Source organism: Cupressus sempervirens, chromosome 9, assembly GCF_028749045.1.
Source record: "Cupressus sempervirens isolate cs-2001-9-10 chromosome 9, ASM2874904v1, whole genome shotgun sequence".
Classification (NCBI taxonomy): domain Eukaryota; kingdom Viridiplantae; phylum Streptophyta; class Pinopsida; order Cupressales; family Cupressaceae; genus Cupressus; species Cupressus sempervirens.
The window spans coordinates 39,156,769-39,717,952 of NC_143126.1; the positions used below are offsets into that span (position 1 = coordinate 39,156,769).

Here is a 561,184-nt window from a genome sequence, read left to right on the forward strand (position 1 = left end):
ACCTAACAATCCTTATTTCTCCTAATAGGACAGATCATTAGAAGTGATGAATTGTAATCTTTAACAGGATAACTTTATACTATAGTAATAAATCTTGTGGGTATCATCCCCTCCTTAGTTTTACTTTCTATTTGTAAGGTTTCTGGGTTACCAATATTGTGTTAAATGTTATGAATGTATTAATGTTTTAAGTCTTTCATGCATGCAATTAGATCAGATTATATGGTGAATGTTTAATTGGTGAATTAAAGTATAAGTTTTATTGGTTCTTGATTCACCCCCCCCCACTCTCACTCACCTAGTCTATACTACATTTTCAACACCAACATGCTTTCAAATAGCATTTGAGTTAGTGTTGATTTATCAATATCATTGTTTCCACCTTTAGATAGAAGTGTAGTTAGAGATTTCATCTTGCCCATTACTTGCTTTGAAACTAAGTGGTTTCTTTCATGAAAGTTAAGAGGAAAGAGTATGGGTAATACCCCTTTTAGAATATTTTAACTTCTTTCTTACCTTGAGGGTATCCAAGGAATAGTGAGAAGGGGGAGCCTTCCCTTTAAGGTAGGAGAGATTCTATCTCGTACATTGTGGTTGTTCATCCTATTTTGTGATTTGATTTTCTCAAAACTATCAGTTACAAAGTATCCACCCAATAGTTTTTGGTGAGTGTGATAAGGACATGACCTCAATTAGAAGCCTCTTGCTTTTATTTGAAGTTATATGTCATTTTTGTAATATGCTTTTGGACAATACCAGTTTATGACATTGACAAGCTTTGAGCATGTATATTCATGGAGAAAGAAGGCAAAATGTTCATCAAAGTCTGCTAGATCACTCTAGGCTCAACAATTTCATTTTGATTTACTCACTAAGATCTCTTCTCTTTTCCTAACTACAATCTATGTTGGCATTATGATACATTTTTGTCATTAGTTACAACACTTATTGGATTCTGAATGCTTACCGAGCTCACACCGGAAACCAAGCTTTACCTAGTTCTCAGTGTTTATCGAGTAATCAAGGTGAACAAAGAAGTCAGTGTTTACCGAGTAATCAAGGTGAACAAAGAATTCAGTGTTTACCGAGTAATCAAGGTGAACAAAGAAGTCAGTTTTTACCGAGTGATCAAGATGAACAAAGCAATCAGTGTTTACCGAGTGTTCAAGATAAAGAAAGGAATCAGTTTTGACCGAGTAAATATGTACTAAGATGTAACCGAGAACTTCATGATAACCGAGCTCCTGAGGTTATCAAGGAAATTAATTTTTACCGAGCTCAGACGGATATCAAGGAAACTAACTATCACCGAGTCACAAGGTTCTATCAAGTATTTCCTTTGATCACCGAGCAACAGTTCAGATAGAAGTATTCACCGAGTAACATCTCTTCTACCGAGTCTCCAGTGGTTACCGAGTTTAGAACTATTCGAAGTGTTTATTATGAACCGTGCCTTCACTTCTACCGAGTGCATGACGATGCCCAGTAACGCAGTGGATGCCGAGTATCAGAAGGACACCGAGTCAGTTCAGTGAACTCGAGTTTTTACCTTGGGCCGACTTTGTATAGAGATTTGCACTTGTTGTTTTAGCCGACCTTGCATGTATTATTTATATGGATAGTATATATATGCAATGTATTGTATCATTCAAAAAAAATAGTTATGGCAATGGTAATGAGTGGAAATGTGAAAGTGTGAATGTGTGAAAGTGCGAAAGAAATACATGCGTGCGAAAGTATGTGGGCTAAATTGTGAAGATATTCAGCAGGTCTAGTTTTGAAGTAGAAAAGTTTTATCTATCACATCAAGGTGAATCAGAGCATAGCGGATCTTATCAGCAATCAGTTGTAATCAGATCCACTGTTTCATTCTAACAGGTGAATCAGTTTTTGCAAATCCTTTAACAAGGTAGACTTAACAGTCTTTTGTAAATCTCCTAATAGAGTGCATACTTTATTGTATGTTTGGAAATCCTCTAACAAGGTGGATCTAGCGATCCTTTGTGCTCCTAACAGGGCAGATCACCAGAAGTGGTCATTGTAAGCCTTAACCGGCCAACTTCATACTGCAGTAACGAAGCTTGTGGGTTTCATCCCCACCCCAGTTTTACTTTCTATTTGGAAGGTTTTTGGGTCACCAAATCTGTGTGTTCAAGTGTTGCAAATGATTTTGTTTCATGCTTACAATAGGTTACTTGGATGAATGATGAATATATCAGTATACAGTTTTATTGTTTAAAATTTTAGAAGTTACTGATTCACCCCTCCCCTCTCAGTAACTTGTCATATCTTGAATATTTCCAACAATTGGTATCAGAGCTATAAGGTTCTCAGATAAAAGCTTCACAGCTTGAGCAAAGATCAAGGACAATGGAGATATTCAAACTTGACAAAACTATTGAGAATGAAAAGCTAGATCTGAAAATGGCCATGGATCAACTCAATGAAGCAAAAGAGCATCTTTTACAATCCTTGAAAAGAAGAAAAGAACTTGCAAAGAAAATGAATGACCATCAGTATGTTGAAGAAAAGATTGAAGATCTCTCACCATCAAATAGTTCAGATGAAGCTGACAAAGCAATCAAAGAACTCTTAGAAAAGAATGGATCTCTGCAGGAAGAAGTAAGAAAGCTCAAAAGGGAACAAGGAATCCAGTCCATCAGGCTATGTGAAATCTTGGAGCAAAGGAACAAGGCAGCTGAAGACTTAGAGGTAAGGAATAATCAATCCTCTCAGCTTGAAAATCTTGTAACTCAGTTATCTAATGCAAATGAAGAAATTATGAATCTAAGATCTGAGAATGAGATTTTGAGAAATGACTTAATTACTGAAAGAAAAATCAATGCAAGCTTACAAAGTGATCTAATCTCTGAAAAACAAGTCAATGAGAGAATGGTAAAATCTCAAAAAGACATGGATCAATTGAATCTGCAAAATGAAGAAAACTTTCATAAACAAAATGGTAAAGCAGGCCTTGGATACAAGGAAGAAGGTGAATCCTCCAAACAAGGTACTCAAAAGAATCAAAAACCTACTCTCAGCCACTGTGGTAAGTTAGGTCATACATCTAACAGATGTTGGAGCAATGGAAAAGGCAAATTTAATGGAAAATGCTACAATTGCAATCAGCATGGACACAAAGCCAATGAATGCAAAAGGAAACCGAAATTTGAAGGTAAATGTCACAAATGCCAAAAGCAAGGTCATAAGGCATCACAATGCAAATTCAAATCTTTTAATCCAGCTGAAAAACTTGTCAAAGCAATATTTGGTTGGGACTACAACACTTGGTGCAGATGTCATTATTGTGGAGAATATGGTCATACTGGCATAAACTGTGCAAGGCATCACCTAAGAAAAAGGGATACCACTGTAAGATGTTATACATGTACAGAACTTGGTCATATATCTAAAAATTGCATGAACATAAAGAAAGTCGAGGATGAGAAGAAAATCAAAGTAGACAATATTCAGAAACAAATGAAGCAGCAATGGATTCCAAAGTCTACCGAGCCAGATAATTCAAGTAATGGAATGATCACTCAAGAGGTGAGTGACTCTCCCATTTCCAATTAAGACTCATCAGGATAAGACCAGGACTATATCCACAAGCAATATCCTAAGCAGTCCTAGAATGAAAATATGATCAAATCAGTATTTCAGATACATCAGGATCATGGTCGGTACATGACCTTACCGAGCTCAGTCGGGTGCAATAAGGCTTCTTTCACCAAGTTGCACTTACCGAGCATGGTTGGTTCTTCTCTTACCGAGTTAAGGGCGGATTAACCTATTTTCTTTTGGTCACCGAGTTGCAAAATTTAAGCCGAGCTAGTGGATGACAGCCTGTCAATCGCAGCTACCTCCGTGCTGAACATTAATGATGAATTTTTCATTAAAAGGGCAAATATCAACCTCATTTTTTCACCGCGAATTCGAGATTTAAAAAAGAGGGCTTTCAAGCGAATTCAAGTGAGTTGAAGAAATTTTCCAGCGAAGTATTCTTATGAAATCTTCTTACTCACCAAGCAGCAATGGCTTCCGCAAGCACCAGCAGCAGCAAGGCGAAGAAAGGATCCGAAATGCTTGTGAAGGGAACGGAATGGAAGGCACCGACATTCAAGCTTGTTCCTGCCATCGCTGAATCACTCGACCCGCATGGAGCTCAATCACAAATTCCTCCAAAGGTACTTCTAATCAATGATATTCGTACTCATTTCAAGTGTACTATGCAAGAAATAGGGACACTAGATATGGATAGCACCCTAGCCGAGTTATGCATGGATGGAACCCTAAAACCTGAGTTCAAACATTTGGAAACCAAAGGCTTAACCCATATCCCGCATCTACCAAGAAGTTTCCAAGTGAAATGGGTGACGTATATCTTGAGCCGAGTACATAATGGTCAGTTGTGGTTGGAACAACCAGTTTTGATAACCAAGAAGATGATTCAAAAAATCACGAGTCTCCCAATGCTCAGCAAAGCCAAAACCACCAAAACCCTAGGACGGGATGAGTTATAGAAGAAAACCCAAGCCGAATGGGATGGCAGAGGTTTAAAACTCAACAATGTTTCAGATATAGAACTGAAATTTGGTATTTATGTTATTGCATACAAACTGTATAGTTCCAGCAGGCTGAATAGTGTACCTTGCGAGGCTGTAGATTTGGCATATAAAATTGTAAAGAAAAATATGGAGTTTGACCTAGCGGATGTATTATTAAAACAATTCAATAAAAACATGGAAAGCATAAGGACTGCAAAGACAAACCCTTGTAAATTTGGTTCTTTGCTAGTTTGTTTATTCTTCTATGTACAGAAATTCTTTCCATCCAAAGGTACAGTTGTATGGAGGAAAGATACTCCAATTTTGTATCAAATAAATGAATTCATAGTAGATATGGGTATGAATTTTGACAAAGTAATGGACAATTATTTTGAAGATTTCAAGGAAAGGATGAACAACATATTCAGAATACCTCCAAAACTTGTTGAAGAGTATAAGGATGATATCTGTTTCATGGTTGACTGTGACAAGGTATACATACAGGCAGTTAGACCCCGAGTTGCATGGGTGAAACCTCTTCCATATGAGGTAAATATTGATGAAACCAGGGATATCATTGAAGCACTGGTAAATGAGCCAGTAGACCCAAGGCAACAAATTTTTGGTACTTATGATGAAGCAAAGGCCAGAATTGAACTAGAAATCAAAATTCCACAGGCCATCAGCAAAGGTAAAAGGAAAATGGCCAAACTAAAAACTGAAATGAGTTCTCTTATGGTCACCAAGGGAAAAGGTGAAGATAAAGAAAGTGAAGAAGAAAAAGAAGGAGAAAAAGAATCAGAAAAAGAGCAACCGACAAAGAAGAAAGGCAAGGTAATCATTACCAAGCCCAAGAAGCAGCCTACTGCAGTATTCACTCGAAGAACGAGAAAAGGTATTCAGGAACCTGTATTGGTCAAACCTGCACCTACATTCGAGCAAAGGCTCAAAACATTGGAAGAAGGAGCTGGCATTGCAAATTTCAAGGCATTGAGATTTGAGACAAGGACTGATGCAGAGAAAATGCAAATTGAGGAACTGGTACTTAACAAAATGGGAAAATGGAAATACTCCCCGGACCAGATTGCTCCTCATATCTCTAAAGAACTACTGGAGAGAGAGTACAGCCAAGATGGGAGTTAGCCACCAAAACGGTAAAAGATATATATGAGCAATCCCTGAAGAATCTTCGGCCTAGTCTCACTGGAGCAGAGGTAAAATTTGAATTGAAAACCTATGAAGGTAAAACGATGATCAGATTCCACACTTGTTTAGTTTTGATCAAAGATATAGAGCATGTTATAAATGATGCTACAAACATGTGGAAAAACATCTATCATCTACATAAGCCCAGTGTAGACCCAGTAGAAATAAAGGATGATGACAACAGCAGTAGCAGTGATGAATCAGATAGCACTCCATCCATCACAGTTACACCAGGAGAGTTGCATGCAATGATGGAAGAAAAGGAGGAAGAAGACAAAGAGGAAGAAGCTGAAGAGGAAGATAAGGAGGATGATACGGTAAAAATTGCAGCAGCAGTTATTGCATCCCTTCCTCACTCCCCAGATAAACCTATGACATCATCAAGGTTGGAGTCAGCTTCAGCAGGTTCATCTACACCAATTTTACCATCCACACCTACCATATCTCAGCTCTAGGTATCATCAGTGGAAGTGACTACCACTTCATCTACCGAGCTGCATCCCTCTTCGTCTACCGAGCTGCACCCTTTTTCATCTACCGAGTTAGCCTCCTCGACTCCATCATCATCAGTTGGCATTGCTGTAAGTTCTCAAATTTTGACAACTCAAATTTGTTCTACAATTTTGTTGCCATCTACTTCAGGCACAATAAGCTCAGATACTATATTGCCGAGTGTATCACCATTTTTGGCCAGCACTCAAATTTTTGACCCTGTACATACTTCTATTGGCACTCAAACCTCAAACATCCCAGTTTTTACTGCTAGTCCTTCTATCTCTACTGTTGTGTCTATTCCAAAGGTCAAACCAGTCATCCCAGAAGTCAAACAAAAGCAATCATTAAGACTTATGATCACTGGAAAGGAAATTCCTGAAGATATTGACTTGGACACAGAGATAGTAATTCCAAAGATTGACTTTGATAATGCTACCATTGAAGAAATGAGGTATGCTAGTCAACTTATTGAGAAAAAGGATACTCAGATGCAATTAAGATCAGAAAGGGATAAGGAATATAGGATAATTGAGGAAGCCCAGAACATAATTACTGAGGCTATAGGTGTTGATGCTGATACTTCTCAACACATTTTGATTCAACTAGAAGAGGCAGTTAATAAATTCAATGAAGATGCCTCCGGACAAGAAAAGTTAATTGAGCGTGCAGAAAAGAAATTTGATAATAAGGTATTAGGGCACATTGCCCAGAACATTGCAATAAATCAGGTTGCATTAACCTCAGTTTTGGCAGATATGGAAAATTCTTTTAATAATGTAACATCTCTTTTTGCTAAACTTTGTGATGTTACCGAATACACTAAAGGAATAAGAGAAAAACTAAATAAAATTGATGAAGATCTGAAGGTAAGCACACAGAACTTGAAGCTTGACCCCAGTTCAAGCTCATCTCATCACCTCAGAATCAAATTTTTGTCAGAGAAGCAGGCAGAGCTGTTGAGGGAAGAGGCAAGGATCCGATCTACATTGATAGATATCCAAAACATGATCCTTCCCATCATGGATTCAATGCAGAAGCATATTGCACATTCAAAGACATTAATCCATGATAATAACTTCTCCATTGCAGATCATGTGATTGAACTTTCGGCTGAAATTCAAATAGCTCTTTCTACCTGCAAAATTTTGCAAGAGAATTGGGATAAGACTCTCCAGCTTATTCTCCAGGTACATTCAGAGTTCATCTCTCATTTTGGTATTTCCATATAAGTATATATATTCTTTATTCTTTGGCATTATTGTCAAAAAGGGGGAGATTATTGTTGGATATGTATACTATGGGTGAATAAGTGTTTTCAAAAAAAAATTTACAAAGGAAGAGATATACAACTCATGTAAATAATGTATGTACATTCTATGGGGGAGTTGTATATAACGAAGCGATGTATATTCAGAATCAGTCATCAGCATGTCAGATAAATTTTGTCTCATAAGTGTTTGTGTCACTAATGCCAAAGGGGGAGATTGTTGGCATTATGATACATTTTTGTCATTAGTTACAACACTTATTGGATTCTGAATGCTTACCGAGCTCACACCGAAAACCAAGCTTTACCTAGTTCTCAGTGTTTACCGAGTAATCAAGGTGAAAAAAGAAGTCAGTGTTTACCGAGTAATCAAGGTGAACAAAGAAGTCAGTGTTTACCGAGTAATCAAGGTGAACAAAGAAGTCAGTGTTTATCGAGTGATCAAGATGAACAAAGCAATCAGTGTTTACCGAGTGTTCAAGATAAAGAAAGGAATCAGTTTTGACCGAGTAAAGATGTACTAAGATGTAACCGAGAACTTCATGATAACCGAGCTCCTGAGGTTATCAAGGAAATTAATTTTTACCGAGCTCAGACGGATATCAAGGAAACTAACTATCACCGAGTCACAAGGTTCTATCAAGTATTTCCTTTGATCACCGAGCAACAGTTCAGATAGAAGTATTCATCGAGTGACATCTCTTCTACCAAGTCTCCAGTGGTTACCGAGTTCAGAACTATTCGAAGTGTTTAGTATGAACCGTGCCTTCACTTCTACCGAGTGCATGACGATGCCGAGTAACGCAGTGGACGTCGAGTATCAGAAGGACACCGAGTCAGTTCAGTGAACCCGAGTTTTTACCTTGGGCTGACTTTGTATAGAGATTTGCACTTGTTGTTTTAGCCGACCTTGCATGTATTGTTTAGCCGACCTTGCATGTATTATTTATATGGATAGTATATATATGCAATGTATTGTATCATTAAAAAAAAATAGTTATGGAAATGGTAATGAGTGGAAATGTGAAAGTGTGACTGTGTGAAAGTGCGAAAGAAATACATGCGTGCGAAGGTATGTGGGCTGAATTGTGAAGATATTCAGCAGGTCTAGTTTTGAAGCAGAAAAGTTTTATCTATCACATCAAGGTGAATCAGAGCATAGCGGATCTTATCAACAATCAGTTGTAATCAGATCCACTGTTTCATTCTAACAGGTGAATCAGTTTTTGCAAATCCTTTAACAAGGTAGACTTAACAGTCTTTTGTAAATCTCCTAACAGAGTGCATACTTTATTGTATGTTTGGAAATCCTCTAAAAAGGTGGATCTAGCGATCCTTTGTGCTCCTAACAGGGCAGATCACCAGAAGTGGTCATTGTAAGCCTTAATCGGCCAACTTCATACTGCAGTAACGAAGCTTGTGGGTTTCATCCCCACCCTAGTTTTACTTTCTATTTGGAAGGTTTCTGGGTCACCAAATCTGTGTGTTCAAGTGTTGCAAATGATTTTGTTTCATGCTTACAATAGGTTACTTGGATGAATGATGAATATATCAGTATACAGTTTTATTGTTTAAAATTTTAGAAGTTACTGATTCACCCCTCCCCTCTCAGTAACTTGTCATATCTTGAATATTTCCAACAAATCTACCCACCTTTCAAAAAGAAGACTATTATACCCAATGAAGATTCATGGTTTTTCCTAAAACCCCTTGTTCCTACTACACAATCAATTCCTACTATTCATACCATCCATACCCATATTATTAATACTTATTTGGCTATCGATCCATGGGAAGAAAAATTTGGTCCATTGAATCTTGTAGCACCATTGCATGCATTACCCTAAGGTACCTATAAGAATTTTCCCAAACTCTAAGGGGATGGAAAATAACACCTAGATGAACATATTAAGGATTTCTATATTGTTGTGGGAGTTTTTGGTGTGGAACATGAAGACATATTTGTAAGGCTCATTAAAGAGACCCTATAAGGTATAATAGTTAATTGATTATATAATTTGGAATCCAATTCCATCACAGATTTGGCCTCTTTGTAAAACAAGTTCCTTGTTAGATTCAAGCCTACACAATATGAGTATTATCTCCTAGCACAACTCACACAGATAAAGAAGGAGAAAAATGATGGAATGCAAGATTTTATTGCAAAATTGAATAATTTGGCCAACCAAATTCCCACTGCTTCTCAACCTACTACTACAAATTTGGAATGTTTCAACTTCTAGAAGTTTCTTGTTGAGAAGGGCTTCTCCTACAATTTTGGCTCTTGCACAAACTCGAGCAATAGAGATTGAAGAGGATATGATACTTGTTGGAAAAATCTATAAGGATTCTAACCAATTCAATAACAATCCTATTTGAAATCTTCTTCATCATAAGCAGGAAAATGAACTTCTTGCTCTAAAAAAGAAAATATTTCAAGGGTCATTTTCTATTCCATACATGGATATACCCAAGTGTCCATGTCATAATACTATAAATAACTATGTAGCTAAGAATTAGAACAAGCTTCCTTCTCCTTTAGAGAAGTTTGCACTTGAAGCACCACCAAATAACTTAGCCTTTAGTTACTATGGAGTTGATCCTACTGGTGATAATCAATAAGAATATCCTTCCAAGGATATTACTACTCAATATCATGAAGATCATCAAGAACTTGGTGACTCTACCATTGGGTATGTCTAATATAATAATGAGGATCACTAGATTGATTCTTCACAAGTGTACACATTCATGACGCATTTGCAAACCAAGTTGGCTTAACAACTAGAAGAGGTTGAAAAGAAGTTGGACACTCCTCAAATGCCTCTTACTATTGCAAAGAGGTAAATAGGTCTGCCAAGTTTCCCTTAAGATCTAGCTAAAAACCAAGTAAGTGATGATCTTCCTACTCCATCTAGTAATTCAAAGCAAAGTATGCCTAATGCTAATAATAAATCTCAGGCTAAAAGTTTTAAATCTTCTTTAGAAAATTATTTTCAAGATTTTGATATATTAGATCATGCTAAGAAGATAAAAATCCTAATGCCCGAGGTAGAATACTTACAAGAATATCTAGAATAGCTAGATAGGCTCACCAAATTTGTTAAGAAATCTTAGCCTAATCAACCTCATTTGACTACCACTGAATCTAAAAGCATGTCCAACAACCTAGTTACTATCCCATCCTCTGTTCCAAGAAAGACTGAACCTTTCTACATTTCCCTACTAATAATAGTTTCAAGCTAAGAAATTGCATCATAGATTCTAGTGCTTTGACAATGTTATGCCAACTAAGGTTGCAGATGATTTAGGGTTAACCTTTACCAAGTCCTTTGGCAATTTCTATTCCATGGAGAATAAGCAAGTACCCTTGAAATGACAAATCAAAGATGCTTAGTTTTCCTTTACATCCTTCCTAGACTAAAAAATAAAGATGGTCATCTTAGTTGTAGATGTACCTTCTTATGACATGTTACTTAATCATAATTTTTTTTTAAATATAGGTGAACTCAATATGGACATGACTAAAGCCAAAATACCTATTAAAGGTGTTATGCAAAAGTTGCACCTTGAGAGAGAAACAAAGTATGTGGTGGTCAAATGTAACGATCCACATGCTCAGATTCTTTTTGAATTAGTTTGAATGGGTAATTATTACCTACATGCTAAAGAAGTATCAAAATTTTTAAAGGATTGGACATGCTATATGAAAGTTTCTCATTTCTTTTAGACACTAAAAGATTCACTGACGCTATTGAATACCTAGAAGAAGTTATTCCAAATTAATTGTTAGTCACGGTTGAAGTAAAAATTGTTCCTAAAGATGATCCTATGGATCTTCTTAAAGAAGAAGAAAATATTTTTGAAGGAGATTCTATTGAATCCCTTGAAGGGTAGATTATTCTCATGGACTATGAGGGAAGCAAGAGTAGTTCTAATGATGTTTGGATTATGGAGTTCGATGGAAGTTGTGCTTCTATGGGATCTAAAGTAGGAGTTCTGTTGATCTCACCAGAAGGAGAATTTTTCCCTTATTCTTACAAGTTACAATTCCTAATACAAATAACACGTCTGAATAGGAAGCCTTGATATTAGGTTTGAATATGGCATAGATCAAAGGAATCCAAAATCTACATGTCAAAGTAGATGTTGAATTAGTAGTGTGTCAAGTCAAAGGTCAATATCAAGCTAGAAATGATCGGCTTAGACATTACCATGATTTATTCTGAGATTTCATCAAAATGTTTGATGCTTTCAATATCTCAACAATTCTTTAAAAGCTTAACAATAGGGTTGGTTCACTTTCTTTTTCAACTACTCTGCTCATTCCTCACTATTGAGCAATTGTTTTGCACAATACTAATGATAGAAATTCTCACAAATCTCTCTCTTGAAAAGCTTATCAATGACCAAAATCCATGGTTCTAGGTGGCTATTTTTCAACCTGTTGGGTAGATCAATCAAAGATAGATGTGAATTTTCACAAGGAGGCTTTTGTTGGTATCTACCAATTTTGTACAACTTGTTGAAACATAGCCACAAAAATTATATATTTTCAATTTTCTATTTTATGATGAATGAAATTTCTTATTTATGAAATTATATGAATTCCTATTTTAACAACATATTAAAGCAAATAACAAAGATAGAGTGATGATAGATTTAAGAAAATTATTGAAGGGGAAATTTCTAACACACATAAGACAAAGCAACAACACAACTGTGAATTAAATTATCAAAAGTACCTACTAGAAAAATAATGAAATTAGGAGAGACACTTCCTCAACTCCACTAATGCAATCGTCAATGGAAACTTTGATGAAAAATGAAAGATATTTCACAATTTGTTAAATCATGTAGCCACGAAAAGTGCATGCACATGAGATAAAATATTATCTAAGAACAATAGTAATCCTTTCTCCAGTTCATCACAACAATGGAGTTTGTTAAAATAAGGAAAATGCCATAATTAAAAGAATGCACAATTATCACAACACAATAAAACCATTAGCTCCATTATTATTTATGAACATAATTTTTTTTTTTTTAAAGCACAATCTAGCAAGATTTACTACACTCAAAATGAGAGCACCAATATCATTTATTATTGCATCAAAATATTGGTCTAGAGTACATATTACATTCATGTATTTATACTAAACCCCCTCCTTATTTTGTGTTATAAGTAAGAGCTCTTCTAATGCAAACTTATGCTGAAAATCTAATAAAATAAAGCTAATTATATACAAAGTGACCCTCTAAATGGTACTACTTAGGTCTACACCCTTGTTTATATCAATTAATGGGTGTATGAGCCTTTACATGACTTAAAAAATAAAATAATAAGAAAATAAGAAGAAAGAAGACATGAGATGATCTAGGAGTCACTGAAACTTCTAAAAATGCAAGCTCGGCCTTCTCTAGGTGTTTTTAGGAATTGTACTATCATCAAAATGTGTTTTTTCAATGCATGGAATGCTTAAAAATATCAACTGATAGTTAACTATCAGTAGACTATTTTATCTTCAAAATTGTAGTGCACCTCTTGATTTGTTACACCTTCTGAAAAGTGTACCTTTGGAAAAATGCACCTCTAGGTGACAGGACCAAAATTGACATAATTTTTTCTAAGTCCAAAATATTCCAAAGTGAGAATTTTTCAAACTCCACAATTTTCAGATTCCATCTTTTGGGTCTTGATGACCTTCTACCAAAATGATGTGTGGATGTCCCCCTTTGAACCTTTGGATGAAGGAGGTGATTTCTTGAGGATCTAACAAGTCTAGATCTTCATACTTTTTCCTTACTTCCTTGTGAAAATCATGAAGTGTGACTTCTTGAGCATTCATTGGAACTTGAGAGTCATGGGGTTGAGTATGATCTTAGTTGTTGTGGAAGATGAGGAAGCCATGGTAATCTGTGGGACCTCAAGGGCCTCTAGATGTTTTAGATATGTACACCTATGCACCTTTAGAGGCAATTCCTTCATGAAATTTTCAAATTGTGCACCTATGCACCTTAAGGGAAGTGCACAAGGTGCTTAATTCACCCAAAAATAAAAGTTCTCAATAAATGGTTTTTGGGTTTTGATCAAATGGGGCCTTAGAAAACTTGTGTTTAATTATGTATAATATTTCTAATGATTTAGGCCCTTTTGTGCACCTATGCACTTTTCTCACTTGCACACCTTGCACTCTTTGGGACTTTGGGCATCTCCAAGACTTTAGAATTGTGCACTTGAGCACTTGTGCACCTTTAGAGATAATTCCTTCACCAAGTCTTCAAATTGCACACATGCCCACCTTTAGGGAAGTGCACAAGGTACTCATTTCTCCCAAAAATAAAAGTTCCTAGTTTTGAAAATGGTTTCTTAATTTTTTCAGACGGGATCTGAGAGCACTCTTTTGTACTTATTCCTAATTTTTTTGATGATTTATGCTCTCTTTATAGTCCAAAATTATCATGGAATTGAACTCCTTATGCTTCTTCTATCTGAAATCCCATGGTGTATGAGTTGAATATGCACATGCAATACCATAGTAATTTTTTGTGCTACAAATGATGATGATGCCATGATGACCTACACAAAGGTTAAACATTAGTATACTAGTGCTAGGGGTTAAAAACGATGCTAACTGGCTAGATTCTTGAACCTAAACTACAAAATTCTCACTCCTTGAGGCACTTTGGAAGATACCCTATTCTGAGGAACAAGTTGCTCTGAGCCAAAAAAAAGGGGGGCACCATTTCTAAAGTTTAAAATGGGGAGTGTGTTGTGGAACTACAACACTCACCAAGATTTTGAAGATGACATATATGAGCTATAGTTGGTTTATTGACCAAGTATCCTAGATAATTATGGATATGTACTTTAAAAGAGGTGAAAATCCTCCCAATAATGTTATTTCTAATAAAGATCCTAACACTGGTCAAGAGGTTATTCAATTGAAAGGAAACAAGATCCCCAAGGATCTAATCTCTTTAGGAAAATTGTTTGACAAACATGATAGGTATGTCAAAGAACAACAAAAGACAAGGACAAGTTCCTCAAGACAATATGAGAAATACAACACTAGAACTAAAAATGATCCAAAGCTGGTTAATATTGTTAATTGGTGTACATACAAAGAAAAAGAAAAGTTCATCACTTTTCTTCATGAATACAAGGATGTTTTGGCTTTCTCTTATGAAGATCTGAAGTCTTCTCATCCTAAGGATGTCCATCATGATATTCCTCTTAAGTTTGGCACATTTCCTTTCTGCTAGAAGTAGAGACAATACAATGCTAAGATTTCAGGTAACATCCTATCCAAAATTCATAAGATGTTGGATGCAAATATTATCTTTCCTATTCATAATTCATCATGGGTAGCTAACATATTTCCTATCAAAAATAAGAATGGGGAAATCCACATATGTGTGGATTCTCATAATCTCAATCAATTATCTCTCAAAGATAATTATCCACTATTGGTCAGGGACCAAGTGTTACAAGTTGTTACTAGTTTGGAGATTTTATCTATTCTAGATGGTTTCTCAGGATAAAATCAAATTGAATTTTGTGAGGATGATTGGTATAAGATGATATTTACTACCCCATTGGGAACATTTACACATCGGCGAACACCTTTTGGTCTCATCAACATTAAGGAAACTTCTCAACAAGCAATGTGCCTTTCTTTTAATGGTCTCATCAATGAAAGCATCATTGTGTACTTGGATGATTTGTATGTTTTCTCCAAAGCACATGAAGATCATTTCTTCCATCTCTGACAAGTCTTCGAATGATGCACAAACTATGGCATATAGCTGAATATTGAGAAATAATTTTTTGGTCTAATGGAAGGCAAGTTGTTGGGACACATTGTGCCCAAATAAAGTATTAAAATTGATGCAGAGAGGGTGCAAGAAATTTGAAGTTTATCATTACCACCAAACAAAACAATAGTTCATTCTTTCTTCAAAAATGTGAATTTATTGAGAAGGTTTGTACCAGAATTTTCTTCAAAGACTTGTCACATTGTTGATATGATGAAAGGGAAGGATGCTTTCAACTTGAATCATGAAGGGAGGAAAGCATTCACAAAAATCAAGGATGCAATAGCACATGCACCCATGCTAGTATGTCATGATTACACAAAAATATTTTTTATGTATAGTTATACAAAATACTTTATTTGCTATCCTAATGCAAAAAAAATATGAAATCATTGAATCACCTATTTCATTCATGAGTTTTTCTCTAAAGGCTCATGAGTTGAAATACAGTTAGATGGAGTAGCATGCTTATTCTATTGTCAAAGCAATGAATAATTCCATATTCTACATACTAAACTCCCATATCATAGCCTAGTTCTCGATACTACTATCGAGACCATCTTGACACAATAAGAGTTTGGTATAAAAAGAGGAAACCAGATTGCTAAGATTCAGGAATATGATATGGATATATTACCAACCAAGCTAGTTCATGAAAAAGGACATGGTTAACTTATGTCTAAAATTAACTTTTACAAGTTGAAGATAACAATTTGTCTTCTTTTCCTATTATTTTGTTTGTCAGCACTAGGTATGTTTGGTACTTTGATTTGGCATATTATCTAAGTTATGGAGAATGGCCCTCATATTTCACATATAAATAACATAGGACTCTTAAGTTGAAAGCTTCTAGTTTCATCTTATGGGAGAATGGTCTCTACAAGAGGGAAATTGATGGAAATTTTCTTCAATGTGTGAACAAGGGACAACAAGTATGGATTTTGGATCCTTTTCATAATCAACCTTATGATAGACATTTCTTAGCACTTGTCATTGCACATAAAGTTTTGAGAGCACAATACTATTGGCCTACACTTTTACAAGATGCATATTAGTGGATAAGAAAATGAAAATTGTGTCAACAATTCATAGGTAAACAAAAGCTTGTTGTTTTTCCATTGAAGTCAGTGGTGATTGAAGAACCTTTTCAACAATGGAGAATCAATTTTAGTGGTACTATTAATCCACCCTCAAGAAGGTTCATACTCATATCCTAGTAACCATGGACTACTTTACCAAGTAGGTAGAAACAATTCTTGTGAATGGCTTGACATCATAAATTATTTGTGATTTCTTGAAATAGAACAACATTTTATGTTTTGGTGTTCCAAATAAAGTTGTTGTGGATAATGTAGCTGCTCTCTTTTCGAAGAAAGTGAATAAGTTTTTTTTCAATAATGGGATAACCCTAGCTCATGCATCAAATTATTTCCCACAAGGTAATGGTCAAGCATAATAAAGAAACAAGATTAAAGTGACTATCATAAGGAAGCTAATTGAATCAAATCAAAGAACCTAGCACAAGGCATTGTTTGATTCTTTGTGGGCTGGCAAAATTATTCTAAAGTGAGAAATTGGAATGTCACCTTTGTAGTTGCTATATGGGATCAATGTTGAAATTCCAATAACTTTAGGGCTTCCAACTCTTAAGTTAATACAAGCCATAAAAGATGAAATTTTTTCAGAGACTCTAGATAAGAGAATTATGTTTTTCCAACAATTGGAGGAGCAAGAAAAGAGGTGGTTGATAAACTTGTTGGTCACTAGCAACAAGTCAAAAATTATTTTGATAAGAAGGCCAATTATAAATAATTTAAAATTGGTGACCTTGTCCTGATCTAGGATAAAATGAGAGAATCAAAAGGAATTCATAGAAATTTGATTTTCTTTGGTGAGGACCTTTCACAAATTACCAGATTACAGGCGAGAATTGTTTCTGGCTGGCATATTGTGATACCAATGCCACTTTCTTACAATGGATAACATCTAATATATTACTTCCATTGATTATCATATAAGTACCCCTTGTACATAGTTATATTCAAAGCCTCTAAGAGAGTGCACTTTTGCATTCTATCTCATGCAAATAAATCTTGAGACCACAATTTTTCTTCCAAGATCAAAAGCGCCCATGATCATGCAAAAAAAGGGCACATTTTTGTGAGAATACCTATATTTATTCATCCCAAGCCATAAAATTTATCTAGATAGGGGATTTTTTTAGTTTTCATACATGTTCTTTCTTTTTGCATCCATGCTTTTGCATTTTTTTGTAAAAAATGAATCATTTCCTTGTATTGAGCAAGCATGTTTTGAGAAATAATGCCCATTAAATTTCATTTCCACCTCAAATGATTTGATTTCAAGGGCATGTTTTTTAGTTTAGATGTGTATACAACCAAATAAAGGCACATTTTTTCCCTCTCCTTGCTAAAATATTTCATGTTTTTGACTTGCGAGATCACGTTTTTATCCAAAAATGTCCCAAATACATGAGATTTGCAAAACTGTTTTGTGCATTTGAGGCTTGAAGAATACGCTTTTGGCATCCCTATCCAAAAATGCCTCATCTATTTCTCATTTGAATCCATTATTTGCAAATTTTGAAAAGGTGAAGAAGTTGTTTGAAGATTCAAATTTGGATGAGAAACATTCTTTCAGACCTATTGATGAACCTCTAAAAGCCCATTATTTTGAGAACCTTTTATCTTGTTTTTAAACAATTATCTTATAGAAACATTTTATGACTCTATGGTTTAAGAAAAAAGAACTTATGTTTTTATGAATATATTATCTATATGTTAAGACATGAAGATTGATGTATAGATAGTTTAGATATGTTGTGTTTGCTTGAATCTATGGACTTCTATGGTTTAGTGAAGGAATATTACATGTTGATAAATGTGTCCTCATCCATGCTATGTTTGGGTAGATTCCTTCCTGTAGCCATAGGATTAGCAAAGAGTGATAGTTTGAACATTATACCTTTTCTAACATTAATGATGAAATGAATATATATGTATGTGAAATTTGTTGCGTTCAATGTTTTGTAGGTACTTGCAACGTATATTTAAAGTCAGCATTTTAACGCTAAGTCAAAGTCGACCAGATTGATGAATCATTGCAACAAGAAGATTATTGTGTAATTTCTATTATAGCAGTGCACAAATATAGCTTCCTCAAGTTGCTATATTCTTGGAGGAGTTAAATTGCAGTTAATGATATTTCTATTATAAACTTTATGATCTATAATTAATCCTCATTGATGGAGTGATCATAAAAGTAGGAAGTTATTATATATTTCCTTTAAATAATGCTCATTGTAGCTTTGAAAGAATTTTTTGATGGGAGGAAGATAGAATAGATTGTTTGTTCATATTAGCAGTGTGTAATCTTGTTTTTAATCAGATGTAACCCCTTAATATAAATGAATAGGATACAAAGTTCAAGTTTCCATCTTCTATCTTGATCATCTTTTCTTTTCTCTCATCTAAGGGGGCCCACTTGGTGAGTGAACTACTTTGTTAGAGCATATTTTATTTCCTTGTTTGTTTCTTTGTAAAGTAGAATTATGTTGTTCCTATAGCCATTGACAACAAAATCATTGAACTATTCCTACAACATAGGTGCATAGATAGATTTACTATTTGCAACAGTACTCTAAACTTTAAGAAAAGATGTTTTAGTTCCTATCTTAGTTTCCTTCAACATTCCTTTTATGTTTTAGTTCTAATGACTTAAAGAGGAATTAGAGAATATACTTTGCAGTCACCCTCTCAAGATTACACTCCTAGGCTAACAAAATAAAATGAAGTCGGTGTGTTATTCCTAAGAAAATGTGTGATTCTATCTTATCATGGAGTCAATATGAAAGGATGTCCAATCCTTTGTTATTGAGGTAATTAGTTGGATGACCATTTTTTGTGCCATTGTCAATGAAGGTGCCAATCTAATTCAACCCTAAAGTCATTATGTTAGTTTAGATTTTGCATTATTTTGCATGCATACAAGAAGAGACCCTTTTGTGAGATTTCTTCCTTGTAATATTCAAGAAGAAATTTTTAATCTTGAACTTGAAGAACCTCACAGTGAAAATGAAGAAGAACCTTTTGGAAATCCATTCATTGCTACTCAAGAATGAATACCCTCATCCTCTGATGAATCCTTGCATTTAAATGATCTCTTTGCTAAACCTGAATACCAAGATAATCCTTTTTCCCTTGTCATCTATCAAGCACCACTTCTAGTACCCCCTCCAGGAATGGCTCAACCTCAGCCTCAACTAATATTTCCTTTTCCTATCCCTCCTCAGCAAGGTACCAAAATTTGAAGAACATACCTATTGTTTCACTTCCCAAATGTTATGGCTTGATCACTGAAGACCCTGAAAATTCTCTCTTTGAATCTGACCTAGTATGTAGAAGTTATGACTATACAACTGATGCCCACAAATTGAAGTTCCTTCTACCCTCAAAGAAGCTTCTCTAAGATGGTTCATGGGGTTAGGTGTTAATGTTATAGTAGATTGGCCTACAATGATAAATTTGTTTCTCACAAAGTATAAGGAATACTGCAGGGGTCAAGACTTAAAAGGGGATGACATTTTCAAAATTTCCCAAAAGGATGATGAAACCTTGGAAGATTATGTTTCCTAGTTCATGTTCAACCTGCATCGTAATACACATCATCAATCAAATGAGGAATCAAAGAAACATCTTTTTTTGAGAGGTGTAAATGATGGAAGCATTGAAGCTCTAAACCTTACGGCAGGAGGGGATATCACTCAAAAGACTTGAACTAATATACAAAGTCTATGCCTAAATTATTCCAGAACTACTGTGAAGAAAGGTAGGGGACTTAGAGATACACCACATAATTCCAATGGTAGTTCAAAAGTATACAAGATGGAATTATCTAATTTGCTATCAAATTTCAAGTAAGGCATCATTAATGATGTAACCACTCAGCTAAACACCATGCAAGCTAGAAGAAAGAAAGATGAAGTTGATGCCATGTTGACTGAATACTATCCACATTGTAGAGAGAAGAAAAAACATTGTAGATGTAAGTCTATTGCAAGTGTGGAGACACAACCAATGCCAACTGAGTTCAAATCCAATGATGAAAATGGAGAAGTAATTTATGTCACTCAAAGAAGGCCATGAGCTCAAAGACAAGGTATGCCACAAGATCCTCTTCAAAGTTATAATAATAATCAATGGAAAAAATTTCAAAATACTAGTTTTAGGGGAGATCATAGTTGGAAACAACCTCAGCAAGGTTTGCAAAAACCTCAACAGGGTTGAAAACAACTTCAACAAGATTGGCAACAACCTTAGTAGGGTTGGAAATAACCTCAGTAGAGTTGGCAGCAACCTCAATAGGTTGGAATATCTAATCTAGTTAGCAAACACTATTTCCACCACCTCAGTAGCAAGCTCTAATGCCTCCTCCTATAGCCACTAATACACCTTCCAAGTAGACCCAACTACTAGTTCAACCTAATCCTAATCTAAACAATACTAAATAGTAGGCTCAACAATAAAGCTATGCCATCTCATTGAATGATATTCACTTAAGGTCAGGCACCACTCTTCCTGCACCCCAAAAGTTAAAGATCCTCTAACTAAGCATTCAGATGAGTCAAATCAAAAGACCTCTCCTATAGCCAAAGAATCTCCATTTCCCCATAGGTTGATAGAATAAAGCCAGCCAGCAGAGACCCATGCAGTCATTGATTTTCTTAATTAGTTCAAGCAGATGACAGCAAAAATACCATTGATGGATGCTATTAAGGAAGTCCCTAACTGTATTAAAGCTATTAAGGAAGCATGTATTAAGCAGCTAGGAAGGAAGAAGAAATATCCAAAAACCATTCATGTCCTAGGACAGTTGTCTGACTTAATGTTGGATAAATTAACTATGCCTAAATACTCTAACCTTGGGAGTCTTATAGTTATAAACATTATTCATGGAGGTCCAAGTTTGAAATGCTTTGGTTGACCTAGGAGCATCTATTAATTTCATGACAAAGGAGGTATTGTCTTAATTTCATATCATTGCCCTCAAAGAGATACCCACCATACTTTAACTTGATGATAGCTCTACCATTAAACCAAATTGGATGATAGAAGATGTTGTAGTCACCTTAAATTCCTAGGAGTATCTCGATGATTTTGTTTTTCTCTCCCCAAAGGATAATATGGGGGGATGTCCTTTAATTTTAGGAAGACCATGGTTGGCCATTACAGATGCCTATATAGCTTGCCAATCTGGGAAGATGACAATATCCAATTATATTCATACCAAGAAGTTGACTTTATACTCCCCTTTCTCAACCATTATTACTAGATGACCAAGTAATCTAGCCAAATTTGGGTGATGATGATCTAGAAATCAATTCCATCCATCAGTTGATGATGATAGGTAGAGAATCATTTATAGTTTCTTGAGAAGAAGATGAAATAATTTCATGCATTATTCTAAATGAATATGAAATAGAATCTCCAATGTGTCCTCAAGCTGAATGTATCTTAGAAACCATTTTACCATCCTTGAATTCACCACATCATTTAGTAGCTTCACAATTTCTCCATTCATTATTACCTCATGAGATGGATTCTCCTCCTATTGCCCAATTATTCATGGAAAATAAGGTTATTAAGATGGAAATTAGTTCAGGAAAAGAACTGAATGTAAATAATGCCTTATCACCCTCTCAACAGAAAGCTATGTTGCAATTACTGCAGAAGAGTCAAAGCACATTTGCTTTGGATTACATGGACATGAAAGGATTGGAGCCAATGCTTTGCACTCACAAGATTTATGTCATCCCTAACTTCCAACCTATTTGACAACCTCAGAGGAGAGTTAACTCTATCTTAAAAGATATAATTAATAATGAGTTGCAAGAACTATTAAGTGTTGGTTTTATATACCCTATCTCTAATAGCCAATGGGTCTCACTGTAATGACCCCATTTTGGGGTTCCATTGTTTATGTGTGACTTTTCCCTTTATTTGTCTTCCTTTTTTCCATATTTTTCTTGATTTCTTATTCCATTTCACTGATTGTATCCTTTGTAATGATTCTTAGGGAGTATTGGGGTTTGTTACATGGGAACATCCTCCCAAGAGGAATTCAATTTCGTGTCTACAGTATTATTAAAAGAATCTCCTATTCTCTATCTACTGCCTTTATTCCTTCACACCTTTTCATATTTACTTTTAAAATAGCTACTTTCCTAGTTGAGTGTCTGGGCTCAATTGTTTGTAGTGTTCCCTCTTCCTTGGATGTTGTAATATTACAAATTAGATACCAATTGCTACTCTCTTCCTCTATCATCGGTATGATAGTCTACGTCTTACCCTTCTCCAACGATGGTAAAGTTTGGGTTTCATATTTATCTATCCACGTATTGGTTCCATTAGAGTATTATTTGACTACATTCAGTGGCTCACACACAATATTTTGGATGATCAATGTTGATGCAGATAGAAATCCATAGACCGCTCATTCCTTTTTCCCATATTCATTTCTCCAGTCTTTTGCATCTAGTCCATGCTGATTGTAATGTTTCCTCCAATCATTTGTTTCTAGTAGATAGTTTATTGCTTTCACCACTAAGTGATTAAGTCTTCTTTTAATTTTTTAGATCGATTATTAAATCTTTTTCTAATTCTTGGACAAAGCATATGAACCTCATCAAATATCTTATGGTATGGATGGGTTGTAACAGACACATCCTTAATAACACCATTTCATAGTTATTTGTTTATTTTAAATATTTTAATGTTATCTTATTATTTATCAAATATTACATTGTTAGTATTATTAATAATAACAATTTATTTGATACTAAATTATATTATGATTTTATATCAATCATCCTACATTTTTTTATTGTTATACAAAACATGTAATCGTCAATAATTTGTATTATACATTTTTAATTCTCTTCCTTATTATATCTATGTATCAATTATTTTATAATTTATTATTTTTTGTAATATATTATATTATTATATTAATAATATATTCATTATTTATATAATTATATAATTTACATTTTGCTACTACATTAATTGATATAATATTATATCAATTTGATATCTTGTTGATAATATTAATATATAAAATATTTATTTTTTATTATTATTTAATATTAGTATTTATAATATTATATAATCATTTATTTATATTAAATTTAATATTTATATTAATATACAAAATATAAATTATTTATTTATAATAATAACACAAAATATTTATATTATAATATATATTAATTTAATAATATATCAACTATATTATTAGATTATAATACTTTATTAATATAGTACGTTGCTATATTATATTGATTATTATTATTATAACACGATATGATATTATTATATTATTAGAATGTAATATTAGTTTATATAAAACATTTATTTATTATTTAAATTATATACTAATATGGGGACATCACACTCACCCCTTGTTATAGTACCCAAAAAGGGAGGAAAATGATGAGTTTGTGTAGATTATAGGGAGCTTAATTCAGACACCAAGAAGGACCATTTTCCATTATCATTTATAGTCCAAGTCCTTGACAACCTAGCTAGGAAAAAGTATTTTTCTTTTTTGGATGGTTTTAGTGGTTACAATCAGATTCAAATAGCCCAGGAGATCAAGAAAAATTAACTTATACCTACCCGTGGGGAACGTTTGCCTACTCAATCTTTCCTTTTGGCTTATATAATGCCCCAACCACATTTCAATGATCTATCATCAGTATCTTGTTAGATATTTCTGTTGACTATATGGAGATCTATATGGATGATTTTACTATTTATGGTGCTACTTTTGAAGAAGCAAAAGAAAATTTAGAAATGGTACTCAAAAGATGTTAGGACTATAACCTTTCCCTTAATAGTGAGAAATGTTTTATGATGATGGAGGAAGGGGTAGTGCTAGGCCATTTCATTTCATCTAAGGGCATGTAAGTAGATCCAACAAAGATTGAAGTCATCAGTACCTTGCCTATGCTAGAGAAGCAAGAGGATGTATGCAATTTTCTGGTACATGATAGATATTATAGAAGATTTATTAAAAACTTTAGTCGACTTGCAACACCTCTCTACAACCTGTTCAAAAAGGATTCTAAATTTGCCTAGGAATCTAATTGTGCAACATCCTTCTTGTAGCTTAAGGGAGTTCTTACCACAGTGCCTATTTTGAGAGGACCCAATTAGGATCTACATTTTCACATTCATATGGATGCCTCAGACTATGCTATTGGTGTTGTGCTAGGACAAAAAGTAGACTCCATCGAACATGTCATTTATTTCATTAGTAAGAATTTGCAAGGTGCAAAATTTAATTACACAGTCACTGGAAAGGAATTACTTGCAATCATCTATACCCTCAATAAGTTCAGGCACTGCATTAATGGATATGAAATATTTGTTCACACTGACCATTCTACTATAAAATATTTGGTGAACAAACCTACAATTTTAAGAAGATTGGCTCACTACTTATTACTCATGCAAGAATTGACATCACCTAGTTGATAAACCTGGTAAGGCCAATGTGGTAGTTGACTTTTTCTCTTGGTTACATGTCCCTAATGATCCTCTAGCCATTGATGACAGTTTTCTAGATGAGCACCTTTTTTTTTGTGTGCACAAAACCCATGGTATGCAGATATTGCTAACTACCTCACCATAGGTAAAATGCCAGTTCGCTTCTCTGCCCAAGAAAGAAAGTTACAAGCAGGGAAGAGCTTTAATTATTTATGGATTGTTGGATTTATGTTCTATACTGGACCTAATCAAGTCATGCATAGGTGTTTAAGAGAGGATGAAACATATGATGTCTTGAAGCCATGTCATGATGAGCCCTATGGAGGTCACTTTGCAGCCAAAAGAACAACCTTCAAAATCTTGACAATTGGGTATTATTGGCCAAGATTGCACAAGGATGTAGCTAGATATATGAAGAAATGTGATAAATGTCAATGAATGGGAAGACCCACTAAATCAGATAAGATTCCCCTACAACCTTAAGTAGTTGGCGCACCCTTCAACAAATGGAGGATTAACTTTGTAGGACCCATTGAACCTACCTCATAAGGAAAATCCTACATTTTGGTGTGCACTCACTACATAACCAAATGGATAGAGGCTAAACTCATGAAACACCCAAGGGATATCAATGAGGCAAAGTTTTTGTATGAATCCATCTTTACATAGTTTGTTGTTCCTAGGCAATTCACATCTGATCAGGGAACTCATTATACATCAAATTTGATAACTGCTCTTATGAAGGAGTATACTATTAGGCATGGTAAATCATCACCTTATCATCCTCAGGCTAATGGTCAAGTAGAATTTACTAATAGGGAGATTGGATCCATTCTCACCAAGACTATAGCACTCCATAGGATGGATTGGGTCATATGCCTCCTTAAAGCTCTCTGGGCTTATAGAATCACCTAAAAGTCCACTACTAGTTTTACTCCATTTGAGCTTGTTTATGGTAAGTCAGCAGTAATGCCTATAGAATTTGAATATAAAAAATTGAGGACTACCTTGGAGCTCAGGATAGAATTCACTATTTCCCAATAGGACCAGATCTTGAGTTCAAATGGTCTTTGATGAATGAAAGAAATTCACATTGAACAATACTGAGTTCATTTAACACTAGAGAAAATAGTGGCATGATAGGTTTATCAAACAAAAAATATTTAATGTAGAAGATTGGCCACTCCTTTATGACTCAAAGTACTAGTATAACCCAATGAAGTTCCAAACATGTTGGTTAGGACCATATGAGATTGTTGTCATATTTCCAAACAGTGCATTTCAGTTATCTACCATTGATCATGTTTGCTTCAAACTGCTTGTCAATGGGCATTGTCTCAAGATTTACAATAAACTAGTTAGCCATGAAGAGTTCCTACAACAATTCTAGCACAATGAGGATATTTTCATTCCTATAGCCAAAGAGTCTAGGTATCCTAACCTGACTCTTAATACTTCATGACTCTATTCAAGGCAATCATAATAAACATTTTCTTTTTTAAAGTATTTTCTTCACATCCATTCCATTTCACCTTCTCTCTCTTCCATCTTACCATTCCATCTCATCACTCTGTCAATTCTAACGATCTTTTCCAAAACATCTTTCCTGCAATAGTTGTCAGGTACCTCTACATAACTTTGCATGCATGTTATTTTATTTTATTCATGCTTTGTTAGAATTTAATATTTTTTATAATTATTCACTCTTGCATATCTTGGCCTAGTGGGACCCATGCCTTTATTTAGTTGGGGGGGGGGGGGGGGGGTGGTGTGGGATGGGTGGGGGACTATTAAATGTTTTCTTTCAAATCAATTTCAAATCGCATGTAACTTCAAAAGTTCATTGAGATGACTGGAAATAACTGCATACTTAATGCCACATGTTGGTGACTTGTCCTTCTGCGATTGTGTCATTATGAAATTAAGGACATTTATAGTAGTTACTTAACTTTTAATGATGATTTGCAATGTGTTTAGGTGACGAACCTATACATGAGTGGAAATTATGAAATGTGATGCAAGAAGGATATTATGAGATATTGTGCATTAAACTCTTCAAGTACACATCATTTTTTTGAAATAACCAGGTCCAATGTTGTAATATTGTAAATTTTGATTCACCAAGCTCTGAAACATCATCATTTTTTCATAATTCACCTAGAATTAACCATGGGTTGAGGTTTATAGAGGAATGAGCTCATTAAACATCAAGTTCTTTTGGGTGATGTAGTCAAATGTGAAATGTTTAGAAGAAGGGGATGATTGGGTTATTGCCTTAGTTTAAAAGTATTTGATGAAGAGGTTGCTCTTCAATTCATGAGCACCTTAACGGATGGCATTGTAGTAGTTAAAGGTCTAAGAATTGAGTTCTCAGAGGAGGTGGTAGCTAAGGTCACCAAGTTGCCCCAGGAAGGCAAAAATTGGGAGCAAGGGTTTGACCTAAAGACAACTAGGGCACAATTTAGTAAACACTAGGACCATCCACTAGACATTGATAAGAAATAAGGTACTTCTACATTATCCTTGCTAATGGAGTTTATTCAACCAGTTGTGTTTATCATCTAGTACTTTACATGTGAGGAACATTACACATACCTACATGTCCTACATTTCAAAATGTTGACTCACCTACGGCATGATTACAAATAGGTAAACCTTCAAATTTTCCTATTTAACATTGTTAAGAAGTAAGCTTCTCTAATGCAATCAGGAAAATATCAGTCAATTACTCACCATTGCTTGGTAAAATTAATATAGAAAGGGAATTAAATAAGCAAGAAATTGGGTCATGGGAGGAGTTCTTGTAATTAAAAGAGGTAGAGCCTAAGTTGGTTGGCCCTAGAGGCTAAGGTGTTGGAGAAAGGGAAAGAACACCCATTGGTTTCTATAAAGTTGTTACCATAGTTGAAATTGTTCCTAAAGCCTCTTCCTCTAGTCTTAGACCAACTAAGAAGAGAATTTACAAAGCTAAACCCTCCATTGTTAATAAAAATAGAAACAAAAATGTAGAAGTTTGATGCAGGCAACAGGACGAATAACTAGGGCCAAAGGCTCACCCAGTTATCCAAACCACCCTGCAAGCGTTAACTCAATAGAAGCAAACACAAGTGGAGAATGAACACTTAGGGTTTGGATAACTAGCTATAGTGACTCGGCACCAACTATAGAATGAAAAAAAAATGATCAGGATAACAAGGCAACCCAGGATGCTCCTGCATCAAAGTTGCTAGTGCTTCTAAGGCCCCATCATCTGCTAAGAAAAGGTCTCCCACTGAGAAAGATAAATTTTAAACTTTGGAACCTAAAGTAGAAGTGTTAGAACAACAACTAGATGAGGAGAGTAAACTTAATGAACCCCTACACTCTCAAGAGTAGGAAAATCTAGAAAAACCTCTTGAAGTGCTTATGATGGAAATATCTGTAAGCAAGAGAAAATGAAAGAATCCTCCATGCTTTTCAACACCACCCACGAGGTGAAGTGCAAGACTCTCTGACCATAGTTACCCCTAATTTTTTTGAATATGAAAAGGAGTCCTCTCCAGGAAAAAAATTGCAAAAAACTCAAGCCAATGAAAATGAGAGCAAAACTTAGAATCTACAACCGAAAGCTAATTGTAGTGTTGATTATGTACTTATCAATAGTGATAAGGAGTTCAGTGAGTGTAAAATATTTAAGGAGTTTTGAAGAAAACCCTGATATGTAAGATATTAGTGAAAATTTTGTAGAACTCCCTTCAGAGAATTATCTAGAATTTAGACTTGAAATTATTGAGGAAGTACTAGGAAAATTGGATCAAGAAGGGTTAGACACATTAGCTGCAAGAGCATGGAGACAATAGTTTTCATAAGAAAAGGAGAGTGCTCCACATCATAGTGTATTAACAAAACTCCCCATTTGGCACCTGAATGAATAGACCTTTTTAATCACAAGTCATTGCCACCACCCAATCTATCTTCAACTTTTTCTATAGGAATTGATTTGTTTCAACAACTATTATGGGAGAGAGATCAATAGAAATTGGAGAAAGAAAAATTAAAACATGTTATTAATGAGCAAAGTTACCAATTGAAACAAAGTTTAGATCAGAATGAAGTCCTCAAGAGAAGAATTGAGTAGATCACAAGGTTGATTCCTGAGTTAATGGAATGTAGGTCACCATTACCAGTATATGCTTAATTTCTTAAAGAACAATTTGAAAATTATAAATTGACTGGAATTATAGAAGGTCTCAATCCCTCTATCTTTATCCCACATGAGTTTTATGATGCATTTCAATCTATTCTCATAACTTTAAAAATTTTACTATGTGAGTTGTATCTTCATAACCTGGTTGTGCCTAATGACACTGAATGGAACCTGGTCCTGTATGTAGGGGATGTGTAGTTAAGAGTAGTAATGTCATGGATCCATAATGAAATAAGAAAAGAACATCAAGAAACACCCTACAGGGAGAATGAAATGACATCACCCTTGTTCATGAGACTGGAAGTTCAACATTCTAGATGAACATATCTAGATTGGATTTCTATTTTGGGCAATCCTATGGGATTTGGTAATGTGAATATAGTTAGAGAACAGGCCTTTACAGACTAGGAACAACACTTATCTTAGAATTTTGAGAGAACAATTTTGCCTCAAGATAGTGATGAGTTAGAATGCCACATGATCTAAAAATAAGAGAACCCCACTCTTCACAAAATTTGACTCTTGCTACAATTAGGATTCCTTGGTATATTAACTTGGGGAGAAATTAGTGCAAACATTGGTTACCATTAAGGTATTAGCCCCCAGTTCTCCTACAACCACTACTAGTAGCGAATGATAATGCAGAAGATCATGACATGACTGCTGAAGTTTGACGATGGAAGACATTCAAGACAAATTATGGCTACTTCAATTATGTAAAGAATGAGCCAGGTGAAAGAACACCTAGTGACCCGAGAGTGAGGGCCTCGATCAAGAACTTCATGATTGTTGGAAACCATCAATAGATTAGTTAGGGGGAATGATGAGCCTCTAAAAGACCATTTTTTGAGAACCTTTTATCTTATTTTTAGACAATTATCTTGCAAAAACATTTTATGACTCTATGGTTTAAGCAAAAGAACTTATGTTTTTTATGAATATATTATCTATATGTTAAGACATGAATGTTGAAGTGTAGATAGTTCAAATATGTTGTGTTTTCTTGAATATATGGACTTCTATGGTTTAATGAAGGAATATTACATGTTGATAAATATTTCCTCATCCATGCTATGTTTGGGTAGATTCCTTCCTGTAGCCATATGATTTGCAAAGAGTGATGATTTGAACATTATACCTTTTCTAACATTGATGATGAAATGAATATATATGTATGTGGAAGTTGTGTTCAATATTTGGTAGGTACTTGCCATGCATATTTAAAGTTAGCATTTCAACGCTAAGTCAAAGGTGACTAGATTGATGAATGACCTCAACAAGTAGATTATTGTGTGATTTTTGTTATGTCAACACATGAATATAGGTTCCTAAAGCTGCTATATTCTTGGAGGAGTTAAATCTTGGTTAGTGATATTTTTGTTATAAAATTTATGATCTATAATTGATCCTCGTTGATGGAGTGATCATAGAAGTAGGAAGTTGTTGTAGCTTTCCTTTAAATAATGCCCGATGTAGCTTTGAAAGAAGTTTTTGTCGGGAGGAAGATAGAATATATTGTTTGTTCATATCAACAGTGCATAATCTTATTTTTAATCAAATGTAATCCCTTACTATGAATGAATAGAATACAAAGTTCAAGTTTCCATCTTCTATCTTGATCATCTTTTATGTTCGCTCATCTAAGGGGGGCCACTTGGTAAGTGAACTCCTTTGTTAGAATAGATTTTATTTCCTTGCTTGTTTCTTTGCAAAGTAGACTTTTGTTGTTCCTACAACCATTGATAATAGAATCATTGAACTATTCCTACAGCATAGGTGCATAGATAGATTTATTGTTTGCAATAGTACTATAAGCTTTAATACAAGATATTGTTTTAGTTCCTACCTTAGTTTCCTTCAACATTCCTTTTATATTTTAGTTCTAATGACTTAAAGAGGAATTAGAACATATACTTTGCAGTCACCATCTCAAATTTATGCTACTAGATTGACAAAATAAAATAAAGTTAGTGTGTTATTCTTAGGAAAACATGTGATTTTGTCTAATCATGGAGTCAATATGAAAGGATTTCCAATCCTTTTTTATTGAGGTATTTAGTTGACTAGTTACCTGTTAATCTTCCACATTTGTCTCTTTGATCACTAAGTAAGTTGAAGTTTTCCATCCTTTGTTATTTCATATTTTGGTTCGTCCTTGTACATTTATCTAAAGATATGTCATGTATTTTTCAAATCTTCTTTAAATAAGATGAAATTTTTCATTTTCAAGTGCTTGGAATTTTCCCAAATTCCAATTTCAAATTTGCATAGGAAAGAAACTTGGTATTTGTCACATTTGAGTAAAACCAAAGTTATGTTTTTGTTTTTTGTTTTCTTGTTGTTTTGTTTTCATTTTTTGAAAAAGCTAAGGATCTTTCCCAATAATCTAAGAGCATTCTTCATTGTTCTATTTCCCTCCTTCTCATGCAAGTGCATTGCACCATTTCAGCTTCCACCAACATGTGTCAAAGAACATTGCATCTAGATTCCAATATATGGAAATACATACATTCACATTTACATGAAATCTCATTCTCCATCTACATTACATGTAACTTCCTTCATACCCACTTATATGTAGCCTCATTCTCTAAACCTAATTACATGTTTACATCAAGTCACGATTACATGTAAGTCACTTTACATGTAATTGCATCTAGAGAATCTAACTGTGCTAGAAGGTCACTCTTTATATACCAAAGTCATCATTTGCACATTTCTTCATTTATCTATCCTACATCCTTGAAGCATTCACGTAAAGCTCATTCTTACCTACATGCATTCCATCTTCCTAAGTCCCATTTTCGCCCACTGCATATATCTCATTCAAGTCATTGCATAAGATGCGTGAGTATTTAATCAACACTTTGAACATACTGATCTTTAGAGATCCATCTTTGCCAAATATCTTCATGGAGTTCATATCTTTTGATGATGTATTCACCCTTTGGAATTTTCATGTTGCAACACGAGACATGCCTGCGTTTATAAAGCCCAAAGGAAAAATGAACTACCAATACAACAAGGAGCTAGATCATGCAACTACATCTCATGTTTCATCTCCTTTGAATCAAGTTTCCAACAGATATATTGGAAATGTTGACATGATTGATTTCTTACAAAGGGTTGAAACTCCTTCAAACAAAGAGATGAGACACATCAAGAGAAGTAAAATCTATTTGGTGTCTGTTGTGGTTTGACAATGCATGCCCCATTTCTTCTAGAAATGGAGATCCCCTAGTATAATTTTTTGTTTTCCAAACCCCTATTCCCTGGTCTTGGTCCTTTTTTAGGGTTCTACCTAGTGTATAAGTCTATTCTAGCCCTCTATTTGAAAAACCCATTTACCAAAAATTGGAGTTTTAAGGTGAAAAAAAAAGAATTTTGTATGTAAAAGGGTGCACTTAGTGCACCTAGCGCACCCTTCAAGGTGCACTAGTGCACTAAGTCCACTACTACAGAGCACTTCCCTTTAGAAGGATGTACCTATACACATGTGTAGGTATGCACCCCCAAAGGGTGCGCTCCATCCCAGGCCTATTAAAGCTCGAGATCCCCCTCCTTCCCATTCACTTTCTCCTCCTACACTCTGACAAGCACATCTTCACATCTTGTGAGGTACTCAAATATTCAATAACCTACACACATAAACTCAAAACACTAAGTTAGAAGTGTGCACCTTGCACATCTATCCAAGGTGCACAAGGTGTGCACCTTTTCTCACAAAAAAAACTTAATAAAACTTTTAAAAACAAAGCATTCACCTTAGTAAAAGGTTCACATGTGCATACCTATCCAAGGTGCACACATGCACACCTTTCAAAGGTAAGCTCTCCTTTTTGAAAAAAGGGTGCGCACACAGTGCCCCCCACAAGGTGTGCTATGTGCACACCCTTTTTCTCAACACTTGCCTTAATTTTTGCATTGCAAGGGTGTGTATGTAGAGCACCCTAGAAGGTACACTATGTGCACACCCTTAGTTTTGAAGGTTTTCCAAAGGGGAAAGGCACACCTAGCGCACCCTTGAGGTGTTCAAGGTGTGCCAAATTTTGTCTATCAGAGTGTAAAATAGGGTTTTTACTAGTTTTGTGATAGTTTTTCATTCTAGATTTGTTTTTATTGTAACTAGGGTTTGTTTATAATTTTTTTTTAAACTTTCTAGATTAATTGATTCCTATTTTGGGAAGATAAAATAGCTTTCTCCTCATCCTCCCTCACTACGAAAATGGCTCCAAAATTGGTGGTCTTCAAATTTCAAGGTGTTCCATCGAAATCATGCTTCCAAAATGCACATTCAAAGATTTGTGACACTTAGTTAGGCTATATTTACTAGAATGATTCTTGATCCAAACCAAATGAGAGGCCCCCAATGTTGTCTGCACTTATAAGCTTAGGGTTAGTAAATGTAGTTTCACACCTAGTTTCAATACAATCTTCGAAGTTGGTTATGACATTGGCAAGGAATTATGTTTCAGAGGAAAGAGTGGTGAAAAGCATAACAAGGGAGATCATCTTAGATCTAAGACCCAAGAACATCAAGAAATTTTTCCACCATCCAAGGGTAGATCAGTATATAAGACTGGCATACCATCAAGCAAAAAGGTGTATAGAGATCATGAACAAGAAGCCACAGACATGATTCAATCTTCATTTCTCATTGATAGAACACCTTTGGGAAGAAAATATGGGAAAGTAGATATGAAAAGAGGTTATATGATGGATGATATTGGACATTCCATAGTGCTCCTGAGAAGAATCATGGAATTACCAATAGTGGGACAATTAAACAACTAGATGGTACACTTCATTGAAACCATTAGAATGACAAAGATGCCAATTGACTGGGCCATAATTCTCAGTAAGAATTTAGATGAACAACTAGTGGCAATCAAAAATGACCTAAGGTTCTATATGACATCTTATTTGGTGTATTTATTAGCAACAAGAACTACAGATTACCTAGGGTTGTTTAAAAGGGGCAACTTGCAAGATGTTGATGCATGGTCTTATGTTGTATACCCCTAATTGGTGAAGAAGAAACTCTTTGATCACAATAAGGAATATAGAATAGTCAATGATGCCTTCATTTTTTCAATCATCCAGTTCATTGAGGGAGATGTTGGAAATCTGATTGAAAAGATCATTGTTGAAAGATCAAGGAGGGAGATTGTTGCAAAGAAGGAACTTGGTTGATAAAGAATGTTTTCAATCATTGTTTTGTCATTGATGTCAAACCTACTATTTGTAGGAATGAAAATTGCTTATAAGATCCAATATCACTTAGTTGATTGATGAAGAGGATTTAATCAACAAGATGTAATAAAAGCACCTAAAGGAAAGGTTGAGTTATGATATTGTAATGAAGTGCAAGGATCAACTAAGACAATGCTTAAATGGTGTATTAATAACATACTCAAAGATACAGAGGTTGGCTACACTTAGAAACACTAGAAGTGTAAGTTGGAAAAAGGTTGATTGCAAAGCTTAAACTAAGTTCATTAGTGGGTGTCGAGTAAGCTAGTTCAAGCTGAGAAAATTCTCAGTTGGAGCCAAGCAAAAAGAAAATCTAGTGTGTGCTGAGTGAACTTTAGGTGCCAAGTCAAGTTCAAGTGCTGAGAAAAGTAACAGGTGTCGAGCATCATAAAATCTTAGTAAGTGTCGAGTAAACTTCAAGTGTCCAGCATCAGTAAAACACAGTTGATGTCGAGTAACACAATATGTGTCAAGCACTAGTATTTCAATAGTGTCGAGCTACTGAATTATTGGAAATGTCAAAGATTCACCAAATCTGAGCTAACAGAGTTGTTACCTTGAATTTTGTGAATTAGTTGGAGGATAAGGATGATGAGTTGGTGGCACAGAATTCTATGTAAACCATTTTTGAGAGAATTCAAGAGGATTCTTCAAGATGTTTCTAGAAGAAAATATGGATTAGATTCAATGAATCCTACCTAATCCATTCGAGCCAAAATTAAAGAATGGAAGAATTGAGCGGGAAAAGAAATTCTAGACTTTTGTTTAAGGAGTCATAGACCAAGAAGCAAGAGCTACTGGAGTGCCAAATTGTGAAGTGGTTGAAGGGTATCAAGGAAAAGACATCTAGGAGAAGGAAGAACAGAGCACAGATACTCTACTTTGATAAATGGTCAGAAATAGATGATTGCACTGGTACATTGAGCATGAAGACTCAAGGAGACAAAGCTTGAAAGGAGGGAAAGTTGTTAGAATGACAGAGACTGAAAGCCAGGCAATGTGAAGAGCTGAAGAGTGATCTAAAATCTGAAAGTAAGGTTGTATGTTGCAATCAGGTCAAAACCCCTTAGTGTTACTCTCTAGCAATTGTATCAGTTAGGGTAAAGGAAAATCATATGGGCTTAGATTGGTTTAATAGTCATTTGTAAATCTTTTAACAAGGTGGCATTCCAAGTGAATGTTCTAAAGTCCTCTTACCAGGCCCACTTCTAAAAGGGTGGATAAATCCTTTAACCAGGTCACATTTAACAGTGTGTTGTAAGCCTTTAACAGGGTAGGCCTTTCACAGGGCATCACTTCAAAAGAGTGAAAATTGAGTAGCATGTTACTGGTGGTTTTTCCCAAATTGGGTTTCCACATAAATCATTGTGTTATGTGTTGATTCTTTATGTGTTATGCTTGCATGTTGATTTACGATAACTTGTTGATTAGGAAAGTTAAAGCTTGGATGAATGAATGGTTGAATGTGCTCACTACACTTAGTAAAAAGTTTGAATTGGACATATGGACATTGAGTAGCTGGTTCACCCTCCCTCTCAATTATTCTAAAGCATTTCTAATATGAGACTATGCAAAAAGGATGTCAAAATAGGTAGCAGCAAAGATTACAAAAATAGGCACCTACTGCATCCAATTCAAGGCATTCACTTACTTAAGGGTAGTGGGTACAACTGTAAATCTCCCAAGGTGTGCATGTGATAGACTTATTTTTCTAGAGATTGAATGACAACTCTCATCTACATATGACGGATTAAGGAAGCAACTTAAGAAGACTTGGGTATGGCCCATCACTATAGGTCCATTTGGTGTCAAGCAGAAGTAGGATATCATGACTTTTGAGTCAGAATGGGATTAGGATCCCTTGGAGGATTATAAATCCCCTCGTGCATGTTTTAATAACATTGGTAGAGTTCAGTACTTGGCAAGAAAATGGTTCAAACATAAAGATATCATAGAGGATCATTGGATAAATGTAGTAGACGAGTACAAGATCTGGATAAGGGATTATTGTAGGATGACTCTTTATTTGGAAAGCAATGCTTTGAAAATGAAGGTCCAATTAAAGATTGTGTAGCAAGACACTAAATAGGTCTTAGATCCCTTATATAACAAAGATAAGATATATAATCAGCCTATCATGAGTGCAGAGATTGATAGAGAAGAAAATGCAAATTTCAATCATAGGGCGAGGCATATCATCTAGTTAACCAAGGAATGGATTAAGAGACCATTCAAGTTGGATCTAATTCCACAAATAGTAGTTTTCCAAGCTACAACCTACCCAATGAAAGGTAGAGGAGTGAAAGTGACAGTGCCAACATTCACAGCCCAGTCTCCAATAAGGCTAGAAATGGTGCATCAACTTGATAGAGAAGTTGGATACTTTAGGGCACAAAAGGATAATAATAAAAGGGAAAAAAGAGCTTCCTCTCAACAAGCCGAGCCTAAAGAGGAGGAAACTCAAGCACCTGAGAACCGAGGGGTAGAAAATTTAGAATTCATTCACACTCAGGATAATTCACTGGTGCCACCTCCAAAACAAGGGCGAGAAGATAAAGAAAAAGCACATGAAGTGTCTCCACCTACCTAAGAGGAAGAAGCCTCTCTGTCAGCTCCCAAGAAGAAAAAGATGAAAACTCTAGTTAAAAGGATAAGGAGACAAAAGGTGATAAGAAAGGTTATTCATTTTCTATCAGTCCTAGAATTTATTCCAAAAGAAGAAGAACATGATGATAAAAAAGAAGAGGATAACCTTCCCTTGAGTCAAAAGAATCACCATGCTAGGGCTACTGAGGTAGAATAGAAAAGGAGCTCCACTATAATGTCACCATCCATTCCTACACATCCTATTCAGGTTATAACTTCGAATGATGAGTTACAATAGTGGATTGATGAGCAAGAGGACCAAGGGGTTGATGTCTTTAATATGTCAGATTTTGACTTCATGCTTGTAGGCACTAAAATGGTAGTTGATCAAATAAGGGATACACCAACAAATCAACCTCCACAAGAGGATTGGATTCAATTTCCTCCTTAGCCACAGGGACCTTTAATTGCTCCACCATTACCAAGTCAAGATTTATCTTACTTGGATAAAGGTTTAGTTACTCCTCTCCCTCTAGATAATAAAGAACAAGTACAAGCTGAATAGAAAGAAGAGCCACAAAAAAGACCCACTAATGAAGTATCAGAGGAGGGGAAAATAGATGAGGAACATCAACAAACTTTTCAAGATACAGAGGTAAGGAATGTGGACTCAACAAACATAGAGATGCTTGATGTAGATCTCTTACAAAAGGAGAAGACTCCAGAGAGAAGCAATAAAGGAAAGGGCCTAGCGATACAAGCCCCCTCTTCATCTAAGAATATGTCTCTGATGGAAGATACTAAAATATGGTTGAGAAAAGAGGTGATGGTTGGGCATAAAAGGAAATTTTTTTGCACTGAGGAAGAGGGAATGAGAGAATTAATTAAAGCCCTCGAGAAACCTGAGCCACCTTCAAGTGATGCACGAACATTGGCCTTCATTATGAGCAACCAAAATCAAAACTTGTTCACCCATGTTGCTATCCTCCTCAACATCCAGCTATTGAGGAGTTAACCCCAAAAGATTATCAAATTTAAAATATCTTTCTTGGAAAACCCACTATGCATACTACCAAATTAATGGTGACTATGGGAATCAAAGAAGTGTTTAAGCACTTAGAAAAGGATGAATCTGAAGTGTTAAAGCTCCAAAAGCATAATGAACTCCTAAGAGGTTATTTGCACAAAGTAGTTGGTTCGTTGGATCCTGAAAATCTTGAGGAGACTTTACGTACGACACTCGATAAGAGGGATAAGGAGAATGTACAATCAGATTCATTTTTAAAGGCTTTTCAGGAATGGCAGAAAAGTTTTGAAGAAAAAGGTGTACAAATCATACAATGAATTCTTAAACTACTACACCATACGCAAAATAATACAAATAAGCTAGTTTCCATATTGGACCAGGATTTTGGGTTTATTGATGAGATACATACTTGGGATAAAGACCTGCAAGTGTTACAATCAATAAAGGGTCAGAGGTATCAGATGTTGATGGATGTATATATAGTGGATGATTTAGATAAGATAGATGATTGGATTGAGAAGATTGTGGATAGTAATAAAGTAATGGAAACATTACATGCAGATATTCATAATCTTAAGGATCAAGCCCAAGAGCAAATTTTGGAAGCAGAGAGACATTACAGTGATGCTTTCCTTGACATTTTTGAAGATGATTCAAGGGATAGACTCATGACTGTGCAAGTAGTTGTTCAAATTTTTTGGAAAACTTCTAAAGAAGCTTCTAATGATGAGGATATTAGACAAGCATTTAAGACTGAAGAGGCATTGCTAGAATTGGATGTGAAATTGGGAGATTTTGCAGAGACTTGCATAGAGGTGGGAAACTATTGAAAAAAGGTAAAGGATAAATATGATGCTTTAGATTTTCTAGATGCAACCCAAGTGATGGATATCATAGAGAAATTTAAGAGCAAATACCCAGACATAGCTCTGGTATGAAGGGGAACAAAACCCAGAAGCTATAATTTTAGTTTTGACACTTGGGAAAATTTTGCATTTTTTGAACCTTGTCTTCTAAGGTGCACGTATCCCAAGGTTTGCAAGGTGTGCTTGTCCAAAGGTGCACCAAAATTTTGTAAAGCATTTAGAGGTGTGGCAATAGTTAACTACTAGTTCCAAATTTAGAGCTTTCCATGCATCAAAAATACATTCTGATGGCAGTTTAACTCCTACAAACATCCAAAGAAGGTTGAGTTTCTATTTTTCGCATCTCCAAAGGCTCCTTCATCATCCAATGGCTTTCTTCTTCTTATTTTCTCATTCTTTCTTTATTTTAAGACATTTAAAGGCTTATGCACCCATTAGTTGATATAAAAAAGGGAGGAGTCATACTTAGCACTAGTTGGAGAGTTAGTTTATACATAAATAGATTTGTTTTATTAGTTTAGAAGCTTATATTTGCATGAAGAGATCTCCCACTCTCAACACAAGTTGAGGAGGATATTTCTATAAATTGAGGAATTAAATATGTATTATAGGTCATTATCTTGATGCAATAATATATGTCATTAGTGTTCTCATTCAGAGTGTAGTTATTCTTGCCTGATGGAGCCAATAGTTATGTTGTGTTATTTTGATTGATCAATCTCTTAATTATGGTGTTTTCCATGTGTTTATGAATTCTACTAATGTACTTAGTTGGAGAAGAGATCACCCTATTATTCCTGCATAGCTTTTTCTCTCATAAGAGCGCACTTTCCATGGCCTTGCAATCTAATGAAAAGTAAAACATCTTATGACTACTAAAGTCCCATTGATGATTGCATCAATGGAATTAAGGAAGTGTTGCTCCTATTTTCATTGGTTACCCACTGATCTTTTCAAAGGCTTAACTCATAGACGTGTTGTTTTCATGGCTTATGTCATTAGGGATTTACTTTTCAAGTCATTTTCTTAAACTTCTTGTTACCCTATCTTCATTATTTGCTTTTACAAAAACTTGTTTAATTTAGGGATTCACATAGTTGCATAGTTAAAACTACATTCATTATAAACAAAAAAATACAAAAATATATTTCTTTTTTGTGTGGTTATTCTTTTGAGATAGCAAGTAGATTCAACATCTTATCTGAAATTGGTCAGAACCAACAAAGGCCTCCTTATGAATACTCGCATTTATCTTCTACTACGTGGATTCTAGTAGGTCACAAGATTACCTAGAACCTTGGATTTGATTCTAGATTAACTTTTCAAGAGAGGAGTTTGAAAGGTTTCCCACCATTAAGCATCGTGCAAAATGACAGCTCAATAGTGTCTACTTTCCTTGTGGCTGCCATAGAACTAGAATATGTCTTAATTTGTGCTCAACATTTTAGTCCTATATCCAAAACAATCAAGGATATAGATGGTAGTGTAATCATCAACTTGGATCTATAAGTTATTGAACGGATCTTTTGAGTTCTGTAGATTGCAAAGTGTGTAGATTTGTCAAAAAAAAAACATCTTTGGAGTTATTGAATGAAAATAAATCATATTACCAAACATACATGAATGCATATTGGTTGGACATTAGAAGAAATAACTTTACAAGATGGCCCAAAAAAAATCACAGATCTACTTTCAAGCTAGAATGTAAAGATTTTATTACTCTCCTTAGTAGGGTATATTGCAAGCATGAATACTGATGATATTCCTATGGGGGAGTATTGTAAATATGTTACTATGATGATATATTACATTCATGACTAATTTTTTTATTGATGTCAAAATAGTAGTTTTTTGTGGCATCTGACAGAAGAACAACAGAAAGATATTCAAGTTGCAAGGCAAAAGATTAATGCTATCGCTAAGTGTAATGTGTTCTTAATGTGGTCCTATAATAATTAATTGAGAAGGTCTAGCAGCCGACTCAAGGAATTTTTTTATGGACTCAATATAAAGGAAGGACATTTTCCTTTATCAAGTATGACATGAATTGTAAGCAGAGAGAGAATTGAATGTGAAGTTGAGTAGAGTAGTGTGGAAGTGATGGAAACTTCATTTTTGAGGTTTTGTTGGTCGGTTGATAGAAAAAAGGAAAGAAGAACATAACAAGTAAATTACATGATTGAGTAGTGAGCTCTTCTTATATTTGACATTGCATGTTTGGGAAGTGGGCTCATCTTGCATACACTGTACTACAACTCCTAACAGGTTTGAAATATCCTAACAGGGATTCAAAGTCTCCTAATAGGGACTCTATGTACTAAATGTTGTAATAGACTCCTAACAGGGTCCATCCTCTAGCAAGGAATATTTATATTAGTACATCATCTTATGGCCATCATTCCCATTGAGGTTTTCCCTCTGACTAAGAGTTTACCAAGTTAACATATCTGGTGTAATTGTCTATGTGCATCTTATTATGGTTATTGTTTAATTTGGTTGAATGGTTAAGTTTGTTTAAAGAAGATAAATGTTTTAATTCTCAAATAACTGATTCACCCCCCTCCATCCCCCTTTCAATTATCTTGGTGGACTATTATTTCTTACATAGTATGTGGTCTCAAAGAGTCTAGCAAATTTTAACCATGGATGTACAAGTTCATGTTTCAAATTTTTGATAATAATGAACCCATATTCTAGGGAGAGCTTATTTGTACAACACAATGTGTGTAGTAGCTCAATGTGGGGACATCAATGCTATTATTCATGAATTCATACCTAGTTTACATTTTTGCATCTATGAGATCTTTCTCGGGAATTTCAACTAAAGGAGATCAACTTCAAGTTCCAATTTAGAGCTATTACAATCAAATCACATTAGGACAAAAAAAGTATCACTATAGGAGAGTCTAGGATGTATTTTAAAGAAAGTTTAGTTGTCAATTTGATAAATAGATGGTAATCAAGAGATTATTAGATGAAGCTTGTGTTAGAGTGAATCAATATGGTTTCATCCTTTTGAGATTTCCAACTTTCAGTTATTTGAGAGTTGGTTATTTCAAAGGAGAACCCTATACCTTGCCAAGATATGCTATTGATAAGATCATTTTGAGGGAGTTATTTATACAGCTTATGGAGGAGAAGACATATCAGAATACTCAACACATGCTAGGATTCAATATCAATAAAACCAAGCCCTTGGTAATTGGTCAGTGTATGATAAAATTTTAATTTACAAGGTGAAAAATATGGAGGCATAAACTTTAGCTTATCACATTGAAGAATTTTAAAGCTAGTATGATTTAATTATCGACTGGTGCATTCAAAGATAGAGAGAGCACTCACTCATGTTCATCATATAGAGGACATATGGATTGACTAATGTTCCAAGCTAGATATCTTGAAGATAGATTACTACAAGCTCACATTGTAATAGATAATTAATCTTAACATGATTAAAATCCCCCAGAATTCTTAGGTTAAAGATGATGACAACATTCTTGATCCAAAATATCATCGATATGGTTTTGACAAGCAGTATCATCTTTCCATATAATGGTAGTAGAAAGAAAGTACTAATATCTTTGATAGATTCCAATCTATCTTAGTAAACACTAATAAGTGGCTCAAAATCAATCACCTTAGAAGAGTATTTCCTCAAATTGGGGCAGTTTGTGATAATTTTGGACTAGTTCGAAAGATAACTCGAGTAGAGATTTCAAGAAAAGATTGTGCTTCTTCCTCAATTTCTTACTAAATCTCTCAAGTTCAAGCTTAAAGTAGAGAAGGGATCAAAATTTGTTCAAGAATATTCTCAAATGCCTATGCAGGCTCAAGAATTTGAGGAGGAATCTGAAGAAGAGTTTGATGAGAAAGATGAAGAGGAAGAAGGAGAGATTATAATCATTTCTCCTCCAAAACCAAAAAACACTTAAGGTCCACCCATTCAAGAAACATCTTTTTTGGATGATATAGACAGTGATGTGGATTCATTCTCCATAATTATTACATCTACCATCCTCACTTTAGAGGTGAGCATGTCGGCATTCAACATCTCTTCTGCGACCCCTCCTATTCTCATAGTTGAGCAATATCAAAATTTGGGAAATGTGTATGAGGATTTTCCAACTCTCACGTAAGGTCAAGTTTCCCAACTTGATATTTCAATGGCTAGTTTTGATTTATTCATGAAAAAATCTTCTTAATGGGCACCCATGAATTCACTTATGCAAATTGAAGCATGCATGCTCACAACAAAAATACAATTAGGATCAATGTATTTAGTGTCCATTGTCTTTGTTTTTATAGATAAAATCACTATGAAAAGAAGAAAGGTTGTTGTTGTTATAGGAGTAGACTAAATAGATTATTCTATAGGAAATAACATGGTTAAAGATGCTGCAGGAACAAACAAGGATGAAAGAACACTTCAAAATTGTGCAATAGGAAGACATAACAAAGAGGATGCTATAGGAAGTGTAGAAACTATGAAGGAAGTTGATGTCATGTTCTAAGTGTGTTTTCAATTTTGATGTTTGTAATAAAGTCCTCTAATGTGGTATCATAAATAGAATAGTGATCATATAAGCTCTCTAATTATAGCCACTTTGGACAAAATTAATTTCATTTTAGGTTGAGTTAGTTTTCTTTAAGTGTGTGTGTATGTTTGAAATAATTAAGCCAACTAAGTAATCAATGGCTAAGTAATCAGTTGCAGATTTTGTTAATAACAAATAATGTCGTTACTAGGGTTGGTTTGTGATTGTGTTCTAAAACCATGCATGCAAAAAGGTGGTGTAGATCCGAACATAGATTTACATTTCATGGTAGTTAGTTTGTATTTGGTTTGATATAAATTTTTACATTCAAGGGTGATCAAGTTGTCTATGTATTTCAATTTCAATTTAGAAGAATCTAATTGGTTTAAGTCTGTGTAAGAGAGTCAATGTTGCTATAGGAAGTCAAATGGGTTCTTGTTGCATTTTTTAACATTATCTAGTATTAAGATAGATGTCAATCTGAGCTGAGTAGAACTATCAATCCTAAAGGTGCATGAACCCCTCGATGCAGACTTAGTTGAGTGATTTATTTCCTCTAAGTTTTCCAAGGTGGAGCTCTGCATCATTTTTGGTATCACTGTGAGAGTCTTTAGATTGTGTGAACTTAAATGTTGTATATACCTAATCAAGAGTCCTCAGTAGGGTCAAGCAAGATGGTGACCAATGTAGAACTAGCTAAAAAGGTTGAGGAGCAAGAAGAGCTCTATCAGAAAGAGAATAGAGAAGTGAAGGAGATATTAGTATAATTAGAAAATAAGTTGGAACACATGAAAATGTGGTTGAGAAGAAAGAAATGAAAAAAGAAGAAGAGGAAGAAGAAGTCCTGGATGATGACGATGATGAGGCATCTAAAACTGAGAAGCCATTAATTAAAGCTTTGAAGGATTTGGGAGGAAAATCCATTGAGTTATCTATATTTGTAGGAAAGATGGATACTAAAGTAGTTTTGGAATGGATTGAAGCTTTAGAGAATTACTTTGAATGTGAGAATATTTTAGAATCATAGCAAGTCAATTTGGTTAAGTCTAGGATGAAGGGAGCATCCCTTACATGGTGGAATTTTCTACAAGAAAGAGTAAAGGAAGAGAAGAAGAAAATTTGTTCATGGAAGAAGATGGTTCTTATGGTGAAAGAGACTTATCTCCCTGAAGATTATGAAGTACAGTTACACCAGAAGAGGTAGAATCTCAAGAAAAGAGATATGGATATTTGCACTTACATACAGGAATTCCAAAAAATGAGTCTAAGATCAAGATTGGAAAAACCTAAGAGTGTCAAGGTAGCAAGATACCTAAATAGTTTGAGAATTAACATACAAGAGGACTTGCAGTTGTTGAGTCCCAACACAGTAGCTAAGTATTACCAACTAGCTTTAAAAGTTGAGGAGAAGATTAAGAGAAGACAAAATAATAGTAATAAAAGTAGAGGAAGACATTCATTTAGAGGAAGAGGCACTTTTAGAGGAAGACGCCCAAATTTTCAGCCACAAACTAAGACACATAATGAAATGACCAAGTTTGATAATTTCAGAGGAAGTTTCAAAGGTAAAATACCAAATTTCAGAGGAGGATAACTAGGAAGAATGAATGGAGCAATAAGATGTTATAATTGTAACCAAGAAGGTTACGTGGCACACAAATGTCTAGCAAAAATAACCTCTAGTACTCATTGAGAAAGGAGAATAGACCTTGCACAAGAAGTTGATCCACAAAATGATTTAGACACTTATGGTGATCCAGAGAGAGGAGAAGCCCCTACGATGAGAAGAACACTTTTGAAGATGCCTATAAAATCAAAACCACCACAGAGGAAATCTATTTTTAGAACTACTTGTAAGTCTAGAGGATAAATTTGTAAGGTATTGGTAGATTTTGGTTACACAGAAAATTTGGTAGCCCTTGAAATGGTGGAGAAGTTAAAATCACCAAGAACACCTCATCTGTATCATTACAAGGTGTCTTGGTTGAATAAAGGACAAAAAACTATAGTGGAAGGACAAGCTTGGGTTGAATTTTAGATTGGAGCATACAAAGATAGGTTGTTGTTTGACATTGTTAATATGGATACATGTCACTTACTTTTTGACAAGCCATGGAAATATGATCTTAAGGCACAACATGATGGAGTAAAGAACACATAGACCATTACAAAGAATGGAAAGGTGATTGAACGAATACCTGTAACTAAACCAAGCCAAGAAGAAATAAAAGCTAAAGAAGCTAAGATCATGGCAAAGGATAAGAAAGAATTCCTAAAGGAAATTAAAGGGAATAAGTATCCACATTTTGAATTGATTCTCATACTCAAAGATAAATTATAGGAGGATGCTGAAAATCAAATTGAGGAAGAAAAATCAGAAATGGAAAATTCAAACTTGAACGTGGAAGTAGTAGAAAAGAAGACACAAAAGATAGTGGAAGAAGTTCAACCAATTATAGACAAGTATAATGAAATCATAGCTGGTGGAATTCTAAGAAGTCTATCACCTATGCAAGAAATTAGTCACTGCATTGATCTCATACCAGGTTCAATGTTACCCAACAAGGTTGCATACAAGCTAACCCCACAACAAAATGAAGAAATGACAAGGCAAATTGAAGAATGACTTGAAGTTAGTTTAATTGGAAATAGTCTAAGTCCATGTGCAGTACCTATAGTCCTAGCACCTAAGAAAGTAGGAACATGGAGGCTTTGTGCAAATTCAAGAGCACTAAACAAAATCACCATAAGGTACAAATTTCCAATACTTAGGATGGAATATTTACTTGATTGTTTGGGTAAAGCAAGATACTTTTCAAAAACTAATTTAAAAAGTGGATACCATCAAATAAGAATTAGGCCAGGAGATGAATGGAAAACAACATTTAAAAAAAATGAAGTATCATACAAGTGGAAGGTAATGCCATTTGGATTGTCTAATGTGCCTAGTACATTTATGAGACTCATGAATGAAGTTCTCAAAGATTTTGTAGGAAATTTTGTGATAGTATATTTAGATGATATTTTAGTTTTCGGCAATACAAAGGAGGAGTATTTGAATCATCTAGACTTGGTTGTAAGGCAACTACAAGAAGAAAAGTTGATGATTAATGTGGAGAAATTCAGTTTCATGCAAGAAGAACTGACATACCTTAGATTTTTAATCTCAAAAGGAACACTCAATATGGATCAAGATAAGGTAAGTGCAATTATTTCTTTGCCAATTCCTAAGACTATTGTAGTAGTTAGAAGTTTTCATGGTTTAGCCACCTTCTACATAAAGTTTATGAGGAATTTCAGCTTGATTTGTGTACCAATTCTTTTTTTATGGTCGGTAATAGTTTTTATTTTATTAAATTGACATTTTTACATAATTGACATTTTTACATAATCACAACTAAGCTCTTAAAGATTTGTCTTTCCTTCACATACACATACTCCATCACAACAAACCTCCTATCTAAGCTTTCTAAAGCTTTACATCTTTCCCCCTAAATCCTTACTTTAAATACATTTTTATCACATTCAACTTTTCTTTACATAGAAGGAAAACAAGAAAACAAAGAAACAAATAGACAATCTGCCACCTGTCCTTATATTATTTCCCCTTTTCTTCCACCTACAAATTTCACATATGGCCTTTACAACCATGAGACTTCTCTTCATTTAATTGACTTTTTGCTTCTTCTACCTGAAAAGAAGAAGAAAAAACACAAAACAAAACAAAACAAAACAAATAGCCAAAAAATGTCTCCATATTGATTATTGTGTTGAGTTGCAGTAGATATTGTTCATCACTTTCTCTTAATCAAATTCCCTATCAAAATTTTCATGATTTTGAAGCCAAAATTTGAACCTGTCAAAATTCACCTCCTTTTACTGTCCTCTTCACTCCTCTACCCTTATAGGAAATTTTACCTACACCACTCTCCCACACTTCTTCGCTACCTTGGATGGGCAATAAAGAAGCAAAAAACCTTCCTTGCCTTATTTTCAATAAAATTTCAAATTTCTACCATAGTTTAGCCCAAGCTACTTTAATCTTGGCTTTATAAACATCTTTGTCCACCCTTGTTGGCCACCAAAGAAACTTGACCCTTCTAAGTTTTCCATCATCCTCTATGTTCTCATAACATTTTCTATAATCAAACCCTTTTCCTAGTTGTGCCCACTCTAATAGGGAATCAATTCCCACAATTAAGTCTACCAAAAATAGACTCTTCATAACCCATTGGACCTCTTCCATAGAACATGTTATCTCCAACCCCATTTGTGCACCAATTCTAAATATTATAAAAGGAGGACAAAAATGTAAATTTTTTTGGACATAAGAAGCTAGTGAAGACTTTGAACTTCTTAAGAAGAAAGTAGCTCAACAACCAATCCCCACATTTCACGGTTTTAGTAAAGTCTTTCAAATAGAATGTGATGCAAGCAACATAGCAATAGGAGGGGTACTTAGTCAAGAGGGTAGACCTATAACCTTCCTTAGTGAGAAACCCAATGAAGCTAAATAGAAATATTCTTTCTATGATTTGGAAATGTATGCCCTTGTCCAATCACTTAAGAAATGGAGACACTATTTGTTGCCAAAAGAACTCCTCGTATACACAAATTACCACACCCTTAGTTTTATAAGTATTCAAGAGGAAACTATATCATAGACATATGAAATGGGTGGAGACATTACAAGCTTTTACTTTTTCTATAAAGCATAAATAGGGAGTTACAAATAAAGTTGTCGGAGCTTTAAAAGAGCTTTAACTACATCACAAATTCAGTTGGAAATTGTAGGAGTTTCAGATTTAAAAGATAGATGTTGATTTCAAAGAGATTTATCAAGCATGTACTAATCTGGATGAACAATCATGAGTATGCAGATTTTCTAATTTAAGAAGGGTTACTATTCAAAGGAGGATAACTTTGTATACCAAAATGCTCAGTGAGAGATAACATCATACAAGAGAAACATAGTGGAGTATTATCCGATCACTTTGGACTAGATAAGACCTTAGAGCTAGTTTGTAGACATTAATTTTAGCCAAAATTATAGAATAATGTGAGAAAATTTGTGGAAGAATGCACTATTTGTCAGAAAAGAAAAGGAAAAAGTAGTAATGCTAGATTATATCAACCCCTACCCATTCCTTCAAGACCATGGGAAAGTATCGATATGGATTTTTTTATGGATTACCAAAAACTCAAAAGGGGTATGATAGTGTTTTTGTTGTTGTAGATAAATATAGTAGAATGACACATTTCCTACCATGCAAATCTACTAATGATGCTTCATACATAGCAGATCTCTTCCTCAAAGGGATAAATTGAATTCATGGATTACCATTGAATATTGTATCAGATAGAGATGGCATATTTTTAGGTCATTTTTGGAGGACCATTTGGAAGAAACTTGGCACAAACTTATTTTTCTCATCTGCATATCATCCACAAACCAATAGCCAAATGAAATTTGTCAATAGATCTTTGGGAAACTTGTTATGATACCTTACAAAACAATATGGAGAAAATGGGATTCTATACTTGTTCAAGCTGAATTCTCGTACAATGGCACAATGAATGGAAGTACAAGAAAAGAGTTTCTTGAGCTTAGAGAACTTTTCCAAACACTTTTCCTAGTAGTTCACATGGTAAAGAATTTGCTAAATCTATTAAGGAGGTCCAAGATCAAGTCAAGTTGCAGCTACAGAATTCAAATCAGAAATAGAAAGAATTTGCTAATAAGAAAAGAAGAGAAGTACATTTCAATGTTGGTGATTTGGTGTGGGTATATTTGAAGAAAGAAATGTTATCTCAAATCAAGCATACTAAATTATTACCTAAGAAGGTTGGTCCTTTTCAAATCTTAGCAAAGTATGGACACAATGCATACAAGATTCAGTTACCTCTAGAAATTGGCATCTCATCCATATTTAATGTTTGTGATCTCACACCATATAAAGGTTCAAAAACATAACTAGCACACAAAGATTCAGTAACAACAGGTTTGCATCCAATACCCAAACCAACACCACCTCAACTAGAGAAAATACTAGATTAAAAAAATAAAGAAAACTCGAAGGAGACAATACGCTTAGAGAAAATACTAGATTAAAAAAATTAAGAAGACTCGAAGGAGACAATACGCTTAGTTATTAATCAAAAGGAAGAACGGACCTTCAACAGAAGCTATTTGGATGGATGAGAAATAAATCAACAAGCATGGTTCATCACTAAAACACCTCATCTCAAGTGGACTTAAGATTTATTCCAGAGGAGAGTATGTTGCAGGAGCAGACCAAATCGATTATACTACAGGAACTAACATGGTTAAAGATGCTATAGTAACAAACAAGGATGAAACAATGCTTTTGAATTGTGTGATAGGGAGACATAACAAAGAGGATGCTACAAGAATTGTAGAAACTCTAAAGGAAGTTGATCTCATGTTTTAAGTGTGTTTCAAATTTTGATGTTCGTAATAAAGTCCTATGATGTGGTGGCATAAATGGAATAGTGATTCTATAAGCTCTCCAATTATAGCCACTTAGGACAACATTAATTTCATTTTAGGTGGACTCAATTTTCTTTAAGTGTGTTTTTGTGTGTTTCAAAGAATTAAGCCAACTAAGTAATCGATGGCTACAGGAAACATCAAATAGCTAGAAACATCAGTGGAAAATTTTGATGCCTGATTGATCCTTCATGATTTGAAAACTTTTTTTTGTTTTTTTAAATGTTTCATCTTCCCAATCAAAGAGATGGGAAAGTATTGAAAAAGGTGGATTATGTAATTGAATGAGGATTGAGTACAATAGGAAGAATAGAAAGATTTTTTTGAGTATTTCTGATTTTGTGGATCTTCAATTGTAATGTGAGTTTTTTTTTTCCTTACTTCCTTTCTAAAATTGAAACACTAAAAGCCTAAAATTATGTCAAGGGTCTAGTTGTAGAATAACGAACTATTCAATTAGGTTGAATCAAAAGTAAGTTGTCTATTTGAAATTGTTGTAGGAAACTCCATTTTTTTGAATTTGTGAATGTAAGTACCTATTATTTTGAGGGTTACAGCTATAGATGGGATTCTTTTAGACTCGCTACAATCTATTTTCTAGGGTCAGAGTGAGTTGTGTATAATATGTTTTTGTTTTCCTTTATTTTTATTGTTTCATTTAGTTATGTTTGTATTTGCATGGAAGACAACCTATGAATATGGTGAATATCTTCATGTATTCACCGACATATTGAAATCACATAACTAATATGTGATGATGGTAAAGGTTAGTTTAAATAATGAAGTTGAAGATTTTGTTAATAATAGAGAATGTCATGATCGATGGTCAGTCTGTGATTGTGTTCTAAAATCGTGCATGCAGAAAGGTGGTGCAAATCTGAACATAGATTAATGTTGCTTGGTAGTTAATTTGTATTTGTCTTGATATTCAATTTTACATTTGAAGGTGATCAAGTTGTCTATGTGTTCCAATTTCAATTCAAAAGAATATCATCAATTTAATTTAAGTCTATGTAAGAGAGTCAATGTTGCTACAGGAAGTTGAATGGATTCTTGTCACATTAGAATCAAGATAGATGTCAATCTGAGCTAAGTAGAACTATCAATCTTGAAGATGCATGAACCCCTTGATGCAGACTTACTTGAGTGATTTATTTCCTCCTAGGCTTTCCAAGGTGAGGCTTTGCATTAGCCGTACCTCCATATAGTCTTCTTATCAATAAAAATAAGTGTAAATCTTTATAAGGACAAAGATTGTTTCAAGGACTATGGTAGATTCTAAAAAGACTAAGCATGTTGAGATTGTTGAACCTTTGGTAGATAAATTAGCAGAAGAACCTAACTGTTCAAATTACAAGTTCAGTAAAATTTAACTCAGAAAATAACCACGACGGAGTTTTTTACAAGATTCTCAAGATGCACTTGCCAATGTGTCAAAAATTAACCATGAGTTGTGGGAGAAAACGAATCAAATTAAGCAAGAAGTTACTTGTCTCAATGAGGTCATTCACCAACAGTCTTCACAACATATAGGTACCTCAACTCAGCAAATACTTTGTTTGGAGAGGTTGCCTCTGAAGGAATTCGAGCTATCAAGGATGTTGTGAAAGTTCTTGAATAGTTTTGAGGCTTTGAAGAGATGTTACATGATCTAATTTTTTCTTTGAACCAAGAAGATGATAAATTGATAGAAATCCTAAGTAATTGGAATCAAATGGATAATGTTGATTTAGATGGTTTGATCATATGTGAAGTTCTTCCATCTTTATAAATGTTCTACAGATGTTAGGGACTCATGGGTCACAAAGAAGAAATAGCGAGAAAACTTCTGATAAAGTTGTAGGTAGCCTTAAAATACTGTCAATCAATTGAAATAGTCTAAATCATGTGTAATTTGGAGCAAATGGGATGTAATGTCCTTACAAAACATGGGAACCTAGATTGGATAGGAGGAGATGACTTTAGAGTATATAGTCAAAGTAAATGTTGATCCTAATTCTGACGAATTTGGATTGCACACAATGAACAAGTTTGCTACATACAAATCAGATGCAAAACACTTATGAGATTCTCTTTCACTAAATTATAAGGTTGTAAAACTAGTATATGTAGATATAGTTAGAATTGAGTCCATATCAAAGACAATGGAAATATTAGATCTTCCTATAGTAAGTGATTGCATCGCCAAGTACAAGCCCCTTCAAAATAATCCCTAGGATTATTTTAACTTTCTTTGGTCTTCTTCTTTCTTTAGTTTTCATGTTTGTACATTAGAGATAGTGAATTGCATGAAATTATGTAATTATATCTATTTCAATTTCATATCCTTATGGCATGTAATCAAATAATTTTTCTCACCTGGTTAGACTGGGTCAAAGTTGGTTGAGTTGCTCCCACTTTTTCCTCCACTTTTCTCTCAACTCATTTGCCTATATAAAGGAATGTCCTCTCATTGTAAAAATCATATTTATTTTTATGCAAGAAATCTCAAAAGAAATTGTACAAACATAACTTTCATTATGTAGTATAATTTTAGATGAAAAGTGAATACAAAGAAATAATTGGAGCTGAAATTCAGTTGAGTGCAAGTGTGATTAGTGAAATTAGAAGCTTTGACTATAATTTGTGTTTGTCTTCTTTCATTCATGCTATTATTATTTTATCTAAATAATTGAGCATAAAAGATTTAGGAAATAGTTAGATTCGAAGCTTTGACTGGAAATGAGTGTGGTAAAATATAGACTAGAAGCTTTGACTATAGCTTATATTACTTTCTTAATTCATAAAAAAATTTAGAACTCATTACTTCTAGACATCTTTGAGCCCCAATAGTAAATATTAGATTAAAACCAGACTTAGAGCCAAACCAGTACACTTTCAACTAGCCATTGAGTTAGTGTTGGTTTATCAGTATCACTATTTCCAACTTTAGATAGAAGTGTAGTTAGAGATTTCATCTTGCCCATTACTCGCTCTGAAACTAAGTGGTTTCTTTCCTAAAAGTTAAGAGAAAATTATATTGGTAATACCCCTTTTATAATCTCTTAACTTCTTGCTTACCTTGAGTTGATCTCAAGAACAATGAGAAGGGGAAGCCTTCTCTTTAAGGTAGGAGAGACTTTGTCTCATACGTTGTGACTGGTCATCTTGTTTTGTGACCAGATTTTCACAAAATTGTCTATTGAAAAATATCCACCCAACCCATTAAATGATAAAAAATTCAAAACCATGTGCAATTTGACTTTAAAATTTTGAGTATACTATAAATAATCACAAGGATTTCATCTTGCAACTAAGACTAAAAGTCCAAATAGCATATAAAAAACACAATAAAAAGATGCAATCAAGACTTTTTGATCCTTGGTCTAAGAGGTTGAAAAGTGATAGACTCAAAATGTATTTGCATACCTTAAAACCACATAATAAACAAAAAAATATTGACCCATAAAAGAACAAGGGAATAAAATGAACATGAAACTCCCAATCATCATAAAATGAATTCAAGGAAAAATAATGAACACAAATGTATGAAAAAGATTACATCTTAAGAGAAAAAAAATATCATCAAAGGAAAAACCCTAAATCAAAATGCAAAAAATTCAATTTGTCTAGGTTTTGGTTTGATCGTAATAGATTATCAAAACTTTCTCAACATCTTTAGATGGTAATGAGAACAAAAAATTATTTAAACAAAAAAATAAAATGTATTTAAATAGATAGATGGAGGTGTATATCATGACTTAGGACCAAGCTAAAAATGTAGATTGGGATTAAATTAGGCTGCAATGGGTTCTAAGGAGTTGCACAACAAGTTATAAGAGAACTAATCATGCTTTATTAGTTCCTAGTTGTTAGAGATTTTATCATTCATTGAAAGATGATAAAGAAGGGAGGCTACCTTGGTGTGCTATTGAATGGATTCATGTAAGACATTTTATAGTGTTGGATGTATCACCTATAGATCATTAGTGTCAATGGAATACGATGATTAAGAAAAGCACTCAACAAAAACAATAAGGTTAACACCTCTGAATGGACAAAAGGAAACTAAATGAAACATAATGCAAACCATATTATCAACATTCCAAGCCTTATTTGATGAATAGATGCATCTAAGATGATGATATGTGTGCTCAACTTTGCTTCAAGCTTCAAGTGTTTAGATTGTGGTCAAATATCGAGGTGAGTGAAGGGTTGAACAATGGAAGCATGGATGGATTTTGTCATTATAATGGTATTTTGGTAGTTTGTGTGCTCTCAAAATAGCATTATAAGTTTGCATATGAAGGTGGATGGATTATGAAATGGGAAGGGTCCAATTTATAGGCAAAGGGGTAGTGAGATGGATAGCCAAGATGCAAGGATGGAGGAAGGATGAGGGAGGGCAATGATGCAAGGAAAGGGGAGCACATGGATTGTACTTCTTCACATCCATAGCCTTGTGAAAAGTGTCAAAAGGGGATTGGATGTGAGAGGATGGTCAAATTGGGTGGTCAAGGAGAGTTATGAGAGATAAAGAGTGTGGAGAGGGATATAAGAGGCTTTAAATGCTTTACAAGAGCATTTAATGCCTTTGGATAGGAGTGTAAGAGGGATGGGATGAGAATCTAACTTGTTTTGGCTTGGGAATTCTAAAGCCTTGCTTAAAGTTGTGCACATGCTTAGGGAAAGGATTATGCTTAGCTTAGGAGGGGATCACAATGCAAGTGGTATGTTAGAGGGATGCAAGTGAGCTAGCATTAATGAGGTAGGTCATTTAGTTGGCTAAGAGAGGTTAGCATGGGTGAATGGGTTGGGCTTAGCTAATGATAAGGGTTTAGAAATAGTTAGAGGTTGAGGATTGATTTATTAAATGATTTATTTAATAAAAAGGGATTGCGAAATTAAATTAAATAGGCATATTACAATTGTTTAATTTAATAAGAGAGTAGGGATTAATTGATAATTAGACTTTTAATTTATCATTTCATTTTATCAATTGGACTATAATTAATTAAATGAATTAATTTACTAGGAGATGATAATTAATTAAATAAATATTAAATACTTAATCAATAAATATTCTAGAAGATGCCAATAGTGGCATGTTGTGATGGTTAAGTTGTTGAGTTGTTATCTTGGCCATCAAGGTTCAAATCTCACAGGGATGAGGTCCCCCATTTGTGGCCTCACTGGTTCATAGCTCCAGGTTAAAGCGTTTACCCCTTTAAATATATATATATTCTAGAAGATGACTAAATAAGATTGTGTTAATGATGTAATTAGATTTAGGTGTCTCTATTTTGCCCCTCTTTGACATAGTGTTGAGACAACATTATTTCAAAGAACTTTGAATGTAAATGACATGAAGAAGATGTTAAAATAGTAAGGTTGCCCCAGTCTTGAGAAGAAAGAGGAGAGACTAAACTGTGTGATGACTCCTTAAGAAGGCGATAGGGAGAGAAGATGAGGCTCAACAACTTTTTTTAAATGTAGAACAAGTTGGGGGAACAAGAAGACACTAATAGGCTAACCAAAGGTTAAAATTATGATTAAAATGCAAAAATAACAAGGCCAAGGTGAAAGGGGGTCACTGAGGAGGAGGAGAGGGAAAGGGGACACCACACGAGGCCTATAAGAGGTGTTAGGAGGACCAGGAAGGATTAACTGCTCTCATATTATTACCGAGATGTTGCAATTTTTAAGTTCTAGGTAAGAGGACGTGATGGTTGCACAAGAACAGCCAAAGCATCAAGTGGACAAGGTATGGTGCATGCTAGCATGATAGACACTAGACCAATTAGTAGACTTGAAACTTGGTTGGTGTGATTTTTAATTTTTTCTTTATAGAGGATCAAACATGTTTGAGTAAGCTTTCACAGAAAAGCAAACTTGATATGTGATTTTCATGGGATACAGTATATTCAGGTAGGAAAATGATCTTGGTGGTGGCAAAGTAGTCCACTGGGTAAGGGTGGTCAAGGTAGTGGAGTCAACATGAGAACATGTGGGTGGGTTGACAGGTGGGGCAAAAGGGTTAGACATGTTCCTGTTATGGTCTACAGTTGTAGGAACATCATGTTAGGAATGGTTTGCAAGAATACAGTCTCACTTGTGAGAATGCATAAAATTTGATAAAGGGTAGCTAAGTGGGCAAGGGGATGTTGGTAAATGGAAAAAGGGGTTATGTGGATATGGAATTGACATGGGTATTTTTGGTTGTGGATGTAGTGGTCACAAGAGGTTTTGGTGTCATGGGAGTTGCACATTACAGTACTACGGGTAGGAGAGCAGTTTGGTTCAGTGGAGTGGGTGAGGATTGATGCATTAGGGCTTGGATACTCAACAAAACTACCACACATAGGGACCTACCTAGTAATAGTCACAACATTGTGCAAGTGATGTTATAGCGATACAACGATGTTCCATCTTCCAATAGGGAAGATGACAATGGCATTGGAGGATGTTTACATGATATTTTGGTTATCAATGTGGGGCACACCTATGATGGTAGTGAGAGGAATGTTGAGAGAGAGAATAGTAAGGAGATTGGTAGGGCACAGAGTCAGTTCAAGATCTAAAAGGGGCAATTTGCATTGGAAGAGCATTTGGATTGGGTGACATCGGATAGGTAGATTTATTTTTATGTCTATGGATTAGTATTGAGGTATATTGCAAGAGACATAGGCGAGACAAGCGTGGCACTAGTCTTTATCCCTACAATCATCCAAATTATGGATGAGGGTCTACTAGCAGCATGGGGGTCACTAATGTTGGTCAATTTATATAAGGACTTGCATCAAGTCTTTTACCAAGGTGTAGGGCACCACTAGGGCAGGAGTGTGGCTTTTTTACCCTACTTCAAGTTTGGGCATGGGAGCACATTGCAGTGTTTCGACTAGTTGTGGATGAGATGGGTAGGTAGATAAGCTTGTAGTATATAGTTGGGCAGATCCTGTGACTTATCATCATACAGAGGATGTGGACTATTGGAGGGTAGAAATGGATGAGATTGATATAGTGATATTGAGACCATACATGGGTCTCAGGCCATGGTCGGAAGAGGCAGAGCAGATGAGGTATATCATCTCATCATGCTTTATTTTTGGGAGATGGGACTATATTGCTAAGTAATATAGATATGACAATGTGTTGTAATAGTTTGGATAGCCTCAAGATATGTCAGGGGAGCCACTCGGTACTATTGGGTGCTATGTGAGTCTGTCACACTATTCAAACTAGCACTACATCAAGAGGGACTTTTCCAGGCTTGGTAGGATTATCACTAGTGGATCAGGATTGGTTTGGTGGGCTAATAGATGTAGTTTTGACCCAAGGCTATAGAAATTGGTTTTAGAGATTATGACCAATAAGTTGATCATAGGTGACACAAGCTACAGTGGTGGTAGGGGAGATAGCTCAAGAAATAAGGAGAGGGAGATATGATGAGAGGGGTTTAAGATAGTGGATAGAGGCAATAGTGCAGGTGGAGGCACCATAGTGGAGGAGATGAAGGGAGGGACGGAAGGAGGAGAGGCCATAGTTGCAAGAGAAGGAGAGAGGAGAGAGAGCATAGGTGCTAGCTGGGGGAGGAGGGACAGGTGGAACTTCATCATCAAGGGGAGGGGATGATGAGTTGGTAGTGAGGTATACCTCCTTGCAACAAGTACACAATGCAATGAGCCAACCATTGCGAGACACCCAACAAGAGAGGGATGAAAATGGGAGGAGAGAGATCAATTGTAGAGGGAGTGGGACTAAACATAGGGATAGTTGGACTAGCTACAAATAGAGTTTGATGGGTTATGCATGGAGGGTTAATGACAAACGAGGAGGTTGGAGGCTTTGGAGGGGTGAGGGAGAGATGACAGGAGAGGGTGGATGGGTGGCAAGTCAAGAGGGATGGTTTGTTGGTAGATGTAGCCACTCTTAGGGCTTAGATAGTGGCAAGAGGGGGATGGATGAGTTGAGATGGTTGAGGCTAGGGATGGAGGATTTGTGAGAGAGGGTTTGTTTTATAAGGGGAGGTACCATGTAGTCATGCCAGAATATTAGATAGAGCATTATGAGAATCTGACATGATCCAGGACAACCGACACACATACATGGATGCACGCTGGTGGGGAGAGTGGGTGGAGTATAGGGGAATCACAAAGGACTAGGAGGAGCCATAAATGATGGTAAAGCCAGAGGTGGGAGAGAGAGAGAGGGTAGGGAGGAGACATGAGGGGGAGAGCTTAGGGATTAGAGGAGGAGGCCAGATAGGGATGAGGCCACCCCAAGTGCTAGGGATAGCACAGAGGCCAAAGGATGATCCACATGTGTCACATGGAGAGGATCAAATGGAGAAGGGTACATATGAGAAGTTATATGCTACATTGTGAGATATTCCATATGTATTTGTACTTTGTACTATTCTTGGATGTAGCCATAGACCCAAGTGTATGTATATGGATGGATGTACTATATGGACATTGACTGGATGTTGGATGGACATTTTAATATTCTTTCAGGGTTGGGCGATGTATTCTTTGATTTATTGCAGGATATGAGATATATGATGAACATTGTTTGGGGTGGGAGATAAGTGTTGTAAGTATTGTGCCCTTGTGATTTTATTTAATGAGATACATATGATATACTTATGATGTGTACTAATGTGTGTGATGTGGGATGTGATGTTTTATATATGCTTTGCATGATATGTAGCATGGTACTAATATGTGGGTGTAGGACGAATTCAGAGTGTATCGGTGTATTATTCAGGATGCAAGTGTTATGTGTGATGGTTATATGTATATGGATGTGATGATTTTGGTTTTGGTTTAACAATGTATGCATTTATGAGATATAACAATTGATGATGATATGAAAAATGTAATCATAAAATAAACATGTATGTGAAATGAAAATGATAATTGAAATTGACCTAAGAAGGTAAATGAAATCTAAATGATAACTGAATGAACTTAAGAAGATTACAAAAAGGCACATGGCAACTAAACAAACCTAAGAAGATAAATGAAAAATGCAAATGATAACTAAAATTTACCTTAAGAAGATAATGAAAATGCAAATGATAACTAAGATGAACCTAAGAAGACAATGAAAATGAATTTAAAGTGCAATGATAATGAAGTGAGAATGGTAAGGAAATAGATTTGGGATTAATGGGGATGGATAGGATGGGCATGTAGCATATCATTGATCGACCATAACCTCTCGTGGTGGGGAGGAAAATCATTTGCACAACTTTTAACACAATTTTCTTAAGGTACCAAGGGGTTTTTTAAGTGAGCATATAGGGTAGGGAAGGGGAGTTGACATTTGAAACTGAACCCTTGTGGTGGGGTGGAATGGGGGAATGAAACAAGAACTTTAGATTTTTCAGGGATAGGATCTGTAGGATTGGTAGGATGGAGTCGATAGGTCTGATGTGTAAGATAAGATAGGATCTATATAATTAGTAGGATTGATTTGGTAAGATAAGATGAGATAAAATAAAGGCAAAGGGGGGGGATGGAATTTTTCTTGAAGCTTAAGTGTGGGGTGTTTCATAGAGAAGTATTGCCATGTAGTTTTGAGTACTTAGTTTGATATAGGAATACTGGGGACATGCTAGGCTTACCTAGATCATTAAGGCCTTTTTGCCACTATTACATAGGACTGACTCAAAACAAACATGCAAGGATTAAACCAGTACCACGCTTGAATCCTAGAGATATCATAGTGGAAATGACACTAGGGAATCCACATGCAAATGATATTTCCCAAGTGCACCATGTGATCACAAGTGATCATATGTTTAGAACATACAAGGGTCATATCTGACTGAACCACAAGCAAAAAGAAAAAAGAAAAAAAAAAAGACAAAAAGACCTAATCAAGACCTTGCTACTCAAATTGACCCATTCACAATGTGTGATGATATAGAAGATTGTGGCTAATTTGAGGAAAGAACACCCAAATTGCTTGGAAAATATACTCTGAAGAACCAAATGGGAAATCCCAAAAAATAAAAAATAAAATCAAAAGAAAGAGTAAATCCATAAAAAAATAAAAAGTAACCTTTTACCAAAGGGATCGATAGGACTGGATACTAATAGACCAAGATCAGACATGAGGAAGGATACATCCTACAAGGACCTATTAGTAGTATCTAGAACTACGACGAGCCTGAAAAACATAAACTTTTTAGGATAACTCTTTGATGACAAGGAAACTTGTTGGAGGTTCTAAAAAGGACCTTTTTAATAGAACCGTAGGTTGTGACTAGACACAAACTGACTTGAAAGAGAAACTAGGATATGTACAAGGGGGCTAAGTGAAGGATGGGCAAGAGAGGATTTACAACTGATTGATCAAGGTATGTACAAGGATCACTATACAATAGTTTAGTGTGATAGGATATTTAGCATGATAGGTTGGTGGTATTATTTTCAATAGAAAAAACTTAGGATGAGGAGATAGTGGAAGAAGATATAGTAAATTTTGACTATAATACAAGGGAGTGGTATGATACATATAAATGATACAGGGATATGATACATGGATAGAATACCTAGATATGATACAAGAGAGAATGATACCAATTTTTTTAGGAAACAAGGATATAATACAAGGGATTTATTACCATGGGAGATGGTGATGGTATAATATAGGGCACTGACTTAGATTTCCAAGCTCAGGCTCAGGAATTGGGATAGTAAGTATGTGTGTGTTTGTCACTTGATGCTAGAACACCATGGGAACATGGGGTAATGGACAAGGGAATGTGAGGGGGGTGGGAGGGATCAGTGTTGATAGATAATAGGAAGGCCAACTACACATGGAACATATTTCTAGGTTTTCACCAAGGTACCTATTGAAGGCGCATGAATTGCCAAGTTTTTACCATTGGATGCTTATTTTTCTTTACTATTGTCTTTTTTTTTTTTTTTTGGTCTTTTTTAAGGATTAGAAAGATACATTAAGGGGCTCAGGCATAAACTTCTTGAGGTGAATGATTTCAATGGGATAATTCAAAGTTTCACCTTCTAGTGTTGATAGTTGATATGCTCCTGAGCAAAAAGTTGTTGTGACAACATATGGGCCAAGCCATGTGGGCTCAAACTTGCCCTTCTTTCCACGATCTTCTTGGAATTTCATGTTTTCTTTGAGGACCATGTCACCTACTTGAAATTATTGTGGGTGAACATTTTTGTTAAAGTTACACTTGAGTCAATTTTGATAAATTGTGAGGTGGTTATAGGCTTGTTTTCTTCTTTTATCTAGTAGATGTAGTTGTGTGAGTCTAGCGACTCTATAGTCCTCTTCTAATATTTTTCCTCATAAAGATATGCACAAGGATGGGAGTTCAACCTAAATAGGTAAGATTTTTTTGGCACCATAGACCAAGGCGTATGGAGTTGTGCATGTGGATGTATAGAATGAGGTGCGGTATTGATTTGGAGATGTCAATCACGACCAAAGTCATTGACAACTTTCTTGAGGATTCTGAGTAGGGTTTTGTTAGTTACCTTAGCCTAACCATTACCTTGTGAAAAATATTGGCTAGAGAAATGGTGATGAATGTGAATGGAGGTGCATAACTCTTCCATATTGAAGTTTTCAAAGTTACCTTTGTGGTCTGTGAAATAGGTAGTAGGGATATTGAAGCGACATATAATATGAAAGTAGATGAATTTAGATACTTGAACTCTTGTGGTAGTGACAAGTGGAACTTCCTCAATCCACTTGGTGAAATAGTCTATAGTAGTGATGATCCATTTGTGGCCTTCTAAAGATAGGGGTGCAATAACACCAATAAGGTCAAATCCCCAGCATGCAAATGACCATGGTGGTGCGATAGGTTGGAGATCTTGAGCTGAAGCTCATATTAAATTTGCATGATGCTAACAAGGTAGACACCTTTTGAAAAATTCACATGCATCATGTTCAATAGTAGGCCAATAGTAATCTACTCTGAATATTTGCCTAGCTAGGACTATACCACTTGTGTGAGCACCACAAAGTCCATGATGTACCTCTTTTAATGTCATTACACCTCATTTTGGTTTAAACACCTAGAGAGAGTATCATGATAGCCTTAACAATATAAGGTATTAGCCACAATAGTGCAGTGGGATTCTCTACGAATAAGGTTTTGGTGTTGGGTTTGTGTGAGGTGAGGGGTATGATACAATTTTTTAGATAAGCATGACTTTTGTTGTACCGTGGGAATTGGGGACCAACCAAGATGCATACTCATGTTGATTCATCATTCTCGTATGTGCGCTTGTGTAGTTGCTCGACTAAGAACTCATATTTTGTAACTTTTGAGGAATTTCCAAGAGCAAACTAATAGTAGCCATTGCATTTACAACCTTGTTTTGCAACATTGGTACCTGTGTTAATTGGATATGGGTGAAATGTTGTTTTAATTTATCAACAATTTCTTTGTAAGGTTGTAGCTTGTCATCCTTTCTTTGGTATTCATCAAGCACCTATTTGATAATTAGTTGTGAGTTTTGTTAGAAGTGTGCCTAATTTGGTTAGAGTAGTTGTTATGTACAGTATTCATGGGTCTCCTAACAACTAGTGGACCTAAGATAGGTGGATTGGCCAAGTATTGCTTGATCTTCTTGAAGTTGTACTAACATATAGGATCCCATATGAAATTATGATCTTTCTTCAGAAAATGTGTAAATGGCTAGTATTTATTTGCTAGTTGTGAGATGAACCTTCTTACTAATTGCAACTTTCCCTAGAGAGTACAAAGTTGTCACAATGTCTTGGGAGGAGGCATGTCCATAATGGCTTTGACCTTTTGGAGGTCGATCTCAATTCCACATTATGACACAATAAATCTAAGGATCTTGCCAAATGTAACACCAAAAATGCATTTCTTGGTGTTAAGCATGAGGTGGTACTTTGCTAACAAATCAAACACTTCTTCAAGGTGAGGCAGGTGATCCATGCCATTAATATATTTAACCAAGATGTCATCTACATAATTTTTGGGGTCTTATGGATGAGGTCATGGAATATGATTGTCATAGCTTGTTGATAGGTTGCACCTATGTTCTTTAACCCAAAAGACATCATGTTGTAGCAAAAGGTTCCCCAAGGGGTGGTGAATGGTGTTTTATGTTGATCCTCTTCTACTATATGTATTTGATTATATTTAGAAAATTCATCCATAAGGGATAATAGTTTGTGGCCAATTGTGAGATCCACAATCATGTCAATATTTGGCAAAGGGAAGCTATCTTTGGGACAAGCCTTGTTGAGGTCCATAAAATTTGTGCAGATTTGGATATTGCTAGAGGGTTTGGTGATGGGTACCATGTTGGAGATCCAATCTAAATAATCAATTGGATGGATGATCTTTTCTTCTAGCATATTTTCTAATTCCTCTTTAACTAATAGAGTGACCTTGGGATGCATTTTTAGAGTTTCTATTTGGATAGTTTGACCGTTGGATTGACTACCAAGTGGTGTACCACTAATTTAGGATCTAGTCCTGGCATGTCCTAGTAAGACCATGTGATCAACCAATATTTTCTCAGAGTACCTCAATAAGAAGTTTTTCTTTATCTGATGGTAAGGATGCTATAATGTATGTAATCATGGGTGTCTCTTTCAGACTGATGTTGACTGGTCTACTATCCTTAGTTAGGATTGATGATATTGCAGGCCTGTGATCTTGTGGGGGAAGGATGAAATCCCCATCTTCAGGTGCCTTGAAGAATTTTCCACCATCAAATACGTCCTTTATTTTTATCTTATTTTTTGAATGATTTGATGGTGCTCCAAAAGAGTTTTCACCAAGGGATACCTTTATTTTTCTTTTTCGCTTTTTGATTTTCTTTATTTGTATCATTTTTGAAACTAGAGATCTCATCCTCCCCAAAGTAGCCCTTTCGGTCCAATTTGTAGACATAAACAAATGGTGGCAGTGACATTTTGTGTGGTATTTTGGCTTTGATGAATTTGAGGAGTGCATGCTCCATAGAAATCTTGTCAACATGGATTACACTTGGTTGGGCCCAATCAATGAGTTTAGGATGAGTGAGGGGAAGGTTAGTGAGGTTGATAGATAGTTCATAGAGCACGAAGGCTCCTAAGATGATTTTGTCAAGGAAAATATCATCATAGCATTTCTTTTCAACTTCTTTAGAGATGTCTTTGACTTCTACAAGGTCGTGTTGGATGTCTAAGAAGGCATGATCATTCTTAGTTGTGCCCCCCATTGAAGGGAGTCCACAACCTAGACCTTTCTTATTCTCCTCTTTGTATTCTTCTACTAGTTGTTGTATGTCTGACTTTTCATGTCCAAGGCCACCTCCTTGATAATCCCATTGTCCAGTAACAAGTCGGTGTGAGTGCAGATATTTCTGTTTGAAGTAATCATGGAGTTGTTTACCTTTTGATGGTACATCTTTGTAAAACCATGTATTGATGTCAAGGGTCATTTATTTTCCATTGAGGATCTTGTTGGCAAAAAATTTGGTGGCCTTGAGTTGTTTGAGTTGAGGAGTTGTATCTTTCTTTGGCCCTTGATAGATTGGGTGCCCCCTGAGTATGTGGGTTAAGAGGTAAAGCACCAACAACAAAGCCATCTGAGAGATTGTATTCACCACAACCTTGGTACTTGATCTTAAAAATAGAGAGTGTGGAGGCTAAGATGGTGTTATAATCATGGCAAGTACTTGAAGAACTAGCGATAGTGGTGCTCACCTCAATTCTAGGGCAATGTTTATCATAGGATGCTTCTACCACATTTCAATATGCAAAGGATTTTGGATTAGTGTGTATGGTTATCTTAGTGCTATGATGCAAAAATTTGATGCACTAATCATAAGTAGATGGAATGACCTTCATAGCATGAACCCATGGTTGACCAAGGAGAATATTAAAGGATAGGTTAAGATAAACTATTTCTTGAGTAGTGGGCCCAACTCTGGTACGTAACAAAATGGTTCCTTCAATGTTGTGCTCCAAGTTGTCATAGGATTTGATGGTGATGAATTCATTTATGATGCCTGCCTTAGTGTACCCTACTTGTTTGATGAACTTCAATGTACATAGGTTTAAGGTTGATCCATTATCTATCATTACCCTCTTGACAATGAAGTTAGAAACCATGATAGATATGTGGAGTGGAAGAATATGATCTAGTTCAACAATTAGGATATGAGAGGTTTTGAAGGATAATGCACATGAGGTGGAGAGATGGCCTACCAAAATTTGAAATGATGTAGCATTGATATCAATAGGAATGTAATATTCATGAAGTGCACTATCAAATATTTCTTTATAAAGTGGACTAGTGCCTAGGAGATTTTGGGTAGAGATTTGGGCTAGCATATTCCCAAGGTGTTCTAGAATATTTACTGTGGTTAACACGGGGTAGGTGCAAATGGCCCTGCGATATTGAGTTAGGTTCTTTGTATAGTGACTGCACATTGATTATCAAAGTCTTTGATATTGATTACATTAATATAAGCTTCCACCTGGGAGATTTAGCCAATCAAGCTACCGTAGTCTAAGCATGTGGAAGTGTAATTTTGTGATCCACCATTTTTATCACCCTACTTGATTTGGGTATTTTTTATTTCGTTGGTGTTGTTGGCATCATTATTTTGTATAGGTGCTTTGTCTGTATTATTATTGTCATGTGGTCAGAATGCATTCTAATAGATCAATAGTCCTACATTGGGGGAGGCTTGTGCTCCTACTATGATCTCTTTTTGGTCAATGAGATCTTTAACATAGTCCTTGAGTTGCATGCATATGAGGGTGGGGTGTTCTTTGACATAATGAAATTTGCAAAACTCATTTTCTCTATACCATGTTGCCTTAGGTTGACTTTGATCTAGTGGTTGTGTTTCTAGATGGTGGATAATATTATCTTTAGCCATTTTTTCAAAAATAACATGTAACGCCTCGCCAGGGAACCCAAAAAGAAATTAACCCAAAGTTTCACTAAGTTTGTCAAACTTTTTTTTTTGAAAGATAATAACTTAACAACAACATATATAATATAGCAGAAGAAATAATCACATACATAAACACAATCCATAAAACATATTACATCTCTTCATGGTTGCATGATGTTGAATCACATTTAAGTTTAATTAATACTAAATCCAATATATAACAAATCCACATCAAAGAATAATCACAAGTACAATTCCAATTAAATAATATACAATTACATAAGATTTGACTTGGCATAACCCTAATGCATAATCATCCATTGTACAAGTCACAGGGTATGAAAAGCTCAAAGAATATACATCATAAATAAACACATCATCTCATAAGATCTCTAACAATCAAGTACAATACAACAGAATAATACTATCCAACATAAATACAAGATAAAAAAGAAAGGATCAATTGCATAGGTACATTTTAACAATGACATCTAATAGATGGATGTCAAAGGTATAAGTAAAAAGCACTACCACCTAACCTTGTGGAACCTAAATAGCCCACTCCCACCATGCTAAGGAGATAGTCTCAAGTCCCATATAGATATCAATCCATAACTCATAACCAACATCTAGGTCAAGGAAATCTTGATACCAATCTATCTCAAAAGGTACTAAGACACAAGTAAACATCTAATCCCAGTGGCAACAAAGACACGTAGGAAATCTACTATGTAAGTGGGAAAGTGTCATCACATGAGCCAACTCTAAGGTTACCCTAGTAGCCTCTCTAGATTCTGGACCCCTAATGTCTCTATGCAATACTAGTATCCTTTTATATAGACAAGGCATACTAACAAACCAAGGTTGTAACCAAGAATCCTCTCTACTCCCATCCTAACTTGTACTACCACTTGAGGCATGGGTGAGGAAAAACACGAACTCTTATTAGTTCATTTTAAACCCATTTAAATAAAATGTTATCACTTAGTAAAACAACTTAAAATGGGTTACCCATGCATCCACTTAAGACTCTAACCTCCATTGCAAGCCACTTCACAACATACACACAAATTACCTACCCTAGGCTCATAAAAGTACAACTCATAAAATCACAATTCTCACCATAGTCCTTTACAAGCAACTAGAAAGCACCTATAGAGAAAACATAGTATTCACCTTAGTCCTTAACAAGGATCTGGAAAGCACCTAAAGACTATTGTGGTTCCACAACACACACCCCATTCCCTACTTGGAATGGGGACCCCCTACTTTTTCGGGCCTTGATCTAAAGAAATGTTACAGGGTTGAAAATTAGAAAAGACAAAAATTGTAAAATTATAAAAGACCAAAAAATATAAAATATATTAAAAAATTTAAAAATATACACTATAAAATATTAAAAAATTTAAAATATATATAATATAAAAAATTTAATTAAATAAAAAATTTAAAAATATTTAATATTTAATATTTAAAAAAATTAAAATTTTAAATTTTTTAAAAATAAAATAAAATAAAAAGATGCATTTTTTATCTTCCGTCATCAATCAATTAAACATGAAATTAAATGTTTTCTTTTGTGTTAATTTTTTATCTTTTGAGCTAATAAACATTTCTTTTCTTATGACGTGCAGTGATTAAATGGCATCCACATCAGTAAAGAAAATGGCACCCAAGCCTGTTGTATTCAAGTTTCAAGGTGTACCATCAAAATTGAGGTTCAATGATGATCATGCAAAAATCAGAGATACCAACTTGGGACACACAGATTTGGGGGGATTCCTCATAATCTGCAACAAACCCATGAAAAGATTTGCACTCGTATCCTCATTGATTCATTTTGGGTTGGTGAGCGTAGCTTTGCATCCCATATCAGTGTAATCAAGGGAATTGATTATGACACTGGCACAACACTTTGTCCCTGAGGAGAGAGTGGTTAAGAACATGATAGGAGAAGTGGTCCATGACCTCCAAGTTGATAACATTGAAAGGGTCTTCCATCTCCAAAGGGCAGACCAATTCATCAGACTCTCTTATGAAGCACCGGAGAGATGGTATAGAGAGCACCAGAAAGAGGCAGATGGAGATCTTGAAGGGATATTTAGCTAAAGTAGTTGGTCCTCTAGATCCTAAGCACCTCGAGGAGCCTTTGAATACTATACTCAAAGAAGGGGGGAGTGTATAGTTAGACCCATTTCTAAAAGCCTATCAACAGTGGTAGGAAAGTTTTGAGGAGAAAGGTATTTTGATTATCATGGGAAATTTGAAGTTACTGCATGCTACATAGGAGAACATGAATAAGATCATAACGAATTTGAAGCAAGACTTCAGTATTATGGATGAAGTAAGGGCCTGGAGTAAGGAGTTATAAACTCTACAAGCCATAAAGGGGCAAAGATATCAGATTTTGATTGATGTACAAGAGAAGAGTTAGGTATGATTGATGATTCGATAGAGAAAATGGAGGATAGCAATAAAGTAATGGAAACATTACATGGGGAGATTCATCGGCTCAAGGACCAAGCCCAAGAGTGAATTTTGGAAGTAGAGAAACACTATAGGGATGCATGCTTGGATATTTTTGAAGATGAGGAACTAGAAAAGTTGTTTCTTGTAGAGACAATGGTAGAGAATTTTAGGAAGATTTTTGTGGAAGTTTCTGATGATGAGGATATCTGACAAACCTTCAGAACTAAAGAAGCTTTATTAGAATTGGACACCAAACTCAAGGATTTTGCTCACACCCAAATTAAGGTAGACAATTACAGATAAAAAGTCAAGGAAAAATATGAGGCTTTGGATTTACCAAATATGGCTAAAATTACTAAGATTATAGAGAAATTCAAGGGCAAACATCCAAACATAGCTTTGGGATGAAGAAGAACAAAACCTAGATGCCAGAATTTTAGTTTTGACACTTAGTAAAATTTTGAGATTTTGGACCATTTTGAGGTGTGCAGGTCCATAGCTATGTAGTTTTGCAGGTATGCAGGTCTACAGCTCCACAGGTGTGCATTTTCGAAAAAGTTCTGCCAATAGTTAACTGTTAGTTCCAAAAATAGAGTTTTCCATGCATCGAGAATGCATTCTAATGACAGTTTAACTCCTACAAACGCCTTGTGAAGGATCAACTTCTATTTTTGGCACTTCTAGACACTTCCACTTTGACTCAGAGCTTTCTCATTCTTTCTTCTCTCATAATTTCTTTGTTTTTGAAGAATAAAGGCTCATGCATCCAATTAATGAATATAAAATGGATGGAGTCCTACTAAAGCACCAGTTAGGTAGTTAGTTTGTATATAATTAGTTTGCTTTATTATTTAAAAAGCATTTTATTGTGTGAAGATATATCTCACTCTCAACACAAATTGAGGAGACGATTTCTTATAAATACCCCATTGTAATATGTAATCAAGGCCATCGTTATTTTGCAATAAAATTATGTTTTTGGTGCTCACATTTGGACTGTAGTAATTCTTGCCTAGATGTGTCATATTTTTGTGAATTTTTTTCATGGAATTGTGATTGAGCCAAAGGTTTATTACTTTTTTTCTAGTTGTGCAACCTTTTAGTTCTGGTTTTTGCTACGGTATTAATGAATTTTGCTGACATAACTAGCTTGACAAGAAATCATCGAATTGTGCTTGCATAACTCTCTGTCTCACATAAGCGCACTTTCTGTGCCCTTGTGATTTGATAAAGAGTGAAATATCCTACGATCATTAAGTTTCTCACTAATGATTGCATCAGTGAAATTGAGGAAGCACTGCTCCTACTTTTATTGGTTACTTAACGATCTCTTCAAAAGCGTAACTCGCAAACATGTTGTTTTCTGCAGCTTATGTCCATTAGAATTTCAATTTCACATTATTTGCTTTGAATTTCATGTTATTTGCTTTAAAGTTCTTGTTATTTGCTTTATTAACCCCCTTCTTAGAGTAAGATTTCATATTAGTTACATGGTTAGATTACATTCATAAAACACATAAAAATACAAAAACATAGTTATTTTTTAGTGTTATTTTTAAAACAGTGTGCAGATTCTTCATCTTATTCGAAATCAAAATGAACCAGCAAAGACCTCCTCATGAACATTCATATTTAACTTCAACTGAGTGGATTCTAGTAGGTTGCAAGATGGCCCAAAACCTTGGAGGTGATTTACAAAATTAGCTTTTCAAGAGAGGAGTTCGTAAGAATTCCTACCGTTTAGCATCGTGTAAAAGGACAGCTCAACAGAAGTGATGCTAGAAGGATGGAATCACTTTTGATTCTCAGAAAAGGAAGGAAAATTTGTCAAAGTTTAGAAATTTTGCACTTTTTGCAAAAATCTGCGCTTCACACAAGTTCAAATTTTTTTTGAGTTTTTAGAAATTCAAGTGCGTAGCTCTGTAGGTACATAGATCCACAGCTACGCAAGCTTGCAGACATAAAACTCTATGGTGCACAAAATTTAGTGAGGTGAGAAAGTGTACTTCTACAGAGGTGTGCTTTTTCTAGAATTGATTCAAACTGGAGGGCTCTGATCTAGAATCCCCATTTCAGTGAGCATTGAGGTCTTTGCCAAGTGCACACGAGTTCCTTGAGCTTACCCACTTTTGCAAACCATGCAATGACAAGGGAATACCCAAAATTCAACCACTTTCATTCAAACTTCCATCATCTTCTTGAACTCCACCTCCACTCCAACTGCCTGGTGGACTACCACATATTCCAATAGCTACTCCTCAACAACCATTGTTAGGTTCATTGAACCCCCCCATGGCCTTTTTCACAAATGTTGTAGACTCACCAAAAAACTTGAGGGGTGCACTCCATGACATCCCCAAGAATCCTAAGAAGTTTTGCCCAAGATTCATCTATGGTGAGACACGAACTATCGAAGATCATGTCAAGGTATTCAAATAAATTTGCAACTACCAGTAAGTTGCTAATGAGGATGTGGTTCTTCATTTATTCCCCTACACTTTGGGGGAAATTTCCTTTAATTGGTACATTAATTTTCCACCTGGATGTATTGGAGACTTGAATACTTTTGAGAAATTGTTCCTAGAACAATTCAAAACATTCATCAACCTAGTTGTGATACATCAATGATTCATATCAATCAAAAGGGACCTAGCTGAGACAATTTCACACTTCAACCATTGCTTCTTTATGGCATATTGCAAGCTAGAGGCACCATACACTATACCAGTTGAAGCTGCTATTCAAATTTATCTAAATGCTATGGGCCATCTTACTGCCATCTTTCTAAGAAGACTCCCTGCAGTGAATATCAACACTTTGGATAAAGTCTTTGAAGAGGCAATTACCTTCACTAAGCAAACTAATCCTAATGGATGAGGATTAATGCTTCCAACTCCAACTATCACAATGATGTCAACATACCCCGTCAAAGTACCCATGATGCCTAGTCAGTTCATACCTATGAATCCAATTCCATTACAATAGGCACCCACTCCGCAAAATCCTACTCTAACATATCCAAGGTTTGAACCTCTAAAAGCTACCTTCTTTGAGCAAAAGGCAGCAACACTCGCTAAAGTAGATAATGGTTTTGTTTTTGAATTTGGTCAGATGAAAAAGACTATGTCCCAAATGAACAACGAATTGACTCATCTAAGGTTATCACAAGGACAAAACAACAACTTCCAAAGGAACAATGTTGGTCCCTACAATAAAAATTATGGCCAGAATTATAATAGGAACTTCAGTGGAAACAACAACAATAATGTAGGAAACAACAATGGGGGGAACAACTTCAATCCTTCTAATTGTAATAGTGGCTTCCAAAGATAGAACTGATAGTGGAACACTCGACCGAATAATGGAAGTATTCCTGTCGACAACAACAACAACAATGTTCAATATGCAGATGTTAATTAGTATGATGATAGTCAAAACCCACCCAACAATGATGGTTCGTACTATAATGGGAATCAAGAGATCAATGAAACTTCACAAGCGACTGACAATGCTCCTCCTGTACAATTTAATGCTATGCTACTAGAATCCTATGATTTTACATAGGATGTATAGGTAGATCAACCCACTAATGAAGAGTTCTCTTTTCCATTCAGTCAAGAAGCTGACCTTCAGGATGATGAGGTGTTTTCTTTTTGCAATGACAATCAAAATACATATAATCTAAGAAGTAGAAAGGAACCTTTGACAGATGGAATTCCTCCAACTTTACAACCAACTCCTCCCGATCCAAGAGCGAGTAACAATCTGACACCAATTAGGCCACCATATGGAGGAAAACAAAATCAAAACCCAATGAATGTGCCAACAATATTGAAAAATATTGCTTGGTCTATTGAAAAGTATAGTGTCATTGAAGACTTGAAATGAACCAAAGCAATTATGTCCATGTTTGACATCATGCAAAATTGTCCACAATAGTGAGAAGCATTCATGAAGACTCTATATCATATGAAGGTACCCCACAATACAAATATTATCCCTCAAAAGACAATATCTCAACAACTCAATGCTATGGAAGTGATGCCTACTATGTTTAAAGACAAGGTTGAAGTACCCCCATTTTTGCTCAGCATCAAGATATATTGAAAGAATCTCCACAATTGCTTGATTGATTTGGGAGCCTCGTGTAATGTCATCCCACTATCAATAGCACAAAGGTTAGGGGTAAGTCCTCAACCATCCAATCGGATAGTGATATAGTTGGAAAAAATAGAGGTGAAAGTCATCGGTATATTGAAAGATGTTTGAATACAGTTGATAGTCGATCCCCAGATTCAAGATGTTATTGATATACATGTGGTTGACATTCCAGAGATTTATAGGTTGCTCCTGAGTAGAGAATGGATAAAATGCCTAAGAGGGTGGTTTTCTACGGATTTCACTCATTTATGGTTACCATGGAAAGGATTGAACAATCAAATCAAGATATACACAGAACCCAAATTGAAAATGATGGTCACAGAATACAATGCTTTGAATGAGGTGGCATTCCTCCAATTATATTTGGGCTCATACAAAGTGATGGCATTTGATACAATCTTTTCCAAAACCTCAAGCAACCAAGATAAAGAACTCAAGATATCAATCCCAAAGGATGAGATCGTAACACAATTCATAGATAGCATGGTGACTAATTTGCAATGCTTGGGAGAAGAATTCAATCCTATTATCTTACTCCTCCCAGGATTTTGTCAATTACACAAAGTTAGCCACTTCGAATGTGAATGTTCATCATGCCAAGAAGCAGTTGCAAAGGTGTTAACACATATGATGCAAGGCAAGGATAATCAAATTTTGGGAAAGAGACTCGTGGTAGATCAAAGTCCTATAAACTCAATTGAGTCAGCAGAGAAGATTGAAGAAGAAATTGAAGATCTAAATTTATCATGTAGTGATACCTCTTCATATGGTAGAGGTTTGTCTTCTCCTATCCCAAGAATGATCAAGATTTAGAGAAGAAGATGGTACGTGAAAGGCCAAGGGTGGACTTCATTCGTCATTCATCCTTAACCCAAAATAGGTTAAATTAAAGAGTTGATAGAGGAAATTCAAGAAAAACAAGGAAAACATACATTTCCTGTATCAATTTGTTACAATGGAGAATCATCAAGTCCACCTCGCAAGAAGTTGAAATGGGTTCTCAAGAAACAATCTTTTAACTCTCAGGTGAAAGAAAAGTTAAGAATGAACAAACACAAGGTTAGAAAGCCCAAGGAAGATCCAATTTGGACACTTTTCTTCGACGGTTCCAGATGTAAATTAGGGGCTAGTGCAGGTATTGAATTAGTTAATCCAAAAGGTAAGTCCTTTTATGCAACATATCGATTACAATTCAGATGTACTAACAATGTTGCAAAATACGAAGTGTTAATCTGAGGACTTCTCTTTGCACTTGAGAAAGGAGTCACAGCTCTCATAATTGAAGGAGATTCTCACTTAGTTATTCAGAAAGTAAAATCATTGTACTCTTGCAATGAAAAAAGGTTACTTTCTTACAAGAAAAGAGTATGAGATTTACTAGATGATTTTAAAGCTCTAAACATAAGGCCCATTCCAAGGAGGAAGAACATGGTGGAAAATGCTTTTATTGTTTCAAAAAGTGCATTACAACCTATCGAAAGAACAAAGTTGAAAAGATTTTTAGTAGAATTAGTTGCTACCCCATCTATCCCAGACAATATTATGAACTTTCAAGTCTTTTAGGATGATCAACACATACTTGAATTTATCATGTGCAATGGTGACCTTAAAGGGCAAGAAATTGATGACACTCCAGATGACAAGCCTAAGGATGATGAACTTGAAGATGAAAATGGGATCCTGAATTTAAAGACTAACACTATTCCCAAGGGAATGGTTGAGTTAGAATGCATTTTTGATCGTGATGAATCAACACTTAATAAAAGAATGATCCAAGAAAAAGAGATTGAGGAGTGTGATGTATACAACTTAGGAACTGAAGAAGATCTAAGAATGGTTTGGATAGGGAAAGCATGCAATGCACAAGAAAGGGAAGAAATGCTCAAGTTGCTTACTAAGTATAAAGATGTTATCACTTGGAGCTATGAAGAATTAAAGACATATGACCCTGAGATTATAAGCCATGACATCCCATTGAAACTAGATGCCAAACCTTTTTGGCAAAGACAAAGGCCTGTTAATCCTATCATCAAACCACTAATAATGAAAGAAGTTAAGAAGTTACTGGATGCTAAGATCATATTTCCCATTCACCATTCTACATGGGTTGCTAATTTGGTTCCCGTGCAGAAGAAGACTGGAGAGATTCATCTTTGTGTTAATTTTCGTAATTTGAACCTGGCATCTCAAAAGGATAATTATCCTCTACCCTCACTTGATGAGGTTCTATAAATTGTAAATGATTCAAAAATGATGTCTTTCTTAGATGGATATTCAGGATATAATCAAATGATGGTTGATGAAGGAGATCGACTAAAGATAGCTTTCACAACTAAATGGGAAACTTTTGCCTACAGGAGAATGCTTTTCCGATTGATTAACGTAGGGGCTACATTTCAGTGACCCATGGATGAAGCTTTTAAAGGGTTGGTAAATAAGTGTATAGTCATCTACATGGATGATTTGACCATCTTTTCAAAATATCGAAGCACTCATATTGCTGATTTAAGATAGATATTCAATAGATGTCATAGGTACAACATATCCCTCAATCCCAGGAAATGTTTGTTTGGGGTTACTAAAGGAAAGCTCTTGGATCATATCATTTCTGAAGGTAGGATCTCTATCAATCCTAATAGAATTGAAGCTATTCTAAAGTTGTCACCTCCCCATAGCCGAAAAGAACTCAAGTCTTTCTTCAAAAAGATAAATTTTGTGCAAATATTCATAAGCGGATTTGCAAAAATAGTTTGTCCCCTTAATGATTTACTCAAAAAGGGGCTAAGATGGACTAGGTTCTAGAGATTAAGAAATCATTCAGAGATATTAAAGTGGTCATTTCTATGGCTCCAGTTTTAGTAAGTCATGATTATGAGTTACCCTTTAATATATATTCCTTTTCTTTAGAACACTCTTGTGTTGGGATCCTAACAAAGAAAAAGGAAAAGAAAGATGAAAGACCAATCACTTTTATGAGTTTCCCTCTGAAGAATTTTGAATTGAATTATTCAAACCTTGATAAATAATCCTTTGCGTTAATCAAGGCTATGAAGAAGTTCAGTCATTACATACTAAGAAATAAGGTGTATGCAATTGTACCTGATCCAGTAATAAAGACGTTTTTGACGCAGAATGAACTCGATGAGAGGAGAGGTACATGGATGGCCATACTTCAAGAATTTGATCTCAAAATTCAACCTATGAGATTAGTAAGAGGTCAAGGGTTGTCAAGAATGATAGCTAATAACTAGGACAGAAATGAAAAGGAGTTCAAGTTTGACAGTGAAAGAAATGAGGATGATCAAAATAAAATGATTGTATCTCAAGTTGATATTGGTCAAGGTGTGGTGATAGATGTTTGGTATCAAGACATTGTTTATTATCTTCTACAGGACCAATGTCCCAGTTAGATGAATAGTTCACAGCATAGGGCACTCAAAACAAAGTGTGAATCCTACATGTTATGTGACAACAAGCTGTACAAGAGAAATTATGAAGGCATCTATCTAAAGTTTTTAGGTTGTGAGGAAACAAAGGAAGTCGTAGAACATCTTCATGACAAGTATGGTACAAGACATGGTTCAGCAGAAGCAACGGCTCACATGATTTTAAGATTGGGTTATTTTTGGCCCTCGATATTCAAAGACACTTTCAAGCATGTGCATTCTTGCAATATCTATCAAACCAGTGCCAATAGAGAGAGGCACCAGCAATGCCACTACAATCAGTGTACAAGGTACACCCCTTCGCAAAATGGGCACTAGATTTTATTGGTCCAGTCAATCCACCATCATCAACTAGACATGCATTTATTCTCATAGCTACAGATTATTGTACATGATGGACGGAAGCAAAAATATTCAAAAATTGCACTGCTATGGTGGTAATAGACTTTTTGGAAGAACACATTGTTACCAGATTTGAAATACCTTTCACCCTTGTATGCGATAATGGGTTTGGCTTCACATCCACTTTCTTGACCCAATGGACATTTGAAAATCACATGATTATCTAGTTCTCTTCAAAATACTACCCACAAGGAAATGGGGTAGCAAAATCTACAAACAAGAACTTGATCATAGTAATAAGATGATTGTTCAAAGAGAACCCTACAGATTGGCATACACAACTCAAATATGCCTTATGGACAGATCGAGTAAGAGTCAAAAAATCTTTGGCAACTTCTCCATACTTGCTCATTTATGGGCAAGAGCCAATATTTCTACTCAACCTCAAAATTCTTGTTTTGAAGTTCATGAGTGGATATGTTGAAGATGCTGACAAAGTACAAATTAGATTGATGAATCTTTTAGAAATGGACAGCTGCATTGGAGCACATGGCTAAACGTCAAGTTAATGTGAAGAGATGGTTTGACAAGAGGGCTACAATAAAATCATTAAGGATTTCTGACCTTGTTCTACTTTGGGATAAGGTGAAAGAAAAGTTGGGCAGCCATACCAAGTTTCAACACTTGTGGACGGATCCTTATTAGATTGCAAAAATCGTCAGAGAAAATACTTTTAGGCTCAGTTCCTTACAAGGGGAATTTCTTCCCTTGCCTGTAAATGGGCAATTTATGAAGCATTATTTTGAAGCCTAAAAGAAATTAAAAAATTAGTTAGATTTTATTTCTGCATTTAGCTTAGATTTTTATTTCTGCAAGTGTGTTTATTTTTTTCAAGTGTGTTTTGCTTTCATGTTATGCATTTGCTTTCAGTCATGTGTTACTTTTCAAACTTGTGTCAGTCATATGAGGTAAGGTGTACTTGAGATTTTATCTTGAGATATTTCATTAACCACTCTTTGGTTCTGATTTTAAGAAGAGGTATTTCTTTGTCAAAATAATTGGACAACTAGGTGTTTTATACCAACTAAACAATGGATGCTACCTGCAAAAATAGGGAGACTTTTAGTCCTAAGTTCAGGGTTCTAAACCAACGAGCTCTCAACACTTTTCAAACTTAAGAATTGATCATCTTAGGTGTTGTTGAATTAAGTTCAAAGGAAGCAAGGGATGATTCAAACTCCAATTGGTTCAAATAGGAGGGGTCTTCTCGAAGGATTGCTAAGATCATTGTTTGGTGTGAGAGTTTCTAAAAGTTCTAAAAGAGGAATGCAAGGGATGTTCACAAAAGATTAAATCCAAGAAACAAAAGCAATGTCTTGGTTACACAATCTAAGCATAGTCAGGATACAAAAAATATTTAAAAATAAAATAAAAGGACAATGTTAAGATTGAAGGATTCTAAAAGATTTGACATGGCAAAGGATATGTTTTCAAAATAAAGTATCTTGTATCCCGAACATTGCTTCATCAAAGAGCAACATTGTGAGCTACATGGAAAATTTATTCAAAATTTTCCAAAAAGCGTAAAAGAAAGTGACATCCTACTAAGAGCCCTCGAACTGATTCTCTCATCTAGTCAAGCAATGATCAATAAACAACCTTCATGAAGATTCTAAATAAATGGGTCAGGAGGAGTGGAAGATTGGTTATGTGTTGTCAGAAAACTTTGATAGACTACATCCTGAGATGTCAAAGGGAATGAACACATCACACCGAACTTGAAGGTTTTGAATTCTAGAATTTTGATTACAAAGTCATCCAAGATATGTTCAAAGTGTTCAAAGTTACATTGGTGTTGGACACACGTTAAAAGAGTGTTTGCTGATGAAGAAATGCCTTCGTCATTTCTTCCTTTTTTCGAGGCCATTTTTTGTGGTTCCATAACACACATCCTATTCCCTACTCGGAATGGGGACCCCCTACTTTTTTCGAGCCCTTGAACTCACAATTCAGGATCTAAAAAAATGTTACAAGATCGAAAATCAGAAAAGACTAAAAAATTGTAAAAATTTATAAAAGACCAAAAAATATAAAATAAAATAAAAATAAAAATATATATAATGTAAAATACAAAATATATATATATATATAATATTAAATATTAAAAAATTAAAAAATATTTAAAATTTAAAATTTAAAAATATAAAATAAAATAAAATAAAAAGACGCATTTTTAATCTTCCATCATCAATCGATTAAACATGAATTAAATGTTTTCTTTTGCATTAATTTTTATCTTTAGAGCTAATAAACATTTCTTTTCTTATGGTGTGCAGTGATTAAATGGCATCCACATCCGAAGAGAAAATGGCACCCAAGGCCGTTGTATTCAAGTTTTAAGACATACCATCAAATTTGAGGTTCCATGATGACAATGCAGAAATTAGAGCTACCAACTTGGGACACAAATATTTGGGAAAATTCCTTAGAATCTGCAACAAACCCATGAAAAGATCTACACTTGTATCCTCATTGATTCGTTTGGGGTTGGTGAGTGTAGCTTTGCATCCTGTATCATTGCAATCAATGAAATTGATTATGACACTCACACAACACTTTATCCTTGAGGAGAGAGTGGTTAAGAGCGTGACAGGAGAAGTGTTCCTTGACCTTCAACCCGATAACATTGAAAGGGTCTTCCATCTCCAAAGGGTAGACCAATTCATCAAACTCTCTTATGAAGTAGTAGAGAGATGGTATAGAGAGCACCAAAAAGAGGTAGATGGAGTTCTTGAAGGGATATTTAACCGAAGTAGTTGGTCCTCTGGATCCTGAGTGCCTCGTGTAGACTTTGAATACTATACTCAGAGAAGGGGGGAGTGTATAGTTAGACCCATTTTTGAAAGCCTGTCAACAATGGTAGGAAAGTTTTGAGGAGAAAGGTATTTTGATTATCATGGGAAATTTGAAGTTATTGCATGCTACGCAGGAGAACATGAATAAAATTGTAGCGATTTTGAAGTAGGACTTCAGTATTATGGATGAAGTAAGGACCTGGAGTAAGGACTTACAAACTCTGCAAGCCATAAAGGGGCAAAGGTACCAGATTTTGATTGATGTATATATAGGAGAACAATTAGATATGATTGATGATTAGATAAAGAAAATAGAGGATAGCAATAAAGTAATGGAAACATTACATGAGGAGATTCATCAGCTCAAGGACCAAGCCCGAGAGCAAATTTTGGAAGCAGATAAACACTATAGCGATGCATGCTTGAATATTTTTGAAGATGAGGAACGAGAAAAGTTGTTGCCTATAGAGACAGTGGTCGAGAATTTTAGGAAGATTTTTGTAGAAGTTGCTAATGATAAGGATATTCGACAAGACTTCAGAATTGAAGAAGCTTTATTAGAATTGGATACCAAACTCAAGGATTTTGCTAACACCCAAATTGAGGTAGATAATTACAGACAAAAGGTCAAGTAAAAATATGAGGCTTTAGATTGATCGAATGTGGCTAAAATTACTAAGATTATAGAGAAATTCAAGGGCAAACATCTAAACATAGCTTTGGGATGAAGAAGAACAAAACCCAGATGCTAGAATTTCAGTTTTAACACTTAGTAAAATTTTGAGATTTTGGACCATTTTGAGGTGCACAGGTCTGTAGGTATGCAGATCCACAGCTTCATAGGTGTGCATTTTCATAAAAATTTCATCGACAATTAACCGTCAGTTCCAAAAATAGAGCTTTCCATGCATCGAGAATGCATTCTAACGACAGTCTAACTCCTACAAACACCTTGTGAAGGATTAGCTTCTATTTTTGGTACTTCTAGACACTTCCACTTTGACTCAGAGCTTTCTCATTCTTTCTTCTCTCATATATTCTTTGTTTTTGACGTGTAAAGGCTCATGCATCCAATTAATGAATATAAAATGGATGAAGTCCTACTAAAGCACCAGTTAGGTAGTTTGTTTGTTTTATTGTTTAAAAAGCATTTTATTGCATGAAGATATCTCTCACTCTCAACACAAGTTGAGGAGTCAATTTCTTATAACTACCCCATTGTAATATGTAATCAAGGATGACATTATTTTGCAATAAAATTATGCTTTTGGTGCTCGCATTTGGAGTGTAGTAATTTTTGCCTAGATGTGTCATATTTTTGTGAAATTTTTTTCATGGAATTGTGATTGAGCCAAAGGTTTAGTGCTTTGTTTCTAGTTGTGCGATCTTTTAGTTATGTTGTTTTCTATGGTATTAAAAAATTTTGTTAATGTAACTAGCTTGCGAAGAAATTATCAAATTGTGCCTGCATAACTCTTTGTCTTGCATGAGCACACTTTCTATGGCCTTGCAATTTGATGAAGAGTGAAATATCCTACAATCATTAAAGTTTCTTACCTATAATTGCATCAGTGGAATTGAGGAAGCACTGGTCCTACTTTCATCGGTTACCTACCAATCTCTTCAAAAACTTAACTCATAGACGTGTTGTTTTCTATAGCTTATGTCTGTTAGGATTTCAATTTCATGTTATTTGCTTTGAATTTCATGTTATTTACTTTAAAGTTCTTGTTATTTGCTTTATTAACCCCCTTGTTAGAATATGATTTCATACTAGCTGCACGATTAGATTGCATTCATAAAAAACATAAAAATACAAAAACATAATTCTTTTTTAGTGTTATTTTTGAAACAATGTGCAGATTCTTCATCTTATCAAAAATCAAAATGAACTAGCAAAGGCCTCCTCATGAACATTCATATTTATCTTCAACTAAGCAGATTCTAGTAGGTCACAAGATTTCCCGGAACCTTGGAGTTGATTCACAAAATCATCTTTTCAAGAGAGGAGTTCACAAGAATTCATATCATTTAGCATCATGTAAAATGATAGGTCAACAAAGACCAATCTCAATATCACCTTAGTCCCATACAAGCAACTAGAAAGCACCAAAAGATAAAACACAATAATCACCTCAGTCCTACACAAACAATTGGATACCATCAAAAGATAACTGATCAAAGACTCAAAGGATACATTAGAAAAGTCACACCATCCACCTTAGTTCTACAAAATAAACTGGAAAGCACCACAACCATGTGAACAAACGCATCATAGAAAATACATGAAACATCACCATAGTCGGGTATAAAAGATCATATACATAACATCGTCATAGAACAAAACTCCCCAAGCCTCTAGTAAAACATCTTGTTTGGTCAACATATTAAGTCAAACCCAAACCCAACATTAGTAAACCACACATCACATAAAATACAAAATAGTGTAACTTTCATAACTCATTAGGTTTTGAAAACACAAAATTTTAGGATTAACCTTTGGAAGAAATAACAATTACATGCAAATATAAACAATACCAAAAAATAGTGGATCGCATAAAAGAGAATACAAGACACCAAGATTTAACGTGGTTCACCCAATCCTTGGGCTACATCCACCAACAAGTCCAATATTATTATTATCTAGTGATTACAATCCACAATCCCTTATAGCTCAATACTGCCACAAGAAGGTACAATATCACCATTACATTATAAAATCCCTAACCCTAAGCCTTTTTATACAAGTTTTTTTTTCGTCGCTTACAAAATTAGGGCTAGAATAAGTCATCCAATAGGAAAAATAGTAGTTCACACCTTTTACAATATAGAGGCATTTTTGACTTCGGGGTGCTGCACTCAAAAACTCCTCTGGCAGCATTTTCCCTCAACCCCACCCTGTACTACGATAAGGAGCACTCCTAGGGTGCTACCCTAGGATCCTATAGTGGTGTTGCCCCTTGACCCCATCTTGAGGGCACTACCCCCAAACCCCCACAGAAATAATATGGGGAGAAAACCACACAAAATAAACCTTTGAGTCTGATTAGGCTCCACATCACAACAATCTCCCACTTGGAGACTGATCAGACTCCACAGCAATAACCTCCCAGTTGGAGACTGATCTTAGCACTACTAAACCTGTAGCTCTCTTTAGAAATATCAAACCATCTTGGACTTTAATGTTCTTTTATTATGTTTAGTCAAGAAGACCAACCAAACCTGAAAAAGAATTCAACTTCTCCCTCGTCACTACCTTTCTAAACATATCCACTGGATTTTCATCTATATGTATCTTGTCTAGCTTTAACTGTTCATCATCCAAAACTGACCGAATGAAATGGTATCACAACTGAATGTGTTTTGTCTTTGAATGCAGAGTTGAATTCTTTGTAAGATGAATAGGACTCTGACTCTTTATAAATAAATAATTATCCTTCTGAGGGTGTCTCAATTCTTCCAAGAAGAACTAAAGCCATATCATCTCCTTGGCTACCTCTGTAGAAGAAACATACTCTACCTCTATAGTGGATAAAGCATTAACCTTATGTACTCAAGAAACCTAGCTCACTGCTTCCCCACCAATAGTAAATATATAACTTGTAGTACTCTACATGGTATCAATATCCCTTGCCAAATCTGAGTCAACATAGCCCTGTAAATTAGTAGTAGAGCCCCCAAAGTGTAAACACTTACTAGATGTTCCTCTCAGATATCTAAGAATACATTTATTGCATTCTAATGCTTAATTCCTAGATGACTCATATACCTGCTAACAACTCCCACTGCATGTGCAATTTCTAGCCTAGTACATACCATAGCATACATCAAGCTTCCTACAGCTAAAGCATAAGGTACCTTAGACATCTTATCCTCCTCTTCTTGTGTCTTAGGACACATCTCCTTAGTCAACTTCAAATGACCAAGTAAAGGTGTGCTCATAACTTTAACATTCTCCATAGAGAAACATTGCAACACCTTCACAATATAATTAGCCTGAGATAATGTCAATTTCATGTTCTTCCTATCTCTACAAATCTTTATACCAATGATTTGTTTTTCTGCCCCCAAATCTTCCATAGCAAATGCATGTGCCAACTAGCATTTCAGCCCCTTAATGTGATCCATGTTAGACCCACTTACAAGCATATCATCAACATATAACTATTAAATAATATAGCTATTATCATCCAACCTCTTAAAATAAACACAATGATTTGAATGACACCTACTATATCCATGCTCATGCATAAAACTGTCAAATTTTAGATACCATTGCCGAGGAGCTTGCTTCAAGCCATATAAACTTTTCTTCAATTTGTACACTAAGTTCTCCTTACCTTGGACCTCAAATCCCTGTGGCCGAGCCATTTATATTTCTTCATCCAAATCATCATGAAGGAAGTTTGTTTTAACATCAAGTTGTTTCAAATACAAATCTTCAGTAGCCATAATACTTAAAACAGTGTGAACAAAAGTCATCTTAACAATAGGTGAGAATATCTCATCAAAATCAATGCCTTTTTTCTATGCAAATCCTTTTACCACTAACCTAGATTTAAATTTTTTCTTACCTCCATCATCTTCATTCAACCTATAAACTCACTTATTCTGTAAAGCCCTTTTACCTGCAAGCAACTTGCATAAATTTCATATCTTATTTTTCAGCAAAGAGTCCATTTCTTCTTTTATTGTAGACTCCCACTGAATCTTTGTATCCACCTACATAGCTTCATCATAACATTTAGGTTCACTAGCATTAGTAAGTAAAATAGAAGACAAGGAAGGAGAAAATATTTCTAGAGGTTTACTTAGCCTTGTTGATCATCTAACATTCACTAGGGTGTATGGTATTTGTTGTTGTGGTTGTTGTAGATCATGAGAAATTGTTGGAAAATTAGCTTTTGGAGTATCATCCAACACTACATGATTATCATCTTTCTTCACATGTTGTTGCAACAGATCTTTGTACAACACTTTCTCATTGAATATGATATCCTTGCTTCTTACAATTTTATGATTTTTAAAATCTCAAAACTTATAAACAAATTTGTTAATGCCATATCCAAAAAATATACATTTATTTGACTTAGCTTCCAGCTTGGTTCTATTTTCAAAATCTATATGAGCAAATGCTTCACAACCGAAAGTTTTGCAAAAAGAATAACTCACCTTCTTACTGGTCCATGCTTCCTCTAGAATACCACAACCCAAAGGAGTAGAGGGACCTATATTAATCAAATATGCAACGATATTAACAACCTCCACCCACATGTTTAAGGGCAACCCTGCATGCAACCTCATGCTTCTTGCACACTCCATTATAGTCATGTTCATGCATTCAGCCATTCCATTTTCCTATGGAGTCCTTGGAATAGTTTTTTGTCTACAAATACCATTAGTAGAGCAATAATCTTCAAATTCATGACTGCAATACTCACCACCATTATTAGATCTGAGATATTTTAATTTCTTTCCAATCTCATTTTCAACCAAGCATTTCCATTTCTTAGAAGTTTGAAATACATCAGATTTCTATCTAAGAAAATAAACCCATACTTTTCTAGTTGCATCTTTAATAAATGTAAAATAATAATGAGAGCCACCAAAGGAAGATACTTGAGCTGGTACCCATACATCTATATGCACAAGCTCTAATTTCTCACTTTTATTTTCCTTCCCAACCTTCACAAAGCTCACTCTCTTTTATTTTTTATACACACAACTTTCACAAAAATCCATATTAACACATTTTAGACCTGGTAAAACTTTATTTAAATGAATTACTTTCATACCTTTCTCACTCATGTGCCCAAGTTTGTTGTGCCACAACGTTGTACTAGAAATGATTTTACCAAGGAATGATACAATAGTTTTTGGAAGTAAGAGGTAAAATAAAATAAACTAGACTTAGGGTTGTTGCGAATAGACTTGCTAACAACCTTTCAAAAAATGACGATAAGACTCTCTGATAATAAATAGGATAAGTGAACAAACAATCTTTCGAAGGACAAAACAACTTCAAAAGAGACAAGAAAATGATCTCTTTAGCAAAAGGATTTTGATAGAACCAAATGTGAAAATGTGTAAGTTTTGGCAAAAAAAAATCATGAGATCGTTTCACAAATAAATCAGTTCAATCACACTTTATCCCTATGGTCAATTTGGTTTCAATGTGTTACTCATTAGGCCTGTCGGAAGAAGCCCATCTTGAGGTTTTTTTGATCTAGTGCAATATTTCCATCTAATCAAAGAGGTAAGTCAATACAAGAGTCAATCGACAAACTTACACATCAATGATCCTTCAAGGTATGGCAAATAGAAGCACCCCTTCTATAGGGGCAATGACTCTTGGGGATGAAATTCAAGTAGCCTAATGCTTCTAACAAGGAAAATACATATGTTAGGTAACTTCAGAGAAGCCTTACATTCTCTTGCATCATGAATAACACACCAAGGATAAAAGAGTAGCCACTAATTGGTTCATAATAAGATCCATGGAGTCAAGTCAAATGGTTGTAATGCACGTGATTCACTTAAGAATCTATTCTGACCATGTTGAAATCATGGGAAAGTTTTCCCACCTTAAGCTACTATAAAAAATGCATCGCCTAAACTTTTCTAGATGGAGGAAAAAGATTACATTTATTCTCATTTATATACTGGTTGGAGGGGTTTACTAGTTTGAGATTCTATCTAAGGGGGAGAGGCTTCACAAAGGATGATGAACTCCCTGGAAGCACTCCTAGGTTGTTGTGAATGATCTTGCTAACAACTTTTGGTACATGTGTTGCATAATTTTAAGGGTTTCTACTTTGTAAAAAATGAAAAATAGTTTTAAGGCACACAAAACACTTGGTTCATTCCAACTTTGAGGTTTTTAGGTTTTCTATCCATGACTTGAAGACATGTCGTGATTAGAATGAAATGTTCATTCCAATTTGACATTGATGGTCAACAAAATAAATGGAGTCAAAAAAGTAAATCTTGTGTAAAGGCTTCTGAAAAGAGATGGAAATAAGAGCGTTTTATCCATAAAGCATTTTCATGAACTATTTTTAAGCCCAAGATTTGAAGTGTGTTACTTTTCAATGTTCATTAATTTTTTAGGCACTCAAGATTGTGCGTAAATGTTTTATGCCCAAATTGAAGTGTGATTCATAACATTGATTCTCTTGGTCCTTGACATTCAAGATTGTATTTGTCACTTAATCATTCATTCCATTGAAAGTGTGTTTGTTTGATTTCCTTTAAAGCATTCAAGATTGGATTTCATCAAGTTTTTAAGCCCAAATTGAAATATGTGAGTTTTAGACCTATGGTTAAGCATACAAGTTAATTCCAAAGCAAAATGTAATTTTTAATGAGAACCTACAAGCAACAATTAGCAAAATAACAACATCCTAAGCTCATTCAACTGCGAGAATTCTCACAAAACAAATTAGTTAAAATCACAATGAACCGACCAAAATCAATAGGTGATCTTGTAATGCGAGAATGTGGTCAAACTTGTAGGAATGTGGTAAGAAAAATTGGTGAACCAATTAGAGAAAACTATAAAATTGCAGGCTATGAACAAAAACTTCACAAAGTGATCTCGTGAAGAGGCGATTTCGCAAGAAGGAGGATCGTTCCCGCTGATGTTTTTACTCATGGGTTTTGAGGGGAGAAATTTGTAATGCATCTTCCTACAGGGGGTTTTCACAAAATGATCCCATATGCATACACACAAACCCATGATGACATACAAGTGTTCCCACTAATGTAAAAATGAAGGAGGGAATATGGAAATGAAAATAGGAAACAAAACAAATGACATAAGGGTGTGTGTTTCAACGTTATTCTTGTAGTCATGGGTTCACAGTCTCACCAACAAAAGCTATCAATCTCGAGGTCGCAGGATCACGAGAAAAAAACATATTTTTGCATTCTGCTGTGTAAAAATTGTCTAGATGGTTGGAAGCGCATCAGATTTATTGTTACCCTTGGCCTGTAAACAAAATAAAATAGAACCTAAAACAAAAAAAAAGTAGCACAGAATGATAGGTTTTTGGATTAGTTAAAGCAAGTATAAAAGATTAAAAATGAACCATATGCAGGGTCCCACCAGGTGTGCCAAAATGTATCACCTATAAATTGTTAGTGTCAATAGAATATGATGATTAAGCAAAACACTCAATAAAAACAATAAGGTTAACTTCTATGAATAGACAAAAGAGAATACAAGTTGTATATGTATATGCGAAAACCTAACCTTTCAAGAGCACGTGTAAACAAGAAAACATTAGTAGCATATGCATTCAAGATACAAATAAGATTGAAAAACTACTAATTCTACTTGAGTTTAAAAAATCTATGCAACCAACATATTAGAGTCCTCACACAACCTCAAAGCATCTCAACAAGGGTACCCATAAGAGGCCTTGTTGGTGTGCTTAAGTGTGAGGGATGTAGATGTAATCTCCCAAACACAACTATTGAATCCCTTGATGATGAAATGCAATATGAAATGAATCTATACTAAGAATGTGTGTGAAATACCATCAAGCAATGGCTATGAGTAAACCACCCTCAAAAGATTACATGGATATGGAGGTGAATGGAATGCAATGAAGAAAGAAATATACAATATCATACTACCATGAAACTAATGCAAAATCTAGAAATGTAAGTAATGCAAACAACTACAAAAGGTTAGTTCTAGGCATAAAATCTCTAAAATGCTCTAGAACTATACTAGCATGATAACAATGCATATGGAGGAGATGGAGAAATGTTTGAGATAAGGGCCCTATTTATAGGTTTGAGGGAGGCCTTGGGGAGGTGGCATCTATGTGGCATCCACATAGGTGCCACAAGGGAGACACATGGGCTAAAGGACAAGGCATGCAAAATTCAGACATAGCCTTTATGGTTGAGAGGCTCGAGGTGTGCTCACACATGTGTGAGCAACCTTGGGGGAAGGTGTGGGGGAACAAAGGTGTAAGAGGTGTAAATGAAGTGGAAGCTTTATCGGATCACGAGCTTCTCACACATGTGTGAGCAAATACTTAGGAGCTAAAAGGTGATTAGAAAGGTGTTTAGGATAATAAAGTGGGATTAAGTAGTGAATAGGCTTAAAAGGATGAGAGTGATGGGTATAGACTAGGTTTTAGGATGGGATTAGGATTAAATTAAATAAGATTTAACTTAATCATAGTATTAAATAATTTAATAAAATGGAGGGAATTAAATAAATTAGAATTTATTTAAAATGGGATTTATGGAGTACTGTGTATTAAATAAATTTAATACATTAGAGAGATGCATTTAAATTAAATTTAAATACATTAGAAAAATGAACTTTTTTAATCAAATGAATTTAATTAAATAAGTAGAAGAATATGACAAAATATAATTAATTAATTAATAATTAACTATAATGTCAAAGGAAATATTAAATAAATTAATATGGTATTTGGGACAATTTTAAGTGTCTACATTTTACCCCTCTTTGATGTGATGTCGAAACAACATTATATCAAAGAAAAGAAAATATAGGTTGCCCCAAAGAGGATAGGAGTCCTAAGAGCTGTGTCGAAGTGATGACAAGGGAGGAGGGTGCCCCTCTCGAAAATAATGCAAAAAAAAAAAGTTGGGCAATTTTTAGAAAAAGGTCTTTAGAAGAAAAGAAATAGTAGGAAAAAGGCATAGATGAAAATTTTGCATGAGTTGGGGATAAACAGGGGTTAACATGCCCAAGGAAAGGGTATGGACTCGGAAAGGGACCTTGGAGAGCCTATACAAGTCTCAAAAGGGGTCAAGGAAAAGTCATTAGCACACCTCAAGAGCAGAGAACCAAAGCAAAAGATGGATTTGATCAATAGATTATGGCTTGGAGAGCACGTCTAGGAGCACTAGAGGTCAGCCGAGATGGGCTCACCAGTGAGTCGACTATTCCACCTTGTCAAAAAGTTTATTATGCACTTAAATTTAGAATTTATTATGCATTAAATAAGGAAAAATTGGGGTCAGGGCAAAGACGATAGTTCTGTGCTCTGCCATCTGCGCAGACGACAAACTAGGGCTTAGGGCTCTGCAAAGATGACAGGTTTCATCCTGTCATCTATGCAGACTCTGAAGGGGGAAAAGGGGGGTTAGAGATGGGGTCAAATATGAACTCTAGGTCGTCATCTCCACAAATGATAGTTTAGTAGGTGCCAATAGGAAAACTAGTGTCTGTGCCACTGTGGGACAGCATCTCTGCAATTTGTCATCTTTGTTGATCCATGTTTGCATGGATTGGCATCTGCACTAATTCACATCTCCATGAATTGGTGTCTTTGCTAATTTGGATGAAATGGCAGAGTCAGGTGACTAAGATGACCAGGGGGGAACAAAGTAGGATGCCAGCACAAGAGCAGGAGATAGAGGATATACTAACCATTACATATCTATGTTGTAGATGGAGATGGTGACATTTCGATCATGGGAGCACTATCCAATGACCATGATGCTAAGGGATACATTGAGAGATGAAAATTACTTTGCTCAATGTGTGGCAGATTTTACGACTACTAATCTGTACGAGGTACCTAGAGTATGTTCTAGAGGGTGCTAATCCTTATTTATGAGAGTCCTTCGGGTGCCAACAATAGAGGCTACCCATACAAAGATCATGGCTGACATGGAGAGAGGCATTGGAGTAGAGATTGCCACAACTTTCCCTTTACCTTGCCTCATGCATATGGAGGATGGTACCGGACCATGTTGGGTATGGGTTCTCAATTGGGTGGACATGAGTGTTGAGCACTCTACCACATGATGATGGCATGGTCTTCTATTAGGGTCAGATCATCTTGGCCGAGTTGTACCATGACTTACATATGTGCACCTACAGGACACAATAATCTATAGGTCTAGGGTTGACATTACTGATGGTGCAGTCATGGGAGCACATAGATGTGACATGCCCCATCACCAGATGAGAGACCCAATAGCCTAGCGAGCCATATGCATGTCAATACAAGCTGCCTATCTAGTACACTTGCACCGAGTTAGTCAAATTTTGGAGGAGATGCCTAGATGAGATTATCATGTTCGATTAGACTCCATATTATGGCGTCGAGCGGTGGGGGAGTATTTTACAAGCAGAGGTAGAGGATGACAGTGAGGATCAGTTGTACCTCTGATACACACAAACAGACTATTGGCTGATTGGGTGGACTATGCATGTTGTGATGAGATATATGCCCTCTAGGGTGCAACAACAATTCAGAAGGATCCAAGATATGGTGCCAGATAGATTTGTATATCTAGTGGTATCCTAGGAGTACAAAAAATTATGGGGTCAAGGGACCGCCCTGAGTTTAGCCAAGATATCATGGCAAGGAATGTAGCCAGTGCCTTGGGTGCACAAACAGGACTGGGGAGACATAGGGATGACACCTACATACACACAGTGGTGGGTGGCCCATCAGCCAGTATGACTGATAGTATCTGGAGCACCACCACCAATAGCAGGCACAAGGTGAGGTGGATGGAGCAGGTGACAGGGGACAAGCAATGTTGGTGCCACCATTAGGGCAAGTGGCACAATAGGGTCCTTGAGGGCACAGAGCTTGTTAGAGGAGAGTACCAACACTAGTAGGGCCACCACAAGGGCCACAAGGGTCACAGGTATAGGGGACACTCTAGCCATAGAATGCGGATACAATCAGGACTGAGTGGGACAACTTTCAGATAGAGGTTTCCCATCTACAACGTGAGATACAGGTGGATCATGTGAGGGAAGATAGTGCCCAATAGACCTTGGCCGCCCTACAAGCTGAGGTATAGGTATAGTGAGCATAGTGAGTGAGGGCAGACAGTGCCTAGGAGGCCTTGGCAGCACTATAGGCTAGGATAGATTTAGGAGAGTTCAACAATTTTACCATGCATGCCGGGGCAAATGAGCTGGCCGAGCTAGATGCATTGTAGTAGGAGGTGGCTACCCTATGGGCAGAGAGGGAGACACAACAGAGATAGGCAGATGAGTACCGGGGCCAGTGGGATATTGCTTGACAGATGGTACAAGGTGGGGGGATGGTGACGGTGATGTAGGAGGCCATGACTGCACACTGACATGAGGCACGAGTTGTGCGAGAGGCAACCTACTATAGGTTTTTATATCATGAGGTCGTGCCGACAAATCAACGTCAGCCAAACTTCCAAGGGGGAGCTAGCTCATGGAGCAAAGGGGGTCATCAGAGGTTAGAACCATTGGTTGGACAATGTAGGCCTCTATGAGGAGGGGATACCAAAGGGGTAGGGCCCTCATAGCCAGCTACACGATTCTTATAGTGAGAAATTTTTTGACACAGAGATGTAGATGTAGCGAGTTTTTGATGATGCATTTATACATAATGATACTACATGATTTTTTGTATGCAGACTATATATGGACACTTATTCTTTTGATATACATGACATGATTCGATTAGCCTAGATTTGTATGGATGTTTTTGCTTATGCAAGTGATGTTTATGATGTTTTACTAACATTGTGATTGCAAGATGTGTGTGATGTTATGTTTCCTATGATTTATATATGATGACTAATGTCTGAATGATTATAATGTGTGAATGATGTAGGCTTTATGGTGATATATGAGATATATGCATTGTGTTATATTACATCTATGAATTTACTATATGCTTTGTGAGATGTATCATGATGTATATGTCACTAAATGTAATGATTATAATGTATGCACCTAATGGATTAATTCAACGAACCAATGATGAAATCTAATAATGAATAAAATGCCTAATGCCATGAATATACTAATATGAAAATGAATGTATACTAAATGAAAATGTTAGTAATAGAAAAAGACACTAATGAATGCAAAGTGAAATGATTTAACTTAAAGTGTGAATATGAGATTTGAAAATGTAATATGAATGAACTTAATGAATGGACATGTGTCGAAACTCTTCACTCGTAGGAACCAAGCGGTGTAGCATAGGAGGGGGCAAAATTAAAAAAACCCTTGTCTCAAGCAAGGCACAATGAAACCCTATACTACATGAATCCTAACTACATGATATTGAGGGATTCAGTTGTGTTTATATGGGAGAGCACACCCTAGTTTGATTTTGAAAAAGGAGTGATGCACCATATGCTATAAAAGCATAGATGACAAGATTCCTTTACGTGGACTAGACTGTCAACACAATAAATACTTTAGAATGATAGATGTAGTCTACATAGTCATGATGGAACAAATGACATAGACGCATTTGGAGAGGTCTAGGCACACCCAAAGCCTTTTTAGGGGCCTTTGATGGAAAGTGTGCTAACCCATTGCCCCTAGTGAGTAATGCATAATGATAACTCAAAACTGACATACATGTACTAAAGCATCAAAAACAGATCATACTACAAATGACACATGTAGTTAGTTGAAGTCATTTAGGTGATACCAAAATATGGAAGATCAAGGCACGCTGTAAAAGGCTACCACTAACACACAAAATGAAATCAACCAAAAGAAACATCATGACTAAGTAGTCAATTAGTTCACAATTCCTACCAAGAACATTAAGTCTCAAAATGTGAAAATTTTTGTACCATGTGTAGGAACGACTCATCCTATATGTTTCTCTAATGTTGTTGCAAAAGTTTGTTGGCAAGGGCTGTGAAAAGAACAATTTCTTAAATCATTAAGTCTCAAATGGTGATTTTTTTAAAGTTTTGTTGTAGTCACTATCGTGGGAAAAAAGCTCAATGTAATGGGTTTAGGACCAACACTCGATGAGAAAAATGCGTCGTGGATGAGAGGTCTTTTGTAAGATGGAAGTGAATTGATACCTCGCAGACAAGAGGTCTTTTATTAGATGCAGGAAAAGTGCAAGTCAGATATGAATTTTGCACAAAGGTGGGATGAAATGGTGGAAAGTGGTGAGCCTTATATTAGGATTTTTTTTTTTTTGCTTTTTAGTCTTTTCTGCAGGAACATTTTACAAATGTTTTTGGAGTTTTCTGATTTTCTATTTTTTTTGTATTTTGTGGAACTATAACAACACTATATAGGAACTGCAAGACTCAAGCATAGAACTATTTAAGGTGTTGGATATTTATAGGTTTAGGGAGTTGATCTCCCTCTGAAGTGGTAATTTGATATGCCCCAGAACCATATTTGGTTGTAATGATAAATAGACCAAGCCAATTAGGTTCAATTTTCCTTTCTTCTCACGGTTCTAGAGGTTCTTCGTGTTATGCTGCAAAACTAAGTCACCCACCTCAAATTCTTGAGGCGTGACTTTTTTGTGAAACTAAAGCTAAAGGAAATTTTGATACACGTAAAGGTGGTTCAGGGCATTGAGGCATCTCTCATCGAGGAGTTGTAGCTCTTGCAAGTGGGCAACTTGATATTCTTCTTCAGACATTAGATTCTTGAGAGACATTATGAGGGAAGGGACCTTAATTTCGATGGATAAGACAACTTTAGAACTATAAACAAGGGAAAATAGAGTGGCTCTTATGGGGATATAGATGGAGGTTTGGTAGGCCCAAAGGTTGAGAGCAATTTGGAGGTGCCAGTCATGGCTAGTTGCATCAACGATTTTCTTTAGGATTTTCAAAATGGTTTTATTCATAGCTTTAGCTTGGCCATTGCCTTGGGGGTAGTATTTGGTGGAAAAATGTTGGGTGATTCTGAATTTCCTACACAATGTGGTGACATCCTAATTTTTGAAAGGAGTTCCATTATCGGTCATAATGTCTTGAGGGATATCAAAATGATAGATAATGTAGTTCAAGATGTTGAAACCTATTTTATGGTGGTGTAGGTTAATGGGATAACCTCAACCCACTTTTTGAAGTACTCAATGGCAACAATAATATACTTGTGGCCATTTGTAGAATTTGGATATAATTGACCAACAAGATTGAATCCCCAGCAAGAAAAGGACCATAGTGTGATGGTGGGTTGAAGGTCTTAGGTGGGGGCGTGTATCAAATCACCATGATGTTGACAAGGAACACATCTTTTCAAAAAATGATAGGCATCCACTTCCATAGTAGGCCAATAGTAACCCATTCTAAGGAGCTTTTTTGCTAACATAAGGCCACTGGAATGGGCACCACAAATTCCTTGTTGGACCTCTTCTAACACCGTCCTAGCTTCATCTGAATTGAGACATCGAAGGAGGGTTCCATCGAAGTGTTTTTGGAAAAGTGTATCACCTAAGATAGTATATCAGGCAATGTGATGGATGAATGTTTTGCTTTAATTGAGGGAGAGGGTGATGGGGATCACTTTGTGACAAAGATAGGAAAAAATTTCAGCATGCCATGAAGAATCATGGCCGAAAATCTCACACACCAGCTCTGAATTGGGTTGCTCATAAGCAAGAAGAAAAAGATTCTCAACAAGAAACTCACAATTAGGACTATACTCAGGCATGGCGATCATGGAGGCAATGGTGACCATGGCATCTACTACTTTGTTATTGGTCCTTGGTATTTGCTGAGAGACTATCTCAGTGAAGTGTTGTTTAAGATTTTCAACTACTTGACGATATGGCAACAACTTTTCATCCTTTGTTTGGTATTCATATGTGACTTGTTTAATGACCAATTGAGAGTCTCCAAAGACAAGAAGGCTTTTGATATTCCATTTGATAACTTGATGAAGCCCTGTGACTAATCCTTCATACTTAGCTATATTGTTTGTGCAAGGGAATGAAAATTTATAAGACTTAGGAATGAGGTCTCCTTGTGGTGTAACAAACAAAGTTCCTACCCTCGATCCCTTTTATGTAAAGGAATCATCAAAAAATAGCTTCCATTGTGTACTAGGGGTAACAATCATAATTATGTCATCTAGAAAATCTGCTACAATAGGATGGTCTCCTTAAAGAGGAGCTTCAACAGGTTGGTCTGCAATTACTTGTCCCTTAATGGCCTTGCGATCCTTAAAAACAATGTCAAATTCACTTAAAATCAAGACCCATTTTGCAGCTCGACCAGTAAGGGAGGCTATTGATAGCAAATATTTGAGTGGATCTATCTTGGCAATGAGATGAGTAGTGTGATTAAGCATATAATGGCATAGTTTTTGTGTGCAAAAGACTACTGCTAAACAAGCTCGCTCAATAATAGTGTATTTCAACTCATAGCCAACTAATGTTTGACTGAGATAGTATATGGCTTGCTTGTTGCCTTTGTCATCTAGTTGTGCCAACAGAGCACCGAAGGCAACTGAAGTGGTAGAAATGTATAGAATCAATGGTCATTCCATAATTGGAGGGACTAGAATTGATGAATTAGCCAAGTATACCTTGACTTGTTCAAATGCTTTTTGACATAGGTAATCAAATTGAAACTTAGTGTCTTTTTGAAGAAAATGTTGAAGTGCATGGACCATCTACTAACTAGGACATAAACTGTCTGATGGACTGTAACCTTCCCTGAAAACTACAGAGTTGTTTCAATGTGGTAGGGGGAGGCATTTCCATGATGGCTTTCACTATGGTGGGATCTACCTCAGTGCCTCTTCTTGACACTATGTAGCCTAACAACTTGCCTGATTCGAGCCCCAAAACACACTTCTTTGGATTAAGGCACACTTTATATTTCTCCAACCTGTCAAAAATGGTGGAGAGCACATCAATGTGGGAATCACATGTCTTAGATTTTCTTAGAATGTCATCAACATAGTCCTCCATTATAACATGTAGAAGATCATGGAAGATTTTAGTCATTGCGTGTTGATAGGTGGCATCAACATTCTTCAAGCCAAAAGGCATGACTTGGTAACAAAAGGTCCCTCATGGGGTAGTAAATGTCATTTTATGTTGATTTTCTTCTGCAATTTTGATTTGATTGTAACTAGAGAAACCATCCATTAAAGACAACATTTCATGTCTGGCATTCAAATCCACTATGATGTCTATGTTAGGAAGTGGAAAATCATCCTTAGGACATGCAAGATTTAAATATCAGAAATCTGAATAGATGCAAATGCCCCCATATGCTTTTACTATAGGAACAATGTTGAAAACCCACTCAGAATAATCAATAGGGTGGATAAATTTTGCCTCTAACATTTTATGCAATTTTGCTTTTACTAAAAGTGCTACCTTAGGATGCATCTTGCACAACTTGTGTTTCACAGGTTTAATCTTTGGATCTACTGCTAAGTGACACACAACCAAATCTGTGTCTAAACCAAGAATGTCTTTGAATGTCCATGCAAAATTAATTTTTTCTTTTTGTAGGATCTTAGTCATCACTTTTTTTTCTTTGGGACTTAAGGTGGTAGCAATGTAGGTGATTTGTGGATTATCTATCATGCCCAAATTAACTGGAATTATGTCCTCGTTCAGTATAGATGACCTTTCTAGTGGTAAAGATCTAAATGAAAAGTCAACCTCTCCCTCTTCTAGCACCTCTAGAAGGTTTTCACCAGAAGATGTGTCCTTTATTTTATCCTTTTCTTCATCCAAAAGCACTCCAAAAGTGTTTTCACTAGAGGATGTTTCTTCTATTTTTTAATTTTTATTTTCTTTTTCACTTTTGCAACTAAGAGAGTTGACTTGGCTACCAAAGTAGGCTTCCTCATTGTATTGGATCTCATGTTCATAATCTTGGAGATTCTTAAGGCCAAAGAGTGCCATCACTGCTTCATTAGAGTTATAGATATCGGGAGTTGGTGGTGTGTCCTAAAGGTCCTAATCTATCATGCCATGGTTGGTGAGAGGTAGGTCAGTGGATGAAAGGACAACTATGGTAATGGCACATACATGGTTATCTAGGTCATCCTCAATGTGTTAGAAGGGTACTTCGAAGAATTCCTCCTCTTCAGTCTCAGAATCAGGTTCAACCATACAATAGTTGTCAGTAAAGGACACCTTGGGTTTAATGAAGCCCAAACCATGTCCTTTAGGATAACTATTAGCCTCAAGGGGTTGTTTGATTCCATCTTCTTTAGGCCCAAGGTTGATACCATGATATCCCATGTTTTTAATGATGGGAGGAGCCTTAACATATTTATCTTTAGGGAATTTCACAGGTTCATCTTTTCCATCAAAATATAGCCAATCTAGGATATTAGATTCCATGTGTTCATCACTAAGTGAACCCCAATGTTCAAATGTTGTCTTATTAACATGCATATTATCTTATTTGTAGAAGGTGGTATTTAGGAAGGTTTTCCAAAGGTGCGGGGGGAGAGTGGTAGTTGTCCAACACACAAAGCATTTTCAAACCTATACTCTCCCATTCCTTGGTCAGCAAAAGTAACCTTCTTCACTGTAGTATTGATCTTAATATCATCAACCTTCTCTTTTCTTTTACGAGAATTGGAATCATTATTGGATAACTTTGGCATTGTTGTGGAAGGTGATTCTATTATGGTGAGAGATCTAGGTATAACCTTAGCAAACTCACTGACTGGAAAAAAATTTTTTTGATGCACCTTCTAATCTCTTAAAAAAGGAAAAAGGAAAAGGATCACCTGGAATTGTGACCTCTCTTCCTTAGTGGGGAAATTTCAAGCATTGATGATATGTAGATGGGACCGCTTTGAGTGTATGTATCCAAGGTCGACCAAGCAAGATGTTATATGGAAAATCCCAATCTAAGACATGGCATTCAATGTTTATGATAGTCAACCCAACCTTTAGCAGTAGCATGATAACTCCTTTTGATTGTCTTTCTTTGTCATCATATGCTTTGATTGTTATCCTTTTATTGATATCTAGGAGGTCTTTTGGAAGCCCCAAGAAATGGATCATCTTCAATGTACAGAGGTTCAAACTCGATCCATTGTCTATAAGAACTCTTTTTATCTTATGTCATTGTATAAGGACTTCAATGTGGAGTGACAATTGTGGTGCTGGTTAGGACCTTGGAAATCTTTGTTTGTGAAGACAAGGTATTGTTGTGCAGCAAGATTTCCAATCATGGCAGTGAATTGGGATGCATTAATGTTTTCAGGAACACGAGAATCTAAAAGAGCAGTCTCCAAAATCTCTTTGTGGATGGATGAGGTGGTGAGGAGCTCCAGAATGGATATTTGTGTAGGAGTCTTCCCTAACTAGGATAATACATCATAGCGAGAAGTGGGTCTTTGTGAAGTGGATGGCACATCAAGCGCAAGTGGAACAGATGGATTAGTGGGGTTGGGAGTGGTGGCTTGCAAAGTAATTTTTCCTTGTCAAGTAGTTGCATAACAATCAGCTGATTGTAGGACAAGGGTATTCACATGAGTGTCTACCTCTTCAATGCGACCACACATGGAGTCAAAACCACATATATCATTTGTTTCTATTTTACTACACAAGGAGTCAAATCCTGATATGTGGTTAGTAGAATAGTCATAGTGTAATGCATTTGATGTGGAAGCTTGATTTACATTGTTCGTATTGTTGTTTCCATTTTTGTTATTGTCATTGTTATGGTCAGGAAATGGCTTTTGAAATATCTTTAGTTTAGCATTTTTACAGGGTGGTCCCCCTTCTACCTCAATTTCTCCATCATCAACAAGATTTTGAATAAAGACCTTAAGTTTCATACACTTGTTTGTGTCATGTCCTTTGATGTGATGATATTTACAATATTCATTTTTCCTATACCATTTCAATTTGGGTTGATTTTCATCAAAGGGTCATGTGTCGGGAAACACCATCAAATTGTGATCCATGAGTTTTTGGAATATGGCATCCAAGGGTTCATGAAAGTAGTGAACTTCCTTTTTCAATCATAGTCATAGTTGTAATTATTGTTGTTACCAAGAAAAAATTGTGTTTGATTACAAGATTGCTAGTTGTTTTGATTCTGATTGTCATGGTTTGCATTGTTGTTGCTTTGGTTGTGATAGTTGTTGTTGTTGTTGTTCCCACCTTGGAGGTTTTGTACACTTTTAACATCAGTGACACCATCGTGGGTAACACCTTTGTTTTTGGACCAAAATTTGGGTTTGTTGTTGTTGTTTGTGTCATTGTTCGAGGATGAAGAGCTATAATGTTTAATGGAACCCTTGTCTAGGAGTCCATTTTTGATGTTCTTGCCTTTCTTGACTAAGGTGGCAAAGTCTTTAAGACTAGCCATCTTCATGTGGAAAGACATCTCTTGTATCAAGTTTTTGATAAATATATCCACAAGGTGGGAATCCTCAATTTTGTATGGCATGCGATTAGCAAGATGCCTCCACCATTATAGAAATTTGGCAAATGTTTCACTGTTTCGTTGTTTTGTGTTGCACAAATCGCTTAATGAGGCATGATGTTCAATGTTCTAAGAGTATTGTGCTATAAATTCCCCCGTTAAATCATTGAAGGGAGTAATGGAACCCTTGGGTAAGTTCATTAGCCACTCAAGTGTGGGGCCTCTAAGACTTCATATGAAGAGCCTCTTAAGATAATCCTCACTATAGGCTACTTCTTTACATAAGATGGAAAATTCCTTGAGATGTGTGATAGGACATGTTTCTCCCGTGTATTTGTCGAATTTAGGAATCTCAAAGTTTGGTGGAAATGGTATCATGTTAATGGATCTATCAAATGGAAAGGGGCAAATTTCCTTAAAAGAGAAATCCTTCACCCCTTTGTTGTTCATTATATGGATCAAATTTCAAAGTTCATACAATTCTTGGGCTAGATCTTGGTTTGGTTGCATTTGTGATTGTTGGGAATTGATAAATCCACCTCCCAAGTTATATGGAATCCCAAACATATTATGAGGTGGCAGAAGTGCTCCACTTTGGCCAATGTATTAATATGCAGTCGTTGGAATTGGCATAGATGTTTTCATCATATTTGTTGGCATTTGTAAATAAGAGGAATATATTGGTTGTGTTGGAATTGCCATCTATTGTGTAGATACCTGCCGAATGTTTAAGCATCCCATAGTAAGACCTATCAAGGTTGACTGTGGAATGTTAGCATGTGTAGTAGTGTCGGGCATAGCACTAATGATTTGTTGAATATGTTTTGCGCTTAATTATAATGTAGGTTGTGTTGAAACACTTGATGTAGGTATGAAACTAGTTCTCACCACAAGTTGTTTTCCCTTGTCAGATGTTTGGGCTATGTGTGAAGTTTTCAACATGGGAGCACCATCCTTGGTAATTTGTCTAAATAAAGTGCTCTCATCAAAGCTCATAGGGATATTAACACCATCTTTAACTAGATTTAGGAAGATCTTTGTCTTGTTTGACCTAATGGATTTTTCCAACATTTCCAAGTTGTATGGATTTGCAAGAAATGTTTGAACATCACTAGGGATATTGTTGTTGTCAATAGGATCTTCATCTTGGTATAGTTCTTTATCATCATGTGAATTACTTCCTAGAGTTGTGTTGCAAAAAATATTCTCTGGTTCTTGTGTAGGTGTTGAGCTAGGCATGTCAAAGTTCGTACTAGGGGGAAATATGCTCCCTAATGAGGTTGATTGTGGAGGAAAAGGATTATCCATCTCTTGTTGTCTTAATGATTCCAAAAAATGAGACATGAGATTAAATGTGAATCTGTCGGATCGTGTATGTACCATACAATTGTGACCACACCAATGGGTGGAAGATTGTGGAAAAAAAAGGGAAGAAAGTGTGGGAGAGCAACTGAACCTTATATGATAAAAGGGCCAACAACCTAAATGTAAACAAAAGACCTTGTTGATTAAGCAAACCAAGTGTGATATAGGATAAAAGTATCTTTCTCCTACCAAGATGGACAAGTGATCTTTAGGCAAGATAGGATACCAAATTGATTACCTACTATTTGGAGCTAGACTTGTGATCCGAAATGAGTGAGTGCAACTACGATAAATGTTTTCTTATGGATAAAGGTCTAGTGTTGTAATCTCATAAATTTTGTAACTAAGATGTCCTTATGCCCAAAAGATTAAGGTTCAAATGATCAAGCTCTATAGAGGAAATTTTGCAAATGGGAGGCTAGAAATTTGGAGATGGGGTTGATGTGGAAAATGAAGTTGTTATGGTCACTATGCAGTTAACTCAATCTTCTCTTACTGGGAACAAAAATCTTGGGTTTACTCCAGGGAAAGTAGATCAATTTCAAAGTTTAGCATTGGATTCGATTCTATCATAACAATCCTCTTCAGCTTCTTCTTTCTTGATGTCTTTGATAACATATCAGAATTGTTTATCATCATGTGCTAGGTTTTTCCTTTCCTTGTAAGCAAATTGTTTGGACACTTTCACCTTCTTAGGTTTGACTTTGTCGGTCATGGCAAGAACAGAACAAACCCAGTTTCAAAAAAAATTACAAATAAGCTTGTGACTAAAAAACCCAATGACTTTCAAATGGTAGACCAAATATAAGAACTCTTGAAAAATAACCATAGGTCAAGAGGACCCACTTACAACTATTTCACTCACTAAAAGTTTAGCTCACCATTTCACTCATTTTTTAACTTGTTTGATGTTTGATATTGGTTTTGAATGTTTAAACAATCAAGCACGCTGAACACATCAACAATCCTAATAAGGCTACCACTAGGATGTACAAAGACTATCTAAAGGGAGTCCTCGATATACATAAGGTACGTGACCCAAATTTGTAGATGAAAGAAAATAGTGCCACATAATTGGGGGGAGATAGTAACCCAAATCTCTGCCTTCACTTCCCAAAGGTATAAAGTTCTTTGGGGCTTAGCCAAGAGTGACAAGATTTTGCTTCCAAGAGAGGTGTCTTTCGATTCACCCCTTGATTCTTATACTCCACCAGAACATTGGAGTTGAGGTTGTCCCAAGGGGTGATGAAATCCTCGAGTAGGCCTCCTAAAAATATAAACAAGACCACTTATTTCTTGTGCACTCAAGATGACCCAAAGGCGCGAGAGGAGAGTATATGTCAGTGGCCTCAGGGTTAAAAGACACTTGCTCTTTCCCAATGGAGCTTTAGGTTTTGTAATCTACTCTTGAAGACACTCGTGTTTAAGCATGCATTATTCTTTCCAACTTGACAACATCATCAACATAATGAAAAACGAGGATTCATCAACAAAAGTAATTAATCATGGACATAAGCAAATTGTTGAAAATGAAATCAACTCCATTAAGTCATTCAAGATTGAGTGAATTAATTTTAAGTACCAAGTTCAAATGTTTCATAGTAAGCTTCTGTGTCCCTTAGTCATTCAAGATTGTGAGTACTATCTAACCATTCATTCCAATGAAAGCATGTCAATTTCCTTAAAGCACTCAAGATTGTGTTTCACTATTCTACACATTTATTCCAATGACGAACTGGTTCATTCATTAAGACATTCAAGAGTTTGTTTGAGCATCATTCATTCCAATAAAATGTGTGCATATTTCCTTAAATCATTTAAGGAGTGTGTAATGTTTTTACCTTAATGCATTCAAGAGTGTGTTTGGCCTTTAGGTATTAGTTTGCAACATACATTCTAAAGACAAATGATTATTTCATACAAGTTCATTCACCATTTAATCCTACAATTGATCAAAATCACTACAAATTCCCCAAATGATTAAAATCACTATAAACTTTTAAGTAATTAAAATCACTACAAATTTTTAAGTGATTTAAATCACTAAAAATAAGTTTTCCAAAGCTTGTCTCTTGTAATAAAAATCTATTAGAAATCCTTGTCACTCAACCAATCAATGAGTCAAGTGTTAAAAATTGATTCAATCTGTCAAAAAGTGGAGATGACAGACACTAGAACTGTGCAAACACTGAAACACGCAAACAACAGAACACTAGGATATATGGTTAACTTTTCACTGATAAGTTTTCAGTTGCAAACGACAGAACAGGGTCACAGACACCAAAACTTAGAGATGCAAGAATACATAGACAACAAAGTACTGACAATACAAATTTTTGTGGCACACAATGCAGATGACAAACTATTGTTAGCGGAGACGACAATCTAGGGATCAGAGATGATAGAACTCAGTAACAAATCAAAGATGATAGTATAGTTAAACAACTAGTTTTAATGGTTGCCCACAATGAAGACAACAATATGGTAAATCTAAAAAGACGAAAAACAAACTTTCGAGATGCTAAAACTCAAATGGAGATGATAAAACTTAGATTTAATGCAGGATCAGGTTGATTTAAAAAAGTAGTAGTGACAATTATTTAATTTAATAGGAGAATGAGATTTAATTGATAATTAGTCTTTTGATTTGTCATTTAATTTTATCAGTTGGACTAAAGTTAATTAAATGAATTAATTTACTAGAGAATGGCAATTAATAAATTAAATATTAAATACTTCATTAAATAAATATCCTAGAAAATGACTAAATAAGATTACATTAATGATGTAATTAGATTTAGGCATCTACCTTCAAACCACAAAATAAACAAAAAATATTGACCCACAAAAGAACTAGGGAATAAAATGAACATGAAAATCCCAATCAATATAAAATGGATTCAAGGACAAATAATGAACACAAATGTATGAAAAAGACAAACATCTTAAGAGAAAAAATATCATCAAATGAAAAACCTAAAATCAAAATGCAAAAAATTCAATTTGTCTAGGTCTTAGTTTAATCATAATAGACGATCAAAGCTTTCTCAAGGTCTTTGGATGACAATGAGAACAAAAAATGATTTAAACAAAAACACAAAATGTATTTAAATAGATAGATGGAGGTGTTTAAACTCAAATCAAAATTGATAAGTAGGAGATGATTTCCACAGCTAGTCAAATTGTGATGTGAATATCAGGATTTAACTGTGTGATTTTGAGTCAAACTCGATGACCCATGTTTCATGAGTAGTGATTCAACATGAATCCATCTCTCATGAGAATAAATGGAACACTTAGCACTCATTGGATCTAGGTGATGCTCACAGGGGTGAAGCACCGGGACTTCCCGGGAGGTCACCCATCCCAGTACTACTCCAGCCTGAGCGCGCTTAACTACGGAGTTTCCTCCACAGTTAAACCCAAAGCTTGCAACCCCATTTGCAAAACCTTCACCAAGTGTTGTGCCTTATGAACCATTCATTAGAAAGCCCCTTAAGCTCATCAATTGATAAGTAGGAGATGATTTCCACAGCTAGTCAAATTGTGATGTGAATATCAGGATTTAACTGTGTGATTTTGAGTCAAACTCGATGACCCATGTTTCATGAGTAGTGATTCAACATGAATCCATCTCTCATGAGAATAAATGGAACACTTAGCACTCATTGGATCTAGGTGATGCTCACAGGGGTGAAGCACCGGGACTTCCCGGGAGGTCACCCATCCCAGTACTACTCCAGCCTGAGCGCGCTTAACTACGGAGTTTCCTCCACAGTTAAACCCAAAGCTTGCAACCCCATTTGCAAAACCTTCACCAAGTGTTGTGCCTTATGAACCATTCATTAGAAAGCCCCTTAAGCCCCTTCAAATCAAAATTGTTAATTACATTTACTTGTGGTCAGGACTATATGTCCCAACAAGAACTATTTCAAATATTTTCTTTGGTGTAGATCAAGACTTAGAACAAAGCTAAAAATGCAGTTTGGGACTACATTAGCCTGTAATGGGTTCTAAGGAGTTGCACAAGAAGTTAGGAGAGAACTAACTATGCTTTATTGGTTTGTAGTTGTTAGAGATTTTATCAATTATTGGAAGATGCCAAAGAAGGCAAACTACTTTGATTTGTTATTGAATGGATTCATGTAAGAAAATTTATAGTGTTGGATAGTCTAGGTTAGGTTAGTATTCCCTTTCAATTCAGATTAGGGTGTAGATCAAAGACTGTATGACCAAACTGAAAATGCTAATCAATCAACAAAATCATCCACACCACTAAATAATATGAACACACCATTTTATGCTCACCAACAAATATGTTACACATAACCTCTATTGCTTTAATGAATTTCATGTATTGTAAGGTAGTTTTGTACCATAAAAATATTAATTCACAACTATGTAACTTAGGTCATGCAATGTCCATTAACAAATAAGATATATCATTAACCAACATCCTTTTAAGTTAATTATCTTCTTCCATTGAATGAAAATTAAATGTTCAAAGACTATTTAACATAACATACTTGTTCTAATACTCACAATTTTAAGCTATCTTTCAATATCTTTCCAAAATATATCTTCTTATCAATGTAACCATCACACCTTATTTAAATAAAATTACTAATAAATAAATAAATAAATAATTATCTCAATACAACACCCATAATAGCTACATTTTCCAATATTCCCAACAACACATAAAATAACCTTAAGAATATGAACTCATAATAGTACAAGTTCATCTAAATTTCTAAAGATACACATACATTATAAATTAAAATAATAATAAATAATAAATACAAGATGTCGAACTTCTTATCCCCACTAAAGCTAAACGCAATAGAAAGAAGGCTAGACAAAAACCCTAATAAGGGCCCGTTTGGTTGCTAGAATACAACCGGAATAGGAATAGGAAATTAGAATATGATTTGTATTCTTTTTTTGGTGCGTGGAATAGGAATACGTATTCTCATTTTAGCCCCAAAATGAGCTTTTGTCCATTCCAAAAAATACCTGTAATTGGAATTGCTATTCTTGCATTCATTTTCGCTTTCTCAAATTTGATTAAATTTTCAAATCCACTTTGACATGGGGTGAGCGCGGGAACTTTGTTTTCAATATTTTCAAATATTTCAGTGATTTTCCAATGGCGCCGATTGCATCTTCAGAAATATTTTCAAACGGCGCCGATTGCAAGTTAACCTTATTCCAATTTAAGCTTGCATAACCAAACAAGGGATAAACAAAATTGGATTGCATTTTTCCATTCCTATTCTTCATTTTCCATTCTCATTCAAATTTTCTATTCTAATTCTCAATTCCTACGCTTTCAACCAAACGGGCCCTAAATAACCGCCCACATTTATACTCGTCATTGTGTTCAAAAACTTTACGTAGGTGTTTCTCAACCATTTGCCTCGTGCGATAGTAAACCGATTCTTCGGAGCAACATCATATCCACGTCCTCGGAGTATAGGAGGCCCTACCAGGAAAGAGCGTGGAAAGCACAGGCCACTGTTTATCTCTTTTTAACATACCAGACAATTTTTAAACTCAAATTTATATTCCATACCCTTTTCTTCCACCTTCCGGGAAGGTATCATAAAGTTTCCTTGCATAGGAGTTTTCATTTCCCGGAGCTTTACCTCCCCTTTATATTCCAACCATGCCTACTCCACGAGCAATATATTACCGTTGCATATGTGGTGCATTCTTCTGCTATTCTTCCAGCTAAAACCTCCTGAGAATGGTCACAATAGAGGAAATAGAAGAAAATAATGAAACGAATTTGGCTGTAGATAATATGGTTGACTTGAATTTGGACGATCCCGCCAAAAATGAGAGAAAAGATCCCAGAGCTATCGCCAGAAGGTTAGATCATCTCTTTTTATAACGTTTTTATAAATTTTTGTCTTAATTACCCGCATTCGCAGTTTAGTGTAAAACTGCCAAGAAGTTTGTGTTTTTTTAAAGGTTTTTGTGTAAAAGTTTCTATACATTTTTCTACATTTACTGTTCATGAACAGTTCTATAAAATAGTAGCATGTATTTGCAGCATGTAATGCTTCATTTGTGATGAATTTAGGTACCAGCTGGAGTTATGTGAAAAGGCAAAGAAGGAGAATGTTATTGTGTATTTGGAGACAGGGATGGGTAAGACTTTGATAGCTATTTTGCTAATGGTAGAGCTTGCCGAGCGCGTGAAGAAGCCTGGCAAGAATGTTTTTGTTTTCCTTGCGCCTACCGTACCACTTGTTGAACAGGTTAGAGCCGTCCCTTCTTTGAGTTGTTCATTATTTTTTGTCTAACAGCCACTCTACTCTAAGTGACACGCTAAAGCTTGTAGAGCATTTTTCCTTAGTCTTCAGGTCCCCTTTTAAGTTAGCTGAACTTCTAGCTAAGAAATCGGGCAGTGACCGAATTCGTTCAACACGCTACATTTTATTTTAACATCTGCACTTCTAGAGAACGGCTTGAATTGCGCCTTTTTCTGTTTCTTGTTTAACGAGTATGACAAATTGTTGAACTTGTTGCTAAATGCCGTATAGCATAGAATCCTTTTAAAAATGGGAACAATTGCAGTTTACGAATTTGAATTTAAGCGGCTGGTGAATAGGATGCAGCACTGTGTGTAATGGAAAATGTGTCACATTGCTTCACGCAATTTTTTGGATATTTATTCTTAAAATATACCATAGGGCTGCACATTTGAATGAAGCCAATTTTTTTTACTGGACATTTTCATAAAAATAAACAAAATTTCTTAAAAATTTAAGCAGTCACTGCCAAACGTTTTTAGCTAAGCCCATGGTCCAACGTGGCCTTAGTTGTTTTTGTTTAGTTATCACTGCTCAAATATTTTAGGGAATCTTCGCGAAGCTAGTGGTTTCATGTAATATTTATTTATAATAAGAAAAATTTGGTGGTCAAATTTGGAAGTAAACAGAAAAAAGGAGGGAAGAAATATGTGCAACCATTTGACAATTTTTTCTTTATGCAATGACTGGGTAATTTCAGCACCCCATAGTTTTTCACAGCTTATTGAAGATTCCTAAACTCTGACAGCTCTGTCATTATAGGAGAGGATTCCAAGTTATCTTATTATTTATATGCTCAATTTAAATTTACATGGGATCACTTGTTGTGCTAAAATTTAAGAAGCAAATGTAGACAAGAAGCTGCAGGGACAATTAACTAAGGTGCCACATGGGACCTTTATGTGAGTTTTTGCCTTGTTAGAAGCGCCTTGATCACACCCTGTGTATTTTGGGGGATCCTTGTTGGTTTTTGTCTATACTTGATGAATAGGGAAGACTATTACAATCCTTCATTATCTTGACCTAGGTGAGGAGTTTGACTCTGTAAATGTCACCTTTGTTGCTTTGTTCATCAACATCTCAGTTTATTAGGTTTCTATAAACTTGCATCTGCTTTGTAATGTCTGGCTGGAACGAGCGAAGCTTTTGGGGGTGCAGATTTCAAACTGTCAACCTCTTACTTGTTATTACTTAGTGGTGTGTTGAAGGTCCTTTGCAATTCTCAACACAATGCCATATAGATCTAAGCACCTCAAAAAAAGGAAAATTGGAAGAGTAAGATGAGGCCCTTTTTCTTTGGTGATTTGTTATCATGGTTAGGGACAAACTAGGTTGGTAGATGTTACCTGCGTTTTCACCTTGGCTTTTTCAAGAATTTGGTTGAACACAAAATACCCTCAAGAATTCTCGAACCTTGAACTCGAACCTTCTAGGTTTATAGTTCAAAGGTTCAAAGTCACCACTTGCCTCATGTCGGATTGTTCTGCCTTGCTTTGTCTTGTAGTGAACTTGAATGTTGAACTTGAACCATTGAACCGCTCCTTGAACCATTGAACCGCTTGGTTCAACATTAAATGTTCATTGTTTCATCCTTGTATGTTTTGTGTGTTCTGTATGAAGTTTTGTGATCACTAGTGGACCTTGGCGCTCTTAAATGAAGTTGAACCTTGTAGTATGTCTTACTAGTTCAAGTTGGTGGGTTTCTCGAAGTTGTTCTTTGCCTTGAACTGGTTCTAGAATGTAGGGATAAGTATGATGCCACTGAGAGATGTATCAGGACTCATCGTGGCGAGGTCCTAGTGTATGTGAACTGCGTCACTATCATGGGAGCCTTGAGAATTCTGCCTACAGAGGTGTATGAGGATTGCACAATAAGCCTATCATATTCCTCGTTCACCAAAAATCCTAAAGACTTCAATAGTGCCATTGCTAAGAATTGGTTGTTGAAGCCAAAAAAGGGTGGTTCCCATTTACGACGACCTTTAACCAGAGAGCACAAGATTCCAAAAATCAGAGATATTATCATTTTCTTGAATAGGATAAAGGGGAATCAACATGCTTTCCTGTGGGAAAATTGGATGTATTTCTTCATTCAGACTATCTTGGACGAGGGTAAATACATTGACTAGGTAGAGATTATCCCGGACATGCTTCATGAGGAGCTTTCATAGGTATCTAGAATAGCCGGCTTTTACATGGCATCTTATCTATTTTACATCCTAGCTTGTTGCAAAGAGTGGGAGGGCTTGCCCCACCAAATCTGGGTTGATAACATGACTATCTTTGACTATTATCCTTCGCTACAAAAGAATAGAAACCTTGAAGACTTCCGAAGGGTACAATACACATTTATGGCTAGACTGGTTTTTGAACTATAAGGGAAGGAGAATAGACGGTTGTCTGAGGAAGCCGTACAGTTAATTACAATTTATGGCAGCTTCTTTGTGCAATTTCTTGAATTCACATATTTAAGGGTTGGCTGATTCCAAGGGAAACCATTAAAGTTACCTAGATATTGTTTTGACAGATATGTGTTAATTGAGATATGTCGAGAAGTTGCTGACGTGGACAAAAATTGTAAGGTCAGGAGAGGTTCTGGGTTTGTCTTTCCTATTGAATTGGGTCATTATCGCTGCAAGATGCTTTCAAACTAGATCCTGAATTGAAAACTATGAACTTGGAGCCCTATTCAGCTCGACCTAATTTTGATAGTAAGGGTTTCACCCTGTCTCAATTTGAACTAAGCCCCTCGTTCACCCATGAACTGTAGGTTGAGGATTTCTACGTAGATTGCGAAGATGACTTTGATGTCAGAAGAAGGTGGTGGTCTAGATTCACCTTGAAGCAAATTACAGAGTTCAAACTACTCATGGAGATTTCTGGGATTGAAGAAGCAGAGGACAAAAAAATATTAGATCCAAAGTTTGTAGAACAGGTTGAAGCCTTTCCTCTTACCCAAACTATATTGGGACAAGCCAGAAGAAGATGACCTCCATGCAAGAACTCTCCTTGTCACTGACAGGGCTGAGGAGTGGCTTAGGAAGAAAAGGGAGTCAAAATTGAAAGAAATAGAGCAAATTCCCCAAATAGATTCAACTAGTTCTAGTTGAGCATTGCCTTCTTTATGTATGGATGAAATCGTACCATGTCCCTTTGCAGGTAATCAAGAACCTAAGCCTAAAGTTGAACTCCCTATGCGGAAATCAGTTCAGGTTCGAATTCAACCTTCACCAAGGATTACCTATTCATGAAGCCACAAGAAAAAAGTGCAAGAAACTGTTATAGTGGACTTGGACAAGGAGAAAAGTGAAAGTGAACCGGTAATTGAATCTGTTGCAAGAAGTCACATGGAAGCCAGGATCAGGGGAACAAGCAAACAACTGATGGCATTGACACTATGAGCTCACTAGCTGTTGGAAACCCTTTAGGGTCCTAGGCACCTCAGACCAAAAGTAGTTCCGTCACACCTAATTGATTCAACCATTCTGTTAGTAAAAAGAGGAGTTTAGTGCCTGTGACGATTACAATACAAGACATGGTCAACAAGTGCTTGGGTAAGCAAGAAGCCTAAAGTTGAAGCTATGCTCAAATTAGATGAGTAAATTGGGCATTGGGTGGCTGATGTATACAAACTAGGTTGTGACAAGAGGCAAGATGAAATCTTGCCACAAGATTATATAGTCGAAAGAACTGACCTTGGGCTTGCAACTAGGGCAGGAAACATGAAAATCTTTGATGCTAGCAACAAAAAGATTGCGAACAAGATTTGGAAAGATCGGAAGGATAAAAGGGATTTAAAGAGTCCATGCGACTGATGGTTGACTACATCCATGCGCTCCAAAATCCTAATGCATTAGCCTTGCCATGTACTGCTTTTGTAATAAACGTCACATCCCCTACCAATCAAAAGTTTTTAGACCAGATGAAGAGAGATAGATCTGTTGCCAGGGTATTCAATGATTGGGTAGACTTGGTGATGGCCAATGGAGTGAATTATATTTCTGATTTCACTGCAACAAAGGCACGTGTGGACAAGGTGATTACTGAACTAGAATCCGAACTCAATGCATGGGAGGCATAGAAGGTTAAATGGGACGAATATATCATCCAGATCAATGAGGTCCAATCCTATGGTGTACCTAAATTCTTGACAGAAAAACCAAATGCTGGCGTTAACGCCCATTTCTTGTTTTTGGCAAGGGCTAATTTGGAATGGAGGAATATAGTCATTGAACAAGGCCTAGATGAAACATTAGAGCTCTTAAAAGAAATGGAGTGCCTCAGGAAGATCCTGGACAATGACATCAAATGCATTGATGTTAGGATTATGGAGAATGAGGATTTGCCTGACCAAGAAACCAAGGAAATACTAACATCCTTTCAAGATAAGATGAAAATTAATGAAGGAAATAAGAGAAATGTTAGTAAAAGATTTCACTACTATTGCTCAAGCTGACTCCATAATTATCTGCAGAGACTACCTAGAGGCACATGAAAAGAAAATGGACCATGTTTGCAGGGTGAAGGACATATGGAAGCTAAGGATGGAACACCTAGGAGTGCCACAACAAAAGGAATTGATCGGATTCGTGACCATGCACAAGGAGTGGAAGGAAGTAGGCAAAGAACTTGCCAAGAACCCGGATCAACGAGCTAATCTTGTTGCCACAACTGGCAGTTAGATAGAGATTTAAGGGCTAATAACCAATAGGGCGCTTCCTTGTTATAGTTAAGATGTTTAAAAAACTTATGCTAAAATCGATGGTAGTTTATTGACTGCAGAAGGAGTTAGTTATTAAAACTGAATTTTGGAAGCCCCACGTGGCTATTTTAATATGTTTTCATTACATTGAGAGTGTTGGCTCTCTGCTTTTGGACAACAAAACTTACGTTTTATGTTTTACTTTGGATTTGTTTGAAACTATATATCATGCATGAGCTATGAAATGTTTCCTTTTAAAAATTATACACATTGTTATGTCATAATTGATACTATTTCATGTTATTGCAAATTCCTTTCTCTCACCTCTTTACCCTTTTCCTTGGCTATACAGCCGGGTGAGTCCCAGGTGTTTGAATTCTCAGAACAATCGGTTCTTTCTGTTGATTCTGAACTGTTTCGTAATTAACATATATTCCAGCTTATCACAATCTGTGATTTGAGAGATTATATTCTTTAAAGATTTCAGAATTGATTGTTTAATTCTAATATCCAGTGGCATAATGATTTATGGATCCATATTTTGGTTACTTGGTTATCACTTGCCATGAACAAGGCTAAATTAAAGAAGTTCAAACTGTAAATTCAAACAAGATATCAATTAATGGCAAATGATTGCTTCCAACATTTCACATTTCTGTGATTTAAAACTTACAGAAACTCTCTGTATTTTAGCTTCCATTGGTTTAATACTTTATGATTCCAAGACTTGGTACTTTACTACGAACCATAACAAGGTTTTCCTATGATTATTCAAGATTGAATATAGCTTGCAATTCTATTGTTATGGAAATTGGAAAGCTTAACTAATTATGAAGGAAATAAATTTAACAATATGGAAAGATTGATCATTCACATGACCTAGTATATTATCTGGAGTTGCCTGAGCTTTGCTGGACACTAGAAATTCGCCCTTCTTCAATTGAACTCTTAGATTATAATGGCAGATTTGACTTCAAAAGAAAATATATACGACAACATGCAGAAAATGTCAATATTTAATCTGCAAAGGTTCCGAGTTTGTCAAAGGTTCGATGGTAATGGAAACCCGAGCTAAGAGTATGGAACTTATATGAGGAATGAGGAAGAGTCAGGTTGTAGCAGAGGTTATTATGGAAAAGTACCTAACGTAGCAAGGCAGTTGAGTTATAGTAGAGATTATTGTTGAAATAGTACTTCCCGCAGCGAGACCGTCGGGTTGATATATAGGACCCCCGTCTTCTAAACACTGCTTTAGTTAAAATGAAAGAGCTGTGCCTTCTTGGCTTCCGCCGGTTTAAAAGATTATTTGTCAATTTGAATTGTCAAGTATTTAAATCCATTAAGAAAAGAGAGGAAAAGAAAAAAGAAAATAAAAGGTTGGAAGGAAGAGCTGGAAAGATTATAATTCGAAAATTATTATAATTTAAATATATATATGTACATGTAATTATATTGTTGAAGTGGCATTATTTTATTATAATAAAATAATATGATGGTGTCACTTCATTTTTATATTTGTGTATATATATATATATAATAAGATGAAAGATCAATCAAAACTTTAAGGTACGTATTATAATTCAATTCAATTATTTTATGTTTTAAATTGTTTATTTAAAAACGCATGTGGTTCCATCGATTGTATCCTAATGATCAAGTTGCTAGGTCCTCAACCCATTTGCCCAATGATGGTGATGCTTCTGTGCCTAATTCTTTTCTGACAACGCTTCCACCCTTTTGACGTGCTACCTACAAGGAAATTCTCCGTAGTTAAATGATATATATGATCATAACAAGTAATTTAATCATAAATAATCATAACGGCTAACTGCTTATTCAATTCGCAGGATTATAACCAAAGAAACGTGAATCGGAATCGGATCGGAATCGGCAAGGTCGAATCGAATCGTGAATCGGCAATGAATCGGCAATGAATCGGCGATGAATCGGCAAATTTGAAAAAACCCGTTAAATTTAAAGATTTTAACAATTTAAAACTTATTTCATGCACCCTTTATTGAATATAACTTAAGCACACTATAACATCATCAAATAGAAGTTAAAACTTAACATACATAAACATGAAACATAAAATCCATCACATACGTAACTATGTTATCTAAGATTCTAAAATGTAAATTGTAGGCTAGCTGAAGTAAATAGAAATCAAATGATCATAATGATTTAAATCATAGAATGTATGTAAGATGATCCATAAGACATCAAATCATAAATTTATGTAAGAATCTAAGATGAAGATCCATGAAAGTTTGAAACTTTGAAACATATGTCTATCAATGATTCAGTATCAATATCTGTAAACAAAATATAAAAACAAGGCTCCAGCTCAAGCCTCAGGCTCATAGTCATCATCATCCTCAACATCATCCTCAAGCTCGGCTACAGCCTCAGCCTCAACCTCTGAGTATCCAGTCTGCCTAGTAGCAAGGCGTCTAATGTAGGTCCTAGAGGACTGTCGAGCCATATCTCCCGCATATAAGATGGGCTCACGAATGTCGCTAGGGCCTGTGTCTGTGCGTGCACGTGTGCGTCTACCAATGCCTGAAGAACGTGCTCTAGCTGCCTCAGCCTCTATATCCACCTGGTCAATCCACGCACGGTCTTCCTCAGTGAAGACTGGATCTACAACCTCTGTGAGCCACTCTGATTCTGGATCAATCTCCTCCAGAATGATCGGAGAGGAGTCAGTGCCCAAAATCTGTCTGATCCTAAGACGGAGGTTGTAATGAACGAAGACAAGATCATTCAACCTCTGCATTGTCAACCTGTTTCTCCTCTTCGAGTGGATGTGCTCGAACATGGACCAACTGCGCTCACATCCAGAAGCGCTGCTTGGCTGACTCAGAATACGAATGGCAATTTTTTGAAGTTTTGGGGTTGTGGCCCCAAACATTTGCCACCATCTATCTGAAATAAGGGAAAATAAAAATAATTAGTCTCATTTACAAATTACAAATTACAAGTTAACTCTAAAATTACATAATCAACTTTAAGTTTAGAATCTAGAATCATGAACATTGAATATATTATTTAATTTTTACCTGGCTGTATTGTTTCCCGAGCATCTATGGCTACCCTGCTAGAGAAAAGTGGCCCTTCTTTATTATTGAACTTATCAAGCTCAATAATTGCAGCACTGCTATCCTCATCAGTACTCAACCTCTGGATCACTGTATATAATCCGGTGAGAACCTCCTCATCCGCCTTGAAGTCAGGACGGAAACGAAATGCCGAATTCAAAAAGTAAGCTGCTGCATGGATGGGTCTGTGGAGCTGATTCTGCCATCTCCTATCAATGATGTCCCAAATAGGGGCATACTTCTCCTGCACTCCTGCATACTGAGCTTTAATGGCCTCCTTGGCCCTATCCATGCCCTCATATATGTAGCCCATAGAGGGCTTCTCCCCATCAGCAGTTCGTAGGAGAGATACAAGAGGCTCAGTGGCCTACATATAAAGTAAAACAAAAATTTGAGTCAAAACTTAAACATAGAATAATTCAATAATATAAGGTAAAACTAAATCATTAAACAATTAGCATAGTAAACTGTAAAATATTAAATGTTAAATTGCAATAAAATTACCTTAAGTATTTCTCTAGCAGGTTTCCAAAAACCATCATCATCAAATATGCAATCCACCACATCTATCCCTGCAGTGGTCGTAGCATAGGAAGATGAAATCCACTCCCGCCCAACAAACATGCTCCTCAAATCATCCCTTGATGTCAACAAGGACTGCAAGGTGATGAAATTCGAGGCAAACCTCGTGATCCCTGGACGAGCTAACTCTTTGTCTCCTGTGTACTTCCTCATTGTGCTAAGGACAAATGAATGATTATAAATAAACTTACATATGTTTTTTGCCCTTTCCACACATGACTTGACCCACTCAAGTTTGCCAATTTCCTCCAACATGAGGTCAAGGCAGTGTGCTGCACAAGGGGACCAAAATATGGTGGGGTGCCTCTCCATCAAAAGTTTGCCTACAACAATTTTAAGATAATTAGAAATTCAAATTTCAAACATGTTAGAACTTAGAACTTAGGAAACTTAGAAATTCTAAGTTAGAATTAGAAAAAGTTCAAAATTCAAATAAATTTATTTTCAAAACTTAAAAAGTTAAAAGTTTACCTGCAGCAACATAACTTGCTGCATTATCCGTCACCACTTGCACCACATGTTGTTCCCCCACCTCTGCTATAACTTCCTCAATAACCTCACATAAGTATGTGGCGTTTTTTACATGAGCAGAAGCATCAATGGATTTGAGGAACATGGTATATCCTACAAGTAACAAAACAACGAATTATAATTACTATTAGCAATCAACAAATCAAAATTTGAAATAGTCAATCACGATTCAAAATTATGTATGTAGGAAAGTAGAATGATCAATCACCTCCACAGGATACAAGAAAATTGAGGAGTGTTCTTCCCCTCCTATCTGTCCAACCATCAGTCATGATGGTGCAACCCTTTTCGATCCACTCCTTTCGGTTGTCCTCAAGCTCATGCCTCATATCCTCAACCATTTCCTCCAGGAGGTATCCACTCAACTCAGCCTCAGTTGGGGCTTTAAACCCCGGACCACAAATGGCAACTGCATCTATCATGTTCTGCCAATAAGGAGTCCTGTCACAAATAGATAATGATATTGATTAGAAATTTAGATGTCAAAAACTAAAATCATAAAACAAGTAGATATAATTAAAGTTTTACTTTTACTTTTAACTTTAACTTTGAAGATAACAAAGAAAAAAGAATCAATTACCTGGCTGCAATAAATGGAATGTTGCAAAAGTACCAGAATTTGCAAATCTCTTTTCTGGCAGCATCATGAATCTCCTTGTTCAAACCCATGCCCTCAAGCGTGGGTTGGGAGCCAGGAGTAGTGCGGGGCACAAAGTAACTATCCATTCTGCTTTTCCGCACTCTAGGCCACAATAGGTTGGTGTTGGACTCTGTCTCAGTATGAGACCGACTACCACTAACACTCACATGAGCACTAGCACTAGGATGAAAAGGAGGCCTAGAAGAACCCTCCCCAACACAACCTACGGATGCGGAAGCTGATGCAGATGCACTTGCAGATGTAGATGCGGTTGCGGATGTGGGAGTACGGGAGCCAATACCTCTTAACCCTTCAAGTTGCATTTTCTTAGTCAACTTGTCTTGTTCAATTTTTTCTAATGCCACTAAACAAGAGCGTTTTGCCTCAGCGGTTTGTTGAGTACAAACTGTGACATCATGGCCAGGTATGCCAGCAATGTGGTATTTCAATCTATAGATACCTCCCGAATTTATTTTTTCTTTGCAAAATATACATTTTGTTTGATATTTGGTTCTCCCAGGAAACTCTTCATTATATTTCCAGCATTCATCTTTTTTACCCATTGTGGAAATTGGAAAATGAAAGCAAAGGGCTGCTGCAATAAAAAAATTCATGTAAAAAATCAAAGTTTGCAACTAATAAACAAAAACTACAAAACAACAAACCCTAGTTTACAATTTAGTAAAAGTTAAAACTAAAAATAAAAAACATTCAAGATTTGCAAATGAACACTAAAAAAATTTAACAAAAAATGCATACTACACTAACATGCAAAAAAAAAACCAACACTTACCTCTTGCAAATGAGTTGAGGAGTGTTGATATTGACTCCTTAATGCTCCCAATGCAATTTATGGCCTCCCCAAATGGACTTCTGATCTCTTTGGTGCTCTTCCTTCTTGCCGGTTGGAAACCTATGGATTCTCTTTTCTCTTCTTCTCTCTCACTCTTCCTCTCTTCTACTCATACTAAGCAAATAGAAGGCTCTTTAGGGTTATAACAAAGAGCAAAGTCAACTTAGAAAGCAAATAAAACATGTGTTTTTTTTTAAAAATTGAACTTTCTATCCTTGCTGCCGCGGCCGATTTCTGGCGATACCCGATGGCGATTCTGGCGATTTTTTCCATGAATCGCCGATTTTGGCGATTCAGGCGATTCATGTGAAAAAATCGCCACCAGCGATTTCCGATTCCAAAAAAATCGGGAGCCATGAATCTTATCGCGATTTCGGCGATTTCATGGCGATTTTTGGAACTATGATTATAACAATTATAATCATAACGACTATCTTACCCCTTCGTAGGATTATAACAAATTTAATTGTCAACTGACTTCATGTGAACCTCAACGGCTATATTTAAATTAGGTCAAAAATTGGGATGTAACAATAGTGGTGCAATGCATCTCCCCAAATTTGGATTCGGTTCGACTAGTAAAGCATCACCAACAGCCTTAGGCACCTGCCTTACTTCCTCAATATCAATTGGCCTAATCTTCTTGTTCACTAGTGACTGTCATATCATCTCCGTGCTGGTTCTCCGAGAGAGGAGAGTATTCGGTACTGTTATTGTAAACACTTGATTACGAATTAGAGCTCACCTCTATTGCAACCCTTTGTCCACTTATATTATCCTCTTGGCTTCTAGCCTCAATTATGCTCTCCCTTGACGGTACTGCATTCAGTCTCTTTGCTAGAGGCTCCTAATGTTATTTACTTTTCTCAATCGACAGTAGAGATAAAGAAGCAAAATCAATGATCTAGATTGGATCCTAGAAACCCTAATTAGGGTTGCCACCCCGTCGGCCAATGAGAAGATGCCACCTCATCAATGGACCAATGAAAGAAAAGGAAAAGTGGCAACCAATGAGAAGGCTGAAAATGGTGGCCAATTAGAGTCAGACACCTACCCCATCCTAGAAGAAAGAGCTACCAACTGAGGTTCTGCTACCAAGTACCTTTAACAATACCTCCTCTAAAGAAATGGAAGCTACTACTGTATCAAACTCCTCGCATTTCCATGCTTCCTCCTCATCATTAACTCCGTGTAAATCATGGTCCTGGGACCTATCATCATCCAATGACCGCTCTAAGTCATCACCCAAAATCTGATATGATATATCAGACTTGCTGCAACATGGATCATTCTCATATGAATCATCAGAGATACCCATCACATTGGTATTTGCATCATCTAATTGAGACCCCTTTGGTATTGCTTGCTGCTGCATACGTGACTCAATGCTAACATTTAGATCAACATTACTAGGGCATAAATCTATATCACCTAACTTCTCCATACACTCAAATCATGAGTGTCATAACTAGATAGCTCCATGCCTTTATCCATCCAACTTGAGAAGATTGTGTTCTCCTACATTGACTCAACACTATGACCGGTGCCATGAAAATCAGAACTGTCAGTGCTCATATCCTCCATGTAGTCTTCAAAAACAACACAGTCATCAAAAGAGTCCAAACTAACAGTGGTAACAATTGCATCATCCACACTCACACTAACCGCAATATCATCAACATACTCACATTAGGGACTACTGTCCTGAAAATCAGACCCTGTATCTCCCATATCTCCACTACTACCAACTGATGTAAAACTACTATCAAAGGTAGTTAGCATGTCCTCAACAATGTTGCTGTCTTCTAAACGAACACATCTACATGCCCCTATGTTGAATCTCAAAAGTCATTACTGGAGATAAGACTAGTGGCTGCCCTACTAAGTGCAGGAACATCTTCATCATGATCACCAACTACTAAAAACTCACGGTGAAGACTTTTTGGATGTCCCACATGTGAAAAACTCTAGATTATCTACGTGCATTCTTGGAGAAGGCCTTTTAAAACTAGAAAACATATACCTAGCTACTTAGTCAACTATTGGCGGACTTAAAAGTCTTGCTTCTATCCTTTTTTGATTTTGTTCAAGCCTTTCCATACTTTTCATTAGGGCATTTGTTTGCTTCCTATATTTACTAGATTTCAAGTATCTGTCCATAACTGAAATAAGTGCAAGAGTGCTGGTCACTCAAATTAGAACAAGAGATCCAAAATAATAAATATTTTCTTATCGTGCAAGATGGCGGGAAACTGCTCTGATACCACTATAAGAACCCCAACCGGTTCCAACTCCAATGAACATCAAATTACTTCACTTTTGGGTGTTTGACATTTTGTCAAACACTTGAAACCTCTATCTCGCTGTCCTTTATTTTCAGATTACTTTTGGTTACTTGTAATGGTTTCAAATTTAGTTTAGACACTTGCAAATGGTTATTAAATACCCAAGTGAAGAAGTAAAGTACAAATGCATTCTTTTGTGTGACCATTAAAATGCGCATATATGAATTCTACATGTAAAATGTGCATCTACAACCAGTAGACATTTTTACAAACACTTGGCATACATTCTAACGAATTATTATAACTGAAATACATATAGCTACAACTTGGCATTTTGTCAAGCAGTTGTGGTGCAACCTTATAACTCCTCTTTCCAATACCAACTGTTTACAATGAACACTGCCAATGCTGAAGTTAAACAATGCCAATTATCAAATATCAATGTTGCAGTTCATTGTGTGCTATTTCTATGGAAATTACAATTAAATTAAAGAATTTGTATATAGCTGCTGTAGGGACCAACTTGCAGCAGATTAATAATAAGGACCATGTACACGGTACAATAATGTGTTCTTACCAGCTCAATGCCAATTGCTGCTATCATATGATAGATGCTGCCCAAACAAGGAAACACCAATCTCCTAAAACACAGATGCTTCTAGGAAAAGGCTGCAACAGTGATGAAGTCTTACGCCAATTGCGTGGGTATATTTGTAGCAGTGAAACGCCCTCAGTGGCGTCCAGAAAAATATGAAACCGATTGGGAAATTGATGCCCAATTAAACACCAAACACCAAACAGAAAGGCCGCCCAGCTAGAAGAATATAGCAGAAATTAATGACCTCAGATTCTCAACATAAAATTACCATCTAAAACACAGTAGCCACAGACTAGAAGACTGAAATACCAATTCAGTCTAGAATACTAATTCAATTTGCTATACAACAACAACAAATTGATGCCCAATTCAAGAGGAATCAATCCTGAAGAAATTCACAACTTCAAACCCTCAAGAAACTTCTCAAGTAATCAAAAAGCAATAGACAAGAATGAATTATTTTTCTCCATGAAATCTCTTTTATAATGCAACTTGGCGTCTTCCTCACACTTTTCATTAAAGAGCCTTCATAGGTACTCCTTTCAATTAGAAGCTCTCATTTAATAATTTAATAATAATTTGGCCACTAAAATAATAATAACTCCCAAAATACTTATCCTTTAAATTTGCCATCTGAAACATGAGTCACACTTATTATTTCCCCATGTGACCAAATGCACACTCCTAAAATAGAAATGGTCCCTCTCAATCATCACCAAACTTGCCATAAATAGCAGGTGCATGAAACTGAGCCCAAACAAAGTCCAATCCGAGTCAAACGAAGACCAAATTGGATCATACTGAATTGTGAAGAAGATAAGACCCTCCCATAGCCAAGCCTCTGCCTCAGAAGATCCTCTATCCACAATAATTAGTTTACAAGGATCACAATAATAGGCTAATCCCTCAAATTCTGATGTTGGCAAAAATGGGTACATTACAATACCATTTACACAATAGTATACACTTGATCAAAAGATCTTCTATCCAAAATAATTAGTCTAGAAGGATCACAATAATAGGCTAATCCCTTTAACTCTGATGTTGGCAAAAATGGGGACATTACATTACCATTCACACAATAGTATACTTGATCAATGAAATCTTGAAAACTGGCTAGATTAAATGGCTTCTATTTTATGTAAATCAGATACTCAATTAAGTACAGGTACAATTTAAGACTGTTAGCAACAGAGAAAGGACAGGTAAAGAAGAAAGAAATTGAAGGGATGCTGCTGGAAACCTTTGATATACTGCTCTAGTTCTTCAAAAGGTTTCCAAATTCAAATTGAAAATCTCTGCGGGTTTGGGAAAACAAGAAGAAAAGTACTTGTTCTGCACAAAATTCTCAAAGGATGGACATAATTCCTCTACAGTTGTTTCTCTTTTTACTTGAAATTCTGGGTAGAAATTGCCAGTTTCTGTGGGAATGGCTCTAGGTTAGACATAACCAAAATGAGTGATACATGCCGTGTCATTTTAAATCATGAATTATAAAGTAGTGATGAAAAGCGGCTATCATATTCTTGATGAGTGGGGTTTATGATACTATACAACATAACCGTTTGGTTGAAATAGTTTTGTGGCTTTCTTATTCTTGCCTACGTTTTAGACAGAATTGGCATAGTTAGGTGTTTTATAGATTTTGTTTTGTCAACTGACTTAAAGTCATTTATTTATTGTCAGCAAGCTGATGTCATCAGAAAGTACACAGACTTTAAGGTGGGGAAATACTATGGGGACGCAAAACATTCTTCACACGCCCATCAAAGTTGGATGGAAGAGCTAGAGAATCATGAGGTTTGTGAGACAAATTACTGTGATGATTATATTTCTAGGTACAATAGTTGTTTTGTACGCAGATGTCAAAATTTGTTGTGTTAGCATATATGAATTCCAAAACCAGGATTAATATCTAAAAGTTATCTACAATCTAGAACTTTTTTTAGAAATTAGATATTTAAATTGTTCTAGGATTGTAGTTTTCTACAATCTAGAGCAAGTTTTATAACATTTAGAATTTTGAATTGGACAGAATTATCCGATCTCGACTGAATTAATGTTGATATTTTGTGAATCATATATCTCTGCTGGATGTGCCAAACATGCAATAACTTTCCAGCAATGATTATGCAGTTTCCATGCTTATCTATTATATTGGGTTTTGTAATATAATATTTTAAATTCAGAAATTTATTGAAATAGAAATCTGAAGCCTGCTTGAACCTCAGTCATCCATAAGACAAGTTATGGTGCTTCAGTGAAATAGTTTCACAGCTTCCTTCAATACCATCTTATCAATCATTTGGGTTCCGTTTTCCAACTCAAAAGGAGAAGTGCTAATATCAAGATGCCTATACATCTGAAAGGCTCTTTATTTGTAGATGAAATGGAATACATAATCTGACTAATGAAAAGTAGAAACTTTATGCAGATTCATAGGCACTTACTTTGGACCAAGAATTGTCAGATCAAATTAAAAATGAATGGAACTTTATCACTAATGTGGACATCCTCATGACGTCAAGGGAAAATTTGATGCTGTTTTTAGCTCAAGGCAAGAAAGGGATGTGGCATTTCAAGGAGACCCTTGGTGCAATGTCCCCTTTCCGAGCCACCTTGAGAGGATGAGTCATTAGCCCTTTTCTCTTGGATTCCGGAGGGATGGGGGGGAGAGGCTGATTAAGGAATTCAGAGGAGATCAGGCAATGCCTTCATTGTGGATGAAAATTGAGATGCTCCTTGTTAACCTGAATCCAAGATCATTTTCTCTCTTATATTAATGTTTGAAGTTATGGATATTTATGGGCCCTAATAATTAGTTCTTATTTAAATAACATTGAAGACTTTGTCTAGCGGAGAAATATTATCGCTCAGCGTACAAAGATCGATTAGTGTTAGTTGAAAGAGGATTTTGATTAGTGACGTAATGAGTAATTAAAAGGATGCCGAGAGTTAAGCATTATGTGGGGAGAGGGGAGAGGAGTTGAACTGACAAAAGACCATTTAGTCACGTAGGGAGTTGGGGAAAGGATTTTTGAAGGGGAGTATGAATGTGTGTTGGAGACGAGTGAAGGAGTGAATGTAATATACAGAATGTAGCATAGATTATTTGAGAGCTTGGAGGGACGAAATCCCCTTTGGCTGACAGGTTGGACAATGAAGATTTCCTATCTAGTTGGGTTGGGGAAGAATAACCACAGATATCTCTTGAACGATAGAAACCACAACTGTAGATTAATAAAGTATTTAACTTTTAGATATTTAGTCTTTTAGTCAAATTTTAGTTTTAGTTTCTAAATAATATACAAACTTTCCTGTTGTCAGCCTTTTAGAAAGTTTACATTTCCTTTGAGTTATTCTCTATATAAGGAGACTTCGTCCCATATTGTAAATTATCTTTTATGAATATACATTTTTGTGAGATGGTATCAGAGCTCAATATGTTTTCTTTGAATTTTTTTAAGAGAAGCTCTTTCAACTTGGAATTTTCTAGAAGTTTTTTTTTTGTTTTTAATGAAAAATAGAAGTATTTGTTTGAGAGTTTTGGTGTTTGCAGATTTTTTGTGGAGGCATATTGAGAAACACAAATTTCTTGCTTTTCACATGTTATCTTCTGGGTTTTTGTGATTAAGTTTTATTGCTGATGTGTTATGGTGCAGACGAGTTTCTTTAGGATTCTGAAGAATTTATTTTTGATGTTTGTTGTATTAAAAAATCAGAGGTTTTTAGGTTTGCAAAATGGTTTTTACAATTTTTCCCAACACAAAAAAAGTTTTGTACTTGGTGCGCATTTGTCTTGTGATTTATTTCAGCTCTTTGCATTTATGTCTTTGACATCTCTAGTTTTAAGGAGTATCTTGTCTTCCCGTAGTATAAATTCCTTGATTCTGAATATAATTATAGATACCTGCAAATTTCCTTTGGCTAAGATCCATTGTTAGTAAGCCTTGGCAAAAGAATGTTTTAATAACTAAATATAAATGAAAGTACCTTATATCACCTTTGAAATTTATTTCCACAAATTTATTAAGATTTTAATCAAATAATCAGTCATCTGAATTAAGAATTTGCACTTAGAAGTTAATACAAATATTCATTTGTTTTTCCCATAAAGTAAACAACACCTTGCTAGGAATGTATCATTGCCACTTTAAATTATTTTCTGTTTATTAATTTGGATTACTGTTAAAACTTAATTTGTGCCTCTCTGGGTGTGATAAACCTATTTCAATATCTTAAATGAATAGGTTGTTTTCAGTTGACATATGAAGAATCAGTATTATTGATATACCCATTAACTGACTTGCATTGAATTTATTAGCATTTAAAAGAATTTTTGTTCCTTAGTAATGCTTTTTCCGGATTTCAGTTTCCAATGGTTTCATAAAATGTCCATTGTAGTACTAATAACTTTGAAGGCTCTGATTTCATGGAATGTCCATTTGTTAAATCCTGTACTGGCCTTGTGTTGATTGATTTCATGCCTTGTGTTGATTGATTTCATTTTCAGATAGTGAAGTTAGTTACATTACTTTGGCCCTTATAAGTCTGTAATAGAGATTATGTACCAGTCTATGATTTTCTGATTATTGTAGATCCTTAAATTATCCTAGCGTTAGAAACTAATGAACATTTATAGAAAATTTTTGCAAGCAATTATCCCTGGTATAAGTTGTTACTCTTTTTTCTTGGTTGTGGCGAAGATTTATGTCTTTATATTTGCTCTCAGTATTCTTTCTGCTTAACCATTTACTTAAAGAGAATTATAATGCAGTGCTCTAATCACTTGTTCTAGAATTGAATGAATTCTGAGTGTTACTGTTCAGCATGAATAAATTTTCAAGAATTCTTTCCTGTTAAGCATTTCATACAGAAAACACATTAATTTCAGAACAAAGCTAAGGTATTTCTGCATCTCATTTGAGTTCCATCTATGCATCAAATTTATACCAACATATCTTATATTAATATATATCCTTGCTGTACATTGATTTGTATATGTCTTCTATGATTTAAATATAGATTGTATAGGACTTGCTAATTATATGCCGATGACCTATCTACCCTGTGTTGACTGCTAAAATTTCAACTGATGATAAAATCATATTAAAATATAAAAATAAGAAATAACAATTAAACGTATATTATCAATTACCAATAAAATAATATTTAGTATAAGATTTAAAACAATTATAATAATAAAATCACAATGAATGAATAAATAAATAAAATTAAATACAATTTAGAATATTGTAGAAAGTACCTTTCTAAATAAGATTTAATAATAAATGATAAGAAACTCAAAATAAATAAGTAAATAAATAATATACTATAAAATATTATAAATTAACTAAAACTAATGAAACGTCAAGAGATATGTAATAAACAGCCGTGACTCCTTCAAATTAAGATATAAAAGGGAGGAGAGTTCATTTTAAATAGGAAGAAAGAGGAGTAAAAATAAGGATTAATGGAAGAGGAAAAGAATGAGAAGAAAATAAGGAAGTGACTTTTTCAAATGGTTACAATGATGAAAGGATTTGACTCTCGAAGAGGGCTGTAACTGTGAACAGATTTGACTCTTAAAAAATATTGTAAATCTGAAATGTTCTGACTCTTCAAAAGCAATGTGATTATGAGGGGTTGCGACTTTTTGAAAGGATTATGATTATGGAGGGTTGTGACTTTTTGAAATGATTGTGATTATGGAGGGTTATGACTTTTTAGAAGGAGATATATGACAGATAAAATAAGATTTATAAATTATCATTGAATAAGAAAAAAGAAGAATTGTATCAAAAGGAGAAAATAAAACAAGGTAACAAAAGAGATATAATCGCATACCTCTTGGTATATATGTAACATGAGAAGCAAGGAAGATCTAAAAGGTGCTAAAGACATCGTAATGATATGTATACAAGGTATGTCATACATTCAAACTTTTCTTTATATATATATATTATTTTGATAGGTAATGGGCTGAACTCGTGATTATTTATTATTTATTTACCAACTTTTATATATATATATATATATATATATATATGACGAGAGTAATCCTTATCGAGGAGCCTATTTTCATTTAATCCTAACCCACACCAAAAAAACCCTTAGGATTCGATGAAAATAGGCAGCTCAAGAAGGATTACTCTCGGCATATATATACATATATACATATACACACACATATATACATACACACACACACATATATACAGGTGTAACATATATACACACACACACACACATATATATATATATATATATATATATATATATATATATATATATATATATATATATACACATATATATATATTTACACGCACATATATGTATATGTATATATATGAATAAGTGTATGTGTGTCTATATATATATATAATTCTCTTCACAAAAATTATTGCTTTGTGTGTATGTATATATAAGCTAGTAGCAGTCGCCGCGGACCATGGAAGATATTGTTGAAGAAATCTGGATGATAATAATTTTTATTTAAATTTTAATTTCACATTTTCTAACTTTGTTATGGATATGGTTGGAGTTAGGGTTAGGGTTCAGATTACAATTATTAGTTCTATACTTTTTAAGGTTAGTATCAAATTAATCTTTTACTTTAAAAAAAAAACATTTTATGTGTGATGTTTTAGTTGCATAACTTGAACACAATTGATTTTCTTCAATTTAGTATAATGTTAGTAATTTATTTAATTTTAAATTTTAGAATCTTAATATATATGTTCTATGGTGTTGAGGTCAGTTTTGTACCACTACATAACATATAGCAATTGAACACCTGATATGGAATATCAAATCCTCAATTCCTTTCTTGAAAAGTTAATACTCATGAAGACATAAGCAAAACTCCAATGTTCTTTGCAGCTGTGGATACTAACTCAGTATATCGATGTGATTTGCTGGTAATCACATAGGTGGCCTTACACTATTTGTTTGAGGACAACTTGGACTTTTGGTGGGATGATGGTGACGATGGTTTTGTATGAGTTCCAAATGATGTTGATGGAGATGGTGATGGTGATGAAGGGTGAATGTTCTAATGACTTATGCCTTCCTAACCTTCTTCTTCGAAACTCCAAATACTATACTACTTGTTATTCTACTCCTACTCCTATGAATGAAAGGATTAGCAGATGGACGAAGATCAAATCTAATGAAAGCTAACTGGCGGCTCCACCTCCATAGATGCAATGATTCAAAGGAAAATAACCAGTTTACCACAAAAGGCTTCCCAACAAGCCGCTAGGATGCTAGTGGCCTAGTTATGTATCCCTATCAAACATCCACTAATACTACCATGCAACTATCCATCTACTTTTCTCTCTACTTAACAACTTGAAATGAAATCTATTTAAACAACTTCAAAGAAAATCTTATTCTAACTATTGGAAGTAGAAACCATGCAACAATACCAAAAGTTCTTAATCACCATGCAAGTCACAACAATGAGAAAGAAGAGCGATTTTGGCATTATCTTAGCAACAATTTTCTCCGACCCTTTAGAAATGAGAGCAAATGGCCTTATATAGAGACCAAAATTTACGACCGACGGTAGAGATAAAGAGGCAAAATCAACGATCTAGATTGGATCCTAGAAACCCTAATTAAGGTTGCCACCCCATCGGCCAATGAGAAGACGCCACCTCATCAATGGACCAATGAAAAAAAGGAAAAGTGGCAACCAATGAGAAGGCACCAAAATGGTGGCCAATTAGAGTCAGACACCTACCCCATCCTAGAAGAAAGAGAAATTGCCACTTGGGCTTACATCAAATGATCATCTATTATAGTTCTACCCTTTTCTTTCAACTTTTTAGCCAAAGTGATGAACTTGGCTAGCTTGTCATTGACTTCCTTCATGGGAGGACAAGGTGTATGTTTCATCTTGAGCTCAATTGAATTCATCATGCTGCTTGTTGCTTGCAGTATCTTCTCATGGTCCTTCTCATACTCTTTTGCATATTCGATAAAGGCATTGAGGGAGGCAAGGGTGCCCAAATATTTCCTCTTGATGGCAACCTTCCCCAACTCGTCTAATCTCGATCCAAATTCTGTCTCATTGATGTTCTCCTCTTTGATATCTTCAAAATCAAGCGTAGCCCCAACGTTGCTCATCATGGTTGAAATGGAAGTGTCAACGCCTGCGTTGTGCTGTGCAATCTCGCTCTATACCTCTTCAAGCATTCTCAATTTGATAGTCAAGGCAACAAACCAAGACTCCACTATACTCAATCCTCCTTTATCGATCAACTTGGCCCTTTCCAAATATTTCTCTGGGAGCTCAATGAATGCTTGTAGTTTGGGAATAGCTAAATCCCTGATTGGAAGGAAATCCTTCCATTCACCCTCGAATGTTCTGAATTTATCTCTAATAGCCACTAATGACCTAAATGTTGAGACAAAGGAAGGCAAGAAATTTCGCCCATCTTGGATCATATCATGGATCCAATCCTTGACTTCATGTAGTTGAGTCGATATCTCTTCCATGTTGCTCCCGCTGTCTTGAGGAAGGGCTGCTTGGTGCAATTGTTGAATGGGCTGGCAATCTCTCCAATGCTTGTTCTTGGCCTCCAACTTTATGATATTTTCATTTGCCTTCCTCAACCTTTCTTTGATTGAAACTATGCCCTCCTAGATCTCCTCACATTTCATGTCATCCGTGTTTCTTCCCAAGTTATGCTCTACTATATCGTATTATTGAGCTGCAATTTCATCCAATGCCTTGTTAACTATTGGTATAGCCCTCTGGACCTTTCGGTGACCATCATTGTGGCTCTTGATTACCTTTGCCACCATTTTTGCAATTTGTTTCTAGTTCTCGCTATCACCCTTTTCTACTAATCCTTTGATGTCTTCAACTGTTCGGACAATCACTATCTTGCCTCTTGGCATAAGCATTTGCCTTAACCATAGTCTGGATTTGGTTCAATTAACCGATCATCACCAACGGCCACAGGTGCTTGGCTTACTTCTTCAATATCAATTGGCCCATCTTCTTCTCAACTAGTAACTACCATGTCGTCTCCATGTCAATTCTCTGAGAGAGGAGAGTTCTCAGTGCTATCACTGTAACCACTTGATTCTGAATCAAAGCTCACCTCTACTGCGGCCCTTTGTTCACTTGTGTTATCTTCTTGGCCTCTAGCCTCAATAGTGCTTTCCCTTGACGGTGCTGTATTCTGTCTCTTTGTTGGAGGTTCTGAATGTTCTTTACTTTTCTCAACCTCCAAAGCTCTCTCTTCTTGCTTCTAACTGTTTCTTGCTGCCGGCTACTTCCTTCACCCTTCTGTCCGACTGATTCCGCTGGACCTTCCTTTGGCTTCATCTCCTCATAAGTAAGGTGTACCCTTTGACTTTGCAATTTCCTCAACTTCCCATTGTACTATGACTCGGTATGCAAATCAACTGCCCTTGTAACTGCCTCCATGGAAGTATCCTGATGATTGTTCCAATCCACTGGATTCAACTCTGTTCCCTCCACTGTATTATAATCTTCTCTCAACACACTTTCATCATCCTCCAGTTGATCGGGAATATCAAGGACTCTCCATCTGATTGCCCTCATCATGTTCACTGACAATCTTGAGAAAGCTAGCTTTCTCATGTGAAAGTCATCCCGTGCATTGGCCCATAAATCTTCTATTGTAGGAATATGTTTGAATGTATTTCCATGAGATGCCTTGATAAGATCATTAGGATCAAATCCTTGCCTTGCTAGATGATACCATTCTAATTCTTTCTTCACAGTTGCAAAGGCGACAGGATTGGGGCAACTATCATTGCCAATTTCGAACAAGAAGGTAATCCCTGTCTCACTCTTAAGTTTCATTATTCTGTCATAATGCTCAAGTTGCCTAGCCAATTCTATCAAAACTACCTTGTCGGATGGGTACCTTGGAAGCCTCTTGGGACAAACTATGCTTCCTGCTACTCTAATGTATGTGAATTGCGGAAGCTGGATGAACCAACTCCCATATTTCTTAATCTTTGCTTCTGCTTTCGATGAGAGCCTCTTAGTAGGTGTCCCTTGTAATACCCTTATTGCCTTCATGGCAAAGGCGTCACAAATTATTTTATAGTCTTTGTTGTTGTGCAAATGAAGCTGTGGATAGCATTCATGCACCAAACATTGCCCTGACCCATTACCAATCACTCCTAAGGCCTTAAGTCTCAGATTTTCATACAATCTAGCAATCAGATAGAATAGATAAGACCCCATATAGAATTGCTTTTGATTTTGCACGGTCCTAAGTTGCAATTCTAGATTCTCACTTATGATCCTAGCCCAATCAAATCTTCTTTTTCCTTTTTTAATTTTATCAATAAAGAAGTACATCTAGTTTTCAAATTGCATACCTTGAGCTAGGCCCATGATCCAGCTGAGAAGCACAATGAGATCACCACACTCTGATTTGAAGTCTGACACGGTGAGCCTTGATGATTTGGTAATTCCTTTCTTGCCTTCGTGTAACCAATCCTGCTTTAGATGAATGAAATAAGCCTCCTGGTTGTCATGGAATAACTTAACCGCCTAGTCCATCATTACCACTGTCATGCTTTTGTACTAGGGGATGTTAAATGCTTCTTCGATCACTTGTCCGCCGATGTTGGCCAACACTCTCTTTCCTTCATCAAAGATGATGGACTTACTAACCAAATCAAACCGGGATGCACATTCTATTACCAATTCTGGACAAGGCAAGGTAGGAGGGAAAGCCGCCATGTGTACAATTCCACTTTCGTAAATCTTCTTTGCCACGGGGGATTGTCTTTCCTTTAGTCTGTCCTTTAACTATATCAAGTTTACTGTGCTGATATTGGTATCACTTATTCGCCTCACTTTCGAGAAGAAGGTGGTCTTAGGCATCATGTCTTCCTTGTCTTTTTTGGTATTCGTTCCCTTTGGGTTCTTGTTTGCACTAACATCTACCATCCTAAACACTTATTTCTGCCCCTTCATTTTAAGTGATATGGACTACCCTTATCGATCTCCAACCTTCTTTCTATTGATGTATTCGAACTTATTTTTGTCTCGCCAATTCCTATCACTACACTTATCAATCTCCAATCTTCAACCTAGGGGTGGGGATGGACTACACTTATATCTTCCAACTTCATTCTTAGGGTGGTCTAGCTTATTTCTGCCTCGCCAAGTGTCCTATCATGGAATCTACACTTATCACTCCAATCTTCAACTTATAGATGGGATGATGAAGTGGTGGATGATGAATGCAAGAAGAACATAAGAGAAACAAAACCGAGCAAGAACATGGAGTGGAATCCACCTTTAAACCAACTTTCAGCTCTAGAATGAATTGAATTTTACCTTTACCAATAGCCAGGTTTCCTTTGAAATTCGGATCAGACCTAGGAAAATTCAAATCTCCTTGCAAAATCAAAATTTTAATCTCTTTGAAACTGCCCACACTTTGCCAAGAATCAGATCTTCAATAATGCATCCTCTACCAAATAAAAAGTTGCCCAGATCTGGTGTAAAAATCGCAGCACCTTAGCAAAAATCAGAACTTTAAAAAATCGCCAAGGCAAGAGGAAAGAATTCGGATCTGCCCTAACAAAATCGCCAAGCAAGCAAAATGCCTTCTTTAGAAAAAAATTGCCAAACAGTTCGAAGCTGCTCCTTAGAAAAATTGTTAAACACTTGAGAACACTGCTCCCAAAAATCGCCAAGCAACAAATCTGCTCCAAGCTAGGAAAATCGCCAAGCATGAAGGCTGCTCCAAGGGAAAAAATCACCAAAGAGAAGAAGGCTGTGATGGGATGGAGAAATGGGAGAGGGAGGAGCCCTCTTATACCACATTCCATTCACTCCTCCAAGTTGGTCAACTAGCACCTATAGGAGAAAAAGATTAAATTAGCATTTCATTAATGGTCCCAAATTAAATGCAAGCCAAAATTAATTTTGCCTATAGTGAAATTTGCACATTTAATTGCTGGTTAGGACCAAAATTGCAAAATAAAATTAAGAAAGCCTTGGAGATGTTAAATTTTTTTTCATTTAATGACATTTTGGTAATTAAAATATCTTTTTTTGTATTTTTTGGGTAGATTGTGTGACAATTATTTTGCATCAATGTTTCCGATCACACTCTGTATGACTTTTCTCCTTTAGCTCTCTCATTCTGATTGATGATGGATCACAGAGTGTGATCCGAAACGTTGATGCAAAAAAATTGTCACACAATCTACCCAGAAAATACAACAAAGAATACAAATGGATTGTGGAAAACTAATATCTACAATTAAAATATCATTACAATCGGATTAAAATTGATTTTCAAATTTAATTTTCCAATCCTTTTTAATATTTTAAAAATCTTCAAGGCAAATTTGACCAATTTAATGCAAAATTTTGCAATTTAATCCATTTTCGATTTTGCGATGCAAATTTATTTATTTATTTTTATTTTTAAAAATAAACCATTTTTCTAGTATTTAAAATCGATTTTTCAAATTTAATTTCACTATCACAAAATTTCCTTTTTGATCAAAAAATTCAAGATTTTCCAAAACAATTAAATCTAAAAAAAATTCTTTTTGAAAATGCTCAAAATTATATAATTACATCCAATTTTCAAAATAAAACCGTTTAAGTCCAAAATTAAAATTGTGAATTTTATCCCGCCAAGTATGGTTCTAACCATTGAAAAAAATATCGTCTTTTAAATTTGTTTCGCCTAAGGATAAAATTACAAGATCCAAAAAATCGAGTTAAGACAGGGTAACAAAAAACAAATCTAACCACATCTCTCTTGGCCCAAAGGCGTCCAAGGCGTAAGATTTTCTAAATCTAAATTTTTTTGGACAACTTCAAAAAAATTTGCCAAGGCTATCAAGAAAAAGGGGTTCCCCAAAATTTTGGGGCGATGGTGTGAGAACCTCACAACATATGGTTAGGGTTAGGAATAGGGATACGTGTAGACTTAGGTTTAGTGATAGCGCTAGGGTTAGGATTCAGGTTACATTGAGGCATATAGTAAGGTAGTTGTTATGATGATAATCAGATTTATATTTTGGATTAGGGTTAAAAGTAGGGTTATAGTTAGACTTAGCATCAGGAATATGGTTAGGATTATTGTTAGACTTAGGTTTAGCGATAGGGCTAGGGTTAGGATTAGGGTTAGAGTGAGGCTTACGATAAGGTAATTGTTATGTTGATATTGATTATGGAGGGTTGTGACTTTTCAGAAGGACATATATGGCAAATGAAATAAGGTTTATAAATTACCATTGAATAAGGAAAAAAGAAGAATTGTATCAAAAGGAGAAAATAGAAAAAGGTAACAAAAGGGATATAATCACATACCTCTTGGCAGATATTTAGTGTGAGAAGCACGGAAGATCTAAAAGGTGGTAAAAACATCATAAAGGTATGTATATAAGGTATGTTATACATTCAAAGTTTTCTTTATGCATATATTTTGATAGGTAATGGACCGAATTGTTGATTATTTATTATTATTTGTTGAAATTAATTATTATTATGGGTTAAGCTTGAGTAAACTCGAACTCAAGACCTGTTAGATAAGAGGCTCAATATATATATGTTAATCCTTAGATGATACATTTAGAAGATGTTATATTTATAAAAACATGTATGATATTTTGTGAAAGAGTAATAATGGCTCTTATGGTGGAAATAGATTGATCTCAAACTTGTTGTATTAGTATGAAAGATGGGTGAAATTTCCATTTGGCTGACACGATAGGAATGGAAATTCGCATTTGGCTAACACGATGGAGGTGGAATACAAACTCTTAGTGTTAGTCTCAGAGATTGGTGTAATTACCCATTTGGTTGACACCACAAAGATGGATGTTTAGTGCCAGTATCAGAGATGTGCGTAATTCCCTTTTGGTTAACACCATTTAAATGTATATAATCTCTATAATGTTGGTATGTGAGATTGATATAATCTCCATCTAACTGACATGCTAGAGATCGATAGAATGATGAGAATATTCTAATGATGTCAACATATGCATATGTGTTAAGGTCGCTGGATAGAAGTTAACTTTACTAGGAAGATCCTTAGAGGAAGCACTCTAGAGATAATGGAGAAGTAACCGAGGCTGGTACTACAATCAATGATATATTGTTTAGGACTTGGAGATCCTCAAGAGGCTTAGTAATCCCAATGTGGAGGCATCTTTAAGGTTTGAGGTTATCATAATAGAGGGCAGAATAGTATATTTAGACTTGTTATTGTTTAATTCTGACATTTATTTTGTAGGTAATGCTTATCCCAAGCTAACCCCTAATAGGGGGAACATTACATTCAATGTGTTACACATCATTGTAAGTGGTCTCAAGGCTACTACTATACAATGAAAAATAAAAGTGAAAATTGCACAAAGTCTACTACTTTTTGAAATAATACATTGTGGTAATGTTTAGGTTTCAAATATGGTATTTTATGTTAACCTTGGTATGTTCTAAAGTTTATATGAGAAACATTAGATTTGTTCTTGTTAGAAATTATGAATGAAGCCATTAGTTTGTCCAATGTAAGAGACGTAGAATGAATATGGAAGCTGGCACATGCCCAGTTGTTGAAAGGTTAAAATTATTAAGTCTTTGCTAGGGGAAAAAACACTATTTATGTCATTCTACTGGCCCTTTTTGCTTATTACTATATTTTAATAAGTATAAATAATTTTAATGCATTTTTCATCATTACTGTATTAATATACCATTACTATAGTGAATAATAATAATCTATTATCCTTATTACTGTTATTGTAATGTCTAGAGGTATCTGATTTTCTTTTTTAAGCATTCGATTTAGTATTCTTTTGGTATTTTGATTTTATTACTTAATAATTTGGTTATTTCCCTTTGGCAGTATTGATTCAAATGTGTCCTCTTCCCTATCCTCTCTCTGCTCTTCTTTGTACACTAACTTAAACCCCTCCTTTTTTATCTTGCTTGGTGTGCTAGCAATCATTCATTTCTCTTCTTTTTTGCTCTCTTCTTGATAATGGATCATGGAGTTTGATCTGAAATGTCAATGAAATATATTTACATAGTCAAAACCATAAGGTATAAGCAATGCCATTTGTGTTTTTATCAAGATATTTCATTGTGAAAATTTCCATGCTTAGACAGATGTATATTGTAATTGTATCTATATTGAATATGGCATACATCACTAGACAAACTGGTGGTTGGTCCACAACTCATGAATTTTTTTGTTATTGTGTTACAGGTTCTTGTTATGACACCTGATATATTATTACATAATTTGCATCACTGTTTTATGAAGATGGAGTTAATTGAGGTCTTGATATTTGATGAATGCCATCATGCTCAAAAACGACATTCATATGCACAAGTAATGAAGGTATGAGTTTGTGTGGTAAGTATAATTGATGTAGATTAACTATAGGAAAGATCACTATAATTAGTTTTCGAATCACATTAGAATTATACTTCAATTCACTTGAACATCTGTGCAGGAGTTTTTCAAAAAGGATAGTGAAAAGCGTCCAAGAATATTTGGCATGACTGCCTCTCCAATTATGGGGAAAGGTACTATGATGATTTACCCCTTGTTTTTTAAACCCAAATTTCTATGTCCAATAAACCTTTTTTCTTGTATCAGTTGATTTCTTTATTTGTATGGCATTTTGTTTTCATTTTCAGTTTTGTAAAGTTTTAGATAAATTGTATGAAATCTCTACCTAGAAGGTATTGAGAAATGATCCAGTTGCTTGATAGACTATGTTGACTCAAAATGCAATGAACAAATCTCAGCTATACTATTCATAAAGTGTAAACAATAAGTGTACTGTTATGCATTTTAATTATTACACAACTCAAAGTCCAAAGGAATGAGATGCTACCTTACTACTAAGCAAAATGAAAGCAACACAGAAGCGATGTGATATCCCTTATATTTGATTAAAAGATCGTAACATGTAAATAAGAAGACAAGGGACAATAAACATACCTTGTCATGTATATAATCTTCTGCATAGTAGTAGTTTCGTAATTGTACTTGCATTCTTAGAACATCACATGCATATCCATGCACACACATACATACTGATGCAAATACATATGTACATGCTGTTGATGTATAGCATCAGTCAAAGTAATATTCAGCACTTGAATTCATGTTTTACTGGTGTACATATATATATGTATGTATATATGTGTGTGTGTGTGTGTGTGTGTGTGTGTGTGTGTGTGTGTGTGTCTATATATATATATATATATACACACACACACACATTTGTATTGTTATAAAATGAATTCTTGATTATCAAACTCAAGTCTTGAAGAGACTGTTGTATTGGGGCTTTATATTCTTTTGTTCTGCCGCCGATGAAACAAGTTACTAATGATTACATTTGTTAACATCAACAGTTGCATTTGATAAATGATGACTAACCGTTGTATTTGTTAGTATTGGAAAATGATGACTAGTCATGCCTACGCAGAGGCATGACCCTACGTGGCCTTTGGCCATGTAGAGCCATGTCTCTATGGAGACATGACTCTTCATCTTTATATATATATATACATGCCGGGTGATCGTTGGGAACATATCTATATACGGCATACAAGTCCCAGCGATCTGCTCTCTTGCTTTGCAGATTAATACAATCTATCTCATTGATACTACATTGGTGCACAAGTCTGAAGATTATAATACACTGACTTCTATTCAAAGAAGAAGATCTGCATCATCATTCGTTCTACAGTCTGAGATAACAAGTAAGGATAATTGTATTTATTCATCTCTGATATAATAGTTTTCTCTCTATCAGAGATCCTTAAAATTAACATGGTATCAGAGCCATTCTGATAAGAAACTCTGTTATTCAGAATTAAATCTAAAATCTCAGATTTATAAAACTAAATTTTATCCTCAAAATCAATATGGTTAATCACGTAAGATTAGAAGATAGACTTGAGGGGGCATCAAACTTTTCATCATGGAAAATTCGAGTCATGATAATATTAAGAGAAATGGAATTAGAAGAATACATTGAATCAAACAAATCCATTCCTGAAAATGATCCAGATAAAACTATTTGGAAAAGACAAAACAACAAGGCTATGAAAATTATTATAGACTCCGTAAAGGATCATATTCTCCCTTCTATATCCAGTCTTAAAACTGCATTTGAGATGCTCTCCACTATTAAGGACACTTTTGAAATCAATAATACTAGTAGACTGCAAACTTTAAAGCAAGATCTTCTATACATAAAGATGAATAATGGGGAGTCAATCACGTCCTACTTTCTAAGAATTTCTGAATTTGAAGATCAACTTGCAGTAATTGAAAATCAAATTGATGACAAAGAACTTAGCATGATTTCTTTAAGAGGACTTCGTCTGTCTTGAGAAACCTTTATTCGAGGTCTAAGCTCCCGACTTGAGCTTCCTAAATTTGGATTACTCAAAAATGAGTGCACACAAGAAGAATCAAGATCAGTGTCAAGAGTATTAAGCATAAATCAAGAGGGAGACATTCAAGCTCTTTATGCAAATTCAAACAAGAAAAGAAAATTCAAACGTAATAAGAAGGAATTTGACAAACCATATAAGAAACGAGATTGGTCTAAAGTAAAATGCTTCAAATGTGACAAAATTGGCCACTCACACAACTTTTGCCCTGAACGGAAAGGAATTCAAGCAGCCCTAGTAGAAGTGAAAGAAGAGATAGAAGAAAAAAAAAAACTATGTATTTTATCTAGCTCTTTCAAGTGAATTAAACTCAAACAAAAACACTTGGATTATAGATAGTGGAGCATCTCGACATATAACAGGTTTTAGAGACAAATTTGAAAGCTTCTCAGAATACTCCTCAGAAGAAGTAACCATTGGAGATAATTCTATTCATCCGATCAAAGTTATTGGGTCCTGCTCAATTCACCTAAATTCAGGTATTACTCTCCAACTTAAAAATCATTTATACGTACCTAGCATAAAAAGGAATTTGGTCTCTATCTCTGGTCTTGCTGATCAAAGATTCAGAGTCACCTTTCAAGAGGACAAAGTTCTATCCTGGCCAAAGAACTCTAATATCAAGAAAGCTATATCTATTGGACTTAGAGACAAAAATCTATATAAACTTTGTAATCAACAAAATTTAGTCCCAAGTCATGAAACTTGAAATTCTACTGAAATTTGACATAGGAGACTAGGCCACCTTCATTTTCATGTATTGTCATCAATAGGGAAAATTGTAAAAGGATTACCTACTCTGAAAACTGATCACTTTGGCATTTGCAAAGGATGTGCCCTAGGTAAAAACACTAAGCAGTCCTTTCCTAAAATTATTCACAAATCAAAATCTGTACTTGAACTTATTCACACTCACCTATGTGGTCCCATGTCTGTACCTTCCTAAATGGGTGCCTCTATTATGTAATTTTTATTGATGACTATTCTAGAAGAACTTGGATTGACTTCCTAAAACAAAAGGAATCTATTGAAATATTGTCAAAATTTAAGGAATTCAAAGCTCTAGTTGAAAACCAGTCAGGATAGAAAATAAAAATACTGAGATCAGACAATGGAGGTGAATACATCTCTGAAATTTTCAAAAATTTTTGCATTACTTTTGGGATTAAGAGGAAGTTTTCTGTATTATATAATCCTCAACAGAATGGAGTTGCAGAACGTAAAAATAGAGCAATTGTTGAATCAGCTAGAGCAATGGTACATGACCAAAATCTTCATACTTCTTTCCGGGCCAAAGCATCTAACACTGCAGTTTACATTCAAAACAGATGTCCATACTTAGTATTAGAAAACACCACTCTTGAAGAAGTATTTATGGGTATCAAATCAGATCTAAGTCACCTAAGAATTTTTGGGTGTCCTGTTTATATTCACATCCATAAAGAAAAAAAACAAAACTAGAACCATCTGGAAAGAAGGGAATATTCATTGGATATAGTGAAACAACAAAAGGCTACAAAATCTATGTTTAGGGTCAAAGAATAATTGAGGTTAGTAGAGATGTTAAATTTGACGAAGATATTGCCTTTAATCTTTCTAAGAACAATGATGAATCATATATAGAACCTGTCACTGAAATAGATGAAGATCACCCAGCAGAAAATGAGAGGGAGAATGATACTGAACCTCCTTCACCTACTATTTCAAATCTTGAGGATATTGAAAATATTAACAATAAAAAGAGGCCACTTTGGGCTAGGAAAATGATAGAGGAGAATCATGTTGAACCTGATGAAGTAATCAGGAAAGTAAAAGAACAAGAAATCAGTCATGTTATGTGGCATTATTAACTTATCAAAACAAAACCTTCAAATGTTGAAGAAGACTTATTAAACAAACTTTTGAAAGAAGTAATGATTGAAGAATATAATTCTATACTAAAGAATGATGTATGAGATGTTATACCCAGACCTAAAAACAAATCAATTGTTTGTTCTAAGTGGCTTTTCAAAATCAAGCATGCACCTGACGACAAAATTGAAAAATACAAAGCTAGATTTTTAGCACACGGTTTCTCACAGAAAGAAGGTATCGATTATGAAGAAACATTTGCTCAGTCGCTAGATACACATCTGTTAGGACTATCTTGGCAATCGCAACATCCAAAGGATGAAAAGTTCATCAAATGGATGTTAAAACAACATTCTTAAACGGTGAAATTGAAGAAGTTTATATTGAGCAACTAGAAGGGTTCTTCACTCATGATAGAAAATCCCATGTGTGTAAGTTAAAGAAAGCACTATATGGTCTTAAACAAGCTCCCAGAGCATGGTGTGAAAGAATAGACAACTATCTAACAAAGTCAGGGTATTCAAAAAATGAAGCTGATCCTAACTTCAAGATAGATGGTGATGACATGATTATTCTTGTATTATATGTTGATGATTTGTTGATAACAGGTGAAGAACATCTTATAAAGAAGTGCAAATAAGCATTAACAGTAGAATTTGATATGAAAGATCTGGGTCTTCTCCACTACTTCCTAGGACTGGAAGTTTGGCAAAAGGGGAACTACATTTTTCTAAATTAGGGAAAATATACTATTGATATTTTGACAAAATTTGGAATGATAGATTGTAAACCAGTTACTACTCCTATGGAAGTCAACCTACACAAGCTAAAGGATGATATGGTCAAATCTGAATCTACGGATCCTACTCACTATAGGCAGATTATTGGATCCTTAATGTATTTGGTGAATACTCGTTTTGATATATGTTATGCTACTAACACTTTAAGCTAGTTTATGTGTGCACCAAAGAAGATACATCTAATGGCAGCTAAATATATCTTAAGATATCTAAAAGGCAGTATTGGCATGGGAATTAGATATGATCAAGTAGAAATCAATCTTCATGGATATTCAGATTCTGATTGGGTAGGCAACACTACTGAATGTAAAAGTACTTTTCGATGTTGTTTCAGTGTTGGATTTGGGATGGTTTCTTGGTTCAGTAGAAAACAATCTTCGGTTGCATTGAGCTCTACTGAAGCAGAATATATTGCCTCTTCCTTGGGAGCCAGAGAAGCTGTATGGTTACGAAAGTTACTAGTTGATTTGTTTAAAAGGCTTCTGAAGTCCATTGTGATTCATTGCGACAATCAAAGTTGTATCAAGCTTTCAACTAATCCAGTTTTCCACAATCGGGCTAAGCATATTGAAATTCCTTATCATTACATTAGAGATATGGTGGATCATGGTGTCATCAAACTGGAGTACATCAGTACTAATGAACAAACAACAATTGTTTTTACCAAGCCTCTTGCTAAAGTGAAGTTGGAATACTTAAGAGGAAAACTTGGTATGATTAAATTGTAATGTTGAAACTTGAATTTAAATTTAAATTTATGTGTTTATGCTTCTATGGTTGTTTAGTTGCATCAGATATGTAATAAAAGGTGATGATCTTTCATGGACATATATATTCAAAAGGTAATCTTTTGTAAGGTGACGATCTTGCAAATGATAGGCCTGTTATCATGATAGTTTTGTTTTGGATATGCCGGAAGTCATTGATAACGAATGCATGATGATTACTTTAGATATTGTTTCGGACAATTAGAGATCATAATATATGTGATGATAGTGTTCATAGCATGGTGATTTAAATTATTTGACAAGCCACTATTTCAGAGTGTTAAAGTCAAATAATGTGTTATCTACAGATATTCTGTAATCTGATATGTATTAAGGAGTCTATTACTTCTCCCTTGCTAAGAGGGAGTGTTGATGTTATTAAGCTAATATCTTATACTTTCTATAATGGTCAACCACTTGTCTATAGTCTGTCTTTTAGTCTAGATAGGAATGTTTCCTATCCTGTCTTCAGTTTTGTTTCTAATTCCATCTTCAGTCTACGTTGCTTCTTTTAGAAATAACGTCCTTGTAATTCTTTATAAGGAACACATTTGTTCCTCTGTTAATCAATCAATCATCCGGAAATCTGTTAATCTGCCAATTCTTGAATCTTGTAACATGGTATCAGAGCTAATTCTTCAAATTTTTTCGAAAAAATTATAATTTCTATTGAATTATTTGTTACGATTTCTTGAAATTATTTCTGAGCTTTCACCAAGAACCCGGCTAGGGTTTTTGCAAATCGTGGTCCAATTTCCACAAATCGTGGTCGAATCTAAAAATCGCTTTTTTTTTTTGGCATCCGACTTTGGAAAAACATGAGTTTTGTTTGAAAAATCGCAGCCATAAATCTAGCCCAGTCCACGCAATCTGAGGTTCTGCTGGTATCTGATTACATCCACGTCCATTTTCGCGGAGATCTTCATGCCCAGATTGTAGAAATCATGATTTCTTGGTGACGTTTTTTTAAAAAATTGTTTGTTTTTTTCTTGCTCTGAGCCTACGTAATCAGCTAATCCACATTCTTCTTCCTCCGTATTGGCGTTAAATCCTTCAAGCATTGGTCATTTGTTCATGCTGCATTTTTTTGACGTGTTTTCAGCATCAGTTTTGCTCAAAGCCGCCACTACTTGGAGTTTTTGCAGCCGGCTAGGGTTTTGCTTGAAACCCTAGTTTTTGACCTTGGAATTTTTTTTGTATTCAGATTCTTTGTGGGTTTTTCAAGACCTCATTTGTGTCTTCCTCAAATTTTTTTGGGTACCTCGTTTTCCGTGCTTCAATTTTCGGGTTGGCGGATTTACATTGTGATTGCAGATTCCTTTTGGGTTTTCTGTCTACTCTTCTGGGTACTTGTTATTTTTTCCTAGGTCAGCCTCAACATTGCCTCAAACTTCGTGCAAATGGCATCTTTGACTAATATGATGTTGGAGGGCAGTCTATGATTCAATGGCCACAATTATAACCACTAGAAGTAGTGCATGTTAAGCATCTTCGAGTATCGTCGTTTGGATGAGCTTGTTCTAGGCACAAAGGCTTGTCTAACCTCTGACCAAGCAGAACAGGACAAGTTTGATGATCGCAATCGAGAGGCTATTATGCTTCTTAAGCTCTTTGTTATTGATGATTAGCTATCATAGATTCCTTCCAGCAAGTCAGCTGCAGAAATTTGGAAATATCTGAAGGAGCTGCATGAAACATCTAACAAGAGTCGGGCATTCTTTTTGAATAATCAGCTGTTCTCCATTATGATGGATGAACGTATGTCCTTGCAAGAGCATCTGACAAAGATTAAGGATATTCGTGATCAACTCGAAGCAATTGGTTGGAAAATGGAGGAAGAGGATATGGTAGTCTACCATCGTCCTATGAGCACTTCATAGAAACACTCAACATTATGTCAACTAATGTTGATCTAAAGTTTCCAAAATTATGCACCAAACTTCTGTAGTAGGATCGTTGGAAACAACAATTTGGCAGCAGTGCTTCTATAGCCTCCTCAGAGCAGGCATTTGGTACAAAATCCTTTCAACAGAACATCGACAACCATCAGTGTTCTTAGCCTTTCCAACATCAACCTTTTGCTCAATCCCTGGATGGCTCTACGAAGCAAAATGTACAGTGTAATTACTGTCACAAGTTTGGCCATATGAAGTGTGAGTGCCGGAAACGTTTGGCTGCCCAAGCAAGGCAAAATGCTTCCTAGCCAACAACACAAGTTGTTGAGCTTCTTGATCAAGGCGAAGCTGCATTTTTCGCCTTCTGAATTTGTTTCTGTATCATTTCATGTTCTCTGTAATACGCAAGGTTGCGTGAGATTCTGGGTTTTACCTTTTTTCCACAAAAATAAAGTTTTGTAATTGCAACCTATTTTGAGTCATAGCACTCTTCTAGCAAAGCTTCTTGGTTTCAACATTCTGTAGATCCAGGGAGGGTCTTAGTTATCCCAGAATGTTCCGACATCCGTACGTTGACCATTAAGGGAGGGTATTAAGATAATATCTTATACTTTCTATAATGGTCAACTACTTGTTTGTAGTCCGTCTTTTAGTCTAGATAGGAATGTTTCCTATCCTGTCTTCAGTTTTGTTTCTAATTCTGTCTTCAGTCTACGTTGTTTCTTTTAGAAACAACGTCCTTGTAATTCTTTACAAGTAACACATTTGTTTCTCTGTTAATCAATCAATCATCCGAAAATTCGTTAATCTGACAATTCTTGAATCTTGTAACAGATGTATGGCATCGATTGAAGTAATATTCAGCACTTGAATTCATGTTTTACTAGTGTACATACACACGCACATTTGTATTGTTATAAAATGAATTCTTGATTATCGAACTTAAGTCTTGAAGAGACTATTGCATCGGGGCTTTATATTCTTCTGTTTTGCTGCTGATGAAACAAGTTGCTAATGATTACATTTGTTAACATCAATAGTTGCATTTGATAAATGATGACTAACCGTTGTATTTGTTAGTATTGGAAAATGTTGATTAGTCATGCCTACATAGAGGCATGACCCTACGTGGCGTTTGGCCACGTAGAGTCATGTCTCTACGGAGACATGACCCTTCATCTTTCTATATATACATGTCGAGCGATCGTTGGGAACATATCTATATACGGCATACAAGTCCCAGCGATTTGCTCCCTTTCTCTACAGATTAATACAGTCTATCTCATCGATACTACATTGGTGCACAAGTCTGAAGATTACAATACACCGACTGCTATTCAAAGAAGAAGATTTGTATCATCATTCATTCTATAGTCTGAGATAACAAGTAAGGATAATTGTATTTATTCATTTATGATATAATAGTTTTCTCTCAATCAGAGATCCTTAAAATTAACACATGCATGCATACCTGTACACATACACATCCACATATATGCACATGCAACATAGATACATGCCTGCAAACTCACTTATACTAAGGTACACATGCACACACACAGTCATGGGCATATACATACATGCACACATGCTCACATATGTGGCTACATCATACATCAGCACACCATGTTGAGATTATTCAGACATCTTGAGATCATTGATACGTCTATGATGACATTCATTTTGGCATCATTGGTATATGTATATATACTTACATGCTACAATGATGTATCACTTGATCATTCTAACATGTATGGATGTATCCATACAGCAACATTCTTCAGTAACATATTCAGAGATGGCATCATTAATCTATGATTGGGTGTCACTGCCGTGCTGTGGATAAATAAGTAATTCATGATTGTAACGATTACTTATGTTAATCAATATGATTATTATAAGTAATTAAAATGCCTCAAGCTTTGAATACTTATCAACACTTGATAATTTTATAATTCAATGAGATTACTTTAATCGTATTACTTTATCGGCTTACAATAACTGATCCACTTATTTTATTGTTAATTAATCAAGGCAGCAAGCATAACAAGTAAAGGCAATGGTTCACTATGCCTATTCGAATATTATATATGAAGAATGTCAATTGGCTATGGAGGATGCCAATTAGAGAATAAATACTGTATTTGTTACCTTGTGGATTTTTTGCTCTCATCGAATATTATTGGTTTCTGACACAACCTTTTCATATCCAAGTGAAAGCATCATAACAGTAATATCAAAGACAACACAAAACATAGCACATTTATATCTCCATATCAGAAATAGCTCCAAATAACAGACTGCTTATTCACTTAAGAGAATATCAGAGACGACATACTTCCTGTGATCATCCCTATAACAACAGCATATAGGAAACTTTGTAGTTAAGCGCGCTCAGGCTGGAGTAGCACTGGGATGGGTGACCTCTCGGGAAGTCTCGATGCTTCACCCCTGTGAGCATCACCTAGATCCAATGAGTGCTAAGTGTTCCATTTATTCTCATGAGAGATGGATTCATGTTGAATCACTACTCATGAAACATGGGTCAATGAGTTTGACTCAAAAAATCACACAGTTAAATCCTGATAGCAATATCACAATTTGACTTGCTGTGGAAATTATCTCCTACTTATCAACAACATATAATTCATTGTTCGTCAGAGATGGCTAGCAGGGAATGCACGCAAGCTATATTTTCATATCAGAGATATCCATAGAATCAAATTGACATTTGAACAGTTATTGTAGACATAACCTTGTAGGCTTTGTATTCCATTGTGGTATTGGAATTACAATTGTAAATATATAGATATTGTCCATCTACATTTAAAGGCGCTATATTACCCATTTATTGCATCATAATACATTGCATTTCTTATATACATTAATACATTGTCATTACATTATATATTACATATTGCTACATGCTGTATTGCAAATTGCAATTCATTAGTTCCTTTAATTCATTTTAACATTTGGAATTACCAGTCATATAAAATTGTATTCGTAGAGCATTGGGAACTATCATTCAAGTATCGTTTCATATTGCATTTGTACGCATATCAAGTAATTTTCATACTATCCTAATTATTATAAGAAGGGGACATCACAATTGGTATTAGAGCCACGATTCTTGCCTATAACGAATGAGAAAATCCCTTTTAACATATAGTAGAGGGAAGAAAGGACAAAAAAAAATAGAAACAAGTGATGAAATCAAGGTAGACCTAGAAACTTGTGAACAAAGGGAGTTGCAAAGTAAGTTTACAAAATTAATGGATATTCTCAAATAAGTCTCCTTGACTCAAGGGCATGAGAATCAACAGAAATATTATTGCATATGAATCTTCAGCAGTATGGTAATAAGATCCAATTGTAAACACAAAAAACTACAGTCAGATTGGAAAATCTGAAACAAAGATTTAAGCACAAGTGAGATACTTGCGTGATATCTCCAATAGATAATGGGCTTCTGTCCACTGCCTTAAAGCTCAAGGGTTTCCATCCTCATACAAGCTGAAAGATGACCTTCCAAATTCTCCAAGAGAAGATATCAAAACATAATCCAAGCATGCTACAGTAATATCCCTTTCTATAAAAAGAATATAATAATGACAATATAATGTATACATTGGTTGATGTAATTATTAAAAATAATTAATTAATTAAAGGACCATATTAACTATTAATCATTAAATAAATACTTATTAAAATATATTTATTAAATAATAAACAAACAAGTTAATGAATGAAAAAAATAAATATATATCTATGTTAAAATAAATTAGTAAATATTACATCTTGTATTAGACTATTGAATATGTATAGTTTATTAACTATAAAATAATAAATAAATTAACATAATAATATTATTTAATAAGGAGTAAATATAATAACTGTACAATGGTGGTTATATGGTTAATATGAAAGTAATATCATGAAAACTGTGTAACCAATAGTACTAATAATATCGATATCACTCTATGTTGAAATAACTTAGATCGTTTCTGCAAATGTACTTTTATTGCCATTGTAATTGATGATTTCCAAATGTAGATTTGGATCTCATATATGTATAATATGAGAGGAGGAGATATGTCTCTTCTAGGGACATGAAGAGACATGTCTCTATGGTTAATCACCATTTAGTTTATAAATAACCATATGTATAACTCATCTTATATATATAATATTAATATATTAACCATATATATAATATAATATAATATTATTATATTATTATATAATAATATATAATGCATAATATATATAATACATATTATATTACATATATCATATATATATTATATATATAAGATATATAATGCATAATATATAATATATATTATATATAAGAATGACCAATAACAATTTATCTGAAAAACATAAACACAAATTAGTATATCAAATAATCAATGTTTTACTTCTACTGACACTAAAACATTAACACTCCCTCTTTAGCAAGGGAGAAGTAAAACATCATTAGATTAGAATCAGAATCATTATGTAATCAACACAATGTATATTAAAATCTCTTAGCAACATAAAGTATTTCCTATGATCTCTACTTGCACTTAAGCAATGTCTAGAGATGTCCATAGTGATTAAAATTTTCATGATCTCTACTTGCACTTAAGCAATGTCTAGAGATGTTAATGACACACTCATGATCTCTACTTGCACTTAAGCAATGTCTAGAGATGTTCATGATGCACATATGATCTCTACTTACACTTAACCAATGTCTAGAGATGTCCATGATAACAGGCCTATCATTTGTAAGATCGTCACCTTTACAAAGATTACCTTTTGTTTGTTTGTTATCATGGTGTCAGGTAGATTCCGGCTCAAAGAACCATGATAACAGGCCTATCATATGTAAGATCGTCACCTTAGAATGATTACCTTCTATTTATATATGCCAATGAAAGATCGTCACCTTTTATTACATATCTGAAACAACAATTATATAACCAGATATAGATTGAAATCAATATATCAAGTTTTACCTTTGAACTATTTTGATTTAACATTTGCCTTTAGAACTTCTCCTCATAGAGATGATATCATCCATAAGGGATTGCACCTCAAAATTTCTCCCTCTAAATATTGATCCTGGGATGTCAGGTCCTCTTGTTACTTCCTCAGAAACTCTCTTTTCCCAAGGATGCTTGACAAACTCATCATTCCCTCATGATATACGTGAGAGTAGGCCCATCAACATCATGCAGTCACCCACATGGATTTCTAGACTCCCTCTGAGTATCAATCTTCTAAGCCCTAGCATTGCCTTCGGAGAAGTGTCATACTCCCTCTTAATGTAGAAGGATCTCATAATCTCAATTATCAAAGATACTTGCATCAAAAGCCACACTTTATCCATCTTGATCATCAGGGTCTTTGGAACTACTATCATTAGATTTAGTCTGTACAATATTTGGTAGCATATTGAAGTATCAACCTTATTTTCTTGTAAGAATATCCTCAAACATAAAGGAAAGGATCAAAGCAAATGACCTTTATAGTATGTATAGAATTACAAATAAATGAATAGATAAATGTAAAAGATATAAGTACTTATCTGCCCATGAGGGTCATGGAATATCTCCTTTTCTAAGGATGGTTCAAGTGGGAATGAAAACATTGTTTATTATTACCCCCCACAATGTAAAGTTACTACTCTTATATTATTGCACACTTTCACATCGCATCAAATTTGACGACTTCTTTCTAAATTCCAACTTGCTCGTTTATTCATTGAAGTTCCAACCATTCATTAAGCTTAATACTAGAAGCTAACATAAGCTCGTCCACAATACACCAATATCTTGATTAAGTATGATTGTGTCACTTGAATGACTCTACAATTCACACATCAAATATCACTTATTATTTATCGTAGATGATTAAGATCACATAGTTGCATGATTTAAAGTCCTCTTGACTGTTACAATAATTAAAGTCCTCTTGAGTCTTGACTATTACAATTTATTGATCATTGAAGATTCTATCACAAGATGGTTTACTCCCTCTGAATCAATATGATCGAGATCACTGAAGATTGATTGAATCACATCCCCTATCTACTCTCTCTCTTTTAAGGTTGTCTCTAATGAAAGACTCCTCCTAAATCTCAATCTCCATCTTACTGTAGTAACAATCTCAAAGGAAAAGATCAAGGCACATAGCTCGTATAGAAATAGGAGATAATACTCAAGGATAATAAATAATTTTGCAAAATTATTATCCCAATATAATATAGATAAATGTGTATACTCTAAACATAAAGTATATCTTCCATTTTCTATATATATATATATATATATATATATATATATATTATGATCTATATTTTAACATATTGAAATACCAAAAAATATTGATTAGGATGTTAGTAAATTTATCTCATATCTATTACTAACAACATAAATTTTTATAACACAACTCTTTATTTTATATTTTCAATAATAGAAATAAGAATACTCAATCTTTACCTTCCGTACTCCCAAGATAAATCTCTTTATAGTAAAAAACGTTATATCAAATTATTAAATATTATTTTGAATGAATGTATATATATATATATATATATATATATATACAGACATATATCTATATATATAACTATTATCTTTCATAATATTCCATACAAAATATATTATATTACTTTGTACATTATATATTATTGAACACATATATTTTCAATTATAACATTTCATATGATATAGAAACTAATATAAAATGCCTAAAACCACACCTTAATGGGTCAATTCGTACCCTTACCTCCTTATAGTGTATTCCCTTCGTTCCACCTTTAATAAGTATGAGTGAGACCCGACGCTTTCTATACCCAATAGAACCCGCTTCCATTTTAACCGGTTTCCTATATTCTGGTCTCATATATCCTCTTCATCCCCAACCACTTTTATATCTATAATTAACCAATTATGCTGCTCCACATTTTATAGGCATTGTGACTTTACACTAAATCTCTATCTTCCCTTTATTGACAGCACTTAAGAGGTACTCGCGTGTCACTCGCCTCTCTTCACTATATGAATTGATTTTCATACACAGTATCGTGTGAGTTGATTGTCCTCTATTTGTAGATTCCATAGACATTAAATCTAACAGATTGAGGAAGTTTGATCAGACTCCAACACCTCATCATCAAACTATAGACAAAAGGTTTTGTATTACTATAGCCGCTTGTAACGGACAAATAATCTCCAACTGCTACAGAATGCTACAGAATGCTACAGAATGTCAGGCCACACCACTATTGCAAAGCCTGCCTTTATTAATTTAGGACACGTTGAGGATGATATTCTTGTTATTTCCTTCCAATTCCATTTTGACCTCTCGTCCTCAGTTAATTCCCACACGATAACATGAGAGTTCATTCCACAACAACCAAGATCAAAGACTCATATGGGACCAACTCCACATTGCATGTGTCTATGTCATCTCCATGAATTGAATAATGTTCATCGATTTGAATTTACATGTTACTCGAGTTTTGGGGAAGGATGTCTGAGATGCAAGGCAGCCAAACTCTAGTGTTTGACTTAGTTTGATTAACATTCCTTGATGAAGCATCTATTCGGTTGCAAGATTCGGTTCTATCATTGGCAAAAGTTTCGATCAAGATTTGGTTTGTAAAGAAGAAAGCAAGATTTCAAAAATCAATGAAGCGTATGTATCCCTGCTGTTTGATTGTTTTACTGCAGCTATCTTCTATTCTCCTAACTGAAGTCCTGATTGAAACTTATTTTTGCTGTGTATTCTTTTGTTCACTGATTGCTATGAGATTGACTCCCCAATCTCCAAATTCTTATGTTTTCTCAGTTTATCTTTTGAATACCCAAATAGAGAAATAATTTCATTCAAATGTTGGCCAATTCTTATCTCTATATTTTCTGAATGCAATGTTAGGTGCGTTTAATTCTGATTCGGTATTTTTTAGAAGTCTCTTTTCATTATTACCGTCTGCATGAAATGTTGTATGTGCAGTAGAAGAAAGTAGGTTCATCTCTAGATGGTCAACAACAAGCAATAGGAACTAGTTTGGTGTACAGTCCAATGCACCAAATAGATCTCATGGTTGCAAGAATTCAAGGAACCTCCTCTCCTTATCCACTTGGATCCCCAGGCACGGGACCTCCGACATTGCAATTTCCATCAAGGAGTACTCACAGGAAATCATGTTTGTTAAATGCCTAGTGAATTGGAATGCCAATTCTATATGGCTTGTAAGATTTTCTGATTTCATTTTTTATTCTGATATGTTTTGTTTTGGCATTTTCTGTTCAAATTTGGGAGTGAGAGACTCATGCATGACTTCCTTAATGTTTGGTGGGATATCTGCCTGTTCGGCTTAACATTAGAGTTTATATCAAACCCAAGAAACATAACACGTGGAGACAACGTATTGAACAACTCTTGGTACTTTCTAGGGCCGACTAAATTTGATATACATAGCATTGATTGCAGGCTGAGGATATTTTTTATATCAACCTCTCTAATCTGAATCATTCAAATACGACTTTTATTGATCCATGTGTTATTCTCTAGCTGTGTCGTCGTTCTGCCTTTTAATTGCTTCTCATGTGTGATATAAAATCCATGCCTTGTTTTTCTCAGATCAATAATCTGGTCTTTTCTGTCCTTTCTTACATTTGCAGTTTTGGCTCTGATACCATGTTGAAATAACTTAGATCGTTTCTGCAAATGTACTTTTATTGCCATTGTAATTGATGATTTCCAAATGCAGATTTGGATCTCATATATGTATAATATGAGAGGAGGAGATATGTCTCTTCAAGAGACATGAAGAGACATGTCTGTATAGTTAATCACCATTTAGTTTATAAATAACCATATGTATAACTCATCTTATATATATAATATTAATATATTAACCATATATATAATATAATATAATATAATTATATTATTATATAATAATATATAATGCATAATATATAATACATATTATATTACATATAACATATATATAAGATATATAATGCATAATATATAATATATATTATATTACATATATAATATATATTATATATAAGAATCACCAATAACAATTTATCTGAAAAACATAAACACAAATTAGTATATCAAATAATCAATGTTTTACTTCTACTGACACTAAAACATTAGCACTCTATAACATGGAATTAATAATAATGATATCATCAATAGTAAAGACCCAGATTATAGGCTTTTGTCAACAACACTAGCAAGCCCAAAATAGGGTGGGGGTAACAGGAGATAAAGAGGGAATCAATATCAAATAAGGATTATAGATTATAATTCTCTCTCTTCCCAAAGAAGAGATTGGGAAGAATTATGGAGTAGAATATATATATATATATGTATACACACACACACAGTAGAGAATACTGTTGCTTGAAACTCAGCAACAGGTTAAACAAAGTGTGCCATCAAAATCTGAAGCGCCTTCAAGTCTGTCTTTGAGTCTCATGCCGTTTACCATCTTGAAAGAGTGTAGTGATTTTCCAACAATAATTATGATAATTTAAAAAAATCTGATCTGATCTTTTCTTCAGACCTGCTCTGGTACCATGACAAAATTGTGCTCATATTTGTATTTAAAATTCAATCTTGTTCACTGAATTATATGATGAATTGATCCAAAGGTTCTATATATATTTATTGCACTTGAAAACAACTTGTCTTTAATATATATTTAATTGTGCCAACGTATCACAGGGAGGCAGTTTATGTTTTGTCACAGAGTGGCAGTTTAAAGTCCACATAGAAGACTGTTCTTATTAATGTATTCGTTGGTATGTTAAACCTGCCGTCTACTCTTTATCAATAGCAGGGGCGTTGAGGAGACATGCCCGTGAATGACGTACCTCCTACGTGGGAGACACGTCCATTCATGGGTGTCTCCCTTAACAAAAAGACAAGCCCAATCATATATTCAGCTATCCTTGTTTAATATAATATTTATAATACGCAGCAGTCGGTGATTATGAATTACTAAGTTGATAGAATTAATAAGTTACAATATGTAATTTCATTTATTGTATATATATATCTAAGACAAAGAATTATTCTTTGTAATGTATCATGCATGTTTATATCTATGTTATATTTATCCGACAGAAGCTACACATCTCTAACAAGGGGTTTCCAAGAATCGTTTTTGCATTTTGGAATTTTGGATCTGCTGTTTATTGTTGAATTTTGTGTTTGGTAAGTGTTTCATAAGTTTGATGCTGCTACTTGTAGTGCTTATCAGCAGTCATTCCATGGGGTTTGGCATCTGGCTTGGTATCTCTTACCATTTCTGCTTGCACTTATTAGGAAAACTATCTATTTCCTATAGTTCAATTGAGGACATTATATAGGAATGACAATTCATACTCAAGGAAAATAGACCCTTTGATTGGTGAGGATCTTTGGGATAAGTTGCATTTGCATGCTAATCTAAGGTCCTAGGTTCAAGTTCTAGCTGGTTTATTCTCTTCAATAGGTTTTTTAGACTCTAGGTATGTAAAAACCCTCAACAGGCTATATCCTTAACAAAGATCAACTTGCTTTTGCTTATCAACAGTTTGATATTTTGTCAAACATTTGGCAGACAAATTATTCTCATTTAATAAATAATGCTTTGGATTCACAGCCAGCTGCTCACAATTTTAATTGATTAATTCTTTATCAATTTGGACAAATGAACACCACTAAACAATTCAGAAGTAATTCTATAATTGATGGCAATGCTACTAATATCCAATTTAAAAATTGACTTCTAGAAATTGATTTCTAACAGATGAAATATGGATTGCAGCTCTCAAGAAATAATCCAATTTACTCGCAGGTTCAGAGATACATGCTCCTTGCTTATAATCGCAGGTGCTCAAAAACTTGATTGCTGCCCTCCAATAACTGATTGCAGCCTTCCACAAAGTTTGAAATCACTACCAAATAGAGGGACACAACCATAGTAGATTACTCTTATTACAGAAGACCACTGTAATAACCCTGATCTGGTTACAACTTAAACTACAATTCTTTAGTTACACATGTTTGACATTTTATCAAACATTTGGCAAACAACCTCTAATATCATTGAGATGATAACTTTCCTTGTATTTTGAGTTTATTTTCTTTTGTTTCCTTTGTGGCTTTCTGAGGTACTGAATTTTGTGCCCTTGCTGAAGTATAAGGGTTTGTGGCTGATTGTGCATTCCATTGTTGAGGTATAGTGGTTTGATTAGAGGGTTTGGATTTAGAGCTTCCTCTTTCTGTAGCAATTGTGGCTAAGGAGCAATTGTCTATTGAAGGGATTCAATGTCTTCTCTTACTGTATCAACTGTGGCTGAGAGGGAAAACCCTTCCTCGAGAGATTTTGATGTTTGAGGAGCTGGAAATTTACTGAGGTCTCAACACCAACTTGGCCTGTTAGTGCGTTGCCTATTTTCTGCCCTTGCAACATTAATTCCTATTGTTAACGTTGTGTGCTTACAGTCTGGAGTGGCATTTGCAGCCTGGTTGACATGGGGAATATTCAGAACTGATGGTGTCTTGTTAACTAGTTTGGCAGATCAGACAGTTAGATTGTATCATGTTTGGGCGTCCAGTCTTGTGGACATGGCTGTTTGGGATTACTTGCTGAAGCACATTTGCTACTATATTTCGAGCATATATAATCAGGGCTGCTGCAACTATGCTATGGGTGATTTATTGTCAGGTTCTTTCTTGTAATTAATTTTGCAGCTTTATTGTAATAAAATAGGAACTTAGTATTATCAATTTGAGAATACTTGCAACTTTGAATTTTAAATGGAAAATACACAAGGCAGAATTTATATGTGTTTGTTATTTATTAAATGCAAATTTCTTGAAGTCTGATTTATTTGACAATTGTGAGTAGTTCACTACACTTCCTAGTATTGCGTTTAGAATTTAAAAACATTGTACATATAATGATATTAGAATGCTTGGCAAGTGTTTGGCGAAATGTCAAACCTTTGATTTGTGAAAGAAATTAATGTTTGATTAAGCTATAGCTTGGAATTGGGTTATTACAGTGGTATCGGAGCAGTTTCCAGCCAGCCTGTAGGAATTGGGCTCAATTATTATTTTGATCAGTGCTTACTTCATAGATTGTTAGATTGATTTTTTGATTTGATTTTCAGTGTTATAAATGGTGATAGGAGTTTTGGTAATTATTATATACGTAGAGGGCGTACTTCTCCGCCTAGGGATGGAAAATCTAAGATACGAGATATTGTGAATCAGTTGGATGTGTTAGTGAATGCGCTGAATCAAAATAACAAATAGATGATTGAACTGATTTCAAATCAGAGAGTTCACTGTATTGCTAGATTGCTTGAGGACAAGCAATCTCGGGGAGGGAGGACTGTAATGTCCCAATTTTGTCGACATTAGAGTTTCAGGGATTAGGCTATTATTGTGATCCTCGTAGGCTAATTAGTGTGGATAGAGGGTCTTTTGTGGTAGTGGCTTGGCTTGGAAGGGTGTTATCTTTTCCACATCTCAGTAAGCTATAGGGTGGTCTTCGTTTGGCTCAGATCGAACTTCGTTTGGGCTTAGTTTTGTGTACTTCCTATTTGTGGTAAGTTGGTGTTGATCGAGATGGACCCTTTCTATTTTTGGAAAGTGCATTTGGTTGCAAGTGCATTTGGTTGCATGGAGAAATAATAGGTATGACTCCTATTTCAGACGACATATTAAAATGATGAGTATTTTGGGAGTTATTATATTTTTAGTGGCCAAATTATTATTAATTATTAAATGGCTTATTATAAATTTATAATTTAAATGGTTTATTATAAAGTTATAATTTTAGTTAAGTTGAGAGTTGAGTTATCATTGGAAAGTGCCATTTATTAATTAATTAAGCCAAGTTAAGTGAGAGAATCTAGTGGAAGCTTCTAATTAATGTTGTGTGGTGAAGCTTCTTGAGTGAAGTTACATTTTGGCACAAAAAGGAATCTGGAGGTTATAAATACAAGCTCATTCATTGGAAAAAGCATGCTTGAATGCTTATTTTCTTTTGTTGCCTTTGTGGCTTTCTGAGGTATTGAATTTTGTGCCCTTTCTGAAGTATAAGGGTTTGTATCTAATTGTGCAATCCACTGCTGAGGTATAGTGGTTTGATCAGAGGGTCTGGATTTAGAGCTTCCTCTTTCTGTAGCAATTGTGGTTGAGGAGCAATGGTGTATTGAAGGGATTCAATGTCTTCCCTTACTGTAGCTGAGAGGGCAAACCCTTCCTGGAGAGATTTGATGTTTGAGGAGCTGGAAATTTACTGAGGTCTCAACACCAACTTGGCTTGTTAGTGCATTGCCTATTTTCTGCCCGTGCAACGTTAATTCCTATTGTTAACATTGTGTGCTTACAGTCTAGAGTGGCATTTGCAGCCTGGTTGACGTGGGGAATATTTAGAACTGATGATGTCTTGTTAACTTGTTTGGCAGATCAGACAGTTAGATTGCATCAGGTTTGGGTGTCCAGTCCTGTGGACGTGGCTGTTTGGGATTACTTGCTGAAGCACATTTGCTACTATATTTTGAGCATATATAATCAGGGCTGCTGCAACTATGCTATGGGTGATTTATTGTCAAGTTCTTTCTTGTAATTAATAAAACCTTTGCAGCCTTATTGTAATCAAATAGGAACTCAGTATTATCAGTTTGAGAATACTTGCAACTCTGAGTTTTAAATGGAAAATACACAAGGCAGAATTTATATGTGTTTGGTATTTATGAAATACAAATTTCTTGAAGTCTGATTTATCTGACAATTGTGAGTAGTTCACTACACTTCCTAGTATTGTGTTTAGAATTTAAAAACATTGTACATACAATGATATCAGAATGCTTGCCAAGTGTTTGACGAAATGTCAAACCTTTGATTTGTGAAAGAAATTAATGTTTGATTAAGCTATAGCTTGGAACTGGGTTATTACAGGATATCTCAGAATTTTTTATTTATAAAAACAGAAGTTGATAATGTTGACTTCATCAATATTATTAAATAAATTATGGTTGAAAATTACCATGTCAATGAAAATTATGTGGGATGGACATGTAGATGCAAAACCAGAGTACATAGAAGAGTTATGCTCTTTCAAGCTCAAATTAACTTCTTTCAAAAACAAAATCAAAATTTTGCAAATAAGTATATTTCATAAGAATAGGATAAGAAATGGACTTTTTTCTTGATGGAGAAAATTGATAGGATGTAGGTATGGCGATGGGATAAGATTTGAATTGCAAGATAGCTATCGAATATTTAAAAATTGATTTTCAAATTTGCTTAATGGTGTTTTTTCCAATATGTAGTTTACGCTCTTTCTATTCAAATCATTTTGTCTATTATGCAGCATTGAAGCTTCTATTTTTTAACTGAAAAATAACCTTGGGTGTCTCATAGTCTCATTCTCAAAATGCATTTTTGGAAAGCCCTATATCTGAGGACTTGAATTCTGGTTCGACATAGCATTTCTCTTGTTGCTTTGCATTTCTACAGTATTTTAGGCATTGGATGTTTTGCAGCCATCTGGAGGTTTGTAACATCCGGTTTTCCAAGGTCTAATTTAACATTTAACATATTCAAAGTATACAGTTATTACTTCGTTTCATAGGAAGATAGTTATATCATTCATGTTCATGTGAATAAAATTTACCGTTAAAATTAGTTAAACAAAATTTCTTAACTAAATACTTGAAATCCCATTAAATGAAATTACTTCAGTAATTGAAATCACATACCTCGGAAAATTGAGATTGAAAAATCAACTAAGGATGCTTCTGCAACCACCCGAATTAGTCCACAAATACACTATAACAATTTCACAAGACAACTATCATCTAACAACTGCTATCTTATAATCAAATGATAAATACTTTTATTATTTTAAATTAGCGCATCACATACCACTGTATCATTTAGGGCATTGTTTACCTTTGGTTCATTTAGGGCTTCTGAAACTGCTATCTCACTTAGGGCTTCCATTACCACGAATCCATTTAGGGCTTCTGAGACCACGGATTCAATTTAGGGCTTCCGAGACCACGGATTCAATTTAGGGCTTCCGCGACCACGGATTCAATTTAGGGCTTCCGAGACCACGGATTCAATTTAGGGCTTCCGCGACCACGGATTCAATTTAGGGCTTCCATGACCACGAATTCAACTAGGGCTTCCAATATGACTGTATCATTTAAGATTCCAGTTGTCACCCAATTCATTTAGGGCTTTGGTTTTCTTTTCCTTCCGATTACTTATTTGTGACAGTTTCTCAAGTTTAGATAAATACTTATATTCATTATTCATATAAATGAAAACAATTTCACAAAATCAATCCAAGTGTAAAATGATGATATCAATGAATTTAACTCAATTCAACCTTACCTCTTCGTAAATAAAAATGATAAGATGTTTTTTTGGTAAATAATTGATTGCTTGGTTTATCTCTGTTTGACGCATATCCGACATCTTGAGAGAGGTGAAACATTGTCAGGGGCTTAACCACCCAACCTTGGACCTTAATATGTCCCCACGCGATCTCTAATGAGAAAGGCCCTCCCTACCCAGAATTTGACGGGAGTCATCTTGCTATTCACTGGGCTTCTTGGTATAAACTCTCTCCCCACGACTTGGCTTCAGGAGACCACAATAACAAGAATATTCATGAACTGTTAATTGATTCATATTATATGATAATTATTAAAATGTCATAATTGATTCCAATTCATATTATTGAAGATTCCCTTTCTTACACCTTGTCACCCATCTTTTAGGCTACATAGCTGGATGAGTCTCAGGTAGACGGCTCTATCATTTATTCAAGTTGATTACTTACATCCATTATTTCACCTTCTGTGGTTACATGATTATGATCTTTAGAGATTTCAGAATTGATAATTATTTATTTAAATATTAATAATTGATTTCTCTTAAAGTCCACCTCTTCATCATTGATGGCATCATTGTTGATGAATTCATGATAATATTAACATTTCAGTATGATGAATAAAAGATAGATGAGAAATAAATTCAGCAGGATCTTTAAATTATGGCTATCACTATCTTCCTTAATCATATCTGTGAAAATTCTACCAATTAACAATCACCAGGTGACATGATTATCAGACCCTAAGGATTTCATCTAAGAAGCTATGTTTAGATCTCTATCAGCAAACTAAAAAGCTATATTAAAACATCTATCAGCATAATTTATTCAGACTGTATATAACATGCATTAACTTGGAAGGATAAATATAAACTGAGCACCAATGGACACATATAGAAATAATAATGGATGTCCAATAAGACAATTCTTACCAAAAACGTTCCAAAACATTATTTGAGCTGTGGATGATCATATCCGTTATCCCTGGCTGAGTTTTTTCAACAAAAGTTAATGATTGCATCTCTACTTTACTGTCTCCCATCAAGCTTCAGTTCCAAAGGTTACCTTTTAAACGTTATGTTTGAGGAAGACTCAGATTTAATTGTTGTGTTTCCAAATACATTAATCTCTTTAGCAAACTCATGCAATTCGAGGCTTGACTGAATACTAACTTTCATTCATATCTATCTCAAAGTCTTAAGCTTAGAACTAAATTTAAGTGACAATGGAATCTACTCTTATCCATATCGATTATTTCAGACTGGTAAAGACTTCAAACAAAAACTATTGAAGAGGAACCTGGTGGATTTGATTGAGAAATTCAAAAAAAAATGTGCTCTAGCTGAATGGTCACCCCTGTAGCATCTTTAAAAACAGAGTCGTCTCCTTCTTTCTGGACTAGTCACGGAAAGCCTCCATTATTATTTCTTAGTAAATTCAATTCCGAATGGCTTGCGCTTTGGGCATGATCCCAGTTCATAATTTGAGACCCGTGGCAAAGTGTGAAGGAAAGACGGTAAGAGTAGTATATTAATTGGGTTTGAAACTCTGATATACGAGAGAAACTGGTAGCAGAGAGTTCCGTGGAAGGATGATTAAGCAGAAATATAAATTGAAATCAATCTTCGATAATTTGAGAGCCTCTGTTAGCAAGGAAAAAGTATGGACAAAGACGAGTTACGGGTTGCACATAGGTAAGAGATATATTAAAATACAATCAAACGGACTATTAAAAAGGAGGTTTGGCTCTTCGACTACTATCAGTTACAAGAAGCCATTCAAATGCCAAACAAAAATGAATTTGTTAAAAAGAAGGAAAATTAGGAGAAAAGATAATTAAAAGGTTCAAATAGTCAAATATTAAATTGATTAAAAGTAAGAAATTATAATTCAAATATTATAAACCAAACATTATTATTATTACATCACTTATTTAAATTATTGTAACATTTTATATTAAATGCATGAATACAAATTATTATCTAAATAACATAATGAAAGATAAATTGAAATCCTTTAAGATATGTTTAATATTTTATCCAATTATTTTAATTAAATTATTAAACAACTCATGCAAGTCCCACAAACGTATTCTGTCTAGGTCCTTTACCCATCTGCCCAGTGATGGTGATGCCCTGCCTAATTCTTTTCTGACAATGCTTTCACCCCTTCGACATGCTTCTTGCAAGGAAATTCTTCGAAATTAATTTATATATTATTTAATCATAAATAATCATAACAGTTAACCTTTCATCTTAACTCCATGAATTCGCGATTAACGAATAACTAGCATGTCATCTTCACTTGAAATCATAACGACTAACTATCTTACCATTTCGCCAGATTATATCAAATTAAACTGCCAACTGACTTCATGTGAACCTCAACGTCTATATTTCAAGCTAGGTCAAAAATTGGGATGTAACAAGGTTTTTGTCCTGCAGTATACCAATACCATGATACTCTACTTGAATCAACCTACATTGTATTTATTCTTCTTGAACTCTTCTGTATCAATACTTTTGTTTCTTTTTGCCAATTTAATTTCTTCTTTCAGTTTCATTTGTTTAACATAAAATCCTTTAGTTATCTATGGTAATAGATCTTCCACCTTTGAAGCTCTTTGCTTATTATCTCTGTTCTGATTTTTTTTTTTTGAAGACAAAAATGTAGATATTCATTTAATAAATAAATGAAAGGAACAAATCTACAAATTGTCCTTTTGATCTTTTTATTTCAAATTAGTAGTAAATTTCTTTGTTTGGATACTGATTTAACTTGTAAATTCTCTATCTCATGTAGGTGGGTCTAATCAGCTTGAGTATGCCAAAGGCATAAACACTTTGGAGCAGTTATTAGAGGCAAAGGTGATAATATTTGATTCTGAGCTTACAGAAAATTGTTGTGGAACTTTGCATGACAATCATCATTTGTGTAATTGTGTTCAAGTTATATAGTTTTACAATTTATATTGTGACCTTGTTTACTACAGGTAGATTATTTCGTCCATTATGATATCTGTGATAAGGGTTGATGCAGGTATACACGGTTGGGGACAGGGCAGAGATTGAATCCCTTGTGCCTTCGCCGGAAATGATGGTCTGTTATTATGATAATACAAATCATATGGATAATGGGTCCATTACATCATGCAGGAACAAACTTGATAAATGCAGAGCCCAGGTACTCAAATTGTTATTGAAACTGATATTTTTGTGTTATTTGCTTCATTATTTCTTTGTTATATCGGGTTTTCTGCATGTTGTTATGACATTCTAATTTCATTTGATCTATGAATACAGCATATTTCTCAGGTCTTTAGTTGTTGCACAGAGGAAAATGCGGAGACTCTCAAACATGATTTTAATGGAACTGGAAAAAAGACTAAAAGCATCAGCAAGTTATATCTTGAAGTGATGTACTGTTTGAGTGAACTTGGCCTTTGGGGTGCAAAACAAGTGCGACATTTCTACTTTTAAATGTTAACTTCGGCTTTATATTACACCAATTGAATTTTCTTGTAGCAGTCATATGTATTGCTGTTCCTTAGTTGTGGCATGTTCAGATATATTCTCAGCTTCTCATTAGGTGGCACAATTTCCAATTAAATTTGTTCACGCACATGGTCATTCACATAAATTTAGTACTGTTCTTGAAGGCTTTGAGGAATATAATATAAAAAAAAATCTTTCAATTCATCTTTTAATAATTAGCACCGGAAAAGTGTCTACTTATGCATATTAACTAATTTTAGACGGAGTTTGTTCTCTTTTCAAAGAATGCAATAAATAGTAAGTTGTCATTAAATTGGTCATTTAGCATACTTTTCTTTAATTCGTGGTCTTGTCTTTATAGGCTTCTGTTGTTACATTGCTTTTCAATGATATTTTTGGTTTGACGTGTCTAGGTTTAGGATATTTGGTGCAAGGGGTCAAACTTGTCACAAAGACAAACAGCAAAGAGATAAACAAATAATATGATGCTTTACTCATCAAATGGGCACATATTTATAATCTCCAAATGGCACAAAGTTTCCCAAATGAACTCCACTTAAGAAGCTTCCCACACACAACATTAAAATATAATAAAGTGTCATTATAATCTAATTTATTAATTGCTTTTGGCTTCGAAAATGACCTTTTCACCCATAACTTAATAATATGACATGTAAGGCCACTGTTTCTTGTTCCCACAATTTAAAACTTTTTGTCGTAGTTCCAACGAGCTATGATACTGAGGTGACCAACAAAGAACACCAACAAAAATAGCAATCTCATTGTATTTAGATGAATAATAATAATAATTCACCTGTCTTGTGAAATCAGTTGACGAAGCATCATAATCAAAATCTACAACACCAAAGTGATCCTGACGATGAAAGATGATGAATGAACTTGACAGGGTGACTTACTATAAATAGATGCTCCCTCCAAGATTTTTGGAGCTTAAACTGGAAGCCCGAAATAAAAATTGAGAGTATCACCCAACTCCTCTAACCCAATTGAGCTCATCGAAACCAACATGTTGACTTACTATAAGCAATAAGTTTTTCAAACGAAGCCAAAACATACGATAGGTTGTTGGAAAGCCTATAACCACACAATTGAGACCCTCAAATTCCATTGTCAGCTCATGAGGGTTGCGATGGTGAACTGACTTGGCCAACTTCAGGAACATGATAAAAATGGGGACATTACAGTCCTGCCTCCAAAAGGTTGCTTGTCCCCAAGCAATTCTGGAGCAAAATGAACATCACAATCCACCTGGATCCCATAGGTAGATTTCCGTACTACCCTTGTTGTGCACAAGTGACTCCTGTAGCACCAACATCCAAATAATGAACATCAACATCAAAATCATTTGAAAACTGACTGTAGGTGCTGATGAAGGCAACAACTCATCAGAACTCAACCCAACTGAAATACTAACTCTGTCCACACCTGAGTCCTCATCAAATTGACACTCACACCCAATTACACTATTGAGATGGTAACAACAATAGGTACTTGAAACACTACCGCCAACTCCAACCTCTGCCAAACTGTCCTGGGTGTGTAGATATTGCCAGGGGTCAAACTTGTAGCTATCAAGCCCAACTATTATCACAATTATCAACCTTAAACAAACTTAACCATATGAGCAATATAATCAGAAACCACAACAAGATACCCATACACAATAACACTAGATATGTTAACTAGGGAAACCCTTGATTAGAGGGAAAACTCCGGTGGGGATGGTACCCACAAGATGATGTACTAATATAAATATTCCTTTTTAGAGGATGGATCCTGTTAGGAGTCTATGAATACATTCAGTACATATGAGTCCCTTTTAGGAGACTTTGAATCCTTGTTAGGAGATTCCAACCCTGGTAGGAGTTGTGGAAGACAACTAGACCCACTGCCCAAACAACTTCAAGGTTAAGACCAATGAACCCACTGTCCAAATGATCTCTGTATTATTCCTTGCAGAATAATAGAAATGAATAGTACTTCCTACCTCTATCTTTGTCTTGTCAACTGGACCTCTGCTCTTGATCTTCTAACCAGATCACAAAACTCGCATCCAATAATCCCTTGGATCCCTTACTCGTATTCGGTAAACACTCTGCTCCTTTTCGCATTTTGCACTTCATACAACGATCACAATATGTTACAAATAATGAAAACATCTTTCCTTTATACAATATCTTCAAAATAATTCCTTGAGTTGGCCTCGAGGCTTTCCCAATCAATTATAATAAGATAATTAATTAATTAAAATTACAATAGCACTGTCGGCTCATAGTCTATATAAAACTTCACAAGTGCGATACTAGGGCGTGTGCACTTGCTGACGTCACCAATAGATTGTCCTCTGTCATTGGTTGACTGTGCATCTCTTCATTGCATCTCAGATGTCAGATAGTGAACAAACATCAGGAATTGCTTTCTTAATACTCTGTTTTTGTACTGTTCTTTGTAAATTAGGTACAACTTCCGTATGTCTTCGACTTATGTGCTGTGCATTGAACCACGTCATCAGGACACTGTGCTTAACATATCCATGACCGTGCATCACCAGACAATTAAAAAATTGTCCGTACAACTAATATCTCTATCTGCTACTTTGCCAGTCTTTACAGACTTACTGCTATGTTGACATCAATGATGAACACAGTCATGAATGCAACATGTTAATACTTTCTAATGCTTAGGATACTCCCCAAAAGTAGTATCATCAACATTCATGCTAATAGCAACTGCCTCCTGTAATGGAGCAACACTATGATAGTTGACATATAAATCTCTAATAACAACTCCCTCCTCGGGAGAGCCAGAAGCATCAGTGGTAACAACTGGATCCACTATCTTTGCACTAACTAGAACAAAAACTTTGAGAGCCTCAACCTGTTGAAGCTTAGTGCCACTATCTTCTGCTGCCACTGACACAACCACATGTCCTTGTGAAATAAGTCCATCATCAACATTGCAGATAGGACTAGCAGGTGTTGTACTAAATATAGGTACATTTGCATTATAGACACCCGTCGAGGAAAACTCATGCTTCCTTCCCTGCAACCTTGATGTCGGCCTTCTAAAGGCGGAAACCATATACCTCATTGCCCTCTCAATTGTCTCTGGATCCGACAAGCTATCCACCAACCTCTGTTGATGAAGCTTAAGTTTCTCCATGCCCTCCTACAAAGCATTTATTTTCACGTTAACTTCCTCATTACTCCACCAACTTCTAGAAATACTAGTGGTCCTATGTCTGTCCATGGCTAGAAAATGCTAGAGTGCTGGTCACTCCAAATGCAGCAACAAATTTGAAATTAGAATAACTTGAGCCCCCCCAAGGATGGTAGGAAACTACTCTAATACCACTATAATAACCCGAACTAGTTATAACTTCATCGAACACAAAATTCATTTATAATTTTGTTGTTTTCGCAAGATGGGTGAATAATAATAATTATTCATCTAAATACGCCAAGGTTGCTATTTTGTTGGTGTTGTTGGTTGGTCACCTTAGTATCATAGCTCGTTGGAATCGCAACGAAATTTTTTAAATTGTTGGAACAAGAAATAGTGGCCTTGCATGTCAAAATATTAAGTTATGGTGGAAAAGGTCATTTTTGGAGCCAAAATCAATTAATAAATTATATCAATGACACTTTATTATATTTTAATGTTGTGTAAGTGGAGTTCTTTTGGGAAATTGGTGCCATTTGGAGATCATAAATATGAGGACATTTGATGAGAAAAGCATTCGATCATTTGATTATCTTATTTTGGCTTGTCGTCTTTGTAACATTTCCTGAAGTTATGATTTTATGTGCCCTTGTTGAAGTATAAGGGTTTGAGACTGAGTTTGTGCATCAATCCACTTTTGAGGTAAAGTGGTATTGATTTTATTTTCAATCTTAATTGAAGAGACGTCTCATACTGTGTCTACTGTGGCTAAGAAGTGACTAGCTTGATGAAGAATTTAGTTTTAATTCGTTTTCAGTTATTTGTATTGTTGGGTGAGGGTTTAGTCTGCAAATTGGAGTTTGGTGCTGAAAAATGTGGTAATTTTGGATATCCCAGTTTGTTCAATTTGCATCAAAATTAGTGTGTTGGATTTATAGCTTGAATGTCAAGGGTTCATGTATTTGGCATGATTTCTATATTAGTTTTTGGGCAGTATTTGTAAGGGTAGACTGTGAACACCATATTGAAATTGGATCAGGCGACTTTCAGTTTGACATTGAGATTGCAGGCAAGGAAGCTTGAGTTTTCCCCGACAGGTGACTATGATGTAGATGTACCTATATTTAGTACGACACTTGCTAGTCCTATCTACAGTATTGATGATGTACTTATTTCACAGGGACATGTGGTTGTGTTGGTGACGGCGAAGGATAGTGGCATTGAGCTTCAGGAGGTTGAGGCTCCCAGAGTTGTTGCTGTAGTTAGTACAAATATGGTCAATGCAGTTGTTACGAGTGATACTTCTGGTTCTCTCGAGGGGGGGATTATTATTGGAGATTTGTATGTGAGTTGTCATAGTGTTGCTCCAGTACAAGAGGCAACTGCTTCCTCAAGTGGGACCAATGCATGTATGGAGTCACCCAACTGTGATGATGGTGATTTGGGTGTTACAATGGAGTTAGTAGACGTGGGGTCATGCTCTAGCGTTATTGATTCACAGTCTACCATAGAGTCATGTGTGCAGAGTCAGGTGGTGATAGTTCAGGCTTTGTTAGGTGGTGGGGATGCAAATAGTATGGACACCTCTGATGAGTTGTTGGATGATGCTGTGACTTGCACTAGGTATAATACCCCTTGTCAGATATTGGGTGATGACTCTGAGGAGGTTTTGGATGAGTCCCAGAGTCGATGTTTACAGGATCTTACTATTGAGGTGGAAGCTGAGACATCCGAGAAGATTGATATTGTGAGGGCTTCCATTTCTTCAGATGAGGAGTTGATTGTGGTACATAGTAGTTGTATTTCGGATGTAAAGTTGTGCGTGGACAATAGCACATGCATGAGCAATCTTGTGGTGGGTAGTTTTGATTCAATTTCCTATCACAATGTAGTTACTAAGACAAGGAACTTGCATAGGAGTCAGCGGTTATAGAGGCATCATGTGACTTGTCAGCTAAAGGTGAGTGATAGTTACATTTCTTCAGCTCTTGAGCATTATAATGCTATTCGTCAGATGCTAGCTACATCTGGTTGGGGTGTTCCTGTGTTAGATGAGTAAGGTGATGGTAGTCTTTCCCTAGCAGAGGTTCATATGCTTCGAGAGGCTATTAGGATCTTGAAGCATAGTTACTCTCAGTTAGTTGTTGACAAGGATTACCTTTTGGAGTAGGGTAGCACCTGTTATGAGACGGTGTTAGGGAAAGAGGAGGTAGCTGAGCTCACCCAAGAGCTTGAGGTGACTGTGGACTCTCTTCATTATACTTTGTTGGCTCTTCAGGAGTCACAGTCATAGTTGGATGAGGTTACCACAGAGTTAGAGCGAGTACAATCGACACCAACCCCCAGACCCTGTTCAGTTACATATTGTGGTTGGTGGTGAAACGTTTGGGGATGAGGATGTGATGATGTGGTTGACACATGTCCAGGATATGGGTGCAGTAGGTATAGATGACGTGACTGTATCAGTGGAGTCAAAGTCTCGTGATGATTTGCTTCTTTCTGTTGGAAGCAAATCTATCTCTTCATCTCATACAGTTGATAGCATTGGACAGTTGGCAGTGCCACATTTTCGGAGGGATCAATTATGGGTCGCAGGGGAGCAGGTTGATGCTTCCACATATAATCTCTACTACACAGGCTTTCATGAAATATCGTTTGGGAAGTTCGGATGTGCGGGAGGATTCATACAGATTGTTTGAGGGTACTCTCATCCGAGGCTCTCGTGCTATTTGGAGGTTGGTGGGAAAGAGTGTAGAGACCCTGCCTACTATGCTTCCCCACAGGGATTTCATGGTTGGCTTTGATGAGAGGATTGACCAAGATCCCGCTCGACTAGTAGTTCGGAGTTGGAGATTGCAGCTGTCTCCTGATTCCTAGTTTGATATTGATGAGCCCTTGATAGAGATTGGGATTTTTTATCGTCATTACACTATGAGGAATGCTCATCACTTTTCTTTTGACCCATCAGTAGAGAATTTGGTTTCACGTCGGTGTGGGTTGGCCCCAGTTTCATACTATCCATCATGGGATGGGTTAGCACCATCTTTTGCAGATGGGATTGACAACAACAAGTTAGATCCCTTGTAGTATCTACACACCTAGGATAGTTTCGCAGAGGTTGGAGTTGGTGGTAGTGTTTCAGGTACCTATGGTTGTTACCATCTCCAGAGTGCAGTTAGGTGTGAGTGTCAGTTTGATGTGGACTCAAGTGTGGACAAAGTTGGTATTTTAGTTGGGTTGAGTTCCAATGAGTTGTTGCCTCACTCAGCACCTAGGGTTAGTTTTTAGATGATTCTGATGTTGATGTCCATTAGTTGGGTATTGGTGCTACAGGAGATGGTTGTACATTGCAGGGATAGTACACAGTTCTACCCTTGGGATCCGGGTGGACTATGATGTTCTTTTTTTTGGGATTGCGTGGGGACAAGCAATCTTAGGGAGGGAGGACTATAATATTCCCATTTTTAGCAGGTTCCTGTAGCTAGCTTGGTCAATTCACCATCATGACCCTCGTGAGTTGACATCGGGATTTGAGGGTCTTAGTTATGTGGTTATTGACATATATAAACAAAAGGTAACCATTGTAAGGTGACGATCTTATAAATGGTAAGCCTATTATCATGACAAACTTCATTATGTTGTCCCAGAGTGTTGGAAGTCATGATAACGAACGTATCAACTGAAGGTAACCATTGTAAGGTGACAACCTTATCAATAGTTTGTCCTATCTCTTAGATACGGTACATTAACTTGTAGCACCTAAATGTGTTGGATTTCTAGGAGCAAGTGTTATCATAGTTCTTTGGGTCGGATTTTGCCAGACACCATGATAACCATCATAGTTCTTTGGGCCGGATTTTGCTAGACACCATGATAACCAAGTGTTATGGTTCTTTGGGCCGGATCTTGCCGGACACCATGACATAGTTCTATTATAGACCATAGTTAAGGTGGTGTATAAGCTTATATTAAAGTTATGAAAATTGTTTCAATTGTGTGTTATGAAAGGTGAGAAATTTAGCCTCATAGTGAATTGAATATCATTCTGATTTGATATCTCTACATATACTTGAGAGCATAATGTGTTCCATAACAAATCCTTCCTAGCTAAGAGGGAGTGTTAAGATTATAGCTACAATCGGATAGATTTAATCATAAGATACAATATATATATATATATATATATATATATATGTTATATTGTGATTTATATTGTTAAATAATAATGATTAATCATAGAGACATGTCTCCCACTCTTATATTTATAAGAGATTGGGATTTGCATTTGGAACATACCAATAACCATGGCAGTGTAATTACATTTGCAGAAACCGATCCATGTTTTCTAACACTAATAACCAAGTTAGTGAGGCATTCGAATATAGGAAGGGCCGTGCATTTAAAATTTGTAGTGCAGGGTGCCTTTTTTTAGTTTGAGGTTGGAACAGTAAACACCTTATGCCAGTAGGGCTCCCTTGTAGTTGGACATGGGGTTTCCAAGTGGTTATGTGACTGTTTAAACAGTAAAATGTGTGAAAAAAAGGGCTGATTCAGGTTCATTTACTGTTTGATTAGTCAATGTGGGGACGTAAAGGTTCTTGACATTGCTAGTGCTGCTACCAAAAGGTTGATCGTAGCTATTCCCGAGGTAAGAAATTATTAGTGTTAACATTTGTAATTTGAACTTATATTGCAATATTGATATATGAAATATTGATGTTATTACATCTTTTAGAGTGTGCAAACTGTTGTTGTGTTAGTAATGAATGATCTGTGTTACCTTGTAATGTGTAATATTATCATTATTCAAAGCATCAGGAACTCTACGAAAAGTAACCACCCACTTTGACATGTATGCAAAAAGTTGACCAAACAATCACTGGGAAAAGGTGCAAAATCTGGTGAAAATTTGATAAGGGTCTCTAAAGTTCATTATCATTACGTTTGACAATGAATTGACATTGATGACATTTCCTTCTACTACTTGTACATCTTAGGAACAAGGTACTGGTCTAGTGAAAAAACTCTTGGCACAATAATTATTCTTAGATTTCTGGACAAAGTTTTGAGTTGTCTCTAGTCCTCGAAGGATTATTGGATATAATGTAATGACTTAAATTGTACTGGACAAAATGTTAGATTACGTCTTTTAGGCATAGGCATAATGAAGCAATAACAACACATCTGAAAACTGACTTACAATGTAAAATACGACGACTGATGCAATTTCCGTGTTCAATAATATATGCAAGCATATATGCATTAAAGTGCCTTCTATTAAATTACATGTTTTCACTTTTCCAACATTATGATTTTGTATAAATATTATATAAATTGTAATATTTTCTTTTTTAATCAAGAAGTGAGTGTCTGTTAATGTTCAATGATCCTCGGTGAGACAATTGTTATCTTGTGCTTGTTATTTCCCTACCTTGCTAAATATCTGAAATTGTTGAATAATGATATAAGTGTCTATGAATCTAAAATGATTGTTTGAATTTCCTAGTTGTGATCATTTTTTATTATAGAGTTAATGATTGATGAGCTAAGGTTTTCATTTATTGTTATACCTTTTATTGTCAGGCTGTTAAAATTCTTCTTCTTGAGACAACAGATAATGCCGATGCAAATGAAGATATTATTGAGAGTGATACTCGTAAATCCTTTTTACGGGATGTTGTTTCAATTTTCAATTCTTTTTTTATGGAAGGTAGGATCACTTGTGCTATAAGTTTATTTAAATTATGTTAATTAATTTTGTTTCCCATGTTTTATGACAGTTTCATTTAGTTTCTCAAATATGTTATGTAAAGTATGAAGTAATTATGTTACGCTATTAGACATTTGCTGGCTTTTATTGCACCTATAGTGGGTATAAATCGATACTTTAATTATAGGAAACTATAAGAAGTATTATTGCAAACATTATAAGCTCAAGCTTACAATTATCATAATGTTTGCGTAATTGATAGATATAAAGATTATCATAGCATTTTTTTGTAACATATTCTTGGGCAACGGAAGTCAAAGGTCATAATTCTAAATTCATTGCTTGAATTATTGATTGTCTTGGTGTTTAAATTTGTCATTCTGGGACAGCACAAATAGAGCATCATACAAGGATAAACCTTTTTTCAAGTAAGAAGGGGAATCTCCCGTGTAACTGCAACTAAAACAAACTGTAGAAGTCGCATAAGATTTGGAATTTTACACTTAAATGTTACTCTGAAAACTTTGACTGTAATTAGAGTACAGGACAAAATTATGTTTTGTATGTAGCGTTGTATGCATACAATTTTCTATATGTTGACTAATATTTTAAACTGCAATTTACTCATTCTCTCATTTGAAGTCAAATTTAAGACTCATTGTAATTCCTTTAATTAATCTTTTCTTTTTTGTAATTTTTAAATGGACATTGCATAAGCCTTAACGCCTTTGATGACCAAGATCCTGACATGGGCAAGGTTAGAGCATGCAAAGAAAGGGCTAGACTGGTATTTTGGTGAAATATTTGTTGATGGCAAGCTATAGAACTCAATATTGCATTCTTTGCAAAATTCACAAGCAATAAAACACTTATCTTGGTGGTAGGCCTTCCGGATTATAATTGACAATGAAAAGTAATTGAAACTAGTTTCAGTTTTAAAGCTTTGAGATGAAATACATATGCTAACCACACAAATTAACAACAGTGATTTTAATATTGGGAAGTAAATGCATATTTAATGTCACGGCAGCAGAGCCATCTAGAGATCCACATTATCAAAGTCATTAATATTGGCAGTAAATGCTATAGAAAATTATAATTAAAATATTATTTCATTGATCTGGAATAATGAATTGTAAATGCAGAAATATCATGGAAATAAGTACCAGAAATTATAAATATCATATAAATTTGCTATTAGAGGCGGGATTAAATATTTACTGCATATTCCAATTTGTATGGCTGCAATTAGAAGTGATTAGCAGGCTGTCAAACAGTAGTTTAGTGGATTTTTAACAAGTGCTTACGCTTAGTATTAGTATGGCTGTGATGAAGTTCATAAAATATTGTAAGCAGGTCATACAAGGAATTGCCTCAAGATAAGACTTGTATGGCTGTACTTAGAAGTGATTAGCAGGCTGTAAAACAGTAGTTTAGCACGGTTTTAAGTTATGATTCCTCCTAGCAGTATGTTAAGTTTTGCCCAGAAATAAAGATAAACAGCAATAAGGAAGAGCAAAAATTGATACAAGAGAGACAAGATTATTGTGGGAAAACCCTTCCAGTTGAAGGAAAAACCTAGCCGCATCACAAAAATATCCCCTTTATTGATAAAGAAAATGTTCAAGTGTACAATGCTTTTTTCTTGATACAATATACAACGAATAGAGAGACTTCACATCACAACTGAAGTCTCTTCAATTTCCCAACACAAGTCTCTTCATATTCCAAATGCATGTCTCTATGCATGACGCATGACACATGTCTATATTTAATGTTATCTCCATTATTATCACAAGTGTCTTCTTCAGTTGAAGATGACCATAACAGTTATAATGATTATATTTCTAAAACAGAGATAAAGATCTTTATTGCAGCTACAATCTTCAACACTATGGCTGCATTAAGATAAATTTATTAATGTCCAGCAAGAGACCACGCGGGTCTAATGGACTAAAAAACATACAATAAGACAACAGCCAGCAGTGGAAGCACCAAAGAGTGTCCACGGAATCGCGTCAGATAAAACAGTGAAAGTTTATTCAAAGGCTGTAGCAGAACATAAAATAGTTTTAACCCCTTTAAGGTTTATAAGGCTGCAATTAGATGCAACAATCAGTATGATAGCTTCAATTTCATACTAAATTTGTAATTACTACTTTTGAAAAGGGCAAGCAAACCTATAATGCTGTAATTCAGTTCTTTGGATAGGTGTGGCTAGTACCAAAAGTTACAGCTGGCATTAATATGTAAAAATACAATACACAAACTAGCAAAATTCTGAAATATCTCAGGTACAACCAGCATGACAAGATATCTCCACTGTGAAGTCTAGAACTTCACACACACACAAACAACTTATAAAAAATATAAACCACTGTGAAATATGTTAAGTAAATTCCACAACCAAATTAACTAAAGTTCTAAAGAACTGTACAACTGATTAGCAAAATATGCATTAATAGGAGGGTTTACATTGTTGATTCCATTCCTCACTGAAGGTTTTTTGTTCTAGGGTAGAAATGATGAACATAGTTCAATCTGAACAGAAATTAATTTGATAATATGAATTGGCAATTCTTGTCATTCCTTGCCAAATGATTATTATCCTAGGGTAGAAAACATAAACAATATTCAATCAGAAGAGAAGTTGATTTGATATAATGAATTGGTAATCCTCTTCATCCCCCAACTCATTACATCGGATTTTTGAGGAAAATAGTATTACTCCAATCTTGGTTTTTGAAAAGTAACTAGAACTGTTATTAAATACATTATAAGTTTTATCAAACTTGTATGGCTCCTTGGGAAGAATTGCAATAACCAAAGGCAAGCTCCAATTCTTTTCTTTGATGAACATGTTGACGCTGACTCCCTTATTTGTTGCATCTAGTATTTGTCGTCGGGAAGAAATTGTGTATCAGCTGATGGGTCCCTTCGGAAAGGAAATTGTGTATCAGCCGACGGGTCCCTTTCGGAAAGGAAATTGTGTATCAGCCGATGGGTCCCTTCGGAAAAGTTCTTGTTATGTAGCCGACGGTTAAATAGTTTGTAACGGACATAATGTATCTGGCTGACGGACTCTTTCGGGAAAGTTCTTTGGAAAGTATTTATAACCCTTTTGGGAAGCATTGTATTCATCAGATCATATCTTACCATCGAAGCATAATGTACTGTGGGCATATGTGAATAATAATAAGAGTTTTGCTATTTGTTGTTTGTGTTCGTATTCATTGTCTGCGTGCGTTTCTTAATTAATCTGTGGTAAACATTTGGCGCCGTTGCCTGATGGACCTGGTACGCAGGCAGGTGGATATGAATTAAATGCCAAATCAGTTGAAAAAAGATAAGAATAAGCTGAAAGAAAAAGATGACATACGTGTTGTGTAGGAAAATTTAATTCTGGCTCAACAGACAGAGCGTCGAAGGAAATTTCAAAAAATTGCCGACGGAAACAAGAGCGCGGAAGGATTGTTGAGGGAGACTCGACAACGGCTTGAGTTGGTGGAAGAAGCGAGGGAGGAGTTTCTGAACCTGCATACGCCACGGGAAGAGAATCCTGACGGAAGGAGATCGACTCGCACGGCTCGGAGTGCCGACGGAGCACGAGCGTGGGGTGACCTCTTCGTCTGAGATATACTTCCAGAATGAACAGTTTCGGTTGACGAACCCTCTTCTTCACCAAACAGCGCGGGTGTTGAAAACAGTGCGAAAGCAGAAAACAACGCGGGTGTAGAGAACAGCGCGGGTGTGCAGAACAATGCAGGTGTCCAGAATAGCGCAGGTGTGCAGAACAGCGCGGGTGTGCAGAACAGCGCGGGTGTTCAAAACAGCGCGGGAGCTCAGAATAGTGCGGGTGTTCAAAACAGCGCGGGAGTGCAAAACAGCGCAGGTACACAACCAAACCCTCGACATTCAGTGATAATGGCAGCTCCGAAGGAAAAATTGCCTAAATTTGATGGTGATGAAGCAGCTGATCCCATTCGACATTGTAAAACATGTGAAAAGATTTGGAGGGCAAATGGCATAACAGATACAAACGAATGGATCCGACAATTTCCCACTACCCTACGGGGTGTTGCGATTGATTGGTTTACTGATGCTGATCCACAGAAATTAAATAGTTGGGATAACATTAAGGAGTTCATCGCAAAATTTCAACTTTTGTGTGATGATAATGAAATTGTAGCCGAGATATTCAATACCAAGCAAAAGAAGAATGAAACATTACGGGTCTTTGCTAGGAGATTGAAGGACTTAATTAGTAAAATGGAGAATAAACCGGCAGATGGGCTCCAGAAAAGATGGTCATTGAAGGCCTTCACCCGAAGCTCCGGAAAAAGATGAAGATCGTGCCACCATCAACATACGATGAAGCGTACAATCGGGCAATGAACCTCGAAAGTGACCAGAAGACAAAGAAGAAGAAGAAGAACAGCTCGTCCGATTCAGATGACGATGCATCTTCAGGAGAGGATAGCAGCAATGACAAGGGAAGCAACAGGAAGGTCCATGCCCTCCAAAAGGATATGATGCGGATGATGAAGGAATTCAAAAACATGAACAAGGAGACTAAGGGCAACGACCTATGGTGCACGGAGTGCAAGAAAGAAGGCCATACGAAGGGATCATGTTCGAAAGATCAATTTTGTGAGATTTACCAGATTATGGGACACTCGGTAAAAGAATGCCCTTTCAACTTGAAAACAAGAACACTGCAGCAAGTGTTTCTGACACAGGAGGCATCCTTGTCAGGAGGGAATGAGAACACCAGTACAGAAGGTGCCACATCGGGCGGATACAGAAACAACCAGCACGGTCAAAATAACAACAATAGCAGCAACAACAATACAGGCGGAAGGATTCGAATTCAATATGATGCGAATGGTCGACCGATTGTTCAATGCTGCGCATGCAATCTGTGGGGTCACTTCGCCCGAGAGTGTACAATGGCGAACACACCGAAGTTGTTATGCAGATGTTGTGGACCTGGTGATCATGAAGATGCTAGGTGTCCGAAGTCGGGAGTAAACTTGATCATCGTCGGGACGGACGAAGAAGAGTTTTGGCCATCACACGGAAGCAAGTGAAAGTGTACCCTGACCCGGTGGAAGAAAAGAAGAGACTGGAGGAAGCACGGGTAGAGATCCAGAAAACAACACAGGTAGAAACGACACACCTGAAGGACACATCGAGTACCTACGTACGGAACTGCGCAGAACAGAACATTGTACGACAAATATTGCAAGCCGAGATACCCGTCAGGATAAGTGATCTGTTGCTCACTATGCCTCAGCTCTGATCGGCACTCACAAAAATCGTTCCCGCTGCTCAACTACTAGGAGAACATGGAAGGAAGCAGGAAAGTGGAGCAAGTGCAGCGGACAAAAAGGAGAAGGAAAGTGGCGCAAGTGCAGAAAATCCGATGCTGTTAGCTCTTTCATCCGGACGCTATCCGGCAGTCGTTGAAATGGGAATTCTCGGGACCGTATTGACGGGAACGATTGTGGACGGAGGGTCCGTTGTCAATGTGTTGCCTGAAGACCCCTGGAAAAGATTAGGACAACCGACATTATGGCTGCCTACATTCAACCTCTTAACAGCCGATCAACATGGAATCAAGCCATTGGGAGTCCTGACAGCACAACCAGTGACGATTGGAACACAACCATTCTTGTTGGATTTCGTCGTGATCCCACTGAAGCGGAGAGGAAATGATGCCATTTTGGGCCAGGGGTGGCTAATACAAGCCAAGGCAAAACACGATTGGAAGAAAAATACTTTATCACTAGAAAGCAAAGGCCGCAAGTATGTCATCGATCTACACACTCAGATGATTGGAGAAGAAGCTCTGTCGTCGGATTCTGAAGGAGAAGACGATAAGAGGAGGCAGAGTATGGAACCCGATCAGGAGGGAGTCCTACGATTGGAAGGAGATGACGATTTGGATTCAGTAAATGGTCTTTACCACTGACAGATAGAGGATTACGAGCTCTTTCCGAGTTGTAATATGCTAAGGATCGACGAAAGTAAGAAAGAAGAAGGATATGAATGTCCGAAGGAACACAGAGAAGCCGAAGGAGGAAATGAATGTCCGAAGGAACACAGAGAAGCCGACGGAGGAAATGAATGTCTGAAGGAACATGAAAAAGTTGAAGGAGGAAATGAATGTTCGAAGCAACACATAGAAGCCGAAGAAGGAAACACGGGTATGACTGAAGCTGAAGGAAAGAACATATAGTATGAACCCGAAAGGAGGAAAGATTCTACTGTACGACTGCGTAGGAAGAAAGTATTACGTCGAACCACAAATATAGCAGAAAGGTACCAGCAGCAAGGAAGACACATGATACGGTCTGCATAGGAAACAAAGCAGAAGGGTCTAATAAAAGTTGCAGCAGTACGGAGTGGACGTGTTATTGGTGGCCAGAAGGGGCGACTGATGGAGTCCATGCTATGGAGCTTCGGGAACAAACTGGGCAGTATGGAGATGACACAGAACAGGCGTAGCAAGTTTCAACTCGGACAGTGGGTGTTGAAGTATGACGATCGGAATAAGATCAAACCAGGCAAGTTCAAAATTAAATGGGTCGGGCCGTACCAGATTCGGGAAGTAGGCAATAACGGAGCAATAAAACAGTGGATACTAGACGGAAAGGAAGTAGTCGATGTAGTGAAGAGGTTGAAGTTGAATGTCTGCCATGAAAGAAGTAACGCGCCTCCGTGGACGAATAATTGAGAGAAGATTGTAAGTATTGTATATATGTAAATATTGTACATAATTGTTCCAGAAGTGAGATTTAAAAAAAAAAAAAAAGGTACCGTAGGGTTTCATATTTAAAGCCGAAGGGAAGTGCTGTACGGATTTCACAGTGAAGGAAAGAGTACCGTACGGCTTCCATAAGCACCGTACGGATTTCTTAGTGGATGGAAGAATACCGTACAGCTTCCATATGTACCGTATGGTTTTCAGGGAAAGGAGTGCCGTATGGTTTTCAGGGAAAGTACCGTACGGCTTCATACTTGAAGGAGAGAGTACCGTACGGTTTTTCACATCTGAAGGATGGTGTACGGTTTTTCAGATAATTTAATACATGTAGTACGGTTTTCAGGAAAGTACCGTACGGTTTCCATATTGAAGAAAACAGTGCCGTACGGATTTCATAGTCGAAGGGAAGAATACCGTACGGCTGCCATTTTGAAGATTGGTGTACGGTTTTGCTGTAATACGGCTTTTTTTTGCAGTGTACGATTTTTTTAAGAGTTGCATATTGTAACACTGAGACCATCGTACGGATTTTATGAAGACTTGGAGTGTACCGATTTTTAGCTATTTTAACCATGTAAAATCACCGTACGGTATCCTTGTACGAATATTTGAAGAAAGCCATTGACACTGCGGATTTTGGCCGTACGGTGCACAGAATTTGGAAGAAAAGACAGCATACAGAATTTACAATTTGGAATTCGAGACTTTGGAGGACATTACAGGATATTGCATAAGGAGTCGATACAGTGGCAGGATGTATGGTGTAGCTGTACATTGGTAGCACAGAAGGGTGACAGGAGGTTTTCTAAAAAAAAAAAAAAAAAAAAAACGTCGACAAATCGAGAGTGCTCAGAATGAGTATCAGATGATGCCATAGGGTAGAGGAAGAACCAACGATTGCCAGAAAGAGTGTAGAATTGGCAGAAAATGACAGAAATGGTGTGTTCCGTGCAGTTTTGTGTGGGTTTCAGAGTGCTAATTTGGTCTTGGAGCTGCCCCTCGACCCCGCCGGGGACGTTGCCCACTGGACCCCCAGTCGTTGCGGATATCAGTCGTGGGAGTCTGACCAGTTGCGAAGACTTGGAGCTGCTGTAGGCATGGAGTTTCTGTGTACCAGAGGCACTGAGAGTAGGTGTTGGCCGTGAGGCTGTCTTGGTGGATGCGTAGAGAGCTCGGGAGGAGCTGATCATCCAGTTGGAGGCAGTGCAGCGACACTTGGCTCAAGGTACCGAGGAGTTGGAAGCAGAGGAAGCAACACAGGTGGCTATCAAGGTCAGCTTGGAGTCAGTATTGTGTTAGCGAAGGCTATAGATGCAACGGGATGAATGTGAAAGTGATATGGCAGATCAATATTGTTGTATTAGTTGTTTGAGTTTTGTAGTCGTCAGGAGACAACTTTTTCTTTTTGGGGGGGATGATGTTGTCGGGAAGAAATTGTGTATCAGCTGACGGGTCCCTTCGGAAAGGAAATTGTGTATCAGCCGACGGGTCCCTTCGGAAAGGAAATTGTGTATCAGCCGACGGGTCCCTTCGGAAAAGTTCTTGTTATGTAGCCAACGGGTAAATAGTTTGTAGCGGACATAATGTATCTGGCCGACGGACTCCTTCGGGAAAGCTCTTCGGAAAGTATTTATAACCCCTTTGGGAAGCATTGTATTCATCAGATCATATCTTACCATCGAAGCATAATGTACTGTGGGCATATGTGAATAATAATAAGAGTTTTGCTATTTGCTGTTCGTGTTCGTATTCATTGTCTGCGTGCATTTCTTAATTAATCTATGTGGTAAACAGTACTTGCCAATTTAATATGCCAAATCGCTAGCATCAGCCTCTCCATGTATGGTGCATGGTTGAGAATAGCGTGACAACTTAGCATAATGATAAGGCTAGTGTAATGGCCCCAGCTAGGACTTTACTTAACTTAGCATAAAATTCCCAACTAGGGTTTGGATTGTGCTTGGGAATGGCAATTTGTCTAGACTCTGTAATGTTCCCTACTAGGTCCCTTAGGCTTTGTAATGTTTCCACTAAGAAGCTATCCATTTCCATTGATTAACATGCATCATTGTACATAAAATCGAGTTGAATTAAGAAACAATGAATAATTCATAATGTGTGGTAGTTAACATACTTAGGCCCAATCCCGTACTTCTCTCGTAAACATCATCCTAAGAAGAGTGGCGAATTGCTTGTTCTTAGGGTGTTTGGGAACCAATCTATAAACAAGCTACCTTAAGGCATTGTGAATGCATGTTCATACCGATATTGGGACTTTTGTGAGGATTAAGTCCATTTCTCCCTGACAAAACCAGCCTATCTTGTTAAGGGGCTGTTTTGAGTGATTAACGAATAGGCAATAAATTGGTAGTTAACTCATAGATGCGTTACAATTGTTGTCGAGAAAATGGGTAGTTAGACAGTTGGTTTACCTGAGGGAGTTACATGGGTGCAACGGTTCGCTTCGCACGGCCTCAGATACTATGTACACATTATTCCTTTTGATTTGGACATGGTTGTGCGGAATAATTGTGTAGGGTTACGAAGCAATGAATATAATACTATTGTCTCCTCTGTACATTTCGTGTTGACTTCTTTATTTCCTGTATGCAATTAATCTCTGTTACCCCACGAGGGTAAACATTCAACACCGTTGCCTATTTTGAATCTGGGAAGAGTGACGCAAACAATGGCTTGTAAAGAATAGAATAAATGGGAATACCGATCCCGGATATTGTAAGGACTAACGACAACGGAATGACTGAGTTGTGTGAGGGGAAGCATGAACTAACGACAAATTCCACATTTTTGTTTTGAGGGAGTGTTGAAACTTTCTTATAGAGAGAAGTCGTACGTGAACAAGCTCTAGGGGGTACTGTTTGGGATGCGCTAAACATAAGTGCGGCCATGAACGAAATGTTGCATCAGTTCCCTCGACTGTTTGCACAAACGTTCCTGGCGCAGGCAAGGCAAAGGGAGGAAGTGGGGAGAGAACAACGTAGGCAACAAACTCTCAAGAACTTTCTGGAATGTAACCGTCACTAATCGGACGATCGCGATGAAAATCACTACAGGGCTAACCCATGAGCCTTCGATTGTGGGAATGTAAATGGAGTGTGTGAAAAGAACACTAAAACTCTGTAACGGTTGCATAAATGACCCATGATGATGTACGAAGACTATATAAATAAAAGTGTTCTTGTTATTTCTAATGTGTTTATAAGAATTGATGCCAAATCAATTAAATAGGAATAGAAATAGAAGAGAAGAAAATAATGATGATATCCACGCCGTACATCAGGTGTTGATCCTCGCACAACAAGTCAAACGATGGAAAAGGCTAAAGCAACTTGTTGACGGGTACGGTGGGGTCATGGAGGGTGACCATGGTGACACAGGAGGTGTATTAAAGGGAGAGCATGGTTCGCCTAACCGTTCGTGACTTAGAAGTACAAAGGATTTACTCGAAGAGAAACGAAAAAGGTTGAATCAGGTCGAGGAAACAAGGGAAGAATTTCTAAATTTGCGTATGCCACGGGTAGAGAATCCGGATAGAAGTGAAGAAGGAACCAACGCAACTCTAGGTGCCGAAGGAGCATGAGAGTGGGGTGGCCACTTTGTCCCTCACACACTGTACAAACAAGTACAGTTTGATAGTTGAACAAACCTCTTTTCCAAATCTATCACACCGCAGTGTAATGCACTGACATAGCCAACAATACCACTAGTAATACAACGGGTGGCACAATCAATAGTCATGACTGGGAACAAACAAAAACTACCCAAGTTTATGTGCCAAGCAAAAGAAGACCCAGTACGACATTGCCATACATGTGAAACAATTTGGACCGCTAATGATATCACTGACGAGGACGATTGTATAAAACAATTTCTTGCCACATTAAGGGAAGGAACCATCAATTGGTATTCCGATGTAAACAAAGCTGGTTTGATAACAACCAAGCATCCAGCAACAATTTTCTTTCAAACTACAAGGTTTGACATTTCGTCAAACACTTGCCTAACAACTTCATTATTTCTGTTAATAATGCTGATCGGGATGTATTTGTTTCTCCATTTCTTTTTTTTGCAAGGAATATTAAGACAAATTATAAATGACGATGCTAAATAGATTTGCAAGAATTGAATTCAGTAATCCTCACTTTATAATAGTTCATTCAACGCATCAATGTAATTACAATCAGACATCTAGTTTATTCAATGCACATTCTGATTTCTAACATAACCGATGGCAACCGGAAGTTACAAACATTCAAAATATGGTTATGAAGAACCTGATTTGAAGCAAACTGTAAACTCTCATGGCAATGCAACATCCACTACCAATATAACTGTCTTAACCCCCAAAACGCTGGTCTGTATGCTTGAACGTAGGCTCTTATACTCCAAAAGTTAACGCGACCCCTATGAGAACAATTTGCAGGCACTAGACTTCAAACTGTAGCACTTAGGAAATATTTGCAGGCCCAATGGACCTTAGTGCAGGTCTGAAATATATAATTGCAGACCCAGATATCAACTCGCAGTCCTCAGAGATGAACTGCAGGGCTCATAAACCAGTTCGCAGCCACCAAGAGAAACTCGTAGAGCCCAAATAATATCAAATGCTACCACAGGGAGGTAGACAGGGGCCACAGATATGCATAGTAATCTTCCAAATGAGATCGCAGGTAGGAATGATCAGAGCCAGTCACAATTCCCATTAGCCATGCAATAAAGGAATTGGTCAATCTGCAATCCGCTTCTTAATTACAGTCGCTACAGCCAAGAAGCTACAACCCCAATTCATTTCTTCCAGATACAAGAAGATAAATAATTGTCAAAATTATTTCCACAATACTTCAGCTGTGGAATCAAAGCACAACTCAGAACCAAAACCCTTTTACTTCAACAAGGGTACAAAACCTTAGGCCCAGAATTGTCACAAAGACAACAAAGCAAAGAGATAAACAAATAATCATATGCTTTACTCATCAAATGGGCTCATATTTATAATCTCCAAATGGCACAAAGTTTCCCAAATGAACTTCACTTAAGAAGCTTCCCACACACAAAACATAGCAAATTGCCATTATAAATTAATTTATTAATTGCTTTTGGCTCTGAAAATGACCTTTTCCACCATAACTTCAAATTTTGACACATAAGGCCACTGTTTCTTGTTCCCATGATTAAAATTTTTTCATCCTGGTTCCAACAAGCTATGATACTAAGGTGACCAACCAACAACACCAACAAAAATAGCAACCTCAGTGTATTTAGATGAATAATAATAATAATTCACCCGTCTTACGAAAACAACTGAAGAAGCATCAAAATCAAAATCTGACAACACCAAAGTGATCCTGATGGTGAAAGATGATGAATTAATTTGATGGGGTGACTTACTATAAATAGACGCTCCCTCCGAGATTCTTGGAGCCCAAACCGGAAGCCCAAAATAAAAACTGAGAGCATCCTGCAACTCCTCTAACTCAACTAAGCTCATCGGAACCAACAGATTGACTTACTATAAATAGTAAGTCCCTCAAATGGAGCCAAAACACACCATAGGCTGCTAGAAAGTCTATAACGACACAACTGAGACCTTCAAATCCTACTGTCAGCTCACGAGGGTTGCGATGGTGAACTGACCTAGCCAACTGTAGGAACCTGTTAAAAATGGGGACATTACATAACATGGGTAGACGTGAAGAAAGCATTCCAAACGGAATTCAAACTACTAAAGGATGACAATGAGATCCTTGTCAAGATCCACAACACAAAATAGGGGAAGGAGTCTGTTAGAGCCTATGGTCGACAACTAACGAAATTAATGGGGAAAATGAAATTTGCTCGAGTCGATGAACTGAAGAAGTAGTGGTTCGTCGAAGGACTAAGAACTTCGCTCCAGAAGAAGATGAAGATTGTACCACTGACATTGTACGAAAATACATATAACCGTATAATGGACGTCGAAAGTGAATATAAGATTTTGAAGAAAATTAAGTCCTTGGACGATGAGTCCTTAGAGGAAAGTAGTGAGGAAGAATCAAGTAAGAAAGTGCATGCCCTACAAAAACACCTTCAGAGGATGATGAAGGAACTTAAGGCAACGAAAGGAGGATCAAGTAAAACTGAGGAGGATGGGGTGTGGTGTACGGACTGCAAGGAGGCCGGACACACAAAAGGGTCCTGCCCAAAGAAATCCTTTTGTGACATTTGCTAGATTGCGGGACATTCCACGAAAGAATGTCCCTATAATCGGAGGGTCAAAAACAACCTTCCACGTCTAGAACCTACAGTCAATAAAATAATAGTAATACTTCATCATTTGGCAGATACAAAAACAATCAACGTGGAGGCAGAGGAAATAACAATAGCGACAACTACCCACAGATCTAGTATGATGCAAAAGGAAGGCCAATGATACAATGCATAAATTGCAACCAGTGCAGACACTTTGCCCGGGACTGCCAGAAGGAGGAAAATCCATAGAAATTGTGTAAATGGTGCGGACCACGAGACCACGAGGAGGCCAACTACTTGAAGCTTGGTTGCAATTTCATTTATGTGGAAACATGGAATACAAAGAAGACATCCTGGCGATTGCACGAGCACTAGGAAAGAAGGCCACGTATCCTAACCCTCGCACTGAGAAATAGAGTGCTCGACGCAAAGGCCAAGATTGAGAAAGAGTATAGACTTGAAGGGACGTGAAGGATACCCCCACTTCTTCTACTCGAGCCATAGTAGAACAAATATATTGAGGCAAACGATGCAATTGGAGATAGCGGTGGAAGTCCAAGACCTATTAGAAACAATGCCTCATTTAAAAGCAACCTTGCTCAATAGCCCAACCAGCCCAACGAGTACATTGGGACGGACGAAGGTTGTTGGCGATTCCGCAGTGGACTCTATGATACCTACCGTCAATAGCGGATGAAACCTAGCAATAGTGGAAATGCGTATTTTGGGCACCATGCTGACGAACACAATTGTTGACAGTGGGTTAGGGGTAAATCTCCTACTCGAACAGACTTGGAAAAGCCTAGGCAAGCCGACGCTCTAGCCGCCAACCTTCAACTTATTGGGGGTTGACCAACATGGCATCAAACCCCTCAGAATGTTAATGGTGCAACAAGTAACAATCGGGACACAACCTTTCACATTGGACTTCGTCGTAATCCCTCTCAAGCGGAAGGGATATGACGACATCCTCGGGAGAGGGTGGCTAGTGATGACTAAGGAAAATCATAACTGGAAGAAAAATATCTTGTCATTCGAGAGCGGGCAAAGAAAGTTTGTAATGTATTTTAAAACGCAATTGATTGGAGAGGAAATGGCGTCCTCTTTAGATTCGGAGGAGATGAAGGGAAAAGGAATATGGATGCCAACGACAAAGGAGTATTAGAGTTGGAGGATGATACAGATTCTTTTGATGGCTTATTCCATTGGTAAATGAGTGATTACGAACTATTTCCTCTGCCTTGTAATGTGCTTGAGATCGAGGAAGATCTGAATGAGTTCCCTTGGGAATTCAAAGAACACAAGGAAGACGAGGTACGAGTTGAAGAGAGTCTCGCCCATTTGTTCTGTAAAGATGAACCGATAAGATACAAGGAGGCAAAGCCAAAAGAGATAAATCTTGGAGATCAGAACTCAAAAATCATCCTAATGGGGGATGACTTGAATCTGGTACTAAAGACGTCGGTGTTCAAAATCTTTAAGAGTACAAAGACGTCTTCGCCTTGACCCACAGGGATTTGAAGGGCGTAACTCCAAAGTTATGCATACATTGAATTCCTTTGGTTCTCGGGGCCCACCTTGTGTAGAAAAGGTCGTATAGGATGAACAACAATTATGTTGCAAGGGTAGAAGCTGAAATTGAATGGATGTTAGAGGCAGGTATTATCTTTCGGGTGGAGACGAGTGAGTAGGTTTCATCGATTAGGATCACCCTAAAGAAGGTTCATATTTGTGTGGATTTTCGATGTCTTAATGTCGTAACTATTAAGGACCCATTCCCCATTCTGTTTACGGACAATATCTTGGAGGAAGTATTGGGCCATTAGATTTATTCGTTTATGGATGGGTTTTTTGGATATAACCACATATCCATTGTGGAGGAAGACAAATTGAAAATGACCTTCGTAGTGGAGGATGGTGTATATGCATACAATAGGATGCCCTTCTACTTTTGTAATGCGTCAGCGACCTTCCAGTGCATCATTTTACACATCTTCGACAAGATGTCCACAGGAAATGTTAAAGCATTCCTTGATGACTGGTCCATATTTAGTGGAAATGACAAGTATATTTGATGGGGACACAACCCAAGAACAGAATGGACACAACAGAAAGGGAAATTGTATTAACTGAGAAAATAAGCAAGTACAAACAGTACAGAGAAAATAAACTTCAAGACATGCCCTAAGGGCTTACAATAGCATAAATCTGGAGATAATTTCTCCTTTTAGTACCTCCTCTCAAACTCCACTCCGAATTGCCTTTTACAATGCCAGAAATCTCCTTAAATAGACCCCGGAGGGTTAAAGACTAGGAGTACATTCTAGAAAGTGCTAGTAGGCATCCACCGACCAAATAGAAGGTTCCAAAAGCTGCGTTAGAAGTCGGTGCAAATCTAGAAGAATCCAGAAACGGTAACTGAACTTTCGGGAGGCATAACTTTTGAACCGTAGCTCCGATTGACGAACCGTTTACATTTTCGGAAAGCTCTCGAAGCGCTCTATAGCCCTATGGACCAGCTTTGCTCGTCCCCCATTTTTCGGCCCTTTTCGAGGTCATTTAATGCCCCTAACCTGACTTTGAAACATTCTTAGGAGGTCTCCAAAACTCGAAAAACTGCAATAACTTTCAAACCGTGGGGCCTTTTGACCTGATTCTTTTTCTGGAATGCTCTAAATAACAATTACATTCATCTGGCAAATTCACACCCTCTAGGTCACTAAAATGATGGCCAAATTGCATGCTCCTATTTTTTCGGGATTTTCAAACACACTGATAGTGGAACTGTGAGAGTTGGAACCTTTATTTGACCCAAATGGGTATCCAAAAATGAAAACACATGAAACAGAAACTAAGTCTAAGACACAGGATTGCCCTTATACCTCTAGATGCTCCTGCATCAGACACCCAGGGTAGATTGAAAAGTGACCCTGTCACTTTATGAATGGTAAAGGAAATCCCAAATGGGAAACTTCAGCTGCTGAAATCCAAGTTGAGTCCTCGATCGGTCGTCCTTTCCATTTGACCAAATACTTTTCATACTGCCTGTTTCTGGTACTCCTACCCACACGATGATCTAGAATGTCTTCTATCTCCTCCTTCTTAGAAGCAGGAATTGGATATGGCTCTAACACCAGCTCCTCATTTGCACCATCATCATGATACTCTGTTAAATCTGTAATGTTGAAAATAGGAGAAATGTGAATACCATCTGGCAGCTCCACTTCATATGCATTTCCTAAGTCATGTTTCTTCAAAATTTTGCAGGGGCCAAATTTCTTCATTTTCAGCTTGTTGTAAGTACCGACTGGAAATCTTTCTTTTCGTAAGTGCACCATGACTAGATCCCCTACTTGGAATTCCTTATGTCTTCTCCTTTGATCAGCCCTAGCCTTATACTCTTGATTCATCTTGGTAATGTGTGCCTGAACCTCCTCATGTGGACGCTTAATATGTTCAGCAAATTCTTCCGCTTCAACACTTGTCCTCTCCCCTTGCTCTATCTTCCTCAATTCTGGTGCAGTCCTTGGGCTATTCCCATATACAATTTGGAATGGTGATTTTTCAGTACTCCTATTTATAGAGTTACTGTAAGCAAACTTTGCTTGTGGTAGAATCAAATCCCATCCCTTGGGCTTATCCCCAATTAAACATCTCAGCAAATTGCCCAGACTTCTGTTTACCACTTCTGTTTGGTCGTCAGTCTGTGGGTGATGTGTGGAACTGAATTTCAAGTTTGTTCTCAACTTTTTCCACAATGTCCTCCAGAAATACCCCACAAATTTAGTATCTCTGCCAAAAACTATACTCCTTGGAAGACGATGTAGTCTTACCACCTCTTTGAAAAACAAATCTGCAATATGGACAGCATCATGAGTTTTGTGGCATGGAATGAAATGTGCCATTTTGGAGAACCTATCAGTCACCACAAATACTGAGCCATTACCCCTTTGTGTCCTTGGCAATCCAAGAACAAAATCCATACTTATGTCCTCCCATGGCCTTGATGGAACAGGCAATGGCTGATATAGGCTAGTATTGTGACTAAACCTCTTGGCAACTTGACAAACCTGGCAACTCTGTACAAACTTCTTCACATCCTGTGAAATTTGAGGCCAAAAATAATGTTCTCTAAGAATGGCAATGGTTTTATCTCGACCAAAATGTCCTACCATCCCTCCACTGTGTTTCTCCTTAATCAAATTCTCCCTCATGGAACTCCTTGGAATGCACAATCGACTACCTTTGAACAACATGCCATCCTGAATCAAATAGTCTAACCACTTGGTTCTATCTACAGCAACAGGTTCTTTACAAGCTTTCCATGCTTCAGCAAAATCAGGATCCTCGGGATACAAATTCTTGAGTTCATCAAACCCAACTACTTCAACCTGCATTACTGTAAGCAACAACTGTCTCCTACTTAGTGCATCTGCAACCTTGTTAGATTTTCCACTTCTATGCTTCAGCACAAATGTATAACTCTGCAAGAATTCTACCCACTTCATATGCCTCTGATTCAATTTACCTTGGCTATTTAGGTATTGTAATGCCTGATGATCAGTATACAAAACAAATTCCTTTGGCAATAAATAATGCCTCCATTTCTTTAAGGCCTGAACTATTGCATAGAACTCTTGATCATAAACAGAATACTTCTTCTTTGCATCATTCAATTTTTCACTAAAATATGCAATAGGCTTACCTTCTTGGCTTAATACAACCCCAATAGCGCTGCCACTAGCATCACAATCCACCTGGAACACTTTTCTAAAATCTGGAAGTGCCAACACAGGCTGTTCTGTCACCTTCTTCTTCAGCAATTCAAAACTTCTCGCAGCTGCTACAGTCCATTTGAACTCTTTTCTATCCCCTCTTATTGTATCAGTTAGGGGTGCACATATGCCACTAAAATTCTTAATAAACTTCCTGTAAAAACTAACTAGACCATGAAATGATCTTACCTTAGTAGCAGACCTTGGAGTAGGCCATTCCAAGATGGCTTTTACCTTCTCCGGATCCATTTTGAGACCTTCAGGTGATATAACAAACCCCAAATAGACTAACTCCCTTTTTGCAAAGTTACACTTCTTCAGATCTATCTTTGTGAAGTACTGAGCTCCACTCAAGCAGTCCATAATATCATCCATCCTTGGCAAAGGAAACCGATACTTGATGGTGATCCTATTTATAGCTCGAGAATCTGTACACATCCTCCACTCTCCATCCTTCTTTGGTGCGAGTACTGCAGGTACTGCACATGGACTCAGGCTCTCTCGAATCAAGCCCTTCCTCAACAGCTCCTGAACCTGTCTATTTAGCTCCTCTGTTTCGGTAGGAGTCATCCTGTGAGCAGCCTTGTTAGGCAAACTAGCTCCTGGAATCAGATCTATCTGATGACTGATTTGCCTTACTGGTGGCAATCCATCTGGAACATTATCAGAGATAATATCTCCAAACTCCCCTAGTAAATTTGAAACTTCAAGTGGTATTTCACTACTACCTTCTTTATCTTTCCTAGGAATCAAAGCATAGCACATAAGCTGATGTTTCATGCCATCTAAAAACTTCCTTCCATCAACAAGACAAATCCTAGCACTGCTACATACCTTTTCACCTTCCTTTTTCATGGGCTTCAATTTGTGGTGAACTCCATCCTTTGTCAGAGAATATGTGTTTGCATGTCCATCATGCACTGCATGTCTATCAAACTGCCATGGTCTACCCAACAATAGATGGCAAACATCCATCGAAATAACATCACAGAGAACTTCATCATGGTAACTCCCGATTTTGAATTTTACTAAACATTGTTCACTTACCAGGACGTTATGATCATCTTCTACTCAAGCAATCCGATAGGGCTGGGGATGTTTCTCCCTCTTGAGCTTCAGCTTAGAGACCATCTCTTCTGATACCAAGTTATCAGTGCTACCACCATCAATGATCACGTCACAACATTTATCTTCACACTTGCATCTGGTACGGAACAAACTCCTCCGTTATCCTGGTTCAATCTCACCACTTAGTAGGACTCTTTCATTTACCAAGGTCTCTCCTCTTTCTGCATCCTCTGAATGTGATGATTTTGCATCCTCATCCACATGAGCAACCCTAGCTTGGCCCTTAGCTCTCCTATCTGTCCTTCCTTGTCGTTGAGGGCATTCAAAGGCACGATGACTTTCTTCATTGCAATGGAAACAGGGACCACGGAAGCCTCCTCTTCCTTGTCCACGTCCTCTACCTCTTCCTCTCTGATTTCCAAAGTCTTGGTCACGGGAGCGGTTGAAACCCTCATTCCTGTGGTTCCTGCTAGTACCCTCATCTTCATTTTTCTTTTGGGTTTCATTGTGGCCTCCAGATGACCTACCGCTTTCCCTTCCTCCTTGACCGTGCCCTCTTTGTCTTCCTTCAAACCTTTTATTCAACTTCTCTTCAACTCGTAGGGCAAACTGGTATGCCTCTTCAACGCTGGTCATTCTTATCAGACTTAATTCCTCCTGGATGCTAGGTCGCAACCCACTGATATAACGAGCAACCTTCTCCTTATTTGCTTCTGCATGTCCCGCTCTAATCAAGACTCGGTAAAATTCCTCTGTATATTCTTGGACTGATCTTCTTGCTTGCTTTGACCCATGGATCTTCTTAAACAAATCAAGCTCGTAGTCCACAGGAATGAATTGCTTCTTCAATTTGTCCACCATGCGATCCCATCTTGTGATCTTCTCCTTTCCTCTTCTGTTTCTTTCCAATTGAACCTCTTGCCACCAGATTTTGGCATGGCCTTTCAGTTTGGCCTTTGCAAACTTAACCCTATCTGGGTCCCTTATATCCTCATACTCAAAGTATTCTTCCAGTTCATTGATCCAATCGATCAACTCATCTGGTTTTAGATTTCCTGAAAATACACTCACTTCAATTGTAGGTCTTTTCCCAAACTTAGTAATGGCCCTAAAAAGCCTTTCCTCTGCATGATTCAAAACTTCCCCGTCAAATTCCCCTTCTGGTTCCATTACTTCTTCTTCATTGTCATCCTCACTGTCGTCACCTGTGGCAACATTTGCTCCTCTACGGAGCTCCTCTTGCAATGCCTGCACCTACCTTTGGAGGGCTCTAACCTCCTCAGGATTAATAGCTCTGGCCCTTCCACCTTGCTCTCTTCGTGGAGGCATCTTCTAACTCAAACCCACAACCACACAGTCCTGGTGCAAACTGCCTCACAGTCGGCGCTCTGTCTAGACACTCAGGAAAACCAGCTCTGATACCACTTGATGGGGACACAACCCAAGAACAGAATGGACACAACAGAAAGAGAAATTGTATTAACTGAGAAAATAAGCAAGTACAAACAGTACAGAGAAAATAAACTTCAAGACATGCCCTAAGGGCTTACAATAGCATAAATCTGGAGATAATTTCTCCTTTCAGTACCTCCTCTCAACCTCCACTCCGAACTGCCTTTTACAATGCCAGAAATCTCCTTAAATAGATCCCGGAGGGTTAAGGACTAGGAGTACAGTCTAGAAAGTGCTAGTAGGCATCCACCGACCAAATAGAAGGTTCCAGAAGCTGCGTTAGAAGTCGGTGCAAATCTAGAAGAATCCAGAAACGGTAACCGAACTTCCGGGAGGCATAACTTTTGAACCGTATCTCCGATTGATGAACCGTTTACATTTTCGGAAAGCTCTCGAAGCGCTCTATAGCCCTATGGACCAGCTTCGCTCGTCCCCCATTTTTCGGCCCTTTTCGAGGTCATTTAATGCCCCTAACCTGACTTTGAAACATTCTTAGGAGGTCTCCAAAACTCGAAAAACTGCAATAACTTTCAAACCGTGGGGCTTTTTGACCTGATTCTTTTTCTGGAATGCTCTAAATCATAATTACATTCATCTGGCAAATTCACACCTTCTAGGTCACCAAAATGATGGCCAAATTGCATGCTCCTATTTTTTCGGGATTTTCAAACACACTGATAGTGGAACTGTGAGAGTTGGAACCTTTATTTGACCCAAATGGGTATCCAAAAATGAAAACACATGAAACAAACTAAGTACATTTTTTTGGGTGACACAGGATTGCCCTTATACCTCTAGATGCTCCTGCATCAATATTGCTGCCTTAGGAGAGTGTATGGAACGATGTCGCTGAGCTCGGTTGGCACTTAACCCAAAGAAGTGTCGGTTTATGGTGCTATCAGGAAAGTTGCTCAGGGACATAGTATGTAAGGCAGAATTGAAAACAGACCCCGACAGAGTGTGTTTGATAGTAGAGATGGAGGGCCCCACAGATGTGACTAGTGTCAAACCCTTCCTCGACCACATTGGATATTATTGTTAACTCATCAAAATTTTTGCACAAGTTTCATTTCCATTGGACGATTCACGAGGAAGGGGGAGTTATATGTCTGGGAGAAGGAACAAGGAGAAGCCTTCGAGGAACTTAAATAAAGGTTGTTGGGTGCTCCTATTATGACATTTCCTAATTGGGATAAAGAATTTCATGTGCATGTTGATGTCTCAAATTATGCCAATTGGGCCACCTTGATTTGGGATAGAGCCCATGGACTGGATCACCCAATATATTCGCAAGTAGGTTGCTGTCGAATGCGTAGAAGAAATACAACAGTATAGAACAGGAGGCCGTGGGAATGGTCTATTCTATCCTGAAATTCAGGCACTACTTATTTGCGACGTTATTCACTTTATGTGGACAACTAGGCCCTCCTGTACCTAGTCAATAAACTTATTATTTAGGGTAGGGTGAGCTTGATGGAGCCTGAAAATTTAGGTCTCCATTTGTGAAATGATGTGGAAAATTAATGATATCAAAGGAATTCAAAAGTGTGATCAGGATTGTTTGGATAACCATTATCAATATCAAAAATGAGGAGTCAATTTCACTGTTTGAAAGATGTGGTGCTTATCTTTAAATTATCAAATTTATTGAGATGCTATTACAATATTACTAGTATTACTAGTTGCCAAAAGTGAATAAAACATCACAAACATGCATGATGTGCATATAGAAATAGTGATGCATGGATGCACTCAGCCAATAGGAAAATATACAATAGCATATAGAGGTCAACATATTGAAGATATGATTTGCCCAGTCTAAGGAATATATGCTCTCTTCAGGGATATCTTGTCCTAAGGATTTCAGACCAAATTCTAATTCAAATGCTTGTTGGGTTTGACAGAACATTTGGCACTCTAAATACTAATCACTAGTATTTCATTCTGATGCATGGGTCATTGAATATTGAGACAATGTTTGATAAACCACAAGGGTGACTGTGTAGTTGAAAAGGGCAAATAAATTATGATCATTGATAGTAAGATACACCAAATCAGTAGTAGTAATATACACAATAGTGATGAAGAACTGATGTATTATGGAAATAGCAAAGTCTCAAGCAATATGGAAAATGCGGTATCAGGAGTAAATTTAATCATGTAACAAAATTATGGATTACACATATCAAATCATATATAATTCACTACAAACTCTAGCAACCAATACGTCAGTCTTCATAAGATGTGGCAGAGTATCTACCAAACAGACATGTATAGATTGTGATAATCATGTTGATGAATAGCAACAACTGAGGAATGGAATTATAAAGACCATTTCGATGGTTTATCTGTCGTCCTAAGGCTCATCTTGGCTGTTGACTCATTCAGATCTCATGGAGGGGCCTTCTAAGCAGATGATTTTCAATTATCAACCATTTTTTATATCTTATGTTGTTTTTGTTGCAAGTTTGATAATCTCCAAAGGAAATGGTTGGAAGAGGACGCAGTATCAGTGAAAGGTAATAATAAACCCACGAAACGCATAGGATATCTTCAACACCAAGTAAAGAATTTGAAATTGATTCACACACAGGATAAAAAATCACTATGGAGGCACAGAGTTCGAACCAAGCCGTCACAACGATGACGATGTACAAGGATAAAGATATCCATAAAGGCATTGATTGATGGAGAAAGTCTGGAGCGATGGAAAACATTGCCATGCGTATCTTTGAAGCAGCAACTCTAAATCCAACATTTACCAAAGTACCCAATTTATATTTGGGAAAAATTTTATTGGCATCGATATATCCCTCTATTTGTCATATATCATCTAAGTTCATCCAAAGTTTGATTTTTAATAAACTTCCAAAATATTTGAAGGGGATTAACAATAATTTTCAGTTATGAAGAGTTGCATTATTTTGATTAGGTGCCGAATGGGTGTGTCTATTCACCCACGAACCTTTTCATTATTTATAAATATAAGATGTAAAATCTTCCAATTGAGATAGAGATAATTCATATTCATATTTTAAAATTTTATATATTGAAGCACTTATGATGGATTATATTCTCCGATTGGCGAAGAAATGAATTCTTGATCAAAGCTCGTGGATTGAATTATCGAGCAAATTTATATGCGATTCTGAACTTGAAATGCAGTAGATAGATCATCTGTAAGGAGTGTCTTTATTGTGATTTTATTTTCGGCATTATTATTTATTTTAAATTTTGGAGTTTTAAATTATTATTAAGGTGTGTCCTTTATAAATATTTTTATTTATTTTCTATAATTATTTTAAATTTCGGATAAGTGGATTGGGTCATTATTGCATTTTAAATTTGATAAACATAAATATTTTGAAATATTTAATTGTTTCTGTATTTATGTCTAGTTTGTCTTCGCAGGAGTTAAAGTGCATCTTAGACTAGTTTAAATTGCATTTATATAATTGATTCGTTGCGTTTGAATTGTTAAAATTGTTTATAGTTTAAATATATTGAATTTTATAAAGTTGTACGTTTCCACTAATAATATTGACTCTGATTGCCCATTTAATTAAGCACTGGTCTTTAACTCTTGATTCATATCCATATGCTAGCAATTATTTCATTTCTTTCCTTTTAGGAATTGATGTGTTCATTTGTTGCATTAATCTATGCCCATTTTATTTTTAAAACAATCATATATTTATTTATTATTCTAAATTCATAAATTGCAAGTTTGAAGTTTTCTATAATCCCTGCCGTTAGGAAAACTTTCATTGCATTCGTGTTCTAATCAATCTGTTTTAAGCTTCTTGGATTTAAGGTTGTTGTCTAGGATTAGGTACACTCGCCTTGGTTTTGTAGAGCCAGAAGCGCAGGGGATTTCGATTGCATCGATCAATTCCATCAAGTTGGCCTTAACCGGTTGGATATCCCACCATCAAGTAGGCAAGGCTCATAGGATTCCAATCTGCAGTTTTGGGAACTAACAGAGCCGATGGCTTCTCTTACTCCAAGAGTTCACATTCAAGATTATCATACGACCAGGATGTAGTCTTGTGATTGTTGACCAGCTATCACAAATCAAGTCTGGCGAGTCATTTGTTGGGCTAAATGATGACTTCCCAGACGCACATCTATTTCATATTGCCGTCCTCCCTAAGTGGTATACAAGAATAGGAGAGTATCTACCTACAACTCAATTTTCCCACAAGATGCCTCCAAGTGAGCGAAAGAATTTGGTCCTCAGGAGCAGGACTTTCCAACTGATAAACAAACTATTATATAAGATGGTTCTAGACCAAGTGCTGAGGCGGTGCGTGGAGGAAGAAGTACCAAGCTTCGGGAAGCCTACGAAGGATTGAAAGGGGGACATGTGGGTCTCGACACAACAACAAAGAAGGTACTACAAGTAGGCTTATGGTGGCCAACCTTGTACAATGATGCGAGAGAATGGGTTGTCAGATGTGATCACGAATCAAGTCTGGCGAGTCGTCTATTGGGCTAAATGATGACTTCCCAGATGCGCATTTGTTTCATATTGCCATCCTCCCTAAGTGGTATACAAGAATATGAGAGTATCTATCTACAACTCAATTTTCCCGCAAGATGCCTCCAAGTGAGTGAAGGAATTTGGTCCTTAGGAGCAAGACTTTCCAATTGATAAACAAACTATTATATAAAATGGTTCTAGACCAATTGTTTAGGCGGTGCGCGATGGAGGAAGAAGTACCAAATGTGCTTTGAGAAGCCCACGAAGGACTGAAAGGGGGACATATGGGTCTCAACACTACAACAAGGAAGGTACTACAAGTAGGCTTATGGTAGCCAACCTTGTACAATGATGCGAGAGAATGGGTCGTCGGATGTGATACTTGCCAACAAGCAGGAAAACCTCCCAAGCGAGACTTTAGGCCACTCAATCCTTCCCATACCCAGGAGCTATTTGAAAGATGGGGATTGCATTATGTCGGGCCTCTGAAGGGTAGTTGTGCCCGACGATGTCAGTATATTGTAGTGGCGACTGAGTATGTAACGAAATGGGTTGGAGCACGCACATTGCCAGATAATTCGGCACTAGGCATTGCAAAATTCATCTATGAACAAATTATAACAAGGTATGGCTTTCCAATTCAGTTAACAAGCGATAGAGGTGGTCATTTTGTCAATCATGCCGTAAAACTCCTAACCTGTGTCACAGGGTTCGCCGCATTTCTTGTATGAAATTCGAAAGTTGGCGAATTTTGAAAGAATGTATAAAATTCGTTCTAATTCGCCCCAAAATTCGTATGGAATAGGGTTAGGGCTATTTTAGGTGATATATTTGGTTCTTTGAAACACATTCTTGGGTGGAATAAATGGAAGTCCCGAAAATGAAGAAATATTATCAATGCAAGACACACCAATGTTGGAATCCACAGAAATGAACAAGTTGCATCGATGCAAGACACGCCAACCGTAAAAAAAAAATCCCTGCAAAAGAAAATCTGCACAGAGAGATTGTCTACTAGGCTGGATTGTTCCCTGCAACACAAATCCTTTTCTAGCATGGTGAGCAGTCAAAATGAGAGTCGATAATACAAGTCCCAAAGTATTTTAAGTCCCGCAAATGTATACGCAAGTGTATATGAAGTACTAAATAATACGTTAAAACACATTATTTAATGTACACATTAAGATATATTTATTACTTAATATACATTTAGGGGAATTATTATTTCATATGCTATAAATAACACTTTTCTAATTTATATATTAATTAAATAAATAATTAAAACTTCAACTTTGTTTATATTATAATGATTTTAAATTTGTTTTAATGTTTACATTGATCTATTTTCTATAATTTTAACTTATTAATTGTAAAACTAAAATATATACATAAATTTTCAAATTTAAAGCAATATTATTTTATTTTAATAAATAATTAAATTATTTATTTTATTTCAATTTCATCTAACGATGTAAAATTTTTTTAATAATATAATCAATTTATTATTGTGTATAAAAATTTAAATTTATATAAGGAAAATTAAATGTCGAATTTTTTTCTGAACTTTTTACCCTTGTCGAACTTCATTGGAATTTTATTGTTTTCGAACACAAGCTCGAACTGAAACCTTGTGACTTAGCTCCTAACTACGAAATTCGAAATCTTTCATATGTTGTTGAGTCCATACTACCCTTGGGCGAACAATTAGGAGGAGTGAACCAATAAAATTTTGGTGGGAGTTATTTGTAAGTCTTATGGAGTTGAAGGTGAGGATTGGGAAGAGAGATTCCCTATAAGGTGACCATGGGGCAGACGCTCGTCCAACTCATTTATGGACAAGAAGCAGTGGTACTTGCAGAATTCATGGTTCCTAGCCTGCAGATGACTCTTGAAAAGAAATTTGGTGACATGAAGAGTCTAAGGGAGAGGCTTTATACCTTGAACAAATTGGACGAGAAAAGGGCGATGGCATAATGGGTGACGAACGTGGTGCAACAAAGGAGGAAACTCTAGCATGAAAAACATCTCTAATGGATGAAATTTACACCGGGTCGGTTGGTATTGAAGTTGAACGGGTAAAACAAAATTAAGCTTGGCAAATTTAAAGTGAAATGACTAGTTTCCTATAAGGTTTGAGAAGTTGCAGCTAATGGGGTCCCGAAGCTACGGACACTCGATGGCAAAGAAATTTCGGAGGCAGTTAATGGCTTGAAGTTGAAGGTATATAACCAGAGGCACGAAAGACAAGATCGCCTCAAAATGCATGGATAATAAAAAAATAAAAAATAAAAATAGAGGCAGAGTCATTGAACGGTGACTAGCACCACCATGGACACAACCTTGTGGAAAGCTATAAACAAGCTCACAGAAAGTATAGAGGCTGCGGAAGAAACAATAACCAATAACTCGGCGGAGAAAACAATAACCGTGGATATAAGTAGATCCCTATGGATTCATCCACCAAAGGAACAGTCCCTGCAGAAGCCATTCACCTTGCATGAGAATTAAGCCCCATAAGCGACACTTGCTCGCACATGGAGACTAAGATAGGAGCCTGAAGGCAAATTTGAAACTTGCGGGGAAGGAGAGAACATTGTCGGAAAAGGGACTCCAACAAGAGATATAGGAGGGCTTGAGCAAATCACTTCCGTACTCCTCCCACGAAAACATTACGCCACAAAATATAATTACTCCACTCTCTCGCAGAACATATAGAAAGGACCGGAGAACATACATTGGAGAAGGCCAAGGGTCGGACAGAAAAGCTGATTTTTGGCCACGCAAATGAGGAACTGTGGGCACTAAACGAAAACTCGTGGAAATACAGTGTTGGCCTTTGACGACTCTAGGCATACATATTCAACAAACAACAAATTAGTAAGTGCAGAGGAATAATCACAGTTACCACCTGCGGAATTGATACTGAGTTGTGGGGACAATTGTATCCGTGTACTGCAAGGTGGCATTTTGCCCTAACTGTTTTTTGCATAAACACATAACAAGGAGTAGTTACATATGCTGTTTGTAGGGAAACGAAGGTGTTGGAAAGATCAACTAGAAACCGACATTTCACGCATTGACAAGAATGCAAGAGTTTTATCTTTAGGTGTTCAAGTTGCAGGCCAAATGGTAGAAACATCTTCCAGTAGCAAGAAGAAGGTCAGTTCAAGGGTTCAACAACCTTCCCAAAAAGAAGCCATCACACATCTTACAATGCAATTTGAGAGACTGAACGGGCTTGAATGCCAACAATGGTGACAAGAAATACTCAACACAGGCCTAGTAAAGAAGATATATGCAACTAGCATAGGTGCATTGGGCGATTTAGATGCTGGTATTCTCTATTTGTTTGTTTGAGCATATCCTTTGGGTGATGATCGAAGCATACAATAGCCACAGCAGGACCAACTCCTTTCAGTATAGGAAGCATCCTATCACGGTTTCTTTCAGAGCCCTAGACTTCAGCAGGGTTTTTGGCATTTCGGGAAGGGGCACACACAAAGTAGAGATAAAAATCACAAACTTTTAGAGGAATGGAAGGAGCATTTGATCAAGTTGGTTGCTCAAGAACTCACCCCCACTGAGTTTGACTCTATTATAAAGGGCACAAGAAGCAAAGGAATGAGACACGAGTTTATCAGTGAAGGGTTGTGGCACTTTATCCTCGACGCGCTAAAGAGTCGACTGACTGGAGCAAGTCGGGCCTCGAATATTGCTCTACCCCAAATAATGTTTATGAATGGTATTATGAACCATTTTTTTATGATTGGGCATGCCTGTTGGCAGATAGAATGTATGAGTTTATAATGTTGCAGCATTGTACTTTCTATATGCCACACCGCACCATCGACTTGTTCTTGGAAGCTGCATTGCACCAGATTCCTGTCGACGTGTTGGAGGTAATGCCCAAGGGTAAGTTGGCACTAGAGGAAGCTTCACTATCTTATTGGCAATATTTGGATATTGACAGAACGACAATTGGTTAGAAGAGGGTGAGGCAGGAGTTAGATGCCCATGGCGACACAAACAATGACAGGGAGGACACAACAGATAGTAGTGAGGGTGCTTCGCGGGGGAACAACACTCCAGTAGAGGAGGATGAGTATGATGAGACGGAGGGCGTGTTGGCACCTCGGGCATTCTTTACACTTCCTATGCTACCCACTTCAGCACACTTAGTGCCTACCACTATACTGCCTTCCATTTTTCCATTTAGAAAGATGAGATCACCGATTGATATGAGGCCACCATCGGTGACAAGTGCGATTGTTTCCTTAGTGCTCGAGACTGCAACAGTAGGGACTACACAGGTAATTCTTACAGAGGTAGAGGTAGGGGAGACAAAGATAGTGGCAACAACTGAGGTAGCTTCTCCCAAGGCAATGGGGACAGAAATTGTATCAGTAGCATCATCGATAGAGATTCTTGAGAAGGAGAGCCAGATAGGAAAGGTTGTTCGGGCAACGCAGATATGGTTGATGTAGTTCCCATTGAAGTCCCAACATATTTGCACTTGGAGGGTGAAGAGATGGACATGCTAGAGATGAAAGAGAGTACACCACTGGATCCCTAGGCAAGGCTGGAGGTGATTGGTTTCGAGGCTGTGGTAACTGTTGCTTCTGCCTTATTGACAAACCCAGTGTCTATGGCACCGCCAAAGATAGTAGACGTCCCATCGGTGATGAATCGTACTAGCATGTTTTTATGGCAGTAGTTCCGACTTACTCTTGTGGAAGTAGGACCCTCCATTCAGTCCTCGAGAAAGGAAGATGTTTTAGCTCAAACACCAGTGATTGCAGCACCACAGGTTGTGGGGAGTCCACAGTTCGAGGATGCGCCAGTTGATGAGGTCACATTGGATTTGGAAATAGTGGCAACAAGAGGAATGGAGGTAGATGTTGAGCAGACAGAAGAGGATAAAATAGAATATGGTTCAGACATTAAGAGGATGATGTCATACATTAAGGCTATAAAGGTTGTATTGAAAAAGGGTTGGGTAAGTGGTTAGAATGCAATGACTTGAATGAGGGAATTGCAACTTGTCCTAGTCTACATCTAGAGGCGATGCTTTGGCTACTTCAGATCTTGTTTCGAGGTGGGAGTGTGGCCGACAATTGAGATGCTAGAGATGCTGGCAGATTGGGTCACTGAAACAGAGTTGGGACCAGGTAGTAGTAGGATGGAGAGGCTGGCCAGCGAGATAGTAGAGGCGTTCAAAGATGCCTACTATGCTCAACGACGTGCGGAAGCCAATCGAATGACGACTGAGAGGTCGAGGCACAGTCTCGAGAGGAGTTAACCAACCAGTTGGCTAAGCAGTAGGCGGATTGGGCAGATGAGCGAGCAACACTCTTTACAGGATAAGGAAAGCCCCAAAAAGGAATTAGCGGAGGCCAGAGCTGAAGTGATAGCCAATAGGGCAGCCTATGCACAGAAAGAAGCACAGGCTATGGAGGTGACACTTTTGCTGAAGGAAGTCATGGAGGTCAATTCGAGGACACAAAAAGATTTACGCATCTGCACCGACCATGTCTATGAGCTATAAAGGATACTAGACACTTCAGGGGTAATGACCTTGCTCAAGTCTGACCTCAAAATGCTGATTGAAGGCTCAAGGAGTTCCGTTAAACAATTCACATGCAAACTTCTAACTTGCTGGTCTGAGTTATCAAACTGATTGTGTGCTTGATAAATGTTGAAAGGAGACTTCAAATGATTACAATTCAACACTTTAATGTCTAAACTATCATCTAGATGCATATACAACCTCCTTTTTATCATTTACAATGTACTAAAATAATTTCTATATGTAAATTATTCATCTTCAGTCACTCGACATTATGTCAAACAATTGGCATACAATGGGTATATGACTGTTATAATATTTCAGTTTGCAAGGTCTGCCCTTTGACTGAAAATGGGTGATGCAAATGTTTAATAATGAATGCCAAATGATCTAACAATGAGCTGAGAATGAAATGCACTTTCCTTTACATGAGTTCCTAATGAATAAATGCATACCTATAGCCAAGCACATTTTTACAAACACTTGGCATGCAACCCAATACTTTAATCAAAATGAACATTATGCGAGACAATAGAGATGCAACTTATCTCCTCATTTATTGACTAACAATTTGCATCCAATAGTGACATAGATTAGCCAAGACTCTTGGCTTTGCAATGATATCTCATACAATGCCAAAATCTGAAATGAATAATAATCATCTACAGCTGCAACACTATCAATTTTATGTGCAATACAAAATCTGACTTCAATGTTTACCTACAGCAGCTCAATAAAATGCACCTATGTAATCATGAAAATGCATGTAAATCACAAAGGAACCTGGTATATCAAATTTCCATATGCCATTGATGAAGAGGCAAGCAATATCACATGAAATGATGATCTCATAAGCCCAAATCGAATTTCTGAAGTAGCCACCCTTGTTCTTGCATAGGCTGATCAACCTCCATGACCGCAGATTATGAAGGTCTGAAAATGCAATTGAATGATGCACTGAGTTACTGTAGCGAGCACTGTAGTGAACACTGTAGCGAACACTCTTCACGGGTACTGTAGCAGCCAACAGTAAATCTGATTTGCAAGTAATAACCTTTAAACCCTTTATTCAGAAAGTACAATAATACATCAGCTATTGTAATCAAATATTTTTCTCAATGTAGCACAAATGGAAGACTGAAGTATCTTCCTCCCAGCTGCAATAATTCAAGTGATATTTCACACCCTCAAAATTGCTATTGATAGGAAGTTTTCATTTCCTATGACAAAGAAGTAATTTGCAAAAACCCTAGGCTCCACAAGATGAAACAACAACAACAACAACATCAAATCTGCCTGATGAGAATGAAGCCCAAGATGCCTAGTTATTCTTTTTTTCTCCACTTTCTCGAGAAACTTCTAGAACATTATTTTATTTTATTTATTAAGTGACTTTATAAAATATTTTATAATTCAAGTCGCTTTATTAAATTAATTAAATATAAAGTTACCGTTTCATATTTATTTATTTGATAACTTTATAAATAATTAACTTAATACCATTTATTTATTTAATTAAAATAATTAATTAGTCATCCTCATAAAATAATGATTATTTTGGACAACTTAATTAATTAGATTAATTAAATCAAACTACCTCTAAAACGGGGACATTGCATTAGGGATGCACTCTCCTCCCTCTTAGTCTATGTTTTTGGGGTACTTAGTTGTCTCCAATTTTGTAAGTCTTCCGGAGACGACTTGTACTTTTGGGGGGATGATGTTATCGAGAAAATGGGTAGCTAGACGGTTTATCCGAGGGAGTTATATGGGTGTGACAGTTCGCCTCGCACCCCCTCGGATGCTATATGTATGCATTATTCCTCTTGATCAATACATGGTTGTACGGAATACATTTGTGTATGGTTACCAAACAATGAATATAATCCTATTGTCTCCTCTTTACATTTTGTCTTGAATACTTTACTTCCTATATGCAATTAATCTCTCCTATCCCACGAGGTTAAACAACAACATTATTTGCTTTCACACAATGCTTTCCAGCAATGTAAATTATTTATTTCCTTCCACATCTTTTCAATTTGAAGATTATCAAATGTATTTTCATAATCTCGCATTCCTTTTTTCTTTCCTTGTTCAATGCCATTTAATATGTGGCAAAGTATTGCAAATGAGAATGGTTGCCACCCCAAATGAGATTGCTCCCCAAACTAAAAACTAATCAATACTTTAATGATTACTTTGTGAATGATACCTCCTATAATAACAAAATAGGTTATTCCTTAATCGTTGGGTTTACAGGGTAATTGATCACTTGGGTTTATAGGGTAATTGATCATTGGGTTTACAGGGTAATTACACCTCCCTTCCAATGCTTGATTGCTACATTCATATACATACGAGTAGAACTTCAAATATAATTGCTTCCCTTATATAAGATCTTTGCCTTAAATCAATATTTTTGATTCTGCATAAGTGATTGATTATCTTGTAGATTGTAGACTTATCACTGATTGGAGGCTTTGTGTTATATACCACAGCTCTTGACTTATATCGTTCGATGTAACCACTCCAGTACTTATCCTGCGGTTTGGGTGTGATAAACTTCTAGTCACGTTGCTGTAGATACTTTATAGATGAAAGTGATTGACTTATTAGTTGTCTAATAGTTTTCTTGATAATCGCTAACAACTGACTTTACATGCCAACACAATCCACTAATCGCTCTCCAAGCTGTGTGATTGATATCATCTCTGAAGTGGCAATATGCCGTGAATAGAGATTATTGCTGTTTATGAATTCACTGTCTGTAAATAATTTTTTTTGTTAACAGGGTCGCTATGTAACAAGGAATATGGTAACCAATCCTCACAGCTTTAGGGGGGTCTTGGGGTCTTCAGTTCGAAAGCATGCTCTATGTCTTATACTGTCAAACATAGAGACTTCCACATCACTGTGGCTTGTCATTACAATTTACAATAATCTAACCTTATAAATTAAGTTGATTAAATAATCTTCGTGAACGATACATATAAAAACAAGATTGTGATATCTCATTCCTTTTTGGTCAACACAATATTCTTCTAGATTTTTGCCTCTTCCCACAGACCTAACAAAATTGGGTTGTTGGGTTGATAATGTTAAAAGGATGGGGATATCAGAATGAGAGTTTACAACAGGGGACTTGACAACCAGGTTACAACTGATTAAGTTAAATGACTTGTAACCTCTCCTTCCACAACATACACAAAACATATTTCTCATCTCTCCACCACTTGCACACTCGAATAAGACAAATTGATTTTTTTGTGCAAATGTTAAATAAATTTGAAATCTTTTAAAATTGGAATATGTATCGATAAACCCTATCTCTCCCTTCACAATTTTTGGCATGACAACTTCTGTATGAAATTATCCAAATGAAAGACGAGGGTTCTTGTTGGAAATTGGTGGTAGGAAACAGAGCGTGCATCTCCCATTTTTTCTGTCAGGATATCATTGGAATTTTCAACCTGCCAAAGAATTTTCCCCTAGGCGCAAAATCTCAGAAAGAAAACTTTGTGGAAGTTAAATAATAAAACTGCATTAAAATTATTAATTTCTTTTTTCTCATTAGAGTGACTAATATTTTACCTTATTTTGTTTTTGGCCTGAGGTAAGTCACTTTTATTAAAATAATATTCAAGTTATAAACATAATTAATTAAATAGCATTTGCTCAAAATATTTATTTAGTTAATTTAATTAATTAAAGTACTCTCTGAATTCTTGTGCTCAATTGGTTAACTATGTAGAAAAGTAATGTAAGAGGTTTGACGAAGAATTTTCCGAAGAGGGCATACATGATGAGTCGAGCACAAAAGTTTTTGGGAGTACCTTTGAGGCTTTTATTTTTAAGTGTTTCACAAGTGAACTTATTGTCCAGATTCTAGTCTCTTCTGTGGTTACACTTTTATTACCAGCTAAGAGGGAACTGTGAAAACCGAATGTTGTGCATCAAAATTCGATACATGTTTGCATTCAAGTTGAATTCTTGAGTCCCTGCTCATGGTGCAAGGAATAAGTATATTTTGTGCTTGAAACTTAATGAAAGTGGCTTGCTAAATAGTTGTTGGTCAACCACAGTGACAAGTTCTGTTTGCATTCTATAAAACATTTCTTAGAACTGCCTCATTTCATACTAGAAAGATCCAATGCTAGATAGGGTTTCTGTCCTTAGTTTTCTATAGCTGTAAGATTGTAGATTATCGTAAAACATGAAAGCTCAAAACACTATTTCCAGGAGGCTTATCATCTTAGTTCAATTGTTTAGTGTTTAAGTAGTAGTAAGAGTACTTGCAAGTTGAATTCAATCAGTATAATTTGATATCTCATATTCAACTATATCGAGGAAAACGAAATCAGTCATGATGTTTCTACTGGCAAATAATATTATTGGTCTGTGTGCACTTTCTGTTGTATTCTTATTTTCTTCTGTTGGGCTCAAAATAATAGATGGTCTCCATGGTCTACACAGGTGGTACCAAAGATGATAAATTGATTGCTGCTGATCTTTTGGTCGAACCATTGTTTTCAAGCAAAGTACTAGCTCTCATAGAAGTTCTTATACAATACAGGTGTGGGTTTGATGTGCCTGATACTGTTTTTGGTGTCTTTTCTTATAGTGTTTCCTTTTACATGTTTTTCCATTGGCATTCTGCTCTATGATTTAGTTTATAATATAAGATGTGTAATGGATAATAATTTTAGTGTTACAACACTTATTTGAGACATACAATGTAAACTGATATTATGCATGAATTGATGAACTGAAAAATCAATAATTAAATAACATTGCACATTCAATTTGAGTCCTGAATATGGAAATCCCATAAATAAGAGTTGTCTCACCATTCTATTAGAGAATTGACTCTTGCCTCTTTGTTTGGGCTGCACAAATTTGGTTAGATACGTCTCTCTTTCCCTCTCTTAGATATTGCATACTCCTCCATGTTTTGGCTGGCATTCCACTCTCCCTTTGATTGTATGCCTTTTTTTGTTCCGGGGGGAAAGCCTTTCAGTCTAGGAAGGAAAAGTTGAATTCTTATATCGCTTGTTCTTACTACCCGAGTTCCTGTTCTTCTTATTTATGTTTTCACTTTCTGGTTTGTCTCTGATTTTCACTTGCACAGTTGCCTGATTGATTGTCTTACTCATGGTAGCATTAATTGGATCGGGATTGATTAAGCAAATGAAAATTATAATTGTATTTCTCAATTACTCAAGAAAAAATTGTGGAATAGAAAATACAATAAAAAAATCACAATTATATTGAAAAAGTGCAATCCTTGTTATTTCAAATGTAAATAAAGGAAAAATAACACTGCTATAGTTCTAGCATAACCCATGTCAATAATGAAATTTGATATTTAACTGCTGAAGCAGAGGTTTTTGGGTGACATGCTGTTTTTATAAAAATGTGGGTGTTGAGGCCATAAAACAGTGATTAGTTCCTAACCGAATGAGGTTGGAACACATATTTGCTGAGGAATGAGCTTTTTAGTGTTCCTTGATCAAATGTTTAATTTTACTTGATTACCAAGTAAAATTAGGTTTTGATGGCAACATGTTATCGCGCAAGTTGAATAAACTAGTGAGAAAGAGCAAAGTAACAAGAATTGGAATTGGCAAGGCCGAATCAAATCGTGAATCGGCCATGAATTGGAATCGAATCAGCTATGAATCGGCAAATTAAAAAAAAAACCCTTCAAATTTAGAGATTTTAAGAATTTAAATCTCATTTCATGCACCCTTTATTGAATATAACTTATATTACTAATATATCAGTCCAAGGCCTGATTTCTGTAATTGGATTTATCAAATGTATTATTTTTGCTTAGAATGGGAGAGTGTTATTTGATTGAAAATTATAATGTTCTAGTGGTCCATATGAATTCGGAACTATGTTGCCTCACTGTTCTTCTATATGACACCACTGATATAATTATCCCAATTGTATTTGTTGCACATGTATAAGAGTACGTATTCTTTGGATGTTTCTCTTTCTGAGTTGTCAAATCCTGACATTGTGGGGAGACTTTGAATCCTTCCCTTGGTGGGTGGAAAATTGATAGTTCTATTCCTTATTGGAGATGAATGATTTATTATTTTAGTCAAATGTGTGAGAGGTGTGACTTCTGTAGCTATTGCAGAGATACAATGATGCTAAGTGATAATTTCAATATATATGTGGTGTTAATGTGCACCTCTTTGACTCTATTTTGACAACTCAAGCAGTGTTGACTGTGTTCTTCCCTCCGTGACTGAGGTTATATGAGGCTGACGCAGTGGAAGTTTGTCTGGGATGGATGTCTTATTGCACTATCTCCTTTGGCTATTGCTCGGTTGGTATGAGACTCTGACCACTAGTTCGTTGATTCCTTTGATGTCGAACTGCCCATACCAAGATGTTGATGGGTTTGTAGTTTGACAAACTGATGTAGCGGTCCTCTTTGGAAAACATTAATTCCACACTACATTGGATTCACGCTGTTGATTTCTACCATGGTTCTTAGTTTAATTATGTTTATCTCCTCTTTTCATTCGATGTCCCTTCACTCCTATGTTGGATTTACACTGTTGATTTCTACTATGGTTCTTAGTTTAATTATGTTTTTTTTTTGTTTGCCGATTCATGGAGCCAATTCAGGCGATTTTTTCCATGAATCACATGAATCAGCAATTCAGGCGATTCATGGGAAAAAATCGGCTGAACTGATTCACGACTCATAAAAAAATCACCCAGCCTGGATTGAATTGCCAAACAAGCGACTCAGGCAATTTCCAGGTGATTCTTGGAACTTTGAGAAAGGGTACACTTTATTTGCAGTTAAAACAACCTTGGAAATTGTTCAAACTTTAATGCCTTGTGTATCATTCTAGTAATTAAATGGATAAACCAATGATCTGATTATGGTGGTTGCAGTCTGCAATAATTCACCTTTTTTGTTACCTCTGTGTTATGCTTTATATTTTTTTTGTTTGGGGAAGTCGGATTTTAATGTTTCTTGTTTAAAACTCTTATGAAAAAGAACCAAAACTTCATTTTGAAGAGGACTGGGGAAATCTGAAACTTGACAGGGAAAGAAGTTTACACTCTCACCAAGCTGTTTCCTGTTAGCTGCAAGAAATATTTTAGAACTTATTTTATTGCTGTTAATTGAGCTGTGTAATGCTCTTATATTGTGCTCTCTGGCTAAAGATGGTTACTTTTCCTGTTAACTGAAGAGCTTCTGGTAGAAAACTGTGTTTGAGCTTTTTAATGAATGTTTTGGATCACACTTGGGAATCCATCAGCAGAATGATTCTTTCTTTCCTTGCCCTGATGATGGATTACAGAATCTGATCAAAAACATTGAATGAAATGTTCAAACCTAGTTTTCTGCCAAAAGCTGTTTATTTAGCGTTAGTGGACTGGAAATATCACGCCTTTGAAGCTGTTCTGTTGTGTTGGTCTAAAGTTCACATTGTTTTCTTTTCTGATTAGTTAAAGTGGGAGATACCAACATAATTGTATTGATTATCAGGAAGTTTACAAAATCGAATCTGTGTCTTTTTTGTCTGACATGTGCCTTTATCACAATCTAGCGTCAAATCATTAAATACTATCAACAGTTTTGTTAGACCCATAACCCCGTAGAGAACAAAATATACAAATGCTATGTATTTATCAAGATGTTCCTTGTCCATTACTGGCAGAATAAAATATTAGGCACAGTTAGCTAACGACTAGATCTATCAAAATTCAAACAAAATTTACAACTCCTGGTGCCCTTAGTGTCCTTGCCAGTAATCTTCCTTGGAAAATTTCAGTTTTTTTGCCCATTCACTCAATTCTGCCTCATGTATCCAATCTCCTATCCATGTGCTGAATCCTTCTCCAGATGTGGCAATGGATATGGAAGGCTCAAGGAGATGGCATTACTCCCCCCTTAACAAATTCGTTCATGACCCGATGTGCATCATCTTTGCTACCAAACTCCAACTAACATGCCAACAGCATGGACGTGTTGATTTGTATTTTGTGACCATTCCGATACTCAAAATGAAATAATAAGTAGACTATCCTCTCTTGAACTAGGAAAGATCATATGCTAAACAATACGACTCTTGTGTCAGCAATAAGGTAACCCCAAGATTGGCACTGCGAACTGACGACTTTGTGTTGGACATGGCTTGGTGAATGTGATGTGCTTTGCTAGTAACCACACATGGACTTATGCTGTTCATTCAATGTGATATCAACTTGTAAAATGAAAATGTTTTGGTAGTTTGAGCTCTTCAACTACTAATAAAATGAAGTGCAAGCTAACTCCAACAATGCAAGAGACTATTGATGATGAGGTGCAATTAAACCAGTGTAATAATCCTTACTTAATCTGATCCAGAAATTAACATTTATGCTGATGGAATTTTTGTCAAACAGTTGGTGTACGATCTCTTGTATTAAACTATAGGGCCATTGAAATAAACTGATTCTGGTAATACATGCCAAAGTCTAATAGAGATTGAAATAAATTGATTCTAGCAATTACACAGCAATGCTTGAAATAATGATAGCAGGATTAATATTGATTACCCACTACTGGAAGTATGACAAGGGAATGAATCAAATTCAATGTTTTTACTTGTAGCAGTTGATTACAGTCTTTCAATACAAACAAGAGTTAATGCACCTGGATGTTAGCCGCTGAAGGAGAACAGCCCAAGTAATAAGGTATGAGAATCTGCAGCAGGTTACTGGTATCTTGAAGTGGGCTGCTGTAGGCGACTGTCCATGTGAGCTGGAGATTGTACTGTGCTGTAAGTTACACTCCCAGAAATAATCAACAAACCATCCCTTCTCTCTTGGATGTGGGCACTAAGTAGATTGTTGCTGAGGTATATTGATGCATTGTGTGTTGTCGGTAAAGTTATAAAATAGCCGACGGGTAGATTAGCATGTTGTCGGTAAAGTTATAAAATAACTGACGGGTAGATTAGCATGTTGTCGATAAAGTTATAAAATAACCGATGGGTAGATTAGCATCCGAAAGGACGTGTGACGGTTGAGTCAACCTGTCGGAATGGTATATGTACATCGTCTGGAATGGACTTTGGATCATTGTTGTAATCATCACTGGAAGTACTATGTAATCTCTTTGGCATATATGCGAATAATAAAAGGAGTACTGCTGTGTTACATGTTCTTGTCTATTGTTTGTATGCATTAAACTATTTACCCCATACGTTAAACATTTGGCGCCATTGCCCAATGGACTTGGAACAAAGGCAGAGGAAGGAAGACTAATGCCAAATCAGTTGAACAAAAATAAGAATAAGCTAAAAGAAAAAGATGAAATATACACCGCACAAGGGAATTTAATTTTGGCACAACAGGCTGAGCGTAGATTGCCGATGGACATTGAAGCATTGAGGAACTGTTGGAAGAGGCTCGACAGCAGTTGGATTTGGTGGAAGCGACAAGGGAGGAATTTTTTAATTGGTATATGCCAAGGGAAGAGAATCCAGAGAAAAGGGAATTAGCTCGCATGGCTTTGAGTCTTGAGGGAGCACGAGCATGGAGTGAACTCTTCGTTTCCGATACACTTCCGGAACAGACAACTTCGCTTAACAAAAACCCTTCTTCACCAAATAACACGGTTGTGGAAAATAAGACTACTATCCGAAATAGCGCGGGTGTTCAGAATAGAACAGTGCAGGTGTGCAAAACAATGCGGGTGTGCAGAATAATGCAGGTGTGCAGAATAGCACGGGTGTGCAAAACAACACGGGAGTGCAAAACAGTGCAGGTACACAAGAAGTACCTCCAACTCGAATAGTAATGGCTGGACCAAAGGAAAAATTGCTAAAGTTCGATGGCGATGGAACAACTGATCCAATCAGAGACTGTAAGACATGCGAAACAATTTGGATGGCAAATGGCATAACCGACACAAATGAATGGGTCCGACAATTTTCAGCAACCCTAAGGGGTGTAGCAATTGATTGGTTTGCCGACGCTGATCTCCAAATATTAACTTCTTGGGCAGCAGTTAAAAAGGAGTTTATCACCGAGTTTCAATTGCTGCGAGACGACAATGAAATAATAGCAGAAATCTACACCACTAAACAAGGGAAAAATGAAACAGTTCGTGTATATGCCAGAAAACTAAAAGAATTAATAAATAAAATGGAAAGTAAGCCGATAGATGAGCTGAAAAAGGGATGGTTCATTGAAGGACTACGCCCGGAGTTAAGGAAGAAAATGAAGATTGTGCCGCCATTATCATACACCAAAGCATACAATCGGGCAATTGACTTAGAGAGTGAACAGAAAACGAAAAAGAAGAAGAAAAGTAGCTTATCCGACTTAGATGACTCATCTTCGGAAGAAGATAGCAGTGGTGATGAAAATGACAGTAAGAAGGTCCGAGCTCTCCAGAAAGATATGATCAGAATGATGAAGGAATTTAAGAATATGCAGAAAGAGATGAAGGGAAATGAGCTATGGTGCACAAAATGCAAGACAGAAGGTCACACGAAGGGATCTTGCCTAAAAAACCAATTCTGTGATATCTGTCAAATTATGGGACATTCCACAAAGGAATGCCCCTTCAATATGAAAACAAGAGGGCATCAGCAAGTGCTCTTGACACAGGAGGCTTCCGCATCAGGAGGGAGCAGAAACACAAGCAATGATGGTGCCACTTTGGGTGGGTACAGAAATAATAAAAGAGGGCAAAACAACAATACCAACAATAATAATGAGAGCCGCAGTCCAATTCAGTATGATGCAAACGACCGCTTGATGGTTCAATGCCGAGCATGCAATTTGTGGGGCCACTTTGCACGAAACTGTACATCAACAGACACACCAAAATTGTTATGCAAATGGTGTGGTCCTGGAGATCATGAAGATGCCAAGTGCCCGATATCAGGAGTCAATTTGATGAGCATCGGCACAGACGAAGAAGTCTTGACAATCACCTGTAAACAAGCAAAACTCTACCCCGAACCAACAGAACAAAAGAGGAGATTGGAAGAAGCGTGGGCAGAAATTGAGAAAGCAACGTAGGCAGATAAATCAAAATTGAAGGACACTACTAGTACCTCAACGAGGAATTGCGCAGAACAAAACATCATAAGGTAGATATTACAAACTAAAATACCAGTCATGTTAAATGATCTGATCCTCACAATGCCTCAACTACGAACAACACTCACGAACATAGCCCCGACTGCTAAACTACTAGGAGAACATGGAAGGGAAAAGGAAAGCGGAGCAAGTGCAGTGGACCTAATGCTGTTAGTACTCACATCCAGACGGCATCCAACGATCATAGAGATGGGTATATTAGGAATGGTCCTCTTAGACACAATTGTGGACGAAGGTTTCGGAGTAAACGTCCTACCAGAAGATACCTGGAAGAAGTTGGGACCGCCAACGTTGTGGCCACCTACGTTCCAGTTACTAACGGTGGACCAACACGACATTAAATCTCTTAGGATCTTCATGGCACAACCAGTGAGTATTGGAACACAGCTGTTCCTACTCGACTTCGTCGTCATCCCGTTGAAGAGGAGAGGATATGACGCCATTCTGGGCCAAGGATGGCTTGTACAAGCAAGGGTTAAGCATGACTGAAAGAAGAATACCCTATCAATGGAGCGCGGAGGCAGAAGATTCATAATTGACTTGCACACACAAATGGTAAGTGAGGAGGCAGCGTCGTCGGATTTCGAAGGTGAAGGTGGAGGGGATGACGAGGGGAAGAAGAGAATGAAACCTGATGAAGAGGGAGTATTGAGATTGGAAGAAGGGTTGAATGAGGACGATCTAGATTCGGTGAACGGACTATTTCACTGGTAGATGGAGAATTATGAACTCTTCTTGAGCTGCAACATGTTGGGCATCGAAGAAGAAAAAGGAAGAAACGTGTTCTTAGAGGAATATAGTGAACTAAAGGAAGGAGAAGCGTACGTGGATGAAACATCAGCCCATACATTTAGCGAAGATAAACCAATAAAATATGGAGAGGCCACAGTACAAACCATGAACCGCAGAGATGATATTGAACCAAAAAACATACTAGTGGGAGAAGAGAGAGCTTTGACCTATGTGGAGAAGAGAATAATACACCGTACGGCTAGAAATTTGTAGGAAGAGACTTGGAGGTGCACCATATGACAAGCACAGGGCAAGGGAAAAATACTGTACAGACTGGAGGCTTCGTATGGACAAGGAGCTAGCACCGTATGGCCTTCTGGAAGCAGGCAAGGAAGTATTGTACGACTTAGACAAAGCAACTGTACGGATTCAAGGATCGTGCGAACAAGCTAGGGTATCATATGGACAGGAGTACAACATCACTGTATGGTACATGAACAAAACCGTATGCCCACAGAGGGGGATACACATTGCCAGACAACATCGTACGATCAAACAAGGTAACCGTACAGACAACCAGCAGAGGCTACCGTACGAACACACATGCACTGTCTGTGAAGGAGAAAGCACCGTATGGCCTTCTATACAACATAAGATAAACATAGGGCCATACGGACATATAAGAGCATTATTGGGTGGAAGAAAGTACCGTACATCGTACGGAGGAGCAATTAAAACAATAGATAGACATGGAAGCGGCCATATGAAGATATTCCGTATGACCATACAGCGCAAGGAAAGAAAACATCAAGCACCGTACATTATCAACATACATGAAAGTGAAAAGTGCAAAAGCCGTATGGCCATGAAAGAGAAGTTTGGATCATACACCTAGGAGTTGAAAGAAGTTGTTGTACAACCCTTGTAGGATTGGTGGGAGAATGAAGGAGGCATTGCCATACGATTAGTCAGAGGTTTGCAAAAGACAAAACAACCATTATTAAAACGGGGGTAGAGGTGATTGATAAATTAAAAAAAAAATGACGACAAATAAAAAATGTTCAAAATGAATAACACATGATGCCCAAGGGAAGGGAAAGACATAAATAGGTAGTAAAACATAAGCAGCGGCCAGAAAGAGTGTGAGATCGGAAGAAAATCACAAAAATGGTGTATTCCATGGAATTTTCCATGGGATCGGAAGAAAATCACAAACATAAGTGCTACCCCTTGACCCCGTGGGGGGCATTGCCCCCTAGACCCCCAGTCGCTTCAGTTATCAATTGTGGGAAGTATGACTAGTTGATGAGACTTGAAGCTGTTGTAGGCATGGAGTGTCTGTGTACCAGAGGTGGAGGGAACAATAGAGCAAGCTTTTCGAGAGGGGTGATACGCTTTGAGGCACTCGGAGTAGGTGTTGGACGTGAGGTTGTCTTGGTGGATGCATAGAGAGCTCGAGAGGAGCTAATCATCTGGTTGAAGGTAGTACAACGACACTTGGCTCAGTGTACCCAGGAGTTGGAAGCAGAGAAAGTGGCACAGGTGGATATTTTGTAATTGTCGTTTGAAGACGACTTTTCTTTTTGGGGGGGATGATGTTGTCGGTAAAGTTATAAAATAGCCGATGGGTAGATTAGCATGTTGTCGGTAAAGTTGTAAAATAGCCGACAGGTAGATTAGCATCCGAAAGGATGTGTGATGGTTGAGTCACCCTTTTGGAATGGTATATGTATATCGTCTGGAATGGACTTTGGATCATTGTTGTAATCATCATTGGAAGCACTATGTAATCTCTTTGGCATATATGCGAATAGTAAAAGTACTGCTATGTTACATGTTCTTGTCTATTGTCTATATGCATTAAACTATTTACCCCATATGGTAAACACTATGACTCCTACTGTGACTTGTGTGACCCAGAATTAATTTCATCTACGACCTGGAGACTACATCCCTTCTCATAACATAGACATAGATGCTGGGTTGAACATGTGACTGCAGACTTAGCTTGTAACTACAGTTCTATACTCCCTTGCTTTGATTGTGGATACTTTTCCTACTGTTGTGAGGTGTCTCTTCACCTGTCTACACTGTAAGGACTATGTTGACTGCAGTCTTACCTCCCTAGCTGACAATAACTATTATTGAAAGTATGGAGGAAGAACCAAAACAAGTAATTCCTACTTCATTGTAACAAATAACTGACTTCCAGCCTGATACAAAATCACTGTTCACTTGCCATTTCTTGCCTGAATTGTAAGTTAATCCCAGTATGAGGGGTTGGGGTGACGTCCAACTTCATCAAGGAACTCAAGGGGTTTCGTCCTCAGAGTTCCCCAATCACATTAAAGCAACTGTGGTAGCAATATATTATATTTACCATATTCATCGTTGTTTTAATCCCAATGTAGCTCTACGCTTTTATAACCTCGATATGAGGGAAAACACAAACAACTAGGCAATGTGGGATTAAAAGCCAATTTCGTCTTTTAGTCACTTAAGTCACTTTATAACTTGATAACATTAAAATATTTAAATAAATCACTTAAGTCACTTAAACTTTAATATCTCTTGAAATACTTGACTGATTGCTATGCCGTCTGAAATAGGAATCTCTCCTCATAATTCCCCATATGACCAAATACACTTTCTAAAAATAGAAAGGGTCCATCTCCATTGCCCTTGACTTACTATACATAGTAAGTATGGCAAATGGGGTCCAAATGACATCGAACGAAGGCCAAATCCATAAATCGCTAAATGTTGGAGATGAACCAAACCTTAGAAGACCCTCTAACCATCCTTATTAGCCTACAACGATCCAATATTAGGCTAAACCTTGAAATACTAATGCTGGCAACCAATGGGGACATTACAACCAATTCTTGTTTAACCAAGTTAAATAACTATGCATAGGAGGGTTGTATCTTCTTTAGAATGCATGGATGATCTTCATATTGCTAACGCTCATTCAAATACCATTTTCTAGCACAATCCAATTGAACATTCCCAATTGAAGTTAAGTGCTTGTAAATAGTTCAAACCAACATTAAATTGTTCCATGGAATTAACAAGTACAAAAAGGTATGAGCATAAGTTTCACCATGGTTCACCAACAATAATATCTTTTATCTTCTATTTAACTACTTAACAGCTTCTATTTCTATTCAACATAAACAAATCCTATTCTATGTGAGTGGGAAACCATGCAATGTTCCAATCTAACACAAGTAATTCACCATGCATTCAACATTGAATTTGCAATTACTCTAGCAACATCTTGGTAACAATTTCACGAAGTCTCTCCTTTACAAATGATTTGGGCAATTCTTATATAGAGGCCTCAAGTACAATGAACAACTCAAACTGATCCAAGATCAACGACCTAGATAAATCAATAAAACCCTAACATAACTACCACCTACAAGCATTAAATGACAGCTAATGAGAAAATCAGGTTGCTCTTGAATACATATTCGTTGGAGGAAAAAATTCAATGGAGAAATGCATTAAAAACATTCCACGCATCCTCTTGGAATAACCTAGTAGGTCGTGAAGTTGGAATCCACTGATTGGTTGAAGATGAGTGGGCACCACCTAAACATGTTTATTTTGCAATCTTTGTTTCGATTCCACTTCTTCATCTTCCAAATTTTAGAAATCTTCTCATTGAAATATTCTTGAAGTTGTACTTGAAATATTTCTTATCTTGATGCCTTGTCCTTGATCTTTCTCCATGACCTTGAGTTTGGTAACTTTCATCTTCTCATGTACTAACTTGCATCATAACATTTTCCATGAGATTTATATATTTGCAATTCGATCATTACCCTTGGTTGAGATTTCTAGCAAATTGGGATATACAACATTGCTCATTGTGATGTCTTTTTCCTCATGCCGCTTTGAATTTTCCATGATTTCTCTCTTAAGCCTTAGGATTGCTGACTTTGCCATTACATTTGTGTCTTCGTGTCCATTTGGATTTCAAACCTAAAACCTTCTCTTGCTTGGCATACTAAGTGAAATTTCCCTTAATCTCTAGACTTCATGTTGATTTTTGTAATGTACCCATTCTTGGCAAGTCTCTGCATTTGGTTGAGTCAGTTCATCATAGTGACCCTTGTGAGTTGATAGTGAGATTTGGGGGTCTCAGTTGCGGACTTACTATTTTTAGTAAGTCTAATTTTGGTAGTTGCGATATTTGGTAGTGTAGTTGGTGATGCTGGTGGTCGGTCATCACATGAAGTGGATAGGGCTATTTATTGCACGGGCTCATATTTATTAATTAATTATTAAGTTTACATTATTATAAGTTTTTATTTTATATTTAGTGTTATAAAATGATGTTGTGTTGATGAAGCTTCTTATGTGGAGTTATGTTTGGGAAACTAAGTGCCATTTGGGGATTATAAATATGAGCCCATTGTGAAGGAAAAAGCCATCCAATTGTATATTTTGCTTTGTTGTCTTGTGAGGATTTTTGAGGTTGATGATTTCTATGCCTTTGCTGAAGTATAAGGGTTTGAAGTTGAGAAGTGTATTGAATCATTGATGAGGTATAGTGATTTCATTATATTTAGGATATTGGTTGGATCTCCTTCACTGTAATTGCATGTGGCTGGGAGATATTGTTGGTTGCTGAGGATCATTAATTTGCTGAAGAAAAAGTTATATTTCATTTGCTATTATTATTATTATTATTATCGGTGAGGGTTTTAGTTGGAGTTTCGTAAGTTCTTGCATGGTGTCTCAGTTTTCTATTGAAAAATAATAAATTGGGCAGTCTTTTCCCCATTGTGATTTGACAGTACGTGGGAAAGAAAATTTTTGTAAGCAAAGTTGCGTGCAAAATCAGTTACTACTGAAGTGGACGCTAGATATTCATATCTGCAATTTTGAGGAGGCGTTTAAATTGTGCTGCAATTCACTGAAGATTGGCCGCAATTTGTCAAAGTTTGGTAGTGTCTGTTCATCTGCTAAAACTGTGTGGTTGATTGAGTACAGCATGGTCATTATCCTTCAGCCTGCATTTGTATCTGGTCCCTGCGCCTCCAATTCCCAAGGCTGCTGCTTTGTTTCTTTGCCCGCATTTGACTTCTGAGCATGCAGTTAAATTGTCCCAGCTAGTGATCACAAACATGGGTCATGTTAGCATCTAGAGGTGTTTGTTTAGCATTCTGACAACCTCTTGGGACACAGAGAATGGCTGCCCATTATCACAAGAATTTGCATTTATTTGGTGGAGTTTACCAACATTGACAGGTTTTGCTTATTTAAATAATAAATGAATCTGTATTTTGTTTATTGAAATAGTGATAGTGAGAAATTAAACATTGTATCTATCATTGCTCTAGTATAGAATATGGTATGTTAATCTAGTGGCAGAGCTGAAAAGAATAAATTATTGTCTTTGCAAACTATATTGATGTGCTGTTAAAATGTATAGAAGAGTTTCAGAATTGGTGAATGCAAATCTTTGCAATTTATTTCAGAAGTATTTCCTGCAATTTATTTCAAACTATTGATCAGTAGAGAAAATTGACGCTTGTTAAAGCTATAACCCATTAAGTTATATTACAATTTTGGATCTCCATTTGTAGTTATAGCTTGAACTTTGCACTTCCACTTCCTCTTTTGTCCTCATCTTGCTTGAAATCTTCTTACGAAGTCATTCCTTTATCCATGTTGTCTTTGATGTTGCAACGCCTCTTCTGGTCATCAGACATATTCCTTCTTGTTACCTCACAAAATAAGAAAATGCTTGCGTTAAGTTGGTAAAATGGAAAATGTGAACAAAATTTAGGTGTTCTTATGATAAAAGATTAAATTATTTCAAGTTGTCATGCATATGTATTTGTATGAATTGTATTGACATCAAACAATTTCTAATTCTGGTCTGAATATTGTTTAATATGTGCATGGAGAAAGAGGAAAACCTAGTATGCTTTTAGAGTTGCTTACATGTGATGTTCCTACTTCAACATCACTAGTGGTCGTGTTGAGTTCAATTACTTAGACTCTCTTGATTGTATGGATGATATTATTATTACAAGACTTGGTTGGTGGTGACAGGGACACATTTTTATCCTCAGGATCCCAGTGGAGGTGTGACTCCCTTTGAGATGGAGTCTGATAAGCTGTTTGATGTGAGATCACTTGGGGACAAGCAATTTCAAGGAGGGCAGATTATAATGTCCCCATTTTGGCTCACCTTGGTTTGCACTGAGGATTACCTTATCAATGACTTTCATAGGCTAATCAGCTGGCTAGAAGGTCTTAGTTAATCGAGTCATAGGCTAACCACTCTAGGGGTTAGGTTTAGGATTGCTCTTTGTTCGAGTCATATTGACACATTTACTTTTCATACTAAGTTACTATTTTAGGAGAATTAGGGTTACTATTTATGTACAAGGCACTTGTATAGTTGGTAGTAGCATAGAATTTTGGGGACATCAATAGCGCTAGTTTGGGACTTACTATTTATTGTAAGTCAATTGTGATTAGTGCTATTTTCGACAAGGCATCTTGGCTCAGTGTTGGGCAATGAGCACCTAGATTTATAACGAGTCTTTTAGAGAATTTAACGAGCTACTAAAGTCATTCATAATCTTTAATTAAATTCTATTTAATCAATGATTAAATATAAAAGTTTATATGATAGAGTGTGCTCAAATGCATTAAATGCTTGTGTACTAAACGATTATAATTCAAACCTTGCAACAAAAGAAAATATTGTCAAATGCCAAGTTATGTTATAAGTTATGAGAAATGTGACTAGGAAGCTTCTGTCTGATTTGCATTGAGAATAATAAATGCACTCAATTGCAAGGATCAAACCATTCTGCTGTGTATTTGAATATTGGTGAATGAATTGTGCGTAGGCTTTGAGTAATAGGAAGCTGGACGAATTGGGATTCTTCTAACTCTTTTGCTCTTGAAATTGGTTAATCATTTGGCAGTGAATTGTGCTTGAATTGATGGTAGAGGCATGTAATGTCCCCACTATTAGGGTTAGTTTGGGACAAGTAATACCTGCAAAAGAATGGTTAACATTAGAATATTTTGGCAAATTGAATCTTGGCCGTGACGGACAATGGAGATCTTAATATCTCACATGCTCCATGCTTCGAGTCCACATTGATTCTCGGCCATGGCGAACAATGGAAATCTTAATATCTCACATGCTCCATGCTTCGAGTTTCATTAATATCCATGGTGCTAACCCCATAGGTTAACACTATTATTCACAAGTATGATTCATTAATATAAATAAATTCATAAATATAATTAAACAAATATAATCCATAAACATACCTTTCTTACCTTGTTTTCTTGGTCCATGTGGCTGTATCCTTAGTTGGCCCTTCAATGAATTATTCCTTCTAGAATTATCTCAACCTTATTTTCTTTCTAAAATTCTTCCTTTTCTAAATATTAGGAAATGACAAAATATACCTTTTATTTCTTCTTTCCAAGAGTGTCATGTCCCTTCTTTAGTTTGACTAGCAGAGTTATGTGAGTTAGCCTATCATGGGGCTCTCGTAGGCTAGCAGTTGTGGATAGAGACTCATACAGGATATTTAGTGACCGGGCTTGTCTTTACATGTAGTTGGGAGCCAGTTGGGTGCAGTTCCTTGATTTTAGGGGGTATCCCTACATTTTAGGAGGGTGTGGCGGTTTCCAAATGTGAGGTTCCACGGGACCATTCCATGGTTTTAGTTTCAGGTTGACATGGTTTGTTCCCTAGTTTCTAGGAGCATTCCTAGATTATATGGAAGGAACTGTCAGTTGATCCATCTCGTCTGGTATTAGTCACAGATAGGTGACATGGTTAGTTTCACATTTATTTGGTTGCTTTGGGCTTTCAGAGGCAAAATGGGGAATATTTTAATATATTTAAATATTTCCTAAGTTAGCATTTAAATAATTTATAATAAGGCTGTTTATATAGCCTTTCAGAGTAATAAGGGGAATATGGCTTCGTTTGGTCAGATATGCCCTTGTGTTATAGCTTGTTGCAAAGGTCATTAATTATTATAAACTATTTTCACTATTCGGAGACTTTTTGGTTCTTTGAGTAATGACATTTTAATAAAGTAATGTTTTTTCCTATAGCTTGGATGCCTTTATTTAGGAAAATGTTGTTTTATTATAAAGTTCAAAGTGTAATTCTCATTTAGGGTTCAATTTGCACTTCGGAGGAGTTATAAGGAGATGAAGACCTAATTGCTCATTATCTTTTGGCATTTTGAAACTTATGAATTGTGAAATTGCTCTGGAAGGGTGATTTTGTGGCTTGGGACGAAACCCTCAAGTCTGGATTGTTGGGACGCAAACCTCAATAGGTCTTGGTGTTTGGAGTTGTATTTCATTGCATTTAGATTGACAAAGGAGGTGGTCGATTTACCTTGGCATTATCATTTGAGTGGAGTAGGGCACTTGCAGTTGTATGGCCAGCTTTTGGCAATAGGCATTTGATTGCAGTAGCTCACATTGGGTTGGAGAAGGTCTTTTCTTCATCATTGGACGCCATAGCTTCCCTTTGGCATTTGATGGTTCAATGCAGCAATTTCTTTAGGGTTGAATCATTCTCAAAGCATCTCCTTGTAGCTGTTGTTGATCCCTATTTAAGACAATATTGTATATTAGCAGTGGTCTCTTTGAAGTTAATATATCAGGTTGTTGGTTGGTTCGGGTATGTACTATTTCAGAATTCAGTAATGATAAAACTTGCAGCATATGATTACATTTTTTAAGTGCTATTTATTTCCTATTTGTTATGCAATTATTTTATTTCCGAAAACTCCCAAAAAATTGAAAAAACAAGGAAAAGGAAAAAAAATCAGATTTCAGTTAAGATCATTTAGTGGTAACAAATGCTAGTGATAGATTTAGATTTTGAAACAAACGGTAATTTCTACGGTCATCGGAATTGGGAATCTTTCATTGGTATCAGAGCTTACATCCCGCCAGCCTGTAGGGTTTGTGAGAAATTGTCATAATAGATTTTAGTAAAAGTTTTGATAATTCATTTTGGCATCTAGGTACTGGCTAAAAAGTTTTTATATTTCTTTTTGGCATCTGGGTGTTGGCTAGAAAGTTTTGATAATTCATTTTGACATCTGGGTGCTGGCTAGAAAGTTTGGATAATTCATTTCATTCTCTGGGTATTGGATCAAAAGTTTTGATAATTCATATCAGCATCTGTGTAGCCACTAATTGGTGGATTGAATACGTATTATATGCACCCGGGGAGAGCAATCATATATAGGTATTACACTCGTTGGAGAGCTTGGAACGATTTGGAAATTGATACAGAACAAGAAACCACTATGGTAGATGAACAAAGAGGTGTCAGACAGAACCAAGAAGAGGAGGAAGAGAGGGAGATGATGTGAACTCTCATCACTATAGAACCCATAATAGTTTAGAACTTGGAAAGGTTACAGGGTACCTTGGAACGGATGGAGTTGGATAGACAGGGAAGCAGGCATGCGAGACACGGGAAAAGTAGATCTGTTCAAGTCGTAGGAAGTTAGCATAGTCATAGATCCCACACATCAGTTGGAAGCTCCCTTCATTCCAACATATAGGCACGACCTTGTACACTAGTTAGGGATAGACCCCTACTTCCGCGATTTGTACCGGGTGAGCAACTGACACAGGTAGAGCCATCCGAGGTGGAATTCTAGAATTCATTTATGGCAGCCACGGAGGAGTGGAGAGCTCTACCTCTGGAGGTTAGGGAAGCTTTTCCTCTTCCCTAGTATTGTGCACAACGGGGAGATGCTACCAAGTTTAGAAGAGACAGGGGCCATAGGCCACAGCAGAACAATGACCTCAATAGAGCTATTGGTAAATCACATTGGCTACATATGATGGTACTAGTGTTATGAGTGCACGAGGTTGGGTGCACAAGCTGGACATATATCTATCTTTGAGGCCTATGCGCAAGTGTGATGTTATTCAGTTTGTGGTGTTGCATTTAGACGGGGTTGCCTATGACTGATGGAACCATGGATCGGTTACCCAAGATCATGACATGGTTCACTCCTATGCAGAGTTCACTGAGCGTCTCATTACCCGGTTGGACCGAAGGACACATTACTATAGGCAGTTGGCGCATCTTAGACAGACTGGACATGTATAGGCGTATGTTAATGAGTTCCAGCGTATTGCAGTTATGGTACTTGATATGCCTTAGAAGCATAGCGTGATGTTATTTATTGAGGGACTATAGGATAAGCTTAAGGGATTGGTGCGTGCTTTCAAGTCGACAACTCTTAAGGACGCCATTGATGTGACATTGAGATTGGACAACACCCTTACTTATCAGACAAATAAGAAGCCATTTAGGCATTCTCAGCCTCCACAGAAGGCCAACACTTCCTATGGTAGAGTTGGACCATCACCTCAACTTCCTAGGATGGACCAAGAGATGAGGAATGATTTGAGAAGGAGAAAGCTATGCTTCTCCTGTAAGGAGCCATGCGAGCCTAGATATCGTTGACTTGGTAAAGGCAAAATTCATTTGATTGAGGTGACATTCGAGATGGGAGATGAGGAGATTCCTAACACTAATACTTTGAATAGTTTGGAAGAGATTGAGCAGGAGCATCTTCAGTTGGAGTTAGACACTTTAGAGCCCTTGGCTTCAATTAAGGTGACTATGACTACTGTATCTAATTATCCTAGATTTCATGCCTTTTGTTTGAAAGGAACACTTCAGGGCCAACGGGTTATGAGCTTGGTAGACATAGGCACCACGCAAAATTTTCTTGATTAGAAATTGGTGGATAGGCATGGCTTGCAGTATGAGGTGTTAGCTGGTTTGGGGTAAAGGTTGTAGATGGTGCAGTATTGGCTTGTACTAGGAGGATTCCTCAGCTTAGCATTCAAATGGGGGATTATAGTGATTTCTATGTTTTCCCATTGGAGGATTATGATGTGGTTTTGGGCATGCAGTGGTTATAGGGTATTCGACGCTCATTATTGACCACTGCCTTATGTAGTTAGAGTTCCTTTCTGGAGGGAAGAAGACTATCTTGAGGGTAGCATCAGATGGTGGACCTAGGGAGGTGTCTTCTTGCAGGATGAAGATTATCATTAGACACGATGATGTGATTTGGGCTACAAATTGTTATGTGAAATCCAAGACACTTACACCTCAGGATAGCAGGGCATTTCATGTTGATATATAGTTAGTGATGGATTGGCATGGTCAAGCATTTGGTGATATACCGCTGGGTGTACCTCCTGATAGAGGATTTGAGCATGGGAAAGAAATGGAGGATGAAACTAAGCCAATAATTACCACTCCATATCGTCATCCTAGAGCATAGAAGAATGAGATTGAGAAGACCATTCATGAGTTGTTAGACATGGGGTTGATTCGCCCTAGCTCTAGTCCTTTTGCTTCTTCTGTGGTACTGGATAAGAAGAAGACATGGGTGCATTGGTTGTATTTGGGCGAGTATTGTTAGAAGTTCTTTTGGTTGTATCTTTTGTTGATTTGGCTCTGAGTGACAACAAAGTTCCTTTGGCACAAGATTGGTTACAGGAGAACCAGGATATCATGAGTTCTCTCGTGGAGAACTTACGACGTGCAGATAATTAATAGAAGATGTACGATGATTGGCATAGGACCGAGAGGGTATTTGAGGTGGATGACATGGTTTTCCTACACTTACAACCTTATTGATAGAGCACCCTAAAAGAAGGGGGGGAGCTGAGAAGTGTTGATGTCAGTTTTGTACCACCACATAACATATAGCAATTGAATACTTGATATGGAATATCAAACACCCAATTCCTCTCTTGAAAAGTTGATACTCATGAAGACATGAGAAAAACTCCAATGTTCCTTGCACCTGTGGATACTAAGTTATATCAATGTGATTTGCTAGTAATCACATAGGCGGCCTTACGTTGTTCATTCAAGGATAACTTGGACTTTTGGTGTGATAGTGATGAATCTAGCTTTGTGAAGTATGTGAGCGCCAAATGATGTCAATGGTGGTGATGATAGGGTGTGTCTACCAATGGTGTTTCTCCTTTTCTAACTTTCTAAGAATGAACTCCAATTACTAAACTACTTGTTGCTCTATTCCTACTCCTATAAATGGAAAGATTAGCAAATGGATGGGAATCGAATCTAATGAAAGCTTACCAGTGGTTCTACCTCCACAGATGCAATGATTCAAGGGAAAAAGTCTAGATTACCACACAAGGCTTCTTAACAAGCCGCTAGGATGCTAGTGGCCTAGTTATAGATCCCTATCAAACATCCACTAATATCACCATGCAACTATCCATCTACTCTTACTCTTACTTAACAACTTTCTTGAAATGAAATCTACTTTAACAACTTCAAAGAATCTAACTTTAACTATTGGAAGTAGAAACCATGCAATAACACCAAATGTTCTTAATCATCATGCAAGTCACAACAATGATAAAGAGAGACAATTTTGGTATTATCTTAAGCAACAATTTTCTTTAACCCTTTACAAATGAGGGCAAATGGCCTTATATAGAGGCCAAAATTACAACCAATGGTAGAGATTAAGAGGCAAAATCAACAATCTAGATTAGATCTTAGAAATCCTAATTAAGGTTGCCACCCCATCAGCCAATGCGAAGACGCCACCTCATCAATAGACCAATGAAAAAAAAGGAAAAGTGGCAACCAATGAGAAAGCACCAAAATGTTACTCAATAGAATCAGAGACCTATCCTATCCAAGAAGAGGGAGAATTTGCCACTTGGGCTTACATTAAATGATCTTCTAATATAGTTCTACCTGTTTCTTACATCTTTTTAGCCAAAGTGACGAACTTGGCTAACTTGTCGTTGACTTCCTTCATGGGAGGGCAAAGTGTGTGCTTCATCTTGAGCTCGACTGAATTCATCATGTTGCTTGCTGCTTGCAGTGTCTTTTCATGATCATTCTCATATTCTTTCGCATATCCGATAAAGGCATTGAGGGAGGCAAGGTTGCCCAAATGTTTCTTCTTGATGGCAACCTTCCCCAACTCATCCAATCTTGATCCAAATTTTGTCTCATTGACATCCCCCTCTCTGATATTTTCAAAATCAAGTGCAGCTCCAACATCGCTCAACATGGTTGAAATGGAAGTGTCAACGCCTAGGCTGTGCTGTGCAATCTCATTCTATATCTCTTCAAGTATCCTCAATTTGATAGTCAAGGCAACAAACCAAGACTCCATTGTACTCATTCCTCCATCTACCAACTTGGCCCTTTCCAAATATTTCTTCAGTAGCTCGATAAATGCCTGTAGCTTGGGAATGGCTAAGTCCTTGACTGGAAGGAAATCCTTCCACTCACCTTCAAATGTTTTGGATTTATCTCTAATAGCCACTAATGACCTAAATGTTGAGACAAAGGAAGGGAAGAAATTTCGCCCATCTTGAATTGTAGCATGGATCCAATCCTTGAGTTCGTTCAACTGAGCCGATATCTCTTCTGTGTTGCTCCCACTGTCTTGAGGAAGGGCTGCCTGGTGCAATTGTTGGATAGGCTGATATCTCTCCAATATCTGTTTTCGGCCTCCAACTTTACAATCCTTTCGTTTGCCTTCCTCAACCTTTCTCTAATTGAAACCATGCCTTCATGGATCTCCTCACATTCCATGTCATTCGTGATTCTTCCCAAGTTATGCTCTACTATCTCATACTCCTGAGCTACAATCTCATCCACTGCCTTGCTAACCTTTGGTATAGCAATCTGAACCTTTCGGTGACCATCATTGTCGCTCCTGATTACCTTTGCCACCGTTTTTGCAATTTGTTTCTGATTCTTGCTATCACCCTTTTCCACAAACCGTTAGATATCTTCAACTGTTCAGGCAGTCACCACCTCGCCTCTTGGCATAAGCATTTGCTTTAACCATAGTGGTGCAGTGCATCTCCCTAAATTTGGATTTGGTTTGAGTAGCAATGCATCACCAACGGCCTCGAGTGCCTAGCTTATTTCCTCAATATCAGTTGGCCTATCTTCTTCTTCACTAGTGACTGACATATCATCTCTATGTTGGTTCTCCAAGAGAGGAGAGTACTCGGTACTGTCACTATAATCACTTGATTCTAAATCAGAGCTCACCTCTACCATGACCCCTTGTCCACTTGTATTATCCTCTTGGCTCCTAGCCTCAATTATGCTCTCCTTTGACGGTGTTGCACTCTGTCTCTTTGCTGGAGGTTCTTGATGTTCTTTACTTTTCTCAACCTCCAAACTTCTCTTGCTCTTAACTACTCTTTGTTGTTGGCTACTGCCTTCACCTTTTTGTCCGACTGACTCCGTTGGACCTTCTTCCTTTGGTTTCATCTTCTCATAAGTAAGGCGTACCTTCCGACTTTGTAATTGCCTTAACTTCTCATTGTACGATGACTCGGTGTGTAGATCAACTGTCCTTGCAATTGCCTCTAAGGAAGGATCTTGATGATCATCCCAATCTACTGGACTCAACTCCGTTCCATCCATTGTATCATAATCCCCTCTTAGCACATTTTCATCATCCTCCAGTTGATCGGGAATATCAAAGCCTCTCCATCTGATTGCCCTCATCATGCTCATTGAGAAGGTTGAGAAAGTTAGCTTGCTCACATGAAAGTCATCCTGTGCATTGGCCCAAAATATTCTATAGTAGGGATATGTTTGAATGTATTTCTGTGAGATGCCTTGATAAGACCATTAGGATTGAATCCTTGTCTTGTTCTATACCATCCTAGATGATTCCATTCAAACACTTTCTCCGCAGCTGCAAGGGCGACAGGATTGCGGCAAGTATCATTGCCTATTCCAAATGAGAAGGTAATCCCCGTCTCACCTTTAAGTTTCATCATTTTGTCATAATGCTCAAGTTGCCTAGCCAACTCCATCAAAACTATCTTCTCGGGTGGGTACCTTGGAAGTCTCTTGGTATAAACTATACTTTCTGCTTCTTTGATATATGTAAATTGCGGAAATTGGATGAATCAACTTCCATAGTTCTTAACTTTTGCCTCTGCTTCCGTTGAGAGCCTTCTAGCAGGTGTCCCTTGTAATATCCTTAATTGTCTTCATGGAAAAGGCGTCATAAAACATTTAATCTTTGGTGTTGTGCAAATGAAGCTGCAGATAGCCCTCATTCAATAAACATTGTGCCAACCCATTGCCAATCACTCCTAAGGCCTTAAATCTAGGATTTTCCCATAGTCTCGCAATCAAATAGAAAAGTTAGGATCCCATATAGAATTGCTTTTGATTTTGCACTGTCCTAAGTTGCAACTCTAAATTTTCGTGTATAATCTTAGTCCAATCAAATTTTCTCTTTCTATTTTCAATTTCATTAATAAAATAATACATCTAGTTCTTGAATTGCATACCTTGAGCCATGCCCATGATTCTGCTGAGAAGCACAATTAGATCGCCATACTCTGATTTGAAATCTGACCTAGTGAGCTTTGACGCCTTGGTAACTCCCTTCTTGCCTTTGTGTAACCAATTCTGCTTTAGATGAATGAAATAAGCCTCCTAATTATCCTGAAAGAACTTAGCCGCCTGATCCATCATTACCACTATCATGCTTTTATACTGGGGAATATTAAATGTTTCTTTGAATACTTGTCCACCTATGTTGGCAAACACTCTCTTCTCTTAATTGAAAATTATGGACTTAGTAACAATATCAGACTGGATGCACACTCCATTACCAATTCTAAACAAGGCAAGGTAGGAGGGAAAGCCACTACATGTACAATTCTGCTCTTGTAGATCTTCTTTTCCATGGGGGATTGTCCTCCTTTCAATTCGTTCTTCATTTGTACCATGTTCACTGTATCGATATTGGTATCACTTATTCTCCTCACTTTCGATAAGAAGGTGGTCTTAGGTATCATGTCTTCCTTGTCTATTTTGGTATTCGTTCCCTTTGGGTTCTTGCTTGCACTAACATCTATCATCCTAAACACTTATTTTTGCCCCTTTGTTATAAATGATATTGACTACACTTATCAATCTCCAACCTTCTTTCTATTGATGAAATCTAGCTTATTTCTGCCTCTCCAAGTCCTATCTCTACACTTATCAATCTCCAATCTTCAACTTAGGGGTGGGACTACCACTTATTTCTGCCTCTTTGTTAACTTAGGATGGACTACACTTATATCTCCCAACTTCAATCCTAGGGTGGTCTAGCTTATTTCTGCCTCTCCAAGTGTCCTATCATGAAATCTACACTTATATCTCCCAACTTCAGCCTACCAATGGAATGATGAAGTGGTGGATGATGAGTACAAGAAGAAAATAAGGGAAACGAACCAAGTAAGAACAAGGTATAGAATCCGCCTTTAAACTAATCTTCACATCTAAAAATGAATAGAATTTTACCTTAAATTTGCCTTTACCAATAACTGGGCTCTCTTCAAATTTGGATCAGATTTCGGAAAACTCAACCCTCCCTACAAATAATGATGCCCTAGCAAAAATCAGAATTTTGACTTCCTTGAAATCGCCCACACATTCCAAAAAATTAGACCTCAAATTATATAGCCTCTTCACCAAATAAAATCACCCAATTTTGAAATTCATTGCCAAGAAATGGAAAATCTGCTTTAACAAATTTGCCCAAGCTGGAAAAAATCAGAATTGCTCCAAAAATCGCCCTAGGGCAGAAATTCGCCCAAGCAAGGAGACGAAAATTCTGCCAAAAAAGGAGAAAATCTGCTCCAAGAAGAAATCGCCCAAGTCTGAAATTTGCCTCTAGAAGAAAATTGCACATCCAAGGAGGAGGAAAAAGGAATGAGAATGTAAGAGAGGAAGCCCCTTTTATACCAAACCTTTTGCCTCTCTAAGTGAGGTGACCTGCTTGGAGGGAAAACAAAATTAAATTAGCTCCTTTATTAATGGCCCAAATTTAAATGCAACATTAAAACTAGTTAGCCCATAGTGAAATTGGCCCATTTAATTGCCAGTTTTGATCAAAATTGCAAAATAGGAATGAGGTAAGCCTAGGAGATGTCAAAATTTTCATTTAATAATGTTTTGGCAATTTAAATATCATTAAAATTGAATTTAGCAAGCCAAAATCAATTTTCAATTCCAATTTACCAATTTCCTTTAAAATTAAATTTTTTTTCTAGGCAATATTTCAACCAAATTAATGTGATTTTGCAATTTAATCCAATTTTAATTTTGTAGTAAAATTTCAAAATTTTAACCAAAATAAATCATTTTTCTGGCAGTCAAAATTGATTTTCCAATTACAATTTCACTATAAATAAAATTCCCTTTTCACCAAAAAAATTCAAGATTTTCCAAAACAATTAAATCTAAAATTCATTTTGAAAATGTTCGAGTTTATACAATTATATCAAATTTTCAAAATCTGTCTAAGTCCAAAAATATGCAAATTTATCCTGCCAAATATTGTTCTAACCATAAAAAAAAACATTGTTTTTGAAATTTATTTGGCCTAAGGATAAAATTACATGTTCCGGAAAATCAAGTCAACACCGGGTGAAAAAACAAATCACATCAAATCCTTCTTGGCCCAAAGGCGTCCAAGGTGTAAAATTTTCAAATTAAAAACCCTTGGAAAACTTCGAAAAATTTGCCAAGGCAACCGAAAAAAAGGGGGTCCCCAAAATTTTGGGGCGATGATGTGAAAAGCTCACACAAGAAGCTCAAACCTCATTTTTACAAACCTTACAGAGTTCTTAGGAGAATTAGAGAGGTTGCTTATGAGGGTGAGCTAACACTTGGTAGTAAGACTCATAATGTGTTCCACATATCATGCCTAAAGAAGGCACTGGGGCAACATATTATAGCATCACCCGATTTACCTCCCTTGGATGAGGAAGGTAAGTTGAATTTGGTTCCTAAGGAGATTCTTGAGGTGAGGGAATGACGATTGAGAAGCAGGGTGATTCGGGAGTATTTGGTACGCTAGAGAGGTCTACCCATAGAGGATACCACTAGGGAGGATGAGTCCATTTTGCATCACCCATCATTGCAGTTGCTTGTGGGCAAGCATCTCCGAGAAGCGAGGACTTTCATGTCTCCTCTTTAGTCTGACTTGCAAAGTTATGTGAGTTAGCCTATCATGGGGGTTTCGTAGGCTAGTAGTTGTAGATAGAGACTCATGCAGGAAATATAGTGATTGGGCTTGACTTTACATGCAGTTGGGAGCCAGTTGGGTGTAGTTCCTCTATTTTAGGGTGTATCCCTACATTTTAGGAGGATGTGACAGTTTCCAGATGTGAGGTTCCACGAGACCATTCCATGGTTTCACTTTTATGATGACATGGTGTATTCCCTAGTTTCTAGGAGCATCCCTTGATTATAGGGAAGGGACTGCTAGTTGACCCATCTCGTTCGATATTAGTCACAAATATGTGACATAGTTAGTTTCATGTTTATTTGGTTGGTTTGGGTTTTCAGAGGCAAAATGGGAAATATTTTAATAGCTTTAAATATTTTCTAAGTTAGAATTTAAATAATTTATAATATGGCTATTTATATAGGCATTTCAGAGTAATAAGGCAAATATGGCTTCGTTTAGTCAAGATGTGCCCTTGTGTTATAGCTTGTTGGAAAGGTCTTGAATTATTATAAACTATTTTCACCATCCGAAGACTTTTTGGCACTTTGAGTTATGACATTATAATAAAATAATGTTTTTCCTATAGCTTGGACGCCTTTATTTGGAAAAATATTAATTTATTATAAAGTGCAAAGTGTAATTCTCATTTAGGGTTCGATTTTCAGTTTGGAGGAGTTATAAGGAGACGAAGACCTAATTGTTCATTATCTTTTGGCATTTTGAAACTTATGAATTGTGAAATTGCTTTGAAAGGGCGATTTTGTGGCTTGGTACAAAACCCTCAAGTTTGGACTATTGGGATGCTAACCTAAACAGGTCTTGGTGATTGGAGTTGTATTTCATTGCATTTAAATTGATAGAGGAGGTGGTTGATTTACCTTGGCATTATCATTTGAGTGGAGTAGGGCACTTTCAGCTGGGTGGCCAGCTTTTGGTAACAAGCATTTCATTGCAGTAGCTCACGTTGGGGTTGGAGAAGGGCTTTTTTTCATCATTGGATTCCATAGCTTGCCTTTGGCATTAGACGATTCATTGCAACAATTTCTTTAGGGTTGAATCGTTCTCAAAGCATCTCCTTGTAGCTGGTGTTAATCCTTGTCTAAGACAGTATTGTATATTGGCAGTGATCTCTTTGGAGTTAATATATCGGGTCGCTGGTTGGTTCGGGTATGTACTATTTCAGAATTCAGTAATGATAAAATTTGCAGCATATGTTTACATTTTTTAAGTGCTATTTATTTCATATTTGTTATGCAATTATTTTATTTCCAAAAACCCCAAAAAACTAAAAAAGCAAGGAAAAGAAAAAAGAAATCGGAATTCAGCTAAGATCATTTAGTGGTAACAAACGCTAGTCATAGATTCAGATTTTGAAACAAACGTTAATTTCTACGGTCACTAGAATTGGGAATCTTTCAAAGAGTCACAACCTTTCATAATACAAATCTTTTGAAAAATCACAACACTTCATAGTTATAATCCTTTCGAAAAGTCACAACACTTCATAAATAAAATCTTTTGGAAAAGTCTCAATAATTTATAATCACAATATTTTTGAAGAGTCACAACTACTCATAATTATGACCCTTTCGAAGGTTCACATCCTTTCAATATCATTGAAACCTTTTCAGAAAGTCAATTATTTTCTTTAGATTACTTTCGTCTTCCATTTTTCCTTTTTTAACTCCTCTTTTCTATTCCTCTTTTTCCCTTCGCTAAAATAAACTCCCCTCCCTTTTATATCTTAATTTTAAGGAGTCAAGTCTATTTGTTAGACATCTCTTGACTTTTCATTAGATTTAGTTAATCTATGTTATTTTATTTATTTACTTACTTATTTGTGTTTATTATTATTTATTATTAAATTCTATTGAAAATGTTAACATACTTTCTACTATTGTCTCTTGTATTTAATTTTATTTCTTTATTTACTTATTCAAATTTTATTATTATTTCATTATTTAAAATGTCATACTAAATATTATTTGATTAATAATATAGATTAAATAATAATTATTTCCTAATTTTATATTTTAGTATTAGTTTTAATATGAGTTTATTATCATTATTTATTTAATAACATTGTATTATCTAATTATTATTAAAATTCTATCTTAAAATGGGGATATGACAAGGCCATAACTACAATTAATGGTGCGATTTTGAGCTGATAATCAGTATAAAGTGATCAAAGATCACAGCAATCGTTTGGTGGCTGTGTACTATCTACTGGATATCATGGCTCTTACTTGGGGCAGCATTAATCAGTTTAGGGGCTACAATATCGTTTAGAACACCATGAATGATTGGAGGAGGCTTGTTTATCATTTGTAGGAGCCAACGTTCCAATATCAGCATCCATGTTAAAGGTACTTTTGCTCCCATGAAGCTGCGATTTCTACAGATCAATTCATGGCTTGTTATTTTCAAAAAACCCGGTTCCTTAGTTTGTTTAGAATAATGATTGTAGTGCATACATTTGATTGTAAATCCTTGCATGCAAACGTATAGAGAAATAAGTTTGTAAGTGCATAGTTGAGCAATTTGCATTTGAATTCCAAGCTTTGTTATTTCAGTTCTGTTATTATTCAAAATGTAATGCCCACTTTTTTGGGACAATAGATAATTTAGAGGACAAGTTCATAAAATATTAATAGTGACGTTTTAGAGCTAATACAAAATGTAAATGTCTTTATTTAATTTTTAAAAGAAGATTAAAAGGTGACAAAAGGGGAAGAAGATGAAAGATAGAAGGGGTATGTGAAGAGTCACTAGGTTGTGCTTAAAAGAAGGAAGAGGAGCTCATTTGTGACATGCTAGGAAATTGGATTTGATTTCAGTTTTCTCTTGGAGAAACTTGGAAGGGTTCAACTTTCATGTCAGAACTTGAGGATAGAAACCTTCAGGCTTATTGGTGGATTGAACACAACTCTCGTTTATTAGCTGTCATGAATTCACACCAGAGTTCACATATGAATTTACAAGTTTCATTCTAGTGTTTACCAATCTGACAATTGTTGCTGTTTCTAAGATTGGATTTGATGAAGTTATTGTATTGCTGTTTTTATTATACAATGATAATTTTGAGACTATTTATATGAGTATTTCCAGTTTTTAAATCTGAAAGTTTCTGCATGCAAATATTGTTTTAAATCTCTATGTTTAGTCTCAGAAAATTTGGGGGAGTATCCATTAGGGATATTACAAGGGTATCAGAGCAATGTATCCTGCCAATCTGTAGGGTTATCAATTTGCAAAGTTTTAAAATTGGTAGTTCTGAAGTGATTTATGTGTTCTGTTGAATCTGGGAAATATTTTATTTTGAAAATAATAGGCTATGAGGATTAAAGAAAATTCTCACAATATTTTAAATCTTAGTTTAGTTCGTGATCTTGTATCGATTTTGAGAAAGAAGAGTTTGATGGCAATAGAAATTTATAGTCTTGTTTATCGAGCAACACCATTGAATGCACATGTCGTGGACATGTCTGAAGAGTTGGAACAGAGGCATATAGCATTGTTCAGTTTGTCACAATAGCTAGGCATTGTATATGTCGTGAGTGCTGTAGAAGCAGGTGTATTCAATTAAAAATACTGGTTTTTGGAGAGGCTCAAATAAATATTACCTTGGATGGATTAAACATTCCAAAGTTGAGAACTGATTTTCAGTTGAGACCACTGCAAAATTTCCAGTTGCTTGAGATAAATGATTGCAAGAATATGGAAGTTGCGGTATCAAGCTTACCAGTAATCGGCGTTACTGGGAAAAGGTTCATATTTTAAGTTTTTTCTAAATGCCACCTATAATTACGGAAGAGCTATTAAGTGATCAAGACATTTCTGGGACCCGATACTCTATTGTCATGGGGAAAAAAAACATATTATGATATTTGGTGCCAAACAGTTGTTTCGGGTAATTAATTTAAACATGAGCTTTCGTTATTAATATATTATATGGGATTAAGCCCACACACCTCAATAGTTGGTGTATGCTTTTGGGAAAAGATTCAATATGAGACTTTCAGTTTGTGATGAATAATTAAAGGGTCATCACTTTTGGCATCATTTAATTAAAAACTTGCCAGTCCCATTTTTATTTAAAATGATGAAGTAGCGGAAAGAAATACATTTATATTAGGCAAAATATTCAAGTACATAGTTTTGCCTAAACATTTTCATCGCGGTGCATATCTGGCATTATATATATATGGATGTTGGCTAAATGCTATGCAAAGTGCATTTTATATTTGTTGTAGAAGAGAGAACATTGCCATTGATCAACAAATTTGTCAAGAATTCTGTAATGCCACCACTACTACATTTCTTGCCGTGTGTTAAAGATCTCAATCTATGTATGGAATAATTTATTGGTGCAACTCGTAATAGCACTTGTTTTAATTTTTGTGTTTCAAATTACTTTCTCAATGAATATACATATAATATTAAGAGACTTGTCTCCATAGAGACATGTCCCTTTATCTCTCATTAGTTAATACAAATAATATATGTGATAATAATATATATACATGTATATATGTATATGTATGCATAATATATCTCATATATCTAATATACATATATATTATACATACATATATATCTTCTTTATTATCAATAATAGTAATGCTCCAGGATATTAATAATGTATAATAGATAACAAATGTTTGAGACTGATAGGCCATTCAAACATTTGATTTCATCGATTGGAATGATCTGATTGAAGCTACTACTGATGGAACTCTAAAATTTGTCAAATTTTAACAAATTTTAGAGTCCCAAATATCATGTCAAAGACAGAATTTTCAGATCTTACCCACTACTTATCTTTAAAGTTCAAACAATATACTGATCAATAGAATGTTGGAGACTCTTGATTAAATATTGCTATTAATGAGCCAGATTGCAAGTGTCAGCATTAATGTGGAAAGGAGGCTTGATATTTCATGAACACGATTTGAAAGGTTTTGACTGGGGGCTAATGACTGCAAAATATGACTAAAGTATTATATACTGTTGAATAAAGAGCATACAATTGAGTATACCAATAGTTCAACCTTTATGAAGAACATTTTTTATAAAATGTTTACATTGGATTGGATTCAAATCCTAGAAAGAAGCATAGTTTTGCTGGATGAAAGGCCAATAAAATAAATTCAAATGTTATCAGGACTTGCCTGCCTGTGCTTGAAGATGCTGTCAATACACATAATAAACAATAGCAGCAACTATATGGTGCACAAGAGGGCTATGGAATGAACCCATACAGAAGTAATTCTTAATGAACCCATACGTAAATAACTCTTTTGAGTCTCACCCTATGATGTCATCCAGTTTCAAAGAAATAAATAAAGGATTAAACAACTAATTGCAGTACGATTCAGCAGATGAATCGATACTGTTGCACAGCTAACATACTTGTGATTTATTTCAGGCGGACTCTTCCTTATTCCACACAAAGCAAAGTCCATAACACTTATTGAGAATTGAAATAAGTTTTCTCAGACTGCAAATGATAAGATGTATAACAGTTCTAAAATTATGTAATCTGGTTATCGTTGCTATCAGAATGGTGTGAGGTCAGGTGTTAAGCAAATGCCTTCAATTACCGAACTTGACACATAAACTCATGGTGGACCATCTCCAGTTGGGGGCATGAATCATGTGAGATGGAGAATCTCGTTGAAATGCACACAAGATGTATTCTTATCAAGCATCTCATCATTTCTGTATCAACGATTAGAGAGGCTTCATGGATAGTAAAGAACGGATGACATACAGATGTAGTTCTTTGCACAAATAGCCGTTGAGTATACCAATAAGTATGTGAAACGAATTCCTGAAACCTACAGGTGCGGACAGGAGTTTCATCAAATGAGTCAAGGGCTAAATACCATCGCAAAGAGAATGTGCCACAGTTAGACAAATTGAAGCTGTATGCGCCAGAACGAAGATATGCAAAGGTGGAATTACCTTCATACTTTGATAAGGATTGAAGATTGAAAAGGTGAAAACATTTGTTCTTTTCTTAACGAGAGCAAAGTGATATTTGGTGATGCCGAGAACTAGTGAAACATGGAAGAGGAGGAACTTTATCGACTGATTATTAAACAAAAATCACCACCTGTGCTTGACAGATGAATAATGTTCTAGCGACATTGACTAAATATCTTGATTTAAAAAAAGGGGAAGCCACGATAATATTAAGTGTGAAGTTTATTATACAATCAAAATAAGGATATTATATTAATGAGGCAACGGGATTAAATAATATGACTTCTGAATTCAAAGGTCACATCCTATTGTATACATACACAATATAAATAGTTGTAGAGATATTTCATTTAAAAAAAAACATATTCGAAAAACATTCAGATTCATACTCTCAAGAAGAAGCTTTTTATATTACTTGTACGGAGGGATAAGGAGTAGTAATATGACTTTGTAATATGAATTCGATTATTTTATTTTAATAATAAAATAAGAAGTCTTTTGTTTATTATTAAAGGCATGGAGATTTAAACTGTGGATGAATTGTCCTTTGTAATTATTTGGAATTTGTATACAATTTAAATGTTAGATTAGTGGACAAGGTCATTTAGCATTTAAATTCGATCATCACAGATTGTGTGAAATATTAAATTGTTTTTGTATCTATGTACAGTTTGTCTTCCTATCAGAGGAGTTAAAATTCAATTTGGACCAATTTAAGATTGCGTAATATTTGGTCTATTGCATCTTGATTATTTAATTGTTGGCAATATAAGTGCTTAGAAACTTTATGATATTGTACGTAAAAATTCACTGAAGTTGACTCTATTGCCCGGATGAGCAGAGGCACTGGTCTTTTTATTATTGAAGTCAAAAAATCTGTAACTTCCTTTCTACAAGCATCAAATTAATTATTATTCAATTATACAAAACATTCAAATACTCAGCATTCAGTTTTCATTTTAATTGAGTTCGAGGACTTTGCCAACTGGAGAACTGCAGAAGTTTAAATTTGCTGTAGAAAAGCGTTGAACCAGAGTCACCGTTTGATGTGAATGTTTACCCGCTTGGGTGTAGCGTGTAATATTCCCGTTATAAAATAAATCATTTATCAAACTATTGTTAATGGGTCGATTGATTTAATATATCTCGGACCCATTTTTATTTTGTTTCCGTAGTTTGTGTCGCCGTCGGTTATCTTTCTACACCCTTGGAAAGTTTACCTGACGGGTATTTAAGCATGGCTTGTAGGTAGTCTTAAGGTATGTATTTTGGATTATTTCTTTGTACTATGAATTCCGGTCAAGATTTTCTGTTTGCCATTTTGGAAGTGAAAGATCTTCCCTACTTGGCTTTCCAGTTTCGGTGGGATTCAACCCTCACCCTATTCTGTCACCTGTAACACTTCACTCGAATCTGGCAAATCGGAGCACCATCTTCCGGCATATATTGAAGGGATTATTCATATAAAAGTTTCTATCATTGTGTCTGATCTACTCGTGTTTTGTATGTACATGTTTGCATTCATTGTTATATCATGTGGCATCTAGACACTTTTGTGCGGCTCTCTCTTTGCTCGTACGGCCTTCACTCTCCCACACATCTACCACTCCTGTACCTTCCTTGTTTCCTCCCTCCACTCACCGTACAGCCTACTTGGCCATTATCCCATACGCCATCATTCTATCTACCCATATGTACGGTAACATTGAACTTAGCATATGACCAACTTCCCACAGACACCGTACGACCTAGTTAGGCCCTCCACCATACGACCCTCATGTTAGTTACCCATTGTACGACCACACACCATTTAGCATCCTTCCCCCTCACCATACACCAGTCCAACTTTCCGTAGGGCCCCTTCTGTGCTACTGTACAACACACCCTCTTCCCCTTGCCATACCGTACGGACTATCTCGTACAACCTTCCATCTATTCGTATGTTGGCTATTGCCATCCGTACGCCATTACAACACCCTCGTACTAGTCTCCAACTCATGTACAGAGTCCACTTGGTTGTCGAAATTGTCTGGAAAGAGATTTTCTGGTTCATGTATAGGAACATGACATTACAGTTGTATCAGAGCGCTTCGATCCTACCAGTTTGTGAACAGTGAATGAGAGTTTAGAGACGGAAGAGACAAAGAACCCATTCCGTTGATAGAATGGCTGCGGAACTAGAACCAACAGCTGACGAACCAACAACACTACTGAGAGAACTTGCAAAGAATCAGGCACAGATCACTGATACTCAACGACTCATGGAAGAGACTCTCAAGAAGTTGGTAGAGAATAAAATATCCGGAGAACAAAATGGTCACAGTGCGGAATCGGTGTCAGGTAAAATCCCTCATCCAGCATGCTTTCGACCTTCCATGCCGTCTTTTCAAACACTACACGGAGGGAAACAACCAACCTTTGAAGAGATGCAAGAACAATTGAGAGAAGATTGAAAGAATGCGAATTTTGAGGAAGATATATCTTACAAAGATTACGTGGATCTGAGAATGAGATATTTAGGAGGCAGAAATCGAGGATATTTTAACAATGATCGCAGAAGAACGTTGATTAAAGTAAATCTGTCTCCATTTGACAGATCTGGATCCATATCTACACAAGTGTGGGTAATGAAGGTCAAGACTTCTAGCTGAATCCTATGCTAGAAGAAGCAATCAAATTTGTGGTGTTGCACATGGAGATTAATAAATAAATACTTACGTGGAATTCATTGAGAGATTAATAGATCACTTTGATGTTAAAGATCCAGAACTCTATTTCAAAGATTTGCAACAACTAAAGCGAATTGGATCTGTCAACTAGTATATTGCATAATTTTAGAAAAACTCTTTGTTTTGGTCACAGACATTTTTGAAAGAAGACAAATAGTGCTTTTCATGGATAGACTGACAGAACCACTGAAAGGTTGAGTAAAAGGGTTCAATCCTCCCACCCTGTCATAGGCTATTTAGAAGGCATGGAACATGGCATCATCATCGACGCCATCCTCTCGAAGTTACTCACACCCCAAACCGCCGGCATTTCCGAGGGACAGATGATAAACCTCCGCCTAGGAAGTCGTCATTGGACGAAGCTACTAGACAGGAACTCCGAAGGAAGAAATTATGTTTCAACTGCAACGGATTGTGGGAACCTAGTTACAGATGCTTCGAAAAAGGAAAAATACACTACGTTGAGGTCGTGCCGATGATGAAGATGAACAAAAGGAAATGCTTGCCGTTGATGTTAGTGTGAACTGTATAGAGAGAATTGTAGCTTTGGTATGGCGCGGAGGAACTATTACCCTAGGTTGTAGCCTGAGGTGCACTGTCTTTCGTGTATGGGGTACCCTTCAAGGACAACGGGTTACGGTGATGCTGGATAGTGGAGCCACTCTAAATTTTATAAACTCATCCCTGGTGAAGCGAAGAGGTCTACGTACAGAGACGCACGCAAGATTTCAGGTCAAGGTAGCTGAAGGGACTATTCTGCCATGCATGGACCTTGTTCCTCAGCTAAGTATCACAATGGCGAATCACACGGTGACTGAGGATTTCTTCATAGTGGACCTTGATGATGTGGAGGTTATTCTAGGCATACAGTGGATGGAGACACTTAATGAATACACTCAGAGTTTTAAACGGATGGATTTCACTTTCGTTGTCGATGGAAAGAAGGTTGTTCTCTGTGGAAAGGCAAATAAGGGTTCGAAGGAGGTTTCTGCACATCAGATGGAGGCAATTTTTCGGCAGGATGACGTTGCTTGGGCCGCACATTGTTTTATTTTGACATAACCTATAAAAGGGCCACAGACATCTCTCTAGGATGACGATCTCCAGAAGATTTTGAGCAATTACGATAAAGTTTTTATAGACATTCCTGCCTGCATAGCACCGCATTAAGGGTTTGAACATACAATCAAGTTGGAAGGAGCCAAGCCAGTCATAATCACACCGTACCGCCATCCCAAGAAGTTCAAAGATGAGATTGAAAAGACGATTCAGGAATTGCTAGAGAAAGGATGGATCCGTCCCAGTTATAGCCCTTTTGCATCATTTGTGATATTGGTCAAAAAGAAGGATGAGACGATGCATGTGTGTGGACTACCGTGCATTGAACAAAAAAACTATAAAGAATAGATATCCCATTCCAAGGATAGATGAGTTGCTGGATGAATTACATGGTGTAGTCTATTTTTCAAAAATAGATCTTCGTTCCGGATACTATCAAATCCACATGAGGGAGGAAGACGTAGAAAAGACAGCCTCTCATTTTCACTACGAGCATTATGAATTTTTGGTCATGCCGTTTGGATTGACAAATGCACTTGCTATATTCTAATCATGCATGAATCACATCTTCAACAAACAATTACGTAAGTACTTATTAGTATTTTTTGATGATCTTATTTATAGCAGGATATGGGAGGAGCACCTGAAGCATTTGGATGAAGTCCTAAGGATCATGGAGGAGCAGTCTTTGTTCGCCAAGCAATCCAAGTGTGAATTTGGTATGACAGAAATATTGTACTTAGGGCATGTTGTCAGTAAATACAGAGTTCAAGTTCATTAGGAGAAGATTCAAACTATCCTTGATTAGCCTCGCCCAAAATCACCCATGGATTTGTGAGGGTTTTTCAGACTATGCAACTATTACTGGAGGGTTCGTTAAAGGATTCTCTCAGCTTAGTGCACCCTTAATGGATCTTACAAAGGAGGGGTCTTTCCAATGGAACAAAAAGGCACAATTCATTTTTGATAAACTGAAAGAGGCAATGAACACTTGTCCTGTACTTGCATTACTTGATTTCACTTGACCATTCATTTTTGAGTGCGATGCATTCGAAGAAGGCATTGGCGCTGTACTAATGCAGGATAGACATCCCATAGCTTATGAGAGCAAGAAGCTTACACAAACATAACACCTATATTCCATCTACGGCAAAGAAATGTTGGCGATCGTACATGCACTAACCAAGTTTCGACAGTATCTGGTGGGTGCCAAGTTTGTCATCTGTATGGATCACAATAGTTTGAGATATATTTTGGAGCAACGGGACTTGAACGAGAGGCAACAAAAATGGGTAAGCAAAGTTCAGGCTTTTGATTTTGACATTGATTATGTAAAAGGGAAGAACAATGTGGTTATAAATGCCTTGTTCAGGAAACCCGCCATCTGCTTACTAAACCAGATTTCAGTTGATTGGAAGGCACATCTGTTGGTAGAATACTCCAAAAACACATTTGCTTGTGAGCTAATGGATGACAACACCCTGGATGATCGGTACAAAGTGGTGGATGACATCATCTACTATAAGAATCAGATATTTTTGGTGCCGGAATCCAAATTGAAGCATAAAATCTCGTAGGAAATACATGACTCATTCTTGGCAGGACACCCGGGTTTCCTCGAAACTTACAAAAGTCTCTAGGAGAGGTTTTCATGGAAAGGACTTAAAGGGAATGTGTTGCAGAATGTAAGAGAGTGTGCGGTTTGCCAACATAACAAATCCGAACATACTCTACCTGCTAGGTTATTGCAGTCTCTGCCAATGCCAAAACATAAATGGGAAAGTATTTCGATGGATTTCATAATGGGGCTTCCCAAGGTGAATGGAAAGGATTGTATTTTCATGGTGGTTGATAGATTGACAAAGTATGCACATTTCTTCGCCATCCCCTTAGATTTTCAAGCCACACAAGTTGCCGATCTGTTTTTTTAGAGAATCTTTTGTCCACATGGGTTACCCCAAAACATTGTCAGTGATCGGGATGGGCGGTTCATCAGTATCTTCTGGACAACTGTTTCGGATGGTAAGTACAAAATTTTCACCAAGTACTAGTTACCACCTGCAGACATACAAACAAACGGAGATTGTGAACAAGTGGCTTGAAGGTTACCTTTAGAACTACGTTTCGGCACAACAACGGGCATGGGTCAAATGGATAGATGTAGGGGAATATTGCTACAATACCATGTACCACATTTCCATCGGAATGGCACCATTCAAAGCCCTATATGGGTAAACACCCATTTCCTTCATTGACATAGTTTTGGGTGATCGTCGCACACTAAGGGCGAGAGACTGGCTTCAGGAAGGACATGACATACTAAGATGCTTGAAGGAAAAGTTGCAACAAGCACAGATTCAACAAAAGATGTATGCCAAAAAACACCGAATGGAGAGGAGTTTCGAAGTAGGGGACTTGGTTTATCTCAGGCTCCAGCCATATCGACAATCCTCATTGAAGGAAAAAGGAAAAGAAAATTTGAAGCCACGATTTTATGGCCCCTATCGCATAGTTTGATGCATTGGTGAAGTCGCTTACGAGTTGGAACATCCGGAGGTAAGCTGTATACATAATGTCTTTCATGTTTCATACCTAAACAAGGCCATAGGGTAGAACGTCATGCTAGCCACAGACCTCCCACCATTTAATGAAGAAGGAAAGCTCATATTGGAACCAGCCAAGATCATCGAAGTATGTGAGAAGACTCTGCGAAACCGCACGATGAAGGAATATTTGGTGCATTGGAAACACTTGCCATTGGACGATGCGACGTGGGAGGGCGAGCACATTCTCCAACACCCTGCATTGCATTTGCTTGAGGATAAGCAAAATTTGGGATGGGAGGACTGTAGTATTCTTGTTATAATGTAAATCATTTATCAAACTATTGTTAATGGGCCGATTGATTTAATATATCTCAGACCCATTTTTATTTTGTCTACGCAGTTTGTGTCACCATCAGCTATCTTTGTACACCCTCGAAAAGTTTTCCCAACGGGAATTTAAGCACAACTTGTAGGTAGTCTTAGGGTTTGTATTTTGGATTATTTCTTTGTACTGTGAATTCTAGTCGGGATTCTCTGTTGTTTGCCATTTTGGAAGTGAAAGATCTTCCCTACTTGGCTTTTCGGTTTCGGTGGGATTCAACCCTCACCCTATTCCATCGCCTATAAAACTTTGCTCGAATTTGGCAAATCGGAGCACCATCTTCCAACATATATTGAAGGGATTATTCGTATTCAAGTTTCTATCATTGTGTCTGATCTACTTGTGTTTTGTATGTACGTGTTTGCATTCGTTGTTATACTGTGTGGCATCTAGACATTTCCATGTGGCTCCCTCTTTGCTCGTACGGCCTTCACTCTCCCACTCATCTTCTACCACACCCTTACCTTCCTTGTTTCCTCCCTCCACTCACCGTACAACTTGCTGCACGGCCTACTTGGCCATCACCCCATACGTCATCATTCTATTTACCTATATATATGACAACATTAAACTTAGCGTACAACCAACTTCCCATAGACACTGTACGACCTAGTTAGGCCCTCCATTGTACGACCCTCGTGTCAGTCACCCACCGTACGACCACATACCTTTTAACGTCCTTCCCTGTCACCGTACACTAGTCACGACCCCTTTTGTGCCACTGTACGACACATCCTCTTCCTCCTTGCCATACTGTACGGACTATCCTGTACGGCCTTCCATTTGTCTGTACATTGGCTATTGCCATCCATATGCCATTACAACACCCTTGAACTAGTCTCCAAATCACGTATGGAGTTCACCTGGTTGTCGAAATTGTCTGGAAAGAGATTTTCTAGTTTGTGTACAGGAATAGGACATTACATAGCGGAGCCTGAATTGCAGGGGAATTAAGAAGTATTCCCATTCGTTGGCCAGAATTGATTGAGAAGTCCTATTGGAGAAGTGGCAAGCTCTTGGATTTCTAATCTTTGGTTTTGGGAACCAACAGATTGACGACTCTATTGGGGAGAGTTGCTCGCAACAAGCGTTGTGCAGTTACCCAAAGTTTTAGATTTTGTAAGACTAGAACTAGAAGGTAGTTCTATTTGTTTGATTGAAAGCGTACTCTACTGGAAGTAAGAACCCGAAAAGATCATAAGTAAATACATTCCTCGAAAGAGGTGGCAACTCTATTCAATAAAATTTCATTTGGTAACTTTGCTGAGGGAGAAGACTCCGAAGGAAGCGATTGGATCGTGTACAATGGAGAATATGTACAATGATCAGGAAACTGATCTATGTTACACCATGGAGGAAGTAGAGATACACCCACTTGATGCCTTATTCAATTTGGAAAGATATGAAGGTGAGACATTGGCATACTTATTTATAAGGATGGTGGATATTTTTCGGGAAGTACTTTCAGACATCATGCCTCCACGCAAGGAATTGATAAGAAAGTTTCGTGAGTTGGGAATCTTGCCAAAAGATCCTGATTTGATGCTTCTCTTCCAAATATTGGATGAAAGTCTGAATTATATATCTCCTTTGGTTTCATATTTGAATTTAGAAAAGCAAGAAGATGAATCTGCAACACAATTCTTCATGAGAATGTTTAATGCTTATCAAGAAATACCTTTAGAATACAAACCTCCATCATGTGATCTTCTCTACAGGATGCTGGAATTAGGCGTCTTAAATGATCATCAATTTCTTAACTTTCTCAAACTTATGGATAATGAATTAGTTGCAGAGGAAAATAAATGTGAGACTGAAGTAACACACGAGTCTAATGATATTTCAGACTTAACTGGAGAAGAAATTTGGAGACAGTTTGAGGAGGAATCCAATTATGATGATACTTATATGCCTTCAAATGATAGTGAATGTGAGAATAAGGAAGAGGATTCTCTCAGTGTGGAAGAGATTTCAGCCTCGTTAGATCTAGAATATCAGAAGCATGTTGAGAAAAATGGCTCAAAATTTTTCTCGAATCATCATGTTGAGCAAGTTGATGGATTAGTACATTCTCAAGAGGTATTAGATGAAGGAGATAATAATTCCCAAGATACATAGAGTGAAGATGATATAGAATTGCATACGACATATGATAAAGAAGAAGTTTTAGGATATATTGCTGATGAAGATATCTGTCTTACTAGTCAAGAAGATGATGATTCCTAGAACGATGAATTTGATCCGGATGAAACTTCCCATGAAGATATGCCTGAATTCTCTATGTACCTAAATCCCTTGTTTGATTATGAAGCAGATGAAGAATTGTCTGAGTTCACTATGTTCTCAAATCCTTTATTTGAGGAAGATTTTCCATGCAGCCAAATCCATCAGCATCATGATGAAGATAGCAGGTCTGATTTTAAAATTGATGAAACTCATGAAGTGTATTCAGAAGGTGAAACATCTTTGAGTTCATCCTATGAGCAGGAGGTACATCAAACATGTGAAGGTGAGGTGGAATCAGCCATGCATAACGAGGAGGATGTGTTGAAGAACAGTTCTGAAGATTTTCTAAGTGTCACATCTGATGGAATTCCTGATGAGAGAAAGGTAGCATTTCCTGAATATGAACCATCTTTGAAACTTTCTTGTGAGGAAAAACACTATCTGGAGTGTAGAGATGGTACAGATTGTGTACATGAAGACACTCAAGCAGAAGAGCTTAATATAGTTACTTGTAAGGCTGATCAAGCAATAGGCTTGAGGGATCCTCCATTCAGCAAACATCATAGTGCAGTTGATGACCTTTCAAAGAATGAACAAAAGTCATACCACATTGATAAAGTAATAAGTGTTGCTCTTAAGAAGGATGCAAGTAATACATCAAGGTCTAAAGTGTTCAATGATCAAAACTATGTGTTTGATAGAGGGAAGAATCAATGTTCACTTTTTGGGGCGCCTGGGGCCACCCAATTTCACTGTGCATCTTGTTAAGCATGGATGCTTGGTCTGCTCCTCCAGAAATAGCTGGAATCTCATACTAGGGGCATATGTCTCCAGCAAGAGCCACTGATGGAACTCTAAAATTTGTCAAATTTTGAGAAATGTTAAGAGTCCCAAATATCATGTCAAAGACAGAATTTTCAGATCTTAATACTACTTATGTTCAAAGTTCAAACAATGTACTAATCAATAGAATGTTGGAGACTCGTGATTAAATATTGCTATTAATGAGCCATATCGCAAGTGTCAGCATTAATGTGGAAAGGAGGCTTGATATTTCATGAACACGATTTGAAAGGTTTTGACTGGGGCCTAATGACTGCAAAATATAACTAAAGTATTATATACCGTTGAATAAAAAGCATACAATTGAGTATACCAATAGTTCAACCTTTATGAAGAACATGTTTTATAAAATGTTTACATTGGATTGGATTCAAATCCTAGAAAGAAGCATAGTTTTGCTGGATAAAAGACCAATAAAATAAACTCAAATGTTATCAGGACTTGCCTGCTTGTACTTTGAAGATGCCATCAATACACATAATAAACAATAGCAGCAACTATATGGTGCACAAGAGGGCTATGGAATGAACCCATACGGAAATAATTCTTTTGAGTCTCACCCTATGATGTAATCCAGTTTCAAAGAAATAAATAAAGGATTAAACAACTAATTGCGGTACGATTTAGCAGATGAATCGATACTGTTTCATAGCTAACATACTTGTGATTTATTTCAGGCAGACTCTTCCTTATTCCACACAAAGCACCAGTCCATAACACTAGTATTCAGAATTGAAATAAGTTTTCTCAGACTACAAATGATAAGATGTATAACAGTTCTAAAATTATGTAATCTGGTTATTGTTGCTATCAGAATGGTGTGAGGTCAGGTGTTAAGCAAATGCCTTCAATTACCGAACTTGACACATAAACTTGTGGCATACCATCTCCAGTTGGGGGCATGAATCATGTGAGATGGAGAATCCTGTTGAAATGCACACAGTATCTATTCTATCAGGCATCTCATCATTTTCGTATGAATGATTAGAGAGGCTTCACGGATAGTAAAGAATGGATTACACCTCGAACTTCTTCCTGACGGAGAAGAACTCATTAGGAAGATATCAACCTTTTAACCTCCTTGTCTAAGGTTGCTCTTGATGAACTTTCGGACTCCCTCTGAAATTGATAGCAACCTTCTGACCTCATAGCATCAAGTCATGTCTTTATTCTTTAGCCTACACTAAGCTCTATTGTTTAATGCTCCTTGATCCAACATGTATCCATCTATCTAGGAATATCATGACCAAGATGTTTACCGTACAGGTAAAGTAAATGAACGCACACAGAAAGTAATAGCAGAACAGTAGCATAATATTCGCAATAGTAAGTGAATGACGATTTACAATGATCCCGGACGGGATATAAATACTACTGCCGAACCTTCCCGAAGGAGTCCGTCGGCCACAATTATTTTATCCGTTACAAACTATTTACCGCCGAACCGTCGGCTACAGAAACACCGCCGGACCGTCGGCTACAGAACATCGCCGGACCGTCGGCTACAGAAACACCGCCGGACCGTCGGCTACAGAATACAAAATACCGCTGGAACCATCCAGTCGGCTAACACCATCCCCCCAAAAAGAAAAGTCGTCTCCTGACGACTGACAAAATATCTGAGACAAATTAACAACAAAATACATTAATAGAGTGACTACAACAAGAGAAATCTGCTTCTGTCATATCACTTCCACATTCATCCCGTTACATCTGTAGCCTCTGTTAACACAATACTGTCTCCTCAAGCTGACCTTGATAGGCACTTGTGCTGCTTTCTCTGTTTTCAATTCCTCGGTACCCTAAGCCAAGTGTCGCTGCACTGCCTCCAACCGGATGATCAGCTCCTCCCGAGCTCTCTACGCATCCACCCAGACAGCCTCACAGCCAACACTTGCTCCCACTGCCTCTGGTACACAGAAAGTCCATGCCTGCAGCAACTTCAACTCTTCTCAACTAGTCAGACTCCTACGGCTGATATCCGCCACGACTGGGGGTCTAGGGGGCAACGCCCTCGGCAGGGTCGAGGGGCAGCGCCCCCGCGGGGTCCTGGGGCAGCGCCCTGGGTGCGCTCCCTGTCGCAGTACAGGGTGGGGTCGAGGGGCAGCGCCCCTCGCCGCCAAGACCAAATTAACACTTCGCAACCCACACAGGAATGCATGGATCACACCATTTCTGTCATTATCTGCCAATTCTGTACTCTTTCTGGCAACCACGAATGCGTCCCCTTCCCTTTGGCATCATCTGTCACTCATTTTGAAGAACTTGATTCTGTCGACGTTTTTTTTTTTCTTTTTTTCTTTTTTTTTTTTTTTAGTACTAAACCTTTGGCTCTGCGTCACCTGCGGCCTTCCTGTTCTCCCTGCGGCCTTTCTGTTCTCTCCGCGGCCTTTCTTTTCTCCCCGCGGCCTTTCTTTTTCTTCCCGCGACCCATTCTTCTCCTACCCGCGGCCTTCCTGTCGTCGCCCGCGGTCTTTTCTCTTACCGTCGGAGGCTGCTAAAAATTCTGGCGGAAATGATTGTAAGCCCGCGGCTATCATTGGCGGAGGATGCGAAAATTATTTGTGCCCACGGACCATTCTTCCACCGGTGGCTTACTGGCGAGGATTTTCTAAAATGTTATGCCCGCGGCTTCACACTCCGCGGGGGTCTCTTGCCCGTGGACCTGCGGAACTTTCAACTTCACTGGCTGCGGACAGCTGTTGCCCGCGGGGCCTCCAACTTCGACGCCCGCGGGGCCTTTCTTTCGGCCGCAGACAATTGTTGCCCGCGGGGTCCTCCAACCGCTATTGCCCGCGGGACCTCCAGAAGGTGTTGCCCGCGGGGTCTAACTTTCTCGTGGGGCCTCCGGCAGGTGCTGCCCGCGGGGCCACCGACGGATGTTGCCCGTGGGGCCTCCGGTAGGTGCTGCCCGCGGGGCTTTTCCACGGCTTTTTTTTTTTTAATTTCTTTTTTCCAATTTTTTTTTTTTTTCGTTTTCAACTTTTTTTTTTTTTTTTTTCAACTTTTTATTTTATTTTATTTTACACATCAAATGATAGAGGTACCTCCATTTTGCCTCCTGGCGTCATCCTTCTGCAACGACAACGGAGTCAGCTGGCCATCTTGTGACAGCGTGGAGTCTTCCTAGCACCATATATTTTGAATTTGGATCTGTTGACTGTCGGAGGTACCTTCTGCCTATCCAGGGTTGATAATCTGATCGCTCCATTGTCGCCGACCTTCCGAATCTGATATGGTCCAACCCAACTGCCCTTAAACTTTTCCACTTTGATTTCATTTTGACTGTCGTACGCCTTACATTTGTTTTGTGCCACCCCCGTCGCCCACTGTGCCTGCGGTCGTCGCACAACTGGATTATTTCCTTGCTGTCGGTGCCTTTCCACTAATTTTATGCTGCAGTGTGACTTTTTCTTTCCGCGCGGTCTATTCACCATGTACCGGACAGTGGAATCTTTCGTTTTTTTGTGTTCAAACTGTGTGTTCTTCCCCTCAGCTTTAGCCATAGCAGCTTTTCCTTCTTCCGCTTCCTTGCATTCCTGCGGACATTCATTTTCCTCCTTTTTCTCATCTTCGTCAACCCTTAGCATATTGCAACTCGGAAAGAGTTCGTAGTCTTCTATCTGCCAGTGGTAAAGGCCATTCACTGAGTCCAGGTCGTCGTCATTCGATCCTCCGTCAAGTCTCAATACTCCTTCTTCATCCGGTTCCATTCTCCTCTTTCCTTCATCATCACTCTCGCCTTCACTGTCAGAATCTGACAATGCTGCCTCCTCGGCAACCATTTGCGTGTGCAATTCAATTATGAATCTTTTGCCTCCGCGCTCCATTGATAGGGTATTGCGTTTCCAATCATGTTTTACTTTTGCTTGCACCAACCAATCCCGTCCCAGAATAGCATCATAGCCTTTTCTTTTTAATGGAATGACTACAAAATCCAATAAAAATGGTTGCGTACCAATTGTTACTAGTTGCGCTTTCAGAATTCCCAACGGTTTGATTCCATGTTGGTCTGCCGTGAGCAACTGAAATGCAGGTGGCCACAACGTCGGTTTTCCCAACTTCTTCCAAGTATCCTCCGGTAAGACATTCACGTCGGACCCTCCGTCAACAATTGTCTCTGTCAAAACATTTCCCAAAATCCCCATCTCAACGACCGTCGGATGCCGTCCGGAGGTGAGTGCCAGCAGCATTGGGTCTGTTGTCATTACTTCCCTACTATTCCTTCCTGTGTCCTCCAATGCTTTTGAAAACGGTTTATGATTCAAAATAGCCGTCTGTAACTGGGGCATTGTGAGAAGGAGGTCACTTATCTTGACCGGTATCTCCGTTTGTAAGATCTGCCGTACAATGCTTTGTTCTGCGAAGTTCTTTGCCAAGGTGCCGGTGATGTCCTTCAACTGAGATGTTTCCGCCGACGATGCCTTTGCAATGTCCGCCTGCACTTCCCCCACTTTTCTCTTTTCCTCCGCTTGCCTCCGTGTAATTGCCAAAACCTCGTCTACATCCGTGCCGACAGTGATCAAATTTACTCCAGCCTTTGGACACTTGGAATCTTCGTGATCGCCGGGTCCGCACCATCTGCATAATAATTTCGGTGTGTTTGCCACTGTACAATCTCGCGCAAAATGACCCCACAAATTACACGCTCGACATTGAACGATCGGCCGTCCGTTTGCATCATATTGGGTTTGACTTCGGCCTCCATTATTATTGTTATTATTTGCATTGTTGTTATTTTGCCCTCTGCTATTATTCCTATACCCTCCGGATGTGGCACCATTAATGTTTGCATTTCCGTTATTGCCCAACGGGGAAGTCTGCTGCATAAGAAGCACCTACGGAGATCCTCTTGTCTTCATGTTAAAAGGACAGTCCTTTGTCGAATGGCCCATGATCTGACAGATGTCACAGAATTGGTTCTTCGGGCACGATCCCTTAGTATGACCGTCGGTCTTACATTCCGTGCACCACAGTTCACTACCTTTTGGCTCCTTCTGCATGTTTTAAAACTTCTTCATCATTTGAACCATATCCTTCTGTAAGGCACGAACCTTTTTGCTACTACCTTCGTCATTGCTGCTATCATCTCCGACAGGCTCGTCGTCATCAGAATCAGAGGAGCTAGTTTTCTTCTTCTTTGTCTTCTGCGCACTTTCAAGGTCCAGTGCTCTGTTATAAGCATCGACATATGATGACGGTGGCACAATTTTCATTTTCCTCCGCAACTTCGAGCGTAGGCCGTCCACAAACCACCTTTTCTGCAATCCATCCGCTGGCTTGCTTTCCATTTTGTTAATTAAGTCTTTCAATCTCTTGGCGTAAACACGGACAGTTTCGTGCTTCCCTTGCTTGGTATTGAAAATTTCTGCTACGATTTCATTATCATCCCGTAAGAGTTTAAATTCAGCCAAAAACTCCTTTTTAATGTTATCCCATGTATCCAGCTTCTGCGGATCCATATCTGAAAACCAATCAATCGCGACACCCCGTAGGGTTGCCGGAAATTGCCTGGCCCATTCATCGGCATCTGTGATTCCATTTGCCCGCCAGATCGTCTCACATGTCTTACAATGTTGGAGGGGGTCGGCTGTACCATCGCCTTCAAATTTTGGTAATTTTTCTTTGGGTCCCGCCATAACTCTGGAGGTCGGCACTCCCACACCGGCAGTCGGCACTCCCACAGCGGCAGTCGGCACTCCCAAACCGTCAGTCTGAACTCCTACACCGACAGACTGGTGTCCCACACCGGAGGTGTCGACAGCTGCAAACCTTGGTGAAGACGAAGGATCCTCCGAAATTGTTTCCCGCGGAAGTCTATCCTGGACGAAGAGGTCACTCCATGCTCGTGCTTCGTTGGCACTGCGAGCCGTGCGAGTTGATGCTCTCCCGTCTGAATTTTCTTCCCTCGGCGAACACAAATTCAAGAACTCCTCCCGTGCTTCTTCCACCAATTCCACCCGCTGCCGAGTCTCCTCCAACAATTCCTCCGCACTTCGGTTTCCGTCGGCAATCCTCTGAAATCTTCGTCGGCGTTCGGCTTGCTGTGCTAGAATTAAATTCTCTTGCGCAATACGGATTCCATCTTTTCCCTTCGCCTTATTTCGATCCTTGTTAAGCTGATTTGGCATTAATCTTCATTCTTCCCACTTTCCAGATTCATAAGGCAACGGCGCCAAATGTTTACCGTACAAGTAAAGTAAATGAACGCACACAGAAAGTAACAGCAAAACAGTAGCATAATATTCGCAATAGTAAGTGAATGATGATTTACAATGATCCCGGACGGGATATAAATACTACTGCCGAACCTTCCCGAAGGAGTCCATCGGCCACAATTATTTTATCCGTTACAAACTATTTACCGCCGGACCGTCGGCTACAGAAACACCGCCGGACCGTCGGCTACAGAACATCGCTGGACCGTCGGCTACAGAAACATCGCCAGACCGTCGGCTACAGAATACAAAATACCGCCGGAACCATCCAGTCGGCTAACACAAGATATTTGCGTAAAGGCCAGCTAGTCTACATACATGCTTCATCATATAAATCATAGTCTTCTATCTTCAACAGTTTCCTTGCCACTAGAAAACCCATTTTATTGTCTCTTCCTCTGTACCAATATGATCAAGATCCTAAACAATCAATTGACGCAAATCCTCTAGTTGGTCTCCCTATCACCAAAGGATGTCTTGCTGACATAATCATATTTTGTTCCTAGAGTCTCTTATTATCTGACATGATTTACATGCGGCTGAAGGTGCTAGATCCAAGACCACTTCTGAACTACCATCATAAAATCGAGCCCTAGACCAAATAGTTATATGACCATCTTGAGATTAAAATAAAATTTCCTTGTAGTCCGTTCCCTCACCAAGAGAGTCCTCTTGTCTCAAAGCATCCATGAGGAATAATGAAACTTAACAATTGCTTCGGGATAAGTTAAGGGTTCAGTATCCGGTCCATCCTCAAGTTTCATCAATTTAAATATTTGGGAACTCTTGATGAATCCATTTGTTGTTATTTCCAAACTACCCTGCCGCTAACTAGCACACAGTACACTAATCCGAAATCCATCCAAATGATTCAAAGAGAGTAGAATAAGCACTTTAGAATTTCTCAGTCTAGGAGTCTTTGGAATTTGTCCAAGACTCAAGCAGAGATCCGTTTTAAATGACCTGTATAAATCTTTATAGGAACAAACTTTCTCAATATTCTGTTACATGTAATATCATGCTTCCTTACAGAGAAATCAGTCATAAAATGTTTAAATATCTTTAATACTTCCTTTTGTATGCCGCAGACCACTAACACACCCACAAACCTCAATTTTCGAATAAATAAGGATAATATATCTGTGCATGTATGTATGTTGGGTGAATTTGTTCCACCAAATTTAGTGGCAACTATCTCTCGCTTCCTTATCCAATCCAATGGTATGACAAATGGCAGAAAACAAATGAAACCAACGTGTCCTCATCTTCCTTTATGTAGAGACAAATATCTATTTCTTTATGAACATTGTGAATAGATTTTTATTCATAGATATATGGGTGGAGCCATTATATTTCCGCTGAAGGTTGATATACTCTTTCAACATCGTGCTGTTAAACATTAGCCTCCACAGTCTATAATATGTGTACTTGATACCCTATGTTCTTTTGCATCCCTTCGAAATCTTCAAATGTTGGATTTTGTATCTAGAAGGTTCTTTGTAATCTATAGACTATCTCAGATTTTGACACCAGTAACTTGGGCTAGAGTTGCATCCAAACACTTGGACAACCACTACTGATTTGTCCTCAATTAGAAATATCAAGGATTTTTTGTTAATTGTCACATAGAATTACAGATGTATTTTTATTATTGTTTGCAAAGGATGAGATTATTTAACTGCAGATGGTGCCAATGAAATGATTGAATATTTAATAGTGTGCCTGTTCATGTTATACAATAGTGTTCATTGGTCCCTTTTCAAAATAGAGTGAACTACGTCTTACAAACACCAATTGATAAATATGTCTTCCTCTAATTAATCTACTAGTTACAATGAGTAAAGTGGTGATCTATGATATTTCCAGAACACATAGCCTACTTAAAGATAGCGGCGACAATGATCCTACATATTGCACATAATGCCTAGCAATAGTCCTTGAGCAAGTTATAAGATATTCTGCATTTATAGATTTCTTATCAAGAATTTTGCCTCTGTCTGTAATTAGCTGAAGCATTGAGGACTTGTATTTTGAAGATGATTTGAATAGGATTCTAATACAAGACATTATTTTTAGATATTTCAATCTGAGGTTTTCAGTTGTATTCACCGTAAGAGGTATGATCTGGTGATGTTGTAAAGTCTTGTCATAGTGTGTCGATGTTGCAAGGCCTCTTCTCTGTTAGACCAAACTCTGATTATGACACCTCCAATTTCCCATTGTGGAACCCAAAGCACTGTTTGTTTAATCCATGATTCAGCTTCCTTTCTCACTTAATGCGCAGCGTCTTACCTTGAATTTCAAGTTTTGTGCTGACAACTCAATTGGGCACCTATTGAATCTTTGCCGCTAAATTGTATTGCCCTCGTCTAGAAATTCCCAGGGCACCGGTAGATAGCGTTGGCTGATTTGGTGCTGGTTGGATTTCAAATACCAATGACAGTGATTCGATTTATTAAATGCTGTCTTGCTGACAAGATCCCAGGCACTGGGCAATATGTATGGTGTCATTAATTTGAAAACAAACTGTTTTTTAAGAGCACACGACTTTAGTGGGAGTGCTATCTGCGTTGTATGCTCTGTGCTCTACACTCCCATCCCATCATTTATCCCAAGCTTCTGCCTTCCTGTCCCCACCTACGGATTGTGACTCTTCAATAATCAATTATGCTTACGATTCTCTTCTTTTCACGACAGTTTAATTTTTTTGTTCTATTATAGTCTGAATATTTAATCGTTCATAAAATGTTTTGTCAATAAAATGTTCAGAATAAATATTATCCTCCAAAATTTAATTTAAATGTTAGATTTTCCTATTAAAAATAGCTCCTCCAGAATTGTCACCTGCTCTGATACCATGTTAAAGATCTCAATGTATGTATGAATTAATTTATTGCTGTAACTCATAATAGCACTTGTTTTTATTTCTGTGTGTTTCAAGTTATCTTCTCAATATATATATATCTCTTCTTTTTACGATAGTTTAATTTTTTTGTTCTATTATAGTCTGAATATTTAATCGATCATAAAATGTTTTGTCAATAAAATATTCAGAATAAATATTATCCTCCAAAATTTAATTTAAATGTTAGATTTTCCTATTAAAAATAGCTCCTCCAGAATTGTCACCTGCTCCGATACCATGTTAAAGATCTCAATGTATGTATAATTAATTTATTGCTGTAACTCATAATAGCACTTGTTTTTATTTCTGTGTGTTTCAAGTTATCTTCTCAATATATATATATATATATTGAGAAGATAACTTGAAACACACAGAAATAAAAACAAGTGCTATTATGAGTTACAGCAATATATATATATATATATATATATATATATATATATAGATTAAGAGACATGTCTCCATAGAGACACGTCTCTTTAACATTCATTCCTGTTGGTCGGAGTTTCCCTGTGGAGAGAATAAGCGAAAAGAGATTTGTTAACAGGATTTGCAGGTTGTGGCAAGATATCTTCAAGGTAGTATTCAATGGGACAAATGCTAATTCTTTCAAAGCATCGATACAGGAAGAAAAAACAAAATTCTCAGCATCAATACCATTTCCAGAAATAAGAAGGAGCTTTTCTGAGAGAATGTGGAAATCAAAGACATAAATATTTGATTATCATAGTCAAAATTATGAATCAGTGACTACTGAGAATATTTGGTCTCTAGCTTCAGTTGTCAAAGTTCTGAGTAAATAATACTAGAGTTTCCTGAAGAAGTAAATCTGAACACTTACCTTTGATAAGTGTGTGGTCTGCTGTTTCATCTGGAGGCGTTATCTACTAAAGTTGTTGGCCATAAATTTTGTCTTGTAAAACATATTGTTAGGAAGATTAAAGGAGAGTAAGCACAAAGATTTACATACTAGTCAATAGGAATAAGTAATTCTGGAACAATATTGCTGTGTTATTATTGTTGCTGGGATAAGAATCTGAAAGTTACATGCTGGCTAAATCGTTTTTGAGATTGGACAGTAAGTTTTCTCTTCTTTTAGAATGGTGTACAAGCTGAAGGACTGTCAGTGGTAGCCACTCAAGCTAGAGGAAAATTGAAGAAAGTCGGGAGAATGTTTTTCTTGGCAGAGCAAAGTTGAGTTTTTTAAACTCTTACCAAGTGTTTGCAGCTTCTAGGAACCAGTCTTTGACTGCTAGATATAGTGTAAGACTTCCAGGGGGATCGTTTTCTGATAAGTGGGTAACCTAGTGATGGACATGGGTGTTATAGGCAGCCGAAACCTGCAGACCAGCCTCTGAACAACATGCACAATGAAGGTGTGTGCTGAAGTTCTTGATACTGTAAAGTTTTGTGCATTCAGTCATACCAGGTTTGCAAACACGTCCTTTTCCTTAACTGTATTGAAGAATCATTCTGAAATAAATCTGATATATATATATTCTGGAAGTTTGGGAAGGTCAGGTACTTAGATTAATGTTTGAGCAAATGTTAGGGTGTTCGACAGTAAAATTAATCCTGTGAGATGTGTTTTCTCTTGTTGATATGAGCTGTTACATTGCTTTGCCAAAACAATACTCCTCTAATACATTGCAAACAGACTGTTGACACAATTCCTATAGGCCAAAATGGTCAATTAAACAACAGACGGTCATCCCATTACAATTGTTATTTATCAGTGAATCTATGCAAACAATTTGACCAAATTACAAGGCAGACTTTAGTTTCAAAAAAGGGGTTCCTATAGTGACAAATCTAAAACTAAGGTACCAAGTTCTCTCCAACAACCCTCAAAGTTGTTAAAGTAACTAAGATCGTTTCTGCAAATGTAGAATCATGGCCATTGTTATTGATGATTTTCAAATGTAGATTTGGATCTCATGTAAATATGAGAGGAGGAGACATTTCTCTTCATGTCTCTTCAAGAAACATGTCCCTATATTTAATAATCATTTAGTTAATAAATAACTATATGTAAAACTCACCTTTAAGCATATATATAATATTAATATATTAACCATATATGTAATATATTATTATATTATTATATAATAATAAATAATACATAATATATATAATATATATTATATTGCATATATATATATATTATATAAGATATATAGTGCATAATATATAAGAGATTTATCTTAAAGATAATTTACCATCAACGAGGTATCTCATGATAAAATCAATTCGACAAAAGCTACAACAAAGTCATGTCTCGTAGGGACATGACTCTACTTGGCCAAAGGCCACGTAGGGTCATGTCCCTACTTGATCACCATCGGTGTATAAGTAGATACAATTAGTTTGCTTCTCAATCAACAATCATGTGGTGGTAAAACACTTACATTCAGGAACTTCATAACATAATAGTCTCTTCTGATTATAAGAGCCCGATTAGTTAAGTCATTTATAAATAAATAGACATATATATATATATATATATATATATATAAATGAGACATAGAACAATGTTCATATAAATCATGAATACAAATACTCAATGTAATGAGTATATCACTTCGACTGATGCTATACTTCAACACTCTATTAGCAAGGGAGAAGTGACAAAAACATTTTATGGGAGCATCACCTAGATCCAATGAGTGCTAAGGGTTCCATTTATTCTCATGAGAGATGGATTCATATTGAATCACTACTCATGAAACATGGGTCATCGAGTTTGACTCAAAATCACACAGTTAAATCCTGATATTCACATCACAATTTGACTAGCTGTGGAAATTATCTCCTACTTATCAATTTTATGGGATATCAGTATCAAGGATATCTATACATAACATATTATCTAATTTTAACACTCTGAAATAGTGACTTGTCAAATAACTGTAATCACAATGTCATAAATGCTATCATAACATATATTATGATCTTTGATTATTCGAAACAATATCCAGTGTAATCATAATGCTATCGTTATTAATGATTTCCGGCATATTTGGAACACAAACTATCATAATAATAGGCCTATCATTTGACAAAGATTTCTTATTGTTTGTTCGTTATCATGGTTTTTGGCAAAATTCAGCCCAAAAAACCATGATAACAGGTCCACCATTTATAAGATCATCATCTTACAATGGTTACCTTCTATTTATATATGTCAACGAAAGATCGTCACCTTTCATTACATATCATATGTGAAATAGTAACTACCACGAACCCAGTAATAGGGTGGTACAAAGGGCTTTCGCCTTTTATTTCTCTCTCATAGAGGAGAGCACATTATAAAGAATTTATCTTAGAACTTCTCATAGAGAAGATATCATCCACAAAGGATTGCATCTCAAAATTTCTCCCTCTGAACGTTGATCTTGGGAAGTCAAGTCCTCTTGTTACTTCCTTAGAAACTCTCTTTACCCAGGGATGCATGTCTAACTCATCACTCCCTGATGATATGCGTAGGAGTAAGTCCATCAACATCATGTAGTCATCCACATGTATTTCTAAACTCCCTTTGAATATAAATCTTTTAAGCTCTTGCATTGCCTATGACACTGACATGTATTTCTAAACTCCCTCTGAATATAAATCTTTTAAGCTCTTGCATTGCCTATGAAGAAGTGTCATACTCCCTCTTAATGTAGAAAAATCTCATAATCTTAATCATCATGCTCCCTCTTAATGTAGAAGAATCTCATAATCTCAATCATCAAAGATGAGAGCCTTATTTTATTCATCTTGATCATTAGGTTTGAGTTCGTCTAGTATCTGGTAGTATGTGTAAAGTACCAACTTTCTTTTCCTGTAAGAATATCCTTAGACATAAAGGAAAAGATCAAGGCAAATAACCCTTATAGTATGTGTAGAATTACAAATAAGAGAGACTACAAAAAGTAGATAAATGTAAAAGATAAGAAAACTACTTATCTGCGCATGAAGATTCAAAAATTGTCTTTTTAGATTATTTGAGAATGAAACATCTCCCCTCTAATTAAGGTTCAAGTGGGAATCAAACATTGATTTTTATTCACCCCACAATGTAAAATTTCCATTCATTAAGCTTAATAGTAGAAGCAAACACAAACTCGTCCACAATACGCAAATATCTTGATTGAGTATGATTGTGCCACTTGAATGACTCTACAACTCATACGTCAAGTTTCATTTATCAAAGAGAGACTTGTAGATAGTTTAATTAAAGTCACAACTTTCTTATGATGTACACAAGGGGTAGGCCCATTCACATAGTTGCTTGAATTACAATCCTCTTGATTGTTACAACTTATCGATCACTGGATAATCCATCAAAACATGGTTTACTTCCTCTGAATCTCAATCTCCTCTTCCTGCAATAACATTCTCGGAGGAAAAGATAAAAGCAAATAGCTCTAACAGTATGTATAAAAATACAAATAAGAGAGACTAATTATGCTTCAATAAACATATATGCATAATAATAATCGAATCAATTCTTTAATATTGAAAATACCTCTAGTCCTGAGATATAAATCATTTCTATATTAACAATTATTTGATAAAATTCATAACATTCCTATCTATCTATCTATATATATATATATATATATGCATACATAATGACATATTTTATTTGTACAAGGTAAGGTGTATAAATAAATATAATTGCATGTACATTGTATGCAACTATAGTATATTCTTTAACATTAGAAAGAACAAGTTGTAATCACATTAGATAGACATCATATAATCACTATATAGTTAGACTGAATCCTATTCTTATTATTATATTTCACAGCAACATTACAAGTTATTGTTACCAACTCCATACTTATAATACCAACTACATTTTATAACTAAGAATTGTTAGTGAATTATATATCCCTTCCTTACATATGTTTGTTCCTATTTTCATGTCTAATCATATCTTATAACATATATTATATTGCTAATATACAAATCATCATACCTCTTTCCATTGACGATGGGACCCTTGCATGTATAACTTGTACTTACGCTGTGGAGTTTGTGGATCTCAGGTAATCTTTCCACGATTTCTCTTTTCATTCACTCCCCTCTGCCATAGTAAGTTTGACCAACAAATATAAAGTCTACGTATAACACTTTCTTCTACTACGATGCAAGGTTGACATTCCCATATATATATCTTCTTGTCATTATATATAATCGCCCCTCTCGACATCCTCTCTGTGTCAGGGGTAGGCTGAGGGCCTTCGCCGTAAGGTATTTATCAAGCAAGTCAAGCCCCTGGACCAAGTTGGTAACCAAATGACACTAAAGCATTCTAGATTGTTGTCGGTTTGAAGTATGATATATATTTTCTATTCTTCTGTTTGTTTATATTTTCCCTCCAGAGGATATGTCTTTCCCTCCATGTGATGTTTATCATACTTGGACTCTGTGATTTATCATGTCTCGGTGCTGTGGAATATATGCCAAAATTCATATGATGGTGAGGTCGTGCGGAAGGTGTTGTAGGCAGGTGCGTTGAACAAGTTGATCATGATAGTTCAGATGGGATGCTCCGAGCAAACGAGACATAAATCAATCAAGTTGCTCAAGCTTTCCAAGGCCTATTCAAATGATTGGGAATGTGTGGAGACCCTCCACTTGCTTCATGTCAAGCGCTCTTTCTAAATTGAGAAATCTTGGTGGTCTCCTCATTGACGAATGTAGAGACCGTGTAATGTAAATATGGACAATTTATTAGGGGTTACAATTTTGATAACTATCCAATTGATTTGTTTGCATTATTTCCATACTGCTTAATGAGATTCTTGATTGTACTATAATCAAAAAGAATTTACAGAAGCTTTCGGCTAAAAGTATAGGCTGAAAAAACACAAAATCAAACCCTAATATAGAACCCGCAACAAGCTTGGGACCAAGTCCACCTCCGAATTTAGTTAGTTATAATTCATAGTACCCAATAAAAAGACAGAGATATGGAAAGCAATGGCAACTTCCAGTCTCTAAAAGTTTTGTACTCATCCTTTAGGTTATATGGTGAATTAAGAAGTTGTTCCTGTGTTGTACACTTCCTTTAGCGGCAACTGTAATCAATAATGCATTCAATGCTATGTAAATCTAGTCCATCTACAGTGAACCATTGAGGACCATCCATTTGAATGCAAAAGTTTTCACATCATCAAGTAGAGTCTTTGTTTTTCTACATTTGCAGCATGGCTCTGATACCATGTTAAAGTAACTAAGATTGTTTCTGCAAATGTAGAATCATGGCCATTGTTATTGATGATTTTCAAATGCAGATTTGGATCGCATATAAATATGAGAGGAGACATGTCTCTTCAAGATACATGTCCCTATACTTAATCATCATTTAGTTAATAAATAACTATATGTAAAACTCACCTTTAAGCATATATATTGTATTAATATATTAACCATATATGTGATATATTATTATATTATTATATTATTATATAATAATATATAATGCAGAATATATAATATTATATTATATTACATATATAATATAGATATTATATATATAAGATATATAATGCATATATATAATATATATTATATTACATATATAACATATATTATATTTATAAGATATTTATCTTAAAGATAATTTACCATCAATGAGGTATCTCATGATAAAATCAATTCGACAGAAGCTACAACAAAGTCATGTCCCATAGAGACATTTCTCTACTTGGCCAAAGGCCATGTAGGGTCATGTCCCTACTTGATCACCATCGGTCTATAAGCAAATACAATTAGTTTGCTTCTCAATCAACAATCATGTGGTGGTAAAACAATTACATTCAGGAACTTCATAACATAATAGTCTCTTCTGATTATAAGAGCTCGATTAGTTAAGTAAAGTCATTTATAAATAAATAGACACACACACACACACACATATATTCTTATCAATAATATGAGACATAAAACAATGTTCATATAAATCATGGATACAAATACTCAATGTAATGAGTATATCACTTCAACTAATGCTATACTTCAACAAAAGTCAGGTTCGATTCTGTACAAAGTCTGGTCCTTGTCAAATTCTCTTGTAGAATGTGCTAGAGGAACCTGGGAAGAATTTGCAGTGAATTTTGAAGAATTTGCTGCCCGGCGGCCAAACCTGGGCTCAATTTGCATATTTTTTATTGTCTAATTTGGTCTTTTGATCCTCCCAACCCTAAAATGACCACTAAAAAGACCAAAAAATGGTCTTTATGTCATTTATGAATGGAAATGAATAGTTTCTTTTAGAGGAAATCCAAATGGACAGTAGGTGACATTCAAATTGACAATTATAGAGGAATTTCTTTAAAAAAATATATCGTTGAATCCAGGGCTTAAGATTTAAATTTGACCTTTTGATCTAGCTTGGTTAGAAATCTTGTACCCAATACAAAATAAAAATTCAGATAACAGCCCTGATCTTTTGGCAATTCCTTTCATTCTCAAATTGTTCCCTTGATATGGAAATATATTCCATGCATGTGACCAAGCAAGTGTATCATGTTGTATGTGTGGCTAAATGATGCAATTGATATCCTATTGAGCTGAAACATAGACATGGTGGTTTATTTTGCTATGTTGTTTTACTATTAGCATAGTAAATTAGAATATAAGAACAGAGATCCCGAATATTAGAATATTAGAATACAAGCATTTTTCATCTATCTTTTTCGAAGAAAGACATCTGCTTTTTTTTGGTACAGAGGGAGAAGTTCACCTCCATCTTCTCAGCTCTGTAATTTTCCCTCTTTTTCCTTGGCTTTGCTTTTGCCATCGCTTCTGCAAATGCCAACGAGCGCAGTCCTTCATCGACAGATATCTTGTAGACTGCACTCAAATTCTTGGCCTGTGCGAGCATTAAATTCCTGCAGCTCCTGTGCTACATTTCCTCGATTCTGGCTGTCTTGGAAGTCCTCCCACAATACCTTGTCATCATGTTTATTTAATGAGACTGCCCATTTTGACAGTGCATCAGCCACCTTATTTCCGTTGGTTTAAACATGGGAGATTTTAAATTTCTCAAAAGTTTCTAACGTTCTTTTTGTTAGAAATCTGGTAGTTGCGTGAGAGCTCATTCATACCTGTGTAGCTCAGAAGTTCATTGGAGTGCCTGCCATTCTGAGATGCTATCGTGTCTGAGACTTTGTCACCTCTCGCTCTATCCTTTTGCTACACTTGACGATGAGGTGTATGCTCTCATCATGGGGTCGTATCTGTCTTCGTTCTCCTGCTAGTGATATGTCACGGCCTCTTACTCTATGGCCCAGCTGCTCTCTTGCAAACCATTACTTCTCTCATATTTACACTGGCTGTCAACATTTCTTTCTCTGTTGAGAAAGTATGACTTGGCTCAATGGGTGAGATGGCTCGTCATCATGGTCTCGCATTGTTTTGAGTTCTGATGTTTCGTATGTCATGGTCACCATCAATGCTTCGATATATTTCAGTTATGACCGTTACAGAAGCTCGATTGTATTTGTTGGCATTGTGCGAAAACATTGCTATGCTGGCAATTTAGTATGATTTCCGTGCCACTCAGCTGCCACGTTTCATTCATTATGATCGATAGTTTATCGAAGTCAAGGTCTATGCAACTTCATTACTATGGTCGGTTGGCATTCAGGGAGCTGGGTGCTTGTGTACATGTTCTATCAGGAGCTGGGTGTCTGAGTGAATGGTATAGATACTGTAGGATCTAGTGGTAATAAAGTGTGAGACTCTTGACATTTGTTTTGTGTGGTCAGTTCATATTTTATGTCTCAAAGTCAGAGAAGACTGTTATGAGTATGTTAGAAGTGTAGAGAATTTCAATTATTCTTAAAGTCAGAGAAGTCCACGATTTTGCTTTGTACTGGATGTGAAAGTATTCTGCATCAGGTTTATTCTCAGCTTTGTAAGAGTTGTCCTTGCTTGAAAAGTTCCTTGTATAATCCCAGATGTCATAAGCATATTCTTCTTGAATGTTCAATACATGGTTCAGAGGAACTTGGTCTTTGTGTATATGATCTATATATTATCGATTATTGTGCATGTCATAATCATTGTGAAGTGTCTGCGAAATACTTATGGTTTCATATATTCTGCACTCTGTATAAAAGCTTATTGATTGATGGTTGAGAGCCATCAGGCATAAGCATAAGGTTATTGTATTTGTTTTGAGCATACAATAAAGGATCTTATTTTGTGGGGCTGGGTTTTCCACCTTCATGTCGAGGGTTTTACCAGGATAATCTTCTGTGTCCTTAGTTCTTTGTGTTTTGTATTTCAGTACTTTGCATTTCTCGTATTCTGATTTGAAAACTTTAACACCTTTAATTATTTTAGTAAATTTATTTATCTTGCATATTTGTGATTCTTCATTTACTTGTGTTGATTATAATTTGGGAATTGTCTGCTCAATGAAACTTTGATATTGCTATTTTTCTCACTAAATTTAAAGGCAAGTAAAGCTTCTTGGATTTCAGCATTGTTAGTGGATCACTTCTTACGCTTTTTGTGGTTGGTCTGTTCTGTTGTATTGACAATGCCTGGGAATTTAATATGAGTTGGCTGCAAATCATGTGTGTTTCCCTGATTTTCAGAGATGTGTCCAACATGTAGAAGAGCCAAGACTAATGTAAATGCAGGCACAAATTTCAGAATTACTAGTTTGATATTTTCAGAGTTTTTGTGTTGTAAAATACTATTTGTTTTAAAGATGAAAGCTGATGATAAACCTGATTTTGTAACCTTTTCTTTTCAGGAGCAAAAAGGATGTGAAATGCATTATTTTTGTGAAAAGGATAATTGCAGCACAATTACTAGTACAAATTATTAATCATGTAGAAGTAATGGATGTTTGGCAAAGTGATTTTCTTGTTGGGCATCATTCTGGGTTGAAAGCAATGTCACGAGCAAAGATGAACACAATTGTTCATGATTTTCGTTCTGGCAAGGTGATTTTTAACTTTTTGAGAAAAGGGAGTTATATGCTCTGAATTTAATATTTCTCTCTCTGTTCTTATATTCTAATTTTTAACAGTTGTACACAGCTTTTACAACCTTAGACACTGACTTGATTGGTGATTTTAAATTATTCATTGTTTGCCCAAATGTTTGATTTCAAGGTCAGTGTGAGCAGAACCTGCACTGCAAATGCAACATGAACTTCCAGTAGCTTTCATTTTCAATGATGAAAAAATCCCTAATCATATTTTTTTTTGTATTTTTGCAAACATTTGACAAAATCCCAAATGATTAGCATTTCAAGGAACGCGATTTCACAAAACATAAACAACTAGGTGCTACATATGCTTACTGTAAGTCAACTGAAATCATTTTCAGTAATGCTGATATAAAGTTTACTAACTCCTTGTTCACAGGTACAGCCCAAAAGTTTTATTGAAATGATGTTTAAATTCTTGCTTGCTTGGTATTCTGATACAAAATGCTGTTACAGATTTTTTATACAGTTAGAACTGGACAGATAGAGGAAATGTCATACACATAACTGTGAAGAGTGAAACTGAAGTTTTAGTTTTCATGTGTCAAACTACTACCAGTATAGCTGTGATGTTATGTTTATTGACTTGTGGAAGTGCTGCAGACTGAACTGTAACCTTTATGTATTAAAATCTGTTTATTTAAGGTTGAATGACTTTTGAAGCAGCTACCAGGGAGGCTTGTAATATCCTTCAAATCTGCTGCAATCTCCCTTAGTCCTAAATGCCCTTCTCAAGATTCACTCGGCCTCTCAAGTTTAAACAGAGTGTGTGAGAATAGCTACATCTTCCACAAACTCAAATACCCTTCCCCAATCTGATGTGGTCTGTTATAAATGAAGCACCCAGCACAAGATTCATTTTGTAGGAGGACAGCGTATGATCCTCTTCACTTGATATTTCAATAAGATTTTCTCTACTTTGACAAAAATGCTTTTTTCTACTAAAGTCTAAAAATGAAACTCATAGCACAAACCAAAATCTCCGTTCCAAGCATTCCACACATCCATCAACTTTGGATGATACCACTCAAATGGCTACAAGGATTTTTGTCCTTACAATTGAAACCATTATTTGCTAAATGGCTTTCATATGGGTGTGAAGAAGACGAACACAATTCATTCACAATTTGCTAGGGTTTGATAGAAATGGCACTCAATGAATTTCCTCTTTCCAAACTTTCCATTTTGTACTTTTGAATAGTTGAAATATTATACCTCATTTTCCCCCTTAGAGTGACTATCAAAGTTTCTTGTAATTTCTTACTTTTGGTTTCCAAGATAACTCACTTTTATGATAGCTAAGTAACTTTTATACTATGCAAACCTTGCAAAAATAATTAAACATAAATTACCTTTAAAATTAATATGTCTAGGCAACTTATTTAAGTTATTCCCTTGCAACATCGTAATTACTCTATGGGAACTAAAATAGACTAGGGGTCCTCCATAACCTTGGTTTTTGCGAAGGGGACACAATAGATAAGTAACTAAGTATTATTATTTTTCATTAATAAGTTAATATTTTACTTGCTTGGGGATAGAAGAAAAGCCATGAGTAAGGAATTTTTTATAGCAACTATTTGTAAGAGATGCATTTATGACCATACAAATAAAGTGTGGCACACATTTATTGTTTGTTATTTGTTTATATGAAGATACATTTCCTACGTGCTGACTAGGGAAAACGTGAGTAAACATGAAATATGTAGGCCACCACAAAATTACCCTAAGTTCACCAAATGACTTAATTGTTGGTGAATGCTTTGTCACTTCAAATTATAAGTGTTAAGATGACTCTAAAGGCCCATAAGAATAATTGAACACTTGCAATAGAGAGATGGGAGGTATAATTATACCAAACCCATCTTTGAGTTTTAGAGGTACAACTCCTTCGTGAAGATATGAAATGAATGAATGTTGTATGCTTTTAACCAGAAAGTGAAGAAAGCTATACATAACTGCGAAAAAAGAATCAAGCCTAAACAAGGTGATAAGTGTGAATGAAACAAAGTTCATTTACATAAAACAATTTCGTAATGCAAATAGAGAAGATAAGCCTCGAAACAATCACTTATTGTTATTCATAGATAACATAATGCATAACTTTGATAATCATTTGAAAATGGAAATAATTCACACAAAACAACGAAATATGGGCCACAAGAATGACAATGCAAATTTCGATGTTGTATTCATGTGAAAACCCAAAAAGATCAAAGCCTTTACATTGCAAATAAAACCAAAATTATACTTTTTTCTTGTATTCTTCCTCCCCCACAGCCCACTATTCACAAGAAACATGCATATATAACACTAACTACTATCCCCTACAATGACGGTTACTAAAAGCAGTGCAAACGGTTATGGTTTTGTTATCAAGAAATGTAATGCTCTAGATTCCATCTGGGTCCACCTCTGTGTTTTCTTTGTCTTTTGCTTCCTCCTCTTTGTCCACGTTTGCATGCAACAAGTTAAGGAGGTTTGCCATAAAGTCCAGAGCCTTTTCCTCTTCCACTTTGGCCAATATAAAGCTGGATTCAGTGCAGTCCCTTTCTCCTTCTAGCTCGAAAATGTTGCTCTTGTAACAGGCGTGGCTGGTTTTCAAATCACAGGAGATATTGCACGTGTAGATAATGTCAAACGACTCTATTTTTGTTTCCATAAAACCAGGGTGGAGCATAGGCTCAGGTTCTTTATTATTGTATCCTTTTGGAATAGGAACTCCCATCATGACAGAAGAGAATTGAAGCTGATATAACTTACAAGATGGTCGTCAGAGAACAAGGTGGCCAAAGAATGAGTTTGTACCCCATTTATAACCACTTCATCTAGCTATTAAAGTTGGTGGTGCATGAGGAATTTAAATCTTGTACTTCACCACCGTATGACAAGACATGTTTTTACACCAAGTTCAAAACTACGTCCCTTAACAAGACTATGCCAGGATTGCCTCATTAAATGCAAAGTAGCGTCATGATGATCGTGCTTCCTAAAATCCACTATCATATAGTTGCTCACTTCATGAAGTTTTAAACTTTAGTCGGAATTTTCTAACTTAAGGAAAAGGGTGATTGAGTCACTATATTGTGGGGTTGGGGGAATATGGAAGCACTAAAACAGTTGTTGCCACTTGCAGGCTTTGTAACACTTGCAATAACTCGATGATGCTGATTGTCTCTTTAACAAAAGTAGCGACCAATCGACATAAAGAATGCTCAGGGTTCAAAGTGGAAAGTTTCAAAATGGGTTGTATGTAACATTGTAAATTCCATCTGGTTCCACCTCTATGTTTTCTTAGTCTTCTGCTTCGTCCTCTTCATCCACGTTTGCATGGAGTAGGTTAAGGAGGTTTGCGATAAAGTCTAGAGTCCTTTCCTATTCCACTTCGGCCAATATAAAGCTGAATTCAATGTGGTCCGTTTCTCCTTCCAGCTCAAAAATGTTGCTCTCATAACGGTTGTGGCTGGTTCTCAAAACCTAGGCAGCTATGCACACGCTAGAGTTAATGTCAAATTTTTCCATTTTTGCTTCCATAAGACTAGGCTGGAGGACAGACTTGAGTTCTTCATTATTATATCCTTTTGGAATGGAAACTCCCATGTTGACATAAGATAATTGGAGCTGACATAATTTGCAAGATAATCATCATAGAAGAAGGTGACCTTAGAATGAGTCTACACCCCATTTTTATCCGCTTCATTCAGCTATTAAAGTTGTTGGTGCATGAGAAATTTAAATCTTGTACTTCACCACCTTATGACAAGACATGTTTTTACACCAAATTCAAAAATGCTTTTGCTATGATTGTCTCACCAAATGCAAAGTAGTGTCATGATGACTGTACATTTATAAACCCACCATCACACAGTTGCTCTCTTTGTGAAGTTTCAAAGTTTTAGTTAGAAGTTTCTAACTTCGAGAAAAGGGTGCCTAAGCGACTATATTGCGGGGTTGGCGGAATATGGAAACACTAGAATAGTTGCCGCCTCTTGCGCGCTTCGTAAAACTTGCCATAACATGACACCATGGGTTGTGGCTTTAGCGAAAGTAGCAATCAGGCGACATAAAGAATGCTCAGGCTTTAGAGTGGAAAGTTTTGGAATGGGGTGTATGTAATCTGCTGCTGACACTAATCTACCAATAAAGAACTCAAACTAAAATGTTACCTATGAAAGAAAATGCAAACTAGATGTATTCCATTTGAGCAATCCCCATTGTTCTTTTTTCTTCTCTAAAAGTGCTTTCAGATTTTGAGTGCACACAATCACAAATGAAAGCAAGACAATGTTAATGATATGAAGAAAAAAAAGCTTCATGGTTAGTATAAATGTGTAATGTCCCCATTTTCCCATGCTTAGAGTTTGTCGGATTACCCTATGACTGACCCTCGTAGGTGTTGGTTAACAGATTGTCTTCTTTAAATATTTTCTTTTATTCCACTTTGATGCTCAATTAATGGAATACAATCGTTCTCAACAGTTGGAAAGTCTCGGCTGTGTCATCAAGACTTACCTCTGAATTGCAAGGTACAACTCCCTCGTGTATGTGATGTGCAATGAATTTGGTTTGGTTCCTTCTTAATAGGGGTGTGCTCTTAACCCGAGAGCATAAGAGGTGATATCTAAACCTTCCATTTGCATAATGGTTCAGGCATAAAATTGGTTTGCAACTGAATTTAATCTCTTCTCTAACTTAACATGCAACTCCTATGCTCTCACATACATGATTTACTTAATGTAATTGACTAACTTCTAAACATGCAACGAAATGGTGAAAGAAAAGTAACTAAATCATAGGAACACTCGGATTACCATTAACCCTAGATTCAAAGAAAGATTCTACTTTGCTTCAAATTTGGCACCCTTAATTCAGTTAGCATTCGTCCACCATATGCAAAATAGAAAGGTAATTAAACTAATTGAACAAAAAACTCTGAGACAACTCTCGAGACTCACACAGTTGTCTCAGCAACAGTGGGAGAATTGACACCAAAATTTCCCGATCCCTTGTATTAAGTTTCAAAAAGATATATATAGGCACTTCATATTCTGGGCATTACATAATTACAATCTTGGAGAAGAGTAAAAAGAAAGGGGGAAGAAGAAGAGACATTTGCCAATTTTGGCAAGGGAATGATGACAAGATTAAGAAGTTGAATCTTCTCCATCCCCTTCACCATCTCCTTTGGCCTTTACTTCTTTGTTTGGTAGTATTTCATAGCCGCCAAGATTGCTGCCAGGTTGTCCGCATTAGGAATGAGCACGTTGTTGGAGCAGATTACCTAGTTATCATGATTTTGTTCCAGCTTGGTGAGAGCATCCAACCTTGTTTGTGTCTTCTCTGCAGCCTTGGCTAGCATCCCAGCTTAAACAGTAAGCTTGTGAAGTTTGGAGACCCAAAAATTGGAGGGATGCACTAGGTTGTCGATGTAGTCTTGGTATGTAGTCTTCATGTGCTCAATGTTGACGACCTCCCCGCTCTTGCTGACATTGAACTCCGTGTGTACACCTCTTAGATACTGATACACTGTCTCTTGCTCGTTCATGGTCTCGTTTGCCTTCTTTAGGTGTTTCTCCACCCTAACTAGATTTTTCTTCTCGAACTCTAGAGATTGCATCCAATGCATCAAGGGCTCTTTCCTTGTCTTTTAAATCTTGAGGTTGACGCATTGTCCACCTTCAGACTCATGACCTCTTGCAATAAAGTTGTACATCTTTATATTTGTCAAGGTCGGTCTTCATAGCCTTGAGGTCTTTGAATACCTCTTCTCTCAATTTCAAAATTTCCTATAGATGTTGCCAAGTTTCTCTATTATGGTCAGAACTATGATCTTCATGTCCGCCACCCAACTCCAACCTATTTGTCTGAAGTGCCTCTCTTCTCGTAGCCTGGCAACTAGAGCTTCATTTTTGTCCGCTGACAAGTCGAACTGCTTGGAAGTTGAAGACTCTCTCGCAAGAATGCAAGTGGGGTGAGTAGCTGCCTGATATATTTTGAAAGCTCCTTGTTGGAAGCTTTTAGACGAACCTTAGATGTCTTTAGTTCCTCAAGGTCTTCCTCAATTTGCTGATTTATAAACTTCCACATTCTCGTTGTGTCGTATCGAGGAGAACCCATATTATGCGCTTGGACATTGAAATCCATAGGGGAGAGGGATTGCAAATCTTCTTTTCCTTGGCCTGGTCTATTTGAATAACATGGATGGTGTTTGTGTCCCTTCCAAGGGTAGCCAAGGTGTGCGACTTCTTCATTTTCTAGATTGGAGCTGATGGCTATGTTGTCTGTGTAATCAAATCCTTGGAAGGAGCACCCTCCTCTACTCTCGTTCTCTTCTTTTCTAATGTCTTCTCTAGCCATGACTCAACTACTAAGACATTTAGAGATGATTGGAGGGAGTCTACATCAAAGAGCTTCCTCACCACTAGGAGAGTGGACTTCTACTTGGAGGATAAAGGAAATACAATTATTTTAGTAGAAACACTAGAAGAAGGATCTCTACCTTGGTCGCCTTGGCTCTGTGGTGTTTCTTGTTGATGCGTGCTGCCATCACCTCCATCAACATGATGGCTTCCATCGGAGCTATCCAAGTTGATTAGTTGAACACTTGTATCCTTCTCTGGCTCTTGATCCTTCCCTTTGTCTCCTTGCTTATGCTTCTCTGTAATGTTCCTATGTGTTGCAAAGGGACACGGGGGCCAAAATAGCGTCCTGATCAATTTGACAAGTGTGAGGTGATTTGTAGGTGGCCGTACAATGAGGAGGAAGGAGGGAGGGCCATGCAGGATCAATTGGAATGGCCGCACGGTATAAGAATACGACTGTACGGTACAGGGAAGTAGTGTGTGACTATTTATGTACGATGGGTGATAGCTAGTACGGTAGGGGATCGTATAGTGTATGGTGACGTGACGAGCGATGCGGTAGGAGGCCGTATGGTGGGATGATGTAGTGATGGGTAGTATGGTAGGAGACTGTACGGTGGGATGATGTGTAGTACGGTAGGAGGCCGTATGGTGGAATAGCCAGGCAGTATGGTGGTTGTACGGTGGAAGAGCTAGGCAATACAGTGGTATTAGGTGGTTGTACGGTATGGACAGGAAGATGTATGGCAAGGACAGATGCAGAGACGTTTGGCAACGCTGTTCGAAATACAAATGCAATATATTGAACACAATAGCTTGTAGATAATCAGAGACCAAATTGATACACTTGCACCAAATAGTAATAATATTCCACATACAAATGATGCTCCGATTTGCTAGATCCGAGCCAAAGAATACATAGATGGGATAGGGTGAGGGTTGAATCCCACCAAAACCAGAGAGCCAAGTAGGGTAGATCTTTCTCTTCCGAAATGGCGAACAACAAAGAATCCCAACAGGAATTTGTAGTATAGAGAAAATAATCCAAATTGCATACTTACAACTACTCATAAGCTGTGCTTAAATACCCGTTGGGAAGACTTTCCAAGGGTGTACAAAGATACTCGACGACATCACTTACCTATGGAAACAAGACAAAAATGGGTTCGAGCTATTTTAAATCAATTGGTCCAATAACAATGATTTGATTAATAAACTATTTTATGAAGAGGATATTACAGTCCTTCTGTCCCAAATTTTGCTTGTCCTCAAACAAATGCAGTGCTCAGATGCTATGTGCTTGCCTGTCAGGTTGCGTCATCCAGTGGCAAGTGTTTCCAGCATACCAAATATTCCGTCACCCTTCGGTTCCACAGGGTTTTCTTATTTACTTCAATAATCTCGGCTAGTTCCAATATGAGCTTTCCTTTTTGATTGAGTGGTAGGTGGTCTGAAGCTGTTGTGACGTTCTGTCCGATGACTTTCTTCAGGCAGGAAACATGAAAAACGTTGTGAATACGACTCCCCTCTGGAAGTTCCAACTCATAGGCGACTTCATCGATGCGGTGAACTACACGATAATGGCCATAAAATTGCGGTTTCTGTTTTTCTTTTACCTTCTCTTTCAATGAGGATTGTTGGTATGGATGGAACTTGAGATAGACCAAGTCTCTCACTTCGAAACTCCTCTCCATTTGGTGTTTGTTGGCATACATCTTTTGTTGATTCTGTGCCCGTTGTAAGTTTTCCTTTAGGTATCTTAGGATGTCCTGACCCTCTTGAAGCCAGTCTTTCGCCCTTGGTGCACGACTGTCACGGAGAACTGTGTTGATGAAGAAAAGGGGTTCGTACCCATATAGTGCTTTGAATGGTGTCATCTCAATGGACATGTGGTATGTGGTATTGTAACAATATTCTCCTAGGTGTATCCATTTGATCCACACCCATTGTTGTGCTGAAACATAGTTCCGAGGGTAACCTTCTAGCCACCTTTTCACAATCTCCATTTGTTTGTCTGTATGAGGGTGGTAACTAGAACTTGGTGACAATTCTGTCTCTGCCAACTGAAACAGTTCTGTCTAGAAAATATTGATAAATCACCCATCTCGATCACTGACAATGTTTCGGGGTAACCCGTGCAGATGAAAGACTTCTCTAAAAAACAGATCAACAACCTATGCAACTTGAAAATCTAAGGAGATGGCGAAGAAATGTGCGTACTTTGTCATTTTGTTAACCACTACAAAGATACAATCCTTTCCATTCACCTTGGGAAGTCCTGTTATGAAATCCATCGAGATACTTTACCACTTTTGTCTGGAATTGGCAAAGGTTGTAGCAACCCAATGGGGAGAGTATGTTTGGATTTGTTCTTCTAGCAGATCGCACACTTTCTTACATACTGCAATACGTCTCCTTTAAGACCTTTCCATGAAAACCTCTCCCTAAGACGTCTGTAAGTTTTGAGGAAGCTGGGTGTTCGACCAAGGGTGAGTCGTATACCTCCTTCAGGATTTTCTACTTCAATTTGGATTCCGACACTAAAAATATTTGACTCTTATAGTAAATGATGTCATCCACAACTTTGTACCGACCATCCTACGTATTGCCATTCATTAGCTCACAAGGAAATGTGTTTTTAGAATATTCTACCAACAAATGTGCTTTCCAGTCAGCTAAAATTTGGCTTAGTAAGCAGAGGGCGGGTTTCCTAGACAAAGCATCTCTAGTCACACTGTTGTTTCTTTTCACTTAATGTCAAAATCAAAAGCCTGAACCTTGCTTACCCATTTTTGTTGCCTCTCGTTTAAGTCCCGTTGCTCCAGAAAATATCTCAAACTATTGTGATCTGTATGAACGATAAACTTGGCACATACTAGATATTGTCAGAACTTGGTTAGTGCATGTACGATGTCCATCTCTTTGTCATAGATGGAATATAAGCGTTCTGTTTGTGTAAGCTTCCTGCTCTCATAGGCTATGGGGTATCTATTTTACATCAGTATCACACCAATGCCTTCTTCGGATGAGTTGCACTTTGTATTGAACGGTCGAGTGAAATCAGGTAAAGCAAGGACGGGACAAGTGCTCATTGCTTGCTTCAGCTTATCAAAAGTGAGTTGTCCTTTGTTATTCCACTGGAAGGGCCTTTTCTTGTCAAATCTGTTAATGGTGCGCTGAGCTGAGAGAATCCCTTTTCAAACCTCCGGTAATAACTGCACAGTCCAAAAAATCGTCGCAACTCTGTGAGTGATTTTGGGGGAGGCCAATCAAGGATAGCCTGAATCTTCTCTTGATGAACTTGAACTCCATATTTATTGACAACATGTCCCATGTACAATATTTTTGTCATATCGAATTCACACTTGGAATGCTTGGCGAACAAAGACCGATCCTTCATGATCCTTAAGACTTCATCCAGATGCTCTAGGTGTTCTTCCCATGTCTTGCTATAAATTAAAATGTCATCAAAAAATACTAGTAAGTACTTACGCAATTGTTTGTTGAAGATGCGATTTATGCATGATTGGAATGTAGCAGGTGCATTTGTTAATCTGAACAGCATGACTAGGAACTTATAATGCCCGTAGTGACAACGAAAGACCATCTTTTCCACGTCCTCCCTCATGCGAATTTGATGGTATCCGAAACAGAGATCTGTTTTCGAAAAATAGACTGCACCATGCAATTCATCCAACAACTCTTCTATCCTTGGAATGGGATATCTATTCTTTCTTTTTTTTTGTTCAACGCGCGGTAGTCCACACACATGTGCATTGTCCCATCCTTCTTTTTGACCAATACCACTGATGACGTAAAAGAGCTAGAACTGGGACGGATCCATCCTTTCTCTAGTAGTTCCTGAATCATCTTTTCGATTTCATCTTTGAATTTCTTAGGATGGTGTGGTAATCGCCGGCTTGACTCCTGCTTGCAACTCGATAGTATGTTCAAACCCTCGATGAGGTGGTATGTTAGGAGGAATGTCTATAAAAACTTTATCAGGATCGCTTAAAATATTCTGGCGATCATCATCCTAGGGAGGTGCCTCTTGCGCTTTTATAGGTTCTGTCGAAGCAAAACAATGTGCAACACAAGCAACGTCATCACGTCGAAAAATTGCCTCCATCTGATGTGCAGAAACTTCCGTTGGACTGTCATTTGCCATTCTGCGGAGAACAACCTTCTTTCCATCGACAACAAAAGTGATGTCCATCTGTTTGAAGGTTTGAGTGTATTCATCAAGTGTCTCCATGCACTGTATCCCTAGAATAACCTCCATGTCATCAAGGTCCACTATGAAGAAATCCTCGGTCATTGTGTGATTCGCCATTGTGATACTTAGCTGAGGAACAAGGTGTGTGCGGGCAAAATAGTCCCTTCGGCAACCTTGACTTGGACTCTTGCATGTGTCTCCGTAGGTAGACCTCTTTGCTTCACTAGGGATGAGTTTATGAAGTTCAGAGTGGCTCTACTATTGAGCATCACCGTAACCCTTTGTCCTTAAAGGGTTCCCCATACATGAAATACTATGCATGTCAAGCTACCAGCTAGGGCAATAGTTCCTTTATGTTGTGCCAATGTTGCAATTCTTTCTATACGTTTCAAACTAGCCATGTTGGTGTTGTTATGGTCTTGGTTGTCTTCGGAGGGTATTTCTTCCCGTTTGTACTCATCATTGGACACAACCTCAATGTAGTGGATCTTTCCTTTTCCGAGGCATCTGTGCCCGGGTTCCCATGGTCCTTTGTAGTTGAAACATAGTTTCTTCCTTCAGAGTTCTTATCTGGTAGCTTCGTCCATGTATTGCTTTCTCAGTGGAGGTTTGCTATCTTTGTTCCTTGGAAACACTGTCAGTTTGGAATGTGAGTCACTTTGTGAGGATGACGCCGTTGATGATGCCATGCTCCTTGCCTTCTTAATAGCCTCTGACAGGGTGGCAGGATTGAATCCTTTTACCCAACCCTTAAGTGGTTCTGCTAGTCCGTCCATGAAAAGCACTATCCGTTTTCTTTTAGAAATGTCCGTGACTAAAACACAAAGTTTCTAAAATTTTGCAATGCACTGGTCAACCAGTCTAGTTTGCCTCAACTGTGCCAAATCTTTGAAATTAAGTTCCGGATCTTTATCGTCAAATCGATCTATCAATCTCTCAGTGAATTCTGCATAGGTATTTATTTGATTATGCCCCAGCGTGATGGTGCCGTGATGCCACCATTCGTGCACAACTCCCTCCAAGTGTAAGGCCGCAAATTTAATTGATTCTTCTTCTGGCATGGGATTAAGTTGGAAGTGAGTATCTACATTCATTACCCATGCTTGTGCAGATATGGATCTAGATCCATCAAATGTTGACAGATTTACTTTACTCAACTTCCTCCTGAGATCATCATTAAAATATCCTTTGTTTCCGCCTCCCGAGTATCTCATTCTCAGATCTACATAATCTTTGTAGGATATATCTTGCTCAAAGTTTGCATTTTTCAAGTCTTCTCTTACTTATTCTTGCATTTCTTAAAGGGTTGGCTACTTCCCTCCGGGTGCTGTCTCCGTCTATGGGGGAAAAGATGGTATAGAAGGTCGAGAGTGTGCTGGATGAGGGTTTGCTTTACCTGACACCGAGTCCGTGCTGTGACCATTTTGTTCTCTGGATATTTTATTATTCGCCAACTTCTTGAGTCTCTTCCATGAGTCACTAAGTTTCATTGATCTGTGCTTGATTCCTCGCAAGTTCTCTCAGTAGTGCCATGAGTTCGGCAGTTGTGGGTTTCGATTCGACAACCATTATATCAACAGAATGGGTTCTTCTTCTCTTCCGGCTATAAACTCTCATTTACTTTCCACAGGCTGATAGGATCGAAGCTCTGATACCACTGTAATGTTCCTATGTGTTGCAAAGGGTAAGGGAATGTGGCTGTATGGCTTGATTAGGTAGCCACACGAGGGTCAGAATAGTGTCCTGATAAATTTGACAAGTGTGAGGTTATTTGCAGGTGGTCGTACAATGAGGAGGAAGGAGGGCCATATAGGATCAATTGGAATGGTTGTACGGTATAAGAATATGCCCGTACGGTACAGGGAAGCAGTGTACGACTATGTCTATACAGTGGGTGATAGGCAGTACAGTAGTGGACCGTACGGTGTATGATGAAATGATAGGCGATAAGGTAGGAGGCCGTATGGTGGGATGATGTAGTAACAGGTAATATGACAGGAGACCATACGGTGGGATGATGTGCAGTACGATATGAGGTCATATGGTGGAACAACTAGGCAGTATGGTGGTTGTACGGTGGAACAACTAGGCAATACCGTGGTATTAGGTGGCCGTATAGTATGGATAGAAAGTTGTCTGGCAAGGACGGATGCAGAGACGTTCGACAACGGTGTTCGAAATACAAATGTAATATATTGAACACAATAGCTTGCAGAGAATCAGAGACCAAATAGATACACACTTGCGCCAAATAATAATAATATTCCACATACAAATGATGCTCCGATTTGCTAGGCCCGAGCCAAACAACATACAGACGGAATAGGGTGAGTGTTGAAACCCACCAAAACTGGAGAGCCAAGTAGGGAAGATCTTTCACTTCCGAAATGGTGAACAATAGAGAATCCCAATAGGAATTCGCAGTATAGAGAAAATAATCCAAATTGCATACGTGTGACTACTTAAATACTCGTCGGGAAGACTTTATGAGGGTGTACAAAGATACTTGATGACAACACGTACCTACGGAAACAAAACAAAAATGGTTTCGAGATATTTTAAATCAATCAACCCAATAACAAGATTTGATTAATAAACTATTTTATGATGGGGATATTACATTCTCCACTTCTCTAGTTGTTTCGACATTTGGGGCCGGACCACCTTTGCACGTTGGATGGATATGAATGTGTTTCTCTGGAGGTTGGTCTCCTCCGCTAGTGGTTTGTGTAGGACTCGATGCGAGAGATGTAGTGGCTACAGAGCTAGTATTGGCAATAGCAGAGGAGGCCTGTGCAGGGTTGGAGGTCGAGGGAGATGCTCGTGTTCTCTTCTTCCTTGGCTTGGTCCACTCTACCCACTTGTTTGTTCTTTTGATGATGCCTACTATTAGCTCATCCAAGGTTTGAATTGTAGGTTCCAAGAGTGGGGTAGAATCAATTAGGGTGTCTTTGATTTCCGTTATGTATGTGGATAGTTGCATATGATGCCTGCCATCCTCAATTACGTGAACATGAATATTCACAGTATACATTTTTATATGTTGAATTTTTAGCCTTGAGTAAAAAAACTTTCTTTGCTCTCCAATTCGGTGGCACAATTAACCCTATAATCTTCAAGCTTAGGTAGATGCCTAGAGATTGAGTCCAACTGCAAATTATTTTTGATGTAGTTAACAAGGTCGAACTTGAGCCTTAGTACCTCAAAATACTCTATCTTATATTTCTCCTCAAATGCCTTTAACATGTTCTTGACATTCGACTGTGATGCAGATGAATAAGCTCAGACAATAATGGGAAATGGGATGCCTTCCTTTTGTGCATCCGCGCACAGAGTATTCACTTCTAGGATTAGCCGAGAGAGCTCCACGAGAATGATCTTGTAATGTGGTTATCTCACAAATTTCCACGGGAATTCATCAAACCTAACTAACTGATATAGGAGAATGAAGGTAACTCGATGAAATAGCTGCCGAATTGAGTGACAGTGAAAATAGCTTAAGGGGACAATCTCCTCTCTACGCAGCCTTACGAATCTCGACATAATCTCATGGCGAAGGCATCATACATCTTTGCGAATTCTACATAACTCTTGTTTAGCTGGAGACCATGGTAGAAATCATACACCTGGATATCATCATTAAACTCTTCCACGTGGGGAAGATTGGGCCACAATTGGATGGTAGCCAATGCGTAGGTTAAGAATAGTGGAAATTGTTAGAATCTAAAAAGATTAATAACCCAGAAAACTAGTGCAAAGAGTAAATATCTAAACTATGAATGCAAATGATACAAAATCAAAATAGCATCATAGAGTTAGTCTCCAAGAGAGTAATGCAAATGCTGGAGGCAAAATAGCATTAAGAGGATGCAAAAACAAGAGATGCAAATACAAGCCAGGTAGCATGCTTATATAGGCTAGGAAGAGGGAGGAGGTGGCAACACCAACCAATGAGGAGCAACCATCTATTGGACTAAAGATAGCAAAGTATCTTCCCAAGATAGCTAATGGATGCTCACATGTAGGAAGGTGACACCTCACAACCATTCACCTAATAAGACATGCTTTATTAACCTAAGCGAGATTATTAAAAGTGTAGGAAAAACTTATCAAAATAGGAAAAATAAAAAAACTACACTAACACCCCCCCATAAGCGAAGCTTAGGTGGATGTAGAAATGGGTCCCGACAAGTCAAGCCTGATGAGGTACCCATGTACATAAAATTCCCCCAAAAGAGAGAGAAAAGAGACTCCCCAAAGAAAATTAGGACTCCAAGTGAGAGGAAGAGGCCCCCCCAGAAAATGAAGCATCCCGCACCTCCAGCAAAGCTTGCAAATTTTGTTCGGTTGATCCACTTACATCGAACAAGTTTTCTTCCCTTAGGAAAAGGGACAAGATCCCAAGTGTGGTTCCTCATCAAGGAACTATACTCTTCCTGCATAGCTGTATTCCACTCAGAAATACCAGAAGCCTCATGAAAGGATTGTGGATTTGAGGCAGTAGCAATGAAGATATGTAGAGCATCTTGGAATTGTAAACGAGTCTGCTTGGTGTTTGATGGATTCCCAACCCAATCACCTGCAAACTGCAAGGTCTGTCTAGCCCAAAGTGGACCAGAAGATGGAGAATCTAGAGGAGAATCATCAACCTGTGAATAATGACTAGGAGAGGAAGGAGGTGAGTCCTCTGAATCACTCTCTGCATCAAAAGTGGAGGTCGAAGACTGCTCAAGTGAATTTGACCCATCAGAAGATCTATCATGTATTCGAAGTGACTCCAATGTCAAAGTAGAAGGCAACCCTGTAACCATGCTCTGTTGGTTAAGCTGATGCAAGTAGTGGAAGTTAAGATGGCCAAACTGCTCATGCCATAATTTGCTCACATCATTAGAGTGAGTGAGTGAAACAGTCAAAGGAGGATCAGGAACAACGTGAGAAAACATATAGAGTCTTGACTGATGATCTGCTCTCCCAACTGCAATTGTAGAATCATTGTGCAACTCACGTATCTCCACTGAATCAGGAGTGAACTCAACCCGCTTGCCTAAACCTGTGTGAGTGATCTGGTGTACCGATAGGAGATTAGTTGACAATGAGGGTACATAAGGAACATCATGGAATGTGCCATCCCCCACATCAACAGACCCTCTCCCACACACCTCAATAGGAGTGTTGTCACCCATCAACATAGAAGGCATAGTACATTACTCCAAGGATGCAATTTCTTCCTTAGATGAAGCCATGTGGTGTGAAGCACCCGAATCAAGAACCCAAGTGGATGGTGAGGAAGCAACTGCAAAAAGGGCCTTGCCCTTTCCTTTCCCCTTGCTGTTTTCTTTTTCTTTGTTAGACCCTTCATTAGAACTTTGTTTGATAGACTCAGGAACACTGATATTATTCTTCTCAAGAATGTATGTCAAGTGATCAAGTTGTTTCTGCAAACATTTATGTTCATCATGACCAGGTCTTTTACAATAGGCACATTTGACCTTTTCTTTCTTAGGCTTATCGCCCTTGGAAGATGGTGTATCAATAGTTGCTTTTGAAGAAATCGATATATGATCCTTCTTCTCCTCGCTATTCTTTTGTTTCTTACCCTTACTATTGTTGTTACTACTTTGTCCTTGTTGTTCTTTTGTACCTTGGTTGGCAGCCAAGGCATGTGACTTAGAGGACTTAAGAATGCCCATCTGGATTAGCTTGTCCTGTTCTCGAGTGAGATTGACAGAAAAATCATCTAAAGATGGCATGGTGAATTGAGTACCAAGTGCACCCTTAGTAGCATAGAAGGTAGAGACAAACACAGAATATTCTGAACTTAGCTTAGAGAGAATACTAAGAATCAGTTGTTCATCTTTCTTTTCAATTCCACATTGTTTTAACTGCAGCCTTAGTGATTTCAATTTGGTGAAGAAATCTTGGATTGTGTTGAAATTGCTTGGACTCAAACTAATTAATTCATTTTCCAACATATGACCCTTCATTGAATCTTGTGTGCCAAATAGTGTTTCTAGCTTTGTCCATACTTCATTTGGTGTATCCAAAGACTCAATGTAAAATAGCAAGTCAGGAGAAACAGAAAAACACAATGTTCCAAATGCCTCATCACATTTGTTAAACCACTTAGGCTTATCTTCATCTTTAGCAGGTTCAGTTTCAAGTCCCATAGTTATCCTATTTAATCCAGCTTTCCTTAAGTGAATTGTCATATGTGATTTCCACTCAAAATAATTGTATTGAGTTAGGATGGGCATATTTGTTTGGTCCATGATGAAGAAATGCAGAGAAGAAATGCTAGAAAGAAGAGAACCCAGCCACGACAATGCCCCCCCCCCCCTTTTTACTCAATCAAAGAACCCCCCTCCAAAGAAATATGATTTGGCACTTTATTCTAGTGCGTTTACAACTACCATTAGAAAGAGATACTTGGTGGTCTTGATTTCAATGCATTACAAACCCTCATGAAGAGCATATGCTAAAAGTGAAACTTGGGCACAATAATCAAGGAAACAAATAGCACCATTGTGATCTACTCAAAAAATCATGCACTTTCAAAAAAAGAATCGCCTCGATACGAGCTCGTATGAGAAAGTTATGATCCTCCAAAGTTTCCAAAACGAGAACTGTGCATAGTCACGGCTGAGAATCTGCAATTTCTGAAGAATTCATGCATGAAAATAAAAAAAATAACTCCACTAGTGGATAGAGCACAAAAAAATAGCCAAGTTCATAATAAGAATCATCAAAATCGGAGTCTGTATGAGCAAGAACGAGACATTTGAAAACTACATTCAAATCTGCGACTGCCAATGGAGAGGGGTATGGCTGTAGCTTTGCATGCTCGATTCTACAAAATATACAGTTTGCATGCAAAATCTAAAAGATACCCAGATGGTTTTTCGGGGCTGTGAACAAAACTTAGAAAGCGTTTTTTTTGCTGATGTACAGAAGATGTTGCTGTAGTGTAAATTAGACGCCTTTAACAGTAAAAAACGGCTCCAAAAATCAAAAAACGACCCCAGCAACCAAAATATGACATGCAAATGCTGGATCAGCTTCTTAAGTCCATCAATGGCATGCTGGAACCTGCAAAACTGATTGAAAACTCCAAATATGCAAGTTGGTTGTCAGATTTGAGATTGAAACCCCAGAGAAAAACTGTTTTTGACAAAAATTTTCTGATTCTCAGGATCATCCAAAGATGCAAGAGAAGAGCATACTTCATTTTTCAAAAAACTACAATAAAGTTTATTTGCCCCCCCCGAATCTCTCAAATAAGGAAACTAAAATCTACTCTTGCACATAGAAAAGCTCTGATACCATGTTAGAATCTAAAAAGATTAATAGCCCAGAAAACTAGTGCAAAGCGTAAATATCTAAACTATGAATGCAAATGATACAAAATCAAAATAGCATCATAGAGTTAGTCTCCAAGAGAGTAATGCAAATGCTGGAAGCAAAATAGCATTAAGAGGATGCAAAAACAAGAGATGCAAATACAAGCCAGGTAGCATGCTTATATAGGCTAGGAAGAGGGAGGAGGTGGCAACACCAACCAATGAGGAGCAACCATCTATTGGACTAAAGATAGCAAAGTATCTTCCCAAGATAGCTAATGGATGCTCACATGTAGGAAGGTGACACCTCACAACCATTCACCTAATAAGACATGCTTTATTAACCTAAGTGAGATTATTAAAAGTGTAGGAAAAACTTACCAAAATAGGAAAAATAAAAAAACTACACTAACAGAAATAGCTTTAGGGGACAATCTCCTCTCCAGGTAACCTTACGAATCCCGACATAATCTAATGGTGAAGGCATCGTTCACCCTTGCGAATTCTACTTAACTCTCGTGTAGCTAGAGACCAAGGTAGAAATCATACACTTGGATATCATCATCAAACTCTTCCACATGGGGAAGATCAGGCCACAATTGGATGGTAGCCAATGCATAGATTAAGAACATTTACATGAAGAATTGCCTTTGGACTTTTGCAGTTTGCAACCATGAGGCCGACTAATCGCTCATAATTTGAGCCTAGTCTACATATTCATTCTCTGCACACACCACCTACACCAGGTAGTAGTAGTAGTGTTCAACAAAATTTAGGGCATCCTCGTTACCCTTAGCTAGTGTAGCAACACCAGGATGTCCACAATTTCCTTCTTTAGGTTGGTGCCATATAGATTTTTGGCAATTCGCTTTTGGTGCTTTTGGGAGTCAGTGAACCACGTTGCCAACAAGTCTCCTTCCCAACAAACTTCTTTTCATTGTAATTCAGCGTTGAGCTCTTGAAATCCATTTGGTTGAACACTTCGTGGGCAGGTAGCCGGAAATAATTCCGCATGGTGTTTTTGTCTATGATGAGCAACACTTGATTGTTGGGCATTTTGTTGGTGTGTGGACAGGTCATAGTGGGAGATGCACTCTAGCATAGTTGGCATAATTGCCAAATAATCAATGAGTTTCTACTAATCGCCGAGTTCTTGGGATTGGGGAGGTTTTCCTAGATTTAATTGTGACTCAGCTAGAGAAATAATCGCGGAGTTTTTGTGAAAAAATCGTGATTAATTGCCGAGTTTTGGCAAAATATCAGCAAGTTTTTTAGAAAACAATTTTTGAATTTAAAAAAAAAAATTTCTTTAAATTTTTTTTTTTGTTAAAAACAAAAGACAAAAAGCCTATATATATTATGTAAAATAGAGAGATACAGTATGCTAATAGAGCTAGGAAGAGGAAGACGTGATTGTAATGATGTTTTTACTTCTAGCTTGACATAAACTATTTACTATTGTGCTTCCTGCCATCAGCATTCCGCGTGAGAATACGATTTTGTACCCACCATGCATTTATAGATATCTAAACTCCTCCTTGTTTCTTTTGTGTTATCTATAATGAACTCATTAGATGCATCTTCTCTTTGAGAAAAAATGTATTTTGAATTAAATTTTAGCGGCTTTTTTAGGTTCCCGAGTTTTCCTGAGTTTTTTAAAAAAATGGCCAAGTTTTTCCAGATTAAACTTTTGTGGGGCTTCACGAGTTTTTGGCTTTTGCGAGTTTTCCAACTGTGCACTCTAGTATCAACTCTAGAGCCTAGACTGCTACTGTGAACCTTATGTCTTCCACGAGATCGCTTTCTTTTAGCTTCTGAGTGGTTGGATGTAAGGGTTTGGAATTCAGCCTCCTGTGCAGATCTCCAAGATCGTAGAACCTCAATTGGGTGTCGCTTAAGTCCTTCAATTTACAATCGATCCCACTCAAACTATCATACCTTGCAAACTTGGTTGCCATGGCTTAGAACTTATAATAAGTTGTAATTGGCTTTACTTGGCTATGAAAATAGAAAGTGCCCGTTTGAAGAATGATGATGTCGAGATTTCCATTTTACAAACTTTCTTTGTGAGATCTTTGCTTGAATTTCCTGTGCCGCACAAGTGAAGGGTAACTGCATTAAATAGAAAGTGACTCTTTTTCTTATCGATCAAATTTGAGTTTAATGCCCAATGGTTAACGGTTGGAAAGTGACGTTAGGATGTCACATCACTTACAGTCCATATGTTGGGAAATTAGATTTCCTCTTCGCTTTCCTTCCTCAGCACGACAGTAACGAGTTAAACCCTTGTCCAAACCTTAATTATAGCCTTTAAGTCAGTGGTTCCCCTTAGTAATGTAGAGCCACAAACTTGCCTTTAATTCCCCTTTGATGAAGTGATAGCTCTATAGAAGCAATTTGTCCACTTTCCCACAGGCTTTGGCTTGGAGCACTTTCAACTTACTTATGGTGTCACATAAGGAGAAAGCCTTTTCCGAGAATCCAATTCTAGGCACCTCCGAGACATATTTGCATTTCAACCTCCCGTAGCATCCAGTTTATCTCTTGCCTGTGGGGTCACACCTCTTTTGCCCTTTTCTTAAACTGCGGGTTGTGTTAAGGGAATCTTTGCAGAATATTTCTGCACTTCGTTTAATCTTCCACGACCAACACAAATACTCGCACCCGCGTAGTTGAAGCTTTTTCAACACTTCTCTGATTAGTGTAGAAGCTTGAATAATGAAAGTCTGACATCCCGAACTTGCAATGATAATGCGCTTTGGCTTGACTTTACTTCTCATCAAGGGTGATCCTAAAGACTTATCCTACCCACCTAGACTCATGAACTATGCGGGAGACTTGGACACATTGATTTTTGACCAAACCCGGGTTACTTAGATCGAAAATTCGAAGGGGGAAGGGAAAACCCAAAATCCTAAAGAGAACCGACTTGACCCAACTTTTAAATTAATTGCATCACTTTGACATGGGCATTCCGGGCTTGGATTAAACAAGCTGCCATATGCAAAAATAATGGGGGATAAAAATGAGGGCAACAGTAGGCTAAGGCAATTAGATGGAGGGTCCCCATTTGGTAGAGATTGGTGTGTATTCTTTGTTAGAGCTCAATATATGTTTAGGTTTGAGCTTTGATGGACTCACTTTAACTCACTTTCTATTTATAGAAAGTGACTATTTTAGGAAATTAAAGGTTACTATTCATAGCGGGGCACTTGAACACGTTATGATTGCAATACATGGTTTGAAGAAATAGTGAAGGACTTACTATTTATTATAAGCGAGCGGTTGATAGAGATGGACCCTTACTATTTTTAGTAAGGTAGTTGGGTGCGCAATAGACACAATGGTTGACTTCGAGGCTCAGACAGAATTGAGAAAATAATGATTATTTGGGGAGTCATGCTATTTTGATTATTACTAAACTGATTAATTTATTTATAATTGTTATAGAGATAAAAGTTTATTTTATATTCAATGGTGCCATGATCCTTCATTTAAGTGACTTAAAGAAGTGCAATTAATGAACTATATTTTCAGGCGAAAATATTGAAGTATTTTACAAAGTTAGTGTGCACACAAATTATATTATTTTAAACGATATTAAAGTGCATTTATAATCCATGAATAGTAGCACCCAAGTTTGAAGACTTATTATAAAGTATTATTAAAAACCTAAAAGTGAATTTAAATGCTATTAAGGAGGTTGGGATTATAAATGCAAATCAACCTCTTTATTATTGATCATTTCGCTTTGCACATCTGGTGTGTTTGGAGTTTTTGCAATTGAAAGAAGGGTTTCAGCTGTACTAGGGGATTGGACATTGTTCAATCATCCTTGTTTTTGCAATTTTGAGGTTGCGAGAGATCAAAATTATTGCTTTGGAGGACTTCACACATGGGTTGTATGTGTGGTTCAATTGGAAAAATTCATCTAGGTTTTGAAGGTTCATTAATTTCAAACCTGTCATTCATTAGTGGCTGCCATTTATACCAGATTTCAAGCTTCAAATGGCATCTTTAGTCTAGTGTCTCACGTAGATTTCTAAAGAAGGGCTTTTTTGGCTAGGTCGCTACATGTAAGAGCTTATTTGGCATTTAATAGTGGTCTAAATTAACTCTAGTAGTATTATGTGTTTATCTAGTAGTCTAGGTGTCAGATTTTTTTTGGACAATTTGCTTCTTTATCAGAATTCCTTAGTGTTGATAATCATTTCTAGACTTTACCAAAGTCTTCTATATTATTATTGGGCATGAACGTCGGTGTTGGAAAGCATATTTGTGTTAGCATGAATGCCGATGGTATTCCTTTGGGGGAGTATCCTAAGCATTGAGAGCATGTGGGAGTATTAACATGTTGCATTCATGACTGTGTTTGTCATTGATGTCAACATAGCGGTAATTTTGTGAAGATTGGCAGAATAGCAGACAGAGATGATGGTCTTACGGATAGAGTTTTGATGGTGTGGTGATGCGCATTTAAGGATATGTTCTACACTGTGTCCTGATGACTGTTTACCGCATAGGGTAAGAAGTTCAACACAAGTATAACACGATTCAATTCAGAACAGGTACTTTATTCATGTATGCACTTGCAGATTACAATCTGATTACAATGACTACAATGATCTCCGATTACAACGATGCTTCCAAAGTCCATCTCGAATGTGTACATATACCTTTCCGAAGGGGTGACTCAAGCGTCACACGCCCGTTCGGATACTATTCTACCTGTCGGCTACATTATACATTTTATCGACAACATCATCCCCCCCAAAAGAAAGGTCGTCTCCGGACGACAATTACAAAATATCTGAGAAAAATTAACAAAAAAATACATTAATTGACTAACTACAACAAGATAGATCTGTTTCTATCGCATCACTTTCACATTCATCCTATGCCTGCACCAAACTGGTCTCCAACCTACATTGTATCTGTAGCCTCTGCTAACACAATACTATCTCCATAGCTGACCTTGATAGCCACTTGTGCTGCTTTCTCTGTTTCCAACTCCTGGTTACTCTGAGCCAAGTGTCGCCATACTGCCTTCAACTGGATGATCAGCTCCTCCCGAGCTCTCTACGCATCCACCAAGACAGCCTCATGCCCAACACCTACTCTAAGTGCCTCCTTTGACACACAAACACTCATGTCTATAGCAGTAGCTCTAGGTCTCATCAACTGGTCACACTTCCCATGACTGATATCCGCAACGACTGGGGGTGTAGGGGGCAACACCCCTAGCGGGGTCGAGGGGCACAGAACATCAAGACCAAATTAGCACTCCGAAACCCACACAAAACTGCATCGAACACACCATTTTTGTCATTTTTTCCGATTCCACACTCTTTCTGGCAACTGCTTATGTCTACCCTTTCCTTTGGTATCATGCATTACTCATTCCGAACTGTTTCAATCTGTCGTCGTTTTTTTCTTTTTTTTTTTTTGCTCTTCCACTTCCTCCCTCTTTCCTGATACCCTTCGTACGTCTGAACCAGCTTCTCCCTAGTAATGGTACGACTTTCATAAAATTCCTATTATTGCTTTCTTCTTTTCTGCTCTCAACGCCGTACGGTGCTTTGAATGCCTGTTTATACTATGTATTATTTGGAACTATCTCTGTCAATTGCTCTCCCATCGTATGGTATCCGTACGAAGTTTCCTCATTGCCCAGGGGCCGTACAGTATTCTCTGTTTCCCTTCATATGATGAGGCCGTACGGCTATCAATTTTCTGTACTATGTTTCGGTTTGCTTGGGGCCATACGGTCTCCTATTTGCTTTTATCCTCACCGTACGGTCTTTTTATGCGTAGCAGGTCGTACGGCTTATTCCCTTCCACATCTGCCGTATGGTGGTCAAAAAATCCTTCCCTATTCTTTCAAGGCCGTACGGAGTCCTAGTTTTTGAGAATATTCAACAGCCGTACAATGTCTTATTTCTAAGCCGTACGGTCTTTGATTTATAACTGCACATGATGTTTCCCAGACCGTACGGTCCTTAATTGTTTCCCCTTGAGGCTGTACGGTCATTAATTGTTTCCCCCTGAGGCTATACGGTCATCCATCTTATTTGAAAGTATACTTTGAATCGTTTTCTTTACTTATTACTATGGCTTTTCTTATTATTATTATTATTATTTTCAACATAAGTCCTTGGGGGCCGTACAGTGAACAAAATTGCTCCACTTTTCTTTCAAGGCCGTACTGCCTTTTTCTCTAGGGTTATTCTTATGATTCACTTTATTATTTTTGCTTTTCTTCCATTTTCTTTGTATAGTCCCAGGCCCTAATAGTTTAATAAACAAATCACCTCTTAGTACATTTACTTTATGCTTCTTTTATCACTTCATACTTCTATAACTACAGTTTACCAACTATATTCGACTTTTAATTTTATACATATATACACTATTTACAAACAACTTTTCTTCAGTCATCAATTGTTTGTCTGCGGAGGAGCCTTTCTTTCTCTATATTTTCAACTTTGATCCATTTACGGCATCTGGTATTTCTTTTCCGTCCAGTGTCCACAATTTAATTGCTCCGTTATACCCAACTTCCCATATCTTGTATGGTCCAACCCATTTAACTTTAAATTTTCTAGGCCTTATTTCATTTCATCCATTATACTTTAGTACTAACTGACCAGGTTGAAATCTGTTTAATTCTAAACGCTTTTGATGCCATACCTTCCACCTATTTTGTGCAACTTCCACGACCCATGCTGCATAGTTCTTATTCCTTCGGTACGGCCGCTACTGTACGGGTACCGCACCTTCAATTAATGGTATCCGGTGGACACATAGCTCTGGTGGTACTCCTTTTAAGTCTTTATACGTCCAAGCTGCTGCCTTCAATACTGGGTTCCAATCATCTCCTCCAAGAATGTTCTTCGGATTTTCCTCATCACCCAAGTTCATTGTTTTCACCGTCAGCTCTTCATACTTCATCGGTTTATCTTTACTGGACGTATGGGCAGGTGTTTCATCCACTTGCGCTTCCCCCTCCTTGAGTTCACTGTACTCTTTTGGAAATTCATGGCCTTCTTTTCCCTCCTCGACACTCAAAATATTGCAACTCGGAAAGACCTCATAATCTTCCATTTGCCAATGTAGCAATCCGTTTACTGAGTCTAGGTCATCATTAGTTGATCCTCCTATTCTTAGCACCCCTTCATCATCTGGTTCCATCCTCTTTTTCCCTTCGTCATCACTCTCACCACCGCCTTCTGAGTCCGACAACGCGGCTTCTTCTCCTACCATCTCTGTATGCAAATCGATTATGAATCTCCTACCTCCCTTCTCCATTGACAGGGTGTTCCTTTTCCAATCATGCTTTACCTTAGCCTGCACCAACCATCCCCGTCCTAGGATGGCGTCATACCCTCTTCTCTTTAATGGAATAACTACAAAATCTAGTAAAAATGGTTGTGTCCCAATTGTTACCGACTGCACCAGTAGAGTGCCCAAGGGTTTTATCCCATGTTGATCTGCTGTAAGTAACTGAAAGGTGGGTGGCCATAGTGTAGGTTGTCCCAGTTTTTTCCAGATATCTTCCAGCAGCACGTTCACTCCCCATCCTCCATCTACTATTGTATCCGTTAACACCGTACCCAGAATGCCCATCTCCACCATTGCTGGGTGTCTCCCTGTTGTCAGTGCTAGTAACATCGGATCTGTTGCTGCCGCCGGGGTTGTTTCCTTGCTATTCTTTGCTTCCTCCTAGCCATCCTGTGCTTCCTCTATTGCTCTCGAGGATGGTGTCATATTTATAATAGCCGTACGTAACTGTGGCATGGTGAGAAGAAGATCATTTAATTTAATTGGTACTTCCATTTGCATTATCTGTTTCACCATACTTTGTTCCGCCAAGTTTCTTTTCGGAGTTACAGTAGTGTCTTTTATTTGTGACTTCTCTGCTATGATCTGCTTCTCTATCTCCGCTCGGGCTTTCTGTAACCTCTCCTTTTCTTCTTCCGCATTCGGATATTTTGCCTTCCTCGCCTGCTCCCGTGTGATCGCCAACACGTTCTCGTTACTTGTTTCAATACTTAATAAATTTACACTTTGTTTAGGACATTTCAAATCTTCATGGTCCCCTGGACCACACCATCTACATAGTAGCTGCGGCGCCTCTTTCGTAGTACAGTCCCTCGCAAAGTGACCCCAAAGATTACGTGCCTGGCACTGTATCATCGGCCTTCCACGTGCATCATATTGTATTCTACTTCAGCCTCCATTGTTGTTGTTATTGCTTCCGCCCCTTCCACGTCTATTGTTATTTCTATATCCACCTGAAGTTGCATCTTTGCCCGCGTTATTGCTATTGTTCGACGCTTCCTGCGTGAGTAACACCTGCTGATGTCCTTTTGTTTCCAAGTTAAACGGGCACTCTTTCAAGGAATGCCCTGCCACTTGGCAAATGTCACAAAACTACTTCTTCGGGCATGAACCCTTCGTATGGCCATCCTCCTTGCAATCTGTACACCACAGTTCTCCTTTTATTGTATCTGGATTCTTTTTCAAATTTTTGAATTCTTTCATCATCCACAGCATGTCTTTTTGTAGCCCTTTCACCTTTTTGTTTGATTCCTCATCACTACTACTACTCTCCGAGGATGAATCATCTGAATTAGAGGACTTAGGCTTTTTTTTCTTACTCGTCTTCTGTTCACTTTCCAAATCCATAGCGCGAGTATACGCATCGGTGTATGATGTCGGTGGTACAATCTTCATTTTCTTTTTAAGAGCCAACCGTAGCCCCTCCACGAACCACCGTTTTTTCAACCCATCCGCTGGTTGACTCTCCATCTTTCCGATCAATTCTTTCAATCGCTTGGCATAGGTTCGGATTGTCTCATTCTTTCCTTGTTTGCTGCTGTAGATTTTTGCCACTATTTCATTATCATCTCGGAGTAATCTGAATTCTGCTATAAATTCTTTTTTAACATTCTCCCATGTATTAAGTTTCTGAGGACTAGTGTCAGAAAACCAGTCTATCACCACACCCCGTAGGGTCGCTGGAAATTGTCTTACCCAATCATCCTCATCCCTCACACCATTTGCTGTCCATATGGTTTCACACGTTTTACAATGTTTGATAGGGTCTGCTGAACCATCACCGTGAAACTTGGGTAACTTTTCTTTAGGGCCAGCCATTGTTACTTGTCTTTGATTCTGAGGTACTTGTGTACCCGCGCTGTTTTGAGCTCCCGCACTGTTCTGAACTCCCGCGCTGTTCTGTGTTTCTGTGTTGTTCTGGACTCCCGCGCTGTTCTGTGTTCCCGTGCTGTTCTGGACTTTCGCGGTGTTCTGTGCTCCCGCGCTGTTCTGGACAATAGTTTTGTTCCCAACAATTGCGTTGTCTGGTGACAAGTCTTCAAGTGATGTTCTATTTTCCGCCTGTATCCGTTCGTCCTGTGTATCAAGAATGAAGAGATCCCTCTACGCTCGTGCTCCCTCGGCACTTCGAGCCGTGCGAGTTGCTTCCCTTCCGTTTGGACACTCTCCCCTCGGCGTATACAAGTTAAGGAATTCTTCCCTTGTTTCCTCCACCAAATTCAAGCGTTGTCGAGTTTCTTCGAGCAATTCCTCGGCACTCCTCAGCCTGCTAGGTGAGTGCACTCCCTCCGTCTATGCCTCTTCACCCCTTCGGCGCCCCTCGGCAATCTGCTGAAGTCTCTGTTTGCATTCTGCTTGCTGTGTTAAAATTAAAATTTCTTTTGTTGTACTTAGTTCATTCTTATCTTTCACCTTATTCCGATCTTTGTTTGGCAAATTCGGCATCAATCTTCATATCATTCCTTCGTTCCAGGTTCGTCTGGCAACGGTGCCAAATGTTTACCGCATAGGGTAAGAAGTTTAACACAAGTATAACACGATTCAATTCAGAACAGGTACTTTATTCATGTATGCACTTGTAGATTACAATTTGATTAGAATGACTACAATGATCTTCGATTACAATGATGCTTCCAAAGTCCATCTCGGACGTGTACATATACCTTTCCGAAGGGGTGACTCAAGCGTCACGCGCTCGTTTGGATACTATTCTACCCTTCGGCTACATTATACATTTTACCGACAACAATGACGAGGTTAAGTTTGCGTAACCAAAGTCGAAGACATATGGAAGTTATAAGTGATTTACCGAGAGAAGTATAGAAACAGAGTACTTGAAAAATAGTTTTTGATGATCATATTATATCTTCTAGCAGAGATATAATCTGGAGATGTGAAGTTAGACAATGATAGATGACAATCTGATGATGAGATTAGCGAGTGCACAAGTCCTGGAGTCGCACGTGTGAGTTGTATAGACTATGAACCGATAGTGCTATATGGTTGCAAAATCATTAATTATCTTATTGTGGTCCTATTATAATTAATTGGGAAAGCCTCAAAGCCGATTGAAGGAATTGTTTTGAGGACTTGGTATAAAGGAAAGTATTTTCCTTGTTTGTAAGATGTATGGAGTATGCCAAGTACTCTAGAAGGTGTGAACAAGAGTAGAGTGTTTGGCAAATGGGAGTAACCAATCCAAGGGATTTTCTGATGCGAAGTTTGTGATCTGGTATTGAGATCAGAAAAAGCAGAAGTCTAATTAACAGGATAGAGGAAGAGGAAAGAGAAGTATAGTTCAGTTCTATTAGTTTGCAAGGAAAAATATAGAGATCATTTGGACAGTGAGTTCATTGGTCTTGCCCTTGAAGCTATTTGGACAGTAGGTCCATTTGGCTTCCACAACTCCTAACAGGGTTAACACAACTTCTAACAGGGTTGGAATCTCCTAACAGGGATTCAAAGTTTCCTAAAAAGGATTGATATGTACTTGATGTTTTCATAGACTCCTAATAGTGTCCATCCTCTACGAACAAGAAGGTTCAAGCATTACAGAAAGATATGCTTAGAATGATGAAAGAATTTAAGAATTTGAAAAAGAATACAGACACAGTGAAGGGAGAACTATGGTGCACTGACAGTAAAGAAGATGGCCATACAAAGGGCTCATGCTCGAAGAATTAGTTTTGTGACATCTGCTAGGTTGCGGGACATTCCCTAAAGGAGTGTCTGTTTAACATGAAATGAAAAGGACACCAGCAGGTGTTACTAACGCAGGAAGTGTCCACTCGAAATAACACAAACAACGATGCAACTTCGGGAGGATATCGCAACAATAATAGACGTGGAAGAGGTGGCAATAACAACAACAGTAACAATGGAGGCCGGAGTCGAATATAGTACAATGGGAGTGGACGATTGATGATTCAGTGCCGTGCGTGCAATCTCTGGAGCCACTTGCTAGAGACTGTACTACAAAGGAGACATCACAACTAATATGTAGATGGTGTGGTTCGAGGGATCACGAAGATTCAAAATGCCCAAAGCAAGGCGTAAATCTATTAAGCATTGAAACATGTGATGAGAAGGTCCTGGCGGTCACATGGGAGCAGGTGAAGAAAGCAAAATACCCTGATGTAGAAGAAGAGAAGGAGAGGCTACAAAAAGCATGAACGAAGCTAGAAAGGTAGATGAAAACAGTGAAATCACAAGTAAAAGACATTGCCGAAACTTCAAAAAGGAACTTAGTGGAACAAAACATAATTAGGCAAATAATGCAAACAAAAGTTCCTATTAAATTAAATGACCTTGTCACGATGCCACAGTTGCAAATAGCTACTATGAATATGACACCGCCCTGAGAGTGACGGAGGAAACAGGAACAGATAATAATGGAACAATGGCAACAAACCTGATGCTACTGGCACTTATGAAAGGAAGGCATCCGACAGTAGTTAAGATGGGCATTCTGGGCACTGTACTAATAGATACAATTGTAGACAGAGGATTAGGCGTGAACGTGCTACCAGAAGATGTTTGGAAAAAGCTAGGACAACCCACGTTGTGGCCACCTACTTTCCAGTTACAACAGATTAGCATGAGATAAAACCATTGGGAACTTTGATGGAATAACCGGTAACGATCGGGATGCAACCATTTTCATTAGATTTTGTGGTCATCCCACTAAAAAGAAGAGGGTATAATGCTATCCTTGGACGAGGTTGGTTGGTGCAGGCAAAAGTAAAACATGATTGGAAATGAAACACCCTATCCATGGAATGTCGAGGCAGAAGATTCATAATTGATTTACGTACACAAATGGTAGGGGAAGAGGCAACGTCGTCAAACTTAGAAGGTGAAGGCGAGAGTGATGACGAAGGAAAAAAGATGAAGGAACCAAATGAAGAAGGGTTGCTGAGATTAGGAGGGTCGACTGATGACGACCTAGGTTTGGTAAATGGATTGCTACACTGGCAGATGGAAGATTACGAGCTCTTCGTGAGGTACAATATGTTGGGTGTCGTGGAAGAAAAAGAAGGAAACGAGTTTCCAAAGGAGTATAGTGAACTAAAGGAGGGAGAAGCACAGGTGGATGAAACACCTGCACATGTAATCAATAAGGAAAAGTCAATAAAATATGAAGAGGCCATAGTACGAACCATGAATTTGGGAGATGATACCGAACCAAAGAACATACTAGTGGTAGAATCGAGTACTAAAACCAATTGCATTTAAAATAGTACGGCCTTTTAAGAGAGGAAAGAAAGTACATCGTACAGACAAGCGTCAAAAGGAATTCTGACCATACGAGCACGTGTGGAGAGTAGAAGGGAGTACGGTTGCCATAAAATAGGGCCGTACGACCTATCGGGAGCATAAGCAAGAAAGGAAGGTAGTAAAGAAAAACAAAACGCTGTACAACCTAGGAAGGATGCTGTACGACTAGGAAAAGGATGACAAGAAATCATAGGTGATGCCGTACGGCCAAGAAAAGGACGACAAGAAATCATAGGTGATCCACTGTACAGCCGAACAGGAGAAGATATTGTACATGACACACCATATGGCTCAAGAGGGGTAACAACTAGCTAGTGAATTGGACCGTACGGACTCAAGGAGAACACAAGTTAATGCACCGTATGGCCTTAAGGAAATCACAAAGACCGTACGACAATTTGCATGTTCAGGAAAGATTGTACCAAAATCCAGAGAGAGCTATGACCCACGTGGAGAAGAGAAGAATACACTGTATGGTTGGAAATTTGCAAGAAGAGACCTGGAGGTGCACCGTACGGCTGGAAATTTGCAGGAAGAGACATGGAGGTGCACCATAAGGCAAGGGAAAAATACCGTATGGACAAGGAGCTACCACTGTACGGCCAAGTAAATGCCTACCGTACGAACATGAGAAGTACCGTACGACCAAAGAGGACATCAAGTAACATCATACGACCAGATAGAGGAGTACAAAACGAGCTTAAATCGTACGGCAAAAGGAAGTGCAGTTGCCATTAAACAGAGCCGATATTGTATGGCCAATATGTAAGGCACTGATAATAGGTGAAGTCCGTACGACTAGTGATAACAAGTGAAGTCCGTCCGGCCTTCATAAAGATGAAATTGGAAACCATATGGCTTCCTAAAACAATGTACAGCTTGGAGGCATAGAGGTAGTAAGATGTGAAAGTATAGCTGTACGGACAAGTAAATACAGTTGGTGAAGGATGAGCTATATCAGCCAGATAGGAGCCGTAGGAAGTAAGGACCGTACTTGACAGGGGTATAGGAGCCGTACGAATGCCAATGGAAGAGAGGGATTTCAAAACAATATTGTATGGGGCTAAGTGGTGATATAATAAAAGAGATCAAAGAAGGACAGAGGTACACTAATAAAGTTACCCTTCGAAGGCCGTACCAGAGCATTCAAGAGGAAGGAGCCATACTCTTCAGGAAGTAGGAGCTTCTAAAAAAAAAAAGGATGACAAATCAAAATAGTTCAGAATGAGTAACGTATGATATTGAAGGGACCCCACAGGGGCGCTGCCCCTCGACCTCGTTGGGGGCGATGCTCCCTAGACCCCCAGTCAGTTTAGTTATCAGTTGTGGGAAGTGTGACTAGTTGATGAGACTTGGAGTTGCTGCAGGCATAGAGTGTTTGTATGCCGGAGGTGGAAAGGGCACTGGAGAAGCCTTTCGAGAAGGGTGCTACGCTTGGAGGCACTTGGAGTAGGTGTTGGACATGAGGCTGTCTTGGTGGATGCATAGAAAGCTCGGGAGGAGCTGACCATCCAGTGGAGGCAGTAGAGCAACACTTGGCTCTGTGTACCCAGGCATTGGAAGCAGACAAGGAGGCACGGGTGGCTATCAAGGTCAGATTGGCTAAGGTGATAGTGTTGTGTTAGTGGAGGCTATAGATGCAACGTGTTTTGGAGACCAGTTTGGTGTAGGCACGGGATGAATGTGAAAATGGTGTGACGAAAAAAGATCTATCTTGTTATAGATGCATATTACACCCTTCGTAGGAGCCAGGCGGATCAGGTAGTAGTTGGGAGGGCTTGGGAGGAGTCAGCTGCCAGGCTAGCCGTGGGGAGGGAAGCCTGGGAATCCGAGAGGGCAGCCTTGTTAGAAATACAGAGTTAGCTACAAAAGTTGGCAACAAAGAAGGAACAGATAGCGGCAGAGAAGGAGAAAGAGTTGGGAGAAATTGTAGGGCTGATGCAATCAGCTTTAGAGCTTCAGATGGAGGCAGAAGCAGAACTGAAGGTTAGGAAAGAACAAGTCTACTAGCTACGGATGAAGCTGAACGAGTTGAGGGCGTGGATGGCCACTACGGTAGGGACGCATCCCTGTGTTTAGTATTTATGCATTGATGTACTTAGTTTATTTTGAGTTTTGTCGTATTGTCATCCGAAGACGACTTTTTTTTTGGGGGGGACGATGTCGAGAAAATCTATATTGTAACCGACAAGTAGAATAGTATCTGAACGGGCATGTGACGCTTGAGTCACGCCTTCGGGAAGGTATATGTACACCGTCCAAAATGGACTTTGGATCATCGTGGTAATCATTGTATTCGGATTGTAAGCATTGAGTGCATATTGCATATATGAATAAGATATCTGTTCTGTGTTGTATTGTGCCATACTACATGTGTTAAAGTATCTTTACCCTGTACAGTAAACATTGACAGATTTCATTCAAATTGATATTTCAATGTGTATTGCTATACTACATAATTTGTTTATTTAATTGCTGTTTGAGTTAAATACAACTTTTGGCCAGGAAATTTATTAGAGAGCTTGTTCACAATGCTAATCTTAGTATCTGCTGCATTATTCATGCTCTATTTGTGTTGTTTTTGTTTAATGCTTGTACTTTTATGATTTGTCTGATTCTAAGGTGTAGGTATGTCACTATGTACGGGGTTGATTGCCATTCGAAACAGTGAAAAACTGTAGCCTAGATTACAATCTAATTTTTATTATGTAGATTTCCTATCTTATCAGATTCCTTCTCAAAGATTGTGGTGTTTCAAAATCCAACCATTTAAAAAGCTTAACTTTTAAATGTTTCTTGAATCTTTACAAACAGATAAATATCTTGGTAGCAACTAATGTTGCTGAAGAAGGTCTTGATATTCAAACCTGTTCTCTTGTAATACGATTTGATCTTCCAAACACTGTTGCAAGCTTCATTCAATCTAGAGGTCGTGCACGTATGCTAGAGTCTGAGTATATCTTTTTGGTTGAAAGGTATTCTTTTCATTGTTGTCAATGTCATTGGTCATTTGCTACTGTTGTTAATGTTATACTTGTTCTAAATGCAGCTAGACTTCTCTGTATGCTATATTTGTTGAAAAATATCAATTGCTCTGACAGGGGAAATTTCGCAGAGGAAAAATTGGTTAAACACTTTGTATCTGGCGAAGAACAGATGACAAAGGAGGTCTTGGATCGAACTCCAGAAGGTGCAGATCCATATGAAGATGAGGAAGATCAAATATATGAAGTAGATAGTACAAAGGCAAGCATCAGCACAGGATGTAGTGTATCATTACTCTACCATTACTGCTCAAAGCTTTCTAAAGATGAGTATGTTGCTGAACTTTGCAGTTATATCTCTTCATTTTTTTCCCTTAAATTTTGGTAGCTTAAATACTTAACTTCATTCGTTAATAGAAAGTCTTCAAGTTCTGATAACAACATTGTTTTTCAATAGGTATTTTTGTCCCATTCCAGAATTTTCCAACTTTGAAGAACCAGGAGGTGTGAAATGCTGTATAAGTCTTCCGTCTAATGCACCTTTTCGGCAAGTAGAGGGTCCTATATGTTCGTCAGTAGAAAAAGCAAAGAGGGTGGCATGTCTAGAAGCATGCAAATGCTTACATTCTATAGGTGCTCTTAATGACTATCTTTTGCCAGCAGATGAAGAGCAGGATGAAGGCACTGAAAACTGCCTACATTCCAACTCACACAAGGCTAGAGGTATGTCCATCATTTTGCTTATGTACAGATTGCTTTCAATGCACCAGTATTTTGGGTTTATTGGGTTTTAAATAATTATGTTCATTGATTTTTCGTTTATAATAGAATGATATGTAGGTACGAAAATTTGAAATCGCTGTGTAATTAAATTTACTCATTCATAAATTTCAACATTTATTAGTTAACACAATGCTAATTATTTGGATCAGGAGCTGAGATGGGAATGGAGCTTAATGAGATGTTAGTTCCTGTTGCGCTGAAAGGAAGATTGAATGAATGCACAGGGCCTGTTTGTCTTAATGCTTATTTGTTGAAATTCAATCCTGTTCCTCCAGATAGAGAGTACACACAATTCGGTCTTTTTCTTGAATCTACTTTACCTGAGGAAGCAGCGACTATGAAGATTGAACTCCATCTCGCTCATGGTAGGATTGTCAATACAGAGCTTATACCTTGTAGGAGTTTGGAATTTGATCCTCTTCAGGTAAAATGGTTAACAGTTGAAGTTTGATCAATATCTGTAAATTTCATTTTGGATTTTGTTAAGATTCTTTTTTATTCCATGCATAATTGTTATTGCAGCTTGCAGAAGCACTAAAATTTCAAGAAGCATATCTCAGAACCATACTGGACAGGGCAGATTTTTTGAAAGATTATGTGGAATTAGGTAGGAAAGATGGAAATCAGGGAAACTCATCAACCTCGTATTTGCTGCTTCCAGTACAATCATGTGATGCAAATAAAGTCATTACGATTGAGTGGAAGATTATAAAAGACATTCTGTCATCCCCTGTTTTGAGTCTTACATCACAAAATATGGCTAAAGATTTTGATGAGGGACATCTATTTAAAATGAGAGATACTTTGAGGTTGGCTAATGGTTGGGTACCCATGCAGACTCTTAAAAACTCGTTGGTGCTTACCACACATGATAATACATTCTATTGCATTGTTGACATTCTTCATCAGATAAACTCAAATAGCAAATTTGGCATTTCTTCACAGTGCAACTATGCGGAATATTTTCAAAAGAAGTAAGTTTAAACTTTAAGTCAGCGTGATAAATTTTCATGTTTGGTAACACAAGGAATTTTGTAATAACTTAAAAGCATGGTTAGCTGGAAAGTTCAGTTTAATAAAGTAGACTCATTCCTATATTCACATCTTTCAATTACTATGCTTGTATGATATGGATGATCTTATTCATTTACTTCTTGATGCTATTTTAAAAGATTTTTCTTGCTTCCCTCTACTCCAGATCAATATATGAGTATGGTTGATTCTTTTGTTGTTGTTGTGCTAAATTGTAAGATCACATCAGTAGCATATGTTCCAAAGCATAAATGACAAATATTATGTATTGTTGTAAAATACATTTACGTAGGGTATAAGGAGCTAGGCTAGTTGCTAGGTATGAATGATTTATTTTTTGTCGATGAACTACAATCAAATGGAAAAAAAAATGAAAAGCTTTTGGTAATTTACTTATAGCTAAGTAACCACATTAGCACATATACAAGCCTATCTTGGGTGTGAAATGTCTTAAAATCAGATCCGAAGTCTAGTTATCTTTGGATTAGAATAGGGTACACATTTCTCCTACTTGAAGCATTTCAAAAGTTATCCTTTCATATCCAGTCTTTTCTAGCGACCCATTGATGATACCAAAATGGATGCCAAGATAACTAAAACTCGCAAACACAAATTTGAAAGGTCTTCCCTCACCGTTCATGACTCCTTTGACATTTTCATTTTGGAAGCTAACAATTGTTTCTCCCACTGTTCTTCCCATTTCTTAAAATCATAATGCATTTAATGGCTGTGAATGCTTTTACTTTTTTCATCTCATCCTTGCAAATAGAGACAACTCTATGAAAAAACAAAAATATTGAGAGGGGGAGGGGGTAAATCAGTTTTTTAAAACATTAAAACAAATGTAACTCAAGTAACAACAGTGTTCACACTTCAGAAAAACAGGGACGCCAATTTTGTCTCATGCAAAACCCAACAAGGTTGAAAGCCACAGTATCACTAATCTATAAAGATGGGCTGCTATCCAGTACAAGGAAGAGCTGCAACTCTTTTACACTCACAGTTACAACACAGGCTCCAACCTGAACATACAAAAGCTACAATCTCAAGAGGGCACCTACCCAAAACATCTAATATAAAAACAAGGATGCAACACAAAACATAAGCTCTGGTTTTACCAGAGATGGTAAAACACATAAACGAACACAGTAATGCAGATCTTGAACATTCATACATCATCTTTCATAACAGCTTCTATCACGCTTTTATAGCAGTTTCTGTATCGTATTCTCAATTCAGACTTGCAAAACACTGGCCTGTATGAAGAACAACTACATTGTCTTCTGAACCGATTTGGACTTCACTTTACCATAAGAGTAACTAGCATCAATAACCTTCACACTCCACTTGCTAACTGGCGTTACATGATACTGGTTAATGTATATCTTCTCGGGTTGAATGATGTCAAAATCCCCAGCGGCAAAACGGCGATTGAGCTGCAAAAACCTCTATTCAGCAGATGCTCTATCTTTGCTTCTATCTATTGGCAAGGTCCAAAACTATCTCTTCAACACATATGCATTGCAATTAAAAACTGATACCTTTTTTCAAGCTACTCTCCATGTCAACATCCACACAGAAAAATCAAACTGCCTTGCCTTTTTTTCTCCTACGCAGTCAAAGTATCACTACTTAACACTGACTTATTTGCACCATGTCATTATTGCTGCAAGCATGTCTCAGTTTAAAATCGAACCATGTCATATTCACACCAAAAATGACAAACATGTTTCATTTTCCGTCTCCTGTACTTGCCAAAAACGTGTGCTGCTCTACCAAGAATGGATGTCTTACACCTCAAAAGAATCTTAAATTCCGTCTGTATATTTCTTTCACTTTGGTACCTCCCTTTGTCAGAACGACATCCTTTCGAAAACAAAAACGTCAGACAACAATTTGACTTAAATATAAAGAATTCAATACTAATAAATTAACTTCTCTCCATAAGAACTGATCACTATGTAATGGGCATCCAAACCAAACAATTATTGCCATGAACAAATCATTCAGTTAATAATAATATTTTGTTATATCATAGTGATGCTATTATGAATTGAATGGATGCAATTCATTCCAATCGACACTCCCCATGGGTATAAGTTAGTATTCATATTGCCCATGGGTATAAGTTAGTATTCACTCCCCATGGGTATAAGTTAGTATTCATATTGCCTTTCCAAGGAGGAGGAAAAAGGGAGATTGGGATGGAAAGAACAAAGAGAAATCAAACAGAAAATTGTAGTATGTTCCGCCAGCAATAATTTCTGAATCTTATATTTATGGAATAATGAATTGACCAAAGAAATTGAAGGGGATTCATATTAGGTCAGAGAATAACCATAGTTAACAAAGACAACATCAATTCATCATAAGGGATGAACAAGTAGTTAATATATGAGAGATGCGAATGGTTAATGCAGGGCAGTGACTAAGGTTTGGCAGGAGGAGGAATAGATAGAAGTTCAGTGAAATATATAAACAAACATAGAAATATATGCAGCGTATAAAATATAGGAGGATGATGGAAGAGTTTACAACCAATGATGGAACTGACTCTCCTTTCTATCGTAGCCAGGAAAAGATAAAAATAAAGGAAAATATATGCAGATAGAAAAGACATGACACAGATAAGAAATGACTATCTCTTTTGGACAATCAAAAGATAAACTCAGAAAACATAAGAGCTTGGAGATATTAGTGATTAAGGAAGAGGATGATGATCGGGAAGTAGACATCCACGAAGGAAGAAGAACAAAGTATAAACCAGGAGGGCAGCAATCCATTATACGTCAATAGAAAAGACAATGGGATTAATGAATATACAGTTAGCAATTCGAAGAGCCAACCATACTAATCAGAAAACCGTTAGAACCATTGTCTTATTATTGATATCCTATATCAAATTGATTCTTGAACCATTTTCTTTTCATATATATCATCCCGATAATTATCACCAGCAGACGTATGGCTGTTTAAGACATGGTATCGTGTCTCCTTCAGTTGCTTACAAAGGAACATTACACCTACATAATAGCAATCTAGAGAGTTGGAAAAACTTAATGAATATACAGTCAGCAATTATGAAGGTTATGATAACCTTAATTCAGAATGTAAATCTAATTAGTGAAGATTGATATTTTAGGGAAGAATGCGGCTGCTATAATAGACCATACACTGGTCAGTGACTAGGATTGAAGTACATCCAACACGTGGAAAAGGGGAGTATCGACACTAAACACCTATCTTCCAGCAACTATGATTTTAGTTATGCACAGTATAAACCATTTAGCATTTAGAGTAGAGATAGTTGAGTGTTGGAGGCCCAATATAATAATTCACAATGGATTAAGTCATATAGCCAAATTTATTGGAGAAGAAAACAAAAAGAATGAAAACTTCATTCATATTTGAGAATGAATAGAAATAACAGTTATAACTTATAATCATATCGGCTATATGATTGGTTTGAAGCTGAGTCTCAATAAGATACTAAACTGTGACAGAGGGAATGATAATAAGGCTCACATCTTTCATCAGTCTTTATCGGCACAATCATTTGGGATATACAATCAATCTAGTATGTTCAAGGCAACCTCCATTATATGACAGTAATGGCACCATCAAGGACCATATTAAAATATTATTTCCTTATTAAAGAGATTTACATATAGTGATTCAAATACATAATCAATATACCAATATTAAGGTTTTAGGGGAAGAAGTCTCTTGAGATGGAAGTTATAAGTAAACAGTCCCAAAAATCTTAAGAGATCAGTTTAGAGGGCATTTCATTAACTGATTCTTTGAATGCCAACTCGACCTGCAAGCAGAACTTTGTCTTTGTCACCCACACATCCAGTCTATATAAAAACAAAATGCATCTCACAGTAGCTTGCATGACATATTCTTGTCAATCCTGGACAGAAACGCCAAGACTGGTAACAGTGAATGGTTTTAGCAGATATCATCATTGCTGCTGTGGTCTTTTGCAATGTGGCTAATAAACAAATGACAGTCTGCATGAGTATAAGAAAACTCCTATGACAAATCTGCATTCGCTCTACACGAATAGCTTCTAACTAAACAGTTCCTGCCAGATTAGTGTACAAGCAAACATAAGAAAGTCCACCTAAAGAATCCACGTGGGACATTCAAACTTTGGCACAAGTCAACATTAGGAGATTACAAGGCCACCTAGATCAAGTAGAATCACCATAGTATCACAATGGGCTCAATAAGGAGACGGCTTATCTAAATGTGGATATTAATTATTTGTATTATATTTAATTAAATTATTTATTATTAATCATTTATAGAATTATTAATACTTAGTATTCTATAATTATGATATATCAAAATCTCTTTGGGATAGTGGACATTACAGATTTCCGCTGCTTCCAATGGTCATTTGCCTCTTACCAAGGAAAAAAACTTTCAGAACTGTGTATGATGGTAAATATATTTTGCTTTCTGTCAATGAATTTATAGTATTTCATTAGATGATTGTTGGCTAGGATAACTATTTGGAGGTTGAGATGTTACAAACCTACTCACAATTAATGATCGCTCCCTTCTACAAGTAAATCACGACCTTTGTGTTATTAGTTTGTGGCCATATGATTTCTGCCAAGTAAGATTTGTGGATGTTGAGGTTGTTGGTTTCCCAATGGATGGTGCATACCACAATTTGTAAGATTGCAATACAAAATCAAACTTTTGAGGTTAAGTTCATGTCCATCAAAGACTTCACAAATTCGAAAAGATGTTAGGGTGGGGTTGCTTCCAAAACACTAACGTCAAATAGCTTGTAAAGCTCATGACAAAAATAAAGATGATAATTCAAGTCTTCCATGCTCCATTACTTCTAAAAGATCTCCTTTTATACTACCTCAATTGGCCATTTCCTTCCAAAATATTTTGAATTCAAATAGATTCTTAGGAAGGAAAACTCATTATCTGGCCCTAATTAATTACATTTTTAATTTAAAAGGCCCTCTTGTTAATTAGTTGCTATTATCCCTAAATAAACTTGTAAGGGACTAATATTATTAATTCTCTTTGTTGATTTTGGAGGGACATTAGATTTCGATGTATTATGATAATTGTTTCTAATTAGGTGTATTATCAATGTTACACAAAGATTTGTCTCCTATCCCTAGGGGACTTGTTTTCATCCTTGAAACTTTTGGGGATAGTGAGACAAAAATATGATGTTCCGTAGCTATCCCCAATTTCAAAAACCAACAGGAAACTGTATGAAACCTCCCCTGACATTTGGGTGCTTAGATTTGTCCCACAAATGCCTAGGGGACGCTCAAAATGTCCCCGATCTGTCCCAAAACTAAAAAAGCGTTCAAAAAATATGTTTTTTGCCATTAAATATCAAATAAAAACACTTAAAAAAAAATTTCTTTTTCCCTAATCAACTATGTGTGGAGCCCACAAGGTTTCAATTAATGTCGTGGATGATAGAGTTTGTGATTAAATATTCGGCAACGAAATTTGTGATTAAACATGTTTAAATTTTTATATATTAGATCATAAGTATTAAAATATGTTAATATTTAATATAAGTTTTTATATATTCAACTATAAACAATTTATATTAAATAAAAGTGTATTATAATTCTAAATTTAATTTAATAGCTTTTAAATATTTAATTATTAGAATAAAAATAATTCAAGTAGTATTGTTTATATATGTATAGACTTTAAGGCCATTGAATTTAAAATTTAAATATTCATTAGCCGATGCACTTCATCTAGAGGGAGATAGTACCTCAAATCATTCAGAGCCTTTAGATATTTGATAGTTAGAATGAGGCTTAGTTTCATAGGTTGTGCCTATAGCATGTTATATTTTGATGTTTGAGAATTTTGGATACATGTTTGAGGCATTTTGATTTGGATAGTTATATTGATAGACGATGATTTTGATGTTTGAGTCTATTGTTATAATGTTGTTGCTGATTTATACTGTTGCTATTATCATTTATGTTCTTATACTACTGTTGTAAACTGTGAATTGGTGATTTATTTACATAGTCTTGTTAATAATCAGTTATTGACATATCTCCCTCTCTTTCCCTCTATCTATAATATCCTTATATATTTTGAAAAATTCTTTGTGTCACACCCATATATTTGAAATTTGTATACTATCATCCCCTGTTGTCCCTTATTTTCAGCTATTTACAAAATGTCCGAAAAACATGTATCTTGTAGTCCGTCCATCCCTGTCCCCAAAATGCCATGGAACACTTAATGCCTGAAATATTTTATTAAACTCTAACCTCCCAAAGCTTTGGTAGTATTTATTAGGATACTTTATCCATTTAAGGCCCAGATCAATTTTAGTGTCATCCAATGCCACCATGTAGAAGTTATTGGTAATAACATAGTTACCTGAGGTGATACTTAACTAGGAAACTTTGTGCATACAAGGCATCTGTGAACACTAGCTATCTTAACATCAAACTCTTATGTATACAACCCTCTCTTGGCGACAAGGGCAATGCCAATGAAATTCTGAGAAACCTTGTTATCGAGCATGAAAATGACTCATCCTTGTATTGCAACTCATAGCTAGAAAATGTTATATCATAGGGAAGCGATAACCCACCCCTCTACAAGACAATTCTTGATCATATCAGCTCCCCTACTAACTTCTCTGACTTCATTAGTGTTGTGAGGTTTTCACATCATCGCCCCAAAATTTTTTGGGGACCCCCTTTTTCGGGCAAGTGTTGGCAATTTTTGCAGATTTTTGAATTTTTTTGGTTGCCTTAGCAAAATTTGGAGTTGTCCAGAGGTTTTTGAATTAACAATTTTACACCTTGGACGCCCTTGGGCCAGGATTTGATTTGATTTGTTTTCACTTGGTGCGAAACTTGATTTTTCGGAACATGTAATTTTATCCTTAAGCCAAGCAAGATTCAACGACAACATTTTTTTTGATGGTCAAAATGATATCCGACAGGATAAAATTGCAAATTTTTAGACTTAGATGGATTTTTAAAAGTTTGATATAATTGTATAAGCTTGAGCATTTCCAAAATGAATTTTAGATTTAGTTGTTTTGCAAATCTTGAAATTTTTCGGTGAAAATAAATTTTTTGATAGTGAAATTGAAATTGGAGTTTGAATTTTGACAATCAGGGAAAGGATTTATTTTGTTAAAAATTGAAATTCTATTGCAAAATTGAAATTGGATTAAATTGCAAAATCTCATTAATTTGGTTGAAATTTTGCCTAGAAGATTTTAGAAATGTTAAAAGAAATTGGTAATTTGGAATTGAAAATTGATTTTGGCTTGCTAAATTCGATTTTAATGTTATTTTAATTGCTAAAACATTATTAAATGAAAATTTTGACACCTTGTAGGCTTACCTTGTTTCTATTTTGCAATTTTTGATCAAAAACTTCCAGCATTTTGACAAAATGATGAAACTTAAAGGTGAAACAGGGATTTCCTTGTCATTGGGAATAGGCAATGATACTTGCCCCAGTCCTCTTGCCTTTGCAGCTGCAGAGAAAGAGTTAGAGTTATATCATCTAGAATGGTATAGAGAAAGACAAGGATTCAATTCTAATGGTCTTATTAAGGCATCTCACGAGAGCACATTCAAACATATTCCTACTATAGAAGATTTTTGGGCCAATGCACAAGATGACTTTCATGTGAGAAAGCTAGCTTTCTCAAGGTTGTCAATGGGCATGATGAGGGCAATTAGATGGAGAGGCCTTGCTATTCCTAATCAACTGGAAGATGATGAAAATGTGCTAAGAAAGATTATGATATAGTGGATGGAATGAATTGGGTCCAGTGGATTGGGATGATCATTAGGATCCTTCCTTAGAGGTAGTTACAAGGACAATTGATCGACACATTAAGTCATTGTACGATGAGGAGTTAGGGCAATTACAAAGTTGAAAGGTATGCCTTATGAGAAGATGAAATGGAGGAAGAAGGTCCAACTGAGTCAGTCAGACTGAAAGGTAGGGACAGTAGCCAACAACCAAGAGTAGTTAAGGGCAAGAAGAGAAATTTGGAGGTTGAGAAAAGTAAAGAACACCAAGAGCCCCCAACAAAGAGACAGGATGCAACACCATCAAGGTAGAGCATAATTGAGGCTAGAAGCCAAGGGGATAATACAAGTGGACAAGGGGTGGTGGTAGAGGTGAGCTCTGATCCAAAATCAAGTGGTTACAACGACAGTACCGAGTACTCTCCTCTCTCAGAGAACCAACATGGAAAGGATATGATAGTCACTAGTGAAGACGAGAATAAGCCAATTGATATTGAGGAAATAAGCCAGGCGCCTGAGGCCATTGGTGATGTTTTGCTAGACGAACTGAATCCAGATTTGGGAAGATGCATTGCATTGCTATGGTTAAGGAAAATTCTTATGCCAAGAGGTGAGGTGGTGACTGTCTGAACAGTTGATGATATTCAAGGGTTAGTGGAAAAGGAAGATAGTGAGAAACAAAAACAAATTGCAAAAACGGTGGCAAAGGTAATCAGGAGTGATGATAAGGGTCATTGAAAGGTTCAGATTGCTATGCTAAGGGTTAGCAAGGCAGTGGAAGAGATTGTAGCTCAGGAGTATGAGATAGCAGAGCATAACTTGGGAAGAATCACAGATGACATGGAATGTGAGGAGATCTAGGAAGGCATGGTTTCAATTAGAGAAAGGTTGAGGAAGGCAAACAAAAGGATTGTAAAGTTGGAGGCCGAAAACAAGTATTGGAGAGATTGCCAGCCTATCCAACAGTTACATCAGGCAGCCCTTCCACAAGACAACTAGAGCAATATTGAAGAGATATCGGCTCAGCTACATGAATTCAAGGATTGGATCCATGATATAATGGAAGAGGGTCAAAATTTCTTGCCTTACTTTATCTTGACATTCAGGTCATTGGTGGCTATTAGAGAAAAATTTAGAACATTTGAAGGGGAGTGGAAGGATTTCCTTCCAATCAAGGACTTAGCCATTCCCAGGCTACAGGCATTTATTGAGCTATCGAAGAGATATTTGGAGAGAACCAAGTTAGTAGATGAAGGAGGAATGAGTACGGTGGAGTCTTGGTTTGTTGCTTTGACTATCAGATTGAGGATACTTGAAGAGATACAGAATGAGATTGTATAGTACATCCCAGGCATTGACACTTCCATTTCAACCATGATGAGCGATGTTGGGGCTGCACTTCATTTTGAAGATATCAAAGAGGAGAATGTCAATGAGACAGAGTTTGGGTTGAGATTGGATGAGTTGGGGAAGGTTGTCATTAAGAAGAAACATTTGGGCACCCTTGCCTCCATTAGTGCCTTTATTGGATATGTGAAAGAGTATGAGAAGGATCATGAGAAGAAATTGCAAGTAGCAAGCAACATGATGAATTCAGCTGAGCCCAAGATGAAACACACGCTTTGCCCTCACATGAAGGAAGTCAACAATAGGCTAGCCAATTTCATTGCCTTGGCTAAAAAGATGAAAGAAAGGGGTAGAATTATATTCGAAGATATTTGGTGTAAGCCCAAGTGGAAAATTCTCCTTTTTGGGTAGGATAGGTGTCTAATTCTAACTAGCTACCATTTTGGTGCCTTCTCATTGGTTGCCACTTTTCCTTTTTTTTCATTGGTCCATTGATGAGGTGGCGTCTTCTCATTGGTCGATGGGGTGGCAACCCTAATCAAGGTTTTTGGGATCTAATATGGATTGTTGATTTTGCCTCTTAATCGCTACCATTGGTTGTAAATTTGGCCCCTATATAAGGCCATTTGCTCATTTGTAAAGGGTTGAAGAAAATTGTTGCTTAAGATAATACCAAAATTGTCTCTCTTATTATTGTTGTGACTTGGATGGTGATTAGGGACACTTGGTGTCATTGCATGGTTTCTACTTCCAATAGTTAGAGTTAAATTTCATTGAAGTTGTTAAAGTAGATTTCATTTCAAGAATGTTGTTAAGTAAGAGTAAGAGTAGATGGATAGTTGTATGGTGATGTGAGTGGATGTTTGATAGGGATCTATAAGCTATGCCACTAACATCCTAGCGACTGGTAAGCTTCCATCATTGCATCTATGGAGGTAGAGCCATTGGTAAGCTTCCATCAGATTTGATCCCCGTCCATTTGCTAATCTTTCCATTCATAGGAGTAGAAGTAAAGCAACAAGTATTATAGTAGTTGGAATTCATTCTTGGAGCAAGTTAGAAAATTAGAGTGTTATTGGTGGACATACCCTCCATCAACATCACCATGAACATCATTTGGCTGTAGTCTACATTGCAAAGCTTAGATTCATCACCACCACAACAAAAGTCCAAGTTATCCTTGAATGAACAACGTAAGGTGCCTACATGATTAACCAACAAATCACATTATATAACTGAGTTAGTATCCACAGGTGTAAGGAAAATTGGAGTTTTTCTCATGTCCTCATGAGTATTTACTTTTCAAGAGAGGGATTGAGTGTTTAATATTCCATATCGAGTATTCAATCGCTATATGTTATTTAGTGGTACAAAACTAACATCAACAATTAGCCACACCATTGGGGTTAAGCAGGGATGTCTTCTCTCCCCTAGTCTGTTTGGGATCTGTATTGATGAACTTGAGCCTTTCCTTCATGTTTTCCTCCCCATTGGCAATGGTTATCTTCCTCACTAAGTTCTAATTCAGATTTTTCTCTTTTTGGACGATGTGGTCCTTTTGGCTTCCTACTTTGAGAGCATACAGAGATAATTGGATTGCCTTACCTCCTATGGTTTGAGATGGTTATCGTGTGAACATGGGTATGACTAAGCTAATGGTCTTTAATTGTTTTAGCATTTCCCATCTTTTCTTCACTTTTGATGGTTCCAAGATCGAGATTGTTTCTATGTACACCTACCTTGGGGTCTTGTTCTTTGGTTGATGCTTTTGTTTGAGACCAGCTATTTAGGCATGTATATGCAAAGGGTTTGGTTCCCTTTCTCTTCTTGTGAGACAATGCTTCAAACATCACTTGCAGGACATCTTGTCAAAGTTGACACTCTCGTGCATCCTACGGTTCTCTATAGGCTTATAGTTTGGGGACCTTTTCTTTTGGAGTTCGACTGGTTCACTATTCAGCTAGTTCAGATCCTTCTCCAACAGTTTGTCAAATGTAGACAATCCACTCATCATGGTATTGTTCTTTCTGAGTTTGAGTCTTGCCCTTTTATTCTTCAGACCATTTTGACCTTGTTTTGCTCCACCACCATCTCTGTGACTTTTTTTTATTACTAAGAGGGTCGTCAAAGATACCCCTACCTTGCTTATCGTTCATCTAATTCTCTTGTTGATGTTCCTTCTAGTTGGTCCCGGTGTTAGTTTGGTGGGGTTGCTTCTCTTTTGAGTAGTATCAAGATTTCAGTTGACCATTTTCTCCCATTCATGTACTCTTTGGTTGCCCCTTCCCATCTTCTACCCTTCAAACAAGATCTAAATAGATGTGTCAGTGATGATATATACATGCAGTACATTTACACTTCTTAGGTCAACCCCCACAATTGGCTCCGATAGATGATGCTTTTCTATGTTGAGCACTTTTTAGAGACTCTAGATGACATCATCATTCACCCCTCTTATACCTCTCGATAGTGGCAACACTCTCTTAGGATAACTCTTGGATCATTTAGACTTGGTTTCCACCAGCTCCTTGACGAGAGCCACAACTTTTTGGATAGAGATAACATGATTTGCCAAGAGTGTACCCTTAGGGAGGTTGAGTCCGTGGAGCACTTAATCTTTAGCTTCCCTCTTTTTATGAGATTAGAGGTAGGTTCTATTGTCTCTTTATGGAGGCTTGCTCCATCTTGTCCTTTAGGTAGACGTTTTAGCACTATGTGACTCTCTATCCTTAGGAGGTGGCTCGCTTATCGGACCACACCTTATAGCACTATGTGGCTCTCTATCTGAAAGAGGTGGCTCACTTATCGGACCACACCTTTTAGCGCCCCTAGACCCCTTGTCGGATCAGCTCATTACCTATTTTTTGTAAATATCAAATTTATCTCTTAGTGAAGGAATTTGCTCCCTTTTGTTTTGAATTATATATGGTTGTATATATCAATATTTGTATGTCTTAGCCCTTTTATTTAGAAGAGTAGACATTGGTCTATTAATATATTTATGATATTTTAATATAAACTACAAAATGTCTTGTACCCTGCGAAACTCTACAATTCTAATCATTGAGGACTGTGAATTATATGTGTTCGTTGTGTAATAGAAACTACAGTTCGGAACACATTTTATATGTGATTGGGGAGTAACATCCTTGATGGGAAGGACTCCATTATGTAGTCACATCCCATCGAGTACATTGCTCCTGAGTCACCCTTGATGAATTTAGTTAAAACTTAGACTATCAACCAAGCAGTCAGTCAACCAGTTTATTTGGTTAGTTGGTCAAACAAAGATTTAGTCAGCCAATTAGGATATAATTATTATTGTTGAACAATAAATGAAACAAACATGACAGTTGTATAAATGTATATACATATACATATGTATATATATATATATATATATATGTATGTATATAAATATGTTTTACAAATATAATCTTGTGCAATAATAATATATATACATAAATGAAAATAATAGTTACATCTTGAGTCACAGGGTTCACTGAATTTTTGGCTTTAGGTTCGAAATTCGGTGAACCCATAAAAAATAAAATAAAATTTAAATGTTTGCCTGAAATTCATTTGCGAATTTTCAATGTTTTTTGGCTTTTGAAATCGTGGACTCTCTAAAAATCATGGACGGTGACTATTGGGCTTCTAAAATCATAGATGGCTGCTATCTTTGCAATCCCACTCCTTTCTGATGTTTCTGTGACTTTTGCAACTCACGCCCATTATTTCTATGGTTCCAATCTTGACTCTGTCTGTCATTTCTGTGTTTTGATAAGTGACATGTATATTATTGTGCAATTCCCCATCGACGATGTTCGGATTGCATTCCGTTGATGACCATCAGGTTATTAAAGGACAAGATTTTTATTGTGCTTTTTGGGTTGAGCTTATTAATATGATTTTCATTAATTTATTTTAATTTTATGTTAGTGTAATTTCTAATTTGTTACTACATTTACAATATTAAAATTCGACAATTGAAATATTCTCATTTATGTTATTGTATTTTATTAATTTATGTTTACTATTATTAACTTCAATTTACAATTAAAATATTAATAACTTATTTCTTTATCTATATCAAAATATTACAATTTGTTTTGTTAAAATATCAATAACTTAATCTTTTTATCAGTATTAAAATATTATAATTTATTTTGATATAATGAAACTCAAATATATAACAATATATATCATATATTTAATTTTTTATGAAAATTACATAAGGCGAATTTAATGTCTATTTTTTCTCAATTTTTTTGACTCCTCGAACTTTGTTTGAACTTATAGTTGTCGAACTCGAACCTTGTGACTTAGGTTACATCTATATTTATTTATTTTAAACATAAACTTATCCAATTGAACTAAATAACACATGAACACTCCCTCTTAGTTTATAAGGATAAACATGATATTCACCAAATACTCTGAGTAATGGCTTACAAAATCTCAACACATGATATTCACCAGGTACTCAAATTCATATATATTCAAACAACTCATAGGCCATCAATATACTGTCATCTAACATTTAATTGCCGATTTACAAGATATAATCCATCATGATCTATTTGAACATTTACATAAAATGTATATCATGATTTAAGTTATTGTAAGACATTCCAATAAATTCTGCAAATACAAGTGAAGATCATTCGAAAGTCATCACTTTCTTATGATGTACATAGGTCTCATATAATTATAACATAACATTCATAAAGCATAATATATACTACAATAGTCAATTATTCCGAGATTCTTTCCTCAGGGATTACAATCATACCAAGTTCTTTTTATAAGTGTTCCACTTTTGCTTTAGCAAGTGGTTTGGTAAGAATGTTTGCAATCTGATTGTCTATACTGATATACTTTAGCTCAACCGCATTCTTCTCAACCATGTCTCGTAAGTAGTGATATAGTATCTCAATGTGCTTTGAGCTGTTATAAAACACTCGGTTCAAAGAGAGTATGATACAACTCTGGCTATAACAGAAGATGGTAGTAGGTTCTAGTGGTTTTCCAAATAATCCAACTATAAGTTTCCTCAACCATATTGCTTCTCGAAGTCCCATGGATGCTGCAATATATTCTGCTTCAGTGGAGCTCTGAGATATTGATGACTGCTTTCTACTGAATCATAATATCATTTCTGATTCCAAGGTAAAATAACATCTTGAAATACTCTTCTGACCTAGTGAATTTCCTTCCCAATCAGAACCTGTATAACCACTTAGATTTAGCTCTACATTTTTGTAGCTTAAGCCATATCCAATTGTAGCATGAAGATATCTTATGATGTGTTTGGTTGCTACTTGATGAACTTGTTTGGGTTCACACATGAATTGGCTGAGGGCATTTGCTACATAACAAATATTAGGTCTTCTATTCACTAAACACATTAAGGAACTAATAATTTGCTAATAGAGAGTAGGATCAACATTTTCTGAGTCTTTGGTAGCTTCTTTTAGTTTATGTATATTTGTTTCCATAGGAGTCTTCATAGATTTACATTCCATCATCCATAAAGCATTTTAGGATGTCCAATGTATACATCTCTTGATTTAGGAGAATTTCATCTGTATGTTGCCGTACTTCAGGACCCAAGAAGTAGTGTAGTAATCCTAGATCCTTTATATTGAATTTAGATGCCAAATCTTGTTTACATTATCTATAAGGTGATGTTCTCTTGTGATCAATAAGTCATAAACATAAAGTGTTAGATTCAACATGTCTCCTTTTTGTATTTTGAAATACAAGTTAGGGTTTGCATCATTTTTGAAGATTTGGATAAATGATGATCTATTTGTTCATACCGAGCTTAGGTAGCTTGCTTCAAACCATATAGAGCCTTCTTTAATTTGCATACATGTAATTGCTTATTGTGTACCACAAATCTTTGAGGTTGCTCTTGGTAAACTTCTTCTATTATTGTATTCAAAAAGGCAGTCTTACCATCCATTTGATGTATTTTTCATCCTTTAGTTGCAGCAGTAGTAATTACCATTATAAAATATGTATATTTGGCAATTGTTACACAAGTTTCTTCATAATCGATGCCTTCCTTTTGAGAGAAACCCTTTGCAACAAACCTAGCTTTTGTGTTTATCAATACTTCCATCTGATGCATGCTTGATTTTAAATAACCATTTGGAGGATACAACTAATTAATTTTTGGGTCTAGGAACAGTATACCAAACATCATTGTTAAGAATGGAATTATATTCCTCAGTCATGGTGCCCTTCCAAGTTTGTTGTTTCATAGCTTCTTCTACATTTGAAGGTTCAGAGCTTGACAGTTCACTGATAAGTGCAATATAGCTAGAATATATGTTTGGTCTTTTTCTTTCTCTAATAGATCTAGGAGCTGCAGTGATATTATTTTCTTCAATTATCTTTATGGCCCATAAAGGTCTTTCCTTATTTTCCCTAGATATATCTATTGTATCCATAGGTTTTGAGGAGTTATTTTCTTCTGTTTGATTCTCCCCTTGAATCTTAGGAGGTGAGTCCTCTTGGAGTTGTTCATCGTTTGTCGCATTTTCAACTTTAGATTTTTTGAATGCAATATCTTCATCAAATATTACATTTTGACTCAATTCAATGTGTCTTTGGCCAGGGATGTATATGCGGTATGCTTTAGATGTTTCACTGTATCCTACAAGGAATCCTCTTTTCCCAGAAGGCTCTACTTTAGTCCTTTTCTCTTTAGGAATATGGATGTAAACATGACACCCAAATATTTGTAGCTAGCTAAGGTTAGGTTTCTTTCGAGAAAAAGGCTTCTTTAGTGGTTTTATGTTTTGGACGAGAGTGAGGACTTTTATTTTGAATGTATACAACAACGTTAGAGGGTTCACCCCAAAGGTAAGTTTCTAGGTTTTGGTCATGCATCATAGCTTTAGTGCCTTCAAATATAGTTCTGTTTTTCCTTTATACTACCTCACTTTCTTGAGTGTTGTAAGGAATTGATAACTCTCTCTTGATCACAACACTTACACAAAAGTTATGAGATATCTCTGATGTATATTCGTTTCCATTATTAGTTCTTAGGGTTTTAATTTTCTTATTTGAGATGTTTTCTACAAGACCTTTAAATTCTTTAAACTTTGTCAGAATATCTTCTTCTTTACATTTTAGAAAATAAATCCATGTTTTTCTGGAGTAGTCATCAACAAAGATAATGTAGTACAAGAATCCTCCTAAGGAAGGGACAGACATCAGTCCACAGAAGTTAGAATGAACAAGCTCTAAAACATCTCTAGATATACTTTTACTATTGTGGAAAGGGATTTTAATGTTCTTTCCTAAGCACAACCTTTACAAGTTCCTTCATGGTCGGAGTTTAGTTAATTCTGTTACCATCTTATCTAAAGAGGGTAATCCTTGAAAATGAAAATGCCCTAATCTCCTATGCCAATTTCATTTTCTTTCTAGATTTATGTATTAGTGCTATAGTTGAACAAGTGTTTAGTTTGTATAGACATCTAGGTCTTGTTCCAATTGTATGGGCATTTTTAATGTTTGAGTTCTTAGGCCAAGCTAAGACTTTTCCTTCCAAAAATGTGACCTTGTATCCTTCGTCTTCAAATGCTGATATTGAGACCGAATTTCTCTTTATACAAGGTACATATAGTACTTTAGTAAGTTCAAGTGATATTACTGATTTAAGATTCATAGTACATGTTGCAATTCCTTTTACTTGATAGCTAGTGTCATCTCGAATGCTTACTTCATCATCATAGTCTTCTTTGATAGAATCTAATTGTTCTTTGACACCAGTAATGTGTTGAGATGCTCCACTATCAATCACCCATGCATTTGATTTGTCTTATTCCAATTGTATGGACATTTTCAATGTTTGAGTTCATAGGCTAAGACTTTTCCTTCCCAAAATGTGACCTTGTATCCTTCATCTTCAAGTGCTGATATTGAGACCGAATTTCTCTTTATACGAGGTATGTATAGTACTTCAGTAAGTTCAAGTGATATTCCTGACTTAAGATTCATAGTACATGTGCCAATTCCTTTTACTGGATAGCTGGTGTTATCTCGAATGGTTACTTCACCATCATAGTCTTCTTCGATAGAATCTAATTGTTCTTTGAAACCAGTAATGTGTCAAGATGCTCCACTATCAATCACTCATGCATTTGATTTGTTTGAGACTTCACAGGATAGAGCTGAATTGGAAGCACATTTCTCCGAATCTGTATTAGGATTGCTGATTTTGGCAAAGGATGGTTGATGCTTTAGTCTATTAGGGCATGTTGCTGCTGAGTGACCATAGTTGTCACATCCAAAGCATTGCATTTAGAGTAGTATATATGTTTCCTTTTCTCTTTGAATTTTTGTTTCTTCTTTCTTTTATTGACTTGAGTTGAAAGAATTTGAATATCTTCTTTTGTGGAAGTAACACCAATTCCTCAAGATATTAAAATACATTCTTCTTTTATGCAATCAGCTTTGAGTCTACCAAGTTTAGGAAACTTGGATCAAGAACATGCTCCTTGTCTAAAAGTTTCCCATGATGCTGGAAGTCCTTTTAGAGATATCATGGGTAATTCTTTGCCATCATAGATGTGACCAATTTTAGAGAGTTGGTTCCTTACTTCTGCTATTCTCATAAAATATGAAGAGATGGACTCTCCTTTATTCATTTTAATTTTGGAGAGTTTATCTTTTAGTGGCAGAATTCTACTTGTATTATTTATTTCAAACATCTCTTCAAGTGCTTTAAACATGTGCTGAGTCTAGTTTTATAATAATGGGAAATAGGTGATCCTTAACTCTTTCCACTAGTAACTTCATGGCTTTAGTGTTATCCTTTTTCCTATTTACTGAGTTGATCACTTTCCTTGGATGGTTTTTCAGATTTTTGAATAAATTGTTTTAGATTGTGCTCCTTCAAGATTAAAATTATTTGCAATTTTCGTGCTGCAAAATTTGAGTCACCTTTGACTCTATCCTATAGTCTCATCCCATTCACCGTTTTGGTAGATATAGGGTTTTAGAATATTTGAGTATACTGGATAGATAAATCTGATCAAGATAGTCTTTAAACCTTCTGTAATACCATGTTAAAATTTAAATATCAGATTTGTCTCATAGTGAAGAAATCTGCTCCCATTTGTTCTGAATTACTTATGATTGTATATATCAATATTTGTATGTGTTAGCCCTTTTATTCAGAAGACCAGACACTGCTATATTAATATATTTATGATATTTGAATATAAATACAGAATGTCTTGTTCGCTGCCACGCTCTGCAATTCTAATCACTGAAGACTGTGATTTATATGTGTTCATTGTGTTATAGAAACTGCATTTCGACGCACATTTTATATGTGATTGGGGAGTCACGTTCCTGATGGGAGTGACTTCATCATGGAGTCACGTCCCATCAGGTACATGGCTCCCGAGCCACCCTTGATTAATACAGTCAAAACATAGACTGTCGACCAAGTAATCGGTCAACCAATTTATTTGGTCAGTTGGTCAAACAAAGATTTAGTCAGTCAATTAATATATAATTATTATTGTTAAACAGAAAATAAAACAAATATGACAGTTGTATATATATGCATATGTATATGCATACACACACACACAGATATATGAATATATATATATTTTACAAATAAATTTGTTGTGCAATAATAATAATATATATACATAAATGAAAATAATAGTTACATGTATTTCTATTTATTATCAACAACACTTTATTAGACTTAATTAAAAACATTAACAGTTCATGACACCAAAAGGCACTTTGATCTGCCTTTACTGCCTAGATCTGTGATGCCCAAGAGATCCTATTCCTAGAGATCCATTTTGAGCCCTAACACCTCTTCTAGTGCGAGACATACAGACACATCCAGAGATTTAGTGAGTCAATCAACATCACTCCAACATCACATCCACGGATTACACTTCTGTTCGAGGGTTTTTCTCCGTTTCCTTGGCTTCCTAGTTTAGTTCTGTTGGCATGGTGGGGTTTCATTTTCACCCTTCCCAGCCCCTTGACTTGTCAGGATCTCTACTTGTTCTTTATTTCTTTCTTTTCTTCTTGTTTTTGGTCACTATTTGGTGTTTCTTCTGTTGGGTTTCTCTCTTGTTGTCTTCTTAGTCCCTTTGACCCATTTTGTGGTCATTGATTGGACATTAACAAATCTTATCTTATCACATCTCCATAGGAGGTGGCTTCTTATTTGACTCATGAGATATGTTGTTTGTGTGGGTCATCACTGTCGAATATGATCTCGATATAGTAGATTTCCCCTTGCCAAGGCATCGATGTTCGAGTCCATATAACTCCTTGCAGCTAAAGCATAAGTTCCTCCATCACAAGTATTGTCTAGTTGCTTCATCTGATTGTTTCTTCCAAGGCTATTCCTTTTGGAAAGGTTTCTTTACATTGTCTTTCTATTAAACGAGTGACTTAGATGGGGCCTAGCCCTTCTACTAGTCCCTAGCTTTCTTGGTTGCCTCTTGGAGTGAGCTTGGACCAAGGGCCTTAACCCAACCTTCTAAATGGGTCCATCAATCTGTCCATGAATAGAGAAATTAATATCCTTTCTGATTTGCCCTTCACAAACATGAGTAGCCTTTAAAATTCCACAATTTAACTGCCAAATGTTCTCCCTCTCTTCTTGAAGTTGAGTTTTGGACCATTCTTGTCAAACCTCTCGATAAGTTTCTCTATGAAATCAATATACGATGTGATTTGATCATGTCCCAAGATGAGCATTCAATGATTCCATCAGTCATGAACAATCTCTTTGAGATGTAATTCTACAAATTTGACTACTTTGTCTTTTGGCATGTGGTTAAGCGGAAAGTATGTGTCCATCTTCTGTACAAAGGCACGCGTTGGAGTCTTCCTTAAATCATCAAAGAATAGTAAACTGAGCTTTCCAATCTTCTTCCTCAAGTCATTATGTAAACTCATTTACCATTGTTGGAAAAATGTTTCATCTTCAAATCCATTTAGTCCTTGAGAGTGAAATATCTAGTTGTAATCCCATATCTAGCCAATCTTGACCGTACATTTCTTGATGCTCAACACTAGGTGGGAAGGTAGGCATCATAGGCCTCAAATTGGTTGCAATAATACTTTTTTTGTGATTCCTTTGAATGCCCATTGTTACCCCAATTATGGGTGTCTTAGTAATTGTTGTTATTTACTAGTGTGAGTCAACACTTTCAGCAACTTGGTTAACTTTTGATTGGTCTAATGCTACTTAAACTTGAAAATAGTTAACTGCTTGTTCATCTCCCTCTTATCACCCATGTGTACTCTCTTTCTTTTACTATCCCTTAACACAATATCAAGGTTACTTGCCCCTTGAGTGGAGCATGATTCCTAGTGAGCCCCTAGAATGCGTGGCACTGTATATCGCTCTGAGACTTTGATTAGTTGTCACTATTTCCTCAAACCCTAGTTGTAGTTTCTTATCTCTTTCTCTCTCATTCACAATCACAAGTTGACAGGAAAACTATCTTAGGTTACACTAAAATATCCTTGCCCAATCTTAAACAAGATATAATAAAATGCTTCTAAAGATTTGAAGAACAATTGATGCACAATACTATAATGTCATATTAACTCAAAATTTAAATGCAAATTAGTTGTAAGAGTGATGTTGTTCATGAAGTGATTGGTTGAGCCACTCCAAGGATGCACTAAGTCATTGGACCTGTCTTCCTTATAGGAGGCGATGAGGAAAGTGAGGGATTTAGTCATCTTTTCTAGGCAATTTTTCTTCAAAGTCTTCCATTCCTCCGCCTGTTGATGAGGAGTCCCTACCCGTTGTCGAGGACAAGGGGAAGTCAGTCGGAAGGATTGATGATACTTCTAGAAAGGATTTGAGGAGGAGACAACTTTGCTTTTGGTGCAAGGGGCCTTTCTTTAAGGGTCACACTTGCGCATTGATACCGAAGGGGGCAACAAACTAGGCTATGTGGGTTTATATTAATTAGATTGAGGCAGAGTCATCACAATAGCCCGAGGATGCAAATGGAAATGGTCATAGTGGTAGTAGATTATATACAGTGATGAGTGTTTGTAGTCTCATATTCGACCACATGTTCAGGACTTGGATCAGGCGCAGAGTTTGTTTGTGCCATATTTAGTGATGAGTGGTGCAGTCTCATATTCTGAGTCTCATATTCTAGTTTTGTTCAACTTTTGGATCTGAACAATTCTAGCTTCACACTAATTTTATCAACCAAACGGACCCCAACTATAGAGTATAATAGACTAATAATTAAATAAATAACTATTAGCCTCAACATGATCTCTAACATCAGCAATATTGTAGGGAGAGGATATCTCATGAATGGTGAAGTCAATTATACAAATTATTTGCACTTGATCTACAAACCATAGTTTATGTTGGGAGTCACTTAAGTTAATCTTGATATAGTTTGGATTGAAGGGAGCTCCTGAGGTGTTAGTATGTTCGGTTTGAGAACGACATGACTCTTGAAGATATTTGTAAAAACCCCTAGCCGGTTCCCAATTCAAATATTGGAGTACAAATAATTCTTTTTGCAATTTCTAAAAGTTTTCTAGTTTGTTTGTATTTTGCTCAAGTAAAAATGAATCAACCATCATATGAAATCAAACCAAATTAAAACTGAATAGATGTTCCTTGCATTTATTTGGAAATCAGAAATACACTTTGTTAATTTGGCACCTGGAATGCATTAAATCACCAAGATGTGCCACCAATTCAATCTCTTGGTGCTCATGGCAACTCCCCAATAACCACACCGAGCTGCCGGTAATTTACTGCCCCTTATTCGACCATAAAATCTGCTGTATGCCATATGCAAGTCACGTGCTAGGAAAATGATGCAAGGATGATGCTCCTAAACATGCAAACACGAGCAGGCAGAATGAATGCAGTCCCAACTTGGCATACACGGCTCCTTAGTGGCTGTTCATCTTCAACGCAGAATTGGGAGTAATCAAAGGGACACGGAAATGCTGCCATCTACACCCTTGATAGAATCCGACTTGTTTCTAACCGCAGCTGCCGTATTTTTTTAAAGGAAAATGCAGACCCTCCAATATTAAATCAATCAGCAAAGGACAATATAAATTCTCAGCAAGGAGATGTAAGCCTCCACAATTCAGTCAATAATCACCTTTAGAATCTCCAAACCAATAATCTTTTTAGTAGTATTCTCCCTAGCCATAGTATGCTACAATAAGGAAAATAACTAGCAAATAACAAATCCATTATACTTCAGCAGTGGAATGAAAACACTTCTCAGCTACAGTAATGAATAGTATAGAAGTTAGGCAATCTTAGCTATACCTCAGCAGCTAAATTGTAAATGCAATTCTCAAAACTTCCACCCCTTATACAACAACAAGGACATACAGTTAAGAACCTAGGAAAAAGCCCCAAGGGCACAAAATCAAATGTATAATCAAGCATGTCTTTCCCAATGAAATGAGCTCCCATTTATAAGCTTTTGTTGGTAAAAGTTTTCATAAAACTCCACTTTAGAAAATGTGGAAGTTTTCCAAAAGAACTCAACACTAGAAACTTTCCAACTTGCTTTCTAGAAATATCTCTAAAAGTCATTATTATAATAATATAAACATTATTATAATAATACAACTCAATGAATAATAAATAAATAAGAGCTCATGCAATTGTTAGCCTGATCAATTGTAGGTGATGACCAACTCCCAAGCCACCACCTGCACTGCCAAGATTAGCAACTACTAAAAATAGTAAATCCATAATTGAGACCCCCAAAATGCCCTATCAACTCATGAGGGTCGCTATGATGAGCTAACTCTATCAACCACACAGACTGGCCAAAAACGGGGACGTTACAATATTGTGCCACTCCTATGTGTAGCCCTCAGTATAAATCACTTCAGATTTTCCTATCTCATGATGCAAACTTATCGTTGTGGTACTATTGAAGTGCAATCTCTTGTAAGCTTTGTGCCTTAATTCAATTGATTATTTTGTTGTGGAAGTGTTCTTGCCATTTGGTTCAGTTTGAACTAGTCACTCAAGTTAGAGATCATGTTGTCTCATATTGGTTGGTGGAATTTTTTATTTATGGCTGATTCAATGAGGGCATTCCATGAGCAATCAACACTCTAGGTCACTTGATGTATTTGACAACCAATTCTCTGTATTGTCTCGCCTAGTTGAAAAACTTTGTTTGTGTGCGAATTGTTATATGATGATCATATTGTTCAAGACTCCAATCAATCAACATAAATAGTGTTTGCTCACGTCCTCTTCTTTTGTGTTGTTAGGACCAATCACTTAGTGTCATCATGCTATTATAGTTTAGGAGTTTGTAGGCCCATTTTGGTCAAGTGTCTATCTAACAATGTGTTATTTAATCGCACTTTGTTCCTACTGAAATTACAAATACATTGGATCTAAACATCATGACCTATGTTCCCTTGAGTTTCCGGGACAAGGATGACAAGGACAGTGGGACGGGTTTCTGGGATGGCAAAATATTTTGCCGATTTTGGGGACGGGGACGGGGTCGGACAGAAAAAGGGGACAGCTATATATAGGGACAATCTGAAAATATAAAATATATAGGGAAATTTGGATATATATAGTACATTCATATGAAGACATGGATAAACCATGCTTTTTAAACATTATCGAACCTTAACATACAACATTTCAATAATCAAACTCAATGCTCAATATGCTATAAAGCATTGATAATGTGGAATTATTGTAGTGTCAATGTAATATTAAAATAATAACGTAAAAATTTGAAATGTACCCAAGAACATAATTTAGAATTCATTTTCAATAACAACATGAACAATAACACACCTTCCAAATTGAAACACACTACTATCATTTAATTTTGAAACTACACTTTCAATTCATTGTAAGTGGACTCATATTATTATTAATACAAAAAGGATGCCTATACAGTTATGATCATGATATAGGTTTGTTATAGTAAGACGATATCTTGATGCAACTTCAATATTCACAATATTTTCCACAAAGGACCTAGATAAACCCAAGAGCAACCTAGCACTGATTAAATGCTAGAAAATGACATAAGGATGCATGTTCGAGGTGTATAATGCACTTTTTAGACTTTCCCAACACCTTGCAAACAATATGCTTTATAATTCTGAGAGTGTATCATGACTATAACAGCAATATTAATTCCACAAGTCTTAAGTTAATGTTGTCAAAAAGTAATGAGAGGGTCCCAAATAGCAGGAATTAACTACCAAGCAGTAATAAGCATGTTAGGGTGAACTTGGAAGGAGGAGCCCACTTAAATTTTTTAAAAAAAAATATTTTTTAAGTGCTGATGTTGTCTATAAAATTGGGAATGCCCAGCCATCTCGGGGACATCCAAGGCATCCCCAAGACGTTCCCTACCATCCCTAGGACATACAAATGTCCCCCAAAAAAATTCCCGTAGTCCCCAAGTTTTCGTGACATTTCTTGGGAATTTTCAGAAAAGGGGGACATGGAGGGGGGGTGGACAACGTCCCATACCCGTCCCTAGGACATCCCCATTTCCGAAATGTGGCCTTTTTGGGCGGGGATGCATCCTTAGGGTATGTAGATCACGACACTAGGTAGGATTGCCTCTTGTAGGATTTTTATTGGTTCCAATGGTCATTTGGCTTTTAATTAGGATGAGAAGACTATTTTATAATTGTATTGGATGGTGAATAAGTTGTGCTCCCCCTCAATGAATTCATAGTATTTTACTGGATAGTTGTCAATAAGGATAATTATTTAGTGATTGAGATGTTGTCAACCTAGTCACAATTGGTGATCACTTCCTTCTATAATTAAATCATGACATCTATATTGTCAGATTATGCCTATATGGTGGCTGCAAAGTAAGCTTGGTGGATGTTGAGGTTGTTGGTTCATCAATGAATAGTGCACACTACAATCTATAAGATCACCTCAATGTGATTTCAATCTCTGCAATTCAAATTCAATCCTTCAAGTGCAAATTTGTCTCCAATTGAAGCTTCATGAATTTGTTACGAGACTAGGGTGGTGGTACCATCAAAACTCCAAGGTTGTCTAGATTGCAAAGCTCACAATAGAAATACCTTTGATAATCCAAGTCTTCCATGCTTCATCACTTCCAAATGATCTGATTTTATACTACCTCAATCAACCTTTTCCCTCCAAAAAATTCTAAATTCAAATGGGCCTCAAGGAGGGGAAAACAATTGATTAATATTTTAATTCAATGGGCCCACCCATTGATTAGTTAATATTATCCTTAAAAATAAGATTGCAAGGGAATAATATTGATTAATTAAGTAATTATTAATTCCCTTTGGCAATGTTGGAGGGACATCACATTCTAATGCATTTCAAATATTATTACTAATTGTGTGTATTATTCAGCTATATTTAATTTATTTCATTAAGGTTGTTATTTTAATTAAAAATATTTATCATGCACCTTATTGTTATGGCTTACTGGAAGAGGATGAAATGTCTTAAATGATGGGAAGCTTGAAAGTGAATTAAATCTCTTTTCAGAGTCAAATGGCTTAATTAAATAATAATAATTTTTTTTTAACAAGGACTTTCTTATAAGTTAACTAAAAGGCTAAAGAAAAGTGGAATTAGGAGCTCAATTCGTTTGTTGAGTTCATTGTTTATAATACTTCTCGCTGAGAAAACCCTGCGTTGTTTCTTGAGTTTGATTTAATTCAGCTGAAGCTCTGTGAGGACGAAAACATTTTCAGGGAACATCTTCTATGTTGGTGAGAGGCCTGATCTAGAGGATTACTCAGTGATATCACACAGAGACTACAGCTGGGCTTCATCATGAAAGATTTCAGTTGTATTTTCAGTCGAAAGGAGCAGTTATTTGCATGTCTATTTCATTTATTTATTGGGCATACAGCCTGGGGAGTGGTGTGAGCATAGGGGAAGGTTTTGTTTGAACTTTGAAGAGTCTTCAATTGCTGTTTGGAGTCATTTAGTGTCTGCAGCACCATTTCTATTGATTTCATGGCCCATGGAAAGGTTGTTGAAGATTGGTATCCAAACTACAATTGTCAATTAGCTGATTTCCAGTGCCAATTCAGTTAATTTCATTGCTGCATTCTCTAGTTATGTTTGAAGATCTGGGTTGCTCTCACATTTGAGAATATTGTATTTTCAGATCGGGAAAAAAGTTCAAATTTTCAGCTTCAAATATTTCAGGGTTTTGTTGATTGCCTGAGTTGTTAAATTGTTGCAAGAACTTATATTATATGCACTTCTCATTTTTCTATAAAATCCATTGTGAACACATTTCAAAATAAAAAAGAAAAGGTAAACATGACAACATATTACAGTGGTACCAGAGCAAGTATTTTTCCATCTTGAAGGGTCTAGTGAGAAAGATGATGTCATTTGAAGAGAGCCTTCTAGAAAGATTGATTGAATTGAAGCAAGTTAATTAAAATAATACCTAAGATTTGTCAAGATTATGCCAAGAATTCTAAACAAATTGCTAAGGAATTGTGTGAGCATCTTGGGTGGTTAAGGGTGTTTAGTATATGAAAAAGATTCTTCTAGTGCAGGAGAAGCTGAGAAACAGGAAAGTGAGAAGCTACATAGCAGTATCATTTAGATTTATTTAGCGCCTTGATAGATAAGGACTATGTGACAGAGTTTCATGAAGACTTTTTGGGCATACATGCAGTCACTGTTGATAAGTGCTTGCACGATGGGAAATATTAAAGTCTTGATTACACATTTAGAGATGATACTCAGGAGTAAATGAAGAGCCAAATGAAAATTGCACTAGGGTGATATTCATATGACCCTTGGAGGCATCATTATGCCTCTAGTTGTCTCCCTATCACCACATACATTGCTACATTATCTGTCATGCTTTGTATCACATTTTACATGCCAACTTGTAAGACAACTCCATCATTTGAATTATATTTGCATCTACTTTAACTTTGCTTGAGACATCATTGGACATCTAAAACACCATTTGACCTTTTGGAATCATTAGAAAATTGATGATTCACGTCTCACTGCATTTCTATAACAATGTAAGCATATTGTGCAAACAATCTTGCATCAATATTTCTTGTGTTCATCCACAATTGTATTTTTCTTGGCCTTTTCTTTGTAGAGAAAACATATAAGTGATCTGGACTAGGTACCTTGAATCCTTTCCCTCTAACCTTTAAGGATGTGATATACTTCTTCCAACATAGGCTTCTTGCAACATGGAATGGAAGGTTTAGTTGTACAAATTTACACAAGCTACGCTTACTTCACCATGCTTCTTGTTGTGACCTATACCTTGACGTGAAGGTTGCACACTTAGTATATTATTTATAAATGAAAAATCGCCAATGATTTATTTCGATTAAGGGCACATGCTGCAAATTTGTGGACCGGTAGTGCCCATAATCTTTGTATTTTTTTAAAATTTTTTGTTCCCATGTTATATGGGATTCATCACTAGTAGAATTGTTGCAGCTGTATTTATAATCTTTAATCTTTTGGTAGTCAAAGTGAGGGTTGTATTCATCTCTCATATAATAATGCCTCAATATCTGGATACAATTTTCTATTATGACCAATAGTTGTGTAATATTGTGTTTGAGGCTATTGATGCCTCACTCATTAATAAGCAATCCAACAAGTGGATTTAGTGGACTGTGGTTCTGGGTGACATGCTCTTTTCAAATGCTATAGTGTCAATTTCCATTTCCTGATGCGACTGAGCATTAAGTATAAATACTGCCATTGGATTTGAAAAGAAACAGAAAAAGAAAAAGAAATTGATGCAAACACAAGCATTGATAAAAGAAAAGAAATTCTAAACTTGGCCTTGGAAATTTGGATATAAAGAGAATAAATTTAAGAAATTGTGAGCAAAAGCTAGCATGGATTAATTAAAAATGCATAGCATAGTTGTACATGCAAAAACGGAAGTTTGTGAAAGCTTAGAACTTTTTAAAATGTTAAACAAGTTTGGAAACGTTGATAAGAAGAACTAAGAGAAGAAAATGTGTAAGACAAAAAATACGCAAATTTTTTCTTCTACAATTGCTAAATTAAGTGTTGGAGATTCAAAAACATTTAAATCCTTACTATGTGTGTGTGGGGAGGGTGTGTAAGGCTTATAAATGGAAAAAGGAATGCATGCATTTAGTGCATTCCTACATGCGTGCTATATTGTAGTGGTGCGGTTGAGTTTCAAAATTAGAATTGCCAATTGCTTATTTCAAGTCTTGGCCCGCAACTTGGAAAAACTTGGCACAAGTAAGTGGGAGACCTAGTTGGGCCACTCTAAAACTCGTAGCTTCTCACAAGTTAGGTTAGTTTTTTATTGATATTTCCAGCCATAGTTTTAGTATTCTTCGAGTCTTGGCAAGTCCTGAGCTGAGTGACCCTAGCCGAGTCCAACCATAACCTTGCACCTCTAATAACTATTCTCTGAACATGTCTGTTATGCCACATTGAACCAATGAACCTGCAAAATCATTTGAACCTGTTCCAGCAAGTTGAACCAATTCGAACTACTGAACTGTTCTGAACCACCTTGAATTGCCTCGAACTGCTTTGAACTTCTTTGAACTACTTTGAACTTTAATTCAAAGCGGTTCAAAAACATAAATTACAAGTTTTAAAACCGTGTCCATATTGGGTACCAATAGGAGCTCTAACTACGAGACTTTTTTTGATGCAAAAACAGAGAACTCCAGCAATCTCTGGCAAAAGACAAGTGCCTTAACCATTGGGCAAATAGAGCCCATTAAGAAAATCGGGAGTTGCTTGTAGAGAGGGCGGAGGGGAGTAGGGCAAAGCAAACAAGCCAAAACACCTAAACTACCAGCAAGCACAAAGCTTGCACATTATTCAAACTACCACTACGCACAACAAAAACTTATTTACAAAAAGATAGGCTAGCAGCCTGTAGCTCTGAGAATGCATTCATTTGCTCATGGAAACCCATTGACTGGTTCAGAGAAATACATGCTTGTGCGGAAGAGTGACTGATATGTAGAATGCAATAGCATTAGTAGACACCTTGTGACAACTGCAAAGATGGATTCAACAACCACGTGCTGCAGGGACTCTTGCTCCTTGGGAATACCAACTTCATCATAAAAATGGCATGCCTCCCATTCCACTTGTGTTTGCTACAACATGATAGGAATGAAATGTTGTAAAATAGTTTGCAATTCTGCTTCATCAAAATTCATGGATGTTTTAACTTGTGAAGTTTCTTGATCATTAGTGCTTGTTAACAAAATCGAAGATTGCATGGTTTGACCCACCATATTCTTCAAAAGATCTCCTTGCTTCATCACTACTTTAGATTGGAAGCATCCCTCTGGCTGCAGTATATATTCAAATGAGAAAGATTCAGAGAGAGGAATGTCATACCCTTCTTCGCTATCTGTCAGTTTTTGTTCTTGTTGATACACCATATCATGCTGATCAGAATCAATAACAAAGAGGGCATTAGCAACTTCAGAAGAACAATCTTGACATTCTGGAAAAAGAGCAGCCATTGATAACCCTTTGCTTATATGCAACAAGTTCTTCACTTGTAACTGGTACATTCAAGCTGGTCACTAGTTCATCTGATCGAGCAACACACTCCTCATTATTTTCAATATGTGGGCAGCAGAATTCTATCATCTTTAAAGCATTATCTTCAACCAACAAGGGTTCTTGGAAATCTTCATCATTAAAAACAATTAGATTCTGAAAAAGAGAAACATTGGGAGTGGATTTGGTTTCTTCTAGAACATGCCACTTTGTAACATCCCGATTTCCCAGGTCTAATTTTTCATTCAACTTACTCGAGGAATACAGTTACTTATTCATTTCATAGGAAGGCAGTTACAACATTCATGTCATGTGAATAAGATTTAACGTTAAAATCAGTTAAACAAAATTTCTTAACTAAAAACTTGAAATACCATTAAATGAAATAACTACAAAAATTGAAAATCATATACCTCGGAAATATTGAATTCGAAATCAACTAGGGATGATTCTGCAACCACCCGGGTTAGTCCACATACTTTATAACAATTCCAAATGACGACTATCATCTAAAAACCACTATCTCAAAATCAAATGATGATTACAATTAAACACCACTATAATTAAAATTTAGGGCATCACAAACCGCTGTATCAATTAGGGCATCAATTACCACTAATTCGTTTAGGGAATTTGAAATCACTTACCACTTAGGGCTTCCGTGACCACAGATTCAATTTAGGGCATCCGCGATGACGGATTTAATCTAGGACTTCCGCGACCACGAATTCATTTAGGGCTTCCAATACCACTGTATCATTTAAGGTTCCAGCTGTCATACAATCAATTAGGGCTTCAGATTTCTCTTCCTTCCGATTACTTATCTGTGACAATAACTCAAGATTAGAAATATACTTGTATTCGATATTCTTATAAGTGAAAAATAATAATTTATGAATCTATCCCTTACATAACGGTAACAATGAAATAACTCAATTTAATCTTACCTCTTCATAAATAAAAGTGATATTACCTGTTTCCGATAAACAAATGAATGCATAGCTTATCTCTGTCTGACGCATGTCCGACATCTTGAGAAAGGTGAAACATTGTCAGGGGCTTAACCACCCAACCTCGGACCACAACATATCCCCCACACGATCTCTAACGAGAAAGGCCCTCCCTACCCGAGATTGGATTTGGAACATCTACCATCTACTGATCATCCCAGTGTTTAACCATACCCCTCAACTTGACAGCAGGAGATTACATTAACAGGATCATGGATGAGCTATTCTGTATGATCATTTCATAGTTATCTAATTTAAAACTTGATTCTTGCGGGTAATCTTCACCTCTGCCGGTGAGTCCTAGATGCATAAGAGATTGTATCCACTTTATCTCGATTTTCACCTTTTCACCATCAATGGCATCCCTGCCGGTGAATTCTTTGGTGTTCGGACATCATGATATTATTCACACTTTTGCATAAGATATAAAAAGAAATAGAATAGATTCGGAGGAGAACATTGACTTAAGGTTATCATTATAGTTTTCACCTTCCATAACATGACTGTGACAAACACATGGTTATTATTACTGCTGGAGACATGATATCAGATCCTGTGATGATTCGACTAAGAAGCTATACTTATGCACACATTTTCCATTCAATCATTACATAATTTGGACGGCAATATTAACACACTGACTGAACGTTGACTTGGGTATAGAAGTGAGAATAAGAAAGGTAAACAGATTATATACACAAAGAAATGGATATGGTATAACTCACGTGACCTATTACAAAGAACTCCTTCCTTCTAAATTCAATATTGCAGTATTATCAGGGTTATTCAATTTAAATCAAGAAACAATATATCAATCTGTTTATAAAACTGACTATGGAGGGAAGTTGTGTATTTGACTACTCCTTCTATTCACTTCTCTGTTCATAATATTAATCAACTACAAGTATTTTAATGATAAACAATTCCTATAGGCATTGCTGAAATTCAGAAATAGAAAAATATGGAAGCCGACTGAATTTAGTCAGCAAGAAATAATGTGACCTGAATGCTGATTCGATTCCTCTTTCTGCCGGCCGGATTGCTTGACCTCTCACAGTATATTCTCTGTTCGGAAATCCTAACGAGATTGGTTTTAAAGGAAAAGAAAATCAGAGATAAATCGAGCTGTGGAGCTAGGAATGATTTCATACAGGAAACGTTGCTTACTGGGCTCGATATCAAGAAGTAGCTAACTGGGAAATAAAATAGAGAAAATATGGAAGGGAAGAAGGATGTCTCAAATCGATTCAAGATGTTCTTTTAGTAGTCAGCCGTGACCTTATGGCTTCCATCGATTATCAAGAAGCTATTCGGATATTTCAAAAATTTGAATTGTAAAAAGGAAAATAAATAAGAGGGAAAGAAAATAAAGAGGAGTTGAAGAGTTTTTTTTTCTTTATCATAATATGCTCTTATATATGTTCATATATGTATATCGATGAGGTGACATCATTAAATTATATAATTATAATTTATTGGTGTCATTTCATTTTATATTTATGTGATTGTATTTAAGTGTTTATTATAATGATAAAATAAGGAAATTCAATAATAAATCTCTAAAGGTATGCATTATATTTTAATTTAATGTTATTTAATGTTTTTATTATATTGTCTCCTTAATAGCTCATGCGGGTCCCATAGATGTATCTTGTTTCAAGTTGCTAGGTCCTCAACCTGTTTGCCCAGTGATGGTGATGTTCCCGTGCCTAATTCCTTTCTGACAATGCTTCCACCCCTTCGACATGTTTCCTGCAAGGAAGTTCTTCGCAATTAAATTATATTATCATAATAAATTATTTAATCATAAATAATCATATCGGTTAACCATCTTCTCAATTCCATAAACTCGTGATAAATGATCAGCTAACTTGTTATCCTTACTTTGAAATTATAATGACTAACCGTCTTACCATTTCACAGGATTATAACGAATTAAATTGCCAACTGACTTCATGCGAATCTTAATGGCTACATTTCAAATTAGGTCAAAAATTGGGATGTAACACACTTCTTTGTAGCTTCCTCATCAATGTAGTGTTGCTGTCCACAAAGGTATTCTTTCATTGGTGGAGTCTTTATAGATTTCATACCACTAAGAATCGAGGCATCATCCAACTTGATTGCTTCCTTTTGTGCGTCCACCAAATTTCGCACTCCAAGGCATTGTAACCAAAACTTGACTTTAGCATCCATAGCAGCAATAAAGAAGCATAACTGATTGCTTTCATTAGGTTGGTGGGCTAGAGGGATTTTATCAACACTTCGGTCAGATCTGTCAATAAACTCCCTTATAGATTCATCTTCTTTCATCTGAATTTGAAAAAGATTTACCAACAATTGGTAGGAATCAATTGTGGGTTGAAATCTCTCAAGGAACCTCTCCTTAAGATCATCCCAAGTTGTGATACATCCATCTTGTAGATTCTGAAACCATTTTGTGGCTTTTCCCACAAGGCTTTGAACAAATAGTCTGATGAACACATCTTCTTCCTGCACACCAAGAATCCCACATGCAACAGTAACTGCTTTGATGTGATCAGTCGGATCTTGTGTTTTGTCTCCATGAAACTTGGGAAGGTATTCCCATGATCTTTTAGGTACAGCAGAATACTGGGCCAAGACAAATGGTCCGATCCGAGCCCCCCATGGCCGAGCTGCAACCACAGCCATAAAACACTCTAGAACTCTAAAATCAAAGATTCAAGAAGTCTGTAACATAGAGTCGCCAATCTCTTGCATACAGAGATAACCATAAAATTGAGGAAACAAATGTTAGGCAATGATCTTCGTTCGATCCCCAACAGAGTTGCCAAAAATCTGTTAGTGAACAGATTGTCCTCCGAAGAAATACATACAAATTAACCTTGAATGCCCAAGTGAGAAGACTAATCAGCACTAACAGTTGGATAGGTTATTATTGGATTAATAACCTTCCTCTAAATTCTATCAGGTACAGCTCCTCGTATATGATATACAATGAGTTAAATATGGACGCTTTTAACCAGAAAGCACAAATTTTTTTCAAACATCTACCTGTAAACACAAAGTAGACGTGGAAAAACCAAACAATTGCAAGAAAATAAATGGTAAATGACACAAAGTCCATTCACCCCAACATGTTACAAAGGACGATATCAAGAAACACATTTTCCATCTTCTTGAGAAAGTGCAGAAACAAAGCTATGAAGATGTCTTGCAATCAGAATGTATACAAGAAATAGCGACAGTAAAAGCATAATTTAGAGAAAACTAAAGTGATACAAAGATCACGATTAATGGAAAGAGGATCTCTCAAACTCAAGGTTTTGACATACAATCAACTTCCAAGTCTCCTTTCCCTAAAGCAAAAAAGATACAAAGACCTTATTGCGCATTCACAATTACAATCACCATTAAAGAAAACTGAAGCTCCTTCTCTGTATTACATAAACAAATCACAACTCTCCTATTTTCTAACACACAGTTCAGAAAAGAGAGAAGAAACCCTTGCTCTGCTCCTTATAACCTTCACAAGAAAATGGTAGAATTCTGAAAACCTTTCCCCTTGCTATAGCCCACAGTCTGCAGTCTCAGAGAGAAAAGATGGAACCCCTTAATTCCCTTTCTATTGCATATTTATCTTTTTCTTTTGTTGGTTTCAATTCAGTTTCATTAACTGATTCTTGGAAAAACTCCTTCGATGCCTTGGAATTATTTCCTCTTTGGATTCCATGATATGTATCTTTATCACTTGTCAGGTTTATATGATTAATTCAAATACACTTGTTGTTCCCGGACAAAGGTCCTCTTTTTCTTTTACATTAAAATATCATAAGCGTTACTTATGATATGTGAACACAAACCTCCCCTAAAAAGTGATGAGAAGTGGCCTGATTTTACTGCCTGATCATCATGATGGCTTCAAATTTCTTGGATTGGATCACACCAAGAGATGAACACATTTTTTTTTATTAGAAACTTAGCAACGAGCACGTAGAGGATAATACATATACTCGTGACTTTCGCCACTAGTTTCATCAAGAATTCTGGCTCCTTTAGAAGCAAAACTGACTCCATTCAAAATACTACTGCTGATGTTTGCTTGAGCTTGAAGGGAAAGATATGGAGGTAGGCTCCCACCAAAACCAAGCTTCAATCCTAAGAAATCTGTAGAGTTAAGACTATTGCTGAAGCTGCTGGTTGCCTTCCCAGTAGGATAATCGACACCATTGTGAGGAAATTTACTTTAATGAGTGTTATGTAGTTGTTGTTGCCCACATCTACCAAAGGATCTCCAAAGATGAACACGGTGGGCATAAGCTGTGCATTCTGTGCATCCACAGACAGGGCTGCAATTATGAATGCTCTTCTCCACAATCTTGACAACAAAATCAAATCTCGTCTGTCTTCCATGAATGACATAATAACGTGCAAGTGCATTAAAGCAACCCATGTATATACATATATCTGATTTAGCAATCACAAGTGAACTGTTGCGCCTCCTTTTCAAGAAACAAGTGGCCATATTAACACTCAAAAAACTTTTCAATCCCTACCAATGCTATCATAACCAATCCTCAAATGCTTCCTACAAAGAGGTAAGAGGAAGGTAGGAGCCTCGAGCAAAGCACATCCATAATCTTTCCCATCTCCATTCATTTTCACCAATGGCCCGTGTTTCTCCATTGTTCTATAGGATAGACTGGGCTCCTCTATGTACAAATTGCCTCCCAAGCCCACTAGCGTCGAGCATTTACTCATTTACTATGATTCATGTTTGAATTTGGTATCTTGTATTAAACGTTTCACAACATTCTTATATGAAGCCAAACATTTGGGATTCGTCACGAACATATGAGAGATCTCCATTATTTTGATACACAACTTGCGAGTCTGTTCCAACCTCCCACCTTATTACCTTTATCGGGTACTCTTTCTCTAATCACGACACTCACCAAACACTACAAACCACTACCCCATGACTCCCAATCAAATCGAGCTCTTTTCTATTATTGGGTTGCATGTCTGACAATTACATACCAGCTCCTTATTATATCGCATGGATTCTCCATTTATGGTTTTCCTCATGCAGTGCTCTCTCTTCCATTGGTCGTTGGGCTGCTTTCACAATGATAAACATGGGTCTTCACTTCGATCTACAGCTCGAGCATCTATAGCGAACAACAAATCCGTAGCTTACACATTAGGCTTCAACTTCCTCCATATTCGGCTTCTCCCTAACTTTGCACCCGACTGCTCTGTTTCCACTACTGGCGCTCTCCATGCCACACTCGAGCCTCCCTCTATTATAAAAAAAAAACTCCTCAGGACTTCCATGTACTTAGGTCGGTTCAGATCATAGTTCCAAAAATCGCCATGAAATCGCCGAAATCGCCGAAATCGCGATAAGATTCATGGCTCCCGATTTTTTTGGAATCGGAAATCGCTGGTGGCGATTTTTTCACATGAATCGCCTGAATCGCCAAAATCGGCGATTCATGGAAAAAATCGCCAGAATCGCCATCGGGTATCGCCAGAAATCGGCCGCGGCAGCAAGGATAGAAAGTTCAATTTTAAAAAAAAAACACATGTTTTATTTGCTTTCTAAGTTGACTTTCCTCTTTGTTATAACCCTAAAGAGCCTTCTATTTGCTTAGTATGAGTAGAAGAGAGGAAGAGTGAGAGAGAAGAAGAGAAAAGAGAATCCATAGGTTTCCAACCGGCAAGAAGGAAGAGCACCAAAGAGATCAGAAGTCCATTTGGGGAGGCCATAAATTGCATTGGGAGCATTAAGGAGTCAATATCAACACTCCTCAACTCATTTGCAAGAGGTAAGTGTTGGTTTTTTTTTTGCATGTTAGTGTAGTATGCATTTTTTGTTAAATTTTTTTAGTGTTCATTTGCAAATCTTGAATGTTTTTTATTTTTAGTTTTAACTTTTACTAAATTGTAAACTAGGGTTTGTTGTTTTGTAGTTTTTGTTTATTAGTTGCAAACTTTGATTTTTTACATGAATTTTTTTATTGCAGCAGCCCTTTGCTTTCATTTTCCAATTTCCACAATGGGTAAAAAAGATGAATGCTGGAAATATAATGAAGAGTTTCCTGGGAGAACCAAATATCAAACAAAATGTATATTTTGCAAAGAAAAAATAAATTCGGGAGGTATCTATAGATTGAAATACCACATTGCTGGCATACCTGGCCATGATGTCACAGTTTGTACTCAACAAACCGCTGAGGCAAAACGCTCTTGTTTAGTGGCATTAGAAAAAATTGAACAAGACAAGTTGACTAAGAAAATGCAACTTGAAGGGTTAAGAGGTATTGGCTCCCGTGCTCCCACATCCGCAACCGCATCTACATCTGCAAGTGCATCTGCATCAGCTTCCGCATCCGTAGGTTGTGTTGGGGAGGGTTCTTCTAGGCCTCCTTTTCATCCTAGTGCTAGTGCTCATGTGAGTGTTAGTGGTAGTCGGTCTCATACTGAGACAGAGTCCAACACCAACCTATTGCGGCCTAGAGTGCGGAAAAGCAGAATGGATAGTTACTTTGTGCCCCGCACTACTCCTGGCTCCCAACCCACGCTTGAGGGCATGGGTTTGAACAAGGAGATTCATGATGCTGCCAGAAAAGAGATTTGCAAATTCTGGTACTTTTGCAACATTCCATTTATTGCAGCCAGGTAATTGATTCTTTTTTCTTTGTTATCTTCAAAGTTAAAGTTAAAAGTAAAAGTAAAACTTTAATTATATCTACTTGTTTTATGATTTTAGTTTTTGACATCTAAATTTCTAATCAATATCATTATCTATTTGTGACAGGACTCCTTATTGGCAGAACATGATAGATGCAGTTGCCATTTGTGGTCCGGGGTTTAAAGCCCCAACTGAGGCTGAGTTGAGTGGATACCTCCTGGAGGAAATGGTTGAGGATATGAGGCATGAGCTTGAGGACAACCGAAAGGAGTGGATCGAAAAGGGTTGCACCATCATGACTGATGGTTGGACAGATAGGAGGGGAAGAACACTCCTCAATTTTCTTGTATCCTGTGGAGGTGATTGATCATTCTACTTTCCTACATACATAATTTTGAATCGTGATTGACTATTTCAAATTTTGTTTTGTTGATTGCTAATAGTAATTATAATTCGTTGTTTTGTTACTTGTAGGATATACCATGTTCCTCAAATCCATTGATGCTTCTGCTCATGTAAAAAACGCCACATACTTATGTGAGGTTATTGAGGAAGTTATAGCAGAGGTGGGGGAACAACATGTGGTGCAAGTGGTGACGGATAATGCAGCAAGTTATGTTGCTGCAGGTAAACTTTTAACTTTTTAAGTTTTGAAAATAAATTTATTTGAATTTTGAACTTTTTCTAATTCTAACTTAGAATTTCTAAGTTTCCTAAGTTCTAAGTTCTAACATGTTTGAAATTTGAATTTCTAATTATCTTAAAATTGTTGTAGGCAAACTTTTGATGGAGAGGCACCCCACCATATTTTGGTCCCCTTGTGCAGCACACTGCCTTGACCTCATGTTGGAGGAAATTGGCAAACTTGAGTGGGTCAAGTCATGTGTGGAAAGGGCAAAAAACATATGTAAGTTTATTTATAATCATTCATTTGTCCTTAGCACAATGAGGAAGTACACAGGAGACAAAGAGTTAGCTCGTCCAGGGATCACGAGGTTTGCCTCGAATTTCATCACCTTGCAGTCCTTGTTGACATCAAGGGATGATTTGAGGAGCATGTTTGTTGGGCGGGAGTGGATTTCATCTTCCTATGCTACGACCACTGCAGGGATAGATGTGGTGGATTGCATATTTAATGATGATGGTTTTTGGAAACCTGCTAGAGAAATACTTAAGGTAATTTTATTGCAATTTAACATTTAATATTTTACAGTTTACTATGCTAATTGTTTAATGATTTAGTTTTACCTTATATTATTGAATTATTCTATGTTTAAGTTTTGACTCAAATTTTTGTTTTACTTTATATGTAGGCCACTGAGCCTCTTGTATCTCTCCTACGAACTGCTGATGGGGAGAAGCCCTCTATGGGCTACATATATGAGGGCATGGATAGGGCCAAGGAGGCCATTAAAGCTCAGTATGCAGGAGTGCAGGAGAAGTATGCCCCTATTTGGGACATCATTGATAGGAGATGGCAGAATCAGCTCCACAGACCCATCCATGCAGCAGCTTACTTTTTGAATTCGGCATTTCGTTTCCGTCCTGACTTCAAGGCGGATGAGGAGGTTCTCACCGGATTATATACAGTGATCCAGAGGTTGAGTACTGATGAGGATAGCAGTGCTGCAATTATTGAGCTTGATAAGTTCAATAATAAAGAAGGGCCACTTTTCTCTAGCAGGGTAGCCATAGATGCTCGGGAAACAATACAGCCAGGTAAAAATTAAATAATATATTCAATGTTCATGAATCTAGATTCTAAACTTAAAGTTGATTATGTAATTTTAGAGTTAACTTGTAATTTGTAATTTGTAAATGAGACTAATTATTTTTATTTTCCCTTATTTCAGATAGATGGTGGCAAATGTTTGGGGCCACAACCCCAAAACTTCAAAAAATTGCCATTCGTATTCTGAGTCAGCCAAGCAGCGCTTCTGGATGTGAGCGCAGTTGGTCCATGTTCGAGCACATCCACTCGAAGAGGAGAAACAGGTTGACAGTGCAGAGGTTGAATGATCTTGTCTTCGTTCATTACAACCTCCGTCTTAGGATCAGACAGATTTTGGGCACTGACTCCTCTCCGATCATTCTGGAGGAGATTGATCCTGAATAAGAGTGGCTCACAGAGGTTGTAGATCCAGTCTTCACTGAGGAAGACCGTGCGTGGATTGACCAGGTGGATATAGAGGCTGAGGCAGCTAGAGCACGTTCTTCAGGCATTGGTAGACGCACACGTGCACGCACAGACACAGGCCCTAGCGACATTCGTGAGCCCATCTTATATGCGGGAGATATGGCTCGACAGTCCTCTAGGACCTACATTAGACGCCTTGCTACTAGGCAGACTGGATACTCAGAGGCTGAGGCTGAGGCTGTAGCCGAGCTTGAGGATGATGTTGAGGATGATGATGACTATGAGCCTGAGGCTTGAGCTGGAGCCTTGTTTTTATATTTTGTTTACAGATATTGATACTGAATCATTGATAGACATATGTTTCAAAGTTTCAAACTTTCATGGATCTTCATCTTAGATTCTTACATAAATTTATGATTTGATGTCTTATGGATCATCTTACATACATTCTATGATTTAAATCATTATGATCATTTGATTTCTATTTACTTCAGCTAGCCTACAATTTACATTTTAGAATCTTAGATAACATAGTTACGTATGTGATGGATTTTATGTTTCATGTTTATGTATGTTAAGTTTTAACTTCTATTTGATGATGTTATAGTGTGCTTAAGTTATATTCAATAAAGGGTGCATGAAATAAGTTTTAAATTGTTAAAATCTTTAAATTTAACGGGTTTTTTCAAATTTTCCGATTCATCGCCGATTCATTGCCGATTCATTGCCGATTCACGATTCGATTCGACCTTGCCGATTCCGATCCGATTCCGATTCACGTTTCTTTGGTTCAGATTATATAAGGATATATGTCTTTAAACCATGATTTTGTCATTGTTGCTAGATTATTTGCCAACTTCTGAACTAACTTGAGATGAACCACATCATTCTTACCTATTACCACATTCCTTCAATTCGCATCATGTGGAGTGTTAGTGATAGAGCTCCAATTGAGGAATCCAACATAAGAAGATGGGATACACTACCTTTCACCACAGTTTCAATTTTGGAAAAGCATGAGAGGAAGAAGATAACATTTGGACAAGCATGTGTTTAAATCGAGCATCTTCCTTCACCCATTCAGTATAAGCAAGGACATCAAAAACAGGACCACTGTGCTGTGCATTGAGGCTTTGTTGACTTATGTATAAGCAGCCTATTGTATCCCAGCTCATTGTTCACATCTTCTTGGGTTTTTGTGATGACCTCATGTTACATGCACTTGTTGAACAGGCTGCTTTGCCTTCAAATGCTGACAAGTCTATGCTCGGGATGATTTGAGATTCAACATATATATCCAATCTTTTCAACAAAAATGTAACAGCTGGTTTTTCTACAACTACTTTCTTCATTTATCTAATTACATAATCAGCTGAATCTAAAAATCTAAACTAACCATTGAGATCAATCTGGACTAAATACTGAAATTAAACTGAAACCAAATCTATTCTAATTATTGAATTAAAATTTAATCTAAATTTTAAGAGAATAAATCTAATCTAATACTAAAATTGAATCTAAATGCTGAAATTTAACACTGATCTGAAATTGAATTGAGAAGTTGCATCTAACATGCTAAAGAGAATTAAATTATATTTCTATGTTACATCAATTTCCAAGAAAAAGCTTTCAGTTGGAAAAATAAAGTAAACTAACTTAAAAACAAAGATACGTACTGATTTACTTGAGAGACTTTTCAAATTAATTGACCAAGCTTTGACTTTGGTGAGAGGAGAAGCATTATCGTAGGCTTAACCTCCCAACTGCGGACCTTTTTACTTATCCCCACAAGTTCTAAATTAATAGAACGGCCCTCCCTACTTTGAGATTAGGCTTGGGACGTTCATTGATCCAGTCATCGGAGTACTCAGGTGGGTTGAGGTCCCAACAATTATTCGACTGAATAACTGAAGCATCAGGACAACAACGCGATCATTTTGTTGTGGCAAGTTCGCCTTTTATCGCCCTGACCAGGGATTTTAGAGGTGGGTTTTTATAACCCGATCTCCACCACTCAGCTTGAATCACATGAGCTATTTGCATTAAATTAATTTATGTTTTTATCAATTACTGATATCATTCTTGTTTTTCTTTTATCAGATTCATCTACACCTCACACCATCAATAAATCTCCAGATTGGTGTCTCCTCGGCGCCTAAACCATTACATCTTATATCAATTTATAGGATTATGACTTTACATTCTAAGATATTCCTTGGTATTCAGAATTGATCATTACTACTGTTTGTTTGAGAACAGAACATTTCAAGATAAAATCTACAGATTAAGACATACGTGGTTTGATAATGATAAAATCTATATTCAAAAGTATTTTTTTTAAAATTAAGGGATGGCAATCGGTAGTAATAGAGAATGAATATGATGAGAATATAAAGCTTCAATACTTCCATAGTCGGCTTTTATTATAATCACCAACTACTTCATTAGCAACCATGTAAATAAGTTCTGTTGGCATTTTCTAATATTTTGAGCGTATGGTAAATAGCAAGACTCTATTTTGTGCACGCAACTCTTACATTTTGTATCAACCCGACTCAGAAAAGACAAAGAAAACGTGAGTAAAAGTTGGAAGTTAAAAACGATTTAACACATCCTTACTGGGCTACGGGTTACTATATCTTGCTTGGTGACCTCTTCAAATATCTGCTGAATCCGATGTTCAAAGATGGACAAGAATGATTCCGTGGAAGCTCAAAGGGTATGATATCGTGGCTAGATAGGATGATGTTGCAGGTGATAAACGTATTGCAGAATGGTCGACGGATTTTAGCAGGGTGATAAATGTATTTGCTAAAAAAAATTTGGAGACGAATACCTAAGGATGCCTGAAAGATGACAAGGCTAGCTCATTTATTAACTCGCACTTGACCTTACGGCTTCCTACCGTTACAAGACTCAATTCGACTTCAAGATTAGAAAAGAAAGAAAGAATCGAAAAGAGGTGGAAATATGAATTGGTCAGTTTTAATAATATCATTTTATATTATTTTGTTATCTTTATTAAGGTTATAAGTATGTACACACAAGGTGGCATTATTGAACTATAATTTTTAATATAAAAGTGCCATCTTGTGTTTATATATTTATGATTTTAATTAAGCAAATAAAATAATGTAAGGTGATATTATTATTATTTGATAAATTAAATTAAGGTAAGAATTTTTTTGTTTAAAATTATTATTTTATTTTAACTTTAATTTTTAGCTCATGCGGATTCCACTAAGAAATTGGTCGTCAAATTCAAATAACTTGCCATGGCGATTTTTAGGTCAAACTTGTCATTTCTGATGACTGGATCTTATGACCATTCCATTTCGATGACCTCATTTCGTAATGCTTCCCCTCTTTTTCCGGTCTTTATCCTGCAACCTTCAAAACAATCATTATCGCCAAAACATCAATTCATGATTCATAATTTGTTAGATAATATCGTTAGGAATTTCATCATAAATACTAACTGATTGAACAACGGCTAAAAACTATCTTCATTTCACATGAACACAACGGCTAAATTTAACTGACTTAAATTCATATAGTAATTTAGAGCGATGTAACGTCTTAAGATAACTGCTTCAATTTCACATGAACATGAATAAATAAAGCAACGGTTATAACTATCATGATGAAACAACGGCTAACTTCACTTGAACATGAAAAATTATTTTGGTTCAACGGCTATATTTAGCTTAAAAAATTTTAGGGCAAAAATTGGGATGTAACAAAAAATAACTCTTCCTGTAGAAACATGTGGTGAGGTGTAATAAATGTTTTGAATTCACAACTCATCGAATCACCAACCCACATTTTATATTTTCATCTGCAAGCTCAAATTCATATTTTTAAATATTAATTTTATACCAACTTGTCTATCATTCTAAACTTGGATCTTGAGCCAAAACCAGATTCTGATGCTTAGCTGAAATAGGCTTTGGACTTTTCAATAAACCAATCATGTGCATTCCTTATTTTGCTGCTCATATGTATCCATAGATTTGGAGAGCTTGAAACTACACGCTGAAACCTTGAATTTGAAAACTGAACATCGGTGGGCACTTTGAACATATGAATTTGAGGTCTTGATCAATGATGGGGTCAATATAAATCTGAATGCCTGAAGCATTGAACTATATTTCAGGCTTGAAAATGTGAACCTCTGAACCTATGAATCTTCTTATGTAGACTGAACCATTGAACTAATGTACTGAAGATTCCAACCATAACCTTGCACCTCTAATAACTATTCTCTGAACATGTTTGTTATGCCACATTGAACCAATGAACCTGTAAAATCATTTGAAATTGTTCAAGCAAGTTGAACCAATTCGAACTGTTGAACTATTCTGAACCACCTTGAACTGCCTCAAACTGCTTTGAACTTCTTTGAATTACTTTGAACTTTAGTTCAAAGCGGTTCGAAAACATAAATTACAAGTTTTAAAATTGTGTCCATATTGGGTACCAACATAAGTGAAACTCTCAAGCCCATTGATACATTAGATTGTGTATGAGAGAACAACAATGTGCCAAAAAGAGACACTAATTGACTACTAGAGCTTGCAAAATAATAAGTGTCATTTAATTGTTGGTAGGAAATGCAAGAGGAATGTTGACTCAGCTGTCCTGATGTCTATCATGCTCTAGTTGAGCAATGGATCTCCACTTGTTCATATTCTTGTAATCTATTAAATTGGAGTTTTGTATGAATGGTGTAATTAGTATTGTTACTCTTTGTGTATGCCTCTTGATCTGTCACGAATGGCATTTGACTTTTATAGTTGTTTTTCTCTCTTGCAGAAGCCCATTTGATGAAATTCTATATTTAATAGTATAAGTTCCTATTATGCAAAATTCTTAAGTTTGGCATATTTGTATATCCATCCCCTCTATAAATGTTTTTCTATAGCTCTCTCTCTCTATATTTTTTTATCAGTAATTCATTGTATTATATTAATAGAACCAAAAAGTTGTAGTGGGTGTCATTGAGACATGAAACATCAACTCTGTCAATGCAAACCAGAGACCCTAACCACAAACACAACAATGGCAACTAGGCATGACACATCAGCTGAGACAACATAGTCATTGGTAGACCAAAATGTGACCATAACCAAAAACTTATTACAAAGTAATTGGAAAATATTTACTTGTTATTAATAGAGATCAAGAGATTAATTTATACAAGAGACTGAACGATGTTTCCTTAAGAAGCAATCGTAAGAATAGAAACATTGTATTCTAGAAACAAAAAACTAAATATTAAAAAAATTCTAATATTTACAGAAGCTTACAATAGATAACCATTAGATACTAAATAGAAATAATAGAAACTATCTATTATCATAATACCCTCACTTAATGGTTAATCTATCCAAAGCACGAAGCTGTTAAAAAGCGTAAAAGATAGATTCTGTTTGCTTAGAGTGCTCCGCATTGTTCGTTGTGGGTTGCGAACCAGATTGCTTAGATAGGGCAGCTAAGCTCTTCCAACATTCAACCTTTAGGTACCCATACTTGTGACAACAGTTGCATTGAATGTTCTTTTTCCTAGAGCCTTCTGAAGCTGGAGTAGAGGACCTCTGTTGAGAACCAAAACCACCTTATCATTGTCACAATATTTGAAGATGGTTAGTATCCATTGTTTCCACTTGCCATAATGGTGACTGTTGAACTTCTAATTTCCCTTGATTAGAATATTAGTAAGAGATGCCATAGCACATTTTTCAATGGAGCATGAAAATTTGTGAAGGCACATTCTTCGAGGCAAAAAATGGAAGATCCAAAAAAATTTATGGATGATTGAGAAGGGAGCTCGAAAAACCCAGAAAGAATATGTTGTTGGTTTTTGGATTTGCTAGCTTGAAAATTGAGACACCCAGAAAAACAGATGACAACCCAGTTGAGATCCCAAAAAACCCACCAAGAATCTATGATTTGTTTTTTGATCCGGTACAAAAAATTAGGGTTTTGAACAAAAACAGCCCTAATGCAAAAAAACTGATAGAAAATGTCAGAAATGTGTAGAAAAAACATATGGATCTAGACAGAAATGGGTTGCAGAACTGAACCAGAAGTTGGCTGATTCAAATCTCTTTAGAACGGAAGCCCTAGTCGGATTAGAGAGAGAGTTGGAAGCAATTATGCATATAAATAATTTCGAAAATAAAAAAGCAGATAATTTGAACAAAGAAATTATAATTATTTTCGAAAAAATTTAGAGTATTGGCTCTAATAGCATATTACAAAGTAATTAGAAAATATTTGTTTGTTATTATTAGAGATCAAGAGATTAATTTATACAAGAGACTGAACGATGTTTCCTTAAGAAACAATCGTAAAGAATAGAAACATAGTATTCTAGAAACTTAAAACTAAATATTAAAAACATTGTAATATTTACAGAAGATTACAATAGATAACCATTAGATACTGAACAAAAATAATAGAAACTATCTATTATCGTAATAAAACTACATATGTAGACACGACGAGGTCACTGGTAGACCAAAATGTGACCATGACCAATCACAACGTACAGAGGACAAAGTAGACATGCCAACAACCAATACCTTGTCAATCTTTGAACCACTTTGAAGCATCTTCCTGGGAGAAACTAGGAAAACTTCCTTGTAGCTCGATGGCCCAACAGGTTGCTCCAACAGTGAGATGTCCACACCATATGCTTTGGTTCCCAGTGCATCTTCAGGAGCCTCCATGTTCATGCCCTTCGCAGTCCTTTGCTTTACAGGCAATTGAAACCTAAGCAGAGGGCATCCAGTCCTGTCACGAGGAGCAATGGATCGAATAGGCATTGTCTTTCTTTTCCTAAAGCTCAACACATCTAGGGCATGAGCCATTGTAGCAGACCAGAGAAACAAGATCAAGTTCCACCAACCCTAGCTAGCCAAGGGTATGTGTGCCATCGAAAGATCAGCCAAAGACCAAATCAGTAAAGGCTGCAACTCTCCCTTGCCATATCTCTATATATTTTCAGAAAAAGAAGAGTTGGTTATTTTAATTATTAACCAATTATGTTGATGAATGGATTTAGGAGCTTAGTATCTTGTCTAAAAGACCCCAACCTATTTTATTGAATCTAATGGTTCCAATTGCTGAAATTTACAATGACTACCATTGGACTAATCTTAGTTGTCCATCATTTCAAATGATGATGTGTCTTTTGGTTGCTTTATTGAAGCATCGTTTCTATGGATGGAGAACTGTCATTTTTGCATTTATTGGTGAGAGAGAGCCTGCGGTCCCTGATGTAATCTCGACCGCATCCTTTTGATAGTGAAAGGAGAATAGACTTCTCGCCCACAAATTTCTTCTTTAAGAGGGGTTAGTTGAATGGTGATCCAAGGTAAAACATTGCCCACTGCATAGTACACCGTCTTTAGATAGGAATTTCCACCGTTTGAATTAGTTTCTCCCAATTTCTACTATTCTTTGGTCGATTTGAGACCCAACATAAACGTGTTATTCTATTCCTAAATTAAAGTGAACAGCAAGAATGATCTGTTTGTTTGTGAAACTACAAAAGCTTAATGATTTTGCTGCAATTAGCATTTGAATGAAATGATTTCCCAGAGACAAAAATTTAGGCTTTTTGACGGGGACCTTCAAATCAGAGTTGTGGAATTTCTAGCTTTATTCTGTCAACTTTCTAGCGGATCAGCAAAATTATCAGGTGGTTTTGATATTTTTATTAATTTTCAATTTTGTTTACTTTTTGAATGCTTGGTGAACAATTTATGTGGCTGGGGTATCTGATTTGTATTTACCCCTCTATGTAAATTCATAATATTGGGTTGTATTTGCAAGGACTATGGGCGCTTACAAAGTGTACAAATTATAATTTCAAGAAATATGTCAGTGACCACCTTGATTTTAGGTTGTAGAAGAGTTTTATCTTTTTTTCTTCCTTTCTTATGCCTCTAATTTGATTGAATTTCTGAAAATCTCTGGTATCAACTCCCATGGCTTTAGGGTTTACAAGAGATTTTTTCCCCTTAACTTTAGAGTTTGGTATGTGGTTGTGATGATGGTAGTATGATCTTCATTTGGGAGAGGCAGTGCCTGTGAAGTAGCTCGTTTGCCTCCTCAGACTGTTGTAATGGCAGTGATTAATTACCTGTCAGGGGAGGAGGGAGAGAAGTAAGAGTGTGCGATTTGTCTTCGTGATTATGAGAGAGAGGAGGAATTGGCAAAAATGGGTTGCTGTGGAAGTATGTTTCATGCAAAGTGTATTGAAAAGTGGGCTCAGAGCTATAACGGGACTTGCCCCATTTGCCATGAAACTTATATTATAAGTGTTTAGCTCCTGATATGAAGATAGATTTTGAAAATTTTCTGAGGGAAATTCATTGGTTTGGATGTACTTGTACATTCTCTGCTGCGAATCTTTTGGATGCTTAAAGCCTTATTTTTTAATTCTTTGTCTAAGATTTCATGGTTTTGAATATTAGTTTGTGGCCCTTGACAACATCAATGGTGTTGCTGTATCAAGTTTGAGTTGGAATGAAATTAGAAATTCGTGATATGGAAATAGATTTTTCTCTTTTTCTGAAGAAATTCATGGGTCTGAATGTACATGTACTTGTCCCTTCTGCTTTGAATCTTATGTACGCCTGTAGCCAGATTTTTCCATTTTTGGGGTCACAAGGTTTCATGGTCTTGAATTTAAAAACACTTAATTTGACCTTAGAACTTCTGCGGTGTACCTGTTGCACACTAAAGTGCTATTGCTTGTTTAGTTTATTTCAATACAAATGGAATGCTTATCATTACATCTAACAAATAGATCCATACAATGAAATTTTTTAAACATTGGGAGACCTTTTTTTCAGTGGTGTTGCATACCATATACTATGTTTATATCTCAACATGATGCAAGATTTATGAGTTTTTAATTGCAGGCATAATGTGAATCTAGAGTACAAGGAGCAACCATTACTAAAGGCAAAACAGTTGTTTAACTTGCGCAACTTGCTTCATGCTAGGTCACAAGTAAATAATCCAGCACAAGTAAAACGAGGTTAGAATTTGTTATAAGCATTTTTTAAAGTGATTACATAAGCTTTGTTTTCAATTTCTTACTTAAGAGCATGTCTTTTGGTTAGTTTTCTTTTTCGTTTTTGGGTTCACCTATGGAATTTGGTCAAGGAACCTGTTGACACATTAAAACCACTCATATAGACTCTTGTCAAAATTTAATAGCTACATTGAAACATTTGCTACAATAATAGAATGCTTCTAATACTGATTGATTCTAGCCTAAGCATTGGATAACATACTTGATTTTTATGATTAAATGTTCCTTAAATTTGATTCGAAGTTATATGTCTTGATCGAAGGTGATTGCTTGTGAACCCCCACAACGGATTAGACGACTTTAGTCAGCCAATCTGATTAAACTCACTAGACTTTGATGATAACTAGAATTGACTTCTAGTTCTATTTCATATGGTGGGTATCATGGATTCTGCACTTTTTAAAATCATGCTTTTGCGTAACTCAAGTAATTTAACCGAAGCCTAAGTAAGACTTCGCATAATTAAGTAGATGAATGCTATACTCAAATATTTCCTCTTAAATATGGTGTAGAGTAATGGGAAAACTAATATTAAATTTATTTCCAGGGAAATAATAGAATAGTTATATCTTTTCTTTTATTTATCCCTCAACATTAGTGTCCTTTTAAATACTCACTTCTAAAGTCTTGGGCCTATGAAACCTTTTTAACTCACTTATATAACATTTAAAAAAAATATATATTACTCATCATTTTACTTTCTAGAATATAACACGATGTTACTTTTTGGCAATTTAAATTTTGATATTTAATTAGTTTCCTTTTTCACCATTCCATTTGCCTGCAAGGAAATTGTGGAAAGAAAGCTAAGGGTGTTCAGTTTCTTACACCAGATAAGGAGACATGACAATGTCAAATCTAAAGAAGGGAATTAATAAATTCATTTCTTCATGGTTAGTTTGTGCTAAGAAAATTATAATCTAGAAAGCCTGTCTTCTAGTCTTGATATCTATATAAATATAGCATAAATTTACTTCGATGACGTGTGTTGTTATGGTGTGATTCTCAAGCATCTTCATGGTCTCATCTTTCTGTATGACCAAATTGGTGTGATTATTTGGTGTTATCGTCATCATTAATACTGCCAAATATCAGACTTGATGAGGTAAAGTTAGTATGGTTTCCAGATCAGAAGGGGAAAGGTAATGGGCAAGTTCTTGAGTGTGATATCTTATACAGGGTGTTTACGAGTTCCTGGAAATTGAGGTTATCTTCAAATTCATAGCGTTACATAGAAGCTGGCCATGGGACATATTATGCTCTTTTGTTTTCCTTGTCACCCAAATTTTTAAAATTTTTTAATCATTTTTCTTAATATTCTTTGCAGTTATGGTTCATTTTTTCTGTACAGTGATCTGCCCTTTTTACCAGGTGAGTTACATTCCTGCTAGTTTTACATTTCTAATTCAATCTGAAATGCCAGGAGATGGGACTTTGGAGGAGAAATTTGTAGAGCTGCCTCCAGAACTTTGTACCATGAAGCTCACAGGATTCTCGAAGTATCTTGCAAGCTCAATTTCATTGTTACCATCAATGATGCATCGATTGGAAAACTTTCTGGTTGCTATTGAGTTGAAGAATTTTTTGGCAATATCGTTTCCAGAAGGATCTCAGCTATCTACAAGCAGGGTAGGTACTGACCATGAATAATTATAATAATGTTGGTGTTCATCTAGATAGGCACAGGGATGACAATAACAGATTGATAGCTTATTCCTTATTGGCATCGATTTGATATTGAATTTTCTTCCCTATTTATAGCAATTGCAACAAGGATAAAGCTGGCTATCCCATGTTTTTAGCTGCAGATATTGTTATTGTATTAGCAGGTTCTTGAGGCCATAACCACAGAAAGATGCATGGAAGGCTTTTCTCTAGAAAGACTTGAAGTTCTTGGGGATGCTTTCCTTAAATATAGTGTCAGCCGGCGTCTCTTTCTTGTGCATGACAATCTGGGTGAGGGACAACTAACAAAAAAGAGGTCAAGTGTCATAAAGAATTTGAATTTAATCAAAAGGGCCAAAGGAAAGGGTTTCCAGGTAACTATGAAAGTCCAGTTTTAATTATATAGCTATGTTAGTTTATATATTTGTTTCCAGTTGGATAAATGGATGTGCTAAACATTCTTAATGTTCTCTATGCTATTGGCAAGGACTAAGTGGTTTGTGCTGTTTTTTTATATTGCTGAATTTTCTTGTATAATATTAATAAGTATCTTTTGTGCATGCCTAGTTATCTGTGATTGTCTTCTCTTATGGAGTGCAGCACTCAGTTCAGGTGTTTGTGGCTAATATCTTTTTTTGGGTTATTGATATAAAAATATAAGGATGGTTATATTTTTGTCTTGCCTCTGTCAGTATTTGGTAATGTGCTTTGAAAAAGTATATTTAAGTGGAGAATATCAGGGATAGTCAATCCCACCTTTTGGGCAAGAGGCATGCTATCGTTTTCAGCTTACTTTAAATGTTTGTATTAATTATCTGGTGTTACTCTGAATTTGCCAGGTACTGATAAGTTCTTTGAGTTACATACATATCCTTGTCATGTTTGAACATCCTTTGTTACAAATATTTTTTAAGTATCCTTCATAAGAAAAAAGTTTAAAACCTTGTTTGGTTAGATTAAAACAGAACTGCTCTCTGCCTTCCTAGTTGCTGCAGCAATGACAACTCACAATACAAATTCAAACATATTGAAAGAATTTTTTACTTTGTTGAAGAATAAATGCATGGGGATTGAGATAATTGTGTGGCATGCACTCATGTGCTTGCTTTAATTATTAATGTATTGGGAAATCACATTAGTGATTGTACAAAATTAGTCTACCACCATATTGCATTTTCTACAAATTTATAGATTAAAGCAAAAAAATGTTTTAAGATTAGAAAGAGAGTTATAAAGGATAGGCTAGGTATAAAAGAAGTTATCTATTAATGAAAACAAACTCCTTTCTCCAAGATTGGACTTAGCTCATCTTCTTGCTTAGGGATGAAAATGCTCGAGATATTTGCATATGGGTCACCAATCCTTTGTAATGGTTTCATTTAGAGATCATACTTGCTTAGAAGGTTTGGAGTTTTCTCCAGTTCTGGCTCTGTAACTGCAGATTTTAGTGAGTTTAAGAATTTCATATTTGTTATTTAATTTTGAGATGACTTTAGAAGTAGCAATTGCACCTTGGTGTGCAATGGGTACACCGAAGATTTATGGAAAGGGACAATAAAAACTAATTTTTAAATGATATGAAGGTATAGTTCTTTCAATGTAATGTTTTTTCTATTTATAGCTAATCTGTAAGAAGTAGGGATTATATATTATGAAAATTGATATGATTTGATAGCTTGTATTTTGTTGAAATCCTATAAAGCCTTTGCAATACATACATTTTGTGAATATCCTGCAATCATATGATCCCATTAGGTGAAATTTGTTAAAGAAAACAAGAGCTAACTGTTTTGAAGAACCTAAAAAAGACATTCCAAAACCATAGACAAGTTCAAAGTCTATAATGGTTCACCCTAAATTAGCTGTATCCACTATCAATGTATGAAATATGTTTATTAACTTTTGAAATACTACTCCATGCATGGTTTGTACACATCTATTTATACAAATATATGCTAACAATTGAAGTGTAGAGAGAAAGTGAAAGGTTATGTGACCGTTGGACTACACATTCCTAACAATGTCCCTCTTGAAATTAAACTGGTATAGTAATGAATTGACATCCCTGCATATTGACTTTTGAATTTTACATGATATCAGTTGACATAAACAACATTGACCAACAAGGGTTGATATTCATAGCTATTTCAAGACTTTGTGAACTTGCAGGAACTCATATATACATTCCACCTTCACTTTCAAAAGATATGCTTGCATATCTTAAAGCACATATGTTTCTCTACAAAACGAAGAGGAAGAACACTTGACCACAATATAAAATGCACTTTCTTCAAAAAAAGCAACCTAGTTGCATGCACTCCAAGTGTATTATATATATCACTAACTATTGTTCCCAAGGTTAAATTGATTTGGGTAATGGGGACATTTTTTGGATTTTTTTTTGTCCCAAGCCTTGTTAGGTTCATCCCAACTTTGGTAAACTATTTTGTCTAGATAGTGTCATAATTTTGTGAAGGTTTTCCATAGTTTTTTGTCATAGGAATTTAATGCATAACTTGTAATGCCTTTGGATAGTGGTAGTTGACACAAGTCACCAAAGAGTTTGATTGAGCGCTCGTCAAATGGTATGTGGTTGTGGGCTAGAAATCCTTTTCACAGCCTAGTATCAATTCTTTCTAGCAACTTTAGGCCTATGAAACTCCTATAATCTATGACAGAATTGAAGGAAATACATGCTTTTTTGGAAAAATATAAGTGTTTGATCTTGTAGGGGTACTATTTCTTTGATTGGCATTCAAAGAATTGTTTATACCTGTATGTTGAATGTTGTGACATATGTAGGTGCAAGGAGTAGAAATGGTGAATTTCCATTTAGTATTGAATCCATGAATGGGAATTTGAGACTTATAATTAGGATTAAAATAATTGTACATGAACTCCTCCCCTATATAAAAATATATTAATTATGAATTAAATAAAAAATTATATACTTGATTTGAACAATTGTGTATACTTGTATTTAATAATTTGCACTATAAGTTTATAATTTAAAAAAATTATTGTATAAGCATATGACTTTACAAAATAATATTAAATATAAATATAATAATAAATTATGTTATAAAGTATTTAATGTTGATTTTATATCATGTAACTCTGATAATATACTGATCTGAACTTCCAGATCGAGCAGATCAGTCTATGCATGAAATCCCTTAGGTAAAACAGGCCTTTATAATTGTTATTTCCTTCGATTATAATCGGAGTCTCTTTGAGGCAGTATTGTTAATGACTAAATTAATAAACTAAGTTAGTTTAGTTACTAACCAATTGTCATCAATGAATATTTGCTGATTTCTTGAAATGAAATTAAGGCCGACCTAGAGAGGGACATGTCCTTTCAAGGACATGCCCCTTGGTTGTTGTATTTATGTAATGTGTAAATGTGGGTAAAGGACACACAAAAAACTCAAGTCTGCTCCTTTAGCATCTACAGCCTTATACGATTTGTAGCAAGTATAAAACATTTGCAGAATAATTATTCTACTCCAAATAACACTTCATATACAGGTCTGATATATTCAAGACCATTTTCAGCAAGTCAAGAAAGGTATTATACCAGTTTGGTTGTTTAGAATTTGCAGAAACTTTACATGGTATCAGAGCTCTGGTAGTGAAACCTAGGCTCTACAAATTTACAATTAGATTTAAATACCTAGCAAACTCCTTCTACCTTCAATGGCTAGCACAATCAGACCCGAAGATAGGTTTGATGGAAAAGAACACTTCGTTGTTGGAAATTTAGAATTATGATGATTCTTGAAGACAATGATGTAATATAGTTTGTTGATAAGGAATGCAAGCAACTTGATGCTAATCTTTATAAAACTATCTGGAGTAAAACAAGCAGGAAAGCCGTACAAATCATATTAGATGGAGTTCAAAATGAATAGTACCTATGCTAATGAAACATCAGACAACATTTAATATGATGAGTGCATTATTAAATGCATATTAGGTTAACAATGCAACTAGAACCCTTGCACTAAAAAGGCAACTAAATCATATATAGATAAAGAAGAGAGAATCTATGAATTCATACTTCCTAAAGGTGGCTAGTCTAAGAGATGAACTTGCAAGTATAGGGACCATAATTGAAGACAAAGAGCTAACACTTATGGCTATACATGGGTTACTGGATTCATAGAAAACATTCTCAAAAGGAGTAAGTGCTAGAGATAATCTTCCAGACTTCAATAGACTTAAAGGGGATTGCCTTCAAGAAGAATCTAGGAAACTTAAGAAAGGAGGAAAATTGGAAACTGAAGATGAAGAACTTCATGTTTTCAACACAAATTCCTATAAAGGTAAGAAGAAGCACTTCAAGAAGAAGAAGGGTAATCAAAGAAATGACAAACCTAAGAGAGATTTATCCAAATTAAAGTACTTCAAATGTTAAAAATTTGGACACCATCGATCTAATTGCCGTGAGAATACAAAGTAGCAAGTAAACTGTACAAACACTATTGGGAAAGTAGAAAACTATGATCTTGAGAAACGTGTATTGTATTCTGCACTATCAAATGATGTATCAAGCAAAGCATGGGTAATTGATAGTGGATCATCTCGACACATTATAGGGTACAAAGAAGTACTAGACTCAATATTAGAAGAAGTTAATGACAAATTTACCATAGGTGATAATTCCACTCATTTAGTCAAAGGAATTGAGAACTACACTTTGAAATTGAAGTTGGGTATTTCTCTCCATCTCAAAAGAGTACTCTATGTACCAGGAATAAAGAGTAATCTAATCTCTGTTACAACACTTGAAGATGATGAACATAATATTGCATTCATGGACGGTAAAGTAATGACATGGCCTAAGAACTCTTCATTTAAGAAATGAAAGTTGATTGGTCAAAGAAAGGGATACTTGTATGAATTAAACATAGAACCTATTCAAGCCTTAATTCATAAAGCTGCTGATATAAACAAAATGTGGCATAGAAAGTTAGGACATCTAAACTTCAAAGCCTTATCAACTATGGAGAAGATGGTTACTAGCTTACCTAAGTTGAATAAAGATCATTCAGGCATATGCAAAGGATGTGCTCTAAGTAAGAACACCAAAAGTCCATTTTGTGATATCACTAGAAAAACTTAAAATGTTTTGGAATTAATCCACTCAGATTTGTGTGGACCTATTTCTGTTCCTTCTTTTGGAGCATTCTGGTACTATATACTTTTTATGGATGATTTCTCTAAGAAAACATGGATTTATTTCTTAAATTGTAAAGAATCAAAAGAAATCCTTAAGAGATTTAAAGAATTTAAAACCTTAACTGAAAACTTATCAAGACACAAAATTAAAACTCTTAGGACTGATAATGGTGGGGAATGAACTTAAGATTTGTTTAAAGATTTTTGTAAAGAAGTAGGAATTAAGGGGGAGTATACTGTTCCTTATAACCTTAGTTACCGATTCGGGCACGTGAATCGGATCCGTGGATTCGTGATTTTTTATTTTTCCCGATTAGGATTCGTGGAGGATTCGTGAATATATATATATATATATTACTGATCTTGCCCAAGCCCCAACTAGTAACAGATATATATATATATATATATATATATATATATATATATTTGTTTCTCTCATTTATTAGTATATATAATGCATAAAAAGGTCATTTTAGTACTAGAAAGCAAAAAAATATATTTAAAAAAGTCATATTAAATAACTTAGACTCACTTAAACCTGTCGATCCTTGAGGATTCACGCTGGATCCTTGAGGATTCGTGCCTAGATTCGTGCAGATCCGGGCAGGATCCTTGTTTTACACAGTGGATTCGTCAAGATTCGTGGCCCACGAATCCTGACGAATCCACTGTGTAAAACAAGGATCCTGCCCGGATCTGCACGAATCCAGGCACGAATCTGGATCCGGATCGGACCCGAATCCGGATCCGGCCTCTAGGGCACGAATTCGGTAACTAAGCTTATAACCCACAACAAAACGGGGTAGCAGAAAGGAAGAATAGAACAATTATAGAAGCAACAAGAGCAATGATATTTGATCAAAATTTAGAATATTGTCTTTGGGTAGAAGCCTCATGTACTGCTATCTATATTCAAAATAGAAGTCTTCACTCCCACCTTAGAGATAAAACTCTTGAAGAAGTTTTTTCTAAGGTTAAACCAAATATAAGCCATCTTAGGATATTTGGGTGCTCGGTATACATACATGTTCCAAAAGAAAAGAGAACTAAGTTAAAACCCTCTGGAAGGAAAGGTATTTTTGTTGGGTATAGTGAAACATCTAAGGCATATAGAGTTTTCATACTTGGTTAGAAAAACATTGAACTTTGTTGTAATGTTTGAAGAAGACTTAGCTTTCAAAAGAGCCCCTAGTTCTGAAAATCCTACACATATACCTCGTTTTGAAGAAAATCATGAATCTGAGTTTCAGAGGGAGAACATTGAAGAAATACAAAATTTTAATACTGAGAAAACTCAAAATCCTAAGAAAAGACCACTTTGGGCTATTAAGGTTGTAGAGGAAGCACAAGACTTCGCTGCACCATCTGGAACCTTCAGCGAAAGTAAAAGACCCAAAAGATTTTCTAGTTATGCAACAAACATGTGTGATTTATCTAAATCAGAACCAACCAATGTTTCAAATGCTAGTAAACCTACAGCTTGGAAGGATGCTATGACGGAAGAATACCAATCCATTATTAGGAATGATGTTTGGGAAATTGTTCCAAGGCCTAAAAGAAAATTTGTTGTTTCTTCTAAGTGGATATTTAAAATCAAGCATGCTGCTGACGGTAGCACTGAAAAATATACATCTAGATTCGTAACTAGAGGATTCTCTCAGAAGGAGGGAATTGATTATGAAAAAACCTTTGCTCTAGTTGCCAGATACACCTCTATAAGAGCAATCCTAGCTATTGCAACATCAAAGGGATGGAAAGTACATCAGATGGATGTGAAAACAACATTTTTGAATGGAAAGATTACAGAAGAGGTATATTTGGAACAACCCAAAGGACTTGAAACTCATAACCCTAAAGTCTTTGTTTGCAGGCTCAGGAAAGCTCTCAATGGGCTTAAACAGGCTCCAAGAGCATGGTATGAAAGAATTGATAAGTATCTCTCTAGTTTAGGATTCTCCAAGAATGAAGCTGATCCAAATCTTTTTTATAAAAAGGATAAAGATGATATGATAATTTTGATACTATATGTTGATGATTTACTAATAACATGTGATGATCATCTTATAGATCAATGCAAGAAAGATCCAATTAGAGAATTTGAAATGAAAGATTTAGGACTCCTTCATTACTTCCTAAGACTATAAGTATGGCAGAACTCTGACAGCATCATACTTAATCAAAGAAAGTATACAATAGACATCTTGAAGAGATTTGGAATGTGAAGCTGTAGATCTACCTATGTCTTCTCCTATGGAGACTAATCTACACAAACTTATGGAAGCAACAAAAAAATCACCCTCCATAGATTCTACTCTTTACAGACAGATGATTGGGCCTCTTATGTACTTGGTAAATACAAGACCTAATATTTGCTATGTTGTCAGTGCTTTAAGTCAATTTATGTGTGAGCCAAAAGAGATTCACCTAGTTGCAACTAAATACATTATGAGATACTTACAAGGCACTCTTAACCTTGGGCTCAAGTATGAGAAAGTTGACTTGGACTTACATGGGTACATAGACTCAGATTAAGCTAGAAGTGTTACTGATAGGAAAAGCACTTCGAGATGTTGTTTCAGTTTAGGCTCAGCGATGATATCATGGATATGCAGAAAATAGGTATCAGTAGCACATAGTTCCATAGAAGCTGAATACATTGCAGCAACAATGGCCTCTCAGGAATTCTACTATTATTCACTGTGATAATTAGAGTTCCATCAAGTTTTCTGTGAATCAAATTTTTCACGATAGGTCCAAGCATATTGAAATTCCTTACCATTATGTAAGAGATATGGTGGATATGAATCCTGTAAAGTTAAAATACATTTGCACTGCAGATTAGACAACAAATATTCTTACCAAATCTCTCTCTCGAGTGAAGATAGATCATTTCAAAAAAAAGACTTGGTATGGTTGAATTATAATACATTTGTATTCTTTAATTGTTAATGAAATAATTTTGAGTTAAAATTATTATTGTCAGATTATTGACTATTATGGGCTTCACCATTTGTATCCATTATCTAAGAGGTGACGATCTTTGAGATAATGAACACTTGTATAAAAGACATTATGAGAGATGACGATCTCTGAGATAATGTACTAAATAGTAGAGAACTACTATTAGATCTAGATGAGTTCAAGATCACATCGTGATATAGACATTCCTATGCCTATGAATCACAACTTGGATAAAGGAAGAATTTAATTATTCTCTAGACTTTATCTTGTGAACTGGCAGATCTTAACTCATGATCATATTGTGATATAGGTCTGTTAGTATCTATGAGTCACAACATGGATAAAGGGAGAATTTTAATCACTCTTCGGGTTTTATCCTGTTTATTGCATGTCATGCAATACTGTTATCACAAGTATAAGTGATAAGTCATATCACTGGTATAGTAATATGACATAGTATCATGTGTTCAATGATACCACATGCTTAGAAGATTCAGAAAGATATAGAGTATCAATCTATGCTTATTCATCTTAATTGATGGTACTAGATATGTTATCTGTCAGTGTGATTATCAAGTTAAGAGGGAGTATTGATTTATATCATGTAACTCTGATAATATACTGATCTGAACTTCCAGATTGAACAGATCAGTCTATGCATGAAATCGCTTAGGTAAAATAGGCCTTTATAATTGTTATTTCCTTTGATTATAATCAGCATCTCTTTGACATAGTATTGTTAATGACTAAATTAATAAACTAAGTTAGTTTAGTTACTAACCAATTGCCATCAATGAATAGCTGCCGATTTCTTGAAATGAAATTAAGGCTGACCAAGAGAGGACATGCCCCTTGGTTGTTGTATTCATGTAAGGTGTAAATGTGGATAAAGGACACACAGAAAACATAAGTCTGCTCCTTTAGCATCTACAACCTTATATGATTTGTAGCAAGTATAAAACATGTGCAGAATAATTATTATACTCCAAATAACACTTCATATACAGATCTGAGATATTTAAGACCATTTTCAGCAAGTCAAGAAAGGCATTATATCAGTTCGATTGTTCAGAATTTGCGGAAACTTTACATTTCAAACACTGTACAATTCTTTGTTTTATATCTAAATTAAAGATGCCTAACTGATATTTATTTTTGAAAAGGACTTAAAGTCACTAAATAAATTTGTATTGTCATTTATATTACTAAGTTTTATATGAAGATCTATTTATGTGCTGGTAAATGGTCTACTTTACAAGCAACTTATTAAGTGTCTATAGAGAGAACAATTTGACAATATATTGGGACCCATCCAACATACCAATATTTTCAGTTTTTATTTTGTATTTTAACTAGAAAGTATGACGTCTATTTTCTATAGGCTTGTAGCATGTTTGTAATTGGTATATATGTACCTTACTAAATCATACCTTCCTCTTTCAATCTGTACTAATGGTGATAAATAAAGATAATTTCTGTAAACATTGGATTAATCCATCTTGATTTCATCATTTCAATACTAAATGATACATTTAGTACTAATGAAAATAATTAATTTTAGAAAGGGGTCCATGGTATTTGAACTATTCTTATAAAAGATAGTTTTTGTGAACAACAGATTTAACTTAAAAATTATATAATTAAATCATAAAAATAATATTATAATATATATGATTTAGAATGGAAAATATGAATGAATAATAACTAAACCCAATGAATATAGAAGAATAACCAAATCAACATCTTCCACCAATCTTAAAATTATAGATGGTAAAACACACAACCCCTCAATGCCATAAAGTTAGAGGAAAATAAGAGAAGACATAAGCCACACGACAGTTCTAAATTTGACAGTTACATTTTATACTATATACAAAAAGAAACCTATCTAGCAATAAACATTTTTTTACTATATATTTAAAGAAACCTATTGAGCAATAAACAATCTTAATCTGTAGACATGTCGACAAACCTCTCATAGATTGAATGACCACATGGACATTTAAAAAAGCTATTGGAGAGAAAATGCTTAAGGCACTCAAAAATAACACTTCAAATGAAAAATTATGGGACTCAAACATTCTTACATGTCTTGACTCTACTTCCACATCTTGCATATCTTGCAATCATACCATTCCATGAGATGACGCTTGTTTGAAGAACTATGTCAAACAATGCACATTGCTTGCCTACATTTGCATGTTTTGTGTACTTGTTCAGGGTAGTCGATGGTTGTCAATAAGCTTTTGTTTTGGGGAAAATGTTGGCATAATTTTTGGATTCTAGCCCTTCCAATGCCAACTGCATTTTATTGAGATCTACTAAATTTGTAAATATTAAAATGAGCAAAGAAAAGATGAACACAAAAACTTAGAAGATAAAACACAAGGACATAAATATTTATCATGGTTCGACAGATCTTGCCAACATCTACACTCTAGCAAAGGAATTCTTATTAATGCTTTAATTGATGCAATTTACATAGACTATACACAGTCATTTATAGAAAGCTCATGGCATATGAAGAGACAAGAAAAAATGAATGGCCATGTGACTGTTGGGTTTCATACCCTAACAATCTCCCCCGTGAAGTCCAACTGGTAGAGCTATGTAGTGTGACATCCCTTGCTTCGTAGTTCGAATCTTATAGAACCACCAAACTTTGAGAAGGTCTCAACTTTCCCTGAATCTATTCTAGCACATTCTGAATGAGTCCTCTCCAAATTAAATCGGAGTAACAAATATCTCCTCTGTATTGCAACCCAGTGCTCACATAATTCACATCATTCTTATAGTTGTTCTCCTTTAAGACAACATTTCCATTGTTATCATTACTAGTCGCTACGGATGTGTAGCTCGAACCACCTAAATCACCATATAGCTGCATTTTGTTTCCATAATGTGGGTGTTTGGAGAAATTCATACCAAAGCCTCCAAGCATACCTTGGTGACCTTCTTTATGACCACTTACTGGGGCCTCTGATCTGTTTGTGGATCTTCTTTCATTGGTTTGAAAGGATGGTGACTGAGAGAAATTGTGCACCATGGGAATTAAAGTCCCAACATAGCGATTGAATGCCTCATGTGGCAATGATACTTGTAGAGAATCTTTTTCTCTCTCTATTTGATTAGTCCAGGGTGATGCAGTGCAAGGCCATGTGAACCCCCAATGGTGGTGACCAATCCCCCCCACAAAACCACTTAGTGGAAACACAACACAAGATACAAGATCTGATAGAAACCAAACTCTTAATTCATGAAACAATTGATTACATGCAATGTGTCAGGCTATAAGTTCTTTCTGGTTATGACCATATACAAAGCAATTACAGTAACAATTCTACAAGACCTTACAAGATCCAAAAAATCCCAACCGTAGCTAGCCTGGATCTGTAACAGCACAACAATCCAGTAGAAACTCTAAGCAAGATCTAAACTTGTGCTTGCAAGCCACCAAGCAATCTCCTTGTTTTCTAAGACCACACTTAGCTAGTATCTTTGTTCACAATTTGCAACTCTAGATTCCTTCATGAATCTCTACTACTCAAATGCATACCTACAAGACTACCCAAACCCTCCTTATATACTTGCACGACCACAAGTCGACCTGTTCCAAATAGAATCATCAAGAACCCAAATAAACATAATATGCATTAGTCAGCTTACATAAACCATTAAATACACACAGGAGAAAGAACCAAGACCACAAATAGGTCGTCAGACATCCCACGATCGATCCACTTCACGATCACGTGCAACACATATTAAATGCACCAAATCGGTTGATCACATCTCCAAGAACATTCATTTGCTGAAGCAAACCACCAAGTGTTAGCAGTAACCACCAAGCAATCCAAGTATCACCAAGCACACCTAGAAAGAACGTCCACTGAGCACCATAAGCATCACCATGTTCCTTAAGTCACCAAGTCTCTAGGGATAAACTACAACCCAGAACTACCCTAGTAGTCACCGAGCATCAACTTCTTTCAACAGAGTCCACCCAACTCAAAGGTCAAAACCAGACCAACATACAAAATTGCCAACTACCCTATGATGCTATTGCATTAGACACTCTAGGTGCAAAAAGATGTTCTTAATATCTAGAACATCTTTTGGGATTCAACACATAAACCTCGAAGTGGTTCTTGACATACATGTCCTCCAAGTGTTCAACTTGTACATTCTTGTCTTTTTTCCACTTCTACAAATTCTCTCCTACAATAGACAATTCTTTAGTCTGCTTCTTCACATCCTTCCGCAATGTACCATAGGTTTACTTTCTGCACTGATCTCTAACCCTTTGAGAATCCTTGAACTCAACATGCTTATCAAAACTCAGGTTCCTCCTACTAAAATCTACATTCTGCAAAGGAATCAGTGAAAACTTCATGCCACCCTTCTCAATAGTAAACACATACTTGACACATTCACAAACTGCCCTGCAATCGTACTTCCAAGGTCTACCAAGTAATATGTGACAACTACTTATGTCCACTGTATCACACAACACTTGATCCACATACTGTCCAATTCGAAAATCAACAAGACATTGCTCCCTCACTTTGAAGAGCATGTTCATTTTGCAACCAACTAATCCTATAAGGACAAGGATGTCTCACTCTCTTCAAACCAATTTTTTGAGCCATCTCCTCAACAACTAGGTTATCAATACTACCACTATCTACAATCACATTCCAACAATTACCTCCAGACTTGCATCGAGTCCTGAAGAAATTCCTTCTCTAACAAGGTTTTGACACCTTCTTACCAAACAATACTCGTTGAACTAGCAAATTATCTTCCACCTTGGGCTCATTCACCAAGTCCTCATTCTCATTCACCACAACTCTTCTATCACTGACCTTTTTGATAGCATTGGGACATTCGAATGATCTATGTCCTTCACCACATTTGTAGCAAGTTCCCTTAAATCTACCTCTACCTGTCATGTTCTTCTGTTCAACAGGTTTCGGTTCATCCTCACCAATTTGTTTATCCTTCACCGAGTGCTCCTACTTCTCCTTCCCTCGAGACCTTGATGTCTTCTCTTCAACTTATCTTTTACCTTTAGAGCATACCGATAAGCATCCTCAACTGAATCAATCTTTGTCATACCAATCCCATCCTGAATATTGAATCTCAAACCATTAACATACCTAGCCACCTTCTCCTTAAAAGGTTCCCTAAGTTTAGACCAAATAGTTAACTTGTAAGACTCCTCGGTATAATTCTTCACAATCATATTATTCTATTTCAAATTTTGTAATCTCTTAAACAACTCAAGTTCATCATCAACAAGAATGAACTTAGCCTTTAGTTGTATCACCACCAACCTCCACCTAGTGATCTTCATTTCACCTTCCTCTTCTCTATCACGTTGTAATTCTTTCCACTACAAAGCAACATTTCCTTACAACTTAGTCTATGCCAACCTCACTCTAAGCGGATCTCCAATATCATCTAATTTAAAATGGTCTTCCAACTCACGAATCCAATCAATCAGGTCTTCAGGATTCAAAGTACCTGAGAAATTAGAAACATCCATCTTATGCTTCAGTTTCAACCGAGCGTCAAATCTATGAAAGTGGCTAGTTCGGTCTTCCACAGATCTCTCCATTCGATCGGTTCTATCCTCACCACTAGATCCAACAACCTCAAGTGTCTCCAACAACTTCCTCATAACCACCTTCCATACCCACGTTCCTTGGTACACTAGCAGTAGCTCTCATGATCTCAACAACCATATCATTCTCAAATAACTCCATCTTAGATTTGAAATTTGATCTAATCTTCTCTAAAATCTTAGTCTCCATAGCATCATAGAGATTTGCAATCGCCCTAGGGTCCAATCTTCTTGGAGGCATCTTCCAAGATCTTCGAAAATCTTCTGCAACAAATCACTAACCAAATCCAACGTTTGCTCTATTACCACTTGGCGCAATGCACGACCAAGTGAACCCCAATGGAGGTGACCAAGCCCCCAACAACAATGATACAACATAAAAACAACACAAGATACATGATCTGATAGAAACCCAACTCTTTATTCAAAAAATAATTGATTGCACGCAATGTGTCGAGTTGTAAGGCCTTCCTAGTTATGACCAAATACAAAGCAATTATAGTAACATTTTTGCAAGACCTAACAAGATCCAAAAACTCCCAACCCTAGCTAGCCCAGATCTGTAGTACCACAATAATTTGGTAAAAACTCCAAGCAAGATCTAAACTTGTGCTCGCAAGCCACCAAGCAATCTCTTTATTTCCTAAGCCCACACTTAGCTATTAGCTCTACTTACAATTTGCAACTCCAGATTCCTTCTTGAGTGTTCGCTACTCAATGCATGCCTACAACACTACCCAAACCCGCCTTATATACTTGCATGACCACAAGTCGACATGTTACAAATGGAATCATCTAGAACCCAAATAAACATTATATACCTTAGTCAACTTACAACAATCATTAAATGTACATAGAAGAAAGAACGAAGACCACAAATATGTCCTCACACATCCCACAATCGATCCACGTCAGTATCATGCACAACACATATTAAATGCAACAAGTTGGTTGATCACACCTCTAGGAACATTCATTCAGTGAAGCAAACCAGCGAGTGTCAGAACCAAACACTGAGGACGCCAAATATCACCAAGCACACCTAGCAAACATGTCCACCGAGCTCCCATAAACAACACCGAGCACAAGTTACACTGAGCAGATATCAATTGAGCACCATAAACATCATGAAGTTCCTTCAATCACCGAGTCTCTCAGGCAAAACTACAACCCAAAACTACCCCAGTAGTTACCTGTAATAACCCCAACCGGTTATAACTTGATCAAATATTAATTTCTTTCAGGTTTGACATTTCGTCAAACACTTGGCAGGTATCAATGATTTCTTATGATGATATTGATGCATATAAAAAGGAAGTTAATATGGAATATTGAAATGAAAGTATTTCTCTCCACACAAGGATAGATAATTAGCTCAAAAGCAATTATTCTAAAGCTTTATTAAAATTAACAATGGCTGCAATGATGTAAATTATTACAAGAAATGAACCTATCCAATGTATAGTTTGTAGAATGATTGCAGAAGACTTCAAATTATGCACTCTCCTTATACCAACAGACCCAATTTGCAATGTCTGGATGTGTAGATTAAACACCAATAATGAGAGCAGGCCTTGTAAATGTAACTGCAGTTCCTTATAAATTCCAAATGCAGATCTAAATGTTGAATGCCACACCCTTTGACTGTGAATGCTGACTATAGTTGTAACATTTGGATCTTCTACAACCTTAAAATCAGCTTAAAATCAGCTGAATTTAATATTCTAATTTATCTGTTGAGGTATATCTAAACTAACTACTAATAACTAAATCTATTTTAATTACTGAATTTCAAATTTATCTTAATGTTTGAGAATACTGAAATTTAACTCTAATCTAAATTGTTGTAAAGAAAATCTGCATCTAACATACTAAAAAGAATCAATTTATGATACATCTATTACAGGGAAAGAATCTTTCAGTTATATTGCATAAAAGAAATAAAGAAACTTAAATAAAACAAAGATACGTACTGATTTACTTGAGAGACTTATCCAATTAATTGACCAAGCTCTGACTTTGGTGAGAGGAGAAGCATTAACGTAGGCTTAACCTCCCAACTGCGGACTTTTTTACTTATCTGCACAAGTTCTAAATAAATAGAACGACCCTCCGTACCCTGAGGTCAGGCTTGGGATGTTCATCGATCCAGTCATTGGAGTAGTTAGGTGGATTGAGGTCCCAATAGCTATTCGATTGAATAGCTGAAGTATCAGGACAACAACGCGATCATTTTGTTGTGGCATGTTTGCCCATTTATCGCCCTGGCCAGGGATTTCAGAACGTGGGTTTTTATAACCCGATCTCCACTGCTCACCTTGACAATTAATTATCAAAGTGGAATTACATGAGCTTTTCAGATTATTTTGTATATTATCAGTTACTGATGTCTTTCTTGTTTTTCTTTTTGTCAGATTCATCTACACCTCACACCATCAATAGATCTTTTGATTAGTGATTTCTTGGTGCCTAAATCCATTACATCTTATACTTTTCATAAGATTATGACTCTGCATGTTCAGAATTTCTTTGGTATTCAGAGTTGATCATTATTACTGATTTTGGTTGATTGAGACAGAACATTTCATGACACAATTCTACAGACTTATGACACGGTTTGATAATGGTATAGTTTTACAATCTAAAGCATTGTTGAATGAAGTGGTAATATTAGACAAATAGAATGAGATCAGAAGTCTTATTGCTTTTTTTATCGACACTATCATAAGCATCATCTACTTTTATTGCTAATCAATGTTTACAAACTCTGTTGGTATTCTACTAATATGATAAGCACAAGTGTAATATTATGACTCAATCTGTACACACAACTCCTTCACACTGTTTCAACCCGACTCAAAAAAGAAGACAAAAAAAGATGGAAAAACATGAGCAAAGGAAATAAAATCGTTTTTAGTTCACCCTTACTTGTCTATAGTTTACTGTGCGCCCTACTTGATGAAGTCTTCAATATAAGCTGAATTCCATCGCTTAGAATATGTGCAAGAATGGCTTCACGTAAACTCAAATGTATGATTTCATGGTTAAACAAAATGATGTGGCAGGTGATGAATGTTTGGGCAGAAAGGTCGATGGATCTTAGAAGGAAGTCTAGAACGGATAACTCATGGCAGAGAGACTTTCATTTATCACCAACTCGGGTTACATGAAGACAAATATTTGAGACCATGGCGGAAGCATGAACAGACGGGAATGTTGTTACCTCCTTTCGAAAACGACAAGGTAGTATACAAAAGATATTGATCGGCTTTCCATCTTCTGCCGTTACAATATTGAAATGTGATTGAAATTCCCATCGATTGGAAAGTATGAAATGTTGGAACAAGGGGTGAAAAGTTTTATTAATATAATTTAATGTTATATTATTATTTTGGTTTGTTTATAATTAAGTATATACAAAGTGACATTATTGTATTATAGATCCTAATATAATAGTGCCACTTTGCAATATTTAATTGTGATTTTAATCAAAATAATGATATAATATTAAATGATATTATTATTTAATAATTAAAGGTAAGATTTTATTATTAATTAATATTACAATCTTATATTATTTTTAGCTCATGTAACTTTCCACTTTGAACTTTGTTGTCAAGCTTTAACAATCTTGCCATGACGTCCTTTGATCAAACCTGATATTCCTGATAACTAGGTCATATGTTCATCCCATTTCCGTATGACCTCATTTCGTAATGCTTCCCCTCCTTCTCGAGTCTTTATCCTGCAACCTTCAAAACAATCATTCTCGCCAAAAACATCAATTTCATAATTCATAATTTGCTTAAATAATATCGTTAGGAATTTCATCATAAATAATAACTGATTGAACAACGGTTAAAAACTATATTCGTTTCACATGAACACAATGGCTTAAAACTATATTCATTTCACATGAACACAACGGCTAAAAACTATATTCATTTCACATGAACACAACGGCTAAAAACTATATTCATTTCACATGAACACAACGACTATTTTTAACTAAAGAGAATTTAGGGCAAAAATTGGGATGTAACAATAGTAGAACAGTCTTAAGCCTCGAACATGTAACCGCAGCCCATAAGCAAGTCAATATAGCTATAAGAGTTTATGGAAGCAGTCACCAATATCCGCCCCCCCCACACCCCCAAATCCAATTTTCTTCAACACTTAATCACTTCTCAAAAACAATTAGCAATAGAAGAGAAGCTAGGGCAAAATAGTATACTCCAGCACTAATTTCCAATTCCAATTCCCAAAATAATTTTCAGACTTGACAACTCTCAACCAAAATCAGGATAATAATAGATAATGACTTCCAGCAACAGTAAGAGCAGTAGGAAGAAAAAACAATTCCTCAAAATTAATTCACAATACCTCAACTGTGAATTACTTGGTACTTCTCCAATCCAAACCCTTATACTTCAGCAAGGGCACAAACCACAAACTTAGAATTGTCACAAAGACAACAAAGGCAAATAGGTAATCAAATAATCAGATGCTTTTCTCATCAAATGTCCTCATATTTATAATCTCCAAATGGCACTGGTTTCCCAAAAGAACTCCACTTAAGAAGCTTACTCTACACAACACTAGAATATATTAAAGTGCCATTAATATAATTTATTAATTGCTTTTGGCTCCAGGAAAAAACCTTTTCCACCAGAACTTCAAATTCTTACATGCAAGGCCCCTGTTTCTTGTTCCCACGATTTAAAACTTTACGTCCTGGTTCCAACGAGTTATGATACTGAGGTGACCAACAAATAGTACCAAAAAAAATAACAACCTCAGTGTATTTAGATGAATAATAATAATTCACCCGTCTTGCGAAAACAACTGAAGAAGCATCAAATTCAAAATCTGACAACACCAAAGTGATCCCGATGATGAAAGACGATGAATGAACTTGACAGGGTGACTTACTATAAATAGACACTCCCTCCAAGATTCTTGGAGCCTAAACGAGAAGTTCGAAATAAAAATCAAGAGCGTCACCCAACTCCTCTAACTCAACTGAGCTCATTACAATGAATAGTTTGACTTACTATAAATAGTAAGTCCTTCAAATGGAGCCAAAACACACCATAAGCTGTTGGAAAGCCTATAACCACATAACTGAGACCCTCAAATCCTACTGCCAGCTTAAGAGGGTTGCAATGGTGAATTGACCTAGCCAGTTGCAAGAAGCTGCTAAAAAAGGGGACATTATAGTCCTCCCTTTGTAAGATTGCTTGTCCCCAAGCAATCCTAGAGCAGAATTGACATCACAATCTACTTAGATCCCAAAGTTAGAACTACGTACTATCCTTGCTGTGTATAAGCAACTCCTGTAGCACCAATACCCAAATAATAAGCATCAATATCAGAATCATCTGAACTCATCAGAACTCAACCCAACTGAAATACCAACCCTGTTCACACATGAGTCCCCATCAAACTGATACTCACACCTAACTGCAGTGTGGTAATGGTAACAAATATAAGTACTTGAAACACTACCATCAACTCCAACCTCTGCCAAACTGTCGTGGGTGTGTAGATATTGCAAAGGGTCTAATTTAAAGATATCAATCCCATCTGCAAAAGATGGTGCTAACAACCCATCCCATAATGGATGGTACGAAACTAGAGCCAACCCACACCGACATGAAACCAAATCCTCTACCTGTGGATCAAAATAAAAGTGACGAGCACACCTCACAATATAATGTTGATAAAAACTCCAACTCTCTGTCAATGTCTCGTCAGTATCGGTCTGGGAATCAAAATATATAACTGAACAGGGTTTGGGGCTGGTGTTGACTATATCCACTTTAACTCCATGGTAACCTCAACCAACTGTGACTGTGACTCTTGAAGAGCCAACTAAGTATATTGAACAGAGTCCATAGTCACCTCAAGCTCCTTAGTAGCTCAGCTACCTCCTCTTTTCCTAACAACATCTCATTACAGATGCTACCCCACTCCAAAAGGTAATCCCTATCAGCAACTAGCTGAGAGTAACTATGCTTCAAGATCCTGACAGCCTCTCAAAGCGTATGAACCTCTGCTAGGGAAAGACTATTATCATCATGCTCATCTAACAAAGGAGCACTCCGACTAGATGTAGCTAGCATTTGACAAATAGCATCGTAATGCTCAAGAGCTAAAGAAATGTCACTATCACTCACCTTCGACTGGCAAGTCACATGATCCCTTTGTAACCCCTGCCTCCTTAGTTGCCGATTTGTGACATGAATCCGATTTGGGCATGTGAATCAGATTCGTGGATTCAGGATTTTTTTTCCCCCAATTATGATTCGTGGAGGATTCGTGCATATATATATATATGCATTATATATACTAAAAAATAAGAGAAATATACATAATTCTAAAACTAAATCATTTCATAGTATGAATCTATGATCCTAGTATGCATCCATAAATCTAGTATACTTGATCAATGATAATTAATCTATTTTCATGATTATAAAGAAAATCAACACATTCACATTGAATTACTGAAAGTGAAAGTTTGTAACATTCAAAATATAGATCATTAAACTTAAAGTTTGTAATATGATTTACTCATAAAAGAGTCAAGAGTCAAGACTAAATTTTTTGATTTAATCATCAAATGGATTTTCAAGAAAATCCGCATCAAAGGGGTACTGATGAGTTGCAAGTGCTGCATTTGTATTAGTAGAGGAACCCAAACCACTAGTAGTAGAGGGGATTGTTAACTCATAATCCTCCTCCTCATCATCCACATCAATCAAAGTGGATCTAGCAAGATCTCGGATGGTCATATCTAAATTAGGAGTCTCGACTGCTACATCCCAAAGCTTTTCGGGCTGCTTCTTGTACTTAGGATCCTTCCGTGACAACAAGCGCAAATTGTTGTAAATGAACACAAGGTCTTCTAATTTTTTTGGAGCCAACTGGTTGCATTTGACTGAGTGGATAAAGGAGTCAGTACTCCAATTTCGCTCAGCTGTAGAACAGCTGGCAACCTAAAGAGAAATTAAAATTTATCAATACAACAATCAAGATAAATACATTAAATAATAAACTCAAGGAATTGAGAGTGTTAACCTTAAGCTTAATTTTACAAACTTACTTGGGATAGGACCTTTATGGCAAAAGGTTGGAGGTACATGAAGGCTTGCCCATGAAGGTACCACCATTTGATGGCACCCATCTTTCTTCGGTCTGTTATGACAATAGGGTGGAAATCCTCACCTGAGTTGAAGGCAGCAAATTCACTCCTCACAATTGCCCCAATCTCTGGATCTTGGAATATCTTAGCTAGTGCCCTCTTATACCCATTTGCAACCTCTGCATCTCTAAATGGTGGCACTCTACCTAGAAGGCGAAGTACATCTGCACTATAGTACCTGGGGATAACAAAAGACAATTGAACACTATCAAATATCAATAGCACAAACATTGAATAAAATAAGCACAAGCATTTGATAAGAACTACAATACCTCGGGGATAGAGCATATGCAAGGAGGTGCAAAGGCGTGGTTATTTTGTTCCGTCGATGATGAACAATTTTTTCCACCTTCTTGTAAAGGGTGTCCTTAGGATCATTCTCCCTCCTTTGTTTGACCTAGGATATGAAATATGAATAATAATTATAATTAGTGAATATGTCAATTTAAACTTTAGAATCTAGATATCTCTCAAATAAAAAATTGTTGTAAAAGAGCATAAAACTTACCATTTTAATTTTTTCCAGAATACTATCCATGGAATCATATATATCCCCAAGACATAGCTCATCACTATCTGCGAAGCGAAGCATTGCCATTATTGGATCAGTGATTTCCAACACATAACTCACAAGACCCCACCAATCCTCATCTACTATCATTCTTCTCACATTTAAGGCCCTTGTTTTATTGGAATTCTTCCAAACGCCCCATTGGGGGCTAATGACCATATGTTTCAATGCTTGTTTTACCTTCACAAGTCGTCTCAAGAGAATTGTGTGAGAGGCAAAGTGGGTTTCAACAGCTTAAGAATATGTTAAACTCAAATTAGTAATGCATTTAAAAATTAAAACATGTTAATGTAAACAGCAACAAAAATTATGGAATCCAATAATATTCAATTATATATTAAATATACAAATTTACCTTCAATAATTCCAAGTCTAGAAACTCTTAAAAATTGCTTGTGACATGTGATATGTCACAAACATTTGAATCTCTTCAGCTTCATCATATATCCTTTTCACCCAATCTATTTCGGTGCCAATTGCTTTCATCACTAAATTGAGAGAGTGGACGGTGCATGGTGTCCAAAAGATATGATCATGTCTAGACTCTACAATTATCCCTGCAGCCTTGCAAACTTTTGCATTGTCTGTGACCACTTGGACAACATTATCAGGACCCACTAACTCTATGACATCAATGAGAATGCGCGAAATAAATTCTGCATCTTTCACTTGCCCTTCACAATCAACTGCCTTAAAGAACATTGCCCCCTTAGGGCATATAGCAATAACATCGATCAATGGACGGTTTCTACAATCTTTCCACCAATCCGAAATAATAGACACACCCGATTGAACCCAAGAATCTCTTATTGGTTGAAGTTAAGCCTCTACATATTTCCTCTCATCATGTAATATGGTAGTGCACAACTTCTCATAACTATGTGGTCCGTAACCATGGGGTGCATCATTTATTGCTTCCACCATCTCCCTAAAATAAGGTGATCTCTCAAAATTAAATGAAACACCATTTGCAATTAAACAATGTCCAATTTTGTGATCAGCAATTTCTCTCTTTTCATTTTGGAATGCCCTATCTAGTGGGCCTCTCTTGCAGGTGTTTGGAGATGAGTCTTCATCTTCATCATTTGTAGTTGGCATAGGCAAAAAAGGATGCGTTCTTGTGTTTGTTTGATCAGATGATGGTGCTGGTGTATTTGTTCTTTCAAAAGCACCACGTTTTGCTTTTGCAACTACTCTATCAGCATCATCTTGCTCTTTTGCTAACGCTGCTATTTGTGCAGTTGGTAATCCCTTCTTATCACTACCTTGACACATGTTAATTCCTTCACCCGTAGGGCCCAAAAAATGTAGTTTCACTCGGGAATAGGAGCTTCTATGTTGTATGTTGCAATAATTACATTTCCATATGTATGCCCCCCCCTCAGGACATTGTGCGACTCTTTTTGTGTGTCTCCATAAAGGAGACCTCTTATCAAGTTTGAAGCTTGGTGATGCAGCCCCAGCCCCACCCACTGAGTCTTGACTACTCATTGTTCTATTCTTGCAATCTAGAAAAACAAAATGAAAGAAAACCATGCTTCACACTTAAACAAAAACTTGAAAATTTGGAAAACTAAAAATAAATCAATAGTCTATGAAAGAACTCAAGAATATGGTTGAAATGCATACCTTAAACACTTCTTGCAAGGTATTTGGAGCTCCACAATCGATCTCCTTCGAATCCAAGCACTTTACTTCAAACTAGCAAGTATGAGAGAGCAAAATAGAGAGTAAATGAACTTGTGTTGCGACTTAAAAGGTTGTTTTTATGATTTAGGGCCTTAAGGAAAAAAATACATTAAAAAACCAACTTGGGCCCACTTTTTTCCATTTTTTATTGGGCCTTGCTGTGGATTCGCATGGATAAGCATGTGGATCCTCGAGTATCTGGGTAGGATCCATAATCCTACCTGTGGATCTGTCAGGATCTGTGGGCTGCGGATCCTGATGGATCCACAATCGGATCCTCATGGATCCATGCGCGGATGTGAATCCGATAACTTAGCATGCCTCCTATGCAAGTTCTCTATCTCACGAATTGCATTGTGATAGGAAATGGAATCAGAATTGCCCACCACTAGATCACTCACTGCATGTGTACTATCGACCTTGCGCAAATCTGCATCCGAGGTACAACTACTATGTACCTCAGTCAAAACTCATCATATGAAGAAATGGAAGCCCTAACAATATCAATATTCCCACATGTCTCAGCTTCCACATCAAAGGATAGATCCTGTAAACACTGATCCTGGGACCCATCCAAAACCTCCTCGGAGTCATCAACTGATACGTAGCAAAGGATATCATACCCGATGCAACTCATAGCATCATCAAATGTATCATCAGATGTGTCCATATCATCTGCATCCACATCTCCTTTTAAAGCCTCAACTGCTGACACTTGACTCTGCACATATGACTCAACATCAGCTTGTAAATTAATAATGCTAGAGCATGAACCCACATCTACTGATTTTACTGTATCACCCAAATCACCAACATCATCGCTAGGTGACTCCATACATGCATTGGTCCTGCCCAAGGAAGCAAATTCCTCTTGCACTGGAGCAACACTATGATAGCTCACATATAAATCTCCAATAATAATCCCCTCCTCGAGAGAGCCAGAAGTGTCTGTAGTAACAACTACATCAACTATCTCTGCACCAACTACAACAACTCTAAGAGCCTCAACCTGTTGAAGCTCAATGCCACTATCCTCCACTGCCACTAACACAACCACATGTCCTTGTGAAATAAGTCCATCATCAGCACTGCAAATAGGACTAGCAAGTGTTGTACTAAATATAGGTACATTTGCATCATAGACACCCGTCAGAGAAAACTCAAGCTTCCTTCCTTGTAGCCTCGATGTTGGTCTTCTAAAGGCAGAAACTATATACCTCGCTGCCCTCTCAACTATCTCTGGATATGACAAGCTCTCCGCCAACCTCTGTTGATGAAGCTTAAGTTTCTCTATACTCTCTCTCAAGGAATTTAATTTCCTCCTATCTTCCCACTACTCCGCCAGCTCCCGGAACTACTAGGCCTCATGTATCTCTCCATAGATGGAAAAAGCTAGAGTGTTGATCACTCTAGAAACAACAACAAATCTGAAATCAAAAAAATATTTTCCTACCCCACAAGATGGCAGGAAACCACTCTGATGCCATTGTAATAACCCCAACTGGTTGTAACTTAATCAAATATTAATTTTCTTTCACAATTCAAAGGTTTGACATTTCGTCAAACACTTGGCAGGCATCCTATTGGCTTTGATTTTTTGTTTGGCAATGATTTCTTATGATAATATTGATGCATATAAAAAGGAAGTTAATATGGAATTCTGAGATGAAAGTATTTCTCTCAACACAAGGATAGAGAATTGGCTCAAAAGGAATTATTCTAAAGTTTTATTAAAATCAACAATTGCTGCAATGATGTAAATTATTACAAGAAATGAACCTCTCCAATGTATAGTTCGTAGAATGATTGCAACAAACTTCAAATTATGCACTATTCTTATACCGGCAGACTCAATTTGCAATGTCTGGATGTGTAGATTAAACACCAATAATGAGAGCAGGCCTTGTGAATGTAACTGCAGTTCCTTGAAAATTCCAAATGCAGATCTAAATGTTGAATGCAAACCCTTCGAGTGTGAATGCGGACTATAGTAGAACAATCTCAAGCCTCAAACATGTAACCGCAGCCCATAAGCAAGTCAACGCAGGTATAAGACTTTATTGCAGCAGTCACAAATATCCAAACGCTCGGCCCCCCAATCAGATTTTCTTGAACACTTAATCACTTCTCAAAAAGAATTAGCAATAGAAGAGAAGCTAGGGCAAATTACTATACTTAAGCAGTAATTTGCAATTCCAATTCCCAGAATAATTTTCAGACTTCACTTAGCCAAATTCAGGATAATAATAAATAATGACTTCCAACAATAGTAAGGGCAGTAGGAAGACAAAACAATTCCTCAAAATTAATTCACAATACCTCAGCTGTGAATTACCTGGTACTTCTCCAATCTAGACCCTTATACTTCAACAAGAGCACAAACCACAAACTCAGAACTGTCACAAAGACAACAAAGGCAAATAGATGATCAAATAATCAAATGCTTTTCTCATCAAATGTTGTCATATTTATAATCTCCAAATGCCATTGATTTCTCAAAAGAACTCCACTTGAGAAGGTTACTCTACACAATATTAGAATATATCAAAGTGTCATTAATATAATTTTTTAATTGCTTTTGGCTACAGAAATGACCTTTTCCACCATAACTTAAAATTCTTACATGCATGGCCACTGTTTCTTGTTCCCAGGATTTAAAACATTACGTCCTGGTTCCAAAGAGCTATGATACTGAGGTGACAAAAAAACAACACCAACAAAAATAGCAACCTCAACGTATTTAGATGAATAATAATAATTCACCTGTCTTGCGAAAACAACTGAAGAAGCATTAGATTTGAAGTCTGGCAACACCAAAGTGATCCTGATGATGAAAGACAATGAATGAACTTGACGAGGTGACTAACTATAAATAGACGCTCCCTCAAAGATTCTTGGATCCCAAACCGGAAGCCCGAAATAAAAACTGAGAGCATCATCCAACTCTTTGAACTCAACTGAGCTCATCAAAATGAACAATTTGATGTACTATAAATAGTAAGTCCTTCAAATGGTGCCAAAACACACCATAGGCTGTTGGAAAGCCTATAACCACATAACTGAGACCCTCAAATCCTTCTGCCAACTTACTAGGGTTGCAATGGTGAACTGACCTAGCCAACTACAGGAAACTGTTAAAAAAGGGGACATTACATTACCGAGTATCACCTTCTTTCAACTGAGTCCACCCAACTCCAAGGTCAAGACCACTCCAACATACATGATTGCCAACTACCCCGGGATGCTTTTGCATCATGGGGAATATCACCAAATCCTTGACCATCATGAGCAACTTGATTCCACATCAACATATGACTTTGGTAAACATTTTCTTGATTTAAAAGTTTGTGTGACCAACACTAGCACATGATGACAGACTTTTAAAGGGATTTTCTCTTAGTTATTGGATTCATGTATTGGACCCCGAATTTGGATTCAAGTCCGATTCGGGTTTGGATCCATGCGTGGATCCGTGAGGAGCCGGGTAGGGTCCACGATCCTGTGTGTGGATCTATCACAATCTGCAGCTCGCGGATCCTAACGGATCCATAGGCAGGATCGAGGATCCACTACAGATCTACATGAATCCACATCAAAGGAGCCATAAAAACATTTTAAAAATGGGCTCAATCAAAATTTTGAATTTTTTTTGGTCCAAACCATAATTACGGGACTCAAACTCACCTCTGACTCAGAAAGTCAATATCTGACTTTGACTCGGACTCAGCGATCAGAATCGACAAAGATTTGGAAAATTGAAAAACTCATGAAATTCAAAGATTTTAAAGGATTCTAAGATTTTTTCATGCATCTTATAGTCAATTAACATCAAATATACAATAATTGAGATAAATAGAAGCTACTTAATACATACACACAATTTTGCATAGATCAAATAAGTATAAAAGTGAATTTTGAAAGGAAAAAAAATTGAATAACACAATATAGACTAATAAACATAGTGTCACTGTAGTGTCAAATGTCTACAATATACATGGATTACGAAATCCATGGTATCAAAGTTTAAAACATATATCAAAATAACAATTATAGTGTAGAAGACTAAGGCTCATAGTAGTCTATTTTCTATGAGTGCCTAAGATAAGTCATGGAAGACTATAGAGCCATCCTCTCTCCCTGTGTATGAGGATAAACCTCATCCTCATCATCATCCTCACTCACATAATCCTCATCATTAGACTCGGATCCATCACTCCTAGTCTCAGGCTCCTACACTCAGGCTCCTCATGCTCTACCCTCCTCGATTACCATCATTACTGCCTCAACCTCCTGATCCACCTGATCAACCAACTCCACGTCTTCATCACTGAAGACAAGATCAACAATTTCTGTGTTCCACTCTGCATGTGGATCAACATTCTCTAATACAATCTGTGATGTATCGGTGCTTAGGATCTGTCTATGGTGAAGGCAAAGATTGTAGTGAACAAATATAAGATCATTCAATTTTTTCACTGCCAACCTATTGTGCTTCTGCAGTGTATATGTTCAAATAGACTCCAATTACATTCACATCCTGATGCACTAGATGGCTGGCTGAAGATGCGAATTGCAATCCTCTGTAAAATTGGCACCTTAGTGCCAAACATCTTCCACCATGCGTTTGAAACAAGAGAATTTTAAATCAATTCAATAACTTTGACTTTATCAAATAAAATGGTAATAGAATTAGAAATTAGGATGTAGAATCAAAGATTTTTACAAGGCATCAATTCTGTCTTATTTTTCTTGCACAACTCCCATGCAAATAAGTCCCCTTGAGCTTTCTTAAACAACTCAATCTCACGGACTACAATTGTTCCAACTCTTGAATCAGGTGACATTCTCTCTACAACATCATAGAGGCCACTCGATACCTCATCATCAGCCTTGAAATGTAGGCTGAGTTGGTATGCTGGATTAAAGAATTAGGTCCCTGCATATATAGGCCTGTGAAGTAGATTGTGCCAACGTCTATCAATGACATCCCATATAGGCCCATACCTATCTCGATTCCCTACAAAAAAAGAGTGAATGGCCTCCTTCACCCTATCCATGCCCTCATAAATGTAGTCCATTGAGGGCTTCTCTCCATCAACAGTTTGTAGGAAAACAAGAAGTGGCTTTATGAATTACAATCATTATGAAAGTTGGAAGAGAAACAATCAGCTCTAAATTTTTTCTGTAAAAAATGAACAATAATTTATAACATAATTTCATAAACCAAAAAAAATGAAATGAAGACAAAAAGGAAAATTATCGTCACAATATCAGCAATCGGTGTCCAAAATATGTGAGGGTGTCTCTCCATAAGAAGCTTTCCTGTAGCAACATAAATTGTTGCATTATCTGTAACTATCTACACCACATTCTCCTCATCCACGCCCTTTATCACTTCGTCCATTACCTCACAACGATATTCAACATTCTTTGTTTTTCTTGAGGGATCAATTGATTTCAAAAAAACCATGGCACCTGAAGAAAAAGAAACAAATTAGTATAATGATCAATGATGAATCATAATTTATAAACTTAATTACTTAAGTACAAGTTCTACTTCTATATTTTTACTGTCTAAGTACAATTACTTGATGAGGAGTCAAGAAAGTTGAGGAGTGTTCTACTCCTTCTATCAGTCCAACCATCAGTCATGATGGTGCAATCTTGCATCTTTCACACCTCGGGCTACTCCTTGATTGCACCTTCTACATCAGCCACCCTTTGAGTCATAATAGGGCCTCCTAGGTTGTCAACACTAGGGGCTTTGAGCCCCAGACCACAAACTGTAATAACATCGATTGCAATTTGCCAATAAGGGGACCTAAAACAAATAAAATAAAATTTAAAATTAAACAAATTAGTATATTATATTATTACTATTAAATTTGAAAACAAAGTACAAGTTAAAATAAACAAAATAAGCATATTATTATCTCTTGAAAGTTGAAAGTTGAAAGCAAGAGAAGTAAGACAAATTAAAATTTAAGTAAATAAGTACCTTGCTGCATTGAATGATATGTTGTTGTAGATGAAGAAGTCTCCAAGTGCCAATTCTGCATAATCATGCTTCTCCTTGTTCCAACCCATGCTCTCAAGTGATGGTTGTGCACCTAGTGCCATGCATGGAACAAACATGGAATCGAGTGTCAATCTTTGCTAATGAATGCGAGGTCAAACGGTCAGACTCGTAGAAGCAATAGCATCCATAGGTGGAGTGGGGCATAATGGAGAGCGAAAACTAGAAGATCCCTGTTGGGCTAGTTATGCCATTTCTTCTTGTTGCTTTTTTTTCAATTCTTTTTTCTCCATTTTATCCTCCAAAAGTGTTTGCATGTCTCACATAACATCCTAGGGCATATCTTTGCATTTTTTAGCATCACGCCTAGGTATATGTGCTAGGTGATACTTCAATCTATTTATGCCTCTCCCATTATATATTACACCGCAATGCCAACATGTAACAACTCCCTTTTTGTGGCCTGGGATGGCTTGTTTCCAAGCGCTATCCCTTAATATTGCAATTGGGTCTGCATCAGGGTTAAATGCAGGCCTAGTTTCTTTTCCACAAGGCTCACCCTGAGGCATGATGTCAATGTGTTTGCTGCTGCAATATGAATATATTATAAATAGGAAAATGTTAGCATGAAATCAGATTTTAGAACTCTAGGGCCTTCTTACTTATCAAGTTTGTCATCAAGATAAATTAGAGTAAATCTAGATTCTAAATAGTAGACACTAGAAGTAGAGACAAAAACAAATGTAAACAAAATGGAAAGTTAAAAATATGAATGTAAAACATATTACAAAACAACACAAAGAAATGAAAGTTGTTGCTTACCTCTTCAAATTTGTACAAACAATGGAAATGCGAGTAAGTTTGTAGAAGCCTCCTCCAAATGCTTCCTTAAGCTCCTCTCAATGCTTAAGTGCAAGCTACAAAGTTGCACAAACCATCAGCAATCGATACGAGAGAGCTAACCGGTTTACTAATTTCTCTCTCAAAACCTTAATACTCTTCTCTAACTCTTTCCTCTTTATCACAAGCATAAGAAAATGGTGGAATGACCTTTTTAGGTCAAATAGATGTTATAACAACTGAAAAATTGAAACTTAAGTCTTTGTTTATTTTAATTTTTGCACTTTATGATCTTTGCCGCCGGCGAGAGTCCTATGCTCAAGACTCGGCAAGTCTGGCAAGTCCTTGGACTCGGCAAGTCCACGTGGACTTTGCCAGGACTCAGCCGAGTCCGAGTCTAGAGGTCATTTGCCTCAGAAAGGCTGCCTCTACCTTAGACTTGCCTCTTTTGAGTTAGATATGTCCGCGTATAGTCACATATCTCTACGTATAGCAAACCATCTCTTTTTTCTTTTCGTAAGCTATGCTCAATGTTGGCTTCATCTTTTGCTCCATTAGTTGCTCCTCCATCTTCTTTTACTAGGAGCTTTTTAGTTATCATGTAAATGAAATGGGTCGGGCTATACCCATTGTCTAGTGTTTGCACTTTATTTGCTCCATGCAAATCAATTTTGTCATTCTAGGAGTGAATGTGGACAAATTGACTTCTATCGATGGTTAGAGACTACAAACTTGGAGACACCACATCATTTTTGTGCTAAGGGAAAGACTTTACATCTCCAATAATTAGTATAGACACCCATGACCCATGGTAAGAAACATAATCTTTAACGAGTTGCATACTACTAGACTCCTTATTCAACAAATTATCTTCCCCTTTGTCTGTTCCTTGACATTTTTTCCATGGTGAACTTCCCCCATGCCCTTCCTTGAAAGGAAGTCATGAATATCCCTTCCACAAATGTCACTCCATGTTCTCTACTTGTATAGTAGAATCTTATGCCTTAGATATTCTTGCAGATTAGGCCACTGTTTAATATTCCCCAAATGAAAAGGCAATTTTAATTTCTCCTCATATTCTACCATGAATAATTTGTTGTGTGTCATCACCAATTTTTTTGGATTGAAAAAGGTATTGGCAGAACTTGTTTGCAAAGAACCACTTTTACTCCCAGATGCAAGAGTGTGCCAGACTCTCCACTTCAGTGGATGTCGAATCTTACCTTGGCTGGACTGCTATGTCCACCTTCATGGTAGTTACATCTTCTGCCTCTTCATGAGTTGTACCTTCATCTTCTTTTGCAACAAACTTCACATCTGCCCTTTCACCATTTTTTCATAGTGAACTTCTTGTTTGCTCCTTTATCTTCTTCTACTGAAAACTTGGCATGCTCTTCAAAGTACTCTAATTGTAGCATCGTATGAAATCTGGATTCAAAATCATTTCTATCTTTGAGGTTGGAACCATAAATAAGAGGAGTGATTTTATAATATGCCAACACCAGGCATTTTACAGACTCGCCAGTCTTATCTTCTCTTGTTCACATTCTTCCATGACGACTTTCTTATGCATGCCTATGCACTCAAGAATCGCATTAAGCTCAGATTGAAAAGATTTTAAATCTTCTGGGTTAGCTTCAAGCTTATATTCCCACCATCCCACTAGTGCACATGGCGGATTATTCTGCTTTTAGAAGGAAAAAACTTATCCTCTACCTAACCTAAATTTCCAAGAACTTCGTTGATGATAAAATCAACTTCACCTTCTTCCATCTCTGCTCTAGCCTCACCTTGGCTCCGATATCAATCATAAATATAAAAACGAGCAAAGAAAAGATGAACATAGAAACTTAGAAGACAAAACACAAGAACACAAATATTTATTGTGGTTTGGCAAATCTTGCCTGTCTACACTCTAGCAGGGAATTCTTATTAATGCATAACTAATGCAATTTGCATAGGTTGTACACAGTCATTTATAGAAGCTCATTGCATACGAAGAGACAAGAAGAAATGAACGACCATGTGATTCTTGGGCTTCATACCCCAACAAAATTCATGCACCTTGTTGATGTTTCCACACACTTTGATCTTTGGTTCACAATCAAAAATCTCTATGTTCGGCTCTCAAAGAAAGACTATGTTTCTATATTGAATGCAAGTTCAATTATATGTGTAGAAGGGGGTCATTGAAAAAAATAATAGCACAAAATATTGAATGTAGTTTGTGTACCAAAGAAGTTGTGTTTGTATCACCTACAAATTTAATGACCAATATTTTTAGACAAATCCATTTTTGACATGAAGTCTCTCAATAACTAGTTGAGCACCATATCTGTTATCTCAATTGCAAAGAAAGCAAAGTACAAGTACCTTGTCAGGTTGGGTAGTGTGTGGTTAAATTGCACAAGTGTCTATTGAATCAATTTGTATTTTGGGTACTCTGCAATCCACCAAAATATGCTTAGCTGCTTAGTGCCATTTGCAATGGATTGATGGAAGGGTAAAAAGAGCTAGGATGTTTATTTTTAGATTGTGAAACTTTAGGCACTCTTATCTGTACAAATTTTGAGTTGTCAATTGATTGTTTCTATGTAGAATATGATATTGGTTGAGCTTTTATGTAGGGTTTGCCTCATCAAAAGATGACTTGTTAGATGGGCGTCAAAAAGCCTAGGATTTCGACATACAAAATGGGATGTAACATGCTTGTCGTGTGAAAATTTTGTCATTGGGTGAACAGTAAAAAATGAGCGGACCAGATTTGTTCAATCATCTTGCACCCTTGAGAAGTAGTCCCGACCATCCATTGCTCATTCTAGGTCAATAATTTCATATATGAAACACCTTTGGTGTAAATATCTTATTCATGCCAAGCTATGTTTTTAAAAAAATTCTTTGTTGACCATACATTCTTATTTTCTTAGTGATAACATTGTCCACAATTATTGTGTTGAACAAGTGGTTGTTCAATGATTTAAAGGTTTCATATTATTTAAACCACATTGAATCAGCACATTGTTATTGATGTTTTTACTATCTTGAGTGGCTCTATGACTAAACTCAAGATTGGTTTTTATTGGTAGTTGCCACAATATATTTCTTGGTTGTTTATTTGACTTTTGATTATATTCGTTGGCTTAGGGTTATGTTGATTGCTTAACTCCAATATGCATACTCTAGTATTATAATTTCTGATTTGATGATGTAACTATTATAAAGATCATATCAATTTTGGGGTGCTTGTCGTCATAACTACCAATGTGTCTTTGATTTATATGCATTATAAGTTATGTGGCTCGCCACCGACAAGCATTGTAATATGATATTATTCCATATCCTTTTATGGTATGCTTTTGCCCTGCTCACATCAATATCTCAATTATCAAAAGAGAAAAAAACCCTGGTTTGAGACCTTACAATAGTATTAGAGCTAGTGATTTTATTGACCTATTCAGGAAGATAACAACTTGATAACACTTAATCAGGAAGAAATACCTTATGTAGAGGTGTACATATTCACAAATTCACAAACTCAGTAAAACAAACCGAAGAAAGAGTTTTGAGATCAAGGATCATATAGGGACACCATTTGTCAGATGCTGCTTTTCTTTTCTGCTTGAAACGGCCATGTCATGTAGCCATTTTCAATGACATATGAAATGATATGACCCTATCTAGGCTATTATCCTACTAACGTAGCTGCCACTTTCACTCCAATGGACCTGCTTCAGAAATTTATGGCCTTTAAGGGATTGCAATTTCTTAGATCCTTTTTGCAAATTATTCAGATCCTTTATTGATTTAAATGCATGTTCTTTCTCACATTTTAGGAGTAGTGCAAGTGTTTCTTGTGGCCTTGGGCATTATGACTGGTAAGCGGGATTAATTAACTACTTTATGTTTGAAACTCACTCCAAAGTTGAATTCTGATCAGCCTCCCTTGCTTCCCCTGTCTATAATATTGCTTAGTTCTGTTAAGTGTTGTATATATGAATGCTGATATGGATTAGTTGTGTTCTTGTCCGCTTTGTGCATCCCATTGCTTTTGTATTTATGGGGATACCCACAAAATTTAGTGCTGTCGAATACCCTCTTTACTGATTATACTATCAAATAGTGTTTGTGCTTGCTTTGTGGGCCCACTTACCTTGAGGCTATCACTGTGATACTTTCTAGTTACAAATTTTCTAGGTAGATATGGTATATCCTTGCTTGGAGATTAGATTCATGCTAATAATTTCTTCCTCTATTTACACTTCGTGCTATACCTGATTTCTCTATCTTTAATTTATATCAATAGAGTAATCTTGATTTGTAAGTTGCAATGCAATGTTTTATTAATGGTAATTATTTTCACTATCTTGTTTTGGTTTCAGTTATGATGTACATGCTAAGGTTCCTCCTTTTATATTATAGGCATATATACGGGATGAGTATTTTGATCCAAAGCATTTCTTTGCACTTGGTCGTCCTTGCAAAGAAAATTGTACTTCAGAGAATGTCAATGAGATACACTATGACGAGGGGAATATTATGAAGGAAAAATCTGATGGTGTGATTGTAAAATGCTCTAAACGGCATCACTGGATGCATATGAAGACAATTGCAGATGTGGTTGAGGCTCTGATTGGAGCATACTTAGTGGAAAGTGGTTTCAAAGCAGCTTTATCATTCCTAAAGTGGATTGGAATAGAAATTGATTTCGATCCCTTGCTTGTACAGGAAGCTTGCATACGAAGTAAAAATAATTTATCTTTAATTGATTACATAAACATTTCTGATTTGGAAGAGCTAATAGGACACAAGTTTCTGCACAAGGGGTTGATTTTGGAGGCATTCACACATCCTTCATATAATGATCATAATGGAGGATGCTATCAGGTTAGTTTATAATCAAATGTAAGTCTTTCTAGATATGTATAAATCAAAGATTGTATATATTATTTTTTGCCTTTGTTCAAGTGATGGTTTTTGTATTATGAGTGAACCTACTTTGGCAATCTAATGGTGGGTTCCCATATGTTTTTTGTTCTTTCAGCGTCTTGAGTTCCTTGGAGATGCTGTTTTGGACTACATTATAACATCTTACTTGTATTCAGTTTATCCAGACATGGGTCCTGGCGAGCTGACTGATATGAGATCAATGACTGTGAATAATGAATCTTTTGCTGATGTAGCTGTACGAAAGCTTCTCTATTCATTTCTTATTCAGAAGTCAGATAATCTTGCTTCTGCAATTGAAAAGTATGTGTGTTTCGTAACTAGTCATGCACAAAAAGATTCATATGATGAGGTGGAACCAAAATGCCCTAAGGTCTCTCTCTCTCTCTCTCTCTCTCTCTCTCTCTCTCTCCAGATACAACTTCTCAGGAAGCTTCTTTATTGCTAGACATATATATTTTTACAAATAAATCAAAATGTTCATAATGATGCTTATGTTTAATGATATATCTTGAATGGTTGATAATGAAAGCATTCTAGTGAAGTCTTTTTGACAGTAAAAATGACAACCAGTAAGAGAGTATTAAAACTTTATCATATGAGATTAGATATAATGGTAATAATTTTATAGCTTCATCAACCACACATACAAGTAAGAACAGAAAGGAACTGAAGATATACATGGAAACCCTAATGTGAGAAAACCAAATAAGTTAATGCTTTTATATCATACTACATTTACAAATACTTCTAGGCAACCTACTAGAGGCATTAACCCCTTGTTTAGTTCATGAGCACTGATTCACTAGAGGCACCAACTCCTTGTTCAATTCATGAGTACCAACTCACTGGAGGTACCACCCCCTTATGCAAATTTCCACCTTGTCAAAGTTGCTTCTACAACGAATGATGGATGATCTGAATCTTCACAAATTATGCCTTAGTTCTTTCAATTTGTTATAAGCACCTTCTCAACTTGATCACAAATATGTCATTATTTTCTCTTTATATACTTTCTATTGTGTTTCTCTTATTACCACCTTTAAATCTGCCCCAAAACTCACTTTACGATGTGTTATGAAATTGCTCTTCCATTACCTTTGGATCTACCCAAAAAACTCAGTTTTCAATCTGCTATGAAGTTGCTCTTATATTACTTTTGAATCTGCTCCTCAATCCTGAAATGATATTCTTATGTAATGCCCACTAAAGACCTAGAGTGTATATTTATTGTTGTCTTCACACAACACAACTCACATTCCTCTCCACCTTTCACCATCGCCATTTATGTGTTCCAAGAGGAATAATTCCCTCAGGGACATCTTTCATGAATGAACAGACCTCTCAATCTGATCATGCATCTTTCTTAAACAAATGTATCTCATAAACAAAACACATTTAACTATTTTTTCTTAGTTATGAATTACACCTCTCAAAAATCACTGTTTTTATCTTCCTAACACATCACCTCTTAATATGAAACAATGTCTTTTAATCTGCTTTGTTTATTGCCTGATAATTAGTAACAGTTTTGTGGGAATTAATTTACACCCTTTCAGCTTAGCAAACTAACTGCTGACGTCAATTTCTTATCTGTCTTTTGGCCAACACAAACTAATTACCTCCTCTGCAAATCATACCATTTGTATAATACTCTTTTCATTGATCCATGTAATGACCCTTACTATTAAGGCCACTAAAACCCTCAAACTGAACTGAGACAATTTGTCAAACACTTGGCATGTAATTGAATAGAGCTGTGAATAGGGCTAATTGTTGTGCAACGAAACCACAAAGTACAATGCCAATATCGAAATGTAATGTAATGAACAATAACAGTACCAATAACAATATTCAGAATATGGAAACTCTCAGATTTGATACTTTCAGAATATAAGGACTGTGGTGTCTAATACATATGCATATGAATATAGATTGATGACAACATATAAACCTTCATATTCAATCCTATCAATGCATGCAAATCTGATTACAACTGATTATAATGGACTGAGCTGTGCATCTACATTAATGACTGATTTTACAATCTCAGATTTAGGGGACTGTCACAACTATGCACTTCTAATCCTTGACAATGCAATGCTATGACATGACAATAACCCAGTTCAGATTATATGATAGATGACTGGTTTACAACAGCAACTAATAACTGGAGATAACCAACAATGCAATGACAGTGCTGACTGTTCAACTATTTGTATGCAACACCTTTGACAATCAAAAACCTCAATATGTGCACCTGGTATTGCTGCTGGAGATGTCTGATGTAAACCGCTGCCAAAGACACTAAATCCTCCACAAACTGCCCCCAAACGAACCCCCAAATTGCTGCTGCTGATTCTACTGGCAAGGCCGTACCCAGGCCAGCATGTACGGCCCCTATATAAAAATAATGCTGGGGTTTTGGGACCCCCAAATGCAAGGAATATGGGTGCCTAGGGTTAGGTAGTAACCCTACCAAACCATAAAAAATAACTCCAAGGGGTTGAGAAGATATGAGCAATTATGTGGTTCCAAACCCTGATTTGACAATTCTGAAAATGCACAAATTTTGTCTTCAAACCCCTGCCAAACGCTTCACCAATGCTAGGGTAAATCTGAAACCCTTATTCCAACCAAAATAAACCCTTCAAACAATTTCTCAATGAAGTTCCAATGAGATGGCTGAATACCAACTCCAATTATGCAACCCTTCAGTAGATATTTCACTACCTCAGTTATGCCAATCTAGGGGAGTGATTCGTTCCCAAAGATCGAATAGTATTTGCAGACCCAAGAGACTACAAATTGCTCCACAATGGAAGAAGTAGAAGAAATCTCAAATCCAAGCATGTCCAAATGAGAGGCCCAGCCCTCTATTTATTCACTTTTTTCTAAGAAGCTGCTAGAACTTCTAGAAACATCCTTTATAAAATCTCATTATAATGCACTTTTTATAATAAAGTAATTTTATAAAATAAAAAGTGCAACTCAACTTAAAATTATAACATGTAGGCCCCAATAACACATAATAATAAAATATAACCTCTTAACACTTCTTCAAGAGCAAAATATGACCATCTAATCCGCAGAATTGACTCTCTCTCCACACCATTTGCCTACGAGAGTCGAGGATAGGCAAATCCGGCACGCTACACGAGGTCAGCCAAAAATGGGGACATTACAATCCATTGCTGCCTTTTAGTGATTATTTTTGTAAAGAAAAATTGTGACCTTCACGGTTTAATTAATGTTTTAGTAATCATCTTTCAATCTATTTAAATGCTGCAATCCTCATCAATATCCTTTAGTTTGTTAATCAAAATGGGCCTCTCGAGGTGCTCAAATTGCCTTGCAATGTACTTTTTCAACACTCCAAAGCCCATTACATCTTTTCCTGATTGATCCGCTTTATTTTAAAATTCACCAGTTAGTCCACTTCATTCTTGTATTTTGAAAATGATGATGTCATTGAATGGCCTTTTCCTCATAGTAAATGGGATAAAATTAGTTTTTTAAGCAATGCCTTCAAAACCTACATTTTCAAAATCAGTGCGTGCCTGCGCAACTATAAAGAAGAGGTATTCCTTTTGTACCATGTGCTTGGGTACAAGCTCCATCAATATTCTTTTGTTTGGCTGTCGAAACCTGCCCCGGGAGTTGCCCAAACAATCCTCCAATATATTTACATCTGTGCTTTGCTACCCATCACATTTTTTGCAATTGAACTACTTCATTTTGGAACTCAACATTGTAACTTGCCCCCTTTTCTTGTCTTTGCCAATAAAATTCCATTCGTGGGCCATTTTGTCCACTTAGCATATGGTACAAAATTGTCTTTAACCATTGCCTTGAACTCGTATGATTTTTAAATCAGTGTATTCCTATGCAACTATAAATAAGAGGCATGTCCATATTATTACAGCCTTGCAAAACGTATTCTCTAAGATTCACTCAACCCAAATAGGCTTCCATTTGTGCTACCTGCCTTGATGAGAGAAATATTCCCACTAAGAGAGGACTTTTCCATTTCAGTCTTCTTTCCTTAAGGTTATTTTTGCTCATTTACAAAACCCAATTTCTCAGATAATGAAGTATGGTGCTTCTAACCTATCCATTTTGTTCATTGAAAGAGAAGTTTGAGCAGCATTTTCTTTCAATTAATGGAACTTTGATCCATTGTTTTCCATTTCTCTTCCATGTGCCTTCACATGTTAATAGTTGATGCACAACATTCTTATTCTCCTTTTATGTATTCAAGTATCAAATTTGGGCACAAATGGTTTGAATTGCCTTTTCCACTTGCTTTAGTCATGAAAATAACCTAAGGTAAGTTTTTCTACTTTATTGAACACTAAACGCTAATGTTTGGCAAAGATCTTTAACTGCTTTTATACTATTTGACCTGTAAACATAGTTCCTAGACTCAACTTGGACTCGGCAAGGCCAACTCGACTCGTGATTCAACATTAACTCGGCAAAGTGAAAAAAACCCAAGAAAGGTAGAGAATTTTAAGGATTTAAAACTTGTTTCATACACCAATTATTGAATAAAGCTTAAAGACGTACATAATAACATTATCAAATAGAAGCTAATTTGATCAAATACATAAATATACATCAATCACATAAGAGCAATTAATACAGTGATAGATAACCAATATTATCAAACACAATAATAGGCATTTTATGCCGACTACACCCCCCCCCTCCCCACACACACACACACCAAACAAAAAGAAAAAAAAAAAAAGACGTCTCCTAGACAAGTATACATCATGTAATATCCAAGGTGACTAATGAAAAGTGTGTAGATAATGACTCGTGTTGTGCAAACTCAAACTTGTGGTGTACCTTCAAAATAAAAAGGAGTTTGGGGTAAACACCCCTAGCAAGGTCAAGGGGTAGTGCCCCTGGCAGGGTCAAGGGTCAACACCATAGTGTGCATCATTTTCTTGAATTTTTAAGATGCCAAAAATTATACTACTAAAGCCCCACAAAATGTAATTTCAAAATCTATTCTTGCCGAATCTCTTACTTGTCAAACAAAGCACAAGAACTCGAGAAGTTGCAACTATCATAGGGAAGGGTATCAATGATGTAACTTCTATTGGATGAGGTTAGTGAAACTCAGTGTCCCACTCGAATTCTAGACATGACTTTTACATCTCAAATCAAATGTTTCTAGGGCTGCAAGAAAGAAATAGTCAAAAAATCAATAAATTTTTTAATTTTTTTTAATGTTTTTTAGTGCCAACTGTACATCGACACTAATCAAGTTAGTTGGCTTGGACTCTACGAGTTAGCAACCTAACTTGCTAACTTGATGAGACAAGTGTTTGCCTCGGCTGAGTTTGAGTGAAAGTCCATTTGTGTGATGTCCCCATATTTTAATAAAATGGCTTAGTTAAACTAACTAATTAAATGAGACAAGTGTTTGCCTCGGCTGAGTTTGAGTGAAAGTCCATTTGTGTGATGTCCCCATATTTTAATAAAATGGCTTAGTTAAACTAACTAATTAAGTGGTCTCATAATTTAAATAATATTATAAAGGACCTTTAATTACTTAATTTAATTAATCAATAGAAGGGGTCCAAATTAATAAAATAAGGTCTTTTGTGACCTACAATAAATCTCTAGACGCTTCTTGGAGGTCTTTACAAGGAGATGGCTAGGCATTATAAATCATCATGGACTATATCTGAACTTCTTTGTATTTCTAGAGGCTAAAGGCTGAAGGTGGTTTGTTTGGAGCTTTAAAGGTGGAAGATCCTCCCTATTCTATATTCACAAATTCGGTGGGAGTAACTCCTCACTTATGTGTATCATCAGTGATATCATTTCAAATATTTCACATTCTACATTGTCAAATCTATCTCTATTGCATAGAATTGTATTTACAAATATCTATTTCTTGGTCATTCAATATTGTTGGTGTACTCTATGTCGATGATTCATTCTTGTATCTGCAATAATCTTATGATGAAGGAAATATCTATGATAAGATCCTTGAGTGGAAGTAACATTGTCAGACAAAGTGCTTGGAAGTGTGCACAAGGGTGTTGAGTGTTGTTGATTGTGAGGGTCAAAGGTACTTTTCTATTGGACATCTTCACTTGTGTACTTCCCTCAAGTATTTTCTTTTGGTACTTTTCCCTTGTGTACTTCCATTGGGTACTTTTCCCTCGGGTACTTTTTCCCCGAGGTACTTCCCTCTGGTACTTTTCCTTTTGATTCTTCCCTCGGGTATATTCCCTCAAATACATCATAGTGGTATGTGATGTAGGTGGAAATTCAAGTACCATGTGGTTGGGTACATCACACTGGTATCAAGGGAAAATTCTTGCTAGCGAAGCGCTTGCAGAAATGGATTGAGCTAAGTCATTGAAGAAAATCAATAAGGATTGGATTGGTGATGGATGGTAGACAAGCGTATCTCTTAAGCACTACATAGACTTGAGGTTGTGGTACTCATCCTCTGCTGGTGATAGGACCTGCAACATCAATCTCAATTAGGTGATCGACAATGAGGTTCTTAGCACCACAAGCCCTACGAAGAATGATGCTATGCCTGCTCATAATGAAGTTATGCCTACACTACAAACCATAGGAGGATTTGGACAAGATAGGGTTAGTAATTGTCCTTTCAAATATAATACATCCAAATTTCCAAAAAGGTGAAGAAGATGGTTGCACAAATTTCATTGAACTAGCAACTCACAATCGACTCAATGGAAATGTGGGCCCAATAAATGACCTCTACATGACCAGGCTTTACCAATAGTTGATCACCTTCATGAAGAGGCTAGCAATGATTTCTTGCAGGAGAAACAACAGTTGGTTAACTATGGAGTTTATCCTTCGGTTGTACATGAAGCATGTATGATTGCAATCTCTATGTGTGAGGTGCTTCCTCATAGTAACGAGATCTACCTAAACTATGAGATTTCGAAAGAGATCGATGAGCATGATGGCATGAAATCTTAATTTAGTCAGTGCATCACAATGACCCTCGTGAGGTTACAATGTGATTTGAGGGTCTCAGTGGTAGATTTACTATTTTTATTCAGTCCAATTCGAGCAATTGCCATATTTGGCAGTGTAGATGGTGGCAGTGTAATGTCCCCATTTTTGTCAGCATCGAAGTTTCAAGGATTAGCCTATTATTGTGATCCTCGTAGGCTAATTATTATGGATAGAGGGTCTTCAAAGGCAGTAATCTCCACAATTCAGTAAGCTATAGGTTGGTCTTCGTTTGGCTCAAATTGGACTTCGTTTGGGCTTAGTTTTGTGTACTTACTATTTGTGGTAAGTGGGCTGTTGATTGAGATGGACCTTTTCTATTTTTGGAAAGTACATTTGGTCACATGGAGAGTATGGCTCCTATTTCAAACGACATATTTAAATGATGAGTATTTTGGGAGTTATTATATTTTCAGTGGCCAAATTATTAATAATTTATTAAATGGCTTATTAGAATGTTATAATTTAACTTTATAACTTCACTTAAGTTGAGAGTTGAGTTATCATTGGAAGAGCCATTTATTAATTAGTTAAGCCAAGTTAAGTGAAAGAATCTAATGGAAGCTTCTAATTAATGTTATGTGGTGAAGCTTTTTAAGTGAAGTTACATTTTGGCAACAAAAATGGCATTTGGAAGTTATAAATACAAGCCCATTTGTTGAGAAAAGCAGGGTTGGATATTTTATTCGCTTTTGATGCCTTTGTGATTTTATCTAAGCTCTGATATTTTGTGGCCCTTATTGAATTATAAGGGTTGAGTGTGAGAAGTTCTTGGCAATTGTGCTGAAGTATACAATTGGTCAACATCTCCTACTGTATTTGTTGTAGCTAAGGAGAATAATCTTGATTATTATATACTTATTGAAGCATCTGGCTAAGGGTTTGGAGTTTTAGAATTGAGCATTGATCCTGTAGCTGAGGTATTGTGGATCAATTTCTTAAGGTTTGCATCTTCCGTTTCTGTCATTATTGTTGCTTGGAAGAAAGTGTGTGAAATTCTAAGATGTAATTTGATTCAATGCTGATGTAAATTGAATTGAGATATAAATATGGAGTAGTTCAGTTTTTTTTTTAAAGTTACATGGCATGGTAAATCAAATGCAAATCTATCATTGCCATTGAATTGAGCTTGGTCATCATCAGTGTTGTTAAAAAATTGCCTAATTTTGGTGAATGTGATTTAGATAGCCTTGAAGTTCTTTTCAATGGTATTGGCATTGTATGCTAAATGTTATGACGTAATGTCAAAAGTTAGAAATATTAGTATTGTTAGAGCTATAGCTAGGCAAGGTTATTACACATTGGCAGTTGGTCATCATCTATAGTGGTAGAAGCTATTTAGTGCGCAGGTTCATATTTGTTCATTAATAATTAAGATTAAACTATAACAAGGCACTTTATTATATTTAAATGTTATAAAATGATGTGTTGAGGAATCTTCTTAAGTAGAGTTACGTTTGGGAAACTTGTGCCATTTGGAGATTATAAATATGAACCCATTTGATGAGAAAACCATCTAATTTTCTTTTGTTGATTTGGTGAGTTTCTAAAGTTGATGATTTCTTCTGTGCCCTTGCTGAAGTATAAGGGTTTGAGAATGAGAAATGCATTTTGATTCTATAGCTGAGGTATTTTGGATCAAGTTCTCAAATTTGTTGGAATTGAATTTCCTACTGTTCCTACTGTATTTGGAAAATCTATCCAATTGAATGTTATATTTTCTTTTATTGTTGGCTGGGAGATATTATTGTTCTAAGAATTTTGGAGTGTCTTCTATTTTTGTGTTTATTGTGGCTTAGAAGATTGTGATTGCTGGAGTTAGCATTTATTTTTTAGTTACTGTTGAGAAGTGGTTAATGCTGAGGGAATCAATTGCCCTAGGAGGAGTTAATTTGCTGCTATCAAATTATTCACACATACGATTTGGTTTGGGGCCAATTGTGAGCATTTTGTAGGGTTGTGGACACACCTGTAGCAGTGTTTTGGTCCATTCTTCATACTGCGACCACACTTAAAGGTCTGCAATAATTTTAAGTGGCTACAGTTAAGGCTTGACAGGTAGTGATTGGGGTTTAGGAGGTCTGCATTTCGAATTACAAGCCTACGGACTATTACTGGGCTTGTCTTTTCTCATTCTGGAGGAATTGAAGCTCACACGAGAAGTTTGGGTGTAAGGATTTGTTGTTGAATGGAGCGGTTAAGGCTGGGCAACCTGTGTGACACTGGACATAGTTATTTACATGCCTGTGTCCTGCTGGAGAGTGGAGGACATTGTTATCAAGCTGCTGATTGGACTTGGAGAATTCACCATTGCACTAATACCGGGTTCTTAAGATTGTAATTCAATCGTGGTTACATAGTTTGAAATGCATAGTAGGTTCATTCTTGTAATCAATAATATCATTGTAGTTCTATTGTGATCAAATACACATTCAGTAATAATTGTTAAAGAATACTTTCAATTAAGTAATATATATGCAAACACAAAGGAGAGTTATATATCAATTTTCTTGAAGTCTGATTTACTTGGTGATTGTAAGTAGTTCATTACACATCCTAGTATTGTGTTTGAGATTTAAAAACATCTCATATACAATGACAACAAAATTGCTTGCCAAGTGTTTGGCGAAATGTGAAACCATTGACTTATGAAGAAAATTGATGATCAATTTAGCTATCACCTATGTGGTGATATTATAGTGGTATTAGAGTGGTTTCCTGCTAACCTGCAGGAATTGGGCTCAGTTGACTATTTGATCAGTGCATTATTTTGGTATTTGGTATTTTGCATTCATGGATAGAGGTTTATTCCCAGTATGCACTATACCCAAAAAAATCTCAAGGAGCAAACAAACGCCTTGATGAAAAGCATGGAAAGGCTTAAACAACATAAGAAGAAGATGGATGCAAGGTTTTCAAATCTGGTAATAATGGAGTAGGCAGCTATGTACATGGCTTCATTTCTTTATAAGTCTTTGAGAATGCAAGGAGATGGCATTGATATTGGTTCTGATTTACATGACAACTGTTAAGACTTTTGGCATCATGATGATACAATGGTAGCTACCAATGTGCAGGACACTCTTATTGAGTTATCACATGTCAATGTTGAGGTTTTGGACACATTGGATGAAGCGTGCAATTGGAATTCATGTCAAGACGAGTCAAATGATGCAGTTGTTTGCATGAGTTCCTAAGATCATGCATTTGATGCAAATGAAGTGATTGTGGACGTAAAAGCATGCGATGATACTGTTGTATCAACAACTACTTCCGTGATAGATGAGCCATCCAATTAAGTACTTAGCAGCGCTACCTTAGATTTTCAGGTGTGCGTTGTTGATAATGCACAAGTTATTGATTTTGAGTTGAGTGATGTAGAGGCAATATTATGTTATAGTGTAGATCTTGAGATTCACTCGATGGACAATCCTTTGTTTGAGATGGAGTCAGCATTGTCTTACAACAATCCGCTTTTTGAGGTTGATGTTGATCACTCACCCAAGTGGTGCTAGGCACAATTTACACCATCTGCAAACACAGTTCAGTTTCCTATACTAGTAATTGGTGATGTTCCTGTATCTATAGATTATGATACACTTGAGATCAATGCATTTGTTGAGAATAGCACGGAACCCCATGTTGCACCAGGTTCTCCTCTAGCTATACCCTTTGTAGAGGTTGATAAAGTTTTGTTCAATGTCTAGACTTCTAGTGCATCAAAGTTTCAAAGATGGCTTGTAGAGGAGTTTTGGGATGTGTTCATTATGTCGAGTACATATGGTTTTCTTTTGACTCTCATGTGCATGATCCTTTTCAAGTGCACAATTTAGATGTGTATGTGACAAATAATGTGTTTGGCAACTTTTTTTGCATAGTTTGGGGAAATGACCTTTGTTAGCTTATCGAGTTACTTCCTTATGAAATGTTCACTCCTGCAACATCTACTGTTAGGGTCGATTTCGTTTGGCACGTTGAAGCAGTTGTATTGGTGATGATGTTACAAGAGCTAGTTAGTGATGATTGGGATGCCGTGTGCTTCTTCATATGGGATCTTGGTGGAGGTTTCAATACGTTGTCGAATTGCTTGAGGACAGGCAATTTTGGGGAAGGAAAATTATAATGTCCCCATTTTTGGCAAGCTTTCGTAGTTGATTGAGTCAGTTCGTCATAGCAACCCTCGTGAGCTAACAATGTGATTTGAGGGTCTCAGTGATGGATTTACTATTTTTAGTAAGTCCTATTTGGGCATTTTCCATATTTGGCAATGCAGATGGTGGCACTAGCATTTGGTGATCACATGCAGTGGATGGAGTTATTTATTACGTGGATTCATATTTATTAATTAATTATTAAGATTACATTATAATAAGACACTTTATTATATTTAAGTGTTATAAAATGATGTTCTATTGAGGAAGCTTCTTAAGTGGAGTTACATTTGGGAAACTTGTGCCATTTGGAGATCATAAATATGAGCTCATTTCATGAGAAAACCATCCAATTATCTAATTTTCTTTTGTTGATTTCGTGAGTTTTCTAAGGTTGATGATTTCTTATGTGCCCTTGCTGAAGCATAAGGATTTGAGATTGAGAAGTGCATTTTCATTCCACGGCTGAGGTATTGTGGATCAAGTTCTGAAATTTGTTGGAATTAAATTCCCTACTGTTCCTACTGTGTTTGGGAAATCTATGGAATTGAATATTATATTTGCTTTTGTTGCTGGTTGGGAGAAATTGTTGTTCTGAGAGTTCTGGAGTGTGTTCTATTTCTGTGTTACTTTGGCTTAGAAGATTGTGATTGTTAGAGTTGGCACTTATATACTGTTGAGAAGTGGTTAATGCTAAGGGAATTGATTGCCCTGGGAGGAGTTAATTTTCGGCTATCAAATTATTCACACCTACAATTTGATCTGGGGCAAATTGTGAGCATTTTGGAGGGCTACCGAGTAGTGGCATTTTGGTCCATTCTTCACACTGTGACCACCCTTTAAGCTCTGCAATCATTTTAGGTGGCTACGTTTAAGGCTTAACAGGCAGTGATTTCTGTCTAGAAGGCCTGCATTTCGAATTACAGGCCTGCAAACTATTTTTGGGCCTGCATTTTCTCATTCTCAAGCTCATGTTGGAGGAATTGAGGCTCACGTGAGAAGTCTGGGTATGCGGATTTGTTGTTGAAGGGAGTGGTTGAGGCTGGACAGACTATGTGACACTGGACATAGTTATTTACATGCCTGCGTCCTGCTAGACAGTGGAGGACATTGTTATCAAGCTGCTGATTGGACTGGGACAATTCACTATTGTACTAAAACTAGGTTCTTAAATTTGTAATTCAATCTTGGTTACATAGTTTTAAATGCACAACAAGTTCATTCTTGTAATCAATAATATTATTGCAGTTCTATTGTGGTCAAATAAACATTCAGTATTAATTGTTAAAGAATACTTTCAATTCAGTAATATATATGTTAACACAAAGGAGAGTTATATATCAGTTGTCTTGAAGTCTGATTTACGTGGTGATTGTGAATAGTTCATTACACATCCTAGTATTGTATTCGAGATTTAAAAAATATCTTATATACAGTGACAACAAAATTGCTCACCGAGTGTTTGATGAAATGTGAAACCATTGACTTGTGAAGAAAATTGATGATTAATTTAGCTATCACCTGTAGGGGGGATATTGCAGTCCTTTAATTTATTGTTACGATAAATAAATAGAAAGGGGCCCAAATTAATGAAATAAGGTCCGTTGTGACCTACTATAAATCTCTAGCCGCTTCTAGGAGGCCTTTATAAGGACATGGTGCAGCATTATAAATTATCATGGATTGAATCTAAAGTCTTCTTTGTGCTTCCGGAGCCTAAATGCTAATGGTGGTTTGTATGGAGTTTTGGAGGTGGAAGATCCTCCCTATTCTATATTTGTAGTTTCGGTGGGAGTAACTCCTCACCCTAGCCTGTCATTGGAGATATCACTTCAAATATTTCACTTTGTGCTTGGATCTATCTCTACCTTGTGGATATATAATTACAACTATGTAGTTCTTGGCCATTTAGTGTTGTTGATGTATACTCTATGTTGATGATTCATTCTTGTAACTACAATAATCTTATGACGGAGTAATTATCTACAATTGGACGTTTTAGTGAAAGCAACATTTTTCGTACAAAATGTTTGAAAGGTGCCAAGTACAGTTGATTGAGGGCTGAAGTTGTCGAGGTACTTTTCCCTCATGCATTTTCCCTTGGGTGCTTCCCTCAGGTATTTTGCCCTCAAGTACTTCTATTGAGTACTTTTCCCTAGAATAATTTTCCATTGGGTACTTGTATTTGCAGTTTTGGTGGGAGTAACTCCTCACCCAAGTGTGGTGTTGAAGATATCACTGAAGATATTTCACTTTGTACTTCGATTTGTTGGATTTATCTCTACTGTATGGAAATATAATTACAAATATTTAGTTCTTGGCTATTCAATGTTGTTGGTGTATACTTGATGTTGATGATTCATTCTAGTATCTACAATAATGAAGGAATTATCTACGATTGGGTCTGTTAGTGGAAGTAACGTTGTCATATAGAATGTTTGAAGGGTGTGAAGTACCGTTGATTGAGGGTCAATTGTGCCGAAGGTACTTTGCCCTCAACCAGTTTCCCTTAGGTATTTCCTTCGATTACATTTCCCTTAGGTACTTTCATTGCGTACATTTCCCTTAGGTACTTCCCTCAAGTATTTCCCTCAGGTATGCTACCCTTGGGTATTTCCCTTAGGTATTTTTCCTTGGATACTTTGCCCTCAAGTACATCATAGTGGTATCTGACATGTAGTAGAAATTTGGGTAACATGTGGTTGGGTACATCACAAATTGAATTGTCGAGAATTACTCAGATTGCTGACTTGGATGACTTACCCAACTCACCACGAGTCTAGGAACTCTGCCTGTAGATTGTTGAGGATAGTCTTCTAGCAGTTTACTTGTTACAGATAGCTACTATAGCATACCAAAATTCTTCCTCTATAATGCTTAACTCAGAGTTTTAGAGTTAAAACATCTAAGTAATCTATTGAACATTGTTTTAATATGTAGAAGCATAGAAAATATAAAGCAACAAAAATTTGAAGCAGTGCAAAATTGGTAGAATGTAGTTACCGTCCAAAAACTTAAGATGGGAGGAATCTCCAACAGGAACAAGGTGCTCCTGCTTTAGAACTCACCAAATTGTTTCATGTACAATGATGCTTCTAAGACATAAAAATGAGCTTACATGTAAATTTCTGCTTGAAATATTCAAATTTGCTCCCTAACTGCTGCTTCATGAAAAGCATGTTCAAAACAAGAAGAATTCACTCTGTTTTTGAAATCCCTTTCCCACTTACATCTATTCCTTAGACCTTAATTGTGGCATTCTGCAATGCAATGCTGCAAGTGAAGGAGAGATGAATCATTTCTAGGCATTAGCGTCCTGACACATACCAAAACAACAAAATCACTGCTTGTCATCACTGGAATATTTTGAAACCTCTGAGGCACAGGTAGCATAGTCACTATTGAAAACAAAACCATTGAGGTGAGTCAGAATCACTTCTTATTGAAAACTGGCAGTTTTGGTACCAAATCCACAATTCCTCATTTTTCCATCTGCTCTCCAATTTCCAGGTTCTCAAAAATATTTTCAACCACCCTGAGACCATCATTACCATGAAGAACTGACTGTTTTCTGTGAAACTAAGCATAGGTGAGAAATTCAATCTTTTCAACTTCTTGAGTGAATGTGACCGTTTTTGTTGCTCTTGCAACATCTTCAATCTGTTTTACAATCACCAATGTTCATGAATCATAGATAAAGAGTTAAGGATCTGGAGAGGTTGGTAATCGATATGCAAAATGACTTACTGGCTGCAAACTTAACAATGTTATTGAATGAGCATGCTGACCAATACGTATGATGATGATTTTATTGCTTGAGTGCTTTGTTCAAGGCATACAATTCCTTTGCTTAGGGTTTTCATTTGAGATTGCCTCCTGACAATGGCTCAAATGGTAAGATAGAAGATGTTTCTTCCAAAGTTGCTGAGCTTTGTTGAGTGCTGAGCCAAATGACATGACACTTTGTTATATAATGACTCTGGTAAAAACTAAAGTTCATATACAAACTGAAAACAGGTATCTGCTATGGAACAACATAGAAATCAGCTTTAGCATCAAATGGATATCTTTTAACAACAATTAAAGATTGGTTTTGATTTGACATTGACCAAAAGCTTATAACACTAAAATATCAAGACTTATTTCAGAATATTCATAATACTCTCCAGACTTGTCGAAGTAAATTATTTAAATGTTTAAATTCTAAACAGTTAATTAGAAGAGAGATCACTTTCCTGTTATTTCTCTACTCATTTAGCTTGAAGCTAATATATTTTAACTTTTATCAGAGTCATTACAAGGCAATTGATTTTTGAAGTAAGAAATAAAATATCTCAGTAAAAGAATAAACTATATTCTCCTTTCCACAGGAGGAAATGGATATTTGCTCCAGCCTTTTGTACTTTTTTTAATAAATGATTGGCTTTGTTGTTGTGTGTGGTTGTTATTGTGTATGCTTATGTTGTTCATTGAACTTTCAGGTACTGGGAGATTTAGTGGAATCATTTGCTGGTGCTTTGCTAATAGATACTGGGTTTGATTTGGAGTACGTTTGGAAACTGATGTTAAAGACTCTTGAGCCAATAGTCACACCTGAAACCTTACGTCTTCAACCTGTACGGGAACTCATTGAAATTTGCCAGCACCATGAGTTGAAATGCAATGACCAGGTAGAAAAAAAGGGAAATGAATATTCATTTCAATATTTGGTTCAAGCAAAAGTGAATGGAAAAGATGCTATTGTGATTGCCAGTGCTCTAAGGCCAAACAAAACTGTGGCTAAGAAATTTGCTGCACAAGTTGCAATACGAAAGCTAAAGGTACTAATTTCTCAGTCTGTGGTAGGGTCAGAATCATATAGGAAGGTTAATGATCAATTTTGTGATCTAACCCTTCTTCAATTATTCTAATGGATTGTTGTTGAAATGTATCTTTTAACATAAGGTGATTTGGGTGACATTTTTTTCATTGCTAAATTTGAATACTCTATTGACTTAATGAAACAAAGAACTTTTAAACTCCCAGTAATAATTTTCTTAAGACATAGTGCCCATCAAAATGCCACCCAGCTCCTATTAGATTTGGAAACATCTCATGCTCACTAATAAATCTGATATCGAGTTTTAAGGGCTCTTCTGTACACATTGTACTTGCTAAAGCCTAATATAACATATCTCAAAAAAATTAAGGGCCCAATACATCATACTTTTTCATAGTATTCATTTGACTTTATCTAATTGATTGATTTTATTTATGAATACATTTTAAAGAATAATGTATAACTAATACTTTAGTTCATAATTTGCAAACTCACTGAGTACTTGAGCGATTTTATGTACCTATTAACTCAACCTTAAACTGACTGAGTTTTCGGTGAGTTTACAGAGTAACATGTGGTGACTACTTGGCAAGTATGTTGTAGCAACTCATGCATACCAAACATTTCCTTAGTCAACAAGTCCAAGACAAATTTGTGACTGTCAAGACCAAATTTACAAACTATGCTCCTATCTAATAAATCAATTTCGTATATTCTATTAGAATTGAACTAGGAGAACAAGAGTTTGCATTAATCATTATTTACCTTAAACCCAATCAATAATAAAATGGCTACAAGCCTTGCATTTGGGTGTTTATTATTTAATAGTAGAATCCTTATGACTCTCCAGATTATAAGTAGTTTAATTGTCAAAGAAGCATTGAGTTCAGCTTTAAATTCATTTTCGTGGTCAGAGAGGAAAATGTGAATACATTTTATTGTGTCATTGGCAAGTATCACGATTTACTAATTAAAATGTTCTTTAATCTCATCTTGTGCAAATGGTCTCATCAATTTTATTGGTATTTTGGAAACAGTAAACATTACAGGACTAATAAAATGTGCTTTTCAGTTTTTTTTAATGGAAACATTATAATGGGTATTTCATTTTTTTTCTTTATTTTGTAAAACTTTACGTTGAAATTGACACATACTTGACTCTAAATCAGTCTTATTGGAATGAATTTAACAGGCTTATAACATAGAGCATCCAAATAAACGTTTGGAAGTGTTTTTCAGAACATGTAAAAAGAATGATGCTGTGCTTATTGGTGATGATAAAACATACAGACCAGCACGAGAAATTGTCTCCAGTCAAAAACATCAAGCTTTAAATCCTTCAACTTCTAAAGCGTCTTTCTCATATACATCTGAGAAGAACAGGATGCCTTCAAAAGATTCAGTTGAAATCAATATGGATAGTGTACCATCAGTACAGGAGAGCAACTTGACTGAGCATGAGAATCATCTGCCATTTTCAGATATCTTGTCAGAAAACCATACATCACCAACATTTCAAAATGAAGAATGCAAACACGATATTCACTCATCTAGTTCTATGGTACAAGCCACAAGTTCTGAAAATAAGCAAGAAGACACTCATCGATATGCTGAATCAGATATTAAATCCTCTGTGTATCAATTACCATCTGCAAATTATTCCACAGGTTTGTTTCCAAGATGCTTAATTTCATGCATATTCTGCTCAGAAATTAAGTAATCTGCTGGATTTTAACTGGATCTATACAGTCCTTGTACAAAATTATCACTTTTTGAGAGCTCCAATTTGAGTGATCCCTTTTCATGGACTTATGAGATCTTGCATGTACCCAGGTAACTCCAGTTATTTGGGATCTTCAATATCCAAACTTAATGAATTCTGTCAAAAGCAGAGGTGGGAGTCACCATCATGGGTATGCTGTAAAGAGGATGGCTTGCCACACCAAAGAAGGTACAGAAAATTAATTTCATATGCACAGTTAGGTACAGTCATATGCTTGGAATCTCATCAAAATAATACTAACAATGAGTATGAGATTTTGGTGTACAATATTATAGGTCAAATACCTCTTTGTAAATTTATAAGAGGGACAATGTATTGTTCTCTCTTAAAATGTAAAGCTTAGACTCTTTATTATGTTATGCAGTTTCACGTATATGGCTGTGTTACGACTTCCTGGAAATGTTTCTGTTGAGTGCTTGGGGGAGGCTATGAGAAATAAGAAGTTAGCAATGGGATCTGCTGCCTGTGGTGCATTATGGTGGCTCCATTCAGAAGGCTACTTTAGCAACTGATCTAGTGAAAATTTGATTCCTTTGGCCTTTTGTTGCCGCCTACTAGTGTCAACATCTTCAAATCTGAGGTATAAATTTTATTTATTAGATGTCTAGGGTGATATGATACTGTTCCTTTCAATTAAAAGCATCTTTATGACTTGTTGAACTGATCTCTGTAGATATTGGAAGCAATAGAAGTAATGGAAGGTCATTATGTTCTTGTTCTAGTTATTCATCTATGTTTTATTTGTGGTATATGTACTGGAATCTGAATTACACCAAGATGTGTCTTTCCTATTAGTGGTTACAGTTTGAACATGCAACCTTTTTATGGAGATGATATTTTAATTTGTTAATATAATTGTGGATGTCCCAACATTATAATGCTATCTTCGGGACCCAATGTAGTCAAGAGAATATACAAATTTGAAAATATAGGAAGATAGGTTACTTTTCTTTTCCTCTTTTATAACAAAAATTGAAGATTATTACGGAAACAAGCTTTGAATACTGATGTACTCAGGTCGACAATGCAAACCATACTTGTTAAACATGAAAGAAGTATTTAAATCAATATTAAATTTTATATTTTTGATTTAGTGTGAGTCCAGATAAAAATTATTGGAAGAGCAAAATTCTTTGGGTTCTCAAAGTGTTCAAAAAAAGACCATTTCATATTCCGAATTTCTGGGGAAAACAAATGTTATTTCTCCTGCTATGAACATTTTGAGTTCAACATCCTTATAGTTAGAGAAAACATTTGATTTTAATCTGATTATGGGAGGATGTCTTTTATTAGTTCCTGCCTTTGGCAGAAAATCTATTGGATCTCGTCAATTTCTAAAACCAATTAATTTGTCCAATAAGATTTCAGAATTATTCTGAGATCAAAATTTATTATAAAATTCACATTTTCATCTTATTTAATAAAAAATCAAAATACCATTAAACTGAAATCTTATTGCCTCATGATGAAAAAGGCAATGAAAAAATTCATTTTCCTTCAACAAAAATACAACTATTTTTTTAACACCTCTATTAATGCAAGCATTAATTGCAACTTTATCTCTATTAATGAATGCATTAGTTTCAATTTTATCTTTTTCACATTTGTGACAAGTAGATAAACTTTTTAAAAGAAGATAATAGTTTTAATTGATGTTTATTTTTCTCATTTGTAAAATGTTATTCAAATATAGATATTTTAATCAAATATAACATTTTAACTCTTTTAAATTGTCAATTTTTAAAAATTATTTTTTATGTACTTTAATTTCATATTTATTTTAATTTTAATTTATATACAGTTTAAATTAGAATTTAATTATTTTTATTTTTACATATCTAAACTAATGCTTTTAATAGATTTTCTTTTATTTTTTATTTATATATATAATTTTATTAGATTATACATTTATTTAACATATATAATTTTTATTATATTGATATTTTTATAAGTGTGTTTGTTTTTTTAAAGCATAAATATTATTTTTAAATTAATTTATGTTTATTTATTTTTAGGCATTAGTTAGGAAGTAAATTTAATACTTTTGTTTTTTTATCCCTTCTTCGATACCCGTTTGAGTGCTTCCCACGCTATTTTATAAGGTCAATTAACTATCAAAGTAATTGGTAAATTAGTAATTAGTCAATTTAAATAAAAATTATACTTTATTTATTTATTAAATTGGTTTTCAAAAATTTCTAATGCATGTATTTTATATTTACATTACTAAAAAAAATACAAAGTTTGAAAAACTTTATTATGTCCACATCATGCAATAACTCTACTATAACAAAGTTCTCAAATTCTCACAGCTTCTAAGATTCTAAGGATTTGAAAATATTACATTAAATTGCATGTACAAAAAAATCTACTCGTGTGCATAAGTGTGATTTTCGTAATTAAAAAAATCTTCAGATTTCTAAAATTTTCTTGTTATTTTCAATTTTGTTGCTATTTTTACTACTTTTGCTCTTTAGAACATTTAATTAAGCAAAACTTATACATATCTTTTGAAGGAAGCAATTGAAAGTCTAATATTCATATTTATTTTTAATTCAACCCTATTTTATGGTTATTATTTTTCTGCACAATGCAAATTGAACAATCATAAATATATTCTTAGAAATTATAAAACTTCTAAACAAACATTTCATATCTCACAAACTCAACTTCATAGATCTCTAGACTATGACACATTTAATATCTTGAAATTATCAAATTCGGCCAGAACTTTGGCGCTTGCGCCTCTTGTTTTATACATCCTTGATCACCACTATGGAGAGTAGTTGTGTTGTGCAAAGTAAACTTCGTAGGTTATGTCCTCGCCTTTGTGTAGCTGATATTAAGTCGGTATATTATCCTTTCTTTCTTTTGGCAGAAGAAGTTCAGTAGTTCTGCCATTATTTTAAAATAAAAAATTGTTTACTAATGAGGTAGGTTACAAAATATGCTATCGCACTAACGGTAAGGAGATTGTATCAAAAGTTCACACAAAATAAAGACCCAATACTGAGAAAGAAACTACCACATTCATGGCTACAAAAAGCCTAGTAGAGTAAAAGTCGGCAAACAAAAATCATCATCGTAATTGGACTTACCTAGTTCTGGTTCAGTCCTCACTTCTCAAACTGTTCAAACATTCATCATACTTGTACTCTTAAGTCACAAGGTTCGAATGAAATTTAGTGAAGGTAAAATTTGGAAAAAAGATGACACTAAATTTAAGGTATATATATTTATGTATTTTTTAATATTAGTAATATATCCACAAAATTGTCAACATAGTTCAATATTGCTAACTAATTTAACTAAATAACTCAATATCATTTTAAAATAAAATAATATTATATTAATAACATAATTATATTAAATATCATAAAATTTGGATAAAATTGTAATGTCCCCTTTTGTGGGACATTAGGAAATTTAAAGACATGTTCATATAATATTAAAATTGACTAAGAGCGTGAATTAAAATTATAAAAGGTCAATTTAATATTATAAGGTGGGCTAAAGGTGACTAGGACGGATAAGACGAAAGGACAAGAAGGTAGTTGAAGAGTCACATCTTTGAGGATTAAAAAGGAGAGACTCATTCATTCGGAGTATGCTTGGTTTATGATTCAGATTTCAGTTTCTCTCTTGTGAGAGTTATTCGAAAAGCTTCAGCTTTTATCTAGCATGAGGACGCCAACCCTCATGCTGATAGACAATGGACGCAAACCCATTGTCCTTGGAGATGTCACATCAGGTGTCTCAAGTGTGCTTACAGGTTCTTTTCTTAGTATTCAAATCTAACTGTAAAATTGTGTTTAAGATTGGACTTTTGAATAATAGTTATTGTATTGTTGTTGTATAATGCAATAACATTTTGAAGGTATTTTATGAGAATCTATGGTTTTGATATTATTGGTTTATAATGCAACCTCGTATGTTTAAGTTATGAATACTATTTTGAGAAAGAAATCGGGTCGATATTCATTTGGAATATTTCAGTGGTATCAGAGTTGGTCTTCTTGCCAGCCTGTGAAGTTATAACAGAGACAATTTTTTATGAGGATTTATCATAAACATTTTAAGCTGAGAGGAAATATTTGGAGTTTACGAGATTGAATTCTGGACATACATTTGTTGGGGTCCATCTACTTAGAATACTAGAAAACCATTACAATTGGTGCAGATGGAGATTTTGTAAATGGTCTGCAAAGTGGGGGAATGTTTCAAATTATTCATTTGTCATGAATGTTTTGAAATTAAATATTGGTGCCATATATCTTATGACCTATTGCGGGGTTGTATAAGAGTACAAAGATAAATCTCTAAGTTTTCGATAGTCTTATGATTTATAACTACAACCTTGATTGGAGGTGATTCATAGGTGTTGAGCTGGGATATTTCAATCTAACTAAGCGGTAGCTAAAAATCTTGGAGAAGAAAAAATCACTTCCAGAATTTGCAAAGAAATAGGTGACTATAATCATATGTTAGCACAGGACAACAACCCTGTGGAGTGTTTGGACGTAGCCCCAAACCTTTTTCGTTTAACTCTCGATAGAATCATTGGCGTACAAGCTCCTACTATTCACACAACTTTAAGGTGATCAAATGTGGTCTATTAGTTACAGAAGAATGGAACATAGGTATTAAGCATTTCACAGAAGCGATTGTGTTGGCATTGGAGGAGCACAGATTAAATACAAACTGTGAAATATACAACCACAAGATTGGTGCAAGGCACCTAAACCCATTTTTTGGGTTTGATTTGTGGCTTTTTTTTTTTTTTTTTTGAGGCTTGTTGTGACTCTAGCCAAGTTATTGTGTTGTGTTGGTGTGCTTGGGCCAAGTCGGTTTGGCTAAGCCTTGTCTAGGTGTGCTAATAAACTTTGGGTGGACACTAGGTGGTCAAAGTGGGTCAAAGTCCATACAAGTCATTGGGAAGTGGAATATAACTCAACTAAGTGCTAAGTAGTGATTTTCCATCCTATCCAAGTGTTTGGAACTCTTACAATGCAAATGTAACAACCACATTTTCGAGTCTTAATTAACAACTAACATACTCAAATAAATATAGATATTACTTCATTTTCATAGGAAGACAATTAAATTGGTTTCGTTCATATGAAAGAGATTGACGGTTAAAAATCAGTTAAACAAAATTTCTTAACTAAGAACTTAAAACACCATCAATGAATTACTATAAAAATTAAAATTCACATACCATGGAATTCAAAATTAGAAATCATTATAGGGATGCTTCTGCAATCACCTAGATTAGTCCACAAATACCACTATAACAAAATCATATAACGACTATCATTCAATACTGCTATATCAAAATCAAATGATGATTACTATTAATTACCACTATATAAATTAGGGCATCACAAACCACTGTATCAGTTAGGGCATCGATTACCATGAGACCATTTAGGGCTTCAGATACCATTGTAACACTTAGGGCTTCAGTTACCACTGGATCATTTAGGGCATTAGAGGCCACTGCTTTAGATACCACTGAATCAATTAGAGCTCCAAATGTCATTATATCACTTAGGGCTTCAGATACCATTGATTCAATTAGGGCTTCAGATACAATTGTATCAATTAGGGCTTTAGATACCACTATATCATTCCTTTCCTTGTGGCAATAACATAAGATTAAAAGATATGCTTATATTTATTATTCACATGAATGAAAGATTGATATAACATTCCATCAGATGTATCTTTCTCTCGCAACTAAATGTAAAATAACTGTAGTAATGATAAAACTCAATTACTCTTACCTTAGTCATGCATATACATCATAAAAGTAAAATATCTATTTTCGGTAACCAATTGAATGTATAACTTATCTTTGTTTGTTGTATGTTCGATGACTTGGGAAGAGGTGAAACATTGTCAAGGGCTTAACCACCAAACCTTAGGCCTTAATTTATTCCCCACACAATCTTCAACAAGGAAGGCCCTCCCTACCCGGAATTGGACTTGGAACATTTGTTATCTACTAAGCATTCTAGTATTTAAACACACTATTCGACTTGATAGCAGGAGGGTATAGATCATGCATGAGCTATTAAATGATATCATTCTGACTTTTATTTTCTAAGTCATTTAAGACTCCATCTCACCTCTTCACCATTTTCCATGGCTATATAGCCAATGAATCCTAAGTGTTTGGATCTCAGAACAATTAGCTCTATTTGTTGATTCCCAACAAATTCATGAATGACATATATGTTCTAGCTTATCGCAATTTTTGATTTGAAAAGGATATTCTAAAATATTGCAGAATTTATTGTTTGATTAATTAATTTAATCATATCTAATTTCTCTTCTGCGTTCTTGCAGATTCATTCCACCTCTTCACAATTTCATTGCCGGTGAATTCTAGGTAGAGAATCTAAGAGTATTTTGATCTTTGTTTCGAAAATTATGATAGCATGGTTATTGATGTTCATTCATATAATCATTTAAGTTTCTACAACTACCATTCGATTTCATAAATGATGTTACAATCACAAAGATAAAACTAAGATCTTTAATGCACTCTATGAAATGCAAGAGACCATCAGCAAGGTATTTGTATTAAAACAATGTATAGTCGACTTCAATCGAACTTCTACTTAGAAAAGGAAGAATTATGAAAATACGAAGGCATGTACTATATTAATCTCACTCCTAGCCTTGTAAAGTTGGATGCAGTCAGACTTAACTCAGAAAAGAAAGGAATTATGAAACACGAATGCATGTATTCATGACCTGAGATTAGTCTTGAGGTTTGGCTGGATGTGGCTCCTCCCGTTCTCGGTCAGAACTTGATTTGCGGATTGCAAAATGTTGATAGAGTAAGGGAAGAACAAAGTAATATTGGTTGTGTAGTCGGAAAGAATGTCTTAGCTAGGAATGAATGTTCTCGGATGGAAATGGAAACGTAGCAAACAAAGGAAAAGAGATGTCGTCTTGGTTGATTCATGACTTCTCTTAAAAGCTAGTCGTGGCTCCTCGGCTTCCATCAGTTAAAAAGATTTATAGCTGATTCAAATTCCAATGTTTTAAATTGACTCAGCATGACAAGTGTTAATCGATTAAAAGCAAACAATATTAAAATGGAAAGAATAGAGATGGAAGATTATAGTTCAGATATTATTATAATTCGAATGTTATTATATCTTGAATATTATTATTATTATATATACTTGCATACGTTCATGTAAGTATATCAATGGGGTGTCATCATTATATTAAGTTCTGGTGCAATTTCCTTTTTATATTTATATGCACGTATATAAATATTTATTATAATATTATGATGAAAGATCAATTAAAATCTTTTGAGATACGATTTATATGTTAACTCAGTTATTTTATGTTTCTCAAATTATTTATTTAATTAGCTCATGCAGGTCCCACAAATGTATCATGTTTCAAGTCGCTAGGTCCTCAACCCATCTGCCCAGTGATGGTGATGCTCATGTGCCTAATTCTTTTTTGACAATGCTTCCACTCCTTCGATGTGTTTCCTACAAGAAAATTCTCTGAAATTAAATATAACAAGTTATAAATAGTCATAACGGCTAGCTGCCTTTTCAATTCCATGAATTCGTGATATCAACTAGCATGTCATCTTCATATGAAATTATAATGACTAACCATTTTATCATTTCACAAGATTATAACCAATTTAACTGTCAATTGACTTCATGTGAACCTCAATGGCTATATTTCAAATTAGGTCAAAAATTGGGATGTAACAGCGAAGGTGATCAATTATTGTCAAAAATTGTAAAAAGTTGCTAAGTTGCCAAAAGTTGTCAGATGGGGTGTAGAGGGCAAAAATGAGTATTTTGGTTGCCAGGATGCTAAGGTATGCCTAATAACCTCTATTGGACCTAGTTATATCCATCCAAAAAGGTTTAAAGGGTATAGAAGTCAAAAATGTAAAAATTGTCAAAGTTGCCAACAACTTTGCAAAGTTGGTTGACAACAAATTTTGCATTTTTCTTGAAATGGCATGGAAAAGAAGGAAAATGGTTGGTGTAATTGACTGAACACCTTGGGAGGCCTATAAGACTTGAAAGGATCAAGATCAAAAGGTTGGACACTGGAAGAAGATATATTGCATTTGAATACAAACATGTTTTGAGCGTTTTCCCCTTCAAAGTTTTAAGTTTTTGCAATGCAAGATCAAATCAGCAAATTGATGGTTGTAGTTTAACTTTAGATTCAATTAGTTCATGATAGTACAATACTTTTTTCTTCAATAAGTTTCCTTTCAAGTGTTCATTTGTTAAGGTTTTGAAAATTATTTTGGAAACACCTTGTTTGTTGGTCCTACCCAGGCAACCCACACAAAAATAACTCCCCCATGAGTTCCCACCATGAAATCATCATGGAAATGAGGGAAATGGTAGAGGACATCATGTACATAATGTATTATAAAGCTTGGGCCCTGAAAATGAAGTTTGCTATTTTTCCAATGATGCCCTAGGCAAGTTTTGTGCACTTGGCTAGGGAATCACAATGCTAAAAGAAGGAGCATGAAGGTTTGAATGTTGCTAATACTTCAAACCAGACTTGGAGAAGGTAGAGGGACAAGAAATGAAGCTTTGTGCTGAAGGAGAAGTTTCCAAGATCAAATTTGCTACCCTTGTAAAGAGGCCCTAGGTGATGCTACAACTTTTGCTTGAAACCCTTGTATTAAGGCTAAATTCTTGCTTTTTGTTATACAGACACCTTGAGAACCTAAAACCTTGAAAATCCTTGAGGTATTCCAAAAGGGTACTCATAAATCAAATTTTTTTGCCACCTTGCTAAGGGAAGTTTTAAAATATTTGTTGTTTTGCCTAACTAGGAGGCCTAATTAACTAGGCCTATTTTTGATAGTTTCAGTATTGGAAACAAATGGATATTAAAACCTTGCAAAGAATGATATCAATAGCTTAGGGAAGGTCAAATACAACTTGTGGAAACCCTCATCCTATCAAAAAGGAGTTACAGTCCATTTGGTTGCAAAATGGTGTATGGAGGTGCCTAGGAAGAGCACCTTGAAAAGGAGCATGCAAGCAATTTATTGATGTTATCTTGGTAGGAGTTTGTGGGAGGATCTAATAAAAATCCTCTATTGGTTGGGGTTGAGCAAAGAACCCTTTTAGGTTGAGCATAGGCCTAAGAATGTCCTAAGAGAGTTAGGACTAAGTGTTAGCAACCTACCTTGTGTTACATCAGATTGGTATTAGAGCAAGCTGATTTGGGAAAGTGGGTAGATGTTTCAGACTCAAGAATCTATTGGAGAGTTAGCCATGGTGACCAATGCAGAGCTAACCAAAGAGTTTGGTGAACAGAAAGAGAGGAATAGAATCTTAGAAGAAGCCTTGGAAGAAATGAAGGCAAAGTCATAGGAAGTTGTTGAGGCAACTAAGAAGAATCAAGAAGGTGAAAGCAACACAAGTGGTAAGGGGAAGGTAGATGAAGAAGACCTTGTCCCTGAACTTGACCCTCCTATTAATGAAGAGCCTTTCTTGAAAGTTATTAAGGCCTTTAAAGGAAAGGCCCTAGAAGGTGTTCCCTTGTTCAGTGGGAAGATGGATCCTGAATTGGTGATGGATTGGATAGAAGGGATGGAAAACCATTTTGAATGTGAAGACATTATTGAAGCACAAAAGGTCAAAGTGGCCAAGTCAAGACTAAGAGTAGCAACACTTACATGGTGGAAATACCTCCAGGAAGAAAGGGAGAAGCTATGCAAGTAGCCTATAGCAAATTAGAAGGCAATGAACAATATTTGCATGAGGATTATGAAATCCAAATGCATAAGAAGAGGTAGAGTCTAAAGAAAAAGGGCATTAATATAGCCACATATATTGAAGAATTTCGTAAGTTATGTCTAAGATCTAGAGTACAAGAAAGTGAAGCCATTAAAGTGGCTAGGTACCTAGGCGGCCTTAGATTGAGCATTCAACAAGAAATCAGTTTGTGGACTCGTACAACAGTCCATAAATGTTTTCAACTTTCCTTAAAGGTAGAAGAAAAGTACAAAAAAGAAGGCAGATTCAAATGAAAGGGGTATAGGCAAGGGAAGAGATGGAAGAGGTAGATGGTATGGAGGAAGAGGGTCGGACTACAAACCCCAAGGAGACACTAAAAGTTATGATGTACAAGAAGAAGTTCTAGAAGAGGAAACTCAAATAGAGGCAAAAGATCTAACACCAATTGGAGGGGAAGAAGCAATAGCTAAGGAAGAGGTCTCCTACTTTGCTACCATGAAATGCTATCATTGTTAACAACTAGGACATCTTGCATACCAGTGTCCCAAGAAGAGCTAAACTTCCCAAGGAAGTACAAAAAAGGTAAATTATGTCCAATAAAAGTCTAGTAGCGGCTATAAACACTCTAAGGTACCACTTGAATCAAAAGGAGAGAACCTCATGATAAGGAGGACACTCATCAAAGAACCGGTTAAGGAGGAACCAAGCCAAAGGAGAGATCTTTTTAGAATTTGATGTAAAATCTTGGGGAAAGTATGTTGAGTGACCATAGATTCAGGTTCAATTGATAATATTATCAATGAAGAGGTTGTTAGCAAATTGAAATTGAAAAGAATCTCTCATACAAACCCCTACAAGGTCACTTGGCTCAACAAGGAACAACATATACTAGTTGGAGAACAAGCATGGGTGGAATTCACTATAGGAAAGTATAAAGATAGGGTCCTACATGACTTTCTTCCCATGGATGCATGCCACCTTCTACTTGGAAGGCCATGGCAATTTGATAGTCAAGCTATACATGATGGTACTAAGAACTTGTATTCCTTCATGAAAGATGGAGTGAAATTCAAGATTCAATCTTTGCTAGAAGAGGGGAGCTGAAATCTACACCAAGTGTGCTCATGGTTGGAGAGAAGGAGTTCCTAAAGACCCTAGAGGAAGGAGGGGGAGTTGGATATGCCTTGTTCTTGAAGCGCAAAGATGAATCTATTGGTAAGAAAGTAGAGATCCCTAATGAGGTAAAAGAACTACTTGAGAAGCACAAGGACATAGTGAGTGATGGGCAACCAACCTCCCTACCTCCTAAGAGACTTGTTAGTCACCAAATAGACTTTATCCTAGGAGCCACTCTACCTAACAAACCTGCTTATAAGATGACACCATAGCAAAATGAAGAAATTGCCAAACAAATCCAAGAACTCTTAGACCAAGGACTGACTAGGAAAAGCATTAGCCCTTGTGCAGTCCCTACTGTGTTAGCACCTAAAAAGGGGGGAACTTGGGGACTATGCACCGATTCTAGAGCCATTAATTGAATCACCATTAGGTATAGGTTTCCAATACCTATAATTGAAGACCTAATGGATTATTTAGGGGGGCCAAAATACTTCACCAAAATAGACTTGAAAAGTGGCTACCATCAAATAAGGATCGATGAAGGAGATGAATGAAAAACAACATTCAAAACTACTGAAGGCTTATATGAGTGGCTTGTTATGCCATTTGGTTTGTCTAATGCTCCACCAACCATCATGAGACTCATGAATGAGGTCTTGCATATTGCATTGGTAAGTTTGTTGTTGTCTATTTAGATGACATTTTAATTTTTAGTAAAACTAAAGAGGAGCATCTAAAGCATTTGCAAATTGTTTTCAAGAAATCGCATGATGAAAAAGCTAATGATCAATTTGGAGAAGTGTGACTTTATGAAGCAGGAGCTAGTTTACCTTGGTTTTGTTTTGTCCCAAGGAGATTTCAAGATGGATCAAGAGAAGGTAGCATCTTAAGTTGGTCTACTCCATGAACTGCATCAAAGGTGAGAAGCTTCCACGGTTTGGCTCAATACTATAGGAAGTTCATTAGAAACTTTAGTGGGATGTGTGCACCTATGCTAGATACAATCAAGGGTGGAATGAAGACAAAGTTCCTTTGGACTCCACAAGCTGATCAAGGTTTTGAGACACTAAAGAAGAAAATTGCAAAATTGCCTACCTTGGTACTCCCTAGTTTTGACAAGCTCTTCCAAGTGGAATGTGATGCTAGTAATGTAGCCATTGGGGTTGTTGTAAGCCAAGAAGGTAGACCAATGACCTTTCATAGTGAGAAACTTAATGATGCCAAGAAGAGGTACTTCTCCTATGACCTAGAGTTGTATGCTCTAGTACAAGCTTTAAGAAAGTGGAGGCATTGCTTACACCCTAAAGAGTTTGTGGTGTATTCTGATAACCAAGCTCTCAGCTTTCTAGGCTTTCAAGACAAATTGAGTAGCAAGCACATGAAGTCAGAAGAGTACCTAAAAGCCTATACCTTCACAATCAAGTGCAAAAAAGGGGTACAAAACAAAGTTGTTGATGCTTTGAGTAGAAGGCTCCTCGCAGTGCAAGAAATACAACTCCAAAGCATAAAGATTGATAGCTTCAAGGCTCTTTATATTGATGATGAGGACTTTGCTCATATTTACAAGGTATGCAAGGAGTTTAAGAATAGCTTCCATGGTGAATTTTTTCATTATACATTGCAAAATGATCTTTTGTTTTAGGGCAGTAAGCTTTGTGTCCCTAGGGGGTCCATGAGGGAGAATTTAATTCAAGAAAAACATAATGGGGCACTAAGTGGTCACTTTGGAGTCAACAAGACTCATGAACTAGTCTTTAGGTTCTATTATTGGCCTAGAATCTCTAAGGACATCAAGAAATACGTGGAGAGTTGCATTGTATGCCAAAAAGAAAAAGAGACATCCTCTAATGTTGGACTTTATCAGCCACTTTCAATACTTAGCAGACCATGGGAATGTCTTAGCATGGATTTTGTTGTTGGTTTACCAAAGACAAGACAAGGATATGACATCATTTATGTAATTGTGCACTGGTTTAGTAAGATGGCCCATTTTGTGCCTTGTAAAACTACTCATGATGCTTCTAACATCGCTCATCTATTCTTCAAATAAGTAGTTAGGATCCATGACCTACCACTCAGTATAGTTTCAGACTAGGATGCAAAGTTTATGAGCCATTTTTGGAAGACATTATGGCATAAACTTGGAACAAATTTATCATTTGGATCAGCCTACCACCCACAAACTGATGGCCAAACAGAGGTCATAAATAGGAGCCTTGGTAACTTGTTGAGGTGCCTTACAAAGCAATATGGGTAGTCATGGGACCAACCCATTGGACAAGTTGAATATTCCTACAATGACACAATAAATAGGTCTACTAGTAAGAGCCCTTTCGAAGTGGTTTATGGCTTACATCCTTGAGGCATATGTGAACTAAGGGACTTGAAAAATGGAGCACAAGGTAGTGGGTATGTTGAAGACTTTGCCCAATCTACGAAGGAGGTTCATGAGACAGTCAGGAAGATAGTACTTGACAATACTGAAAAACTAAAACAGAAGGTGGATGCCTCTAAAAGAGAGGTTCAATTTTAGGTTGGAGATTTGGTAATGGTGCATTTAAACTAGCTTATATATACCTCTATATATATTACGCCGAGAGTAATCGTTCTCGAGGAGCCTATTTTTATTTAATCCCAAAGTTATTTTAATCGAAGTTGGGATTAATGAAAATAAAAATAGGCGCCTCGAGAATGATTACTCTCGGCGTAATATATATAGAGGTATATATAAGCTAGTGGTAGTCACGGTGCAATAGGAAAAATATTTACTTTTTATTTTTTATTTTGATAAGGTTTCTATAAAATTGTTAATTAATTTTTAATTAGAGTTGTATGAAGTTACTATAAAATTGTGCTTCAAAATATTTTTTAAAATTTAATATAAGGAGTTTAATATAGATTAAAAATATATTTTTTATTTTTGGGATATTATAATGTAAAAGGTTATAGTCATACATAGATATATGGTTAGGGACAAAGTTACCATTATAGTTAATGTTAACCTTAGGGATAGAATTAGGGTTAGGGTTAGGGTTTGAGCTATGGTTAAGGTTAGGGATAGAGTTATGGTTATGGTTATTGTTAGAGTTATGGTTAAGGTTCAAATTAGAGTTATGTTTATGGTTAAGGTTAGGGTTAGATTTATGGTCATGGTTAAGGTTAGGGTTAGAGTTGTCGTTATGGTTATGATTAGGGTTAGTGTTAAGGTTATAGAAGGCTAAGGCTAGGGTTAAGGTTAAGGTTTGACTCAAGGTTAAGGTTAGAGTTAGGGTCAGGGTTTGAGTTAGGATCAAAATTAAGGTTAGGGTTAGGGTTAGAGTCCAATTATGGTAGAGTCAGATCCAAAGTTAGAGTTATGCTCATGGTTAAGGCTAGGGTTAAAGTTATGCTTATAGTTAGGGTTAGGGATAGGGTTAGAGTCCAATTATGGTAGAGTTAGAATTAGGGTTAGAGTTAGGGGTGGAGTTATGTTTATGGTTAAGGTTAGGGTTAGAGTAATGCCCATGGTTAAGGTTAGGGTTAGAATTATTATTATGGTTATAATTAGGGTTATAGTGGGGATAGGGTTAGGGTTTGAGTCGAATATTTTTTTAAATTTAATATAAGGAATTTAATTTTGATAAAAAAAAATTTTTTTTTGGGATATTGTAATGTAAATAGTTATAGTCATACGTAGATATATGGTGAGGGACAAAGTTACCATTATAGTTAATGTTAACCTTAGGGATAGAATTAGGGTTAGGGTTGGAGTTAGGGTTAGGGTTTGAGCTATGGTTAAGGTCAAGGATAGAATTACGGTTATGGTGATCGTTAGAGTTATGGTTAAGGTTCGAATTAGAGTTATGTTTATGGTTAAGGTTAGGGTTAGAGTTATGGTCATGGTTAAGGTTAGGGTTAGAGTTATGGTTATGGTTATGATTAGGGTTAGGGTTATAGTAAGGCTAGGGTTAGGGTTAGGGTTAGGGTTAAGGTTTGAATCAAGGTTAAGGTTAGAGTTAGGGTTAGGGTTTGAGTTTGGATCAAAATTAAGGTTAGGGTTAGCCTGGTTAGTGTCCAATTATGGTAGAGTCAGATCTAGAGTTAGAGTTATGCTCATGGTTAAGGCTAATGTTAGAGTTATGCTTATAGTTAGGGTTAGGCATAGGATTAGAGTCCAATTATGGTAGAGTTAGAATTAGGGTTAGAGTTAGGGGTAGAGTTATGTTTATGGTTAAGGTTAGGGTTAGAGTAATGGTCATGGTTAAGGTTAGGGTTAGAGTTATCATTATGGTTATAATTAGAGTTATAGTGAGGATAGGGTTAGGGTTTGAGTCAAATATTTTTTAAAATTTAATATAAGGAGTTTAATTTAGATATAAAAAAATATTTTATTTTTGGGATATTGTAATGTAAAATGTTATAGTCATAGGTAGATATATGGTTAGGGACAAAGTTACCATTACATTTAATGTTAACCTTAGGGATAGAATTAGGGTTAGGGTTAGCATTAGGGTTAGGTTTGAAGTTAGGGTTAGGGTTTGAGCTATGGTTAAGGTTAGGGATAGAGTTATGGTTATGGTTATTGTTAGAGTTATGGTTAAGGTTCATATTAGAGTTATGTTTATGGTTAAGGTTAGGGTTAGAGTTATGGTCATGGTTAACGTTAGGGTTAGGGTTATGATTATGGTTATGATTAGGGTTAGGATTATAGTAAGGCTAGGATTAGGGTTAGGGTTAGGGTTTGAATCAAGTTTAAGGTCAGAGTTAGGGTTAGGGTTTGAGTCAGGATTAAAATTAAAGTTAGGGTTAGGGTTAGGGTTAGAGTCTAATTATGGTAGAGTCAGATCTACAGTTAGAGTTATGCTCATGGTTAAGGTTGGGGTTAGAGTTATGCTTATAGTTAGGGTTAGAGTCCAATTATGGTAGAGTTAGAATTAGGGTTAGAGTTAAGAGTAGAGTTATGTTTATGGTCAAGGTTAGGGTTAGAGTAATACTCATGGTTAAGGTTAGGGTTAGAGTTATCGATATGGTTATGGTTACGGTTATAGTGGGGATAGGGATAGGGTTAGGGTTAGGGTTTGAGTCAAGGTTAAGGTTAGAGTTATGGTTAGGGTTAAGGTTTGAGATAGGATTAAAGTTAGAGTTAGGGTTATGGTTAGAGTCCAATTATGGTAGAGTTAGATTTAGGGTTAGAGTAAGGGGTAGAGTTATGTTTATGGTTAAGGTTAGTGTTAGTGTTAGGGTTAGGGTTAGAGTTAGAGTTAAGGTTAAGGTTAAGGTTAGAATTACGGTTAGGGATAGTGTAAAGGTTAGGGTTAGGGTTAGAGTTAGAGTTAGGATTAAAATTAGGGTGAGGGATAGGGTTTGAATTAGAGTTAGGATTAGATTTAGGGTTATTGTTAGGGTTAAGGTTACAATTGGAGTTAGAGTCAGGGTGAGGGCTATACTTAGGGTTAGGTTTAGGTTTAGAACTAGAGTTAGAATTAGGATTAGGGTTAGGGTTAGAATTAGGGTTACAGATATAGTTAGGATTAGAGTTAGAGCTAGGGTTAGGGTAAGGGTAAGAATTAGGGTGAGGGTTACAAATACAATTAGGGTAAGGGTTATAAAAACATTTAGGGTTAGAGTTGGAGTTAGAGTTAGGGTTAGGGTTATATTTAGGGTTAGAAATAAGGTTAGGGTTAGAATTAGGGTTAGGGTTAGAGTTAGGGTAATGGTTAGCATTAGGGTTAGGGTTATAATTAGAGTTAGAGTTAAAACTAGAGGTAGTAATAGTGTTAGTGTTAGTATAAGAGTTAGAGTTAGAGTTAGATTTAGGGTTAGAATTGGGGACAAGATTAGGGTTAGGGTTAGAATTAGAGTTAGAGTCCCAGTTCAAGTTAGAGTTAAAGTTAGAGATAGAGTTGGAGTTAGGGTTAGGGTTAGAGTTACCTAGTTAGATCTAGGGTTAGGGTTATAGTTAGGCTTGGGATTAGGATTTAATTAGGGTTAGGGTTGTAGTTAGAGTTATATATATTGTTAAGGTTAGGATTAGGGCTAGGTTTAGAGTTAGAGTTAGGATTAGGGTTAATTTTAAGGTTAGGGGTACAATTAGAGTTAGAGTTAGAGATATAGTTAGGGTTAGAATTAGGGATAGTGTTAGAATTAGAGATAAAGTTAGAGTTAGGGTAAGAGATAGAGATAGATTTATGGTTAGAATTAGGGTTAGGATTAGAATGAGCATTAGAGTTAGAGTTAGAGTTAGGGTTAGAATTAGTGTTAGGGTTAGGGTTAGGGTGAGAATTAGAGTTATTGTTAGAGTTAGAGTTAGGGCTAAAATTAGGTTAGGGTTAGGGCTAGAATTGGGATTAGAGTTAGAATTAGGATTAGAGATAGGGATATATAGGTTAGGATTAGGGGTAGAATTAGAGCTACAGTTAGCGTTAGAGTTAGGATTAGGGTTAGGGTTAGAATTAGGGTTAGAGATTGAGTTAGAGTTAGAGTTAGGGTAAGGGTAAGAATTAGTGTTAGGGCTAGAATTAAAGTTACAAATAAAGTTAGGGTTAGAATTAGGGTTAGGGTTAGGGTTAGATTTAGAGTTAGGGTTTGAGCTAGGGTTAGAGTTAGAATTAGAGTTAGAAGAAGGGTTAGAGATAGAGTTAGGGTCAGAATTAGGGTTAGGGTTAGCACAAGGGTTACAGTTAGAGTTAGAGTTGGCATTAGGGTTAGGGTTATAATTAATGTTAGTGTTAGTGTTAGAATTAGGGCTAGAATTGAGGCTAGGGTCAGGGTTAGGGTTAGGGTTAGAATTAGAGTTAGAGTTAGGGATCAAGTTAGAGTTACAATTAAAATTGGAGATAGAGTTGGAGTTAGGGTTAGATCTAGGGTTAGAGTTAGGGTTAGATTTAGGGTTAAAATTAGGGTTGGGGTTAGGATTAGAATTAGTGTTAGGGTTAGAGTTACATATAGTGTTAGGGTTAGGATTAGCATTATATATAGTGTTAGGGTTAGGATGAGGGGTAGGGTTAGGGTTAGGGTAAGGGTTGGGGTTAGGGTTAGCATTAGGGTTAGGGTTAGGGTTACAATTAGAGTTAGAGTTATAGTTATAGTTAGGGTTAGAGTTAGAGTTAGTTTTAGGGTTAGAATTAGGGGTAGGGTTAGGGTTAGAGATAGAGTTGGAGTTAGAGCTAGGGTTAGAGTTTGAATATGGGTCAAAATTAGGGTTAGGTTTAGGGTTAGAATTAGCGTTAGAGTTAGAATAATAGTTAGGATTAGGGTTATAGTAAGGCTTAGGGTTAGGGTTAGAATTAGGTATAGAGTTAGGGAACTATAAAGAGTTAAGGTTAGGGTCAAGGGTAGAATTAGAGTTAGTGTTAGAGTCAAGGTTCAGGTTAGGGTTAGGGTTAGAGTTAGAGTTAGAGTTAGAGTTAGAGTTAGAGTTAGAGTTAGAGTTAGAATTAGAGTTAGAGTTAGGATATGTGTTATTATTGCGGTTAAGGTTATTTGTAGGTTATTAATCATATTATAGTTGATGTTAGTGCTATTATTACAGTTTATCCTAGTGTTAGGGTAATAGTTAAGTTAAATTTTTATGTGGGTTAGTTCTATTATAGCGCCCATGATTAGTGCTATTGTGATACAAGTTATTAATCTTTTTAATAATGTAATCCCTACCTCTCTCTCTCTCTCTCTCTCTCTCTCTATATATATATATATATATATATATATATATATATATATATATATATATATATATCCCTCCCTCCCTCCCTCTCTTTCTCCCTAGTCTCTAACTACACCTAGTAATATCTCCCCCTATCTAAATACACCCTCTAATCTCTCTTTGTCTCTAGTCTCTAGATACGCCCCCTAATCCCTCTCTGTAATCTCTAGATACACCCTCTTATCTCTATCATCTTGCTCTCTAGATATACCTCCTACTCTCTCTCTCCCTGTTCTCTAGATACAACTCTCTCTCTCTCTCTCTCTCTCTCTCTCTCTCTCTCTCTATATATATATATATATATATATATATATATATATATATATATATATATATATATATATATATATATATATATAATTTTTAGTTTCTAGTACATATAGGGTTAGGTTAAGGTCTTTAATTTATTAAATGCTTAGTATAGTCATATATAGAGTAAGAGTTAGAGTTAGGATCCAAGGTTTACAATTTCATTTATATGACACTCAATGTTATGGTTGAGGTTAGTAAGTGGTTAAATGTTACACTAAAATAAGGGACATGGTTAAGGGAAGTATGAGATTTAGGTGTAGTGTTGGAGTATTTGGAGTACAAGTATGTTCAAATTTAGGATATATGTTATACAAATGACTCAAATAGTGCAAACCTTTAAATTCATGAAAGGGAAATTATAAGTCCCAACACAACTATTTAGATGATGTAAATAGTGTGAAATAATATATAAGAATCAATTTTATGGAAATTATTTCTCCATGATAATGTGAGAACATTATATATTGTTGAATTTTTAATAATGCTAATGCAATTTTTATTGCAATGATTAAGAATTGTAATCAATAAATATACTTATCATTAAGGACATCTATTTAGACTTATGATTTTCTTTCTTAATTAACATATTTAGTAGCCACATCCATTAAAGAAATATTTTGTACAATAATAAATTTATTTTTTCTTGTTCTCTTCTTCGTGAAAGTTACATAGAACGATGGGGAAACAAAACTACCAATACAACTAATTAGAAGTAAAATTCTAAAATTGGAGACAAGAATGAACCATATACAAAAAATAAAAATCTTTGTAATGGCGTAAATACATGTCACATTCTTCAATCATTAGGATTCTTTTGTGACCTTTGTTTGAACAATGATCATGAAAGACTTCTTTCATCATTGAGGGAAACCCATCCACTTTTGTAGATGTGTCACATATGAATTTTTATGCATCTTTCATATGCATTACTTCTATTTCCCTAACATAGTCAATTGGAAATATTGCATTCTCCACAACTTTAATTATAGCTATGCACATCTCTTTAATTATTTGTTGGCATTTGTCAAACTCGGTCTCAAAGAAATCATTTGAGGTTATTGAAGTAGTCGGGCTAGTATCAAATAATGTTTGATTATTTGTTCGAGGCATCCATAACTCAAACAATAACCTGCAAACTTATAAACAAACATCAACATATAGAAATTATCAAAATAAAAAAGTATTCATAATTAACACAAATTCTTTCAAATGAATAATTTTTAAAATAACATAAATAAAAATCAAAACTATTTCAAATGAAATAGTTAGATTGTAATGCTTGAAATGTGGTGGCATTGTCTTCCACTTTTCAAACATTACAAACATAAACATTAATAAAAAAATTATATATTGTGAAAAATATTTAAATAAGATACATAATTAATCTAATTAAATAATGATAAAATTTAAACTAAATATGTGATTTTTATATTTTAAATTAATCATTAAATTTAATAAAATACAAATTTTATTGATAAGGTGACCTTGCCATCCACATTAATGATAAAAATTAATTATGAAACATGAAAAACATAAATATTTTGAAACATGCAAATATAAAACTATTATGAAACATACAAATCTAAAACAAAAAAACCAAAAGCATTTTGACATATGAAAATCTAAAACTAATATGAAACATGCAAATATTATTCTAAATTGAAACATGCACATTAAAAATGTGCAAATGAAATGTATTATAAAATATCTAAACCAAATAGATTTTGATTCAATTTGAATTCTAAATCTAAATCAACTATGCAAGGCTAAGCTATAACTAATTTTGAAATTAAATCTACATTTAAATATAAATACATAACTAAATCTAAATCTAAATGCAAAACTAAATTAAAAATAGAAATCTCACATGCAAAAAGTTACTCCAAAACTTTAATCTACTCCTCTTCAAAAACTCTAATCCACTCCAATAATCTCCACCTCTTCCTCCCTGTAAAAACACAAAATGAATATGAAATGTGGAGCATCTGTTTTTATAACCTATGAGAGATTCCTCATATCCCCCAATAGATGTCTTTTGACATTCCACGGATTTGTTTCAAATTCCCCCACTCCCCACAAAAAAAAAGCATGAATGTGCATGCAAAAATAAATTTAACAAAAATAAAATATTTTATATTTAAAAATTTAATGAAATTATTTCAGCCCTTTTTTTTGGCCTTATTTTTTCGGGTCCTATTTTTGGCCCCTTTTGTTAGCTCCTATTATTTCAACATCCATTTGGCTTCATATGATTTTGGCCAGCTATTATTTGGAGAATTTTTCTATATTTTAAAATCTAATAATGATAAAATATATACTAAATATATGATTCATGTACTTTAAATAAATCATTAACTTTAATAAAATATAAATTGCATTGATATGGTGACATTGTCATCCACATAAATGATAAAATTATACTTTGAAACATGCAAATGTAAAACTATTATAAAACATTCTAATTTAAAACATGCAAACTAAAACCATTTTGAAATATGCAAATCTAAAACTAATATGAAACATGCAAGTCTAAAACTAATTTGAAACATGCACTTTTAAAATATGCAAATGAAAAGTATTATAAAATATATAGCTCAAAAGATTTTGAATGCAAATCTAAATCTAAATCAAACATGCAAGACTAAACTATTAAATGTAAGCATAAACAATTTTGAATATAATTTTAGAAATCTAAATGGAACTAATTGAAATTGAAATCTAAATCAAAGTAGAATATTATAACTAATTTTGAATCTGAATCTACATTTACATCTAAATCTAAATAGAAAATAGAAATCTCACCAGCAAAAAAATTACTCCAAAACTTCAATCTATTCCTGTTCAAAAACTTCAATCTAATCCTCCAATAATCACCACCTCTTCCTTCTTGCAAAAACATAAAATGAAAATGAAATGAGGAGCCTTTGTTTTATAGCTTGTGAGAGACTCCTCATCTCCCCCAACAGACGTCTCTTCACATTCCACAAATTTATTTCAAATTCTCCCACTCCCCACAAAAAAATCCATGAATCTGCATGCAATATTATATTTAACAAAAAAAAAATCATATTGAAATTGTTTTGCCCCTTTTTTTTGGGTCCTAATTTTTCGGGTGCTACTTTTTCGGGCCCTATTTTTTCAGGCCTATTATTTCGGCCTCCATTTGGCATCCTATTATTTCGGCTAGCTATTATTTTGGGAGTATTTTTATTTTATGATTTAATAATTTAATATTTAATTTAGAAGTTTGTAACTCCTACCTTTTCTTTTTTATTGACAAGGAATCTTGGCATATTCTCGTGCTGGGCATTTGTGCTGCCATTGTATAGAATGCCTCTCGGCGTAACAAGCAAAGATTACAAAAGAGTGTACCACACAAGCTGCAAATGAGGAGGTTGGGTCCTTGTCAAATCCTTGCCAAGGATGGCAACAATGCATACGAGGTGGATCTTCTTGTAGACCTAGGAGTGTCTCCTATCTTCAATATTGCAGACCTGGTCTCTTACAAAGGACCAGCTACAGATGCCATTCAAAATATTCTTAAGATCACTCAAGAGATAAGAGATCTCCAGCTCCCTCTCACTCCACCCTACAAGCAAATAAGGTCCTAGACCCAAGAGCCTACAAGAAGACAAGAAAGAAAGATTACATGGAACACTTGGTACAGTGGTTAGGAAAGGATGATGTTGAGGTTACATGGGTGAAAGAATCAAACTTCAAGAGGTTGGGCATTGATCCTACCTTACTCAACCCAAGGATGGGTTGACTTCTTTTTGTTTGGGGGAGTATGGTGCAGGGCACCTAAACCCTTTTTTTTTGTTTGGTTTGTGTTTTTTTTGTTTCGAGCCTTGTTGTGATTCTAGCCAAGTCATTGTGTTGTGTTGGTGTGCTTAAGCCAAGTTGTTTTGGCTAAGCTTTGTCTATGTGTGCTAATAAACTCTGGGTGGACACTAGGTGGTCAAAGTGGGTCAAAGTTTGTACAAGTCATTGGGAAATGGAATATGACTCAAATAAGTGCTAAGTAGTGATTTTACATCTTGTCCAAGTGTTTCGAACTCTTACAGTTCAAAGTTGATCAATTGTTGTCAAAAATTGTAAAAAGTTGCTAAGTTGCAAAAAGTTGCCAAGCGGGGTCTAGAGGGAAAAATTGAGTATTTTGGTTTCCGTGAGGCTAAGGTATGCCTAATAACCTCTATTGGACCTAGTTATATCCATCCAAGAAGGTTTCAAGGGTATAGAAGTCAAAAATGTAAAAATTGCCAAAGTTGCTTGACAACAAATTTTGCATTTTTCTTGAAATCGCATGGAAAAGAACATAAATGTTTGGTGTAATTGACCCAACGCTTTGGGAGGCCTTATAAGACCTGAAAGGATCAAGATCAAAAGGTTGGATGTTGGAAGAAGATACATTGCATTTGAATACAAACATTTTTTAGCATTTTTCCCTTTAAAGTTTTTAGTTTTTGCGATGCAAGATCAAACCAGCATATTGATGGCTATAGTTTAACTTTAGATTCAATTAATTCATGATAGTTAATTACTTTTTTCTTCAGTAAGTTTCCTTTCAAGTTTTTATTTGTTAAGGTTTTGAAAATTATTTTGGGAACGCCTTGTTTGCTGGTCTTGCCTAGGTAGCCCACACAAAAATGACTCTCCCATGAGTTCCCACCATGGAATCATCATGGAAATGAGGGAAATGGGAGAGGACATCATGTACATAATGTATTATAAAGCTTGGGCCCTAAAAATGAAGTTTTATAATTTTCCAATGATGCCCTAGGCAAGTTTTGTGCACTTGGCTAGGGAATCACAGTGCTAAAAGAAGGAACATGAAGGTTTGAATGTTGTTGATACTTCAAACCAAACTTGGAGAAGGTAGAGAGACAAAAAATGAAGCTTTGTGCCAAAGGAGAGGTTTCCAAAATCAAATTTGCTACCCTTGTGAAGAGGCCCTAGGTGATGCTACAATTTTTTCTTAAAACCCTTGTATCAAGGCTAAATTCTTGCTTTATGTTGTACGAACACCTTGAGAACCTAAAACCTTGAAAATCCTTGAGGTATTCCAAAAGGGTACTCATAAATCAAATTTTTTTTCCACCTTGCTAAGGGAAGTTTTGAGATATTTCTTGTTTTGCCTAACTAGGAGGCCTAATTAACTAGGCCTATTTTGGATAGTTTTGGTCTTTGAAAAAAATGGGTATCAAAACCTTGCAAAGAAGGATATCAGGAGCTTAGGGAAGGTCAAATATGACTTTTGGAAACCCTCATCCCAACAAAAAGGAGTTGTAGTCCATTTGGTTGCAAAATGGTGTATGGAGGTGCCTAGGAAGAGCACCTTGAAAAGGAGCATGCGAGCAATTCATTGATGTTATCTTGGTAGGAGTTTGTGGTAGGATCTAATAAAGGTCCTCTAGTGGTTTGGGTTGAGCAAAGAACCTGATCATAGGCCTAAGAAAGTCCTAAGAGAGTTAGGACTAAGTGTTAGCAACCTACCTTGTGTTACATCAAAGATAGCTGATGGTGTTATCAGTGTTGGGAGTCAGGTTTGAACAAAAATTGATTGGTTGGAAATATTATGAATGCTCAGGTCGTCGTTGGGCTCTCTAGCTGTAGAATTAGGTGACAGGAAGTAGCAGGAGTCAATTCCTCATGCTTACATATGCTTAGATGATCAGGATTTTCACCACAGAGATGTTCGTGGCCTGAAAATTCCATACAATACTCACTTTGTATTAGGTGATTGGAAAGACCTTCCATACTCATCAAGACTGATTGTGTTGTATATAGTGGGTCAAGTGTGTCCCAACGTGGGCATTGATCTAGATTTGATATTGAAGTGTTGCTACAAGTGCCATTATTTTTTTAAGGATTTTTACTCAACATATATTCTGTAGCTTCTGGTTTGATACAAGTCCATTCATCTTTGAGAATCGCAACTGTTATAAGAGAAGAATTGAGCAAACTAGAAACGTAATCCCTTCTCTCATTCGTGTCTGCTACCAAATTGTAACGTGTCCTAGCTAGAATGTAACCCACAATTGGTGATTATGGATTGTAACTGAAGGAATTCTCTAGGATGGAGGGTTTAAAATAGTGATTTTAAATAACAATAGTAAACATGAATGGTCGGTTGTCCAAGTTGGCATTTAAGACAAACAAGTTGGGATCGTAGGAGCTTAACGACAGAAGATGATAGTTCACAATATAAGGTATTGACATTTGTGAGAAGGCACTTGAACAATTGAGAGTCTTTGGGTCAGTAACTTTACATTGGGAACTAAATATAGACTCTACCCTGATAATCTCGCTACCAAGAATCACTTACACTGGGTACATAATAGTCGAACATGCCAGATTACATTGAAGATAGTTGTTGATGTTCACCATTTCTGAGGAGAGGAATTAACAACAATCATATTCTTGACAATATTGTTCTTGTATATTACTGGCAATAGCAAGTAAATCTAGTATTCTAGATAGAAGATGCAATGAATAGTATTAGGACCCGAGCTATCTAATTATTTTTGGCAATGTGGATTGGAGACGATATAGAACCTAGCAGTCTCAACTCAACTATAGAGACAGTCATTGATGCCATCGTCGAGTCTCATATACTCAGTGGAAGCAAAGCTCAGTTCCTAATGTTGTGTTTATGGACATTAATTAATAGCCTGGAGTAAGGTTTCAATAAGCCATTGTAAGAACACACACAAATGACATGTAGGAAAGCCTACAGTATGGATAAGCCACTTAGAGAATAGTGGACGAGAACAATGACAATTGATAGTTAAACCACACAACAAATTAGAAAATGACAGTGTAGAAATAATGTTAGAATTTGTTTGGGCTCAGATGGGAATCTGCTGCTTGACCAATCATTAAATTTGTTGATATTGAACAGTGCTCTAAATTCTAATAGAGTGATCTCAACCTATTTTAGGATTGACATTTCTAAGCGAAGCCTTCAAGTCATAAGAGAGGTGGTACATAAGCTTTCTTTTTGGAGTATTATCACATTCAGCGTGAGCAGTTACCTTGACACAAAACTCATGTAGGTTAAACACACAAGTGGTGTCAATCTGTAGATGGTTGTCCCAAAAATAATTGCACTTTCGGTTGATTGAAGCTTTCAATATTCAAAAGTCATTGGTGGGTAGCATCCAGATAGAATTGGATATCGTCTGATATTTGAGTTTGTTTTGAAGACTCTTTGAAGATCAAACAAACCCCAGATTGCTCAAGATTGTGGATATTAAAACTAGTGACAATGCCATGCAACACATAGAGCCTTAGTTGTAATCCTCAGGCAGGGACACACTCCTAAGGGTTCTCTACAGGAAAATTAGCTTAGGAATATTGGTTAACAATATTTCAAGGCAATAGGAAAACTTAGCTCAAATAGGTTATTACAATAGCAATCCACAAGGAAGTGTATATCAAATTGGGGTAGTTTGATCCCAAAAAATAGGACAATGGAAGATCGAAAAAACATCTTTTCAGAGGAAGTTAACAAGACAATGAATGGCCCTCAACTAAGAGACTTGCAAGAAGAGAGATATTTTGGTCAGTTGTATGTGTTTGGGTCGCAATTAGAACACATGGAATCCTCAAATGATGTTCTCTCCAATTGGGAGAGATAGAAACATATTTGTCCAAAATAGAACTGATAGAGGGTAGTCTCTTAAATTGTGCTTTACAACCTTCAATGGTGACCTTGGTCCAGCCCAAGTTTATGGAGCATCCAAATAAATGGGTTAGCCTTGTGGTTGCTTCTTGTTTCAATGAGATTATGCGAATAACATCTCCTACAACTTATAGTGATGTGGTGTTGAAGAAAGTTTTGCAACTAATAGTGAAGAACTAGAAGGATTTACAAGTTAAAGGGATTCCTATGAGGTAGGAACAAATTTTCTTGACATGTGAGTCCACTAATACATCTGATCCTATTTGTGGGAGTCTTAATAATGAAGAGGTGGCAAAAGAAATTGAGACCAGTGCATGGAAACATGTAGATAAGATGATTTTAGCTGTGTATAAGGAACATACAAGTTTCTACGGTGTTGATTTGGAGTTTAGCTTTGGCAAACATGTTGATGAGGCTAGTTGTACTCGAAATAGTAGCATGTTGGAATCTTTGTGTGATGAACCATATGTTTCTTATACACATGATATAAATTTAGAGGAATGATCCAAGATCCTGCTGCAAGATGATGAGTTGCATCAACATGACAATAATGAGATGCATGCCTCACAGAACCAACTAAAGGTTAGTGAAGAAATGGTTGTGGCATCTTTGGTACATTATGACAACACTCACAGGATAGTTAAGGATCTCTGTAGGAAGGCTCAAAAGGAAGTGGAAGGAGATTGGCTTGTTGTTGATTTATTGGTAACCAAAACAACCCTTGAATCTATGAAATTAGATTATTTATGTTTGTTTTGTGACAGGGATTGTATTCTTAATGTTGTTGAAATATATGGTGATAAGTGGAGTTAAGAAAATAATGAGATTATGGAGCTCAACAAGGAGCTTAAGTATGCTCATAAGGCATTGGACGATGCACAAATTGCTTTTTAGAAAGTAGAAAATCAGGTTAGGATCACAAATCATTTTCGAGAGCATGAGAGTGAAGAGAGTCAACAGTTTTTCCAAGAAGTAATTAATGAACTTGATAGCATTCAACAAACTTATGACTTGGATAGTTGTCCCAAAAGACCAAGTACCAAAACTTCATATCACATTCAACTTATGGACAACCCTTTGTTTAAAGTGGATGCTGACTAGATAATGGAGAACCCGCTATTCGAGTCCAATGATGGTACACTCATTGATTTTGGTCAGGAGTTTTGGATTGACAATTGTTGCAACCAAGAGGTTGTTGCGTTGATAGAGGGACATGAGACTAATTACAAATCATCCTTGGACAACAATGTGATGAGTAGTTTAGCTAGAGTGCAAACAGTAAGAGGGGTAGTGTTGTGGCAGTTGAGCAATTGGAGTACTCCACCCACAATGGGCACAAATCAGTAATACAATACATATAGTTGGGGAGATGGATGACCCTTTTGTTTTTGGGATCTAGGAGGAACATTCCCATGGTTCACAATGTTTCCAGGAGTTGGCTAGCACACAATTGAGTTCCCATGATTATTTGGCCACAATGGTGCTTGTGATCTCAATTGGAGTAAGATTCTCAGTCAAATTGGGGATCTTCTTTTATATGATGGTAGCACACATCAAGTTTTTCTAATTGAACATGCACATGGAATGGTTTGGGATCCTGGTGTTGACAGTATGTATCTATGGCATTGTGAGGATTTTTTCGTAGTTCTATACAGTTTGAGATTGGATCTAATGATAATCAAAGTTGTACGACTTGCAGCGATACTTCATAGTTTAACATGGGATCCAGGGATCCAGTTAATGGAAAGGTTGCATTTTGGCACATTGCTTCGTAGCGAGGCATGATTTGTTTTCATATTGGGCTATAGAGCTACCTACAAATTCATATGTGATCCTGGTACTAATTGCTTGAGGACGAGCAATCTTGAGGAGAGAAGATTTGTAATGTCCCCTTTTTTGGATCATTAGGAAATTAAAGACATATTCATATAATATTAAAATTAACTACGAGATCATGAATTAAAATTATAGAAGGTCAATTTAATATTATAAGGTAGGCTAAAGGTGACAAGGCATAAGATGAAGGGACATGAAGGTAATTGAAGAGTCATAGCTTTGAGGATTAAAAGGGAGCGACTCATTCATTCTGAGTATGGTTTATGATTCAGATTTTAGTTTTTCTCTTGTGAGAGTTATTCGAAAAGCTTTAACTTTCATCTAGCATGAGGACATCAACCCTTGCACTAGTAGACCGTAGACGTAAACCCATTGTCTATGGAGACGTCACATCAGGTGTCTCGCATGTGCTTACAAGTTCTTTTCTTAGTATTCCAATCTAACTATAAAACTATGTTTAAGATTGGACTTTCGAATAATAGTTATTGTATTGTTGTTGTATAATGCAATAACACATTTGAAGGTATTTCATGAGAATCTACAGTTTTATATTATTGGTTTATAATGCAACCTCGCATGTTTAAGTTTTGAATACTATTTTGAGAAAGAAATCGGGTTGATATTCATTTGTGATATTTCAAAAATTTGGATTAAGTTGGAAAGAATAAACAATTGCTAAAATTCAAATCTCATGAATAAAATTAGACGTATCCTATAACTTAGCTTGTACTAATAGATCTAATCCTCCCCTTCATCCCAACATCACCCACTACATCTCTAAAAAGACCATCAGGCATGAAACCCATCAATCATTTTAGAAAGGTTAAACTATAGACCATCAATATTTTTAGAAAGGTTAAACTATAGACTTTCTAATATGAAATGACTTTTCATCCCAAATAGTTAGCACTAAAAGCCTAGGGATTGGCATTCCCCCATGCGTGAGAAATAAACTATTTTTTTACTAATTTATTCTATTAGTAATAGAAAATATGTTAAAATTTTAATAATAAGATCTATTTTTTAATTTGAAAATTAAAACGTATAATAAATGTTTTCACTTTAGTTTTTTGAATCTTAATTTAATGGCTGTAAAAAAAAATATAGATCAAACATTATCATATTATTAGTAAATTTTCTGTGATTGTGTTTTGGAGAATGTGGAGAAGCATTGGCTGCCAGCTGGGCTAGGGTTTTTCCCCTAGCCTGTTCTTGGTGTTTGATCTTTACTATTTTTCTGTTCTATTTGGATTGCTAGCTACTGGACATAATTTGCGTCGGTGTTTTTGGAAATCTTCTGCAGTCAATTTTGGATTGGGGTTTTATTGTTTGCATGGCAGGGCCTAGGATTTCTTCTCCGTTGGTGAGAACAGATGGTTCTTCTCCAACTATGCATGCAATGCGATCTGAATCGTTTTATTCAGGGGAGAGCTCCAAGCTGAAAAAAGTTAATGGTTGTTTTCCGCGTAGCCATGATCGCCCTGTTCTGGTTATTCCTCCAACGGCTGTAATGGAGGACATTGATTATTGGACCAAGCATGCTTTGATATGCAAATTTCTTGGAATCCGGATTTCCCTATCTGCTCTTGAGAATTGGATCTGCCGCTCATGGCAGGTGGAAGGCGATATGGAGATTATGTTGGCGGGGAATAGTTATTTTTTTGTTGTATTCTCTTGCATGTCTGATCAGGATCGTGTTTTTGAAGGAGGCCCTTATTTCTACAACCATGTGAGGTTATTTGTCAAACCTTGGCATTCAGGTTTTAATTCTGCTGAGGATCTCCCTTCAACAGTGCCAGTTTGGGTTTGCTTGCCTTGTCTTCCCTTGGAATTTTGGCGTGAAGACATCCCTCGACAAATTGTTGCTTTGTTGGGGAAGCTGGCTACGATCGCACATCAATCCCTCGATAAAAAGGTTATTTCTTATGCTAGAATTTGTGTTGAAATTAATTTGAATAACCCATTACCAGATTCTTTGGGAATTTGTATGGGGGATTTTTCTTGGGTGCAGCAGTTAGATTATGAATCTCTCCCTTTCCGTTGTCAAATTTTTCATGAGTATGGTCATTTACTGCGTCAGTGCCCTCGTAACTCAAGTTTCAAAGGAGTGGATGGTTCTACAGCTGGCAATACTGGTGGTTTGGCAGATACTACAGGGAAAGGACAATCTCAAATGGCTAATACTACCAAGGGGATGAATCCGCAAGATGCTACAGGTAAGGGTAAGGCTCAAATGTAGGATAAGGACGGATTTACCCCTGTTCGCCCTCGTGCTAAGGGCTGTGGTCAAAAGAGGCCTTTGAAAGAAAGATTATCTGATTCAGGTTTTAACCGCTTTGAGGTGCTGGATAGTATGGTTCTAGAGGAGGGTATTCCTCCTCCTATCTCTTCTGATCCAGTTTTCCCAGATGAGAGATTTGTTCCTAATGATGCTTGTGGGGCATCCCAAGTTGTAGTATATCAGAATTGTGAGGTCCCTATAGCTCCTGTGACAGAGGCTCTGGTGACTCCTGTAGTGTTGGAGGATAATGATGTTGTTTTAGCTAACTTGGTTAAGGATGTGCTACCATCAGGTAAGGGCAAGGGTTCTCCTCTCCCCTTGGGGTTGATGTCTCGACCCTTTAAGCAGGCTTCTTCTACTCCTCCTCTAAGGAGTGGGTGCAAAATAGACCAAGAGAAGATTAAACTCACAGGAGATATATTGATTGAGTCTGGTTCAGTGAAACCTTTGGATTCTCATTTTCCCAATTCTACCCAATGATGATTATTCTCTCATGGAATGTAAGGGGGCTGAATAGCATCCCTAGACAAAAGGCTATTCATAACTTGGTGGTTGATCATAGCCCTGATGTTTTTTGTATCCAAGAGACTAAGCTCTCTGTGGAGTCTATGGTCCAACATGCCTCTAGTATTTGGTCTCGTGGCCAATGCCAGTGTGTTGGGGCAACAGGCAGTGAGGGTGGTTTAGTTATATTTTGGGATCCTCAAAAAATTTCTCCTCTTGGCTGGATGTCTTCTCGCTCAGCTCTCTCTATGGTAGCTTCTGCTCTAGACTCAAGAGAGGTAATCATGGTTACTAATGTGTATGCACCTGTTGATCTTGTGGGAAAGGAGGAACTTTGGGAACATATTCAATATGTTAGAAATTGTCATCCTTATCATCCTTGGGTGTTAGCAGGGGGACTTCAATTCAGTTTTAAGTCTGGAGGAGAAGCATGGTGGTTTGGCTAGATTGGGGCCTTCTTCTGCTCTTCTTCGGCAACATATATCTCTTTTGCATCTCTCTGATGTTAAGCCTTCTAATGGTCTCTATACCTGGAATAATCGCAGGACTGGTGTTGCTTCTATCTCAGAACGTCTGGATAGATTTCTTGTTTCTTGCTTCTGGGTTAGTGGCACCCTTGCTATCTCTTCGAAAATCCTTGATTAGAGGGGTTCAGATCATTGGCCAATCAAATTTTCTGCTATAGGGGCTTATGTTCTGAAGCATCCTCCTTTTAAGTTCCAGTTGATGTGGCTTCGGGACTCCTCTCTTCATGATTGTGTTTTCTGTTGGTGGAAAGATGGTGCTCCTGCATATGGTACTGCAATGTTCTCATTTTCTAAAAGGTTTCAATATGTTAAAAGGCAGCTCAAGATATGGAATAGGGAATGCTTTGGGAACCTTCACTTTATGAAGAGGCTTGCTCAAGAAGATCTTGATGTCATCACAAGGGAGATTAGAGATCGAGGTTTCTCAGACGATCTTGGCAAGGCTGAATCCCTTGCTTCCAGAGCTCTAGAAGAATGGGAACTTTGAGAGGAAATTTTTTGGAAGCAAAAGGCTAGAGTTGATTGGCTCCAGGAAGGTGATCGTAACATTGCCTTTTTCCATAAAAAAATGCAATCTCGCCGGAATCAGAGCACTATCTCTTCTTTGGTTAATTCTCAAGGTATCCAACTGAATTCCTTGCCAGCTTTGTTCCAGGAGGCTATTTGGTACTTCTCTACCCTCTTCTCTGAGGACTCTCCTCCTGCTGATAATGAAGAAAATCTTATTTTGTCATGTATTCCTTCCCTTATCACTCAGGAAATGAATGATTATCTCATGCATCCTATTTATTTGGAAGAGTTGGAGGAGGTGGTCTTTGGCATGCCTAAGGGTAAGGCTCCTGGTCCTAATGGCTTTCTAGTTGAATTCTTTCAGAAATTTTGGGACATCATTAATCATGATTTGTTGGAGGTGGTTAAAGAATCCTATGCTAGCAAGCAGATGCTTCGAGCTTTGAACTCTACATTCTTGACTCTTATTCCTAAGAGAGAGGGTGCTAATCAATTGGAGTTTTTTAGACCAATTGCCTTATGTAATGTGGTTTACAAAGTTATTACTAAGTTGATTGTTGAGAGATTGAAAAGGTGGCTTCCCATTATTATCTCAGAAGAACAAGGCGGTTTTGTTGCTGGCAAAAATTTTTTGGATGGCGTGGTTATTGCTACTGAGGCTATTCACTCTATGGCTACTTCAAGGGAGAGAGCCATGTTTGTTAAGCTGGATATGGCTAAGGCTTATGATAGAGTTAAATGGAGCTTCCTAAGGAGTATTCTTCTTTCTTTTGGATTTAGCTCTGACTGGGTGAGTTGGATTATGAGTTGTGTTACTTCTACCTCTTTTTCTGTTCTTATTAATGGTCAGCCTTCTCAACTATTTGGTGCTTCTAGAGGCCTCCGCCAGGGTGACCCTCTCTCCCCATATCTATTCATCATCATGGCTGAAGGCTTGGGCAGATTCATTAAGCATCAGGTGTCCCAGAATTCTATTCAAGGCTGGCGGTGTGGTAATGGCTTACCTTCTCTTTCCCATCTTCAATTTGTTGATGATTCTGCTCTTGTTGGTCTTGCTAGGATCAAGGAAGCTGAAGCCTTTCGACATGCTTTGGACATTTATTTGGCAGCTTCAGGCCAAAAAGTTAATGAGCACAAATCTTCCATTTACTTTTTTAACACTCCTAATTCTATTCAGCACAGGATTGTTGGTATCCTACGATTTCAGATAGGATCACTTCCTTTGACTTATCTTGGCATCCCTATTGCTGTTTCCAAGCAGCCACGTTTCTTCTAGAAAAATTTGAATACCAAGCTTCAAGATAAGGTAAATCATTGGACTCATAGATGGCTTTCTATTGCTTCCCGAGTTACTCTTCTTCAAGCTGTTATCCAAGCTCTTCCTACTTATCGAAGCATGGTTCACGCTGCACCTATTTACTTTCTCAAGGAGTTTGATGCTCTTTCTCGACAATTCCTTTGGAGTGGTAATTTGCGTAGTACTAAATGGAGCTTGGTTAATTGGGCAACTGTTTGTAGGCCTAAAAAGGAGGGTGGTCTTGGTCTTCGATCTGCTCTATTGAGTAGTCAAGCTTTGGCTGCTAAACTTTACTGGTGATGGTGCTCTGGACAACATCAACTTTGGGCTCGTATTATCACTCATAAATATTTTCATGGTGTTGATCCTTGCTCTATTTCTACACTTCCTCTTGAAGGTCATGGCTCAATGGTTTGGCATACTTTGAAGACAGGTGCGATGTTGGTAAAGAGGGGTCTGTTTTGGATATGTAAAGGAGGTTCTCAGGCTTTGTTTTGGTCTGATGCTTGGGATGGATTCCCTTCCATTTTATCCATGTACCCTCATCTTCAGCCTCTTTGTGACACTTTTCTTGCCGCTGGATGGGATAAAGTGGCTCATTACAAGACTCCTTATCAATTGGGACCTTTTTTTGGTTACAGATGGAAGCATTCTTCTGATTGGCCTCCTGGAGGTATAGACATGGATCGTCAAGAGCTTTCTCAAATTCTGGCCTCCAGAGAGTGTTCTTCTTTGCCTTGTCCAGATGTTTTGGCTTGGGGCGGTACTTTGTCTGGTAAATATCATGTCTCTGTTGGGTATCAAGAGATAACTAGAAAATTATTTGGGGATGCTGAGATCCCTTGGTGGAAGCAAGTTTGGAATAAAGTTTCTTGGTCCAAGTGCAATTTTTTCATGTGGCTAGTGGCTCACAACCGTTGTCTTACCTGGGATAATCTTTCTAAACGTGGATTTCAGGGCCCCTCTTATTGTGTTTTGTGTGGTAATGGAGAGGAGTCTGTTTCCCATCTGTTCTTCCATTGCTCCTATTCTACTCAGATATGGCACCTTTGGTGGAGCGCTTGGGGTTGCTCTTGTCGGCATGCTTCCTCTTTGCCTGAGTTCTGGGCCCGCCTGGGTACTGCTCCCTCCAAGTCTTCTTTTCTCCATGCTGCTTGGATTGCTAGCCCATCTTTCATGCTTTGGCATATCTGGTTGGAGAGGAATTGTCGCATATTCCAAGATGTTCGACTTGGTGTTTTGCATCTTTGGTGGAAAATATCACATTATCTTCAGGAAACTATTCTTGTGAAGTGTGAGCTTGATGGGGGTATGGATCCAGTTGATCTTGCTATCTGGAATCGCCTCAATTTTCATTTGCAGGATGGGGCTGCAGCTCATAGGTTTCCTTCTATGTCCAGGTAGCTTCACCATTAGAGGAAGGGTCGGGTTAACCGGGATGGGCACTGGACTCCTCCCTGTGGAGTTCTGAAAATTAACACTGATGGTTCTTCCTGTGGGAATCTTGGTCCGGCTGGTATTGGTGGAGTGGCTCGTTGTAGTTCTGGGGATGTTAAATTTTTCTTCTTAGTTCATAAGGGTGATTATACTAAAAATCTCATGGAAGCTCAGGCTATTTTATATGCTGTGGAACAGTGTTGCTTGCGGGGATGGAGTAAGATTATCTGTGAGTCTGATTCCCAGGTGGTGGTGAACATGCTTTCTTCGCAAGAGCTTGAGGATTTTAGTTGGCAGTTGGCCATTGTTGTAAGCAGATTCTTTTCTTCTCTTCCTCTTTTTCAGTTCATTAGGTTAATGTATATTCCTCGTGAATGGAATAGAATTGCTGATTGTTTAGCCAAATGGGCATCTAGTCATGATCTGGGTTGGAATATTAGGGATAGGAGGCAACTGTCCTTTGAGATGGTGCAAGAATTTGATGATCTTGTTGCTCATGATCAAGCTCCTTGTTGAGCTCTCCTTGTTGTATTCCTTTCTGTCTTAATAAAATTTTACCCCTCTTTTTGCAAAACTAAAATAAGAAGAAAAGTTTTAATGTTTTTTAAAAGTTTAGTGAACCCAAATATTTAAGGAAATTAATTTTTTTGGTTGATTTCATTCATGTTTTTTCTTTTTTTTCCTAAAATGACAGAAACCATATTCTTTCTGAGAAAAGGATTTTGTACGTAATTGTTATTCAATAGCAGGCATAATTGATTAGCGATTGATCTGAAATAGTCTAGGTTACCAACTCATTGCAGGTTACATTGCTTGCTTGATTAACAATTGGCAGCCAAAAATCCTTAAAGCAATTTGTCTGACCTTTTATCTTAGATTTGATTTGTGTACATTTAATGCATTCACGCCTTAAATAATATAACCTATTCTAGTTGATTTCATACTCATACTGATATTCAAATATTTCTTTAATGCTTTCACCAATAGGAAGCTTCATAAAATGTTTCCATGCATTTGCTTTAGTGCTCGATAAGATTGAATGAATGAATGAGTGAAGGATTTTAATAACGTCCATGAGGCCAAAGCAGCCTATGGGACCCGCCTGCTAACAACTAGCATAATCCAGTTGTAATCCTTTGACTAATTCTTCTCTTCTTCAGTGATGATCAGGTTTGCAGTCTTATTTAGTTGCTTTTCTTCAAAGAGGTGGCCCATATTGTTGTTTTTTAACATCTTTGAATACCCAGATCTGATGTCATTGTACGTCAGACAGTCCATAACAAAGTGATGTTTTGTTTCGATTGCCCATGTGTCACAAAATAGGCAAGTCCTATCTTAATAAAGTAATCCCAAAGTAACACATCCACATGGCCAATAGGAATAAATTGCTTCCTTTTGTAGTAGTATGTATAAGTATCATTGTGGAGAAGATTTTATTTTTGTTGTTATTAACTTGTTTACTATTAATAAGTTATATGTAGTATAATATCATATTATATGTATAATTTTAAATATTGTAGTATAATATATAAAATATATTTAAAATAATAATAAATTTTTTAGTTTGTATAATATTAAGTTTAATATTATAATCATATATATAGAGATGTTAATAAAGAGATAGGGGAGAGCTAGTAGTTGAGTACTTTAATTTTGCACTTTACGAGATTTCAATCATATGGAAATTTACACATGTTCTTATATTTCAATAAATTGGAATACTCTTTTTTTGAGCTATAGAATATTAGCCACTAAGGCTTGACAAATTTATTAGATGGAGCTACAAGCTATTCTCTCCATTACTCAATTTTATTCATGAAGAGAACTCAACTCACAATGAATAACCTCTAGCCCAATTTTCCCTTCTATAGAATCCTTGTATCCCTTGTAAATCACACTTCCTTCCTTGATGAACAACACATGGCTATTAATAGTAAAGGAAACATATAGCCAACAGATTACCTTTCAACTTTCCCAAGAGACCACCTAGAGAGATGTAATTTCAATTTTTCCAAGTGGGTTCTAGAAAATGTTTCTTTCCCCATTTTAATGTAACCATTCAATAAAGATAACTTCATGACTCTCCTTTTTCTCACGCCATTTTCAACTTCTTGTATCATTTTGGACACCTTTTTAGGTACATGTAGACGTATAGATATAGTGCACGACTCTTCCCCTTGGTCCCAATTCAAGAAGTGTATCCATATGATTTTAGATGATAGAAAAATGTGCCCTTTGTTGAGAAATATGATTGCCTCTACATAGAGGCCAAAAATATTAAATATTTTTAATCTCCTAGACCTTTACACATAGAGATCTATACACATTTGTGATAATTATTAATCACCTAATCTTAATAGAAAATGAAAATAATAGCAATTGCTTTGGGTGATGCAAAATTGCCTTAAACTAGATGTTCTTTCATCATCTCTTCAAACCCATAAAATCTTCTTATTACAGTGTAGATAGATTGGAGCATAAGAATGTATTTCCTTCTGCTAGCTCTCGTGATCAGTTTGGAATATATGAAGTCAATGATGATGACACTAATTTTTATCTACTTGCATGAACAAAAACCGTGGATATCTTTTTTTGGTATTCCTAGTTTGATGCTTCTTGTTTGTAAACTCTAGTTGGTATTTCCAAGCTTTACCTCATCTGTAACGGATTCCATTTGTTCTTATTCATTATATTTAATTATTGAAGGTAATACATATAAGTACCAATCTATAGACTTACGTTGTATTCCCAACCACCCTTTTAGGATTCATAATATTAGAACATTTGAACATTTTCTTTGCCAAGATGTACTTCTTTGCTTCAAAAGGTCTTCCTTTTCATATAGTCTTGAAATAGAGAAAGTTTGTGTTGCAAAGTGACAAACCCTAATTCCTTGTCTCTTTGCAATAAGAAGAGTCCCTCTTTGAGCTTTTCCTTGCTAAAGGAAGAAAGTTTTCTTTACATCTCCCTCTTTTGTATTTAGTGTTGGTATTTTTGTTAGGGATTAATTAAAAGCAAAACCCTTGGCTTGTAATGTTGTAAAGCTCTACAATAGTATTAAAATGACAAGAAAGTCCTTCTAGAATCAATTTTTGAGCTAAGAAAACTTTTGTTGACCATTCATGAAACATGCCTCGAGAAAGCCAATGAGAAAAGACTTCGACTTACTCAAAGTTTCTTCGTTATGCTTTTTGAGACATGCCACAAACATTCTTTAAGGTTATTGATTGCAAAACTATTTGTATTTTATTTTATTTGAACCATCATTTTCAGCTATAAGAACTTTTTCACACTACATGGTTCTCTTTTAGTCCATATACCTAACAATATTGCTTAAATTTTAACTTGGGATGCAATCTACAGCTCAAGGATTGTTTGCTAAAAATTTACCTATTTGGAATATGGATGCTTTGCAAAGAAAAATTGTGTAGAGCTTTAACATGGTTGTTTATTCTTTTCTTAAATGAGCTTCTACATTTACCAAGTATATTTACTTCTTAGTTGTCCAAATTTAGAAGGAAGTTTGTTAATCTTTTAGTTAATGGCCTCAATTCTTTTGTTCCTTGCATGAACAAGTAATAAAAAATCTTCATCTGGTTTTGTAGCATTTATAGACCACGTGTGGCTTTCAAGAGGGCTAGAGGATTCAGAGGCAGAACATTGTTGTCCACCAACTATTGTTGCATATTATTATGATTTCATAAACATCAATCAAATAATGATTACCTGTTTTGTATCATTATGAGGACATGATTTTTATCATAACTAATATCAGCATTAGAATTTAAATGCATTTATTCTATATTCAAATTTATTTACTTATTTAATATTATTTGAAATGTGCAAAATTAGGGGCTAAGGTATGGTGGAATTTCTATAATATGGGGTAGGTTGATGGTTTGCTGCATGTGAAATTAACTTAAACAACAACCTTACATATATTACTATTTGACGATGTATTAATTCAATGGTTCCCCATTACTATTATGACAACTATAGCCATTTAGATACATGAAATACAAAATTTGTTTCTATTTAGTTTAAGTCGTAAACCTTGATACTTAATACTTTGCAAAAGCAATCATCAAAAGATGATTTATTTAAGATTTTCCACATTGTTATCTAATGAATAATGCAAAAATGTATATCTCTAATTTCTCTTTCTTATTGTTTTTAATTAGAATTACACATGTATACATTCCTAGGCCTTCTCTAGACAACCCATCCCTATAACTTTTCGAAACATGGATATGTTTGGTGATAGTCTATAGTCTCAAACCAAATTAATAAAACAAAGCAGGCATTCATTTATTATTTATTGCCCTTATTGATTGTGCATACTATCGCAAATACACAAAATGGAATTGAAATGTTAAAATGTTCTAGAAAAATGAGCTTAGTGAATTGATTTTATATATATATATGTGTGTGTGTGTGTGTGTATGTGTGTGTGTGTGTGTGTGTGTGTGTGTGTATACATATATATATATATATATATATATATATATATATATATATGTATGTATGTATGTATATATGTATATATGTATATGTATATGTATATATGTATATATGTATATGTATATGTATATATGTATATATGTATATATGTATATATATATGTATATGTATATGTATATATGTATATATGTATATGTATATATATATATATATATACATGTATATATATGTATATACATGTATATATATGTATATATATGTATATATATATATATGTATATATGTATATATATATATATATATATATATATATATATATGTATCTATACATACATACATACATATATATACATGTATATATATATATATATATATATATATATATATATATATATATATATATATATATATATATATATATATATATATATATATATATATATATATATTCACACTATATTCAACTTTTGTACATGTTGACTTCCAATTCTAACAGTTTCATAATATGATTGTATGATAAATATGTTAGTATGCATAGTTTTCCTAAAATTCGTCTATAATAAAAATTACAATGGTAACAGTTGGTAGAAATTATTGAATACAATCTATGGGAGATTTTATATGGGCAAATCAAACAAAGGAGTTGAAGATGTAGGGAGCGATAAATTCCTTAGATCAAGAATTATACAAAAATCTACAAACAAAAAGAAGTATGTGATATGTAGAAATGGTAAATATGACATTGAAGAATTATTTTTGAACAAAAAACACCAAAACTATGCAGCCAGTAGATGAAATACTTTTCATGCATCAATATTCTTGCAACTCAAAGATAGATTGATGAGAAAAGAGGAAGGGTATCCAAACAATTTTTAAAATAGAACAAATTTTGCAGATATGCTATATTCACTCTTATTTCGAGCTAGGAAGCAAGGAGTGCATGAAAAAGTGGAGAAAATAATTAGGGGAAATAATTTAAGAGGAAAAATACAAGGTTAGAAGATGGATCAAGGAAGGGGAATACATATAATCTTCTTTCCCTATAACATTCTCATATTCCTAATTTCTAAAAATAGGGAAGCAATGGATTTTTTTCTTCCAATGAGAGCATGGTTGTCATCTTATTGGAAATCTTGATGAGAAAGAATCAACTTGTAAAGAAAATGAAGGATGGATTTAACAAGAATTAACCACAATTAGAGATCCTAACAAATGGACTAGGATTGACACACAGGAAATGAGTTGTTTGGAAACTAAAGGAGGAAGGGGATATGTTCCCTACCAAATGTCTCATAAAAATAAAGGAATGTTTAAGATGAGAAATATTGGGTTGCAAAGATGGGTAAAGAGAAGTAATGAAAAGGTAAAAAAACATCTTGTGATACGGGTAGATATAGAGCTCATTATAAAAAGGGATTATGGGTGGATGAGGATGAAGAGTGGAGGCAAAGCTTCAAACCAAACTCAAAGGTAGTAGATAAGAAGGGACTAAGGGTGGTTGAGGATGAAGGTAGTGGGGGCAAAGCTTCAAGCCAAACCTATAGGATGGTCGATATCTTAGAACACTTAGTTGTGTAAGGAAGCAAAGGTGCATGAAATTGCTTCCTATGCTAATCTTAAGAGGACGATTATGAAAATTCTACTAACTATTACAAAGATTTCAATGGACAAATAGACATGCATAAATGAAATATCACAATAAACACAACACAGTAATTACTATGGGGAAACGCTTCCGGAAGAAAAACCCCACCCTCCAAAACCCACACAATGGATTATTAAATCAAGAAGATTACAATACACTTGCAATGCAAGTTCTTATAGGAGCACATCACCACAACTCGAACTCGGAGAGACTCCTTCTAGCATCCAATCTTACCAACTGAACTCATTGATCCAAACACCTCCCCAAGCTCTCCTTTTATAGTGATTTACAACCTAAAAACCATATGTGGTTTTACTAAACCATAAGTAAACCAACCATGCCACATGTTATCCACTTGTCATTTGTTACTCCAAGATGGGAAACAACCAAGTTAGAATATCATTTTCGTCCATAATTTTGTTCTCTAGTTTAGACACCCATAAAAGTCATACAATGAGTTGTTTATACTCTAAAAATGACCCTCTTATATTCTACTAGGGACAAGGCACATTTTTAACAACTCAGAGACCTTTTTCCAACACATAAACATGTGGAGAACTACCATAAACAAATTCTATAATTTTTTGGAAACAACTTGCAAAGTTGAGACACAATTCTCAACATTCTCCCACTTGTTGAACACCTTGCAAGAGTCAAGGGATGCAAAGTGTCATGGACTTAATTGCTAGGGGTCAAGAGGCCTGTAAACTTTGAAGAACATATGAACTTCTCTATGCTCACAAGCTTAGTTAATGCATCAACAACATTCGCTAAAGTTTCTACCTTCTCTAGCTTCACCTTTTTGTCCTCAGTCATATCTCTCACAAAATCATATTGTACATCAATGTGCTTGGTCATGACATGAAATTTTGTGTTCTTCGCTAGGAAGATTGCACTCTAACGGTTACTATTAATTTTTTACTACACCTTGTTTGAACTCTATATCTGAACATAGTCTCTTTAGCCAGATGGCATCCTTGCAGGCATGAGTAGTTGTCATATACTTTGCCTCTCTAGTTGACAAAGCGACCATAGCTTGTTGTTTTCTCATCCAACTAATTGCACCACAGAATAATGTAAACACATTGCACTAGTGGATCTTCTTCTATTAACATCACCAGCCCAGCCTAAATCCACATAGCCTTGAATATCCAAAGAATGCTCATTTCCTATTCCATGGAAACATATAGAGTACTCTGAGGTACTCCGCAAGTATCTAAAAACTCTTTTTTACTGCATCTCAATGTGTTCTTCCTAGATTAGCCATGTAATGGGAAAGTACTCCTACTACTTGGGTAATGTCTAGTCTTGTATAGACCATAACATACATCAAACTTTCAACAACACTCTAATACGGTACTCAATTCATCTCTTCCATATCCAATGGGGATGTAGGACATTATAAGCTAGAAAGCTTTGTTCCCATAGTAATAGGAACACTCAATGGTCTAGAATCCTGCATATTGAATTTTCTCAAAATAGTACCAACATACTTACTCTAGCCTAGCCTAAGATTTTTTTTTCCTATCTCTTATAATCTTCATTCCTAGAATGTGCCTTGCTGCACCAAGATCTTTCATTTCAAACTTAGCTAAGAACTAAGATTTTAATTTTGCAATCAAATCTTTTCCTTTGGCAATAAACATGTCATCAACATATAAAGCAATAACGAGGAAATAATCACAATCAGACTTGTAATATATGCAGTGATTAGATTTAGATCACACATATCCCAAACTCAATACATATGTATCAAACTGACGGTAGCATGTCTTAAGATATCTTCAATTTACAAACCAAATGAATTTTAACTTTCACCACAAAGTACCCTGGTTGTATCATATAAATCTCTTCCTCCAAATCTCCATGAATGAAAGTTGACTTCACATCCATTTGCTCAACTTCTAGATCATAAGTTGCTACACTAGAAAGTAAATATCAAATGGAAGTCATTTTAGCTACAGGAGAAAAACATTTCACCATAATCAATTCCTTTCTTAATGCTTCCATCTAAACCCATCCTCATTTTGAACACCCATTTACAACCAACAAGCTTTCGTCCTTCATGCAATGGTATAAGGTCCCATGTGTCATTCCTCTTAAGAGCTATAATCTCTTCTTCCATGGCTATTTTTTAGGACTATAAATCATTCATACCAAGAGCATGTTCTACAGATCTCGATTCATCAATATTAGCATTTAAAGAAAATATACATTTACAATCATCAGGAGAATATCCATACCTTTCTAATGCTTTCCTTTGTCTACTAGACCTTTGAATAAGATATGGTTCTAGTTCTAGTTCTGGTTCTGGTGCAAGTTCTCCCTCTTCCTCTGGTGATGCAGAACTGGTAGAGCTCTCTTCATCATCTTGTCTTTCTAAGGGCCTTGATTCAACTTTCTTAGGTGTAGTAGGAAGTTGAATCACATGTTTCTTTTCTTTTATTTGTTATGGCCACACTGTAATAGAAGAAGGCTTGGTTTCTCTAAAATAACAATTCTAGAATAAAATACCTTTTGTGTAACATGATCCCAAAGCTTGTATCTTTTCACGCCATAACTATATTTGATGAACATACATTTGATAGCTTTGTTGTCCAATTTTGTCCACTTCTCCTTTGGCACATAAGCATATGCCTCACAACCAAAAACTATCAAATGTCTAAACAAAGGCTTGTGGCTTGACCATGCTTCAATTGGTGTCTTATCAACAAGAGTTCATGTAAGAGAGTTGTTTATCAAGTAGCAGGCAATAGCTACAACTTCAGCCCAGAATTTTTGCTCTAGTCTAGCTCTACGTAGCATACTCCTACCCTTCTCTATCAAGGTCATGTTCATTCTTTTTGCAACTCCATTCTACTATGGAGAATATGTAGTCATCTTCTGTCTTTTAATACCACAATATTTACAAAATGTGTCAAAATAATTAAAACAATATTCACCACCATTATCAGTTCTCAAACACTTTATCTTCTTTCCAATCTGCAACTCAACCATTGCTTTAAATTCTTTGAAACAACTAAAAAATTCATCTTTTCTCCTAAGGAAATAAACTCATGTTCTTCTACTAAAATCATCAATGAGAGAAACATAATAAATTTATCTACTAATAGAAGGAACATGAACTAGACCAAAAACATCTAAATGGATTATATCCAAAATACATGAGGACTTGTGAGAACTTGAGTAAAATTGAATGTGGTTTTGTTTACCATAGATACAATGCTCACAAAAATTAAATTCAAGATTGCAATCATTCAACTCATCAACAAGGTTTTTATTTTTTGAGGTTTGTAGAGCCTTCTCAACTATGTGTTTGAGTCTCTGGTGCCATAATAGTCTTCTCCGCAAGCATCTTTGATTCAGTAGATAGAGCACCCTTGGGTATCCAAAAACCATGACCATCTGTTGAAAGAGAAACCCTCTCCTTCTCTAACAAAGTAGTTCTTTTTCACAATCTTATCATAATTACTATTGCACTCAGTTGTGCGTGCATCAAACTAGTACAATGTACCCAATCTACTTCCTCTTGCTATTACCATAGCACCTCTCATCATTTTCGCACCTGTTTTAGAAAACTATACATGCACACTCGCATCTATTAGTTTTCTAACAAATAATAAATTTCTTGCTAGTTTCGGGATATGCAAGACACCATCAAATCTTCTAATTCTACCACTATAAAATTTCACATGAACACTTCCATGACCAACAATATCAAGAATTGAGTTATCACCCAAATGAACCTTACCACCATTAGCCTTTCCATACTTACTAAACTAGTTTCTACTAGGAGTCATGTGGAAAGATGCACCTAAGTCTATCAACCATGCATTGTCACATGCATGAGTGGCCAAGGTTGTGATGAAAGCATCTCCATCTTCCTTCTCGAACTTTGAATAAAAATCTTGTTTCTTCTTCTTCTTTTTCTTTTCCTCTTTGTAGTCCCTTCGAAAGTGTCCAAGTTTGCCACAGTTCCAGCAGATTGCCTTGGACTTACCAGGAGATTTTGATCTCCCCTTATTCTTGGACTTAGAATGGTCATGCTACTTTTTGTTTTTGCCTCTTTCTTTTGGTCTTCCTTGAACACTCAAGTCCTCTTTGTCATTCAAAGAGACCTTCCTTCTCATCTCTTCAGAAAGTAGAGAACCAACAACATTCTCCATCTTCAAGCCAATTGAAGTGCTCCCTATGGCCATGAAAAAACTATCCCATGAGTCTGACAATGAACATAGCAAGACTTGACACTTTTCTTCTTCATCCACAGACACCCCAATGGAGTCAACTGAGTCACCAACATATTAAAACTTTCAAGATGCTCATAAATTCATCCACCTTCTTCAATTCTCAAAGAATACAACTTCTTCCTCAAGAAAATCTTTTTCACAAGTGATTTTTCTTGATAGATCTCACTTAGCTTCTTCATTAACATTTATCAAAATTGAGTTTGCAAGACATAATTAGATGAGACCTTTAGCTTTTTTGTCTATCACATCATATTCTATAAAGTTGGATCTACAGGCATCTACTTATTATCATCAATCACATGCCATAGATCCCAATCAATCAATAGATCTTCTATCTTCGGCTTCCACATCTCAAAGTTTGTACTAGAAAACTTCTCTACATTAATCATCCCCGATATGCTTGCCATCTTTGCAATCTTGCAATATAGAAGTGAAAACCTTTGCACAAGCTCCCACTCAAACCTTGATTAGCTCAAAAAATCATGTATCTAACAAATAGAACCAAAATAGGCCAGGCTCTTATACCACTTTTAAGGAAGCAAAGGTGTATGGAATCACTTTCTACAGTAATCTTGAGAGGACGATTATGCAACTTCTGCTAACTATTATAGAGATTTCAATGGACAAATAAACATTCATAAATGAAATATCACAATAAACATAGTGTGGTAATTACCTTAGGGAAACCCTTCTGAGAGAAAAACCCCACCCTCCAAAACCCGCACAATGTATTATCAAATCAAGAAGATTACAATACACTTGCAATGCAAGTTCTTATAGGAGTGCATCACCACAACTCAAACTTAGAGAGACTCCTTCTAGCACCCAGTCTTGCAAATTGAACTCGATGATCTAAACACCTCCCCAAGCCCTCCTTTTATAGTGATTTACAACCTAGAAACCATTTGTGATTTTACAAAATCATGGGCAACCCAACCATGCCACATGTTACCCACTTGTCATTTGTAACTCCAAGATGGGAAAACAACCAAGTTAAAATAACATTTTTGTCCATAATTTTATCCTCTAGCTTAGGCCCCCATAAAAGTTATATGATGAGTTGTTTATACTCTTAAAATGACCCTCCTATATTATATCAGGGACAAGGCACATTTTTAACAACTCGTATACATTTTTCCAACAAATAAACATGTATAGAACTACCACAAAAATATTCTAGAATTTTCCAAAAAAAGCTTGCAAGGTTGAGACACAATTCTCAAAAAGTGGAGAATTACATTTTCATAATATGAAATAACCCCAACGGATTATTGGCTTTTTTTGCACCAAAACTCAATACTTCAAGGGATCAGTAATTTCGTCAAACAGTTAGCCAACAAGCCGAGTCCTTACTGAAACATTAAGTAACTATACTGGGAAGTGATCAAAGTACTTGACAATGAAACAAGACCAATCCTTACACAATAGTTAATGACAGAATTCAGAAAGTGATTCAGTGGCAAGTAATATGGTCATAGCAACCTTAAGCCAAAAACTTCTACCTCTAGTCCTACAGTGTCATCTTCCATCAGTTTATGGATTCCTAACCCAGTGTAAAATGACATACGGATTATTCCATTGTAACTGCCATCAATACAAACTCCAGCAAGCTTCTCTTCTGGTCTTGCAAGATCTGAGAGAGGAGGTAAAGGCCTGTGCTTGAGAACTAAAATCTTATCTCGCCGCGGAGAAAAATACAAAGCAAGTTTGGGGGGTGCATCAACAATCTTTCTTATATCTTCTGGAGGAAGACGATAACCAGAAGACTCTGATAATTGGATAATGTAGAGCTTGATCCAAAACCATCTACTTTCACAGATTGGATGTGATTCCGACTCTCAATCTGCCTTAGGAAGCTAAGCTTAGTCGGAGTTGTAATACTCGTTATTTATGGTTCTTCTGCATATGCTCCTGTTAATGCTTGAAAAATGATTCTTTGAGTTCTAATGGTATGGCAGAATCAAATTGGTATGTTCAATTTTGCTGATGATGATCATTGTAAAGCTCTGATGTGTTCACCCTTCAAATGGATATTTCCATGTTCTTCTATGATTGACGCAGTCCTATTACTGGTATTGCAGTTATCCACTAGACAATCAACAAAGCATCTGTTAGGCAATATTGACCCATGTCATGATCATCCCTATGCCAAGGATGTTTGTCACTATGTGTGCTGAACAAGAGATAATGAGAATGCCAATTATATGAAGGTCGCTACTCGGCAATGATAGTGTCTCTTTTATGTACATCACTAGCTGTAAGACGTATATCGTTGTGTGCCTATCGAGTTAATGGAAGTTGCTTCTCTATGTGGGAATTCGCAATGAAGGCATCTCTGTTATGTATTCCATAATGATTGCAGCAGATATGAAACGAAGGGCTCTATGTTGGATCACAACAATGCTGCTGGATGGAAAAGACAATTTTGGAAATTCGCTCTTCTGCCTTGGTCGATTCTCACTGCTGGCGTCTATATAAAATGCGGAAGATGTCTCTTACTCTTCTAAAACTGCAATCAAACTCCTTTGGTGACACCTTCGTCCCGACCCATAAGCAGTTTGGAAATGGTTGAAAAAAATGCCTCAGCAAATGCCTTAATCCGCAGCTCGTGCTGGCTACTGTTTCTAGCCTAATCTTCAGAACCCGTGAATCCAAATTGCCGATGATTAGAGTTTAGTCCACCCGATTTGTGCCTTGGAACATTTTTAATTAATTCTCATGCTCAGCAAAATGAACTTGTTGATATACTGAAACGCTGCTAACTGATCCTGTAAAATACTAAACTTCAATTAGCAAAATAGCTTAATCTTCGATTCTCAAGCCTCAAAATGGTCTTCCAAAATTTTGGCCTTAAGCCACAGATTCTGCCCTGATGAAATGACTGAATGTCACCTCCAATCTGCAATAATTCGGATGATATTTCACATCCTCAAAATTGTGTACCAATTGAGAGTTATCGTTCTCAATGGCCAACTGTGACAATTGCAGAAACCCTAGGTTCCACAATACACCTGTGATTGAATCACAATCTGAAAGCAAAAGAGATAAAAACTGCCTGATTCGAATGCAGCCCCGGGGTGCCTATTTATTCTTTTCTCTCCATCTCCTCCAGAGACTTCTAGAACATTTTTGATCTTATCTCTTAAGTGACTTTATTAAATATTTTATAATCCAAGTCACTTTATTAAATTAATTAAATATAAATTTATCTTTTAATATTTATTTATTTGATAACTTTATAAGTAATTAACTTAATATCATTTATTTATTTAATTAAAATGATTAATTAGTCGTCCTCATAAAATATTCATTATTTTGGACAACCAAGTTAATCAAATTAATTAAATCGAACCGTCACCAAAAATGGGGACATGACATAATACATTCTACAATCTCATAATAGTCGTCTCGAATTTTTTTCCTACCACAAACTAAAATTCTGTAACCATTAACTTCTAGAATATCAAACATGTAATGAAAAATAATGCATTGAAGTAAAGTAAATCAAGCATCCACATAAGAGACAAAGTACCACCAGTATTTTTCATGTGGAAACACTTGGTGAGAGGGACAAATGATAATGTGAATTATTACACATAAATCTCACTACTATAGAAAGTTTACCTTGTTAGGAGTAATTCCATCAACCTGGTTAAGGGCATACCTAGTTAAGAATATCTTAGCCTAGATAAGAGTTGTGACAAGACATTTTAGGGTCTACCTGGTTAACAGATTTCAAACTCCACCATGGTCCTATAATATAGTTTCCCACTTTTCTACCAACTTTGTCACTGAAATAAATATTTTCTAAACAATATCACTTTTGGACGTTTGTTACTACAAAATTGTAAGGAAATTGAAGATGATGTATACTAGTAATTTTCAAATTTTTATTTATTAGGATTGAACCTCAGACAGAAATAACATTTACATGCAAATATAACCAATACCAAAAAATAGTAGATCACATAAAAGAGAACACACGACACAAGATTTAATGTAGTTCACCCAATCCCTGGGCTACATCCACCAACAGCAAGTCCAATATTATTATTGTCTAGTGATTACAATTTGCAATCCCTTACAACTCAATACCATTGCAAGAAGCTACAATATCACCATTACATTATGAAATCCTTAGCTTTTTTATACAAGTTTTTGCCACTTACAAAATTAGGGCTAGAATAAGTCATCTAATACAAAAAATAACAACCAACGCCTTTTACAATATAAGGGCACTTTTAGCTTTAGGGGTGCAGCCCCTGAAAACCCCCATGGAGGCGTTGCCTCTCGACCCCACACTGTATTGCGATAGGGAGCGCACCTAGGGAACTACCCTAGGACCCCGCAGGGGCACTACTGCTTGACCCCATCTTGGGGGCACTACCCCTAAACCCATATAGAAATAATATGGGGAGAAAATCGTGCCGAATAAACTTTTAAGTTTGATTAAGTTCCACATCACAAAAATCTCCCACTTGAGGACTAATCAAACTCAACAACAATAACTTCCCACTTGGAGATTGATCATAGTACTACTAAACCTGTAGCTCCCACTAGAATATCAAACCACCCTAGACTCTATTGTTTTTTCATTTTGTTCAGTCTAAAAGACCAACTGAAGCTAAAAAGGAGTTCATCTTCTCCCTTATTACTACCTTGGTAAACATATCCGCAACATTATCATCTATATATATCTTGTCTAGATTTAATTGTCCATCATCCAGAACTGATCGAATAAAATGGTATTGCAACTGTATGTGTTTGGTCTTTGAATGCAGAGCTGAATTCTTCACAAGATGAATGACACTCTAGTTATCTATAAACAAATAATTATCCCTCTAAGGGTGTTCCAATTCTTCGAAGAAGAACTGAAGCCATATCATCTTCTTGGCTACCTTTGTAGTGGACAAAGCATTAACCTTCTAAAACTTAGAAATCCAACTCATTGTTGTCCACCAATAATAAATACATAACCTATAGTACTTCGCCTAGTATCAATATCCCCTGCCAAATCTGAGTCAACATAGATGTATAAGTCAATAGTAGAGCCCCCATAGTGTAAACATGTACTGGATGTTCCTCTCAAATATCTGATAATCCATTTGACTACATTTCAATGCTCAATTCTTGGATGACTCATATACCTGGTAACAACTCCCACTGCATGTGCAATATTTGGCCTTGTACATACCATAGTATACATCAAGCTTCCTGCAATTGAAACATAAGGTACCTTAGACATCTTATCCTCCTTTTCTTGTGTCTTGGGACACATATCCTTAGTCAACTTCAAATGACCAGATAAAGGTGTGCTGATAGCTTTAGCATTCTCCACAGAGAAACATTGCAACACCTCCGCAATATAATCAGCCTATGATAATGTCAATTTCGTATTCTTTTAATCTTTGCAAATCTTCATACCAACAGATTTGTTTTGCTGCCCCCAAATCCTTCATAGAAAATATATGTGCTAACTAGTGTTTCAGCCCCTTAATGTGATCCATGTTAGACTAAGCTACAAGCATATCACCAACATATAAACATAAAATAATGTAGATGTCATCATCCAACCTCTTAAAGTAAACACAATGATCTGAATGACACCTACTATATCCATACTCATGCATAAAACTATCATATTTTATATACCATTGTCAAGATGCTTGCTTCAGGCCATATAAACTTTTCTTCAATCTGCACACTAAGTTCTCCTTACCTTTGCTCTCAAATCCTTATGGTTGTGCCATATATATCTCTTCATCCAAATAACCATGAAGGACGGTTGTTTTAACATCAAGATGCTCCAAATGCAAATCTTTAGTAGCCACAATACTTAAAATCGTGCAAATAGAAGTCATTTTTACAATAGGAGAGAATATCTCATCAAAATCAATGCCATTTTTCTCTACAAATCCTTTTACCACTAACCTAGCTTTAAATATTTTCTTACCTCCATCCTATTCTTTCAACCTATAAACCCATTTATTCTGTAAAGACATTTTACCTATAGGTAACTGGCATAAGTCTCATGTCTTATTTTTCAACAAAGAGTCCATTTCTTCTTTAATTGCAGACTCCCACTGAATCTTTGTATCCATCTGCATAGCTTCATCATAACGTTCAGGTTCACCAACATTAGTAAGTAAAGTAGAATACAAAGAGGGAGAAAATATATCTAGAGGTCTACTTAGCCTTGTTGACCGTCTAACATTCACTAGTGTGTGTAGTATTTGTTGTTGTGGTTGTCGCAAATTATGAGAAATTGTTGGAACATCATCTTTTAGAGTACCATCCAGAACTACATAATCATCTTCTTTCTTCTCATGTTGATGTAAAAAATCTTTGCACAACACTTTCTCATTGAATATAACATCCTTGCTTCTTACAATTTTATGATTTTTAAAATTTCAAAGCCTATAACCAAATTCATCAATGTCATATCCAACAAATACACGTTTCTTTGACTTAGCTTCTAACTTGGTTCTATTTTCAGAGTTTATATGAGCAAATGCTTCACAACCAAAGGTTTTGATAAAATAATAACTCAACCAGTCCATGCTTCCTTTGGAATACCATAGCCCAAAGGAGTAGAGGGACCTCTATTAATCAAATATACAACTGTATTGACAGTCTCCGCCCACATGTTTAAGAGAAAACCAACATGTAACCTCATACTCCTTGCATGCTCCATTGTAGTCCTATTCATATGTTCAGCAACTCCATTTTCCTGTGGAATCCTTGGAACAATTTTCTATTTATGAATACCATCAGTGGAGAAGTAATCTTCGAATTCATGACTGCAACACTCACCACCATTATCAAATTCAAGACATTTTGATTTCTTACCAGTCTCATTTTCAACCAAGCATTTCCATTTCTTATAAGTTTGAAATACATCAAATTTTTGTCTAAGGAAATAAACTCATACTTTTCTAGTTGCATCATCAATAAATGTAACATAATAATGAGAGTCACCAAGGGAAGATACCTGAGCTAGTCCCCATACATATGTATGCACAAGCTCTAATCTCTCACTTTTCTTTTCCTTCCCATTCTTCACAAAACTCACTTCTTTTATTTTCCATACACACAACTTTCACATAAACCCATATTAACACATTTCAAACTTGGTAAACTTTTTTTGAATGAAGTACTTTCATACATTTCTTACTCATCTGCCCAAGTCTATGATGCCATAGCACTTTAACAGAATCTACAACAGTCATTTGTTCTCCCTGCTACATTGCAACAATGTTAGTGAATAGATTGTCCTTCGGGAAAATACATGCAAATCTGACCCTGAATGCCCAAGTGAAAGGACAAACTAACACCAACAGTTGGATAGGTTATCATGGATTGATAACCTTCCTCTGAATTTTTATCGGGTATAACTCCCCATGTGAGATATTCAATGAATTCAAATATCTTGCACTTTTACCCAAAAGTATGAAAAGATCTCTCATAGATTCTTAGATCGTGAGGTATAGATTATTTCTAACAACAAAGAGATGCTTTAACTAATCTACAGAAATGAATAATAACACTAATCTGCAGTAAAGACAGTAACCAGATATCTAGAACTGATAAATCAGGATTCACAAAGTAATACTGACTTAACATGCCTGAACACAAGGTTTCTAAGCCATATTCAAGAAGATACATATATAAACATCAAATCTTTGTATGCACAAAGTCATGTGAAAACTAAAACACCCATATCATATCTACCAATTACTGTCATTACAATATCTGCCTATCTAAAACTCTAACCATTCTACCCTCCCCTTTGCAGCAGCATAAAATCTCTTGTAAGGAAAAGCAGAACTCTCAACCCAAACTCTCCTGTACTACAGCACCAAATTCTCCCCTACAGAAAAGAAGTGGAACCCCTGCTCTTTCTGCTACTGGCTTATTTATTATCTTTTCATCTCCCATGAAACCTTTTCCGTTTCCATAACTAAATCTTGAAACCATTTCTCTTCACCTTCCTTGATAGATTTTCTTTGATTTTTATGGCATTTAGCTTTTAAAGGTTTTTCACTAAATCAAATGTCATCTTAGCATATTTGGACAAGTGGCAAATGAATAAATCAGTCCAATAATAATAATAATAATTTACTGCTGGGCTGATTTGTTTTGATAGTCAAATGGGTCTCGGTGCAGGGGCCATAACTAATTATTCCACTATTGGATTTCCTTCATTTTTGAATATGTTGGTGAGATCCTAATTTCGCACAACTTGACTAGAGAAATTGAGAAAATTATGTTTTAGTCGAAAGTTATCGAAGACTGAGTGGAGGTATATAAAACTGCTAGGATAATCGAACCCGTTGAACCTATTCGAACCATTCGAACTCATTTGAACCTGTGGGATGAACTCTTCTGAACTTGTGATTGCATCGTTGGATCTTCTTCATTTTTGGATACACTGGTGCTAGACTAGTCATTTATATTCTCACTAGAGCGATTTGTGAAATTATGTTCGGGTGAAAAGTTACAAGTCACTGTTTATTAGTATACAAAACTGTGATTTTGAACTATCATGCCATTGAACCTGTTGAACCATCGAACTTGACATTTGAACTTGATCTCTGAATCACTTTGGACCACTTTGAACTTCTAAACCAAGCCACTAAATCATACATGTGAACTCCTTAGAATAGATCATGAAACCTGCATGAGCACGTTGAACTGTTTTGAACTGTTTTGAACTGCTTTGAACTTTAGTTTGAAGTGGTTCAAAAACTCTATACTTGAAGTTCGAACTGTTGAACCTTTGAAACATCAAACTCACTGAACCTTTGACTCACCTGAAGATTCACTATGATGTTATTTCATTCTTTGGCTGAGGAACATCTTCACACTATGATGTTTGAATTTCTACTTTGACCATGAATCATGGGCTGGAGCTAAGCGTTGAACCTTCCTGGATTAACACTTTTGCATTTTGAACCCAGAATTTGAACTTCGCTTGCATTGAACCTACAACATGAGTCAACTAAATAATTGAACCACTTTGAATTACTTTGAACTGAGGTTCAAAGTGGTTCGGAGCTATGAAGTGCAAGTTTTTAAAACTGTGGTTGTATCGGGTACTAATAGGGGCTCTAACTGCGGGGCTAATTTTGATACAAAATCAGAGAACTCCAGCAATCTCTGGGAGAAGAACAGTGTCTTATCCATTGGGTGAATAGAGTTAGCAAGAGAAGAAGATTGAGAGTTGCTTGCAGAGAGGGCGGAGGGGAGCAGGGAAAAACAAACGAACAAAATCAAAAACACCTAAACTATAACAAACCAAAACCACCAACAAGCACGAACAAACCAAAACTACCCCAACATTTATAGTTTTGGAAACTCTACTAGGGAAAGAGTTGCAGTTGCAGTGTTTTCTTTTCTTAGAAATCTGAAGGTACCTCCCCGAGGATGGAGGTTGGCAGCTCTATTGAGGAAGAATGCCGAAAAGTATTCCTTATAAATCAAGAAATCCTAAAGGAATGGGTTCTAGCAAGAGACGAAGATAACTCAAAAATATTTATCTTCATCCCACTATTCCAAAACAATCCTATCAGAGAGGTTACTGAAGAACTTGCAAAACAAGTGGGCTGGTTAAAATCTTTCTATGGTGCTATTCTCATCAAGAAGAAACCCCATATGCAAGAATCAGCAAGTGAAAATGAGAAAAGTAGTGATGAAGAGCTTGTAGATTCAAATGAGAAGGTGTTACTACAATCTTTCTTTAGCCTGGAGGTAGAAACTCACAAATCCATAGTACCACAGCAACAAGAAAGATTAGTTATAAAAAAAGATGACCTCGCTGTAAAAAATTCAGATTGTGGTAATGAGGTTGAGCACCATGAAGATTTGATAAATGAAGAAGAATTGGAGGTTGGCAACAAGGAAGCCCCGGTGATTTCATCTCATTTTATATCATGCAATTATTCATTCTTTAGCGAAGAAGAAATCCAACCAGAGTTACTCCAGCATCATGCTGATCTAGTTTTACAAGAAGAGAATACCCACGAAAACACCGGAGTAAAGGTAAGCCACAATTGTGAAATCTTGTCTCAAGATCTTTCTTCATCTCATGCTATGCTGAAATCGGTACAGTAGGAGGTCATAGTGATTGTTCTTTCCCTGAAGTTTCTGTTGAGATGTTTTCTAAAGATGAGATTTTAAATGCGACAAAAGAATGCGAGAGTATTAATTCTTTGAAGGAAAATGTAGAAAGAGACCCTATTCTTGAATCTTTCTATTCTGAAGATTTTACAACAGCAAACCTTGTAGGTGATACTGTTTTTAATGGAGGTGTATTCAAATATTTTTCTCCACATCCTAAGAGTTTCAATTTTAACTACGTTGATCATCTCCCTATTTTAGAAGTTCCTATTGATGAGAAAGTCGATAACTTGCCTTTGGATTTTCAATCTTTTACCTTTGATGTTGATCAACTTTCCTTGAAAAATCCTCTTGATGAAAAGATTCAGGACAACATGCAGCTTGAGACTGAACTTCCTGCTTCTATGAAGAATGAGGGCGATTCCTCATACTTGCAAACTAGTGACCAGTCCTTGCAAGAACTATTTCTATTTGATGATGAAATATGTAACTATGATAAGGTGAAAGTACATAAAGGAACATTTTCTTCTCATTATGAGAATACTGAAATCATTACTCAGTTTGTGAATTGTCCAGCTGAAACATTACTTGATCAGCAAGAAGAAATCATTGCCAAATTCTTACTATGTATTCAGTTGAAAGACCTCTCTCAAACCAGTCCTTCTGATGGTGATTCAATTCTTCATGGAGATAAGACAAAGATGCCTCTAGAAATAGATGCCCATGCTGAAATTCTTGTTGAAAAAGAAGAATATGAAGCTGACTTCCGACCTAATAGTAATTCAGCTAATATGTTGGAGAAAGCAATTTTTAATGAAGAAAAAATCATAGGTACATTTTTGTCATCACCCAAGATGCATTATTTCTTTGATGATGCCATAGGTACCTGTTCAAATCAGTTTCAGAATGAGGCATTTATTGAAAAATTTCTTTCTCATTCATCTATGCATAATGTCATTGATTTGGATTGTAAAAGTAATGCTGAGATATGTGATGACACTCTGCAAAGAGAAGGGGATGGCATTTATGATATATTTGATGATAGCTGGTTCCTTGAAAGAAATGAAGAAGACATATATCCAAGGTCTGATCCTATGCTGAAAGAAGCATCATTATGGCTACAAATTGATCATGCACAGGAATTGAATCTACATGACAATGTTCCTAAAGATTGTACTTTATCTTTTGCTGAGACTTCTTCATTTCATATTTTTTAGTTTGAAGTGGAATCTAACCTTGACAGCGTGAAGGATCAATTCTTAAGTGGAGATGAATATCATGATGAGTTATGGTTGTTCGGGAAAGAGTGTTGGTTCAACATATGCATGCATGCAGTTAGTTTGAATTTTGGCACTGAAAGAGTCATCAGCACGCTATGGTTTGGAGTTGTTCCCATGAGACATGACTTGCTGCTCTGAAAAGGATGCTACTTCTCCTAGCCGGTAAATGGATTTGCATGATTCCTTTCTTTCTTCCTGTTCCCTTGGTAGGTTCTTTTCCTACCTTTGTAAATATTGTAAATAGGTTTTTATTGTGCGTAGTGTAGTTGAAATAATGTGCAAGCCCCGTGCTTGTTGGTAGTTTTGGTTTGTTGTAGTTTAGGTGTTGTTGGTTTTGTTCATTTGTTTTGCCCTGCTCCCCTCCGTCCTCTCTGCAAGAAGCTCCCGATCTTCTTCTCTTGCTGACTCTATTTGCCCAATGGATAAGGCACTATTCTTCTCCCAGAGATTGCTGGAGTTCTTTGATTTTGTATCAAAATCAGTCTCGTAGTTAGAGCCCCTGTTGGTGCGCGATATGGTCACACTTTTAAAACTTCAAGTTCAGAGTTTTTGAACCACTTCATACTAAAGTTTGAAGTAGTTCAAAGTTGTTCAATGGTTCAGTTGACCCGTCCTGCAGGTTCAATAGAAACAAAGTTCAGACTCTCAGTTCAAAATTGCAGATTCATTAATTTGGAAAGGTTCAGAATGCAGCGATTCAAATACTCTGCTCCAACTCATGATAATTCAATGAGCCTATAGGCTTGTTGGTTTGACATGGCTTATTCTATGTTCAAAAATGTTCATGGGGTATGATAGGTACGAAGCAGTTCAAATGGGTTTGAAAATGCAAGATCAGTTTCAACAAGTTTAGAATTTCATCATTTAAGCTTAGGTTCTGCCAGTTTAGTGGTTTAGAAAGGTTCATCTTCCAAGTTCATTGGTTGACAAAACTTGAAGTGCAAAGTCTAGTTTTCGACATCAGTTCAATGTTGACGATCTAGCATCCTTAGAGGCTCACATTGCTGAATTTGGAACACAATCCAATGCTTTAGTATGTGGTTTCAAGCACTTCAAATTCATGACAGAAAACTTGAAGTTTAAGTAGAGCTTTTATGTTGGATGATGGTAATATAATGGAAGTTGACATTGATAATGTTGAGAACCAGATGGAGCCACGGGTTACTCCAAGATGGCCCTTGGTATTTGCAGATAAAGTTCATCATTCGAAGGCACTTCTTTAATATGAAGATGAGGCTTTAGATTTTAGTGGAGATGTTGGTGCTATTGGTCAGTTGACTGTATCTAAATCATCTTCCAGAGATCATGAAATCTTGCTGGAGCTCAAAGGTGTCATTTATAAAACAACAATTGTTCCATCATATACATTTCGTGTAGTAAATATTGAGACCATTGTGGACGGTTTCATACAGATTGATCCACACTCCAATATCTGTGAAGCTGAGAGTATGGTTGAAAGAACATTGGATGACTTTATGTCTAATTCTGATGATGAGGGAGATAGAGTGATTGGAATGTTAGGAAAACAAGGAGATCTATGTTAGCCACATATTTAAAGATGAAAAACTCTTGAGTCTTATGTGAACGAATAAACTAGAGACTCTAATAGAGCATAGGAGGATTCAAATTTATGTTTGCTCATATCCTCGACTCCACCAAAATAAAGGATTCCTACTCCTATGTTCGGTTCAACACCAATTGAATGTGGCTCACTGATCCCATATGTATGTTGATAAGACATATTAGACATCCAACTCAAAGAAATGCTCATGTCACTCATCAAGTACCTATAAACATGTTTGGGGCCTACATATCCTGAAAATTGGTGATATCCAAGTTGAGGGCAACTGCCTTGTCATAAAATGGTGATGTCTTCATCACGATTATAAGGTTTCAAAAGGAAATATAGATGGATAAAAGAAAGGTATCGGATACAAGATGAATAAATATATCATTGTCAGATTTTCAAATGTTTGCTCATAAGGCTCTTGCATTTCCACAAGGATTATGATGGTATTCTATGTATCAGATATTATGAGCAGAGATACTAAAATTCTTGAAAGATCGAGAGCAAAACCCGCGCAAGAATAATATCAAAGCAACGAGGGTAGCAGTCTGATGTCTGCAAGTTAAGGTACCTTTTCAAAATTCAAAACTATCAAATACAGAATGCATAAACCTGACTCCTCTTCATGGAAATTCGTGGTTGTGAATAACATGGCAGTCAAAAAATGTGGTATTCAAATTGATGCATAAGTGCCTGTCAACCCCGAATGTCATGAAAAACATGGAAAGATCAGGGCAAGTGACAAAGAGGGAACGTGAAGCTACACGCAACGCTAAGAGGAATCCTTTTTAAAACAAAAAAAATTCATTAAAATGCTTGTACTGATGCCCTTGATAATGGAGGTGTCGGCTTTAATGTATTAAAAACTGCTCAAAAATGTCATACAGCTGTAGATGAGTGTAGATGGTGTAAAATTCAAATGTTTTGCTTCTTGCACTAGGGGGGTGACTATGGGGATTAAATTATCCCTTCTTGTGTGATGGCATGCTTCAGTTTATTCATGAAATTTTTATACATGCTTCGAACTCTGATATGAGTTATCATTGTGCTAACTCATAACTTGCATTCGAGCATCCATTTTCTGATCGTCTATAAATGCTAATAATCTATGTGAGAAGGAAAGACAACAGGCTCCATGGAAGGTGACACTAGACATCATCCTTGAGCCTGATAATCACAATGTCATAGAAACTAGCGGCATTAGAATACAACAGTAGCTCATTAAAGCGCATATATTAAAGGTCACGGAACCTCCCCTTGCAAAAGGCTCATGTCATTGGACAAATGCTTCAAGAAAGATTGGAATCTCTTCTTAACATAGAATGGACTTTGTACATATCTACTATGAATATAATCATAGGCCTAAGCATTAAAACAAGCATTCCCAATTGTTTAGTTGATTGATTATATACTTATCACATTTGTTTTCCAACATGCATGATGAAGTCCAAAGATCGGGTAAGAAGAATGAGGAGAATGACCTGAGATGTAGTCTTAAAATCCCGTAGGAAATTGGGATAGCAAATAGATGTGGAAAAATCAGTAATTGACATCTATCAGATAATTATATGCACCTGTTCAAATCAGATGTAACCATATAAAGATATTGAAAATTTGGTTAATAATCCTAGAACCTTCCCATATACAGAGATATTGCGAAATTGAGAAGTCATCTAAGTAATTATGGATAAATATAAACTTTAAATAAATTTCATCAAGGAAACCAATGGAGAAAAGATAAGAAACTTCTCAGGAATATGAAAAGAACCAACCAACAAGAATCAGTTACCCAAAACTGAACAAGAACCGACAGAAAAAAGAATAAAAGGGGCAACAAAAAGAAGAAAGGGGTTCCATTCTTCCGGCTTCCAAACTACAGACTTTGGGCTTCATCCAGGGAGGGAATTTTGCAAGATCATTCCATTTTCTTGAGAGGTTGTGAGAGGCAGAGTAGAGGTTATTTTTCCTTTCCAGAACTATGTGTCTGAGATAGAGATAGGATTTTGATAGCTGATGTAATATTGTGAAAGGAGTTTCTATCTTTCTTAAAATAGTGGTTTGGTTGTAATGTGTAGAAGAGACCTTGTGGTCTTTTACAGTCAGGGAAGGGAGGCTCAAGGTTAAACATATTATACTTTGATGATAATATATTTTTCCTTCCACTGAATTTGAACTTTGTGTCATTTTTAGTTTTCTCTGAATTACATTTCAATATCGTTGTTTTCTTATTACATTATCAGTTTAAATATCTTTAAAAGCTTTGATTTTCAATTCTCTCAAGAGAACGGAAGACATTTTATCATGTTTACTATGTAATGCAGCGTTCAGTAAATGAACTTTGTGTCATTTGTTGCTCCTTGCTTTTTTTTTTTAGGCTTTTAGGTTTCACATCTACTCTGTGTTTACGGGTAGATGTATGTTGTCCTTTTATGTTTTCTGGTAAAAGCATTTACATTTAATTCATTGTATATTTTATACAGGGAGCTATACCCGATAAAATTCAGAGGAATGTTATCAACCTAGTGATAACCTATCCAACTATTGGTGCTTATTTTTCCTCTTGCTCGGGCATTTAGGGTTAGATTTGTACACATTTCCTCGAAGGACAATCTATTCACTAACAAGCAACTATTCCTGAACATTTATTTTTCTCTGAAACAATCAAAGTAGAAGGAACAATATGACTTGTACAAAGATATAATGTATCTATTTTCACACCATTTTCTACTACAAGGTAACTTTTTGAAACCTTCCAATTTTTATCATTAAAATTAACTGCACAACCCTCACCACCGAGTTGCCCTGCTGAAATTAAATTTATACTCAGCCTTGGAACATGTCTTACCTCATGTAGTAGCCAATGATTCTCATTTTGCAACTTAATCTTAACTTTTCCTTTTCCAGCAATCTGAAAAGGTTCATTATCCCCAAAATAAATGAGGCCAAAATCCCCTTGGACATAATCAATAAAGTAACTTTTATGAGGTGTAGCATGAAATGAAGCACCAGAATATAAAACCCATGAATCATCAATACTTTCTAAAAAAAGAAGCAAACTATCCTCTTCGAATTTGTTACTTACCACATTTGCCTCCTTTTTCCCTTCTAGTTTATCTCCTTCATTGTTCTTTCAAGTCCAACAATCTTTCTTCTTATGCCTTGGTTGACCACAATACTAGCGATCTCTTGGTTCTCTAGATTGAGACCTCTTCCCCTTTGACTTTCCTCTGCTTTGTGCATTCAAAGCACTTCTTGACATAGATCCACCTAAGGTTTTCCTACGAGTTTCCTCACTCAAAATAACACCGATCACATCATCATATTTTAGGGTATTAGATCCAGAAACATAATTACTCACAGCCATTACCAAGTCATTCCAACTTTCAGGAAAAGAACACAAAATCAAGAGAGCCATAATTTCATCATCAAAATTAATACCCATAGAAGATAACTAACTAGAAATAGTATTAAACTCATTTAAATGATCTTCAATAGACCCACCTTCTATCATTTTCATATTAAATAAATGCTTCATGAGAAATACCTTGTTTGAAGCAGAGGGCTTTTCATATAAATTTTCTAGTGTTTCTATCAACTCTTTCATCATCTTCTCTTTTGTAATTTTAAATTTCATTAATGGTGTCAAACTTAATCTAATACTTCCAAGTGCCTTTCTATCTAAAATCTCCCAGTCCTCATTTGTCATAGTTCCATGATTCTTAGTTTTGATTTTCAATGACTTCCATAAATCTTTCTGATAGACATAGTCCTCCATTTGCATTTTTCGTATATGAAAGTTAAGCTAATTAAACTTGTCAATCCTCAACTTACCCTCATCTACCATCACTCCCACTCAATCGTGAGACCTTCCTGCAGAGGATCGCTAAAAATAAATAAAAAATGACAATGGTCTGGCTATAAAAAAATTGATAGACAATTTCCTGGCTCTGATACCACTTGTTAGCATTGAACTTCAGACAAAAATAATAATTACATGCAAATATAACCAATACTAGAAAATAGTAGATTGGATAAAGGAGAACACAAGGTACCAAAATTTAATGTGGTTCACCCAATCCTTAGGCTACATCCACCAACAACAAGTCCAATATTATTATTATCTAGTGATTACAATATGCAATCCCTTACAACTCAATACCATCGCAAGAAGCTACAATATCACCATTACATTATGAAATCCCTAACCCTAAGCCTTTTTTATACAAGCTTTTTTCACTTAAAAAATTAGGGCTAGAATAAGTCGTCCAATAGGAAAAATAGTAGCCGACGCCTTTTACAATATAAGGGCATTTTTGGCTTTGGGGGTGTTGTCCCAAAAAACCCTCACCCTGTACTACAACAGGGAGCACATTCAGGGGCTGCCCCAAGACCTCGTAAGGGTACTACCCCTTAACCTCATCTTGGAGGGGCTACCCCCAAACCCCTATAGAAATAATATGGAGAGAAAATTGCCTTGAATAAACCTCCAAGTTTGATTAGGCTCTACATCACAACATTATTTGTAGTTTTGAATTGTATATATTTCTTTTAAGTTTGAATTGATTTGCATCCATTTTTTCCTTTTCCTTTGAAAAGTGGTTTATATGAAAAATTTGTATTTTTAAAGAGTGGCGGTTATTTGATTTACAATCATTTTTTTGTAAAAACAAGATATGAGAAAGTTCTTTCAAAGTTAGAATTTTAACATCAATACTATAGGATGTAGTTAGTTTTATTCAATTTGGTTCAAAATTTTATATTTTGTTGAGTTATGAAGTGACATTAACCAAAATTTAGACATAGGTTTCTTCATTTCAATATAACTTGATTTGTATACATCGAAATGAATTTTTTCTTTTTTTACATAGAAAGGTAACAAGAATACCTTCGAGATGCATATTTTTCACAAACAAAAATTATATAATTTTCTATTTTTTCTAAAGTGCCAAATAGAGAATGTGCAAATTTGGTCAGACGACCTACATTTAATAAAATTCAAATAGAAAGTTGTTATAAACATAATATACACTAATAGTATAGTCATTGGAAAGCTTATTTAGAGTATGACTACATTTTATTTTTGTTTCATAATATGGTAATATTTAGCCATTGTAGATCCCTTAGAAGGGCAAAACCTCTTAGATATTTCATGTCCTAATACAAAATTTCATTTTTGACCCCTTAGTGTGAACAAGTCTTTCCATGAAGAGGGGTTTAAGCAACCTCATAGAGACAAAACCAATGACATTTAATATGGTCGTTGTTTTTTCAGGGGATGTTTACTCAAAATCCCCTAATTCACCATTAGTTTGTTATAAACTAAGAATATTTTTGTTTTAATTCGAACTTAAAGAAGAGCATATCAATCCAAAATATCCAAAAAATAATATCAGTGATTCTTATTCAAGAAAAGCTTTAAGAATTCTCGAATTTCAAACCTTAACAAAAAATTCAATCAAACCAAACTATTTCGAAAGTAAAATTCTTTAAACTTAGAGGAGGCAAACATAATAGCAGCGTAGAGTAGTAAATCATAAGACCTTTGCACAATACTCGACTAATCCTTAGACAATAATTTCACAAGCAAGGCACTGAACATTTCTAGGGTCTCTTTAGCATTCTTGGCATCTTCATTAAATTGATAAGGTAGTGATTTCTTGTGAACAACAATAAATCCTCCCTCAAATGCGGTGAATGTCAAAATCTATGAGTTAGAGGCTAGTAATAATGCCAAAAATAATTATCGACATAATAAGTGGGATCTTCACAAGATACTTTCTAGATAATTGACTATTTATTTTCAATTGCAATAATCTTTTTAGTTATAGTGAATGCAATGAAATCAGATACAATGAATACGAGTGCAGTGAATCCAGTGAATTTATGAAATCTATTTCTTATATTTTATTTAATTATTCAATTACAATGAATGTGAATGAAGTGAAAGAAGCATAGTAGCAAATGAGGTAAATGCAAATGAAACATATTTTCATAATATTTTGAATTTAAATTGTAGAAAAAGAAATAAAAATAGATAACAATATATATTATGATGGTGAAGAATGTGAATACTAGGAAAGATGCAAACATTATGACCAAATTAGTGAATTAAAAACTCTATCCATACTTCAATAAAACTAAATATGCAAGCTCGAGCATCCTCCAGACATCTAACAAGTTTGAAGTCCTACGATCACTTCTAGAATCTGATTCAATAGTCAATGGAAAGACTTTGAACCAAGCCCAAAATAGTTTAGCTAGCAAACCAAAAGCTTTGACAAAGGATCGATGCAAGTAACAGGAAAACTTCTTCTCAAAGATGAAATTCTCAAAAGTAGTTTGGGGAAGATCTTTAAAAGTCCAAGCAACACAACATTCACAAGAGAAAAGAAATTGTGTGTGTTCATAGCACAAGGAAAATGTATTCCCTCAAGAAAACCATAGTTTTATTAACCACAAAAAACCTTAGATAGAAGGAGAATGGAACAATGTAATAAATAAAATAAATTGCAAAAAGAACCCTAAATTCCCTAGAAACCCTAACCTTAGCCTTTTTTTACTCGATCTTAGCTCATAAATTAACAAGCTTCCTTCAAGTGGACATGTCTAAGGGAATCCTAAAGAAAAAGTAAACAAGTACCCCATGTAGTCCCAACAAATGATCAAGCATAAATGCAAACTCAAATGTCTACATCCCTTTGCACAAGCAAGTCGATTATCAACCCATAAACCAAACTGTCAGTAGGAATTATATTCACAGTCTAAATCCTAAGCCCATGCATACATATAGAAATTATCTTTTTGGACATAGAGTAACGTCCAATAAAGATGAAAAACAAATTAGGTACTTTGCCAACCAGGAAGTATCCACTAGGGCAATCACATCTCCTAGACTCCCAAATACCATCAATGAAAAATGTCCTAGTAAGTAGTAATAAGTACAATGAGAGTTTATGGAAGGAATCCAAGGATTTGGGAGTATTCGCTGACTGGAATGACCTAGGAGCTAAACAAATCCAATTTGGTAAGATGGTTGGAGGACTTTTGCAGGGAATGGATACGTATTTCTTCCACTTCTAATCATTTGCTTTGCATTCATTGTAAAAACAAAAAAAAATAGAGATGATTTTCTTACAGTTTCTCATTTCTTGTATAAAGGATTCTCTATGAAAATCATTATATGGGAACCAAACTTTAATGAAGCTATGGCTAGAAAGTACCATGCACCCACTTGGATAGTGTTTAAATATCTTCTAACAAAGCTAATTCATATACAAATTTTAAAACGTTTAGATAATGAATTCAGTGAACTTGTAGGAATTAAAACAAGTTACAATAATTGTATTGATGTTAAACTCCTAATAAATTTAGAAATAATTAAGCTTGACTCTAGTCTTTTAAAAATCATAACCAATAGATCAATCTACAACTTGACTTACACAAGATATGAAAGGAACATCAAAAAAATCATCAAAATTGACCCTATCAGAACTATAAATTTTTAATTCATTAAAAGAAATTGGAACCTTAAAGAAACCCTTTGAATGATTGACATAAGGAAAAAGACTTTATCAAGGGAGAACTCTCCAACAGAACTAGATAAGATAAATATAGAAGCAATGAGAATGGAAGGATATAGAAACAAAAACCCCAGTAACATAGGCAAGAGTGGTAACAAAGGAGAAGAAATAGAGGAGTAGAAATCTTAGCTAATAGTATGGAGAATACAAATGTAGTACAAATTCAGGAACAAAAAATAAGAAATCTGATTGATGGTGGAAATGACCACCCAGAAGAGAATGGTATAAACTCAAGGGAAAATAGTTATAATGAGGAAAACATAACCATATTACAACAACCAGTAATCATCTGATCTTATGGGATGAAGTTCACAAGGGACACTTGCAACTAACCATTCATCCTGAGATAACAAAAAATAGAGGTTGGCAAGTAGCATAATTCGTAATAATCATAACAACCAAGAAGTAATTATTCATAAACTAATTTCAGAAAGCAATAGTGACAATTTATCAATTAAACTAACAAAAGAACAAACCATTCTCTTAGAAAATAATTAATCTAATAATAGAAAGAATGACACAATATCAAATAATAAGGATGAGAACGATATAACAAGAAGGGTTGAGTTTGATTTAGAAAATGAGGAAAATTTTGAAGCATTAATGGAAAAAAGTTGGTTAATTGAAAAATTTTGGAAATGGATAAGGAAAATTTTGAAGATGAGGACCTAAAGACTAATACAGAAACTCTCAATCCCATTAATATTAAGGGTACTAATGAGTCAAAGTTAGATACAACTGTAAGGATAGGAGAAGTTATTCATCTAATCTCAATACCCTTTAAAGATCAATATAAACTCAAGCAAAAGGATTCGAACTCTATTCCATATCATAAAGGAGATGCATAATTAGGAACATATACTTGTAATATTATTCCTATATAGGTTGAGATTTTTTTGAAAGAATCTAAATTATTAAATCAAGAGAAGACTTAGACAATGGGAGTTTGGATAAATTGGAAAAGGATAAATTTAGAAGTCAAAACTAGGAAGAGTTTGCGAATATGGATTTGGAAGTATTTTGACGAGAGAAGGATAGTATAAATGAAGTAAATTGTTAAAAATTGAAATCAATAACCAAAGAAGTGGTACAAAAAGATAAATAAATAATTAACAAAATTATGAAAGAATTAAAAAAATATTATTTAAATAAAGATGCAGACGGCTAAAAGTGTGCACAATGCAAGTAATAATCTAGATAACCTAGGTATTAAATGTAACATACAAGGATTAGTTCAATCAAAATGTGGTATGCAAAGCAAGAAAAGAGGTAGAAAATCCTTAACTAAACTTAGAGTAGCTATAGGTCTAGCTGGCAACAAGAAAAAGATTAAAAATTTGATGAATGGAGGAAAGGGGAAGCTCCCTTCTACTTAATCATGAAGTTAACAACTTGGAACATAAGGGGTCTTGATGCCCTTAATAAAAAGTGTTTACTAAAGCGTAACTTGTCATTATTTGAATATGATGTAATTTTAATTCAAGAAAGAAAATTTAATAAAGAAGGAGAGAAAGTTAGAAGAAAATTAGGGTTTTGGAAAATAGAATTCATTGAATCAACTGGGGCCTCTAGGGGGATAGGTATTTTATGGGATCCTAAGAGGGTGGAATTTGATCCACTCATTTCAAGAAGTAATTGGATGGGGAAAAAGTTAAAACCTTTAAAATTGAAACCCAATTTACTCTAATAAATGTATATGGACCAACTCCAACATCGAATAAGAAAGAATTATGGAATGAAATAAGTAATTTTCTAGAAACAAATCCTTTAAAAAATATTTTTATTGGGGCAGATTTTAATGCTATCCTAGACTTTGGAGAAAAAATAGGGGGATCTCAACCATTTCCCAAGTTCTGGTACACTTCAAAGATTGGTTTGCAAATAATTTTTTTATAGATATCCCAACAACTAATGGAACTTTCACTTGGAACAATAGAGGAGCAGATTTTTGTAATATAGTAGAAAGATTGGATAGATTTATATTCAAAGAAAACTTAAATTTATTTAATCAACCTTTTTGTACAGTCATTCTTCCTAATGCAAGGTTTGATCATTACCCAGTTAGGCTAGAAATAGGTGAACCACATAAACCATTAAGAAATCCTTCTAAATTTGAAAAATGTGGTTGTTAGACAAAGCTTTTCTCAATAACATTAGGCAATGGTGGAATAAAGAGGATTTTGAAGGATCGTGAATGTTCTGTTTTATATCAAAACTAAAATCTATAAGAGAAAAAATTAGCAAAATGAAATAAAAAACATGTTAAGGATATTTTTAAAGATAAATTAGTGAATGAAGAGGAATAAAGAAATTTAAATGAAAAAGTTATCAACGGAGGAATGGGCAATGATAAATTTATCAAAGAAAACGAATTTTTAGCTTAACAAGAAATTATTCTAACAAAAGAATAAACATTTTGGAAACAAAAATCAAGGGAAACCTGGTTGTTAGAAGGACATAGGAATACAAAAAAATTATAATATTACTATCAATAAAAGGAATATAAATAGAATAGTAAAAATCAAGGATCATGTAGGTAGGGTAACAGAAACCCCTAATGAGATAGCAAAAACTTTTGTTAAATATTATACTAAAATTATTAATAATTATGAATCCTCAAATTTAATAACTCAGAATAAGATGTTAGGATTGATTCCTAAATAATAACTTTCGAAGATAATAAGACCTTAATTAAGTAATTTACTAAAGAAGAAATTAAAGAGGTCTTTTTTCAACTTAATATAGATAATCTTCGAGACCATATGGTTTTCAAGCCTTTTTCTTTCAAAAGCATTGGGATATCCTAGGAGATTATCTATTTAAAGCAATGGAGGTAACTAGGAATTCTCAATATGTTTTGAAATAAACTAACAATACCTTCAAATTTAAGTCCATAGAAGTCATAATATGAGGATCTAGGATATTTTAGGCCCATAGCTTTAAATTTAATACAATTTACAAGATTCTCTCAAAAGCTTTAGCCAATAGACTTTAAAAAGTTCTTCCAAAACTCATTTCAGAGGAACAAGTAGGTTTTGTTCTCAATAAGTCAATCTTCAATGGTATTGTTATTATTTAGAAATTAATTCACTCTATACAATCAAATAAGGAATCTTGTATGCTAATGAAATTAGATATTCAAAAGGCTTATGATAAAGTAGATTGGAGATTTCTTTATAAAACACTTGAAATTTTTGGATTCTTTCATCAATGGATCAACTTAATATACAATTTTTTTTTGACTCCAAAAATATCCCTCTTTATAATTATGGTAAAAACTTATGGTAGAGCCACTATTACATTTGGGGGTCATTTTTTTCCAACATATTTTATGGCAGGCCAATCTAGCTTGTCAAATTCTTTTTTTATTTTAAATATGATCCCACTAGAGTTGAAATTTTGACACAAGTTAAGTTTAGTGTTGATATTAGGACGTTGTTGGGATTTTTTTTTCTTTTTTTTTAAAAGTGAAACTTCACATATTCACGCACCAAGTGTGGGTGGGAGGGAGGCTTCACAAAGATTTTTATAGCGCTATTGAAGGTAAGGGTTTTTCAAAAACAATTTGCAAGGCTTACCTTGTTTTAAACCAAGTTCATTTTTTCTAGGGTTTGAAGCCAATTTGGTTGGTAGACTGTTTGATGATCTATGAACATACCCAAAACATTTAAGCTATTTTATTGCTTATGTTACGAGTCAGAATGATTTTTCATTGTTCTATGTAAATCTTTGTGTGTGTGGTTAATTTTAGAAAGACTTGTAATCTATCTTGAATTATAAAGAATGCATGCTGGCGTACACAAACAAGGTTTGCATTGCAATTTTGTCCAAATTCTAGTAGGACAAATTTGATGATTAGGGTATGGATACTTTGATTTTTTTTTGATATTAGTTGTATATTGTTGACTTCTGATATTGGACACATGATAAATGTACTATTGACTACTAAAAAGTACGTAACAATGCTACACCATTTTTCTTCAGCATTATGTCTGCATGTGAAATATCTTTAGGTGTTCAATTTTAAAACATTTAGTAGGAGATATTTTCGATAGCAAGTGAATTTAAATCATATGACAAACATAATTGTCTAAAAAAAATTGTATATTAGCAATTTGGATGGTTTGCACCCTTATTGATTATAGAAGCAAGCACTTTTACCCCTTCATATTTAACATCCCAATATAACTCCACCATGCTCCATCCCATTCCACCCATAGAATCTAAATTTAACTATCAAGTAATTGGAGTATTTATGATCCACAGTTTCTCTATGAAGCCATGCAACCGCTAACAATAATTCATCTTGCAAGAAATATTTAGTGAGTTTAAAGAAAGAACTTAGTTTCTTAAACAAATGATTCTCACTCATTTGTATTTTTGTTAGAAAGAAATTAAACAATAACAAAGATTAAACATCGTATCCACCGAGTGACCCATAAAACTTAATACATTAGTAATGCTATTGTCATACCCTCCCCTATATTTTTGTTTTGTTTTGAATTTTACTTTTGATGCAAGTAATGGGTGTAATAACACTATTTGTGCTTCTAAGTCTTCAAACCCGAGACCCACATCAAAAATGTTTCTTCCATCACCGAGGGCATCCTTCCACATTACTACTCACCAAATCTCAAGCACCTGTGATCTATTCTCTATCTTCTACAATATTATTTTAGACTGTCAGCACACCATGCATACCAATTGCTTAGCCTCAAATGTTGGCAGAATATCCCAAGCAAGTGGATGGTGGTAAAACAAGAACCATAATGGACATCTCCATCCTAATACCCTTCTATAGATCAATAATTAGGGTTTTCCACCATGGGAATTAGGAGGGAGGAACCATTTTTGTTAAAACCCTAACTATAGTCTAGGTTAACTAACAAACCTAAATAAATGAAAATCAAACACAAACTGATTCTATTTGATATAAACTAACCTATACACTGAAAAATGATTTTAAAAAATACAACTTTTCACCATAAACACAAGTACATATTGAACACTGCAAAAAGATCTCAGATTTGTAGTTGTTGTCTACACATCTCTTTCCCACCAAAACACTTATTTATTTGATTCAAATTTTGAGCATACATTCCAACCCTTTCCTAGGTTGAAGATATTCTCTTTATAGGTCAAACCTCTTCACCTTACAAATTCATTCCTACATGTTCGATCAAAACAATAAACTCACTATTGATCTTCCATTTTTGCAAGAAAAGTTTTATTAGGGGTTCCAATATTGCATGTTTTCATTTCATGTTTTGAGATTTCTTGTAATATTTGAGAAGATTTTAGAGAGATAATACATTATGATTTTCTTCCCATATTTTAATATTTGGCATGCAAAGAAACCTTGCATACACATTCAGTTTTTCTTATTCCCAACAAGAGGAACAGTGTTTAACATTCTTGATTTTCATCATTGTTTGTTGAGCATCCAACATTGATTTATTTGATTATACATTGTGGGCCTGCATACCTTCTCTTATTCTCTCCAATGGGTGGGAACAATGACTACACATTGGTGATGGAAGTTCCTTGTGGGTTCCTCCTTCCTTTTTCACTTGTACATTTTGTCTTCATCTTCTTTCTCTTTTGGAGGGGCTTTTTTCCCATGGGGTTTTCTCCTTTATGATGTTTGTGAAAGATTCATTTATACATAGGTAGCTGACATGGTCTTTTAACAATGACCTATCTTTACATGTTCTTTCATTCTCCCTTTAGTTGCACTCAAAGTGATCATAGCCTGAAGTTACTCTAGGAAGAAGCTTAAAATCTCTAACCTCATTCTTAGCAACAATCTTAATAGATGCCAACTGTTATTATACGCCTTAATGAATGGAAGTTAATTGAAATGACATGGTCTGGGGAGGGTAGATCTTACCTCATAAAAACTCATGGCTTGTGTGAAAGGGCCACGATAGTAACCAAGATGCCCAAGTTTCTCAAACTCCATTGGTAGTTTGAAAATGTAATCTGGAATTCAGAGGCATATGAGATCTATAAATGGTTTATGGCATTTTTCATTGAATGTTATTTACAATCCATCTTCATAAGATAGAACTCTTAAGAAATTTCTCATACACTTGAGACAGTATTCCTTAAATTCAATTAGAGGTTGCTCATTTCTTCCATGAAAACAAATGCCTTTTAAGATTTTGAGTTTATGCACACAAGTAAACCACATATCACATTTTGATTGCATATAACAAATGTATTTATGATCAAATTAATAAAATGACATACCTCTTCTTCTTTTAAAAAATATAATGAAATCTAATAACACTTATTCACGCCCCCTCACCCCCACCACCAAGTGTTTCTTTATCCTAAACTAATCTTGCCAAAAACATCCATACCTTTACTCACATTTTTTGTAGCAACATATTTTTGAGTGGCAACATACATAAATGAATAACTTTTGTTCAAATCAATGCCAATATTTATATTGTATAATTCATTTGATTTGTTTAGATTCCATCTTTACTAAAGAGATAGCAATATTTAATTATTTTATTATTATCAATTATATAAAAGATACCACTAATGCTTGTATGTTTATATTTGATATAATTTTATAGCCTAAATATTTTCTTATGAAGAAAGTCCGCACCTAACAATATGAACCCAGAACAATATAAGGCGACAATTGCTAGATTGTGGTTTTAGTTCAAAAGAAAAGGTGATAGAAAATGTTATTGTCTTTACAAAAAATGCAAGGGCTTAAAGAATCAAATAGCTCAGAGAGATTATAGGCAACATGATCACATTGAAGGGGGAAAGGATTTTTGTCCTTTGGTGAATATGGATTTTGAACTGGTGGAACATGGAGGTTTGAATATCGAAGCAAAAGGTAATGCTCCCATGGAAGAAGATGATCCTGAGATAGAGAACACAATTGAAGATGTTGGTATTTGTGTAACTGATAATGTGCTAAAGAAAAATATTGAAGAAGATGTTATTGGTGCAACTAATGAAGATGTTAAAGACGATGATAGTCATGCATCTAATGATGATGATGAAGAGAACCTTGATATACCTATAATTGAAAAGGAATATGAGCCCCTATACCAAGGCTCCCAAACAACACTTCTCTTCCTTGTATTGTTGCTAGTAAACTTCAAGGTTATGAATGGTATATCCAATGTAGCAATCTCGCATATGCTAAGGTATAGTGTCATTTTTGTCATCTTCTATGTTAGTGTACCATTAATGTTCTTTATATTAATAATATTTTTCCATAGGTTGATAGCTAAGTGTTTGTTACCACCATCAAACATTCTACCTCGCTCTTATCGAGAATTATCAACCATTATGAAAGATATTGGAATGAAGTATCAAACAATACATGCATGTACCAACGATCATATTATATATCACAAACAACATGAATTTTCAATAGAATGCCTTGATTCTCACATTAGTAGATATCAATCATTTCAAATAACAAAAAAGGTGTCTCACAAGGTTCTTTGATAGATTTTCATTATTCCACGTTTGTAATGATTATTTAGGTGTACTAGCTTGGCACAATTTATGGATTACCATGCACACAATAGAAGTCAAGATGACATTATGCGAATGTTTGTGGATGGTTTTTCATTTAAGGGCATAGAAGATAGATGGCCAGTATTTAAAGAAGAACCTTGTAATTTGAAGCTTTCATTGGCAGTAGACGGTGCCAATCCATTTGGAAAGATGAGATCTATTTACTAAGTCTGGCCTATTTTTGTTATTAACAATAAAATTCCTCCTTGGATTTTCGTAAAAAGAGAGCACATAATGTTGGCAATGATTGTACCAGATATTTTTCCATTTAATAGTCATCTAAATTAATTTATAAACACAATATCAAAATGGTCACAATAATTATGTTTTTTTAATTTTCATTCAACTAGGTAAGTACCAAGTGAAAGATATGAATGTAGATGTTGAGCCCTTGATTGATGATTTTTTGGTGTTATGGAATGGGGTTACTATGTACGAATCTCTAGACCAATTGGTGAAAGGCAACTTCATGAGTTCTATGCAATGTTTGTATGGACAATACATGATGCCCCTGGACTAGCACATTTTTCTGGTATGTAAAATTGATAACACATATTTTTGGTATGTAATAGTGCTAATGCATCTTCATTGTATGTTTAAGTTGCATATGAAAATTGTAAATATGAATCTTATAGTACACATGTCATCCAATTATACATGATCTTGTAGGTCTCAAAAAAAGGGAAATTTTTCCTATCCAATTTTTGGTCTAAAGATAAATCATGTCATTCAAAAAGTTTAAGAAAGTAGGTGTTCAATGAACATAAAAACTTTCTCCAAGAAAGCATAATTATTGAATTGTTGGAAAACATCTTTTCAATGTGAAAGAAGAGATAACATTTTTCCATGAACAATGACACCTCACATGTGGAAGTTGGAATACAATAGAATGAATCATTGAGGTAATGTCATTCCATCTGATGTAGGTTTTCATATGAAATTTAAATTTGGATATTGTCTTTTTTTTACTAATGATACAATTGATTTTCGTGAAGGTCATCAAGGCATCAATGAGCAACTTCCAAAAGGACTTAAAAGCTATCCTAGACAATTTAGTAGGTTTTTGTACTACGAGCACCTCCCAATCGTGCATTTGTTTGATTTTATACCTATTGGAAAGAATATAATAGAGACACTATAGAAAATATTGGATGGAAGGCATAACAAAGAAAAATTGGTCAAAATTTGCAATGACATTGATGAATCCAATCATGCATTGAAGTTTTTCCTTAAATCTGATAACAATGGAAAGTGAATTAATACAAGCGTCTTTCCTTGGTTATTAATGCAACAAAAAACTGATGTCATATATGAAGCTATAAAAAAAACTAAATTTTCCACAGCATTTGTTGCAAACATTAGCAAATATCATATCGAAAAAAGGTGATTTTGGGTGAAGGTTAAAAACACATGATTGGCATACCTTTGTCAAGAGAAATCATGTTCTTCTCTATTTGCAATAAATTTTTAAAACATCATGTACTTTTGATTGTTTTATTTTATAATATATTGAAAAGATCATTTTATTGTTATTGTAGTACATTCTACCTCTATTTCTCCCACACAACCTCGACAACATGAGTGTCAAACACATTATATATGATCTTGGGTTAGATTTGTTGTATAGAAGTGTTATTAGTCTCGTTAATATATTTTTGCATGATGAATATCTTCTAGGTGGTTGTCATCTAAAGAAATTGATAAAAAAGACATGAAATAATGGTAGAGAAAAATTCATCAGCTTTTGTGTGAGCTGTAAAAGTGTCTACCTTCAAATTTTTTCAATGCACAAGAATATTACCTCATACATCTAGTTGAGGAGATTGAATTGTGTGGACCTATATCAACTAGGTCAATGTGGATGGTTGAGAGGCACTTGAAATTTTTGAAGGGCTTGGTTTGACAGAGAGCACATCTTGAGAGTTCCATGGTTGAGGGATATATGATCTACTAGACCATGGTGTACATTACTAAATATCTTTTCACATTTGCATCAAAGATCCATGTAGATCACATTTGGGATTCCAACTCCATGAACAGATTCAAAGGGGAGTACTTGATGTGGAAAGGTATATTGAGGAAAGTGAGAGGTAATTATAAGATGTTATTGTAGTTAATTGATTCGTATCCATCATCAATGTAAGTGATTTCTAACTAGTCTATTTATTTTATATAGTTTCTCGTGAGTGGGATGCAATTTATTTTTATATTGCAAACAATCTTGATTGGATGATGGTATGGATTGAACGATCTCAACAAAATGGTCGCTCATTAACATGGGAAGATATTGCTTTATTTGTTAAAGAAGCTCATCGTAATGTGTTAGAATTCTTTGGAATAACTAAGAGGGGGTGAATCGGTTATCCAAGATCCATATGTACAAATAAAACTTTTCATAGCTTAGTTAACCCATTTCCATAAAATATATTCATGCATGCATCCATTAGATCATACAATCACTTGAACTTGTAGATTGCTATCCTAGGTCAAAACAACTTTGCAGAAATGTAAACATGAAACATAACAGATTCAATAACACATTTGACACTAAGATTTTATCTAGAAACCAATTTAGAAAAAACCACTAGTAACATGCTACTTGTTCTCACTCTTTTGAAGTGATGTCCTGTGAAAGGCCAACCCTGTTAAAGGTTACAATACACACTATTGAATGTGACCTAGTTAGAGGATTTAAATCACCATGTTAGGAGTGAGCCTTGTTAGAAGACTTTAGATCATTTTCTTGGAATGTCACCCAATTAAAAGATTTACAAATGACTGTTAGGTCAACCTTAATCCAAAGGATTTATACTAGACTAGTACAATGATTAGAATGTAATAGTAAGGCTTGATTTGATAACAAATTACAACTCACTTGCAGATTACAGATCTCTATTTTATTCCTCCATTCTACTTAGCTTTCATCCACTTCAACTCTCTTCTATTCATTCACTAAATAAAGCAATACCTTAGACCTCTTGTCTAACTTAGGTTCTAGAACATGACCAACCTTGTTTCTGACCAACCATCTCTATAAATAAAAAATTAAGATCTTTTGTCATTCATCCTCTATCGTCCATTTTAGGGTTAGGTAGGATTAAGTAGGATTCAATGAATCTACCCATATTTTCATTTGAGTCCATTCTAGAAACTTCTTCTTCAATCCTCTTTGAATTTGCCTCAAAATGGTTTACCATGAATTCTGTGCCACCAAATCATCATAGTTATCTTCCACACACTTCACAAAATTTAAAAAACCAAAATTGTTGGCTTAGATTTGTCAAATCTATGATTTATCATGAATACTAGCACTCGGCATCAATATGTTGTCACTCAATTTCCAAACTATTCTTCCACTCATCTTTAACTATATCACTTAACAAACACTAAGTTTATTGGTGCTTGGCATCAACTAAACTTTACTTGGCTTACATTATATCACTTGGCATTTACTGAACTTTCACTTTACTCAGATCCAACTAATTTTATGTTCATCTTGCACTAACTTTTCTTGACACCTACTATCCACTTAGTCAAGCTTGGAAAACTCAATTCTTCTTACTTGTTCTTCTAGACTTAGTCAGTGTATCCAACTTTTACAACCTTAAGTAGATAATCAAGGCACTATAACATCATTGTCTTAATTGATCTTTGTACTCCTTTTTCATACAATAATTCAACCTTTCCTTTAGGTACCTTTGTTATCTCATTTAATCAAAACCCCCTCATCAATCAAACAAATGATAGTACTCAAATCAACTAGGCAGTTGCCTTATGAGCAAGTAGTGGGTTTGACATTAGTGACAAAATAATGATTGAAACACATTCATATACTTGTATCGGTCGGTTTTCAACAATCTCTCTTTTTGGAATTGATGGCAAACCAGTACCAACAATAATACCAAAAATAAAATAATTCTTTGTATTGAAATATCTCCCTCTATCAGCAAATTTCTTCTGTATAGGCTATGAAATTAGGTTCTAATCAATAGACAATCAACTCATGCTTATGATTCCCACTTGATCACTTCCTCTTCCTAATATTTAGGTAAATGTCTCTATCTATTCTATTCTTATATCTCCCTCAGCACTATCTCCCTCTTACTAGGTAAATGTATGTCTTTTAATCATTTTTCCCTCTATAGTAATCATCAGGTACATTATCTCCCTCTGAGTAGGTATTCCATGTTTCTTCCTTTGATTGGTACACCACTATCTCCCTATTTGACAACAATGCCAAAGACTTGTCATATCAACGTGTAGACATAAAAAAATTTAGTTTCTCCCTCTATCACCTAGCTTATGACTAATTTGCAACTCTAGCACTTTGATTACTTTAGGTAGCTTTCAAAGTAAGATCCACTACATCAATTTGTAACATATGTCAATCATCTCAGTTGATGAAGGGCACTTCTCATGCTTCTTAAATAGTCTTTATAGGGGTATCACCCCTAGTTTACCTCTTAGATACTAATGAGAATCCTTAGGTAATGTTTTTGTGAAGATATCAGTTATTTTCTCTTTTGTATTCATATATTTCTTCTTCACCTCTTTGTCTTGAACTAATTCTCTCAAGTTATGATACTTGATTTCAATGTGCTTAGTCTTTGTATGCATCACAAGGTTTTTTGATATATTTGTAGCACTTGTATTATCACAATAAAGTATCACAAGTCACAATAAAGTATCACAGGTTCAGTGATTTCTTCCATTCCTTTGAGTAGTTGTTTGATCCATACAATGTTTGTACAATTTACTGTAGCAATAACATATTCAGCTTCAGCAGTAGATTGAGATATGTAGTTTTGTTTCTTGCTAGTCCATGTAACCAGCCTTTTATTAAGAAAAATGCTCCTGCACTGGTGCTCTTTCTGTCATCAATATTTCCTACCCAATCAACATTAGTGTGGGCTTTCAGCTAAAACTTCTCATTTTTCTTATAGTATAGACCATAGTCTTATGTTCCTTTCAAACATTTCATTATTCTCTTAACAGCCATCAAATGATTCTCTCTAGGATTAGCAGAGAATCTTGTAACTATCCCAACAAATGATGCAACATTAGATCTTCTATGCACTACATATTGCAATTTTCCAATCATAGACCTATACAATGTTTTCAATTCACTTTAGCTGAATTGCCATTTTTTGACAATTTGCATCTTGTCACCATTGTGCTTACTGGCTTGGAATCTTCCAATCCAAAAGTTTCCAATATCTCCTTTACATATTTAGACTAAGTGATACATGTATATATGATATTTCTTCTGATGTACTTGCAAACCCACAAAGAACTTGATCTCTCCAAACATAAACATCTCAAATTCTTTATTCAATTCATTTGCAAAGGCTTTACATAAAGTATCTTAACCACCAAATTTGATATCATCAAAAAAATATCTCAGTTAGTAAAATACCTTTTCCTTTTTATATCTTCAATTATAGATTGTTGTTATCATCGATCCTCTCATATCCAATCTTCACAAGATAATTGTGAAGCCTTTCATACCATACTCTTGGTGCTTGTTTCAAACCATATAAAGCTTTGTGTAGTCTACATACCATGTTTTTGTTGTTATCATTAAAAAATTCTGATGGTTGTTCTATATAGACCTCTTCTTCCAATATGTCATTTAGAAATGTAGATATAACATCTATTTGATAAACTTTGAAACCTTTGTATTCAAAGTAAGAAAGCATAGTTCTTACTCCTTCCAATCTTGCAACAGGAGCTAATGTCTCTCCATAGTCTATCCCTTCTTCTTGTGCATACTCCTTGCAAACTTCACCATTTTCATCTAACTTTTTTCTATACACCCACTTGGTGCCAATCACATTTTTATCTTATGGTCTAGGAACTAAAGTCCATGTCTTGTTCTTCTCAATCTATTCAATTTCTTCTTTCATGGTTTTACTCCAATCCTCATCTTCTAAGTCATCTTTCACAATTTTAGGTTCATGCATGCTAACCAAACATGTATCACTTTTCAAATTGTTTCTTTTCATTGGTCTTGCATTTTTATCTCCAATAATTTGTGCAACAAGGTGATGTCTTTTGACATACTTTGACAATCTTGGTTCTGCTCTATTTTCCTTATTTGGTCTATCAACTTCTAAATCACTATATACTTCTCTATTAGGTAATTCAACAACTCTTTCATGTACACTAATCTCATTATCAAAATGTGCCTCAACTTTATTTTGCAACTCAAGACCTAACTATAGCAAGATTCCTAAATGCAACTTGACATTCATTGTATGTGACTCGGTAGTCACTGAAACTACTTGTTCATTTGCAACTTGATTTACAACATCTTCATCAGTAGGCATACCCTCATAAAAGTATACAAAAAAATTATATTCCTCTAGTTCCTTCAAAGGTTCAACCTCATGTACTTCTATATATTCATCAAATTTTACATTTTCACTTTTCGTAACTTTGTTAGTGTTAGTATTTAAACACTTATAAGATTTACTTCGTGTGGATTAGCCAAGGAAAATGACTTCTCTACTTTTTTCATCTAATTACCATTCCTAAAATCTTTGAGAATATAACACTTTCTTCTGAATACTTTAAAATATTTTACATTGGGTGAATATCCATACCAAGTTCAAAAGATGTTGAATGAGTACCTTACTTGACTCGTATATGGTTCAAGGTATAGACAGTTGTACTTATAGATTCTCTCCAGTATTTCAAAGAAACATTCTTCTCCATCATGAGTGTCCTAGCACAATCAATTACATATATGTTCCTCCTTTCAACAATTCCATTTTGTGGAGGGTTCATAGGTGCAAATGTTTGTCTTTTGATTCCTCTGTCATTATAAAACATCTCAAACTCATTTGATTTAAATTCTCCTTGTCTGTCAAATCTCATACATTTTAGTACTTGTTCCCTTCTTAACTCTTGGTAATACTTAAACATTTCAAAAGCATCATGTTTCTATTTTAGAAACATAACTATCATCATTCTAGAATAATCATCAACAAATAATATAATGTACTTATCACCTTTGTAGCTTTTCACATCAATTGGTTCACACAAGTCAATATGAACAATCTCCAAAATTCTTTTAGAGGTGTGAGTCTTACTCTTAAAACTAGACTTTGCCATTTTGCTTAACTAACAATGTTTGCAAATTATATTGTTTGATTTCTTCAACTTAGGCAAACCTCTTATTCTTTTCATGTTACTAATACTAACCAAATTATCAAAATTAGCATGACATAACCTCTTGTTACATAACCACACATTGTCAAATTCTACAACTAGACAAGTAGCATCATTCATATCAAAATAGAATAGATTACCTCTAGTTTGATCACATTTTCCCATTAGTTTTCCATCAGTATCATATATCTTAGCTCTCTTTTTCTCAAACTCAACCTTGCAACCTAAACTATTTAGTTGTGACACACTCAAAAAATTATAGTTAAGTCCTTCAATATAATAATCATTGTCACATAAAATCTTTTATGTGATTTTGATAGATCTTTTTCCTTTTATCAAATAGGGTGCATCATTACCAAACCTTACACTATTTCCATCATAATAATTCAAGGTAATTAACTCACTTTTATCTCCAGTCATGTGATGTGAACACCCACTATCAATGATCTATCTAACATTCTTGTTCACACAAGACACTAGTGCAGTTTTCTCATCCTCAGTAGAATCATCTTTCATTGCAACATACACCACTTCATCATCATGATTGTTAGATCCATCTTTGATTTCCTCTTTTTTAATGTGGCAAGACTTCTTTCATTTATTTTTGTAATATTTATCGTCCTCATCTCTTCTACCTCTATATTTGTCTCCACTTCTATTATTCTTTTCTGGACATCTAGTAGCAATATGACCAACCTCATTACAATTAAAATACATGATAGGTAACTTACATTTTAATTTTTCTTTACCTCTATGAAATCTCCTTGCTATTAGTGCTTCAAGTTGTTCTGCATCCTCCTCATCTGTATCATTATCACTAGAAACATACTTTACTTTTTTCTTCTTCTTCTGATTAGGTTCCTTCAATGACAACTTAGCTTTGAAAGCAGATTCAACATTGTTAGATTTGAAGTTGTCAAAATTAGAAAGGTCAAAAGTAGTGAGCCTACCTACTAGACCTTCAAGAGTTAGATTAGAACCTGGTATACATCTTAGTTCTTGTATTGCAAAAACTCTAATAGCATAGATGGGTAGTAGTGTTCTCAAAACTTTTCTTAATACAGTATCATCATCTATCTTACCAGTAGATCCTTTTATAGTATTAACAACATCTTTTATTCTAGAGAAATATTGAGCAACATTCTCACCTTCTTGCATCCTCATATCATCAAACTTACCTATAAGACTTTTAGATTTGGCTCTCAAAACATTTGCATCTCCTCCATAGATGGTGTGAAGAGAATCCCGCATCTTCTTTGCACTATCACAATCATTTATGTCATTGACCTTGGCATAACTTAGGGAAAAAGCAATCTCCAACATTGCGTGATTGTGTTCTTTCTTCTTTTTCAAATCTTCATTAGTTAGTGCTCGAGCAGGATCAACATGCTTAGTGTCAATTTTAGATTATGCATGATCTCCAAGACCTCCTAGGTATAGCTTCATAAAAATTTTCCATGTAGGAAATTTGTCCCTATTAAGCTTTGGTACCTCTCTTTTTGACATCTTGATCTTTTGCTTCTACTACCTTCAAACTAGTCCTCTTAACCAGATGGATCTCATACCAATTGTTGAAATTATTTAGAATAACTTAAAGGGTTGTGAATTAGTTATCCAAGGTCCAAATGTACAAATAAAACTTTTCATAGCTCAGTGAACCCATTTCCATAAAGTATATTTATGCATGCATCCATTAGATCATACAATCACTCAAACTTGTAGATTACTATCCTAGGTCAAAATAACTTTACAAAAATGTAAACATGAAACATAATAGATTAAATAACACATTTGACGCTAGGATTTTACATGAAAACTCAATTTGGGAAAAACCACTAGTAACATGCTACTCATTTTCACTCTTCTAAAGTGATGCCCTGTAAAAGGCCAACCCTATTAAAGGTTACAATACACATTGTTAATGTGATCTAGTTAAAAGATTTCAATTACCATGTTAGGAGTGAGCTGACTTGTTAGAGGACTGTAGATCATTCACTTGGAATGTCGGCCGATTAAAGAATTTACAAATAATTGTTAGGTCAGCCTTACTTTAAAGGATTTACCCAAGACTAGTACAATGATTAGAAAGTAACAATAAGGCTTGATTTGATTGATGAGCCTATAAATTATCATATTTATATCCATGTATCATAATAATTTATCCCATGATTGCAATATATTTCCAAGCCATTTTCATACATTAACTTGATTTATGAAACATTAACTATGATTAATGATTTATTGATTAACATTTGTATGTGTAGCTAGTTAATGTTAAATTATGATGATTTATTCTAATAAATGGTTATTATAGATAATAATTATCTTAAGGTGATTAACATTTTTTTTGTGAGATATTTTAGTCATTCATGTAGCTGGGAAGAAGGAGAAGCAAGTTGACACTTGTCAATATTCAACAGTTGCAGGAAATTCAAAACAAGTCAAAAGTTAGTTTTCTTAAAATGGGCATATTTTACTCAATTATTAATGAAATCAATAATGGCTTATGGATTTAGAAATTTGAAAACAAGGTGCACAAACCCTTTTGAGTGTTTGAGCTAGTTCAAAATATTTAATGAGCACCACAAATCAGAAGTTGACTGAGTAAAAGGTGGCACACTTTCAAGCAGCAAAAAATCACTTTCAATAAAATGATCATAACTTCCATGTTTCTTAATGAAATCTAGATTTTAAAAATGATATAGAAAGGTGAAAAAGAGAATCATAACTTGGTAAAATGGTTTGATCTATTTCAAAATAATAAAGGAAAACCATGTGTTTGAGTGGACTGCTAAAAATGTGAAAGAGAAAATCAACACACTTAGTCATTAGTTTTGTAATAAGTCTCTTCCTTGTTTAAAGGAATGATGAGACACTTGTTAGATGGTTGTTAGAGAGTCAATAGTCTTATATATTTGAAATTTTAATCAAGTATTTGATATATATGGAGATATAGAGATAGATAAATACATATAAAGTTGGTAATACAGTTCCTGCAGCCATTACTGTGTAGTTTCCCACAACCATTACTATGTGTTTCGATTTATTTCCAGAATTCTTATAGTTTATATTTTTTAATGATAGAATAACTTAGAGATTTTTATAGTGCATATACTTTGTAGACTTGTTTCAAGTATACATTCTTGGGTTGACAATTTAAATGACTCTTCTCCGTAAGAAAGATAGCTACTCATTTTGGATGTCCAATCCATAAGTTGTGTTTTTAGAACCAAGATATTGATCTAATTGGGAAGCCAACATTTTTGGTGTCAATGTCAGAGATAAGTCAAGCTATGAGAATCTCTGAGTTTCTAGTAGCCTTTTGTCATTTTTCTAGAAGCTTAGTTTCTTTTTAAAGCACTTAGGATTAGAAAAGTTTGTTGCAATATGTAATGTCCCCTTTTTCTGGGACATTATAATTGTTTGTGTCCAGCTCACTTTGCCTAGGCTTTAGGGGTGAAAAGGTTTTGTACGGGGTTCAGTTCGAGATTTGGCTTAGATATTTCTAGTTTTGGACCCATTGGAGCAGTTTGGGTAGGTTGTCCAAATACTTACTATTTTTAGTAAGTAAACAAAGATCAATATTCTTGATATCCTAGTGTTGATTTGGAAGCGGCTCGCCAAGAGCTTTCCAACAAGCTATTGCACGTGCTTAGTTGAGTTCGTTTGATCAGTTATTTTAATGCCTGATGATTATGTGAGTTTTGACTTAGTGACTATTAAAGTTCATTTAATGTGTCACTTTAATTTTAAAAAAGGTACTATGTCACTTAAGTGCCTAAAGGACAAAAAGGGTGTTTTATCCCACATTGCTTAGAAGAGCGTACATCACATTGGGAAAAGTGATAAAAGGTACTACAAGCTGCACATGAGGGGATATGAAGATTATATTATTGAAAAAAAATATTAATCTGAGAGCTGGAAACAGTTGCTGGTTATCTCTTTGAGGACGCAAACCCTTGAAGAAACTTTGCAGGTTGGACGCAAACCTAGCCTTCTTTCAGGTTCTATCTATATTGCCAATCTGACTGTTATTTTTGTTTGTAAGATTGGATATTCTAAATTGTTGCATGTTATTGTATTGTTGTTGTATAATACAGTAACGCATTTTGGATTATTTGTATTAATCTGCTAGCTTATGTATAAATTTCTGGATATTAGAGGAAATAAACACATTTTTTTGGGTTTTCTTATTTTTATATCTACTGGTTATATATACTAGTTTAAGTTCTGAAATTTGTATCAAATACTGGATTACTGTTCGGATTTTAAATTTGTAAGTTATAATCGAAGGTTTTAGTGAATATCTGAAAAGGGATATTACAGTGGTATCAGAGCTGGTTTTCCTGCCATCTTATGAAATTTTATCAGAAAATAAAGAAAAGGGAGGTTGAATGCCTACACGTGTGAGATACTACCCAAAGGAAATTTTTGGACAAAATCACTATAGCAGGTACTAGATTCGGTTGGGGAGTTTGGAAAAATCTGAACACTATCATTTGGTAACCAGCCATACGCCTTAAAAGCCAATGTCATCAGATCTTTTCCTGGATTGAAGTGGCCATACTAAGTTCCATTGTTTTTACATTTGGAGTTTTGAAAATAGCTAGTTCTATACAGGTGGTTGAACCATTCATGATAGTAGGGAAATTTGCATTCGAATCTGAGGAAGTGGCAGATAAATAACTCTTTGCTATGGAACCTTCATATACGTTTTCTTGCCTCCACATTTTTGGAGTAAACCAACTGGAGTAATTGGATAAATTGGAAGACGTTAGCAAAGATTACTCTAACGCAGGAAAACCCTCTATTCTATTTCCTGCAGGGTCATAGTTTTTACTGGTGAAGATAAGGTTGGGAATGGTGAACGTCATATTATAGTGAGACTTGATCAGGAAAGAAAAACATGGCCAAGAACACGTGAACTCGCCAAAAAAAGTGGTGTCTACGCCATAGTTATTAGAAGGGACTGTGAGCAGAGTGGTAAAGATTGTGTGAGCCATCATAAACCTATTCTAGCAGTCAATACAAATCGGGTGCAACGATTGAGTGGAGAGAAATCATAGGTGAAGGTATTTTTCTCAAGCATGAGTTACAGGAACGCGGGTGGAGATAGTTGGCAGCATAGGTGTTTTCAATTACTGGTAATCGATAACTCGAGCTCATGAGCAATATTAAAAACATCATGGCATGATTCTAAAAGGATTTTTGTTGGATTTAGAGGTCGCAGTTAGTGCTTAAGACAACGACCTCCTTCATATGGGTTACGAGTTAGCACAGTGATGCATTCAGTCGCACGTAGAAGGAAGGAGGTTGCATTCAGGTTAAGTCATGACCACCCTGCAAACACATTTCCAAAGAGGTGGTTTAGCCATCAACCAAGTATACGTCACCATTGGAGTCAAATTTTGGTCTGCAAGATTGATCACGAAGACAGTAGGCGAAGGATATAGTGAAGGCTAAGCGGAGAACAGGTGACAAAAAGAAGACACGATTCAAGCATTTATCTGCTGCGTGGGGTCCTTGGTAACTGAAAGTGGTGATTGGTGTTTGAGAAACATAACATCCCTAGCAGAAGGAAAATTAACGGCCAAGGTAGATAACATTAAGAAGAATATTTATATGTTGTTGCTTTTCTTGGCGGGCATAGGTGGGCCTTTACACCTAGCAATATAAACAAACTTTTCATTGCAGACATTGACGTTACTTATCTGATTTCATTTTCAATTTGAATTGGATTGAAAGGTGTCAAGGAGAGCTAAAAAACCAATGGTGGAGAGGCAGTTGTTAAGAGAATCGAAGGATATAATTATTGCCGACAGTTACAAAAAGCGCGCAGAACAGTTCCAGTTCAAAATCAAATTCTTCAAGTAAATAGAAGGAATTCTCTTACTCATTTTATCTAAGGGTGGATTTGTCCCATCAGTAATTGGACTGCACGTAGTCAAAAGAATTTATCTTGCCAGCATAAATAAAGAATTAGCCTTTCTAGTGAATGATGGAAGTCATTGGGCAGGAAGAGGGTGGATATAATTGTGAAGTAATTTGTGCAGTCTTACAGATGCTATGAGAGGAAGATACAATCTACCATCAGAATTGTAGAAGGAACATAAGTGTTTAATAGTGATTCTTGTATTCTACATTGTGACATATTCAGATATCCATTTCAGGTGACTTACATATTCGGTTTGGTGGCAGTAACAGGATTCGGATGTTTTCTTGTACTTGTCAAACAGAGCACCATTTGGCAGTGTCAATGAGATTTTCAAACATTTACATTATCCTACCTGCTATGATCTTTGGTTTCCAGAGTACCTTTCAGTTATGCATTTTGACATGAGTTTCTATCTGCTGTAAGTGATCTTGTATGCCTTCAAATTGCATGCCCTAAGCTATTGAAATTTGGGGCAGTTATTAAAGAGGGTCGAGCTGCATATGGAAAGATTGTGAATTAGAAATCTGGCCTCAATTCCTCCTGCTGTGAGTGTGAAGGGAAGAAATCTAGATTATTATGAAGCCCCCTGGAAAATTACCACACTATAGATCCAGACTTCTTGAATAGTGAGACGGTAGTGAAGAAGGACAACTGCAAGGCATTAACCTGATTATTGATGGCTCATTGTTATTAAATGAGGCAAAGACATTGTGGAGAATTTGTTGAAGTATAAGTTCAGAGTGCAGATAGCAAATATCAATTTCACTACAGAGGTGCCTTCTAGAGTTTTGCAGAATACTTGATCAGTCAGCAGTTCGTGAATCATATCCTGTCTGATAAGTTCACACTAAATTGGAAGGATATGTGTACTTTACATTTTGGGTTGTTAACAAGGACAATTTTTTGAAGTCAGTAAGTACTAATATTGTAGCCAAAACAAAGTAGAGTAACCGAGTGCAACCATTATCAGCTATGGGAAAAGTCAAGAAGGATATTGACAAATGGCAGCATCAGTTAGCCAGAGACTTCCAACTCAATATTAAAACTGAAGTAAAAAGACTGTACGATGAGTATAACAAATTTTCGTCAAAGCTTCAAAAAGACTTGCCTCTCATGGACTATATGGACTTTGAGCTAGAGCTGCAAAACAAAACAGATTTAATAAGAAACAAATACTATGATTTGGCTCGAGATCTCCTTGCAGAGGACAGTTACAAAAAATTGCATAAGGAAGACATTAATCAACTTGATAGTAGTACTAAAAAGGAAGAGAAACCTTTGCACGATAATATGCAAAACAATAATAATGGCACCAGTATACCAGCAAGTAATTGGGGGACAGAAGTATCCCATGGAGCTATTTACACTAGTCCTTCTGATGAGCATGTTAATGGCCCATGCAGTAGAGTTGACCAAATCGCCAACGTTGGCAACTCCAACATCTTATTTGGTGACATAGAAATTAATTTGGATAAATTTTACAGTGATACAAGGTTGGAAATTATATCAGATTTTGAGGAGCAAATGGACAACGATGTTGGTAGGATAGATAATCTAGCACACATTGAGTTAGAGGATATATCTGAAAATGTTGTTTCCCCAGGTGATGAAAAGTCAAAAAAATCTATGGAGAATAGCCCACCTGTGTTTGAAGGAGATGACCAAAAATCATTATCACTCCTTGACTTATTAGATATGCTTTTGGTCAAAGAGGACAAGATTTTCCAAGTGTTGATGAAGTTGGATGTTTCTTCCAATTTGATTGAGGATCTCTTACGGAAGATTGTGTTAGGAGAGAGGCAAGGGAATATTTGTGGTATCACAAGTCCTCTTTTACATACTATCTTTGAAAAATTGAAAATGATAAAATTTGAGTACTTGCAGCTATTAATGGATAAAGATCTAGCAATAAGATTTGGAAGGGACAAGGAGAGTGAGGTAGATGAGCTATGCCTCCAATTGAGCTTAACTCATTATTCCATCCACCAAGCTGAAAATCAAATAAGTGAGGCAGCCACTTATGAAAAAGATGACAGTGGTTCACGGGCACAAGAAATCACACAAATCATTGAAGGAATTCATAAAGTGGGTAGATGTGAAGGCAAACAATGTGATTCAATCACATGTTCCCCATTTGAGACTTCCTATGGTGAAAAAAATTCCATGGATCAGCAAGTTGATGAGTCTAAAAATTTTGATTTTTATGATAGCAGCTATACATCTTCACATGAGCACATGGCTAGTAATACCACAAGTGAGGACTATTTAGAAATTTTAAGTAATGATGAACTTTCCTTTTATGAAGACCTTGACATGAGAGAGGGTACTTATGATGGATTAGGAAGTTCAAATTTATCCTTAGCATGTTCAGAGGGATTTTTCAACTTACCCAGAGTTTTATCACCTAACTCTTATGAGATGATCATAGGCTACTTGTTGATTGGTGATTTTACTTGTTGCTATATTTCAGCTATCAGTGGTTTGCCTATGTATGATGGTAGTATATTTTCTGATTCTATTTGGCCTTCAAGGGTCAATGAATTATTTGTAGGTGAGTGGGGAGATCACACATTACCCTAAATTTCACATGAGGTATCTACATTTTTATTTCAGCAAGGTATTGAAGATAGTGTTAGCACTCATATGTTGGTGATTCACCAACCACTTTTTTGTTTACCCAGGATCATGTTGATTGGGTGGTCGAGAATCCTGGTGTTACTAGTATCTTACTTCTGGTGGATTATGTAGTGTTGCTACAAAGGCACATAATTATGATCTGTGTGTTTTAGCCTTCTGACACATCAGAGCTCTAGAGATTTGGATTACTCCATTTTAACCAGGGTGATATAGGGGTGGAGTCAGTTTGGCCAGATCTATCATTAACATCGGTACAAATGTTACAGGAATTGGTCAGTGGGTTTTCAGATAGTGCACGAGTTCTCACTTGGGATCCAGGTGGAGCATCCCTATTTATTACTCTTTATCAAGGAGCTCATTGGAGAGTTTGGTTTCTATCATTTTGGGGTGAATATTGGTATATTGCTGAGCTCCCATCTTCACTTGACAGTAGAGACTCGCAGGCTCACTCATGGAGTGAGACATTCATTCTGAATGAGGATATTGGTATACAGGGCAGTAGCAGATGGCAGTTGGTGACCCTTAATGGTGAGCCTTGGGATCTTGGCATTTGGTTATTTGGCACATTGATACCTCTTATACTGTTTCACCATTCTGGAATTGGGATGATGCATGCTAGGGTACATCGACTAAAGAGTAGAACCTCATTTTAGAGGCGAGTATGGGATCCTGGCATCTGATTTTTGCAGGTATGAGCGGATTGCTTGGGGGCAAGCAATCCTTGAGAAGGGAGGCTTTGTAATGTCCCCTTTTTTTGGGACATTATAATTTTTTGTGGCTAGCTCACTTTGCCTAGGCTTCAGGGGTGAAAAGGTTTTGTACGGGGTTCAGTTTGAGATTTGGCTTAGACATTTCTAGTTCCAGACCCATCAGAGCAGTTTTGGCAAGTTGTCCAGATACTTACTATTTTTAATAAGTAAATAGAGCTCAGTATTCTTGATATCCCAGTGTTGATTTGGAAGCATCTCGCCAAGAGCTTTCCAACGAGCTATTGCACGTGCTTATCCGAGTTCATTTGATCAGTTATTTTAATGCCTAATGATTATGTGAGTTTTGACTTAGTGACTATTAAAGTTCATTTAATGTGTCACTTTAATTTTAAAAAAGGTACTATGTCACTTAAGCGACTAAAGGACAAAAAGGGTGTTTTATCCCACATTGCCTAGAAGAGCGTACATCACATTGGGAAAAGTGATAAAAGGTACCACAAGCTGCACATGAGGGGATATGAAGATTATGTTATTGAAAACAAATATTAATTTGGGAGCTAGAAATAGTTGCTGGTTATTTCTTTGAGGACGCAAACCCTTGAAGAAACTTTGAAGGTTGGACACAAACCTAGCCTTCTTTCAAGTTCTATCTATATTTCCAATCTGACTGTTATTTTTGTTTGTAAGATTGGATATTCTGAATTGTTACACGTTATTGTATTGTTGTTGTATAATACAGTAACACATTTTGGGTTATTTGTATTAATCTGCTAGTTTATGTATAAATTTTTGGATATTGGAGAAAATAAACACATTTTTCTAGGTTTTCTTATTTGTATATTTGTTGGTTATATATACCAGTTTAAGTTCTTAAATTTGTATCAAATATTGGATTACTATTCGAATTTTAAATTTGTAAGTTTTAATCGAGGGTTTTAGTGAATATCCAGAAAGGGATATTACACAATACAATATGGATTTTAGATCCATGAAAAATAAGAATGAAGAGCCACCATCATTTTCAGCAAGTTTGGGAATCAGTGAATACAAGTACCATTGTAGAGGAATTTTGTTCACATATTGATGACAAAATGTTGATTTATGAAGAGTCAAATGAAGGCAACCTTATTTTGTAAAAGGAAGAAATCACCATACACAAGATGTTGGAAATACAAATGGGAAATGTATACTTTATAGAGGGGGGGTGAATCAAAAGTACTAATCTCTAACCAATAAAATATTTAACTTTAAAACAATGCATGCATTAACATATTCAAATAACATGTAAAGTAAATGCATCCACCTAAACACTTGACACTAAATATGATTACCCAAAATCCTTCCAATAAGAAGGAAAAATTGGGGTGGGGATGACACCCACAATTCTTCACTACTGCATCAATAAAGTTCACCTATTAAGGTTACATAGTTTGACCATTCTCATGATCTACCTTGTGAAAATCCTACCCTGTTAAAGGCTTACAAATTATTGTTAGATCCCACCCTATTAAAGGATTTTAACACCCTGCTAAAAATGTGTCTGGCTAAAGGACTTTAGAACACTCACTTGGAATGTCACCCTGTTAAAGGATTTTACAATGATCGTTGAATCAACCTTAGTCCAAAGGGTTTCACCCTACTGATATAGTTATTAGAGAGTAATAGTAGAATTTTTGATCTAATACACTTACAACTTTTCTCTTGATGATTTCAGATCACAATTTTGTCCATCTTGATCCTCTTGATCTGTTATATCAATGTAGTATAGTTTCTCCTCTATTCTATAAACTGATTCTGCAATTCTTTCACACTTCTAAGTCACCTTGGACAATTCACCCCTTTCACTTCCTTCAAATCTTTACTTGTATCACTTTCTCACATATAAAATCACTCATACTAAATTATGGGGCTTCATCTCCCTTTAAAAAGATTTTGGTGGCTTAGGGTTAGGTATGAATCTATGACTGAGATTAATTCATTTTCTCACTCAAATGCTTCCATTTTTCTAATCAATTGCATTTTGATCACATATGGAATCCAAATAAATTATATCTTATCTTTAAAGCTTCAAGATCTATCTATAAGTTAGCTCAAAAATGGTTTACATAGTTTTTTGCGCCATCACAAACAACTAGGTCCATTATGTGTTACTCGTCACTTGACAACACTGATGCTTGACCCTTACTATAATTTTGTCTTGCTTGGCACTTGAACTTTCTTGGCATCAACTATTCACTAGGCACTTGAATTGCTCAGCACATGACTGACTTGGCACTCATTGCAACTCAACATCTATACATATTATACTTGGCATGTGTTACTAGCTCGGCATGAACTTAGTAAATATCTTAATTGTGTTGACACTCAATTGTCAAAACCAATCTAAGATAAAAAATCTCCCCCTTTGACATGAGTGGAAAAAACACTTAGTTGTACATAACAAATCTAATTTCTTCGAGTATAATATACATACAATTCGGCATATGTACAAGACTTCAAAATTTTTAAAATCTTGTAATAGACTCATATACCTCAAAATTTTGTAACTCCCCCTGAGTTAATGTGCCCAGTCTATATCAAAAATTTCTTCTCTTAATAGATTTGCTTCATGCTGATACTCTTTGTCTTCAAAATTCCTAGCACTCTGTATCTGTTTGATATACTTTGTTTTCTATTCTTTTGTTGATTGCTCCCCCTTTGCTTGCTCTTCTTCTTTATTATCTCCCCATTTGATATATTTCTCCCCCTTTTTAATACTAATGTCAAAGGGTTTATACACTGATTGTGTATTTGTCCAATAAATTCTTATGGATTTCCATGATGATCTTCAAAACAACATCTCAGTTGTCTAATGCAACATCTAAGGACTTGATCTAGATGGCTATCTCTATTGCAAGATGTACTAGTCTGTCCAATGTTGAAAGATTAGGATCCTTCTTTAACACTACTTCTATATATGCTAGTTCTTTTTGAAGTATTTCCATATGGAGGGTAAGGGAGGCTTGTATATTAATCAACTTGGCTCTTGTACTAACCTCTGTTGCTATTAACACAGCTAGTTGATTTTGTGTATGAAGTGTCGAATGCAAGTGTTTCTCACTTTGAGTTGAATTTTGAGGTAGTTGCATACCTAAAACTCAAAATTATGTGGCTTGTCCCTTGTGTGAAGAGTGTGGGGTCACACAATTTTTTGTACAATGAGAATATGTTCTCAAATACTTTCTTCACTTTTTCAATTTTGTTAGCCAACTCTACTTGTGATAGTTTTATCCCATTAGATATCTTCTCATTGACTTTTATTTGAAATTTCTTTTCAAACCATTCCATGAGTTTAACATTAGTATCCTAGTCTTCATTAGTCACCTGTTCAACAATTTTTGATAATCGTTCTAATATAGGCTTTGATTCATCAGGTGTTTGCAAGTTGAAAGCATATAAAAAGATGTCTTTGATCTCTTCAAGTGCTTGCCTCTATTTATACTCCTTCCTAAGTATCTCTTGATTCTTCTTTCTTTGCAATGCCTCTTGCATGATATTGATCTGTTCTAGGTTCATTGTTGCATAATCATATTTTGATATCACTATTTCTTCATCTAACAATGATCACTATAGTAAAATACCTTAGCAACCTTTGTTGAGCTGGAGCCTAGTACTGAAATTTGCAATGGTAGGAGTGCTAGTTCTTGGTAGATTTACGAATGTCTAAATGGCTTCTTGCTCCTTTTCTTTGGGTATGTCCTTCTCTTTATTAGATCTACCTTGATCAATTATGATCAATTGAGGTGCAACTTGTGTTTGTGTAGTAGGTACACAAACATCTATATGTCTTGGTTGTTCTTTTGTTGGCTCCTTTTCTATAGCAATCTAAGTTTCACCAACTTTTGTAGTAGTGTCAACCTTTGGAGATTTATCCTATCTTTGTATTAATGGTTAAGCATTGGTAGTTGTAGGGATGGTAGTAGGTGGTTTTGGTCTAATTTTTCACAGTGCAGACAAATTTTGAAATTCTAGTGAAAAATCATTTAAGTAACTATATCATGCAGATTAGGGTTTCATTCCTTATATTTTTCAAAATTTTAGGTTAATTAGTCATGCCTTGATTCATGTGTTGTTGAATTCTATTAAATTCTCAAGGTTTGTCTCTCAAAATAGCCATTAAAATTCCCTAAGTGTGAAAAAACCCTAGGTCTCTTTTCAAATTTTTGAAAGGGTTTGTAAAGCACTTAAGTTTTGCCCTTTACAGTCTTACAATGTAGGGTTTCACATAAGAATGAAATACCTTCTTGCTCATGTTTCTGTGGTTGCATTTTATAATTTAGCATGAAGGCATAAAGGACTTCATGTTTTACGAGGATACGCTTTTTCTTTTTTTAGTAGTGAAATTGTTCATTTTGAGGCTCTCCGATCATACGTTTGGTCCTTGGGTAAAGAAGCATAAAGGGTTTTTGTGCTTTGAAAGTGGTATTACGGCTTTACGGTGAACAGTTGAGCGGGTGAGTGAAAGAAGCTTGAAGAGGTATTCCTAATCTTACGTTAAAGTGTTAAGCATGTAATTGTAAAACCTTTTAAAGAAGATGTGTCAAATCGCTTTACGGAGTCACGAGTAAACTATTAAGTGGAGGGGCAGAAAGGTATTGGATTTTGATCTATGCACCTACATTTTGATGAATGGAATAAGAGCGAAATACCCTAGCATGGCGTAAAGGATGGTTTGTAATATTGCATAAAGTTTTATACGGTTCTATAGGTAAAAGGAATTTGTAAGAGCAAAAGTGAGGTCCAATTGTGTTTACGTGCATACGTTCCTTGGGCTCGTGGACAACCATAAAGCCATATTATAATAGTGGTCGTGCTAAGTGGGACTTTTTGAGTGTTTAGATGGGCCTTGATGCAATAAAATCAAATGGTGACATGTCACAAACATTAGATGGGTCCAACCCACGTGCCAGACAACTTAAGTTCATAATTTTGCATGTGTTTAAAATCAATGGCGATGTTCTTTCCCATTTTTCTAAGATTAAATCTAGGTCGTTGATAAGTGAAAGATGAAATTCCTCATTATGCCTTTATGGTTGTGGGGTAAGCATATGAACAAAGATCTATTTCATCCTTTTCTCTTTGGTTACGAGTTAAGCTTGAGCATATAAGCGTAAAGGGATAGATGACAAAATGAAGACAAAGCTTTACACTTCTACGAGAAAGGAGAAACGTAAGAGTGGGATGCCATCTGTAAAAGCTTTCTGATGTTACAAGGTTATGGTAACTCATGCAAGTGTAAAGGAGAAATAAAGAGAAGGTAAAAGGCATTACGATGCCATGGGTAAAGCCTTAAGCGTATGACTGGAGGATGGATAGGTAAAGAGTTATGATGTCCTAGGTAATGAAGTGAGTAGAGCAATATAAAGAAGTTTTTTAAGGTTTCCACTAATACATGTACATGTGAGTGTAAAGGGTAAAGAGAAGGTTATAACAAAAGCTTTACACTCATATGATCAAGGTTTGAAGTTAAGATCGAGAGCATCAGTTGAAGGGGCTTGAGATTCTATGGTGTAAAGGGTTGTGTAAGAGTGTAAAGGAAATTTCAATGCAATGTTTACAAAGCCCTAATGCTTCTACACTTGGGATGTTCTGAAGCCTCACCAGGAGAATGTAAAGGCTTGCCAAGGGTGTTTCCAAGTTTATGAAGATTAAAGATCTTGACTTAGCGTAAGAGTGGAAGACCAAAATTTGAAAAGAAAGCTGCTAAAGTGTCATGACAGTTTAGAAAAAGGATAAATTCACCATGGCCAAGTAAAATAAAAAATTGAAAAGGACATCAGGATCGAATTTCACATTTGATATTCCTTTCTGTCAACCTATGAGGGTGGTATTAAATGCTCATGCATGTAGAATTAATTAAAAAGCTAGTAGACTGTATGATTAAAACATAAATATTTGATTGAACGTTCAAAATATTGCAATTCTGAGAATTTGTGTTTGTGCTCTAAATATTTCTCTAAGTATCCATAGCATTGAGATTTCTATGCTAGAGTTTGAAATATAATTGCAAAGAAGATGGCTTACAAGGAGGTTGAGGAAGTGTCTGTAGAAGGGGTGGAGGTCAAAGATGAAGATGATGATGTCATAAAAGTCACACCTGAAGGCAAAAGGAAGAAGGGTGCTGCCAAAACTGAGAAGAAGTTGAGGGTTAGAAAACCAAATAAGCATGTAGAGGATTGGATGAAACTTCTTCCAGGGTCATCAAATTTTATTTCAGAAAATGACCACATCTTCAAAGACCCTTATTTCATGGTTAGGGATGCACAATGCCCTAGAATTGATGGCTTCAATCTGTTTCTATATTTCTATCAGAAAAGAACTGAAAATATACCAATATGTAACCCATGGAATAGAAACATGGCAAAGCTAATATTCCCATAAGTGTTTGTTGATGTGGACCTGCTGAAGGCACTGATAAATTCCTACAATCCAATCACCAGGACATTTCAAAGGCATAATGGGAGTTTTTTGTGCACACTAGATAGAACTTCTTTCATAGAAGCTTTTGTATTAGAAGGGAAAATGGATGTGCCTATTGATATTGAAGACTTGCAAAGGAAATTTGGGAGCAATAAGACCTATTTTGTGAACAATGTCATGCTACCCCACATCCCTTATAGTGTGAAAAAGGCAGGAATGATTCCAAAGAAGGTGGGGGAGTTTTTTCCCTTGAGCATATTCAAGAATTATTTCAAAAATATGGTATATGGGCTACACAAAGTGTTGGGAAGTGATGGTGTAGAAGATTGTGTCTATGGTTCCTTGTTCCTGATGGCTTGTGATATACAAGACCCCTTCCACCATAAAGAGTATGAGTGTGTGGCTTTTATTATGGACATCATGCACAATCATCTTGTCAGTGCAAAGAAGGGAGAAATGAAAGATTTCAAGTTCCACCATTACTCACTCCTAATGCACCTTATCCTGTATTACAACATTGGTTACATCAGCTAGGACTTCATTGATCAGACTTCTGATGAATTTGGTGAGTTACCTATACAACTTTGGACTCGCATTTGGGATAAGAATTTCCATTATTCCAAATGCACTTATATTCTTTAATTTGTTTAGCTCTTTTATTATGAGGCAATTGGATCACACTTTCTTTTAGGGCACCAAATGTCTTGAAGACATTGATTAGGCCCTCATTTTTAGATGAAAAAACCAAATTAGATCATAACTAGGGGAGCATCTTTTGTTCAAGGAGTGCACATTAATGAGAGTATATGAATGCCCCCAGCCTCCTCACCTTTTATCAAACTATCTACATCCTAGATTGGCCATTATTGAATTTTTTTGGCAGTTTTTATTGATGAATAAAGAAATGATCCCTCCTTCCCTGCATAAGCCCACATTTGTTTGTAGAACATTTAAGGTAGGGGATTTTGAAATAGGAAAAAATGCATATGAGGAGTTGAGTGAGTATTTAGGCCAATACAAATTTGTTACCGAGCCTTATAGGATGTATGACCCTAACAACTATATTACCAATGAGGTCAAGGCCATTAGGGGATACATCCTACCTCTAAGCAAGCCAATCCCTGTGGAGGATTTAATTGCTAAAATAGTAACAACAAGGGAGGCTGATGAGCTGCTAAGAAAATATGGTGAAATAAGAAAGGTAGAGGAGCCCCTGAGAAAGACAAACCCTAATTTTAAGGGTTTTTATACAGAGATTCCCTACCCTAGCAACCTAAGAAAAATGGTAGAAAATTTTGATTACATCATGACACAGATGCCACATGAGCCAGAGGGAGAGAAAGCCAATGTAAATAGAGAATCCCTTGAGCCAGATGTACAGTTAGAGGTTGAGTTGGAGGAAGAACAACCATCAACTTCAACATGGGTGCCAAAGGGCAATAAAAGGCAGAAGACAATGCACATCCTAGAGAGGGTGGTAAGCATAGCCTTACAAGTAATGCCTAGGAATGATAATTATTTTGTTGATATTAGGTACAATTATTTAGCTCAAAGGGTTACAGAGGTAGGAAAAGCCTCTATTGATCTTCAAATTGCAGCATCAAGATTGGATGACAGGGTCATTCAATCTGAAAAGTTCATAGAAGATGATGATTTCATCAAATCATCAGAGTTTAAAAGTTTTCTTTATAAAATAAAATAGAATGAGCTCACATTAAGCCTCATGCTAGGAGAGGATCCAGAGAAGAACAAAGAGTTAGTTGAAAAATTGTTAGCCTATGATCCTGAGAGTGAGACAAAGACCCCTGCAAAAACCAAGGAGTTGGTACATAAGAGTGGTATGATTGTAATACCACATTGGGATATTGAGAGGCCTTTTGTTCTGGATCAAATGAGAAGACAAGATAAAGCCATCAGTTATGAAGCTAGTAGTAGTGAGGGACTAAAGAGGGGGTTAGGGTTTAACATAGACACAAAAACCTTAGCTGTGTGGAGTATTGCCCCTAACACAAAAAAGCCCAAAATGATGGATATACAGGAAATTACACAAGGCAACATGATTATGTGGACATTAGAAAATACTACTGGTAAAGAAATCTCTAGCCTAATCAAACACTTTGCACTCATGAATGAGGTAAAGGTGGATGAAATTGAGGATAGGCTAGCTGTTGTATACAATGAATGTCTGGATATCAAGAATTTTTATGAAGAAGAGCTCAAAATGAGCTATGTGCAAAAGCAGAGAATAGAAGAGTTGGAGGGGAAAATTCAAAATTTAGAAGCAGAAATATCATCCCTCAAAGAGCAACTCAAGACTGCAGTAGAGGTAGAACATGCACCTAGGCAGGTGGAAGAAGAAAGGCACACTATAGAAGCAAAGGCCCAAACAGAAGAGATGCCTATAGGGGTAATAGTACCAGTGCCTATGGTAAATGTGGAAATAGAGGCTCCTTAGTCTAACATTGAAACAAAAAAGAATGTTATGATGAATATACTAAGTCATAGAATAATTATTTTGAAGAGAATATCTCAAGATGCATATAGTGCATTCATCAATCTACAATCTCTAGAACAGGTATGCAAGGATGCAATAGGATGGCTTGATCCAATCTTCCAACAATGGGGACCCTATATGCAATTTTTTGATAGATTGATACCATTGCTAGCAAAAAAGGTAGACCTGCTAGATAAAGTTATTGTTGTGAAAGAAGGCATGGACAAAGTGAAAGATCTGTTACAATTTTTCACAGGAAAACTAGCGGCAATACAAAATAAAATGAAAGTATTAACAAGTGGTTTTCATTCTTTAATTCTTTTTGTTCTTAGTTCTAATAACAAAGTGAAGGATTTGAATGAATGGTCTAGTTCTTTTAACCATATTGTAGACTTTCCATAGGTGGCATCTATTTTCCAAGGTGATATTGATGAATGTGTTTTCAATGAATTGATTGATACCCTATTCAAGATCGAAACTAAAATGAATAGGTTTACTACAGAGGGGAAAGTGATTACTGATGCTAGGTGGTAGAAGTCTATTAATGAACTAGCAACAATCAAGACATGTGAATGGCCCACCAAGAGAGAAGTTATTGTCTAGGAAGAAATCACAGAAATCAAAGCTTTACCAATAGGAAAGAGTTAGAGAAAAAGAAAAAGTTAAAGATTTTATTCTCCAGCTGTTATTTGCAACTACTTTTTATTGTTTCTTTTTGAATTAAGGTGTCCAGATATTTTGAAAAAAGTTGTTATACTCATTTTTGTAAAAGGACACCTGTCAATCACAATTGCCCTTTTCCTGTTGCAACTCATGTTATATAAATGTGTTTTCAAGGCATTGTGAGGGTCCAAAATTTATGTATGTGTTTAGTTTTCAAGAAAGTACATTTGGTCCAATCATGTGTAGTTGTTTTTTAGTTTACTTCTAGTCATGTACTTTCTGATGACAAATAGAAATGATAGAATCAGTATGAATTTTTGGGTTTTTTATTGAGTTTCTATTGGTTATTGTATTAATCAGCAAAAAGGATAATGCAAAAGGGTATTTACACTATATTTTTGTCACCATTTTCTATCTCCATTTCATGAATTTTTTAATTTTGAGATCATTTGAGTAAAGTTCAATTGATTGAATGCAATATGGATGGGTTGTGGATTGGTTATATTGTTGCTTTTAATTCAATAGATTATGTAAATGCTTCAGTAAATCAGCAGAATTCATGAGTTTATGAAGAGGATATCACATAAGAATGGAAATAGGTGATTATAGTTGATAAATTCAATTGCAAGTTAATTGAACAAGATCTCCTACTAATAGTTGACTCTTGGCCCCCAGGGATAAGGCACTGGTCATATAAATCAAAGGTGTTTGAGAGTAAATTCTTCTTCTACATGTCAAAACAATTATAAATTCAAAGTCATTCTCATTCCATTTTGTTCAAGGTTATAATTTTGGTCACCACTCATTTACATTTAATTTCTAAGTCTTAGGTAGCTACTATTTCTAGGAATACTTGTAAATTCTAGGAGAAATATGACCAAATCTACTTATGAGGGATGTATATAAACTTGAAAGCATTAAGGAAATTGGTAAACTATGTATGTGCCTAAGGGTAAAAGATGAGAATTATAATGAAACTAAGATAATATCCACACAATAGTTTGCATTGGGATCATCCCTAGGTATACCCACCTTGGTTTTGTAGAGCCTAAAGAGTAAGAAACCACCCTTGGTTTTGTTGAAGTTGGGTCCAAATGGTTTATTTATGTAATTGATAATAGGAATTGGCTAATCCTTAGGTTATTTGAGTATTATCATTTTGGTATTGAGCATTTTGTTGCTCAATAGTTTCAAACACCAATAGGTTGTTCTTGTGTGGTCACCTTTTCCCTTGTTATTTCAGCTACTACTTTGTGTAGTTCATCCACACTGATCAATACAAGATTTTCACATAGCCTTGCCTGTAATGTGGATTGGTCAAGTATCTTTTTCAAATCCTCTAGAGTCAATGGATTGATGTTTTGAGGAGATTTTTCACAAACACCTTTCACTATTATAGTTTTTGCAGTTGTGTTTGTGTCATGTGGAGGGCTCATAGCTGGCAATTGTGAGTCTTCCATACTCTATTCTACTTGTTGCTCCTCAACTGTTGCCATCTCATCTTTCTTCTATTTTGTCTTCTCCATTGTAGTGTCATCTTTCTCTTTTTCTATTTCTTCCTCCTTGTCCTCACCTTCTTCCTCATTATTCCTTCCCTCAAAGGTATTTGCTTCTCCTTCTTTTACAGTTGTCAAACCATATATTAATCTACACATTTGTGTGGACTTCTTCACAACATCTTCAATCTTATGTTGCAAAATGTTGAATGCCCAGTACTTTGGTACAAATCTTCTACCATATTTCTTATTACCCTTGGTTATTTGTCCTTTTGACAATTCTAGCATCACTTGTGCCAATGTAGATTCTCTTATTTCCTTTTCAATATTTAGGCAATAATATCATTTATTCTCAACAATTGTATATAAATCTTTGGGTATTGTGTTATCAAATTCAAGAGAAGTGTTCTTGAATTTTGTCATCATGGCATATATAGACTCTTCAACCATGTTTTGGTCTTCTCTACTAAGTTTAACAAAATCAATATTTTTTAGACCTATCAAATCTGCATTATCTCTAACATTATCACAAATGTTTTCTAGATCAGATTTGGGAGCATGACTTACCATTTTGAATTGGCTTATGTCCTCTAATTCTATCTTTTTATCATCTGACTCTAGTTGTACTACATATTTTCTTCTAGATTTCTTTTGGATAGGACTAGTCTACTCAGTAGCCTTGGTTTTCTCTTTGGCTTATTCCTTGGCTTTTTGTGTAGTGGCTCTAGTTGCTAGAGCTACAGGCTTTGTTGCACTAGGCTTTGCAATCTTCTTAGCCTTAGGTTGTGTAACTGGTTGTACCTTGGTTTTTCTCTTCTTTTCTTGTGGCTTAGCTGGTACTTCTTCAACATCATCTCCCTCAACACCTTCTTCTTCCTAATCCTCACCCATGCCTTGGGTCAAGGCAAGAGGTTCTTGACCTTGTTCCTCTTCTTCCTCTTCTTCTTCTTCATCTTCTCCATCATCTCATGTACCTTCCCCAAACTTGGCTTTGAGTTTCTTCACCATTTTGTCTTTCTTCTACAATGTTGATGTTGTCTTTAATTCCATTTCAACCTTTTATTTGACAACATCATAATTACCAAAAATTTTAGTAGTTTTATCAATTTCTTCAGCAAGAAGTGCAGTGATAGTAGCTGGAGCTTCATCAATGATTATTTCATAACCTAGAGGCCTTAACCATCTTACTCTAGGTATTGCAGCCTAGATGAAGGTGTAGTCAATGTCTACTAAAAAGAAAATATCATTTTAATATTTCTCCACTAGGGAAATAGGAATTCTTAACCTCTATTTCATGGACTACTTGAAATCTTCAAAATAACTAGTCATTACTGACTCAAAATTCTCTCTCATTTGCTCAATATACTCATTTATTTACACAGCAACTAACCTATTGGTCTTCCATCCTACTCTACCAAAAGATGGGAATTCATTTTGAAGATAGAAAAATATACATATCAGTATGGAACCAAACATACATTGAGCACTCTTAGACTTCCTTGTTTCTCCTAGGTTTTCCATTATCTATTGCAATTGTAGTTCTGCAAAATCACAAGTATGATCTTTCTTGACTATCTTGTAGCCTACATCAACTGCTTTATAGGGAACACTATTCAGTTAGCTTGACTGATAGAATTTGTGTGATATGACTCTAACTACAAATTCAAGAAGTGGATCTTTGATAGTGTCAATAGTCATTACTCGTTTGTTCCACTTGGCTCCTATATTTTGCTCTATTACCTCTTAAGAATCACTCCTTAAGGTCTTAGGCCAATCTAGGGTTGGGTATTCAGTAGGCCTATGTACAATTCTCTTTGAAATTTTATGGGTCCACCTTCTAGCCATAAACATCCATCACGTATTCTACTTAGGACAATTTTGATCCATTCAGTTTTGAAGATAGTTGGAAAATCTAGGGCATGAGTTAAGCCCTTTCTCTCTACAATTTTGAATTCTTCCTTCAATACCCTATTTATGCATAACCTCTCATATTATTGTTTTATTTCCATGTCTCCAATCCCTCCTACCTTGCAATTTTAACATTTCCTCACATCCTGGACCATAACAACCTTAGGCAAAATAATTGATAACGTGTCTGATGGGTCATTCTTATAAGAAACTTCTGATATGGCCCTAAAATCTAGTTCTTTAACCTCATTGCTAACTAATTGAACTTCAAACGGTTCTTCTCCTTTACATTCTTATAACTTGAGGCCATTGTACAAGCTAGGGTTTAACAAATATGTAAACTACGTAGCTCAGCAGATGAAGAATAGCTTTGGAATCGATGAACTGATGCTCGATCTTCATTATGATTCTTGAAAATGTTTCATTCTTGAATGTCAATCACTTCTTCACTCTACTCTCTCTTGCTCGATATTTTTAATCATGAAAAATATGTAAAATTTTCCCTTATACCCTTTCAAAATATAGCATTTATTGCATGATACGTGTATAGTTGTAAACTCGTCTTCAATGCAATTCCTATTTCACTCGGCATTCATTGGTTTCACCATCACTTGGTAGCTATAAGAATTACCTTTACTCGACACCAATAGAAATTTCCCTCACTTGGCAGCTACTACTAACCTAGCTTCAACTAACTTTGGCTGACAGCTCAGCACATACTAGGATTTTACTAGGCAATTGAAGAGAACTTTTCACACTCGATAGCAAGATGAAAACTTAAAGATTTAGCCATGGCTTTTCCTTACTATCTTGCATCTTTCTTCATGCTAATACATGTATTTCAGTACTAACTTCTTTTGGAACTAATGTATGATGAAATATTTTAAAGTATCAGTCCCACATATGTCCTTTTGCTTAGTTTGATGAGTTGTGACCACTTGACCTATCAAGTGAAGTGATCCTTTCATTTGATGTGTTGCATCCATCTTTCTTCCTCCATGTTTTGTTCATTTATCCTCTAATGTGTTCAACATCTACCTTACCTTTTCCTTTGTTGAATTTTTATTTAGGTGCCTTTGTCCTTGTTGGGTAGTGCTTGTTGATATGATTAGTCTTCAAACAGCTAAAATGTGTAGTTTGACTAAACCACCTATTGTAGTTACCACTAAAGTGTGTTCTTGTGCAATTCTCAAGGATGTGTCCATACTCTTGACAATAATGATAGCTATGTCTTGTGTTGTAATCCTAGCTATAAGAATTTTTATATCTTCTTCCCTTTGTTGGCTTATTTGATGACCATGTGGACTTGGATCTGCATTCAAAGGCTCTATGTCCAAACTTCTAAAAATTGTAGTAGTGTCCTTCAAATTTTGGTGCATGCATGGTTCTGATTCTACATTCATGTGCCTGATGACCTTGTTTGTTGCACCTGCGACAATGAGTCATGTTCTTAGGCTTAGCATTTTGACTAGCATTCTTGTTCCTACAAACATTAGTTGTATGTCCTTTTTTACCACAATGATGACAAGTAGGTTTAGAATTTTTACCTTTATTGTTTCTTTCCTCGATAGCTTTGTATGATTCTCCTTCTTTAGTGCTTATGTAGCTCAATCCTAATGTGTCTTTACTAGATCTAGGGGATTTTATTATTTTCTCAAAGTACTTGATGGCTTCATTTGGCTTGTTGAATTTTTTAGCAAATTAATTTTCTCTTTTTAGGTCATTCTGCAATTGTTCATTTTGCAACTTCAAGGTAGTTATTTCAATGTCCTTGATAATCAACTCATGATGAGCATTCATCATTTGGCTTAGGGTTTTCAATTGCATGTTTGAGGTCCTAGATAGCTCTGTTGACTTTTCTTCCAATCTGCTTGCCAAAATTCTTTTGTCTTCTTCAATCATGGCCTTGTCTTCTATAACTTTCTTCTTTTGTTTAGTCACCTCACATAGCAATATAGCTTGTGATTCTTGTTCCAACTTGAGATTTCTGATTTTCTTAGCTTGTCATCTATTCTTTTCCATGAGATCTGCAATTTTTGCATTGAATTCATAGGAGTTACCATCTACAGATAACTTTGTGGTGTCAATCTCTTTGTATTGTGTGTCATTTTCAGACATAGCAATCTCTTTCCTTCTCTTCAACGAACTTCTCAAAGCATCTTTGGCTTCATTCGGTTGTTGTAGTAAAAGATGTATCTCAATCTCCTGATTTTCAATGGTCTTTCCCAACTTGTAAACTTCCATTTCAAGATCTTTTCTCCAAGTTGTAAGGCTTCTCCTGATTAGAACTCAGCTCTAATACCAATTGTTGGAAATACAAATGGGAAATGTATACTTCTGACGGGGGGTGAATCAAAAGTACTAATCTCTAACAAATAAATTTTTAACTTTAAAATAATGCATGCATTAACATATTGAAATAAAATGTAAATTAAATGCATCCACATAAACACTTAACACCAGATATGATTACCCAGAAACCCTCCAATGAGAAGGTTAGATTGGGGTGGGGATGACACCCACAATTCTTCACTACTTTAGCAATAAATTTCACCTATTAAGGTTACATAGTTTGACCATTCTCATGATCTACCTTGTGAAAGGCTTGCCCTGTTAAAAGCTTACAAAGGATTGTTAGATCCCACTCTGTTAAAGAATTTTAACACCCTGCTAAAAGTGTGTCTGGCTAAAGGAATTTAGAACACTCACTTGGAATGTCACCCTATTAAAGAATTTTACAATGAATGTTAAATCAATCTTAGTCCAAAGGGTTTCACCCTGCTATTACAGTTGTTAAAGAGTAACAGTAGAATGTTTGATCTGATACACTTACAACTTTTGTCTTGTTGATTTCAAATCGCAATTCTGTCAATCTTGATCCTCTTGATTTGGTATATCAATGTTGTATAGTTTCTCCTCTATTGGGAAAATTGATTCTACAATTCTTTCACACTTCTAAGTCACCTTGGACAATTCACCCCTTTCACTTCCTTCAAATCTTTTCTTGCATCACTTCCTTGCATACACAATCACTCATACTAAATTATGGGGCTTCATCTCCCTTTAAAAAGACTTTTGTGGCTTAGGGTTAGGTATGAATCTATGACTGAGATTCATTCATTTTCCCACTCAAATCCTTCCTTTTTTTGATCAGTTACATGTTGATCACATAGGGAATCCAAATAGATTCGATCTTATCTTTAAAGCTTTGAGATTTATCCATAAGTCAGCTCAAAAATGGTTTACATAGTTGTTTGTGCCATCACAACTAACTAGGTCCATTCTATGTTACTTGGCACTTGACAACACTGATGCTCAACACTTACTATAATTCTATCTTTCTTGGTAGTTGAACTTACTTGGCATCAACTGTTCACTCGGCACTTGAATTTCTTGGCACATGAGTGACTCGGCACTCATTGCAACTCGACATCTATACATATCATACTTGGCATGTGTTACTAGCTTCGCATGAACTTAGTAAATATCTTAAGTGTGTTGACACTCAATTGTCAAAACTAATCTGAGATCAACACAAGGTTGGTGTTGAAGATGAAAGTGATGTCAAATTAGAACTCCTACTTCAAGAAGAGAGTTGCAACAAAGTGAAAATCAGTTCTCTCATGCTGAAAAGTAAAGGAGATATTGAAGAATATCAGTTTTGGGATGATTTTGAGGATTTTTTCTTAACATTAGATGTTAAACCAAAATATTTTGTAGAAAAAAACTATGAGCCTTATGAAGATGGCACAAAAATTCCTATACTTTTATCAAATCAGCCACACAAATTCATTTTTAAAAGTCAAGAAGAGGATAAAGAAGCAACTCATCTACACAAATCCAATAAGGAGAGTTCAAAATTTGTTTTTTCATTGGGGTGTCCTATTAGACATCTCATTCACATGGAGGAAAAGATGTTATCACAAGCTATGGTTGCAACAAAGAAAGAAGTTAAAACTAGAAATAAACCTCAATATGCAACTACAGTAAATGGAGATGCAATTCATCTTAATTATTTACTTCAATATAGAAATATATATTTTCAACATGAAGTAATAAGTGAGTTTGTTAATGTATTTTCAAAAGTGTTGTTTTTTGTTAAAGTTCTACTAATGTTGTAACTATTTCCAATTTCTCATAAGCATGTGAAGCATTGGAAGATTTTGAGAAGAGGAAGATACTTCAAAGAATCAGTTAATGGTTTTTTTTGAATAGGTCATGTTATTTGGTTAGTGTAGGTTTGTATAGGTTAGGGTACATTTTTTATTTGATAAGTTTTGTTACATAGTGTCTTAGAGTTAATAGTTGTCTAGTTTAGTTTGTTTCCTGGTTCTTCTTGTCTCAATGACTATTTTGGAGGAGTCTATAGTTGGTTGGTTGGTTATATTTCAAATCATTTTTCCAAGGGTGTGAATGAGTCAAGTTTCTAATTGTGTAAGAGAGTCTTTGCATACATTTTCAAAAAAGTTACATTGAGTATTTGAGTCTTTATGATGTCAATATTGTATATTCAAAGATGGTGTCTAGTTGGTATCATCTGTACGTTTCCTATTGTAACAGTAAGATCTACAACAACTACTATGTGACTAAACAGTCATTTTGCAACAACTAATATTGATCCAAAAGATAACTTGAATAAAGTATGAAGACATATCTATATCTACTCATATTAAACATGCAACGCTCTTGAAGGAACCTGAATATTCAACACTAAAGGAACCTATACATTTAGCTATTTGCAAAGCTTGAATCTTCTCAAAACAACACAAAGGGTACTATGTTTATGATTTCCATTTATTCATAATATTTATAATTTTTGGTAATTTATTATCTATGCATTGCATTTTTTTTTCAATTATCATTATTATAATTATATGCTTTATAAGTGATTTTTTTCTACCCTCATTGATACATTATCATTTGAGAATAAACAACCTTTTAGATGGGGGTAACATATGTGTTCCTTGTGTTATTTTCATAGACCATTCAAAGATGACCTTTCATGAATATTTTTAGGCTACCTCCTATATTCTTGGTAAAAAATATGCAGATAAGAGGGGGGAAAGTATGAAATGATAATAGCTTACATGACTATCTAATGTTTATCCCTTTTTTTAGGACAAGCAAGATTTTACTTGGGGGGAATGATGAGCCTATAAATTATCATATTTATATCCATTTATCATAATAAATTATCCCATAATTGCAATATATTTCCAAGTCATTTCCATACATTAACTTTATTTATGAAGCATTAACTATGATTAATGATTTATTGATTAATATTTGTATGTGTAGCTAGTTAATGTTAAATTATGATGATTTGCAATGATAAATGGTTATTATAGAATAATAATAATCTTAAGTTAATTAACATTCTTTTTGTGAGATATTTGACTCATTCATAGAGCTAGGAAGAAGGAGAAGCAAGTTTACACTTGTCAACGTTCAACAGTTGCAAGAAATACAAGAAAAATCAAAAGTCAGTTTTCTTAAAATGGGCATATCTTACTCGATTCTTAATGAAATTAATAATAGCTTATAGATTTCAAAAGAAAAAAACAAGGTGCATAAACCCTTTTGATTTTTGAGTTATTTAAAAATATTTAATGAGCACCACGGATCAAAAGTTGATTTAGTAAAAGGTGGCACATTTTCAAGCAGCATGAAACCACTTTCAATAAAATGATCATAACTTCCACATTTCTTAATGAAATAGAGATTTTCAAAATGATATGGAAAGGAGGAGCATAACTAGGTTTAAAAAATTTCTCTAATTAAAAATAAGAAATGAGAACCATGCATTTGAATGGACTGCCGAAAAAGTGGAACAGAAATCAGCACACTTAGTCATTAGTTTTGTAATAAGTCTCTTCCTTGTTTAAAAAAATGATGAGACACTTGTTAGATGGTTTTTAGAGATTCAATAATCTTATATATTTGAAATTATAGTCAAGCATTTGATATACATGGAGATATAAAGATAGATAGATATATAAATTTGGTAATATAGTTCCTTTAGCCATTATTGTACAGTTTCCTACAACCATTACTGTGTGCTTAGATTTATTTCTAGCATTCTTATAGTTTATATTTTTTAATGATAGAATAACTTAGATATTTTTATAGTGCATATGCTTTGTAGACTTGTTTCAAGTGTGCATCCTCAGGTTGACAATTCAAATGACTCCTTTCCATTAAAAAGATAGCTACTCATTTTGGATGTTCAATCCATGAGCTATGTTTTTAGAACCAAGTTATTGATCTAATTGGGAAGCCAAAACTAATAACAAATTAAAAATCACTTGAAAATTATAGATCTCTATTTTAGTCCTCCATTCTACTTTCTTTTCATCCACTTCAACAATTTGTCATGAATACTAGCACTTGGCATCAATATGTTTTCACTTGGCTTCCAAACTATTCTTCCACTCATCTTCAACTAGGTCACTCAACAAACACTAAAGTTTACTGGTGCTCGACATCAACTAAACTTTACTCAAATTACATTGTCTCACTCATCATATACTAAACTTTCACTTTACTTGGTTCTAACTAATTTTTTGCTCAGCTTGCACTAAGTTTTCTTGGCACCTACTGTCCACTAGGTCAAACTTGGTAGACTCAATTCTTCTTACTTGTTCTTCAAGACTTAATCAATGTATCCAACCTTTGCAACCTTAAGTAGATAATTAATGTATTATAACATCACTATCTTAACTAATTTTTGTACTCCTTTTTCATACCATAACTCAACCTTTCCTCTAGGTTCTTTTGTTATTTCATTTGATCAAAATCTCCTCATCAATCAAATAAATGATAGTACTCAAATCAACTAGGCAGTTGTCTTACCAAAAAGTAGTATGTTTGACATCAGTGATAAAACAATTATTGAAACACATTCTTATACTTGTATCAATCTATTTTCAACATAATGGAGATCCCAATGTTATGCCAATGGTAATTGATCTAGCAAATGGTTTAAGAGGTGGAAAGATACGTATAAGTTAATCTATCGTCACCCTTTTTTTAATATCAACTCAAGGATGGATGCATAATTTTGACATGTTTGAAAAATAATAGATCAAGCACCAAAGAGCTATGTACTACAATGGCTATAAATTTCATATTAAAAAGGTGGAAAAGAATAAGAGAACTTGTGATTTTGGGATAACGATAGTCTTTGATGTCACCAATATTTTTTCTAGAAATGACATGCATCCTCAACAATCTAAAAGTAGATACTAGGGCATTTTGGACAATATAATTTAGTGTGACTTTAATTCCTTCAAACACATTATCTTTGGTGTCAAATGGTACAAGCTACGAATGAATCAAAATGATCCTGATAGAATTGTTATTGAACATGATAATGGATTTACAATGATTAATATAGGGTCATTTGAGTTAGTTGGAAATTAACCATATAATCTTACAATCTAATATGAGCATATTTTTTACTTTGGCATTCCACATAAACTAGGTTGGTCATTTGTCATTAGACATGATTCAAGAGGAAGATCGATAAAGTATAATGTGATTGAAGAAGAAGATACCGAAGAAGTGAAAGACAAAGTAGATGATGATGATGATGAAGATGAAGAAGGAGATGATGATGTTGATGATGGTGAAGATGAAGAAGGAGATGATGATGATGATGATGATGAAGGTGTTCGTGATAATGGTGATGGCATCAATAATGGTGGTGGTGGTGGTGGTGGTGGCAAAGATGATGATGGTGATGATGGTTATGGTGATGATGATGATGATGACAACAATGATGATGGTCATAGTGATGATCATGATGATGAGATGGATGAAGAAGATTATCAATGACATAATAAATAGAAATTTATTAGGTTTTGATTACTTATAATATGTTTTTTGTAGAGGTAACCAATTAAAATATATACAATGTTATGTTTTTTGCAATGTATGCATATTGTTCATGTTATGTTCCATGTAATTTGTAGCATAAGTATCATGTAATTTGTAACTAACTTAAGAAAAATAAAATGATCTAAGAATTTTATATCAATACAATATTGACCAAGTCTCTAAAATATACTTAATGCTACATAAAGATCAATTAATTAAACCATAAATATAATGGCTGCAATGTTATATTCAATCTAAAAGATTAAACCAATCTCTTCTGCTATTTTGTTGTTATCATGTATATTTTCATTGTAAGTATGCCTTTTAACAATTCTCTTATACTAGTGAACCCTAAAAAAAATCTAGAGTATTAGAAAATTAACTACCTATTCCTTTTGTTAATACAAGGCTCAAATAACATCAAACCATAATGCTGATCACTAGAATTGTATATCTAAACTTTCCTTTGTATGACACATACATGTAGATCAAATCCCAATGACTAAGATTTTCAAAACCTTTCACTCCATTCAATAGCAATACGAAGTCTTCAACACCCAGACAATAAGACAACAACACAAATCTATAAAAATTACATCCAAGAAAAATGGTAAAATGTACTTCCACACTATGTATGTCCATCAAGTATTTGTATGGTTGTTTTTGTCTATGATGTTCTCCAATATCAATAAAATTACAACTACTTTCTTATGGATAAATGCACATGGTATCTGTTATACATTTCTTTCAAATTAAATTTTATCCATTTGAATCTGATTGAATCTAACATATTTCTAACATTTTTGAAGTTCACATATATAGGCTGCAAGACACATCAAAGGTGACACAAGCTAGGAAAGAGAAGGTTGGTCAACACCATCTTTGATCTAGTGGATATATGAAAACTCAATCATGCCTTGAAAGTAGCAGTAAATGAAATTTCATATCAATTTTTTAAAATAAAATTACAAATAAGAAATACCTTCAATATTGATGATATTATGCAAAAAATGCAGACCATTGAATTTAATGTAGTGCCCATAGAAGAGGACAAACAAATTGGCTTCAAGCAAGGCTAAGCAGTGGTTGCTTGTCACCACACAGATTCCCATGACCAAACAGATGTAGAAGATCTCGGTGCACCGGTTCACACACAGGTAAATAGGCCTAATGAATAATAAAAGTAATTGAGAACTTCATGAGAAATAATCTATTTGGTGTTAATTTCAAACAATGATAACAATGTGTGCATGATATTTCACTACAACCTACTACTAACACGGATCTTACTCATGATGATGAAGGCACAAATCCTACACATGAAAAAGACCTTTATGTGCATCACAATGATATAGGCACATATTCAATTTCTATTGAAAGTTAATCATGCAATTATTAATAAAATTTAACATCTTAAATTGCAATTGGTATAACCTTTATGTGATATTTTTTGATTATGTAGAGTGTGATGTTAGTGTTGAGCATGTTGAGGTTGGGGCTGAACAAAATGTGAGAGTAGATGATGTGGCACTATCAAGTAAAGAAAAATCCTTGTTAGGTTCTTTAGATTAATGAAATACTTATAACATCAAAAAAAATGTTTAGAATTAAACCTATTTATTTCTTATTGTAGGGGCGCATTAGCCTTGTCTTTGAAAAAAGAAGAGGATGTCTAATGTCATAAGATCAAAACCACAAGAGCCATAGGAGAATGTCGAAGATAGCCATGGTGTGCCTATTAGCCTTTATCTTCAACAAAAGAAAAATCAAAAGAAGAAATGAATGTCAAAAACCTTGTTTGATGATGAATGTGTTCATAATTTTTTATGAATGTTCCTTATTAATAAATTTAATGTCATGTTGTTAAAAAATTGTTATGTGATTATAATGATTGACATGTTCACGAATTATTGATGAATGTTTATAGGTATTAGTGAATTATATGTCACATTTGTTACCCTACAATTTTTCACAATGTCCAATATTGTTAGCCAAGAGTCTTTTTTGTAAGTTGAAGTTTTAACCTACTCAAAGTTCAAGTTTAGCTCCACTCACTTTTCATCACTCCTACAAGGCCTTTACCCATCGGTCCGAGTTCATATTCTCAGAGTTGAAGTTGAAGTAGGAGTTGATTCAAAACTTCAACATCAACCTGAACTTCGTGATTTTCTAATGTTTGCTTGTTTTCTCGTAGGTTATATATTAAGAAGTCATGAACTCATTTCTGAGGCAAGAAATGGGTCCCACCCAGTGGCAATCTTGAAGATATGAAAGGAAATAAATATGATAGCTATGAAAAATCATATTGAAGTGTGGTTACTTTTATGAGAAAAGGTGGCGTTTAGATTTTGTGATATCATGAGGTGTAGAGCTACATGCAGATTTGATGGGCATTAACTACAAACAACCTTGCGAGTCATATCAGGTACAAGTGACATGCTTGTTATAAATACTTCTATCCGCTCATATCTATCCTGAGATTTTCAAGAAATCATTTCCTACAATTACCCATCTAGCTAGTATAATTGCTCATTTAATCATTTTGAGCTCTCTATGTTGACTAGTAAGCAAAAGAGGTGGAAGGTTAAGCTCTGTCATGAACTGTAAGTGCATTATCCTCTACTCTATCATTTTTTGTGCCTAGTTTTTGTTTACGTACTTCAGTTTATCTCTATAAATCTTCATCTTTCAAATTAAACCATGACGCTTTTCTACCCTAAGATGCCTAAGCTAGAAAATTCATGCCTCTTGAGTTCCCTCCCTAAAATTTGGGATACTTTCCTAGTAACTAAAAACCTGGCTGATATAGTCGAGTGGGCAAAAAATGTTCAGTCTAGACCCATATACCTTAAATTAGCTAGTAGTGGGTTACTCGAAGTCGTCACCTTCCGATTAACCATAGAGTGTCCAAAATTGGTTGTTGAATATGCAAATCATTATGACCCCAGCACCAGTTCATAAAGAAGGCTTCTATAAAGGTGTTGGTTAGGATAAATAGGGCTAGTGTCAGTTTGGCTCTATGAATTCCTCATAAAGAACCTTATGAGCCCTAGACATTTGAGGAAGAAAGATACATGTATGGTGACACAAAAAAGGACTATGATTCGATTGTAGCTCAAACCTGGCTTTTAAAATTGGCTGAAGGAGGCTCTAGATTGCCCAAACCCTTGACTATTGAGCATTTCATTAGGGAAATTGTAGACATTATGTTACTCCCCACTAGGAGAGCTGGATGTACCTCTTTATTCAAAAGATTGTCGAAGGTAAAAAAATTCATTGATTGGGCTGATTTAATCATTGAAAATTTACACAAAGGCCTCATAGCTATGAGTATTTTCAGCTCATTCTTTCTATATTCCTTCTAAATCTACATTTTAGTAGCATCTGAGGAATGGGAGGGAATTCCACACATGTCTTGGATCGATGAAATGACTATCTATCAGTACTATAAAGATCTCCAGACAACTAAATTTTGCAGAGAATTTAGGAGGATTAATGATGTATTTCTCAAAAGGTTAGCATTTGAGCTCCAAGGACACAAAAATCATAGGTTATCAAAAGAATCAATGCAAGCCATCAAGATTTATGGTTGTTTCTATATCCAATTTCCTAAATTTATGTATCTCAGAGTTGGAGGTTTTTTTGGTGAAACTCTTAGGTTAGCACGCTATTGTTTGTCTTATTTGAGATATGTAGGAAGTATGTTTCTATGATAGAGTCCCCTAAAAGCACTAAAAAGTAATTTTCTTTCATATTTCCCATTGAAAGTGGCCATTATAGATGTTCAAACTTCAAGCAAGTTGTGTTAACAAAAACTGCATTGTTACTCTTATGCCTCAAACCCTACTCTCCTAGAGAAGATTTTAATTATACGAGTTTTACTAGGGATAATTTCAAGCATGTAGCTTCACTAGTCCATGTTCCACATTTGGAAGATTATTGGGCTGATTGTCCTGATGATTTTGAAGTCAAAAAAAGATTGTAGTCTAGATTGACAGTTAGCCAGATTCAGACATTTAAAGTTAACCTCAACACCCATGGGATAACAGAAGATGAAGTTGAAGAAATGATTGACCTATTTTATGTTAATCAAATTGAATGCATTTCCATCTCTAAAATTGAGTAGACTATAAGGGAAGAGGATGATCTACTTTCCCATACCTCAAAAGTGTTGAGAAGAACTAAAAAATGGTTGAAGTCAAAGATTCTTGAATCAGCTACCCCTAGGGCCCCAAAGAAATACTCAAGAGCCAAACACAAAAATGTAGACTCAAAGCCAAAGGCCATCACTAACCCTAGTATTGGTGATCCTATTGCAGGTCCACCTAAAGTTGAAGCTGAAGTAACTTTGTAGCTACTTCAACTTCAAGTTCGTAAGGAGGTGCCAAAGGTTAGAAGGGTAACTCACTCGAGTACTAAGAAAGCAATGCCAAGCAAAGGAAAGGACACAGTGATAGTTGATCTAGATCCTACCAAAATAAAGTCAAATCCAAAGCAGTCTCCTAGTTCAACCATGGCTAATAATACATCAAATCCTCAAAAGTTACTTGAAAGCATTGGTACTCAATCAGGTACCCTCACCTTAACTAAGGTTTCTCCCATGATAGGCAAAGAACCTACCATGCCTAGCTAGCTAGAAACTTCAATTGAGAAGAAAAGAAGCTTGGTGCCCCTGTAGATGCCTATCAATGACTTGGTTAGCAAGTTCTTGGGAAATTCTTCGAAAACCAAAAAGACTAGAAAAGACCCTACCACACCAAGGTGGCTAGAAACTTCCATCGAGAAGAAAAGAAGCTTGGTGCCCCTATAGCTACCTATCAATGACCTAGTTAGCAAGTGCCTGGGAAGTCTTCAAAAACAAAAAAGACTAGAACTGAATCCAGGATAGAGTTTGATAAAAGTTTAGGACATTGGTCAACTAAGATAGCCAAGCCACCATAAGGTAGTTCACATGAGGATCTCACTCAAGATTATCAGGTATCAAGGATTGATCTTGGAAAGAGATTCATGCAATGGATATGAAATTTTTTGAAGCTTCAAACAAAAATATTATAGATAGAGTCTGGAAATATGCTCAGGATAAGCAAGACATGAAAGAAGCAATTAGGACCATGGCACAATACATCAACGTTATCCTACACCTGAAACCCAAGCCTCTAAATGAGATGTTGACAATTGTGGATGTATCTTCTTCAACCAATTAGCAGTTTCTCAATAATTTACAAAAATGTAAAGTTGTTGCAAGGACATCTAAAGAATGGTTGCAATATGTCTTGGGTGAAACCCTAAAATAGATAAGCCTTTTGGACAAAGATTCAAAAGAAACTACTGCTATTAGCAAAAAGGTGGAGTCCAATAATGAAGGTTTTGAGAATGAAAGAAATAATTGGGTAAAAGTGGTGCTCTAGGTAAAGGAAATTCAAGGATTTGGATTGCAAAGGTTCCAAGCTAAATGCCCAATGGCTGGCCTGGATGATTAAATTTTGTATGTAATTAAAGATTGTATTGAATGGTGGAATGAGGTAGTGGTCTAGGAAATAAGTGAGATCAAAGAAATCTTGGATGGTCTTAAACTTATGGGAAATAATCTAAGGTGATCTAAAGTGGTTTAGAAATTATTGTGTGGGTAATGAAAAAATCACTCTGTAGCCCTAGAGGAAGAATTGATAAATGAAGTCCACAAGAAGTTTCAAGAAATTCAAGAGAAGAAAATGCCATGGAGACAGGATTTTTCAAATTTCACTCATACTGAAGCTATACTAATAATAAACCTAAAACATTTGGAGTTGCATGAAGAAAAGGTAACAAAATTGAAGAGGTAAAAGGAAGTCTGGAAGCAGAGAATTGCATACATTAGCTTACCTCATTAGTCAATTATCTTTGCATTTACCACTACTTATGAGACATGGAAGGCCACAAGAATAGCGACTGGCACAGATAGTTCTTCCTAACATGGCACGTGCTCATCAGGCAACTACATTTTTATTTTCTCGTATTTATTTCTTTTATGCATTTCAGTTAACATGGTTGTGTTAACTAAGAGACAATTTACTCTTGGCAGGGTAATTTTGGAAATTTATCCACCCCTATGCCAAATAAATATGTAATAGATAATATCTAATAGGGTTCATCTCTCCGTAGACTAAAAGAAAAACACTTTCATTTTAATATTCTACACTTAGAATTTTGAATAGAATATTTCTTGGATTAGCAGTAGTTGAAGTAAAATTCTATAGTTTTATGTGTTGAAGCTTCCTGAAGTAGATACCACTATCTTCTTTATGATGATTTACATTCTTGAGGGTGTATGTTATATGTGGGAGTGAAGTTACAGTTTTTGTGTATTCTAGAATTATTTGTTTTAAATCTTGAAGGTTGTGGGACGTGGAATCTATATTACTTCACTATCTATCCTTTGTTTTAACATTCAATCATGTGGTTGATACTAATAGTTAAAATCAAATGGTTTTTCTATATTCGCATTTATCTTGTATTCATGAGATAACTTAAAGCTTTTAAGTATTTTTAGTAAAATACATTGGGAAGATTTTCCCTTGATAGAGGATTTAACGATTATCTTTTCATGAAAGGTTAGCTGCACCTTGTGTAACACAAAGAATTCCTTATCCATAAATAGGAATTTAATTTTTTAGTTTACAAGTATCTCCCTCTTTTAAAATTATCAAGATCTTGGGAAAAACTATTTACTAACAATATTAATGGATGTTATGTGAATATAATGATTGATGTGCTCACAAATTATTGATAAATGTTTATATGTATTAATTTATTATATGTCGTTTTAATGAATGTTATATGATTATAATGATTCAATGATATACTTCTAAAATGAATGAATGGAATATTTACTTAATTGTTAATGGGGAATTTAGAGTGATTACCGGGGGGAAAGACCAAATGAGCTTCCACCTTCACATGGTTGGCCTTGTTAAGTAGAGAATATGAGAGGGTTTTTGAAACCAAGTTAAGCTTAAACTAAACCTATCAAGTTGGGAGAAAACAAGACTTTTATCTTGGAGGAAAGTGGCATCCTACAATGGACTAGGCTAAAAGTGAACTAGACACTTTTTGCTTTGCATTAACTTTTACCTTCACTAATTTTTCTATAAATCACCACATTTTGACTCAGTGATTCCACCACCAATCCATTGTGTTAGAAAAAAAAGGGGATTGCAATGGAAATTTGGAGTTGCATTGTGGTCATAATGTTATTGTTTTTTAATATCATAGAAAAAGCCAACAATTACAATAATATGCGTTATGTATATGCCAGGAAAGGCTCTTCTTTGTCTCATAGCTATAGAGATGCTCTCACTAAATATCTTCTTTTCTTCAAAGGCCAACATTCTAGGAAAATTCTAGCTGATCAAAGAATGAGATGGCAAGGAAATTTTGGCCTTTTTGATGGGTCTTCTAAAAAGGTACATTAAAATTCTTTGAAAGCTTAAGTATACTAAGTTTTGATAGTTTTTGTTCAATAATAATGAAGTGGCTAAGCCTTTTAAGTGATAGCGGTCTAATACTATGTCCAATACCTTGTCTCTTTAGCTTGAGGTACTCTATTCTATTAAAAATAAAGTAGTTTTGATGTTTTTATATAGCTTATTGCCATTGTTGTTGTGATAGGTGGATTTGATAGGAGGATATTTTGATGCAGGAGACAATGTGAAATTTGGGTTGCTAATGGTTGATAATGACGTTCACCACCAGAATGTTTTTGTGGAGTGTTTTGGAGTTTGGAGGATGAATGAGTGATGATCTACCACATGCGAGGAATTCCATTCATTGGGTGATTGATTACTTGCTCAAAGCCACTACTCACCTAGAGACTATTTTAATCAACCAATTTTTTCAACACCTTGGTTACTATTGGAAGAGAACCTAAATGTAACTCATTGTCCCACTGCAATACTGTAAGTAATGAGGTGAGAATAGTTATTAGTTCTATTTATGAGATGCTTAAATGTCTTGTTAGAATTAAAATTAAGAGTGCTATGAATATCATTGTATTCCATTTATTTGGGATATCATAATTTGGATTTATTTCTTATGAATCTTTTTTAATTGGAAACCTTACTTTTTAAATCCATAGTATTTCAAGTACAAGACAGTAAAACATCTGTAATGATTTGTACTTATTTGATTCCTTTCTATAATGAAGTTAAATCTATAATCAAGAATCCATGAATTCAACCATTTCTATAAATTTGAAGAGTACATTTTAAAAAATTTATCCTTATTAAAAAGGAAAAACAACTCAATAGCATATTACTTCCTTCTCATTCTCAAATTCTGAGCCCACCCATAAAATCCAAAATAATTCTTGGTTGCAGGCAACATTGATATTTCTAACCACAAGTCCACTTTCAACAAACTTGCAAATAACTGTACGTGTTTCAAGAATTTTAGGATAGTAGATCTGCCCATATCCAAAAGGTCTTTCCTTCTATTGACTTTTATTTTTTCCATATCTCTCCTTTTCAAAAATTGTCATATCTTGATATAAATTTGGTAGATTTTCCATCATGTGGCTTTCATTGTCCCAATTCTTTACATTTTTTGAATCAAATGCATATTCATGTGGCCAATCAATATCTATAGTATTAGATGAATTTCAATCAATTACATCAATAAGTGTATCTAGATCAGCTTCTAGCATGTCACAAGGAGTGCCAGTAATCTTTGCAAAATACTTCCTCTTGGCTTTATGAAAAGCCTCTTTTGCTGCTAACTCATCCCACTTTTCTATTTGTGGGAAGAAAATTGTTTAATTCTTCCCCTCACAAAATTCTTTCCATGGAATTAATGTAGTAAAACATAAATAAAAAATCATAACTATATACATTGTTATCTACAGATTGTATGCTTTCAACATATGTTCATACAATGTACGTGCGTGATGATGAAGTCCAACAAGCTATTCTTCATAGTCTTTTTTTTTGTTATTCAAGAGATTATCTTTTAGATCAATGACATGTTTCATGCCTCTCGATCAATTTTTCAATCAATATTTTGCACATTGGCCACTTTCTAATGATTATATTGAGTGCAATAGGAAACATCCATAATACTAGTAACATTTTTATAAAGAAGAATTTGTGTATGGTTATAGATATGATTATTAAAGTTACTTTTGTTTAAACTCTAGTATTTTTTTAATATAGGTTTTCTTTATATTTTGTTACAACAACCATTATATAGAATACTTTTCTGCATAAAAATTCCTATAATAAATTATATAGAGTTGATTTCTAAAGAAACCATCTCAATACTAATTGATTCTCTTAGTTCTTACTATGACAATGGGATGGCATGTGTGGGTGGCGAGTTTTTTGCATTTACTAAAAAATATAGAGGCACATATAGTGATTCATTATAGTCTAACATTTTCCCATTTTATTGCTCTTATTATGGATATCATGTAAGTATATCCTGCCATAAACCTTCTAAATTAACTAATAGCGAAAAATTGGAATATGCCTAATATATATTTATTAAATTTATGTAGGATGAATTACTTTGTGGAACAACATGGTTGCAAAAAGCCATTGCAAATAAATCTTACCTGAACTACATTCAAGTAAATGGCCATATGTTGGGTGCTGAGGAAAATGTGAATATATTCGACTAGGACAATAAACATGCAAGAACTCGAGTCCTTCTAGAAAAGTTAATGAATCTCAAAAAATCTCCCATATTTTTCCAAGCCTTTTCTTCTAAATGGGTATCATCTATTTTGAAATAGGACCTTGATAAAGTAATCAAAGAACTTGATGGAAAAATTATTGATAGTTCTGATAAAGGTCCTAAGTTCAAGATACAAGTTATTTTTAAAATTATGGGAAATATTATTTACTCCAAGCAAATGAAATATTTTATTTTTCAAATCAACTTCTCTAATTCTAAAATTAGCAGAATATATAATATAGTCTACAAACTTGAAAAATGAATATATCATAAAGTTTTGCATGAGTCTTTTGGATTAAAGCTATGTATATCTTTTTGGATTGAACTCCATGATCCATCATAACAATTGTAAGCATGTAATTTTTATCTAGAAGCCAAACAACATTACAAACTATAAAGATCTCTATCCCAGCTATAATCTTCAACAATAACATCTATATTTTTTGTTACTCCATTTTGAGAAGGGTGTGCAAATAGTTATGGGCCTCTGTTGGAAATATTTTTGTAGTAATTGATTCACCCCTCCCCTCTCAGTTACTCCTCTTATATTTCCAACAATTGGTATCAGAGAATTTGGTGCTTGTAGAGAAGGTTTCAAGGACCTAAGCTAAAGATCAGGATGCCTTACATAAGAGAGATTCCCAAGTTAAACTGAGATAATTTTACAGTATGGCAAGGACTTATGAGATTACATCTAGAAACTATCGGTGATTCAGGTTGTGAGTGTCATGATACTAAATATAAGACTCCTTCTGGAACATTATCAATTGAAGACATTGCTAAAAAAAAAATCATAACATCATGATGATTGATATTGCATCTGTTGTTAGTTATGTTGAATTTGATGTAGTCAAAAGTTGTACTACACATCATGCAATGTGGATCAAACTGAAAGCCATCTATGGAGGAGATGACAATATAAGAAGAGCCAAAGTAGAAATTCTATGAGGTCAATTTCAACAGATGAAAATGAGAGAAGATGAAAACATTGCAAGATATGTTGAAAGAATCAAAGCAAGTGCGACTTCAATTAAAGCATTTGGAGGAGACATTTATTACAAAACAGTTGTAAGCAAGGTACTTAGAGCACTTCTTCTTATTTAGGCAATTAAAGTGTGCTATTCAAGAGATGAGATGTGATCCAAATAGAAATATAACTTTGGATGCTCTAGTTGGAAGATTGATAGCTTTTGAGTTGGATAACTATGATAACTATGTTCCTAGCTCCAAAGGTATTGAGTTTGTATTTGAAGCCAAACTCTCACTTAAGAAGAGTAAGAAATCAAAAGCCAATCAATTAGGAAGTGAAGGAGAAAAAAAAAGAAATTTTTGACAGTGATCTTGAAGTTGTTGAAGACCAACTTACAAATTAATACTCCAAAGGCAAAGGAAAATACAAAGAAAAGATTCCTCTAATCTATTTTTCTTATGAAGAAGTTGGTCACATTGCTGCAAAGTGCCCAAATAGAGAAATCAAGGATAAAAAGAAAAGAAACAAGTACAAAGGAAAGAAGGAATTCAAAAACTACAAGGACCACAAGGAAAAGTTAAGAAATCTTGTTTTATAGCTAAAGACTCATATAGTAGTGAAGATGAAATGGTATACATTGATGTAAAAGATAAATTTGGTGATGAAGGAGATGAGATGGCACTTATCTCTCATGTTAGCAAAAATGATATATGAATTATTAACAGTGGCTACTCACATCATATGATTGGAGACAAAAAAAAGTTTGAGTGCATGGTATATTATGATGGTGTAGTGTGAGATTTGGAAATAATGAACATTGTTTCATAAAAAGAAAAGGTTGTATCGCATTAACCAATTAACCTATATGTGATAATGTTTATTGGATTGAAGGACAAAAGCATAATCTACTAAGTGTGGCATAGTTGAATAACATTGGATTCAAGGTGGAATTTATGAATGGGAAGGCCAAACTACTAGATGGAAAAGGAAATCTAGTTGGATTTGGAAAACAAACAAAAGGTAACCTATTCTAGCTTGATCTCAGTGAAAGTTCATATTTTATTGCTGAAGTAGAAGAAAGTTGGTTATGGCACAAAAGATTATGTCATGTAAACTTTGATAACCTGGTTAAGATAAGAAAACACAAAAGAGTAAGAGGTATTCCTAGCTTGAGGAAACCTGATATGGGTCTATGCAAGAACTATCAAATTAGTAAGATGGGAAAGACTAGTTTCGAAAGCAAGAACTATCATTTTGAAGAAGTCTTAGAGCTTGTGCATATAGACTTATGTGGATCTATTGGAATAGAGAGTTACAATGGACAAATTTTTTAATTCTTTTTGTTGATGACTATTCTAGAATGATGACTATGATGTATGTAAAAGAAAAATCAGAAGCTTTTCAAATATTCAAGTGGTATTTGGCAAGAGTAGAAAAAGAAAATGGAAAGAAGTTGAAATGTTTAAGATCAGATTGAGGTGGTGAATTCATCTCCAATGAATTCTATATTGAAAAAGGAATAAAAAGACAAGTATCAACCCTTGGTACACCTCAGTAGAATAGTATAGCTTAAAGAAGGAATAGATCCATTATAGATTGTACAAGAACATTAATGATAGAAAAGAATGTTGCAATCAAATACTAGAAGGAAGCTATTAGTATTGTAGGTCATACTTTGAATAGAGTACAATTGAAGACAGACTCAAATCAAACTCCTTATGAACTATGGTATGGCTATAAACCTAATGTAAGTTACTTGAAAGCATTTGGCAGTAAATGTTACATTTTGAAATAATCTAAGAAAGCTAAATTTGATGTTAAAGGTGATGAAGGTATATTTCTAGGATACTCCTGTAGAAGTTAAGCATACAAATGTTTGAATTTGTCTACTCATAAAATCATAGAAAGTGCACATGTGAGAATTGATGAGTTTGCAAAAAAGAGTGAGGAAGAAAGTAGCAAAGTGCTTGAGGATTATAGAAGATTTGTTTACTATGAACCTGATAATATGTAAAATCTATCTAAAAGAAAGGAGGCTTCACCTCCCAAGTCCCCAAAATGTCCAACTGCTATCGAGTTGCAAATAGTGCAACCCGAGTCACAATCTAAAGGACCAACACAAGAGCAAACCAAGTTTGAAGAACCTGAGTCATAGACAATGAGACCCAAGCTTGTTATTGAAGTTCATGATTAAATTAGTGAAATACACTCCAAATCCAAAGAACCTATATTAGCAAGATATGTCAAAAGGCATCATGCACCTTATCAGATCATTAGAAACAAATTAGATGGAACAATGACAAGAAATAAATTGAAAGGTACATGTTTACTTGCTAAATTTGAACCTAGAAATGTTAAAGATGCATTGGATAATGAAAGTTGGATTGAAGAAAGAAATGAGGAAATAGAAAAAATAGAAAAGAACAAAACTTGGACTCTTGTTCCTAGACCCAAGGATAAAATGTAATTAGAACAAAGTGGGTATTCAGAAATAAGCTAGATGAAAATGGAAAAGTTTTCAGAAAAAAGAAAGGTTGGTATGTAAAGGCTATTCTCAAGAAGAAGGTATTAGTTATGGTGAAACTTTTTCTCCTATTGCAAGATTAGAAGGTGTTAGAACTTTACTAGAATATGTAGCTCATAGAGGATTTAAAGTTTAACAAATGAACATAAAATCTACATTCTTGAATGGAATTCTTGATGAGGAAGTCTATATTAAACAACCTGAGGGTTTTCTAGATCTTAGAAAAAAAGAAGTGGTCTAAAAATTACACAAAGCATTATGTGGTCTCAACCAAGGTCCCAAATCTTGATATGAAAGACTTCATAACTACTTGAGATAAATTAGTTTTTAAACAACAAATGATAATAGTAGTCTATATATCAAAGAAGGACTAGACAAAAAGATTGTGTTGGTAGAAATATTTGTTTATGATACTTTATTCACAGGTAATGATGACTTGTGCAAGGCATTTTCAAAATAAATGAGTAAAGAATTTGAAATTTCTATATTTGGAGAAATAAAATTCTTTGTTGGATTATAGATTCAACAAAAGAAAGATGGTATCTACATTACTCAATATAAATACATCAAGGAGATAATAAAGAAATTTGGAATGGAAGATTCAAGATTAGTTGGAACCCCTATGTCTACTAGACATAAGCTTTCCAAAAATGATGACTCCAAAAGATCAAACAACATACAGATCAATGATTGAAAAATTGTAGTATGTAGTACATACTAGGCCTAATATTGCATTAGCAGTCAATATGGTGGCAAGATCCTTAAAAAATCTCAAAGAAAATCACATGATGGTAGTCAAAAGGTACTGAAGAATATGGTTTATGGTACAAAATAAGAGGTAATTTGGACTTAAAAAAGTATTCACAGATGTTGACTAGGTAGGAAATATTGATGATAGAAATGTTGAAAATAGATCAAAGAAGATTATTAAAGAGGGAGATTTTTGAGAACAAATTGATACAAGTATGATCAATATGCTTCAATCATTGTTTTGTCACTAATGTCAAACTTGTTATTTGTTGGTAAGCAAGGATAACTTTAAGAAACCCCTCCTGAAAAAATTCCTAAAATGCTGGTGAATCCAACATTTTGTGGGCAGGAAAATTTTAATATCGATGGCAACCTTTTTATTTCATATAGGGAAATAAAATATTATATGTTGGCAATTTTTTTCTTGTCCTAGAAAAAATCATTTTAAATGTGGCGAATTAATGTTTTTTCTTGTTGACAGATAAATAAATTATGGCTATTTTTTCCCTTTCAAAAAATGAATGAATAATGTCTAAGGAAAATTAATTGTTTTGTAGAAAAATGAATAATAATGGTCTTGGCTAATCTTTAGTAGTAAACTGAAAATTGTTTAATCTAGAAGTGAATTTGCACATGTATTGGCTAGTGACTATATTAACTATTGAGTAGTCACTTCAAGTTTTAACTTGTGTATTGTCTTAGGTCTATTATCAATAATGTCATTACATTATTTTCACTATTACCAAGTCAATTACCATCACTTTTGTATTGTTAATACAATAGTTTTATTGACTATTGATTAATTACAAATCAATGAAAAAAGATGAATTTTCAGGCCAGTCACTTGAAAAGACCTGGAGTCGCATGAAATTCTTTGGAATGGAGACATGTGGAAATTTTTGCACGGAAACCATTAACTAGAATGTACTCAATATAGTGAACATCACATCAAGATTAAAATCATAAATGTGGTACTAATAGTTACAATTATTACATTCCATTTAGAGCCACCTTAGAAGGCACTTTTGACTGTCCAACATTAATGCGAGTACATTTCACACACTTGAAAATTAATAGGAATACAAAAAAAAAAAATGAAAGATCGTGAATGCCAAATAATTTAATGCAACTACTATTAAATAGCCTCTTCAATTCCTCTTTCATATCATTTCTCAAATTCTTGAATCTAAATTTTGTTTATAGAGTTTCTTAGTCATTGATACACCAATTCACTTGAAATGCACTATAATGGCTCTACAAAAGCCCTTTCTAGGCATGATATCTGACAATGGCCTAGCCATGGTTTGCAAGGAAGATGCCCAAGGTCCTTTTATCCACTATGCTTTATTCATTGTCCTCGGCCATGAATTCTTAAGAAATGATAAGAGGTACTGTGTGTCCATAGATATTACCTCTCACTTCTTTGTGTCTCTTCTCAACCTTGGAGGCAATCAAGTAGACATTATGATGCTTCTGCGTAACATTTTTAAGAAAACATTTTTAGAAGACGATGTCAAAATTCTTGTATTGGTTGAGTAGGTACCAAGGGTAGGCATTGGCATCCCTTTTGCAGACGTAGTGGATAAGTGCTGGGAGCAAGGCATAGGGAGCATTGTACAGAAGCATCCCTTCCTATTCATCATGAATGAACAACAATTGACTTACCATCAAAAGTGAGCGTAGGTAGGAAGGGATTTTCTATGGAAATGGTTGTTTTTGGATGACCTTAGTGAGACTAACTTCACATGGTTGGATGAGTTTAGTGACATCATCTTCTCCAACAGATTCCTCGCAGAGGGACTTGAAGACCTTTCTGACTGAAGGCCTTAAGCCCTTGACCCATCAGCTCGCTAATGCTTCTAGCTTCCCTCTTCCTTGATTCCCTATTCCCTATTTTCTAAATCTTGTAACCCTATTTCCTTGACCCTTGCCCTTTGGGGAAAAAAAATTTAAGATATCTATTTTTTCTTTGGATTGGGCCTTGCGCTTTAATATAAATTACAAAATAGTAAAACTTAGCTAACTTAATTAGCTATTTTGAATATCTATGCTATGAATTAGTATTTCGTACATTGAACACTCTAAAATATTATCAATGAAAATAATAGTTTTTGGCTTCTCATATAGTTTTTCAAGTTAGTCTATGACTTTCTTTTTGGCATCTCAATACACTATTAAAATGTTAGTCTGTGACTCTGTTATAAAAAATCAACTATTAATAGTTATAAACTTAGAAACAAAAATAATGCAAGAGAATCGAGCTTGGATTTTGGTGGAGCTATGTCTTCATGGTCAAGGATGTGTTGGAGACACATTAGAGAATCTTTCCTCATGATTTCATAGAGATTGGATGGATTTTGTTGAAGTTCGAACTGTTTGAACCTTTCTATTGGAATTGCACTTTTTTGGTTTTTGGGTGCCTGTCGCAAAGCATATAACTAATTATACTTAATGAATGAGAAGTTGTGAACTTTATGGTTTTAAGAGGGCCTAGATTAATTCATTTTATCAAGTGGAAAAGTTCTAACTCTTTATAGGTTTGGAGATATGGAAATTCTCCTACAATATCGATTTCGGGCAGACTACATGATAGGTCTCTATGGGTGACTTTGAGGATGGATCCACACTTTTTCTTAAGGAATCAGCCTTTGTGAATTTAAGGGGTTGTAAAGGACCTAGATTTATACCTACTATTTGAAGCATGATTTCTAATTCACTTGGAGCTAGGATATATCATGATTTTACTCAGATATTGATTTCTAGACATTTAATTATTGTTGTAGGCCGACTTGTGGCATTTAATTTATGTATTTGTATTTAATTTGGGTTTTGGGACAACTTGTGGCTTAGATTAGTATAATTAATGTTCTTGGGGATTTTTTTACTCATTATGGATTGGAGATGGAAGGAAGGATAGATGCAAATTTGAAGAGCTAGAGTTGCAGCGTAGGAACTAGAAGATCTCTTGGTGGACCTGTGGGTACAAGTGTGGATTTTTCTTGGTGTTATTATCCAGTTGTGTATCTAGACTAGCTGAGATTGGTTGTAATTTGCATCATGTTAGATCTTGTAGAACTAATTTTTTAATTTTCTATTTGTATTTGGCCCTAACCTGGAAGGCCTTATAGTTGAGCATATTGCATGTAATCAGTTATATATCTATGAATCAAGAATTGTAATTTGGTATCAAATCTTGCATTATTATTTTTTATTGTTGTGTTTCTACTATGTGGTTGTATAGTTGGGGCCTAGTACATCTCCTTGGGAAATTCTCCTACCTTGCACTACATCAAGTGGTATTAGAGCAGGTTGTTCTTGAGTGTGTAGACAGATTGCCAAAGCAAAGGTAGTTTGCACCAAGACTTGGGTGGGAGAAGTAGATCTGAGTTGATCTTGATCTATTGGTAAATTTTATTTCTGGATTCCTAGATGTCTTGGTTGCAAGGTTGTAGATCATGGTTCTAGCTTGAAATTTTAAAGGGCTTGCAGATGGATCGATGGATGCAAAGATGGAAGGTTGATCTTGTTGAGGCATGATTGTAGAGAGTTTGTAGATTGCAAATCCATGGTCCTAGACTTGTGATGTGGTTCCTAATTGTTCATGCAATGTGGTAGGTTGCAATCTAACTTGCAAAAAATTCTAGGTTATCACAAGGAGTGTGGGAAGGATTTGTTGCAGAGGGTTTACGAAGATCTTGGGAGATGGTTCTGAGAGGATTGGACCTTGAGATGATTATGAATATTTTTGATGTGGTGGAGAGGTATTTTTCTAAGATGTCTACTCATTTTGAAGCTAGCTTGGCCGATCAAGTTAAGGATGGGGTGAGGAAGGAATTATGTGGATTTTGTGGAGCTGGAGTCAACCGATCTGGAAGAGATTTGTTTGGCCAGTTAAGAGACTTGTTCATGAGAGAAGATCGCATAGCAAGGTCGAGGTGGAAGAGGTTGGTCTTGTTGATCAACTTGTGAAGTCTAATACAAAACTTGCAAAGCAGCTAGAGGTTGTTGCTAAAAATATTTCTAACCTTGTTTATTTTGGGATAGAGATTGGTTTTCATGATCAGTTGGTTAGATCTGACATGGAAATTACAGAGCACTTGGTCATGGATGATTCAATTGCTGTTGGTGATGAATTTTGTATTGTAGAGCATCTTGTTGAGAGAAATAAGATCGTTGGTGTTGTGAGTCTAGTATATGTTTATGAGGAGTTTTTTGTTACTGATGTGGAATTTATTGTTGTTGGTGTGGATTCACTAGTTGTTGATGTGGAGGAGGATTTTTTAATGAAGCCTTATGTTCAATTTGTTCTTGGGTGTGAGCATGCTGATTGAGTTGCTGATATATATTTGATTATGATGTTTCAATGGATGAAGGATAGATGGTTGATTTTCAGAGTTGCTTTATTGACTTTGATGAAGTGGAAGCCTTTAGTGAAGATTAATTTGGTTGCTAATCTTTCTTTAGGAATCAAAGTATGGGACAATGCAAGATTTGATACCAAATTACAATTCTTAATTCATAGATAACTGATTACATGCAATATGCCTGACTATAAGGCCTTCTAGGTTAGGACCAAATATAAATAGAAAATTACAAAATCAGTTCTACAAGATCCAACTTACAACCAATCTCAGCTAGTCCAAATACGCAACTAGATAAGAACATCAAGAAGAATCCACACTTGTACCTGCAAGTCCACCAAGAGATCCTCTAGTTCCTAAGCCGCATCTCTAGCTCTGCAAATTTGCATCTATCCTTCCTTCTATCCCAACTCCACAATGACTAAAAGACTCCACAAGGCCCCTACTTATACCAATCTAAGCCACAAGTCAGCCTAGAACACAAATTAATTACAAATACATAAATTAAATGACTTGTTTGTAACAACAATTAAATATCCAAAAATTGATATCTGAGTAAAATTACGATATCTCCTAGCTCTGATTAAATCAAAACTTGTGCTTCAAACTGTAGGTATAAATCTAGGTCCTTTACAACCCCTTATATGTGAAAAGTCTAATTCCTCAAGGAAAAGTGGACATCCATCGTAAAATTCACCCACAGAAACCTATTGTGCAGTCTGCCAGAAATCAATATTGTAGGAGAATTGCCATATCTCCCAACCTATAAAGAGTTAGAACTTGTGCACTTGACACAAAGAATTAATCTAGGCCCTCTTCAAACCTTAAAGTGTGTAGCTTCTCATTCATTATTCCCCTCATGTCCTTTCTACTGTTGGCATGTTCCTAGCCTTAATTGGCTAGGTTGTGGTTCTGATACTGTTACTTTGAAAAAGTTAGAATGATCAAAGAAAGCCTACGCTCTAATACCACTTGATGTAGTGCAAGGTAGGAGAATCCCCAAGGGAGATGTCCTAGCCCCTAGCTATACAACCACACAGAAAAAACACAACAACAAGAAATAATAGTGCAAGATCTGATACCAAATTACAATTCTTGATTCATAGATATATAACTAATTACATGCAATATGCTCGGCTATAAGGCCTTCCGAGTTAGAGCCAAATGCAAATAGAAAATTATAAAATCAGTTCTACAAGATCCAACATGATCCAACTTACAACCAATCTCAGCTAGTCCAGATACACAACTAGATAAAAACACCAAGAAAAATCCACACTTGTACCTGCAGGTCCACCAAGAGATTCCTTAGTTCCTAAGTTGCAGCTCTAGCTCGTCAAATTTGCACCTATCCTTCCTTCCATCTCCACTCCATAATGACTGAAAGACTCCCCAAGACCCCTACTTATACTCATCTAAGCCACAAGTTGGCCCAAAACATAAATTAAATACAAACACATAAATTAAATGCCACAAGTCGGCCTACAATAGCAATTAAATGTTTAGAAATTAATATTCAAGTAAAATCATGATATTTGCTAGCTCCAATTGAATTACAACTCATGCTTTGAACCATAGGTAGAAATCTAGGTCCTCTACAACCCCTTAAATGTGCAAAGGTTGATTCCTCAAGTAAAAGTGCACATCCATCCTGAAAGTGACCCATAGAGACTTGTCCCATAGTCTGCCAGAAATCGAGATTGTAGGAGAATTTCCATATCTCCCAACCTATAAAGAGTTAGAGCTTGCACACTTGATACAAGGTCTAAGCCCTCTTCAAACTCTGAAGTGTGTAGCTTCTCATTCATTAAGGATAATTAGTTATATATTCTACAACAAGCACCCAGAAATCAGAAAAACACAGTTCTAGCAGTAAGGTTCAAACAGTTCAAACTTCAACATAATCCATCCAATCTCTATGAAATCATGAGGAAAGATTCTCCAATGTGTCTCCAACACATCCTTAACCATGAAAACATAGCTCCACAAAAATCCAAACTCGATGCTCCTACATCAAAAAAAGGGTTTCAACAATCCCTTTATGGTTTCATATTTGATTAACGATTTATAGTAAAAAAATTATTCAATTAAAAATTATCTAATGAGAATTTGTAAATTTTTAATATGTATATGTATGTCCTTTAAATTTCAAAACCTATAAAATTTGATAATATATGAACGCAGGGGCCAAGGCCATGCAAGTTAATAGTTATTAGTTATAATAGTTTTAACTATTATTAATTTATTTAAAAATATTAAATAAACAAAAAATAGTTTGTTAAAGGTAAACTTATGATACATGTAACATCATGAATCATGAATCATGAATCCTGATTAATGATCATGCAATTTAAATTGTATAGATAATATTAAAATTTGATTTGAAAATAAAAAGTTCAAATTATAATTTATATATAAATGTTCATATAAAATATTGAATATTAATTTATTTGTTCATCTCTTTCTATTTTGAAATGTAAATTTATTTAAATATCATGATCATCATAATATTTTTAACTTTTTTATCATATTTTGAATTAAATAAAAAATGCCATGGTTATTTAAATTTAAAATAAGTTATCACTTATCATTATCAAGTTAAAGCAATTTAGCAAATACTAATTATAATCTAAATCAATTTTAATTAAGTAAAAATGCTACGATTATTAAATCAAGTTATCATTATCAAGCAATTAATGATCGATGAATGATAATTGATTACAATGTACAAATTATAATTTTATATTTTTGAAAATTCGATGTTTCATTAATTTTACATGTTTAGTTTTATTCATCCAAGTCATGGATTTTGGAAATTGTCAAGAACTTCAAATAATTTGTATGTTTGCAACTAGTTATTACACTTTGTGATTTACGTTTTAATTTGCATTGTGCAACAATATGATAGGGGAGAGGAACCAGTAGTCATGAGGGCTAACTTCATCAACATGTAGCTGCTACATGGGATATCGTAAGACCATTTTTTTTTAGAAATGTAAAATGGACATTGAACTACCTATAGGCTACAATTAAGATTTGAAGCTGTGACTCATCACACAACTCCTTAAAATAGTGCACCTAGTGAGATGTATCTAAACAATGACTTTTTAAACATTTGATCAAAGCAAGTAATCTAAAAATATCTAATAATTATATTTAAAATTATTATTTGTTGTTAATAGAATATTGTATAACTATATGAAATGTAACATATATGTAACTTAAATGGAACAAATAGTTATTATTAATCACAAATATTTGTTATATATAACTTTTATATATAACACAAAATGACAAATACTTCAACAACAAAAAAAATATTTGTTGTTATAAAAATAACACATTATTATATAAAATACAATCTATAACAAACACAAAGGGACCATTAGTTGAACACTAAATTTTTTTGACAATCTCACACATTTCATAAGAAAATACAAAACATTTATTAGTATTCACCTTTTATATTTGTGAGACATATTATCGATATGATTTACTCTATGCATATACATTGCTACCCAAAAGTTGTACACATAAGAGTAGTATTTGTACACTAAAATATCAATGTTTATTTAATTGAGCATATTATGTTTTGAGTGACACACATATATGAAATAGCTATAATATTTTAATTTTTATTTGACACAAAAAATTATGTATTTCACTCATTAATGAATTCATATATTTAGTTTTTGTATAAAATTTATAAGTTTTCATGTATTCAAGTATTGGTATATTGTTTATCAACGTTTGAATTTTTTTATATGTACAAATAGTTTAATTAAGTACAATATATAGTGTAATAGTAAAAATGTGTTGGAAAACTGGACTTTATGTTCACGATAGGGTGATCATAATTAGTTCATGTCATAGGCTATAGAACTATAGGCATCGACTTTTTTAACTATCGATTAAACTATTGAACATCAACCAATCAATTTTCATAATTTTTCTTGTACATATAAAATTTTAATATTTGATAAAGTAAAATGCACAATTTTTAAGTTTTGTAATTTCTAAAACTATTTATCTTTAATTTGATTGGTTAAAACAAATGGAGCGATAAGAGTAGATTTCAAAGAACACTAAAAGATTATAACCTTAAGAAAGTTAAATAAAATTTTGATAATTTATGTGTCAATTTTTTATTTCATACCTATCTTGTCACCTAACTTTTTTTCATTATGAAATATTTTAAATGATGAAGAATAGTTTATAAACAATTATCACATGCACATTTTCAATATATATTAATAATTTCTAGATAATTAAACTATATTACATTTTAATTTTGAAACTAATTAATAAATATGAATAAAAATATAGCATTTGTAATTATATTTTTAAATTTTAAATATTTATTTTAAATTAAACTATTGTCATTATTATTTCATATCTTGCATCAATTTTATTTTATAAAATTTAATATATCTTCATTGAATTTTTCATATCATCTTTACAATAAAAAGTTTATGATAGAAAAGAAAATCATTTCTATAATAGAAAACAAAATGCTTTATTTACATTCTATTATAATTATTATAATAATTATTATAAATTATATTTTAGATATATAATATTTTATATAAATAATTAAATTAACATCATGATTTTGAAATGCTCAAACTTAAAAATAGAATAATAATAATTAATAACAATTTATTTAACAATATTTATTTCAATATTTTTCTCTATATTAATTAATATGCTATTTAAATTATTTTCATGCTAATATTTTTTTTTAAATCATTTTTCTACTAATTCTATCAATTTTTTTGACATGAACTTAGTTGCTATGCAACCTTGTTTAAATAATTAATATTAGTTATGTGAAAGGTTTAATGATTCACAATTTGACCTAGACCATTCAATGAACGATAGATCAACGACCATGGCTCTATTTCAAGCCAAATTTTAAAAGATTGAAGTTAAATTATTTTTCTACCAAAAATTAGGACATGTGTAGTCAAAGATTCTATCTTATAAGTTAAAGTTATGTCTAACTCCCGACTCTTGACCATTGACTAAAAGAAGGATAAATGACATGAGATGAATTTCAGGCCGATTTGGGGAATGGTTTCCTATGTGCCTAGATTCATCCAAAATCGTGACATGTGTCCAGTCATTGCAAAGCTCAATTAAGTATCAAGACTTGGTTAATATTAATAATAATTATGTTTAGTCTTTTAAAAAAATTATTACTTAATCTTGACTCAGTGATGTCACGATTGTTAAGTAAAGATAGATCAACGAACCAGGATGAATTTTGGGTAAATTTTACGAATGCTATCACTATTGTCAAGAGACATCTAGAATTGTGACATGTGTCCTTGGCAAGTGTCATGATCCTAGATGACTCTTGACACCAGTAATAGCATTCCACAAATTGACCCAAAAATCATATCGATTATTAAGTTTGATTTTTATTAATTTATTTATTTAAAATGAACAAATTTTAAAATTTAAATGTATATTAATGTAATGAATTTTTACTTTTTATTATTATAGTTATGTACATTATTGAGTCTTTATGTCATTTACATGTACATTGTACATAGTATTAGTAAAGTACCTAAAACCATTAATTACTTAATAAATACATTTTAATTTTTAACTATTAACCTTTTATGTTTTTAGAGTATGAAGTCTAGAGTTCTCCAAGTCAAGAGTCTGATACGATAGTGTTTTCAAATTTCAACTTTTCAAAGACTGACAGAATTTCATTTTGTGTTTTGAAGACTGAAAGTGTGAAACTTGAGTATCACAAGATAACACCAATTATCTGAGTATCTACTAGCACTAGTATTATTGAATCTCAATTCTTGATTCTGGATATTTAAGTTTTTTTAAAAAAATTCAATGCAATTTGTAGCAATGGAAATCTTGATTCTTATTGTCTTAGTTTTACACTTTACAAAAGTTTTTAATAGGGCTTGAAGAAGAATTTTGTGTAATTGCAAGTAGCAGGCATGGGAAAAACAAAGTCAAAAACCTCCAGTATGAGTGCAAGCATAAAGGGGAAAAAAAGACATTATAGACCTCAAGCAAGTGCTACAAACCTCGGGTTTCACTGATGAATGTCATGATATTTTTTATCCTGTTATCCATGGAGATTCAGGAATCATGGGAATTAGACATTCATTGTTTAATAACTGAAAAGATCCACAAAAGGGGAGAAATTATTACAAATATGACAATAGTATTTGTGTGCATACAAATAAACTAGCTGCTTTGTTTACTGGAGTAGCAATCCTTATTGTACCTAAAGTATTCCCTTGCCCTAAAATTATAATGCTATGCACTTAGAATTATGATGAAAATAGAAAGGCAATTGTAAACCAAAACACTTGGGAGAAAATTTTATCCATAACTGAGAGTGAATTTTTCACTATGTTAAATCTAGGGCTAGGGATTAAACTAGAAAGCTTTAATGAGCACATTGACTTGGACAAACTAGCATGAGCTTATGACAAACTAGAAAGAGTTTTTCAATATTCATATATTAAGGGTTTAATAAACTCGGAGTCGTCGACTAGTAATATTGTTACACTAGACATAGACCATAAGCCTCCTTATCAGTATGATATTTTTGTACCATGGGTTCAGAATATTATTTATTTGTTATCATTTTCTCTAGGATTGGATAGTAACAAGGAAGTGGCAGCCAGTGTTCTTGAAATGATTTATAATATCTATTATTGAGGTCAGTCAATTGAGAAGGTAGATGTAAGATATAATTTGTTGAGCACATTGTTGAATCTATGCAACAAACAATTACTAATCATTAAACAAAGTACAACTATAGGTAAGATGAAGACATTTAAATTCACAAGTTACTTGTGCTACCTTCTTTTAGCAAAGCATCGCCCAATATTTGAGACAAAGAATAACAAGCTTGATATTGAGGTCTATAAGTTTGATAAGAAAACCCTAGAGAGAAATTAGAGAGTCCAAGTCCAATATATGAGTGGACACATAAGATGAGGATGACTGCTAGCAATAATAACTACAACTATTTTGTAGACTTCTTTTTGGCACCTATTTACCAAAAAATCATAGGCACTTTGATGCCTAGATTATCTATGTCTTGTAAAGATTGCATTCAACTAGGAGGTCAAATTCAATTGGCTGACTGGTTCTTTATGGAAGAGTACATTGTCTTAAAGTTTTACAGTTCAGTAGTTGAACCGTGCAAACTAATGATGCATATTATAGAAATGGTTTTTGCACTGGAATGTGTATGGCAGATGGAGAGTGCAGATGAACTTTTCACTGGACAACAAAAGAAGACGATATTTCCTTCCTTTCTTTTTGCAATTGGTGGCCTCACATTTGAGAGAAAGGCTTTCAAAGTGGTAAATGAATTGGTAACTTTTTTTAGCTTTGATTTTGTCAGTCACTGGAATTATGATCCATTGAACATAATAAAAACTAGACTTATTGCCAATGGAAACTCTGTGAGCAAATATCAACATCAAGAGATGTCATTGATAGAAAAGTTAAAAAATAAGGATTCATGGGATGAGGCTAAGAAAGAGATGGAGAACATGCAACAGAGAATAATATTTCAATGCAAGAATTGTCATCCCAAATTATGACATTGAACATATCAGAGTCACACAAATCAAAGCCTCTGACATACTTAAATTTCTACAGGAAAGCATCTCAACCTTTTAAGAAATCTTTGCTGAAAGAAATTAAAGAGGTATGCGCATCTAAATTTTGGTGTCAAACTAGGGTAAAAGCACATATCTGTGTCACCATTTAGGATACCAAAACCTGTTTTGGTCAAATCTTATTTCTCTATCAAAACTCAATTTTTTTCAAAAACTAAAAATACTCTTTTATAGATCTCAGATTCAATATCATCATTATATAAATTTTTGAGTGTTTTGGTTAGTTATAATATGTTATAATTTCAAAATATTATAAGTTGATATTTCAACATTTTAGAAGATGTTCCCTCAAAAAAGGAAAAAAATACTAAATTATATCAAAAAAATAAAAAATATATGTTTATCTCTAAAGGAGAGAGTCATCTTCACGAATATATAATTTTTTTCAAGAAGGTGTAGATTTGATAGAAAAATTTTGACGAGAGGAAAAAATGTTGGATTCCGATAAGGTCGAGCTTGAGTACATATAACAAAGAAGATATACATCAAAAATAATTATTTCTTTTTTTCCCTAGCTATACATGTCATCAATAAGATATTTTTAAATCAAAGCAAAAAAAGATGATTTGCATATACTTGTTTGGCAGGAACTACACCCTATATTTTTATAATTAAAAAAATGACTTCAAAATTTTAAAAAAATTATAAATTCTTACTCAAAAAATAATAAAAATTATAAGCATAAAATTCATCCAATTTTGTACATTTCATCAATTTACATCATCTTCAAATTCTAAACACAATTTTTTTGGCATTGATGTTGAACTAACGCATTTTGATATCTCATTTCTTTATAAAAGGTGACACGGGTTTGTGCTTTTACCCACCAAGATGGCTGATTTTTGAAAAATGAGGCAAAATTTGGATAAACCAAAGACATCAACAATTTTTGAGGAAATTGAGGAAGATGAAATTTTCACTAATTATTGGAATAAAGAGCATCCAACTATATTATACGATTTTGGCAATTGCAGTGACAGTGATATTCAAAGACAAAAGGACCTTGAGTCTAATGGAGACATTCAAGGTATTCAGGATTCTGGGTCAACCAAGGGCAAGCATATTGTTAATCTCCAAATGAGTGATTATATTAAACAAACATATAATAAAGGGGCAACTATGATACAAAAAATGGGTTATGCAGGTATAAGACCCTTTGGTGCAAGTGGTGAAGGGATTTGGAATCCAATTCTAGGACCACACCCACCCAAAAGAGGAAGTAAACCAATAATTGGACTCTTCAATGAGATTGAAGATGATTCATTAGAAAGGGCAAAAAACATTATTCTTCTGCTTCTAAAGGTCATCCCAACACTTTATTTATTAAATCTTCAACTCTAGTTGTAGTTGATCCCACTAGCACTAGCACTAGCATGGATGAACCATCTGCAAAAAAGTAAAAAGTTATGACAATTACACCATAAGAAATGTCAACAATTACTTCACCAATGTATGCACCAATAGCTTCTATACAAAACCTTGAAAATAGTCCTAAAATGCTAGGATTTGGAATGGACCATCTTCAATATGTTGGAAATCCTCAAAATATAATTGTAGGTGGAGTAAGTTTAACTAGAGTTGGAGGAGCATACAACAATACAACTAATAATTCACCTTTCAAACACTCAATTATGTTAGCAAACCCAGATTTTAGTTTGAAGGAGTTTGCATCAAAGTTTGATCAAACAAGCAAAAGAAAAAAGAAAATTATGAAGACTTTGAAAAGTGATGCAGTTGTTGAATGTCAGGGATCTACTAACAGTATATTTTGAACATATGATCCAAACACCAAAATGATGAACTTCACGGCTATTATGCCCTTGGCTAGAGATAATAATCCACCAGAAAATGTAATAAATTATAACGATGTACAAGTTACCAGTCTTCAAATGGATTTCTCAAAAGTGAAAAATATTGACAAAATCAATATATCAAAAAAAAGCAACAAAATGGTCTACTCTATACTTCTGAAAGCGGAGAGGGAAAAAAAAAGGCTTACAAAGAAAATAGAAAACTTATAGGCAAACCTTGATAATGTGAAGGCCAAGGAGAAAGCAACAAACAATAGGTTCAGAGAATCACAAAATAGGATAAAGAATTCTTCTCCTATAGAGGCAATTACCCAGCAAGAAAAGATGAATCAACAACTGAAAATTTTGACTAAAGAATTGGATAAGTGCAAACAAAGAATTTAGCATGAAAAAGCCTCTACTACACAATTGTTCAAGTCTATAGAGAGTAATTCATAGGTCAACAATAAATTAAAAACTAACTTGGACTCTATTGTCAAGGAAAATAATAATTTGAAGATTGAATTGGAGAATGAAAAGAAAAAAGAGGAGTCTAAGGCAAGGATAATTGATAATTTATAGAAGGAATTGGGGAATGAGAAGAAAAAAAGAGTCTAGTGCAAACACAATCCACAATTTGAAGAAGCAATTGGAGAATATGAAGAAAAAAGAGGATCCAACTACGAAAAAAATCTTTGATTTTAAGAAGGAATTGGAGAATGTGAAGAAAAATGACTCTAGTGCTACTACAAAAAGTAACACAATCCACCATATGAAGAAGGAATTGGAGAATGCAAATAAAAAAGAGGAGTCAACTACAAAGGAAATCTTGGATTTGAAGAAGGAATTGAAGAATGTAAAGAAACAGGAGTCTACTCAAACACTCTATGATTTGAAGAAGGAATTGGACAATGTGAAGAAAAAGGAGGAGTCAATTGTGAAGATAATCCATGATTTGAAAAGGGAACTCAAGGATGAGAAGAAAAAAGAGGTAACTATTGCAAAGACAATCCAATATTTGAAGAATAAATTGAGGGATGAGAGGAAGAGAGCAACTAATTGGCAAGAGAAACTAGAGGAAATACAAAAAAAGAGTGAAATAGAGATGTCTGAAATGAAGAAAAAGATGGAAAATGTAATTTCACAAAATATAATGACATCTTCTGAAGACCATCATGTCAAGGATATAAACATGGTTAAGCTTATCAAACAAGAAAATTGGGACAAAATAATGAAGAACGGTGATAGTTTGTTTTAATGGCTTGATTTGAATAGCAATCTCAGAATTGTCTTTGAAAATGTAAAAAAAGATGTTGAGGGTAAAAGAAGTATCTTCACCAATTTCTTAAAAAATTTTGCTAAAAAAATTTTGAATAAAGTACAGAGATCCAGTGACAGGGATTTGGCAAACCAAGGAATAAATAACTACTTAGATGCCTCTATAATGACCTTTTCTATCTATGACAATTGTGAACAAGTAATAGAAATAGATGAAACTCTCAAATTGCTTCCAGAGACTTGATGAAGATGAATCATGACATACTAAACTTGCTAAATGTTGGAATACCAAATTCAGCTTACTCAAATTACAAATTCATTGGAAAATAAGATTACATGAAAAAGTTGCACAACACCATGAATTCTAATTTAGAAAACTTGTCTGAGAAAACTAGTCCAGAAAGAATTGTTAGTTGCATCAAACCACTATCAATAATGAATGCAGTTATAGATAAATTTCTTGATTCATGTAAAAATATATCTTTGAATTATTCATTGTTGATGAGGTTACAACTATTTAGCTACAACCTCAAAAAAAAATAGAGCTTCCAAATGATGCAAAATGGAGCACCCTAAAGAACATCATTGGAGCTAGGTCATCTTCTCAAACTATTATTGTTGTTGTCAATGACATTCATAGCCGATAGCACTAAGAAGTAACAACTTAGTAAGTGCTAGTACTATAATCAGTTTGTTACTTGTTGCTCTTTAATTTCAAATTTTGGATTTAATTTCAACTTTTTTTAATGTTAATTGTTATAGGAATCAAGAGCCAACATAGTAGGATAGTTGGACAACTAGGCCCTAGCATATTATTACTACATAGAGTAGATGGAAAAAATTCCCCTACTCCTACTTGAAAAATTATAGAATTGGCAATGTGGCAAATTGGCAATGTGATTGTACACATATAATGTATTATGTAGTAATAATCTGATTATATATACGATTACAAATTGACCTACAACTATTGTTGCTCCCTTGTATCTGTAAAAGGGAATTCAAGGTCATTTGGCATTGAGTCATTTGTAAAGTGTTGTAATTATTTGTAATTGCTAATTGTATTATGTTACAGGCTGATTTACAATTATAAACTATAATACAATTTTTTAAAATTAAGCTTATTTTGTTAAATACATTATATTACAATTTCTTAAAGAAACTAGAAACAATGAAAATCTAAAAGTAAAAATGTCTAAAAACTAGAATGAATGAAAATCTCAAGTTCAACATGTACTATTGTATTAAAACTAGAATCAATGAAAATCTTAACATGTTTAAAAAATACAATCAATGAAAATCTCAACATGTTTAAAAAATACAATCAATGAAAATCTCAACATGTGTAGACTCTAAAAGTAAAAACTAGTTTCAATGAAAATCTCAACATGTAAGTTTGTAACATCAACATTTTTTTAAAAAAAATTAAGCATCTATAAAAGGATAGTGAATGAAGGCTATAAATTAACTTCTGCAAACATAATTAATTAGTAGATAGAGTCTTAGATTAGAGCTACTATCCTACTACTTGACTCATGTAGAAGTTAGAATTTGAAGTTGAGAAGCTATTATAGTTGCCATTTTTCCTAGACTGGCTCAGCATCACTATCATCATAATCCTCCCCATTTATTGCATATAACATTTCATTATTCATTGTTTTTTCTTCGGATTCACTGTTAGTTTCAATATGCATGCCAAAGTCAACAACATCTTCATTGCTTCCAATATTAGGACATGAACCACTACCACCACCACCACCACCACTTCCACTATCACTTGTGTTTGAAATGTTGGCCATCCCTCTTCTTCCACATTTGTTTCTCCAAATTCTAAGAGCTCTATCATAAGGAAAACTATCTACCTCATACCTAGAATTATAGAGCCTCAAACAATTATCCAAATTTTTGTCTAATTTGTTTCTAACCTTTGACTTTAAGAAGCTGAAAGTACTAAAAACTCTCTCATCCTCCACTAAACCAAATATCATTGTCAAACATAAATTGATAAGCTTGAAATATTTTGGTATTGACTCTCTCAACTAATTGCTCTAACCAAGGTTTTTCCAAAGCTTTTTTACCACTCCCTCTTCATTTGGATTCTCCATAAGATCATATTGTTCCCTTAGTATGTTTGCAAAAGAATATGATTAATCTCTTAGTTGAGATTCATCTACAAGTCCATTTATAGTTACTTCATTGATTACTTTAGGTTTGCAAAAAAGCTGAATCAAAGTCATCATCCTTTTTCAAAAATCAGTCAAACATTTTAGAGAATAATATTGAGGGAAAAAATAGACATTGCTTCGAGTAGTTCCTCTAGAGGGAATTTGAATCTAATTTTTGACAAAAGATTGTAGCAAACTCATTTGACAAAGTCAAGCACAAAGTCTTTGATATTCTTGAAGTCTTCACTTGTATTATGTGAAAGTACATTCTCTAGTTCTAATTTTACTTTGCTTCCTACTTCATTGGGGTTGGAGTCAGGGTTGATGTGGGCATAGTACTGCATTGGTATGTCAACTCCACATACCCTGGAACATACATCATTGTTCTCACCAATATCTAAAAAGTTTTCATGATTGTTCAAATCTCTAATTTCTATCCACTTTGCAAACTTTGATTCATCTAATGGTAGTAATCGATACAGAGTATCCAAGCTACATGTCATTTTATATAACTTATTATATTTTGCAATGTACATAGCTCTTTGTTGAACCTTTTTTATAATATTTCTCGTGTCCTGTAGCATGGGGAGAATAGCTTCTAAAGTTAAGAGTATATTAACATTAGTTAGATTTAAATATAGCCAAGGGAATCTATCTCGCATAGAGTGGATTAGTCTAAGAAATGATGGATATTTAGAGAGTACTTGATGCACTAGTCCATCTGAAGAGATCCATCTGGTATCATTATCTTTAAGAAGCTTCCTCCCATTAGTAAGTCCTTGAGAAAAGTATTGAAATTTTTAGACTCATTTTGGACTTTGACAAAAGTATTGTTAAATCTCTTTGATTAAAGATTCCACTTTACTTAGCCAACCAAAATTGATGACAATTCCAAAAGCTAGATTCCTTCAATAGGTCATACAATGAATGGGAATAGCATAGGGTACCAAATCATTCTTGATCTTTTTGCAAAGACCGCCTTTATGACCTTGCATAACTGAAGCTCCATCCTCTCCAACACACACCAACTTTTTGGCAATCTCCATGTTATCCAAACTTCCACATTCAATTGGATTACTCTTTAATAAATCATATAATTTTTTAGTTGTCGCACTACAACTCAATTTAGCAACAAATAGTAGAAAGGGTTGATGAAAAAGATCGTTTATAGTATAAACATGCATGCACACCCAAGAAGTGTTATCAATTGTTGTAACTTCATCTAGAGACAATGCAATGAAATTTGAGTGTTTATTTTTTCCTTCATATCTTCTTTTTCAACTTGTGCAAGACAACTAGCCCATTCCCACTCATTGTTTACTAATCAGTGACTGTTCAGATAGTTTCAAACTTTTGAAAAAATGCAATAAGGCAGTATTTGAAGGGTAGTCCATTATACAATGGCCTCTACTCAAAATATAAAAAACCAGACTTAATTGAACTACTTTTTCCATATTTTTCACTTCCATTGCTTTTCCAATGAAATCTTCAATGGAACCTTTTACTACAGAACACTTCTCCAATAATTGCTTGTGTAACTCATATATTTTGGCATTCCTGATATGCAGACAATTTTCCTTTGTTTTCCAAGTTAGCATGGATTTTTCAACTCCATCTATAGTTTCCTTTTTGTAAACTTTATCGACATGTTTTTCTATGGTATCAAGCTTAAGCTGCAACCTCTTCTCCTTCTTTGTCATCACTATCAAAACTTACATCTACATTCTATAGGAGGCTCGCCATCAATTGGATTGGTCACTGGTTCAATGAACTAGTGCTTTTCCACCCATTCTAATTGAAATTTTTTTTTGGATAGATCCGAGTGAGATTGATCTTTTTTTATTTCAATTTTATTTTCCCCTTATGTGCATGAACATGATTTATTGAATCACTTTTGGTTTTCTCACCCAACTGGTCATTAACCGACTCCAACTCTATAATATCAATTTGTTACTCCTTACTAAGGGGAAGTGCCTCCAAATCATGTTCAAGTTCATCCTCGACTGAGATATTAGGTTCACCAACTTGAACTTCTTCAATATGGTCTCCAACTTGTAATGAATCTTCTTTTTTCAATAAGCATTGAAGATCTAACTTGTGAATATTGTAGGTTGCCAACATTTTCATGACCAAGCTATTGCAATATGGTTCTACATTTTGGTAATGGTGGTCTCTCTTGGCTTTCAGGGATCCTACCAAAACCCCTGTTACCCCTCTTGTTTGACATTGTAAATCGATAAACGCTGCAAAAAAAATCAACTTAGTTGTTGAACAAAAGACTCAAATAGTGATGAGTCAAATACTATGAATAGTGACACTAGACTACTTAGACTACATATAATAAGAATAATATGATTCATTCTCATAAAAAGGGTACTACTGTTATAGTACTACCCAATAAAATTCGTAAACCTATAGGCTATCTTAGCATGGGAGACATCTAGTCACTAGTGGATATTAGATAGTACCAGTACCATTATCCACATAAAAAATAAATTAAAAATCACTTGCCTTTTACAAAAACCATGGTCCATGAGTCAATGGCCAATGCACTCAGCACTCTAAAACTTTGGCAACAATAAGAAATGCTAGTCTCTAGACTAGAAAAGAGTGAATTATGTAGAAAAATAAAATCTTATAGTCCAATCTAGGTTGGTGAATTATGTGAGATTAACAAGCAAGAATGTCAAATGTAGGTGAAATGCACCTTCCTATGCAAGCACACAATAGGAAAAACTTGGCTAAATGGGGCTGGAGGTCAACACACGTCAAAAAAATGGTAGGCAATACCCAACCCATTTGAAAATTATTTGGTTTTAGTAATGGAAAAAGAACGTTGTCCAATAAGAAACATGGAAAGGATGGTGAAATATTTAAAATAAATGCATCCAAACTTTATATTACATTGGCAATTGGACCAATATTTTTGACCAATCATGTGATAAGTAATGGATGACTACCACGGGTGTTGGACCCAAATCTAATAAATATCTGACAATGTGGTTGACGTATGTTACATGTGCTATTTGCCAAATGATGACCAACCCATGAGAGGGGATCGCCAAATGATGAAGATTTGCCACTAAAGTAATCTCTGATAGTAAATGGATGAAATGAAAGGTAAAATAATATGGGGGACCAAAGGATATGGTATTGGACAATGGGAAGCCAAGGACCATGTTTCAAAGGAGTTAAAATGTCTCATACCAAGTATAGGAAAATGGAAGGAAATATGGTGGGAAAGGATGCATGGAAATGAAAAGATGGTTTGTAAAGGATACACATGGAGGAAATGGAGGTTCATGAATAGTTTCGAAAGCATACATGGATATTGTTACTTTTTTGTTGTTATTTTGGTACCTCTAGTTTCAATCACAAGAAATGGTATGAAAGTGAAAGAGATATGAATACATCACATAAGATGGAGGGTATGAATATGAAATGGAGGAAATGCATGGAATAATCAAGATCAAGGACATATGAAAGGAGGATAGGATTATATAGGAGGATGGAGGAAATGAATCTAACAAGGATGAGCGATACAAGATATGGATATGATGTCAAGATCAAATATGTGAAAGGATGGCGGGAATATGTAGGATAATGGATGGATAATGTAGGAAATGAATCTAACAAGGATGAGGGATACAAGATATGGATATGATATCAAGACCAAATATGTGAAAGGATGGTGGGAATTGTAGGATAATGTGTAGATAATGAGAAAGGGATATGGTAGGTGCATATGGGTAGATAAAAGGAAAATGATAATCAAGATCAAAGATGGAAAAGGATGATTGATGGTATATGGAAATATGGAAGATATATAAGGCAGTGTAGTATGGATGGGGCTTGACCCTAGTGTAGAGTGCAAGTGGAAGAGGAAAAAATGAATGGATGGATAAGTGGAATTGGAAAATGTTGGATACAAAGGGAGGACTCAAGCATATAGATACATGGATGGTATCCCTTGATATTATTTCTCTTTATTTGCTATTTTTAAGGATTTTTTAACTATTTTCTTATAGATGTTGGTAGGATGGTGAAAAGAAGGATGAAATGGGTTGCGAAATGGAGATCAGGGACTTATGAAAAAGTTTTGATTAAGTGGGTGGACTAGTTGGGAGGAGGACATAGTTGATGGATGTTAGATTGGAAGAATTTTGAAAGAGTGGATGAAGGAGGTGGAAATACCATCATTGACACACACACACCTTGAAGGGTGATGGAAAGGAGGAAATCTTGGAGGATATGTAGGAGAAAGTTTGAATTTTGGGATATAGGGACCCAAAATGGATAAAGGAGATGATGGATTTAGAATAATGGATTTTGGGACATAAGGATCCAAAATTGAGTTGGCAAATGGAAGTTTTAAGGATTTATGGATGAAGGAAGCCTTTGGATTAGCAGAATTGGATGCCATTTTGAATTTTCCTTTCAAATTCATTACTTCATTAAGTAGCTTTAGAATCCACATAATTTTTGCATATTTTATTCTTAGGTTTTGTAGCTTTTTGATTTTTTCTTTCTTTTGGATCATATTTCTCTTTTCTTGAACATGTCTTTTAGAGGTGACATGTTGATCCTTGGATTTATGTAGATATTTGGCTTTATTTACCTTATTTTTGGCATCCAATTTGCTTATATTGGCCATGGTATGGGTGCATGAAGATAAATGGTATGGAGAGATAGTGGATGAAATTATGGAGGGTTGAACATTGTAAGAAATTCAAGGATGTGTGCCTTTGTTGATCTTTAATAAGTATATGAGGGGGTGAAGTGGAGAACATGGATATGGTAGATGGATGGATGTAAGGACCCAAAATGGATGGAAAGGGAGAAGGTTTTCAATTTGGAACATAAGGACCAAAAATGGATGTAAAGTAGGAAGGAATCGTATATGGATATAAGGGCCCAAAATGGACTTGGAATATGGATGATGGGAACATTTCGGTTTGGATGGAGGAATTTTTGATTTATAAGGAGTGGAAGGCATACCAATATCTTAAGACATTATTTCTTCAATGGGATGCTTATCATGTTCTATACAAGATGTGAGTCCATGCATATGGGGTTCATGAGTGGACTGGATAGGTGTGATAGGATAATGTGGCGGATTAGGATCACGAGGGGGGTTATGAGGGATAATAGGATCTCTAGATGGATTGGCATCATGAAATGCAAATGAAGGGGTACTTTGATCTTGAATTATAAGAGCATCATGTGGTGGAATGGAAGGAATGGTTGGATCATGAGATGGAATATATTCATATAATGGAGTGGAAAGAATGGGACCATGAGATGGACTAATTTGATCTCGAAATGGAGGAATCTTAGTGGATCAAGTGGAAGCAAAATCTGCATGAAGTGGAGGATCAATGGGTGTTAACTCATTAGATGGAGGGGAATTAGTAATGTGTGTAGTACATGGAATTTCTTGACCTTGATTAGGAATGGGATCGTGAGATGAATTAAGAGGGATAAATGGATTTTGAGGGATAAGGGAATTATGGGATGGGGAATTTCTTGAATCTAGAGGAGAAGAGGAATCCATAATGGCATACTTTGGAACAAGTTCTTGAGATGGTATTGGATGTATGACTTTGGGTGATTGGATCACTTCATTTTTAGTTTTATAGATAGACAAGGTTTCTAGTAAGATAAAGATATTCTAAGGTGGGGATGATGTTGATTTTGGATAATTAGGACTGTGTGGAGGTTGAGGCATGGGTAGGGGATTGGGATGATTTTTTTGTGCCTTAAGCTCAAAGTTTGCAGAATTAAATGGAGGATTTGGATCGGATGGAACATGAGTATTATGGACTTGGAAGCATGGGGGAAGAGGACATATATTTTGGAAGGCAGATTTTTTCTTTTGACCCCCATTTGATAGGCTAAAGAAATAATTCTTGAGTTCCTCAAATTCTTGGGCAATGGAATTTATGTTTGGGGAATTATGTGGGTTGTGAGTCGAATCATATGTGGATGAAGGATAATGAGATGGATTTCCCTTGTCAAATGTAGAAGCATAAGGAATGTGAGATGGATTAGGATTGGTCATACAATTTTTCGGATTGATTTGGTACATTTTTTAAATGGGAGGTATAACTCTAGATTTTCTTTGAAGATCTTCAACCATTTGGTTAAGCCAATTCTCATCCATGAAAAAACTACCTATTGGGAGCACGCTTAAACAATGTAAACATTAGTTGTACATGTTCATATATCAAGATTCAAATAATGAAACCAACTGACACTACTTGCATTTTACTAAGCTAATCAACCAATAGATATGAGTCCCATGAAACCTCAGAGCAACTCAGAAAGGGCACCTGTGTGAACTTTGTTGGTGTGCTCTAGTTGGAGGTATGTGGGTGTGTTCTCCCAAATACAATGGTTGAATCCAAAGATTATTGAAATGAAGTGAAACATGCATGAAGCTAACTAGATGTGAGAAGAATGCTTCAAACAATTGTTATGGATGCAACCATGCTCAAATCATTCAAGGATGGTGAAGATGGATGCAAGAAAATAAACTAAGTTAATCATACAAATAAAATGAAGCTAACAACTACCAAAGGTTAGCAAAATGCATACAACTACTAAGAGATCTAGAATTATATTAACATAATAACAATGCAAATGAGGGAGATGAAGAATGCTAGACAAGGGCTCTATTTATACGATTGAGAGAGGCCTTGAGGAGGTGGCATCTATGTGGCATCCACATAGGTATCACAAGGGAGACATGTGGGCTAAGGGGACAAGCCATGCAAAGGTCAACATAAGTCTTTTATGATTAAGGTGGCCCAAGATGTGCTCACACATGTGTGAGCAAACTTAGGGAAAAGAAAGGGAGACAAGGGTCTAAGAGGATTTTTGGATGAATTAATGAAAGGGAGTCTTCATGGTCTTTCAATTTCTCACACATGTGTGACCAATCACTTAGGGGCTAAAAGGTGTTTAGGAGGGTATTTAGGATAATAAAGTGGGATTACTAGTGGGTAGGCTTAGAAGGATGAGAGTGATGGGTGGTAGACTAAGTTTTAGGTGGGATTAAGATTAAATTAAATAGGATTTAATTTAATCATAGGATTAAAGAATTTAATAAAGTGGAGGGAATCAAATAAATTCAAATTTATTTAAAAGGGGATTTATGGAGCACTATGAATTAAATAAATTTAACACATTAGGAGGAAGCATTCAAATTAACTTTAAATACATTAGAGAAGTGAACCTATTTAATTAAATAAGTAGAAGAATATGAAAAATATTATTAACTAATTAATAATTAATTATAGTGTTGAGGGAAATATTAATAAATTAATATAGTAATTTGGGACAATTTTAAGTGTCTACAGTTTTCAACCAGTCATGTAAATAATGGCTTTACCTTGAGTTCTTATGGTTTAAACTTCATGGCCATTTGGAATAAAGTAAATAAATATTTATATATTCTATATATGGAGTGTGGAGTCATTTCTTGCATGAACTATTTTTACTACTAAGCCCTAGGCAAGTGCAACACCATTCTGGCTTGTGGTTTGTGCAAAACAGTAGCAAGAGGACTTGCTAAATGGATTAGATTGAACCAATAAATGGTGTGATAATGTAGAGGGATATTTCCTTATTTTTCTATGCAAGGATAGGATTAATGGATCTATTTTGAGAAACCAATGGAAGCATAGAAGGCAGACTGACCTACATGTTCCTAAAACCCTTGAAAATAGGGGTTTCCAAGAAAGTTAGTATACAGATAGTGTCAAGGCCTAAGACCCAAGAAATATTTGAGTCTTGATTGATGGTAGAAAGAATCCATAGTTTATTTAGGGGTTTGTTAAGGTAATTTATGAGAAAACCAAGAAACCTAGTTTCTAGGAGTCCTAATTGGGGCAAAAGGACTATAAGGCCTAAAACTAGGAAAGTAAGAAATCGCTAAGACACCTAGGAAGGAATCTATTAGGATGGATCAAGATGGATTGAAAACCAACAAGGAATAAAATAAAAACCTATTCCTATCCCAAGAACAATTTGGCAAGAAGAAAGACTAATTGAACCCATGAGTACATAGGTTGAAGGTGGGGTATAGTTGAAGTTTGAAGTTGGTGGAGAGTTATAGAAAAAGATAGGGATCCTAGAAGGGATCTCTAAGTAGGGTAAGGAAGTACCCTAGAAAGTCCTAAGGATAGGTATTAGGAAGAGATAGAAGAGCTCTTGAGAAGTAGTTAGATCTCCCCATCAAAGTGGTATCAGAGCCATTGAAAGGCTTGGGCAATGCAAAGTGCATGTCAAAGGTAAGTGAATCCATAGGAGAAAGCACCATGGTGACTAATGTAGAGTTGGAAAGGGGTTTCCTTGAACAAATAGAGAAGAACATGATTCTTGAAGAAGTTGTGGAAGAGATGAAGAAAAAACAAGAGGAAGTTGTTCAAATTGTAGGTAAGATGAAAGAGTAGTTAGAAGTGGATAAGGACAAGGGAACAAATTAGGAAGAAGGGGAAATAGAACTTGAACCTAACCCTCTAATATTAGAGGAACCTTTCCTCAAGGCTTTAAAGGCACTAAGTGGAAAAGAACTAGAAGGCATTCCTATCTTTACTAGAAGAATGGATGCAAAGTAAGTTATGGAGTGGATTGAAAGCATGGAAAATTACTTTGAATGTGATTGAATAACAGATGCACAAAAGGTGAAAATAGCCAAATCAAGGCTAAGAGGACAAGCCCTAACTTGGTGGAAATTCTAGCAAGAAGAAAGAGAGAAGGAAGGCAAGAATCCAATAACAAATTTGAAGGAAATGGTAGCTAAAGTAAAGGAGACCTATCTACTTGAGAATTATGATATCCAATTACACAAGAAGAGACAAAATCTTAGATAGATAGACCTAGATGTATCTAGAGTCCAATAACTTGAAAGCATTAAAGTGGAAAGGTACCTAAATGGACTTAGAGGGAATATTCAAGAAGATTTGAGTCTCTTTATACTTACTAGCATTCATTTTTATTATCAGATGGCTATTAAAGTGGAGAAAAAATTCAAGAAGAAGAAAGACTCCAATACCAGGGGTAGAGGGAGAGGCAAAGACACTAGAGGTGGTCATAGAGGTGGTTCAAGTGGAAGAGGTAATGGTAATAGGAGCCAAGGTGACTCCAAGCTTTTAGAGTAAGGGCATGAGCCAAATAATAAAGGTGGATATGGCAGAGGCAGAAATTCTCATAATAGTGGTAGAGGTAGATCATGGGGTCTTGGAAGGAGTTGAGTTCTCCATGAAGTGTTATAACTATGGGTAGTTGAGTCATCCTACATATAGATTCCCTGACAAAACCTCATCTTAGAAAGGTGAGAAAAAAATTAACTATGTCCAAGAAGAGAATTGGTCAAAATAATCATAGGTGAGCTTAGATTTAGAGAAAGGAGAGAATCACTTGTTAAGGAGAATCTTGATCAAGAAACCAACTCAAAATGAACATAAATAGATAAGGACTCTTTTTAGAGTCAAATGCAAGATATTGGGAAAAGTGTGCAAAGACATCATTGATTCAAGATCCACTATCAATGTTATATCATAAGATGCAGTAAAAAAGTTGAATCTCACCAAGCTACCCCATGAATGTCCCTACAAAGTCACGTAGTATAATGAGGGGCAAAACATATTGTTAATGAGCAAGTGTGGATTGAGTTCACCATAGGTAAGTATCATGATAGAATACTTTGTGATGTGCTACCAATGGATGCATGCCATTTTTTGCTTGGAAGACCATGGGATATGATAGGGATGCAGTACACCATGGAAAGGAGACTAAGTACTCATTCAATAAGAATGAGTAACTTATAAGGTTCAATATTTGATAGAGGAAGACATAGTGGAGAAGGAAAAATCAAATCCACTATTGATGAGTGGAAAGGAATTCTTAAAATATATGAAGAAGAAAGAAGGAGTTGGTTATGCCATACTGGTGAAACCAAGGGAGGAGGAAATATCTAAATAATCACCTATGCTAGAAGAGGTGAAACAACTACTAGATCAGTTCAAGGACATCATCTATGAAGGTACACTAGCTAAATTACCCCCAAAGTGAGCAATCAGCCATCAAACTAATTTTTTCCTAGGGGCATCATTGCTTAACAAGGATGCATACAAGATGACACCAAAATAGAATAAGGAGATAGCAATAAAATTCCAAGAGCTTTTGGATGAAGGTATAACCAAGAAGAGTATAAGCCCATGTGTTGTTACAGTGGTTTTGGCTCCTAATAAAGGAGGTAAGTGGAGAATGTGTACTGATTCTAGGGCAATAACTAGGATAACTATTAGATATAGGTTTCTTAATCCTAGAATAGAAGATTTGTTCAATTACTTAAGGAGTGATGAATACTTCTCCAAGATTGATTTAAAAAGTAGCTACTATCATATTAGAATGAAAGAGGGTGATGAGTGTAAGTCAACCTTTAAGACTACATAGGGGTTATATGAGTGGCTAGCAATGCCATTTGGGCTTACAAATGCACCTAGTACCTTTATGAGGGTGATGAATGAGGTTCTAAAGGACTACATAGCAGTGTTTGGGGTATTCTACTTAGATGATATCCTCATCTTTACTAAAACCAAAGAAGAACACATGAAACACCTAGAACTTGTGTTGAAGAAACTCTAAGAAGAAAATCTCACCATAAACCTTGAAAAGAGTGAATTCGTGAAAAAAGAACTAGTCTATCTAGGATTTGTAGTATCATAGGGTAACTTGAAGATGTACAAGAGCAAGGTTGAAGCCATTTTAACTTGTCCTACTCCTAATATAGGGACTAAAATTAGAAGTTATTATGGGTTGGCTTGGTTTTGTAGGAATTTATAATGAGATTCAGTAAAAATTTTGCACTAGTCCTTGACATCATAAAAGGAGGACTCAAGACAAAGCTTGTGCGGACCAAGGAAGCCAATGCAAGTTTTGAGAGATTGAAGAAGGAAGTGGCTATCCAACCTATAATGGTGTTTCCAATTTTTAACAAGCCATCCATAGTAGAATGTGATGCAAGTAACATTGCAGTGGGTGCAATCTTAAGCCAAGAGGGTAGGCCAGTGGAATTCTTTAGTGAAAGGTTAGATGAGGCCAAGTATAGCTATTTATCCTATGACTTAGAGATATATGCTTTAGTACAAGCCCTTAAAAAGTGGAGGCATTACCTATTTCCTAAGAATTTTTTGGTTTATAGTGATAACCAGGCCCTAAGTTACATCAACATTCAAGACAAACTAAGTTTGAGGCATATCAAGTGGATAGAACTATTGTAGTTTTACACCTTCACCATTAAGAAAAAGAAAGGATTTCATAATAAGTTTGCAAATTTCCTTAGTAGGAGGTTGCTTACTATTTAGGAGATCTAGTTGCAAAGCATTGGAGTTGAGGAATTCAAAGACCTTTACAAAAGAGATGTAGACTTCTTAGAGATCCACAAGGTATGCACTAAATTTGATAATCATTTTCATACTAAACATGTTGACTACACATTGTAGAATGGGCTACTATTCAAAGGAAAGTAGTTGTGTGTCTCAAGAGGCTCTACGAGGAAGAATATTATTCAAGAGAAACACAATGGGAGTTTGAGTGGACATTTTGGGTTGAACAAGCCCCTATACTTAGTAGAAAGGTTCTGTTATTGGCCTGAGATGTAGAAAGATGTAAGGATATATGTGGAGCAATGTGGAGTGTGTCAAAAGGAAAAGGGGAAATCATTAAATTTAGGTTTCTACTTTCCATTACCCATCCCAAATAGGCCTTGGGAGTGCATTAGCATGGACCTTGTAGTAGGACTACCTAGAACACCAATTGGTTTGGAAAATGTGTTTGTGGTGGTGGATAGGTTCAATAAGTGTTGGAATTCTTTAGAATAACTTAGAGGGGGGTGAATCAGTTATCCAAGGTCCAAATGTACAAATGAAACTTTTCACAACTTAGTGAACCCATATGCATAAAATATTTTCGTCATTCATGCATTCATTAGATTATGCAATAACTTAAACTTGTAGGTTATTGTCAAATCAACTTTGAAAAAATGTAAACATGAAACATAATAGATTCAATAACATATTTGACATGATGATTTAACATGGAAACCCAATTTTGAAAAAATCACCAGTAACATGCTACTCATCCTCACTCTTCTGAAGTGATGCCCTATGAAAGAATAACTTGTTAAAGGTTACAATGCACACTGTTAAATGTGACCTAGTTAAAGGATTTCAATCACCATATTAGGAGTGAGCCTTGTTAGAAGACTTTAGATTATTCACTTGGAATCACCTAGTTAAAGGATTTACAAATGACTATTAGATCAACCTTAATCCAAGGGATTTACCCTAGACTGATATAATGATTACAAAGTAATAATAAGGCTTGATCTAATAACAACTTACAACACACTTATAGATTACAAATCTTTGTTTTAGTCCTCCATTCTACTTGGCTTTCACACACTTAAGCTCTGATAGCTTGTTCACCCTTCAAGAATCCATACCCTTAAGCCTTCTTGCTTTGCTTGCCAATGCGGTCTCTTCTCTTAGGTTATCGAACGAAGCAATACCCTAGACTCCTTGTCTTCCTTAGATTCTTGCACATGAAAACCTTTTCTTCTGACTAGCCATCTCTATAAATAGAGAATTAAGATCTTTTGTCATTCACCCTCCATCATCCATTTTAATGTTAGGTTAGATTAGGTAGGATTCAATGAATCTACCCATCATCTTATTTCATTCCCTTCTAGAATCTTCTCCTTCAATCCAATTTGAATTTTCCTTAAAATGGTTCACTATGAATTCTATGCCACTATCTCATCAATCTTATCTTCCACATAGTTGACACAATCCAATAAATCAAACCTTTTAGCTTAGATTCATCGAACTCTTGATCTTTCTCATAATGCTGACACTCGACATTAACTATCTTTTGATGCTCGACACATACTATGTTGCTCAAGATCCTCTATCAAATTACTTAGCATGAACTAAAGTTTATTGGTGCTCAACATCAACTAAGCTTTACTTGACTTACACTATTTCACTTGGCTTACACTGAAATTGACTTTTCTCAACTCCAACTGATCTTTTGCTTGGTTTGCACTAACTTGCTTTGGCACCTACTATGTAGATTGTTAAGCTTGGTAGACAAACTTTTTTTAGCCTGTTCTTCTAAACTTAGTTAGTGTCACCAACTTTTGTAACCTTAAGTTGATTATCAATGCACTATAATATCACTATCTTAACGGATCCTTGTACTCCTTTTTTCATATCATAACTCAACCTTTCCTTTAGGTGCTATTGTTACCTCATTTAATCAAGTCCTCGATATCAATCAAACAAATGATAATACTTATATCATATAAGAAATTTTCTTACCAACAAGTAGCAGGTTTGACATTGGTGACAAAATAATGATTGAATCACATTTTTCATACTTGTATCAATATATTTTCAATAGTAAGATGGGTCATTTTATTCAATGCAAAACAACACATGATGCCAATCACATTGCCCACCTTTTCTTTAAGGAGATAGTCAGGATACATGGCTTACCCATGAGCATAGTGGCAAATATGTGAAGTTCATGGGCTATTTCTAGAAGACACTTTGGAAGAGGTTAGGAACCTATTTATCTCATAGCTCTACCTATCATCCCCAAATGGATAGTCAGATAGAGGTAGTCAATAGGGTACTTGGTAACTTGTTGAGGTGTTTGACTAAGGAGTATGGACAAGGGTGGGAACAAGTCATTCCTTGAGCAAAATTTTCTTATAATGATAGTACAAGCAGGACTACTAGTAGAAGTCCATTTGAAGTGGTATATGGGTTACATCCAAGAGGATTTATTGAGCTCAGAGACTTGAAAGGTTATGAAGGAATTAGTAGTCATGTTGATGATTTTTTCCACTAAATGAAAGAGGTATATTAGAAAGTAAAGAAGACCCTAATGGAGTCAAATCAAAAGTTGAAAACTAAGAGAGATTACAGGAGAAGAGAACTACAATTTGAGGTAGATGATTTAGTGATGATATTCTTGAACAAGGCTAGATTATAGAAGGGAATACCAAGTAAGATACAGATGAAAAGTATTAGACCATGCAAAGTGTTGGCTAAATATGGGCCAAATGCATATAAGGTAGAATTACCCAATGTGATGTCTATTTCTCCTATATTTAATGTGAAGGACCTGATCAATTACAAAGGACCAGAGATGGATGATGAATAGTACAATACTAAGGTGAATAGGTATGTGGAAGAACTCAAGGTACTTGATCAAATCAAGCCACAAGTTGAACAAATTTTGGATTCAAGGGTGAAAAAGAAGACTAGGTATAACATATACATGGAACACTTAGTGAAATAGAGACATAAACTAGAGTCAAAAGCTACTTGGATAGCTAAAAGTGACTTCAAGAAGCATGGCATCAATGAAGAGTTCTTAACACCACATGTTCCCTAACTTGTTTGTGGCAGGGGGAGAATGGTGCATGAGCACCTTAAGGTCTTTTGAAGATCTTTAGAATATTTTGGCTTGTGGATTGGTTTAGCCAACCACCAAATAATAAGGACTAAGTTATGAAGTCCCAAGTTGTTTATGTGTGTGGATAGCTATAGGGTTGAGTTGAGTCAAGTTTTTTGAGTGCTCATTTAGGATCTAGGTGTTTAAGTCCTAGAAAGTCAACAAAGGGCCAAACTTTG

At 35.8% G+C, this 561,184-nt stretch overlaps 3 protein-coding genes across 7 annotated transcripts; 2 read left to right on the forward strand and 1 right to left on the reverse strand.

The window, feature by feature from the left end:
- The first annotated feature begins 106,015 nt into the window (after positions 1-106,015).
- Positions 106,016-443,238, forward strand: DCL4 (dicer-like 4). 4 transcript variants are annotated; one of them, XR_016355843.1, is made up of 26 exons: positions 106,016-106,416; positions 106,631-106,808; positions 121,841-121,954; positions 135,403-135,537; positions 135,653-135,725; positions 161,161-161,225; positions 161,398-161,541; positions 161,661-161,816; positions 170,619-170,745; positions 205,584-205,683; positions 265,745-265,937; positions 299,332-299,492; positions 299,619-299,831; positions 299,959-300,224; positions 300,434-300,708; positions 300,807-301,258; positions 349,836-349,954; positions 351,435-351,640; positions 351,841-352,050; positions 386,190-386,654; positions 386,812-387,087; positions 402,370-402,708; positions 403,900-404,374; positions 404,541-404,658; positions 404,855-405,070; positions 443,051-443,238. XR_016355843.1 is itself a non-coding variant. In XM_089798919.1 (25 exons), the coding sequence occupies exons 1-25, from the start codon at positions 106,292-106,294 to the stop codon at positions 405,000-405,002; spliced, it is 5,133 nt and encodes a 1,710-aa protein (XP_089655045.1). In that variant the 5' UTR covers positions 106,017-106,291; the 3' UTR covers positions 405,003-405,462. The 4 variants fall into 4 exon arrangements, 1 of the variants encoding a protein (XP_089655045.1); XR_016355845.1 differs by lacking the exon at positions 443,051-443,238 and adding an exon at positions 410,842-411,558; XR_016355844.1 differs by lacking the exon at positions 443,051-443,238 and adding an exon at positions 405,164-405,462.
- LOC149537498 (uncharacterized) lies at positions 113,721-117,124 on the reverse strand. Its single transcript, XM_089798920.1, has 6 exons — positions 116,359-117,124; positions 115,987-116,219; positions 115,719-115,871; positions 115,170-115,570; positions 114,627-115,032; positions 113,721-114,492 (listed from the first exon to the last, which is right to left on the reverse strand). The coding sequence occupies exons 1-6, from the start codon at positions 117,030-117,032 to the stop codon at positions 113,912-113,914; spliced, it is 2,448 nt and encodes an 815-aa protein (XP_089655046.1). The 5' UTR covers positions 117,033-117,124; the 3' UTR covers positions 113,721-113,911.
- Positions 337,555-341,387, forward strand: LOC149537499 (uncharacterized). Of its 2 annotated transcripts, XM_089798922.1 has the most exons (7): positions 337,555-337,896; positions 338,095-338,749; positions 338,889-339,121; positions 339,237-339,389; positions 339,538-339,938; positions 340,076-340,481; positions 340,616-341,387. In XM_089798922.1, exons 2-7 carry the CDS (start codon positions 338,127-338,129, stop codon positions 340,876-340,878), a joined length of 2,079 nt encoding a protein of 692 aa, XP_089655048.1. In that variant the 5' UTR covers positions 337,555-337,896; positions 338,095-338,126; the 3' UTR covers positions 340,879-341,387. The 2 variants fall into 2 exon arrangements, with proteins under 2 accessions (XP_089655048.1, XP_089655047.1); XM_089798921.1 differs by having other exon boundaries at positions 337,555-338,749.
- Positions 443,239-561,184: the final 117,946 nt, after the last annotated feature.

Excerpts from the sequence above, each read along its gene's own strand:
- DCL4 (XM_089798919.1), top strand. The coding sequence starts at position 106,292 with ATGGTCACAATAGAGGAAATAGAAGAAAATAATGAAACGAATTTGGCT. Across the intron at positions 121,955-135,402 it reads AAGAGCTAGAGAATCATGAG|GTTCTTGTTATGACACCTGA; the intron begins GTTTGTGAGACA and ends ATTGTGTTACAG. Across the intron at positions 299,832-299,958 it reads TCAAAGCTTTCTAAAGATGA|GTATTTTTGTCCCATTCCAG; the intron begins GTATGTTGCTGA and ends GTTTTTCAATAG.
- LOC149537498 (XM_089798920.1), bottom strand. The coding sequence starts at position 117,032 with ATGAATTTTTTTATTGCAGCAGCCCTTTGCTTTCATTTTCCAATTTCC. Across the intron at positions 115,872-115,986 it reads TTTTCTTGTATCCTGTGGAG|GATATACCATGTTCCTCAAA; the intron begins GTGATTGATCAT and ends TGTTACTTGTAG. Across the intron at positions 114,493-114,626 it reads TCGGGAAACAATACAGCCAG|ATAGATGGTGGCAAATGTTT; the intron begins GTAAAAATTAAA and ends CCCTTATTTCAG.
- LOC149537499 (XM_089798921.1), top strand. The coding sequence starts at position 338,076 with ATGAATTTTTTTATTGCAGCAGCCCTTTGCTTTCATTTTCCAATTTCC. Across the intron at positions 339,939-340,075 it reads CTGCTAGAGAAATACTTAAG|GCCACTGAGCCTCTTGTATC; the intron begins GTAATTTTATTG and ends CTTTATATGTAG. Across the intron at positions 340,482-340,615 it reads TCGGGAAACAATACAGCCAG|ATAGATGGTGGCAAATGTTT; the intron begins GTAAAAATTAAA and ends CCCTTATTTCAG.